Source organism: Caretta caretta, chromosome 1, assembly GCF_965140235.1.
Source record: "Caretta caretta isolate rCarCar2 chromosome 1, rCarCar1.hap1, whole genome shotgun sequence".
In the NCBI taxonomy this organism is placed as follows: domain Eukaryota; kingdom Metazoa; phylum Chordata; order Testudines; family Cheloniidae; genus Caretta; species Caretta caretta.
Genome location: NC_134206.1, coordinates 191,686,302 through 192,263,017, shown reverse-complemented (window position 1 = coordinate 192,263,017; position 576,716 = coordinate 191,686,302). Strand labels below are relative to the sequence as shown.

At 41.0% G+C, this 576,716-nt stretch overlaps 1 protein-coding gene and 1 long non-coding RNA gene across 4 annotated transcripts; one reads left to right on the top strand and one right to left on the bottom strand.

Annotated features, from left to right (window-relative positions):
- Positions 1-149,440: 149,440 nt before the first annotated feature.
- On the bottom strand, positions 149,441-155,254 carry LOC125630141 (uncharacterized). Its single transcript, XR_007354571.1, has 2 exons — positions 155,169-155,254; positions 149,441-149,847 (listed from the first exon to the last, which is right to left on the bottom strand). It is a non-coding gene; the product is annotated as an uncharacterized LOC125630141 (long non-coding RNA).
- Positions 155,255-218,163: 62,909 nt separating this feature from the next.
- On the top strand, positions 218,164-530,134 carry EPHA3 (EPH receptor A3). Of its 3 annotated transcripts, none has more exons than XM_075118146.1 (17): positions 218,164-218,367; positions 239,055-239,119; positions 316,743-317,403; positions 425,461-425,616; positions 426,209-426,544; positions 454,852-454,976; positions 459,503-459,662; positions 464,287-464,389; positions 464,862-464,929; positions 469,029-469,154; positions 475,983-476,168; positions 485,273-485,334; positions 493,385-493,594; positions 505,403-505,552; positions 508,915-509,108; positions 523,369-523,524; positions 526,149-530,134. In XM_075118146.1, exons 1-17 carry the CDS (start codon positions 218,280-218,282, stop codon positions 526,252-526,254), a joined length of 2,952 nt encoding a protein of 983 aa, XP_074974247.1. In that variant the 5' UTR covers positions 218,164-218,279; the 3' UTR covers positions 526,255-530,134. The 3 variants fall into 3 exon arrangements, with proteins under 3 accessions (XP_074974247.1, XP_074974246.1, XP_074974251.1); XM_075118145.1 differs by having other exon boundaries at positions 459,500-459,662; XM_075118150.1 differs by lacking the exon at positions 526,149-530,134 and having other exon boundaries at positions 459,500-459,662; positions 523,369-523,528.
- Positions 530,135-576,716: the final 46,582 nt, after the last annotated feature.

The following is a 576,716-nucleotide window of genomic DNA, read 5'->3' as shown; positions in this document are numbered from 1 at the left end:
TTACGTTTTTTTATCCTTCACACGCTGCAAGGAAATAACATGTCCAAGGGTCCGATCTCGCCAGCTCTGAGGCATGTGACTAACTTAATTCAGTTTCAGTGCTATAACTCACGAGTCAATTCAGAGATAAGGCCAGAAGAGACCACTGTGATCATTTATCCAATCTTCCGAATAACACAAGCCATAGGACTTCCTTGAATTATTTTCCTGTTTCCTCTTTTAAAAAAAAATATAAAAAAAATCTAATCTTGATTTAAAAATTTTCTGCGATGGAGAATCCACCACAACCCTGGTTAAGTTGTTCCATTATGTAATTACCCTCAGTATTAAAAATGTGTGCCTTTTTTCCCCATCTACATTTGTCTAGCTTTGAATTCCAGCCATTAGATCTTATACCTTTTGTCTGCTAGACTGAAGAGACAATTATTAAATATTTGTTCCCCAGGTGGACTGTAATCAAGTCACCTCATTACCTTCTCTTTTTAAGCTAAACAGATTGGGCTCCTTGAGTCTATCACTATAAGGCAAGTTTTCCAGTTCTTTAATCATGCTCCTGGCTCTGCTCTGAACCCTGTCCAGTTTATCCACATCCTTCTTGAACTGTGGTCCCCAGAACTGGACACAGTACTCCATCTGTATTTGATACCAGTGCCAAATACAGTGGTGAAATAACCTCTGGACTCCTACTTGAGATTCTTGTTTGTATAGCTAAGGATTTCACTAGGCCTTTTGGCCACAGCGGTATACTGGGAACTCATGTTCGACTGATTATCCACCATCACCCCCAAGTCTTCTTCAGACTCGTTGCTTCCCATGATCGAGTACCCCACTGTGTAAATATGGCCTATATTCTTTGTTCCTAAGGCCTTGTCTACACTTGCAGCAGTGTGTAGACTAGGTGCAGCTACATGTTGCAGTGAAAAACAGGTTGTTGCTGTGCCCACACATGCAGCAGTGAAAAGCTCTGGACCAGGAGAGGCAGTGGGGAAAGGATCTGGCAGGGGAGAAGCAATGAGGAGCTCTTCAAACCTTTCCCAGCTGCCTCCCACTTGCTGGAGTCTTTGACTGTCATGGGGAAAGGCTGCAGGAGCAGGAGGCAGTGGGACACTGCACGGCTAAAAACAGGCCGTGTAGATGGGGAGGCATAGCTTGGGTGACAAGAAAGCCATGTGGGTTATATTTATACCCACGCTAGCTGGGCCTGTAGTGTCCGTGCTCTTCATGCTGCCATAAGTGTAGATACATCTCAAGATTTGGCCATATTAAAATGCATATTGTTTGATTCAGCCCAGCTCACCAAGTGATCCATAGGGCTGTGTATCAGTAATTTTATCCTCTTCATTATTTACCACAAAGATATGTACATGCGTCTGTGTGTGTGTGCAAGACAAGGGTATAAAGTTCCTAGAGGCAGAAGGATGCTAGCACACAGGCTGCTTTTTCCAAGCAGTAGTGGCTGGAGATAGTTATACCCATGTAATCCAGGAGCAATCCTGATGCCTTGTACAGACATACTGAATTGAAAACACACTAGCCATGGGTCCCTTGTACTCCTCACAAACAAGTCTTCCTCAGATACCACAGTGGTGAAAGTATAAAACCTAGACAGTCGTCCTTATAGTCTAGGAATATAAGCATTGCCTGGGCCAGGGAGGTGAATGGGGTTATGACTAATGCCCAGTGCAGTCAATATAGTGCCTCCTTTCTCCCACCCCCATTGCTACACCCCTTTGTGGTCATGAGCATGGGTTATCACTGCCTCCTGTATAGGAGCATGGGGAGTGGGAGAGAACTGAAACTCTGTGTGCTTTCTCACTTCTATCACACTTGCCTAAACCAGTCGTTACTTGGCACTTAATTAGCAGAACCACAAACACATTTTTAACAAAAACTGTAACTACACAAGACTGACTGTTTCTTGGGTTTTGTTCACAAAAGCCAGACTTGTTGAGAAATCCACTGAGATTTGCAATCCTTTAGAGCAACTGGGCCCAGTTTCAAGGAACCCAGACCAATTGATAGCTCATTTGTTTGGTTTTAGATTTTGGTATCACTGGAATCTGAAGCTCAAAGCAAATGTTAGGGGTTGCAAATCTTTATGGATTATTATTAGAGCTGGTCAGAAGTTTTCCAACTGGAGGATTTTCCGATAAAAATGGTGAGTTAGCACCAGTGGAACATTTTTTTACAGAAACATGTGTCTATTTTGACGAAATTTTGATTAAAGAAAAAGATGAGAGAGAGCATTGCTAAAATCAAAGCATGATTTCTACACTTTTGGAAGGGAACATGTCCATTTTTTTTCACTTTACGATGACTTTTTGTTAAGAATATTTTTTATATTATAAAAAATTAAAGTCAAAATAAAAGTGAAATATTTTGATTTTATAGAAATGAAACTTTTTGATCTTTCCCAAATTCATGCTGAGGAATTTTGGTTGTGTTCAGGTTTCACAATGGAAAAATTTTCAAAATTCTGGAATTTCCCCTGAAATGGAAAAATCCGGTTTCCTATTTCACATATTTTATCGTGGTAGTGCCTTACAGACTTCCATTGAGAACATAGCCTTGTTGTGCTAGACATTGTGCAAACATGTAACAACAGGCCCTCCCTCTAAGAGTGTACAGTCTCAATAGAAAAGGCAGCGAGAAAGGAAGTATTACAGATAGGAAACTGAGGCACAGAGAAGTTAATCAATGGAAGAAAGATGCATTTAACCCAGATCTCCTGTGTCCTAGTTGAGTTCCTTAACCACAAGATGAGCCTTCCTACCTCAAACAGAAGCAGATATCCACATGCTTCCTTCTGAAGCAAAAATCTAGTACTGAGGTCACCATTAAAAAGTCACTTGTCCATAGTTAACAAGCGTTGGTATCTGAGATACTGCAGTTATTGATTGTTCTGAATATATGTTGTTTTTGAACAGTGACCGCCACAACTAGGCTTTTATAATCTTTCCTAACAGCAATCAATTGACTGAAAATAACTTAAAGTAGCGCAGGGAATATGTCTTGAAAATTACGTTTATATCTGCACACATTGATCATTGTGTTACACTACGTAAGTTCTCATAGTGCATTATACAGTATTGTAATGTTATATAGTTTATACTTGTCTCACGTAAATGTCAGACACTGTCACAATGAAATAGTAGTGCTGTCCCAGGGCAGGCCGTACTTCAGGTTTTGTTTTTTTTTTTCAGTGAAAAAGAAAAAGTGAACCCTGCTGACCTTGTTGCCTCAGCAGAATGTGTGTTCATGACTCAGCCTGCGTTCTGATACTGTGAAATACAGTGCAGTGTATGTAAATCTGTCTTGGAAATATAGCGGGGCTGTTCGCGGCTATGACCGATAAAATGCTGTGGAGCTAGAATGAATCATAACAAGGTAGTTTTGAGGGATGGGAAATGTAAATAAATCAAAGTAGGGATATTAAAGCAATCTTTTATCCATCCAGTTTCTCAGAAGTACTGAAGCAAAAGGGGAAAAAAAATCAGTGGTTTTCTAAGTTCATCTGTGTGTCAGTTGGTGTTCACTGTTCTCTTAGGAATTCTCAGACATTAGGATGTGCTGAGTGAACTCCGCAGCGTACTTTTGTGTCTAGCTTTAGGGCTCCATCCTGTCCTCCAATTCACAGCATGATTTGCAGTGTACCTTGGGGGAAAAAATCACTGTCCACTTTCCCAAAATATACAACCATATATCACATGTACCAGACACAAGAATGAGCCTTCTGTGTGTCATTACAAGTGGGCTTATTACTGTGAATGGAGTTGGTCATCTCATTCCCCTTTGTCCTCTCTCCTCAGACAAGTATTTCCAAACTAGGAGAATGGAAATCTTTATTCCATTTGGCCAAGACTTTCGTATTTCATATGTAACATATTTTGGGTGCCTCTATTTTTAGATACCAGCTTGACATCTTAAAGGAGTCTGATTTTTCACAAGCTGGAAGCTCAGAATGTTCTGAAAAATCAAACTGCTTTGAGGTGTCTCAAATTGGGCACCCCATCACTAGTCACATTTGGAAAATCATGGTGTGTGTGTGTGTGTGTGTGTGTGTGTGTAAAATTAAAATTGTTTCTAACATGTCTACCACCTTGTTAATTTTGTACATTAATAATCATCCCATGTTCTACTGGATGGATGTTCACATCAAGAGAAACCCAATTGGAATTGGCACTCTAGTTGTCACAATCCAGATGTTTGTGATCTGCACATTCTGCATCAATATAAATAAAATGACAGTTTAAATTAACTAGAATTTTTCTGTTTCATTGGAAATCTTAATTTGTTAATAGAAAAAAATTGAGACTAATTGTTCTATGTGTATTTTGGTTAATTCAGCTGTAGCGTTCATCTACAGCTCACTATTTGTTTTACAATAATATTCAAACCCTGCTAGGTGGGGTCTTTACACTTATAGACACAGTCTCTGTTCTGGAGAGCTAACAGTCCAAAGGATCCAGTTCTGCAAACACTTAGTACAAAAGTAGTTTTAGTACATGGCCCCACTGAAGCTGGAGGATAAGGGAAGGACTTGCTATTTTGGGAGTGGAGCAAAAATTGAATTAGTGGACCAGTTTGCCATGAAATTTGGGGGCATTTGGCTTTGGATCTGAATGCTGTGACTTGATCCCATCTCTAATACAAAACAGAATTTATCAAAACCTTCTGTAAATCTTTAATTTACAATTGTATATTATTGTAATAATTTTAAATTGAGACCTGTCTTGCTTAAACACGTCCCTACTTTTACAGAAAGTGCAGCACATGGACAAAACGATTGGTTTTTAAAAAATGCATGCAGGAAATATCTGAAATCATGGCTCCTTTTTCATATATATAAATAGTGAGCAGTAGCAATCACCCTTGGACTCCAGCTTCTCATTTTACCAAAGATCAATAGCTATCTGGTCTTTCCTTTTTCTTGTTAGCACTTTTGGGGACTTATACTTAACTTTGCCTGTTCAAAGCCCTGATTCAGGATTGATGTTAATGGAACTTAAGCACATGTTCAAGTGCTGTTCTGAATAGGGATGGACTTAAGCATATGTTCAAGTCCCTTCCTGTATTGAGGCCCACATAATCTCACCCAGTGCAAACCAAATGCATTCCTCACTCATTTAAACATTTCGAAAAATGTGGGATTCTAGGTCTCTCTCCATCTTTCGTAGCTACTATTTACATGTTTCCTGTCCCAAAACTTTCCCAAAAAGCCACAGATGCCCTAGTTGGAGAGGGAAAGGGGGGAGTAATGGGCTGTTAGTGGACCAGTCAGCAGATCAGTCTTGATTAAAAAACAACAAGGAGCTTTAGAAAATCATGGTTTTCTAACATTTTCCCAGAAAATTCTGATGAGTAGCCAAAAAATAATAATAAAGTGATCTTTTTAATTTATTCAGCTGTACATAGGGAAGGGATATTTTCTGAATGTTAGTTTCGCTCCAGTGCCCATGATCCGAACTACTTCTTAAATGTAATTAGATCGGTGGGTCCATCATGGAAGGTGCAGTCTCCTTTTGCTCTTAAAAGGAGAGTTAATACTGCGCCATTCATTCAAAAGTTGTACCATAATGGGGGCCTTGGTGTCCCAAACTGCAGGAGAATATGAAACACCATAGGATGTTCATTAGCAGTTCTTAGGTCTGATCATGCCAGTGGGCACGAGGCCACTCTTTTGATCTGCCAGCAATGCCCAGCTTATTGTGTTTTAATTGCTGGCAGTGACTGGCCTCTTGTTATATATAATCCAACTCTCAGTGGGCCCTCTATTATGGATTGCTGGCAGTTCTGAACTACTCATGGCTCCAGCAGTGATTGCTGTCATAAGAAAGTGCACCTTTGATATTATTTTCACTGTAGGTAGAAAATAATAGTTGTTATTGGCTCTATGCCAGCAAACAGAAAGTGACTTAAGTGGACACTACTGTTGCATGAAGTACCTGAAATTAAACGGCGCTTGTGATATCCAATGAAAAGTGGCATGGGAAAAACACAGGGGACTTCGTCATTCACAGGAAAGCATACCTGACTGGACAGCAGTGCAGCACATTGCAATTCACAGTGGGAGTAATGAGATCATGTGACAAACACAGGTCTCCCATGATGGCATTAGACTGCCCCTGTGAGTGGGGATTCCTAGGTAGTGCAATGGAATCTGAAGCATCATTGTTAGTGACTGGAAACTCATTGGGGAAGAAAGAGTTCTTGGGTGCCTTGCTTGGGGGAAAACAGCTGTTTGAAGCTCAATTCCTGATGTCTGACTTTAATTTAAAAAAGGCAGAAGTCATGGTGTGCCATCCTCCCTTTGTGGGGAAGGAACAGAGGGGCAGCAGAACAACCAGCCATAAATCCATATAGTGACTTAAGACTGACTAGTTGTGTTTATATCAAATCATGGTTTAGGTTAGCGATTGTTGGAAATGTGGTTCTGGAAAAAATGTCTGTAACATTAATAGATCTATATGGGAACAGCCCTCTTAGGTCCAAGTGCCAGATCCTGGTCCCTGTGAAGTCAGTGGTAGTTTTTGCCATTTGGCTTCAGCGCAACCAGATTCACTTGTCAGATTCATCAGTTTCCTTGTTACTAAATTCAACCACCAGTGAAACTATATTTACAAGCATTTAATAAATCAATTATAAAAAAGCCTAGAAAATGTCAGGGTGGAAACTGAAATATGACTTCATGAAAAAATAAAATCAAACATTACATTTTTAGAGACCTCAATTTGGCCTCTAATTTTGAGGTGGGAATGTCTGTAGATGTTTTCATTTGCACACAGGTTGAGAACTTTGGTCTCTTTCTTCCCAATTTGACATGAAGCCAAGAGTGCAAAAATTGGTTTCAAGCAATGGCGTTGAAACTAAATAACTTAGAACTGCAATTGATAGTGATGAAAGATAGGTGCATACTAATATTTTTAATATTAACAGAAATGTGAGCAGGATTTCCCAATTTTCTAAAAAACAGTGTGTTGAGGGACAGCAAAAAAGAAAACTGGGGGGGGGGGGAAAGTGTATGCAATGTTAAAACCACAATCCTTCATATATAACACACACTGGTCAGGCAATCATGTGTGTTTAACTTGTAATTACACACACACACACACACACACACACACACACACACACACACACACATCTCAATATTCACTTTGTGGCATAGGGCCTGAAAGGAAACCTGGGGAATTCAGACTCATTCAGCACCTTTCATTCTCAGAAGGAAAATCCATTAAGGGTTTTATGGACCCACAGCTGTGCATTGTTTCTTTACACAGTGGATTAAGCAATACACTTGATTCAGCAACGTTGCTGTTGTTGACACACAGTTGGTTCTCCTTTTGTGGCAGCTGAGGCCAGAAGATATTAAACTCTTGGGATTCTGTTGGGATTCTGGAAAATGTTACTCAGATAAAGTACATACCCCATGGGATGCTCGATATCCTGCATGATTTTCAAAGACTTTGGCTCGTGTTTTCAATGGACATACTGGTGACAAGTATGAGAAGAAGTAATAGATATGTAGTGAGCTATGGGTTTTGCTAGTGAAACATGAATGGACAAATTCTTGACCGCAAAAGCAGGTTCGACTTCAGGCTTTGAGGTCAATTGCTTTGTTTTCCCATAACTGAGGTAGCCCTTGAGGCTTTGAAAGACAACGCTAAAGCAACCACAGTCATTCTTTTCATGTTTCATTCTGCACAACAGGTCTTTTGGTGCCAAACCATTCTCTGGTTCATGCTTCTGCCCCAGATCACATTGCTTCATATGACTGAAGAGTTTAAACATTCAGAAATCTGGAGACCAACATAAAGAAGGATAAGTTTCAGAGTAGCAGCCGTGTTAGTCTGTATCCGTAAAAAAAGAAAAGGAGTGCTTGTGGCACCTTAGAGACTAACACATTTATTAGAGCATGAGCTTGTAGCTAAGGTGCCACAAGCACTCCTTTTCTTTTTATAAGGAAGGATGACACTGGAGCTTTAGAATAAATGAAGGTTTTGAGGTGCAGAGGAAATAAATCCTTTATGTGGATTTGTTGGATTTGACAGACCTTATCCTATCCCCCCTCCTCCTTTTTTGGAAAGACTTTAGCAGTTATATCAGCATTACTACTATGAAGTTGGTTTAAGTTATTGTTACCCTTTTTAACCCAAGCGGCTGGTCAAAGTTCAGCAACCTGCAGGTGTTCTAGTAGGAAGAAGAAAGTGATCTTGAGGCTGGCATTTCTTTATTTACCAGGAATGAGGGTAAAGTACTGCTGCTCTGAATGCAGGTGGAACCAAACACAAAAGGAGATTGTTTCTTTGCTTAAAGCCCCATTCAACTTTTAGCCAGCATCAAACCCAAAAGTCCCTTCTCTCTCTTCTTCCAGGATCAAACTCCATGCACGCGCGTTTTCTCTCTCTCGCTCTCGCTCTCGCTTGCCCGGCCCGGCCCGGCCCGGCCCGGCCCGGCCCATGTATGTACATACATACACACAGAAAATTTTCACCAGTCAAAGCCCTAGGTCATGCAGAGACCAGGATTCACCCTCCAAGTTTGACGGAAACTTCACATCCAGGAAGCAGGGACGGCTGCAAGGAGCAGAAAGTATCCTGCTTTGGGGACTAGACGATAAAACTGGACTCTTAATCAGATTAGAAAATATTAATCGGTATAGTTATGTCTTGTGGATTCAATATGTTGTACCATTTCTGTTGTAAGTGATGTGTTCCTGTCATATAGTTTAAGATTTGAGGTCCCCTTAATGAACTCAGAGTGCCATTTCCACACTACATTTAGGAAATTTGCACCAGTGTAGCTATGCTGATGGAGCTATGATGATGAAAAGCCCTAGTATAGACTCTCTGCAACAGTGTAAAATTGGGCTTCCAGTCATGCCATTTCCTTTACTGAGTTAGGGAAGTAAGTCATACCAAGTGCTATCATTTTTTCACCTACCTTAAGAGTTTGTACTGAAGTAGTTACACTGTTGCAAATTTTCTGAATGGGGACAGGACTACAGATGATAACATTTCTGGGAATCTTACAGGCTAGAAAAATCTTCACACCACAAAGATTATTTAAATCCTCCTCTGCATAGTTTGTTTCAGGGCAATGAACGTATGCACTGAAGAAGGGAAATTAAACTTTAGGACAAAGGGATGTGTGGGACAGTGTTCCCTCTAATTTTTCCCATCCACATGCAGAATGAATTTTGCTATGTCTACCATTTATGGAGGTGTTGTGTGGCAGGGGTGGGGCCCAGGGGTTTGGAGTGTGGGAGGGGGCTTAGGGCTGGGGCAGAGGGTTGGGGTGCAGGGGGAGAGAGCTCTGGGGTGGGGCTGGGGATGAGGGGTTCAGGGTGAAGGAGGGGGCTCAGGGCTGGGGTAGAGGGTTGGGATGTAGGAGGGTGAGGGATCTGGCTAGGGGTGCAGGCTCTGAGTGGGGCCAGGGATGAGGTGTTTGTGGTGCAGGCTGCCCTGGCAGGACTGTGGCGGGAAGAGAGGACTGCCCCCAGTCCTCTGTCCTCACAGCAGCACCTGGGCTCGGGGAGAGGCACCTCTCCCCACCACAGCAGGTCTGGGGCTGGGGGAGAGGCGTGTCTTATCACTGTGCCATTGAAGGTGTGAGTATTTGTGTTTTTCATTCTTAAATGAATTGCTGTTTTTAATTTTCAGTGAAAAGTCCTTTAGATTCTAAAATTATACAGTTAGAGAGAAGCAGCTACTTGTGGGTGGGTGGGCTGAGGGAAATATAAATGGTTAAAATAACTAGCTGACCTGCTTATTTAGAGCATTTGAATTGTATGTCTTGCGTTTCACACCTGATGACACAAGTCTGCCTGTTGTGTGTTTTTTCACCTCTCCCCCAAAAAGAAATGATCGAGGGTGAAAGTTTTCACTGACTGAAATACAAACCACATTTTTTAAAAGTAGGAATAATTCAAATCAGTAATTAAATAAACAAAAGTGGTGTTTTGGAATGTTAGTGTCGGTACAGCATCAGGTATGCTTACTGCAGAAATCACATAGGAACTACTAGCCCATGACAAAAATATGGATTATTACTTAAGAAAACATAAATGGTGAGATTTTATTTATCAATAGAACCCAAAAGTGTTAGTCTTTGTGAGGGTTTGCGGGGGAACGGTGGCTCTCTCCAAAGTCAGTACATTTTGCTCAAGACCTTAAGAGCTATTGCCGAATCCTGTGCTCAATCCACACTAGCCTGTGGACTGAGAGAAGAGACTCTGCCAGGCAAAGGAATGATGCACCACTGAGCTCGGGGTGGTGGTGGTGAGGGGGGAGATTCTGTTCTTAATGAAGTGTAATCCTTCCTGGAGCGCCTACAGTTAGTGTCTGCATACATGTGCACAAATGTCCATGCAGGTCACTGGCAAATTGTAACAATCTAGCCCCTATTTGGATATGTTTCCTATTTTTTCTAAATGGATTTAGACTGTATTAACCGGTCCAAAATACACGCTGGTGAGGGTTTTTTTCCTCCCCATAATCAGTTTGATTTCCTACTTATGATTCTCTAGTGGTGTTTTAGCCTTATGTGAAGTTTCTGTACTCCTAGGACTTGAGGAGACCCAAGGAGAATGTCAATCACAGCCTGATTAGCATGAGCTTCTTAAACTGAGGCTTCAACTTTGACAAGTATGATACAAACTTATTCTTCCAAGAGTAACCAGAGGACAGGTACCAATAGATGTCATCCATCACCTTCAAATCCACTGACTTACTTGCAGCCTGCCTTCATAGGCTCTGTTTATATTCTTTTGACCTTTTTTTTAGTTTGACCTTTGTACTGGACAAGTTCTTTACCATAGGGAATAAGAATATTCTCTCCCTTAAGGAAGATAAAAGGAAGCTTTGGAGTACTAAAATCCTCACCCAGGATGGTGTGTTTTGCTTTTAAATAAAAGAAATATTAGACACCCATAAAAGTACTGTAACGCATGGCTAGAAAGGATTAAGGATACTGCAAAATAAATACCCCTCAAAAGTCATGTGGGGAAATAATGTTTGTGACTTTATGTATTTACATATGTATGGGTAGGGTCCACAGTGTAATCAACAGTGCCTGTATATTCTGCATTCTGATAATTCAGAGGTCAAAAGAACAGCCTAGAATTCAAATGAATTGTAAACACGGGATATCTCGGTGTTCATCTCTCCTTGAAATGTACTGTGAATGGTGGAGGAACAAGCAAATGTCCTTTTGTTAATTAGCCATTTAGCTAAGTACTGGTGATAGACCTCCTTCAAAGTCATTGTAATTATCTTTTGTTCCCTGAGGAAATCCCAAATTGTCAAAAAACATGAAATTGTATAAAAAATCCTTGGGTCCTGATTCTGACATCTCAGATCTTTTAACCATACTCTCTCTCTCTTGTTTTTTAATAAATTTTAGTTTAGTTAATAAGAATTGGCTGTAGCGTGTACTTGAGTAAGATCTGAAACATTCTTTAACCTGGGAGGAACGTGTCCGATCCTTTGGGATTGGTAGAACCTTTTCTTTTATATGATGAAATAAGATTTTCAGAAATCATCACATTTGACATGGGTACTTGGATGGAAGCCTGAGGCTGGATCACTTTAAGGGAACTGTGTTTGGACTTCTGAGTAACCAGTGGGGTAATAAAGAAGCTGTTTTATGATGGCTTGGTAAATCTAAATATTGTAATATCCACCAGCTTTTGCGGGTTTGGCTGCCCCATTCTTTGCAGTTCACCCTAACTGAGTGACCATAGCTGACTCCCCACTAGGACCCCCACACTTGACTAGTGTACCAACTTGCTGTCTTTGAAACATTAAGGGCAATAAGGAGACAAACATTAAGGAGACAAACTAGGGGAAGCAAGGAGGTGAGTAGGAAGGGGGAAGCAAAGAGGTGAGTAGGAAGGGAGAAGCGTTATTCCCACCTATTCTCAGACAACATTCAGTCTCTCCCTCATGGGTGCCCTGGAATCTGGGTTCCATGGAAATATGGGGCAAGGAGCAGTCACTCTCAGCTGTAATCAAAAGTTAGTATCTGAGCAAGAGTAAATGTTGCCCCGGTCGTTATCGTCCCTCTTTTACAGATAGGAAACTGTCACGCAGTGAGGTATAGGTGAAAATTGTGAACTGTTTTTGGTTTCTTCAGTTTCTTGGTACCCAAATTGCAGAACATAGTACCTGATATTTCAGAGGCAGTTCCTGTTTGCTTCAGTTGACACTGTGGGTTCTTGGCACCTCTGAAAATCAGGCCCTAACTGTCTTAAATTGAGACCCAAAATTTAAGGCACCCAAAAATAGTGGAACGTTTTTTTTTGAAAAATTGGGCCAAAGTGATTTATCTAAAGTCATACGCAGCGCAAGTAGTAGAGATGGGATTAGAACTATGGAAATTCCTGGCCCATTCTTAAAGTTCATGACCAAAATCCCAATGGCTTCTGTGGTCATACTATCTTTAGGCAGGATATTGCTAACAGGGCACTACTTCATTGAATGATCCTTTAACATCAAATAACCTACACTGTGCTATCAATCCTGGAATTGCTACACCCAGAATTTGTCCTTTAGATTATAGTATCGTCGCATAATGTCAGACAATTAAGTCTGGGATCAAGAGAAAACCCAACTGCACCAGCAAGTGCACAGAGACTTGTTTCTGGCTGAGGCCTTAATACAACAGCACCAGCTCTTGGGGGGATAAGTGCTTTTTACTGCAATAGATACACATTAATATTCAAGCAATATCCGTCTTCCCTGTCAGTAGGGAATTAAAAAGAAATTAGCTACTCCCCAATTACATACAATAACATAGGGTCCCCGATCCTCTGACATGCTTTCTGAGTACCCACAACCCTCATTGAAATCAGTGCATTCTCAGCACCTCATGTGGTCAGCTTCAGATACTAACACTCACAATGTGTTTAAGTAGGATCAGGTTGCTAGTAACTGTGATTACTTCTGGACTGTGAATTGGTTTGTTTGTGAATGCTTCATTCTCAGACATTTAACCTAATATGTTTCAAAATCCAACACTCAAAGGTTCAATTTATTTCACTTTCTTCCAAGAAATGGCTGGATAGGAAAATGAGGAATCACTGTAAACATGAATAAGTACCTGCACACAACCACAGCCCCATACGCATGAGTAGAGGGCCCTTCAGCCTTACACATAAAGCTGTCAATATTATGTGTCAAATGTGCTACAGATACAGGCAATGGTTTGGAAATATGAAGACCAATGGAGAAAGACATGAACATCTGTGAGGACAATCAATCATTTCACACACCACCGGTAATATTGAATGTGCTGTGTGTTATAGGGAATGTACTAGCATATAGGTCTTATTTTACTATTTATTCATGATATAGTTGACCCCAATAGATACCTATTAATGCAGTAGAAGTGTCCTCCAAAAGTGATTTTTAAAAACCCAGATTTATAGGAAAAGTTCAGTAGGGTCATCTTTTTAGGAAAGTCAGTTTCTCAACATGTTGTAGCTTAGTAAGAGTTTTGAGATTGATGATGTTGATTCTTTTTTGTAGCTTGTGTAACTGTGCTGCATTTGTTTGATGCATACTGTATTGTGTCATTCTTTCCATCATTCAGTTATTCCAAATCTATTTCTTGTGATAGATTTCTTAATTACAGCAAAGAGGATTTTATGTTTGCTCTTCTTTAGATCCTCCTTCAGACTAGCCATATGACCAGTATTTTTGAACCTTGTGATTCAAACTCAGTGAAATACAAAATAGAAAAAGCTCCTTTTATTTGTCCTCTTAGAATTGAGTAGTTTCTGAAAATATTTGTTTTTTTTTCCCTTTCTTTTGAGAGTTGGGTGCATATCGAAACTCTGGATCTGCTTCTGGATTTGAATTAAAGTTTGAAACTGGTAGTAATTTATATAGCAACACAGCTGCACATTGAATTCCAATGCCCCAAACGCCGGAAAAGACTGGAACTAGATAGGAGCACTTGAAACCAAAATCTCTATCTGGTTTTGATTCTACCCCTTATAGAGATTGACTAGGATTGGTTAACATTTTTCCATCAAAGCTGTTTTTGACAGAAAATTGGGTTTTCAACTAAATGAAACTTTTTGCAAAAAAATGTTTCCATGGAAAACTTCTGTTTTTTTTGACAGAAATTTCAAAGTTCTGTTTTTGTCAAAAAAAAAAACCAAATATATGTTGTTCATGAATGTACGGCTGCACCTGATGGGACCTAGTTTGGTTGCCTCATGCCCTCATTCTCTTCTGTGGGCTGTACTTCTTGGCCACATCTCCCAAGATGCACTGTGGTGGCTCAACAAAAGTGGGGGGACCGTGGTGTATTACGGGACGTGGGGAGAATGGATGCATGAAGTGTACACATTACAATTTCCATCAGTCATTGTGGTGGTATTTTTTAATTGAAATGTTTGGGGTTTGATTTTTTTTTCTTTTTGCCAAAAATTAAAATTTTCAGTGGGAAACAGAGGCTAACATTTTTAAAAATTTTTGTCAAAATTTTCTAGCCACTCTAATTTTCTGACCCAGCTTCTTCCCTGTGCAAGTGCTTATTCTCTCCTGGGCTCAGGCTGCTTTGAGCTATGCTACCTGTGTACATTGGCCCTGCTGCCATGGGATGATCACCCTGGTGAAGGGAGTATCCTTTGGTGGTTTAGAGTCAGCATACTGTTTGCTACACCAGTCTCCCTTGCTGCAGCTAAGTAAACAGGGCTTGTCCATAGAAATAGGTGTAGCCAGTGCTCCCTAGATGCTGTTAAAGCCTTTGGGAGTGTTGGCAGCTGATGTTGGGATGAGTTTCTTTAGTGAGGTGTCATCATGCATGGCACTCATGAACAGCATTCAGCTTGTGAATAATGCATGTAACTCTCAGACCACATGGATGTGTTTTCTAGAGGGGTTATCATTCCCTATTCTGTATCTCAGTTTTTCTACTCTCGAGAGCCAAAATTTGGAAACCACATCTCAAACCAATATACCAAGGCTTAACAAAATCAGACTTCTCTCTCATGTAGTTTTGACTGCAGTTATAATTCAGATGTGCTGCCACCAAGCTGGATACTTTTGCCTTATAAGCAATGATGTGAGTCAGATCTTTGGATTTCTCGGTGGCTTGCATGTTTATACAGCATGAACAGCTGGGCCTTTCTCCAGGAAGAAAAATGTCTAGGAAGGAAAGGTACTCTGAATCTGCTAAAGCTATCAATGACAGAAAGCTTCCACAGACATCAAATTAATATAGCAGCATCAGTTTACATAGGGAATTTGCGATGTCCACTTTCCAGGCCTTGGCCCTTACGTTATACATGTATTTACTTTCCTAATATAAATGTTTTTTTATAGCCAAGAATTCATGCAATGTCTTTTGCTTTTGAATAGATCCTGCTGGAGCAGCTTTGTCACTCACCGTCTGTTATGTACTCTTTTTTTTGTTTGAGAGCACTTCCATGCTTCCAAGAATTATAGTCTTGCTTTGAATATTTTTTATATGTAGAATTATAAAGCAAAGTCAAGATATTATGTTCCACATGTTCCCTGTTTAACATACGTTGACATGATATTCATGGAGAACGTTCCTTTACTTGTGCAATCTTATCATTCTCTGTTTTGTTTTACACCTATGATATAGTCACCTGTACTCTGCCTACTCATCAGTTTGCTGGACCTGCTAATAGTCCAAACCTTTACCATTGTTTGTTTTTTTTAAATCTACTACAAAAATGTTTCTGTGGATTAGATAAGAGCCATCAGGTATCTCAGACCTGAGATCAGACTTTAAATTCATGTTACTAAGCTAATTTTCACTGAGTGCAGTGGAGTTTAACTTGAGTGAAGACCACAATCTTTGGTCCATTATGACTTATGGAAAGCCTAGTGTAGAAATCGTTGAGTGTTAGAAAATGTGTTGGTACTAATATTTCTATCTCTAGAGTCCTTTATATTGTATGTAAACTAAGGCAACTTAGCTTTCCAAGTGGAAGGATATGAAAATTTGAACTCGTAGTAAATTAAAAGAAAACTGAGTATATTTTTTTCCAAAATGTAGTACAAACAAAATATATGATGTGTGGGTGAGTAATGTGGTAATGCAAAAGTCATTCCAATAAAACCTTTATACCACCACACACCACCATGCATTGCCTACATAACCATAAGACTGTTACTCTATGAAGTGTACTTAAAAGCATAGTATAAATCAATATTTTCTCTTGGCAAATAAAAACTATTAATAGCTTCAATCTTGCCTTCATTTGGAAAATAAAACGTTCTCCACTTCTGCTGAAATGGCGCAGTATAACTATTAAGTATTATTCACTTTTTCTCGGCCCAAGCAGTTGCGTCTAAATTGATTCCCTGGACTAAAGTACTCTCTTGATAAATATTTTATCTATAATTTCTCATGACTCTCATTTCATTATATTGCATGTAATAATGCAACAGGATTTTGTCACAGCAAGAAAGGGTCTTGCTTGCTATTTTTTCTTTGTATTTTATATTGATGTAGTATATTTAGACATGTTATGTAGTAAGTGGTCATGAAAACCAGCATGCACGTTTGCCATTTCAATCCATTATATAAACATAACTTTATATTGCACTTGCAAATATCATGAAGCTCCACCCATACCTGGTGATCTTTGTTTCCATAGTAACAAATGTACTTAGTATTAAGAGCACAGGAAGACTTTAAAAAAAATGGGGGCCCAAATCAAGCAAAATAAGTGGTGGTGTCAGGGCAGTAAAGCTTTTGTAGCCTGTGCCAGTGGTGATATTTCGGTTAGGAAAAATGAGAGGTTCAGCTCAGCTTCTTCGGTGAAGAGTGATTTATTGTTGCAAACAAACAGAAGTCAAAACAATAAATATTTGGGCAATTTGCAATCTTCCCACACACGTGCTATATATAATTATTTTCTGTGCATAATGCTAATCTCTCGAAATGGAGAGCTTTTCTACTCTTTTCTCCTCCCACGTTGGTGTAACTAAGCTTGCCCAGTGAATATGATCTTATTTGCACATGCACAGGTTAGAAAATGAGGCATTGGAAAGGATAATCTCAACTACACATCCACTTAATTGAGAACCCAGGAATATGTAACTACTCAGGAAAAAGACCTGGGGGTTATTGTGGAGAGACCTATGAAAACATCTGCCCAGAAGTGGTCAAAAAAGCAAACAAAAGAAAAGGATGAATAAGAAATGGGCTAAAAAAATTAAATTACAAAATTTTTTTTGCACTTGATTTTGAAATTTCTTGCCCTGGCCATTGTTAGAGGCAGAACCTGGACTAGACAGACCACTGGTCTGAAAGGGTATGAGAGTTCCAAGGTTCCTACAGCATGCAGGTATAAGTAATCCATCCCCTCACATTGGATTCTGAAAAGTCACTGAAGAGCTAGTAAGATTTTGCAGCTCCAGCCCCTTTCAAATAAATACTTCAGAAACATACATAAATATACAATCACTCCTGAAATCAGCCATAGTAGGCACTGAGGTCAACTTCCAGCATGACGGTCAACAGACGTAGTGGACAAAATCCCCCAGCACTTAGAGAGTAGGAGAGGAGCATGTGTTGTGTAGCTTTGGCAGTCTCATCACACAGTTGGTCACTTCTAAACCTGTGGGACAGTAGTTTTCCACTCTTCGAAAGGCTGCTGATCTTTTCTGTCTCAGACCCCCAGTATTTACTGCGAAATAGTTTTGGTCCTCATGAATCAGAGCCAGTGTCCTGCTGTACCTTTCTGTATAATACCTGCAAATTCTTTGGCTTCTTGTATTTCCACAGCATGCCATGTTATTTTGCCAGCAGAAAATACTAAGTTCAGCAACTGCTGCACCAATTAGCGCCTCAAGACTGAGAGTAGTGACGCTGGTGACAATTTTTTGGATGCATGATTGGACCTATTGGAGAGTTCATGAATCAAAGTGACATTTTGTTTTTCTTTACTGGTTTCTTTTGTGTGTGTGTGTGTTTGATTCTTTTAAAAGATAATTTTATTTTGAAAAAGACAATAACCTAGCATTAACTAAATAAAATATTCTGCATCACTCTCAACCTTGCATCATTATGTAAACAGAGGTGTAGCGTCATGGACATGGGATTAAAAGGCCCCTTTTACTATCTGTGCAGGTCTGATTCAACTGGAGGACCTCCTTAAAAGGAGATGCTGGTAGATAAGCTGAGGAAAAGTGAAGGGGAGGCTGTCCGCAGAAGGGAAGCCAGTTAATCGCTTCTGGGACAGAGAAGTCTGTGGGGGGAAGGATCTGGGTTGTGGGTACAGCCTGGCCTTGATCCCTTTTTCTCTCCCATTTTCTTTGGCAAGGAAAAATAAGTGGATGCTGAGAAAAGAGCTAGGAAGCTCCTATTGACTGTCTGAATCTTTGAGACTGTTTTGTTTGAGTAACCTGCAGGGAGGGAAGCACAGTGCTGTGATCATGCTTCAAAGTTAGAGAGAACAGGTGAGATAGGAAGTCGTCCAGGTCTGGTGTATCAGCTAGACAGAACTGAGATGCTCGTCATCCCTTCTTTCTTGGGCCATGAGGCCCTACCTTTCCTTCCACCCTGTGTCCAAGCAAGAGACACTGGGGAACGCCGGGGGACGAAGGACTATAACTCAACTGCATGGCTCTCACATTGCCTGGCAAGGCCATTCCAGGACTTTGGGGTCTATTGAGCCATGGCCTGCCCACTGGGCCTGCTGGCCCCTAAGTGAAGTCTGCTACAGGGACCTACAGCTTGGCCATCGTGTTACAAAAGGGGAGGGAGTCAGGTGGCCAGGACACCCAGAGAATGCAAAAATTCACAGAATCTCTAGGCAGCCCACTCTGGCTGATCTTCTATGGAGCTCCAGTCAGTAGTTGAAGATGCTAATATTGACTGCACTTGTGTGTAGGTGAATACCCCAACCTCCTTACATGTATTGAACCCCACTGGCTGTCATAGATAAGTCACTTTCTAAAATAAAACACAAAGTCAATAGGCTGTTTGTCCTGTGTTATTTTAAACCAAATTAAATATTGGTTATATTCAATGGGGTCACATAAAATATGAAATTTAGATTTTGCCAGAGATCTCATTAATCCCATGAGAGAAGGTCCTAGATTTTATTTAGAAAGTCTGTATGCCTACATTTAGTGTCACGGTAGCAGCAAGGGAGTGGATAAAGTGGCAGCAGAGCCCTACTGTGATAACAGCACTATATCTGGTACCCCAGCAGGCTTTACCCCGCCTTAGGGCTTACTAAGGCGTGTGGGGGAAGGTTAGCAGAAAGCCCTTTGGCACTACATGTCAGAGCACTAGGTATGGGTTGCAAATATGGCTTGCATTCTGCCTAGTGTTGCTTTTAAAAAATGAATAAGATCTTTGGTAGGATGCGAGGAGTGTGAGATCGGGAGATGGACAAGATCAGGGGCTAAGGAATGCAGATGAGATATACATTTGTGTATGTTGGGGTCATGTGGGGTTCTCTTCCACACACTATATTAGTTAGAGAGACAGGATGGGTCAGAGTACAGGAGCTGCAGGAGGCAAGTTGGGATGAAGAAGGTACTCATTCTATTAGCAGGACCGGGAGGAGGGACTTGTAGGTGCCTGGAAAAGCAGAATTCATCTTGCAGAGATGTGTAGACATAGTAGGACCACGTGACCAACATAGTTTCTGGTTTTGTGTTATTTGCATTATCTCCATTTATTTCCAGTGCAAGGTGTGCCTACAATCTGTATTTCAGACTGTAGAATCTCTACAGCTGATCTAATAAATTAGAGCATTGAACTGGGGAGGGAGGGGAATAGTAGAGATCCCCTTTTGTTTTGTGTCAATATATAGTTGTTCTCTCTCTGTGCATGTGAAAATTGCCATTGGAAATCTGGGCTGAAGCAGAAACACAGAGGGCTTGATTCTGACCCCCTACAGGTGTAACTCTATTAACATCAGTACAGTCACTCTGGATACCAGCATGGGGTCAGAGAGCAAGCTTCACAGTGCCCAAAGTGACTGGCACTCTGCTGCAAAAGAGAGTGGTCGGCAGCCTGAGTGTCAGTCTCTCACACTGTTTTGCAGTCTCATAACATGATCAGGGACCCTGTGTCTCCTTCCACTGATACAGGAATGTTTTGTGACAGAATTCTGGTTTGGTACAATTTATGGATCTCACACTGGTGTGTGTGTGTATGTATATGTATATAATCTCCATTTAAGGCAATGAGACTAAATGTAAAATCTTCCTAATGAAAGGAAAATGAGGATCTATATGGTTAATATTTTTTTCTGTGTTATGAAACTCAACAAATGTTACAAAATGAAGACAAAATGTGCCTTTCCTAGAAAATGTTCCTCTTTCTCATTCTTTAGCCTTTTGGCTTGGTTTGCATTTCTCCTTCCTTTTGGCTTCCTGTCAGTGTTTTAGTGTTGTTGCTTCCCTTTCCCAGTGATGCTGCTGACAAAGAGGAGAAAAGGAGACTCCTGCAGATCACTGTTAGCAATGGAACAGCTTTTGAATTGGGCAGCGTACAAACGAGCATACTTGAGCATGCTATTTAAACAATAACACGCAACAGGCAGTGCATTTCAAAGGGAGGACTCTGAATCACAGGTGCGTTGTGAGGCATGAGGCAGGGAAGGATGAGTGATTTTAGTCCTCTGAGTTGTACAATAATCCTCCAGCAATTCACTGTAAAACATGTCATATACCTATTATCAGAACTGATTTTTTTCTCAGCTGTTATACCCAATTATTTACTGGGAGTTATCACCAGTATGACATAATTGATAATAAATCTGAAAGCTCCACCTGTATCCAGAGCTTAAAAGCCAGTGCAGGTTGTGTTACATTGAGGCACATCATGAAGAGTTGCATACCAATTTTCCAGTGTGAATTTGAAGGGCCTGATTTTCCTCTCAATACCTTTTCTGCCTTGGTGTTAACTCTATTGAATTCAGTGGAGAATCAGGACTGAAGCTCTAAACCCTAGAGCTTAAAACCTAGACAGTTGATGGAATTCAAAGGTATTTTAAAATTGAAGGAAAGGAGAGGTTCTGGAGGCAGCTTTATAATATAAACATGATTTCATTTGAAATTTTATAGCCAGGGCTGCCGTCAGTCAGGGCAGACAAAAACAAAACCAACCACTCTAAGGCTCTGCCCAACTTCCTCATCCCAAACCACATCCTTTATGGTAACCACAGCCTTCCCCTTCCAAATGGAGCCATACAGAAATGCTCCCTGTGACGGCTTTCCCTTCCTTTTCCACTTTTGTGCTCCCCACTCCCACTTAATGCAGTGACATCCAGGATCTGAATTTGATATGAGCCACGTAAAACTGTCAGGATTGAAGAGGGGTTGTTTTTTGCCACAAGTGGGGCAACTGACCTATCCAGAGGAAGTTTTGAAAAAAGGAAACCACCCGGAATCACCTGATGAGCCTGAGTTTGGAGCCACAAGTATCTTGGCCAGCCTGCTGATAACCAAACCAGAGGAAAACCACTTAAACTGAAGGCACCACTGAGACCTGTAAACTATCTAAAAATGCCAAAACAGCCCAGCTTATTTGAGATCACATTTGCAAAGGAAAGCAGGCTACCCTCTCAGAGCTTCGCTGACTACAGAGGAATTTCAGATTAATAGAGGAGCCAACAGAAGCCAACACAGTCATGAGAAGTATTATACTGAAACCAAGAAGAAATACCAGAGCTGAGCTGAGAACCAGCCGAGCTATCTGTGGAAACCAAAAGCAAGAGCTGTGAGCCAGAAGAAAGGCCTTCAGCAAAAACTGTAGCAAGCAGTGAACAAATTGTCTACACAGGGTTACCAGAACCAGAGTCCAATGAGGATGCCAGACTGCAGGGCCAGTATGAGGGCCTGACCCAGGATGTCAAACCAGTAAATTATTTTAAAAAAATACGCTTCAGAATTTTATTGTTTGAGCCACATCCTGAGTGGCCTTACTCAGTTTTTTACCCAGTCCCAAATCAGTTACTGAGCCTTTCCTGAGAAAGTGAAAACTGAGGTCTTAATTATGTCCCTGAGATCTGCACAGGTAGAGGACCCTTCATGTGTGGAACTAAAAATTGCTGCCATGGAAAGGCTGAGGGGTTCAGCCTCCTACACATCACTGCCTTCCTCCCCCTAAACCTTGTGAAGAGCTTTTTGCAAGGTTGGGACTCTATGTATAAGAAAGAGAGAGGCCGGGATGGGAGGGAAGCTATGCTTGGCATGGTACACACGACATCCCTATGCGTATTTCAGACATTCGGCTAAAACCCGTGCAGTCTCCCTGGCTTTTTTCAGTTTTCTCCAGAACCCTACAGTACCCTGGGGAGGATCCAGGGCCAGTGGCGGACGGAGGAGTACCCACTGCAGCATGCCTCCTTTGGGATTATGCTGCCTGGAAAGTGGAGGGGAGCCACTGCAGAACCCATTTTTAAATGTCAGTTACAGCTATGTACTCGAGTCAGGCCAAGTACCCTCGGCCATGTTCTGCCCTCAGATATGCAGGCATGGCTGCCATTCCATTCATGTGTGTGGGTAGAATTTGGTTTCTATATGTATGTACATTACAAAAGTACAGCATTTCCCAAAAGGAGTATCTGTAAAATACCAAACAAAAAACCATTCCTGATCTTATAGGGGTCTTATTGTAACGAGAAACTATTTTCAAAAAGAAACAGTCATTGTCTGTGCTGAAAGTAAAGGTCACTCAGCAGCCTTCAGTTCCCTTTGCTCTTTTTCCCTCCCTGGCACCCATGTCTGTTTCTGAAAAGGGACCCTGGCGGCTCCGGACTGCACCAGTGACCGGGCCGTTAAAAGTCCGGTCAGCGGTGCTGTGGGGGCTGTTGCTACCTGTCCTGGCATCACGCTGTGCCCCGGAAGCGGCCAACAGGTCAGGCTTCCAGGCAGGAGACCCCCATGGGACTCCGCGTGCTTCCCCCGCCCTGAGCACTGGCTCCGAACTCCCATTGGCTGGCAAGTGTGGCCAATGGGAGCTGGGCAAGGGGGTGACTACGGGCGACAGCAATGCGCAGAGCCTCCTGGCCCCCCCACCTAGGAGCCGGACTTGCTGGCTGCTTCCGGGGTGCAGCATGGTGCCAGAAAAGGCAGGAAGCCTGCCTTAGTCCCTCCGCTGCGCCACTGACCAGGAGCCGCCTGAGGTAAGCCCACACCCCAACCCCCTACCCCAGCCCTGAGCCTCCTCCTGCACCCCAAATCCCTCATCCCCAGGCCCAGCCCAGAGCACATACCCCAGGGGTAGGCAAACTATGGCCTGAGGGCCACATCTGGCCCTTCAGACATTGTAATCCGGCCTTCAATCTCCCGCTGGGAATTGGGGTTCTGGGCTTGCCCCGCTCCACGGCTCTGCACAGTTCCAGAAGCAGAGGCATGTTCCCACTCTGGCTCCTAGGCATAGGGGCAGCCAGGGGCCTCCGCATGTTGCCCCAAGTGCCACCTCTGCAGCTCCCATTGGGTGGGAACTGCGGCCAATGGGAGCTGCACGTGCAGCGCCTGTGGATGGGGCAGCATGCAGAGCTGCCTGGTCATGCCTCCATGTAGGAGCCAAAGGGGGGGTCATGCCACTGCTTCCGGGAGCTGCTTGAGGTAAGCACTGCTCAGAGCCTGCACCCCTGACCCACTCCCGTGCCCCAACCCCAGCCCTGATCTCCCTCCCACCCTCTGAATCCCTCAGTCCCAGCACAGAGCACCCTTCTGTACCACCTACCCCTCATCCCCATCCCCACCCCAGAATCACACCCCCAGATGGAGCCCTCACCTCCTCCTGCACCCCAAACCCCCATTTTGTGAGCATTTTATGGCCCACCATCCAACTTCCATACCCAGATGTGGCCTCGGACCAAAATGTTTGCCCACCCCTGATGTACTCCCTCCCCCCAACCCCTGCCTCAACCTGCAGCCACCTCCCACACTCTGAATCCCTTGACACTCCCCCTCAGCCTGGAGCCCCCTCCTGACCCCAAACTCATCAGCCCCACCTCCACCCCAGAGCCTGCCCCCCCCAGCTGGAGCCCTCATCCCCTCCCACACCTCAACTCCCTGCCCCAGCCCGGAGCCCCCTCCCATACCCTGAACCCCTCATTTCTGACCCCACCATGGAGCCCGCACCCCCAGTTGAAGCCCTCACTTCTCCCGCAACCCAACCTCCTGTCCCAGGCCAGTGAAAGTGAGTGAGGGTGGGGACAGTGAGCCACCGAGAGAGTAGGAATGTAGTGAGCTGGGGGCAGGGCCTCAGGGAAGGGGCAGGGGTAGGGTGTTTGGTTTTGTGCAATTAGAAAGTTGGCTACCCTAGGAGAGTGCTCAGCACTTCTAAAAATGAAGCCCAAGGGGTTTCTAGTTGGTCTCCCAAAACCAGAGGTAAAATAAACAAGTGGCCACTTTTGAAAATGTAGGTTCCTCAGTTCCTGGCCAAACTCCATGCAACCAAGTTTGAAATTAAATGGCTTTTCAACACAGTGTATTAAAGGCTTCTGGTAACATAGGACACAGCAACTGCACTGCAACTTCTTTAGGGTACAGTTCACCTCATTGCTGATGGTGCACACCAAGCCTATAAACCCTTAACCCAGATGTTATGTGGGTCTCTTGGGGTTCAGAGGGCCTCATGCATGGTCTCAGCATGGAGGTGAATTTCAGCTAAAGGGCCTCATTTTAATCTCTTGACTTTTAACAGAGCGGTCAATGATGGCAGTGTTACCAACTCTTGAGAATTTAGAATGAGCAATGCAATCTTTGTCCCCTGTTCTTTTGAAAATCTGACTTTTTAAAAAATTGCATGTTTTTGGTATCTATTCTAAAACAACCTCATGGGGAGGTGGGGGTGGGGGGATTTCTCATTTCAGTGACAGTTTTGCTCTCATTTATACTTTTCTGCCAATAATTCTTTATTTTACAGCAATACCAAATTACATTCTCAAGTTTCCTTCCTTGTTCTAACATCTCCAGTGCAGCTTGTGTGGTAATTATTTCATGGAGTGCAGCCTAGCATGAGTATAATAGATTTTATAAAAATTTATACTGAACTTTTAAGAAGTTACAGACTACTTCTGGTGCACATTATCATCTCATTCCATTCTGCCTCTTACATTTGGAAGTCAAAAGCTTTTCCCCACTTTTAACTTATTGTGTTAATTCTATTCAAGCTTTGTAAACTTTCCTATATTTATCTCATAATCTCTTTCCACTGAGTGTCCAGGAATAAAATTGTCTCCACGTCAGTTATTCCACAATCTATTTGTTTTTAATCAGTTTTTCTGTGGCAAAACTGCTTCACTGGTAATATAAGACAAAGGAAAATATCTAAGATTGCCATAAAGTATAGAGGTGTTTTGATTTGTTTTCAAATTGACTATTTCAGCAGTCCCCAAAATTAATTCCTCTTTTCATTATTAATAGAAATTCAGATAGTTTTTAATTGAAATATGAAGGAAGTTTACATACATTTGATGTGCTCCAGTGGCAGCTCTAGGTCAGAAATTTAAGTTAGCTGTGCCTGTAACTCACCTTAGGTTTATGTGTTCTCACTATTAAAGAGCCCTTTGGAAAATATGGCACAGCAACTGCAGAGAATTCCAATGAAGATTTTTTTTCTATTGTTTTGGAGCTCCTTAGTGCAATGTTCAGACCAGTGCTATACCATTTGGGGCATCAGAGCTGATACCTTGCATGGTTCTTCCATTGGCCTGAGTTTCAGCCAGCATAGGTCACTGAGGTTCTGGATATGCCCAAGGAACTTTGTGATATGACCTGCAATTTGGATTCTAGTCCTTGTGGGTGGGCTAAAGGGAAACTGTGGGGTTGATTCTGCTTCTACTTTCACCTGGGGGTAACCCTGGTGATTCCTTTGTGGAGAGTGTCAGCTGTTGGATAACTTTTTCATATTTGCAAAAAGAAAAGGAGTTCTTGTGGCACCTTAGAGACTAACCAATTTATTTGAGCATGAGCTTTCGTGAGCTACAGCTCACTTCATCAGATGTATACCGTGGAAACTGCATCCACGGTATACATCTGATGAAGTGAGCTGTAGCTCACGAAAGCTCATGCTCAAATAAATTGGTTAGTCTCTAAGGTGCCACAAGAACTCCTTTTCTTTTTGCGAATACAGACTAACACGGCTGTTCCTCTGAAATTTTTCATATTTGGTTCCATTTTGTATGTTTATATTTTGCTTTTAGAGCTCCAGGTTGGTGTGTGTATTCATAAATTAATTATATAAGTACTTATTGCTGTGAGAATCTTCTAAATTAATGGCCATAAATAGAGCATAGACTAGGGATAAAGGTAAATGTATTTTATTCTAGTTTTTCCTCTCTTGTCTAATTGGGATAGACTCTCAATGGTAGAGTCTTGCTGCAAAGATAGAAATCTAATAGCCTGCAAGTATTAGATTTGAATCCTTATGATAAATGTACAAGAATGAGTTCATGAGATGCATTACCTATTCATGCTAATGAACGAAACTTGCAAAACAGCTAGCTCCCAAGAAAGCTTGTGGGTAGCAAATTTTAGAATACCTACAAAAGGGGAAAACTGAAAGGTATTTGTATGCTGAGGGCTTGACCCTGCAAGACACTTAGCACTCTTGCCTTGATCAAGCAAAGCATGTGCTTAACACTAAGTGCATGATTAATCCCATTGAAGTCAGAGGGACTACTCCCAAACTATTACCTCCATGCTTAAGAACTTTGCAGGGACGAGGCTTAATATGTGGATATGAGGCTTACGTATCACTGCAGAATACAAAGTACTGCACTTTTATTTATCACCTCTTTATAATTCTTCAGAAGAGCTAAAGAAGAGACAAGCCAAAGACGCAAACAATGATAACAAAAAGAATATTGCTCTTTAAGCATAGGTTCTTAATAGGAAATAGTTGCCCAAGTGAAATATAATTCCAAGCACTTGAAAAAAGGGGTTGGGTAATGGAGGTAGAAGGCATGTCCAGTGCTGTCAACTAATACATAATATGTTAGGAGAGTTTCCTATCCAATAGGCATCCCTTTGTTTGACCTATCTCTCTCATTCTTTCTTTCCAGATTCCTGACTGCTACTTGCATAAGTACCAGTGCTGATTTTCTCATGGGTTTCCCATGCTTGTGTGTATTTCCTAAATACTTCATTGTTCGAGTGAGGTTGCAAAAGTGTGTTTGTATAGTGAATAATGGCATAAAGTATTCATTGGGCTAGTAGATTGTATTCCCTCTGATGTCAGTTACTCTCACTGACTTTCTCTCTCCCTCTCCTGTTGGATATGTTTAAGATTAACAATGCATTAGTCATTAACCAAGAAGGTTTCTATAAATAAATATTTAATCATAATGAGCTGTGTAGTTGAATTAATAGTATTTGCTCTTTTCATATTTGCACGATGAATGGATATGAGTCCTGGAACAGTGCTGTAATCTTAACTGTTGGTGCTGCTGTGAACACAACAGAACTCAGGCAAAAAATTGAAATGCTCAAGTCAGGCAGTACTCCGGCAATCTTTAGGCTGTGTGTACCTTATTTTTAAAGACAGGTTTCAGAGTAACAGCCATGTTAGTCTGTATTCGCAAAAAGAAAAGGGGTACTTGTGGCACCTTAGAGACTAACCAATTTATTTGAGCATGAGCTTTCGTGAGCTGCAGCTCACTTTATCGGATGCATACCGTGGAAACTGCAGTAGACATTATATACACACAGAGACCATGAAACCTCCCACCCCACTCTCCTGCTGGTAATAGCTTATCTAAAGATCATCAAGTTGGGCCATTTTCAGCACAAATCCAGGTTTTCTCACCCTCCGCCCCCCCCCCCCTCCACAAACTCACTCTCCTGTTGGTAATAGCCCATCCAAAGTGATCGCTCTCTTCACAATGTGTATGATAATCAAGGTGGGCCATTTCCTGCACAAATCCAGGTTCCCTCACCCCCCTCCAAAAACCACACACACAAACTCAATCTCCTGATACACATACACATTGTGAAGAGAGTGGTCACTTTGGATGGGCTATTACCAACAGGAGAGTGAGTTTGTGTGGGGGGGGGGGCGGAGGGTGAGAAAACCTGGATTTGTGCTGGAAGTGTCCCACCTTGATTATCATGCACATTGTAGGGAGAGTGGTCACTTTTGATAAGCTATTACCAGCAGGAGAGTGAGTTTGTGTGTGTGGTTTTTGGAGGGGGGTGAGGGAGTGAGAGAACCTGGATTTGTGCAGGAAATGGCCCACCTTGATTATCATACACATTGTGAAGAGAGCGATCACTTTGGATGGGCTATTACCAACAGGAGAGTGAGTTTGTGGGGGGGGCGGAGGGTGAGAAAACCTGGATTTGTGCTGGAAATGGCCCAACTTGATGATCACTTTAGATAAGCTATTACCAGCAGGACAGTGGGGTGGGAGGGAGTATTGTTTCATGGTCTCTGTGTGTATATAATGTCTACTGCAGTTTCCACGGTATGCATCCGATGAAGTGAGCTGTAGCTCACGAAAGCTCATGCTCAAATAAATTGGTTAGTCTCTAAGGTGCCACAAGTACTCCTTCTCTTTAAAATGTGAATGATAATCAAGGTGGGCCATTTCCAGCACAAATCCAGGTTTTCTCACCCCTCCGCCCTCCTCCAAAAACCACACACACAAACTCACTCTCCAGCAGCACAATCCTGGATTTCTTATTTTTAAAGGCATTGCACTGTTGCTATAGTAACTGCCTGTGGTTAATGGCTATTATAGTAATGACAGTTACATGACAGTAAATAATTGCCTAAAGTTCAGTATGTAGTATATGGCCAAATATTAAACCTTAGGTGGGGCTAACCTAGACAATATTGGATCTACTTGTAGTGCTAGTAATTACATAAACTTTGCAAAGATTGCTTTTTGTCTTAGTTTATATTACCTAAGTGCAGTTTTATTCCATCATAGTTTTATGCCTCCTACTTAGTATGAAGAGTGAAAAACTTCTGTATAGGTAAACAGAGGCTTTGCTTAAATACTAGTGTGGGCTTTACTTGGTCTTACTACTTCCTGCACCTTGATTTTGTGTAAATTCTGCAGAAAAGAGATTGACAAAGAGTTTAAATGATCAGCAGGTGTTATTTTCTGCAAAATACAGTGCTGCTTAGAGCTGGGTGAAGAGAGGAAAAAATGTTTATGAAAGGTCTTATGAAAACAATCCATAGACTGACATGCTGCTGATTATGATGACCCCTTTTTATTAGTTAATATTCAGAATAGCGAGGCTTGACTGGCAAGAGCGTTCATGTAAAGCAAACGTGGCACGAATAGCAGCATGCACAATCACAGGTCTCTGGGTACCCATAGGGCTCTTATGGATATTTTCAAAAAGCACTTTATTATTTGCTTGGACTGTGTGTCGAAGAACTCTTGAGTGTTAAAGGATAGGTTTTAAAAAGGGACTCTTCCTACTTTATAAGGCCATCCAAGAGGAGAATAGAAACAGTGTCTTGTGACTCAGGTAATCGATCATATGGTGTGAGTAACTCATGAAAAACAAATACTGGTTGCAACTCTTCTGTGAACAGTTCAAGGGCTAAAATGTGTTCATACAAATTATTCGTCCAACAATTACAGTAGGCACATTTTCAAAAGTTGGGGGAAGCGGGGCTGAAAGAGAACATGTTTATGAAAGATTCCCTAAAATGGAGACTAGTGTTGGAATCAGTATTATTTCTAGAACTAGAATGAAGTTTTTCAGTGGACCCACTATACAAATACAGACATTTTGTATTTAAAAAGCATCTTAATAGATAATTCACAAACAGGAAAAAAAAAAAGGGCTAAACTCGTAGAATAAATTAACTGAATACTTTTTTCCAGCTTTATGTTGTATTATAACATGTGAGGTAAATATGTGGTTTAGTGCTCACACAACATTATACAACCTTCAGGACATAGATCAGAAGCTAAACATCTGCAGAAACTTGACAGTCCTCCTGCACATAAAAGGATGTACTTTAGCCCAGTCCATTTTTATGTCCTCGTGGACACGTAAAAGAGCAATATGATTGAAGAGAGCTTGTCCCATGGTACATCTCCGCCAGGATTTCAGTCGTCTTGTGGCTCCGAAAGATCACTCAGCTGTTGCAGATGAGCCAGGAGTTGCTAGCATAAGGCAAATCAATCTGAGCAATTTTTTGAAAAATATCAAGGTCTTGGATGCACTCAGCGGTGTCTAATACTGACCTATAGCACAGGAGAAAATCATTGTGCATTTTTAATTCATACTAAAGCAAGTGGAGTCCCCTGTGTACTTCATGGGACATCACTGGGTTGTCTTTTAAAGGAAAGCTCTCTCTGAGGATCAGTAAAAATTAAACCCACTAAAAAGTACCATGGTTTGAGCTAGCACAACAAACACACTTGACTCCATCTCTGGAGTAAGCGAATGTAAGTTCCAATATGAGAATCAGAGCATTCTAACACTCTGTTTTAAAGAGATGCCATCGTGATGAAAATTTTTAGTTTGATTACTATAGAAACAGGCCACCAAATCCTCTTTTTAAAAAAGGTTATGCGAGAGCAGTGCTTTATTAGGCTGACATTCATGGACTCATATGGTGGACACTTGTGCATTAGAGTGGTATATTGTATGCATACAGAATCTACTAGATGAAAACTGCAATTTCCTATTCACATTGCAGTTTCTATGCTTTCTCCATCCTTCCTGTATTCTCATTTTGAAAAGCACTCAGAATTGATATCCCATCCTCCCCTTGCAACCGTACCGCTTCTAAGTGGCGTCCACTGTGGCAAATAATACATATGAGGCTAAATTCACCACTGACATAAATGGGAACAAGGTACTATATGTCAAAGCCAATGGCATTACATCCGCTTACGTCAGTAGTGACTGTGGTACCTGCTGTTAATTCAAAACATGATTCTGTTTAAAGAATCTCTAACAATACATTTGTGTATAGTGTGTGTGTGTGGGGGGGGGTGGAAATCTGTGTTGAAAGTAGGAGGTGTTAAACTTCAATCTGCCAACTAAATTTTTTTTTAAGTGATTCGTGGCATGGGTAACATGACACCTGTTAAAATCCAGGCCAAACTGGCAGAATCCAAAAGTTGTTAGCTTCCAGGGACTGTTTGGCCTCTTCTTAAAAATGAATTTATGGTCTCAGTCCAATTCATAGTGACCAACTGTCCGCTTAACAAGAACATCACCACTGCTGTCTTTATTAGCAGCAGCAGTGCAGAAGACTGATTTTGATTTGGTAGTGCCTTTTGTACACTAGAAAAATGACAGGTTTCAGAGGAACAGCCGTGTTAGTCTGTATTCGCAAAAAGAAAAGGAGTACTTGTGGCACCTTAGAGACTAACCAATTTATTTGAGCATGAGCTTTCGTGAGCTACAGCTCACTAGCCATTAGCAGGAGGGCTCATTCAAATAGCTTTGAAAACCACTTAGTTCCAAGAGCAGGTTGGGTGAAAACATTTTCAGTAACGCTACAGAAAAGCATAGATAACATCAGGTTCTACCAGGTCTCTGCTTTCTTGGAACAGTCTTGCCCTAACTAGCAACTCTGTAATTTTGGCACCAGTGGAGGGAAGGCAGAGGAAACCATTATTAACAATCTCCTGAAGGCAGTGCAGGGGGTTCGTTTTTCTAGTGTAGGTAAAGATTCCCTCAAGTCTCCAATGAGAATTGCTCTCTCTTTTCAGAAGGTGCTTATTGGTCATCTTTCCCCTAGAATGAAGCAAATTAGTTTGCAAATCAGAACAAATGTTTGACTGAATATGTGTATGTAGTGTTGCTGTAGCAGTGTCGGTGCTAGGTATTAGAGAGGCAAGGAGGTAATCTCTTTTAGGGGACCAACTTCTGCTGGTGAGAGGGAGAGTCTTTCAAGTTTACACAGAACTCTTCTTCAGCTCTGTGTAAGCTCAAAATCTTGTCTCTCACCAACAGAAATTGGTCCAGTAAAAGACAATATCTCACCCACCGTGTGTCTCTAACTGAATATATGTAATTTATGTTGGATGTCAGCAAATGCAAGGGATTTCTTATTCTTCACAATATCCTCTTCTCCCCCCCCCCAACCCCGCAGCATTCCTGTGATGTCTTTTATTGAGGTTGCATTGCATGTAATTACTTCACAGCCCTTTAGCTCAGGCTGATAGGATTTTCAGCATTTTTATTAAAGTAGTTTGGTGATAAATGGCATTAAAACTATTGCATTTGGTGGTGGACACAATGCCACATGCCTATTTTTAGAGGGTAGACTGTTGGGAGCGAAGTCGTACTTAGGTCTCTCAGAAGCCTGCTGTGGTTTTTAAGAGGTTGTTCCGACAACATTTAACAGCATAAGTACAAGTAGAACTGTGCATGTGTAAGAAACTGCAGAATAATCATGTTTGTGAGAAAAAGAAAAGATAAAGTAACTAAAAAGCTAGAAAAGACAGGTTTAAACTAACACTTAACTCTCCTCCCACATCTGTACAGATTAACATGAAAATAAGACTAATACATATCTACAAGGAAAGATAACAAAAAGTTGGTGTAACAAAGGGAGGTTGAAGCTATATTGTCCGGTGCTGGAGGTGACTGTGATGAGGTATTCCTGATGAGCTTTCCACTTGGGAGTAACTGGTCACTACTTGCTGAGTGTTTTGCCTTAATAAACATTAGTTAGACTCACCTGCTGAATAAATCAATCTCAATCCAACACAGACTTGCAATTCAATGTTGCTTGTGCGCTGTTCCCTTTTTCTATTGCAGTACATACTATGGGACTTTAAACCACACTAACACCATAGCTTTTTGTCACTAGTGTAGTCTAGTGACTCTACCATGTATGGAAGTTTTGAGTCTGCTTTTGAGCTAATAGACCTGGCAGTAGAGGTCCATGCATCCAGGTCCAGAATCCAAAATTCAATCCCTACAGATGATCCTGGAGGAGGCTCCTTATAGCGCAGCATACGTGTTTCTATAAATCTCACAGTACAGTAGTAAAATTACCAGTGCATATAATGGGAATAATAATAATAATACCACTCAATTGTTTTGCCACTTAATGAACTGACATGCCTTGATTAAAGATACTATAGAAGGGCAAAATAGTATTTGTTCTTACTCAAATTGTGAACAGCCGTTGCTTGTCCCTCTCTGGTTTTTATTAAACTTAACTTCAGAATGTGAACTTGATGAACTTCAAAATCTTCTCCTGGGGGGCAGGGTGTATGTGCATGAGGGGAGGCAAACTTGTGTTTCACCAAGCATGGCTGGCTTTTGATTTCTCTGTGTCTGCAATATGATCTCTAGGATTTGTTTACATGAAACAAGGTACTTAAGCAGGTGTGAGTGTTCTGAGGGAAGACTTGGCTGTATTTTCTTATACGGAAATATTAATGAAAGCATTAACAGGGACAAATGTTTGACATTTGTTAGACACACTACTGTAATGGTGCAATATGGATCACTAAAGAAATTAGGCAGATCGTTTAAAAAATACTTTTCAGTGAAAGTACTTAAGCTTTATTTAGGTGGAGCAAGGAGATGAAATCCGTCCCTGAAACCCACAGTCAGTGTATAGGGCTACAGGGCAAAGCCTGCATAACTCTACGCCTGTCCATGGGCTGGAAAAGTGGCTGTGACCTCTCTGCCTTTATTGTTGGGTATTGGAGCCACTGGAATTAGGTAAACATACCTCCATGTTGCTTACATCAGCCTCTGTACCAGATGACAGGAGGAGAGCTAATGTAACGTTGTGGGTTTTTTTTGTTTGTTTTTGATTTTTAAAAAGGCTCCAGAAATGATCCTGCAAATTGCAGGCCAGGAAGCCTAACTTCACTCCCAGGGGGTGGAGCCTTGCATGGGCTGTGGCCCTCCCAAATCTGAGCAGGGGTGTAGTGCTGCCACAGCGGCCCAGAGTGTCACTCGGGTGTGTGTGGGTGGCGGGTGGGGTGAGAAAACCTGGATTTGTGCTGGAAATGGCCCGCCTTGATTATCATACACATTGTAAGGTGATCACTTTAGATAAGCTTTTACCAGCAGGAGAGTGGGGTGGGAGGAGGTATTTTTTCATGCTTTGTGTGTATACAAAAAGATCTTCTACACTTTCCACAGTATGAATCCGATGAAGTGAGCTGTAGCTCACGAAAGCTCATGCTCAAATAAATTGGTTAGTCTCTAAGGTGCCACAAGTCCTCCTTTTCTTTGTGTGAATACAGACTAACACGGCTGTTACTCCGAAACTCGGGCACCTGAAATCCAGGACGGAACTATGCACCCGCCCTTCAGAAAGCTACACTCCAGCAGCTCTGCCTGGCCATTTTCTGAGCTGCCCCATGCACATACCCAGCTCGGAAGGTGAAGCTCTGTGTCTGTGGGCCAGGGTTAGGGAGAGGGTGTGGTGTCGGGGGAGAAGCTGAGCTAGTACAGACTGTCATTACCCGTCCACCTATAAGTCGGTGCCCACCAAAATTTCCACTCCTAGCTGTGCTGCTGTTTAGTACCAGGCAAACTGGTTGAAACTATAGAAAAGAACAGAATTATCAGACACATAGATGAACAGAGTCTGTTGGAGAAGGGTCAACACAGCTTTTGTAAAGGGAAATCATGCCTCATCAATCTGTTAGAATTCTTTGAGGGTGTCAACAATGATGTGAATAAGCTGTGATGTCCTGGGTCTTGAACCCAGACCTGGGAGTCCCCCGACAGCCTCCACCCAATGTCTGCTAAAACTTGGTGGGCTGAGAAACTACTAGGACTATAGCTTCAGGCAACGCACCACCCATGGGAGCTCTGATTGGAGGATTGCTGAGCTCCACCGATTGGGCCAACTATGCTATTTAAGCCAAAAAAAAAAAACACAGGAAGTTTGTTCGCGTGACAAAGTGATTTCCTTTTGTGGCTACACTAGATCCTGCTTGTGCCTGCTTCCTGCATCCAAACTTGTTCCTGACTCCTGCCTCACCCCCACCTTTGTTCCAGTTTATGCCGTGCTCCTGTTCCATGCTTGATCCTTGACCCTCCTTCAGTTCCTGCCCTTACGCCTCATGTCCAATCCTCAGTTACCAGTCATGGCTCTGACCCCAGCCTCCAACTTCTGACCTTGACTCTGGCTTGAAACCCGGCTCTGGTAATTGGCAGCTGACTCAGGTGCTGACCCCTTGGCTTCGTTCCCCAGCCTGGACACCTGCTGCACCCACTAGACATGACTTCTGCTCTGACTACTAGGCCAGACTATCCCAGTCCATAACACAAGGGTGATCCGGTTGATGTAATGTACTTAGACTTTCAGACCACCTTTGACAAGGAACCACAACAAATGCTGTTAAGCAAAGTAAGAGGTAATGGGATAAAAGGGAAGGTCCCCTCATGGATCAGTAACCATTAAAAGATAGAAAGCTGGGTAGGAATAAATAGTCAGTTTTCAGAATGGAAATAAATAGTGGAGTTCCCCAAGGATCTGTACTATGAGCTGTACTATTCAACATATTCATAAATGATCTGGAAAAGGGGGTTAACAGTGAGGTGGCAAAATTTGCAGACAAAGCAGAGTTTGAAGAGTTACAAAGGGATCTCACTAAACTGGGTGACAAAATGGCAGATGAAATTCAATTATTGATACTGATAAGTGCAAAGTGAATAGGGAAGTGTTATTTACCCCTGCACATAACGCGAGAACCAAGGGTCACCTAATGAAATTAATAGGCAGCAGCTTTAAAACCACCATAAGGAAATACTACTTCACAAAACACACACTCAGCCTGTGGAACTCATTGCCAGAGGATGCTGTGAAGGCCATGAGTAGAACTGGGTTAAAAAAAGAATTAGATAAGTTCATGGAAGACAGGCCAATCAATGGCTATTAGCCGAGCTGGTCAGGGACACAACCCCGTCTTCTGGTTGTCCCTAAGTCTCTGATTGCCAGATGCTGAGACCGGACAACAGAGGATGGATCAACTGATAATTTCCCTGTTGTGTTCATTTCCTCTGAAACACCTGGCACTAGCCACTCTGAAGACAGAGTACTGGCCTAGATAGACCATTGATCTGACCCAATATGGCCGTTCTTATGTTCATAGCTCTGCCTCCAAAGTGGTCTGCAGCAGTGGCCTCTATAGGGTGGCACAGAGGCTATTTTTGTAACTCAGATGGGGTGTAAATAGCCTTTCATGGCTGCTCAGCTAGCTGACCATCCATGCTGTTCCTATTCATAGATTCATAGATATTTAGGTCAGAAGGGACCATTATGATCATCTAGTCTGACCTCCTGCACAACGCAGGCCACAGAATTTCACCCACCCACTCCTGCGAAAAACCTCTCACCTATGTCTGAGCTATTGAAGTCCTCAAATCATGGTTTAAAGACTTCAAGGAGCAGAGAATCCTCCAGCAAGTGACCTGTGCCCCATGCTACAGAGGAAAGCGAACAACCTCCAGGGCCTCTTCCAATCTGCCCTGGAGGAAAATTCCTTCCCGACCCCAAATATGGCGATCAGCTAAACCCTGAGCATATGGGCAAGATTCACCAGCCAGATACGACAGAAAATACTTTCCTATTTAAGACTTAAGAGATGTGGAGGGCTTAGCACCAGTCTCTGCACAAAGGCTAATAGCAGAGACAAAAAAGAGAGTCCTTTTCAGCTGGCTGATACTGGAGCCAGTTGTGTATTGACCCCAGCCCTTAGAGCAGCCTGTGAGTTGCTATGACCCTCAAGGGGCCATTCAGGAATATCTCTTACAGCATGCTCCTGCCCTTTGCCCTCCCAATGTGCCCCTCTGGCTCCAGGGCATGGCATAGTAGCTGACTGCACTGGCTCTATGAATGCTGAGGAAATCGCCAACAGCAGAGATGTAGCTGCTTTTTTGCTGCTTTTGTACCCCTGGAATGGTGCACGGGTAGAAGAGTAGACCAGAGAATCTGGTCCCAGAGGTGAATTTCATCTTTTATGAACTACAATTAAATCAGCATGACATCTCAAAATCGAGCACTGATTTGGATATTTATAAATCTAACATCTGCATTTCTGCAGATGGAACAGTTAACAGGTTGACTAATAGCCAAATTGCTGCAGGAAATACAGAGGAAGAGCATTTAGAGGTCAGATTATATTTAATCAGGGGACTTCTCAGCACATCTTTGATGTTCCAATTAATTTTCTCTCTCCCCCAATATATAAACAATATCCATCTGGAGAAATTTAGACACATTTAGTTATGTTTTATTAAGCAGAAAATAATTCCCTGGTCAAATATTTTCAGCAAACCACACAAATTTTTATTTTCAAAGAAAATTGACCGCATGTCTGCTAAAATATCATTTCCTTCCATTTATGTTTCAGCTACAACTATAGAATTTTCTGGTATTGCTTAACTGTTGTATCGCCGGACAATTAATCCATGCACCAATAAAACTGCATGTTTACCCTGTATGTCTGGAAATACCACGACTCTCAGGAATCACTTTGTTTTATTTAAATGGTATGTACTATAACTGATTCCAGTGCTTCATGACATTTACAAAAGTGCCTTTTCCAAGAAAGCTGTTATTATGGGGGGAAGAAGAATACATTGGTTTTATTTAAGAAATATTTTTTATATTTAAGGTATTGTGTGTGTGTACATGGAAGATGTAAATTTGCTGGAGGATACAAGGGAAAATGGGCTTAAGAGAACTGGCCACAAAGGACGTGAGGAGATATGCTGCACTCAAAGATGTAATGGATACCTGATCAAAATTCTGACTTGCACTGTGAAACAGGAACCAGTTCTGAAATATAGCCCTTGCACTGTAGGGATACTCGCCTGTAATTAAATAACCACAAGAAGCCATGCACAAATACACTTTGACTGTCTAAATGGAATCTGTGTATAACACTTTTAGGATGCTGTCTATCACAACGCTTTTATGTCTTACATTTTAAAGAGATTACTAGGTGCTTTATTAAACCCTTTAAAAGTCATGGTTTTCTTATGCTTTAACTAAATAGAAGTAAGTACCTGATATGTTTAAACTTAATTGGAATTATGAAGTGAGCTGTAGCTCACGAAAGCTCATGCTCAAATAAATTGGTTAGTCTCTAAGGTGCCACAAGTACTCCTTTTCTTTTTGTGAATACAGACTAACACGGCTGTTACTCTGAACCCTAAAGCAGTGTTTCCCAAACTTGGGACGCTGCTTGTTCAGGGAAAGCCCCTGGCTGGCCGGGCCGGTTTGTTTACCTGCCGCGTCCCGCAGAAAGCGGCGCGGGCTGAGGGATGTGCTGGCCGCCGCTTCCCGCAGCCCCCATTGGCCTGGAGTGGCGAACCGCGGCCAGTGGGAGCTGCGATCGGCCGAACCTGTGGACGCGGCAGGTATACAAACCAGCCCGGCCCGCCAGGGGCTTTCCCTGAACAAGCGGCGTCCCAAGTTTGGGAAACACTGCCCTAAATAATAAGAGGAGGTCAGATCCTATCCCCTGCTACAGCCCCCTTTCATTGCTTTGGGGGTGCAAAGGGTTCATAAATCTGGCCGATTAAGAAGCCCTTTGGGAATCTCTTGGTGGTGAAGAGCTGGTGTAACAGGCCCTATGTTATAGCTCTCAAAATAGCATCTCTCGGGGACAAGGTTGCATTGCAGCTCACATTCAATCAATCCTCACCTGGTGTAAAAAGCCATTTTGGGGCTGTTACCAGCTAGTGGATCTTATATCAGCACTGAGGCTGATCTAAATTGCACCAGGGGTCAAATGTTGGGGGTAGTGTGAAGATGGTATATAAATACTTTTGTCCTTGCCTTTTGAGTCCTGCAGTATGCAGAGCTCTGTTAGATTCAAGGATCCCCCTTGAAGCCCAGGAAAAAAACCAGCTGGTGGCTCTCCTTAAAATTTGATTCATGCATAACACTGCTGGATTTAGAGGAAACTAAAACTTTCCCATATGACTTTGTAGATGTGGTACCATAGATGTTACTTTTTTTATTATTATTATCTTCATACATTTGGCAGTGTTCAAATTCCAAATGCTTCAAAAATAGCAGGCTTCTGATTTTAAAAACACATTTAAAAGCAGATTTCCCCCAATTTTTGTGCAGTAAAAAAGCTCCCTTTCTAATTAACAAGTTATATATTAATAAGATCTTTTGTGAAATTGTATTACTAAGCACGTATTTACAATGTGAGAATTCTATATCTCTTTTTAAACCAAGTTTTATTTTATATGCATTTGCACATGCAATGAGTTATGGCACTGAGCAGAAGTGGCAAATATATGAAAATAATAAATCCATTGCAGTATGTCCTATTTAGAGCACCCCACTGGACTTAGCATGCTTCTTCACTAGGCCCTGCTAACTCACAGTGAAACGACAAACTTGTCTTTACTAGGCTTTTACCTTGTGTTAATCACCATGTTAGTTGATGTGGTAAGCACACAACTTTCTTTTCCCTAGTAAGAACAAGGCCTTAACTGACTGAAGCCTTTATTCAAGAAAATGTTTAAGCATGTGTTTAACTTGAAGAATCTTTTGATTTAAAAATATACTTAAAGTGTGTGCTTAAATGCATGTCTTTTTTTCCAAGTTAGGATCTTCTTGAAGTGCTTACTTGAATAAGGATGCTGAATGGATGTCTTGGTGCTTATGGCAATTAAACAGGGAATATGGGGAATCTTAACTAAAATTAGTTAAATGCTGCAAACTCTTAATATTATTTGAATAATAAACCACTCTTTAATTTGACAAATTTTGATCACCCATTTTCTTACTGCTTGGTAACTTTTGCTTGCACAATGCTTGTTCTCTGTATGAACTCCCAAGTTTGCATATACAAGGTTGTTATTCCACAGTGTTTGTCATTCATTATTTACTGTCTGTTGCTCATTATTTTACCAATAAAAATATTTCAGTCATCCAGTTAGAAGGAGAAACCATGTGATGTAATCTAAGTAACAAATAGCCAAAGTGAGACATTTGTGAACACCATGATAAAAAAAAGTTCTTCCACGCTATTTAGTGTATAATTGAGAATAATTAATCTGATTTTCAGACATCAGGATTGGTTTGTGAATGATTCATGCAGAGAATGGGGCTAAACTTCATATATATTTTAACTTGCTCTAATCACTACAACACTGTCTCATCTATGGTCTCAAAAGCGTAAGTTCCTTTCAGATATAATTGTTTGAAATTGCTTCCTTTGTGTTAAATGAGTGAACCACAGACAATATGGCACCTGGATATGATTGGATTTTTTAAAATAACAAATGTGGAGTTAAGACATACAGATTTTGCAATGCTGTTGTGGACATGTACAGTCCAGCTGGAACTTGTAGACATGGCTGTTTTCTTGCTGTAGCTCTGAAAATGTTTCTACTGTTAAATATGTTTTGCTATTCTCAACGGAAATGTTAATAGGAACCCTGAGCCATAGTCAGTTCTTGCATATGTGTGTACCATGCTTATCGACTTCAATGCAAATTGCATGAGTATATCAAACAGTTGAATTTGGTCCTGTATGCATAATGTGAGTAAAATAAGGATAGAAAAGACTGAGTCAGCTTCTCTTTATTGTTCCTCCAACGAGGAATAAACCTACTTCAGAAGGCCAAACTTTTTGTGATTGCTTGGAGAAATTTTTAAAAGAGATCTGCTTGGAATAGATCTGACTTTTTTTTTAAAGTGACCTTTTGAACCAATTGTTTCTCCATAATTTGTAATGGGAAAACAGGGGTAGCCTTTTAAAATGCGGTGTATTGAAGTGCTAATCATAGTTAAGGTTGGGCTGAGTTTCACTTAAATAAGGAGTACTTCGTCTCTAAGGTGACACAACAAATTTATTAGAGCATAAGCTTTTGTGGGCTAGAGCCCACTTCATCGGATGCATAGAATGGAACATATAGTAAGAAGATATATATGTATGTGTGTATATATACATACACACACACGCACATATACAGAGAAGGTGGAAGTTGCCATACAAACTGTAAGAGGCTAATTAATTAAGATGAGCTATTATCAGCAGAAGAAAAAAACTTGCTGATAATAGCTCATCTTAATTAATTAGCCTCTTACAGTTTGTATGGTAAATTCCACCCTCTCTGTATGTGTATATCTATCTTTCTATCTATATCTTCTTACTATATGTTCCTTTCTATGCATCTGATGAAGTGGGCTGTAGCCCACGAAAGCTTATGCTCTAATAAATTTGTTAGTCTCTAAGGTGCCACAAGTACTGCTGTTCTTTTTGCGGACACAGAATAACACAGCTGCTACTCTGAAACTTAAATAAGGGATTCAAACACTTTGTTACATATGAAGAGCACTGAATATCCCCCCCCCACACACACACACACTTATTCTTTGAGTATAGAATTAATTTTTGTAGAATTCACAAATAAATTGGTTAATTAGCTTAAAATGGATTTTTTTTAAAGAGTGTTTCTCAATGACCAGTCCATGGACCGGTGTGGTCCCTGATCTCCCTGACACAGTTTAGGAAGGCAGCAAGCCAGTCCCTGGTATCAGAAAGGTTGGGAAACACGGCTTTAAGACATTTACTATGCTATGTTAGACATTTTCTGTCCCAAACGATCTCAGTAACAGTACAACAGAGGCCCTTTTAAACTTCCATTTCTGTTAAAACTCACTGAAATCTTTGTTACATATGAAGACTTTTTTTTTCAGGATTAGTGATTTTTTCCCCTTCTTCTTAATAACTGAATGTTACTACTTGAGTCGGAGCTGAACAATAGTATTCTCTTACCAAGAATTCCACAAGTAACCACCTTTTTTTCAACAAGGCTGCTGTCTCCTCTTGCTCTCAATGGAAGTGATGCCACAACTGCCTTCAGTTTGGTGGCAGTTTTCAGAAGGACTCTCTCATGTTGTTCCCCGTGGAACTGAGCATCTCTGCCTCCTTAAATCAGAGGGGCAGTTTAGCTTTATTCTCATTGGGAACAAAAAAGATATGGGGGTCATTTTGCCGGAGAGCAATTCTTTGTGAGAGAGATTTTACGGCACCAGCTTCTGCTAACAGATTAATTAGGAAAAATAGTGGCATAATTCATGTCTCTCAAGTGTTATAACAACCACTGTTCAACTGTACACAAGGATCTGGCCCTTAATTTTGCTTTTACTTGCAGAACCAACCAGCAATCGAGTTGGAAGCTTCAAGATCATGGAATCCTTGTACTTCACTCTTCATGTCCATGTGTGGGAGGGCTGTCCTTTTCTCTCACACCCATTGTCAGTGTCCATACAAGTACTCTTGTTATGGCAGGAATCACCAGGTGACACTGTTTCACCACATAGTATTACAGGTTCTTTTTCTGAGTGTGAGAGCACCACTGTTCAGCCTTGAAAGAAATGCTGCATTATGTTATTTCTGTGATGGAATTAATTTTTGGGAGACCTGCTGCAAGCAACAGGCGAGTTTTCTCCTTGCGTTAATCTCTCTATCTGGAGTCAACTTTTGGGACAGTTGCTCCCTGGGAGCCAGGCACTGATATTTTGGAAGTGATTCCTAAAACAGGTTTTTTTCCTGCATGTTGTTTGACCACCTCTGTTCCAGGACTGTGTGTAGAGTAAACAACAACAATAAAAAGTTGCATTTAGGATATACCCAGATTCAGCATTACTGATTTCTCTTCCACTGGAAAATGAACCTTCAGTGTTCTGAAATCTACTACTGCTCAGCATAAGGATGATACAATTCAAATCTGGAATTTATCTGTGCCTATACCAGACTTTCTCTGATCCTCATGCATCTCCAGCCTCAGCTCTGTGCACTGTACATTTCTATTTCCCATATGTTTCCAGTGGGCTGCATGCGATGTATTCACACAACCAGCATTGACTTTTTAATGGAGGTCATGGGCCAAATTTTATGAGGTAATTCCATAGAGGTATTGAGTACTTTTAACTCATTAATTTTTATCAGAGCTGCAGGGGTTCAGCACCTCTTAGGGATATGACCCTTAAAAATGTAAGCGGGAGCCAATGTCAAAGGATTAATAAGGTGTTTTATTGTATGTCCTAGATGTCATGTATTGGGGCAGATTTCTAATGAATCCTTTTGTCTGGGACATATGCAAATAAATTACACATTGTATGAAACGCTGCCAGCAGCCACCCATAATCCCAGCAGATTTTTACTAAATCCCTATTTAAGTAGGTCTTTAATAAACTTTGGAACAAGTTGAGCACTGGAAATTATCTGGCCTTATTGTGTTGAGTATGATACTCATGTTATATATGGTAAACTGCACTTAATTTATTGAAGCCTTAATTCCAAGTCTCCTGTTTGTCTCGGTGACAGTATCAAATATATAGTGATAAAGAAGGAAAAGTTGCATGTAATTAATCTCTCCTCACCATCCTGCTCTCTTATGCTCTCACTGTCACTTGGAAATCTTAGAGATGGAGGTGCAACCCTTAGTAATACATTCCCATACGTGGATAACACCTCCGCTTAACAGCCCCAGACTTCCTCACGCACAACCGTCCCTGGAAGTGTGGATTTATTCTCTTATGAAATCTTACAAAAAGGTGCAAACTGAAGTGTAAATAATGTTCATCTCACCGAATTGATTGGAATGTGGCTGCTGCTCTTAAGGTGGATTGGAGTTTAGGCGAAAGGAAAGGAATTCCTAACTTGAGATAGAATAAGAAAATGCTGAAGTACAGAAGACTGATAAAGATCCAGGGTTGGTAGGAACCACTCTGCTTTTGCTCTTGGGAGTAGAGAGGAAAAGGGCGGGGGGAAGAGAGAATAAAATGAAAGAAGAAATTAATTGGCTAAGTGCAGATGTGCCCAGCAAGCGCCTGTGAATATGTGCTCATGGAAAGTAGCAAAATGTGTTGGGTTTTTTATCCTCAGGTTAAACACACACACACACACACACACTCTACAGCATTAGTTCATCTTATTAGTAATCAGTTTTTATGCATGAGAAAAGAAAATCTGTTTCATATCACATCAGATGGTAAAAAGGAGACATGCCAGAAATATAAAATGAACACCAGCATCAGAAACCAGCAGTGGCTGCTCACAGTTAATTTTTGTGACCTGGAGGAGAATGAAGCGACAGTATCTCTGTCGCCCCATGTATTACTGATGTACTGAATTTATTTTCTAACTGTTCAGCATGTCTCTCGCTGTCAGCACACTGGGCCTGATCCAGAGCCCATTGAAGAGAATTGAGTCTTTCCACTCATTTCAATTAGCTTAAAGTTAAAACCAAATAATACAGTGGTATTATTATTATTATTTTATTATTAGGTTGGGAGTGGATCATTAGTTTGGTAGCAGATCATTTCTGTTTCCTTGTTTCACTGCTTCACGCTGGGAATTTGCAGCTATGAGGTTAGTTGTGAAAAGTATATTTTATTATAGAACGGATAAATGTAAAGACATTTGGTTTAAATTTAAGTTTCGGCTCAGGCCACCCATAGTTGCTTGTGTTTTGTCGTCATTTGCTGATACAGTATTTAAATTCTTCCTGTAATTTGTCATTCTGGAATTATGTGCTGCTGAATGTAAATGAACTCAAATGCAAAATCTGTAATGTGTCAATTTCCAGTAGGAAGTCCAAAACCTCCATGACTCCCTTTATATGCTTCACTGTATTATGTACTTCCAGAAATGCATTTCCTGAGTTAGATATTTTTAAATGAACGGGGAAAATGCCAATGTATTTCTGGAAACTACACCTCTCTCCCCTCTCCCCCACTTACAGTTCTGAAAACCCGTTCTCTTGGGTGCCTTCTGTGAACGTGTGCTGCTTTGCCCATTTCATTTTTGAATATGGAATTTTTAAGCTGTAGAATAACACAGCGCTAAGCAATTATCTGGGAATTGAATAAAATTCAGAAGTCCGAAGTCATTTCAGATAAGTTACAGCATGATGAGTAAGTCTTTCAAATAATTCTAAAAATAAAAATATGTATTGCAAATCAGGTTATCCTTGTCCATGCAAGAAATGATCCATAATTGTGTTACCAAGCTGTGAAACGTTTTGAGCTGCAATAGTTTCTTCTCCGTACCTTTTATATTACATGCAGAGGACTGGCTGTGCTAACTTCATGTGCAGATATTGCTTTGCTATTTTGAATTCTTTTCTCGCTCAGTGCCCGGACTGCTTAGAGGTTTCCTCCTGGCACATTCATTGGGCTGGCAATTGAGATAAATGTCATCCATGCATTTTTTTTTTAATTGGTGAATGTAGTTAATAGAACCAGTCAAGCAGATGTCTCAGAACTCCAAATCCACCAAACTGAACCCTAGGCATTCCTGGTGTGAGACTAGCAAAGCTGAAAACAGATCCCAGCTCCCGTACCTCCGTATAATAATTTGTGTTATCTGATTCTAATAGTGGATATTGCAGACTAAAAGTAATTGGATGGGGAGACGGATTTGTAAGATGTCAGATGACTGGCATTTTGGATTTCCTGATAGTTACCTTTTCAAATATTTGCAACTGAAATGTGTTTGGGGCTTTGGACAACATCAAGGTGAGGCCCTTAGCAGAGTGGCGTGAAACAGGCATTGAAAAATTAGGCTCATGTTTTTCAAAAACCTTTGCATGGACCTGAACCACATCTTAATGAGCTTGGGTTGATTTTTGGTTCAGAATGAAAACCACACGTGATGACGAAACTTAGGAACAGAGGAAGAAAGTGTCTTGTCCCAGTCAGCCAGGCTTAGAACTCGGGTCTCTTGCATCCCGTTCCTGTGTTCTAGCTACGAGACCCCACCAACTCTCTCAAGGAAAGAGGTCATAGTGCCACTGCAATGCGGTGATTTATAGTACTGGTGACGTACAATTGTGTCAAATGCATTTAATACTGACAGTTTTCAGCCAGGCCCCATAATATCCTCTTCATACCACCTTTAAAAAAAACCTGACTTGGCCTCTTTCAGTCCTCTCTACTCTCTTTATATCACCCTGGCTGCCTCTCTCTGACTGTCCTGATAAAACTGATAGAGTTTATTGTACGTGGCTGCATTTTAATCTTCAATAGGTGTCTGAGAAATTGTGGACTGGGGACTTGTCACAACTTGTAGTGAAGGCAGTATGCAACATAAGAATTACCAATATCAAAATGAGGGGGTTTTGACCTCTAGTCCTTGTGCTACGTGCTAATGAGCGAGTTAAATTCCTTATTCATGATTTGCTTGGAGTCGGAGGCTTTCCTTATTCTGTGCGCATGAGATTTAAAAGCAGGAAGAAGGAAATAGTGGAGAAGTGTAAAGATTAGTGGCTAACAGCTCAGTATTTCCTGTCTATAGGATGTGTAATCCTCCACTAATTATTAACACACTAGTCTAATGGCTTAGCTATCAGCATAGAGCACTGCCAGGTGTGAGACCCAAGTGTGGGGCAGCACAGCTCTATCTCAGACTGCTGGAGAGCTCAGGTTAGAGGGTTTTGATGTATTTGTTCACTCAGTTGCAGTTTACAAAGTTAGTGCAGCGTATGCGGCAATATTAATACTTGACTTTTGTGGGATATAAGGCGCATTACCTGCGAGACCAGCAAGAATGATCCTCGCTGTTGTAAAACTTCAGAAAGTGAGGGAAACAGAAGTGAAGTGATTTTGTTGAAGGTGTATGTATTTTGCTATGATGTGGATGCCTGATGGCTGCCAGGAACAGAATTAAGGAATCCTGAAACACTATCTCCTACTTGAATATTAGTTCCCAGGCAGTTTTTGTGGTAAAATATCTGGGGGAAAGGGAAGAGAGGTCATATGGTGGGCCAAAGGGCACGGGCTGAGGAAAACCCTCTGCCCACACTTGGATAAACCCCATGCCTTAAGTTACTGCCTTAGGCATGTGTAGTTTTTTGGGACAGTGGAGAAGGAAACAGAGTGATCACTTTTCTGTCTGTATAGTGGAGTATCATAGTCTGAAAATTACTGATCATTTATCATCCATATGTCACATTAAGAGATCACCAATACCTTTGTATGTAAGCAGCAATATTTAGGGGTTTGTCTTGGTTGGGTGTGTACCTGTGTCCTTCCTCATGTGCACGTGTCTGTGTGTTAGCTAAGCTGCCGCCAGAGTCCATGCTGCAGAGCCGCCTGCGCCTCGTGCCCCATATAGCCATGTCCACTCTGATGCTGTAACTACACATTGTTTGAGGCTTGGATTCATGGGTGCGTATCCCATAGCCCTGAGTCACCTCCTCACCACCTGGAGCCATTCCAGTGTTTGGTTTGCAGTGTATTGTGGGAGAACTTGCCTCCTGTGCAAAAGTGCTTCCTGCCTGCCGCCGAGTGAATGCCATTTTCTCTGAGTCTCTTCTGGCTGTGCAAGCAGCTCCCTTCTGTCCATGCCGATCCAAGGACAAACCATGGATCCATTTGATCAGCTGCTCCTGCTTGAGGGTGAAGCGTTTATACTGTGGAGCAGAAATTTGCTGAGATGCTGAATGGCATCATGGGAACAAAAAGAAAAGGAGTACTAGTGGCACCTTAGAGACTAACCAATTTAGTCTCTAAGGTGCCACAAGTACTCCTTTTCTTTTTGCGAATACAGACTCACATGGCTGCTACTCTGAAACCTGTCATAATGGGAACAGTTTCAGAGATGAAGGCGGTGGGACTTGGAGGGGAGTCCATTCACACATTCACTGCACTGTCCCAATTAATGCCACAATTGGTGCTTCCTTTCCATGTGTGGAGCAGAGTTTCTGGTGCAGGACAGCTCGCGTAGTGTGGTGGGACCACGTCATCCTTAAGACCTGGGATGACCAGCAGTGGCTCCAGAAATCTGTATGAGGAAGCAGATCTTCCTGGAGCTGCGTGAAGAGCTTGCCCCAACCCCTCAACACTAGAACACTTGATTTGAGGGATGCCATACCAGCACAGAAGCAGGTTGTGATTGCCTTTTAGAAGGTGGCTACCCCTGAGTGCTACAGATCTGTGGTTTACTAGTTTGGTGTTGGCAAACCTTCTGTCAGTCTTGGAGTGGTGGTGGTGGTTTGCCAGGCAGATGCTACTGTGATTTACCCACATGGGTGGCACTAGAAATGTGCCAGAAATAATAGTTGGCTTTTAGGGAATGGGTTCCCCATCTGCTCTGAGGTCATCTATGGCAAACGTGCCCATAATCTCCCCCCCCCCCCCCGCCCCCAGGGAGCAAGTGATTATGTAAACTGGAAGGGGTTCTGCTCCACCATACCACAGGCCTTGTGAACCACAGAGGGAGGGCCTGGGAATGCCAGTACTACCCCTGTTGCCAATGTGCAGGATGCAGAGGTTTTCAGGAGATTTGGACTGCACCTGTTGGGAAAAGAAGGAACCTTATTCTCTCCTGATGATATAGTTATTAATGGGGATTTGGTGCTTACTGTTGTACTGCTTGCCTGCTCCTAACACAGCTGATGAAACCAGACCCTTGCCACAAAGGACCAGGCAGGAGAAGGTTCAGTTATATGCTTAGCAGGTGTAGGATGGTGGTGGAGTGCACATTTGGCAGGCTGAAGGCAAGATGGTGTTGTTTACAGAACTGTTTGGAAGCCAGTGTGACCAATGTAATCCTTGTGATTGTGGTCTCCACAACACATGTGAGGTTAAATGCAAACATTTATATGTGGAGTGGACTCAAGACACCACTGACTTGTAGGCCAGGTCATGCAACCAGAACATACACCTGTCAGGGGTGGAACTGCCTTCTGGCCTGCAAGAGAAATAAGGGATGCCTTGTGTGCCCACATGCTTGCTTGAAAGAAATGAAGTGTGATGCTGTAATGGGGCCCTGGGCTGTGTGGATTCTTAATAAATGTTACCTATGCTGCCACTTTTCCCCTGTCGCTTCCAGATACCTGTGTTTCTGCAAGGGTAGGTGGGGGGACACTTTAATTCTGGGGGCCACACATGCCCCCAGCACACACTATGGGTTCACTGCATGGGTGACCATATCCCAATATTCAGCTTGGTGATGTCCAGTTGACTGAAGGGTCAGTGGACAGTGGTGGATATGGGAGCCACAGACAGTTACATAGGAGTATGGTACCTCTGGTTAGAGGAGGATATCATGGCAGATAGTGGGCGCTACACTGGGGACACTGCCAAGCACCCAATGAAGCCTCTTGTAGCAGGGGCATGTGCTGGGCATATTACTGTACATGCTGTTGGAGACCTTAGCCTTTCAGTATAAGGATGTGAAATGTCTGTCTGGTGGATGCCTGCTCCACCTGTCTCTGAGATCTTCTCATAAAGGTGAATGTTCTGTGTGATCCAGCTGAAACTGTGGTTCTAGGTGGTAACCAGAACCCTGGTGTGGTTCTCCAGCTGGTGTGGATGCTTTGAAACGGTGGGGCAGGGCTGAGCTGGAGCAAATGGTGGGAGCGAAGCAGTCCACCTGTGCAAAATGGGAGAGGTAAACTTGTGGTCCAGGGAGGGAAGTGAGGAAGCTGAAAGGAAGGAAGATACAGCAAAGGGAATTCTGGGAATGATACTGGAGGATTACATTGAGTCAAGGAGGGCTCACTGTTTCATTGCGACGTCCGTACCGCTAAATGGGTGAATAGAGGGGTGGGTCACATGTCAATCTCATCCATTTCCCCAAGCGGGTGTGCTAACTCGCATTCTGCACACCTCTGGACACATGTCTGAGGCCTTCCTGTGCGAATGATAGCGGGGTAGGAGCAAAACCCATGGCTCGACACATGTCATGCCGCAAGTGTAGATATATAGAGTGGCAGAAGGCTATTATAAGGTTCTGCTCATGCTCTCCTAGGGTTTATTTCTTCATTGGCTTTACTTCTTCTTATCCTTTTCTCCCCCTTCCTACACTTCTTCCTTCAATCTGTTTTTCCTAGATTTTGTTCCTCCTCTTTTGCTCTTTGATTGAGAGTGGTCTGTCTATTTCATTGGAGTGACATCAGGAATTAATCTTGACTCAGTGTGTCTACTAACTAATCTATAAAATATAGAGCTGGTTGATGCTTTTTGCGGGAATATTTTTGTCAATAAATGGCTTTTAAAAAATGAAACTTTACATAAACAATTATTGATGTTACCAAACTTTCTCAAAATATTTATTGTAGCATTCTTTTATTGAAATATTTCTTTAAATAGCTATCGCCATTCTTCATATTCCAGTACCCATGGTCTCAGTGAAAACCAGGTTTTCAGTAAACAAAATGCTATTTAAAAGATTCCAATATAATTTTGCCAATGTTTTTATTTAAAAGTTTCCTGAAAAATTGGTCCATTTTTCAAAACGGAAACAACTTAAATTTTTGAATTTTTTCATGATGTTATGTCTCCGTTGTTCAACCAGCTCTCAAAAAATATCTGTGGTGCCCACCACCGTATCTTGTTTATTTTATGGGGGGATAATTAAGTGAATATAGTGTATATGGAAGTCATTGATTCAACATCCTGTAGACTGAAGGCCTCTGTGTAGCCTGGTGGATACAGCACTGAACTGGGACTCAGGAGGCTTGGATTTTATTCCTGGCTCTGCCACTGGCCTGCAGGGCGACCTTGGGCAACTCACTTTACCTCTATTTACCCATGTGTAAAATGGGGATAATGATCCTTCACTCCCTTTGCAAGGTGCTTTGACATATACTGATGAAAAGCACTCTGTGGTAGTGTGGTGGACTATTGCTGCAGAACAGTTGGGTAACAGTGCAGGCCACCCTGCTAATCTGCCTCAGCCAGTCACCATGTCCCCTCCGTCCTGGGTTTCTCTGCTATGACCTGCCAGTGCAACAGGGACACATCTCCTGAGAACTGGAAGGATACCACAAACTCATTCCACACAGGCATCTGTGCAGCCAGCAGGTGCTATTGGCTTTCTGTCCATACGCACCTGGACAAGGTTTGAACTGAGAACCCCATGACAACACATACTGTTTGTGTCATATTTGTGGTATTTGTGTCTTTTTGTAATCAGCGCCTACCATAAAAAAAACAAATTTTGAAAAAAGAAATGGGGCCCTTTTTCTTAGGTGCCTTTAAAATGCCTGGCAGACAAAAAGGTTGTCTCCCTAATATGAATCTAGCCTGTCCTCATCAAGAAGAATTAGGCTGTTTACTCAGACTGGCATTTTATTTCCTAGCTGGAGATATTCATTTCTTGTTTTAATCTGTGTAAACAGGAATTAATCTCTCAGAACATGCCTGGAACAAAGAGAGAGACAGAGACAACACCCAGGCAGAATAACCCTCCTTTCCAGAGACTCTAATTAATAGTCTCATTACTTTTCAGTCTAGGCTTGTGACACGCTCAGAAGGGGAGCAATGAAAAGGGGAAGGTCTCAGATAGTACAAGAAAAAAGGGGCTGAAAAGAAGAGATTTGGCCACGGAGAATGTTAGTAATGCATCAGTGTGCCTGGAAATTGATGTAACCAGGAACAGAACCAAAGCCCAGTGCCAGAAGTGGCACATGTACAATGAGACCAAATGAAGAGGCTCATTAGCCTTACAAATGGTGAAGAGCTGCCTGTTCCCTCCCTTATTATCTCTCCTCCATCTCCATTATGTATGTGTGTATGTGAAGGGATGGGGAGGAAAAGCGAGCATTATCACGTTTAGAACGTGAATTGATCAGCATAGCCCTACTGGGAAATTAAAGAAAATCTAGATGACTTTTCCCCTACCCCGCAATTGAATGGAAAATTGGAAATGCTGTAATCTGTGGAAGACATAGAATTACAAATGGAAGCTTTGGGTTTTTTTGTTTTAGTTCGTTTGTTTTGTTTTTCCTTCAATCAGAAAAGAACTCCAGAGGAGAAAAGAAATAAAATACTGGAGTTTGTGCTGTTTAATTTAGGTGCATGATGAACTGTAGATATGAGACAGGTTGTAACATGCAGTGAAGCCGACTCAGTATGATTTACCAAAACAGAAATGAGTTTTGACCCGGAGTGATTGGAAGTCTATGTGAATGACCCTTGGATAAGTTAAAAGCAGAACGACATTCAATAAGCTATTGCAAACTATTTTTTTTTCTTTTTTCAATTTTTGTTCAGAGCTAAGTCAGGCAAATACTCCAGACTAATCCCAACCCAGATCAAATGGTAAAAGCAGCCTTTTCTGCAAGTGCTGAGAGAAAACATTCAATTAAGTTTGGTGCAGTGGCTTAGTGACAGAAGCCTTTCACCTCTGGAAACCTAGCCTGTAGTTATCGTCCTCAGGTCACAAGGGAAAATGAGTTTGGTGTTTTCATGCAAGGCCCTAGGGCACATTTTATCCACAACCCTGAAAGAACTGTATAATTTGGCACTCTTGGCAATACATAATCACGAAAGGTCCAGGACTGGATAGCAGAATGCTCCAGATTAAGCATGCTAGTTAATGCTCCAGGAACTATTGTAGGAAAGGCCATTTCTGTCCCTTTCATGACTGAATGCACCCGATGAAGTGAGCTGTAGCTCACAAAAGCTTACGCTCAAATAAATTTGTTAGTCTCTAAGATGCCACAAGTACTTCTTTTCTTTTTGCTAATACAGACTAACACAGCTGCTACTCTGAAACCTTTCATGAGTATGAGATTCACCCATACTTAAGAACTAAAACAAAAAAGGTGGGAAAAGGCAATTTTAGGAACTGTTAAGCAGTGATAAGTCTTGGGAACAGAGAGAGTGATTCAGAGCCAAGAAGGAAAGACCTTAGGATATAGACCGGGAGGGGGGAAATCTAGGGAAACTGAGGTAAGGAACTAGGAGGGAGGGAAATTCCTGTTTGCATTGGAGCAAATGTCAAGTGGTCACAAAGTGAAATAAGGCACTTGTAGGGACTATTTAATTTCTGGGGACCTCTGCCTGTGGGAGTGAGAGAAAAAAAATCACATGTGCACACAAGGTGCCATGAGGGGAGGGCTCCACCTTCATGTTGTGGCGAGAACCAACAGGCCGGAGCAAGGAGACAGGCCAGTCCCTCAGGATAGGAGTCACTGTGCAGTGAGTGTGGGGCAGCCAAGATCTGCCCCCCCCCCGCCCCCATGCAAAGAACTCCCACTGCCTGAGTGCAGGGAAACTTGAGGGTAGTGGTCTCCAATTACCATAGTGCATAAGGTCCCCAAATGCTTTGTTTTGAGCGGGGCTAGATGAGTCATCCCCCTCCCCCCCAACACAGGCTGTGTCAGCAGCGTGACTGGGTGTGCCTAAGATCTAGCTATTCTCTGGTAGCACAACAGCTAGTAAGGGCCATTATATTTCGGAGAGCAAGTTAGAGCCCTCTGGGCTACTGTAATCTATGCAGGGGCCACAAGTATCCCTGGCAACCCCAGGAACAACAGTGGATGCATCGCATCCCTCCTGGGTCCCTTTGTGGGGTTCTACCCCAACATAGGCACAGAATTGCAGATTGTGGTAGAGAGTTTAGGCAAAGAGAATCTGGGCAACCAAGAGGGAATAAAGATGATGACGAGAGAGAGAAGATAACCTACAGAAGTATGCAGCCCCACGGGAAGGAACTTTCTCCTTGTCACAGTTTTCCAAAGGAATCTAAACTTAGAAATTTTTTCTAGTGGAGGGAAGGAATTCAAATATTTTGCCTTCATTTATTTTCTTTTTAATCTCATAAAGGTGTCTCTCTTGATGTTAAAATATTTGGATGTGAAACTGGAGGCAATATTGAAAATCCCAGGGCATCCTCATTGCATTGTCAATCAAATATTAAGCATTGGCATGCTTAGCTAAATATAAAGCATTGAGGTGCAAAAGTTGTCAGTGATGTTCTGATAATATGCCAGTGTCTTCCATTCTCATCTTCCGTAGACCAGCTCTGAGTTGCCACTCCTCTGTTTTACCTCAGTGTAACAACATTGCTTTCACCAGCGCGAGAAGAGAATCAGGCCTTCTCTTCCCAGCACAGGATTTGGGCTTTGAGTCACAAAGTGACCAAAGAGGAGAAAGGAGTGAGATACAATATATACATGTAACCAGACTATTTCAAACCAACCAGCCCATTTAGTAGCACTGTCATTAAATTTACTACAGGAACAGGATTTACTTTTGCCTTCAGTTGTATGCAGCGTATGATTAAAAATGGACTGTTAAGAAATAATGAAATTCCTTTCGAACAATGATACTATCAACATCTCCCCATCTCTTTTTCCAAAATCATTTGATTCTGGCATACGGTAATTTGAACGAAGGAAGCACTTTGGCAGATACTACTACTACAGGAAGGAGGGCACCTAACTTGAGATAATTCTTTCCCTTACATTTTGACCACAGGTTGTCAGCAAATAGGCTTTATAATTTAATTAAGTGATCAAGATTGCTGAGGAGTGTGAAAGACAAAAGATAAAGTAAGTAATGGAAGGCAATTGTTTTCACCTCCTTTACACTGGGGCAGCCATAATTAAAGTTAAAAATGCTGCCTTCTTGCTGGAAACTGAGTTAGAGAAGTGAATTGTAATTGCTGACACTGTTTGCTCAGTGACTCTTGGCAATATCAGCATGTTAACCCAGTCTTTGGGTCACCTATGAATCTTCCAGACTGATGAAAACATCTTTTCTTTTCCAATTTATCACTGACTTCAGAAAGTCATTATAGAATATCAGTAGAGCAGAGTGGGATCTGGAGTAAGAAATCAGTTATTGCCAGGAAGTACCTTCACAAGCACTAATTAGGCTCGGATTGACACTTACAGTATTCCATTATACGTATGGTCAGTTGTTTTACAGACATAGGGCTGATTTCAATGCTGGACTGACAGACAACTGCTGGTAACAACTGGAGACACACCCATTTACACCAGAGCTGAGGTTAGCCCAAAGTTTTAGAAACTTTAAATTTTCACGTAAACCAAAAAATTATATGGTAAGGGTTTGACAGCCATGCCAGCAAGAAACTGAACTTTATCTCTTGGCTCCAAGCATGTGACCTAGGTCAGTGTTCTGAAGTAATTCATGTCTGTAATGTGATGGAACAGTATGCACTGACTCCCAGGATTACTGGACATTATGACCAACAGCTCCATTTCACAAATGGTGATGGAAACCGTAACCAGTCGTGGCCAAGCCAACACCACAAAGGGGCTTAGAAAACCATCAGTGCTGTTATAAAGCCAGTCTTTTCAGACAGCCAATGCACAGAATGCAGAGTGGACATAATAGGATAGCTCAAACCAGTGCACAACCATTGTATTCTGAACAAGCTGCAAGAACCAGAGCATCCACAGTCCCAGCGTGAGAGAATATGCCAGTAATGTTGTTTGAAGGCAAATGGGATGCTCTAACTTTGTTTCTTTAAAGAAAAATAATTTACTGGGAGAATGAAACACACGTACAGGAGTTAAACCATGGGCAATACTGTCATATTAATGCTACATGGGATTAATCTTGTGCATAATCCTCGGCTCCCAGGACTACAGAAGCAGTAGTTGGGAGCAATTTCTCTCTCTAGTTGGTCATTGCTCACCACAACTTTGCAATGCTCCATGATCATTTTTATAATTCTACCTGTGTTAGGGACACAGTCAGAGCCTAACACAGACATAACCTTCTCTAGCTTCTCCTTCTCAATCCTGGTAAAAAGGCACAGCTGACATGCTTCCTGTCCCAAGGAAAGTCACAAACCCTTTGTGATTCTGCAACAACATTACCTGAGCCTTCCTTTAGAGGAAAGCTTTTCAAAGCTCAGAATAACTCTGGAGAAACTGGTCCAGCTCTTTATCTCCAAACCACCATTAGTAGCTTTACAAAATAAAAGACACCACGGTGCTGGTGGTGATCACCCTCTCTTGGCTGCTCAAAAGGAGTTGCCATTGCAGCTCTCTAACAAAAGTAAACCACCCTATAAACAATCTTAAATTGTTATAAAAATTGTTAAAAAAAAAACCAGCAAACATAAATATAGCATCAGTGTAAGTGATAAGGTACTTGTCCTAGAGATACCAATGATGATGTGGTCTACAGTGATTCTCCATCACATCTCTTCCCACCTCAGGAAAACAGCAATCTAGTCTGTAGGACAGAATGGGCTAGATTCTCCATTGTGTTGTGCCTTGTGTGGACATTTAGCTATGTGCAAAGTGATAAACTGCTACAGTACGGAGTCAGGAAGGCTGTGTGTTTGCAGCTGCATGTCACAGGTGTAAATGGTTACCCAGGATGCTAGGTGGTGGAGAGTCAGGGTCACAGGCTGCAATTTTGTTATGAAAAACATTGAAGGATGCTATGTTACATGACTGAAGGCCTGAAGTGCAAGATACCAACAAGTTAATGCAGGATTAAAATCTTCAGTATTTCCACAGGGACTAATGAGCTGTCTGAAATGGAAACACTTGGCCTAGCAGAAAGTAGACACTCCTGAGACAGGGACAGTGTGGGTGAGTGGGAAGTGGGGGCCTTTGAGCACTTGAACCTGATGTACCATCCTCTGGATGATGATCTGAGGTTAATGATGTACCAGTTCCTCTGGTTGGTTCCTTTAGGATGTGCTCTCATCTATGGAGACATATTAGAGCTGACTGGAGGATGACTATTCCATTTCACTGTAACTTTTGAGGTAACATTTGCTTTTGTTCCCCACTGGAACATGGACAAAACAGCTTGGAGTGTTTTTGCAGACACAGCATTGTATTGAAATGCCTGGTTTTGAGTTGGGAAAAACAATGAGTCTCTTCCTCCCCCCCCACCCCCAAGTGTGTGTGTCCATGTGGGCACTGGCCTGTGATTGTAACAAACTAACACCAAGTTGCTATTTATTTCCAAGTGAGAGGTAGAGACACAGGGGGTTGCCTAAGAGTTTGTGAGCTTCAACAAGACCTAAAATCAGTCTCTATAACTTCTGGAGCCCTCCCTACTTATATGTACAGGGAAACATTTTCAAAAGGAAATAGGAGATCAGCTTACATGTGAAGAGGTATAATAGTTCCATAGCATCCTCAAGCAGCTGAAAACAGCAGGTACAGCAGTGCTGGCAAAGTTTTTGGAGTTCATTATTAAGTTTCCTTATTTGTACTGAGTGTACTTTTGAAAGGGCCTCTGGTCTGTGTCTAGACGGGAAAGCTAAGTGATGACCAGTTTTTGCACAAAATACATTTCTCTGAAAGGCATGAGGCTCTGTGTACCCCTTTATCCTTCAGAAATGTTTGCCCATAATCCACCAAGCTTATGGTTGAGGCTTAAGCAGTGAACCATACTTTTTGGAGGCACAGGAATTCTTCTACAGTATTGTGTGTCTCTAGTGAATTCGTTAGAATTCCATTCTTCAAGCACGTTAATTATACTGCAGATTTCTAAGCTTTTATATTGCATTTGGTGCATGAGAGAACAGGAAGCACCCATTCTAAATAGCAGATGGGCCAGCACATAAATGGTGGAAAGTCAAAAAAACATGCGATTTTGCTAATAGGATATGACCTCAAGTTGATCTTTATTTTATAAAGAAAATTTTGCTCTGCAAATCATTGTTAACTTAGTCACACGTTATAAAGAGCTTGTTTTTTTTAAATTTATAAATCCCAATTTCCTCTGTTTTGTTGCAAGTTATACTTCCTAGGTTCTAGTAACAGTGATACATGAAATATTTCATTTGTAAGTTGACATTAATTCCCGATGTGTTTAAATTAGTTCCAATATCAACAGAAAGATTTTTATGGTGATATATTTGGCAACTGTATTGCAGTGCTCCATTGAAATTGTTGTTTTGTGACCGTAATATCTTTCTTAATAAACTTGTGTGAACATTTGTTTGCTAAAGCCTGAGAGGGGGACAATGGGTATGTCTTCACTGTGATAAATGACCCATAACGTGACCGTGGCAGTCCTGAGTCAGCTGACTTGGGCCAGCACAGCCACGGCTGTGGGGCTCTAAAATTGTAGTCTAGATGCCTGGGCTCTGAGACCCTCCGCACTCACAGGGTCTCAGAGGCCAGGCTCCAGCCCGAGCCTGAACATCTGTACTGCAGTTTTTAGCCCAGCAGCCTGAGCCCCACAAGTCTGAATCAGCTGGGTGCCGCAGAGGGGTGTGTGTGTGTGTGTGTTGACGTGTGGATGTACCCAATGTGTCTAGTAAGCAGAGCAAGGGGGTTTGGAAGTGAGATTATATTCCAAAAGTCTTCCACTGACTGTGAGCAGGTCTACACTTAAAATGCTGCAGCGGCAGCGCTGTGGTGCTTCAGCGAAGATGCTGCTTACACCAACAGGAGGGCGCAGGTAATCCACCTGCCTGAGAGATGGTAGCTATGTTGACAGAAGTCTCCCATTGACCTAGCACTGTCTACACTGGGGGTTCGTTTTGTTGAACTGTGTTGCTCCGGGGTGTGGATTTTTCACACCTGTACACAATGTACTTAATTTCCTAGTGTAGACCTGGCCTGTGTTTGACTATTGACAAGTCACTTAATTTCTTTACCTCAGTTTCGCCATCTGTAAAATTGGTATAATTGTTAGTTTTAAGTGCTTGAAAGCTGATATGCAGATGTAAGTTAACAGTTATATTTATTAGTTCAGTGGAATCCTAAAGGCCTATCCTGTTGACATCATTTTGACTTTTAATGTGAACTTCATGAATTTGAACTGCCTGGGTTCATTGTCCGTTTGTACTGGTCATTTAAAAAACAACAGCCGCCTTTTCTGGTACAGATTGAGTTGGTAAATCTGAGTCCATGGTGGAATGTTTTTAAATGTATTCAAGTCCTCCCACATAAGATGCTTTTTGTCTGAAATGCAGACATTTTATATGTCAGTAATACAAAATATTAACTTTGTATCGCCGTGTAATTTATTAACCACTCATGGAAAACCATCACATTTCATGCGAATATATAAACTGAATAACCAGGTGCTGGAAAGGCTGATCAATGAATGACCCTCTAAATAACTGCTGCAAATTTTGATTATGTAATTTATTTATCCAGTTAAGCTGTGCACAGATGCACTATTTGGTAAGGGCCATGAGTTTGCCTTCTCCAGCTTGACTGAGGCACATTGAGGTCAAGTGACTTGCTCAGGGTCATAGAGCAGCTCAGCCTGTATTATGATCTAAGATCGGTTCATTTTCCTAATCCTCATCCTAACCTGACTAGACCATGAAGCCTCCCAAACCTTGCATTGCTACTGTCAACATTAATTTCATGTCACTGTTGGTCCATGTCAGTTTCAAGTTTTGTACATATAATTGTTCAAGGGCTGTAAAAAGGCTATAAATCTTTGTCTGAATAATGGACATACCCTACTGTGTGTCTAGTTGGTTATATGGCTCCCATTACTGTAGTATCTTGGTACTATAGAGAACCCTAAATGTGGTATGTGTGGACACTTCATTGAACTTTTTTTAAAAGGTGGCTTGCCTTTGGACTGAAGAGCCTGTGGCTAAGCAAACCTTGATTATAGGATGAGACCTACCTGAGGGGGATTAGGTAATTCTTCTATAAAAAGCAGCTGGAAGCTAGAGTGGGGAGAGATGCCTGGGGAGAAATGAGACTGGTAGGGGTGAGCAGGCTCCAGCAGAGTCCTGGGATTTGGATCTAAGACTCCAGCCAAGGGCTGGGAGCAGCCTGCTAATGCAGGAGAAACCCAAAGCTGTCAAGGGAAAGAGGGCAAAAGCTCTCCAGGCAGGGAGCCCTGGGCATAGGAAGGGAAACATTTGTTTGTGGGACTGTCATTTGGGCCTTGGAGTTGTATTTTGAGTTATTTTCTGTAAATAAAACCAGACTCCAAAGAGGAGTATTTTCACCTCAGAAAAAGCATGTGGGATCTGAGTAAGGAGCTCTTTGAGGGAGAAACTATTAGCAAGGCAAGGCAGAGGAAACCCTGGCCATGAGGAGATACATGGGGGGCAGCCAACCCTGACACAGATTTAAAAAAACCCACATTTCAAAATAAGATACATGTTGAGTATATATTTGTACATCATTTGTACTGAACACCTTAGGCCTGATCCTCCACTGCCTTGCCCCATAGAGTGGCTATTTTAACCATGCAAAGTAAGCACGGCACCTTATTGTTTGGATCTCTGCACAACCCAGTGGAGAATCAGCCCTCCAGAGTTCTGACCATATGTTCCAAAACTGTGTTTCAACCTAACTGGGCATGTTAATCCATCAGATTTCTAACACAGTAGGAAGTGTCAGGGAATGATCCAACACCTTAGATTCCAATGCATATGGCCTTGGCTCTTTGCTCGGCAATGTTAGTGTTATGCTGTCATTCACAAGGAAAGTTAGAAGAACACATTTCTGAATAGTCAGTGGTCTGAGTTTCCAAAATCATTACAATTTAATTTTGTTGTGGGGAGGGGGAACGCGTAAGGCACAGGGGATTATGTTCAGTTTATGAGCCCTGACCTTTCATGCTTAGCCATTTCTCCAGCTTAATTTTGGAAGTACATATTTCATATGGCTCTGGTTGTAATTATGTATTTCTTATTATATTAATACTACTTGAACATATACGGGAGGTGATCATTTCCTTTATTGCTATGGGAGACGGCATCCTGTATCCGTCAGGAAGCACATAGGGGGGGCGTAACAGTTCATGTTTTCTGTACTCTGACAAGACTTGATTTTAAAATAAGGAAATAGAACTGATGCTATTTATCTTCTGGACTGTTTGTACATACACTATTAGAAAGGATGGCTTGCTTTTAAATAGCAGGATCATGTGCCTTGCCTAGCCTCCTCACACACTACTGATCTGCAAACCATCTGAACGGGTATTCAGCACCTCATGGAACTTTCTCCTCCTACAGGCATGGGCAACTTTAAGGTAGTGGAGGCCTGCAAAATCCACTACTACCATTTGGCGGGCTGGGAGTATGATATGTGGGCAGGGAAATTGGGTCCTGCCCTTATGGTGCATGATGTGGGGAGGGTCTAGTTCTTCCCCGGGGTAGGTGGGAGTAAGGCCCTGTGAGCAAGTAGAGAGTGATCCCCCACTTGCACCACAGCAGTGGCTTCTGTCCTGCAGGGCTGGGCTCAGCTCCCTACTCCAGCCTGTTGGCTTTCACTACAGCATCACATGATGCGTATGGCTCGGGTCTCTCGCTGCAGTGTCCTGTCCCACATCACCCTCTTCCTGGCACCACCAGTTTGCCTTCCCTGGGTTGGGCTGTGGTGGGACCAATGAAATGATCTGGCTAACTAGATGCAGCTCCTGGCAGGCAGTGGCCCCTCTCTCTCCTAAGAGATTCCATTGCAGTTGACTGCTGTTTCTTTTTTCCCCCAATGCTTTTGTAGCTGTTCAATCAGTCTCCATGGGTCACTGTTTATTATCTCAGCTTCATGATCATGTTATTCCTAACAACCCCTCCCCCCCCATCATTGTTTTCATTCCATTCTCGCTCTCACTCCCTCACACTCACTTTCTCTCCTTGAACATTTCTTATTTCAAGACCAAAAGAAATAACTGTGGACAATGCCAAAATAGTATGTCTGGGCAGTAGCCAGATCCCTAAAATAAAGGAAAAGAACCCTGTGAGTTCATAGATGTATTTCCCATCAGAAAAAAACATCTGGCTTAAGATGGATTTTGCACAGAAAGTCCTTGTGTCTCTGCTTGTAATTTAAATCTTCCAAGAACAAGTAGAGCAAGGGAAGCTCAGGCCTATCAGCTGGTCTAAAACACAACTGGTAAAACACTAAATCAACACATTCCAGTATTATGTAATGCAAAAGTAATGTCAATCATGAGCTACATATTTCACTACACTATGCAGCATGTCTGTCTGTCTGTCTCTAATTTAAGTAGAGGGGTGTGAGAGATGCCATTCAGAATCTGCAGTATATATAAAAAGCATCTATACTTCAGACAAGCTCCTATCTATCCATTTAGCTTCTTCCAGCAAATTAATGAAGGGAGGAAAGGTGAAAGGAACTCAGTAAATATGCCCGAAATTGTCAATCACAATGCCATGTGGAGTGGAAATAGGTAGGAGGGGATTAAGGGATCTTTACATCAATATGTGATTTACAGTAGGCATTCTTTATAAGTAAGTTCTGTCTGACTCGTGACAGGTGGGTTGGCTGTGCAGCAGTCATCAACATAAAATCCTGGAATACATGCCATTTAGTAGTAGCATCTGGCTATAGTTTGGCAAACCACACCTCCGAACACAGATTGTGCTAATTTCTCACCAGATTAAAATCACAGAAACCATATAAAGTTCATTAATGACTGGACACCCGCTGAGGAGAAGAAATTCAGAGTTCCAGCTCAACTTTCATATGTAATGAGCCCTGTTGTGCCTAAAGCATTGTTGCTATATGCTTATCCCCCACTGCTTTCAGCCTCAGCAACACCCAGAAATTACAGGACCATAAATCTGAGTTTCAAGCTCAAAATTTCTTGTCTCTAATAGGTTTTCTTATGCTCAGAACAGTTTAGAGTAACAATAGCATGCAGCTTGTTTAAACTACTTTATTCTAGGGACTTCTAACCAACAACAGTCTGGTAATCTTAATAGGGCTCTGTATACTCAGCAGCAATCTGGATCTAAACTGTAACATCCCTGGCTTGTGTGATTCTCAAGCTGAGTTCAGCAGTACCTTCTTATTCAGCAAAGCATGTAAATGCTTGAATACGGATAGACTTTAGTATGTGCTTAAATCCTTGCCTGAACTGGGCTTCAGTGTAGAAAAATGGACATTCTGTGGCCACTCCGTTTATCTGAAAACATGGAGATGGATGAAATATATGAAAATGTGTCACCGTTAAGTAGCCTGTGCTTCATTTATCTTGATGGTAAATTCAATGTCATACCATCAGCAGGTTGATATGCTGCAGACTTTTTTGTATTGACAACATGTAACTGCAGCAGAGAAGCTGTCATGGGGAAGTTGGGTGTTTTAGAAGCTTGGGTAGAGGATAACAGGACTTTTGGTAATGTGACAAAGCTCTGTCCTTGCCTTCATGGGTCCTGCGTTTCCTGGCAGATTTCGCTAGCCTCAGAGGCTCACTGTGACCCTCCACGTAACCCTTCCTTCTCTAGAATCAAGGGTCACAGTCTACTGAGCCATTTTCATCATAAGCCAGCGAGGGAGGTGAGGAGAAGTTATCCTTTCTTGCACAGTCTCTGTTGTCTCCAGTCTCAGTGATTAATCAGGGGGCAAAGGTTGGGGGGGAGCCCAGGCCCACCCTCTACTCCAGGCTCCAGCCCAGGAACCCTAATAGTATCAGCTGTGGTAGCTGACCTTTTAGAAACATGACATGTACAATTCCCTGGGCTACTTCCCCCACAGCAGCCCTCACTTCCTCAAGCTCCACTTCACCCTTACCTCAGGGCCTCCTTCCTTGTGCCTGGTATGGTGCGTACTGCTCAGCCTCTCCAACAGCTCAACTTCCTTCCACAGCTCCTGACAGGCACACTCACCTGACTGACTGGGAGGCTTTTAACGAGTTTCAGCCAGCCCCTGATTGGCTTCAGGTGTCCCAATCAACCTAGCATTCTCCCTGCCTTCTGGAAAGTTCTTAATTGGCCCCAGGTGTCTTAATTGACCGGGAGCAGCTTCCATTTCACTTAACCTGGTACCAGGGATTTGTTTAGCCTGGAGCTAATATATCTATCTCCCACTACTTTTCTATAGCCATCTGGCCTTGCCCCGTCACAGTAATTAGAGAGGTATGGGGGGCAATTTGGCAGTATGGGATAAGTTTGATGCCTGCATATTTCTACTAAAATAATCAGTGGTGAACTAGGTAATTGTTTACATTTACTCTAAAACCTAAAGAAGATAATTTCTCAGAGCTGCTGTATCAAACTGTCTTTGGGCTCAGGAATATTACACTGCATGAGTTTACATTAAGTTTAAATTTTCCTCTATAACTGTGAGGACTACAGATATACAGTAATTAAAAAAATAAGTTTCATTTCTGAAGGAAATTTCATGTCTATGGAACTGGGGAATACGTGTGGCCTTTGTAAGAGTAAAGCAACATTAACGTACATTCTAAACTATCTAGCTAACTGCCAACAGCTTTTACTGTTAGAGGGTATAAAATATCTACCCTAAAAACAAAAAATGTTTCCAGTGAGGATTGTGAGAAATATCTTTTGCCCAATTTAGAACCCATGTGAAAATGATGGGTTGTAGATTGTAACAGAAATCAAAACATTTAATGCTTGAACTCCTTGTGGCTCTGGCAATGGATGTTAACCTCTCCTACATATCAGGGATGTAGTCTCTTTTAATCCTGATCCTACATCACATGACAAGGAGCATCAAATCAAGTGTGGTCTCTTACCAGCACTTCTCTATGTCGCTTTATATGGCTTCTCATAGTAAATTTCTAGCAAAGCACTTAGAGATTTTTTGTTCCAGAGATAAGGAACCCAGAACCTAAAAAAAGAGGTTCCCAAGTACTGTTCATGTAAATTAACTGTCTTCTTCCTCCCACAGGTATATGAGAGATACTAGTGTCGTGGTTGAGTCCACAATGAAAGACAGAGAGCACCTCAGCCAACTTTTCATGTGCAGCGAACAAAGGCCCAGCCCCCAGAGGATGACATAAAAACAGGTCACGAAACCCCAAGGGACATCGGCAAAATAGATTAATTTTTTTTTTTAAAAAAGGCAAAATTAGTACTGATGAAAGGGTAAGAACTGAATTCTTCTCTGCAGATAAGAGCTGGGTGAAATATTTTGACAGATTTGGGATCACTGAAATATTTTGTGAGTTTGTCAGTTTCACTGAAGTGTCAGTCTTGGTGGGTGAGGGCGAAACCCAAACCCTACAATTCTGAAAAAGTTGCAGTGAATCGTGACTTTTTGGTGCAAACTTTATTTCCATTTTATTAAATATAAAATATAAAAAACACTTGAAATTGAAAATAAAATCCTTTTTTAGACTTCTTGGTCCACTGAACATTTCATTTTCTGGCAGCTCTGAAGTGAATTTTTGTTTTGTTCATTGGCAGTACTTTAAAAATAATTATTTGTGCAGCCTACTCTGGATAAAGGTTGCAGCATCATCTGTAGTTGTGCAAGCGTGCCACTTTCCTCACTAATAGGATTCAAGCTAGGCTTGGAGAGTCTGTAACTAGGTGTAAGGGGAACTCTCCATGGCTGTTAATTGATGGGTTCTGAGACTGCAAATAACTGCCAATATGGATGATGTGACAGGGCTACTCCTCAATTCTTTGGACCACCATAAACAGTCTGGATGCTTTCCAGGCTTATATGGACCAGTGTATTATTTATTAGGTTTCCTCCACCAGTTCATCAGTACAGTCTTGTGCAGCAACATGCAAGTGGATATGAACTTCCCCCTTAGCCCACTTTCCAAGGAGGGAGGGAGATCTCCTCATCCCAAGATCCTATATTGCCTGGCCCATCAGCCTCCTCCCCTTGCATTTCCTTCCTCACCTTCAACTGTTCCCAGCTAATGGGTCAATTGCTCTCAATAGCTTGGCAGCTTGTCAATTAAGCCACTGAGCACTCATCTCCCAATTAAGTCAACTCCAGAGCAGGACAGCTAATACCTTAATGACCGAAGTGCTGGGTCAGCTGTTGGTGCCTGATTTTGTACCTATTACCCTCACTCCTGACCCTGTTATTCATCAGTTGTTCCCCATCATTATTTGAATCCCAGGCCCAGTAGCTCCTGCCTTCAAATGCAGGAGGACTTGTGCTCGCCCACCTCCTGGACTTCAATAGATGCAGGTGCCTAGCACTCTGTTACAGTTGTCTGCACTTTTCCCCTTCGAAAAGGACAAAGGCTACAAACCTATTTAACTTACAGGACTGAACAGCCACTGAATCTGTTTCCCTGAGATATCTAGGCCTATCCTTAGTGCTAACCACAAAGTAAAACACACCGAGGGAAACCAGTCACCACTGAACAGGTAGCAATTCTCAAATATAAAAGGGAAGCTAATAGTCAAGAAATATGGTTAATAAGCTTGCATGGTCTCATTTAGAAATACAAAGTTAACTGAGTAAAAAGTCCCAGGAATAGACTATTTTTTTTGTTTGTTTTTTTGTTTTTTTAGATCAGGTTATAAAACAGCCTTAATGCAATCTGTGACGCAGAGTCAGTGAGGTAATATCTTGGACTAACTTTTGTTAGCGAGAAAGAGAGAGAGAAAGAGAAGCTTTCCTGCCACACACAGCTGCTCTTCAGGTCTGGGAAAGGTACTCCCAGCAGCACAGCAAAATACAAGGTGGAAGAGACGGTTTAGCATAAGTAGTTAGCACATATTGTAAGGGATCATTCACGGTAGAGTGGCCTGTTAACATCTCTCCAATCATAAAACAAAAAGAGGGGTTAGTGGGTTTGATTGACTCTTCTCTGCAGATAGTATCAGAGCGCCTGACTGTGGATAGCAGATTTCTTGGTGTGTTGGGTGTGGTTACTGGATTTGTGAAGGTAGGTGTGTGGGTTTCTTGTATATGGTTGTCTGTAGGGTTCTACTGTTGAAGCTGATTGTCTGTGTCCAGGAAGTTGGTGATAGTATAGGACTGTTCCAGAGAGAGTTTAATGGGTGGGTGGTGGTGGCTGAAGTTGTGATGGAAATCTGTGAGGTATACATCAATGTATCTGGTTTTGTGGTGCATTTGTCCAGTAATTCTTCTGACCCTTGAAGAAGTTGGCATGTTGGGGAGCCATCCTAGTGACCATGGCTGTTCCCATGGTTTGGACAAAGTGTGTGTTGTCGAATGTAAAATTGTTATGGATGAGGATGAAATGGATGAGTTTGGCCATGTGTTTGGGGTGGATATCAGAGGGTTGTCCATTGTCCTGTAAATATCTGAGGCAGGCAGCTATGCTGTCATTCTTAGGGATGTTGGTCTTAATGCAGTCTGCTCTTGCCCAAAGTCTTAACACTGCCCTCTTGGTACCCTGAAAGCTGCTCTCTCATCCTCCACTGTTTAGTGCAGTATGCAATCTCAGAGGCTGGGTCAGTTAATGGGGCACACTATATATCTTCAGAAGAGATCAATTTTAATCCCCCAAAGAGTGCACTGCATTACCATTACAGAAAACACTAAACTGTAGCAAGTTGCTGCATATCAGTGGACACATGTAACTCCTCTCTCCACATCATCCTCTTTAACAAAATAAAATAAAATAAAAAATACCCCTAAAAACCAAACAGCCATACAGAGAGAGGATTGAATGAGATCATGTTCCCACGCCACAGGTACTGTGTCTGGGGCATGAAGAGACCAAGACATAGGAGGAGGCCGGAATTTTCCTGCCTTTGTCTGAAATATGTGTTTTCTTACAATGCAAAGAGGAATAATAAGCAGCACTGTTAGGTGTTTAAGTGTATGTGCATGAATATTTAAATGAAAGACAGCATTTCAAAATAATCACCCCGGTAAAGCAGATAAGGGCAATGTCAGGTGTGGAATATTGTGAGGAGACAAAACTTGATGTTTGGCCCAGTAAATGACTGAGACATTATAAAGACTGGTGAAACAAAAATACAGATATAAATACGCTTGAATTCCAAGTTCCCTCAAGAACATTCTGGTTGAACTCTTTTTCTATTGCTGAGTTGGTAATTCACATTGGTTATATAAAGAAATTTGGCATTCTATTGAGACTGACAACAAAGATGCCTATTAGTCATAAATGGGATTGTTTTTTTGTTTTTATGATGTGGACAGGTGCCTTTAAGGAGATGACTCATTTAGTAAGTTATGGAACAGGCCTCAGACACTAATTATTTTTGAACACTAGTGTCTAAACATCATCAACTGTAGGAGCTTCTCAAACTTAGCTTAATAGTCATGACAGTAGAAGGGATGAAGATAATTGTTTGAAAAACAATACCAACTGACTTAGCAAGGGACCTTAATCACATGTGTAACTTTAAGCATGAGTGGTCCCTTCCAAGTTTATCTGCTTGAAATTACATATGTGCTTAAATAGCTTGCTGAATCACAGGTCATAGAGAAATAATAATAAGTCTCATTAAAATAGATATATATTGCACTATAATGCTGACCTTTCTCTACGTCATTTTAAGTGTAGTGGAAAGTACTGTAGATTTAACCACTAATTTAACTACGTTAGTTTAACTAGTAACTAGAATAATGTCCAGTTTTGAATGGTGTATCACTGTATGTTGATATGGTAAACAAATAGTAATCAAATGTTTCATGAATGAGGCTTCACACAGAGGAATAAAAATGAAGGCTGAACAGGGAAATGCAGCATTGCATGTTTTGAGGAACATAGTATTTGCACTGGGTATTATTTGAAGAACAGGAAGATTGTGAGAAAAATGATCAGTGCACATTCTGCTTGCCATCCTTTGAGTGTCACTTAATGATAGAATGACTTGTCACAGCTACCGGGCTAACTGCCCTCCTGACCCCTTCTGGTCTCTTCGGGTGCACTCCCATCAGGTGTCAGATCTCAATCTGCCACCTCTTCCATCCCAAGAGAGCACGTGATTCTTCCATTCTCAGACTGGGCCCTGGGCAGCAGTCCCAATGTGATCAATTGTAATGACCTCAGCAGGCGTGATTTATCTTCGGTACCGGCAGCTCTGTTCCCTCCGGGAGCAATGGTAGTGGTAACCAGTGACCAGACAGCCTTCTTAAAGCAAAATTTTATTTAGTTAGGGCTAAACAAATCTTGAAACAATAAACCAGCCTATACGCCCTCCTGCCTCTCCCTAAGGCTAACTATTCCCTGGATCTGGGAAGGGCCCAGCTTCTTTCAGGCTCCCTTCGCAAAGCCTCTATCAGCCTGTCCCACTGGATAGCCTCTGACAGGTGATTCCCACCACCTCTTCTCTCCTCAGAGGGGCTTTCTAATTGTTCAGTGATCTTTTGATTCCGAAGTTTCTTTCATCTTTGTTGGAGACTGGATATAGTGTCCTCGAACTAATGGCTTTTCCCATTGTCTTTCAAGTGTGTGCTAAGATATTCTTACCGTGGAAGCCAATTATGTTGTCTTCCTGCTTGTTCTTCCAACATCCCCCTTTGAATTTTAGCAATATAGCCTGTATAACAAACATCCATTAAGCCTAGTCTAGTTATATAGTTATCTCAATAATTAGGTCACACACAGTATTCATAAAACTATTACTCATCAGCTCCACGTTCACCACAGAATTAATTTCATCTTAATTTTCCCAATCAAGGACTACAATTAAATTCCAATTATAATTTACAGGAACAATTTTTAAATGAAATGACATTTTATGTCTAGACTGGCCATACATGGTGTTCACACAATGGGTAGATACAACTATATGGTACTATGTAGCAAGGCTATCAGAAATAGTAATTTGCTAGTCATGATTATGGTACCTCAAGGTATTCAGTTAGTAATGTTGACTAGTATGCAAAATCTGAGAGTGGTAATTCATCATCTAACACCATTGAAAAAAATAGCTTTAGTAGCATACATAATGACTAGATTGTGGTAATTTCCTCCATTTTCCCTAGGGTATGAAATGTGATTATAATACTGTTTGTTTAAAGGCTAAGGGATTTGCCAATAAAAAAAACAAGATTTCTTTATATAACCACAGGTCCAGTGTGTGTGAGTAGGGTTAACTTACTCAATCGTTATACCAATGAACGTATGTACTAAGGATTTCCAGTAGACGGCACAAGACCATTAACAATAGAAATTCCAGTTATCAATTCTTCTCTCAGATGTGCATGATCCTCCTACGCATCTCAGTGCAGAAGATGTAAATAGGGACATTTTGAGGATAATGGCATGCTTCTGCAGCTTGAAAGCCAAGGCCAGCTCAAACACCCAACCCTACCCCAGTCCCAAAGGGGTGCTTAAGTGTTGTGGAGAGTTTTAACTCTCTGTACTGGACGAACTGGGGCAAAGTTTTTGTTATGATTCCTTAGGATCCAATAGATTTCACTATGTTGCAGTTTCTGAATGGCGCTGTTTGGATGGTAAGTTCTTCAGGGTAGACAATCTCTCACTTTTGGGGAGAACTGGTGTAAATGGTCAAGGTCCAATTAAAGTCAGCAGGCCTGTGACATCAGCTGAGGATCTGGCCCTATGTGATTGAACGTGGCCTGGCACACCGAGACCCAGTTCTCAGTTGGAATCTCTAGATAATACTGTTCAGTACAAGCAATACATGGTAAGTATTTTAGATTCATAAACGTCTAGAATTTTTCAACTCATAATATTAAATGATGATGCATTGTTCAAAATTGGTTTAACAACAATAATAACAACAAAGTTTTTTCTTCCAAGGTTCAAACCTTATGATAAATGCAGAATTTTAGCCCACATGAATTTTCACATAGTTGACAAACCACTGAAAGCTGGATTATAGAGTGGAAATGAAAATACTAAAGTACACTGTGGTTAGTACTATGCTTATCCAAAACTAGCTTAGTGCTGCTCTCTTCCCTAAATTAACCACAGCCAAGAATTTCAGCCAAACCAGAAGGAAAGGCTGTGAAGTTTCTAGATATTGTTTACAATGTCCTCTTGTATTCATCAGTTGCTTCTTTTATCTTTTCTTCTTTTACTTGTATTGAAAATCATTACAAAGTAATTGCAATATTTAGTTAAATTAGATGTAAGTAAAAATAACTTTGAACATCAAAGTGGTCTGTAAGTGTTGAGCACATATTTACTTTATAAAATTAGGACCGTCACCAATTCTTTTCTCAGACAATTCTCCCATTTTCTCAGACAAGATGTTGATTGTTGTGCATTGCCTGGCATTGTGTATGACAAAGAGGCAGTCCTTTCTGCGGTTGTAGGAGGAGCAGGCAATCTGAAATCTTGGGTTCTTTACTTGGTTCTGCTAGACTCATTGTGGTTTTTTGGGTCACTGCATGAAAAATGGACATTGAAATATTTATCTACCTCATGTAGATGTGAAGAGGTTTATTGTGGGGAAATTCCTAGGGTGTGGACAGGGCCTAGTATAGTGGGGCTAGGTCATCTAGGCTCTACCACAATACAAATAGATTATAGTGTAAAAGTAATGACAGAAGTACATACTATTTATTTTATTTATGTCCACTAATTCAAATTTCATGAATGCTATATTCTGTTACAGCAGATCATAGAATCGTAGAATATCAAGGTTGTAAGGGACCTCAGAAGGTCATCTAGTCCAATCAGATCATGTGATATCAATGAGACGTAGTTCCTCATCAACTGTTGTGTTTTGGTGTCTCTTTAAAAATGAACCTATATGACAGCCGTAACAGTCAAAAGTAAGACTTGTAGTACAGTACATCTCTGGGCTCTTTATATAGTGCCTGGACAAACAGAGTCCAAAGCAGACATAAAACAGGCATAGTGCTCTGCCTGTTTCTGGTCTCTAGGTCCCATTTTTACACTGCTATGTCTAATACCCTGTTCTTTTAAAGGGATAACTTTTATAGGGGCTGGGGCGATCTGGCCTCAGCCATCTCAAACATCTATTGAACTCCACTTGTATCATATGTGCATAGAATGGTTTATGTTGATTTAGTGCTGTGGGTTATTTTAGTGCACTATGGCAGCGGGGGCTGGGGGGACGGACGACCCACCTCCTGGAGATAAACCTGTATCACTCAAGACATTTTTGTAGTTGGCTGGCCATTACCAGATTTGTTAAAGATACTTGGCTTCACAAAGCAATCTACCTGCTCCAAAGCATTACAAATCCAACTACCTGCTCTGAAGCATTTTGATGTTAGCAAATGCTCAGAGACTTCTTCTGCTGCTACTTATAACAAGTAATGCTGAATCTGAACACTGGATTCAAAGGGATACAAGTCTCAGTCCTTCATCCATTAAAATTAGGCCCCTTAGGAACAGTATGAAGAAAATAGGTCCATTTAAATTTTAAAAATGAACAAAGCAGATAATTGGACAATTTTTACCCACTTAATACTTACATTTTCATACATGTAAGACCTCTTAGGTCTTAAAATCCTATGTTTTAAAACCTTTACTTTAGTCTAATAAAACTTATGTCACTATCCATCTCTGTCCCCAGGAGATTAGAGGTAAACAGATAGATTCCCTTCATAAAATGTGCTTTTCTCGCATTTTCAACAGGTACTTGCCAGAGCAGGGGTCTGAGAGATAAAGGTAACTGTATTTCGAGCAGTAAGAAATTCTCACCATTACAAATCCTGCAATAAAAAGTCTTATTGCATTAAACATTCAGTATGACAAAGAACAAAAGAATTCCTAATGCCTGTAAATCCACCAAAAGTTGCTCAGAACAACAGTTTTATTAAATTAATGCTTTGCATTGTTGGGTTATATTGTCCCTTGGTGCTTTTATGATCTCGCATCCATCATGATGCAAGTCTGAAGGAAGCATGAGTTGCAAATTCTCTGCTGCTAGGGTAAGGGCTCAAAATCATAACTTTACAATTCAGTGTTCTACAGCATGTTACAGTAGCGTGCCTCCCTGCACACCTACCCAATCATAATGTTTACTTTGCTCTGCAACTCAGATTAGAAAAGCAGTTAATATCTGAGCCTGCCAATGGCTGAGAGTGTGGCGATTGCAGACTTGCTTCTGCGGAGAAGGTTTCTTGATGTGGGCACATAGACATCAAAGTGAGATTATCTCCCCTAAATGGAGCAGGGGGAGAAGAGGTACAGTTCAGAGCAGAAGCAGGAGCCTTGCTTGCTCTGTTGCCAAAAAGAGCACTTGTCAGTCACATTAGTGCTCATCCTGGGCCATCTGCTTGTGCAGTATGTATTGCCACATCCTGCAAACACCACAGGGAAAGAAGAAACTGCTGCCAACTAGTGAATTTACCACTATAGTAGCCACCACTTCCATTCCCAAGAGGGGAGAGAGAATGATGCCAGTTTGAAAGACCAGAGCCGTGGCTTGCCCAGAGATCAGGTCCTGATGGTCTGTCAAAAGAGTTTTGATTCTTCTTTTACTTTCTTCTTTCGTTACTATTCATTAGTAATCATGATGAAACTATGGCGGAACACTCGCGAAATGCCTCAGCTTCCGAGTTAGGAGCAAGAAGCATCAAGCTTCTCCTCAAGTTCCCTCAAGGCCTGGGCCAATCTCTAAATGACATGGAGAGTGGGCAGCCCTAGTGTCCAAGCCAACATGACCCTGGAATGTTTGCTATTTAGGTTTAGCAGTTGTAACCCACTGGGCTTTTTATCACTCTTCCACCAAACTGTGGGCTACTTTTCAAGGAGGTGCTCCCAGGACAAGCTATTAGTGCTGCACCCTGATGGCTTTATTTCATCGAGTCATCAACACACTTGGAATAACGAAATCCAAGACCAACTTAACTTCCACTGAAATTTTGGAGGAAATTAGTTTATTAAGCCCATAATGCACTGCTTAAACCATGGGATAATTGGCCCTTAAAGATTTGTTCCCTTGTTCTTAGAATATTTCGACAACATTATCTACCTCTCATCATCATTCAAAGAACATCACAACACTTGTGTTTGTAGAGCTGGTAGGGTTGTGCATTGTGCTGTGACCTGTTTTCTTTATACTCATGTCTTCTGTGTGTATATTTCATAGGTTAATTTTACTTAATAATGAAAAAGAGATCGGAGACTGATGTCAGAGAAAGGGTTAAACACAGAGTGAGGTAACTTTCTCCCTTACAGTACATATGGTCCCTAAATATCAAAGCATGAAAACATCATGGAGTTTGACTTGCAGTTTCATCCTTTTCCATTTTTAACTAATTCCTGTATGCCGTTTTATAAGATAGAGCAGGAAAACCAGGTGCTTTAATTTAAGCTTGTGTTCAAGCTTATGGTGAATCCAAAGAAGTAAATGAGTGCATAGAGGCCAAGATTTGGAGTATAAATGAATGCTAAAGTATTTTGTCTCCTTTTTTTTTTTTTTTTTTAAACTGAAGCTTAAGATCTGCTAGCTAAGAGGGTGGGGGCTGGTGTGGAAGAGTGTTGTTCCACAGTGCTCAGGGAAGTAAGGATTTTAATTCTCTTAAATATTCATCTGTGTCCGAAAATTGACTTATCTTGCAGCCAGATGCTGAGTTGTATCTGAGGAGTGCTCAGTGCAGACAGGGTGCCATTTACAGCCCCTGATACTTGTCTAGTGCTTAAATGCTTTGCTGAAATGGGGCCTCTATCTCTCTGTGCCTCAGTTCCCATCTGTAAAATGAGAATAATGGTATATTCTCCCACCCTTTGCTTTGCTTATTTAGATTGACAATCATTGGATAGGGGACTGTTTCTTACGATGTGTTCATAGAGTGCTTAGCTGAATAAGGGGGGAGGGATAGCTCAGTGGTTTGAGCATTGGCCTGCTAAACCCAGGGTTGTGAGTTCAATCCTTGAGGGGGCCATTTAGGGATCTGGGGCAAAAATTGGGGATTGGCCCTGCTTTGAGCAGGGGGTTGGACTAGATTTGGGGGGAGGAATAGCTCAGTGGTTTGAGCATTGGCCTGCTAAACCCAGGGTTGTGAGTTCAATCATTGAGGGGGCCATTGAGGAATCTGGGGCCAAAATTGGGGATTGGTGCTGCTTCAAGCAGGGGGTTGGACTAGATGACTTCCTGAGGTCCCTTCCAACCCTAACCTTCTATGATTCTAAGGGTCTGAGCTTCATTAGGGCCTCTAGGTACTAGTGTAATACAGATAATATTTTTGAGATTCTGAAATGTGAAGATTTTTTGTTTTGTTTTTGTTGTGTATCCCCAGTTTTGTTTTTGATTAGCAGGGCTGTTAAAAGGTTATTTAGGGCCTGATTCTCCTCTCACCCAGGTATAAATCAATAGTAACACTACTGAAGCCAGTGGAATTGCATCAGTGTGAAACTGGTGTAAATGATGGGAGACTCAGGCCCACAGAGCCTTAATATAGCACAAAGATGTTTAATAACCACTGAAAATTATGTCATTGGAATATCCCACTTTATGAAATAAAAAAGCTGCACAAGGATAATGCCATAATCTGAGCTAGCTATCTTGTTTATCCTCTGAGTGCGACCCCTCCCCTTATAAATTAAAAATATTTTTGTATATTTAACACCTTTATAAATGCTGGAGGCAAAGCAGGGTTTGGGGTGGAGGCTGACAGCTCGCGACGCCCCATGTAATAACCTGACGACCCCTTCAGGGATCCCGACCTCCAGTTTGAGAACCCCTGATCTATAGTTTCTTTTTCCCAGAGGAGTACAGTAGGTGAAGAACAGTTAATTAACATGATTATAAAAGGTATACTTGACGACGATAACCCCATAATCGGAGGGATGGTAACCGTGATTGAGCAAGGTACTTAAATGCGTGTGTAACTGTAAGCACTATTACTCACGCCTGCGCTTAAGTACCTTGCTGAGTCAGGGGCAGCACAATTAGATAACTGTACTTAGAAAGGAAACCATGACATTTTGAAAAATATACTGTTTGCTGCAAGCAAAATCTTGAAATAAGGATGTTGACTTAAGTAAGTAGTGAACCTCAAATGAGTCATAGTTGCAGTGATCATTATGGGAGCATTTTTCAGTAGTTACTAGAAATTTTCCATGTGAGGATCTTAAAGGATGACAGTACTAATTTTAGAAATCATGCAATTGTCCTCCCATTACTTGAATTTTAAAGAATTCAAAGCAAAGCCGAAAAAGAGCCAAAGGTTTTACATTAAAATCGTGTTCAATTCGTAACAGCTTAAAAACTTGAGGCCTGATTCTTATCCTTTAGCTAGTATAAATTCAAAGTAACTCTACCAAGGTGAATAGATATTAATGTATGTGATAAACAACATAGTCCAATTACAGAATTTAAAGCAGAGTACATGTCACTTGCATGATTCCCCGGTGTGAGACATACATCTTTTCCTCTTCATTTTTGTTGTTCTTGACCAGCTGTAGTTTAAATTATATACGCCTCATGCATTGTATACGCTTTCCAACAAGCTAAAATTAAACTGTTACTGAATTACAGTATCAGGGCAAAAAGGATGTAGTGTGCCCCTGATAAACACATGCCCTTGTTCATTTATAATAATTCCAGAGGCTGATGGATTGTATTGCCTAGGGATTTTGGTATGTAAATCTGCCTGACTAAACCTTTGTTGAATTTTATAAGAGCAGAACATTGCCTTTGTGTTACTAAACACACTAGTTAGTGGTTCTTGTGACCTTGCTCTCTTGGGATTGGGTCTTTTAAAAAATGTAATGGGGGAAAAAAAACCCTCAATGCACTGTGGAGTATAAATGAGACCCAGGAGATTCCTAAACCAATCTGGGAGTTTACAACAAAAATTTGCAAATGGGAAAGAAATGGGGACAAAGGATGAATAGATGATGTCTGGATATTGATATAAAAGGAATGAGGGTTCTCAGTGAAGTTTTCATTCATTAGGAGAAGAGCTGGAGGTGACAGTTCATGAACTATATGCAGTCTGACTAGAGGGTTGCTTAGGTCTTAAAATAGTAAGTCAGGACAGGTCAGGGGATTGCACTAGCTGATTACTTAAACGACTACAATGCAGCAAATGAGTTAAGTCATTCACAGGCATGTCGCTGGGTTTTTTAAGCAAGGTGTAGAATCAATGGCTAGTTTCTTTTGATTGCTTTTTCCTCTCATACTTTGACTTCTCATGCTCATACTCTTCTTTCTAACAAGCCCAAACTAAAACACTCAAGTTCTTGGAAACAATTTTTACTGAAAATCAAAAAAAAGTTAGTTTCAGTTTTTCATTGGAAAATTCTCAGAAAATGTAAAAAAGTAAAAATAAAAAGAACTAAATTTCCCACAAAAGGTCTCCTCCTTTGACTAGCTCTAGTTTTTGTCCTCCGTCTTTTCTTAGACAAACTACCATTGTCTCTGAGTAAAAATGAGGAAAAAGTCAGGATTTCACCCATTTGATGCAAAAAAAAGCCAGAGAAGAGTAGTCTGGAAGGCATATTTCCCATTTTACCAAACAAACTGAATGTTTTGATTTAAAATATATTACACACAGCAAGGATCTGATTGGTACTGCGATATGGCCTGTCATAAATATAAAGGGAAGGGTAAACACCTTTAAATCCCTCCTGGCCAGAGGAAAAACCCTTTCACCTGTAAAGGGTTAAGAAGCTAAGATAACCTCGCTGGCACCTGACCAAAATGACCAATGAGGAAACAAGATACTTTCAAAGCTGGAGGGGGAGGAAACAAAGGATTCTCTCTCTCTGTCTGTGTGTTGCTTTTGCCGGGACCAGAGCAGGAATGCAGGTCAGAACTCCTGTAAAGAGTTAATAAGCAATCTAGTTAGAGATGTGTTAGATTCTGTTTTGTTTAAATGGCTGATAAAATAAGTTGTGCTGAATGGAATGTATATTCCATTTTTTGGGTCTTTTTGTAACTTAAGGTTTTGCCTAGAGGGATTCTCTATGTTTTGAATCTGATTACCCTGTAAGGTATTTACCATCCTGATTTTACAGAGGTGATTCTTTTACTTTTTCTTTAATTAAAATTCTTCTTTTAAGAACCTGATTGCTTTTTCATTGTCCTTAAGATCCAAGGGTTAGGGTCTGTGTTCACCTATGCAAATTGGTGAGGATTTTATCAAGCGTTCCCCAGGAAAGGGGGTGTAGGGCTTGGGGGAATTTTGGGGGGAAAGACGTTTCCAAGTGGGCTCTTTCCCTGTTATATTTATTAGACAATTGGTGGTGGCAGCAATAAGGTCCAGGGACAAAAGGTAAAATAGTTTGTACCTTTGGGAAGTTTTAACCTAAGCTGGTAAAAATAAGCTTAGGGAGTTTTTCATGCAGGTCCCCACATCTGTACCCTAGAGTTCAGAGTGGGAAGGAACCTTCACATGGCTTAACAATTACTTCACAGTCTAGGGTAAGTTGTTGCCATCTGTTTGGCAACCTATGGCATTAGTCGGTGGTCTGAATTCAGTTCTGAGGAACAACTTCACCAGGCCATAAAAGGATCTTCCCTGTTGGCATTGTTCATTCGCAATTTCAGCAGAAGCCAATGTCTGAATGGGCCTGGAAACTGAAGTAATTCATTACCATTGAGGAGGTCTCTCCTGAACCAGGTTGAACACCATGGGGAGGCATTGTGTCAGAGTTTGCCACTGTCCATACTGCACCTTCAGTTTCCAGCATATGCTGTGCTGTGTGTGTAGCTGTATTGCAGTCAGAGCTAAAGTCAAGCCAGCTCCATTTACAGGCACTACAATTCTCTTTAAGAAAAAAAAATTTAGAAAGTAAGGCTGGGATTTTCAAAGGAGCATTAGAGAGATGCCCAATTTCCAGTGATGTTCAATTGGAACATCTCCAGCTAAATGCATGGTGATGGCTTTGTCTGTCTTTCTTTCTTTTTTTTTTTAATCTTTATTTAGAGCAATGTTGCTGAAGAGACGTTGGTATTTACCATAACAAGTTCAGTCATCAGAGTAAATATCTGCAGCGTGCTTCATTCTACTTTGACTACATGATTTATGATGTTATTGCAACACCAACAGTAAAGCTTTAAACACTAAAACAATACTTAAAACTAAAACAGACACTAATCATCCTTTGAAAAGGTTGAGTGCTGTGATTTATATGACTCATTGAAAACAACCATTTATTCTTAAACATTTTTATTCAGAACCCATGTCTCATTAATTGCAAACATTAAGCTGAAAACATAATAAATGATTGACGCTACAGAAGAATCAAATATACCACATGCAGGAACATATTAAGCTATTCCAAATAAATATATAGTATCAATCAACGAAATATTTCCTGTTAACTTGAAATTTATCACTTTAATTTGCCTCATCATGCCTTGCTGTAGTGAATGCAGTATGCATTTTCCCCCATTTCCCTTTACTGAAACACTGAGAAATATGGAAAAAAAATAACCCTAGTAAGAGAATTTAGCACAGAATGTTTGTGACTTGTCCATTATGGCAGAGCTAAGAACCTAAATCTCTCTTGTCCCAATTCATTTGCTACCCCAAGACCATCCTTTCTCTCCAGTGTCTTATTAAAATTAGATTAAGACAGTTTGGCTATAAATTAGGAAACCATTACATCCACTGTTTGGAGATATGCGAGTTCAGTGGATGCTTTCTGACCTCTACACTTGAGTATGTGATTGTTAAATAGGTAAGATCACTAGTTCAGTGTATTTCTGGGGAAAGTAGCAACATTACACACCTTTCTGCTCATATCAAGACTTTCCTCTGCTTCAGAAGCTATTATGTTTCAGTCAGATCCCCAGCTTGTGTACATTGATAGCTCCATCAGCTTCAGGATCTGGCCCCCTTTTTTTGGATTTCTCTTCCTTGAGGGGACTGAAGTCCCATTGAGGAATTAGCTAAATCACCAAACCTATTTTTATTTTCAGCCTAACCCCCCATTTTGAACCTAAGTTCAAAGAGGTGCACAGGGTTTAGCCTCTCAACTCCCACTAACATTAAACAACATCTGCATACTTGCTATCGTCAATTGTGGATATGCGCCATTGTAACATTTGTTCATCTCCACTGTATTCCATGTATATGTTGCTTTTGTTGAAGCAGTTATAGCCACGTAAAATTGTTACTTTCTTACTCACTGGATCTGCTTCCTCTGAGTATTGAGTCATATTTACTTCCTTTGCTGACTAGAATAAATCTTTATTCTTTCCATTTTAGGTCTGCAGAGACTGTACAACATGCTTGTAGAGTGTGTGTGACACATCCCCTTCTATTGGCTAGTCCACAGAGGGTAACAGCCTACTACTGTGGGCATCTAACTGAAGTCTGATTAGGTGCTGAAAGCAGGTCTTTTGTATGGGATTCCATTTTGCACAGTAATTTCTTTACTATGCATTAGATCACACAAGGGACTGACCATTTATATGAATTGCTGAGTACCCTCAGCTCCCGTTGGAGGTAGTGGTGGTTGAGTGTGCTCAGTACCTTGCCTGAATGAGCTCTCTGGACTTGATTCAAGATTTCTATCACAGTTTTATTCTGTTGTGACTCCCTTAAGCTAGTGGATTCAGCGCTACTGTAACGGCGTGTTGAGACAGGCCCAATATGCCTTGTATTCCCTAACGCTCTCAGGAACTTTTTCATATCTGGTTATCCATCCTAAACCATGGTTTAAAGTATCTGTTGTATTTTATCTTGCTAGTTGTATCTTGGTATGTGGGGCAGATGCTGATCTGACACGTGGAGGAATTCAGCATAGCTAATTTTGTTCAAAAGATTCTCTTTTGGTAAAGGATGTCTGTTTTTATTGGGATTTTTTTTTAAATTTATATTCCTTTTAGAGTGATTTATTTTTACTTGTGTTTGATTTAATAGCACAAAAATCCTAAAACCGTCTCAGAATTTCTGACACCTTGTTTCAGGAGACACTTTTCCAAGTAACAGCAGGCTTTATTGAGCACAGTGTGATAATGTAACCAATACTGTAATCTGGAATGTCCACTAGGTGGCTATACATGTTGAGGTTTACTGGTCATTTATGTTCTAATTCTATTCTTATATCTATGTAAATCTGGAGCAGCTTGACTGAAATTAACCAGTTTGCACTGATGTGATGCAAGAAGCAGGGTTGTAGGACACTTTTGAGGAGAGGTATATAGGAAGCAGTGGTATATATGAGGCAGTGCAGCAGTCTAGTGGACAGGGGACTGTACTGGAGACTTAAAGACCTGGGCTCTATTCCTGGCTCTGGCACTGACCTGCTGTTTGACCTTGCAAGTTGCTTCACCTCTGTTGTGCAGGTTGTTCCTTCCGTCTTCCACTCCCACCCATTGACTGTCTTCAGTATTTAGAATGTTCTTCAGGGAAGGAACTGTCTGTTGGTACTACCCCTAGCATGGAGTAGCATCTAGGTGCTACAATGTCAGGCCCCACAGGTCTTGAAGAACCCAGGTCCTTGGCAGTCCTCACACTCCAGTCCTCCACCTGGCAGCTCATAGACCGCAACTGCTACTGCTGAGGCACAAAGGCCACTCCTACACTCTGATTGGGAGAGAGCCAGGGCTCCTGACTGGCTGCAGCCCTTATTTAAGCGAGAAAAGGCAAAGAAAGTTGTCAATACAAGTGGGTTTCATCCTGCTGTAGCTTGCTGGTCTGGTGTTTACCTGTTCCTGCCTTCTGACCCTGACCTCCTGGTATCCTGACTCAACCTGACTCTTGATTATTGCTTCCTGGTTCCTGCCCTCTGGTTCTGTCACCCGAACCTGACATCCTGACTTTGTCTGACTCTTGGTAATTGACTCTCTAACCCTGCCCTCTGGTTTGTCTCTTGATTCTGATCTCCTGGTGTTCTAACCCAGCCTGTTTGCTAGTGTAACTGGCTCCTGGACCCTAGACCTTCAGCCTGCACCTGATACTAACCCCAGGCCAAGCTGCTCATGCCCTGGCTCCGACATACAAGAATATAAATAAGTAGAGCTTGTTGAACATTTGAAATTGTTTTTCACATATTTTTTAAAACTTTTTTTTGTGTTCAAAACATATTTCTCCCTGTTTCCAGTGGCAAAGGTTAAAAAAACAAAAACACAGTAAAAAAAGCCCCTGAAACTTTGAACAAAAGGGAATTTTTCTGCCAAAATGTGTTTTAAAATAAGTAATTTCCTGTCAAATTATTTGAATGGCAAATTGGACCAGTTCTAATAAGAATATTCATATAAAGATTTTACTTAAAAATATTTTCTGGCTATTCACAGAACCCATAACTGATAATCTGAATGCAGCCCATATCTATTTTCCCCTTATAGAATTGTACTAATACCAAAAGAAACACCAGCAGAAGATTTAACAAAATGATGGCAGGTAAAAATCACATTTAAATTGCCTGTATGACCACACATTATGGCAAATACCATACTGAAGTTGGAACACAGGGTAGCAATAGCTATTTTCTGATCATCAAAGCTTCGACTTGATTATATCTTTGTTTTTCACTGGACTTCTAATTCATCCACCATGTAATGGGTATATGGATTTGTGTTCTGACTGATCGCTTTCCAGGGAAGCAAGATAGTTTAGCAACTTGTTGTACACACGTTTTCCTAGCAGAGTTCCTCCTCTGATTTGAATCTGAATCCTTTCCGTGATGTCAAGTGTTACTTAGGGCATAAATAAGGTTCTACCATGAGGCTGTGTTTTGCATGTCCTCAGGTTGAAAAATCCCATAAATTTTATCTCCGAGTACTGTTCAATGGAGAGATTCTTTCAGTCAGTGCCCTTTTACATGTTCCTCCAACTAACCAAAGGCGCACTTGCCATGGCGACCGTGCTGGCTTCATTCTTAACCCAGGTCCCAGATATTTCTGTCTTCTTTTCTGGGTAACTTTGGAGATAAGGGATTGTTGAACTCTCTGAAATCTCAGCATTTGTTATAAATTCATTCCATTTAATACTTAGTATTTTTCCTGAAGACTCTCCTTTTGAAGGCATATACATGTCCATCTATTCCGTTGGTGGATTTCCAGCTTTCACATCCATATGTTAAGGTAGAAATAACATTTGAGTTGAAGATTCATATCTTAAGGTTTTAGATGTCCAAATCTTGCTTAAGATGGTGAATGCAGCTGCTGCCTTACCAATCCACGTAATTATTTCCTTCTGGACAATCCCAGTGGCTTGCACATGACTGCCAAGGTATGTACATTGATTCACCCCTCACATTCCTTTGCCTTTTAACATTATGCTTGAGTTGGGAGTTGCTGGGGTTCTCCTTACAGTTTTTCATAACTAATTAATAACCCCATCTTTTTTGTGATGCTGGATGGTCTTTATCAGTCTTTGCATGCATGGTGGTTGAACTGTCATTTAGAAGAGCCATACTGTCAGCAAAATCAAAACCTTCTATTATACTGCTACTGAGCCGTGCCTTGCCTGTGTTGCATCTGTCTATGCTTTCTCAGAACAAACTCAACGGCAAAGCCAAACAGGAGAAGTGAGAGTTCATCCTTGTTTGACACTAGTGCCTGTTTAAACCATTAATCCAAATCGGCATTTATTGTAACCGTGAAAGCCACACCTTGACGATGATTACTTCTTTTGGCATCCCATAACATTTTAAGATGTTACAGGGTGAATCGTGATGGCTGTTGTCAAACGCTTTCTTAATCTGTGACGTTTGAGGAGTGATTTTTTCCATTCAGTGCTCTCTTCAATGATTAATCTTAGGGTGAAAATCTGGTTGATGTGATCTTATGTGAAAACTAGATGGTTCTTCCCTTAACTTTGCCTCAGTCACTTCCTTTTTTCTGCTTAGGATAGTGCCTATCACTGAAAGGAGTGTAATGCAGTCGCTCAGATCACCTGTCTCTGGAATTTTGACTGTGATGCCATTTTCTATTCTTCTGGAGGTTTTTCATTGTCCCATATTTTTTGAAAAATTCAGTGATTTTTATCGATGGTCTCATCACAAGCTTTCAACATTTTCCCCCGTGACTTGGTTTTCACCTGCAGCTTTCACATCTTTTAACCTTTTTTATTGAATCTTTCATTCTTTGTTTGCAGTGCAAGATGTTACGATGTCTGGTTTTGTGTGTTAATTTTTTTGTCTGAATCAATGTTTTGTTGTGCTGTTGGTCTGTTTAGTACCTCTTGAAAGTGCCCTGCCCCTCCTCAAATAGTATTTGAAAGTGCTTTGTGCTTCGCAACCAGCAATTTTTAGCCAGGTAAGTTAGACTTTGTATTTTTGATGATAATGTACAAACCCATCAGATGGACCAGAAATTCAGCAGCTGTTGCTTCCGTCAGATTAGTGTAAACAGGAGAAGCAACAGTGGGTACTGAGAAATCAAGTGTAACTTTCACTTGCTTTTAATAGGCTTTCTGGGAACTCATTTGTAAGATTTTTCTTTCTGCAGTACTTTTTGTATGGTGATACAATAGGAATATTCAGGGCTCAATATAAACCTAGTCCAAACCTCACTGAAGTCAAGAAAAGTTTTTCTATTGTATTCAATGGACTTTTGATCGTGCCCTAAGAGATCATGTAGAAAGTCCATCAGTATTTGGGCCTGCAACCTTTGGATATAAAAATTAGCCTATATGTTGTCATTCTACTGCCAAACATATATAATGCAATGATGGCTGATCTACAAAATAGAGCCACCCCTGCCTCGTCCTGGTGTCTGGTGCACAAAGGATCCAGATTGACTGCTGCCTGAGCACAAGCGTGGGAGCAATACATTCTGCAGCACTCTACATCTGTGATGAGGACGGAGGCATGGCCATGGCTTTCCCCACCTCATTTTCCCCCAATGCATTTTAATGCCTGAACAGAAGAGAGCACATGCTAAGTTCTGTAGCAAGAGTAAGGATGGAACACTTTGCAGTACAGTATAGTGCAGAGACCACTGGTTCTCCTTAAAGCATTCTGCCTTCGTCTACCCTGTGTAGGGTGACCAGATGTCCCGTTTTTAAAGGGACAGTCCCGTTTTTGGGCCTTTTTCTTATATAGGTGCCTATTACCCGCCACCCGCTGTCCCGTTTTTTCACAGTTGCTATCTGGTCACCCTAGCCCTGAGTAAGAATAATACCTCACTGCACCACCATTTGGACATGATAACTTTATATGCGACTTGCTTCTAGTTTATAGTTGTACATTTTAATTCTCTGTTTTCCAGGAAATGATTTCTAGTTCATTCTTGATATTTCTTAGATCACTTGATGCCAGTGCTGACCCTGTCAATTTATTCCATGCTGTATTTCAACTACCCTTTGTGTACTAAAAAAACAAAACTTCTGCCTGAATTGCTTATAGGTTGATCCTTTCCTCATAACTTCAGTCCCTGACATCTTGCTTTTGAATTACTTACTATCATTTTGGTTGACCTTTTCAATCTCACCAGTGTCCTTCCTTGTCTCAGTATAGTCTCTCATGCACCTTAACTCCTAATAATAGTAGTTCTGTTTACTCTCCAGATTCCAGAATAAATGCCCCGTAACACTGTTGGCTTTCTTACTTTTTTGTGTTACAAACACTGTGCATGTTAATTGGGGCTTGTCTATGCATACAGCGCTGTAGCACTCAGTGAAAACCCTACTATGCTGACAGGAGAGCTTCTCCCGTTGGTGTAGGTACTCAGCCTCCCTGAGAAGCGGTAGCTATGTCAGCAAGAGAAGCCCTCCCATCGACATAGCACTGTGTCCACCGGAGGTTAGTTCAGTTTAACTGTGTCGCTCGGGGGAGCGGAACTCCATACCCCTGAGCGATGTAGTTGTACCGACATCAGTCTGTAGTGTCAACCAACCCTTGGTTTATCACAAATAATGAGAGATTTTGAGAGACAGGAGTGGAGCGTTATAACTCAAGCACATCTTAGTTATACAGTTACATTTCAGCTATCCATTGCACAGCCACACAGCATAGCAGGGGATCATTTCCAGGTCCAAGCTGCTCATTTTCTATGCTAGCAGGAGCTGTGAATGTCATGTGGGAAGCTCACTTAATATCTGGGGAAAGGGACAATCTCCTGTTGCTCAGCAGCATCTGATTGAATTAATGGAATTGACAGGTTCTGAAAGAATCATTTCCCTCTCAGCCAGAAGGAGGGTTATGGAGCAGCTGATGTTTAAAAGCACAGAAGAATATATCCTCAGGGTTCTGACAGATGTGGAGGAGGCACTTCCTTTTAGAAGATCATAGCCCATATACACAGTATAGCCAGCTCCCACAAGTGATAATTTTCTTCAGGCCCCAGATCCTACAGTCATGTGATTACGTGAGAATCCCATCTTCAATTTTTAAAAAAAGTTCCTAGCCCTTTGGCTGTGCAAAAAATCTTGAAAATATGATTGTTAAAGGTTTTAACACCAGAAAGCAATTTTCATTTGAAAAGAATCCCAAATGTATTAATTTAAAAAATCTTGTGATTTTTGGGGGCCTACCTCAGGATTTTTGAAAGTTTAGGACTGGCAATATTGCAAATGTACACATTCATATTCTGCAGGAGTTTCCATCTAGAGAAAGACTTGTGTATCGTTTTTGACTTCTTTTCCAGCAGGAATAGTATTTAATCAGAAAAATTTTACCTGAAGGGTTATGTTTTCCAAAGTCTAGCCTCTGTAATTGATTGCAAGTGCTATTAGTAGTTGGAGTGCTGATTTATGGGCCCACTATGGATAAATTGCCTACATAATTTTGTAGGAATAATCAAGCTTGGTTTTTTTCCATCATAGCATGAAACAGTGGTTGAGTATGGGGATAATACGGATAGTTGATTCACTATAATGGGTGCCTCTAAAGTATAATGTATAGAGAGAGTCTTGACATCCAAACATCCCCAAACTCTGTAGCCAGGATGAGTTCTAATAATGTCTCCTTCATTTCACATCTATGGATCTTTTAAAAAGGTTTTGATAAGTGACAATTGTATTCCTGTACAGTTTCTAGAAACAACAGAAAGCAATTCCTTTATCAGTTTGTTCTGTGCTGGAAATCTAATGACATTAATTCCTGCTAAACTCAGGAAGCATTGAAGAATTTTTTAAGCAAGTTGTACTGAGGCAGGAAAGCAAACAGAAGTGAAGAAAGATGGTCCTGTGGTTAGCCTAGGCACTTGGGTTCAGTTCCTTTCTCGGGCACAGACTTCCAGTGTGACCTTGGGCAGAGCACTTAGCCTCTCTCTTTCTCAGTTCCTCCTCTGTAACATGGGGATAGTAGTCCTTCCTTGCTGCACAGGGGTGTAGTGAAGATAAATACACTAAAGATTGTGAGACGAGGAGATACTACAGTAAAGGGGGCCATTCAATAGAATTCTCTGAGAAAATGGATGTGCAAGTTAGACTAGCACAATAAAGCTGTTCCTTGGATTATTTTTGGGTTAGTCACACTGAAGGCCAAAGGGCTGCTGATTGGTGGATATACAGGTACAAGTATTTTGGCAATGTGTGGTGGGAAATGGATTTTTAGTAAACTAATGAGAAATATGCTCCAGATTTGCATATCCCCACAATAAAATGTATTCCTATCAAATGGAGATAAGCAAACTGTTGGCATGTGGCACAAGCAACAGCACAAATGAACTATCAGAGTGAACGTGCTCTGATTCTGCACACTTGAGCCCACAGTAATTTCCTTCTCCAAACTAGGAGACCCATTGCACGAATAGACTGGCATGTGATGGGGTCCCTCCTCTGCCTACCTCTGCCCTCCCTCCCAGCATGACCGAGGGAAGCTGCTCTTTGCTTTTTTTATACGGGTTGGACAACAAATGTTTACCTATCTGGATTTTCTATTCTACACAATCAAGTTTTAAAGTAGACCCACTTACCATTTCTTGCAGGGGCAGTTCCTGCTTTAATAACTCACTCTGTGATATCAGCAGTCATGAGCTAATTCACAGGGGGCTGCATCTGTGGAAAGGGTAAAGGACCCGCAGTCTATACTGTACCAGAGATGCCAAGTGTAGCCTTACAGTTACAGAGCTACCTGCATGGCAAGGGACCTCTCTAGCTAAATCCTCATGCAAAGTGGTGAGACTGTATCCATTTACAGTCACTATTTCCAAACAGTTTTCAATGTATAATTGCTCTATGACATTTGAGGCTACTTAGCAAATCGTAGAGCCGGCTGCATATTGGTTCAACATGCCCTCCATTGTGTGTTCGATCTCATCAAGGACTCTTTCACCTTTTACCACAGTTACTTTGGAATAATGAAAGAATATCATAAACACAATTTCCTGCTCGCTGAGATAAGGGAGCTGGGAGAGTGTTAACATGACGGATACACAGTCCAGAAGATCATGCAGATGATTGTTTTGTTCGGAGGATAAACACCACTCAGTATTCAGACAGAATCTGAACTTTGCCCTTAACATCTGACATTCAAGGACTGGTAATGTACATAATGGTATTGAAAGTATGAACATCAAAGTACATTATATGAATTAAAGTGGAAATCTAATAAACCAGAAAGAAAAGTCAGAATCTATAGCTAATGGGGCTAGAATATTAAGAGGATAAGATATTCTCCTTCACACACACCCCCGCCACACACCCACAAAAGGCGAAACCTCATTGTGTGGCACTATGTTGTACATTTTGCTTGAGAGTGATTGCTTTGACAAAACTTTTTACATCATAAATCAGATTTCTTACTTACTCAACACCACATGGAGAAACAGCAAAGAAGAAAGACAGATCTTATCCCCCAAACGTGTTGGCACTGTTGTGGCTACGCACCTGATAGTGATGAAGTTTGTTGCTGATAACCAGTGTGAGAGGTGATAGGAACTATTAAAATAAGGTGGTGGGAAAGGAAGACATGCATCAGACATGTTTAAAGATGCTGCTTTTGGCTAGTGAATTGAATCTGGTGTAACGTCCTGATTCAATGAATCAGTTAGGATGCCCTCTAGTGGTTGGCCCACAGGGAAGAAACAATATGGATTGATGTCTAACTGCTGGTTTTTAACAGCTGTGAACTTGAGAAGCCTCAGCTAATTTTTCCCTTGAAGTCTTTAAACCACGATTTGAGGACTTCAATAGCTCAGACATAAGTTAGGGGTTTGTTACAGGAGTTGGTGGGTGAGCTTCCTTGGCCTGCATTGTGCAGGGGGTCAGACTAGACGATCATAATGGTCCCTTCTGACCTTAAAGTCTATGATTCTATGATAGTCCCACTCCCCCTGCAGGTGTTCTTGAATCCATTAATTGCATCAATCTACATTATATGCTGTGAGCGGGGTCCTAGTGGGGAGCCAGCTGTGGTCACTCAATTAGGGTGAACTGCAAAGAATGGGGCAGACAATCCCCCAAAAGCTGGTGGATATCCCAATACTTAGATTTACCAAGACAGCATAAAACAGCTTCTTTATTACCTCACAGGTTACTCAGAAGTCCAAACAACACAGTTCCCTCAAAGTGACCCAGCCTCAGGTCTCCATCCAGGTACCCATGTCAAATATGATGATCTCTGAAACTCTTATTTCATCATATAAAAGAAAAGGTTCTACCAATCCCAAAGGATCGGACACGTTCCCTCCCAGGTTATTGAATATTCCAGATCTTACCCAAACACATGCTGCAGCCAATTCTTACTAACTAAACTAATATTTATTAAAAAAACAAGAGAGAGAGTATGGAAAAGATCAATATACAGACAGACATGAGTTCAGTTCACTGAGGTGCAGATTCATAGCAGAGATGGTGAGCTTTGTAGTTGCAAAGAGTTCTTTCAGAAATAGTTCATAGGTTATGGTCCAATGTCCAAATATCCTATTCAGTGCATACCACCATAACTGGGATCTCAGTCTTGTGACTCAAACTTCTCCCGATGAAGCTTAAGCTGATCTGAGATGAACAGCATTAGGACCCAAGAGTCTTTTTATATAGTGTTCTAGCCACATGACCACACAATCCTGGTTAAACAATAGGCTTTTGATGTAACTTTTGCTTTCTAAACACCACCAGTAATTAGTTACACAAATTAGCATAGGGCAATTTATCCATTTGGTAGTCTATTACAAACTTCAAAGAGACATATAGACAATGACATTATTTTACCCAAGATTCATCTCAATGTTAATATTCCCTTTTGATCTCTGAATCAATAGTTATAGTGACAGACAGGAACTGTCTGTTTAGGGGTAGAATCTAAGGGCTAGTCTACACTGGCAACGTTAAAGCCCTGCCATGGCAGCGTTGCCACGGCAGCATTTTAACGTGACTTGTGTAGTCAGGGCAGAGCGCTGGGAGAGAGCAGCCCTCTAAAAACACCACCGCCACGAGGGGCATAGCTCTCAGCGCTGGTGCACTGTCTACACTCGTGCTTCACAGCGCTGAAACTTGCTGCACTCGGGGGAGGGGGTGTTTTTTCACACCCCTGAGCGAGAAAGTTGCAGCGCTGTAAAGTGCCAGTGTAGACAAGCCCCTAGATACACACAATTAATATTACTTCTAACGATATAGGTTTGCATTTCAAAGTTCTAGCCTGTTTAGCATGAATGGCCCTAATTATCATTCCCATACCTTTCTAACATGACTTTAAAGGTGGGCTTTGGGTCATTCAGCCTGCAAGCTGTTTAACCCTTTCTAGCCATGCATCACATATGCATTATAATGGTCTAAGAGTTGCTGTCCCTTAGGTCTCAGAAGAAAAAGAGATTTTTATACCATTGAGTTGATATTTCTTTTTGTTCTGCATATACCATCCTTTGCAGTTTTTCTGGAAGGCAGTGGACTTTGTTAGCATGCTTTGCACCTCTGACTGGAGGTGCTCCTTTTTACAGATGTTTCCTCTGGGGCTGTAATTCTTTCTTTCCCCTCTGTGACCTAATCTCCATTAATCCATGTGTCTTTTAAAGTTGACTTCTCTCCAAGTTTCTGTTTTTCCTCTGACTCCAGAATCTTTCTCAATAATAAATAGCCCAGCTTCGTCACATGTCCCCCGCTCTTTATTTAGTTTCCAATTTATTCACTTTGCCTATCGCAATAATCTTTCTGCATGCATTCCCAATAACATTTAAGAGTCCAGGCTAAAAAAAAAAATAAGTGGCAAGATAATATAAATACTGTACTCTAAAGGGGAAGCGTTGCCCATAAATTTTACCAGGTGCCTGTCAGTTGTTCCCATGCTCATTCACACCCACTTTCTTTCCCTTATGTAGTGTCACTACAGTCTCTTTGAGCAGAGCCCATGGAACACAGTGATTGACCATACATTTTGCAGATAAGCATGACAAGTTAGTTCTACAATTATTTCTGGCGTCGTATTATTCATTGTTTGTGAGTATTGAAGCGACCACTAGTTTATTCATGACAATGTTTGCAAATACTGAAAGTTTCAAGAATTTTAGAATGAGTGACTTGTGTGATTGAAAATTCTTACTTGAAATGCTTTTTTTCTATAGTCATCACCTGTTGTTCTCCTGCTTCCATACAGGAAGTAGAGGCAACATCATGTAACTTAGATGACCAATAAGACACTACAAAGGGTCAAGAGTTGAAGTGATTAGTTATCACTAGGCAAGGCATTTGGCAGATCATATAATCATAAGGCTGGAAGGACTATTTAGAAAAGCTGGACGTGCACAAGTCCATGGGGCCGGACGAGTTGCATCCGAGAGTGCTGAAGGAATTGGCGGCTGTGATTGCAGAGCCATTGGCCATTATCTTTGAAAACTCGTGGCGAACGGGGGAAGTCCCGGATGACTGGAAAAAGGCTAATGTAGTGCCAATCTTTAAAAAAGGGAAGAAGGAGGATCCTGGGAACTACAGGCCAGTCAGCCTCACCTCAGTCCCTGGAAAAATCATGGAGCAGGTCCTCAAAGAATCAATCCTGAAGCACTTGCATGAGAGGAAAGTGATCAGGAACAGCCAGCATGGATTCACCAAGGGAAGGTCATGCCTGACTAATCTAATCGCCTTTTATGATGAGATTACTGGTTCTGTGGATGAAGGGAAAGCAGTGGATGTATTGTTTCTTGACTTTAGCAAAGCTTTTGACACGGTCTCCCACAGTATTCTTGTCAGCAAGTTAAGGAAGTATGGGCTGGAAGAATGCACTATAAGGTGGGTAGAAAGCTGGCTAGATTGTCGGGCTCAATGGGTAGTGATCAATGGCTCCATGTCTAGATGGCAGCCGGTATCAAGTGGAGTGCCCCAAGGGTCGGTCCTGGGGCCGGTTTTGTTCAATATCTTCATAAATGATCTGGAGGATGGTGTGGATTGCACTCTCAGCAAATTTGCTGATGATACTAAACTGGGAGGAGTGGTAGATACGCTGGAGGGGAGGGATAGGATACAGAAGGACCTAGACAAATTGGAGGATTGGGCCAAAAGAAATCTGATGAGGTTCAATAAGGATAAGTGCAGGGTCCTGCACTTAGGACGGAAGAACCCAATGCACAGCTACAGACTAGGTACCGAATGGCTAGGCAGCAGTTCTGCGGAAAAGGACCTAGGGGTGGCAGTGGACGAGAAGCTGGATATGAGTCAGCAGTGTGCCCTTGTTGCCAAGAAGGCCAATGGCATTTTGGGATGTATAAGTAGGGGCATAGCGAGCAGATCGAGGGACGTGATCGTCCCCCTCTATTCGACATTGGTGAGGCCTCATCTGGAGTACTGTGTCCAGTTTTGGGCTCCACACTTCAAGAAGGATGTGGATAAATTGGAGAGAGTCCAGCGAAGGGCAACAAAAATGATTAGGGGTCTGGAACACATGAGTTATGAGGAGAGGCTGAGGGAGCTGGGATTGTTTAGCCTGCAGAAGAGAAGAATGAGGGGGGATTTGATAGCTGCTTTCAACTACCTGAAAGGGGGTTCCAAAGAGGATGGCTCTAGACTGTTCTCAATGTAAGCAGATGACAGAACGAGGAGTAATGGTCTCAAGTTGCAGTGGGGGAGGTTTAGATTGGATATTAGGAAAAACTTTTTCACTAAGAGGGTGGTGAAACACTGGAATGCGTTACCTAGGGAGGTGGTAGAATCTCCTTCCTTAGAGGTTTTTAAGGTCAGGCTTGACAAAGCCCTGGCTGGGATGATTTAACTGGGAATTGGTCCTGCTTCGAGCGGGGGTTGGACTAGATGACCTTCTGGGGTCCCTTCCAACCCTTATATTCTATGATTCTATGATTCTAAGAGGCCTGGAGAGGTCATCTATTCCGTCCCATCACATGGAGGCATGACCAAGTCCTAGACCACCACTGACAGACGTCTGTGTAACGTATTCTTATAAACCTCCAGTGATGGGGATTCCACAGCCTCCCTTGATAACCTCTTCTAGTACTTAACTATCCTTAGGATTTATAGTTAGAAAGTTTTTCCTATTGAACGTCTAACCTACATTTCCCTTTTGAATACATCCCTGGAGAAGAGGGTCACACTTTGTTAGATACATTTATAAATGGTTTAAAAGGGGTTAATAAATAATAGGTGTTACAGACAAAAGTAGGATGTATGCTTATAAACATCCTACTGGCTTATTGGACTCTAACCCTTGATTATTAGATGTTTGAATAAGTGATTAATTATTTATTAATGGATCCTCTTAATAAAAAGTGTGGCCAAAATGATATTTTGGTGGGTTTTTTTCATGAATGATCTGAGAACAGCAAAAAGGGCTACATTATAGGAATACTTTTATTGTAAATATTGTGATTAGCTTTAACTGTGAGCAATGCCACAAAGTCCTGCTCCTCCTCTTAGGTTTTGCTTACATATGGCAACAGCTGGACTAAGTAAAGGGGTCATTGACAGAAAGGTAAGGAGCAGGGTGAGCAATCAGAGAAAAACTCCTGGCTTTTACAGAGGCAAACTTACAAGGCTAACTTTCTCAGGAAAACCTTTCAAAATAATAATACATAACATTTAAATAATGGTGTTCATCTGTGGATCTCAAAACTTTTTTACAGAGAGGTAAATATCATTACTCCCATTTTACATGTGAATAAAAAGAGATGCAGAGAGGTAAGGAGGACTCTCTTTAGAGACAATTTGATCTTTATATTCTTGGTTCTTCTTTTCTGCCCCATATTCTTAATATTGCTATGGTTGTTCCCTTGAACTCTTCATGTTCTATTAGTATGTCTGTGTCTCCCTCCAAATGCTCCAGCAGTAAAGTCCTGCTTTTCACTGCTCCTAACTGGAAACATTAGAAAATATCTGTGTAACCAGAAACTGATCTTACAAATCATTAAAATCACCTTGAATGGAACAAAAGGACCCACTGGGTTTGAATAGTGAATAGCACATCTTACAATAAGGATGTGGCTTAATGATTGCATGGTAGCATTTGAAATGATAAAGGGTATTATTTGTGAAGCAATCTATTTTTGTTTGTTTTTTAGCAATAACTTCAGAAGCTTATTGTCCAAGCTCATTCTCCCCCTTCCACTGTCCAAACTTGTTTATGCTGAAATCCAAATTAATTCTCAATGGCTACCTATTTATAACATTTTATCTAAATGCTCCTAGAGTTTCTTAAAGCACAATATGAAGAGGATTATCTCTTTTCCTTGGAATAAGCTAACTGTCTTAAGGGGGAGGGGGGAGGGGGGAGGGAATCAGTAATTAGCTTACATTCTATTTAAACTCCCCTATTTAAATATTTGTTTAATTTCAAGAGTGAACTTTTCAAAGAATGAGTTGAGAATCAGGCTTATACACAGTGAAATTTGATATGGAAATATACCATTTATGTCATTAAAAGCAATAGTTAAATGTCTAAATCATGTTTAAATGCCACCTTTAATGAAAGCTATGTTCTTCATTCCTGAGACCGCCACCTACCCAAACATGCTTTCTTGCCCTCCCAAAAACAAAACAAAACAAAAAAACAACCCAACTCCACCCCCCTCCCCAAACCTTAAAACAAATCAAACAACCTTCCACCCCAAAAACCTAACCTCAGACCAAACAGGGACTTTTTCTTCCAAAAGGAAGGGTACCAGCCACTCCATGCAGTCCACTTGGACTTTGCTATTGCTATGGATTTTGAATGGAAAGCACTTGGATACTAAGAGTGATGTCCAGCAGTATAAATTCTTAAGAGATTCTACACAGCTCAGGTACACAGGAACACAGGGCAAAAAGGGGATTTGGTGACTTGTAGTTGTTAGGTACAGCAATTAAGTTTCATGAATTTCTAAAAGCCCTCAGTACTAGAGCTGGGTGAAATTTTTGAACAAATACTTTTCATTGAAAATGTCCATTTCAGGTCAACCAAAATTATTACTAAATTTGTGTCAAGTTCACTGAACACCTTTCAGTTGAAAGTTGAAATCTTTTGGTAATGTAAAAAATTTCTGTTTTTACTTTGAGGAATTTTGACAAAAGCAAAGAAGCTGCAAAACAGCAGCAGGAGGAGGAAGTGGTAGAGCTGCTTCCCCCCTTACAGGCTTTAGCCCAGTGGTTTGGGCACCGAGATGGGAGATCCAGGTTCAGTTCCTCTCTCTGCTTCATGAGAAGGTATTTGAACTTGGGTAGTCATGGCCAAATGACTATCCATTCCATTTTCGTCATGAATGGCTACAAATGACAATGGATCATCTCCGGGCAGAAAGCTAGTGAGAATGACTCTACAGTCTGGTAATTAGGGCTCTGAGATGGGAGACCCAAGTTCAAGCAGAACTCTTTTTACCTACAGCTTTTTTGTGTAGCAGATCTAAGAAGCTTTTCAACTAAATAGTTACACGTTTCTTTATTTTCATAGAGTGAGTTCTGTGTTACACTTTTCCTTCTGTATGGTGCACAAGACTGCTTTGTTCACTTAATTAGTAATAAAATACTAATTATGTATAGAACAAATATTGGTATGTCCTCAACTGGCTTAAAAGACTGCAAGCCTCAGTTTTAATAAACATTTCTGGTAATTAAATAAACCAGGGCCTTAGATTCTTAAAAAATGTGCCAGGCTTTGGCATACAGCTGAGCAGAGCTATAGATTTTGTTGACGTTGGCAGCACTGGAGATAGTGTTAATTGTCTGAAGGCGGGGGGGAAGCTCTAATACGCTTCTTTCTTGTGCTAATAGGACAGAGTTTTGCAATAGGAAAAATTAGTTACAGTGCAAGTAGGGGTGGTATCAGACTTGAAACTAGGAGGATGCAGTCATCTCAGGGGGCCTATAAATCCATTACCTGTTTATGTACAACATATTGCGTATAATATATGTAAGAAGGTACCAAGGGGATAAGGAAACAATTGCTTCAAAATATAAGCTAAATCAGGTTAGGCTAGATAGAGGGGCATATCTTCCCCCAACCCACATCATCCTCCAAGTGGTTGAAAGACCTGCCGTCTTCTCTCTCTTCCCAACTAGGGAGAGACAATACACCCCAGCTAACTGAGGCAGGGAGAGCAAAAGCAGTGATGAGCTGCTCTGCTACTAGGGTGCACTTCTTCACCTATATCTTCACATATGGTACAGCCCTATTATCTTCTCCCCATCTCCTGAGCAGGATGAGGCAACATGCTCCAACTCCATGTTTCAACATGCTCCATCCACATCTTGATGGGGGCTGTGAAAGCACTGGTGAGCTGCTCCACTCCCAGGGTGTGCTTCCCCATACCTCCGCCCACAAGGAAAGTGCTCAGATATCAGTTTTCAACTGGGTGAGGTTTTTGTTAGTAGTATGGAATAGACTGATCCAATGACTTCTCTGAGAGTTGATGGTGTTAGTGAATTTGTCTAGACTGGAGGAGCATTTATGGAACAATACTACAGTGAAATCTGTCTTAAGGGACTGATTAAATTTGGATGTTTATCTCCTATTTATTGATTTCTGTAGAGTTATAGTTTGGGGATTCCTTGAAGCAGGCTAGATTGGAAATGATCCAGGGTAGACTTTTTCAACGTTCCATCATGAAAGTTGTCTTAACTTTCTGTTGTAGTGGAGGTCAGCATTAAGTCAGGACACAGCCAATCACACACAGTCACACACATGACTTCTCATGTAGAAACACAGTATTAAAGGGAAGCAAAATATTAAGTGTCTGAAACACACCTAGATCCAGGTCTGGAAATATCCAGTTTCCAGCATATCTTTAAGCAGCCATATGTCATATAGTGGACAGAAATCTGTAATATCCCCTTTTTTGGTAGCTATCCCTTTTTTTAAGCAGAGGGAGGCAAAAAATAGTTTTGTTGGCTCACTCAACAATATAAAATCCTCCCCTGGTAATCATCTGCTAAACTGAAACATCTCATCACAGTACCTTCAGTTCTCTTTTGAAAAAACCTCTTTTGAATTCATTTTTAAGAGCTGCCTGGGCAGAAAAGCATGTGTTTTTGCTCAAAGCCTAAGCCTTGGAAATATCCACTGGGAAACCAGAAAATGACAAAGGCAAATGCAAGGCCTGACAAGGTTGTTTGTTCCTTTCCTGTGGAAGTCCTGAAAATTTCCAGAGACGTGAGGTTTAACAAAAAGACATTCCAGAATGGACTCGACAGTAGCCACCTGCAAATTTTGAGGAGAAAAACAAGGCAAGTCTGCTTTGATGTGCAAGGGGGACAAAGGAGATACTTGGTCATCCTTCCCTAAGGAAGTAAATGGCTAGCATGTTTGCTTCATGAAAAGAGGCGCCTTAACAAGTCTTGGTTGAAAATGCTAAAGAGAATTTTGGGTGAGATAAGCTTCTTTAGGGAGCAGGTTAACATGTCAGTTAGTCTCTGAAAAGTGGGTTATGATTTTGTTTTATAGGTAACCATTTGTTTCCAGTATTCTTGCTGAGTGGTGCTAAGTTCCTCCCATATCTCCCCAACCTTCAAGTTAGGAAATCATTTTGTGGTCAGCTTTTGTGGCTATATTTTTTAAAGGGATCCCAAAAAGGCCAAATTGGCACTGAGAAACTTCAGAAATATATTCCTTGCCTTGTTCCTAAGTACTTAGAATGCCAGCTGGATTTTTTTCCCTAATCAGTTTATATATTAAATAACTAAAGAAGGTAGAGGTTGTTTAATGTGCACTTCCAAACAAGAAAATATTATTCATAGCACTGCTGACACCACTTTATTTCTACATTTGCAGATGGAGGTAGGTGTTTAAGAAAAATTCCCATAGACTTCAACAGGGACAGAATTTTACTCCACAACTCTATCCCAAGTAGTCCTACTACAGAAACATTCGGGACAGTGAATTGTCTGTCATCTTTCTGCCTTTGTGGTAGATCAATGTTTATCTCTGAAGTGGTTGTGCCCTTTAATCCATGTTTAGTCCCTGTGTGTGTAAGTGACAGAAGATCTGCCTTTTGGAGTTTTTTTTTTTTAATTGAAAGTGAATCCCTTCAATAGGAAATAGTATTTATAATCACCTAGTAACGTTATTTTGGCTTTTGCCTACAAAAACAGCCCAAATCTATGTAGTGTTTTTAATTTGGGTAGACTGTGCATGTTGGGACGGAAAGGCTCCATGCCTGGCCTCGGATAGGGTGACCAGACAGCAAGTGTGAAAAATCAGGACCGGGGTAGGGGGTAATAGGAGCCTATATAAGAAAAAGACCCAAAAATTGGGACTGTCCCTATAAAATCGGGACATCTGGTCACCCTAGCCTTGGAGGAATGTCTTGAAAGCCAGGCTGGGGAGGTTTCTCCTCGTGTATCTCTTACATATTTGTAATTTAGTTTTGATTTAATGGCAATAAAATTTTTCTTCTGATGGCAGAACCTTACTGATATTATTCCTAAATTATTTCTGTTGGGTTACCCATCATTTTAAAGACTTACAATTAAGGGAGAAGAATAAGTATTATTTTAATGTCAGTTATGTAATATATACACCATATATGTCTGCTGTGATTTGCACTTATAAATTATGTCAATTGTCAAGGCTTATAAGATTAAATTGTGAGTTTCTACTAAGAAATTATTCTTAAACCCATTAATAATGGAGCTATAGAATGATGTATGTATTGACCAAAAATACACCTTGTTTTAAAAAATCTATTGTTCCCAAGTATTACTGATTTGAAGGTGACAAAATATCTACCTATTAGGCTTTAAGGTTTAATTTACCCCCCTCCCCCCATAATTAATCTTTCAAGGATGCAGCAGTGTTAGGTACTATTAGCTTATGTCTAGTGATGTAGTCTCACATAGAGTTCAGCAATTTCACTCAGGAAGCTGCACAGCACGTCAGGACCTGGAAATATGTTGGCGTGTAATGTCAAGACCTGACTCAATAAGCAGTTTTTCTTTTAGCCAAGAACAGTAGGATCAAAAACACCGAGGTGGTGAGCCCTTGGCACCTTTTGCCCTGAAACAACCAATCTCTTACTGCATGAACTAAATTTGCTACATCCTTCTTTCTCCATCATCTTAAATGGCTAGGGCCAAAGACACAGACACACATGCATGCACGCACACACGGAGATAGTGCAGAAAGATGTGATTTGAGAATTTCCACCATTTGCCTGTGTCTTGTGTATTAAGCTGTCAGGGAATATCTAAATCACTTCCTTTTCTGTCACTCTATCCTCCGACTACATCCTTCGAGACACAACACCATTCAGAAGCAACCACCAAAAAATACCCCTTAAAATGATATGTAAATCCTGCAATTCATCATGCCCTGTGTAGTACAGGTTTAATTCTTCCTGCTAGGCCTCAATCTGCTGAAACATTACTCTGATATATAGTACAAAAGCAGTAACAAAGATGTTCATATCAGCCCTTTGTGAGCTGGTGGCAGGGAGAGAAATCAATGAAGCCATGAGGACAATAGCTGCAGTTTAAACAGGCTGCAGAAATTTGCTAAGACGCAGACAAAAGGCCTATGTTGAAAAGGGGGCTGCAGTGGAATTCCTCGGGCTCCATTATGTTGCCGAAACAATCCTCACTTAGAGAGTGGATTTGCATCTCTAATAGAGTTCAGGCTCTGTTTGTGAAGGGCTTTCGCTAGGCCTGACCCCATCTCTCAAGATCACATTGATACCCAGCGCCTTGTCTCTCCCCTGTCCTGCACCACAGAGAGCAGTATCATGGGAAAATTCACTAACTTAAAAGAAGGCAAGAGGAAGGGGGCTGGGGGGAAACTAAAGGCTTGAGGCAGTTTTGGTGGTACTTAGCAGTGAAAATTACTTTGGCAAACAATAGAACCTACTGCTGGTAATTACAGCTAACAAGCTTCCCCCAACCCAAATGTGACACTTGGACTGATGTGAGAAAAGCTGATATAGGCCAAGCTTATTAAGACTGAAAGAAAGAAAGTAAGAAAGAAAAAAAACTCTTCCATATAAAAATACAGCACTTTGGACCCTGCAAATCCTGTAATCTAGTGTTACCAATTACCCATTAAAATAGAAAATGGGGCTGTAATATTTTAGGTCCTTTTTAGTGTGAGTCCAGCCATATGCTCTAATCTCAAGTAACTTTAACTGGGAAAATATTTTGTTTGATGCATGTACTCCTGTTTAAAAACAAAATATGGGAGGTACTTAATCCATCTTCTGATGGAGATGGACAACTTTCTTTTTTATACGACAGTATTAACCTTTTATCAACATTCATTTTTGCAGTTTGTAGCCTTCATAGTCGGACTCATTTTTTCAAAAGTGAAAATAGTAATGGAAACCTCATTCAACTAATAGAGTGTATAGATGCTATATATGCACTCTTTCCCTTCTGTCACCTGAAGTATAATTCAGTGTTAATATAAAATGCTATCTTCATAACAGAAGATGCTGTGAAGGTTTTAAAGTTATTGGAATGTTTTAAAATAAACTATTGCTATATTGGCTTCCCTAAGATTTGGCAGTGATTTTAAAGTATTATGTCAACCTTTTCAAAGTAGAGTAATTGCTTGTTTTCCAATTCTGCAAAGAGATGGAGCCCACCTGCACCCATCAGTTGGCAGGATCAGAGCTGTAGCCAAATAGTCTAATTTCCCTCCCATTCCCCAGAGATGCAGAGCATCCATAATTCTCATAAAGGAATTTATATCCTCTGACCCAACTGTGAAGGGGCATTCACTCCACACCAGCACCAATGGGGTTAAAGTTGCAAGAGAGGCCAATTAGCCTCATGCTGCAGGTCCTGGAGAGCTAAGGGACCATGAAGCTGATTGAAAATGAAGATCACCTGGGCAGGAACAGGTGGGGCTTCTCTAATGTCTAGAAGCTGAGGGTAGAGCAGGGAGCTGCAGTGAGGTAAGCCTGTAGTCATGCTCCCTGATAAAAGGGGGAGAGTAGGAGCCAGCAAGGAAAGGTAGGAAGCAGCCCTGGGAAGGGGCAGTAAGGACCAAGAGGGATAGACCTGATCTGCTGGTTTGAGGGTCGTTGGACTGGAACCTGCCGTAGAGGGTGGGCCCAGGTTCCCCGACAAGTCATGGCAAGAGTGGTACAATCAGCACAGTGGAGATGGAGCCTGCCTGAGACTTAGGGGAAGGAGACTCTGATAATCCCCAGAAGGGGCAGATGATGGTGATTTGGCTATACAACTAAGCCAGGAAGAAGATGTGCTGCAGCAGCTCTGGACTAGAGAGAGAGCGAGCAGCTGCAGAACAATGGGCTTGGGTCAATGGGCTGAATGACTGCCAGACAGGGTGTGGCCAGTGGCGAGCTAATTCCCCACATGAGCCACAAGGGGAGACAGCCAAGTGGTGAGTAGCAGACCTCCTGACACCAACTCTTTTTCTTCTACTAGAATGAAAGTGCACCCTGCAGGTATTGAAAGCGTTTCTAGCAACGTTTTTTTTGCTTGAGGAAGCGTGCTCACAATTAGCTATGTAGTTTTGTAACTTGACGATCTCTTTGGGTCCGCTGCTGGTTCTGAATGTCCGGCTAGCTGTGATTCAAGTGCCTTCCTAATCATTGAGCTTGTCAAGAAGTTAGTTTCCTTTTCTGTCCACCCCGATGCAGATCTTGATACATGATCCAAGCCTTTGTCTCACCAAAGTTGAATTACTTTAATGAGCTTTGCATGGGACCAAACCTGAAGATCATTCAGTCCCTACAAAGTGCAGATGCTAAATTAATCATCCTTGCCCAATTTGATCAGGTAGTGCCTCTTTTGAATCTTTCAGCTAGCCCCCCCGCCCCCAATCCACTATTACATCAGATAAAAGTTTCATCATCATCTTCAAAAATGTAAATCCTGTCCACATTTAAGTCCCTCCTAAAGATCCAGTTCTGTCAGGCTGTCTACAGCAAACTATATTGCCTTGAATACAAGTTGTATATTTTGCCTGTTGTTCCCATATCCTTGCCCATAACCTCTTGCCATTCCTTGCATTGTGAGCTCCTCTGAGCAGGGACTGTCCTCCTGGAGTGTTTAGCCTGCAGTATGCACTACCATAAATAATTATAACACACAGATCCATCCTGAAGTTGAAGATAGTACAGAAATTGGCAACCCACTTACTAAAGGACATATCACACAGAGCATATTACATCTGTGCTCCATGATCTGTATTTAGCTGCCAGCTGACTTCTAATCCCTGGTCTACACTAGAACTTTAGGTCGAATTTAGCAGCGTTAAATCGATGTAAACCTGCACCCGTCCACATGATGAAGCCCTTTATTTTGACTTAAAGGGCTCTTAAAATCGATTTCCTTACTCCACCCCTGACAAGTGGATTAGCGCTTAAATCGGCCTTGCTGGCTCGAATTTGGGGTACTGTGGACACAATTAGACGGTATTGGCCTCCGGGAGCTATCTCAGAGTGCTCCATTCTGACCGCTCTGGACAGCACTCTCAACTCAGATGCATTGGCCAGGTAGACAGGAAAAGAACCGTGAACTTTTGAATCTCATTTCCTGTTTGGCCAGCGTGGCAAGCTGCAGGTAACCATGCAGAGCTCATCAGCAGAGGTGACCATGATGGAGTCCAAGAATTGCAAAAGAGCTCCAGCATGGACCGAACAGGAGGTACGGGATCTGATCGCTGTTTGGGCAGAGAAATCCGTGCTATAAGAACTCCGTTCCAGTTTTCGAAATGCCAAAACCTTTGTCAAAATCTCCCAGGGCATGAAGGACAGAGGCCATAACAGGGACCCGAAGCGGTGCCGCTTGAAACTTAAGGAGCTGAGGCAAGCCTACCAGAAAACCAGAGAGGTGAACGGCCGCTCCGGGTCAGAGCCCCAAACATGCCGCTTCTATGATGAGCTGCATGCCATTTTAGGCGGTTCAGCCACCACTACCCCAGCCGTGTTGTTTGACTCCTTCAATGGAGATGGAGGCAACAAGGAAGCAGGTTTTGGGGACGAAGAAGATGATGATGATGATGAGGTTGTAGATAGCTCACAGCAAGCAAGCGGAGAAACCGGTTTTCCCGACAGCCAGGAACTGTTTCTCACCCTGGACCTGGAGCCAGTACCCCCTGAACCCACCCAAGGCTGCTTCTTGGACCCGGCAGGTGGAGAAGGGACTTCCGGTGAGTGTACCTTTTAAAATACTATACATGGTTTAAAAGCAAGCATGTGAAAGGATTACTTTGCCCTGGCATTCGCGGCTCTCCTGGATGTACTCCCAAAGCCTTTGCAAAAGGTTTCTGGGGAGGGCAGCCTTTTTGCGTCCTTCATGGTAGGACACTTTACCACTCCAGGCCAGTAACACGTACTCGGGAATCATTGTACAACAAAGCATTGCAGTGTATCTTTGCTGGCGTTCAAACAACATCCATTCTTTATCTCTCTGTGCTCTCCTCAGGAGAGTGAGATATAATTCATGGTCACCTGGTTGAAATAAAGTGCTTTTCTTCAGGGGACACTCAGAGGAGCCCGTTCCTGCTGGGCTGTTTGCCTGTGGCTAAACAGAAATGTTCCCCGCTGTTAGCCACGGGGAGAGGGGAGGATTGAGGGGGTAGCCACGCGATGGGGGGAGGCAAAATGCGACCTTGTAACAAAAGCACATGTGCTATGTATGTAATGTTAACAGCAAGGTTTACCCTGAAAGAGTGTAGCCACTGTTTTATAAAATGTGTCTTTTTAAATACCGCAGTCCCTTTTTTTCTCCACCAGCTGCATGTGTTTCAATGAACACAGGATCTTCTCCTTCCCAGAGGCTAGTGAAGATTAGAAAGAAAAAAAAAACTCACTCGAGATGAAATGTTCTCCGAGCTCATGCTGTCCTCCCGCACTGACAGAGCACAGACGAATGCATGGAGGCAAATAATGTCAGAGTGCAGGAAAGCACAAAATGACCGGGAGGAGAGGTGGCAGGCTGAAGAGAGTAAGTGGTGGGCTGAAGACAGGGCTGAAGCTCAAATGTGGCAGCAGCGTGATGAGAGGAGGCAGGATTCAATGCTGAGGCTGCTGGAGGACCAAACCAGTATGCTCCAGTGTATGGTTGAGTTGCAGCAAAGGCAGCTGGAGCACAGACTGCCACTACAGCCCCGTGTAACCAACCGCCCTCCTCCCCAAGTTCCATAGCCTCCACACTCAGATGCCCAAGAACGCGGTGGGGGGGCCACCGGCCAACCAGCCACTCCGCCACAGAGGATTGCCCAAAAAAAAGAAGGCTGGCATTCAATAAATTTTAAAGTTGTAAACTTTTAAAGTGCTGTGTCGCATTTTCCTTCCCTCCTCCACCACCCCTCCTGGGCTACCTTGGTAGTCATCCCCCTATTTGTGTGATGAATGAATAAAGAATGCATGAATGTGAAGCAACAATGACTTTATTGCCTCTGCAAGCAGTGATCGAAGGGAGGAGGGGAGGGTGGTTAGCTTACAGGGAAGTAGAGTGAACCAAGGGGTGGGGGGTTTCATCAAGGAGAAACAAACAGAACTTTCACACCGTAGCCTGGCCAGTCATGAAACTGGTTTTCAAAGCTTCTCTGATGCGTACCGGGCCCTCCTGTGCTCTTCTAACCGCCCTGGTGTCTGGCTGCGCGTAACCAGCAGCCAGGCGATTTGCCTCAACCTCCCACCCCGCCATAAACGTCTCCCCCTTACTCTCACAGATATTGTGGAGCACATAGCAAGCAGTAATAACAGTGGGAATATTGGTTTCGCTGAGGTCTAAGTGAGTCAGTAAACTGCGCCAGCGCGCCTTTAAACGTCCAAATGCACATTCTACCACCATTCTGCACTTGCTCAGCCTGTAGTTGAACAGCTCCTGACTATTGTCCAGGCTGTGTATGGCTTCATGAGCCATGGCATTAAGGGGTAGGCTGGGTCCCCAAGGATACATATAGGCATTTCAACATCCGCAACAGTTATTTTCTGGTCTGGGAATAAAGTCCCTTCCTGCAGCTTTTGAAACAGACCAGAGTTCCTGAAGATGCGAGCGTCATGTACCTTTCCCGGCCATCCCACATTGATGTTGGTGAAACGTCCCTTGTGATCCACCAGAGCTTGCAGCACTATTGAAAAGTACCCCTTGCGGTTTATGTACTCGGCGGCTTGGTGCTCCGGTGCCAAGATAGGGATATGGGTTCCGTCTATGGCCTCACCACAGTTAGGGAATCCCATTGCAGCAAAGCCATCCACTATGACCTGCACATTTCCCAGGGTCACTACCCTTGATATCAGCAGATCTTTGATTGCGTGGGCTACTTGCATCACAGCAGCCCCAACAGTAGATTTGCCCACTCCAAATTGATTCCCAACTGACCGGTAGCTGTCTGGCGTTGCAAGCTTTCACAGGGCTATCGCCACTCGCTTCTCAACTGTGAGGGCTGCTCTCATCTTGGTATTCATGCGCTTCAGGGCAGGGGAAAGCAAGTCACAAAGTTCCATGAAAGTGCCCTTATGCATGCGAAAGTTTCGCAGCCACTGGGAATCGTCCCAGACCTGCAACACTATGCGGTCCCACCAGTCTGTGCTTGTTTCCTGAGCCCAGAATCGGCGTTCCACAGCATGAACCTGCCCCATTAGCACTATGATGCATGCATTGGCAGGGTCCATGCTTTCAGAGAAATCTGTGTCCATGTCCTGATCACTCACGTGACCGCGCTGATGTCGCCTTCTCGCCCGGTATCGCTCTGCCAGGTTCTGGTGCTGCATATACTGCTGGATAATGTGTGTGGTGTTTAATGTGCTCCTAATTGCCAAAGTGAGCTGAGCGGCCTCCATGCTTGCCTTGGTATGGCGTCCGCACAGAAAAAAGGCGCGGAACGATTGTCTGCCGTTGCTCTGACGGAGGGAGGGGCAACTGACGACATGGCTTACAGGGTTGGCTTCAGGGAGCTAAAATCAGCAGAGGGGGTGGCTTTACATCAAGGAGTATTTCAGGCAGGACTTCACGGAGGGTTCCAATAAGAAATGGTGCACCTAAGTTATTGTTCTTATTGGAACAAGGAGGTTAGTCTGGCCTCTGATTGATACATGGCTAGATTTACCTCGCTGCACCTTCCCTGTGAGTGACTGCAGTGTGACCTAGAGGAATGAGTCCCCTAGACGGGGGAGGAGGCAAATAAGTACAAAACAAATCTGGTCTATTTCTTGTTTTGATCCACTCCATCTATCTTTTACATCTTTGGCTGGCAGCAGACGGTGCAGAAGGACTGCATGCCATCCACATCTCATGGCTGCTCGGCAGAAGATGGTGCAATAGGACTGCTAGCAATCCGTATTGCCTGCCTGCTCACCATAAGACGGTTCAATAGGACTGACTGCAGGACTAAAGAGAATGACCTGGTCAAGTCACTCCAAATTTAGCCCCTGCACCCATGTCTGTCCAGGCGCTCGTGGCCGACGTGGCCAGGAGCACCTCGGACATGACGATGACGGCTACCAGTCGTACTGTACCGTCTGCTGCCACAAGGCAAGGGGTTGCTGCTACTGTGTAGCAATGCAGTACCGCGTCTGCCAGCACCCAGGAGACATAGGGTGACGGTTACCTGAGCGGGCTTCATGCTTGCCATGGTATGGCGTCTGCACAGGTAACTCAGGAAAAAAGGCGCAAAATGATTGTCTGCCCTTGCTTTCACGGAGGGAGGGAGGGAACGGGGGCCTGACGATATGTACCCAGAACCACCCGCAACAATGTTTTAGCCCCATCAGGCATTGGGATCTCAACCCAGAATTCCAATGGGCAGCGGAGAATGCGGGAACTGTGGGATAGCTACCCTCAGTGCGACGCTCCAGAAGTCGACTCTAGCCTCGGTACCGTGGAAGCACTCCGCCAAGTTACTGCACTTAATGCACTTAGAGCATTTTCTGTGAGGACACACACACTCGAATATATAAAACCGATTTCTAAAAAACCGACTTCTATAAATTCGACCTTATTCCGTAGTGTAGACATACCCTTCGTGAAGTTGTTTTCAATCTAACATCCTACATGGTTTGGACCTTGGCCTGGTATTGAAGGTGTGGTCTACTGGTTCAAATGTATCAGAGCTGGTGCCAGCTCAACATTCTTGGTGTTGAGTCCTTGGCTGTGGAATCAATTTCTCATCTGCCAAAAGCCTGGTTCTGACAACCTTCAGATCATGCTTCAAGGCTATTTGGACATGTTTATAGATGACAAATCTACAGTCATCATGAATTCATAGGACTGTAGCCTGTTCTTTCACCAGTGTAAACATCAATTAATTCTTTTGCCTTCAACGAAGTGATGTTGGTTTTACATTGGTGTAAATGAGTTCAGAAATTGGCCCAAAGTTTTTGACGACCCAAAGTTTTTGACTACATATTAAAGACTCATGGAACGTTTGTATCTAGCTAGGATGTAAAGGGTTTTCTAGGCATTGTAACTCAATGAAATACTGATGTGATCAGGGATACTCAATGAGTTAGCCACATTCTGTAACCAGCATTGAAATCAGTAGGGATGCCTTGGTGTAACTAAAAGCAGGATTTGGCCTGAACTTCATTTTTTAAAGGTCAATTTGTACTTTACATTTGATTTCAGCATAATTATGGATTCTTAATGAACTTTTACTATGCAGAATGAACACACTGTTTGTCTCTGTATGGCATTTTGTTTGTTGATAAATTACACAGTGTGCATGGCACAATATTAAGTGCCATTTTGTAGATTTTTTTTCTTTTAAAAACAGGTCCAGTAATCTGTCCTTTCCTTTCTGTTTCAGAATGATGTTGTTATATTTTTAAGATGGAATCTCACTGTTGTGCATAATTGTAATTATGTAAAAAAGGTTACTGCCTATCTTAAACTTAAAAAGCCAAAGGCAAATGGCTGTGATCTAGTTTTAATATGATGACAATGAATTCAAAAAGATTGGGGCTTGTAGACTTAGGTTTTTTCTGCTGAGCCTTTCTGTAACATTTCTAAACACTCCTGATTTCTATTAATCTTCCTAATACAGTTTGGGTGGGCGGGATTGACCAATTATTTTTTCAGCTTTATTCATCTCCCATATATTGTAATCACTAAGAAAATATGATCAATTGATCAGATATAAATGCAGAAATGCATAATTGGTCAGAAGTTGACATTTTTTGTAGAAACATAAGAATCACCATATTATATCAAACTAATGATCCATTTATTCTAGTGTCTTTTCTTAACAGTAGCCAACAGCAGACAGTTCAGAGGGATGTCTAAGATGCCTCATGATGGATAATTGTGCCATGAGCTATCCACATGGGAGGTTTCCTCCTAAATACCAAGCAGTTAGTGATTGGCTTATGCCATGAAGCAGAAGGGTTTATCACACACACTGTTTAATTACATATCTTACAGATGTGACTGTTCTTATTATCCATGTTAAAATGAAACTTTCCTTGATTCCAGTGAAGCTCTTGATCTCTGTTATGTCTTGTGGCAATGAGTTTCACAGATTAACTGTGCATAGTGTTTTCTTTAAGCTTTAAAATTTCCCGTTCACTTTCATTTGTTGTTCTCTTGATTTGAATTATAAAAAAAGGTAAATAGGAGCACCCAGTCCACCATCTCAACACTACTATTTCATATACCGCTATTATGTGTCCACTTTAAACTATATTGGCCTAATTTTTTCCATCTCCCCTTATTTACTGGAAGCATGGAAAGACTCCCAAATTTCATTAATCTGTCCTTTAAAGTTAAATGACTCCTAAGAAGAACATTATACCCCCAACTGAAGAGTTTTATTAACCTTCTCTTTCCCCAAACACTCAGAGTTCAACTCAAAAGTTGACTTCATACCCATGCCCCTCTGGTCTGCTGAGGTCAACTTGCTAGTTCTCTTGTTGGCTTCTAAAGTATGTACCTTCATATGTTACTTACTTTCAGAGCTAACTGGAAAAGGAAATTCACATTTAGCATGACATTCCAGGTCATCAATATGTCATTTCATTCTGCACTGGAATAAAACGTTTCCATCCCAGAATTTCTGGCAATATAGAGCAATCAGTTGGCTGGCAAACTATCTGGATGACAGATAAGCAGGTGGGCTGCAAGATTCCCCTGCAACCTGGAAGGGATCCAGGGAATTGCCAACCTGCCCACTTGCCGCGTTTCCATCAAAAGTTTTGACAGAATTAATACATTCCCTTGGACAAATTAAACTCCATCAAATCAACATTTTCTGATTGAAAGCTATTCTGTCTCAAAATGTTCATCTAGCACTACTTACTTCATGAATTAATGTTTGTCGTATATGTTTGTCTTCAGGGCTGTGACCATCTCAGGTATTTGCATAGCACTGCACAGTGGTATTATGATAGTCACTGGGGCCTTTGGGTGCTACTGCAGTACAAATTTGAGATAAGAGCAATGCAGAAACTACTTACCATTTGCTTTTATTAGTAACTGAGAGGAGCAGCTGCTTTCCCACTTAACAAAATGCCCTCTGCACTGGAGCTAGGTGGGCTTAGATTTTTCCACCTCTCAAATTTTTTCAAGAGTTTGGAAATGTTTTCCCTTTCTCAAATCGGGACAAGAAGTCAACATTTTGAAAATATTCACAAACTGAAAAACAGAAACTTTTTAAATTTTCAGACAATCAAAATGTTTCATTTTGATCATTTCAAAACATTTCATCTTGAATTTGGTCTTTTTTCATTATACTTTTTTTCGGTCAAATTAGTTTACATTTCTAAACAAAAGTATGTTGAACCGGAAAAAACATTGCTGAAATGTTTTGACAATTTTGAAACTTTTTTCTCGACTTTGGAAATGTGTCAAATCCAGCCTTGTTTCTAACATTTTCAGTTTTAACAAATCTGCATTTGTGATTTGAAAAAAACAGTCAAAAAACTCCCGACCAGCTCTACTCTTTGCTGTTTCAGTCCGCCAACGTTGCTAGCCAATTTGAAGTGGACTCTGCAATTTGCTTGCGTAAGTTACATAAGTTGGAGAGTAGCTTCTGCATCACATGATCAGACCAGTATCTTCACCCTTTTCAATGGTAAAGTATGTAGCATGATTATCTCTTTCTTCAGAGTACTCCTCTTGATAGACTGATGAGTCACCCTGTAAAGTACTACTCTTATTTATATTTTGCTGCTATTGTGAAGCTATTTATTTCATGTCATCTGGCTACAAATGCAATTCACTAATAATAATTCCTAGTTGTTTTCATCAATACACCGCAAATGCTTTACAAAGGGAGATAGTGTAAATGGTGGGTTGTCTGCAACTTGAAGTCTTTAAATTATGATTTGAGGATTTCATTAACTCAGTCAGAGGTTAGGGGTCTAATACAGGAATGGATGGGTGAGGTTCTGTGGCCTACAACGTGCAAGAGATCAGACTAGATGATTGTGATGTTCCCTTCTGACCTTAGCCTGAGTCTAAGTATCATCCCCATTTTGCAGATAGGGGAAACTGAGGCACAGAGAGGGGAAGTGATTTGCCCAAGGTCAATCAGGCCAGTGGCAGAGCCAGGAGTAGAACTGAGGTCTCCTCTCCTACCTCCCAGTTAAGTGCTCTGTCCTCTAGGTCACACTGCCTGTTGAATCACATCATGCCCACTAATTACATCACACCTTTCTACTAAGTGACTGTATCCAAATCTCATTATGAAGCTTCACCTCTCTGTAGGAAAAAAACAACTTGTTGGAATTATATCTGGCTAGAGTCCCACAATGAGGGAGCTTGTCCTCCCACCAGTGTTTTGTAGTGTTGGTTGTAATCTTAGGCTGCTATTCCAAGGAAGAACTATTGCCCCATTTGACCCATCACACAACATGCTGAATGCAGTATTCCCACTGCATTCGTATTTAGCTATAACCAGGGTAAACACTGGAAGCAAACAAGTGAGATATAATGGCCTCCATGCAGCTGGCTGCAGACACACTCCTTATCCCAGTGTTTCCCATAGTTTTCAAAGCTGAGGCCACCTCCAGGAAGATGAAACTACTTGCAGCTGCCTTGTAACCCTGCCATGTGATGATAAAGGCCTATGGATCTTAAAGTAGGCATCTTCCATATTCTCCTGGATAATCCTTTGTGCCGTTCCTCTACCTCCATTTGGGAAGCACTGGCATAGATGTTCATCATATGATATGTCTGTTCCTTTTTTATACAGTTAACTATTTCACTGCTCAAAACATCTTGATATTCAAAGTATCAACATCGGCACTTTAGCCAATTGGCACTTTAGTTCATTGAATGAAGAGGGGAGGTGACACCACACAAGGGTTTTTTAAGGCTCTCTGGAAACTTAGCCCAGCATCTACATCAGTTGCTTAGAGTTTTGAAAATTTTCTTTACAACCGTAATGGTGAAAGGATAATCTTCTGACATTAAAGCTGAGACTCAGAAGAATGAGAGAAGTCTGGCTGGCTGTGCTGCTCAAGCTAGTCTGAAGGTGTATCCCACCTTTAGGTAACTCAGACTTAACAAACCTGGGTAGCAATTGGATAAGAGAAAAGCCTTCTTATATCTGTTTGCTTCCATTCCCATCCCAGAAAGAGAACCAGGTCACAGTCCTCTCTCCAGACAAAACCAGAGCAGCTGCTACTAAACAGATCACTGAAACGTAAGGGGAATTTACGTGTGAAGGGTGGCATCTTTTTCACTTTGCCTCTCCCTCTCTCCATCCCTCTTGAAATGTGACAGTTACCCTATGGCTCAATTAACTGTCAGTTTCCAAGTTTTTAAATTAAACTCCCTTAAGCTGTATAACATAAGGAAAATAAGCACATAGAAATTTTATAGCGATATAACTTGGTTTTCAAACCTTGCCTGATAAAACTTTGAGAAATTAACTATACCAGTGGTCTTCAACCTTTTTTCATTTGCAGACCCCTAAAACATTTTGAATGGAGGTGCAGACACCTTGGGAAATCTTAGACATAGTCTGCAGTTGAAAACCCCTGTTCTATGGTAATGATAACCTTTTGTGGATCCCTTACACATAGTCTGCAGACCCTCAGGGGTCTGCAGGACCACAACTTTAAAACCACTTAACTACATTATCATTGATAAGTATCACCTGGATTCTATTTGACAGTCCAGTACTATCTATTCACATGGTTTTCCATTTCATATGAAGATCCCAAAGAATTTTACCAAGTGCTCACAACACTTCTGTATTAGTTTTATACCTTTTTATAGGTGGTTATACTGAGGGACAGAGAATGTGGTTAAGAAGTCTGCCTAAAGTCACACCACAGTTAAGTGAATAGCTAGTATTAGAGCCCAAAAAACCTGATTCCCTTTTCTTCCCTTTACTCTCTACCAGTTTTTCATAGCGATGTTTTACCTAAGTCCTAAAACTACCAAATTCTTTTAGCATGATTAATAGTCTGCTTATTAAGAAAGGCCCTGGGAATAGCGTAGTTGAGGTGCTAAACCTAGCTCTTGCTGATGCTATCAGTTCCCTTTCAGAAGCACAAACTTTCACTAGATATTACTCAAAATATTTCCCCCCCCCCCAAACTTAAATTCTTTCATAAAGGGGAAAAAGTGAGATTTCAGGCAATTCTGTTTTATCCAGTCACTGAAGCCACTGGTTCTAAATGGTGATCCACTTAGTATTAACAGGGATTGACAAACTAGAGTGACCCAACCTTTGGCTCCCAACAGGCCTTTTTGAGAGGTCTGCCTAGACCTAAGCCGCAGAAGTCACATTGTGACATTTGGGATAATGAGGCCAGAGGCCAAACTTCCCAATCTCATAAGTGAGCACCTCCACTTTTGGAACAGTGCTCTCTAAAGGGTCTGCTAAACTCTTCAAAGCATCCCAGGAACTTCTGGCCATACACACTGATGGATGCAATCAAGTGCTCTGATCACTGCTCCACTAATTATATTTAAATACATTCCCCACTCTATCAAGAGACTTGATGGCATTTGAATCTCTGGATCATCTTCCTACTGTCGAATACATGAGGAAGGTTGACAGCCAAAAGTGGGTCTCTGCGGAGATGGGAGAAGAACATGCTTTAGAAGACCTCTATCCTTTACTCCTTGTGGTAGAAGATAGAATTCTCTCTCATATACTCTCCAACCAAAGTTATGTGAGTGGTTGTGAAGAATCTACTGTGACATTAAGACATGTAAATGTTAAACCCAAATTCACTTGAATATATGTCATATCCCCAATCTGAATTCTACAAACTTATGAGTTTTGGGATCTATTTACAACATTCCTATGATTGGCTATTCAAGCCTTTGACTGTGCATCTGAACTTGTTAGCCTGTTGATTTTCCTACATCAAAAATATTTTTTTAGGTCACTATTTATATATATTTATAGTTGCTTAGGTCATTTTATGAGGCTTGTAAGGTATTTGTGCACAAACCTACAGTGAACTATAAACTAGGGCACCTACAAATACTGTGTGTGCTTTTTTAAAGGCACTGAAAAAATATGTATTGAACAGTATGACGGTAAATAGTGACTGAAACAAGCATTCAGCAGGAGTTTCCACTCCATGTTTAAAAAAAAAAGTTAAAGGCCCATATGTTCTGGGTACTGTTTGATTATACTATTCCATTACTAGAAATAGTGTATTTGTTGTTATTTTCACAGGCAAAGGATGGGCAACTTGTAGCCAAAAGAGTGACCGCTCCTTAAGAAAATGTTAGGAGAAGTCTCTCTTCACACTAGTAACATGTAACCTCCAATAACATCAAATGGTGTTTTACGCTCCCATGAAGAGGGCAGGTTTGTTACAAAGTAACCTTTAAGATCCAAATAATGTGCTGGAATTACATGTTCTGCAACAAAGACTAGGTTGATTTTTGCATTGTAATCTGGCTGTGACAGAGTCAGGCTGATCCCCAAAAATGCGCTTACCAAGAGACTTTTGATTGCAGTGAAACCCGTATTTCAGATAGTCCTGCACTGCAGCATAACCTCTGGAACACTGAATCTTCAGGGCTGACTAAAGATCTAAAGATGCATTGCAATAAAAAGGAAATATGCATCCTTCGAGGGTACAGGTTTTATCATTTGACCATCTCCTTTCTTCCTGGAGTATACTGTAATCACTTGCAGCATTTTCTGTTACGGTACATAGATTTAAAGGAAAAGTTTCATTCAATGTCAAAAATGGACTAAATGTAGGAGTCCTCACTCAGTCAATACTTCCCATTGACTTAGAGTGAGAACTATAAAATTTGTTTCAATATGATCATCTTACACGTTTTTCAAGTGAACAATACATAAGGGTATAGAAAACGTTACTTGATTTTCATTGATTGAAAAATTGTCTTCCTTGGTTTTATCCTTTCTCTCCTCCTCTTCCCCCGAGTATATATATGGTGTGTTCCAGTAATTGGCTGCTAGCGGAAATCAGGAACTTCTAACTTTTGACAAAGTAATTGGAACTGCCCGACCAGTTACAAAGTTGGATGGCCTAGAATCAATGTAGAGCTTTCTGGTGACAACAATAGGTATTTCATTCTGCAGTGGTGGCAGTTACTTAACTTGTCTTCTAATACAGAGTTATTTCTGCCATAGCTATCTGAATAATACACTTCGGGATTGAATTAATTCAATCCAATCTCTTGTAATCATAGGATCAGGAAGAGGAGAAAGAATTACCTTTGGAGTCTTCCATGCAGTACCACACCAAAGCAAAGTCAAATAATAAAATTATTATGACATATTTCATTCCATGCCAGACTCCATTTCTGCAATAAAAATAAGTTATGAGACATGTTCTTGCAGCTGGTTTGGGATCAAAGAAATTCAGCAGCTTTGTATTTGTAAATGTCATTTCCTCTGCCTTTCCTTTTTCATAACTGAAAACTGGTGATTTAACTTGGGAACTTATAGGTAAAGCTGGTAGCAACAAGAACTGCTAAGGTTGTCTAACATTTTTTGTTGTGTATACAAACAATGATGTACCTTTAGCCTGTATTTTTATTGAAGATTTGAAACAGCTACTAGTAGAGTGAAATATGAGCCATTTGCTTAAGACACAAGATCCTTGCATTACAAATAAATCCTATAAAATAACTTCAGTTTGTTTATATTTGGATATAAACGTCCTAATTAAGGATCAGATTCTGTGGCCCTTAACTAAACATTCTATAGAAATTCTGTGTTAAGAGTCATAGAGCTTAAGAGCTGTGGGACTCTTGGGTTTTTTAAAGCCACATAATTTGGCCCCAGGTTACTCTTACAAAGTTTTAAGGTTTATTTTTTTTTAATTGCTAAGAGCAGAGTAGCTTTCACCAGTGCTTTCATTTTGCTGAAGCCAAACTATTCATTTAACTCTCTTGTCCTGAATTTAGCCCTGTTCATGCATTAGCTAATTATTCAAAAAACAGTTTCTGATTTTCTTTGTACTCACATTTGTCTAATAGTTTGCATGAGTAATTCAGACTATAGGTTGTTTGGTTTGACTATTTCTATTGTGTATTTTGCTTGCAAGGTGTCACAAGGCAAGGCTTCTGCTATGTACTTGGATGAATGAGTCATTTTAAAAAAGACTAACAAACTCAAGAAAAAGTAATCTTTTAAAATTCATGAAACTTTTATAGGAGACAGTGTGGACTAGTGGTTGGAGGGCTGGGATGGGAACTAGGAGATCTGGGTTCTATTACTGGCTCTGTCACTGGCTCTATTGGGTCACGTTGGGCAAGTCCCTTCACCTTCCAGTACCTCAGTTTCCCCATCTGTAAAATGGAAAGAATAATACTGACCTCCTTCATAAAGTGGTTTGAGATCTACTGATGAAAATTGCCATGTACGTGGCATTAAAATTTTCAGAATTTCTGAGGTGATTGTCTGACTACTTCCAATTAATTTGAGTGCAAATCAGAGCAATCCAAAATGTACTTTGGTTTGCAACAATTTTACCAAATCGACTTTTTGGCTGCTTTTGTGCTAAGCCTCTCCTGGAGGAAGATTAGAACAGATGAAATGTGGCCTTTTGACCCTATTTTCACAAACTACATCTTCTCTGGGTAGGCAAGACCTGTTTAAACAGGTACATAGAATATTTAACATAACACAAGTTAAAACAAAAACCTGTTGAGTGGAGCGCTATTCTGACACGTGTTCTTGCAAAGAAGGCAGGGTGGTTTCTGTGTTTATTACATCAATGACCATTTGTAACATGCGCCAATCTATTAATGTAAAATAACCTAAAATAGATTTGTGGGTTTTGTTGCCCCGCCTTACAAATACTATTGTGTGTCTAAGACTCACGTAGAGTTTTTTTCTACTCCGTCATCCACAGTAAAAAAATTGTAACAGTCAAATTGGGCCCTCAGCCACTCATGCAACATTCTCTACGTAAAAGAATAAATGGACACAAATCAGATGTCAAGAATTATAACATTCATAAACCGGTTGGAGAACACTTCAATCTCTCTGGTCACATGATTACAGACATGAAAGTTGTGATATTACAACAGAAAAACTTCAAATCTAGACTCCAACGAGAAACTGTTGAATTGGAATTCATTTGCAAATTGGATACAATTAACTTAGGCTTGAATAGAGACTGGGAGTGGCTAAGTCATTATGCAAGGTAACCTATTTCCCCTTGTTTTTTCCTACCCCTCTCCCCCCCAACGTTCTTGTTAAACCCTGGATTTGTGCTGGAAATGGCCCACCTTGATTATCATACACATTGTAAGGAGAGTGATCACTTTAGATAAGCTATTACCAGCAGGAGAGTGGGGTGGGAGGAGGTATTTTTTCATGCTTTGTGTGTATATAAAAAGATCTTCTACACTTTCCACAGTATGCATCCGATGAAGTGAGCTGTAGCTCACGAAAGCTTATGCTCAAATAAATTGGTTAGTCTCTAAGGTGCCACAAGTACTCCTTTTCTTTTTGCGAATACATACTAACACGGCTGTTACTCTGAAACCTGTTGTGCAACATTGTCTTCCAATTAAACCCTCCGTAACAGCTGTGCATCCCTCCAGTTGTCAGTGGGATTGCACAGGTGTAGCTAATTGGCACTTTCTAAACAATTGAGATGCAAGATGGAATAGAAACTGCAGCTCACACACTCGTTGCTGTGTTGGCTCTGCAAGGCTAGCTGGAGTAAAAGATAGGACTCCGAACACAGGAGGAGCACATCTGTTAATTAAGAAGGTGGTGTTTTTACTTAGTCACTTCCCAGCATAAAACCACACTTTAAAATGTGAACAAAATTAACTCTCAATAGTCTACCGCTGGTCTAGAACTCACTCACCATGGATAAAGTAATTTCTAACATTTCAGTAGCCCCTGCAAGTTGTTTAGCAAATGCACCCTCCCTCCCCTCACAAGTAGTTCCCTCATCTCCACTTCCACAATAGAACACTTTCTGGTATCAAGGACAACATGACAGGCAGTGGCTGAGAGTATTAGCGTCTTCCTTGCTCCTCAAGAGGAAAGGTTGAACTCACTTCTCGGGTGTCAAAGTATTGGGGGGGGGAGGAAAGCATTGACCCACCCTTAGGAGATAGCAAGTAGACATCTGTTAGAGAGAGACATTGTTGGTCTGAGTAATAATAAACAGGCTTCAGTCAGAGAGATGTACTGCTTTCAAGGAGCTATAGGCTACAGCACCATTAAAATGCTTTAAACCACCTGCTGGATCCTTCCTCCACACCCCTCCCCCCCAATTTGGGTGATGAGAAGTGGCTGCATTTGGCTTTGGGTGCAGCAGCGAACAAAGCCAAAGCCTACCTGAACTTGACATTTTAGATCATAATAGCTTCTCGTTGCTTTGAGGTTTCCCTTCTTACAGATTGGACACCTTTATTGATGGGGATAAAGGGAGAGGGCTTCATACTGAGAAGGGACTGATCTCATTGGAGAGCGACACTCTACAAATGACCAATTGTACAGGCAAGCACACAATGAGCTTTCATGCAGGGCTCTGTCCGAGTCATGCAGCCCTGCCGGAATGGGCTACCCTCATGTGAGTGATCCTTCCACTCATCATGCAATGTCCAGTATTTTTTCAGCAGTGATGGAGGAGATCTCTTGCTACATTGACGACTGCCTGCTGAGCGTTGCTGAGCCTGAGAAGTGATTGGGAAGGGGAATCGGAACGCATCACCCTCGTATGTTGGGTTTGAGGTTATGAAATACCCAGAAATGGGACAAAATACAATAATGTTTCAGAGTGTTTTTTTTAAAGAAACTTCCTAATTTTGGCTTTAGCAGAGAGAGAGAGGGGATAGAACTTATTATTGTAACAGCGCAGAAACAAATCTCTCCAGTTTTAAGTATGGAAGGCAGTGTCACAAAGTAAAGTACTGGGTGCATTTTATATTTCAAAATGATCTGTTTATTTAATACCATATAGAGGAGTTGATCTTGTGATACTTGCAAGATTAAGATGGTAGCGTATGTACTGGATGTCCATGAATTCTTTAGAAATATTCCAAGCTTTAAATGAACTGTCACATGTTAAGACAGTTCAATATTTTCAACTAACTTGTGCCTAAAGATCCTTCTTTAGAAAGACTGATTATATTCCATAGTAATGCTGCAACAGAGAGATCTGCCCCTTTGAGGGCCGGGAGCCCTTGGGTCTGTCAGCCTTGATCAATTAACCCTGCCCTGCTACACTTACAGTGGGTTTGGACTTAGGAGGAAGGAAGCCCAGTGGCGTAGGACTGGCTGGAGAGGAAAACACAAAGCTCTGATGAGTGCACAAGGCAGGTAGAGGTTTGTGGAAGACTCTAGGTAGGCAGGTGGGGGTGGGGTGGCTGCTCAGGAGAGAGCGGAGTGCAACCCCAAGGGAGCAGGTTTTTTGTACCTCAGATGTGGTAACCCTCGGTTGAAAGGAGCCTAGGAAGGGTGCAAGCTGAGTGAGTAGAAGAGTGCTTTAAACAAGAGGAGAGAAGACAGGCCCTCAGGAGGGAGGGGCTTGTCCCAGTTTGAGACTGTGTGTTTTATTTGTTTGGGACTTGGATACCCAGGAAGGGGTGGGCTTATGTTAATGACTTCACTGGAGGGCCAAGTTACACCTTTACATCAGGAGTAGGCTGAAAATCATTGTGGGGAAATTGAGACAGAACTCTGCAATGGCAGGTCTTGCTGCAAGGGGTCACTCTGGGATGATGAGTCTTGTACAAGTGCCTACAAAGAAAAAAATAGTGCTAATTTTTTTTTCCAAACTTGCGTGATAGAGATATCGTCTATGTATTTGCAGTGTACACTGGTAGAGAAAACTAGTGCTAACAGCTGTGAAGTTAGATTATCCTCCAATTACTTTGGTCATTCTGGTACTATATAGTGCAACTATCATGATGTTCTCAACTTAATATTGGAATATTTGACTGGATAGCTCTGTGGTTGAATACATTGCCCATTCTCACTATGTGGGTGTCAGGTGTGATCAACTACCCACTCAGTAAGTAACTGCATCCCACTGCAGAGATTCAGAAATGTAGCTGCTTGCTCTCTCCCACTCTGTCTGTTTCTCAACCCTACTTAACTTGGTAACGTTTTCCAGGAGAAAATGCAACTCTGTTAATTTTAGTTCTCATGACCACTGAAGTTCAGTAACAAGCACTGGTGGGAAACTTACAGGCATTTATGGGAAGGTACATTTCTCTGCCTCTTTTTCTACTGGAATCATGCCATTTTTACAGATTTTTTTTTTCCAAAAACCTTTACCTGACTGTAACGTGCTTCTGGCAAACACATTGTGCACAGCTTGTTCTATCTTGATCTATATCTGATGAGAGTCTCAGGACAAAGCATATTCCACAAATCTTAAGCACAGCAGAGGAATGAAAACTGGAGACAATACCTCTGTGTACTTCCATTTCTTTTGTTTGAAAATCTAATACGACGTTTTCCGTTTTAAAAAGTTGTAATCAGCATTTTCCTGAGATCAGTGGCTTTTCCACTTAAATCTCTGGAATCAATGCAAAAATTTGAGGGTTTTCCCTGGGCATAAGAACATTATTGTGCACAACTACAGAATTCACAGGGGCGCCTGAACTTCAAGGGAGAGGGTAGCTCAGAGAAGTGATAATGGCATGAGTAGTCTCACTCTATCACTATAGTAGCTCCAGTCTGACCTGGTTGGTAGTGATCAAGGCCCATGTTTTCCAAACTGGCCTCTAATTTATGTGCCTCAGTTTTCTATACCTAACTTCAAATACCATGGAACTGATTTTATTTTTAACATAGTGTGGGAACCCCAAAATTGGGAACCTAATAAATTTGTTAGTCTCTAAGGATACCACAAGTACTCCTTTTCTTTTTGCGGATACAGACTAACATGGCTGCTACTCTGAAACCTGTCAATTAGAAGCTGTAATGGTAAATTTTGGTCAAAAAGTAGCCACCATCCTATGGCGTATCGGTGGCTTGTACGAAGTGACCTTACTGGTTTCACCCCAATACACAGAGGACAAGAACCCACACCAATACATAGTGAACCTTTCAGCCTTCTGCTTCCTCCAGAGGAGGTTTGGGGGATGCTGACAGGACAGTGTGGGGAGACCTGCTGTTTGTTATGCATCTGCTCTGCACTTGTTATGAAAGTGTTCTCTACTTCGGAAACACTTTTCAAAATGGCCTATCTGACTTAGACTCCTGAGCCTCATTGTAGGTCAGTGGGACATAAGCACTTTTGCCAGTTTTACTCTTTCATTTCCAGCATTTCTCACAGCACTTAACTCACTGAAGTAACTCAAGAACTGTTTGTGAGGAGAGAGAGAGAAAGGGAAAATTTTAAAAGTTTCCCCTGACAGTAATAGCTATTTCAGGTACTTAACTTTAATGGTAACAATAGATGCTGCTTGAATATTGTTAGGTGCAGAATCATTTAAGAAGGCATTCAGGTTTTTTTTATTTTAGAAAGAGCATATGTATTGTGTCATGTGATATATATTTAGCTCAAATGAGTACTTGGAGAAGCAGCTGTTACAAGATTAAACAGGCACATAAAACCTGAGGAAGGTTTTATACAAATTAAAGCTGTCTCCAGATAGTCTTATTTTTATATGCGCTTTTTGTGTAATTTTCCTAGGAGTTTCTACCTTGGAAAATTGACTAAAAATTCCTAAATAGTAAAGAAGAGATTTCAACTAGCACAGCTTGATTAAGCTGGCAGTCATCAAACGTGGGGCATCTGAGGATTGTGGAAGAAGGTCAATGTCCACATTCAGTTTGCTTTTTCACTTGGTCTTATACTAGACTTTGCTTATGTGATAGCCACGCGTACACACAAAAGAGAGACCTGCTCTGGGAGAAAGGTTATAAGAACTACAGGGGAGGACAGAGAATAGTTTGAACCATTTGCTCAACAATAGATGATGACACTTGCCTTTGAGGAGATGGAGGGGGGTTATGAAGTTGCTTCTTATGTGTCTCAAAGAAGGTTGCAGGGCTGGAGCCCTACTTGCCTTAAGAAAAATCCTGCTTTTCAGAGCCTCTTTATTTAGATCTTAAAGTAGCTCTGTGTCCTGCATTTTCATGTTTGCATTTCCTGGGTGTGATGAAGGGGTAGTTGCTGGTTTATCTAGCTACTTAATTGTTTGAAGGTGCATGTGTGTGTGGTCCTTCAACTAGTTAACTTTTATAATCATTATGTAAGGCTACTGGAGGCCTTAGGCATGGCAAATCTTTTTTAAAAAATGTAAATATTAAAATTTTATTGAAATAAATCCAAATTCATAAATTAGTACCATGGGGATTTTTTTGAGATTGTGGGAAAGAAGGTGTGGGGGTGGTGGGAGGGAGGCAAAGTGCTCCAGGTATATAAAACAGGACAGGAGAATGAAGGTTTAAATTCTTTTCTGTGCCTCCAGATGGCGCAGACCAGAAGAAGAAGGGGGTGGGAGGAGGTCAAAGATGGCTCTTTAAGGGTATATCTGCACTTCAATTACAAACCTGCAGCTGGCCCATGCCATCTGGCTCAGGCTCCCAGAGATCGGGCTAAGGGGCTGTTTAATTGAAGTTGATATTTAGGCTCAGGAGGAGCCCAGGCTCTAGGACCCTGCGAGGTGGGAGAATCCCAGAGCTCGGGCTGTAGCATGACCCCAAATGTCTACATTGCAATTAAGCATCCTCTTAGCCTGAGCCCGGTGACCTACATGGGCCAGCCACAGGTTTTTAATTGCAGTGTGACCCTAAGTCACAGTTGGGTGATCAGGTTTCTGGGTGGCCCCAGTGTAAATTAAAACAGCCAGGGGTTGCTCTAATTTACTTCAGCCTCCCTGCAATTGTCTGTAGGCTGCTCCGTTGTCCAGAGCAGCCCGGAATCTTCGGCTGCATTCTGCTATGGCCACACCCCGGCATATTCCCCTGTACCAGGGTTTACAGGGGGCCTGTAGCGACCCAACACAATGCCTGCTCACTGCAGGCTGCTTATGGCACGCAGGCTGCCATAGTGGCAATAGGAATCAGTCTGGGGGAGAAACAGTATCGTGAAAGGCAAGTAGAACACATTTTAAATAATGAGATATAAGGTAGATTAAAACATCAGCCTCTAAAATTCTCTGTGACCATAATCCTACAATGGGGTCCACCAGAGGTGGGTCCTATTTCAGTATTGGGGCCATAAAGGCAGTTGGCTATGAGAGCACTAGTACTGCTGGGTCCCTATCTGTATCCTGGGGGTAAGGCATAGATAGCACATGTCCATCTCCTTTTGAGCATCCTCTCACTGAAATCTTCAGAGAACCACACTTGCAAAAACATCATGGTGCAACAACAGGGCTTGACGCAAATTTATTGGAAGCAGTGCCAAAAATTAAAGAGCAAGTAGTAGTGGTGGGTTCAGTTTGTGATTTACTAACTTATTTTTGTGGTGCTTTCCTATCTCAGTAGAAACATTAACCGTTTCAAAATTTCCAGGAATGAACAGTTTCATTGAAGCTACTCCACCCATCAGATTCAGATCCCTTGATATTGAAACATTATCCGTCTGACCCTGGAATAACACTGCTTTTTATTCAGTGCCTCTGGAGTTGCATACTTGAAATTAAAATGCGTACCCGAAATGCAAATATCTTTAGCCTGTATTTTTTTTCCAAATATTCAGGACTCTTCTATTAATGAACAGTACATCCATCTGTTCTTCAGGACCGCTTTTAGCATATCCCTATGAACTATCACCCAGGCAACTGCACTGTAGTATGGGATTTGGTAAGAAACCTAGAATTATTGCAGGCAGTTGTGCCCAAAGATCCATTTACTCCATACCTCATCTCATAGTATCTACAAATGGAGGATAACCTTATTAGGCCACCCATTTCAGATTGAGTATGAAACCTAATGGACTTGACTCTTTTCCAAAAGAAGTGTGTAAATGTCCATATATTTATCAAGTTCGTATTGGCAATTATCACAGTTACCATGTGAATCTGGTATTATGTATGCAAATGTACCATGAGGATAATTAATTATCAATCACTGTAAGTGGGCACACAAAATAGGTGCCCAAATGGATGCTCTTATTGCATGTAAATTTGTGTGCCTGACCATACAAAATTAAGGCCAAATGGGTGGTGGTGGTTTTATTTTAGTGTTGTTTGTCTCCTCTGACACACTGTGATATCCTGAGAGCTGAATTGTCTTGAAAATGCTCCAAACATGATGGGATTATGTGCTTGGGTTTGGTCCTTACAAGACCATGTAAAATATTGGTGGTCTGGGAAATAACCTTGAAGACTGATGAAATTTGTATTGGGCTTCAGAATGTCTATTTACTTGAAATGGGTGTGGGGGGTCACTGTGGATTAAGTGTCTTTCAGTTCTTTTTTTTTTTTTTAATTCTAAATCAGCATTTGAGCTTCTGCACAATTTGAAGGGGCAGATGACTTGTTGGGGGAAAACTAATGTGAGAATGTTGAGCGAGATTATGAGGAGGACAATGTCTATGTGAGTTTTTACATCTGGGATAGTGAAAGTGTTGGTCATCAGTAATTGCTTTTCACAGTAAATAGAAAACAGTTAAAACTAGTGTGTATTTCCCAAACAGTTTGTGATTTTTATTCATCTTTATTAATGATCTGGATGATTGGATAGATTGCACCCTCCACAAATTCGCTTATGACACTAAGCTGGGGAGGAGAGGTAGATATGCTGGAGGGTAGGGATAGGGTCCAGAGTGACCTAGACAAATTGCAAGATTGGGCCAAAGAAATCTGATGAGGTTCAACAAGGACATGTGCAGAGTCCTGCACTTAGGATGGAAGAATCCCATGCACTGCTCCAGGCTGGGGACCGACCAGCTAACCACCAGTTCTGCAGCTAAGCACCTGGGGATTACAGTGGATGAGAAGCTGGATATGAGTCAGCAGTGTGTCCTTCTTGCCAGGAAGGCTAACGGCATATTGGGCTGCATTAGTAGGAGCATTGCCAGCAGATCGAGGGAAGTGATTATTCCTCTTTATTCTGCACTGGTGAGGCCCTATCTGGAGTATTGAGTCCAGTTTTGGGCCCCCCACTATAGAAAGGATGTGGACAAATTGGAGAGAGTCCAGCGGAGGGCAACAAAAATGATCAGGGGGTTGGGGCACATGACTTACGAGGGGAAGCTGAACCACCTGATATCAGGAGGAAGGTAGCAAGCCAAAGGGAAAGATCACAGCGGATGGAAGACTCAAGGCATCCACTCTATCGTTAAACAGGAGTAACCAAACACCTTAAATCTCAAAAGAGTTTTATGACCCATGTTGTGCCTTTGGATATGACAGCTGGCAAGGCATGACTGAGGTTATGGAATGGAAGATTACACACAGTCAGAACCACTGAAATAGATTGGGAACTCCAGGAGGACTTTCCCGGAGGGGCTGATACAGACTTGTCAATGTGGCGAAGCCTGAACCCCCAGGGCACACAAACTAGCAGATCAAAGACTAACATGATCAAATGGGGCTACTCTAATGACATGAATATATGAAAGTGTGGTGAAGTGCAGACCCTGGAGCACCAGCTTGTTTGCCGACTCCTTGGAGAGACTTAAACGAAGGAAGACCTCGCCGCAGCGATGGAAAGAGCCATTGCTTGTGCACAGTTCTGGAAAAACATCTAGTTTGTGACAAGGACAGAAGAAGGGCTTCGCCCAGCTCCTGGCTCTGGGAGTTGCAACTGAGCACACTGATTCGCAGCACCACTCAGGTTTGGCTTGGAGCCCCTTCTGTCATGATGGAGGGCAACTCAATCAAACCTGAGTGGCACTGTGATCCCAAGTACCAGGTTGCAACACCCAGAGTGAGGAGGTGGGCCCACCCCTCCAGGACAGGAGCCATAGCTGCAGGGTGAATGTGGAATGGGCTTGCTTTCTAAACAACCACGCACCCCTGGGGTCTCCTCTGTACATGGGGTCAGGGGAAGTGTGTGTTTGCCTGTTTATGCACTTTTGGCTTCACGATTTCTGTGAGTGCAACTGAAACCATGCTAAAACCACCCCTGAATGGAAGCATCTCCCCTGTTTACAGTGACACAAATGCTCTAACCTCTTCTTCTTCCTGTAGTTCTCTTTAAGGGTCTATGATCCTGTAGTTGCTCATGTTTCCCATGCCAAAATTTCGTTGACGTGAGCAGCAATTCCACATGTGGAGTGGCTTTAGAATACTTCCTGAAGCTTGTAGAAATGATAAAAATGACAAATTTTGTTAAAGTAATTTCTCAGTTAATGACAAACATTTTGGCATTATCAGCTTCCTTCTTGAGGGGAATCCACTAGCATCTTTCTCCTTGTCCCAATCATCCATCCCATTGTAACACATTTGTTATATTTACGGTAGAGATTGGCCAAAATCAGAATCACTTTTGGGGCCTTTGGATAATTGGCCCCAGGATCTGAATTGTCCCTGCTAGAACAAATCTTGATCGGTAGACTTGCAATACCAACCCGGGTTTTGTCCATTTTTAGTTCACATCCCGTGTTATGTACATAGTCGGAGGGAGCAACACAAAGATGCTGCATCCCAGCCCTCTTGAGGTTTGGAGTGGTTGAGATCCACATCCCAATTTTGCACCTTGAGCTAATCTTTTCTTGTTAGATTTATACTACAGCATAAAATATATTAACACGGCAAAGTTTTATCAAGAACACAATCTCTGTACAACACAGCGTTTGCATGCACCTTATAAATCTTTTTTAATCTAAGCTCTTACAAATATTGCTTTGTTTTTAATCAGTTTAATGCCTACCTTTCTATCTCTAGTTAATCGCCATTTCATATTGTGACCACATTCATTTTCCCATTTCATCAGATACGATGATGTCTGGAATGCCACATTGCTTAGCAATGTGAATACATATAAAATATAGAAGGAGTCTAACTTATTGTGCATTCAGAGTGGCGTCACAAGGACACCTCTCCAAGGCAGCAGTATAACTTTTGGGCAAGATGTCTAATGTCTTTGCGTGTTAATGTGTTTCACTCCTGTATTTTTTTTAAAAGGGAGCATTTATAGTATATTTTAATTACAGCAGGCTTATGCTACATTATACCTTTTTCACTTAGGTTGTTGAAGCCGCATTAGAAGGGATGACAAACACAGTCTGTCAGTCTTCTCAATAAACTGTGCTTTATATCCCTGTTACCAAGATCAAGCAAACTGTCCAATCTCAGGAGAATTTTCAACCCCTTTGAATTTACATATTTAAGCAACCATTTCCATGAGTCAAAAGAATGACAAATACATTGTTATAATTAGAACAGAGTTTAAGGGTATTCTTGGAATTTACAAGATGTATTCACGAAAGCCAGTTGTTGGACATAGTTCTGCAAGCTCTGAGTGCCTATACACTTTCATTGAAGTTGATAGCAGTTCTGTTCATAGATGGTGACAATTTTCTAAAACCTAAATCTGCTTCTTTTGGAGTCAGTGGTCAAACTCCCATTACTTAAAAGCGAGCAGCACTAGTCCAATGGTGAGCACTCTTGAAAATCCCATGCAGAAGTAGAGATGATTGAAAAGCAGGAATATACCTGCAGAAAAATCCCCTTTCAATGTTTTGCTATCAGGATTAAGTTCTGTTTTCCCACAGGAATTTTTGAGGGAGTTTTCTCCCCACTTTCCCACACACTTTTCCCTGCTGACAGAACTTGGAAAAGAGTCTGAGAATTTGGGAGTCACGACACTTACTCTTGGAGGAAATGAGAGGAAAAATCTACTTTCTTGCATTGACTTTGTCCCCAAGTTTATCAGTTTGAAAACAAGCTAACTGTTGAAAGTTAGTTTCAGAAAGAAAGGAACACTACAATCCTTAAAGTTTCTCACACTTACTATTTCCTAGCCGAGAACAGTAAGGAAGTGTGGGGATAAACCCACAATTTTAAAAGGAGATGTTTGGGGATTTCTCCTGGTGTGCGGGTTTGGTTTTTTTGGGTTTTTTTAATTGGAAAAATTATCAAACTAACTTTTCCAGAGGAAAATTTTCATCATCATCAAAACACCATTTTCTGACCAACTTTTCATCTGAATATTTTCAATCAGCCCAACTCAGAACCTACAAATCCAGCTTTGTTTCATATATATTTAGGTAAGTTTTTATACCTTGAAAGCCCATGGTTCTGGAATTCTGCAGAAACAAATGCTGGTTCTCTAATTGTTATTTTCTCCCTTCTTCAATAGGGAGTGGATTCTAGTAGTACAAGTGCAGGTTGCATTTTCTGCTCTGTTTGTTTGAAAGCACAATTTCTCCCACTCAGTTGATAACAACGTAGCATATTTAAGGGAGAGGTCTATGGAGGAGAAAAAGTTTCATTAATCATGAATCATTACACTTTGTCAGTTGGCAAAGGGATACTTCCTCATTTATCCCTTTAATGAAATTAGTTTCAGCCTAGGCTGCAGTAAGAAATTCTAAATTGCCTTGGCATCTTCCTGCAGCAGTTTTGTGTACATGCCATGAAATGGCAGATGGAGTTATATTGATGGCAAATGAGTTGACTTTGAAAGATAGTTAAACAAACCAGATACAAAAAGGTAAGTAGGTACCAGGCAGACTTTTTTCTCATTACCTTTATTTTGTCAGCATTCGCACGCGCTAATTATGAAAATAGAGTTTCAGTATTAAGCTTGGACCAAAAGCCAAAGGCCAAGCACACGCTCATCCAACCGCAGCTAACATTCTACACCCAGCACAATCTGAATTAAGACCAGGACATGGACCTGAAACAGCTTTAGTGGCACTGATGGATGATCTTGTCAATGACTGAAGGACAGACATCTATTCTCATCCTTGTGGGCTTCTCTGAAGCTTTCAACACTTTTGACCATGAGATACTGCTGTCGCAACTGGCAGAGCTGATGGGGTCAAGGGTAATGGACCAGTACCCAGTGCAACCAAGAGATAGTAAACTACTAGCTTAATAAGAATATATTGATGCTAATACTTAAGTTTATTTTTCACACAAGCCAATAAGTTGTGTCATCCAGGTTACGAGCAGGGTCTTTTTCTACAGCAATTTACTCTGAAGTACAAGAAAGATGATATGTCTCAACAGGAAAAAAGGTAGCATACAAATGTTTAATTCAGAACATGTCTCTGTACAGCCACAGTTGAGACTGAGAGGCCAAGAGAGATGAGCAGTAGTGACTTGTGTAAATCTTATTGAAGTATGAGGAAGCCTGTGGTTCTGACACAAGATCACTATTGTATAAGATAAAAATAAATGAACACTTCAAAATCTAACGTAGGAGCACAGATTCCCCTTTACGTTCCAGTTAAGCACTGGTAGTCTTTAACCAGATAGAAATTCCATATGAAGCTATCCAGTAGGATAGTATCATAGCCCAACATTACGATGGTATAGTTTGGTGCTCAAATAGTTTTTAAGCCTTTGAGGGAATGTAGAAGTTGTTCCCTTTCCCCAAAATTTCACCAGCAAGTTACTATCTGATGTGTAATATGTTTGGGCACCAGAATGGGCTATCACATGTGACCCATATACATCTAATAGCTGATGCATCCTAGATCAGACAAGAAGGCAAACAGCACTGTATTAATTTTTCTCTGCAAACATCAAATCCAAGAGAGCTGTCTTTGGTAAGACAACTTCATTCAAATTCATTCATCTGACAGCAGAAACCAGAGCCAAAGCTAACATAGATCTTATACTCATTGACAGACCACTACAGACTGAAGGATTCATAAAGGAGTTCATTGGTGATGGTGGTGAAGTACCCCAGATGTGTTGCCCTGGGAGATGAGAGAGCCCCAAAACTCATCTCTACACTTGCCTCCTTAGGCTATTCACAGGTCATCTATGGTACAACCCACACAGCTGGTCACATTCTTGACCTGATCTTTGACCTAGATGTCAAGATAGAGGCCATCATAACCCAGCCATCATCTTGGGTAGACCATCACCTCATTAAGACAGTGGTGAGAGACCTTCCAGTGCCTAGGCAACAAGAAAGACTCATGAACTCCAATGAATTCCAAAGCCTGTTAAAGGACAACAGCACTCCATCCACAGGATGAGGAGTTGAAGGCCTGGTGAATCATTTATCACTGTATGCTATCCTCAACCACTGACACATTGGCTTTGTCTCTCAAACAGACCCTTCTTCCCCCTCACTCACTCAGACCTACTTGGTTTTCTGATACCCCATGCTGGATCAAGAGAGGGGTTGAAACTTGAGCACCCATAGTAAGAAAACAAAGGCTGTTTGAGCATCATGAAATGAAACTTCATGAATTTCTCAAAGCTTATGCTCAGGCTGTATTACAGGCCAAAAGAAACTCCTTCTCAGCCTTGGCTGAAACTGCCAAATCTTGCCCCAAAGTGGTAAACCATTTAGTCAATCCTGAGTGTATTAGAATCGAGTACCAAGGTGTTTCGAAGGACTATCATATTACTTTGCTGAAAAGATCACACGCATTCCGGGAGCCTTCTCAAACCACCTATATCCACTACACCTACACCCTCCCCCACAGCAAGCAGTTCAATACATTCACTCATCAAGAAGTTTTTGATATCCTAGGAGCCTTTGTCCAAGACTCTTGAATCTGACCCAGGCTTTTCTTCGTTAGTGAAAGAGTAATGAACTGGTGTCTCTCATGATTGAAATAGCCAAAGCCTCATTTAGAAAAGGAATTTGCCCTCTCCTTCAAACACACAGTAGTCCAGCACTGAAGAAACCCATTTTGAATACATAGGTTCTAGCCAACTATGGCCCAGTACCAAATCTGCCATTCCTGAGCACGCTCATAGAGAAGCTAGCCAAAGGCCAAGCACACGCTCATCCAACCACAGCTAACATTCTACACCCAGCACAATCAGGCCAGGACGTGGACCTGAAACAGTGGCACTGATGGATGATCTTGTCAATGACAGAAGAGCAGACATCTATTCTCATCCTTGTGGGATTCATAGATTCATAGATACTAAGGTCAGAGGGGACCATTATGATCATCTAGTCTGACCTCCTGCACAACGCAGGCCACAGAATTTCACCCACCCACCCCTGTGAAAAACCTCTCACCTATGTCAGAGCTATTGAAGTCCTTAAATCGTGGTTTAAAGACTTCAAGGAGCAGAGAATCCTCCAGCAAGTGACCCGTGCCCCATGCTACAGAGGAAGGTGAAAAACCTCCGGGGCCTCTTCCAATCTGCCCTGGAGGAAAATACCTTCCTGACCCCAGATTTGGTGATCAGCTAAACCCTGAGCATATAGGCAAGATTCACCAGCCAGATACTACAGAAAATTCTTTCCCAGGTAACTCAGATCCCACCCCATCTAATATCCCATCACAGGCCATTGGGCCTATTTACCATGAATATTTAATTACCAAAACCATGTTATCCCATCATACCATCTCCTCCATAAACTTATCAAGTTTAATCTTAAAGCCAGATAAATCTTTTGCCCCCCACTGCTTCCCTTGGAAGGCTATTCCAAAACTTCACTCCTCTGATGGTTAGAAACCTTCGTCTAATTTCAAGTCTAAACTTCCTGGTGGCCAGTTTATATTCATTTGTTCTTGTGTCCACATTGGTACTGAGCTTAAATAATTTCTCTCTCTCTCCAGTATTTATCCCTCTGATATATTTATAGAGAGCAATCATATCTCCCCTCAACCTTCTTTTAGGTAGGCTAAACAAGCCAAGCTCCTTTAGTCTCCTTTCATGAGACAAGTTTTCCATTCCTCGGATCATCCTAGTAGCCCTTCTCTGTACCTGTTCCAGTTTGAATTCATCCTTCTTAAACATGGGAGACCAGAACTGCACACAGTATTCCAGGTGAGGTCTCACCAGTGCCTTGTATAACGGTACTAAAACCTCCTTATCTCTCCTGGAAATACCTCTCCTGATGCATCCCAAGACCGCATTAGCTTTTTTCACGGCCATATCACATTGGCAGCTCATAGTCATCCTATGATCAACCAATACTCCAAGGTCCTTCTCCTCCTCCGTTACTTCTAATTGATGCGTCCCCAGCTTATAACTCGAATTCTTGTTATTAATCCCTAAATGCATGACCTTACTCTTCTCACTATTAAATTTCATCCTATTACTATTACTCCAGTTTACAAGGTCATCCAGATCCTCCTGTATGATATCCCTGTCCTTCTCTAAATTGGCAATACCTCCCAGCTTTGTATCCTCCGCAAACTTTACTAGCACACTCCCACTTTTTGTGCCGAGGTCAGTAATAAAAAGATTAAATAAGATTGGTCCCAAAACCGATCCTTGAGGAACTCCACCGGTAACCTCCCTCCAGCCTGACAGTTCACCTTTCAGTAGGAACTGTTGTAGTCTCCCCTTTAACCAATTCCTTATCCACCTTTCAATTTTTATATTGATCCCCATCTTTTCCAATTTAACTAATAATTCCCCATGTGGCACGGTGTCAAACGCCTTACTAAAATCTAGGTAAATTAGATCCACTGCGTTTCCTTTGTCTAAAAAATCTGTTACTTTCTCAAAGGAGATCAGGTTGGTTTGGCACGATCTACCTTTTGTAAAACCATGTTGTATTTTGTCCCATTTACCACTGACCTCAGTGTCCTCAACTACCTTCTCCTTCTAAATTTTTTCCAAGACCTTGCATACTACAGATGTCAAACTAACAGGCGTGTAGTTACCTGGATCACTTTTTTTCCCTTTCTTAAAAATAGGAACTATGTTAGCAATTCTCCAATCATACAGTACAATCCCTGAGTTTACAGATTCATTAACAATTCTTGCTAATGGGCTTGCAATTTTCGTGTGCTAATTCCTTTAATATTCTTGGATGAAGATTATCTGGGCCCCCCGATTTAGTCCCATTAAGTTGTTTGAGTTTTGCTTCTACCTCAGATATGGTAATATCTACCTCCATATCCTCATTCCCATTTGCCATGCTACCATTTTCCCTGAGATCCTCTTTAGCCTTATTAAAGACTGAGGCAAAGTATTTGTTTAGATATTGGGCCATGCCTAGATTATCCTTGACCTCCGCTTCATTCTCAGTGTTTAGCGGTCCCACTTCTTTTTTCTTTGTTTTCTTCTTATTTATATGGCTATAGAACCTTTTACTATTGGTTTTAATTCCCTTTGCAAGGTCCAACTCTACTTGACTTTAGCCTGTCTCACTTTATCCCTACATGTTCTGACCTCAATAAGGTAGCTTTCCTTGCTGATCCCTCCCATCTTCCACTCCCTGTATCCTTTCTGCTTTTTCTTAATCACCTCTCTGAGATGCTTGCTCATCCAGCTTGGTCTACAACTCCCGCCTATGAATTTTTTCCCCTTGCTTGGGATGCAGGCTTCCGATAGCTTCTGCAGCTTTGATTTAAAATAATCCCAGGCCTCCTCTACCTTTAGGTCCTTAAGTTCTTCAGTCCAATCCACTTCCCTAACTAATTTCCTTAATTTTTGAAAGTCAGCCCTTTTGAAATCAAAACCCCTAGTTGCAAATTTATTTTTGTTAATCCTTCCATTCAGTTTGAACTGAATTAGCTCATGATCACTTGAACCAAGATCATCCCCTACAACCATTTCTTCTATGAGGTCCTCACTACTCACAAAAAACAAATCTAAAATGGCATCCCTTCTAGTCGGTTCAGCAACTACTTGATGAAGGAATCCATCAGCTATCGCATCTTGGAAAATCTGAGCTCTATTATTATTACTAGCACTCGTCCTCCAGTCTATATCTGGGAAGTTAAAGTCTCCCATGATCACACAGTTTCCATTACTATTTACTTTATTAAAAACATTAAAAAGGGCTCTATCCATATCCAAATTAGATCCCGGCAGTCTATAGCACACCCCAAGCACTATCCCAGGGGAGGCTCTAATAGTTTTCTTCCCCAATGTATTTTTTGCCCAGACGGACTCTGTCTTATCCATTCCATCACTTCTTATTTCTTTACATTCTACCTCATCATTGATATACAGTGCTACTCCACCACCTTTATCTTTATTTCGGTCTTTCCTAAACAGCACATACCCTTCAATACCTGTAGTCCAGTCATGACTACTATTCCACCATGTTTCTGTTATCCCTATAATATCTGGTTTCACTTCCTGCACCAGTAGCTCTGGTTCCTCCATTTTGTTACCTAGGCTCCTCACATTGGTGTACAAACATCTTCTCTGAAGCTTTCAACACTTTTGACCATGAGATACTGCTGTTTCAACTGGCAGAGCTGACAGGGGTCAAGGGTAATGCACTAAAACATTACAGGGATGTATCCAATGACAAGTGATGGGAAACTACACCTCCAACACTAAACCCCTCCCAGGTGGAGTCCTACCAGAATCAATTTTCTCTTGGCTCCTTTTCAACACCTACATGCAACCACTAGGTGAGCTGATCACAGGACATGGACTCATGGGCCAGATCTGCAGATGATACACAACTTTACCTATCCTTCACCTATGACCACTATACTACCAACAAACATGGCCCATGCTTAGATGAGATCATCTCATGAATGAAGAAGAGCTGCCTGAAGCTGAACGCAAACAAGCCAGCTGATGCTGGTAGGCAAAGGAAAGAATTTTTAAGAGTGTGAAGCCCTGGTATGGCCTCCTTTCGTTGAAGGCCATATGACAGACTTATAGTATTCTGAACAAACCATACGGAATTAATATAAACCTTACTCAATCAGGGCTAATAGCTTTAGGATAGATTGTATTCAAATACAATTGTGTATGTGCTGTTGTGGCTTTGAATGTTCCTTCTCTAGTAGGTAGGGGAGATGTTAATTTACTTCCTCCCTTATCAACCCTTTGATAAGCCACCCTGAGTGTGTTAGTGAGACACGCTAGCCAGACATCTACAAAGAGGATTCTTTGTCCCATCTCAGGGTCTTGATCTACCCCATTTGCTTTTTTGTGTCCAGCTGTGGCCAATCAGATGTTTCAGGGACAGGTGGGGAAAAAACCCTATAACCTATCCACTGCCATCCAGCTTACATCTGGCCAACTGTGCACTGGAGAAAAAATGTCTTTCCTGACTCCTGTAGGTAACAAGCTGACGCCTTGAAGAACGAGCTTTGATTATAGTCATCATCTTATTGCAGCGCTGCAATGTCATGAGCATGCCTGAGAGTAGTGTAGTCCCTGCCCTCTTCCCATGGCCATTAAAGAAGGAAAAGAATGGGGAGGACTCAGATTCACAGATTCTAAGGCCAGAAGGGATTGCTACGACCATCCAACTGAAACACCTAGCACATGCAGGCTGCAGAATTTCTTCCTGAAACTGGATTAAAGCATATCTTCTAAAAAGAGGTCTAATCTCACCTTTAAAGATTCCAAGCAATGGTGTGACAACCCTCTGGTAAGCCATTGCAAAGGTTAATTACCCTCACAGTTAGGAAACTGTCTTATTTCAAGGTTGAATTTAACTAACTTCAGAGGAAACCTGCCTCATTCCACATACCTTCTCACAGATCACAGTCCAACTGCATGTACACATTTATGAAAATTCCACTCCTGTAGTTTGTGCATGCATGCCTAGAACCCATGCATTTTGGGGATGTTGGTGTAAAAAGTTATTGTGTAACAGAATTAATGGGCATTTGCAAAGCATGCTAAAAACCTTAACCTTATAAACAATCATACCAATCAAAAGCACATCTGTAACTATCTCTCTGCCAAATATTAAGTTTCTACTTCCACTCACTCACTGAGCCACTGGAACTGCTCAAAAAAGTGCTGCAAACTTGTTTTAAAAGATGGCTTATACTGTATTTTTTTTCATTCTTTTTGTGTTCAAAAATGGTGGAATCATTTTTTCTTCAAATTAAAAAAAAAATCCCTCAGGGTAAGACTAAATGTGGAAAATTTCTTCCCAAAGAGGCACGAGTTTGCAAAAGTTACAAGCAAATGAATTCGGGTTGACATACTAACAAAATGATAGCTATAGATATAACAGTAGGTTTTGTGTATAGTGAAATTTCACCTCTAATAGGTTAATAGACTTATTCTTAAAGCTTATAAAATACTCGCACTGCAATATAACCAACACTAAGCATTTAGAGGTGAGACAATTGACTAGAAATTTGTTATTTAAAAAAGTGAAAACTGAGACACAGGCTGATTATGATGTCAGGCCAGTTTTCATTTGGAGTAACAGGAAGAAAATGGAGATACAGATGTGGAAAAAAAAAAAAGAAAATTAATCAGTCCAGTACCTATTATAAAAGGAAAGACAAGGAGAATATTATCCCCATTTCAGATATGCTTACAGTATTTCTGACCCTCCTGAGAGAAGACAATGTGTGTGTGTGTATGTGTGTGTCTCGCTTCCACATTGTGCAGGAACAAGGGGTCAAAAGCGTTTTGCTTTGTGTTTCAAGCCTTCAAGTTTGTTTCATTGCATGTACTGGATGCTGAGACCTGTTTGCTTGGTGGCTTGTGTGTTTCCATGTAAGGGATCCTGTGAACTGCTAATTTTACTGCAGGTTAGTAGGTACTCATAAAGGCGTCTAGAAAGCCGTCAGCATCTCTTCTGTCTTGTCCTCCAATTAACTTTGGGAAGGATGGTCTTGTGTTTACATCACTGGACTGGAATTTCTGAGATCTGCTCAACTCCCAGTTGTTCCACAGGCTTCTTGAGTGATATTGGGCAAGTAACTTAGTCGCTCCGATTCCCTTGTGTAAATTGGGGATAATAATATATCCTCTTTCATCCTTTGTTTTGTCTGTGTAAATTGTGAGCTTTTGAGGAAAGGATTGTCCCACTATGTGTATGCACCGCACCTAGCACAAAGGGGCACTGCTCTTGTTTGAGGCCTCTAGCTGCTACTGTAATGAACAGTAACAATTAGCCCTTTAGTAGGACACACATTGTCCGGCACCTCAACATTGCACCTAGCACCAATGCTACATTTTTTAAAATTCCTTTCATGAAGCTTGTTTGAGAAACATAATCTTTGTAACCAAGGTCAGATATATAATTAGGTGAGGCTATAAGCTGCCCATGTGATGCTGAGATAATTTTATCATTTAACAGACCTTTCACCAGACCTACCAGAAAATTACTGCAAGGTTAGGATCTTTGCTAGGGATAACACCCACTCCTCATCTCCAAATGACTACTTATATGAGTGGTCCCAATTATGGTAAGTGGGTCCCTCCTGTGACTAAGGACCTGCCTTGTAGTCGGTAAGTTTTCACACACATAATGCAATGCTGCAATTGGAACTCTTCTACTTTCCTTTAGCTTCCTTTTAGAGTTCACTTGTAACACTCAGGAAGGTACTGATTTGTTACTTCATTTCTGTGTTCTGCTGCTGATCTAAGGGTTAACACCACCCAAGGGAAATTTGGCACTGAACATATTTGAGCCTTTATATGTTCTTACATTTATTGCAAAACATTATTGGCATTTCCAAATTATTTGCTTTGGAAACCCTTAATGTCAGACAGAATAAACACACTCAGGGAATCTTATATCCAATAAGTATTTGCCATCCCTTTCTTTTTATCGCCTTTTTTACTTTATATGCACATTGCAGACACATTCTCAAGGTAACAAGCCACAGTACACACATTTGCAGTACCTTACAGCAACCATATATGCTTGATCCACTGCAGACACTGCCATTAGTCACTTCTTCTATAAATATAATAACTTGGGTCAAGTCACACACATTTCTGGAATTCTCCTCTATCTATACAGTGACTATATCGAAGAATAGGGGACTCAAGTTTTCTGTGGTTCTAACATCCCAACCACACAAGGACTATAAGGTAAAAGCACAACCTAAAATGTTGTGAGATTAATCCTTTTAAAAACCTTCTCTTTGAAATACTGAGTGTGTTGTTGGTAAAAGATGTCAGGATACTAACTCGAGAAAACAAATCACTTCAAGTACAGTTAGGGTGATGATAGTTTGCTTCAGCTCTGTTCTGAAAGGGCTTTTTGGAAATCAAATCTTCATTTCACTTATTATTATTAGCTGAGCTTTAAATTGTTGGCTTCCAGAGCCAATTTGTATCATATTTAGTCATCTTGTGTCCCATGTCCATTCCTGTCATTTTATTATTGATTTGCATAGTCCCCTTTATTCACGTTTGAACTTTATACTTTGTCACACACACATCAGCTGTTTCATACTGTCCTGAAATGTGAATAGTAAGTCTCATACCGACTACCCCTTCCTGGTGTTTCAGTAGCAGCTCAGATATAACCATCATCTGTTCTAAAGCCTTTAGTATTTCTCCATGTGAAAGAGTGATACACGTTTTGGGTGTGTCTTGCTTATCAGAAATGACCAGAGAGCTTTGGACCTCAAAAAACTTCCCTTCAAAAACTTTGAAATGTATACATCCCTCTTCTCCCCCCACCCTACCAAAAATCAACCATTTTTGGCTTTGAAACAGGATATTTTGATGAAAATTCATTTAGTCAAATGTTCCAGTTGACTCTAGACATAAAGACATATCTCTACAGCTGGATTCCACACGTGCCAGTGTAACCTATTGTCCCTATAGAATTATTAGTGTAGGAGTCATCAGATGGTGATGCAAGACACTACACATTTTACATATAACTTATTTGTATAGTGTGAAATGTTGCATTGTTTAGTGATAGTTTATTTTGGGGGAGCTTCGGCAAGCATCAAGGAAATTTTCTCTCTACCTTAATCCCTTGAATGAGTCAATTTTTTAGGCAGAGTTGCTTTGTAGAAAACAGGCACTGGTGTTTTCACTGAGATCCCTGTGGAAGAGGTGGTTGTCTGAATGCTGTTTGTGACCACCTTTGTTCCAGGACTGGTGTATACATGCAAATAAATGAAGATGCACTAAGAATATACCCAGACTCCACTTCACTGATTTCTCCTCTAACAGGAAGCTGATCTAAAACGCCAGAGAATCTGCTACTGTTTAGCAGTGGAATGACAGTAACTAATGTACTTCAAATGGGAGAAAAAACACAGACTACCAAACCAAAATGTTGTTAAAGACAAACCTCTGTGGAGTAAACAAAATATGTGATGGTTTAGGGTGCTATAAAATATTTTATTGTCAATTGTCTGGGAAGTCTTGCATTAATCAGAGATGGAGTGGAGCCTCTCATGAGTTATCCTGGTCTTCCTTTTTTTAAAAAAGTGGTAACAAAATACTTTATAGCCGTATACACTATAATTTTTCTCTGTCCCTACACATTTCCCTCCCCTCCTACCACACAGCATACAATTTCCTTGTAATGTCTGAACTGGAGATCGAAGTTGTTTTTAAACAAATCCTTATTTTAGTTTGGTCACAACTATTGTTTTTATAAAGTCAATCCTATCCATCTCCCAAGACGATTTTAATGTTACTCCACGGCGGTGTTCTACATCCTGAAGTCATTGTTTGTTGCAGGTCATTAACAAACTAGTGAGCAGACTATATTTAACAAAGATGCTAAATGTAAATTGTCTATGACAGCACCCAGTGGTATCCTGCTGACAAATGATAATGTCATTTCAACATGTCCGTAGAGCACGGTAATTACTGCTGCATTCATGGATGCATCTAAGCTTGAAGTTTACCTGATTTGAATATGAAGCTCTCCCTGAAAAAAATCATACGTGCTCTGTGCAAGGTGCATGTGCTGCCTAAAATGTGTTAGGACTAACTATCTATGGAAACAATTAAGTTTCAACTGACCTCAGGCATTCTACTGTGTTCTCTCTGCAACACCAACACAAGAATCTTTCTGGAATGCAAAATGAGACTGCATTATTCAAATGTTGCTTTAAGTTCCTTATCTTTCAAGATAAAATGAAAAGCATTAATATAACAGATTAGGCAGTGCAAGTCTTGCAAAGTAAACCAATAACCTTTAAGAAAAGGAGTACTTGTGGCACCTTAGAGACTAACCAATTTATTTGAGCATAAGCTTTCGTGAGCTACAGCTCACTTTATCGGATGCATACTGTGGAAACTGCAGAAGACATTATATACACAGAGACCATGAAACAATACCTCCTTCCACCCCACTCTCCTGCTGGTAATAGCTTATCTAAAGTGATCACTCTCCTTACAATGTGTATGATAATCAAGGTGGGCCATTTCCAGCTTAAATCCAAGTTTAACCGGATTTATGCTGGAAATGGCTCACCTTGATTATCATACACATTGTAAGGAGAGTGGTCAGTTTGGATGAGCTATTGCCAGCAGGAGAGTGAGTTTGTGTGTGTGTGGGGATGGGGAGGGGTGAGAAAACCTGGATTTGTGCTGGAAATGGCCCACCTTGATTATCATGCACATTGTAAGGAGAGTGGTCACTTTGGATGAGCTATTACCAGCAGGAGAGTGAGTTTGTGTGTATGTGTTTGGGGGGGGGGGGGGTGAGAGAACCTGGATTTGTGCTGGAAATGGCCCACCTTGATTATCATACACATTGTAAAGAGAGTGGTCACTTTGGATGGGCTATTACCAGCAGGAGAGTGAGTTTGTGTGTGGGGGGGCGGAGGGTGAGAAAACCTGGATTTGTGCTGGAAATGGCCCAACTTGATTATCATACACATTGTAAGGAGAGTGATCACTTTAGATAAGCTATTACCAGCAGGAGAGTGGGGTGGAAGGAGGTATTGTTTCATGGTCTCTGTGTATATAATGTCTTCTGCAGTTTCCACAGTATGCATCCGATGAAGTGAGCTGTAGCTCACGAAAGCTTATGCTCTAATAAATTGGTTAGTCTCTAAGGTGCCACAAGTACTCCTTTTCTTTTTGCGAATACAGACTAACACAGCTGTTACTCTGAAACCAATAACCTTTAGTGTCACTTTCTTCACTCTGCACATAAACGTGCTTTGTTGATGGTTTAAAAACTCAGAATAAAATGTGCTATGGCATACTCAGTATGTTGCTTCTGGAGATTGATGTTTTCTATGGAAGTTGGTGTTTTCTGTTACTTCAGTGTGATCAGTGGTGCTGTTCCACTGAACCTTGCAAGCAATCTCCTGAGTCTTGTATGAATTTTGGTAGGAAGAAAATTGAGAGACTTAGCAGAATTGGTCTACAGAGGTCTTGACAGAGAATAGACAACTGTGTGCAGGTGACTTACAATTGGGGGAAAAAAGTAATCCCAACTTAGAAAATGGTAACCCAGTAAGACTTCACTGCTAGTACATTAGAAGGGAGAGTAAAAGCTTCCAATGCCTTCTGTAGATATTCACCGTATATATATCCTCAGTAAACTGATCAAGTGTTAACATTAGCCCATTCATTAAATGCATCATTATGGTTTTCAAACATTGATTTGTTTCCCCTAGTGTATTATGCTATTTTTGTTCCTTTTTTTTTTAGATGTGTACTTGTCTTCTGTAGGTGTTGGGTTAAAAACCACAAAATTATTCCAAAAAGGGTGCAATTATGGTTAACCTAATACCAAAACATTCCTAAAGCTCTTCCAATTTAAGACAGACTAGACCAACATCAAAACAAATTTAAAAATCAAGTCTAACCTATATCCTATTCTCCACCCTTACCAGACAAAACCTGAGGAAACAGAGTAGTGACTGTAATTACTGGAGCTTCTTTGGTATTTTTCAACAAGACATTTTGTCGGAAAATGTTGATTAGTCAAAACCAACTTTTGATAGAAATGTATATGTTTTGATGAAACTTTTGGCAGGAAGGTTTCTCATGTCTGGGATGGAGTTTCTGAGAGAGACACGCCAAAATAGCCAAAAGCCTGTTATGAATTGAGCCCCGGTGAGTGCCCTTATCACCTGGCTATTAGCTATTCTGTGGTGGGTCTCTTTCAATGTCTTCTGTTGGAGCAGTTCCACTTTGCACAAATAAAAGAGAAAGTGACTGTATAGGCTAGTGGTTAGGGAAGTTACCTGGGATGTGGGAGATGCAGGGACTTAAACCTGGATCTCCCACATCCCAAGAAAGTGGGTATTTTGGGGTGGGGCTCATGCTCTCTCTACAAATTTTGAAAGGTCTCCATTTCATTTAAATGCAGCACAAGAAACATTTTTGAAAATGTGAAAATTGTGAGATAGGAAAACCATTTTCTACCCAGGTCTACTAAAGTATAGATTTAATTTTTTTTCTACTCCATTTAAGAATGATGCCCTAGGAACTGATTTTAAGAATTATTGTCTTGTCCTGATCCATGAGTCTTATTGAACGCCATTCAGTACAGGACCCAAGGCTGGGGGGAACAAAAGTTGCCTTTACTCTCCTGATTCCTCAGGTTGGCTTCCCCAACAGCATAAGGACATAGTTTTTAGTTCTATTCATTTGTGAGCATGTCTTGGTGAAAGAAAATAAGTATTTAAATGAAGTTTTCCACCCTGAGTAGCTCCAGAAGCTGATAGCACCCACAGATATCCTCCAAATGGCTCCACAGAGGCTTAGTTTCCTGAAGCATCATCAGGAATTCTGCAGAGCAGGCATCTGTGTTTTGCCACGAAAAGAACTGTGAAATAGCTGCTTAACAGAACCCTACTTGATTTATTTATTTATTTATTTATTTATTTATTGTTAAAAAGAAACTGGGGACTCGTTTTTAAGAAGATAGATTTCTGACAGATGGGACCATAACACTTGACTTTTACTGAGATTTGCTTAAATATTAAAAGGGGCAATATCTGTGCCACAATTTTTATTATTCTTTCTATGGTTTGAGTCCTGTACACTCTCAAGTCTTTTGCCACTTGCCTTAAGATTTTTCAGAGATAAGGGCCCAATCCTGAGGGAATGCTGCATTCCCTCAACTACTGGGCACCGCCACAGCAAAGCTTTATATTGGAAAGTGATGAGTTATTCCTGTCAAGTGAAGAACCACTGCTTCTCTACTTCAGTCAATCTGCTCTGATGACAGAGCACTTTTCGTGAAATGCTCACCACCTCAAAGGATTGGATGTTTTAGACCCTGACCTGATTTGATGCAATGGCAAGATTGTCATGGACTTAAGTGGGAGCAGCAGCCAGCCTTTAACTGACAATTGGGAACACAAAGTACCTCAGAGGATATGCTCATCTGATAGGATCAGATCATAAGAGACTAGGCTTTCACCTACCAGCAAACACCATTCTAGAAGCAGCTGCTTTGGTCTGTGGAAGACAAGCTGAGAAAAAAAAATCCCTTCAAAAAAGCTTCAGTTCAAATATTTTCACAGTAGCCCATTCAGTTTAGCACTACTAAACCTTTTCGAAGTAAAGGAAATATAAAAAGGAAAGAACACGTTGCATTTCTCCAGAATGCCCAGGCATACTTTCCCACCCCCTAATCCTGGCCTTCCTTACCTATTTCTTATGGGTTTTTTTGGTTTGAAACAGAAGTACAAAAAAGATTAAAGAAAAAAGGGCAAGACTCGAAACAAAACACTTGATCTCACCTTCAAATGCAAGAGCAAACCTATATGCCAGTAAAAGCAGCTAAAACGTGGAAAAACAAGAGCAGTGTGAGATTTTACCAGATGTGTGCCCATGTACTGGAAGCAGAATCAAACCACTATGTCCTTATGCTGTTGGGGAAGTAAGTATTAATATTTCAATATCAGAAGTAAATTCTGCTTTCAGCAGGAGTAATGAAGTGTCCCCTTAAACCATAACCACGGGAATGTACGCAGCTTTCACACGCTGAGAACAGAGGAATGCCCTAAAACTCAAATGTGTACTCATGGCCACTATCCTGACACTACATCAAGTGGCAAGATTGTGTTAGCAAATCAGTACATGGCCATTGTAGGAAGGAGATAAAGAGGCAGTAGAAAGTGACCCTAATTACCTGATGTGACTCTTGTTGATAACACAATAAATCAGTGTGCTGCAGATAACAGTGATCTCCTTCAGCTCCAAAAGCACAGGCCTCTCCCATAGGAGCTGAGGGAAATCTGAACTCCTGCATTTAATGACTTATCTAGCGATTGTTTGACACAACTGAATTTGTTAAAGCCAGTTTAGGAAATGAGTGACTAATGCCCCTTCCTTTCTGATAGCTCAGTAGTCTATATACACTAATATAGGTGAGACCCCTGTGAACTAGGCAGCAACTTTATGATTAGGGCCAGTGACCCTAGTTTAAAGCAGAGTTGTACTGAATTATTCACCACTATCAGGGTAGGACTTAGAATCTATATGTGGTGGCTGCTACCCCCACTACGCCTTTTCCTCCCCTACAAGTACTTTTGGGCCTACTGTCCTGTAGTGAGGCAGTGTGGTGCCCCACCAGCCCACCAAGGGAAGAACCTCCCCAGACACCAAAGTGGGTGGAGCCAGTGGATCCTGCGCCTGCCCCGCAGAGGTCAAGGTGCAGGACAGGAAGTATAAAAGCCCAACCCCGGAGCTCAGTTGGGCGACAGCAGCCTGGCTCCAGCTTGGGAGACCCCGGCAAGCTGCGGCCAACCCGAGAACTGGCCGGCCCGGCCAATGCCTGACACTGACCGACGCCCAGAGGAGTGGCCAAGCCTACCCCTCGCCGGCGACCCAGAGGAGCCCATGGTCCTGGAATCCTCCGAGGACACCACCCTGACCCAGGTACCCTGGGGGAGTCCGGAAGTAGCCCAGGGGCAGCCGACCCCAGTCCGGCTCCAGCACTGCCAGAGCCAATGTCAGCGTGCTGCGGCCAGGATCCCCACTGACAGAGCAGCAAATCTTCGGCCGCTGCTAGGACCCCGGGCTGGGACGCAGTGGAGTGGGTGGGTCTGCGTCACCCCTGCCACCCACCTCGTGGATGGCAGTTTCCCCCTTCCCCCCGGTTGCTAAAGCTAGGGGCCTGAGGGCCTGAGCCCCTGACTACTTGTTTGCTGTCCCACCCTGACCCAGGGCCTGGGCTTATATTGAACTGCTTGTGGGACCCAGCCTGAAGGTCTGGGCCATAGACTGGGTATTCTCCAACCCAGCAGAGAGTGTAGTGAGGCTGTGTGGTGCTCCACTGCCCTGCCAAGGGACGAGCCCCGGCTGAGTTCCCTTACATGTCCCTATCCCATCTTGCTGCTTCTCCCTCCCTCCCCCAGCACACACCCATTCAACCTTCCCCGTGAAGCTCCCATGGCCCACAGGAGCGAAGCTGCTGCATACACCTTAGTCCTGGTTAGTAAAGCTCAGAGGAAACTCTCTCCCAAGTAGAGCTAGCTGGAAAGTTTTCATGGACAATCAGCTACCGCTGAATGCGTCTGAAGTCCTTGTGAGTTCTGGATATGTATCTAATGCCAAGAACAGGACTCAGCGTCTTTTACCAAAAGTTCTGCAGTGCATCTTTAAATATCTTTTGTTGTACTGCCATATAGAACTCTCTGCAGTGTGTTGCTTTGGTGCTCATGGTCTATTTTACTAGCCTCATGTAATTGTGAGTGAGAAACTTCAAAACCGTAGCTCTCAGAAACTTATCTGTCATGCCTGTGAGAAAGCACATGGATGTGCGGCAATGGTTTTTTGGGTCTTTTTCTTAATATCAGGGGGTTTAGCACTATGGAAATGTTTGTTTGCATATTCTGGAACTGTGAATCTAAAGCTTTTACTGTGCAGTGATGCTGGCACTGTATATCACAGATAAGTAATTGATACAGAAACTTAGAATGCTACACAGTGAGACTTATGTAAAAAGGGAAGCGAGTTTTCGGTGACTAAGCACCGAATTTATATGCAACACCTATCTTGGCCAACTGCAATTCAGGGCACATTTGTGCCCTGTGTAATGCATGCAGGTGGAAGAGCTAAGCATCAGTTTCACATTAGACACAGCACATGCTAAGCCATGGAGGATAGCTGAGTCACCAGAGCCAGTACTCTGCTTACCAAGAAAGTGGTAAGGGAAGAGAAGTCAAGCTTGCTTACTCCCTTGTTTTGCAGTTTCATCCCTTTAATGCTAAAATGTTATGGGAAGGATTTTCTCCCCTGTGCTACAGCCATTCTTTACTGCTGTGAAAGCTCCAGATGTGGCTAAGGAAGAATTCCCCGAGGCTGCTGCCCTAGGAGGGCTCTTTGCAAGCCCCAGACTAGGGGTCTATTGAGTCAGGCCTGGTGTAAGAGGAGGTAGGGCCACAGCACATATCGTGGTGGGGATTCCAGCCAGTGCTGGCGCCTATGGGGAGCAGGGGATAGACTGCCACATTTTAGGCATTCGTCCAGCTCGGTCTACGTTGATTTTGCGGCCTTTGCTGCCACAAAATTAGAAGAGTGCAATGGTGGTTTCAAATCCACCCTAGATCTTTCCTATGGGCTGCAAGTACACCTCTTACCTTAAGGGTTTGATCTTCCTGTCACCAATACTGGGTTAATACCAGTGTAATTCCATTGATTTAATGGAATTGCTTCTGATTAACAACTGTGTAAATCAGGCCCCAATTTCTAAATGTTATCTAAATAAAATTGGATTTATTGAATGCTGCTGCTTCTCAGCAATAAGAAAACAACATTTTAGTCAGTGAAATGCCTGACAGAAACAAAAAATGACATCAATTATCCTGTAAGTGTGATGCTTCTCAGGCTCGAAAGTACTCAGGATTGTGAGTCCCCTTGCTACCACCTTCCCTTAGCGTGAGCAAGTATTGTCTGTCTGCTGTGGATCAGTTTCCTGAATCCACCAGACTTTGGTAACACAAGCACTGTCCCCCAGGCCTCGGGCTGTCTCCATACAGATTAGCTATAGGCACATATCAATGCTTAAACCCTCCAAGACTCCTCTTGGAGTGCCCAGCCCCTGTTCAACTGAACACTCACAGAACTCAGATTTGCTGCTCCCAAAGGAAGAGTACACACCGGATTACCAGACGTCAGAATGACCACTCCACTTAACATGCAGCACTGAGAATAAGTGTATCAAAGAACAAAGATTCAAATGATAGAAAATAAGAATATTGGAAACACATGGTTACTTATAAAACAAAATGATAACTTGCTTGCTAGAGCCTAAATTTAAGTCGTAAGACCTTCCCCTATCTCTTAGGATAGCTTCCCCCAAGTCTTTTTCCCAGTATTTTCAACTAAGATGGCCGAGATCTGTCTTTTCATGAGATCAAGTTCGCTGGCAGCTTGTCTTCATAGATAGACAGATACCAGAGCGTCTCTCTGCGCCCTGACATATCTGAGACCAGACCTTTTAATCTTCATTTGAAAACAGGGTACCCCTGCTGTTTACCCCTTCTTGTTAATTTCCTTCTGAAGTCTTCCTAAACTCTTCATTAGCATTTGACTCAGTATGCTAATAGACTTCTATTGTAAGACACACAGAGGTCTGCCAGAGAGAGAAACATCTCCCACCTCCTGTCTGGAGAAGCTTGAGTGATGACATGCCTTTAACTGTGGACTTAGAGAACAATTTTTTCAGCATATATATATAAAAACACCTCTCATATGTTCCACACATGCACCTTATAATGGCTATGATGAACAGTGTGACACAAGCTTTCAGTAGAGACCTTACATGACATTCTTTTGGTGAACGCAGGGGATTCCCAAACCCTCAGGTACCTCTATGCCTTCTGACAGTTGGCATCAAGAGGTCTTTGGATCATAATATGGTAAACTGAAGTTCTTAAATATATTGCTCCATTCTTTTCCATCATGGAAACTTGGGCTATATGTTGGAATGCATGATTGCTAAGTAAAAACTGAACTGATATTGAAATAAGTCGATTTTATTAATAATTTTTTGCCATTTCTTAAAACACTGAAATAACTCACTGAAAAGCAAGTCCATGGATTTGACAAATGAAAATATGGTGCAAGAAAATGAATTTGCAAGTCTCTCCCCTTCTTTCAAAATAGACAACTGCAGCTGAGGATCTGAAATTGACAAGAACAAATGTGACTGTGTAGCAGTAACGGTTCAAATACACAATTGCTGTCAACCTAGCGCTCTTGATTTTGATCAGAAGGTAGGATAAGGAGGTCCGTGGGCTTCCCTGGGAACATGAGGTAAATTCTGTGTGGTTTCAGGTTTTGTTACAAACATCTCACACAGCTCTAATCAGAGCATGTTAAGTTCAATGGCTTGTTTATATTGCCAGTCTCACAGGAAGGCACAGAGCAAGGCTTTGTTTTCCATGCTAGAAGCATCAGTTGGAAATACAAATGCATAATATTTAGGTCCACCAACCTTGACATTGTCCCTTTATATTTACAATGAGCTGTTTTGTAAGTATAGTGCTACACCATTTCTGTATATGCATTTTCCCGGTCCCCTGACTCTTGTATAGATTACATACAGTACTAGCAAAAAACTCTAGAACTAGTCAGTTTTAATACTTATGGTCCCATGATGTGTAGTGCAGGCACTATCTGCTCTTTCCAACGGAATTAAAAGGTAAAAGAGAAAAGCTGGGTAAAATGCAGCTGATGCTGTGACCCTGCAAGTATTTGCAGAGGAGGTGGTTGTACGTTTAAGACACCAGAGAGGCCATTTTCATGGTGGCCTGTTCTTTATACAGTTAGCTGCTTGCTTTATGATAGCAATTAAAGGAAAACATCAGACATTACCAAACTCTTTTAGGAATGTTTATGGATTTTTAATAGGACAGTTGAGGATAAAGCACACAGTAATCATCCCAGGAACCTGGGACATTATGGAGTCAATGCTGTATCCATGCTTGCAGGCTTGGGCCCTAGGTCAGGTCAGTGTTGCGAATACATTTCCTTCTGTGTAAAAGATATGGTAGCTGTAACATTTAATGTACATCTGCCGGATGACTGCATCTGTTTTACAGGAAATTATGCTTGTTCACTGTAATTAGCAAAATATCAGAAGACCCATCAAAGATGAGTCTAACAGGAGCATATTATACATATTCCCATAACTATGGCAGAACATACTGTTTTATTAAACGTTAGTCCCATAACAGCTAGTTTCTTATTGAAAATAAACAAAGATCTGTAAGAGTTCCTACTGAGAATTTAACATCAGATTTATTTCAACTTCATTTCTTTCAGATTTGGGTCTGCGGTAACAGTTTTTAAATTTAAACGACTCCAATAAGTATTTTTTAATTATGGTAAGAATAAACTATAATGGATAACTGACAAATTGAGATCTATATTTTCCCTTCCCTTATGTGTCAAACTCGTGTGGATATCAGTAGGAATTCTAAGTGTGGAATAAGATTTGACAGTCGTTTTTAATTGACTCAGATGTGTTTATATAACATTTTGACTAATTGTATAAAATGCCTATCTCATAAGAGGCCATACTTAATAGGTATGTTTTAAAAATTGATTATTTAAAATATGGACTTTGTATTAATGGTAAATTGGATCCATATTGTAGATGTTTCATTGAAAGTGTTACTGGATTTATTAGAACAGAGATTGTCTCAGCTGTCATTCTGAACCTTAAAAGCTTGAGCTGAAAACTCAGATGGATTAAGGAATTCTCAAAAGTGTTTAAAAAAAGTTGGTGAATCAGGCATGGAAGCCTCATTGCATCAGGAAATGTTTGTATTTTTCAGTTTAACGTCATCTGTGCAGCATTAAAAATGTGGTAACAAAATAAAGCTCTCTTTGGTAGTAACCAGTCTTAGTTTTATCACCATACTTACCCGCTTTGGAATAAAGCAAAGAGAGTCCTGCGAATGGACGTGTTTAGAATGGATTTTGGCTGAGATTTTCATACCTATCTAAGAGATTTGGCTGCCCTGTGCCATCTCTGCCTTCATCTTTGGCTAAATCAGTGGATGTGGACCTTGTTTCTGTTGTCCCTGCCTTAGGCATCTCCAGATGAGGTATCCACACAACACATTCTGAATTTGGTTACCATTGACCACTCAAAAGTGACTGCTGGTGCCTAGATATGCCAGCTTGTTTGCTTTGTGTTGTGCAGGAAATATGTTAGACTATTGCACTAAAGACTACCTGTTCACTTGTAAGTGCAATTAAAAAACTTGGTATTGCTCTTGAAAGCCTTTATATAGTTTGACCATACCCCCTCAAATGGCCTTTCTCTCCTTGCTAAAATCATTAAAGTTAACATGCCCTAGGTTTGAACATCTGGGTGCACATGGTGCATCATTCTCAGCATATGTCCTCAACTCTGAAAACTAGCTTTCCCTGTTTTGTCCAGAGCCCAAGTTCATTGTTTCTGTTGTTCATTCTGGTACATTCAGGCCCCTCATCACGTTCCTGCTGTGCTAGCCACAGTAAGAGAGAGTTCCTGTGCCCAAAGAGCTTGCCACAAGTGATATAAAACAATCAGAAGGCCTCTGGGTATGTGGACAAAGGAAACAGTAATAGGGACATGTATTTACACTGCCCAAGTAAATCCCTACTTTCCATGAAATAAGGCCCTACTGGCCCTGTACCTAGTTGTTATCTGTTGGTAGTTTCCTGTTGATGCCACAATACAGTCCAGCTAATCTCTGTTTTTTGGTGACATTACCCAGGATGCAATCTGGACTGTTGGACAGATGTGTCCCCTCAGTTCTCCAAACTGGGGGCCTTTTACACTGCTTCGCTGTGAGTGCAACCACTCCTGGCCTTTGTCACACACAGGGTCTAGCATGTAACTTACTGTTATATGAGTGCTCTTAGCTAGCCACTCCTGAATTGAATTGCTGAGTGACAACAGAAAATTTCCAGTCCCAGACTTGTCCGAAGAAATGTGCATCTTGTACTGCCTGGAACTCTCCTGGACAATACAAACCCATAGAAAGTCTGTAATTTCATGAATAGAAAATGATATGCACAAACCCTGTTCTCTCAAATGGAGGTTCCCAAACACTTCACTCCAAACACACTGTCTTAGGTAAAACAATAAAACAAGTGTATTAACTACAGAGAAAGACTTCAAGTGATTACAAGTAATGAGGCATAAAAGTCAGAATTTGGTTACAAGAAAATAAAAGGTAAAAAATGAACTAATATCTAACTGAACAGGCTAAGTGAATTCAAAGCAAAGTGTCTCTCTCACCACATGTTCTCTTGCAGTCTTATTAGCTGGATGCTTTCCAGCCAGGACTCATCCTGCAGTTCAATGCTCCTTTCCTTTTCCTTCAGGCATTGTGGATGTCATGGGCAGAGAGAGAAAGAAGTTTGGGGTCCTCTGTTACACTTTCTTTTAGCAATTCTCTTATTTGAGAATCCTCTCCAGCTGATGTTCAGAGACAGCAAGTCCATTTCCCAAGATGTACATTCCTCACTCAGACACTTCTTCCTGCCAAAGAATGACCCTTTAATCAGGTGATAGTCTATTTGATTATGTTGACACCTGGCTGAGGTGCTGGCTACTCTTTTGTTTCTGGGGAACAGGTTTGAAGCTGTTTCCCTGGACTTGGAATAGATCTTAACGTCACATACAATGTTCCCACACATATTTTACCAGGACAATAATGTTCACCAGACTGAGTTTTCAAATGATACCTTACAAGGCATACTTTGTACAAAATTCATCATGGTCTTGTAAAAAAAAAAAGATGAACATAAGGGTATGGACTGCCACACTTTTGCCTAACAGGATGAGAGCAAAGGGATATTTGTGAATTTGTGGTAGCTTCTGATATTGAGCCAACTTGTACAGGTATTCAAGTATTATACTTGGGGCGGGATGCAATGGGGCCATTTTTATACCACAAAAAATGCTATTACAAAAATAAGACATCACAATAATAGGTATTCTTGGTCCATGCTGTGACACCGTTTCTGAAATTAAGGGGTTTTCTACTTGCTGTCACTCAGAATGACCTCATTATGTTACTTGTCATATTGTAGCACATAGATGCCCTCTTGTGCTAAACACTGAACGTACGCCTACCAAGAGACAGTGCCTGCCCAGAGAGCTTGCAGACTAACACAAGGCAGGCAACATGCGGGAGAAAGGGACTAATTATTATTCCCATTGTACAGCTGGGGAGCTGAGGCACAGGAAGTTTACATGATTTGCCCAAGGTCCCACAGGAAAGGCTGGGAATCTAATCCAGGAACCTCAGTCCTGTGTCTTAGCCACAAGGCCATCCATCCTCCCAAACATAGCAGTCTTTTTCATCTGTAATAGCTGTTATCAACTGACAATTAATAGATACCACTGGGCATGCAGATGGGTCAGATACGGTTTTGGAGCCTCTACTTAAATAGAGAAGAAGAATTCTCTGCCAGTAAACCTGCACATTAAACTATTCATGATGATCACAAAGGGGAGCACGAACCACCAAAGCAAATTCAGTTATGACATATCAGACATTGATTGATTATATTCTCCCAGCAATAAGCTCTAATATGTATCAATTTAAATGCTTATGAGTTCCCCCTTACTTTTTCAGGAGCTCTATTGGGAGTTGGGGGAGGAAAATAGATGCAACTACCAGGGGGAAGTAATGTGTAGAACTTGTATCAAAGCAATGCAACTCAGTCTCATGTACTGTTTGGCAGTATTTACATACTCTAAACAAAACTATACAGACTGAGGCTTTATGGGGTTCATAATAAAACTTTCCCCTGACACTTTACCCATTTTACCCTATATCATTTCTTGAACCTGGAATATTGTGACAGTAGCAAACCATGCTCAACTACATTTAAAAAACAAGTATCAATTGTAATGCTGCTGGCTACTTTGCTTTTGACTAGATTGAAAATTCCAGTAGTGACATTGAGTTTGTTCTTGGAATTTCTTTTTTTTCTAGAGGCGCAATAAATCTTTACCCTCCCCATTAACCACATTTCAGCTTAGACTCTTACCTTTACCGGGGACAATTTCTAATTAGAAATTGTGCTAGAAAAATAGGTAGTTAGAATGAATATCTTTAGCTTTTATCTGAATTTAAATAACTAGAAATTCATCTGAGTCAAAACAGATCCAGCTGCCACTCCCAACTTTGAAGTTCAGATTTGGATTTGAACTCTGAGCAAGGCCCTCTTCTGATGGCGATGATTTGAGCAAAGCAAGTAATTCATCATTAAAATAGTTAAGACAATATAATGGGTTACCCTACTGCCCATGCTGGAAAGCAAGGCACCATCTTTCTTCTGTGGGTGGGCCACCTGAATTCCAGGTCACAGGGTGCAGGGAGAGCAGCCTCTGTGGGGCTCTTACTCTCCCTCACAGGAAGATTGACATGTAAACGCACGTAGCCTTGACTCTGTTCCCTCTGACCACTGTGTGTAACTGAACCAAAACAGCAGGAGTAGTCATCTACTACTAGAGGCAGATGCCCTACATCCACCCAGAGCAACGAGTGATCCAGGGAGCTAGTTGTGCCAGTCGCAGTTCCCTCCCTGATCTGCTTGTGGAGCAGTGTAGCTATGTACTGACTGTTAATATGGGCTCAGAATTAATTAAGTTGAGCCCTCGATGTATCAGACCTCTTTATTTCTCCATTTTTAAAAACTACATAATGAAGTTTTAGATAAATTCCAGTGGTGTCTTGCTGTTACAACTGTGTTGCTTAATTATTGGTCACAAGAGCTGCATGTTACTGGTTTCTTTTCCCTAATCAGATGAGTTAACCCTTACCATCAAGATTCAGAATTCAATTTCTGTAGCTGAACATTAGAATTGAGAATTAATTGTCAGTGAGCCTTGGAGCTGGTTAGCAGAAATTGAATACCAAGAGGCTCCAACACGGGTGAATCAAACTTGTTGAAAAATTCAAACTAACCTTCACCAACATTTTCAGGATTCACCCAACTCCAATAATAATAATTCTTTGCAGTTGTATGGATCCTTAAGTCAAACAAACCTCACACTACCTTTGTGAGGTGGGAAATGGTATACTATCAAATTCCCAAATGGTTACTAAGTAAGGGTTAAAAGTTACAACTCTGCTCAAAGCATTTGGCTTGCACAGTCAATGGCAATTGTGGTCACTTACAGCACTGGACCATAATTCAGGGTATCATCCAAAAGTGCTCAAAATTAAGCATCTGCTTAAGTGCTTTGCTCAGTTGCGGCCTAAGTGACTTGTCCATTGTCTTGCAATGGCTGTGAATGAAACTCCCAAGTCCTACTTTCCAATTCTCCCCTTTATGATGCATTCTCTCTTGTTAACCTACAATTTTCAGTATCAATTGAAAACGTTTGTGACAGGTTGGTCTGCCCCTTTAAGGGTCAGAGGGCTGGGACCAGCCAGCCCAATGCGTTATCCAGGTGCAGAGGAAAGGAGGTAGGTGGTGTTTATACAGCCGGGCTGTCACTAAGGATCAGAGATCTCAAGAGGGAGCAGGTATGGAAAAATGAAAAGCCTGGAAAACCACAGAGGCCTAGGAGAGGGGACAAGAGATGGGTCTCTCTCTTTCCTGCTCCAGAAGACTAGCTTCAAAGACTTGGTTTGGGGACTTCACATTTGGGAGCTCTGAACCAGGGTCCAAGGGTGAGGACCTTACAAACTGTTTGTTGTAAGTGCTTGTTCCCATAGATCTTATTAAAAGGGACAAGCTACTTCAATTTTGGCTTCTCTTTGCCCTGATCTGTTAAAGTGATCTTATTTATGTACAATTGGGGAAGGTAAGGCAGGGGCACATCCACCTGCCATACAGGGCTGCAAGGGATGGCACATGTCCTTTTACAACACTAAAAGAATTTTGAAAGTACAGTTAAGCAATGTAGGAGTCTGAAACAGCCTAGATGAAATTCAAACCCCAGTAATTATAGGGGTGACTGAGTCATCTTTGACAAACAACCGTGTGATCTTCAGCAGAATTGCACAAAGTGTACACTGGTTATGAATTTGGTTTATAAAAGAGTGTTTCTTTTAGACTGCAAACAACTTATTTACAAACACGCTGTAATCACTAGCTTATAACTTCCCAAAACATTTTTCCCTGATTTTTTTCCATGTCCTTTCTTGGCTGGTGAACTACTTTAAAGGTATGAGAAAAATCTGTGGTTCAGTTAGGCATGGTTGGAAAAACATAAACTCTTCACTGTAAAAATATATTGACACATAATTTTATCATGTAGTTAACATCCAAAATAGCTCAAATCCTGATTACTAGAAGCTCCTTAAATCCCTGATAATCTGTGGATTATAAGCAACTTTCATGTCTGTAATCGCGTGAGCAGAGGCTCGTTCACCTGCACATCCACCAATGTGATATATGCCATCATGTGCCAGGAATGCCCCTCTGCCATGTACATTGGTCACACTGGACAGTCTCTACGTAAAAGAATAAATGGACACAAATCAGATGTCAAGAATTATAACATTCATAAACCAGTCGGAGAACACTTCAATCTCTCTGGTCACGCGATTACAGACATGAAAGTTGCTATATTACAACAAAAAAACTTCAAATCCAGACTCCAGCGAGAAACTGTTGAATTGGAATTCATTTGCAAATTGGATACAATTAACTTAGGCTTGAATAGAGACTGGGAGTGGCTAAGTCATTGTGCAAGGTTCTTGTCAACTACTGGAAATGGCCCACCTTGATTATCACTACAAAAGGTCGTCCCGTCCGTCCATCCCCCCCGCTCTCCTGCTGGTAATAGCTCACCTTACCTGATCACTCTTGTTACAGTCTGTATGGTAACACCCATTGTTTCATGTTCTCTGTGTATATAAAATCTCCCCACTGTATTTTCCACTGCATGCATCCGATGAAGTGAGCTGTAGCTCATGAAAGCTTATGCTCAAATAAATTGGTTAGTCTCTAAGGTGCCACAAGTACTCCTTTTCTTTTTGCAAATACAGACTAACACGGCTGTTACTCTGAAACCTGTCTTTATGTGCTGTCTTAAAGAGCACAGCAAGCTTTTTGCAGTCTTATACACTGCCAGGCACACTGTCTGTCTTTAACAATAAACGCTAGTTAAATTAATTTTAACAAGAGCTCATGGGAACCATTCCCTAAGACCCCTTCAGCACATCACTTCTGTGTTGTGCTTGAGGAAAGAGCATCTGTCTTGGTAACTCATCACTTGGGCTGTAGCGTTGTGCAAAAAACAAAAGTCAAATGTATTGATACTGTTTCCCTGACTTTTCAGGAAACTTCAAAAGAAGCAACAGGACAAGTATAATGTTGCTCTAACATGCTGTCATACAGAAAGGCAACCAAGAGAGGGTTTATATAAAAACCCATTAGATCTGCAACAGTAACATGACTGGATGAAAAGGCTGCACTTTGTATGTTGTTGAAAGAAAATTCCCTGTGGTACATTCCATTCCCTGCCGTGCCCATCAAATTGAATTAGCACTTAGCGATTTGGAGAAAAATGTTGCCTGAATCAATCATATTGGGATGTTTATAGGAAAACTGCTGTGTATTCAGTCCAGAAACCAAAAATCAATGAGATCTAGCTGACCGTGCTCATAAGTTATCAGAGCAGCTCAGATTCAGACCCATGTTTAGTGTGTGATGAGAAGTCAGCACTTACTGGATAATGACAGCTATTTTTAGCTCAGACAAGGTGCTCACATACGTACTTCAGCCATGCACACGGATCAGCTGCTGAGCAGTAAGCACTATCAAAAACAGATTTCACACAAACCTAGTAATTACTAAGTATCTCATGCGTCTTGGCAGAAAGCTTATACTTACAAATATAAATTCTGCAAACCCCAAGGTTTTGCTCCTTCTCGGCGCGGGGCGGAGGAGAGAGAGAGAGAGAGACCGATCAACTGAAGGGGAAAGAAAAGCACAAGTTACATAAAGCAAAAAGATAGCAAAGGTAAATGTTTGAAAATCAAGGGCCGAATTTAAAACTGGTCCAAAATATTGTCGGGATTTACCAAAGCTGAAAAAAATGCAGTCCATTATCATATATCTAGCTAAATATTCTGACACAGACTTTGAAGAAAGGAGACAGATGATCTCACCATGACATGGCAGAGTGGAAAATAGAATACCTGAAATTCCCTATCACAGAAATTACGATAGGTAGGTTTTTTCTGTAAACTTTCTATAAGCCACCTTTAGATAACAACACTTGGCTTTAATTAAAATTCCTTGCCCTTTGGGGAGAGGAGCCAGTGCAGTCTTGTCGGTCCAGTAGTCATCAGAATACCAAAGTCTACAAGCTGCTAGAAGAGCCATTGCAGGAGAATGGGGGAGGGGGGTAGTCCCAGAACCAAAGCAAGGAGCTGCTTCAGAATTACAAAAATGTCCATCTCCAAATTTAATTGCATAAAACAGGGATGAGTTTCCACAGATTGTGGTATCATTGACCTTTCCAGACCATTTCACCGTGAATTTGTCATGATGATGAGGCAGGCCTTGTATGATCATGGAGAAGTACCTCTTTCTGTTGGTGAACTCCAAGGTCTGGTGGAGGGGACAAATAATTGGTAAGTAGGACCCTAAGAGCATCCCAGTGCCAGAAGGCAAGGAACTCACTGGTATCAAGTAGTGAGTTTCAGCTGGCCTGACCAGTTCGATGTCCTGCAATTATATTATAATATGTATCTAACAGGTGTTGTGTAAGATACCATTGGAAAATGAAGTAACACCACTGATCATTAATATTCTTGTATGGTGTATGGATGGTAAACACCAAAAGGACTGTGTGATGAGGCGCCAGTCCCACACTGGGATCCCAAGGGTTAATGAAGCCCTAAGGAGGCTGTGCAGAAGGCAGCCATTCGCAAAAGGGTTTATAGGAGGAGCCAATCAGGGCCAGGCAGGCCCATATAGGAAGAGCTGCAGTACAGACCAGCTTGAGGCACTCCCTGGAGCTTGAAGAGGGAGGATGACTGGCTGCCTTGCAGGCGGAGGGCAGCAAGCACCCAGGGCATAACAGTGTTGTTATCTGAGGCCCTGAGGCTAGGGTTAAGAGGGTGCTGGGGCCACGGGCAAGTGGCCCAGGAAGAACTTCAGAGGGGATGCAGTCAGTGGCGGGCATCTTCAGGGTCCCTGGGCCAGGACCCAGAGTAGTGGGCGGGCCCAGGTCTCCCTACCCCTCTCCCCACTCACCACTGAGGTTGTACTGAGGGACTGCAATGATGTCACCAGGAAGGTGGGAGCACAGTGTGCAGCATGGCCAAAGGCTGTGTCATGAAGAGGACACTGCGGTCCTGAGAGTGACATGCGTCCCTGCAGCAGAAGTGATGGTGGCAAGATGCCACCAGAGGAGGGTGCACTGGCTTACAGAGCTAATCCCCAGGACAACCAGCAGGAGGAGCCACACTGGTGAGTTGAACCCCATCACAGACTGTACAAATGTGAAGGAAAGTGGAAGGTGACCTTTTGCGTTCTGCTTGTCAGCCTGGGTTTGTCAACCCACACCTGCCTGTGTGATTGCCAGTACATATGCAACCCCCTGTATTAATGATGGTTAGGGCCATAGTGGTCAGTAGTGCTCCCTGCATTGTACCAAAGGGTAGTTTGAAAGTTTTTGTTTGAAACTAAGTTGGAAACTGGCACTGACCAGGGAACGCCGAACTAGTGACGAGATACCGTGGAAGGAATCAAAGGAGTTTGACCCCCAAGACCCAAAATTCCAATAGGCTCTGGAAGGTATCCCACAATCTACCATGATAAACAACTTGTAATGCATTGAGACCAGCAGTAGAACAGTGCATCCTCGGGGAGCAGCCCTGAATGCTGTGTGCGTGTTATTTTGAAAACACATAGTACTATGTGGACAGTGTGATTCACAAGGAAAGACGCTTCAGCTGCTTTAGGCAGAGCAAAGTGGAGGCACTCTTTTAGCTTAGTTATTATCTGCTTGAAAATAGGGGGCAGGGAAGTGTCAAAAAACCTCTCATGTAGACAAGGATTTAGAGAGGCACCGCAGACTTATATGATGAAATGATGTACGATGGAAAAAAGAACTCAATAAATAAACATTTAGGTGAGGAGAAGAAAGCTACACAGGTTGGTAAGTGGGAAGGTCCTTGCACTGCCAAGATGAGTGCATTACAGAAGTGGGAGAAGATACCCTACTAGGGATCAGGCCCTACAGTTGTATGTGGCACCTCCTCAAAGATGTGGAGTGCCCTCAATGCCTATTGATTTAATTGAGAATTGAAAGTGGTTCACCCTGCCCTGGAAGGTGAGTTTCCTAGGGAGAAATGGGGTGTCTGCCTTCTGTGCATGGTTAATTCATCCCGAGATGTTTGTTCATTTGAGATATATTTGTGCTGCTGAAAGGTCTGACTGAGTTATGTTGGGTTCAGTTTTTCCACTTTAAATGGGGTTTCAGCCTTTTTGTTTTGTATGAAGGATACAGTTTCTCTTCTTCCCCAAATGTACAGTTCAATCTGTGAATAAAGAGGCGCTGACATTTTTAAAGGCTTTGTAGATAAATCTCTTAGTTAATTTGAGTTTTAATTAATTAAAAATAAGATCTTTAGGGGTTTTTTCAGGCCTCTCTCTCATTGATATCCCTTCTGAGATTTGAAAATTGACTCACTTATAGATTTTAGCATCACCTAAAGAATAGCCTACATAATAAACTTATTATTCATAGCTATTGTCTCACTGTGATATTCATCAAAAAAGGTCACTGAATAGTCAAATATCAAATTTTTAATTCTGTTTTGACATCATGGTTGTGAAGAAAGTCTTGGAAAAAAAGGAGAGGAGCATTTAATTCATCATCTAGCACTGTAATTGTTTTAATTTCACCAGTAGAGGTGAATCCTTTCACAAACAGGATCACAATAAGTTCCCAGTCAGATCAGGAGCCAAACCCTGTCACTAAGGTTCTGCTCTTTGTGAAAAGAGCCACTGCTGTGCTGGAGTTGCTTTCTAGAAGTAAAAAGAAAAGGAGGACTTGTGGCACCTTAGAGACTAACCAATTTATTTGAGCATGAGTTTTCATGAGCTACAGCTCACTTTATCGGATGCATACTGTGGAAAGTGTAGAAGATCTTTTTATACACACAAAGCATGAAAAAATACCTCCCCCCACCCCACTCTCCTGCTGGTAATAGCTTATCTAAAGTGACCACTCTCCTTACAATGTGTATGATAATCAAGGTGGGCCATTTCCAGCACAAATCCAGAGTTTAACAAGAACGTCTGGGGGGGGGGGGCACAAGTACTCCTTTTCTTTGTGTGAATACAGACTAACACGGCTGTTACTCTGAAACCTTCCTAGAAGTAAGCAGCTGGAAAATTCAAAACTAGTATGTGGGGTTTTTAAAGGGTGTTGTATGCAACATATCTGATACAACCTCAAAAGCAAGGTTGTGGAAAGTTTAAGCCGTCTAACAGAACACACCCTTTACTCCTTCATCCCAAGACACTGTGGACCGCTAGCACAGCCATGATACTATATTGACAATGCACCATGACATTAGTTCCACCCCAATAGGAATACCAGCTTTCAAGCATCCTCTTGCACAAACTTGTGTGGTTTTCCAGAACTGTGTAGCGGGTACAAGTAGGGTTAAATCTGGTCTGTTTGGTAGTGGGGGAGTTTGGGAAAGAAGAAGTTGGATTAATGGTATCCATGCTAGTATGCAATTAAGGCTATGGTGTATTGTGTAACTACTATTGCACTACAAGATAATGATTAGGGAGCTATCATGACTACTGAAGTCCAATGGGGGTTTTGCCATTGACTTGTGGAGCCAAATCTATACCCCAGGTGTGTGTGTCTGCGTGGAGCAATGGAAGTTATGGACTCTTAAAAGTTAAGTCATCTCATTTTATTGCTTTGAGATTGTCAGGTTGGTAATTATTTTTAAATTGCAACAGTGCCTAGAAAGTCTGAACCCTATTGTGCTAGACACTGTACAGGTGCAACAAAGGGCCCATCTAAGTAATCTGTGTTATATGTACAGCTACTTTAACTCACACATAGTATAGTGTTTGGATTAATTATATGACTCCATTTTTACTATTAATGTTGAGAGTTAAGCATCTGTACCTAAAAACTTGTATGCAGAGGGCATACTGGGAGTGAAATGACAAAGACAGTAAGATGCACATGCCATATTTTAAAAGGAGAGAGACCTGTCTTAAAGGGTAGTAAAAATTCTCTTCTTTTATTGAAGAGGAATTTTTTATCATGCATTTGATTTTTGACAGCTCTGCAAAATAGACAATCCACTGAGCAGCTACAAAAGCAATGTACCTGAAGATGATTTGATCACTTTTATCCAAACTCCATTGGTAAGAATCAATTCTGGCATTAGAAAAATACTTACTACTTTTCATCCTCATGAAAGACTGGTATTTAATATTGGAGAAAGCACCCAACTTCTGAACACACTTCAAGAATTACACTACATTTGTTTAATCTGTTGTGCCATTATAATATTGCACGTGAACAGAAACAAATTAAGCACATTAATTGCATAGAGGTGGGAAATTATAACATAGGTGGTGACTACTTTAAGGGTTTTTTTTCCCTCTTCTATTTGTCATGTCAGAACATAGTCACTAACTAGACCCTGTGCTTAGGGGAATACTAGTATACAGATACAACTCCAAACTGTTAACATGACCAACATTAATGTACCTTTTTAATTTTGGGGCCTGATCCCAAGTCTTTTATAGTCAAGGGAGAGACTTCCATTGGGTTGAATGGGCTTTGGATGGCATCCTTAGTCACTAATGTTTCAACACAGAGAACAGTTATATTAGGATCACATCATGCCATCAGAACCACATTAAGACTCATATCGATGTTGTCATTAATGAACATGTGCAGTGGGCAGGGTGTCCTATGTTTTTACCACTGAGTCCACATAGTTCATCCTAAAACAAATGCCCAGAATAACCATTCCAGCACCCAGATTTCCGATATTATTATACCCAATATCCTGAAACAATACCTTTGGGTTCGTTTTCTTTGGATACACTAAAATTCTTTTACATGCTGCTTGGGACTGGATAAATGCTTATGGTTTCAGCAACACATTGGTTTTGGCTCCTTCTGCTGTCTAACATCAGGTCACTTGCTCTAGGCTATGCTGGGAGAAAATGAGGTTCCACCAACCTAGGTTTCAATTAATACAAATATATGTTAATTCATCATCTGTATTTCTCTTATTCTGTCCACGTCTTAAATCCCGCCCATTTGCTAATATTAAAAAAGCTGTTTCTTCTGTTCCCTGACAGTGGAGTACCATCTACCCTATTTAAAATTATGACTCTCAGAATCTTTGGGTCTGATTTTGATCTCACATACGTGAGGCAGAATGTGGAGTGACTGCATTTGAATGAATGGAGTTATGCCTGTGTAAAATCGGTGAGAGAAGAATCAGGAATTTTAAATTAAATGAAAATCCAACTGAACATTTAAGTAAACCATTTTTCTTATCATTAGAATATGGCTAGAGGAAGGTTAGGGCAGGAGATTGACTCAGGACTCCTCAGTTCTATTTGTCTCTGCAACATGCTCAATGTGTGACAAAGGACAAATCAATTTAACTATGTGAGCCTGATTCTCCATTGCCTAGTATTGACTTCTGTGCAAAGTGGGGGTAGTACGCTAATCAGAACTATCTCCTCTGTCACGCTGGTTTAAATGATTATTACAGGGGACACAGCAGTGGAGAATCTGTCCCTGTACCTTAGTTTATCCATCTGTAAAATTGGTAACTATATTTATCCCTTTTAAAAAAAAAAGACAATATCTTTCATCTGTGAAGTGCTATTATACTCAGCCAAAATGTAAAAATAAAGTCTGATTTTTTTTTTCAGTGTAACAAATCAAACTATCTTACTAGCATTATGGACATGCACAGAAGTATATGATTCTCATTAGGAATGTAAATGTCAGATAATGTATTTAAAATCGTCATTATGGAGAAGAACCCAAGTATCAAATGTGACATAAATTGCTGGCCAGCTTGGATGTTGCAGAAGAGAATTGCTGCAGAGCCCTGTAACAAGGATTAATTGGAATGACAATAAAGAACCACCGGTTTTACGTTGAGACAACAAAGGTAAAAAGGCAAAGTTGAATATATAACTACATATGTGCTAAAAGTGACTGGAACAAAATAAGAGTGTAAAGTGCTAACTTTTAAAAAAAGATATTAAGATCTTTCAGTAGCACCTAACACATTGTAGGTTCTACTGAAGTCCCTTCATGTAAGAGCTCTATTTTTTGCTGTAATATAAATTAATACCACTATAAATCCTGAAATTTGGAGTAATGTATTACATATGTATGTTTACTTTGTCTGAAATTAAGATTTAGTCTCCAAATACTAGACTCCTAATTTCTTCATGTGAAATCAAGTTTTCAAAGTGGCTATTGATTTTGTTGGCTTCAATTTTTGAGTGTCCAACTTTTGAGACACTTTGGGTCTGGTTTTTAGATTTGCTAACTTCCTGTAGCTCCAATTGACTTAAATTGGAATTACAAGTATCCAGTGCTTCTTGAAAGTTGCACATGCAGAAACTGATGGACACAAATTCAGTGTGCACTTTTTGAAAAAGCATGAAGCTTAGCATCCTAAAATGCTGCATATAATTGCACTAGTTGCTACGTTTCACTTCTAAAATGTGACTGCATTTGAATAAGTCATCATCTCTTCATCTATAGTTTGTATTTTATATCCATTTCTTAAATTTGCAAGGTATTTTGGAGTCCTTTTAGATGATATCTCCTGTCTAAATATAAGATTACATTAAAAAGAGAACTTGAGGATATTTATCATTTGCAAATTAATAATTGTATCTTGGATTGAGTAAACACCAAGGTCAAGGTGCTTATTGTCAATAAATTGTAAAACCTAAATCAAAAGTTTATTCGCACCAGCCATGCTTGTTATTAAGTTTACAGAACCACTTTCAAGCTGCTTCTGTTACTCTTATGATGAAGTACTTGCATATTGAAACTCGAAAGAAAAATAAAAAATACAGATCGGGTAACTGCTGAAAGGAAAACTTTATTTATTTATTTGCTTGTTTTATAAAAAGAACATAAGGTTTTGACCTTCCTCTACCTCCTTCCTATCATTTAATCTCTTTTCTGCTTCATTTTCCTCATTACTTTTCCTCACTCTCTTGTGTCCTAATTGGTCATCAGTAGTACCGGTCAAATTTTTCAGTGGAGTGTTTTTCTGTCAGAAAATGCTGATTTGTTGAAAGCAAAACATTTCACAGAAATGAGTCTTTTTCGATAAAAATTTACTGGGGGGGGGGAGGAATCTGAATGTAGCATATGGATAAGCTTCCATTTTGACCTTTTCAGAGCAGCGTATTTCAATTTTCATTTCAGAACAACCTTTCATTTCAATTTTTAATTTTATTTTATATGAATTGTAAAATAAAATATCAAATCAAAACAATTTCATTCAACCCCAATGTGTTTTTTCCCACCAAAAAATTAACTTCATGGGAGATTTTTAATTTTTTGTTTTCTTGATGTTTTGGAACAGAAAAAATATTAAATTACAGAATTTTCTGTAGAATGGACAATCCAGTTTCCAGTCAGCTCTAGTCAGTAGCGTTCTGTTAGTGAGGAGGGAATTTTTGTGGGGGCATGTGGTGAGGAGGAAGAAGAGCCTATATGACGGTGGGGAGGTGAGTCTTTGTGACTGTCTGTGTGGTGGGTGTGCAAGAGGAGAGTGTCTGGTGTAGGGAGCCTTTATAACTGTGCAGTATGTGGAGATAACTGAGTATTTTACTTTCAACCCCAAATTGGGAGAGATGAAATGGTTTACATTTAAGACGAAAAAGGGAAATACACATACTTGTGAGTAACTATTGTGGGTATAAGGGTGTTGGCTTGGAAGAAGGGAGGTAGCAGTAGGAAGAGACATAGGATACAGAAGACAGGGTTTTTGAAAGCACTTTGTCTTCCACCAGTTTCATAGTCCTATTGATTGCTTTGTAATATTTCCCCTCTCTTTTTGTAAACTTGGGAATTTGTCTATTTCCACTGAAGTGAGTAAAATATTTCATTGGAATCTTTGTTGGCACACTGTTTAAATTCTACATTGAGACACCAATGAAAGTAAAGAAATAGATACATTCACAGTTCTGTTACATTATGGCATCCTGAATGCTAAGTGACTAGAAGGGGCTAATCAGACTGCAGAGTTTTACACACTCCACCATATGGTTAGTCTCAATATTATAACGATGCGAACCTGCCACCCACAACCAGAGTGTAGGGACCTGCATAACAGAGATGCATACACTTATGTATTAAATAACTGTACAACATTCCTGCTTGCTGAGCAGCTGAGGCAAATCCAGTTCAGTATAATAGTAGTCTGTCTCTAGCTTTAAATCTTCATCTGAGTCCCCCATGCACCATTGTCCATATAAAACCATCGTATTGCTTAGCACAATGTGGCATGATTGTCTAAACATCCTGGATTGAACTGGCATTAATTAGCCATGTCATGCTATTACTTATTGTCCATAAATTGCTCTTACCATTCAGATCATGTTTGAATTTGCTAGCAGGGCAGAATGTGTAAACCTTATCTGACTGAAATGATTCTCTTTGGTGCTATTTTATATTTTACCTATTCCAAAAAAGATTTCCTCTTTCAGTTATTGATGTTGTGTAGGGATAGATTCTCCTTTAGAATGAAAGCATTTTCAAATGTTAAAAAGGAAGAAAATAGACTGGAATCTCTTGTGCATATTGGGTTGTATGCGTCTTTGTAAGTATCAAGCCTTTTTTTCTCTCTGTACTACACCTTTAAATTTTTAAGCAGTCTGCCTGTGTGCAGGGAGATGGTCATCATTTTGTGAAATAGAGCTGCTCCAGCGTTTCACAGAGGAGAGATTTGCTTTGCTTTCTCATAGATACGTGACTTTTTTCTGCTCTGTGTTTTCCTTTAGTCTCAGACTGATGGCCTGCCTATGTGCAGAGTTGAACCGGTTTAACTTAAGTTGCCAAAAGGCTGTGTGGACACTTTAGTTCAAACCATTTTTTTTTTTTTTTGGTGAAGCTTACATCAGTTAGGAATACAAAGATAAATGAAAATATGTCCATACAGGCGCTTACCCTGGGTTAGCTAAATCTGTGCAAATTTGTTTGTAGTCAAGGCCTAAGCATATGGCATGGCCTCTCTCTGCATTCACGAGTGAAGATGGCCAACCTCCCAGAAAATCATACACTGCATACATACACTACTCCCTTAAGGAGTATGGAAGCCATTGTTCTCCACACCTCCCTTTGCCTCCTGCAGCTGCCACTTGGATAGTGCTTCTCCTCACTGTCCTGAATGTGGCCGGTTAGGACTGTAAGGCATAAATCTGCTCCATAAGTGACCATTTAAGGAAATAACTCTCATGTTGGCTGCCTTAGCATAACACAAAGGAAATTACATGTGTGTGCCTCCAAAGGGAAACCTCTCCATTGTGTCAATCATTCTGGCTGCCACAGAGCTCTGTGCTTGGTTCTGTATTGTTTTAAAATGCTGCACTGTTATTAAGGATTATGTTTGGTAGTACAGCTTTTTCCGAGCTCGAAATGGAAGAAAAACACAAGGCAGGAAAGAATGAATGTTGGACTTGTCAGTAAAAGTCATCTCCCACACCCTGGCATATTGAAGTAAAAGCAAGGTCAGCTTGCTAAAATGCAATAGCACCTCCTTTAAACATGGGTCTTGTCAATACCGGGGAAAAGCATAATGTTTTAAGTAGGATGAAGTTAAACATGATTACCCATTCTCACCCGCTTTCCCCACCCCCCACTGCATGGACAAAAATAGTTGTGTGTTTTGTTTTTTTAAAGCAGTCATGGGTAACTATGATGGGGTGTACTGGCCCGGCACTGAAGAGGAAGGGGTTAAGGCAACACTCTTAGCTGCGGAAGCCCTGCCCCCTTAACCCTGCTGGACATGCTCCAACTGCTGCTGCAGTATAAAAGGAGCTGCACAGCTCAGTTGGGATGAGGAGGGAAGATGCACCTCGCTGGTTGCAGAAGAGGAGCAGCCAGGAGCCCGGACCAAGGGAGCAGGAAACGCTGCGGCCCAGGCAGGCACCCACAGAGGCCCCAGGGAGATACCCACAGCACCCCTAGACACTGAAGACACCCAGCCTCAGCTACAGGAGTCAAGGTAGGAAGCAGCCCAGGGAGGGACCAGCCATAGTCCCCGCAGTAGTTGGCGTATTGCGGGCAGATTCCCTGCCGACTACGTGACAAACCACATTACCACTACCAGGGCCCCTACCAGGCCTCCCCTCTCTTTCTAGGGGCGCAGCCCACCAAATCCCTATTCTATTGACTCTGGCCACTGGGCTGCACTTCCCTGCAGACTGGGGAGTCTCGCTGACTCTGGCCATTGGCTCATGCAACCTTGAGGCGGGGTGCAACCCTAGTGGCTGCGCCGCGAGGCTATCATGCCCTCACCCCACCCCAGGGTTATGGGAGTACTGGCCCCGTACCAATAAACTTGTGTCTCCCCTACCACCTCCCAGACAAGACAATGAAGTACAGATGGCATGTTCAGTACTTGGAGCAGGGCCTGCAATCAGTTTCTTGATGTGATCTCCTATTCTGGGTTTTTTGAGCAGACTTCATTATTGATTTCAACTGATTGTATGATATGGCTCTGGATTTCTAGTCCCAGCTCTGTTTCTGACCTATTGTTTAAACTTTGGCAAGTCACTTACCTCTTCTGTACCTCAGTTCCACACATTTAAAAGGAGAATAGCACTTACTTAACAGGTTGCAAGGAGGCTTATTCCTTGGAGATTCTATAGTAGGTGTGATAGACCTACAGAATAAGCACTGAGTGTCTTCAGACCATTAGGAGCATTTCTCATAACGCCAAAGAACTATCCTTATCCTCTTGACAGAAGCTGGCAGTCCAATATTAAATAAATAAATGTTAAATTGGGGACAGGGAGGGGTATACAATTCTGAATTTATGAATGGGCAAAGGGAGAGGCTTTTTCAAATTGTGAATAATAATCATGCAAAGCAGCCACATTTCTCTGGTAAAAGTAATCAGTATCATAAATGGGTCACATCACTCATGCTGTTGTACATACAGTACAGGTCATCTGTCCAAATAAAGTTGGTCTCTCACAGCTTGTCTAGTTAATTTAGATTTCCAGACCCGGTTAAACCTCATCCTAGGTACAAAGCCACCGCACAGCTGTAACTGTTGTGACCAGAATAGATACAGTCGTGTCCATTAAGCGCAATGTAGACAATTTTCTTACTCTACTTTTAGTTCAATAATATATTTATTCAACTAAATCTTTATTCATTTGGATTGGTCAATAATCTGTTTGGGTGCTAATGCAACCCTGCAGAAACAAGCCACAAATCATAATTACCTTAGCGTACACTGTCCATTCATGTTGATCTGTGAGGGTCCATCTACACAGCAGATGGGAAGTGGAATTCCCAGCTCTAGTAGATGCACACCATGCTAGCTCTGCTCGAGTTAGGGCCTAAAAAATAGCAGTGTGGCAATGGCAGGGTGGGTAGGGCGACGGGCAAGCCACTTGAGTACAATCCTGCCCAATCCCCTGGGTATGTACTTGGTTGGCTAGCTCAGGCCCCACATTGCTATTTTTAGGTGCTAGCTTGAGCAGAGCTAGTGTGTGCATGTGTACCTGAGCTGGGAATTATACCAGCCACCTGCTGTGTAGACGTTCCCGATTGTCCACTCAGCCTGAAATCAGAAAACAGTATGCCTGATGTTGCATCCCTGGGGCCAAATCTTTGTCCCGCTGAAGTCAATGGAAAAATTCCCATTGACCTCGGTGAGACCAGAACTTGACTTGTGTAGCCTTTTCATAAGACATCTATATTCTTTCTGCATCTGAGGCTTGTTTTTGTTCAGCAATCTCAGCAAATACTGTGAAATCCCTAGCACATACTCTGATTTATAAAGGAAATCCTCCAGCATTTCTAGTACCTACATAACCTACAATCAGCATCTGAGTAACACAAAGCAGATGCCTAAAAGGAATATTGAAAGTCTGGATCAAGAAGAGCCTCAAGAACTGTACAACTGTGGTAAGTCTGAAAGCAATTACAGTCCCCTTAGCCTTCAGTGTGGGACATTGCTTTACTGTGGCAGTATCTGAAAGGTTCAATGAAAGCAGTCATCAGTCAGCAACTTTGTTACATGGAGTTAGTTTTACTATGAATGGTATAGATTCAAATAGACTTTAAAGGACTTTAAAATGGACTTTGTAGGTTTAAAGGCTTTTTATGTCCGGTGTTGTTTAGTGTAAATGCATAACTAAACAAAAATGTCTTCCTTTATGGTCAGGGCACAGGAATATGTTTATACCCCGTGGTGTGAGGTGTAACGTTTTCTCTTCGGACAGGATGAGATTTAAGATGGCTGACTGCCACTTTTTCATAGATGAATCCCAGTAAGACAGAAACCTTCCCACTTCAAGGTCTCAGCATTAGTTAAAGAAAATTTCCTTTAAACCAACACAGCAGTATAAACTGCAAGGCTGCCAGGTCATTGCTATACACTTCTGTCAAGAATCTGGCTGAATTTTGGACTCAGTTTTGACATGCATGTTTATTTTATCACACAAGGTTTGCTTTTTCAAGTCATACTCCTCCATAGGGTTTATTCAGTTTCACCAGTACCAAAAAAAACCTATGTATTTGGTACCTGCTATTACCAAAACCCTCTTACACATCACTCTCAAAACTTTTCCTAGCTTGCTATAGCTGAGTAAAGAAATGTTAGTTTGGGAATGTATTCCATGGAAAACTGCTTTCCAAGCCCCAAGTCATTTGATCCCATTTTTCTCCTTATTCCATAAGCACTGGATGCCACTTTTAAATCCTGTTTCCTCAACATTATTAGAATAAGCTGTTCTAGATACCAGAATATGTTGTTAGTGCTTTGAATAAGGCAATCGGTCTGTGTTCCTTTGGGACTTTGTCCGTCTTTGTACTTCACTTCCTAGGTAAAATTATGCTTGAAAGCTTGATTATTTGATAAGCCTTTTAATTAAAAGCTATAAATTATTGCATTTCTTTAAATTGGTTGTTAACAGTGTCAACTTCTCTTGCTACGAATGTCTGAAACAATTAGGCAAAAGTAATTAGTAGTTAGGTTGGTGGTGTGTTCTAGAAAAACTAGCTCCACAGTCAACCAGCAGGAAAAGTAATGTCTGTCAAGCTTCGCTTTTTTCTGCCTGAGGATGATATAAATTAAAACACTCTGGAATTTTGATTGCTTTGGGCTAATCTGTTTATCAGGTAGCATTTACATTGTACTTGCATTTATAGCAATGCACCTTCACTGACTGTGCAGATAAATTCTTGTAGGTCTGTGTGTGTTTGCGGGCCAGTATTACAATGCACTGTGTTTCCCAGCAAGACATTTCACTAGGGATTGGCGAATCAAGTAATTTTGCCAGAGTCTAGAAATATTAAGTGTGTTTGGCAAGGTGAATATATTAATTGAAAAATATTCATTCTCCCAGCCCCTATCATCCTAGGGAGTGACAGCTCAAGAATAGATATGAAGCCAAGCTTGTATCTATCTGTCTTTTTTTATTTATCTAGGTACTTATGGCCCCCATCTTCATATGTGACTGAGTAGACTTCTTGCATGTAAATATGCAGAAAAACAATAGCTAAGCAACTGGGCTATTTTAGTACTTAGCATTGTTAGGCTACAATTCAGCAAGGGACATAAGCACATTTATAACTCTAAGAACGTACAGAATACTTTTGACTTGAGAGGGCTATGAATATGGTTATGTACCTTGATGAATCAGGAGCTTAATACATGACATGATTTAATTGTTTAAAAACTTGGACAAATACTATTTCTCCTTTACACCATGTAACTCTGACTTCCCTTATATACGTAAATGAAAGCAGAAACAGATCATAGGTTTTTTTAGATTAAAAGTGCTCTGTGTGTGTGTGTGTTTTCTGTGTGACTGAGAAGAAAACATCAACTCAAAAGTATTAGGCATAGGAGATAGGTGAACTACAGGTCAGTCATAAAAGTGTTTGTGTTCTAGCAATTCTTTAGTAACTATATATTTACCTCTGATATCCATTTGTAAGTTTTTGGAGTGTAAAAACAGCACTACTAAAGAAGCAGAAAAAGCTCCTGATCTCCAACATGGTGATTTGTTTGTTTGTTTACACAACTTGGCTCATATGAGTTATTAACATGACAGGTTGTGAGGACTCTGAAGATGGGCTCTAGCTTCACTGTGCATTGGATCAGGCCAAGTGTTTACTGAAATCAGAGAAAGCCGTGCATGTAAGGGAAGAATTTTTGACTGTAGGACTGTCATTTCCTAAGGGAAATTTTCCTGGCAAAAAGAAATATAAACTACTACATTTACACTTCTTCATCATATGCATCATTTTGCAGCTGCTGCTGAGCAACGCATTCATATCTAGTAGTAAGCATCTGCACTGCCAAGTAGAAGGTGTGTGTTAACTTCCAAGCAGCTGACACAGTATATTGCAAGAGCACATTTGATTCCTGTATGCTTTTTTCTAATTCCAAGAATTAATTGCTGCACACAGAATATTATTGGTTTGAAAAGCTTAACTCTGCTTTCATCTTTGTGGGTTTTTTTAAACTAAGCAGCCCTTTCTTTAGAATTAAATTTTACTGCACAGATTGATCCCCGATATACACAATGACTATTTTTGGTGGCAGACGTGTTGGGTTCCAATTTGTAAGCTCATCTGCTGTGTAAAGAACAGAAAGCAGGGTTGTTACTGTGACAAACTTTGTTTCTTATTCTTTTTAGCAATAACACTGTAGCAATTACTGTGAATCTCTCCATGCCTTTTGCCAACAATAAAAAGGGGAAAAATAGCTGTTGGCTTGATTCCTGTGAAATTTTCTCTATACAAAATATAACCATTTCAAGGAAGTGGTATTCTTCCAATTCTACTGCAACTGGCTGGCAATTGGCCCAAATGCATCAGGGTGCCTCCATTCCCATAAGGGGATAGTGCAATTTTGAATCCTGCTTCCTTAATTTATGTTCCAGCCTAAGTCTGGTTAAAGAGAAAAGGAAATAGCAAAGGATACCTAAACACAACAGTGGAGAGAGGGCTTCAGCTACACAGCTGGGATACAAATTTGAACTTTTCCAAAACTGAAGTGTCAAGATGGACGTGAAGTAAACCCCTTTGGGCCAGATTCTCTGCTGGTATAAATTGGTGAAGCTCTGCTTGAGTCAATGAAGTGCAACTGATCTAATTCAGCTGAGGAACTGGTCCTCTGTCTCTGGTACAAAGAAATCAACCAAATGATTAAGAAAATAATGTGTGGAGCTATAGTTCATATTAACACAATAACCAGTAAAGAATCTAAAGTAGCACCTGAGTTTTCTCAGGTATTATAGTGTGTTGTGCAAGTGATCCACACAATATGGAATGTCCATATTTCTTCTGAGATCTTAGCTACTGTTAAACACAGAAAACTGTGGGCATCTCAGTTCACTTCTAGGACCATGGTCATGTACATGGTGGAGGGGTTCATGCCCAGGTCTGCTCTTAAGGTCAATTGAAACTTTGCCATTGCTTTCAATGGGAGCAGAAACAGACACTTAGAAATAAGATCTTTTTAAAAAATGGTGTTTCCATACGACAGCCCTCAAAATGGCTTTGAGTAGACTTCTGCACTACAGAAACGTAATACATTTTTATATTTTACCAGACACTAAAATGCAGTGCAGCAATAGTTGTTTTTCTCTAACCTCTAACCAGATCCAAAATTGTGGGTCTAATTTTATTCCCATTGGAGGGAATGTGGGTTTTCCCATTGAGCTCTTTGGGAGCAAGGGCAGGCTCTTTTGAACTCTTGGATACAAAGGGCCTGATTCTGACCTCTCATACTACTCATACTCCAGTTAGTTCAATGGCGTTATTACAGATTTACACTAGTCTGGAATCAGGATTTGCCTGAATAGAAAATTGGAAGCGTTCAAGTTCAAACAGTTAACATTTTTTGAACATGGTTTGGGAATACCACAAACCATGTACACCGTTTTTTGTCAAATTTTACTTAGGTTCAAATTAAAATAGGGATTACTCTTGGCATTTGGAGTGTGTCTGAGTCCAGCTTCCAAACCAAGTTCTGAATATTTTTTCCTAGTTCTGCAATTTTTTCAGCAATTACAATGAGTTATGCTGTGTGGCTTTATCCAATAATGTCACTAAGTAATGACAATTTACCATAGTCACGAAGTATAACTGTTATTGCCAAAAAGGAAAATGATACTAGGATGTCCAGGGGACGGAACTTCAGTAATATAAGAGAAGTGTGTTCTGGGAAAAGCTTCTATATTTTCTGGTCAGCTCTGACACTACAAATCCATAATATATAACAATTTTTCCATTAACATAAATCTTGGGCATGTCATAACTTTGAATGAGTGCAAGAAGAGGATTCAGCATATAATTGTAAGCATCTTGTGAGAACAGTGCTTAAAAAGGCTGATTTGAAGCCGGAATTGGAATTCTTGATCTCTAGCAGGTGAACAGTTCTCAGATGGTGGGTCGGGACTTCAAAGTGGGTTGTGACCCCTTTTTAATGGGGTTGCCAGGGCTAACACAAGACATGCTCAGGCCCAGGGCTAAAGCTGAAGCCTGAGCCTCACCATCCAGGGCTGAAGCTGAAGCCTGAAGGTTACAGCCCCCGCATCCAAGGCAGAAGCCCTCAGGCTTTGGCTTCACCTCCCCAGCCCCCCACTGGGGATGGCAGGGCTCAGGCTTGGCTCAGGCTTTGATCCCCCTTCTCAGGGTCATGTAGTAATTTTTGTTGTCAGAAGGGGGTTGCGGTGCAATGAAGTTTGAGAACCCCTGCGCCTATGCGCTTATACAAGGTCTCTTCAAGACAGCATTAAGACATAGTAGACCTGAAATTTCCATCCCTCAGGAAATAGAGATTTCAGCATTTGTTTTGTCCCAAAGTGGGATGAAAGGTCCAAAGTGCAGAATTCGTTTGCAAAATGAAATATTGCAGAATACGGAAACATTTTGTTGATAAGGTTGAAACATCTTGTTTTGACTTTTATATTATTTTACATTATAATTTTAAATAAAAGTCAATATTTTGACTTTTGTATCATATCATATATACCTCAGATAGCATAACATAAATGTTGAAATGGTAAATTTGAAATGCAACGTTCTGACATTGAAACAATATTTTCCATCAAACGGTGGCAAAACATTTTTATTTAGTCAAATCAGCATTTTCTGGAAGAGAACTGTTCCATCAGATAATGTTTTTTGAGCAGCTCTCCACAAGACATGTAAAGGCCTAGGTGTTGGAGTCATGTGGTGATAGCATTTTCTTAGTTTTGTGGTTTTCGGCCAGTCACTCAGCCTTTCGCGGATTCCTGATCTGTAATATGGGGGAATTCCAGGATCATGCTATTGTCCTACCTCACAGAGAAATTGTAAAGTTTATTTAATTATACCTGTGCAACTGCAGCACTTGAGAGTCATAGGGATTGCACAGGCATATCTGATTGAAGAAGCTTGCCACTTTTAAAATGATTTGGGGTTTAAAAGCACCACACGCATTTTGGGGTTTTTTTTGGCCCTATCGAAGAGACTTTTTTCCAACTGGTGTAGGACTGTAAGTGGTGTAGTATGTCTTAATGTAACAAGAGAGCAAAAATTCAAAGGGAAAAGCATTTTCTGCTCTTGTTGCCACGAAGAGAACACACATTGCATCGCAGTGGTGAGAACATTAAGAAATGGATACTTTAATGCAGTAAATAGGATGTTGACAAAAGTCCATTAATTTAGAGACTGAGTCACGTTTTTGAACTATCTAAATACTACTTGCCCTAATGTTCATGGCTCAAGAACTACAATTAGAATATAGTGGCGGTGAATGAAGTGACATTTGACGTATTCACGTGTTTTCTTTACTAATTGTAGATATGGGGAATACGGTAAGGAGGACAGCATATGGAAAGAGCTTTGCCTAACTTCCCTGACAGAAGCTGCAGCAGAGGTAAGCGATAAACTTCACATGCAAATATTGACTCATGTGAATCAGCCCAGAGTCTTCCAGTTTGTCAGTGTAGGTGAAACACTTTACAATATGCCTAGGAAATCAATGACAGAGCCACACATTGAACACTCTTTTGTGAGCTTTTAAAGGTCAGACCAACCTCCCCATTCTGCAGATACTCACTTCTGTTGCCTTTTCCTTCCCCCTGCTATGTAAAAATGTCTTCAACATTGCTCACGTGTTTATGTATCGCTCTCTCAACTCTTTTAATGTTATCACCAGTTAATGTACCTCCAGTAAATGAACTTTCATGGTACACTCATAAATATCTGGTGCAGTCTATTTTTGTGTGTGTTATGAATGGATGCTCCACTAGAGGAGTTGCTGAGAGATGTATATGGCAGGGGCTGTCTTTTAGTTCTGTGTTTGTACAGCACCTAGCACAATGGGGTCCTGATCCTGGGTACTACAGCAATACAAATCATGATGACAATGATCCAAAAGCAGGAAGGGGTTGAGCTCCCTCAATTCCTGTTGAGTGAGTGGTTAGAGTTCCAGGAATATATCCTGACCATAGAGGTTCAGAGTACGTGCAAATATCCTTGCCTTCAGAGGGAATTGTGGATGAACACAGGATCAGGCCCTCTGCTAAAAGGAAGAATGGTCGCAATGACAGTGTGACTAAATCAGGCGTATTAAGGGAGCTTCTTAGGCAGAGGATCAAGTAATCACTGTACAGGATGGGGTGGCCTTCAGGGGAGGATTAAGAATCCCTTAGATGAAGGGATGGTCTCAAAGGGATGCACTTGGGGAGCATGAAAAGACAGGTGCAGGTATGGTGTTTGACAAGAGAATTGTAGTGCAGTAGGAAACAAAGCAATGGAGCTTGGTGGTATCAGCTCGTTCATGTGTAGCTTCTTAATTCTGTAATACACTCAAATCAGACAATTGCAATCAAATGCTTAGTCTGTTTTAAAGCCTTCTGGTTTGTAGTGGCTTTTGCACAGACTGGATAACAGACAGTTCACACATACATGGACAACTGAGATCAGGATTTTTTGACTTGGTAAATAGCTAAAGAATATTAATATATTGCCAACCAATTACACTTCTCATGAAGCAGCTGTGTTCTTTACCAGGGTCCAGGTGGCTTCTACATAGCCATAGAACATATGTCAGTAAGCTACAGGTGTCACTCAGGTGAGCAGGTAGAGTCACGTGGAGGAGGTGGTGGTGAATTACACTGTGGGTGCATCTACACTGCACGTTAATGCCAGGCTCTGACTCAGATTTGAGCCCAACCCCCTTTCTGTCCACACACAAAACAGTCTGACTGAAGTCACCAAGCACTCAGGACTCAGGCCCTAGGAGGTGGGTCAGAGCCCAGATCTTGTTGTGACTCAGGTCCTAGCCCTGCCATGTTGCAGGACAAGCTACAGACCCGAGTCAGAAGATCTGCATAATATGGTATGGATGTGTTGGCATGGCTGTGAGACTCTGGTCCAGCGATTTAAGCCCAGGTTTATAATGCAGTGCGGACACTCAAGCACGGGCTTGGAAACACCAAGTCCAAAAGCCCAGGTCCATAATGCAGTGTAGACATACCCTATGTGAACAGCCTTCTATGTGTTCAAAGTATCCCCTTTAGAAAAGATGTTGCTATTCCCTATGAACTATTGTATAGCAGCCAGTGCTAGAAGAAAAACACAATAGCTCCTCAGCAAACAAGACTCAAGTTGTGGCTTTCAGCCAGAAAATAGTGTGATTTGAAAGGACCATTTACTGCAGGATGTGCAATGATCCATGTTCAAGCCGCTGTTGGAGCATTTTCCTCCTTTGTCATGGTGGTGGTAGTGATCTGCGTGGGTGAGTATATGCATTAAGCATAGCATAAAGATTTTAATGATGTATGCCACAGGGGAAAAGCACAACATGGTCCTTTCCTGTCTGCTGTAAAATGTAGGTAGTGTGTGAGTGACTGCTGATCCTCCATTTTTTAGAGACGTCAGTGATGGAAGCAAAACTTTAAAAGGGATGGGGGGAGGATTAGGTAAGGACACGAAGGCTTCAGTGTCAGATGGAAAACATATTTTTTCATCCATAACTCTTACCTATCTTTGTTTAACCGGCATTTTTTTCTCCAAGTCACTGTTTGTGAATGCTGCAAGGTCTTATTTGTAAAGCAAACTACTTTAGCTAATCTCATAATGACAATATTTAAATGCTATTATATATCATTTTATATGTTCACCGTGCTATACTGGCAGCAACTTATCCCCACAACACCCTTGTGAGATAGATGTTGAGAAAACTCGTAAAGTGTTTAGTTCTCTAGTTCCTAAAGTAGACCAGGATATGTTGTTGGAGGGACTTAATGAAGTGAGCAGTTTACAGCTGGGAAACCGTTTTCTAGATCTCTGCCTAAACACATGGACTCTGGTGTGTGTCTGCTCAAACTATCTCAAGCTAAAATTTATGTGCAGATATTTTCCTTATTTTGCAAACCTAGCAACTTGAGACCAAGTTGAAGTGATTTTCCCAAGGTAGCACACTGAGTCAGTGGCAGAGCCAAGTTCAGAACTCACTGCCTCCAGACAATCAGTTCCACACTGATTCCTCCAGAGAACAAAAGAAATGTTGGGTTGTGTTCCTTGCCTGTTTAGCCCAGTTTTCTATAGGAAGATGATATTGCAGGTGAGACACTTGATATTTTTTCCAACTCCCCAGATTCTTCAGGATGCTCTATGCTGTTTGGATTTCTGTTTCCAAAATGCAGTCAGCAACATTACTATGTTTTGGATGCAACTGCAGTAACATAATACCTAGAAAACAAGCTTTGGTCAGCAGAGAAAAGGCAAAAAAGCAATTATTGGTTTCAAGGAGAGAAGGTATATTAGCCCAGTAATTCTTGTCAGCACTTACACAGCACTTTATTCAGTCAAATAATTTTATAAAAAATTAGTGTAGTAATCTGCAGAACTCCCTTGTACTATAGGCAAACTGTATTATCCCCCTTTTAAAGTGGGGAAGTTGAGACAAAGAGCAGTAGCCCCTAAGTGAATGGAATTGCAGCTAAATTTAAGGTAAAAAGAAAAGGAGTACTTGTGGCACCTTAGAGACTAACCAATTTATTTGAGCATAAGCTTATGCTCAAATAAATTGGTTAGTCTCTAAGGTGCCACAAGTACTCCTTTTCTTTTTGCAAATACAGACTAACACGGCTGTTACTCTGAAACCTAAATTTAAGGTGGGATTTTCAAAAGTTCAGATTATATAAATGCTTTTGAAGCTGATCGTTATTACTTACGAAGGTGCTGGCTTGACAATACTAGAGACATAAGTCTTCTAGTCACAGAAATGAATCAGCATTGCACACATCCCCCCCACCCATTCCCTGCCCAAACACGCTATACCATACCACTAATATTTTCCAGTGCGAATCTAGAGGGACCAAGGTATGAGGGTAGTTCAGTCTCGTTGGCTATTTAGTCTTTAGAGTCTTGGCTGAGATTTTCAACAAAAGTACCAATAATTGAGAGAATTTTGTGGCATTGACACAGTTCCATTAGATAAGGGACTGAATTACAATTCAGTTTCATTGTAAGCCTTGAGCAGCTGCAATTGGTACTGAGTTCAGAGTATTACCAACCTAGACCAGATTCAAAATTACAACCTATAAGTGAAAGGCTCTGTATTCCATTACCAATCCCTTGATCCAGCCAGGCCATAACTGCGTGTTGTTAACATGCACTTCAATACAACATGCATTCTTTTGGTTTCCCAGCAGTCAGTGCTAAAAGAAAAATCTGTCTCTCTCTCTCATATATATATGTATATAATGTATTCATAACGTGGCTAAAAATCTCCTGTAAAGGGTGATAGATCCTTTTATTAGTTTGAGGGAGGGGGAACTCAAATATTTGCTTGATCTATTTGTGCTAATGTTCACTAAGTAAAAAGGTAGCTACTGACAAAAACTAATTTTACTGCCTTTTTTAGGACATATAATCATGAGACAAATGACAACTGTGATGACTGGTAAATATATGCATTTTTTAATTAGTATTGTGTATACCTGTGTGTGTGTGTGAGAGAGAGAGAGAGAGAGAGAGAGAGAGAGAGAGAGAGAGAGTGAGCGCAATGCGTTACTCACCATGGAGTTATTCAAAAGTGATTCTTCGAGGGACCAAGCAGGACAGGCAAAACAATGATACTGATAAGAGTCCTTGAGGAAACAATGGGGAAGCCATTTGCTGGATAACACCCCCATACCACACTCATCCAGGCTCAAACCGTTTATTCTTCCCTAGGCTTAGACTAGGTTCAAAATGAGGATACTAAGCCATTACAAGATCCTGGCCTACTAAAGGAAGGAGGAGTTGATTGAGTCTGGAGGGGTTGCACAGGGAGTGAAAGTGAGTGCTGACAGGGATGCAGGGAGCCACCCAGACTGACTGAGAGTCAGTCTTCAGGAAACAGGCAGTAACTTGATCCCAAGAGAAGGGATGAGGGCACAAGGTTAAGTCATGTCTACCTCGGGGCTGGAGGGGAATGCCAAGAGTAGGTAAGATAGCACCCATATAGGTCTCTGTTGTTTAAAATCGGTTTCTGTGAGTGCTATGCACTTTTTGTCAAATCATATTTGATTTTAGAGGCTGATTCCCTGGCACTGTATATTATTACTGTCCACAAGTTCCCAAAGGGAAGCTCTTGCTTGTGTCAAGCCCTCTGGGCCTGGTAGGTGTCACTGTTGGAAACCAATGGTTTTAGCCTGGAAACCCAGTTGGGGAGAGATTGGATTGCAGGATCCCACCCCAGAGAGAAGTGGATGTACAGGCCTGCCACTTGGTAAGGGTGAGCTTAGGGGACTGGCTTAGGGTCTCAAAAGGGGAAGCCTACTCAGGGGCTGTGACAGTGTGTTCTACCAGTTATTATTTCAGAATTGAAATGTTGGGACCTTTTCTTGAGAACCACATGTAGGTGTCTTGATTAATTTCATGTGTATTTTCCTACACATTTTTACCCTTCATTTTTTGCAGCATTCTTTCTGGTTGAATGATTTAAGTGGCAAACTAGGGAGTCAACCATAGCAAGTAACTAAGCTCTTTGCACATTGACCATTAGTCAATAGTGCTATCAAGACATTTGCTTTTTGCCACACAGTGTTCTTGGACTGAATGCTATATTGGAAGAAGAATGTTCATTCCTGGAATGAGTACTGCAACAGAAGAGGCATATTCATTCCAACAACACATATGAAAAACCAAAGGCTTGCTCAGAGTTTTCTTTTTTCAAAGGAGACAGCAGAAATCTAACAAAAAGAGACTGTCAAATTAGAAGCAATCTCTAATTCAGAGTACATGACAAAATCACACTTACACTACACATCTTCACAGGACGCAATGTGTTACATTAGTTTACAACAAGCAATGTAAATCAGGCCCTGTGCAGCACACCAGGGGAGCTTGCAATCAGTACTCAGTGCATAACAATGAGAAACAAAAATAGATGTTGCTGGTGGGGCCTAGAAATTCTAAGTGAAGAGTACAAGAAGTAACCAAATAGGTCTCCTAACAACAAAATCAAATATAGGGTGAAATCCTGCTCTTTCACTAAGGAATGATTATTGCCTGCTGTGTATAAAAATAGCTCACGCAAATAGCACAGCTCAGCAGTGCTAATTTAATAGTTGAATGTGCTTATGGCTGTTCAATGGAGCGGAGTGAATAAACCAAACGGAATAGTTTATTGAATGATTTTAGTCCCATTTATTACTGATGGGATAACCTCAAGCAGATCACAATTCCCTTGAATTCATTTGTTCAAATATTTTTGAGGAATAGCTTTTTTTTTCAGATACTTCGTACTCAGTGGAGTGACCAGGAATGTTATAAATTCAGACCACAAAGAATAGTTGTGATTTAATCAGGCACGTTACATTTTATCAATCCTGTTCATTGATTGGATGAGAGTGCAACTTCCAGGACTAATATTTAAATTCTTTTATCCACATTTGTGCCAGGAAGCTGGACCATTCAAATGTGTACAGAAAGCAAATGCACAGGGACTCAAGTATGGCCAAAGCAAATGCATTAAAAGAGAGAAACAGGCATTCCCAGGAACATTCTTGCATTACTTATCTAGAAGTATGAGGAAGAACAGGAATTTTTCTGAAAATCCCATTCTACTTTATAATTAAGCATAATGTGCTTTAATGAAAGGCTATTGTAGACCGAGACACAATATCTTAGCTAGTCATATTCCTGGTACGATTCATTGACATGGTAAGGTAAACTAATACACACAACTCACCAGCTTTTTCCTTTTAACAAAGAAGTAGAACCTTTTACATTGTACAAGTATAGAAGACAAAAGCAAAGTCTGTGTTTATCAGTTGACCTTCTTTTTGTGTGAAGTTGACTCACTGGATGAGAGCCTGCATTGCTCGGCGTTCCAGAGATGGGAGGTTAGTGTTTGTGGTGCAGTCACGAACAAGAGCTGCAGAATAGTGCACTTTGCATTGAATCCTGATAGGCCTGCTCAGGGCATTGATGGCAGGGCTTGGGTGAGGCCACTTGATTGAATATAATGAGTCCAGTGGCACTAGGGTGACCAGATGTCCCGATTTTTATAGGGACAGTCCTGATTTTTGGGTCTTTTTCTTATATAGGCTCCTATTACCCCCCACCTCCGTCCTGATTTTTCACACTTGATGTCTGGTTACTCTAAGTGGCAGTGATCCCTGACATACAGAACAGAGGGCAGTAGCTGTTAGGTTGGAGAAGCTACTATGGAGGACCCAAAGGAGCTATGATGCAGACCCCTATCCTTCCCCAAGTTTGGAGAGTGGGTTCCATCACTCTCTCTCTCTCTCACAAATCCCAGTTGGAATTGTTTGAAAAGCTCATTTTCTTGGGTTTTGTGAGGGGCTCATTGTAGAGCTTGCCACCAAATGTTAGACTGTGTACATTCTTTGGGAAATGGGCTGTCTTTTGCTATGTATTTGTATAGCACCTAGCACAATGAGGTGCAGATTCTAATAGGGATTTGTGGATGCTACTGTGCTAAAGTGAGTGGTGGGTGTTCTACCCTTAAATGTACAGCATGCATGTAATATTTGGGGGCTTGCAAACACTAGAGTGCACAATTTTACCTTATCTGTATAAATCATAGAACAATACTATAATTTAAAATATCCCTTTCATGAGCAGTGGGGGAGAAAAATTTAACATGACAAGTCTTGGTTTTTAAAAAGCTGAAAAACATCCATTCTACCTCAAACTTGAGCATGAAGAACATATTCCATTCTTAAATTATTATTGCTTAATTTTATCACTTGTGGTAGCTATTTCTATTTCTAAGCAGGCACTCCAGATCTTGTTGGGTAAGTAGAGTTAATCAGTAATAATGGACCACATCTGAAACATTCCCCTTGCGTTGAAGGGTAGCCCCAAAGCTTATCAGTGTGTCTCTCTTCACAAGAAACACCTAGAGATTTGGTGGTACTCATATAGTAGTTCTATAACAATCTCCAAATCTCTGAACCGCGGAAAAGAAAAGTGAATGAGGACTTGACTTATAATTACAGATGTAGGTATTCTAACACCAACCACAACTTGCTTCCAGTCTAAGGTGTTGCTATATAGGTATAAAGTGTTCAAGTGAGCTTTTTTCAAAGTTGTAAGCTCTGCTGTACACTTTTTGGCTCACTTCTGGAACAGTATTACTGCTAGAGGTAGTGGATGCTCAGGTGTGACCTTGATGCTACTTTTGAGGCAGCCTACTGACATTATGATGAAGTAAGAAGTGAAAATAAATGTGTGCCATGGATAAGATGTCGGATGTTCCATTAATTAGGTGATTTGTTTTCTACAAGTTGGTAGGAAAACTGAGATTGGTGGAATTTTGTCCCCACCTCTCAGGGTCCTACAGCCCAAGCCTGGGAGTCTACACAGCAATGAAACAACCCCTTTAGCCTGAGCCCCACAAGCCCAAGTCAGCTGGTATGGGCCAACTGTGAGTGTCTAGTTCAGGGGTGGCCAACCTGACCCTGAGAAGGAGCCAGAAATTACCAATGTACATTGCCAAAGAGCCACAGTAATACATCAGCAGCCCCCCATTCGCTCCCCGTGCCCCTGTTCCCAGCACCTCCCACCCACCGGCAGCCCCACCAATCAGCTCCTCCCCCTCTCTCCCCGCACCTCCTGATCAGCGGTTTTGTGGCGTGCAGGACACTCTGCGGAGGAGTGGAGAGGAGCGAGGGCACAGCAGGCTCGGGGAGGGGGCGGGAAGGGGTGGAGTGGGGGTTGGGCCTGTGGCAGAGCCAGGAGTTGAGCAGTGAGCACCCCCCGGCACATTGGAAAGTTGGTGCCTGTACAAGGAGCCGCATGTTAACTTCTGAAGAGCTGCATGTGGCTCCAGAGCCACAGGTTGGCCACCCCTGTCTAGTTGCTGTGTAGACATACCCCAGGTGACACTGCCTTGTATACAGTATGCTTCAACTTCTCCCACCTCAACAAAATAGCTAAGGATAAGAAACAAATCTTTAAAAACTGTATTAAAATGTGGGGTGAGGAAGAGGGAGATGGGGTGGTCATGCCTCTCAATTCTTAACAGCAAAGCCCTCTCAAACTATCAAGGCCCAACTGTGGGATGCAGCATATGATGAAGATCCAAAATGTATGGGAAACAAATTTTTATTTCAGGAAAATTTTAAATGCTGTAGGATTCATTTATTTAGTGTTAAATAACTCTCTTTCTAGAACAACAGTTTCATGATTATTTCTGAAGTAAATACTTTTTGAAAGTAAGTGATGGGGCACCAAATTTGGGACTAAAATGAATGATGTGCTTCAAAATAAGTATGTTTAAGAGGTACACTGGTTGCACTTCCATGGTTCCTTCTTGGATTCTGTAGCACTGGAAGTAGTAATGTCTAAATATTCTCTTAGAGTGATTTATGCAACATCAGTTACACCATTAGACATTCCTATTTAATTTTCCTGAACTAATTGAGAGAGCTGTTTGCTGAAATTCTAAAACAGTGCTTCATTATATTTTCTAATTATCTTTCTAGACAGTTGCTGCTAACTTGACCAAAAGTGAATTGCAGTGAGCACAAATAGCCTTAATCGCAGAAAATGAACTGTTTTGTTTAACAGTTTCAGATCTGTTGTTTGGCTAAACTGAGGCTTTTTAGATAAAAACAGAATAAGGAGCATGTGTGTGTACATACACATCTATGTGTATATATAAAAAATAAAATCAGACAATGTGGCTTTGACCAGTCTTTGCTGAACTGAGACTCTCTTCATCCTGCTTCGTAAACTTAATATAATTTGACCTTGAATGAAAGGGTTTTCACATGTGATAGAAACTAATTGTATGTGTGGTGTTCAAATCATAGTGTTAAAATGAAATTAGTACTGCACAGGAGGGGATATTACAAGGGAAAACATGCCATCTTAATGGGCTATAAACCTTTTGAGTGCAGCATTATTTTCAAACCAGTGAGAAAACTGTGAAGTCATCTTAGCTGTCTATGACCCAAGTGAACCCCCTGAATTTTTTAAATTATATCTTAAATAAAAAGATTGCAGAGGTTTTAAAACTACATTCTTACACCACAATATTTCCTTCTCTGGAGCACCAGAAAGCCAGATGACATTCTTAGCAACTACAAAGCTTGGAAATGTAAAGGCTTTTTAGGAAAAAAGTATACCTGTACACATGTTCTTTTTACTATGGTATTTGCTAACAGCCTAGGTGCATTCATTTGTCCAGTGTCGAAAGATGCTCCAAGGAGCTGAGCAATTTGCATGTTTCAGTAACACTACAATAAAGCCTTTGAGGGTCCATGACAGTTAGGATTACAACCAAGATAAATTAAGTGTGTTAGAGACTTTTAGAGCCATGGACTGATATGTAATTTTTTGTAATATGTACATGGAAGGTAGGTCATGAATATATGACATATGAATATAAAATTTTCCATAGTGTTCTTTTTCCTTCAGAGTACATGTAGAAAATTACTGAATGTGGTTTCCATCCATTATTAATTCTTTCTCTGTAAAGCACACTGCACTTCTGTATTGTACACAGAGGTCTAAGAATCTGATCCTGTTTCCACAGAAGATAATAGAAGTTTTGCCAGTGACTTTGATGGAAAGAGCACTGGCCCAACATCATCTTCTATTATATCTGTAATTATATCTGTATATAGACACTAATACATAAATATTTGCAATACAATTTTGAGGTCAAAATTTTAAAATTTGTAAACACCTGGAAATTTAGGTCTTGATTCTCATGTACACAAAGCTTCCATTACACTGCTTTTGTGGAAAGGGGCATCAAAATTAACATAATCTTCATTTCAGGCTACTTTAAGGTTTCTTTACAGCAACCTTAGTGTACATGAGAACTGGGCCCTTAGAATGAACAGCCCCTCTCTTTCCTCTTGTATTTCATTTTTGTTTAATAGGTTTTTTTTCCCAATTTGGAAAGCATTTTAAATGTTACACTCAAAACCCTTGTAAAGTACATTTAAACATCTTCAGTATAAATGATTAAAATTTAGACTGTTGAGAACTGGCAAATACCTATATTATTTTGAAAGAATATTGTTCATGCCTCTGTGTTTATGATGGGATATTTGCTATGGAATTTGAGCACAAAAGGGTTGATAAAGCGCACAAGGTGAAATGATAGCCTAGGTAAGAGCATCACAGGAAACTCTCAAACGTAATAGCCAGGTTAATAGCTGCGAAGGGGTGATTTCCAAGTCCCAATCCTGCTGGCATAGCTAGTTTGCCATGGCTGAAAATCTGGAGATCAAAAGATACTGATCTGTTAAACAATATTCCCTTCAGAAAGAGAAGAGTAGAAAGGGATGTCAGCTGCTGCAGTCTGACACCTACTGAGTCAGGGGTCTGCAGCGGGCATGCTGTAACTCGGTTGGTAAGACAACAGGGGGCACCGAGAGTTACTCATGTCTACCAATGGCGCCAAAGAGGAGAAATGCCAAGCATAGATACGACAATATTGGGTACAGGTCTCTGTTATTTTAAGCCAATTTATCTGAGTGTTGTGTACCTTTTGAGAAAGGTTCCCCTTTTTTGAACTGAGCGGTGAGTCAAAATTCAGGGTCCTGCAGGGTCTTTCCATTTGGAGGAGAAATGGATGAAACTTAGGCATTTCTTTGATGCAGCCCTGTTTATTTACAAAGCCCTGTTTCTTTGAACGCAGTAGGAATCAGACAACAGGAGATTTTTTTCTCCTCACATTTCCAAGCATCTTTCAGCAAGCACTGAACCCAAAAGCTCTCTGTCTTGGCTTTTTCGCTAACAGTGCTTCTGTGGCTGTGCTTCCTGTCTCCTTCTGTGGTATTTCTCCTGTTTCTCTCTCTCTTTCTCCCTCCCTCCCACCCACACAAACATCTTCTAAAACAATACCCAGTGAAGCCCTCCTGCTCACAGAGTTCAAATTTCTGAGCAGCCTCACATGTGCCTTTGTTTTGGGCAGTGACATCCCTATGTTTTGGTTGGAGGCTGTGACCCAAGGACCTCTCGATGCCAACTGGCAGTGGGCACAGGGATGTATAAGGGTTACAGAGATCCTCTGGGTCTGCTGTTTAAATGCTAATTTACCAGAGAATGTCATTTAAGGTTTCTACTGAAAGCCTGTGTCACACTGGTTGTCACAATCTTTGTTAAATGTATGTGCAGATAATATGTAAGGAGATGTGTGTATCTATTTTGGAAATTATAATCTTAAGAAAAAAATGCATACAAAATAATAATAATCATAGTCAGCCAAATTAAAGTATTGGTTGAGATTTTCAAATCCAACTAGAGGCGCTTATGTGAATAAGAATGGGATTTGTGTTGCTAAATCCTCTAGCTGGCTTTGAAAATCTCAGCCAACATATACATAGTGTAGCTCTGATTGGGGCACACACCTCCGTTGCTTTCCATCCCCTGTTCCTATAAATGTTGTCATGTGAACTTGACTAGGATGGAGCTCTGTACTCCTTTTAAAAACAAATTATAATGGGGGAAGACAGAGCAGGGGCTGGTTCTTGGGAAAATGTTGAAATATTAAATGCGATTTCCTGTCTCTGAGAAAATTTCTAAGATCTTTAAAAAGACAGATTTTTGCATAAAGTGTTTGTGTTATTTAGTGTCTTTCTTAAGCCCAAGATCCTGGAGTATTTACATGATATTCTCAGCTTTGATTTGGGGGAGGAGGAAAAGTTTTTAACCCTCCTGGTTGCAGGGGAAAGCTTGAAAATAGGATCACAAGCTAGAAAGCAAATATAAAGAAACCCAATATTTATTATTTAAAATCTCATGACTTTCAAGCCAGTCTCATAAATTTTGAATGCTTGGGGCTGGCAATACTGATCATGTATTTATCTTTGCCCATCAGGCAGAGGGAACTCTCAGTGGAGGGTCTCCTCCCCACCCTATTCACTTTCAGGGAAGGGGAGCTGATGGCAGGGGTAACTTCCTGCAAAGGAGAGTTTCTAGATAGACACACAGTTGGTGCACCTCTTCTCCCATCAAGCATTTGCTGGTGGGAAGGATGGATCTCCAGAAACTCCCCAGGGAGACACCCAGATCTTCTACCTGCTCCCATTTCTGATTCCGCTCAATTCACCAACAAAGGAAAACTCTCGCAAGCAGTGAGTTAAACCAGGGAGAAGGGAGAAGTTTTATCCCTGATTCTAGCAGAGGTGGGGGATCTACCCTGTCTTGTGGTCTCTCTTGCTTCAACACCTGCTCTCCACGATGATTTGTACCTGTTTCCTCTAGTCAGAAGACCCCTCTTTTGCTGGTTCATAGCAGCATGCAGCAAAAAAACAGCAAAGGGAAGGAATAGGCTACTTGAAGTAAAGACTGTCCACATCTGCTTATATCTACATCACACAGAGAAAAAGAAGTCGGGGAGAATTTTCCTGTGTGGGGAAATATGGATTTTATATAAACTTGGGGAAAGGCTTTGATGTATAAGCAGCGCTTGTGGATAAAGCCCTGACCCTGCAACTTTTACTCACATGAGTAGTCCTTACTGGAACAAGGAATGCTAATGGCTTCACTGGAACTGCTTGCAGGAGTATGGACTACCTGTGTAATTGAAGGTTGGAGGACTGGGTTCCAAACTGTATAGTCTCTTCCATTCCTGTTCTTTATAATCTGTTACCCGTTTGTGATGTTTGTCAAGCACTTTTGGATCTTTGCATTAAAAATGCTAGGTAAACATCAGATGCTTTAATAACAACTATCCAATAGATAATATATTACTGCATGTGATTCCTAACCAGAAGAAAAACTATGATTTTATTAAAATTATACACATAGTGCCCACCTGCCTACACTAGAATTTTATTTCCATTATTTTTTAGTAAAAGTTTAAAAATGTATCTGACATTTTTTGTTTGATTTCGAGACACCACAGTGTGTAGTCATATATCCCAATAGGCAGTGGAGTTACACTGTACTGTAGTTAATGGCGTGACTGAGCCCAGAGATTATATAGGTGTGCGGGTGGAATTTGGCCCAGTTCAGTGTTAAATTTAAGATACTTATAGGTGAAGTACATTAGCCAATCGGCATGCTGTGAACTTCAGAATACATACTTACCTTAATCCAAGTAGTTAAAATAATGTAGAACCAGTGTTTTTTCTTAATGGAATGTCTGTCTGTGACACAATATTCCACATGAAATAATTAGTTTATAATGCTGTAAAAACATAAACATGAGATTTTGTTTTGTTTCAAAGTCAATTGATAGCGGATGGAATAGTCATGTTATATAGTGGCTAGTAGCTAGCTATGCACAATTTTGTAACATTAAAAAAATTCTCTTTTAGACTATATCTAGGCTTGGAGGGATTAGATTTTTATCAGTAAATGTAAGTTTCACTGTACACACAAACTGACGAAAAAATATTTCCACCAATGATGCTCACAATTTACACATAGGCAAAGTAAGAAAAATGCTGCTTGAGAACTTATTATAATCAAAATCCAGTGACTTAGCCTTTTGAATTAGTCTTGTTACAAATGAACTAGTCAACGAATAGTAAAAGCAGGTATCATTTGTTGATTTAAGGATATTTACTTCATATATTTTGACATGTGATGTTGACAATTTGTGTCTTAACAGTTTTTTTAATTTTTTGAATCTCAGTGTCAATTGTCATTACATAATTTTCTGCTCCCCATAATTTCCCACAGCAATTAAAATTGAAATGGATAAAAACTGAAAAAAATGCTTGAAATCCATAATTTTGTGCAACTGTGAAAATTTAAATCGCTAACTTGTAAGCAATATTTTTAGATTTTTACATAGGTATTATCTATCAAAATGATAAAAAAATGAAATTGGAATTCAGCCAAGACGAATTATATGCTTCTTGGTGCAAGGGCTGTTTATATAGTACAGCTGCAAGCACATTGTCCACACTAAACAAATAATCAACCTAAAATATCACATTTTTGAGGGACAAGAACAACACAAATTCATGGCCTCAAATTCTGAATCATTATTCAGTTTTTACACAGGCAGAAAACTGGCATTAACTTAAATGGGATTTGAGTATACATTTTTCACCTCTGACTCAGTTGTCAGATAACTGGGCCAATATGCAAACATATGGCCAAAAAATTGGCTTAAAAAGAGGATGTTTTTTAAAGTCCAATATGGCCTGTTTTCAAGCAAGGGTGGATTTGCAATGAAAACACAAATGTGCATATTTTCAACATGTAAACATTTTATGAAACATCACAAAAATCAAAACTATCCAGACATAAAAGTGACCCAAATGAAACCTAAAATATTTTCGTGAAATAATTATTTTTTAAAAAAATTATTCAGTTTCACACAGTACATTTAATACCTAAATCGGAACAGTTTATATTTGGGATATGCCAGAAACCACAAGTAGAAACAGCTGCCCGAGTGAATGGTGAACTCATTTTTCATTCCAGACAGCTGCTACCACCAAATACTGATGCAAACCCTTAGGTCTTAAATCCATGCCTAGAACATTTCGTCTGAATAAGGTTTCTTCAGCTTGGCTGCCATGATCATGTGCCATGTGGAACATCAACTCTTATTTGAGTCTAAGTTGCATGACATAGTATCATGACATAGTATCTCACATCCAATAATAAAGGGCTCATCAAAACGGATTTTCCTTTCTCTAGGACGTCACATTCCTTAAACTAGTACTGATATCAGCACAAGACCTTCAGTTTGTAGGAAATTACCAAGATGCTTAGAGCAATGACATTTTACTCAGAGCTGGTTAAACAATTTAAGGGTGAGGTTGACATGCTGGAAAGACTGGACCTAGAGAGAATTCAAGCTGCAGTAATTCATTCAATTAATTCTGAATTAATTGAAACCTAAGAATAGCCCACTCTGGGAGTTCCACAAATATTGTTACTATTAGAGGAGAAGACAAAGCCATCATTTTAGTTATTTTCCTATAAAAGCAGTGGTCTCAGCCTAGAAAGGTGGCAAAGAGCACCTCAAAAAATTATTAAAAACAATCACTACTGCAACGACCTGAGGCCAATGTAAAACCTTAGATTGGTTTCCCTTAGAAAGGTGTGAAATCAACATAACAAGGAAATTGGAGAGGAATGGCACCTGGGAAAAACCAACAGTAAATCAACTTTGTCCAGATCAAGATCAGCAGAAATTGCAGTAATTATATACTGTCTATATCAACCTAATGCTAAACCAACTTATATTTCGATTTGGGATGAATACAGTGGTAAGCTGGAGCTGGTTTGCACCGGTTTGCTGGAACCGGTTAGAAGCCCTTTTAGAACCGGTTGTTCTAAAAGGGCTTCTAAATTTAACAACCTGCCCAAAGTGGCACCTTAGGCGCCGACTCCATGGCTGCTCCAGGGCTGGAGCACCCAAGGGGAAAATTTGGTGGGTGCAGAGCACCCACCGGCAACTCCCCATCCCACCCCCGGCCCCAGCTCACCTCCGCTCCACCTCCTCCCCTGAACGCGCCACCCCACTCTGCTTCTCCGTCCCCTCCCCTGGCTTCCCACGAATCAGCTGTTCATGGGGAAGCCAGGGATGGCTGAGATGCAAGCGGCGGCTTTGTGCTCAGGCCCAAGGAGGCGGAGGTGAGCTGGGTGCGAGGAGGGCCACCCGTGCCACAGCAGGTAACCCGGGAGGTGCGCAGGGGAACCGCTCCCTGCCCCAGCTCACCTCCGCCTATGCTCCCCCCAGCTATGCTCCCCCGCCCCTAGAAACCAGAGGGACCTGCCGGATGCTTCCTGGGAGCTGCCCCAGGTAAGCACTGCCAGGACTCCCCACCTTGCCCCCCGGCAGGTCCCTCTGGCTCTTAGGGGTGGGGTGGGCACCCACTATGGTGGCCCACAAGACCCTCCTGTTCAGTTCTGGGGGCAGTCAGGGGACGGGGGGGGTGGATGGGGCAGGGGTCCTGGGGGGGCGTGAAGGAACACGGGGGGGTTGGATGGGGCAGGAGTCCCAGGGGGCAGGGGTGGGCAACGACCCCCTTGTGGGGTGAGGAGGGAACCGGTTGTGAAGATTTTGGCAGCTCATCACAGGATGAATATACAGATGCAGAATTTGATTATGGATTATGCATCTAACAGAGCTAAGGTTTCATCTGGGTTTCCACTTATAAACGAGGCTTTTGCCCCCTTCTAAAACCTGCAAAGAAGTCTTATCAGGATTGTTAGGTTAGAGTTGTGAGCAAGGGTTCTGCTACCAAATGTGAAGTAAATCGGACAAAGGAACTATGAGGTGATGTCCGACAATGAAAGGTATGCATTAGAGTTGAAAGAATTTTCTAATTCTTTATGCCACAGGCATTTTAAAATAAGTGCTGAAGACAAAAGGTTTCCTTTAATAAAAATTAAAAAAAAACACAAAAAAACCCTTTTTCATTACAGAGAGACACATACAAGTGTAAACTGATTGGAGGCTTGTCCATGGAAGGAGGAGAATATTACCACCGAAAGTTAAGTTAATCAGACAGGCTCTTGTAAATTAAGTGCACTAAAAATTCCTGGACACCGCAGTCAGGAAGAAAAATGCTATCTGTTTCTGCCTTGAAAAATGGTCAATGGGACTTTGTTAAAATTGAGTTAATTGGATGTACAAATTTCTTAGAGGGAAAACATCTCCTTGCTGTGTTGCAGGAAGTAGCCACCAGAGCCAACCATTTGAAAGTATTCAAACTCTCAGTTAAGGTGTCTCAGTTTTGCTTCCATGGTGACACCCTGAGAAGAAGGGAAAGCCATACAACGGTAGGCACCCAGAAATGTTACTTTATCAATGACCACAGAAACTGAGGGCCTAATTGCATTGTGGTGGTACCTTTACACATCCTTTCACAGTCATATCTAGTACGTACGTACGTGTACACACACATTTAACAATTGCTCGTTAAATAGCACACAGAAGGCAATCATCCTGAGCCCTCTCTTTTTCAAGGTGCTGCAAGATGCTGAAGACACTCAGTACTTCACAGATGGTTCTCAGCTCCTTGCAGGACTGAAGCCTAGTGTCATCAGATAAGAGAATCTCCCTCCACATGAAAATCTCCTATGCCCATGTCATGAAATGGCATGAGACAAGAAGAAACTTCTATGGTGACAGAATCCTCACACTTAGTAGTCTTAGAGATGTATATATGAAACACACTTTGGGGTAGGGACAATTATGGTGTTTATACACTGTCTTGCACAATGGGGCATAACCATGTTTGGCTTTCTGGGGCTACCACAATGAAAATCATTAATAATGAAACGGAATTATAAAAGCCATCTTTTGCAGTAAACTCTTTCCATACTCTACATTTAAAGAGGGAAGTGGGTAGTCTGTCATCTCTGAGGGCAGAGTTAAGGTGGTTTTGATGCCTTAACTATGGTCCATATGTTTGGGTTTCTTAGAAATTTGACCTTATCTCTCTTTTTAAATACTTGTTTAATGCCAAAAGAAATATACACTCAACATTGATTTACACCCACATCCTTAACAAAGCTTATATGTGATAAGGAATCAGTGTTGAGGAAGGAAGAATGGTATTTGTAGCAGTTTTTGTTTGAATACTGAACAAATGGGAAGATTACTATTAAAATTAGTACTTGAAAATATTCTCTTTTTCATTAGAATTGAACAGAGTCACCAAATTGCAGCTCTAACTTGTTGCTTTTCACAGAAGCAGCTTAAATGTGATTGTTTTTCCCCATCATAGCTAGAAGTGGTTGTTTGCACAGAGATCTACCTTCAGAATGTAAAAAGAATGAGGAGTACTTGTGGCACCTTAGAGACTAACACATTTATTTGAGCATAAGCTTTTGTGAGCTACAGCTCACTTCACGAAAGCTTATGCTCAAATAAATGTGTTAGTCTCTAAGGTGCCACAAGTCCTCCTGTTCTTTTTGCGGATACAGACTAACACGGCTGCTACTCTGAAACCTTCAGAATGTAGTTAAGGTGTATATAAAGTGTGCTGTTGGGGAGGTGGCATTGTCACTTTCCCTGCCAGACCTGCTCTGTGAACAAGTTTGAGGGTTTCATGCTCTATGAAGCCCAGTTTAGTGCTATTTGGGAAGCGTTGTATTCACTTTCAGAATTGTTCCAATTAATAATAAAATCACTGGACTCAACAGTGATTTTGATTTTAAATAACACTTATGAAGGCTGGATTTTCAAAATTGCTGGTGGGTGTTAGGTGCCAAACACCTATGCAAGTTCAATGGAAGATAGGTGCTTAACTAGTTTGGTGCTCCTTTGGAAAATCCCAGCACAAGTTCATAAATTTGGTCTATGTGCAGCAAGTCATAAGTGGCAGACTAATTTTGCTTCGGAAAGCAGTGACTAGGCAGGATTACCAGCAGCAAAAAGAAACTGTTTCGCTGCAAAAGAGCGAAAAAGAAGGTAAGTATTCTACCGTAATGTCAGTGTTTCAAATCTATTTGTCATGTATGTGTATCGATAGCAACTCCAGCATTAAAAGTGGCGCTGAGACGTTGATAGTATAACAATCTCTTCACGTGTAATGTCCCCGGAGGGATTGCTCACTGTGTCAATATTAAGCCATTTTAAAAAATAATGTTCCCTGATTCTTTGACAAGTCAGCACAGGAGGAGACCTAATGAAATGATGATCTAACTTTTTTTTGGTGTGGGGAGTAATGAGTGCGGTGAAATAAGCTGTCAAAAATGTCAAGGGCTTTGTAATATTTTAAGATATCAATAGAAAATTATTCCAGTATGTATTTTGTGAGCCAGCATCCATCCATGCAACCATTATCAAACTAAAAGATGATAGTGTGGATAGGTTTTTTTCCCCTCCAGACTTGCATTCAAAGTGTAGCTTCCTTTCACGTACGGTTGTTTTAATCCAATTCCAGTATGTGGTCTGTAACCTCTAGTAGATGGTGGAAGGAGTTAATAAACTTGACCCACTGCTTTTACCCACTATAGTCTTCTTCACCAGCTATTTGCTTGAGTAATGCCCCAAAAAAGCTTTTTAAGAATTTATTTTATGCGTAAGGGGCATCATTATTAAGGTGTGACAAGAAGTTGTAGGAATTGAGGGAGCAATCTGTTTTCCAATCTGTGCTGTCTGAGGACCTTTTTAAAGCTTGGGAGTGTTAATTTCCTGAACAGCTCACAGTCAGTAAAAAGAGGTTGTGACAAAAATACTGCTATAAAAGCTTACCTCTTGCAAATGATTTCTTTATTTTTCCACAAATAATCCTTACTGAGTGCAAGGCTGTGTCTTCCAATAGGAACAGATATAATATCATACTTCCGAACGGAATTTAAATATCCCTCATATTAAACTGAATAGCTCAAGTTAGTTGTAAACTGAGAGAGAAAACTGTGTAGTTTCTGTGCCCCATACACTAATTATTGACCTTCTGTTTACCATGTTGCAGGATATCCATCCAGTCTAAATAGAACAAGTGTAGCTATGATAGCTAGCAAAAAATAGTGTTCACAACAGATATCATACTAGATATTTCTGTTTGTTGTTGAACTACAGCTCTTGGTCTTGACTTATCTCAGTTTTAATAGCAGTGATCCTACTGGCTAGCACCAAGTGCCTTCTAGTGGTTGTTCCTGCTTCCTTTAGGTAATTCTTCATCAACAATGTAAATTTAACATGGTGTGTTCATCTAGTATAATGGCAAGCTATTCTTGGCTGGCCCTTAGATACTACCTTAATAATAATAATAATAATAATAATAATAATAAATAATAATCTAAAGTACAACCAATCTGGGTGCTACATTGGCCTCAGTTCTCTACAATGTTAGGTGCCGGAACTGGGGGTGCTGTGATTGCTGCTGCACCCCATGTCTTTAAGTAGTTTCCATCACATACAGGATTTACAGTTTGGTTTAATGGCTCTGAGCACCTCACTATACAAATTGTTACAGCACCCCCCTACTGAGGACCTTGGCTGTGTCCGTTTTCGCTATCTCATAAGAAAATTGTGGTGGTGTTGAAGCACAACTTGCTTTGTGCAGTGGTGCTCTACAGAGATGGATAACTTGCCAGAGCAATATCTATTGCAGAACTGCAAACTATCAAAATTGTGTGAGTCTTGTGATATGTTTTCTTTTTCTTAAACACCTGGCTGCTGGAATCAGGAGAATCTCAGACTTCATTTTTTTAAAGTAAGTTTTTAACCCCCATGGTTGTAAATAAAAGCTGTGAAAACATAATATGAGTGGACCCCCAAGGCTCAGAAATCAGAAGACAACTAAAAAGAAACCAATTTTTTAATATATATAGTTCTTTGATTTTGGGGGTCTAGCTCAAGATTTTTGAATGCTTGCTGTTGACAATATTAGGCTGAAACATGCACAGTTCTAAGGCCAGGAGATCCAGCATCTTAACAGATGGTGGAATCATTGGGCCCCAGTAGGCATAACACCTTGTTGCTAGAAGAAATGGACTACTGAGTACCCCTTGACACACCTTTGTAATAGATGGAGTCTGTACTCCTTTGAGTACAGCCATCACAATATCACTGCGTGCAAGAGTGTGGGGTGGGGCATGGGTTCTATTCATGATCTGGCAGGAGAAATTGTCTGCAGAGCTAACTGGTCTTCCCCTCCCCAGCCTTAAACCTCTCAGTGCTGTGAGCCCAGATTATGTCTTTCCCATGCGCAAATCTTGGGGGCGAGAGTCCCTACTTTCATGCAGGAGGAAGCAAAATTGTAATACTCAACTGATACGGGCAATCTGACTTTTAAATCGGAGTAATTGGTAGCAGTCACAAGCTGTAGAAGATAAACATAAATGTAAAGTAATTAAAACGTTTCTCATGAACCACTCATTGCCTCACTTTCTCTCTTGCTAATTAAAATCTTGGTGTAATTCTGAACTACTGTGTGCTGAATATAATCTTCTTAGGGTCAGTGCAAATGGGGCTTTGCATTATTAAACGCACTAATCGGAGATGGCGTACTCTATCTTTATTTGACTTACCTTGCTCCCAGATCTGGTCTAGTTCTTGGAGGGAAGATAGACTTTTAGAAGAAGAGCGTATACAGTGTCTTGTTGGTGCATGACTCTCATTAAGGCATTCAGTAATACAATTTTGAGGATGTATTTGTCTTCAGTCTGTTCATAATAAGTGTCATGGCCTTGTTGAGAATCAACATGTTTACACAAGCACCTTTCTCATCTGGGTATGCGCAAAGGATATGATTGCTTTCTAACACTCCGCAATCAATAACAGAAGCAACACAGATGCTTGAAAATCATCATATTACATTGGTTAGTATTTAGAAGGTAAAATATTAAGCCCTCTTTAATCGTATCAAAATATTTACCATGTTCTTTGCATGCACAGTACGTATTATCTAAGCATTGTAAACAGAAATTGTTTATTCTTATGAAACTGCAGAGACATATTACTTAGCTGAAGAACACTACAACAAAGTAGCTTTCCTCAAGTCTCTTGGCCGATTCCAGCTTTGGCACATTTGGCAGCCCTGGGAAAAGAACTCGAGATTATTTTGCTCTCATCATCCCATTCCTTATAGAATTTTCAAATTCCAGTGCTAAAAGATGCTCCTGGGAGATATGTGTATAAAAATCATATATGTATAAAAATCAGATGAAACAATAAAGGGCTTAAAAGTAAGAAATTCTTCTTTAACAGTTAGAGAAAATAGTGGCTTGCTACTGCAACGCTTCTGAATAGTAAGACTCAGAGAATGAGTGCTGACCAATGGTGTGGGAAAGGGATCAAATGCATAGTAATAGCCTTCTAGATGTTTATTACCAATCCATTGTTTATAGAATATGACAACTGACCAGAAGGTTGGGGGCTAGGCTAGGGGAGGATAAAAGAGGAGGAAGAAACACATGACTATGGTTGGAGAGGGCCTGAGAGCAGGGAACTAACGAGACTGTCAGCTAAAGATAAGCGCACACCTTGTATTTTCTTGTGAATTTAGTGCTACATTTTCCATGGACAAAGGTCCATTTGCATGTGCAGAAATAGAAACGTTTATGTTCAACTACCACCATGGTGCTCAGACAAATCCATTCATTGTGTGTGCATTTGGATTTGTATGTGTAATTTTAATGGAATGCACAAGTGTGGTGTCTGAATGCACTTACACACTGACTTCAGGCTTCATTCTTTGAAATTATTATCAGATTGACAGCTACGGAGGCAGAATTCCTGTAGATTTCTGTAAATCCTTTTCCTCATACCAAGTATCCAGCATGCACTAACCCAGATAAAGAGGGGTCAGCTCTAGGGGTGAGAAAATAATTGTCTCTTGGAACTTTCAAATGTTCTTTTCTTCTGAGAAATATCAATTGAGGTGTCTTCTTTGCAGTGGACGCTTTTTTATATTTCAGACCGACCACAAAACTCACTTTTGCTGGCAGAAGCCTGGGGGACTTCGCATGTATAACAGATCCTGGGGACTTTAATAAAGAGACCTTCTGGCAAAAGAATGAGAGGAGGAGAAAAGTGAGAGAAAAAACTGAAGACAGATTATACCCTAACACCAAAGAAGCCAAGGTCAAAGAGTAGTTGGGGACTTGAACCCTGGGAAATTCAGCCTTTGGGGGATTCTAAATCTAACCTCTTTGTTACACTTTATTGTAATACTGGATTCATGGGTCACTGAAGAGATTTTGGAAGCCTTTATTAACAGAATTCAAGTGTCTGTTTTTTCAAAAATTTGAGTGTTCCTGGGTAAGGATTTAAATCTGGATGCTTTTGAATAGGTTCGTGAAGTATGCAGTCCAAATTTTACCATATTGGATTGCTAAAATGATTTATTGGATTCAAGTCCTTTCCAGGTGTGTAAAGAATTAGTGTCTTTTGACACTTCAATCTGAATCAAATTTTCGTTCCTGTGACTCTACCAAAGCCTTGATTTATAGTTGCTCAGCATTTCAATGTACATGCCGAGTATCTATCTGAAGTTGGAGAGTTCCCTTATTTTTCCCCTCTAGGCTTTCTCTTCACATTGCACTTTTTTTTGTTGAGCCTGTCATTTAGCATAGCTTTGCCACTCAGTTTAGTTTTAAACTTCTGTGGAGCTCTTCACTGGAAATGTTTTTTGCAGTTTGGCCCTACTATCTGTTAGGAATGTGATTTAAGTTTTCATTAGCTGGTATTTTCAGTGGCTTTTTGTATTTGTGCTCTTCTTTTAGTTTTTCTTTCTTTCTTTAAAATTTGTGTTGATTAGGGCTATGATTTAGATCTTAGTGAATTTATTTCACTGAAGTTTAGGTCCTTCACACTTACACGAGGCTGAGCTAATGGTAAATCTGCCTAAAGTGTCCTCTTTGCGTCTAGTGCTGCAAATATAGAAGATCAAGATTTGTGTGCATTTTCTTCAGTAGTTTCTTTCCCAGTAGCATTGATGACACTGTCAAAGCTGGGGCCTTAAGCAAGTCACTTAACTGTACTGTAAGAGTTCTCCCATTTATAAGATGTTATGAATAATGTAGTTAATGTTTGTTAAACGTTCTGATTAAAAGCACTAGATAAGCATTATTGTTAAAACTTGGCAGTTGAGGTGTGCTGTAAAAATGTTGGGGCTGTGCTTTCTCTTTGCTTACAATAGCAGATGTAAATTGAACACCAGCAGAGACGTGTTCTTTACAGGCAAGCTGAGGGGCTGATAATTTTTGACTTAACAGTGGGAAGACCTTAAGTAGTTGCCAAACGAGACGCATATTTGTAATATCAAGAAATACTAGTAATTCATCCAGGTGTGAGAATGAATCTGCAGTTCAGACAAACTGTAGATGTAATCCTTTCAAAACCAACCAAAAATAAACAAACAAAACAGAACAAACCCACCATCCAAACTTCTTCTTTACCCAAATGAACAGATAAGTTTTCGATGCCTTCATCATAGAAAGTCCTGCTATCTATGGTGATGCATCTTACAATTCCTTTCTTCCCAAATAAGCCCTCAAACATCTGAACAAAGAAACTAATGCTTTTCCTCTCATCTCGCTCCTTGCCCCTACTGTTTTTAATAGTGTATGTCTGACATGTTAACAATCAGGCACATGTGCATTCATTGTTGTCTGATCTCAGCTGTCCGATAATGGCTTAAGAGGGATGATGAGTGGAGTCGCACACCAAGAGTCTCCTTTGTTGATGGTGTAACCAGGAGTGCATTTCCAATTTGCAGTTTGGCTCTGGGGCTTCAGAAGTGTTACATATACTTGGTATCTGCTTGGTTGCCTGCCACCAAACTACCAACCTTAGAAGTCGACATGCTGTTGTCGTGGGGCGCAAGAATAGAAAGAAGACTGACTGTGTTTGGAAAGTAAAAAGAAATGTCACAAATCGAGAACTTCCCTCTTGCAAAAATATTGGGCGTGCAAGACTGGGTTTGTGAAAGAGGGGTGGGTGTGGGTGTGTGTGCACGTGCATGTATCTGGATGCATGAACATACATTCCTTTCTTTCACTGACTTTCAAATGACAAAACCATTCCTCGTCTGACTCAATTGCTTGTTATGGATTTAAACCAGGGATCAATTTGACCCGCTCTCAAACTGTTTCCTCATTAGCTCAGAACTCCTTGTGGCAAATCTTTAATCATTTGGAATCAATGAGATTTTAATTCTTGTTTGGCTTCTGCCCTGCAAAGTTTGAGTCTGAAATCCCTCTGCTTTAAGCAGCAAAGAGTGTGAGGTTTTTTTAGTATGTGTCTGACATGTTTATGAAATACTTTGTCTGTTAACCACCTTCACTGAATATTCAATATTAACAAAAGCAGATTCAGGAGTGATTTTCTGAGGCTAACAAGCTGGCAAAGCCTTGTTTTGCTTGGAATTATTGAACTACTTATTCAATTCTTTTGATATTTAGCTAAGGAACATTTTATATTTATTTATATATGTATATATTTATATATTCCATGTTACATGAGAGATGAATTGGACCATGCTGTTTGATTCCTTGTTAATCGAGAATAACTGGTTGCCTTAATGGAATGATCTAACCCAATCCTAACAGAGGTAATTGGTTTGATCAATCACATTCATGCTCCCAAATATAGGTGCATGCATATAAATGTCAGACGTTACAGTAGACTCAGCACTACTTCTTCGGAGATAATTTATTGGATTTATTTCCTTGTCATCCACTAGTTTTTAGCTGTAGCTCATAATGTAGCCCCTTTACAAACTTAATATTACCCCCCTGAGTTAGATTATTAAATGGACAACTCAATATATACCACACTTACAGTGGGGGTATCTGTGTGGATAAATAGCATTTCACTACTTCCTAGGTTCTACTGCCTTTGTTTAATCTCTTCCTTACGATGCACCAGCATCTCTCAGTTTGAAGGGTTAAATGATGCCAGTATCAGAATAGGATACTTAGAATTTAGTATGCAGTATGTGTATCTTTGAGCTTCCATGAATAAGAACAAAAGGATACATTTACTATACAGCAATTTATTGAAACCTATTTAAATTAATATTTGAAGAGGAATAAACAAATCAAAATGAATAACCACCCATAAAACACATGATGAAATACTGTATTGGAGCTATTAAATTAATAAGCCTGCTATATGCCAATGCTTCAGAAATGAACAGTGAGTTCCAAAGGGAACTTGTTAATTGAATACCTTTGAACTTAAAGTATACACGCTTAAGCACTCATTGAACCTGCTTCTTGTGGGAAATCATTTCACCTGCCAAATGCCTGATCAGTTGGTTTTAATCTTTTGCATGCAGAATGATTTCGGCACAATCCAAAATGGCACTAATCCAATAAGGCTGTATATCCTAATGTCCAGTCTAAATGGCTTTATCTTTCCAAATAGCACATGGGGAGGCGGGCCAGGGGGAGGGTGTGAACCTGTGCAGAAGCAGTGCTGGGCAATATTCATGAGACCAACCCTACAAGTTGTGGGGATGACATTCCACAGCTAGTAGCAAGCATGTTTGACTGGCACATACCCCTCTTCAATGAGCGCATGGGGCTGTTCAAAAAGGTAGTACAAATACAGTCAAGGGCCTCAATACTATAAGCTGATCTGGGCAAGAGGACCTTAGACCAGTGGAGATACCACTGAAGTTGAGGTTTAGGATTTGCCTGTAGGGAACAGCTCACAGCATTATAGCCAAGGTGAGCAACTGGGCAGGGAAAGCAATTGTGTCCCTGGTTATTGGCCGCAACTGACAGTCAGCATCCATTATTGACTGCAGGATTGCAGCACTGAGATCTGGAAGGAGCAAAGGGAATGAGGAATGGCAACATGCTTGTGTGGCCACGCCGTACTGTGAAGTGGGAATATGCAGGAAAACAAAGCTGTGGATAGCCAGCGGTGCATGGGTGGAAGGAATGAGACTGGTTCTCACAGAAGAAGGGAAATCTGAATCAGCAGAGATTAAACCCCCCAGCCCAAGTATTTCACCATGAGAAGAAAATGGAGAATATGAAGACTAATATTTTTAGGTTTCCACTAACTTGGGGTGCCTCTGTTTTTGGCTCCTTAGCTTTTTGCACATATCAACTTATTCCAATTCATAAATTACTCCGCACCTCTGAGAAATGGGCGCCTGGTGTCTCAGGTTGGACATTCAGAATTAGTAGTTACTTTCTAACAACTTTGTCCAGAATTCTGCTCCTTGCTGCCCTCTGGGATGGCTAATACTCGCTGTTCTTGGAGTCCCTATGCCCCTTTTCACCTTGCCCCAGCACGACTTAAAGCTGCCCCTCTCACCAGTTGGAGAATAAGGTATACTGGAACTTCATTCTGCCATGCCTTCTTCCATGTCTCCTTCGGGTACACACCTCTGAGTCCCCTGATGCTGGGTGACACAGGAGGTGGCAGCTGGGCTGCAGAGCTGATGCGGGAAGCAGTAAAGCTGCCTCCACCTGCTTTAAGCTGGTAGAGAATCCCCTTATGCTGGCCAAATTAGCCAGCACAGATCCCTGGTTGCTTTAAGTTCACTTTGCACCACTTATGCAGCATGAAGTCAACTTAGTGGACCAGAGAATCCAGCATTAAAATTCTACCACCATACGGGATCAAATGTACCACCTGCTAATGTAATTATTTACTGTCAGCACAAACGTTCCAGCTCTTGTCAACTCTGCCCTTCCAGTGGAGCTAATGGGTTTGGTAAAACAGCATATTGAAAGCCAGGATCACATTTGTACCATAATTATAATTAATTATTACCTTTCTCGCTCACCCTTCTCCCTCTGGTTTTTCCTTGAATATGTTTCCCTTCAACTTGCTTTATGTTTACAGGGTATTTTTTCACAATAGTGCTGTATTTTAAAGTTTGTTTAAAGTATACTTTACCTGATCCTGTCCACCCCTAGGTATCTGGCAGGGCTTGCGGTTCTGCTTAAATACAATGAAAACTGTATCAAAATTTACATCCTATATTTTATTACTATTTATTTCATAGTTAGCAGTGCAGGTTTTGAATAGAAAAGGTTGTTGAGCTGTTTTAAAGTTAATCATACATGGTATTGGGACAAGAGATGTATGTGTTTGAGGAAGGGATTCCCATCCTACCAGCCACTTGAAGCTGGTTGTATTCTAAGTGTGAGACCATACCAGTACCCACAGTGAGCATGATAGAGTTTGCATGCTCTTCTTGGCCTCCTAGTGGCTAGCTAAAGAATCACTCCAGATTTTGGTATCTGGAGAAACAGACTCTGTTTCTCCATACTCTTAACAATTAGTTCAGTGGCCTTGCACTGGTGTAAAATTGATGTTCCTGTGGAAAATTAGATCCACCGTTATCTTTAAAACAAAGGGGGTGAAGACAAGTGGGTTGCTGAAGATGGCTGGCACTACCCAAAAGATAGCTCTAGGATGGATTTATCATAACATCAAAACAAACCCTAGTTCCCCCTTTGTCTTTGGCAACTATCAGTTTTTGCTTCACAGTTCTTCACATATTAGCTTTCAGATACAGATGTCACCATTTCCAAGAGTAAACCCAGTTTCATGGCAAAATTGGTAACATTCTGCTCTCTGTCAAACAAAGGTTTCTCTAATTTGCCCTCGGCAGAAATGTCACCTTTTTTGCAGAAAGGTGATTGATTCCTATCTATAATAATAAAATGTTGTCTTTGCCAAAAAACTGAGGCAACAATAAAGAAGTATATTTTGGTGCTTCCTCAATGTGCAAACCTTTTTGTTGTTGTTGTTTTTTGTTTTGAAGACTTCATTTCACAGCTCTAATTTTTGGTGATCACCTGAAAGGTAACACTGGCCACTCACTGAGCAAGCACATCTCCCTAAGATCACCCCAGGCTTCATAGTGAAACACTGACAATTTGTCGTTTAAGAAAGCTACTGTAGCATCCACCTCAATCCTGCTGCTCTGAGCCACCATCAGATTAGTATTCTTCTTTCCTTTGGCCTTATCTACACTAGTATTTTCTAAAAATTTCCTGCCATGCCCTAGCAGGGTGGTACACTAACATTTTAATCACTATGTCCTTCAGACCTGTCCAGAGGATGTGGTAGTGGGGGCAGCATGGTGTAGTGCCTAGGGCACTGGCCTGAGAGTGTGGAGACTTGGGTTCCATTCCCGGATTGGCTAATGAACTGCTTTGTGATCTGGGACAAGTCACTTCATTTCTCTGTGCTTCTTTTCCCTCCTATCCTTTGTCTTGTCTGTTTAAATTCTAAATTCTCAATAGCTTTGTGCTAGAAAAACCTTGATCTATGCAGGAAATAGCCCGACTTGATTATGTAAAGAGTTGTCACTTTGGATGGGCTATCACCAGCAGGAGAGTGAATTTGTGTGGGGGGGTGGAGGGTGAGAAAACCTGGATTTGTGCTGGAAATGGCCCAACTGTTGATCACTTTAGATAAGCTATTACCAGCAGGACAGTGGGGTGGGAGGAGGTATTGTTTCATATTCTCTGTGTGTATATAAAGTCTGCTGCAGTTTCCACGGTAAACATCTGATGAAGTGAGCTGTAGCTCATGAAAGCTCATGCTCAAATAAATTGGTTAGTCTCTAAGGTGCCACAAGTACTCCTTTTCTTTTTGCGAATACAGACTAACACGGCTGTTCCTCTGAAACCTTGATTATCATACACATTGTAAGGAGAGTGATCACTTTAGATAAGCTATTACCAGCAGGAGAGTGGGGTAGGGGGAGAGAACCATTTTTTCATGGTCTGTGTGTATAAAAACATCTTCTGTATTTTCCACAGTATGCATCCGATGAAGTGAGCTGTAGCTCATGAAAGCTTATGCTCAAATAAATTGGTTAGTCTCTAAGGTGCCACAAGTCTTCCTTTTCTTCTAATGGCAGGTGCTATCTTTCAAGAGTGCCTAATTCAAAAGGGCTCTAATCCTGGTTGTGACCCATAGACTTTACTGTAACACGAATAAATGATGATAGTTAAAACACTAATGTGTTGTCTGCCCAAGTGTTCTCGCTGTTAGTAGGATGCACTTATAAACACAATGCTGGGAAATTCTTGGAAAAATACTACTACCAACTAGTGTTCCCTTTATTCCCCCCTCCCCCAATCTATGTGGAATGAGAAATGATGAAAGCACAAGTTTAATTCCTAAGAGGGCAGTTGTACTCCAGGGGAAAAATCCCTGTAAATAAAGCAATGTCGAAAATGTTTATGCATACAGAGTGGGACTCAGTGTCTGATCTATAATAAGCAGAAGCAGCAAAGAGAAACACAGCCTAGACATTTGTGTGGCTGAACAGGCTCCCTGTAGGTAAATGTGAAATGTGCAGTGAGATGCTGGAGGGAACTTGCGGGAGTCCCTTATTCCAACCTGTCGTTCAGTTTTTGTGGCAGAATTTGAATCACTTCCCTGCCTCTGATGGAATCACCCCCTGCCAAAGATGATTTATCCTTTTGGCCCATAAAAATACTTGTGGATAGCAACATTTGCCCTTGGAATTGGTAAGATTGCTCTGAATGCTCCTCAAAAAACATACATGAGGGATTGAGAGCCTTGGCTCCTCTCAGCAAGGTCTCTATGCCCCACCATTTCAAATCATGCAAGTTAAACTCTGTGCCTGTTCCATCACTGTACTCCGCATTCCTTTCAGGAGCTGCTACATTGGAGAGCTTGCAGTGGCGCAGACATACTGATGCAGCTGTGCCACCATAAGATCTCTCATGTAGCCCCTCTGTGCAGATGGGGGAGAGCTCTCCAGTCAGCATAATTAAGTCACCCCCAGCGAGCGGCGGTAGCTGTGTCCATGGGAGAAGCTCTCTTGCCGACATAGCGCCGTACACACCACCGCTCGTGCCGGCGTGACTTGTCATTCAAGGAAGTGCTTTTTTCACACCCCAAGCAACATAAGTTTTGCCAAGGTAAGTGGTCGTGTAGAAATGGCGTAAAAAAAAAAAATCCGGCAAAGGGCACTTAAGGCTTTGCCAAATGATGTTGCATTCTTCTTTGACTATGGGAAGTTTTTTTTTTTTAAGTGTGACAAGAAAATGGATAGAGCATCCAGACCTCCTGTGTCTGTAAATGCATATAATGATAAGCAAGTCTCAAATGCCAGTGTACTCCACTCCTAATTTTCAGTAGTATTTAGAAATTATAAATATCTCCTAATTTTGCTCCAATGCACATGTATTGTTATGTACTACATATACACGAGGTAAAATCAATGTCTTACGTGATCTAGATTATGTCTGGAAATGCTATCAAAGGCTCTTGGGTCTGAAATTCAGAGTCTTATTCTTTCACTGGATGATATGGCTCTGAAACTGTCACAATCTGCCTTGAACGCAGTCAGGCAAAACTTCAGAATATTGATTTGAATTTAGACACTTAAAAAAATGGAACTGTAGCATTAGATGGCACTTCCACTTGTATTGTTCTGATCAGACACAGAGGTAAGAGACTGCACTTACTGGTACAAATTGAAATTACCATTTGAAAATCCCTGGACCCAATTCTCTGTTTTGTTGAGATGTGATTGATGCAGAGTGGGACCAGTGGGACAAAAGTGGCATTGCGTTTCTCCATATTCAGGGCTCAAAGGGAAGCAAGAAGCTTACTGAATTCCAGGGAGGCAGTATCTGTCTCACTTTGGTATTTCATATGCATGTTTTGGGGGAGTTACCACTATTTTCTTTTTCCATTTCAAACCCTGATGGAGCAGTTGCCCAAAAATGGCAGAAACAGACACATGGATTCAAGCACCTGACGGCTACACTCAGAATTGAAAGTCCGAAATGAAAAGTTGCCCACTCTACATTCTGAGTGAGAAGGTAAATTACAACCCATAATCGATAGGGACCACATCCTGAAAGAAATCTTTCCTGAACCCCCTCTTCTGGCCTTCAAACACCCCAGACTCAGCAAGCTCATCGTCAGAAGCAAGCTTCCCACACACCAAGCCACACCGACTCAAACCAGCACCAGATCCTGCCATAACAGATGCAAAACCTGCAGGTATATATCTCCACTGCTATGATGATCAGTACCCCTCCACAACACATCTTACAAGATCCAGGGTCCTTATCCAATGCACTAAATGCCTAACAACAACAATGTGGGTAAAACCAGACAATCACTATGCTCTTAGATGAACTCACACAGAAAAATGATAAGACAAGAACACCCTGTCAACTGGGGGCGAACACTTTTCACAAAATGATTACTCCATATCTGACCTCTCATCCTCAGAGGAAACCTGCACAACAACTTCAAAAGATGAGCCTGGGCGCTTAAATTCATCACTTTGCTAGACACTAAAAATTATGGTTTTAATAAAGACGCTGGATTTATGGCTTCTTACAACAATTTGTAACCCAGTAATCCCCCTTTTTGTCCTGTGACTGCAGAGGCCACTTTGCCTTGAATAGTTTCTCACCATAGGTGTTAACTACACTAAGCAATCTGTCCCACTTTTTCGCTTAGACACACTGAATACCTTTACCAGAGCTGAAGAAGAGCTCTGTGTAGCTGGAAAGCTTGTGTCTTTCACCAACAGAAATTGGTTCAATAAATGATATTACCTCACTTGTCTCTGGGAAGGTAAAGTACGTTTATGATTCACTGCCCTACACAGCAGCTGGAAGAGAAGATAGCTTTGGAAAATCTCTTAGTGATCGGACTGGACTCTTCCCTCAAAAAAAACAACATGGTATACAAAACATATTGTCTTCAGGAAGTGAGAGAAAAATCAGGTGAGACATTGCAAGATTGGTGCACCCAAACAAGTTTGCCAGCTTGGATTGTGAAAGGATGCAAATTTTGCAACATTATCATCCAGGCAATTCTTAGTAAGACAGAACTAACATTGGACACGTTATGAGACTGTTTGTTCTACATCCTCTGGGCCTGTGACTCTATGAGCAAAGTGTGTGTCTGTGTGGTAAAGTCATGGAAACCTATAGTTACATCAGGACAAGTTTCAAGATGTAAGATTCTAAAAAACTCATATGTGGTGTGTTGTTATCCCACCCATGAGGATTCTTGGCTTGATCACCATTTGGGAAGAACACCATAAATCTGGCAAGAAAATATACTAGATAGAAAAAAAATACATCATTGCATCCAGATAAACAGATTTAAAATTCAAGTCAGGTTAAGGGAAGACATTTGCTATGCTGCACAATGCAAACATACATACAACCAAGGTGTGTATTGCAGGTCTGTCGGGCAATGACTACAAGGAAAGACTATGCTGATTCAGAGGGAACTCAATATATTTATGTGATTGGAGGAGAGTTCATGGCCTGTCATAGCCACAGTGCACTCTAACTAGAATTAGAAGCGGATAGGGAATCTCTGGGCTTTTACAAACAGCATTATCTAGAATGTGATGATAAAGGTGAAGGTATGAAAAATGAAGTTGTGAAGATGAAATCTGAAGCCAAGTGAAGAAGCTGGAAGATGCTCTGAGACAGTAGAATCAAGACTTCAAGCAGCTGCTGACTGAAAAGAAAGTAACTGAAAAAGAACTCCAGTTGGTACCGGGAGGAACCAATAGTTTTAGAAACCTGAAGAATATAATGGTGCTTAATATATGTGGAGAATCCGCATGCAAGTGAATATTTGATGGCAAACATAGACAACATAAAAATAAAAACTGCTATTGGAAGAACTCGAGGTGCATTGACAATCTATGAAGAACAGGCAGTACCAATAATACACAAAGATCTTGCCTTTCATTCCAGGACATTGAGACACCATAAAAATAAACAAGCAGGTTGTTTATGGAGAAAAAAATTGCACAAAATGACAAAAGAGCCAAGAAAACTGGTAAATGTCCCCAAATAATATTAGGCCTACTGCATAAACTGTTAGAGGCTAGGCCAGAAAGCTGATAAAAACATTATGTCTGTACCTTTGTGTGTGCCTGAATTTACTTCTGAAAGATACCAATATTTTTGATGGTGTTACTGTCTGTTTTTAATAGATTTTTGCTTTCTCCAGTAACACAAATGCTCAGAGATAGGAGACTAGTTCTGGCTTTGAGTGCATGGAGGGGATGAAACAGTAAATCTTGTAGCCACTTGGAATTCACCAGTGGTATCAGTCAGATTTAAGAAAAAAAAATGTTTTTGAAAAAGCTGCCAGAACTGGTACTGCTACTGAGGTAAACAGCAGACTAATGCTTTTAAAATCTGATTTGACTGAAATCTTTCTCCATTCTTGTGGTAACAAAGGTCACTCTGGATTTTCACTGCTGCAACTGAGAGCAGAATTTGATGCTATGCTTTCAGTGGGTATGGTATGTCCATTGAGAGTTCAGCTCTATTGCCATTATTAACATCTGTTAATTTAGTTTTAAACTGGTTAAAATTAATTCACATAGCAATTGCTTTTTTAAACACTTAGGGGCTGTGAACTCCCCTCAAGCTCCTAAAGGGTGGAGGCTTCTAAAAAACCCAATTCCTCTGTAATGGTAGAGGAAGGAATTTGCAGTCACCTGTCTGTGCCTTGCAGCGTTGGGGGGAGGGGGAGAAGCAGAGGGAGCAGAAGACCATCTGGCATAAAATTGTATTATTCAAGACCAATCTTGGAAGAAGCAAAGCAGGCAACTACTTGGCCCCAGTAGCCAAAAACTCGGCTCACAAATTTTTAATTGATAGGCTAACCAACACACAGCCAGCTACAATCATCATCTCTCCCAGAAGCAGCACAGGCTGGGAAGGCAACTCATCCTTATAATCCCAACGGACAATAACTTCCCTTCCCTGCCCAGATCACATACCAGGTTAATAAAATTCTTACATCTCAGTATTCATAACGTTATTACATAGCCACTCCACGTCTGTCACAGAAGCTATTCTGATTCTGGAAGATGGATATTATTTTGATTTCTCCCTTTAACACTCTCTCAGAAATATGACAGATTCAGTCTCAGTGACATTCTTTGACAACTTTATTTTAAGTCAGTGATAGAAATGACTAGTAAATTTGGCTTTCAACATTTTTTTTGGTACCATACTACTAACATGCATACATTTTCACCTTTGGTTAGTTGACAGCTCAAGAGACAGCACAGAGCCAATTTTGCAAACTCTTATTCAGGTGAGTAATCCCATTGACTTCATGGGGACTACTTGCATCAGGAAAGTCTTCATGCAAAAGTAAGGATTTTCAGGGCTGGGCATAGGATAGCATAGCAGTGAAAGTTTACCAGTCTACTCTCTCTCAGCAGAACAGGGCGGGAAAAAGGTTGTAATGTTTTTTTTCTGTATGTATAGTACACTAGAAATAGAGGTCTTGAACCTCTGTACCTGCTGTCCTAAGATAGGCCTTTTGGGATAGGCAGCCCAGGAGAATACTCCTTATGATGAGGGATAGTGTTCCCATCTCTCTCAACAATTCCCAGCTTTTGTCTCATCCTGTATTTTGAGGGAATTCTCTGGGACTGCATAAAACTTAACTCTAAATGGGGTTGGCGTTTCTATCTTGACTGAACATTAACCAGGGCAGAACATAAAAGGGAGAATGCATTCCAAAAGCCAAGTCTTCTTGCAAGCTCTGTTTCAAAGCTTAGCCACAGGGAAGAGAGGGGCCCACTGGGCCTTAGATTTTTCTCCGACAATTATGCGTGCGACACTTTCGGGCGCCATGTCCTTCTGCTCCTGCCATCAGTGAGGAGAGGCAGACCCTTCACTACGTGATCTCTCGGCATCTTTTTCTTTCATTCGACAAAACAGTGCCTCTTGAGGCTCTTTTGTGATACTGGTGTCCCCATTTCACATATGCATGAAGACCCAGCCTACCCCTCATGAGCCTGGATTGAGTAAGGGACATGTAATGAGTGGAGCTGGCCCCTTGCCCCTAAGTCCTGGTTGTCTGAAGGATGGAAGAAATCCTACTCCTGACTTCTGGTTGCCAACCCACTTGTCACTGGAGGAGAAGAATATTCCTGTGGACCAGGAGCCTCAGCCCTGTCCAGGTAAAGGTGGGGATTGGTGACAAGCTACCTGGTCAGTACAAGGCCAATAGATTGGCACAGGATCAACGCTGGGAGAAGGCTGCCAGCTTGGTCGAGAGCATATGCTCCAGTAGGATGCAGGGCTGAACATAGCCAGTACCTGAGGCTAGGCCACAGGGACACAGCCATAGCCAGGCTGGAAGAATGAATTGGACTCAGTGGAGAAAACCATGAGAAGCAGAGGGACAGACGGCAGAGCCTGGGATCCACCACTCTGAGCTTACACTGTACCCAACCATCAGTGACCACCAGGAACAAAAGGGATGTTGTTTTGGGACAAATGGACATAGGGTGGCTGTAGTTTGGACTCTTTGTTGTTAGTGTTACTCAGTATATTTAAGCATTGGGGACATGGCATATTGTGCTGCTGCTGGGGTTGTATGTGTGACTCCCCATAGGGAACTCTGAATAGTCCTGTTTTCTGAGTTCTGTTGCTGCCCAGATAGTCACTGATGGTGCATCTGAGTGTGTCTTTCATTCTGGGGTTAATTCCTGCCTCCCCAAAATCCATGTTGGCTATTACCTGTCACCCTATTATCCTCTAGGTGCTTACAAACTGACTGTGAAATAATGTGTTCCACTATCTTTCCAGCTATGAAAGTTAGACTCACTGATCTATAATTCCCTGGGTTCTCTCTGTTCCCCTTTGTTAAAGATAGGTACTATGATTGTCCTTCGCCAGTCCTCTGGGACCTCACCTGTCGTCCATGAGTTCTCAAAGATAATCGCTAATAGTTCCGACATTGTTTCATCTAGTTCTTTAAGTACCCCCGGGTGAATTTCATCAGGCCCTGCAAAGTTGACTATGTCTAACTTACGTAAACAGTCTTGAACTTGTTCTTCCCTATTCCGGCTTGCATTCCTTCCCCCTTGTTATTAACATTAATTGTGTTAAGAATAATAAGAATTGTGTTATCCCTTTTAGTTGAGATTGAAGCAAAGTAGGCATTAAGCATCTTAGTCTTATGTGAAAGCCTGGTTCCAAAAGCTCAGGTGAATATTTAAATTCTACCCACCCACTTTCTGTAAGAATAGAAAGTGAGAGTATGAATGGTGTCATGAGATATGTTTATTTTTAGTCTCTCTAAATTTGGGTCCTAAGCTTGACAATATCCTTTGGAAGGAAGCAATGGAATGAATGACAGGCAACAGAACATCATTTCACCTTTTGATGTCCAGTGTGGAAAGAGATGACATTTTCTTTATAAGAGAAATCTCCTGTGAACATTTGCTCCAGTCCTACAAAAATGTAGTGCTATCATTCACACTACTCTTGTCTCGAGGTCTACCAGTACCTCTAAACATCCCCTTACTTTCTAGGATTCATATAATTTTCCAAGTTGAAACTTGGCATGCATGTGCCTATTACCATGACACTTTCCCCCCTTTGCATATATTTCTACTTAGTATTTCACAAGTGTTCATACAAACCAGTAATTCTTTTTTTCTCTTATTTTTTTCTGTTCCCTGAAAACTGGCAAAGTTGCAAGTAAAGCTTATCTTTTATGACTAATATACATTTTTGTTTAGAAATAAATAAATTCAGGTAAAGTCAGTATAAGTGTGTGTACTCACTCATTTTTACTGCATACTTAGCAAATGATTCACCCTTTATGGAGAAAATGCCCAGCTTAATTGCAATTCCATTTCATATACTTTCCTAATATATTCCATTGCCATTTTAAGTCACGTGTTTTTCTTGTTATGGAATTTGTACCTAGCCATTCCTTAATTAAGATTGCAGCTAAGTTGCTGTTCAAAGCTGAATTAATTTTGCTTTCTCTCTAGTTAATCAGATAGTCTTTGTGAATTTTCAAGTAATTATTATGTTAGAATTGATTAAATGGTTGAAGTTCAGTTTAAAATAAGTAACTTTTCATCCTTCATTCATCCTCTTTATTTATTAGATCACTTCCCTTATTCCTTAGCATTCATTTGAGAAATGTTATGATGTTGGTGAATACTGTACAGCATGGAAAGCCTTAGGTATTTCTTTCTTTAATGAATTTCCCATACAGTACTTAAAATTACCAATTCCATAGACTGGCTGGCTCAGGGCATAGTAATCAAACATGCAGATTTTCCCTGCCTGGTCACCAGTTCTAAGAGTGGATGTGGATTGTTGCCATTTGATGTGAGGGGCTAGTGTCACAGTTCAGGGCAATTGCACCTGTGTTTTCCCACAGTGGTCCCGCAAGGGCACCTGCTTTCAGACTTCCAGCTACCTAGCCATTGCCTCTCAATAGAGGAGACCTGCACCCATCTCCTTTTGACTGGGCTGGGGTATTTCCAGGCTGCACAGTTCCCTGCCTATACTGTGGTATCCCCAGCAGAGACAGGCTCTCCAAGGCCAGCTGCTTGCTTTCTCTTCAGAGTTGGTTAACAGTTGTCATTGCTACAGTTATAAAAGGTACCATGTAGCACTTCTTATACATGCCTTCTTTTATTCTTAAGTTTAAAAGCATTACAGAGGAAATATATTAAAAAAATTAAAAAGTACATGCATTCTAATTAGGGTTGCCAAGTGTCCAGTTTTCGACCTGAACACCAGGTCAAAAAGGGATCCTGACCGGGCCGTTAAAAGTCCAGTTGGCAGCGCAGCAGGGCAAAGGTAGGCTCCCTGCCTGCTGTGGCTCCGCATGGCTTCCAGAAGCAGTGGCATGTCCCCCTTCTGGCTCCTATGTATAGGGGCAGCCAGGGGGCGCTGCACACTGCCCCTGCCTCAAGCACCAGCTCTGCAGCTCTCATTGGCTGGGAACTGCGGCCAATAGGAGCTGTGGGGGTGGCGCCTGTGGACAGGGCAGCACGCAGAGCCACCTTTGCATAGGAGCAGGAGCAGGAGAAGCAACACGCCACTGCTTCCAAAAGCTGCTTGAGGTAAGTGTCATCCAGAGCCTGCACCTCTGACCCCCTCCCACACCCCAACCTCCTGCCCCAGCCCTGATCTCCCTCCCGCCCTCTGAACCCCTCGGTCCTAGCCCGGAGCACCTTCCTGCACCCCAAACCACTCATCCTCAGCCAGAGCCCTCACCCCTGCTCGCATCCTTAACCCACTGCCACACCCCAGAGTCCCCTCATGCAACCAGAACTCCTCTTTTCTGGCCACTCCCCAGATCCTATGCCCCGCCGCCACCCAAGCCTTCACCCCCACCCCCTCCCGCACCTCAGCCCCCTGAGCTAGCCCAGTGAAAATAAGTGAGTGAGTGAGAGGGTGGGGAGAGCGAGTGACAGAGGGGGAGGAATGAAGTGAGGGTCAGGGCCTCTGAGAAGGAGCGGGTCATGCGCAGGGTTTCGGAGGAGGAGAAGGGCAGGGGGTGGGGAAAAGGGTGTTCAGTTTTGTGCAAGTAGAAAGTTGGCAACCCTAATTCTAATAGGCTCACCAGAGGTCACCGCAACTCTGACAAGGATTTTGTGAGGAACTATCCTTCAGACTTCCCACCCAAGGGGGATTCCTTGTGGTAGCAAGTTCATCGCAGTTTCAGCTCAAAACAAGCACCCAGTCTTATGAGGCCTCAGTAGGCCCAGTCCTTCCAACTTTACCCGAAGAACTCGGGCATTCTCTGGATCAAGGGTCCTGTCTATTTGCTGGATCAGGAAGGAGGGCCTGAGACAGTTTAAAACCAGGCTATTTATCCAAAAGCCTCATCTCTGTCAGTCCCTGGCAAATCCAGTTTGAACTAGTATATATCCATTCCTCTTCAGAGGGGGGTCTTCAAAGTGTTTCTAACAGAGGAAGTATATTCGCCCCCCCCCCCAGTAGAAAACGTACATACAATCCCACAATAACACGTACACAATCACATTTTAATACAATGGACCCCAAAGGTATTCACCTTAATTCAGTAAAGTTTATCTAAATTCCAGAATGTTGGATCAGGATATTACAGGATATTTTCAGTCTGTCACAGCTACGTTCTGAAGGGCTCAGCACCTAGCAGTTCTCATTATGAAACTTTAGGGCCAAAATGTTGACAGTTGAACATTCAACCTGCTGAATTAAAAATAAACAAAAACCTGGCTACTTACTTTGGTGCCTAAATGGAAACTGAGCTCTTTTTAAAATCTGGTCTTGATTCTGGGTACAGTGGGTTTTTTTTGTTTGTTTGTTTGTTTTTTGGGGTTTTTTTGTTTTTGTTTTTTAAAGAAAATGTGGCCCTATGTGGCTTATGTTTAATGAGCTGGTGGTGTCGGTCCAACTTATGGTGGCGAGGGATCCACCTCACAATATACGCCCAGGAATGGCATGAATTAGCAACAGAGGTTGAAGACTGAAGCAACATGCAGGCAAAAGCATCCTGTCACCCTTAAAGATGATCCCATCAGCACAAGGATGCCAAGCATATTGGCAGGGCATCACGGAGAAGTTTGTACGGGTGCTGCTGTACCTATTAGATGCATAAATGGAGGGTTTCAGGTCTTCTAGACTGGTTAGACCTTTTGCAAAAATTGAGTTTACATTTGACTATGTGCTTTAAAAACAGTGATATTTATTTTGATTTTAAATCTCTAAGATTAGATGCAAGTTTGTGTGGTACAATTAATTAAAAGTACAAATCAAGCTCCATAGACATTAAAAAAGCCTTTTTGGAAGCAGATTGTGATTTATAGTCCCAGTGGATGAAGTGATTGATTATTTCTGTAGTTATTTCTAATAATCCTGTAATATTTTTCATCAGATAGAAAGTTGTTTTCCTATTTTGTGTGAGATCATGAGGTCCAGAGCACTCTGCCCTTGTGTAGTAATCCTCCTCCCCCCACCCCGCATCGTCCTATTACAAGAATGTGTCATTTTCTTGTTTAGAAAAGAAAAATGTCTGAGATAAAATTTGTGTTTAGGAAGGATTTTAATCTCTAATGTATTTTAAAAAAAGTATAATGTTGGCAGAAAACCGTAAATCACGCTTATGTCATTCTCTAGATTGATTTTATGGAAGCTAGAGAGAAGATCGTGCCATGTATACTCTGTGATTTTACAGAATACCAGTACAGACTATACATTTTGATATACTGTATTAAGAACAGAAGTTTTACCTTTCCTTCTGTTTGTGAATCATATATGTTAATCATTCTTAACCTGAGATTTATTCTTTGTCAATACATGAAATCCAAAATGGGATCTGAGTGGATTGTCTCACTTGATATTGTGTTCCTGATTGCATAAGTCTTCTACTGTAGATATGGATACAAATCCAAAATTTGTTTTCCAGGAATAATATCTGATATTTGCTTAAAATAGTAACTCTCAGTATTTGGAAAGCTGTGCCCCTTAAGCAAAATGAAACCAATTGCACTCCCTGCAATTCCATCGTCTGATGATAAAAGCCTACAGGGGTGCCAACTCTCATATTGTATTGCCTGATATTTAGGGGTTCCCCTCCCCTTAAACACCTTACTCCTGGAATCAAGATTCTGCATGAGACTCACAGCTTTTTTTTGGGGGGGGGGAACCCTGGAAATGTGACCCCAGTGCACCATAAATACTCAAACTAGAAGTCAAAGAAAACTTATCCCCACATATATTATTTAAAAAAATTCTCATTTTGGGGGGACATCCTGACTCATGATTTTTGAAGGTTTGAGTTTGGCAATACCATATATCTCTTAATTTATATATCTTCCATGACCCCCACTCCAACCCCACTGTGGGAAACACTGATATAGATATTCATAATAATATCCTTCTGCTCCTATTTTACATGCTTTGAGCAGTGAAATAATTAACAATACTGACATTTTAAATTATAATTGGCCTTAAATTAAACACCCATGACTAAGGAAACTACTGCTTGAAAGTTATTGTTATAGGCTCTCTGCAAACTCAGGAAGACATTTCTGTATAAATTATCCTCCATATTTTGAAGGCTCCCTTTGCGATCATAACAGCTAGAGACAGCTACTTTTGGAAAGCTTAGATTCTGGAGAACAATTTAGAGGTCTGTCAGTCTGTCTCCCGGTGCATGTGGACAATGTCGAACACTCTGGGAAATACTGCCTTAAAATGCATTATTTCCAAGCTTATTCCTGCTGGTTAGTTCATTCAGTAAAAGGTTCCCAGAAAGTGATTACTAAGTGGTGGAAACACAAGTGGAATGAGATGAATGTTTAGCTGAGTGAATGTGTAGGGATTGTTGGGAGGTATTCACCCAACTCAGGGTCTAGAAGGAGAGAGAATCCATTCAGCTTTCAAGAACTGCCCTCCTCTTCAAAATAAAACAAAACTCAAACACAGGTTTTTGCATCCTGTGTGGCTATTTTGTGTATTTCCATAGTGTAAACTGAAGTGTGGTTAAATTTGTGGATGATGCCAAAATTAGAGAGAGGTAGGAAAGAGGGCAGAACCAAGCTACCTTTTCTGTGTTATCTCCATGGAGCTGGTAGAGGACAAGGTATATCCCAGTCTGCTCACTACCTGTCCTTGTGCCTCCCTGTCTCCAGCTACTCTGCATGCACACTTACCTAACACATAGTGGAGTGGCAAAGGACTGTGGCAGATAAAAATGGCTTCTGTTAGGCCCAGGTGTACTGTGTAAGCAAAAGGCCGAGAGTGCCCCTCCTGCAGTACTGCATCCCACTCTTCTTTGAGGATATTTCCTTCTTTCTACAGCTCTTGTGCTGTGTTGCCTAACAGCCAACATGGGTTGGCACCATGTACGCAACCATGGGTGCTACAGACAGCAGTAGCCAGGGAATCTTGCTGACAACCGTGACCAGCGGAACTCCCAGGGACGTACATCTGTGCTTCTTGACTTACCTGTGTACATCAGCGGAGGGTTGACCCTGTGTCTTAAAGTACCGGATTGGGACTTGAGACTGGCTCTGCCACCAATGTCTTGTGTGACTCTAGGCAAGTAACTTAATCTTTCTGTGCTTTAGTTCCACATCTGTAAAATGGGGATATTTCCTTTCTCTTTATTTTATTGTCTGTTTAGATTGCAGGCTCATCTGGGAAGTGACTGTGTCTTTCTATGTACATGCAAAGCAAATGGATACACAGTCTTGGTGCAAATAATAAAAGTGCATTCAATCCCCCACTTCCCTTGGCCACAAGATGGCTACCTAGTGACAATGTGGGCTGTGTCCAAAAAGAAATCAAAAGAGTGACCTGCCAAAAGTATACAATTCCAGAGCTGGCACAAGCTCTGTAATTGCTATAGGGAGATTAAGCAACCAAGGCAGGGAGGGAAGGTGTCCACAAGAGTGTGTCAATCCAAAGAGGTGATCCACAAAATGAAACGGTTCAGAAATTGTGGCTCTGTAGTGATCCCCTCTGGCAGACACATGGAGTAGCACTGATGAGCCCTAGCAGGAGCTGCCTGTAACTCTCCTCTGGCAGATCCAGAGATGGCCTAATTTGGGGCCTATGATGAGGGAAACAGAGCAGACATTTTAAAAAAAAAGTTGATTGATATGTTGTGGGTGGAAACTTCTGATAGATCAGAAAGCCACAAAAGCCTTAGTGCCACTAAAACAAGCAGGGCTGTGGATAGGGGGACTAAGGGCTAATACACAGTAGTTTCCATAGGCTATCTCAAAGAGAACATAGTAATTGGGATATGAATTATCTTAGCCCCCAAATCACAAAATTCCTGAAGCAGAACAGGCTACAATTACCCTCGGCAGCACAGGGATTAAGAATGAGATTGACAATTTATATAATAACTCTGCCATGGAAGTATTGAGCTCTGATAGCATTACTACTTTTGCAATTGTGTTCAGCCCAGGAAAGAACAGTAATTGAATATTATCAGATTGTAAATGGATGAAATGTTGAACTGAGAGTCCTGAGCTATGTGAATTATGTCATCCTTTATTGCAGAGGCCCTAGGAGCTGCTTAATGCAGCATGTGAAGGGGGTTGCTCCTGTGATTTATTAGTAGATAGTGTGTGTTTGATTTGTATTATGCTTATTTTTACACGTGGCACCACAGAAAGATCACACTGTGTGAAGCTGTGAAGGAGCTGAACACAGGGTTATGAAGGAGCTGCTTGTGTGAATGCTGGACTCTGAACGTGTAACTTTAAGGCCCAAATATTTGTAACCAGATTGGTCTGGGACTTCAGGGGGAGTGGAAAGGGTCCTGAGAACCGACAGGCAGCAAGTGAATGAAGGGTAAGAGGGGCTCTTTTACCTGGGAAATGTACCTGGGATCTTTGTTCTTTTAAAAAGCAGAGGCAAGTGTGACTGGGACAAGGGTTTTTCTCAGGTGTGCTTAGGGATCTAAGTAGCATTATGGTTTGGGGTGGGAGGCAGTTTTGACCCACCTTTAACAATTATTTTTGAAGGAGGGTGACTAACATCTCTGCTCCTATGAGCCTTTGTAAATTACAGGTATGATTGATTTTCTCCTGCAGATGAAGTTTGCCTTTCCGCTCATTATCCTAGGGCTTGGAGCCAGAGGCAACTTTTATTTTGCACTCTGTTTGCTCTTTCTCACTCATCCCATTTGTGAGATGTTTTCCCATCTCTTCAGAGAAGGATGTTGCAAACAGCATTAAAACAAAGCAACCTACATTGAAGCCGGTGCTGCATTTTTTCATAACGTTTGAGATTTTTTTTCTTATGGTTTGGTTCCCAGTTTTGCACCTCCCTCCTCTCCTCCCTCCCTCCCCCCACCCCCCGCCCGGACTATGACCACTTGATCACTTCTTGATCTGTGTTACCTTTGTACTTTTAAGTGGTAGGGGTGCACTAGGACCCAGCGAGCTGCCTCTGAAGCAGCCTGCAGAAAGGCAGCTCAGCAGACTCCTCCTTATCTCCAGTGTCAAACTTGACATCAGCCTGCAAGCGGAGCATGGTAACTTCTCCTGCAATCAGCGCTCTCACATCAGTGGCATGCTGCATGAAGATATGCTCCTCTCCCTGCCCTCTGCACCAGCAACATGGATTGTCACATCTCCATCCTCCTCCTTCTCATCTGCTCTGCGCTCAGCTGCGTTGGGGAACTGATTCTCCATCCTACCAACGAAGGTAAGTAAGCCAGGCACAGATAGAGATCCCAGCGGTGACTACACTTTCCCTTTTTCTTAACGTTGGGATCCTGTTTAAAACCGGGTCCGCACCATTTTTTTAAGGTGGTCCAGCGTGATAACTGTTTGTTGAGCGGGTGGACTGAGATTTTCTTTGATTGAACAAATGAGTGGTAAAAGAAACCCTGCAAAATCAGATGGTGGCAGCTGGAACAATTATAACTTTCAATTGCAATGCATAATGGACAGCAGTGTACACAATGCTGTGTGTTAATTTATATAAAGGGGAGGTTGCTTTCTTCACAGTCGTCGTCTTATAGCAAAGTTTAAAAAAGAAAACGTAGCTCTGTTCGTGTGAGCAGCTCGGTGGGGGTGGGGGGAGCATGACATGTTTGGGTGGTGACCGTGACCCATGACACAAGTAAAGGGAGTTTGGTCGTTAGATGGAAGAGAGAGAGAGCGTATCCGTGTGTTTCTGTAGTGGCCGGATTTCACAGACGACGTGGAAGTTGTATATTACATCTCACAAGGTGATGGGCTGCTCCGTGGTACAGGTTATAATGAGCATAAGTAACGCTAATGGGAACCATGATAGTAATGCCCAGTGTGCTTGTTTGCATATAGTGATGTGTATGAAAAGTATATATTCTGTGCTGGATAGCCCAAAGGATAAAGGAGGGAAGGAAAGACTGGGAAAGAAAAGGAAGGAAAGAGAAGTATAGAGAATTTTGTGTTTTCTTCCCTTGAGGTTATATTTTTAAATGCCTTCCCAGCTACACAATTATCAAATTGATCTTACTGTTTATTCACAATTAATGCATGGAATATAACTCATTTATAAAGTAGTCATTTAATTTCCTAATGTTCTCTTTGTATCTAATGTACCTAATTTCTCAGCATCTTTAAAAAAAATACAAAAAACTTACAGCACCTGTCCTTTTTCATGAATTATTTCCTTGCTCATAACTAAACCACAAACCCTGCTTATATGCATAATGATAGTAATATGATGAGTCTTGGTTTATTTCATTTCAGAAACTTTTAATGTAATAAAAAGCAGCCAGTGGTACTGCTCCTTTTAGATAACCTATTTTTATTGCTGTAACAATTTAATTTCAGGCTTTAATTCAAAATAGTCACCTTTTAAAAAAAATCCCTAAACAAGGCATTGGCATATCGTTCTTGTTAGCTTTTGCTAAGTTAATGTGTGAAATTGAATGTGATTAAAATACACAAATTTCAGCAAAATAATTATACCCATTGGACAGTCAGTCTTGAAAGCTAATTTAAAATCTAAGTTGAAAAAGACATGGCTAGCCATTCCCCATGGATAAATAGAAGTGGTGCCACAAGACACTGGACACAGCCTCTGGGATCAGTGTGTCCAAAGCAACTTTTATCTATAAAATCCAGAGGTCAAAAGGTGATGAAGAACTTCTCACAGCGAACAATTGTACAAAACCTACACCTGCTTGATATATAGCATTTGCATACAGAAGAAAATATATTAGCTATTAAGATAATTATTTTTGGTGCCCAAGTAATGGTGATGAACTGAGTGACGCCCTAACTGCTTTTGGAGTAAGGCAATTATTGTGTAAAGCTATTTTTTTTCTGTAAAGGGGAAAAAACAATTAAAAAAAGATTAAAACTTTACAAATCCAAGTAATTCTTACATCAGCTCTTTCTATTGCTGGGAAGAGTCAATTATATAATGTTATCATAAAAAGTATAGAACAGCTGTAATATATATAGTCTGTGTAAATATTTTTTGTATGGAGAATGCTTCAGAGGTTATTTAATAGAACACACTTTCAGAGTGTTGTGCACAGCTAAGCCTTTCTCCAGCAACACGCTATTTTATAAATAGTGTCGCCCTTCGCAAATGATTTTGGCTCATAAAAACAAGCATGTTCGCAGGGGTTACTTTCTGTGTGTGTTTTTATTACAAAAGATTCTTCACAAAGTATGTAGTTCTGTTAGGCAGTAAGCAGAGCAGCTCCGCTTCCATGATACTTGCAGGCAGACACATAATGTAAACTAAGATAATAATTAAGGCAAAAAGAATTTTGAGAACTGAAGTTTGCTAAAATATCACTAATTTTTCTTTTGTTGAGAATTGCTGGTTTTGAGATTTAATTTAAAAAATTAAGGAAAGTGTGGGGAAAAAAATTCCTATGCAATACGAAATGTGTACTAGGTATAGCTGTCCAAGGAAGCTTCTAATAAGACAGTGTTGTACATTATGACTCCTCCAGTTTGACTTTAGTTTTTTTTTCTTTATCATTACTTTACAAATCTTGTGCAAGATACAGTATGAAATAGATGTAATGTTTTCTGCACAGCCAACGGAAGCGACAACAAAATTGGACAGCAGTGCTTAATCTTCCAGATTGAGTATTATTTTTATATTCCTTCCCCATAATGGAAACTAGGTGTTTCTTCTAAAAATAAAACTAACTTCCAACAATTTAATATTTGTGGTAACTTCGGAAGGCTTGAAATAGATTTTTGATTTGTTTACCATATATTTAGATGGATACAGTGAATTTAAGAATTTGAGTTTTTATAATTTGCTAACATGAGTCACACACACACATTTGACAATCTATTATCAACATGCATTTTAAAAATCTAAGTTCAAAAAGGTTTTTCTTTTTTTCTTGAAATAATCTTCTCCTGATCACCTTTCTTCTTTCCCACCCCTTTGCTCTAAATTTCCATGGCCAGCACCCCACCCTCCCAAATAAAAAGGAAGTTAAGGGGAAATGTATGTTTATATGATTTTATGGTAATTATTTAGAAAAGTTTTCTTTTTCCAATTGTGAGAATGAACAAACTGTAAGAATTTTAACTAAGAATTTGGTCAAGGGGTGTGTCTGGGTATACCAGTTTTGATACGTGGATAGATAAATAGAACATATGTGAGTTGTATAAAACTTACTGTGGATTAACCAATTAATTTCTCATCGAGTCTTTTAAGAAAGGATGAAACACAATCAAAATTGCTTTACAGTACATGTAACTGCTACTGTACATTAGGCATATTGAAGGTAGTTGTGGGCTACAACCAGAAATATACCAGATTTATTTTATCTGGAAGAATTGTGCAGATTTTTGTGAAAGCGTTTTTAGTGCTAAAATGTTGCTTAAAATATATGGTCATTACAGCCAATACAAACACTGCAACAGCAGGAAAAATAGCAGTAGTAATAGTTATATGTAGGTCTACTTCATTTTTAGTTATTTAATCCAGTTTGGGGGTTTTTGTGCAGGAGAGATGGAACATATGATACTTGTCACCATCACCAAAAGTTTTATTTAAAAAAAACCTGTTCTTTTATGGAAACAGGTAATTTTTGTTAAACTTGTTTCTTAAGAAATCTGCCACATACTGGGCTTTTTTTTTTTTTAAACCACACATTTCTTAGCTCTTAAACTATCTCAGTAGTCCCGAAAGAGGCTTTATCAATGTACAGTAGTGAAGTGTGAACCATTCTTGGAGTAATAGGAAAATGTCAGAAAGAATTAACATCTGAATGAGTGGATCATTCCCCAGTTTAGGGTTGACATCTATTTTCAACACACAAGCAGAAAACCCTTAGGGTGAGAATGTGCTGTGCGCTTAAGGTGCATAGAAATCACAGACACTATTATTTCAATTTGATCTAGTTTTTTTACTTTTGGAGGATTACACTTTTTCACTTAGAGGGATGCAGTTTCTTTCAAAACAGTTTATATAGTATCCAGAAATTGAATGAGTTATACAATTCTGTAATTTAATAGCTTTTTCTGATCCTTTTCAGTAACTATGCTATTTGCCTGAGGGTACCAGCAACCTTAATTTCACTGTTTTATAACCCACAACAGTTAACACTTGACCTGGGTCATTAACAGGATTATCAGCAAATTTGTTTAAGCTTTTACTGACAACCTGAATTGCTTCAATAATATTTTGACTGTGCAGACAGGAAACTTCTTGTAACTTCTCAATCTAGCATAAAATTAATTTCTTATGAAAACGATGCTGAAAAGAGGACCAAAATTGTAAATCTGTTTGCAGTACTGAGTTACAAATAGTCTCCATTCTGGTAAACAGTAAACAACTTGTAATCAGTCCCTCTTTCCAGTGTGTATGAGGTTTCATGTTTTTCTCATTCATTACTGTAATGGAACTTTGCATAACTTAGCAATTAAATTACATAGTTTTATTGGTGTGAATATTTACTGTTTACAAAGACTTATTAATATTAATGTGTTTGCTAGCAATGTCAGCTATTACATTTTTAAAAAATGCCAGTATTGTATGTGCAGTGGCATGTACAACTGACTTTGCAAGAACATTTTTATGTTTTGTTTTAGTGACATTAGGAAATATTGAAAGTGCTGGAAACTTTTCTATAGCAGTGAAAAGGAATTGTATGGGGAAAACTCCTCCTTTTAACCAGCATTATCTTACTCTGTGTCAGCTGTTATTAGATCATGACCAGTTTTGATGTATCGTGGCATAATTCCTGAAGCACTTAAAGTTCAGCGGCTGTTAATTTTGTGAGTTTAATTGCAAAAGTGTAATTATAAAGGTAGTAATTTTAACAAAAATATATTGTCTTTTTAAAGTTGGAATTTGGAAGATTTAAACTGGTGAGGTTTAAAGGGCTATTTTTTGTACAGCTGTATCGTATTCAAAGCTGCTGTGTTTTAATCCTTAGCTATATGACCAGACCAGTAATGAGCATGCTTTAATATTCACGCCATGGTGTTTGTAAAATGCAGTATTACAGGGGGGAAAAGTTCAGTGGATTCGTTATTTTGTATGCCTGTGTTTACTGAGAGGTTTTAATATTTTGAATAATTTGTTTCCTTTTCTGTTTGTCACTTTTGAATCTTTCCTGACTTAGCACATTATAATGAAAATATTGTTAAAAGGAAAAATTAAGATGCTTCTCAAAAAATTTACTTAAAATGTTTAAAAAATCAAACCATATCCAAATGTAAGGTTCTTCCCAGAATTTATTTATATACATTTTTTCCCAACAGGGCTAACCCAAAGCTAACATAAAAGTAATAACCAAAGAGGTAAAAGATTGTGTTTTAAAATTTTCAGTGTATTAAAAAAGCATACGCAGCTACAAGCTTTCGATCATCAGCTATCTGAAAATCTTAAACATGTATGACACACATCAAGTTTAGGCTGTTATTTACAGTAAAATCTTTGCAAGTTCTTGATGCTTCATGAATAACTGTAATTTATTTGCACGTACATTTGACAGGAATATTGGCATTTGTTTAAAAAATTATCATCCTTGGAATAATGCTGAATTCAGCAAATTTGCAGTCAGTATGCTTGCTTTTGATTTTGTTTTAAAATATACAACTTTTCTTCCAGGAAAGCATGTAACTACTCTTGTTCTTGTAATCCCCATTTGATGAAAGGTTCAGAAATACAGATGCAGGTGTTCGTTTCTGTTTTTAGAGATCTGGATTTTATCACCAGTGAGGGTCACTACAGAGCTGTTACCAAATGTGAGAGTACAATCTGCAGACTTTTAAACAGAGGCTGATCTAGTTCTGTTATGCATCCGATAGGTTATTATTCATCCAGTTATAATGGTGTCCTAGGCTGCCATTTGATTTCTTTAAGAAATCCTCTGGAGGAGGGGTGACATCCCTCAAAATTCCTAAAGTTCAAAGTTGTGCTCTACAGAACCAGAATTGTGACATTTATTAGAAAATCAGATAGGCACCTAAACTACTGAATTAACCAGGCAAGGAGGAGGCGGTACGCATGTTAGGAAAAGTTCACGGGCAAGGAACAAGTATCTAATAGGTTCTTCACCTTGTGAGACACAATTCCAGCTGACAGAATTTGGTTGCTCCGCTAGGCATTGATGTGGGGATTCTCCATTGGGAAAGTCAATATCAATTTTACTTTTTACCAAAGCTCTGTTAGTTATGAAAAGAAGCTCGGCTGCTGGAAAGCATTTACAAGGGGGAAAGGGTAGCAATGGTAGAGAGAAAATAAAGACAAAAATATGTAGGAAAGGGTGTTCTGCTACCCACATTTCTCAACTACAATCTTGTGGGATCTTTAATAGTAAAGTCCAAAGTAAATAGCACTAAGCAAGTAGCACTCATATGTTATGATCTAATGATAGCTGGTGTTGAGTAAGGTAATGCATGTTAAAAAGAGTTTTCCCTGTTCAGTTCCTATCTATTGCTATAGAAATGTTTCCAGCATTTTCATAATTTCTTTACTTACCAGCAAAATCACATTTAAAGTTATCAGTTTGACTGAAAATCCATTAAAGTGTTACAGCCATTTTTATTTCCAGAAACATTAAATACATTTAAAAGAATAAAAGCTATTGTTGTCAACTGCAGTTATATTCTAAATCATAAACAAAACTTTATAAACTGCTTTATAAATCTACTTTTAAGACAGATTCAAAGGGCACAATCTGATTTTGCGCTGGTATAATTCAGGAGCTGCTTCATTGAAATTCATGGGACACGATTTTCAAAAGCACCTAAGACATATGAGCTTTCAAGGAAACTTGTGTACCTAACTCTGTTCGGAGTTCTTGAAAATCCCAGCTCAAGGAATTCTTTTACCAGTGTGAAACCAATGTGAAATCAGAACTAGGACCCAAAGATTTCAGATTGCTTGTGAAACTCAGTAATAAATGGTGTGACTAAAAGAAATAAAGAACTAGAAATAAAGATAATCCTGTCTCAAAGAAAATGTTGGGAGAGAGACAAAAGAATTAAGCCCCAGCCTGAGAGACTGTCAGCTGGAATGAATGAAACCACACCAAATAAAGTCTTAAACTTGCAGAGATGTTATTAAATGAGACAAACTGTAAGTAGAAACTTCACTGCCAGCCTCCCTTTTTTCTTGAATTACTGTATCCTGCTGTTTCAGGCAAAGTATGGAGGGAAAATCCTATTAATCTGCTGGAAAAATATTGATGAAAGAATAATAGCAGACAAAACGAACAGTAGTAGAAACTTACTAGCAATTAAGAAAACAATGGGATGAATGTTACGGAATAAGGTTCAGTCAGGGCAGTTGAATGTAATATGTTATGGGAACAGTGAAAGCATTTATTTTTTTGTCCAGCCTGTTTCCCACACCATATTTATATCCACCTCTTGATGGCGAGGACAAAAAGGTTACCTAAGTCCGCATGTTAAAATATTAATGAAAAGACTGCTAGAAAGCTGGTCTCTAATGCCTCCCTGATTTTTAAGTACTTAATTGAAAAGTTTGTTTTGAATTTATTCACTTCAGGAAAGAGAATGTTTTATAGAAAATGTCTAAGGAAGAGAATAACTATCTGAACTGGAAATTTTAAAACCACAAAATCTCCTTCACCGCCCAACTTTTAGGCTTCCCACAGACTTTGCCCAGTAGTAAATAACAAGGAGTGAAGTTATTTTTGTGGCGGAAGTTCTGAGCTGAAACCCAATAAATACATAACCCCTACAGCCATCTCTCATTAGCTGCATTATTATAATTCTTAATTCAGTGCTCACAGTGTCGCTCAATCCTGAATTAAGGCATAAATAAAGACAGTCTCCCGGTTCCTAAAAATGTTCAGGCTTTGTTTACATTAGCAAGCTTCATGGCTGTGATTCTTCAGCAGTACAGCTCCACAGGTGCCAGTGTATGTGGAAGCTGCAGTGTAGATGGGGTTCAGGCATTTTTACCACCCTATTTAACACTTAAATAACAGGATGGTAAAAACATGCAATCCATGTGTATGCTGTAGTTGCCACAGATGTGATCATCCATCAAGGGGCACTACTGGAGAACTTACAGCTACAAAGTTTTGGGGTAAATAAGGTCTCGGAGTGTAAGGATCCAATCCCGCAAACATTACTCGAGCCCAGAAAAAGAATAGGTGAAAGGAAGTGAGTGTTTGTCCCAGTGAGGGTGAGGGATGAAGTACCCAGGGGAAGTAAAAGGTAGAGAGGCTGTGGAAAAAAGGCATTCACTCTGAGGTCAGAACTTGATCTAGGGATCCTAAACCTCCTCAGTCTCCTCTTCTTCTCCATCACACCTCAGTTGCTCCTCTTCACCATCCCTGTCTTTGCTGCTTCCTTTTTCCCCATAATTTCTCCCATCCCTATTTATTCTTTACCTCCTTACCATGATCAGGTAAGCAAGGTAAGGCATATTCCCTTTCCTCTTTTATCTTGGGTGGGAAATTTTGATTTTTACCTCCTACCCGTTCCCTTTCACCCACACACTTCTAATCAGAAGGGAGAACCTTTGGTCCCTGGTTTCCCAGAGGGGGCCATGGCGGAGTACGCTACTCAAACAGTGCACTCTATCAGCAGTACACTCAACAGTACCAGCCTAGAACTCAAGAGTGGAGAGAGGAGTGGCAGAGAGTGGGGTTTATGCACAAAGAATGTGCTCAGTTGGAGAAGGGAGGGGCTGCTCGATGAGGAAATACTGGGAGCTTATGGTGTGTGGGGGAGGCTAATGGTCAGAGGTGACAAAGCAGAAGGTTAAGGTCTGTGAGAAATTGTGATGGGTCGGCGGGTGAGAATTCAACAGCCACATTAGCATTTACCTTTTCTTTGCTATAAATATTTATATTTCTCACATGTGGAAGGAGCAAGAGAATGTTAGCAAGGTTTGGGTTGGAACGGCATCAAATTAAGTCGGGGCAGTTCCATTTTTCATGTGGATAGCACAGCACACATGTTCTGCATTAATTACCTCCATAAATTCAGTGAACCTAGCAAACAATGAGAATAGCATATTGGTGACATCAGTGTATTGGAAAATAGAACTGGTTTTAACATCTTGGTTTCCTCAACATGACACTTCTGGAGCTTTCTGATGCTATGAGCATGTTGTTCTCCCAATTCACACCAAAACATTTAACCATTTGCCCTATGGATATATTCTATACATATGGGTAACTGGGTAAGAGCTCAAACATGTCAGTGCAAGTTGAAAGGTTTGGTTCATAAAAGTTTATCCTTCATAACAATCTGTAAGAGAAGAAGAGATTAATGAAATTACGGGAGATGCACTTGTCTGGATGGCCCTCTGAACATAGTTTAATACATAGATAGATCTTACTAATTTCTGAGCTTTTAAAGAAATGGTAAGGGTTTTTTCTTGCCTAAGCAAAATTTGAAAAGCAACTTCTTCTAAAATCTGTAATAATGCCAGTGTGATTCAACAGTCACTTGCCCTATTAGCTGACAAACATTTGGTTATTTGGGTTCTGGTCCTTGTCTCAACAGACTCTGACATCAAAGAGTGACCGATTACCTAAAACTCCCACTGACTTCACTGGGAGTTGTACACATTGAAGACTCTTAGGATCAGGGTCTTCAGTGTGTTTGCAGTGCAGTAATAAGGAAAGTTTCCATGATCTGGGGAACCATTCTAGGTGTGAATGCTACTCCTGATGAAATCTCTGCTTTCTATGGCATCTGCTGCTGTCAAGAGTTCTAGAGGCTGAGGCTATTGTGCTGTTTCTTGAGTTGCTGACATATTTAACAGATATGGGTAGAGTATTGTGATCTAATGCAAAGGGCCCCATCCTATGAGGTGCTATGCTGTGTGTCCTCAATCTCTATTGAAGTCAGTAGAAGGCACACAGCATCTTGGAGATGCTCAGCGTCTCTAAGGATGGGGCCCTTTGTAGATCCCAGCTTTATCAGACCCAAAAAGAGACCCATTCTACAAAACTCCTATTGGTTTCATACAAGGTTTCATACAACTGATTTCCATAAGTTATCTCAAGTAGGGAGTGCAGGCTATGGCCACAGGAAGAATTTTAGGGCTTGATTGTGCAAGGTGCTGAGATCCTTTTGGGAAGTGTTCAGCTCCTATTGAAGTCAGTTGTGTGGCATTTGGCATTTCATAATGTTTGGTCCTTATAGAAGGGTAAACTTGCCTTTTCCTAATTTCACACCTTCCCTAGTTATGTGGACCTGATTCTGAAATCACCCTGGTTTATATCAGTGTAATTCCACTAAAGTGAGCAGAGTTGCTCCTGATTTAACACGGAGTAACAGTAGAATCAGTCCCTAAGTGTTTCGAACTTGAACTTGAAATCAGGTATTAAGGGATTTGGAAACACTAAAAAAGGGGCAGGGGAGAAAATTTGAATGGCAACGTGAATACAGACATATTGTGCCCGTTTGGGTTTGGAGTGCTCATGTGTGCAAGTCTACTTTTTTTTTTTTTTTGTAAGTACTGCTCTGGAGGAGGGAGGAAGAATAGGTTTAATTGACAGGAAATCTTTGTGCATTAGAATGATTTTTTTACACAAAAATAAGTTGAAGGTTTGCATTGCAGTTTGGACCTCATTAGGCTCATCCATTCTTAGTTTTTATATTCCTGGCGTAATGAAAAGAACTGGCAGCATAACAACTCTACAGGAAATAGGAGGCTAATAAAACGGAAACTTTATTAGGCCCATTTGATAAATGTTATGTTCCAGCACACCAATGATGTGTTTTTATACAATTGGAGAGTGAGTTACACACAGTACTAACAGCACTGTACTCCTCTTGTATAAGAGTTTAAGACTGAGAAAAATCAATTTATGTTTCTGGTGGTGATCGTACATAAAAATATTTTCTAGGCAAATTGTCAAAATAACACAGACAGGTGTGAGAAAATCCACCATGTATCTCTGCCAAAACTGCTCTCTACTGACTGGCAAAACATCTACTATTTCAGTGTTGATGCTTTCTGAGTAGAGATGACTACATGTGCCTTTTCTTTTATCCTGGGAGAAATAGGGCATGGTCTTTCTGTGAACCACTGAGTTCAATGGGAATTTGAGGGCATTTGGCACTCTGTAGGATCATGCTCAAAATAGATTAGTTTATACATCAAACTATTTTGCATCTCATGGCTATCCTCTGAACACTCCCCCCCCCCCCCACTGAGATGAGGGGGAAAGTATTTTAGCATGCAGTGAGCTCTCTACGTTTTGCAGTAACAAAATTTTAGTAACTTTAATTCTTGTTTCCAAACGTTTTCAGCGTTATGGGTTTTTTTAAATACAATAATAATATTTTGCTCTTCTACACCTTTAGTGTGAGGATTTCATAGTGTTTAGCACGCCTTTGGGGGGAGGGCACAATTGTCCTTTGTTCTGTACATGTGCAGGGGAGTTAGAAGGATGTAACTTGTCCCTAACTCAGCTGTATAGGCGTTACATCTGGTGGGTCTCAGAGTTGGAAGCAGAACAGCCCTGTGGAACATCTCCATTGCCTGTGCAGGTGGGTGGAGAGTGAATGGGCAGGAGTGAGGAGTGGATAGAGCCTTTGGCTACTAGCTAGCACTGGTTGAGCCAACGAGGGAAGAGGGAGTGAGGAAATGTGTTACTGATCTGAGCCAGCAGCAAAGCACTTTCTGTATGGAGCAATCGTTGAGTCGGGGGAAAATTGTGATTCAATCACAGGTTCCTCCTTAGTCTGGTCCTACGGCATTGCAGTTTATAATCTAGCTCTTTATTTGTGGGCATTTCTGTAGTGCTCATCAGTGTGCTGAGTCCCCTCGTTAAGTGCTTAACAACAGTCCTGTGAGAGAGAATTACAATGAGATTCCTATTTTGGTACCTTCTCTGATCAACCCTAGGAAGAACAGACTACCTGAATCTGGCTCCACCAGGAGTTCGGGAGCATGTTTGCTGAAAAGAATAAAACTGAGGGAAAAATGAAATTCTCTTGCTCCTGAAGTACAAGGCCAATTGCCAGAAGTTGCAAAATATCAATGTTGCAAGATTTGACATGTAACAAAAAGTCAATAAATGATTTAACCTAATATAGAGAACTTACCGTTTTAATAAAAATAGATTTCTGGAACACTAATAATTTGAAAGGTAACTTGACACATCTGAATATGGTTGGGCTGTGCTTTTTATTTGAGTTCATAGCAATAACTTTTGGATTTGGGGCATGGCTTATTTGTTATGTAATAAACATCTTTGCCAGAATGATGGATGCCTGTACCCTCCAGTTTGTTTTCTGTCTCGGTTGCCGCTGCACTCAATTTTACGGCAAGTTGTTTTTGTTTCATTTTTTTGGATGTGGCTTTTTTTTTTTGCTTGTACAGTTCTGTAGTCAGCAGTTTAACCACAGATTGAAAATGGCATTTGCCAAATTTGTAATGCTCTGCACAAAATCCTATTTTGTATTGTTCAACATAAGAGGGGCATAGCAGAAAAACTGCAGTTCTCACTACAATTGTGTGTCTCCCCAAAGGCTATGGCATGGCCTTAATCTGCCAGAAGATTTCCCCCTAAGGTCCACATTTGGAATGAGAACTGTATAGCACAAAAGGCCAAATCTTAGAGGCGCCTGAGCAGGAGAGCATAAGAAATAGCAAGTTTCTACTGGGGTTTCTAGGGCACTTACACCAGTGAAGGATAGGTGGAGTGCAGCATGACCAGATGCCTGACATGTTCCATGTGCCGGAGACTGAGGAGGCAAAGGTGCCAGAGCAACACACTTGGACCGAGCAGACTTCTCCTATACCAGGGGAGTTCTCAGCTGGGCATTTGCAGCATGAACTACGGCCCTTTTATGCCACTTGAGCAGCATAAAGTGGCTCTAATGTCACTACAGAATCTGGACTATTTTGAATATATACTCATGTAAATGAGTAGAGAATCAGGCCCCAAGTCAGCTACTTAAAAGGATTTGGGGCAAGGGTAATTTAGAATCACATGTTGTTTCTGAATGCTGTTACTTGAACAGGGACATAGCATTGGTTAGAACTGTTTATGCCAGAATTCCTAATCTCCAAACCGCTTCCTGTCCATAACCAGAAATTCCATAGAAACCCTTTACCTTATTTTTGACCATCATGATGGTTCGTCCCAGATGTCTGTACACAATGGGGCATGTCTTCACCCTGGCCACAACCCAGCTTGCCTGTTTGCAGTTGCCATTTCCACCCAGAAAACAAACTCTGGGTGCAAATCTGAGCAACTGCAACTTCAGCTCCCTCCCTTCTGCCTGTAATCTGGTAGTTTAGAGGAGCCGACCCTCAGACCTGTACACATAGTTGATTAAGTGTATAAAAATTCAGGTGCGGATTGTCCTGGCAACAGGGAGGCTACCATTCTAAAAATGTATGTAAGTATGTAACAGACTCCGCTCTGTCCCACCCCAAAACCAAATCCTGGCTAGGTTCCTGCTTCAAAGTGCCTTCTTTGCTTCCCAGAGAGTTACACAGCATATTTTGGTTATGAGCATCCTCGTTTTTTGTGTTGGATAGCCACAATAAGGTTTTTTCCCCTTTGCTAGCATTTTTCTAATAACTAATATTATTCCAAATTAACCAGAGCAGACAACATTTATGTGTATGTGGTGTTTTTTTGTAACCGTGTTGGTCCCAGGATATTAGAGAGACAAGGTGGGTGAGGTAAATCTCTCACCAGCAGAAGTTGGTCCAATAAAAGATATTATCTCATCCACCTTGACTTTCTAACATTTACATGGTGTTGTTTTACTTTAACTTGAAAAATGTTTGAGTAGTTGAAAAATCATTTATTTTAGCCAAATCAGTGATCCTTTCTTACCTCACATGACTGGGGAATGTTTAGTGACAAACAAAGCTGCTGTTATCAAATCCTTGTACTTTAGATCTTGAAAATTGACTATTGGCAGGCTCTCTCCTCCAGTTTTTATGAAACACGGGCTACCTCAGGATGATTCTCCTTGGCACAACATTTTGGTTAATTGTTTTTTCTTCAGATGGGGAATGTATTTATTTTGTATTCGGTTTACTATAGAAGTTTGAACCTCACGTCTTCCTTGAAGTGCTGCCTCTTTCAGGTGGAGAATGTGATTCTGATCCCTTCCTAGTTTTCTGCCTAACTCTTTTGTCTTCTGTGAAATTACTCCTGATTTAGCATGGTATACATGAGAACAGAAACAAGTCGATAAATTTAGAGTTTCTGTTGTCAGTGGGCCTGTATATCAAACACATCTCAAACCCGTTCATTTCACTAGTTCCTTGTACTACAATACCTACAAAAATGCAAGCAAGTTTGTATTCCATGTGTGTTATATTCCTGTTCCAAGCTCTGGGAAGAGATTCTTTCTTACAATTTAGCACAGCCTGAACTGAGGTAGCTTATTATGGTTTCTCTTAAATTGGGAAGTCGACTACTCTGGAGCCCAAAGCAGCAGGCAAGGAGGCAAGGCTCTTAGGAAAGAACATGTTGTTAATAGACAGCATTGCAGGCACGTTGCCATATGGCATAAATAGCCATAGCATACTGTACAGTGAACAAGCCCGTTATATGAAAGGACTAAAGCCATTGAATTCCCAAAGCTGGAATTGTGATTGTTGCTCATTTTGTAGATCACTGTGATATTTAAATACTGGCAAGCAGCAAGGTTATGAAGTCCCTCTCACCAATATTTAGCATTGTTTTAAAAACAGTCATGTGTTGTGGACTAGTGCAATGCACTGAGGTATTAGTGAGCTGTTGATTTTTATCTCTGTCTTACAAGAACACTTCTGCGCTCATTTCTCCTTGGTATGATAACTGCCATTCTTTTATGACAATTGTATACCAGTGACACCCTCCACTCCCCAGATGGGGCATAAACATTTTGTAGAGAAAAAAACGGTTTAAAGCAGCAATACCTGGCATTGTCTCTATTCAGCTGGAGTCCACATTACATCTCCCACAGTAACAAACTGACCAAAGAATTAAATATTGCAATGCTAGTAAGGCTGGAGGTTTGAAGGAATGAACAGCAAGTTCTGAAGGCAACATTTTAAATAAGATTCTGGCTCGATAATACCAGCTGGCATGGAAATAGAATCTGTTTCTGAGCACCCTCAGCTCTCAGTGGCATCAGTGAGAGTTGAGGAAGCTGAACATTGTGCAGGACTGGACTCAGCAGGCTTAAATCTCAGAGCACTTAAAACTTGAATAAAATAAACTTCACAACTCTGAGGTAGATAAATAATCCAACCATTTTAGAAGTGTAGAGACACAAAGGCATGGAGAGCTTAAGTGAGTTGCCTGAGATGACACAAGGTGAATCAATGGGAGAACTGTAAAGACACCAAGAGTTATGACTCTCAGTGCCCTGTCATAACCATTAGACACTTCACCCCTCCTTCCTTCCCAAAGTTAGCAAAACAGGGAGGTTAGTAGCTTGATTTTGGACATGCTGTGCATCCACAGATCCTATTGAAATCAACATCTCTGAAAATCAGACAAGATGTTCAGTGCACTTGCAACAGTTTATGCCACCACTGACTTCACTGGAGTGGTTCCTGGTTATGCTAATAGTGTTCTTGGATATAATAATTTCCCATACAGAAAAAAATACTGTCATGTAAATAGCTGCACACCTTATCTACTTTTTTTCAAACTTTATGCAGGTCACCTGATTTTTCATGTTAAAACACATAAGATTCAATTTAAATATATATTTTTTGTTCTTAATTAAGAAGTATTTTAATTGCATATTTAAAAACCTGCTGGTCTGCCCTGATACACACCAGCTGACGGTCTGGCTGGATGTTGGTTTATATTACATTTAATAAGTTAGTCAGGTTGATTTTATAAATCAACATGCTGTCTTAGTATATTACGGTATATTTACCACCCATCTAATCAAATCTTTGAAGTGATTTCATTATGTGGGTCAATAATCTCTATAATCTGACATATTACTTTATTATAATCCAGTAATTCCTTGCAAAAAGATTTAGGCCACAAACATCTAATTCACATTTTTATTTGTCTTTGTCTGTACATTTTATATTCTAGGAAAAGAATTTCCTCCCTCTAGATCTCTAGCATGATGGATCATGTTGTGACACACGATGTCTAGTTGTATCAATCATTTTCCTCTTCCATGCCTTTGTGCCATGCATTGTGCCTGTTGCAGCCTAATAAGGTCTAGCTGAATTAATTGTTTGCCCTGTATTGAAGTACGTGGAAATGAGATTGCATGTTTTTGCTCTTCCTCTGGGCCTTAGGACAAATGAGCTGAATATCTCATGACTTTTTTTTTCCAGTGAGCAAAATATTTATTTTTAAAAAGTAATACGTGGGGGGCAGGTGGGGTGGGAAGTGGTATATTTCTAGATACAGATAAAGATGTTCTGGGGGGAAAATCTCTTTGAAGGCTGTTTCTAGGGGGAAAATGCTCTGTCTTCAAATTCGAGTGAGGTTCTTGATAACCTAAATCTTTTGAGAAACGAAATTATCTCTGTGTTCCTATGCAGTGGAAGCCAGACTGAGATTTTCTGACCTCCAATATGAATCCCATTAGACAACTGATGACTCCACAGAGCAAAGGGCAAGATGTTTTACCAGGACAATCCATATCCCTCAGGTTTTTTTCTTTGACTGTTTTCCACCCGTGCGCTCTTTCTTCTTACCTCCCACCATTTAACAGAGAAAGAGAAATTGGTTGCATTTATAATGAGTGGGGATAACCTGGTTAGTCAAGTGAGGGTCCATAAGGCTTTCTGATCCCTTTCCACCAGAGATGTAACGTGCAGTAGACTTCTCAGTCTCGGCCCCTCCCAGAAAGTGATGGGGGATGTACAAGATTATACAGTACAAAGTTGATCAATAAGCTCAGCACAAAATCAGAATGACGGGTCTGGAGCATAGCTTTTGCCTTCTTGAATTTATCACTATATAAATATTTGCCAGTGTTAGCGAAATGTGTGGGATGCATGTGAAAGTGGTGTGTCTGGTGTTTCTGTTTTGGGGGATGGGAAAAGTGGAAGCAGGGACAAAAGGAACTGGAAGTTAGATGAAGACCTCTATTGCATTCAGTTTGTGCATTCAGCATGCTGCAGATGATAACCTGGCTGCTACTGCTTAATACTGTGCTTTTCAACACCTCACTCCCCTTTGGAAGAATTCCCACTTCCCCCCCAGATGGATACTATTAGCTGATTTGGTTGCTATTTTTACGTCTAAATTGCAGACTCTCTCCTGCTCTGTAATTTGTTTGTTCATTCTAACTTGGGAATAGTGTTCTATAAATGAATGCTATGTACACTAATGGTTAGGATGGGGAAAACTTCAAACATGTCATTTTTATTTGTATTGAGGTAAAGAGGCCAACTCAGACAGCATATCCACACATGCAGATATCAAACATGTGTCTGAAAGGAATGCAGCTGAGCCACTTGGACATGCAATCAAGTTAACTCCTCAGCTGTGAGGTGTAGGTTAAAGCGAGTGTAGGTTATAACCACAGGCCGTTTTACCTAGTGATAGCCATAAAATCATAAAATGCACTGGAAAATCCAATGTGCTAGGGGTGAGTAGCTTATCCTCCCCCACATATCTGTCATACCTGTATGCTTCCCTTGTTTATGTCTTGCCCTGAAACTCCATTTATTCAAATAATAATACCTAGCTTGGGTGGGGTGCAACCAGGCTAGTTGCTGGTGTCCCCTGTGGCCAGTTTCTAGTGTGATTAAGGGGATAAAATGAACAGCTCCCAGAGGTAAAAGACCTGGGATTTTGCTGATGGACTTGAAGCTCAGGAGATCGGGTGAGACATTGTGGTCCTTGTGGGCCGAGGTTGCCATCATTCTGCACCCTCTGCCCCCTCCTTGTATGAAGCTATGATGTTTCATACTCAATTGTGGTAATTGCTGGCTACTGAGAATTTTTTAATGGCAACCATGGTAGGTACCATCTGAAATAAGTGGAGTGCTATGCTCATCATTAGTCTGATAGAAGTGAGTTTGTGAAGAATGGCAGTTGGAGCTGGGCAGGAGACCGCCGGGACCTAAATGCTTAGTCAGGATGATTGGTGGATTTGCTTTGCTGTCAAACACTCTGACACAGATGCCACAGCTCCCTGGAGCCCAAGCTATGGAAGAGGGACAGCAGATGTTTCCTCCTTGGCCTGGTGGATCAACACTTTATGGCAAGGGAGCAGATGCTGCAAGCGTCTGAGTACAGACCTGGTCCTTATGCTGCAATGGTGCCAGCAGAGTTAATACTGGAGTAGCATGGGAAAGTGTCCTACCGTGGTGGACGAAATAAGGCAGCCCTTCCCAGAAACCCACTACATCTACTTTTGTGTAGATTAAACTAAAAAAATAAAAGCATGCAACCTCTACGGTTTGATTGGAAATGTGTACTCACCAGAGGTGCCTTCCCCGGCATCATGCTCCGCTGCCAACTGGTCCTGTGAGGGGGTGGGTTCCAGGATTAAAAACAGTACTTGGCTGTCGGAGAGAATGGATCCTCCACTTGCCTGCCTTGCACTCTCCTCCTCCTCTTCCTCATCAACAGTGTCCTCCTTGTTGTTGCTCGAGGTCGCCTGGGGCTCTTGGGAGTTATCTATGGAGTGTTTTGGGGTAGTGGTGGGGTTGCCACCAAGAATAGCATGCAGCTTCTCATAAAAGTGGCATGTCTGTGGGGCAGAACCAAAATGACTGTTTGCCTCCCTTGTCTTCTGGTACGCTTGCCGAAGCTCCTTTATTTTCACGTGGTGCTTCTGCATGTCCCTGGTGTAGCCCTTCTCACCCATGCCCCACGCAATCTTGGCATAGATGTCAATATTTCTTCTGCTGTGTCGGAGCTCTGCCTGCACAGACTGTTCTCCCCACACAGCAATAAGATCCACCACTTCCTGTGTACTCCATGCTGGAGCGCGTTTGCGACCTTGAGTCTCCATGATCAGCTGTGCTGGTGAGCTCTTCATGCTGATCAAACAGGAAATAAAAATGCAAAAGTTCCCAAGGCTTTACCAGGGGAGCAGCTATTTCCTGTGTACCTGGCTGACGTGCAGTGGAGTTGAAAGTGCTCTCCAGAGCGGTCACAGCGGAGCACTGTGGGACACCTCCTGGAGGCCAATTCATTCGAATTACACAATGCAGTGTCTACACTATCCCCATGTCGACCCATAGATGTTGAATCAAGCGCTATGCCTCTCACAGAGGTGGAGTACAGAAGTCAACTTTACAGGCCACTTAGGTCAGCGGAAAGGACTTGGTAGCGTAAACACATACAATATTAGTTCAACTTAACATGGTTTATTTAATCCTAAATTTGTAGTGTAGACCAGGCCTTAGAAAAAATGAAATAAGTCAGAATGTAATTTTCTTTAAAAATGGGTATGTAATTGTCACGGAAGTACTTTTGTTTTCACAGACTGGAGAATAACTCATTCACTATGGAATAATACAATTTCAAAAATATATGTATATCCTTATAATGATGTATTGTTTTTGTCTATTTCTGAGATCATACATCCGTCTTTTCCCACCCCTTTTTTCCCCTGTGTGGTACCTTTAAAAAAGTTTTAATTGCTTTATTTTCTTAGTAATGGCCATAATTAAATAGCAAGTCATGAAGGATGCCAAAATTAATACAGATAGCTCTACTTAACAGATTTATAGATAATTTCAGGGTTTTCCCCCCTCCTAATCCCATTCCTCTCCTTTCTCTGAGCACCAATGCCTACACCATCTGGTCCAGAGAACAGTGACAACCCTTCAGGCTTAAAAACAGAAGAACCCTACAACATTACTGCCTAGATTACAGTGGTTATTTCTTTTTGAAAGTCACATCATACTGAGATGTTAAAACTCCCTTGTATATAGAATGAGATTTCTTCCTTTTGTCATTGTCAATAGTTTTTATATTTAAAACAAAAATCCCAAATTGTAAATGATAAATATTAGAGATGCATGGATCCCTGTTGTTGTGTATTAATATGTCTCATTGACTGGTGCTAATGTTAAGACTGACAATGACTCTTTGTCACTAATGTGTGTTGGCTCATCTGTCCTGGTTCACGTTAATAAATAAATGTGTAGTTTGTGGAGCCATCTGATCAGTTATTTCACTTGACTAGAGTCTACAAATAAAACTTGCTTTTGTTTTTGCAAAATAGCAGTATCAGGGAATAATGGGCTTTATTGGATCTATTTTAGAGCTTAAAAAAAACTTATTTAATTAACTAGATAGTTTACATTTCAAAGGTATTCCAAAATAAAATCTGCACTCTTCTACAGAAGGTTAAAAGAAAAAGGATAACCCTGATGATAGCTATCCAGTGGCAGTCATCTTTAAGAAGTTTTCTTGAAGTTAAAGCACCGTGGTTTAAAAATATCTAATATTTTATTTAATATAATTCTGGAAAATACTCCATTAGTGCAAGATGATTTGGAGAATCAATCTGATCAGAAGGCAGAAAGGGTAAAGCCCTTAGTCAGCATTTATTATTTATTTTTGTATGCTGAGAAAAGTGTATATGGGAAAATGTAAGCTTTTAATCAAAGATTTAAATATTCACATCTCACCTATGTAGTTAGATGCATTGACACAAATTTCAGGCATATGAGGGGAGAACCTTGCATTGTATGCTGCAGATAGAACAGCTCAATTTCCTCCCTCCTCTCCCTTCCCCCCAGCCGTCTCGCTGTAATGATTTGGACAGAGATCCATCCATTGCTTAGTTTTGCCAATTGTTTTAAAAGTTCTACCTCCTCTGTACTTACAATGTTTTAATATAAACAAGCTGATCCTTTCATCTCTTTCGTAGTAAACCGTCTGACCACCTGAACAAATCAACGACTTCACGAGGCCCCCAAATAAACACATCTTTTAGTAGAGAGTAACTGTGGTTAAAGGGACAGAGGCAAATGAAACTCATTCTTCTTCTTTTTGTCTTCTTTTATAGTTAATCTGCTGGATTCAAAAGCAATTCAAGGGGAGCTGGGCTGGATCTCCTACCCATCACATGGGGTGAGTTCACTAGACTGTGAAATGGGAAAGTGCTGCTACAGATCAATGTGCTATTTAACTATTGTTTCCTCTTCAGACAACACTATGCTGGGGCCCTTTGGAGTGTCAAAAATAGTCTATTCTAAATTCGAAATTATGGTTTGTGCTGTATTAGTATGTTACCTTTTCATTAGAACATACATCATACTGCATGTAATCCCCATGGTGAGGTCATCCTTAATGAGAAGAATTAAAGGGGTGGGGCTTCCCCATTTTATGCAAATTGTCTTTAAATCTTCCTCCCTGTATGATGTGCTTTTCTAATATGTAGTGTGGAACTATTCTTCTTAGTGATGCTTTTAGATGAAACTAGAACTGACATGGAAATGTGTAGACCAATTTTCAGTAGATGTCACAAATGTCTATTTTATTGTTTTTTGTTTTTTGGGGTTTTTTTGCTGACGTGGTAAAGGTGCTGTTCTCTCTGTGGTAAAAGTTAGGCAAATATCTGGATACATTTCTTTGTGTGTTTTCTTGTACATTTTCTAATATTGTCTAGAACAAATTCAACTGGATCTCTTATTTGTAACTGAAATTGTCTAGTGTTAGGATTCTTACACTTCTAGCTTTTAAACTTTTTGAAGCAAAAGAGACACGTATAAATTCTGTTTGATTGAGTTTTTTTAAATACTTGATTTATGGCTTACCAAACATTTACCTCTTTATTTGTTATTATTATTACTGAAGGAGCGGTCAGCCATTTGATAGCTGAAACTTTATGATTTTCCAGTAGGTAAAAGAAACTCCAGTACTCCTGTTTCACAGTGGAGGATGGTTCACTTGAGTACATTTTTAAAAAGATTCTTTGCACAGTCAATTTTAAAATCCCAAGTAATGAAGCTTTCTCACTGTCCAATGGGAAAGTAATCCACAGCTTAATATATGTCTTAGTCAGAAAGATTCCCCCTTATATTCAGTCTAAATATTCCTTTCTTTATTTAGTTCCATTATGCCTCATTGTGTCATGCTCCTGGGTACCATACTAAATTATTCCTCTCCATTCTTGGTGTTCACCCCATCCCTTCCCAACTGTAAATTAGAAGAACAATGTACAAAAAAAGAGCCATTTGGAAATCTAATACTCTTTTTATTGCTGTTTGAGTAATTGAATGTGACAGTAAAGCACCTGGGGCCAAATTCTCTCCTTGGATTTGGTGGAGTCTTTACTTGGCGTTGCACACATGCATCTGAGAGCTCCGTTTGGCACACAGCAGATGAAACAGTGCAATATGTTTTAATTGGGCCAGAGCTCTGTGTTCCTTTTCCTTCCAGATTATTGGTAGTTTTGATTAAAAATGTTACTTAAATAGCCATTTTGCTTCTTGCTCATGGAGATATTAGACTATAGATTGAAGGTACTTCCATCTCCTATTTTACTATGGGTGATCCATTATCCATACTTCAGGGATCACTCATCTTTATCTGAATGCATCCGATGAAGTGAGCTGTAGCTCACGAAAGATTATGCTAAAATAAATTTGTTAGTCTCTAAGGTGCCACAAGTACTCCTTTTCTTTTTGCAAATACAGACTAACATGGCTGCTACTCTGAAACCTGTCATCTTTATCTGCCTTTCTTCCTACCACACCTTGAGTTTGACCGAATGCCCAATCTTCTAGAGTATCCAAAACATCACTATCCTGTGATTCATCAGCTTGTTTGGAGGAGGCAGTGGTATGATTTGAGTCAGGATTCTGGCATGTCTGAGGGTGTAAGATGACTCACATGACTAACATGGGAGTGAGAAGTTATTAGTGTGTGAAGTCTCAGATTTCAAAGTTCTGTTGGGCAGTTAAAATATTAATAAAAAAATCTGACAAAACTGCTCATTTGTCAACTTTATTCTGCGCATCTGTTTTGTTTTATGGATGTTCCCTGTCATCACTCAGCGTTCTCTGTGGGAGCCACTGGGCGCTGAGCACTCCTAAAAAGCAGGCCAGTGGCCACTTCTTTAGATATCTAAATGGGAACTGCTGAGTGCTGAGCTAGAAAATCTGACCTCAGGCCTCCCTATAAATAATGCAGCGTTAATTGTAGTTCAGTGTGTGGTGTTCTGCACTTTCCCCTATCTGAATTTGTTTGAAATCCATTGAATTATGACATGGTACATACATAAATGAAATGATGGGTACACAGAATAGTTAGTTTTCAAACCATCGGTATTGACAGGAGACTTTTTTTTTAAATCAGATTTTTCATTTCCCAGGATGATCCATTTTTAACTGCTCAGTATAATGAGTTTTCAATAGGATCTGCTCGGTGCTGAATGCTTCTGAAAACCTGGCCAATACACTTAGATGCCTAGATGGTAGTGTACTATTTTAAAAATCTGCCGCCAATTGTGTGTTCTGATCATCATGTCAAAATCTGGCCCCTGGTTTTAATGCAAGCCTGGGAATTGTGAACGCCACAGTTCTGCTTCTAGTTCTGTGAGTGACTCCTTCAGTAGCTTTGGGCAAGTCGTCTTAGTCTACTTCTCCATCTGTACATTGGAAATAGCAACACTTGTTTCTCTCCCTCACAGGACAGAATTAGTTAATGTTTATGAAGTGCTCTGCGAATAGCTAGTGTCCTGGAAATGCTAAATAGTATTGTTTGTATGATCACAATGCCTTAAAATAATAGTTTAAAATGTTTATACAAAGAAAATCTCTGTGTGTCCAGATGGGACCATGAATAAGTGTTTGGATTATACTATTCCTCTTCCTACTCATCCCACTCCAGAATGAAAAGTTTCCAATGGTTATTGTCAGACTGTTCAATAAGCAACTTTTGGTGAGTTGGGTGTACAGGACAGAACTTCCCAGCTATTTCCTAGCTCATCAGTTTCTAGTCTCCATTTTGTATTTTTTTTCGAAAGCCTCATTTGGTTCTTTTGGCAGCCTCTCTGCTCTACTCCGCTTCTGCATTGATCTCCCTGCAGCTGTGCCTCTCCTGCCTTGGAGGCCTAAAGCAGCAAGAGGCAAAGCAGCTGGCAGAGGAATGATACAGGGCATCATGATGGCTGTAAGAAAAATAGACTTGCTAGATTACTCTACCAGGACTCTCATATCCCATAGAGCAATTTTTTTAGCCTTTGCAAGTCAGTGTTGGTTTGGGTAAGTCTGCCTAAGCTTTTCCTGTATGTGCGGTTCCTACCTACCATAGTATCCCTGGGGAACAAAACTGTACAATACACATAGAATTGTACTGATGTGCTTCTAAAATAATGAGATTCTTAGGTTGAAGTCACAGAATAGTAAATTCACTTATATCTCTTATCTTGGTGTGATTGTGGTACATAACCAGGCCCCAAACTGTGTTCCTTTACATGCTGTGATATTTTAAGCTTAAAATTTTAAATATAAATTTTAAAAAATAGAAATAGAGAAAGAAAGTACTATGAACTGTGCCATAAAAGTGATGTAATAATAGGAAAGTTAAATGGGAGTGGAAACGTGAAACATCCTTTTCATAGTCCTTTTATTTATACTGGTTTAATTAAACCCTGTAAATACAGCTGCATCTGTCTTCCAGTTAACTAAAATATGAACTTAAACTTCAGTGGAAAAAACATGATACTAAAGACGTCGCATCGTACTGAAGCATTGCTAATCGTGAGGTAGAGATTTACAAGGTAAAGCTAACAGAGCTACACTTGAGGCTGTGATTCACAAATGAGGATGCTGGTATTGTGCCAGCTCTTTTCCAAGATCCAGCAGTATTCCCATCAGAAGCCGTGAATGTCAAGATGCTGAGGAGGGTTACTTGTATAAATAACCCCCCATCCAGTGATTTATCAAAAGGTATCTCATAGAGATTTTTCAGGTTAATCATTTTACCCGATTCTAGAAAATGACTCGAAGTGATTGTCATGCTCAGTATTCTGTGGTACATCTCATTCTAAAATCTGATTTTACTTGGGGTTATATAACAGAAGCGTTGAGAAATTCCTGAATATTTATGTTAAGATTTATAGCTCATTGGTATTCAGAGATCTGTGTGTCCCACATAACTCCCTGATGGCAGTGTTTCAGACCCCTGGTTAATAATATGGCCCTGTAAGACCGTGATCATTCCTTGAGCCATCCCCCACACCCCGTAATCTTGGCATCAGTGACACCGATCTGGTCAAACTCATTCAGACCAGTTCAAGATAAAACCTTGGCCCATCCAGACGGCAAAGCAACTGCTTTGAAAAATAGAATAGCTGGGTTTGCTTATATCTGAATGTGATCGGCAGCAGCCACAAAGCCTGTATCCTGTGCTGCCACCACTAGCACCTGCCTCTGCAACCTTTTTGTCCTGTCAGTCAAATACCCGCTCCATGTCTGTAGATTTCATTGAACGGGGAAAAAGGAAGAGCTGCTTAGTCTTTACAGAGTATATTATTGATATGCTGATTAAGCATAACGCAACTGATCATTAACTGCAATTCACGTAAATTACAGCAGCACAGATGTTGGGGGGGTTGGGAAGATAAAAAAGCAAGTGACTTTTAATAATATACAATACAAACGGGATGGATAATTCATGCAGGACAAAAAGAGTAGAGTCCAAATCCCGTTCTGCATATTCATGTGAGTGGTCATATTGGTTTCAGGGTGATTTTTTGCATAAATAGGCTGACTAGGATTTGGCCCTAGGTTAGTGTTCTTTGGTTTGGTAATCATTAATCTCAGATACCTTCATGTACCCGCCTCATGACATGACCTGAATATAAAAGGTACTAGATGTACTACAGTATCATTAGGGCAGGGCCTAATCTTTAAATGTTACCATTAATGTTTTTTGGCTGTGAAAATGTATTAGTTTTCTCTATGGTTCACAGGAAAAAAAAAGATAAAACCAGTTCTTGTATTTTCTTTCTGTTACTAACCATAGAAAAGAAGCACTCCTTGCATATATGGTTAATATGCCTTACCTATTTGTGCATACATTTGTCTTGCATATAATCACCATTAATAAATTATGGCCAAAATTTTCAAACTTTGGGTGCCTGAAGTAAGGCACTTAAATCTATAGGTAGCATTTATGATCCCTGAGTACCTGCAGCTTCACGCTGACTTTACTGGGAGCTGTGGTTGCCAGGACCGGCTCTAGGCACTAGCAAAGCAAGCACGTTCTTGGGGCGGCACAATTCCAGGGGCGGCATTCTGGTCACCCTTTTTTGGGGGGGGGGTGGGGGTGGGGCTTGAGCAGTTGCGCTCTCGGAGCTTGGGGAAGCAAAAAACCTAGAGCCGGCCCTGGTGGTTGCTCAATACTGCTGAAATTCAGGGGACTTACTGAGGTCCCTAATTATAGATTAGGGGACTTACTATAGACACTTGAACATTTTGGCTTGTGTGCCCATTTATCCCTTGCCCTCACACTCATGGCATTTGGAAGAGAGAACTTACAGATCCCAATTAGGGAGCCTGTGGCAGGGAGAGAAGAACAGCATTTCCCACTCCTGCAAAATGTGGGTTGCCCAATTAGGGCTAGATCCTGCACATTACAGTCAGTGAGAGCTTTTCCATGGACTTTAATGGGAGCAGGATCAACCCTTAATGAGAATGAGGAAAATGGCTTATTTCAGATTTTTCAAAAGGCTGAAAATAGTCTGTCATATTGGAATCTGGTCCCACATCCCTGTTCTGTGTCTCTCAGGAATTTATATGGACCGCCCCCATCATTGTCATCTTGGCACGCCTCACAATCTGTGATGAACTTATCCTCACAACACCCTGATGAGGGAGAGAAGGGCTAGTATCTCCATCTTACAGATGGGGAAATGAGTCACAAAGAAGCTAACTGAGTTGCCAAGGTCACATTAGAAATCTAGGGTGCAGCAGAGACTCGAACCCAGGTTTCCCAAGTCTTGGGCAAATGCCTTAACTTCAGGGAGGTTAAGGAATAAACTAACAGGCTCCCAACAGGAAAAATATTCAAAGACACAAATTCAGCGCTGGGTCCTTTATTCATGCTAGTAGTTCCCTTCTCTTCACTGACTTAGACCCATGAAGTCCCACTGAGGCCCTGATTCATGAAAGCCCTTGAGCATGTGCTTAACTCTACCCTTGTTCAGCATTGATTCTATCCACTGATTTCAGTGGGACTTTTTTAAACACATGCTTCAAATTAAGCACATGCTTAATCAAGTTTTGCTGAAGTTGTGCCAGAATAAGGAAGGGCTATGTGTGCTTTTCCTGAGACCTTTTCCTTTTAAAAGGATGCTGTAAAAAGACTCCCCGCCCCCCCACCCCCTTTCCTCTTGGGAAAAAACAATATTTCCATCACACCAGAGTGCTAACTTTGAAATGACAGCCCCCAGCTAAACTTGCTCTGTTTCCTGTCTTTAGCTGACATACTTGGCACATGACACCATCTTCAATTTCTGGTCTTTTTCATGGGATTTGAGAGAGAGAGAGAGAGGAAGAGGAATCTGTGTAAAATATCCCTTTGGTTGTCATTCCTAACTAGATGTGGAGGAAGGAGATCTTTGTGGTTGTATTTGCCTTTAGCAAAAGAAGTCCTTGGTGGGTAGTTTGATCAATTGGTAAAAAGCCAATTGATCAAACAACCCACAGGGAAGAGACATCCACCTAGATACATTTTTCTTCCAATATTGGCATCAAAGAAGCAGAGTAGTCTAGCCACTGTGAGATCCTTGGTGCCCAAGGGAGTCCTGAGAGCTTGGATACAGCATGGATCCAGATTGGGTCCTTGTCTTTGATAGCAGTCTCTCAGATGAAAAAGGACAAGCTTCATCTGCATTTTTATTTATTTATTTTCATATTGCAATGTAAATATTTATTAATTATGAAAAAGCTATTGCAGAGATGGGTCATTTCACAGCAGATCAAGGATTGGGGGAGCAGGTGATTGTGTGAAAACCTTTAGAACTATCATATGATCCCATGGAGGAGATTAATTTTAGTCTTCTAGGTCTAAGTTGCTAGGCATTTAAAGTTGACTGATACCTTGGTCTCAGATTCACTCTTTGGCCTTGGACAAGTAACTTATCCTCTCACTTTTTCCCCTGCGTGAAAAGGAGATAGTACTTACACAACTCAGCTGCGTGTTGTGTGCTTTTTTATGAAACATTAGTAAAGTACTTCAAAAATTAAGTAACTAATCATGAATGCTAAATATTGTGTAAGACAAAAAAATAAAATAGAAAATATCTACTTTATTGTTAAATATTTAAGCCTACTTCAGAATGGAAACAGGATGTGTTTTACTGTCTAAAATAGTGTGTCTGCTTATTCTCTAGAGGTTATTGAGCTCTTATTAAAAATTACGCGTTTGTTTTTTAGGTTCTCAATGTTATGCATGAATTCTGGTTTCCTAACAATTGTATACATTGTATACTGTCATTTTAGCTTTCAGTGCTTGTGGATGATATCTGAAATGCAGACAGAGTATTTTGACAACTGGTTGTCAGAAAAAAACCATCTGGGATTCTGTCTTTGTGAATCACACACTATATTGTTCCTTCATATGCTGAATAGTTGATTGAGGGAAATCAACTTTTTTGACATATGTGTTCTATGATTCTTGGTCACTTGGAAATGTGCTGTTTCGGATATATCTTAAATATAGCATTTTCACCTTTGGGCTGATCTTCTGATTAAATTTGAGAGCAGTGTTACAATTCATACCCTACATATTTTTTCTTCATTTCCTTGAAACTATGTATAAATGTGTGTGTAAATTCTCATTCCTTTGGATTGAAACTTCATTTTCAATATTAAGGCAGATTTTAGTGTTTCTCACCCGTAAAGTGAAGACTTTTGCTTTGTATTTCCATGAAGCTTTTAAAATTTCTCTCAGTATTTTAAACTAAAATGTCATTCATTTAAATTGTCACAGCCATGAGTCAGATTGTGAAGATGAAATTTTTGAGTCGGTGTTTTCTTCATTTTATTAAATGATAGCTGAAGTCAGAGTCATGTCTATACTGTAAACTCTTCCTCTTCAAGGCTACTATACTTTAGAGCTTTAACCGTAGGATATGCAATACAATTTTTTTTAAATTGTTTGAATTCTGATGCGTAAGCCTAATGGCAGTATCACTCTTTATCAGATACATGTTTGCAGCTTCTGTTGAAGTGAATGGAAACCATGCACGTACATTCAAGGACAGACTTCTTGGGTACATTAGTCAGCTTTGATGCTTTTTGACCAGTATATTAACTTCAGTTGCTAAAACCAGTTTTTAGAATAAAAAGTCCAAGCCAAGGTTTACAAGTTAGAAAACGACATCATCATCATTTTTAGCTGGAGCTGAATGAAAAAGAGGAGGTGGGGAAATAATTTGAAAACATTTTGACATTCATATAGATTTGTGAATTATTTTTCCAGTGCTATGGAATGAGTGAATATTAATGAAAAACCTCTCATTAAAATGTTTGAAAAACTGCCAAATTCATTGTATAAACTATTGGACTGCTTAGTATATTCTAATCTTAATCTGTGTTCCTTTGATTATTAAACTGACTGATTTACAAATTCAATCTGATTATAGGAATGTTTGTATCTTGCCACGTTTTTTGATAACTCTTTGTGGAGTAATAGAAAATTCATTTTTATTCCAATTCAAATTTGCTCTTTCCCACAGCAATGATCTCCTATTATTATTTTCCTTTTGGACATTAGCCTTTTCAGTTCATTACCACGCTGCTTCAAATTATTTGCTGCATTTCTATTTTAAAAAAAGAATATTACACAAACAAAAAAGCAGATAAGCATAGAGGAAGTGCAATTCCCTTATTTAGTTTTGGGGGGAAATATTGAAAGTCCATCCTATTTCATTAGTTATGCAATCAATCATTCTGCTATTTGTATTATAGGTTGTTGCAGGTTGGGTATCATTTTTCTCTGGTTTCAAGAAATGCAAGTTTCAACTTCCATTCCAAGCCCTAAATAAAGATTTTATTTGGAACTAGGATTGTACACATTCCAGAGTCCCATTTTTCCTTTGAACTTCAAAGCTTAGAAAGTGTATAATTTCCTTTGTGGGCAGGAATTTTATTTCTGTCAGTCTGTCAGGATAAATTCAGACCGTTTGTGGTAAGTTATCAGAAAAGAGATGACCATTGAATGTTTTTCTCTTTCTAAAGGAATGTTTTACCTTTACGTTTCTAATGTCTCCAATTCTCTGTTGTGCAGAATTTATTTGCATAAAATATAATAACTAAATACTAAAGATGATTGGGAAACAAAAAGAAAAACATGGTGTGTCATATAGTGTCTTAAATGCGAAGAGTAGATCATATTTGTGACAGGACTACTCTGAGAAAGATTAGGGAAAAATAAATGTTTTCTAACAAGTTGAGCCACAAAACTGATGGCTATAATTTCTACTAAAAATCCCTTGTAAATTTTTTTTCTCTTGATAATGTTGCTGTTACTGCCTCATAACTTTTACCATCTAATTTGTTTGTCTGTGGCTAATTAATCTAATTTTCTAAAATGTCAATAATATCTTTAAAATTAAATGTCTCTCCACAAACAAGTAATCCAGTCACTTGTGAGGACTAGTTTGCATGTGTCGTAGCTGACTTGTGTCATAAATATAAAGGGAAGGGTAAACCCCTTTGAAATCCCTCCTGGCCGGGGAAAGCTCCTCTCACCTGTAAAGGGTTAAGAAGCTAAAGGTAACCTCGCTGGCACCTGACCAAAATGACCAATGAGGAGACAAGATACTTTCAAAAGCTGGGAGGAGGGAGAGAAACAAAGGGTCTGTGTGTCTGTCTATATGCTGGTTTCTGCCGGGGATAGACCAGGAATGGAGTCTTAGAACTTTTAGTAAGTAATCTAGCTAGGTATGTGTTAGATTATGATTTCTTTAAATGGCTGAGAAAAGAATTGTGCTGAATAGAATAACTATTTCTGTCTGTGTATCTTTTTTGTAACTTAAGGTTTTGCCTAGAGGGGTTCTCTATGTTTTTGAATCTAATTACCCTGTAAGATATCTACCATCCTGATTTTACAAGGGGGATTTCTTTATTTCTATTTACTTCTATTTTTATTAAAAGTCTTCTTGTAAGAAAACTGAATGCTTTTTCATTGTTCTCAGATCCAAGGGTTTGGGTCTGTGGTCACCTATGCAAATTGGTGAGGCTTTTTATCCAACATTTCCCAGAAAAGGGGGGGTGCAAGTGTTGGGAGGATTGTTCATTGTTCTTAAGATCCAAGGGTCTGGGTCTGTAGTCACCTAGGCAAATTGGTGAGGCTTTTTACCAAACCTGGTCCAGGAAGTGGGGAGCAAGGTTTTGGGAAGTATTTTGGGGGGAAAGACGCGTCCAAACAGCTCTTCCTCAGTAACCAGTATTAGTTTGGTGGTGGTAGCAGCCAGTCCAAGGACAACGGGTGGAGTATTTTGTACCTTGGGGAAGTTTTGACCTAAGATGGTAAAGATAAGCTTAGGAGGTTTTTTCATGCAGGTCCCCACATCTGTACCCTAGAGTTCAGAGTGGGGGAGGAACCTTGACAACTTGTGACAAAAGATTACTTTCTAAAGGGACACTTGGAGGTAAAGGAATAAATGGAATAATTTACTATTGGAGGTGATGTACTGGAAAATAATGGAATTGATAATACAGCCTTCTGGGCCTGAGCCAAGTAGGCATTATCTCTGCTTCGGCTTCTGTGTCCGTTAGGCAATGCTCCTTGATAAGGACTCAATGACAATCCCCATTAACAATCTATTTGACAATGCAGCCATTCCCTTCTACCTTCACAGATACTATTTTCCTCCTTGTTGCTGTCCAGTTCTGCCTATTAATTGATGTGGGCTTCTGTAAACACATTAACTTGTTTTACAAAATGCGGGACTGTAAAGTACATCTTGTACATGGAGGTAGCGTCATATTTTACAAATGCTCTGGAGTCAGATTGGCTGAGGACAAGGGAATAGCACTTTATTAACTGCAGGAGCAGTTAGCTCAGTCTGCTCAGACTTCTGACAACATCTCATTCTGTCTGGCAATATCGCATTTGCCCACTTCCTCATGGAGTCTAATTTTGAAGCTGGCAAGTGAAGTATTTTTAGCTGAAGCCCCTCAGCATCAGGAATTGAAACCCTGGACTTCTGGATCAAAAACAATGAGCCTCTCCAGCCTGAGCTTAAAGACTGAAATCTGTTAGCTCAGTAGCAGGCTCATCAACCTCTCTTGGCCAGCCTCCAGAGGAGACCAAGCCATGCCGTGTAAGTGTGGGTTACGATATTTTAGGAGTTCAGCTGCTTGTCCCCGGCAATATCTGCACTACTAGCATAACCTCCTTCTCCCTTTCCTCGAGGCCTAGACCCTAGGGCTCCTCTGTGCCTCCAGTCACTTATACTGCTTCATCCTCTTGTTAACCCCAGCAGGCAGCCAAAGACATCCATCTCCACCAGTGTCAATCAGCTCTTCCTCCTTTGCTTCCAGTTTCCTCTCTGCCACCCTTCCCTCCTCTGCTATACCCCTAGCAGTCCCTATCCTACCTAGCCTCACAGGAGGGTGGGATCTGTGTTTCCCGAGTCCTGCTCCTCATGCACTGTGCCACTATGAAGCAGGGATTGAAAGTAGCAGTGGCTTGTGCTGAGTTCGGGAAATGCTCAGAATGGAATCTGAGCAGATGACCATAAAGAAGTGACTATATTCATCAGATATATGGGGAGGTAAGAAATGTCTTGTGAGTTAGCGGGGGGAGAGGTATGGTGAGCATGTGCAGATAAGGAACTTCATTAACAACAAAGTCAGACATTTCATCTGGCTATTGGATTGGATAATAATCTGGCTGTTGGATTGGATAATTTCATCGAATAGCCATTTCATCTGGCTATTGCACTGGATAATAATCTGGCTATTGGACTGGATAATAATTGGGATAGGATGCTTTTATTAGGAGTATTGCAGGGCTGTTCTAGTCAACAGTCACTCCCATGCTACCATTACACTGTCTCATTTGCATAGCTACTCCCATATTGTTGACTTGATACTTACACTTATGGTGTATACAGATACTTCCAGGGTTGTCTGGGTTTTTTTGAGGGGGGTGGAAGGAGCTGAGGGGGAGAAAAAGTGTAAAACCTGTTTAGCTGGACACATCAGCTTGCATTCATATTACCGCTTTTCATCCCAAAGGATCCAAAGCACTCTACAAACCATATATATTTGAAGCACTTAGGCCTCTCCTAAAATGCAGCTGCCTATGGGTAGCGTGTTGCAGATATTGGCGGGCGGGGCTGGGGGGGGGGGAAACATGCAGCAACACTAAACAGATCAGTACAGGAACTGAAAAAGAAGAATGTGTCTAATTGCAAGGAAATATTAACATGAAAAAGTGAAATAAGTTACAAATTTTGAATTTGGATGTTACCAGATTTCAGAGAACCTGCAGCCAGACCATTTTATACTGTGATCCCATCAGATCTCACCGGCTAAACATGGTTGATCTGAATCGATACTTAGTTGGGAGATGTTGATTGAATATTTGGGTGCTGCAGGAAGTTGATTTAATGGTTTAGTAGGTGGCAATATTGTAGAAGTGTATCAAACCAGTCCTACAGGGTTTTTAATGGACAGTGTCATGCTGGAGGAATACAGGTAAAACTGATCTAACCACGTTCGAGTGGACATGGTGGTTTTCTTCACTTTTTGCCCTGAAGTTGGTTAGACTTGCCATGTTCTCTTAAGCAGCTGCTATGTTTTAGCCCCAGAGGCAGAGATGTATTGGGTCTGGGCGAAGTAATACTGATAAGTGGTTTACAGTATATTTCCAACTATCCAAATAGCCTGGGGGGACATTAATTTTATTTGGATAATCAGGAGTTCATACACTTGAGAATTCAGGAACCATTCAGCAGTGGGGTGGCCTCCCCTGCAGACCTCCCCTCCTCCTCCTTCTCTTCCTCCTCACTGGGGGTCTCTGCTCTGCCTTGCCAGGACTGCAGCCTCCCACACAACACCTTGCGCCTGCTGGGATCAGGTGTCACCAGCACTGCAGCGGAGCAGAGAGCCCCCTGCAGCCCCGCTGTCATGGCCCTTGCTCCTTCCCGCTCATGACAGCAGGGCTGCAGAGGGCTCCCTGCCCTGCAGCAGGAGTCCTCGCTGTACTGGCTGGGGGACTCTGCTCTATGATCTGAACCTATTTGTCCTCATCCAAATCCTTTCATTGTCCCCCAGCATGAGATATGTGCTGCAGAACAGTGATGCACAAACTTTTCGAGTCACGCAGCCCCCTTACTATTAATGGATCTGTCTGTGCCCCCCTCCATTACTGCGCAGCCAAGGCTTCCTTGGCAGTGGTGCTTGGGCTGGGAGCAGAACTGGGGATGGCATAGGAACTGGGGCAAGAGGTGAAGCAGAGCCTGGAGGTGTAGCTGGTCTGGGGACAGAACTGGGCTGGACGTGTGACGCTCCCTCCCTGCCCCCTATGGGGGCTGGCTTGAGCCTGGAGGCAGAACAGGCCTGGGGGCTGAACGGGGTTTGGGGAGGAGTGAGGCTTGAGGCAGAGCAGAGCTGGATGTGTAGTGCTCCCTCCCTGCTCCCCAACGGGGCTGGCCCGGACCCTTCTGTGCACCTTCCTCCCCCAAACGTTTGCGCTCCACAGTTTGGTAACCCCTGCTTTAGAGGGCTTGTATCTCATGCTGGGATTTGGATAATATGGAGGTTGGATAATAGGGTTTTGGATAAATGGGAGTACGTTGTGTATTTCAATTTATGCTCAAAAGGCATCCTTTGGAATGAAAGGTGTTATACAAGTGCAGGTTATTTGTATTATTTATATTCACTGTTCTTAGTCTGTGACTGAACTACCATTAAGCACAAAGTGAGGTGCATGGTGAGGTCAAAGGCAGTATGCATGATATGTAGATACTGTCTTACAACACATAGCACAGTGATGAAATCTGTGAGTTTTGCTGTACTATGCTACATGATATTTGGTCCTTTCATCAATATGTTAGTTTCCCTGCCTAATAGCCATTGATGGCACTCAGACTGGAGCTACATTTTCCAGCTGTTGAAAGAGTTGATTTTCATACACCCCAAAAGGAAATAGAGATGCAGAATGATCATCAGCTGCTGGTTAGTCTGTGTACACACGTACTGACACACTACCCTACAGTGTGATTGGTGAGCTGAGCGCACAACTCATTGGGCAAGTAGAGGCAGTTGATTCAATTCTTCCTCAAATGACTGAGAATGGATTTTATTTAGACTCCAAGGAAGAAGTTTGGAACAGCTCTGCATATGATCTTTGATTTTAAAACAAAATAATAAATTAAAACCAAAATAAAGGATTTTACGTACAGGATATACATGCTAATCGGATGAATGCATCAGATTTGTAGATTCCAAATATCAGCCACATTACATCTCATGTAGAAAAGGGAAATACTTATCTTTGCTGTTGAGGAATTTTTTCTTGCCCCTTAGCCATTCCTTTCTGCTATAATGCCAGTGTACAAGCTCTATAATAAAATTAGCTTTCAACCAGCCCTCTACCTGTGTTCAGGTCTGTCCAGGTTTAAGTGTTGTTGCTTTGAATTTTCAATAGTGGCTTTGTGTGCCTTAATTTTTGAGACCTACTTACTTAATTGCTGCTAACAAATATTGGTGATTCTGGGAGTTCTGTAGCTGAGGCTACAACATTTAAATTAGAACCTATTTATCCCTCACAATAGTCTGAAATTACTCCTTGCTGCTGAAATTTCTCTTGTGTGGGTGACACAGATGATCTAGCGTGGTCTTGCTAGGTTTTGATGACGTGCCCATTACCATGTTAGCTTCCATGGGGGACTGACATGCAGAGAACCCCCGCTGGGGTTGCAGAAGGGATCCAAGAAGTGGGATGGATCTGGAGTGTAGCTGCTCTGGCGTTGTCTCCTGATGAAAGTTTCAACACAGAAATTACCTTCAAGCAGCATTCACTTCCATTGTACCCCACCTGTAGTTGCGGTTACTCAACAATGCGGGGACTTGACCAACAGCAGTTTGGTTCCTGAAGGAATGCAGATTTTATGGGAAAGAGGGGACAACAGAACACTATGGATCAGGCCCTCCTTGCAGAGGTTTTTACCTCACAGGTTTAAGGCTCACTTCTCTTGAGCTCCTGGAAAATTAAGAACCCATGTCCCCTACTCACTCTCTGCCCACAAAATGACCCTTTATCAGATGAGGCAATTGGCTAGAAACTGGAAAGTTTCCTCCCATGAATTTCTCCAATTTGATCATGATCTAAGTCATGTCTCTGCCCAAAAGAGGGGGGGGGGGTTCCTGAGATGAAGGGTGTGGGTTTTTTATTTAAAAAAAAATGGAACTAACTTTTGAATTGTGTGTTTGGAAAAATAAACCTATTTCTTGGTGTAAAGAAGAGGACCACATGTATTTACATTTGTCTTACACAAATCAAAAACAGTTGAACGCTGAAATGCTGCAAGGCAATAGACTTCACTGAAGAATATGTTCATGATGTAATTTGAATGAGAAATGTTAGAAATTAACAACCAAATCTGAGAGAATTGAATACTGGATACAGGGTACATGCAAGTGGAAGCTGAAACTAAGTTGTTGGGATACTCGTATGGTTAAGAGAAGCTGGATTTGACACTAATTTGGGAGCTCAATGCATAGAAATCCAGTGAGTATGCATTCTTTTAATTGCCTATTAACTGTAGTGTTAGGCCTGAACCAAAACCCCTAATCTGAAAATCTTAAACTTTGCAGGGTTTGGGATGTCCCCAACATAAGCAGTCATTAAAACTCAAGACATCTCATCCCTCAATGCCCCAGATACCACATGTCAACATCTTCAAGGACACCCAGGCTCTATCAGTCCTCTCCTGTTCGTGTAATCATGACAGCCACCCAGCCCTTGCTCTTCCCAGCAGGGACCCCCACAGCCTCCTTGCCTGGGGAGTATCCCTCACTCCTCCTGGCCCTCTCACTGTTCCTCTGAGTCCAGCTCTCCAAGCTCTGAAGATGTCAGTGGGTAAGATCCTCTGCTGTTCCCCTTCCTTCAGCCATCTCCAGCCCTTGGCTCAGAGCCAGCAGACATCTCTCTCTGCTGCTATTTTTGCCTTCAGACCCCTTCAGCCCTCTGGCCTTGGCTCTGACTTGGGGATGCCAGCCAGCAAACCCATCTTGCTGCTCTCCTGCCTTCAGTCTTTTCCCAGGAACCACCTTCTCTTTCTTTGTGGGACCTTCTCCAGTACAGTCCCCTGTAGTTCTGTCTTTGGCAATTCTCACCTGCCTCTGACTGACTCAGGCAGCTCACTTTCCTTGTTCTTCCAGTCTGTGCTCTCCCAACTCAGTGGGTGTCTCCATGTCTCTGATTTTCCCCATGTTCTTTATCACCCCCAGGTGTGGCCCCACCCTCCTAATTGGCCATATGGCAACCCTTGTCCTGGAACTGGATCTACTTCATTCACTGGAGCATCCACCCCGTGACAAATGAAACCTACAGGATGAGCAACATGGCTAAGCTCATGTTGCTGCTGAAACTTGAGCTTTTGCATTTCCTGATATTTTTGTGGCTCAGCTGTGAACCCTTATTGTTGCATTAATATTTGTGTTGCATTTATTGCTATTTATCCGTGAAGGTAATTTAATTTCACTATGAAACCTGTAATAATGCACAGACTGCAGAGCATTTGTGGAAATATGCTGTAGCCTGAAGGAATGTTTTGTGGAGGAGCTGAACTCTGCCCCTCCTGCTGGCACTGTAATTCAGTGGCATCTATTCAGGAGTAAATGATTTTCAAATGAGAACATTCTCTGACCATGAAAACATCTACAGGGGTGAACATTAGCAGAATTTATATCATCGTATTGTTTGGATTGGGAGGGGTAAGGGGCAGTGAGAGGCAGCTCACAAAATGAATGTACAGCCCATTTGCAAACCTACCCACTACGACACTATCAGCCGGCATGGACCATCTGAATCTTTGTCCTGAATATTAGTCTATTATATGCAAAAAGAGCTCCTCACATAAACTGGTAACCTGGGGGGGTGAGCTTACTTGAGATGTCACTATGATACAAATGTTACGGGCTATTAAAGAAATGAGGGTGTGTGGGAAGAGAGGACAATAAGTAAGGCAACGATTTTGCACAGTTGTATAATTGCAATTGTCATCCTGATGTAGAAAAAAGATAGGATAAAAATACTGTTTTCCCCTGTAATTATAGCAGAGGGTAGAATGCAAGCCACCCCAATTATCTCTGTTTCTCAAACGCTGGCAGATTTATTTTAACTTTTTTCAATGCATGTTGATACATGGAAAGCTGGGAGAAATTTGGGGAGAAGAAAACATGGGGATAGAAAATGAATATGATGGGAGTGCTATTCAGGGGCTTTTGGGGAAATACTAAGGCTATTTCTACATGAGGAGTGCTTTATCAGTATAGGAATACTACATAGTTATAGGAATGCTATGCCAGCAAAGTGCTCCTTGTGTGGATTCAGCTACCCTGGCAAAACTGCACTTTATACTAGTACTTGTACCAACACTGAATCATGGCGCTTCAGCTGCTGTTTACGAGCAGTGCCAGTGGAGTTTCTGGTTTTACTAGGCAGAGGGTAGCATTGGAACCATAGGGCTAAATCATATATTTGGCTAGAACAGTTAATAACACGGATGCACATAAACTGTTGAAATATGTGTGGTTCACTGTATTTGAGCCTGGAACACTGGAGACTATGAGACCTGCATACAGACAATGAAGTCTCATGTGTCCGAGAGTCAGTTTTCAACCCGAGGAGACTGAAAAGTGGCAGGGATCTATTTTGAAGTTGTACAAGGAACAAAAGGGTTTGGTTATGATCAAATAGCATAATCTCTATTTTTAAAAATGAATATGAAGAATGGCAGGATCATGGAAGAGGGACCAGTGTGGTACATGATAATAGCTAAAAGTGTACCGCTGGGTTCTTTTTGAGTAGTTTGCATAGTAATATCATTGGGGAGCATCTGCCAGTGTGTTTTATGTTGCATGTAACATTTGTGTTTAATTGTGTCTGACATGTTTTGAAGTAATTTTTAAAAACCACATGTATTATAACTGGTACATACAGAGGTATTTACAAACATTGGTCAAACGTGATGTGTGTTTGTTTAACCTAGTTTAGTAGTTGAGTTGAAGGCATTGCAATGAATGAATGTAAACAAGTTTTGGCATGCCAAGTTGCAGGGCATTTTGTGTAGGAAGTCAGTTCATTTAGTGAATGGGGCCTGGTTTTCATCTGTCTAGTTATTCCTCATTTATAAGACCTGGTTTTAGATATACAGGATCAGACTTTCCTTTTGAGTTCTTTTGTAAAACAGAGTAGTGGGCTTTTTCTTTTTTTTTTTTAAGCTAACTTTTACTCACCCCTTAACATGTTTTAAATTCTCAAGGATAGTAAGATTTACCCAGCCAGCAATGACTTAGGAAACAGTTGTGCAACAACCTACCCATAATTTGTGAGCTTCCTGCAATCAGAAGAAGAAACAAATGTGGTCACTCTGTTCAACTTGAGCTAGTCTCCTTTCTTGATGAGGGTAAATTTCCTCCTTGACCCAATAGAAGGAAATGTATAACAATAGAACACAATCTTACACAAACAGGACTACTATTTCCTTGACCAATGAACACCTTTGACCCAGTTCTGTGGCCACTTTGCATAGCACATAAGGCTAAATCCTATTGACTTCACTGAGAGAATTCACTCACTAAAGACTGAGCACCAGGACACGACCTCCTCCAATAAAACCACTGGGAGGGGGTGAAAAGTAGGGAATTTTTCCTCTGCTGCTGTACTGTGGACTGTGTTTTCCACCTGTGCAGAATAAGCTGTGGTTCTGTTCTCCAGCCCCAGGAATACTGGAGGAAATGTGGGAGGTCAGGACCATCCTCACAATTGCCCTGTACCTCATCCCTGACTTTAGGATCCTAGTAATCCTCCCCATTGCCATGCAGCTTCAGTTAAGGCCTCACTTCACTGCAGCTCCCCTCAAAGTCCCTTTAGGATGGGTTGTCAACTGTGAAGGGGTGGTGTGTGTGCATGTACTATACACACACTCGCACTCCTACGTGGATTGATCTGAGTGTGAACACAATGACTGTTTTAGTGTTATATCCTGTCATAATTTTTATACCTCACATTGACTTCAGGGGTATTCCTTATCTGGAGCAGTGGCACACAGCCTATGGTCCATTGGCAGTACATCTGTTTGTTTTAAATTTTTAAAACATGAACATTGGCCTTAGCACATATACCTTTGAAAACTCAACTGTTTGTGCACCTAAGGCGTTTAGGTGCTTTTTAAAAATCCCACCCGATGTGGCTTTACACCAGGGTGATGAGCAGCCTAGAAACATCTCAGATATGTAGGCACAGTAGGAGAGCACACTTGAACAAATAATTTATGAACATTGCAACAGAACAACAAAGTCAGCAACATCAGCTCTTACGGACAGAACAAAATGAACTAGAAGCAAAACATTAGGGAAAAAATAAAGGCAAAAGACACCATTGCTTCTAATTAGATGTGAGGTGAGAAGTAGAGAATTTTCAGTTCAGACAAGCATCAAAAGTTATCAAATTTTTACTGTGGAGTTTTCTGTCAATAGACTCCTTGCGGCTAATGTAACACGGAAGCTCCAGATTGTTGGGCAATTTGCACTGGTCTTTGCCCTAGGGCCTAGCAGAGAAGCTGCTGCTGGATCTCGGGTACAGTACTGGAGAAGATACTACTGAAAACATTGAGATGGGAAACATGAAGAGCAATTATCTAAACTGGCAGAAAAAGCTATAAATAGAAGAAATGGGAGTGAATTAAGCAAAATTACATGGAGTGACTCTCAAGGGAAACTTTCCTGACTCTGATGTTTAATAGGATGTAGAATATTTCTCACGGGAGTGATGGAAGCTGCATCATTCAGGGCAAATAAAATAGATTGGACAAAGAAAGTATAATGTTAAATTACTTTGCCTTTCAACTAAGCTGGATTTACATTGGTGTAACTGAGTGTGGAACGTGACCCATTGCAAGATACATTCATGCACTAAGTAGGACAAGGGTGGACTGGATAACCAAATGAGGGTTTTTCATCTCTGTTGTCTCGGTTTAGTAGTACTCATAACCTGGACTCTTTTGTAAATGTGACAAAAGTGAAGTGAAAATAAAAAGTATTAAATTTCAACAGAGCACATTTTGGAACACGATGGGAAGTTGGAGTGAAATCCAAAGGGATAAAGTCATGGAGAGGAAGTAAGTGCCCAGAGATAAGTTATTGGTCTCAAATGGCTGTAAATGCATTTGCTGTGAAAAGAGAGAATGAACACGGAAGTGTAATAAGCAATCAATGATGAGTGGAGTAAGCAACATATAAGATTACAGGATGGTTAACGACCATATAAAATTGATAGTAAAGGAAGTGTGCAAAAAGGTCAAAATAAAGAATAAGAAGGTATTAAATTACTTGAGGAAGAAGTGGTCTATGTAGGAAGTGGTGTAGCCTCTTAGAAGCAAGTGGGATAATTTAATGACCATAAATATTGCTTAATTCAAAGTGAGTTAATGATTTGCTTGAATGACCACAGTTCTTTGGCCAAGGAAGATTACAGAAACATGTATACCTTTATAATGCATTTCTCCAGAGATAAAAAGAAGTAGTGAAAACAAGATTGCATTGGAGTAACTGATCATGGACCAGTTCAATATTAATCAGCTTGTTCACTGAGCACCATTCATCCTGTATGCTGAAAGAAGTGGGGTTATTGCAGAAAAGATAGTAGATAATGTAATAAAAGTCTCTAATAAATCTTGCGCAGTCAGGGACATAGTTAAGGCTTTGCAGTTGCAAAGAAGAAAAGTCAGCAAAAAAGTGGAAAAAGTAAAGAGAGGTGGGAAAGAAAAATGACAAAAGACAGGACAGAGAAGAGTGAACAGTCAATAAAGAGAGACAGAGGTAAGAAGATGGTGGCCACTGTCAAGGGTACAGTGTGAAAGGGTGTGCATCTTCCAGTTGTACCCTATGGGAGGAAAGGTGAAGAACCACTGTAGTGAACACTTTCAAGCCTCAGAAAACACACAGGTCTCATTATTTGCATATGTGTTTAAAGACTGATCGGAGATTAGGAAGGAATAAACTTTGCCCATAGTTTGCTATGGCAGTAGTGTAGAATTCATGTGGCATCACACCCTTCTGCATGGAAAAGGCTAGTGGCAATATGGGTTCTTTCCCCTAGATTTCACAGAGGGCTCTCCATGGGTCTGGGGATGCACACACGAAGGTGTGAGTGAGGGGGCAGGAGTAGTGCATTGTTCCCCACTGGCCCTCCAGAAATTCCTCCAGAAATCTTTGTTAAATGCTTTTGTTGGGGGAAAAAAACCAGAAAAGTCTTTCTTACCAGCTCAAATTTCTAATTAAAGTTGTTGGGTTTTTTAAAAAAAACGTTAATTTAAAAAACATGCCATTTGTACTGTTCCAGGTAAAATATGTGTCTGTGTTTTTACAACTTCAGAAAATAAGGATTTGTTGTATCTGTAGGTAAAATTTGTTCCTCAGTTGTTTGGGGGGAGTGGGGAATTGCTACCTATGTAGTATTCTAGCTACCTGCTTTGGGGGTGCTTCCTTTGCTGCCTTTAATCTTCTGTGTTCTTATCCATGATTTTACGAGGTATTTTAGCAGGTTAAATGAATGCAAAGAAGACATCCTGGTTTCAACTGTACAATATAAAAAATTACATACTAGATGCTTTTATTAATCTACATTTTCCTAGGCATAATAAAAGCTTCCCCTGCAGTTTTCCCTTACGAGGTTACTAATGCACACACATTTTATATTCTCTCGCTCTCTTTTGCATGATGCTGATGTAGCTGAAACTATAGGCACTTGATTTTTAAAGTCACATGCTGCTAACTCTGCGTGCATTTTTCAGTATATGAACATGTACACTTTCTTCCTGGCCTTCAATAACGTATTTGTTATCTATAAGCTGTATAAATTGACAGTTTCCGCAAGTTTGCAATGAGTTTATTTAATGAATTAATTTTTGGTGAGTTTGTCATATGATTTTACAACCCGCTAGTTTTTGTTTTTGCTATGCTGAAGATGAAACTCAAAATAAAAGTAGTAAATTTTGTTCATGTCCCTGCATTGTGTATGGCTTTATAAAGTGTCACAGGAGTTTACTATTCTAAAGACATACCCTGTGTCCCACTGTCAAATGTGTTGGCATGAAACCGAAATGAAAGCATGAGTCTCTGTCTTAGAAGGAAAAACTTCGTGCTGTCTCTGTTTAAGCATGAGTTTTTCAAGTTGTGGTGATAGATTTCTGAGGCCCAAGAGTTTTGTACAAAACTTTAGCTGTTTGCATTTCTGCATTCAAATCTCAAAGTAGCTGAGTTTTTCCTTTTTCCAGGATTTTTGTGAAAGGTTCAGCTCAGAGCCAGCACTTGGAACTTGATAATTTCAAGGATGTTGAAAAAGGAAAACCATAACATTCATGCTATACGTTTAAAAATGAAAAGTTTCTGGCCCTTTTCCTTGAGAAGATGGCTTTGAAAACTTCTTATAAACTGATTAAAGGAAGAAGCAGCTGCTCTCCACTTCTGCAGCATTTGGCTGGATGTGGGGAGTTCATGTCCTTCCCCTTCATGTACATCCCCAAACTTAACTGATTCATCTTACCTAATTGGTATATCCCAAAAATCATCTCACTGACCTTCCCAGAATCGTCAGGCTGGTCCTGTGCATAAGATGATGACAATGGGAGCTACAGAACAGTTACACTTGGACAAAGAACGGAGGACATTAAAACTTGCTTTGCAAACCTGCCCAAATTACTTTACCAGGCTCTGATAGTCATGACTTCTTACAACTTCTGCCATATCATTAAAATGCAGAAGAAAAGAAAATTATGGGCACTAACTAATAATGGATGTTCTCTATTGGACCAACTTCTGTTGGTGAGAGAGAGAAGCTTTTGAGCTACACAGGGCTCTTCTTCAGATCTGGGTGTCAGAGCTGTGTGTGGCTCCAAAGCTTGTCTCTCTCACCAACAGAAGTTGGACCAATAAAAGATAGTACCTCATCCACCTTGTGTCTCTAATAGCCTGGGACTGACACAGCTGCAACTACACTACGTACATTTTCTGAGATATACGGTAGTGGTGATAGGTACAACATCAAGGGAACCCCTTCTCCAGGAACGCTTTCTGCAGTGACTGCCTAGTCTCTACTAACTCTCCCCAGTGCATAGCTTCCTTTAAAAAAGAAATACTTATTTCTGGGACTAGCCCCTGAAATTTGGCAGTCCTCAATAAGTCACTTTGTAACTGGCAGGAGCATTCTTCTTCTCTTGCAGCAGCTAAGTGTCATGAGTTTTCCCTTTCTTACTGCTGAGGAGACAGCACATTCTTGCACTTTCTAATTCCACTGTAACTGCATTTACCTCTCTCCCCATCCCCTTCCCTGAGTTTAGTTTATCTGCTGCCCCAAATAACCAAACTGTAGTACCTTTGTAGTACCTCAACTGCTTGTAAGTGCACTTCTCGCCCCTTTGTCACCACCTTGAAGGCAACTCCCACTTAGGGGTCAGACCGCTAGCTATCCCAGAACCCTCCATCTAAACTGCAGATTTACACTGCAAGCCCTCCTGCAATTCACTGTGATCACCTTAGCAAGTCTGAGTTTAGTTCAGCACCTGCAGTTCTGTTGTCTCAGGGACAACGCCATTGACAGCGTTAACCAGTCAGCTGTCATAAAGCAAAGGAGTATTCACTCAGCATACAAGCATTGGAGAAAACATATCTTGAAAACAATAAAGAGCTTGTGTGCAAGTTTTAGGCCCCGCCTGTGCTACATTGGCTTTTCTGTCCATGTGGGTAATCCAAGTCCATGAGAGGTGTTAACTAGGTTAACGGAACGATCCTTCCATCAACCTAACTGCATCTACATCAGGAGTTAGGTCAATCAAACTACTGTGCCTAAGGCACAGAATTTTTCACATGCCTGAGCCATGTAGCTAGGACAACCTAAGTTTCAGGTCTAGATCAGGAATTAGCTTACCAAGCAGTCATCCATTTTACAAATGGAAATACTGATTGGACCCAAATACTTTCCCACCCTTTCCACAGTGACTCTTGGTCACAATGTCATGTCAGTTCTTCCATTGAATGACCTTCCTGATGTCAGGTTGCTCACTTTATATAGGTTTTCTTTTTTGTGGGGGGCAGGGGGAGCAGCAGGGGCGGGAGGGGTTGATTTTTTTTCCTTTGGTAGCTTTCTTCAACAATTCAAGTCAGTCTATGCAGTTTCCCCCAGGGGAGCAGACTCCTCCAGACTTGCTACCTACCTGGGGATTTGGATTAATTCCAGTGATGTTAGTTCCTGCAGGAAACTCCAGAATACAAACTCTAGCCCGTACAGATATCTATCTATCTATCTATCTATCTATCTCCTAGAGCTTGTATTCTGGAGTTTCCTACAGGACTATATCTGTATGGGATATATATAAATTTATAAAGTTGATACAATAGTCTTTGGACATTTCAGGGTGGACCATTGGATGTAGCATTGGACTGGGACTCGGGATACCTGCGTATCTGGCAACTGGCTTGCTATGTGAATTTTGGCAGGTCATGTCCCCTCCCCGTGCTTCAGTTTCCCCATCTGTAAAATGAGGCTAATGATGCTTACCTCCTTTTAAAGTGTTGAGACCTAAGGATAAAAAAGCACTGCATTAGAGCTACATTATTAATATTATTGTTTTATTTATTATTATTGCTATTTTGTGTTGTTTTATTATTTATTGCACATAAATTTACTGTGTGTGGGGGGGTATAGGACAATCATAAAATGCTCTTTAAAACATTGTTTAATCATTAATTATTTTCTTTCCTTCTGAATAAGGGGGCTTAGGTCTAGGGGAAAAATAACATCATAAAATATATTACAATTTATGCTAGCCCCTTCAGTATCCTGTCCCTGACGCAGCTATGTTCATTCTTCCCCCAGGTTTCTTTTTGTTGGAAGGGTTCCCTCTGTAGAATCCTATAATAATTTCTGACCTATTGAGGACTTATAAAGTCTAGTGGTGTAGGGTTGAGAAGATGAGAGAGAAACTTTTCAATGGATATGATGTTAAAAACTTTCTTTATCTGTTAGGTTAAACTGAATCCTGTCTCGGCAGCTGTTCAAGATACTTAGTGAATGTAAATTTGTCTGTTGTACTAATTTCTTTTCAAATCCCTTGTGTCAATTCACGTTTTCTGGAGGCATCAAGTTCTACTTGGGTCCAGGTGGTTCCCCAGTCTGTTCAGTTTTCTTTCCACGTTATTCACTTTCCTTTAACAAGATTTGAAACTTGCTTTCAAGCGTGTCCTATTTTTCAGTCAGCTTGTATGTTCTGTCATGCAAAGATTTCTAACACTGCTTTCTGAGGCCTATTCTCATCCCATTCCTGCAGCACAGGGGCCCTGCCCATAGGAGAACCAGTGCACAGGGTGTAGGATGGTGGGAGCCCAGGCAAATTGTATGTGCTACACAGCTCCAGTTCTATGATAGGAAGCACTGAGGGAATTAAAAGAATGGATGGGGGTGGGTGTCATAGGATTTTTCATCCTATCCAGGCTACCTTCCCTACTGAGTCTGCGGGAACAGCTGTGATGATTTGTGCGGCCTTTTGAGAGGTTGGTGTAGGAGGGTAGAGGAATATTCCTCTTCTACAGAGCTCCCTTACACCAAATATCTGTATGCATGCGCGATCTCACTTCAGGAATATGAGCAGATGAATAAAGTGATGGAATCCACTCCCCTGGAGATGTGGTTTGAAGCTTTTATTCTTGAATTTTTGAGCTACTCTGATACCTTGTTCCCAGATCTGGGCTGTTCTCCTATGAAGGAACAATTTCCAAAGTTTGCTGTGAAAAATGTTTGGTAAATTAAGCAACCAGCTAGGGACCAGTTTATACATGTGATCAGATGTATTGCCACTTAGTCCTCCATATATTTTGTTCTAAAGTTTCAAGCATGTATCACATTTTGATCAGTTTTACAGTTAGATATTAATTTGTGTTGTTATGGTGGGAGTCCCAGATGGTGCTGTTACACACAGCGTTAAACATTTTTTCTTAGAGTTGGAGAACTGTTCATTCGTTACAGAAATGCTTGGATTGTTTTGTGATGTAATTTCGTTTTGGGGGAGTTTTGGCAAGCAGCAAGGAAGTTTGCTTTCTGCTTTAATCATTTTAATTAGATTCAAATCTTGAGGCAGAACCAGGCATTGGTGTTTCAGCATCATTCAAGATGGGACTTCTCTCTCTCTCCTGGCGCAGGAGCTGTTATCAATGATGTGTAATACAAGAGGGCAGTTGCTGGATACCTATAGCATATGGCATCCAATATATAGCAAATATTGATCTGAATTATAAGAGACTAAATAGTAATGCTTCTCACAATTTTAACATGTCTATAATATGTTCTGGAAATCTATCTCATTTCATAGTACTAGTCAGTGCATGACTTTTTAAAAAGCATGTGCGCATATGAAAACAAACTTTTAAATATCTCCAAACAGATTAAAAAATGCACACTTTTCATAGAAGTTGGTAGAGTAGCAATTACTGAATTGTAGACTACATTGCTCCACAATATACTGAATCACTAAATATAATACAGAATGGATGAAGAGAAATGTGGCCAAGTTATAGAAAACAGCTTTTATTTTAGTGAAAATGCAAAAATGAAACTAATGCAGGAAAAGCAACTGTAGTAGAATTGAGGGTAATTCTAGTTACAAACCAGACTGTTGTATTGATATTAAGTACTTCATGATTAATGGTACTACAATGAATACCAAATTAATTGAATAGTCATTGATCCTTTACTATAATGGATTGACAATGTAGAATATGATGTCTTCCCAAGTTTGAGTTGTTTCTCATCCTTAAAGTAAGGAAACCTCTTTCAAGGAATATCTTTCATTTTTGTAAAAGAACAGACCATGCAGCATGAAAAAAGAAAGGAGACCAAACCTTGCTTGCCTTACTCTCATGAACGGTCCTGTTTGATTGCTGTGGGACTTAGACAAGGGTATGGCAAGTAGGATTTGACGCAAGCTATTTACCTAATTTGACTTGCACTTTAAAATATTGTCTCTTTTACCATGCATTTTTCCTGTGTCTTTAGATGTGAAACCTTCCTATTCATAATTAAGAAGTTCAGCTTTTCTGTAAATCCTGACTGGGTGACGTTACTATTGATCTTATAGTGGATGTCAATCATTTCATGGTTTTAGAGAAAATAACGTCTGGTAACAACAAAGAGGTCTTAAAGATGTATTATTTGCAGTTACATTTTCTTATGTAACAAGAACTGAACAGCTCACTTCTTATTTATTTGTTGTTTAATGCGTTTATGTCTAGTGCTGCATACTGAATCCAGGAATGTTTAGAGTATTCAGGCCTTTCAGTGCAACAAATTACTGCATTAATCTCACTAGAAACAAAGATTTAGCTACAGAAAATGAAAAATAGATTCCAGAGGAGAGATGCACTGAATGGGTTTGTGATAATTATACAAACGACAGGGAATGTAGGAACTACGGTGGGTGCAGATGATATTCTGTGCTGCACCTAGAAGAGGTATAGCGCATAACACACAGCCCACGGGGAAGGGGCTCTATGGTAGCTTTAAGCTGCTCTTGCAATCCTGGACTGTTCCAGGGCTTGGAGAGGTGGGACCCCAGCATAATTTAGAAACCTCTGTGGGCTTGACTAAGTTATAACAAGGCAGTTATATGGCTGTCTTCCAGCGTCTCCCCATTGGGGGAATCTTCCTCCTCCTCCTGTTCAGTCAGCAGGCTTTTCGGGCCTCTTTCTGCCACTTATTCCTCCTATGTGATGATCTCACTCTGTGTGTGTGTGTGTGTGTGTGTAAGTAAATATCACACATGGAGATTTTACATATAAAAATCTCTTCATATGTGTGTGAGGTTAATAGCCATATGACAAATGCCTTTATCATGTACCTGTGACCTCTTCACCTCCCCTATATTCACTAATCCACCTCCTTTCGGGCTATTTCTTTCATTCCAAAGGTCTGAGTAGTTTCAAGTAGAAGTAGAAAAATCATTTTGACACAGAAATGGGTTTTCCTCACCACAAATTGTGAAATTAAAGCAGCCAACATTTCCCTGGACCCAAGGCCCATGATGGGCTATATTCAATCCTGCATTAGTGTTCAGTTTAAACCATGAGATATTGCACATTAACCCTGTAACACTTTTAGGCAGAGAAAAGCTGTCCTAGGTAGCTTTTGAAGGTTTTTATGGCTTCCTCTAAGCCCTTCATACTTGGTTTGAAAGAATGAATTCAGGGATCAGCCCCTTGCAAACTGATGCTGACCAAACTTTCATGCCACACCAGGTGTCCTGTGTATGTCATATATATGCAACAACTTACAGGGACTCTGCCCACTTGCCTGTCTTCAAGGGTGCCATCATCTTGTCAAGTGTCCTCAGGCGCTAGGCAGGAAACTTATCTACTCTGGGAGGATAACTCAGATGCATGTTTGTTGTGCAGGACTGACCCTTAAGAAGCTAAGCACATTAACTGGAGAGTGAAAAGATGAAGTGCTACATTCTGGAAAATCTGGTGCCTCCTCCTGAAAATAAATAAAGAAATAAACTCCTCACCCTGAAACTTTACAGAGAACCCCATTATAACCTTAATGGGAGCAATGGTTACAGTAAGGAACTATAACAGTTACAATGGGACTACTCACATGAGTAAAGTTAGGTAGGTGCAGAATCCTTAAAGGGATCAATAAACACCTGGACAGTGATAACCCAGGAGATGGGCATTCAGCACTAAACTGTATTTCAGAATGGTAGGAACACTGACAAATAGAAAATTGCAGGGGAAAAAAGCCTAGTTTTGAAATTCTAGATGCCTAAAATTAGGTAGTTAAAAAGCCATATTTTCAAAATGACTTCAGCTGGAGATTCAGGTGCTCAGTATCTCTGAAAATCATAGCAACTTACTTTCAGGAGCTAAGTATGGCTTTAGGAGCCTGGCTTTTTAGGCACCCAGGTTTGGTTAAATTCAAATTAAAAATGATAATAAATAGGATACGCTAAATATGTTTATGCCAAAAAAGCTGCAGTTGATTATTACTGAACAAATACATGACCAGTAACGGATAGTGATATGCGATACATAATATTAGTTTGATGGCTGTAATTGTTAAGTGATTCAGTATGCTAAAGAATGATGCTGACGTGGATCCTGGTCCTGCCAGGTGTTGGCACTCAGAACCTGACTGCAAAAAGAACAGGAGGACTTGTGGCACCTTAGAGACTAACACATTTATTTGAGCATAAGCTTTCGTGAGCTACAGCTCACTTCATCGGATGCATTCAGTGGAAAATGAACCTGACTGGGCATTTTGTGCACTCATAGTGTTGTGGTCTTCAAATAAATCCATTTTTAATTTGAAAGTCATGAGGAAAGAATGCACCCACTGACAGACAAGTAATTTGCAATGAGTCTTTCCAAGGCTGGAGAATAGTTTCAATGGCAGTTGTAATCAAGATGTCTGAGGGCTTTTTATGCTTTAGTTAATCTTTTCTGTAATGCAAGTTAATTTAAATATTAATAAGGAGACTCACAGGGTATAATTCTGATCTCACACTGCTTTTATTCTGGTGTAATTCCAGTAACTTCAGAGAAGTTACTCTTGCTATACACAGGTGTGACCATCAGAATATGGCAGTGGTTCCCAAACTGGGGTTCATGAGCCCTTGGGGGTTCTCAAAATGTTACAGGGGGTTCTCAGGAAAAAATTCCCTAGTGGCAGACAGAGCTCTTCCAAGGATCCCTGGCCAGCACGGGGCCAGCAGCCCGGAGCCCCTGGACTTCCAAGAGCTAAGCAGATCAAAGCAAGCATATCTATCACACTGAACAGATTTAAACTTCAAGACTCCTTATAAGAAATGGAAAGGGAGGTAGATATTTTTTGCTGTTTTTAAAATTATTATGAAGAACAAGTTTAAGCTTTGTTGTAATGTGCATTGGTTCCCTGGACTGCTCAAGACCTGAATGCTTGTGTAGGAGGAACTCCTTGAGTTGGCTTCTTAAATTCCTTCATGCTGTTTCACATCTGATTCTCCTTCATGAAACATAGGAGCCTTGTCTTATAACAGGCTTATTCAAAGTGATACACGCTACGAAAGTGAGCTCTTGGAAGAGTTTTGCCGTTTTCATAATGTAATAAAAATACTGTAATGATCAATAATAATGAATAATAAATAGTGTGTAATCATGTCATAAAACAAATGTTATATTTCCAAGATCACTGCTTTTATCATTTATACTCAGGTAAAGGAGAAAATCTCTGGAAATATTCATTTTTAGGAGGGGGTTTGCGAGACTTGACGTTTTAGTGAAAGGGGTTCACAGGTTGTTAAAGTTTGGGAACCACTGGAATATGAGCTAATAATAATTTTGTCTAACTTCCTTGTATTTAATCCAATGTTTTCCCCACAAAAAAAGTAAATGGGCAATGGTGATATCAGATGTTTTTGATATTTTAGATATTATATATTTTATATATTAGATTATTATTAATCAACATAAACTTTTCTTATAATTAATTACAAGTAGGCAGTTGAATCAGAAAAAAATAATTTATGGTAGATTGTATATAATTTTGGTTGTTAGGGAAAGCACTTCCTTTGTATCAGGGTGTTTTAGAGGTTAGGTTTATTTGAACATCTAGGAATCTTCCACTTATAAAAAAGCACAAACACACAAGTAATTAAAATGAAAAATTGGTGGATATTTTAGACTAAAATGAGTGGTGTATGTTATTCAGTGACGGATACAAAAAAGAGAGGATTGGTTTATCACAAAGCCTTTTTGTGTTTTTTCTATTGTGTGTTTTTTGCAAAAAGGAACCAAAGTGCCAGTCTGTGGCTGGCCGAAAAACTGGCATCAAACCAAAATTTTATTTTGTGGACTACAAAGGACATTTTTAAGGAGAAGCTGTTAGCTGCTGTTTTTTGTATGGTGATTTCTAGCCGTTGAGGTAATAGAAAATAAAATGAACTAATGCAAACATTAAAAAGGCCAAAAAGCTCCCACCTTCCTTCTGAGCGCTAAACTTTTGAGACGCACCCTTTTCAGTGTTACCAATAAACAGGGCTGCAAAAATGCAGTGGTTATTGGCATATCAGCGATGATGTTTCTGCATCTCCTACCATTGCACTTTGGACTCCTTAGGTTTGATTTTCAGAGCTGCTGAGCATCTGCTGCTCCTGTTGACTTGGTTTGGAGTGGTGGGTGCTCCATTCTTCTGGAAATCTCATCTACCATATCAAACTGTGTGTTACAGGAGTGCCTTAAAAAAGGGAGGTGTGTGTATGTAAACAATAGGTAAGGTGCCAGTAGATGGTACTTAGTAATATGAAGCATTTTTTCTGGACTTCCTAGGATCAGCATTGCACCTGTTAAAAAAGTCAGCCAAAATTGTAGGACACTTCTGGAAATGTTGACTTAGTGCTTAGAGCAGGAGATTGTGAATCAGAATTCTTGAGTCATAAGACTCCTGTACTTCACTTTACCAATCTGTAAAATGGGAATGATATTTGCCTCCCAGGAATGTTGCAATGCCTAATTAATGGAGGTGATTGAACATCAGAATTTCCATCTCAAGAGAAATTCCACTATTTTGAAATGTGTTTCAATCCCAAATTGGGATGAAAAGTCCAAGTGTTTGAAGTGTTCGTGGAACGACAAGTTCAGAAAAAATTCAGTTTGGGAAGTGTTTCATTTAGATGTTTTCAATTTAAACAAGATGTTTTAGCATTCCCGAAACATTTTGTTTCGGTTTGTCAAACTGAATCGAAACGTTTCACTCCAGCCTGGTTCAACATTAAATCTGTGCCCCTTTTGGCTGCTCGTGGAAGTTACAGTTTGTATGCCTAATGCCCCCATTCTCCTGTATGGACTGGTCTCCCGGGCAGACTGTGTTTATATAGATTTAAAATTAATTATACAGATGCCTATCCAAGGCTCTAGGCACCCTAGTGTATCACTAATAAAACTCCACAGCCACTTACCCACCCAGCCATCTATGGAAACTCCTTTCTACCTCTTCATCATTGTGCAAAACATACCCTCTTCCCTCTTTTGCCATGTGCCCAGAAGATCACCAGATTTGGACTCCCTTGATACACTGTGGTCATATGATTCTCATGATGTACCACAGCAGTTCAGTCAGACTGGGCGCTTAGGTGCATCTTGGGAGATGTTGTCCAGCCACATGTTCTGATTCATAAAGGGGAATGGGAGCACAGGGTATCAAACTACAGCACCCATGAGGCACTATGGCACCCTCAGTTAGAAACAGATTAATGTTGAACTGACCAGAAGCTAAACATTTCAGTTTGGTTTGACAAACTGAAGTGTTTCAATTCAGTTTGATTTTTACCAATAGAAAATTGAATTTTTTTGGAAAAATTGAAATTTTCAGGCATAAAGTTTTTATTTTGTAGGAATTGCATTTTCTGACAGAAAGTGACTATTCAACTCTATTATTCGATGCTTCATCCGAAGCGCTTTGGGATCTTCAGATGAGGCACAATGTTTCTTTCACTTATAATTTGTGTGTGTGTGTGAATATAGCTATATTTATCAGTCATCACAAATGATCCAGTCAACAGGTTTTTGATATCCAGCATTATGTTTAATACATTTTGACAAATAAATATGTCTCCCTTCATGGTCATTAAGGAACTTTACATTGCCTAGCATATAAATTTTTTTTTAAAAAGAGAGGTAGGAAAAGAGGCATCCTTAATATTGTGTATGTCTAATAAATTATTAAAGTCTTTTTGAGACTTAACAAGTAAACATATTTACTTGTCATTTTTGCAGTCTTGTGACCCATATGTTTGTTGAATGTAAGGTGTGGGAAATGTATTAAATTAAACTCTGTCGAATATTTTGTAAAATAGAAGGGATGATACTCTAGCTATATCAAAAAGTTTTTATATAATTTTTGGTAGGTGGTAGTGTATGAAGGATTCTTTAGCAGTCAATAGGTAAATGAATTGCAGAGTTAAATTCAGATTATGGAAAGGCTGGAATTCGATAGAGGAGCACAGAATGTTCATCGAGGCTATTGCTCCAAAAACAAAGAAGAGTTACTCTGTTCTTGTGTACTTAAAGTAAAACAGAGCTGGATAGGAAAATACCAGGAACTGACCAAAAATTAGAGGGTCAGGAGCTGACAAGATTTGCCTTTGATAAACGTAGGAGGTTACCACTGTGTCTCCAGTATATTTTCTGGTTTCCTGTATTTACTATAGGAAAGATCTTGAATAGTGAGATAAAGTTACTTAGCTACTGAAGGTGATTTTTAGGGAACATTGTTACTGGTGACCCCTGTAAATAGATGCTACGTTCCAATGTGTGAGAGGTCAGGGTTGTAGCAAGAGAACTAAATTACAGGGGGTTGTAACACAGTGTGAAGTAAAACAGGCCCCCTGCTTTCTTCCAGCTTTCTTGTAGGTCCCCCCTTCCATTTCAGCCACACCCTTCCACCCTTTGGCACACAAATTACACCCATGTAAATACATGTAATTTATGCCACCATTAACCACATCTTCAAATTTGGTCCAGATTGTGGAATAAATACCTAGTGCCTTACTCACACCATAGATTACTGTTGGTATGCTTGTGAAAATGAGATCAGCAAAGTTTGGCCTTCACATGTAAGGTTTTTCTATACGTTTTGGTTTATTTAATCCAGATGTTTTCTTATAAATAATTTAATGATGTTACATTAAATAGACATCAAAGACAGCCCCTGGGGAGCAGTACTGTCAGTAGCAAAATCATACATAATGAGACATGGGTGAGAAGCATCCAGTATCTTTAGTGTCCCAATGGTTAAAGGACTGAGTTTATGTATTCCAGTGTCAATTCATATGCCTTTTGGTGATATTTAAAACGATTGGGTTTATATTTGACCGGACAAACAATAAAACTTGTTTTATAAATATATTTTGCAGGGAGCATGCATGAACAAAGTCCAAGAGGAAAAATATTTTGCTTTTTTGATAACTATAGCACAAAAAGTCAGCACTCAGTGTACAAAAAAACACGCTGTGATATTGGAAAGGAACAGGGAGGTAAGGAGGACTATTGGGTAGAGGACCCCTGTTATGGAAAGATAAAGAAGTTCATTATTTGTTACCCTTTCTGTTAAAACCAGAAATATTTATTCTGCTGTAAGTATAACAAGTGTGCTTGATAGTACAGAAAAACAGGGCAACCATAGGAGGAAAAGAAACTCTTGTGGGACACTTGAATATTGTAAAAAAAAATTTTCAGTGGATCAGCACCAAGGTTGTTTTGTGCAGCTGTCTCTGTAAATGTGATACATAACCAGACAATTCCAGCTGTGTCATTTTGTAGTGTGTCAGCTGTGCATGATACTTCAAGAGAAAAGAAGTGAAGACACGCAATGTGGTTCTTTGCACTTCACTCTTTTCTGAGCTTTCAAAGAAAAGAACATTACGGGGAGAAAAGGATTTAAAGTGGTGTGAGGCTGGGATAGTCTGACCTTTCAGACCCCAGGGACAGGATCCAGGCATCCAAAATGTCAGTGGAAACTAGGCCCACTATTCCTGTGTTTACTGTAAGGATGTATTCAGACCCAGTGTAGTCAAGAAGTAGTTAGGACTTCATCATGCTGTTATTAACTTAGATGAATATCTATAATTTGCTGGACGTCTATGGTTGGGGGATAGACGATCTTGGAGACAAACTGAAAAGTCCACCAGAAAGGACTGTTGCCAAAAGAACTAGGGGAAACTCCACTTCATTCTAGACTGTTTGGTTGGTTTCCACAGTTTGCTTGCGGAGAAAACAGTTCCTGGCTCGTGACCCTAAGAAAAGTGATTGTAGTTTTGTTGTTGTTGTTAAACTCAAACATATGTATTCCCCAAGGTGGGATATCTTTTTGAACTAAACCCAGCGTGACTGGTGTCTGTTCCCTGGGAGGAAAGCTGGTACTCTTACACTATTTCTTCAATTGTTTCTTATTTATGAACCTTCCAGATGGGAGCCACGTGCCATAAACGTGTGCCACACGAGGAAGCGAAACAACCCTGATCGAACCACAGAAGTGAAAGGTGGAGAAGGCCTTTTAGGTCATCTAGGCCACCTCCCTGACCAGCAGGATCGGTTCCCATAGTTCATTTTTGAGTGTTTCATTCAGTCTAATTTTAAAATCCTAACTAATCCAGTGGGGCTTCCAGCACATCCTTTGGGAGACCATTCCACAGCCTGCTTTATCTCACTGCCTGGAATTATTTGCTGATGGTCAGTCTGTTACGTCTTAGCTTTTTAAATTTTTCCCCAGAAGTCTTTTTTTTTTTAACTTTACCCTTGTGTGTACTACTTTATATAATTCCCCTGTTGTTTATACTCTTCAAATATTAGACCGTCGTCATGTTTTCACTTTCTTCCTGCTTGGGCAAGTATACATATCTAGCTCTTTCTAATCTTCCCTCCTAAGTCAATCCCTTCAGTCCTCTGATCATTTTTGCTGTTTTTTCTCTGAACTCTCTTCAGTTGTCAATATCTTTCAGATAAAAGTATCCAGAATTGAATGAAGTTCTCCATGTGCATTCTTCTCCCACTATCTGGAGGAGGTTAAAGATGTTGGCTATATTTAAAAAGAATATGTGAAACGAGTATCTGCGACAGAGGCAATGGGTTATTTAATAATTACTTCAATGGGACTGCTCACGTGAATAAAATTCATCGTATGTAGAAGTGTTTGCAGGGTCAGGGCCTTAGTTCTTATTTTTTAATAAGCTGAAGTTGAAAAACTGCAATTATTTGTGTGTGAGACTTTTACATATAATTCAAATGCAAAAGGAACAAGATAAAATAGAAGTATGAAAAGACAAGGAAACATTGTTTATACAGTGCCAGAAATATAGGGGCTGCTCTTTATCTTTTGAGAGAGGGAAGATATCTGGCATTCACATTTTGATACCACCAGAGGACAGGATTCCTGATACAGTGGAGAGCCATCAACAAGAGCCCTCCCAATTTAATCTTTGACATCTTCGTGTTGCTGGCTGTAGCCTACTTGAATCAGAGCACAACAGGGTGGTGCCCAGCACTTTTGTTTTTTCAGAAATATTTTAAATTAATGTGAATTCAGATATGAACTCTGCAATTGTTCAAATGGGATTTTTGTATAGAAAGCATGTCACACCCCATTAAAATTTATATAATCAACTTCACCGTGAACACTATTCCCATTTTACCCTGGAATTTGAAGTTCTTTCATTTTATGGAACTTGCATGTCTCCCTCTGTACTTATTTCTGCCTGATTCAGGTCAAGCCACGGCAAAGTTGTAGACCGATTTAAATCTTGCTTTTGTTTGTTTGTTTTTGTTAAATTTACTCATGCAAACTCAAATGAGTCAAGCGTGCTGATCTTCCAATTCCATTCCAGAACTTAATTTACATCCATTTGATTCCTATACTACATGTGACTTAGTTTCTGCGTTCTCTGCCTATTTATAACTGTTTTATGTATGATTGTATGGGAAAATCTGATTACCACCTAGTCTTTTTTTAAGAATGCATGCAATTTCACTAGTTCCTTTACATTATTTAATTTTTTAAACTTTGCATTTGTCTTAAGGGTTCTAAAAGTAGTCTGTTAGGTCTTGCACCTTTTTCTTGGAGTCCTCTTTGAATGCTGCATCTGGAGCATTGATTGTCCTAGACAGTTTTGATGATTGTGTATCCATATCTGAAGAGCAGAATTCTTTGTTTTTTCTTGTGTAGGCAACATATTTGTTTAATACGTGTCAATGATCTTGGCTCCTGTGGCTTATTCTTAGTTATCTAGAAATAAAATTTAACTAATGGTAAACCTTCATGTTGTTTGTGCCATCTGGAATAGCCTTCATGTGTCTCTGGGAGTTACCAATATGCTATTTTCAATTTTTGTGTTTAAAAGATAATCCATGTCTTGTCTTGTCAGTCTCAATGTTTTTTTCCCCAGCCATTATTTTTATTCTATATGGGTAATGTCATTATTTAACTTGGTATACTAAGATGCAGTTCATGATACACTTAGCAACATAGGGCCTGTTCCCGGAAACCCTTCCGCACCTAAATAACTCTATACATGTGAGTCCCTTTGAAGTTCCCATGACTGCTCATGTGTAAAGTTATACCTATCTTAAAGTTTGCAGGACTAGGTCAATTGTATTTTATGAATTTATTTTTTTTTAAATCATGGCTAGTCTCATAATGCTCTCCTCCCCACCCCCCTTAGGATATATATCTAAATATAGGGAGAGTTCACTCTGTTCTCAGTAGGAAGATCTGAATGTAACAGACAAAGTGATAGGAAAAGTAAAAACAAGTTTAGGTTTAGGCATTGGAATTCACCTTGAGGTTGTGGAGAAGTATTTGTCCATTGCTGAGAACCTTGCTTGACAGCTGAAGAGGGATGGAATTCCCACAGTTAGGTCACACATACTGACCATTGCTCTGAAGGTTCATCATATTCGTGAATTTGTTGGGGGGTTGCAAAATATAAAGGTCTTAAAAGAAAACCAAAAAATAAACAAAACCTACCCATCCTTATTGGCATTTGATTAGAAATGTTTAAAGCATCAGAAATCCACTAAGAGGAGGGCTAAAGGTTGGCAATGAATTAAAAAAAAATCTTGAACTCATTTAAAAGCTGCAATTAGCATGGATCACAGGTGGCAAGTAAAAGTTTTAATGATAGACTGGCCCCGGCCTTGAGGTAAATTATGCATAATTATTCATAACTGCTATTTTTGGCTTGCCTGCATTTGTCCTAGACCTCGGCCTGAGGAAACAATTTGAAATAATTAGTGTGCTAGTGCATTGACAATGATGAATGAATCAAATGCATCTGGTGCCAAACATGGATCTTGATAAGAAGCAGATAACTTTGGGAACTGTGGAATTTTTGTTTTTAAATCTTTGGGACTGGAAACAGTTGGTTCTTTTTATTAGGCTGACATGTTCAAGGTAGACCTCTATCAGTCAATGCACCATGATCAAAGCAATATCAGAAATTCTAGCATTGCAGCCACAAAAGTTGCATTCTATGGATAGTGTGTCTGCAAATATTCAGTGCAAAGGAGCTTAAGGGAATGTTAAGATTGAGAAATCAAACACACACAGCAGGAAATGCAAAAGTTTAAGTTTTTGCATCATTATTAACTCTACTACTGTCTTGTAAGTTTAACTGTATACATGGAATAATATGAATTTACATATGGAACAATAAAGACGGGAACAGAAAAGACTATATTCTGACACATGCATTGTGACCAAGTTTATAGCACTCTAGGAACCTTATTTTTTTTCCTGGCTTGCATGCTCAATTTCTCATCCTTTCCATTTACTTTGGATACATTTAAAAACCCGAATCAAATTTGCCTTTTTTTTAATTGAGAAGTTAAGTTAAAAAAACGAGGGGAGACATTTAATCTTGGTAAATAATCTCTCTAGGTGTATGTTTTGCCCATAAAGCAGCTCCTGAGTCTCCCATGGGGCGAGGAAGAAGTCAGTTCCTGCGCATGGCCAGAATAAGTTGAATAGAGCACTGGAGAATAGGGAACTGTGCTGCATGTAACTTACTTTGAAACCAATATGGCTGCATCATGGTTGAGGTTCTTATGCCAGAAATATGAATTATACAATTGGGAAAAAAATCTCCACGTTGGGGGAACTGAGCTGTTTTCCCACTTTCAGGTTTGGCTATATTAACTAAGGCTATTATGGCTATTTTGTGACCATTTACATTTTCCTGCGGGTCAACTTCTTTTTTAAAAAGCAACCTCTTTGTGGAACTCGTTCACTGCATTTGTTCTTCCTTTGCAATCCAAACTTCATTTGATTTAATCTTTTTAATATCAGTTTAAACTTGCAAAAGATGAAATAGAGTCAGTACACAAGCTTCCATTTGTAATACTTTGCATTTATCTAGTAGTTAGAATACTGAAGTCTCCCCCAAAACTTCCCAAGTTACCGTGTGGACACGCTATCCAACTCTACTGTATTGCAGGTGATTCTGGGGTAGAAGGTGACAGCCAATCAACGCGTTAGGCTAATGGACAGAAAAGAAAATTTTGACCACACATATCTGGGCAAAACCCGATTCCTAAGAAAAGCGCCATTATGATGTAGTCTTTAACTAAATACTTTTCCATTGAAACCTGTCCTAGGCAGGCCTGAGCCAAAACCCCTCTGAAGTCTGTAGGAGTTTTTCATCTGATCTCAGTTTGTTTCTCAGTTCATTTGATCAGGCCCTTGGTGTATTACATGGATGGTGAACGAGCCAAGAGGATCCTGTGATGAAGGCTATGTCTGCAGAAGCCATAATTTTATCAGTACAGGGGTTCTATGTCTGAGTATGAAGCCAAATATTGAGCAGTTACCTCATAGCTTAAGCACTATCCAGCATGCAGTGAATGAGGCAGGGATTCTAGGGGGGGAAATGTAATATTATTTGACTGAATCATGATGTATATGCCCGAGGGGACAGAGTTAAGTTTGCATGCCCCTAAGATCTTACCGTTGATCGACATCCCCAAAGAACCTGGTAGGTATAAATGGAGTGGTCCTTCCTAGGCTCCATTATTTTCTTTTGAGGATCCAGTGGATAACAATAGGTGCTGTAGATGGGAGAAATGAGAGGATGTTCAGCACAAGGTGCACAGCTCTGGTATTTATCTCCCCTTTTGGCTCTACAGAGCCTGCATGTGTGGATTTTCAGGGCATGTGCTGAGGCTTATCTCTTTCAAGGCTTTCCTTGAGAGAGTAGTTTGAGTGGGATGTGGGGAAAGAGTAGGGTTCTAGCTTTTAGCCGTGTGTTTGATTCTGAAGTAACTTTTTTTTAATATGTCCTTGGAGCGCTCGGTGAGTGTGTTTTCCCAAAGTGGACGAAATGAACTAATTTCAAAATACCCGCAAGCTATCTGTGTAGCTGGTCCTTATCACACCGGGTGTAGCCTTTCACTTCTCCAAGATTCTGGCCATGCACTGCAAAATGCTGCAGTCCCCTCTTACTCTTTTCCACTTGGTTGTGTTTTCTCATACACAATGGTCTAAAGTATTACAAAATGAAGAATATTTGTAATTTATATCAGTTTAGATTGAATTATACCCAAACGATTAACTAAATTAAAAAAAAAACAACTATATTGCTGCACGTCTGCCTTTCACAGATGAGAAAAGTATGTGAATGGTTGAATGCAATACATTTGTTGGTTTATGATCTCCAAGTCTTCTAGAGAGTATCAGGTATCCACTTGGTGCCCTGTGTGCTGGATTTTGCATGTAGATCTCTGAGTTTAGCTGAAAGATGTATAAAATCACTTGTAGGTAGACAGCTCCCTATTGAGTAAATTCCTGTTAGGGTTCATGTAGATTTATACCAGGAAGTACATGGAATATATTGCACTAATGAAATGTCACTCCTCTCCAGATACCCTAGCCTGTCTGCTAGCTTCAGACAGCATGCAAAACACTGGAGCAAAAGGCTACGCCTTCCTACTTTTGGTCACATTACATGCTTCGTTTAGTATCTTCAGTGAGCGTTTCTTTAAATAAGGTCAGCTATCATAATGTATGCTCCGTTTGGAATGAGTGTTTCTTCTAGCCCTCAACGTGTGTTCTGTTCCCCTCTTTAGTAGAATACATGTAGAAATTGCTCAGTAATCTCTTCATCAGGCATGTTTATCATGGTGGCCTGATAAACAGATGCATTTAGGGCTTGAAAAGTTCAAGGTTGCTCTGTACTGACTACTTTGGTTTTGTAACAATTCAGTTCTGCTGTTTCTTGTCCCCATTGGGGATAAGGGACACTTAAAAGATTTTGCTTCTCATTGGAGTTGGTAAGAGGTTCCATGTATATAACAGTATCTCTCAAATTATACACAAGCATTTCTAGCAGGCTTTCATGTTCTACATGAAAGCTGGTCCTTATGAATGTTGTTTGTTAAGAAAGTGCATTGTAGGTTAGTATAACAAATATCTAATATCTTCTGTTGATTATTTATAAGGCCACTTCATGATGGTGGGGACTAAAGCATGCAAGCAATATCAGAAATGTCTGCTGTCCTGAGCAATATATTTTTGCAGGTAGAAGCATGGTAGATTCGATTTCATGGTGTCACAACACAAATGTAGATAGTCATGGAAACAGAAGCAACTGTCATAAGTGATCAAATATCACTAATCAGAATTAATGATGTTTTCTGAGTGTCAGAAGAAATTAATGCTATCATGCTGAGTAGTGAGCAGGGTGGTTTCTTCTCTCTCTCTTTCTCTCTCTTAAGTGTTGCTTAAAGACTACACAAATTGATATTTAGTTCTTGAGGATTTTACTGAATGAGTGATACCACAAGGAGGTGGCAGGGAGCATTAAGCATGTGTGTAAATCTACTCTCTGTTTCATAGAAGAGGACTGAACAATAAGGCAACAAAACCAGAAATACAAATTACTTCACGTGGATGCACATAAATATTTGTTTAAAGTGTATCAAATTTTGAATTAAAATGCCCAGAAAAATTAACAGATCATCTTACAAGTAAACAATCTAGTCTTCAAAAGCTATTACATCAAAAGATGATGCTAAAAGTAAACTGACTTCCTACTGGTGTGGAAAATGCCATGGCTCCTTTCTTATCTTCACAACCACTGCTATGTACAGTATTGTACATGCTCTGTTCTGTTCTGAGGAACTTTTGTCGAGACAGCCCTTTCCCTACTTTTGTGCAAATTCTTCAAATATTTATTTTACAATATACATTTACTCGTGTCCCACATACAGCAAAATTGGAGAAGGATAATTTCTCTCAAGCAGCAGGGTGGGACTCCTTGTCAGTTCTTCCCAGATGGAAGCTGAGTGTAAATAGGAGCATCCGATGAAGTGAGCTGTAGCTCACGAAACTTATGCTCAAATAAATTGGTTAGTCTCTAAGGTGCCACAAGTACTCCTTATCTTCGAAAAGAAGACTCTAAACCACTTTTCTTCTTCGTAGTGGGTAAGACCTATTTTATTGTCAGTGTCTGAAGCCATCAATCTACTGGCTGTATAGTAATAGCTAGCTTGAAGGTTATTAGCATCTTGTTATAAATGCTAATGGCTGCACAGACACAGAGGATGGGGTTTTGTTGTTGTTTACATTATGAAACTAAATGGGAAAATCTCCCCATTCATATTGTATCCATGCCCCTCATTCACATGTCAGGAGCCCATTGCGTGACAAAAAGTTGTCAGATGTTAGTTGATGCTTAATAGTAGCAGCTTGCCATTCAATGCTGAGAAGAGGGATATAGGGGGAGGAGAGCATGGTGGCACAAGCAGCTAGGTGGTGGCCAACTGGCCAGTAACAAATACACAATTTAATGTAGCTCAGCTGCACCATGCTGCACAGTCAGGGCTGGCCTACAAAAGGTACACATGTGTCCTTAGTAAGCTTTATTAACTCCTTTGGAAGAGGGTATACTTCTCTGACATATTAATTAGTTGCTGTGATTTCTTTTACTCCAAGTTAACCTTTGCATTGGTCACTTGATTCAAATTACTGATAATTGCCGGGCTGTTAGTCCTGTTTATGCCAAGTGTACTTAAAGACTTCCCTGTCTGAATGAGTAGATGACTGTTTCATATCATTGTAGGGCTGCTGGGTTGTGCTATTTTTATTTTGCTTAGTAATTTATTTATTAAAGAACAAATAAGGATGAAACAAAGCAAAGAGAAGCTGCCAGAAAAAATGTTACTGTTTAGGAAGCCAGACATTCTCTGGAGAAGAGAGGACAATTATAACAAAGGCAGGGTGGTTTGATTCAAAGTTTTCTGTCAAAGAAAATAACTCGGAGAGAATATAGTGCATATTATAGTGCAATATAGATTTCATATTTATATTAAGTTTGTTATATGAATGATCCATAACATGCTTTACTGAGACAAGCAGAAAAGAGTGAGGACTTGGGCTGTTGATTTAGGGAAGTTATACTTTTGTAGGCAGAATGGGGCTGAAAATCTGTTCAGTGTAAATTGATTTGCAGTGGCTCTTCACATGGGCTTGACAAAAGTTTACTGAATGTTTTGTTTGCACTACATATTCTATCAGTTAAGTTTATATTAGTTAATGAATACTAGAAACCCACAAACTTAGGGCTTGAGTCACCCCTTTGGGAGAATCTTACCTTGTCCCACTATGAGTTACATGCTTTGTGATCCAAACTTCAGATGAGTTTCACATAAGTGCTGCCACAGGTTCTGAGTGTACCCGTTCATATGCATAATCAAGTATTTTCATGCACACATAGCAGAATTGCACACCTTAGCTTCCTTAGCCTTAGAGCTATTAAATTCTGTAACTCCTGCAGTGAAACCTACTGTGCTCTTCATCTGGGATAATCCTTTATAGAAAGGGGGGACCCTCTTTCTTAAGTCTACACTTCAAAATAATACTAAGTATTCTGTGCTGTTTACACTGTAAGCTTTTCAGGGCAGGGGCCCACTCTTTTTTTACGTTTGTACAGTGCTTAGTTCAATAGGGTCCTGTCGTGTAGGTGCTACCACAGTGCAAGTAATAAATAACAATAATAGTAACAAAAGGATTTGTTTAAAATATATGTTAAAGATTTTTTCCAGAGTCATGCCCCATCCATGTTGGTAATACCACCATATTTATCTGATGACAGTCACCGGGCTGGTCTTAGGCTCTAAGCCTGATGGTATAAACCACCCTCCACCACAGCCCCTCAAAGGAGCCTGTATAAAGGGAGCAGGACTCAGGAAGGGGTTAAAGTAGCAGGTAAGACCTTAATTAGCATTGCCTGGCTGCACCTGGGGAAGGGGTTTGTGTCTGGCAGGGCAGAGTTATAAAGAAGGAAAGCCCAGCGTAGTGGGGGGTAAGAGGTAAGTCTGAGAGGAAGGGATGAGAGCCTAAAGAAGGTGTTAATTAGGGAGAACAGACAGCTGGTGGCATAGTAAACCTCATCAGTAAACCCTGTAGGAAGAGGGGCCTTGGAAAAAGGTCCAGAAGGCTGAGGATGTCAGGAGGACTGCAGGGGGCAGGAAAAGCCTGAGGTAGGACACAAGAGAACTGAGGCTGCAGGAGACAAAGACCCTGTTGGGGTTCCCTCCCCACTGTGAACTCTAGGGTACAGATGTGGGGACCCGCATGAAAGACCCCCTAAACTTATTTCTACCAGCTTAGGTTAAAAACTTCCCCAAGGCACACATCCTTCCTTGTCCTTGGTTGGGTACTGCTGCCACCACCAAGTGAGTTAGACAAAGATTTAGGAAAAGGACGACTTGGAGATCCTATTCCCTAAAATATCCCTAAGCCCGTTCACCCCCTTTCCTGGGGAGGCTTGAGAATAATATACCCACCAAATAGGTAAACCAGATTCTTAAAAAACAGAACTTTATTATAAAGAAAAAAAGCAAAAGTAGTACCTCTGTAAAAGCAGGATGGAAGGTAACTTTATAGGGTAATCAGATTCAAAACACAGAGGATTCCCCTCTAGGCAAAACTTTAAAGTTACAAAGAACAGGGATAAACCTCTCTCTAAGCATAGGGAAAATTCACAAGCTAAAAACAAAAGATAATCTAATGCGCCTTGCCTTATTTACTTACTCTTTTTGCAATATTGAGACTCATTTTAGGATGATTTTAGGAGAAGGAGTTTTCCCATTGGTCCTTTGGGTCAGGTGCCAACCAGGTTATTTAAGCTTCTTAACCCCTTACAGGTAAGGAGGAATTCTAGGCTACCCTTAGCTGTATGGTTATGATAGACCCTCACTATGCTGGATACAAAACAGGGTCTAGTGAGGAACTGAGAGACTGGATTAGACCACAGCAGTGGGTCTGCTGGGGCTGGAGAGATTTGAGCTATCTGTTTTGAGGGTTCAGGAAGGGGGGGCCAAAGGTAGAGTGACTGTGGTTTTGACTTAGGTATTTAGGGACTAGGGATTTTGGTACTCCAAAGGGGGTGTGACTGTGAACACGAGCTGGTCATAGGGCTTAATCGAAGGAGAAGATGAAGCACTGGATGCCCAGAGGGGCTGCTGACAGGTGGAGCAAGAGAAAGAAACTTGGCTATGCAGTGTCCAGGCACCAGAGGGTAGACAAACCAATTGGCCACTCCTTCACAGACTTTTTTTTTTTAAAGTTTCTAGTATATAGAGAGGTTTTAAAGTTATTTCTCTAACTTTTCACAACAGACTTTTTGTTCCCTGTCTGCAATTTCTGTTGACAGAGTAAATCTAGATTTGTCTTTGTCCTAGTTTAATGTAGAGTAAGTCATTTTAATTTTAGCTCAATCTTCAGCCCTGAAACAGTGCCATATTTTTATGACAGTAAAGCATGAATATAACAAGGATTTGTGTTCAATTGTACAAGGTAGATAGGCTTTAAACGAATTCACGAACATAGAAAGTGAGCTTGTTTTGAAAATCAAGAAATGAGCACTGTATTTGCAGTTTCATGTCAGGGTAATTACATTTTTCATGGCAGGAGGTTTGCTAGAAGGATTCTTATTCTGGTTGTTTCTAAAACAAGCAAAGCATAGAGGCAGCTGGTGAATGTCTAAAGATATGCTGTTTATGTATAAACTGGATAAAATAATGTACTGCCACTTGCAAAGAAAAAAAGATGCTTTCAAGCTCCTCTTGCACTCTGACTTCCTAGATAGAAGACCTTCAGTGAAGACAGAATGACCTCCCAAATGCTTCTATATTAATTTGAGAAAAGTAACACCTTTTTATATTGGCATGTCAGCATGAACATAAAGGGCACAGGCCGTTTCCTGCATATAGTTCCAAAGGTATAAGAACTAGTAGGAGTTTTTCAGTTTGCTTCTCACCAGCTTGGCGTGGTGAAGGGAGTGCAAAGAAGGCAGATTATTTTGTCTGCCATTATACATCTTTATCATTATGTTAGTTCAGGAAGGCCCTGTTTTACATAGCTGTACAACTCCCAGGCTGTGTCCTGTTAAGGACGGACTCTGAGTGGCTTTTTAGCACGCAGATGCTATAGTCATGAGCAGATGTGTACCGCCTATCCACAGGCAGTACAGAAAGACTGGCCTTCATTATAACGGATAAACACCTGCTTCCATAAGATTACTGAGTGTCTTGCCTGCCTCTCAGGTGCCAAATCCAGAGTACGGAGGTAAGTATCCTGAGTGTCTCACATTTTTTCTGTGCCCCATAGCCCAATTTAATTGAATTAAAATGATCCTCAGGAATAACAGACAGCAGGTGCTCTCTGTGAGTAAGACAACAGCTAGCAGGTTGTTGGTTTGTTTTGCATGGAGAACATGATGGGGTGCATACATATTAGTGTTTAGTCGCTACATTTTACCCTCCTCCATGTCCTGTTCTCACTGTCTGGCTATGTCTACACTTGGAGCTGTGGATGTGATTCCCATATCAAATAGACATACTTGTGCTAGCTTGATGAGTAGCATAGCTGTGGTACCACTGGGAGCAGTGGCATGGGTTACCTGTCCCAAGTACACACCTCCCCTGGGCACGTTACCTAGTTGGGGCGGCTAGCCCACGCCACTACAGCTACGCTATTCATCAAGCTAGCGCAAGTATGTCTACTTGAGCTGAGAATCACACTCTTACCTCCAAGTGTAGATGTAGCCTCTGTGAGCCGTATGTACCATTCCTCCTTTATGCCATCCTGCCCCCCTTTTTACTAGAGTGATTAGCACCATGGTGGCTATTTGCTTCATTTTCTCTCAGAGGAAAGAAAGATAGCACATGTAATCCTGAAACACATAACAAACACTGACCTTATCTGCATCATTTTCAGTTGAGTAGCAGCCTATGCCACATCATTTCTATTTAAAAAGGGGGAGGTGGGGACCTGTTGGTCCCTGATATAATTTGCTTTTCCTCAGCCAAACTGTGCAATGTCGATTGGTATTTGCGTGCAGCCAATGGTTGATATCATCTATTAGCACAATGGCCAGGTTCTGATGACAGAGTTACGCTGATGATGCCTGGGGACATCATCTCGATACTTACACAGGGTGTATAACTCTACTTTTTAGAGGTCTCCCTTACTACCGCCCAGTCACTGTGTGTGCTGATGACCAGTAAAAGCAGTTACAAACAGAACAATTCTTAATTAACGCAACAGCTGGCCAGACTTGGAAATGTTCCCCAGAGTCCTGACAGAGTGGCAGTTCCTGTGATCTCATCTTACTCTTCACAGCTAGGATCACACACTAATAGGCTTCCCAAAATTACGAAGTGACGATGACCATAGTGATGCCTGACAGAAAAGCAGAGACCAGTAGATTAAAACTACCATTGGTATATGTATAGATGAGATGTTTCGTATGGGGCAGTGCTTAAAAACAACCCAGAACACACAGAGCTCTGACAGAGAGAGAATTGCAGGGATCGGACTACAGACACTCAGGAGGACTTGGATTCTGTTATTAGCAGTACCTTAAACTCTCTCTGCCTCTGTTTCCCTTCAGACCCTTTGCCTTTTTAGATTGAAAGCTCTTCAGGGTAAGGACAGTTTCTTATTGTGTTTGTACAGTTCCTAATACAGTGGGGTCCTAGTCATGAAGATGGGGTTGTCAAACCCCCAGGTTGGATCCCTACTACTGAGAGTTAAATGAAAAGGTCACATATATGCAAGCACAGTCTTCCTAGCTAAGTCTGCTCAGAATCTTTAGGCAGAACACTGGCACAGAGGCAGCTAAAGCCAAACAAGAAGCTAAAGAAACTGCTAAAGAAACGGGCCACACCCTTGTGGTAGAGACTGTGCATGCAGTTGCCACCAACAATTACTTGGTATGAGTATGGTGTATAAAAAGTCATTCTAAATCTAACTCTGGTCTATAATATTACAATAGCCATATTTTCTTAGCAGTGGAATATAGGCAAGCCCTGACTTAAGGGACCCAAGAACCAAAAGGTTTAAAATTGTCAAATTCTTTCCTCTTACAGTGGCCTAGCTCCTCCCAAGTCCCCAGATTGTTCCCAACCTGCTTGAGGGTGTCAAAAGCCTTGATCACATCATCTCCCTCTTTATTATTATTATTATTGCTCTCATCCAATCTGAGAAGAGCAACAACACCACAGGTGACCAGTCCCAGAGTGGAATCAGTAAATAGCGAGTCCATACAGCTAAGAACCACAGGACAACACATAGTCCGTTTGAAGTTACTAATGAATTCTTAGTGCAAAATTTTCATACAATTTTGTAAATATCTCTTTGTGAACAGTGGAACAACAGAAAGGGGGAGAAATAGCTTGTCTGCTTCAAAAAGTTCCTCCAGATTTCTGTCCGACATAAACAGCCTGTACCCATGTTTCTAGACCCTTTCCAACTAAGTCGTTAAAAGATATTTTTAGTCCAGTCTTTTTTAAATTGCAAGTTTTGCAGGTGCAGCATACAGTCATTGGATATTTTTAAGAACTAACTTGGAAGTAAGTCAAAGTATATTCGAATACAATATTCAGAGGCACAATTTAATTACGATTGGGAAAAAAAGCTAATATTTTGAACTTCCTGTCTTAACCATTGCAGTTCCCTCCCTTTGAGTTTTCTTAAATCACTTCTCTTTAAGGGTATGTCCACACTGGGAGTGTGCTTGCCAGTGCGTGTAGACAGACACATCTCTCCATGCTAAAGATAATAGTGCAGCTGAGCGTAGGACGGGCGGCAGCTTGGGCTAACTGCATGAGTTCAAACCAGTTCAGGCTCCCAGGTTACGTACTGGGGCAGCTAGCCCAAGCACCCAAACTTACTACCCCCAGCTATGCTGCGATTTTTATAGTGTGCTAGCTCAAGGAGAGCTAGCACATGTCTGTCTACCTGCTCTGAGAAGCACATTCCCAGCTGCAGTGTAGACATACCCTGAGTATGAAGGAATCCAGGATGCTATAGCCAGACTGCTCTTCTGCTAAAAAAAAGATTGTGTGTATCACCCCCGTCCTTTGTCCCCTTCCTGACTTTTGAAACACTCCGTGGACTTGCTCCATCATCCCTCTCTGGCTTTAACAACTGACCTGTTCTCCAGGCTCTGTTCCCTCTGTCCCTTTCCCACAACTCTGCATAACTGGGAGAGGCTCTTTCACTTACTCTACCTCATCGATTTTTACATGGTTTGCTTTCTCGCCGCCATCATTCTTTACTTTCTCGGACTTTGCTCCCACTCTCCCTCCTCTTTAGTTTGATTGTTTTTGAATCCTACCCACTTTTTTCCTCTGGATTCAGATGACCGTTGATTCATTTCTCTTCTCCCCTTCTTAATTTCAGCCATATTTACACTACTTTCCTCTTCTGTGCCATTCACTATCCTTCCATTCTCCTGTCACTTAGGTTAGCAATTCTGACAGCATCTTTGGCCCCACACTCCTTTCCTGTCTGATCCGAAACACTTGGGCTTTAGTTAATTCTTGTTTGGTTTTTCTTCCCATTTCTCTAAAACAATCCTTTCCTCTTCCTGCTTGGAACGTAGTCTTGCACTTAAAGACAGAGCAGCACAAACAATTCACAATGAACAACTTGTTCGGTACATTTTGACTTTTTTTTTTCCTGCCTGTAAATTGCCCGTGAACAGACTGTGCTCATTCACAGACTTGTCTGTCCACATTTGAAGTAGTTTGAATCTTTAGTGTGAACAAATTTCAACCAATGGATTGCTCACAATGATTATCGCTTCCAAGGTTTGCTGTGTGGTTTTTCACAGCATTGCATCTGTTTCTCTGAGTAGACTGCCCAAACCTTATAAATAGAGCTGGTTAAGAATTTTTTTCCCCTGCAAATATTCAACAAAAATGAAATATTTTCATTGTGATTTTTTTTCAAGTCTTTAGTGGGAAAAAAAGGGAGAAAGAGAAGAAAATAGAATTTAGAAGTCAAAATTACAATTTCATATTTGAACTCAAGCTATGTGTCTGTGTGGTCATGCACTCAATGGCAGGTTTATAATTGCACTAATGTGCTGCTTTTATTCTGGCAAATAAGAAATTGAGTCTGCGGAGTTGTCAGTCTGGCACTTGCCATAAGAACAGAAATTCACACAAAGTCCGAAAGGACTTTAATAGACATTGTGAAATAAAATAACATAACAGTAATGTCATCTGTACACATGCAGACAACGTAGTCTAATTGTTCTAAAGTTCACTAAATACTAATCCGATACGCTGCTTTTACACATAGAACATAGTGTGTCATTTCTCATTAAAACTGTAACTCTAACAAATTTTGTCTTTTCCTTTTCACCATTTTACTATATTTTTTGTCATTTACCCTGCATACCTAGATAGATTTATGTAGTAACGTTTGTCAATGTTCTAGCTCTGTCAACACATGGTGTAAGTTTTTTTTATTTTATTTTCAAAATCTCATAGCCAATAAAACATTAAACAGAATTAAATCTGATACTGTACTCTGAATAAGCATGGAATTATTTCTCAGGTTTTTTTACTGACCTGTTAAAAACATCATTAAAACCAACATAAATGGATATTTTCTAAGCAATGGTACATTTTTGGTTATGCAGTTATTTTCCAGTCAGCAGTACTGTTACTTTTTGTGCAGTGCTATGGATATGTTGTGGGTTAGAATCATTTCAAGGTAAGCGTGATGCCTCATTTAATAATTAATGGGGGTTGGTTTTATAGTAGTGGCCTATATCAGTACAAAATGTTTTTACATCAATACAGGTGTTTGCCAAAGTGCTGGACACAAAATCAATGTTTAATAGCTTCCCATCAAGGGTAGAAGATTGATTTAAAATTTATAAAGATGGCCAACATTTTTTGTGCAAAATTTTTTTCTCCTGACAAAAAAAAAAATGAATTTTTGGTCTTTAAACCTTTTTTTTTTTTTTGATGGGACAATGTCATTTCTGATGAAAACTTCCAGTTTTCCTGCAGCAAGCTTTGACACAAAATTTGGGGGTTTGGTGCCACTGAGGTTACAAAGACCATTTAACGATGATTAATCTTAAAGACTGAATACCTTGGTTTGGATACCGCACTTCTTAGACTTGTCTGAATGACTCTGCCCTAGTCAGTTTCTTCACTGTCCTTTCAAATAGACAGGTTTGAATTTTTCTCAATGTCAGGCCCCCACTACCACATTCCTCCCCGCACACACATTTTCCTTAGTTCTGAGCTATGAATTAGGGATAGATGTTCGGGGTGTTTGTCATGCTACCAAACAGTGCCAATTGTGATGCTGGCTTTTGGGCATATGGACATGAAACAGCTTCATGAACAGTGGTGCAAGTAAGTTGGTACAATCAGGTATGCTGTACCATTAAGACATTTGTTGCTGGTACACCATACTGGAAAGACACATTTGGTATACGCTGAACACCGCAGCGCTCTCCTGGGAACTGCAGCAGCAAAAGGAGCAGAACGTGGGGTCACCAGGCGGCCCCATGCCAGCAGCTCCTCTGGCACAGCTGTACCACCCCCAACCCCACCCTGAGCCATTTCATGCAGCTGCATCTCCTGGGGTCTGTACAGCCCCACTGTACAGACAGAGGACTGGGGATGGGGTGGGGAGGAGTCACATGGAGGGGGTGTCACATGGGCAGGTCATGTGCCACCCTTTAGCAGGTGCGCTCCTTTGTGTCCCTCCCATGAGTCGCCGTACGAGTAAGAGTTAAAATCTACTTGCACCACTGTTCATGAAATTCACTTTTCAAAGTATATTGCAACTTTAGTTAATCTGTATCATTAGCTGCATAGTACAGGCTATAAATCAGTAGCAATACTTGTATTTTTCTACTCCCTGTGGACTGCAGAACAGTCTTAATCACCTCTTTTCACATGTGACATTTCATGTTACACACCGTCTACGTGGCACAAGACTGTTTGAGCTCCAAGAGTATCCGTGATTCTTGACAGTTTAGATTCCTTTCTCAGAAATGTTTGTCTTCTGTATTTCATTCATAGGCTAACTTTCCTAATCAATGTACAGTATATTAAAAAAATTTTATCTTAGGGTATGCATGACTAGCCTTTGCCTTCTGTGACCAGAAATAGAATGAATTTGGTGATCTTATCTCACACCCTGAGACTGCATCGTTTTTAATCAGAAGCACAAATAATATGACATAGTAACTCAATTGCTAACCTTTGGTCAGCGAAAGTCCAGGGGATTGAGAGAGCATGAAGGTTAAATCACCCCTTATCTTTGGAGCGGTGGTTCTTCTGTTGGGGCTGAGGTCATTGTCAGGGCAGTATGGACGACTGTATGGTTAACTACAGTGGGTCCGACTGGTAGACAAAGAGAAGGCTTCATTATATTCTACTGCTGCTTATACTTTAATGTATGGAGCCACAATTAATCTAAATAAATAAAACAATGAAATCCTTGTCTGTCGTCTTCTTTTTCACATGCAGGCACAAACAGAGAGAACAGAGTCAACCACACTCACACTTGTAGATACATGTTCCCAGTAGGGTTTCATTTGTGTTTAGTGCTGCAGGTTGGTGAAAAAAATCTTCCGTGTGTAGTTGTTTTCAGTTTTTGAGCTTGTCACAGTGTGTGATCAGTGTCTCACTGAGAGCAGTGAAAGTTTAACTTCATTTCTTTACCATGAGACCTAGAGACTGGGTAATTTGAATATATGAATACAAAAACTGCAGATGCCATGGTAAAGATTAGTTAGTTATGGTAAAGAAGTAAAGCCTGAGTCAATAAAGTCTAAATTATCTGCAATTTAAAAATATTTCTATAATGAGGACTTCTCAGATCTAATTGTAAGAATTCCTGATACCATATTTCGTCTCCAAATTAAAGCAGCAGCAGTGATGATGAAGGTAATTAACCCTTTGTAGACATTCAAAGCACTTCACAAGCCCTACAATACCACTGGGATGTAGGAATGTAAATATTATTACTTTCAGATGCGGAGGATGTTGTCCATTTCAGAGCTAGACTTATAACTCAGGACTTCCTGTACTTATGCAGATGTCGTCCTGTCTCATACTTAGGTAATAAAAGTACACACATAAAATATGGTATTTGGATCTGTGGTTTTGATCCATGGCTTTTCTAAAATATGAGGCTGGCCTAATTTTAGTCTTCTGTGTGATCCCCTCCCTCTGTAGATGTTTGAGCCAGAAGAACCTGGCCTTATGGTTTGGGGTCTGAATTGGACACAAAACTGGAACTGGCCTGTCTTCCAGATAGGGTACAGATGAAGCACAAAATGTAGGCGATGTCATGAGAAGAACTGCTCTTGCAAGATTTCTGATGTTTTGAGTCACCGTTTTGTGGTAAAAATTAATGATGTGTTTGGTAACATTGGACCCTATATTACACCTAATTGAGACCTGAAAACTGCCTCTTCACCCTATTGTTATGGATGACTGTTGCTTTCTTACATACAAAACTATATTTGCCTCATACTCCCCTCTTTTTGTACAGCTCTGGACTGTGCAAAAAGGACTGTGTATAACTCATCACACAAAGAAATGAGAGTGTCATCTCACCAAGTGGTGGATTTTCAGTCTGTTGTATGAGAGGAGCTTGAAAGTTGGTTGAAGGTCTAGTTTGAGTGGGTCCTTGTTGAAATCCTGGTTAAGACAGCTTTGCTTACATTTCAGAAATTGGGATATTAAACTGAGCATGAGTTGTTCTTATATATGTAATACAGCATATTAACATCAGTCATTGAGTGGTATTCTAGGGTCATGTGAGGTATGATGGGGCAGTCTGCCCTTCAAAGGCAGTAGTGGCTAGTGGTCAGCCTGCCCTGTCATGTGGCGTGGCCTTTCAAGGTTTGGAAAGTTTCAGCAGACAGCTATATCTCTAAGAGCTTACAGAGGAGATGGATAGAGAGGAAGCAGTCCCAGGAATGAGTGGTACTTGGGAGGAAATCCCATCACTGTATTTTTAGGGTCCCAGAACCAGGAGCCTTTCAGAGAGAGCAGGACAAGGCTACCTTCTCCCCAAACCAATTGGGATGAGCTGGGAGAAGGGGAAGAGCATAAAGACTGCCTTCTCTCTGATGGTAGGGCAGACACCAGGAAATATGAGCAGGAGAAGGGTGGCCTGCTGAGCACCCACAAGCCTGATGGCTAATTAAAGGAAAGTGGCCAGCTGATGGCGAAGCTGGCAAAGGCCCTACAATTAGTTAACCCAGAACTCCGCTCCAGAGAAGAAAACTGAGGGCTCCTACTTAAGAAGGACAAGTGAATCTGATTCACAGAACTCAGATCAGAGAGGAGAGCTCAGGAAGGAGTTGCTTAAGGTGAGAGACTGCAGGACTAATTAATACAGCCCAGCTTTAAAGAAGAGAGCTGGGGACTACTGTTTAAGGGAGGGTGGAAAAGAAGTAACTGCAAAGAGTCCTAGAAAGAGAGACTGTTTCCAGGTGCAGGAAAGAAGAGTATCCTGCAGTAAGGAGCTAGGGAGTGCTAGCTGTACTGAGCCTGAGATGACAAATGCCCCTGAATGTATCTGAGTAAGATCGTAGTTATGCTTATGACTGTTGTTAATCACTGAAACCTTTGCAAAGGGGATGCTCTTTGATAAAAATGTCTGTCTGGATTTGTTTATAAGCTGAGTGAAGGGGAATTGTGGCAGGGCTCACCTGTGGCTTCATGTCTGATTGAAATTGCATGTACCGGGGTGATTTCCACGCCATTACAAGAGGTTAAGGGCAATGTAGCTAGCAGTGCAGTTGATAAAACACCTGGAGACTAGCCCCAATATTCCTAGTCTCTATTGTTCTTTTTTTTCTGTCTAAATAAAAAAAAGTTCCTCTTCCCAAAATGTGAAATGTCAAACCACAGTCTTTATGTCAAAGAAAAACATATTTTGCAGTTGAAATAACTGGAAATTTACATGCACGGAATTAACTTTGTCAAATTGCTTAAGCCATGGTGGGGAAAAATAATTTTCATAGCATTACAGTGAAAATATAATTGTAATTGCCCCTTTGACCCAGCATTTGACAAATTAATAATGGGCCTTCATAGAAGGATATTTACTTATGCAGCCTTATGCATATTGACTCAGCTCTGCTTTCAAAGTGTGGTTATTTTTCAAAACCATAAGAGGTTCATGGATTTTAAAATGTGAAGCGAGTGGAATAAGGAAAATAAATAAACTTTAATATTTTTACTAGTCCTCTTAGTACGACTTTTGTAGCACCAGCCAAGTACCTCATAGTGATCCACAAGCATGACTGATTAGATGTCACTATATGCCTTTGAGGTAGGTAAGTAGTAGTGTCTCCAATTTATGGAGGAGGTAACTGAGGCATGGCATTAAATACCTTGCCAAGAGTTGCATGTCAAGTCAGTGGCGCAGTGAGTAGTAAAACTCAAATCTTCTTTCCTTCAGCATCTTAAGATTTAAACACAAGACCATACTTCCTTTCTGTTTACATTGTTCACTGTTTTTCCGCTGTGAATGCAGTTTCTGTTTACTGCTTTTGTGTTTGTCACCACACAGGTCCACAGAGTGTTCAGCATGGTTTTGGAAATCTCTCTCGCCTATATTATGTGATTTAAAAAAAAAAATTAATTATTGGCCACTATGATGCCTGAATGGCCTGTAGAGATACAAACACTGTTTTCCATGTGTGAGATTTGTTTGTTGCAGGAAAGAGCATTTCTCTCACAGTGGTTACCATAAAAAACTCAGCATTTACCACCCTATTGTAATAGAATATAACAAGGTGACAGGATTCTGTGGTTGAGCCGCCTTGTTAGCAGATGAGATGTTATTTGATCCTGCCAACTCATTGTGGCAGATATGACTAGGTTAACTGCAGATCTGATATAGGGAGGTGGGAATGGCCCTCAATGGATAGGGAAGTAAATTACTTTTGTTCTTATGCAGTACTTGTAATCTGCAGATCTCAATGTACTCTACAAAGGAGAAAAGAAATCATTTCCACCAGTTTTTCAAATGTGGTCATTCGTATATGAAGTTATTTAGAGCTAATGAAGCTTTATTCAATCAAGCTTTTTTCACTTCTAGATCAGTTCTCCACCTAGGTCATGCTGGCAAGGAGAGGGAGAGAGTTCCAATGAATCCTAGATGTTACAGATGGAAAAGAGCCATTGGGACACATATTTCATTGCCTGAGAGTGGAGAATTGTTCCCTATCGTTAATTCTAAAATGCTTTGGGAGTAGTTTGAATATTACAAGCATAACATCCCATTCCTGCAATTGAGTCAGAATCCAAGGGACTCCATGTGGGAGCAGGGGCCCACCTCCTTGAATCAATTGTAGGATCAGGCCACAGTTTGAATATTCCAAGTAATGGGGTTACACCAGTTCCTTTGAAAGACAGGTCATAGAGCTGTAAATCTCAATAACAGGAAACTTTTCTTGATGTTCCTCCTAAATTTTCTTTTGCTAAATGTCCTGAGATTGCTCCTCATTTTGCCATCCTCAATGATTCCTCTTTAAAACAAACAAAAAGAAGTATTTTTTCACACAACGCACAGTCAACCTGTGGAACTCCTTGCCAGAGGGTGTTGTGAAGGCCAAGACTATAACAGCGTTCAAAAATGAACTAGATAAGTTCATGAAAGATAGGTCCACCAATGGCTATTAGTCAGGATGGACAGGGATGGTGTCCCTAGCCTCTGTTTGTCAGAAGCTGGGAATGGATGATGGGGGATGGATCACTTGGTGATTACCTATTCTGTTGATTCCCTCTGGGGCACCTGGTATTAGCCACTGTCAGAAGACAGGATACTGGGCTAGATGGACCTTTGGTCTGACTGAGTATGGCCGTTCTTATGTTATGTTACATCCATGGTGCATACTGGCAGAAGGCGTTGTTGGGTTTATGCTGCTGGCATGAAGATGCCAAGCTTTCCCATTCATTTTCCATTGACAAAATGAGCAAATATTGTTTAGATTTTTTTAAAATATAAAAGTTATTTAAAACATAGCTTCTCATCCTGTTTTGAGTTCAATCGTGAAATAAGTACAAGTCAAATTTTTCTTTGAGAAGTATTTTGTACATATTTGTGTTACTTGTCCTTGTGTAGTAGTACTGCCAATTATATTTATTAGCCTTAAATATTAAACACCTGGCAGAATTCCATTGTACATAAATAAGACATTCGAGACCTGGAAGAATGCCATTTCTAATTCAGCCAGCTGGTGCTTTTTACAGTTTCGTTCAGCACAAAACTACTGAATTTCACTGTACGTTCAGTGTCGTGTTAAATAGGAGTACATGCAGTGAATTGGGATTTCTATAGGAAATTCCATTGTGTAGTAATATATTGTTTTGAAAGAGGGAGTGTACCAAGGAAATGATGTATTATGCACCTGCTTGTGCAGTTTGATGTAAACACGTTTTTGAGCTGGCAAAAGGAAAGCCATAACTTTAAAAAAATTTTCCAAACATGAATTTCATAATGCTTCAGTGTTGCAAATATTTTCCCCTTTTATTATGATGGTGGCCTTTTTTTTCAAATATTCTTTCTTTCTTTCTTAGCTGTACTTGGTACATAAAAGGATACATTTATATTTTTTTAGGTTGGTAAACTGGTATGATCATCTCTTAAATCTGTAAATGTAGGCAGTGGCAGATTAGCCACTAGGCCAACGGGGCCCATGCCCAGGGGCCCCAGCCAACTGGGGGCCCCCGGAAAAATGGGTATCCCTGCACCCTGACCTGCTCTACCCACCTGGTGCTCCCGCTGCTTCCCGACCCCGCTCCACAGCAAGAATACCAGGTGGGCAGAGCAGGACAAGCCCCACGCCCCGACCCCATTTCCCCAGCATGAGTGCGGGGTGTATGTGTGTTAGGAAGGATTGCAGGCAGAGGGGTGGGGATGGCCCCCTACTTGCTCTGGGCCCAGAGCCCCACAAAACCCTAATCTGCCCCTGCTGCCCCTTATTATGTAGGAATATATTTGGACTATGCCAGTTTGCTAAAACTGGGACAAATTAAGCCACAGACTTTACCTTTGCAAGTTACACTTTGTGGAAATTAACCACGATATAAGTTATTTATTCTGAGCTGCAGGTTAGGACACAAGTGAAATCACAATTTGCCCTTGTAAGGCACTTTTGATGCCAAGATTTGCCTCATTTTACAGATGGGGACGCTGAGGTACAGATGGGTTATTTGACTTGGCCAAAGATACCTATCAAGCAAATGATAGTCAGGATTAGAACCAATTCCCACTCTAACCTGTACACCATAGTTATTTTTTAATCATTTCACAGTAGGTTGCCATCTCATAAAATAAGGAGGGTTTAGCTAGGTCAGGACTTGTCTGGCTGTCTTGTTGCAGGAAGCTGTATTAGTGAATCATCAGACAATTAAAAGGAAAAGCACGAAAAGCTAGATTTTAATAATATTAATAAGTATTGACCAAGAGCCCAGCATCATGCTACGAGTACTACAGATGGACATGCCATTTTTTCACATGAAGTGGAAAACCCAAGGACCCAATGGAATTTTCATCAGACTTAGAATTGTTCTGCTCAGTGCCTTGGCAAGTTCCAACTTGGATAAAATTCTGTTCACCGAAGTACCCATTATGCTAAACAGCTGCTGGATTCTACTCCTTAAGTAGCTGCATTTTATAGGGTAGTGAAGTGTCCTGTATCTGGTTTGTAAAGCTCCTTAGGATGAAAGGTGCTGTTTTTACATACCATGATAACCGTAAGGGACGACAGCCAAGGGTGGTATTGTGATAGAACACTTAAAAATTTTAATTTATTTTAAAATAATAGGTTTGCATCCGATGAAGTGAGCTGCAGCTCACGAAAGCTTATGCTCAAATATATTGGTTATCTCTAAGGTGCCACAGGTACTCCTTTTCTTTTTAAAATAATAGTCACTTGTTAAAAAAAATTGAAATCTGTTTCTCAAGAAGTACAGTTAAAAGGAAAGAACTGTAAATATTATTATGTCAAAAAAGCAGGGCAGACCCCCCAAGCTGGTTGTACATTCTATAATTAGATTTCACTAGCCCAATAACAAATGTGAACTCCTGAAGCACTATAACAGTCTTACCATGGAGTCACAGACCGTCTCCTTGGGCATTTCAGTCTATCTTGCCAACCAGGCAAGCTGGACAGAGTGACAGCTGGTTGCTATACACTAAAGATCACAAAAAAGTCACGTTGCTCCCAGTCCAAAGAGACCAGTCACTTACCTCAGGTCAGTTTATACCTCCAGTATCACACTAAAGATGACAATGCTTGTAGCCAATCCTATAGTAAACTAACTAAGGATTCATTAACTAGGAAAAGAAGTGAGTTATTTACAGAATGAAAGAGGCAACATATAGACACAATTTAATTAACCTACTGTCTGTGGTTCCGAAAGGTGACAGAGTTGTAGAACTGACAGAATGTCTTTTAGGGCTAACCCAGATTGACCCTTGGGATCTCTGCTTCGGTTTCATACCTCCAGCCCTGTGAGAGTCCAAAAGGGGGGGGAGGGGAAGAGAGAGAGAGATCCAGTTTCTCCTTGTCAGAGATTTGTATCCCCTCCACCTGAGAGTCCAAAGTGATGGGATGAGTTGATGCATAGGTCTCCAGGAGGGAGTTAGGAATGCAGGGCCTTTGTCCTTTGGTGCTACACAATATCTCATTAACTTTCAAAGGGCCATCTTGTATGCAGGATGGGCACTTTACCTTGATTAACGCTGCATTTTCTGTTTTGGGGGGGTTACATAATTACAGAGGTTTACAATGCAAACACTCAATATAACTTTATACCATGAGGTAAATATATGTGGGATCAATACATGCAACATCCTAACAAGCATTTCATAAACTCTAGACATATTCTTATTAACTTAACATTTTAATATGTATTCTGACAACGCTAACACACACGTAAGCAAGACTGGTTTCTAGCTATTCATTTGTAAGTGTTTAGTGAGGCCTGGGGCCTTGGCATGAGCTGGCATCTGGTCTGCCAGCATCACAGCCCCATCTCACACTATATCATAATGTACACTGGAGGAGTTCTGGACTCTCTTTCCAACTTACATAATACTTTTTGGGACCCCCTACAAAATCCTCAATTGCCATTGTCCAAGGCTTTCTACATGTAATGTTTTGACATTGTAATGTTTTGACAAGTGCTTATATACAAATGCACAAAGCCTTGGAAACAAGCAGGGAGAACTGGAGGTCCTGGTGATGTCAAGAAACTATGACGTGATTGGAATAACAGAGACTTGGTGGGATAACTCACATGACTGGAGTACTGTCATGGATGGTTATAAACTGTTCAGGAAGGACAGGCAGGGCAGAAAAGGTGGGGGAGTAGCACTGTATGTAAGGGAGCAGTATGACTGCTCAGAGCTCCGGTATGAAACTGCAGAAAAACCTGAGTGTCTCTGGATTAAGTTTAGAAGTGTGTGCAACAAGAGTGATGTAGTGGTGGGAGTCTGCTATAGACCACCGGACCAGGGGGATGAGGTAGATGAGGCTTTCTTCCGGCAGCTCACGGAAGCTACTGGATCGCATGCCCTGATTCTCATGGGTGACTTTAATTTTCCTGATATCTGCTGGGAGAGCAATACAGCGGTGCATAGACAATCCAGGAAGTTTTTGGAAAGCGTAGGGGACAATTTCCTGGCGCAAGTGCTAGAGGAGCCAACTAGGGGGGGCGCTTTTCTTGACCTGCTGCTCACAAACCGGGTAGAATTAGTGGGGGAAGCAAAAGTGGATGGGAATCTGGGGGGCAGTGACCATGAGTTGGTTGAGTTTAGGATCCTGACACAGGGAAGAAAGGTAAGCAGCACGATACGGACCCTGGACTTCAGGAAAGCAGACTTCGACTCCCTCAGGGAACGGATGGCCAGGATCCCCTGGGGGACTAATTTGAAGGGGAAAGGAGTCCAGGAGAGCTGGCTGTATTTCAAGGAATCCCTGTTGAGGTTACAGGGACAAACCATCCCGATGAGTCGTAAGAATAGTAAATATGGCAGGCGACCAGCTTGGCTTAATGGTGAAATCTTAGCGGATCTTAAACATAAAAAAGAAGCTTACAAGAAGTGGAAGGTTGGACATATGACCAGGGAAGAGTATAAAAATATTGCTAGGGCATGTAGGAATGTTATCAGGAGGGCCAAATCGCACCTGGAGCTGCAGCTAGCCAGAGATGTCAAGAGTAACAAGAAGGGTTTCTTCAGGTATGTTGGCAACAAGAAGAAAGCCAAGGAATGTGTGGGCCCCTTACTGAATGAGGGAGGCAAACTAGTGACAGAGGATGTGGAAAAAGCTAATGTACTCAATGCTTTTTTTGCCTCTGTTTTCACTAACAAGGTCAGCTCCCAGACTGCTACGCTGGGCATCACAAAATGGGGAAGAGATGGCCAGCACTCTGTGGAGATAGAGGTGGTTAGGGACTTTTTAGAAAAGCTGGACGTGCACAAGTCCATGGGGCCGGACGAGTTGCATCCGAGAGTGCTGAAGGAACTGGCGGCTGTGATTGCAGAGCCATTGGCCATTATCTTTGAAAACTCGTGGCGAACCGGGGAAGTCCCGGATGACTGGAAAAAGGCTAATGTAGTGCCAATCTTTAAAAAAGGGAAGAAGGAGGATCCTGGGAACTACAGGCCAGTCAGCCTCACCTCAGTCCCTGGAAAAATCATGGAGCAGGTCCTCAAAGAATCAATCCTGAAGCACTTGCATGAGAGGAAAGTGATCAGGAACAGCCAGCATGGATTCACCAAGGGAAGGTCATGCCTGACTAATCTAATCGCCTTCTATGATGAGATTACTGGTTCTGTGGATGAAGGGAAAGCAGTGGATGTATTGTTTCTTGACTTTAGCAAAGCTTTTGACACGGTCTCCCACAGTATTCTTGTCAGCAAGTTAAGGAAGTATGGACTGGATGAATGCACTACAAGGTGGGTAGAAAGCTGGCTAGATTGTCGGGCTCAACGGGTAGTGATCAATGGCTCCATGTCTAGTTGGCAGCCGGTATCAAGTGGAGTGCCCCAAGGGTCGGTCCTGGGGCCGGTTTTGTTCAATATCTTCATAAATGATCTGGAGGATGGTGTGGATTGCACTCTCAGCAAATTTGCGGATGATACTAAACTGGGAGGAGTGGTAGATACGCTGGAGGGGAGGGATAGGATACAGAAGGACCTAGACAAATTGGAGGATTGGGCCAAAAGAAATCTGATGAGGTTCAATAAGGATAAGTGCAGGGTCCTGCACTTAGGACGGAAGAACCCAATGCACAGCTACAGACTAGGGACCGAATGGCTAGGCAGCAGTTCTGCGGAAAAGGACCTAGGGGTGACAGTGGACGAGAAGCTGGATATGAGTCAGCAGTGTGCCCTTGTTGCCAAGAAGGCCAATGGCATTTTGGGATGTATAAGTAGGGGCATAGCGAGCAGATCGAGGGACGTGATCGTTCCCCTCTATTCGACATTGGTGAGGCCTCATCTGGAGTACTGTGTCCAGTTTTGGGCCCCACACTTCAAGAAGGATGTGGATATATTGGAGAGAGTCCAGCGAAGGGCAACAAAAATGATTAGGGGTCTGGAACATATGAGTTATGAGGAGAGGCTGAGGGAGCTGGGATTGTTTAGCCTGCAGAAGAGAAGAATGAGGGGGGATTTGATAGCTGTTTTCAACTACCTGAAAGGGGGTTCCAAAGAGGATGGCTCTAGACTGTTCTCAATGGTAGCAGATGACAGAACGAGGAGTAATGGTCTCAAGTTACAGTGGGGGAGGTTTAGATTGGATATTAGGAAAAACTTTTTCACTATGAGGGTGGTGAAACACTGGAATGCGTTACCTAGGGAGGTGGTAGAATCTCCTTCCTTACAGGTTTTTAAGGTCAGGCTTGACAAAGCCCTGGCTGGGATGATTTAACTGGGAATTGGTCCTGCTTTGAGCAGGGGGTTGGACTAGATGACCTTCTGGGGTCCCTTCCAACCCTGATATTCTATGATTCTATGATTCTATGACATTCACACAATCACTGAGCCATATTTACCTTATAATTTCTTTCTCTTGCTCTGTTCCACATGTTGTGAAGCTGAATGATGAAATGAGAGAAAAGATACAGGAACTGCGGTATCATGATATTTTATGTAATGCTCAGTATTTGCTGAAGTTTAGCACTACAGTATAAAACATTCACTAGAAAACTATCATCTTAAAAACAAAAAGGCACCTAATCATTCCTTTTTATCTTGAATCTTTGCAGTGCTCTTTCCAAAAATGCTATTAAAAACATACAAATCATTTAAAGACTTTAATAGAGTGGAAAGTAGAAATTAAATAGAAGTATTAGTGTATTTCCCATATCATATGGAGACAGCAGTTTAGGGCCTGATCCTCCAAAACCATAACTCACAAAAATAGTCTCTCATAAGTGTGGTCCAGTTGAAACTAACCAGAGTACTGTATTTGAATGAGTGCTGAATATTTGTGAGCATAGAGTTTTCAGGATTGGCACCTTATGTTGCAATGATATACAGTAGATAAGATATTTAATACCATCAATTATATTTTTAACTAATTAAGGAGAAAAGAAGCAGAAAAAGGCAGAAAATTACATGAAATAATTTGATAGTGTCATAAAAATTTAACTAAAAAGAAAGGAGGACTTTTCTGCTGATGACTGTAATGACCATTGTTTGGTGAGTAGGAGGTTTGTTTATTTATTTTGCTGTGCTATTTATCAATATTCTTGTTTTCATTTCTTTGATTTGGAAGCTTCATAGCAGAAAGAGGTCTCTTCCTGTTACTATTAAAGTTAATGGCACAGCTCCCTTGGGGAGTAAGATTAAGGGCCTTAGGTTAGTTTCAGGTTTACACCAAATTGTGTAAGGGTTTATGTGAGATTGAGGATTAATAGATAACTGGCAAAGGGCTCACTATAGCTCTAATGATTATGTAATGCTCAGCTTTCACTCTATGAAATATTTTGTTTACTCCTACACTTTGGGGAGGATCTCAATAGAATTAAGCTTTGGTTAAGAAAATACTGGTTGACTGAATTTCTTTATACTCAAAAAGCAGTGAAATTCAATGGACTCGCTATCGATTAGTGACAAATTAATTTCTATCAACTACTTGTTGAGGGTATAATATAGAACTGGTGAAAAATTGCCAAACAGTTTTTGATGGAATATTAATTTTTTGACTAAACAATTTTTTCACACAAACAATCTGCTTTCCGATGATAATATTGAGTGTTCTAGTCCAGCTTTTTCGTTGAAATCCAGTCTTCGTTTTCTTGACAAAGAATCAAAATTTTCTACCAAGAAGTATACCCATTTTCCAACCAGGTCTAATATAATACAAAATATTATGAATTACGTGCTTGTTGTCCATTATTGGTGACAGGCAATCTCTACCTCTAGGAACTGAATTACTCCAAGGATGCTCAGGACTTCTGAATATTAGGCCACTTAGATGCTGAAATGTGGTCCTAGATACCGAACTTTAGGCACTTAAGTTTAAAATGTTAGCCAGAACTGGATTATACAGTAATTAGAAAAAAATAAATAAATAAACCCCACCCATTGCCTACACTAATCCTGTAGTAGTAGGCACCGAAACTGAGCTGTGTGTTAATACGTTCTCTTCTTTTTTGTTTACCTTGTGTTAGTGCAAGTGCTTAGCAACCAAGCAAAGAACATTATCAGTCCCTTTGTATTCAGTTAGTAAAATGTTAATGTTCATGTACAGACTATCTGAAATCTGAGATTCCCGCTGCAGTGATTATATTGTTTAGAACAGAAATTCGTTTAATAAATAGCAGAAGGTTGAAAAAAATAGTATAAAAATGTGTATATGTCCATCTCCCAGACATATGTACTAAAGATGTTTTTCCTTCTTTGCTGCAAAATTTTACTGAGTACGCTGGAGAAAACCATTAAACTGAGAGTTATGACAATTTTGAACATTATCAAATTCTGTTGCCTCTGTTAGGAGCTCGGTGGTGGTGGTCCTGCTATTGCCTGTGTGAGGAGCTCACAGATGGCACAAGTCAATTAGGCTGACAACAAGAATATCAGACAAAATTTATTTTTTATTTGGAATTAAGTGGTGATTTTCCCCTTCTGTCCAACATGTCTGGGGCTTGTTAGGACACGAAACAATCTTCATGTGCCTCCAGTATCTTCCAGTGGGTTGTTTCCTCTTTGATTTTTTTTCTCAGCAATGTTTTCTAGGAGGGTACAGTGCTGTGTGTCAGATGTGTTCATTTATATATCTTTTAACTGCCAACCATTACAAAAAACAGTAGTCTAAACATGGGGAATAGTTGAAAGTAATCGTGAACAGTTTGCGTGTCAAATCACATCAAATATCACATTTGTAACAAATAATAAAAACTAAACTTGTAAATATATATTGCTCAACCTATTGCCTGAGACTGTCAAAGAAACCTAAAGGAGTTAAACCCCTGACTCCTATTGAATTTCAATGGGAATTAGGCTGCCAGGTCCCTTAGGTGCCTTTGAAAATCTCAGTCAGATTGTTTAGTGGGCTGTTGCTCACTTACGGTAATGGTGATGCAATAGCAGAGTATTGCAAACAGTGCTATGATCTGAAACCAACCAGCACAGATTCTAGAAGTAATGCAGAGTGGACCGGATTCTCTCCTGAGTTACACCAGTGTAAATGCATGGTAACTCCATTGAGGAGAATGAAGTTGCTCTGGATTGTACACTGGTATAACTAAGACCAGAATTAAATTTTTGGTCTCATCTGTCACTGTTGGGTACATTATATAAATACAAAATTCTATTCACTTGCCTTGCCAATGTCCCAAATAATTCCCTTCCTCATCCTCTCCACCCAACTGCCACCACAGCCTGGACATTCTACAAGTAAATAATGGCAGTTCATTCCTTTTCTACTCGGTTGTCCCCCTCTAGGTCTTTTCCTAACCTCTGTCTTAAAAGAAAATTGCCTACTCACAATTCCACAGCTCTCTTTCAGTTCTGCCATGAAACTATGTACTGCTACATAATCTCTCTGTCCACCTTGCTTCCTTGACTCAGAATGGACCCTTATTGTGAGATTGCAGAATAGGGGTTTAATGTAACAGTGGAGATGGTGGCAGCTTATATTGAGATGAGGAATTTTCTTCAATTTTCATTCAAAGAGTGAATGAAAGGATCAAAGAAATGTCAGGGTTGAGTGTCCATCAAGTTTCATGCCTAAACAGTTTCCAATGTATCATATTTTTTCTGGGTTGGACTGTCAGTCTTTGAGGCAAGGGGACCTTTCTTGTTTGTTCTGTACAGTGCTATGTATGCTAATAGCATTAGAATAATCATCTTGAGGGAAGGAGGCAAGAAGTGATCCAGTCCGAAGGCAGTAGGATAACTGGGCGAGGGTGTTAGGTTGGAATCATCTGAGAAGTATATAACTTCAGACGGGAACACTTCAAAAATAGCTCATTTTGGACAGCTGGGAAGAGGCCAAAGTTTGAGTGGCCTTTCTATGCGGTTGATAAGTTCCTGTCATTTGGCCTCTTTATGCTGATGATACTTAGTTGTAAACATCTCTTGACATATTTTAATTTCTTCTCTGCATCCACCTTTCCTGATTACATTGATGAGGTAAATGTGTGGCTCTTTCCTTCTTTCAACAAAACATGTTCAAAGCTCTCCTCAAGCATAGCTCTGTCTCCTCCAGTTTTTTCCTGAACTCAGACTTCCTGGTTGTCTCAGTCTATAACTATCTGCCTTGAACCTGAAATTTTCTTCTTCCTCATGTCATGCTTCTGCCATGTCATTTTCTATCTATGCCACTGCTTTACTGCCACTTCTGCCTAGATCCTCATCTATGCCATTGTCCTCTCTCATATTGGCTATTGCATTTTCCTTCTCTGTGACCTCTTGAGGTCCCAGCTGTCCAGGCTCATGCATAGTCAGAATGCTGCCCTCTACTTCACATACAGAAAGAACTGTGATCTCATCACTGCAGTTCTCAAATAACTCCCCTGGGCTCTGCATTTACTGGCATTTCTGGGTCCAGTTCAAAAATGTCCTTTTATTTGAAAAGACTTCCATACTTTTTTTTTTTTTTCATTTTGTCTTTCTAACCTTCTCTCCGCTTTATTGCTGGCCCTTTTCAAAATCTCACTACTAAAGTGACTGTCTTCCCCACTGCAGTTCCTGTTATCTGGAACAGCCCTCTTGTATCTCTACACTTTTTATGCTGTATTTTCAAACCTCAGCTGAAAGCAACTTTATCTCATGTTTATTTGTCTATTTTTTCTCTCCCTTTACGAAGCTTTCTGTCTCCTAATGTGATTTCAGTCTGTAAATCGTTACATGTAAAGTTACATTGACTGTGTAATGATGCCCTGAAATAGGATGTTTGATTGTTTCTCCTTTGATACTTAGCCTCTAACAAGATCTGTAATCAGAAAATATTCCAGTGGCATTTACCTCTCCCTACCAAGCTAAAGTATCCATTTACTGTTATTAAAGGTTCAGGTAACTATTTATTTTATCTGTTAACATACGATAAAAAATAGAAGTACATTTGCTGTTGCCAACAAAAGGTGCTGCATTTTAGGAGACCTAGATTTATTTGAGCATTATCTGATCTGTTTCTATACCAACAGAGCTCAAGTACATCATAAAGGGAGTACTACAACTGCAGTTCTGGAGGGAGGGTGATGGTTTATATCTCAGTGACCTTTACGTTAAAGAGAGCTCACTTGTTCTCTTTTCTGATGGTATGAAGTAGGGCATGAATGTAGCACTTAGCAACAGTCAAACAACATGGGGCCTTGGGATTAGCCATGTTCAGAGCAATCTTGTGCATGAGAAGTCCCGTAGGATATGATTGATCAAAAAGGCCCCTATAAATTATGCATATATGCCTTCATAGGATTAGATGTCATAGCAAATGTGGCTGTGCTATTCTTCATTTGAGTAAAATTAGTACTGAGAACAGCTGTCTCATTTATTCAATATTGCTAACTTATGTAATTGTATTTTGAATCTCATGTTTTTTTGCTCAAAGCTGGAATCATGTGAATATACCAGAATCTTATTCTTCATTATTTATTTTTTCTTAAAATGAAAGTTTCCAGCCCTCATGGTTGCAGAGATAAAGTTGATTTGAGCATAAGCTTTCATGAGCTACAGCTCACTTCATCGGATGGCTTATGCTCAAATAAATGTATTAGTCTCTAAGGTGCCACAAGTACTCCTTTTCTTTTTGCGGATACAGACTAACACGGCTGCTACTCTGAAACCAGAGATAAAGTTGAATATGTGAACCTTAAAGGTGCAAAAGTCAGAATGCAAATAAAAAGAACTCCAAATTATTATTATTAAAATCTATAATTATTTTAAGATACTTGTAGCAGATCGCAGATTCACTGGTGTGGCGCCTCCTGCTGGTTGCCTAGGGAATTAGCTCAATTCCAGCTCTCGGAGCGCCCTCTGCTGGCCAGTGTCTCACCTGCCTCAGGCCCCCATGTCCCTCCTGGACCCCGGTGCCCTTTACCTCAGGGTTCTGCCCCAGCAGTACTCCCACACTCTGGGTCTCCCTTCCCAGGGGAACCCCCAACCTTCTATAGCCACCTTACCTCAGTGGCTACTGCCAGTCATCCTCTAGCCCCCTTTCTCTGGGGCAAACTGCAGTCTGTAATGGCCGCTCATCACTGGTAAGGGGGTAGGACCAGCTGCCTTTCCCTGCAGCCCCAGTAGCTCCCTAGGCCATTACCAAGGCCTCAGCCTGGGGAGTTGCCAGGCTGGAGCTCCCCAGCTCCTCTTGCCCTTTCCCAGTATTGTTCTGCTTCCGGTACCCTGTGCTCCCAGGCAGCTAGGCCCTTCTCCCTCCAGGGCTGGAGACTGACACAGCTCCTCCCTGAGCCCTTATAACAGGGCCAGGTGTGGCCTGATTGGGTGCAGCCACAGCTGTGGCTGCCTCCCCAATCAGCCTTTAACCTTGTTTTCCAGGACCGGGGTAACTGCCCCACTACAATACTCTTATGTTTTGGGGGGGGGGGGGCGCTGATGCATGAGTTTTATCATGTGAGGTTGGCCACTACGTTTTTTGGAAAAATATATTGAATGAAGAGTTGTTGTAGCCATTTTGGTCCCAGGATATAAATCAGACAAAGTGGGTGGGGTAATACCTTTTGTTGGACCAGCTTCTGTTGGTGAAAGAGACAAGACTTAGAGTTGCACGGAATTGAAGAAGAGTTCTATGGAGCTCAAAAGTGTGTCCCTTTCACCAACAGGTGTTGGACCAATAAAAGATATTACCTCACCCACCTTGTCTCTTGCATGAAGAGTGTAATTTAGGGCTCATAATGCTGCTTGTTTGTGCCCAATCATGTATCTATTGAAGTCAATGGCAAACGTTCTGTTAACTTCAACAGAAGCAGGATTGGGCTCTTTATTCAGAAATGCCTCAGTATTTGGAGCTTTCCCGTTGGAGCAATTGGACTGAAATGGCAATCTGCAATCATTTACATGCAATTTGGTCTTCATTACGAATTAATGAAGTGATAATTGCTTTTTGCAGTCGTCTATGTGGAGAAGATGGTGCTATTTGCTTTTTCATATAATTAATATGTCTACATTCAAGTGCTTGCGTAAATTTGGCAACTTAGAAAGTTGTTGGGTTAGGGTTCGGGAAACTGCAATGAAATTACTGCAATAAAATTCTTCTTCTATTGAGCAATTCTAATTCTGCAAATAGAGTTCCTATTTTTGTTTGTATCTACCATAGGAAGTGTAAGTATATTAATGTATATATTGATGCAGATAATGGTAAATAAATCAGTTGTAAATCATTGTGAATTACTTTAAATTTCTAGATAAAATACCTGTTGTTTTGCAAGTGCTGGTCCCTGTGTGAATTCCACTGTGGCTATTTATGCTCTCCATGCACCTGAGTCCAGAAGACTTTTGCTAACAATGTCCATTGGTCTCCACCTGTGCCCTTCCTCTCCTTGTGCTCCAGACTGAGGGTATCAGAGGTGGTGCTGACTGCCTGCCTCTCCAGTTCCTTTCTACCTCTACCAGGTAGTGGTCTGAGATGGAACCCTCCAGTGTCCACAGACTGGTCCTTCAACTTCTAATCCGTAAATATTGTAAATATAAATATTGGTTGTTAGTTCTTAGTTTTTAGTAGTTAGTTTAGCTAAAGGTTTTGGGAACCCCTCCTTCCAAGCTTCCTCTCCTCTGCACACTCCCTGGTACGGGACACCGGTTATGTTCAGGATTCTTGCTTCAAAAGCTGAATCTCCTGCCCATGGTCCTTCCTGTTTTGGCAACAACCATTAGAGCTGCCTATACCACCCCAGAGAAGTTCATACGTCCACTAACTGTAGTATCTCCTGCTCTTTTCCCAGCCGAACCTGGCAAGCACAGGAGTTCAGACTTAGTGGACATCTCAGGGAGAGTGCCCTGAGGCCCCAGTCTGATCTGGGCTGGGCAGACCTCCCTCCCACCCCCCGTACACTGGACAGAGGTATTGAGGAGTGAGCCACGAGCACTACCACTTCTGATACAGGGGTAAGCAAGGGTAGAGCCAGAGACTCCGTCTCCCAGGCTCACCATAAGGGTAGAAAGCCCTCTCAAAATCCTAAAGAGAAATCCCCCTCCAGATCCACCTCTAAGTGGAGGACTTCTTCACCAGCACCTTCCAAGTCAAAGTGTCTCTGTACCCAGTTCTGGGGGGATCAAGAGTCCATAAGGGTCACTATACTGATCTGCAGACTTCAAAAATTGAGTGCCTCTATATTGGCACCATTGACAGGAGTGGAACCTTTGAAACTGAGCACAGAGAGACATGAGCCAAGGCCAGGACAACTATCAGTAGTGACAAAGTGCAAGCACCAAGAACCACATGCAGCATCATGCTTGCAGAAGCAGACATCAGCTTCCAAGGGCTGGCATGCTTCTGCTCGCAGTCTCACTCTCTCTCTCTCTCTCTCTATCTCTGAGTGGGGATAAATGTCATCCGTCAGGATCCAGAATCTCCCCTCCTATCAGATCTGGTCCTTACAAGGGAGATGCTGACACCATCGATCCACGAACACTATGACAGAAGTCAATCCCGCTTCTGCCAGTCCTGGCATTTCTGCATCACAATGGTCCTGATGGCACCACCATTACAAATGGAACCTACATTTTCCTCTTTGGGTGAATCTGACATTGGGAGGGACCAGTATCATCTCCACTCAGAGATGGGAGTCCAGGTAGGGGAGCCATAATCTTCTGGGACCTACCTTGACTTTAGAAGATGGGGTACCCCCTTTGGACTGTTGGTAACCTATCTCTTTGGGACCACTTTAACCAATGCTGGAGCCTCCTCACTGGTCTTAATGATCATCATGGGAGCTGTCCATGCAATATCCTGAATTGATACAGACAGGGGAGCAGAGTTTTTGTTCACTCATCCTGCCCCACACTTTTTTTGGTGGTTCAAGGTGCCACGGAAAGGGGTGGACAACATTTCCCAAGGTCCACCATCTCAGATGAAGAGGCCAAAAATTTGGACCGCCTCAGAAGGAAGGTATTTACATCAAATAGGCAATTACCAGGCCTTGCTGTAAAAGTATGATTTTGTGAACTGCTGTAAGATTTCAGAATTCAGAGGCAAGTTGACTTCGGAGGATAGAGAACAATTTCAAGCCCTTATCAAGGAGGGTAAATTGGTGGCTAGAACATCCCTATAGGGGATGACAGCCTCAGGATCAATGGTGATTGCATTCTTATGCTCGGCAAATCCTGACTTTATTCCTCAGGCTTCCCCAGGGAAGTTCAATCCCCTGTGGAGGATTTGATGGAAATAGCTTATTTAATGAAAAGACTGAATTAAAGACTCAAGGGTGACCCTCTGCTCCTTGGGGATATATATATGGAGACACAGAAGAAGAGTCATAGGCAGCCTCACAAGTACCACAAGCCTTCTACCACCAAAGGGGATATGAACTGCCACAAAAGTGGCAGAGGTGCAGAGAAACAAACACAACACTCCTCCTTCCCAGCCTCCTGTCAAGAAATTTTTTTTGACTGGACTCATGAGAGCTGCGATCCACCTCACAGCCACATAGGGCATCACACCCTCCTACGTAGTAGGTACTGCTTGTCAGTCACCCATAGTGGAATATACACAGGAACCATCACTTGAAGAAGAAAAAGAAGTTACTTATCTTGTACAGTAACTAGAGTTCTTTGAGATGTGTTCTCCCTACCTGTATTCCACCTCCTGCACTCCTTCTCCTCTGTCTCAAACCTTCACTCATGATTCGTGGCAGAGAAGGAAATGGAGAGATAGTTGCTCTGCACTGCTCCTTATGCCCTTGGTCCAGAGCATAAGGAGAGGAAGAGTGCAGTAGAGGACCAATGGATGTTGCTAGCAAAAATTACCCTGTCTCAGGCGTGTGGAGTGCATGACAATGCCAGAGAAGAATATAGATAGGGACCACACATCTCGAAGAACTCCAGTTACTATAGAGGTTAGAAACTGTTATTTATCATCCTATCTAATTTAATCTTGAGAAATTTCAATAATTGACCTTCTTTGTTCTGAAAACCCTACATTTCATAGTTAAAGTGCAAGAGTTGATGAGTAACATATAAATAGTTTTTTTCCTTTTAGTCTTTGTCCATATACGTAAGTTGCACTGGTTTAATTTAAAGCTGCTTTTAAACTGATATAGTTAATCCAGTGCAAACCTCTATGTGGACACTTTTAGTTTGGTTTAATAGTGTCTTATATCTTAAATTAAACCCATGCCATGTTCTCATGTAGACAGGCCCTTAGAAGCCCTGGAATGTGCTTAATGGAACTGGAAGCTGGGATTAACAATTGCTGGTTTTTATTCCTGACTAGGCCACTGACTTTCTATGTGACTTCTGAAAGGTCAATAGACCCTTCTGGGACTGTTTTGCCATCTGTAAAGTGTTGATAATACTTCCCTGTCTCACAAGGGTTTTGTAAGTAGGGTTGCCAACCTTCTAATAGCGCAAAACGGCACACCTGCCCCCCCCCCCTTCTCCAAAGCCCCACCCCCTCACTACATCCCCCTCCCTACATCACTTGCTCTCCCCCACCCTCACTCGAAAACCATATGCCTGGCAACCCTATTTGTGAAGCTTAGTGAGTTAATGTTTACCATGGAATACACTGAGATCATTGGATGGCAGATGCTGTATCAGATGAATGCTGATCAGAATCAAAACTTAAAGGCAGCACTGATGTGGGTGCACTGAGGAAGGCACTTCTTTGGAAAAAAAATCCGATCTGTCTTGAAGAATAGTTGTGGTCCCTCTGAAAATATTTACTTCCATCTACTTCACACATTCCAAAATTTGTACCATGCAGGAGCTCTTTTTTAGGACTGAGTATTCCCCAGTTATATTACATCAGGTTGCTGGCATGACATAGGGTTTGCATTTTTGAATGTGTTGTGTGTATCTCTAAGAGTGACAGTGATGTGTGAGGTGAATTTCTGTAACAGCTAAAAACAGCCAGACTTCAGTATGACAACAGTTGTATTCAGTGATGAGCTGCCAAAATCTTAACAACCGGTTCCCTATAAAAAGTTCTGATTTAAAGTTCTGATTTAAGGGATGTGCCCCAGTATGTATTTTTTGTACCAACAGGGTTACCATATGTCCGTATTTCCCCTCCTGCACGGCGATTTAAGAACCAAAAAGCCTGACCTGTCTGGGAAAATATGGATGTATGTTAACCCTGCCTAAAGTTCTTTTTTAAAAAGATGGGCCTGAACTAGAAATGAGCTCTGTTTCACATGTGTGGGTCCCCGCCACTCCCTGGGGGTGTGTTAGGGTGACCAGATGTCCCGATGTTATAGGGACAGTCTCAATTTTGGGGTCTTTTTCTTATATAGGCTCCGATTACCCCCCACCCCCGTCCTGATTTTTTACACTTGCTCACTGGTCACCCTAGGGTGTGCACATGTGTGGGTCCCAGCTGCTCCCTGCCCCCCTCATTGAAGCAGGTGTGCAGGGTTACTGCCCTGGGAACTGCAGGGCACCAGTGGATGTGGGGCCAGCTTTAGACAGGAGTGTGGGGCAGGGCTAGCTGGAGGCAGGGGGTGCGGAGCTGGCTACAGGCAGGGCATGGGGTGCGGAGCTGGCTGGAGACAGGAGGGTGCGGGGTTGGCTGGAGGCAAGGGGATGTGGGGCTGGCTGGAAACAGGGCAGGGGCTGACTGGAGGTAGGGGCTGGCTGCAGGCAGGGCAGGGGGGTGCAGGGCTGGCTGGAGACGGGCTGGCTGCGGGCAGGGCAGGGGGTGCGGCAGGGGCTGGTGCGGGCAGGGCAGAGGGTGTGGGGGTGGCTGGAGACAGGGGTGGCTGCGGGCAGGGCAGGGGGTGCGTGCAGCAGGGGTTGGCTGGAGACGGGGGCTGGCTGCAGGCAGAGTGGTGGGTGTTCACGGGGAGAGCAGCAGGACGCAGCCCAGGCCCAGCAGAGCAGCCGGGGACCCACCAGGCAGCATCGGGAGCCCCAGGGCCAGGGGAGCAGCAGCAGCAACAGGGCTTGTGCCCAGGGCCAGGCGGCAGCCCACATGGCTCCCGCAGCGCAGCGCCCCCGGCGGCCGGAGGAGGAATTGCATCACTTCCCGGCCGGAGCCCATCAAAGCCTCAGCGCCCCCTGCAGGGAAGCGAGTTAACAACCGGTTCTACAACTGCTTCAGAATTTAACAACTGGTTTGCGTGAACCGGTGCGAACCGGCTCCAGCTCACCACTGGTTGTATTCCCATGTGTACATGCAGTCCCCTTTAAAACTATAAGAATAGGTTTGGGAGTTGTAACAGGTAATTTATAAGTCTCAAGGTTGGGTGTATTTTGTCTGTCGGTTTTCTGTTTTGTTTTCATTTTAAAATGTTAGTCTCATAGACTCATAGATATTAAGGTCAGAAGGGACCATTATGATCGTCTAGTCTGACCTCCTGCACAAGGCAGGCCACAGAATCTCACCCACCCACTCCTGCGATAAACCTCTCACCTATGTCTGAGCTATTGAAGTCCTCAAATCGTGGTTTAAAGACTTCAAGGTGCAGGGAATCCTCTGGCAAGTGACCCGTGCCCCAGGCTACAGAGGAAGGCAAAAAAACCCCAGGGCCTCTGCCAATCTGCCCTGGAGGAAAATTCCTTCCCGACCCCAAATATGGCGATCAGCTGAACCCTGAGCATGTGGGCAAGACTCACCAGCCAGATAGCCAGGAAAGAATTCTCTGTACTAACTCAGATCCCAGCCCATCTAACATCCCATCACAGGTCATTGGGCCTATTTACCATGAATAGTTAAAGATCAATTAATTGCCAAAATCATGTTATCCCATCATACCATCTCCTCCATAAACTTATCGAGTTTAATCTTGAAGCCAGATAGGTCTTTTGCCCCCACTGCTTCCCTTGGAAGGCTATTCCAGAACTTCACTCCTCTGAGTCTTTCACATAAGTCAGGCTCCATTCTTCAGTTGATGGATATTCTGAAATTGCTAGCAATCAAGAACCTGTCCATGGTGACTGTAATAATGCGTAAAGTGCATGCTGCATGGCAGCAGCCTGATGTTGGTGTTGATGTCCTAGAGCTTGTCCTGTATTGAAACAAAAAGATGGTTAGCAATGCTGAAGAATTCAAACAAATATCTTCAAAGTTCAGTCCTGTTTATACTCCTTATTATTCAATACTTGTGAACATTTGCATGTCCAAATTCTTGTTTGCTTAATGTTTTGGTGGAATGCAGTGTTCTTAGTCATTTGCAAACAGTATTAATATACCAATAAGAGCTGCTCACCGCTTGCTTTTGTTCATTTAAAAACTTGCTATAGTCATCCATTCAGGGAGCAGAAAAAATACTGGGGTATTGAAGAGTCCAGTCACACATGCTGAGTGACTTAGGGCAGGTCTACACTTAAAATGCTGCAGCGGGAGACCTGCCCTGTGCAGCTGCACCACTGCAGTGGTCCAGTGAAGGTACTACTCCATCGATGAGAGAGCTAATCCACTCCAAGAGAAGCAACAGCTTTGTCGACGGGATAAACCCTTCCATTGACATAGCGATGTCTACACCAGGGGTTAGGCCAGTATCACTGTGTCGCTCAGAGGGGTGGATTTCTCACACCCCCGAGTGACGTAATTCTACTGATGTAAGTTTGTAGTGGAGACCTGGCCTAATGGAGAATACTTAAAGTGAGCACTCCCCGGGTGGTTATTTTGCTCTGTAAAGTAACCTGCAAATATTTGTGTTTAACGTGATGGGGGCAGACATTGGGACTGGTTCATGAATATTTTGCAAATGGGAAAAATATATAAATTTGCTAGATAAAATATCCAAAAATATTTGTAAGATGGGACCATATTTGTAAAATACCATTGTGATGAGTGTGGTGTAAAATCCTGTCTAGCACTGGGAGGACCTGAGTAATCAGGATGCTATGAAAGGTAAGCTAATGTTTTTTTGTTTTTTTTTAAATAATTGTGGTTGCAAAGCTAAAGTGGACTGGGTCATGAGACCAAGTGAAATGAACAGAAATCTCTGAAGTAGGTTGCTTTTTAGTGAGAGGCATCTAAAGAAACTGTTAAAGTCCTAAAATTTCATTATGAACTAATTGAATTCCAACAGTGGCCAATGACAGACCATGAATTTCTCTAGAGATGTCTGTTTAAACCTTGTAAGGGACTCTTTCAACTGTTTAGAGTATGAGGATATACACAATGATCAGCCTTAAAAAAAAGACATCACTGGTTGCATCAAATGCCCCAATAACAACTGTGTGGATGAAGGCAGTCCATCACTATACTCTTGAATGAACTCACACAGAAAAATTATAAAAGACAAAAACACCAGTGGACAAACACTTCTCATAAAACAATCACTCCATATCTGACCTCTCAGTCCTTGTCCCCAAAGGAAACCTCCACAACACCTTTAAAAGATGAGCCGGGGAGCTTAAATTCATCTCTTTGCTAGACACTAAAAATCATGGACTCAGTCAAGACGCTGTTTTTATGTTTCCTTAGAGCAATCTGGAGCCCACTAACCCTCCTTTATCCTACGACTGCAGAGGTGTTAATTGCTGACTTCACCTTGAATGATCTCTTGCAATGTGTACTAACTCCTTAGCGATCTCTTCCACCTTGTGTTTAGCGGTGACACTCACATTACCTTTCCCAGACCTGAAGAAGAGCCCTGTGTAGCTTGAAAGCTTCTCTCTCTCACCAACAGAAGTTGGTCCAATATTTTTTTTACCTCACTCACCTTGTGTCTCTCATTTAAAAAGTCAGCATTTAACAGTTGCCACTTCTAAGTATAGGGAAATAACTATCAATTTTCTTGTAAACTTTGTGGTAACTTGATAAATGTTGACTACTTAATGGTAACTGCTAGGTATGCTTAATGTATTCATGGGAACAAGAAGTGTGCGTTTGACAAGGTTTTCCCATCAAATGTCTAGGTAAAGCAGGGCCATTTTCTAAAGTGGAATCAGACCCTTCATTTTGTTGTTTGATCATTATGTGAAGCTCTAAATGCAATTACTATTGCTGTTGACATAATCAGTATACTTAATATATTTCTTTCTTTTTTTTCAGTGGGAAGAGATTAGTGGTGTTGATGAACATTATACACCAATCAGAACTTACCAGGTATGCAATGTTATGGATCACAGTCAGAACAACTGGCTGAGAACAAACTGGATTCCACGCAACTCAGCTCAGAAAATCTACGTGGAGCTCAAGTTTACCTTGAGGGACTGTAATAGCATTCCTCTGGTTCTGGGCACTTGCAAAGAGACCTTCAATCTATATTATATGGAGTCTGATGATGACCATTTGGTCAAGTTCAGAGAACATCAGTTTACAAAGATTGACACTATTGCAGCTGATGAGAGCTTCACTCAAATGGATCTTGGGGATCGAATTCTCAAGCTCAATACAGAAGTTCGTGAGGTGGGACCTGTCAGCAGGAAAGGTTTCTACCTGGCTTTTCAAGATGTGGGTGCATGTGTTGCCTTAGTATCAGTGAGAGTGTACTTCAAGAAGTGCCCTTTCACTATAAAAAACCTGGCCATGTTTCCAGATACAGTACCTATGGACTCTCAGTCCTTGGTGGAGGTGCAAGGTTCTTGTGTCAATCACTCAAAGGAGGAAGACCCACCCAAGATGTATTGCAGTACAGAAGGCGAATGGCTAGTGCCCATAGGAAAGTGTTTGTGTAATGCCGGCTATGAAGAAAGAGGCTATGAATGCCAAGGTAACAATGCACTGCATGTTCACCGTTCAGTTATTAACAAGGGTTTCACCATCTGTCTATGTTCCATATATTGGCTTATGTTAATTTTTTAGAAGCTAATGAGAGATTTATTAGATCACAAAATTGCTCATTAAAGTAGTTCTTGTTTAATTTGTGTAAATAATGTTATTTAACCATGTGTATTTATTAGGGTTGAGTAAATAATACACAGCTAATACTGAATTCAGTAAATCTAGCCTTGCTTCCCTCTCACAGACTTTCTATCAGCCCATTACAATTTCTTAAAATGTATATGTTGTGTCAAAGTATTTGCATTTTTTAAATTCTGGCTTGATTGCTTGCAGTCCTCTGTGTTTAGTATTTGATATGTGAGTTGTGTTGGTTAGTTGTGACCGGTCCTGGAAAATACATGGTATTGATTCTAGTTCCAAATTGGTTGTGTGTGCAAATGCTTGCAAAGTGAATACTAATGTTTGCAGATTCTAAGTTACAGTTCCATGAATCCTCAAACTTTTGACTCAAAAGCATTTTCTAAAAACGTGTAAGTCAGTGAACCTTGGTTAAGTGAAAACTCCTAGAAATGGAACACACTGGGGCTTGAGATTGGTTAAAGCCAAGTTACTGAAGCATTTGAATCTAGATTCATTTGCAAATTTCTTTCAGCTTTTGCTCAGCTGTCTCAATGAAATTATGATTTTATGTTTTGCATTTTACTCAAAGATACTTGGTTCTTTCTTTTAGTCTCTTGGTGCCTTGGTCAGTAATTTGACTGGTCGCTACGGACTCGAGATGGTCAAAACTCAGAATTTCCATTTTGTGGGAAATGCCATTTTGTAATTCATTTTCATTATGAAAAAGTTTTTCTGTTAAATCCTTAGCCTCTTCGTGCCAACAAAAGTGCCAGTTATGATGATTCTTCTTGAAATGTGCTCTTAGAAAAAAGGGTATTAGAATTATCCCAGCAAACAGCTAGCGCAATAAGTTGTCGTTTAGACCATTACCTTGAACTGCCTCGAGACTGGTAGACTCCTTTTACATAGGCCATCCAACAGTCTTTATATGTGTAGGAGAAATCGTGGGAGCTGGGAGCACCCGTCTCCGATTCCGCAACCAAAGCTATGCAATTCTGAGTCCCATTCTAACGAAAATAGCTTTCCCACAGAATGTGAGAGAGGAGGATGGGAGACCGCAGGGACCAAGTGTACATTGTGTGTTGTTTCCTTGGAAAGGGTGGTTTAAGGAGCTGAAGTTTTTATTATTTTTTCCTTTAATTACCAATAGACAAATTTAAAAAAACCCACAAATTAGATTCTTCTATTAGACCCTGACATCAATAGGAGCTGGAGTTTTATTGTTCGGGCACCCATGATCTCTGGGCCTTCTATAGCCACATTTTAAATTCCTGAAAAGTTTGGGGAAAACATTGGTATTACTCTAACCACCATATATACTCTTGCTATAACATTAGAGTCCTTGTCTCTGTAAATGATGAAAAGCCCTTGGTTTAGAATTAGTCACACAGGGGCATGAAAAGACAGTCACTCCAGAAAGTATCAGGAAAAAAAAAACTGAACGAATGATGAAGTATTCAGTGAAAAAAAAGATATTTTTTCCCCTTGCGATCAGATTCTGTTCTCAGATGAAGCATGTGCTGTTCCTACTGAAGTCAGCAAAGGTTATGCATCTGCTTTTTAGGGCAGATTTTGACGGTGAATTTAAAACACAAAAGCCGACACTAACACTGCAATCATTTCTTGGCATCAGGTTCTTCTGTCCTGTTCTTTTGGCTTCAACTGCATATGTTCATCAAATGGGCTTTGTATGATTAGACCATTCACAAAAGTGACGGGACATTCTGGTTTGTTCTGGCTTTGCATGTAATGTCCTGCTGCCCTGACAACTTTTATCGAGACTCATATTTGTCAAATATTTTCACCCTGGTGTGATTTAAGTGGCACTCTCAAAGCAGTTGGTAATCCAACCCCTCACCGCTGTTGACGTCAGTACCGCAGCAGGAATTGGAAAGCTTGGAATGGAGTTCAATTTTTCACATACTTTTTAACTGACCACTTTGGCTCAGTTTGGCTGCTTCTGCCCTTTTTTTGCTTGTCAGCAAGAGAACTAGAGATTCAGGATTGTGGTGTTTGGAGTAGACACAAAATGGGGTTACAGACATAGGCTTGAATGAATGGGGAATTGGAAATAATATAGTTCCCCTACTTGAAATTAATTTAATATAATCTGAAGAGGGAAAAGCAATAATATAGCACTGCTTATCTTCAGAGTGCTTTAAAAACATTTAATTATGTAAGGGATTTTGCCAGTTGAGCCTGTGTGGAAACACTATATGAAGTTCTGATTTGCTTTCACACCAGCAATTTTTATTGTATTCTATCTCTGCTCTAATACTGGCTCTTATAAGGATTTCATAACAGATTTTCAAATACACAGTCAGCTTGCATTAGAAGAATATTGTCACTGGTAATGAAATTAGGTACTCTAATGAGGTCTGATGAGTCCGTAAGGTTGGTTTTGAAATCATCATGCATAACTTCTCTTCATATTGGCAAAAATGTTGTGGCCCAATCTTGCCCTCAAATAAGCAGCACACACACCATTTTTCACGTACATTTTAAAGACAGCCTTGCTTCTACTGCATGCCAAGGAAATGAGTAAGTTTTCGGGGCACAGGCTCTGGACTTAGCTGTTACAAATGTGATTTGAAAGTATTGCTTCATGTTTGTTTCCATGTTGTTAAGTCAAGATCAGACAAATTGACTGACTTAGTTTTTGGCCCCAATCTTGCATTTGACAGTGTGTGAGCCTACGGCTGCTCCAGTGCAAACCCCTATTGATTAGGGGGCTTCATGTGGGCTAACTGTCTGCCTACATGCTATCAATTGCATAATCAGGGCTTTATTTTACTTCAGGAAAGCAAAATGTTGTTCTTATTCATATTTTCTTTGTTCTTTCTTGTAGCCACCTTTGTTCAAATATGTGTGAGGGAAAGTCACTTTTAGAAAATGTACGGTTAGTCCTGTTGAGGAATTTGGCTTATTTAATCCATTTCAGGGTAACTGTTAAGATTTAGGCTCTTATCCTGCAAAGGACCTACACCCACATTTGAATTGGGGCACTGTGGTTAGTCCCAGTTAAAGTCAGTGAAACTACTTGGTATGTAAAGTACACCCGTGTGTAAGTCTTTGCAGGATTAGGGCCTTGGAATGCTATAAACATTACTGAAGCCTCTTACTGAGTGAGATGCTTGTTATAAAGGTGGACAGCAATATGTGTTTGGGTTTAATTCTCTTCACATAACTTTGCCAGTGTGTTAGGGGACTTGACTTATAGCACTCTTTCCCAATGACAGAATTAGGCTTCGGTTGAATAAAGACTACCAATTTTATGTTGGACTCTGTGGTAGTTTTCTGATGTTTGCTTAGAACTGGATTTTCACCTGACTTGTTCCAATTCAGCTGTAAATCAGATTTGAACTTCCGGTGTCAGTCCCTGGACGTGGAAGATGGATGTGTGAAAGGATTACATGACCTAGCTCCGTTCTTCCAAAGCAGTGACATTTAATTTTTAATTCTTTAGAATGAAGAACTATGGGAAACTTGTGCACAAGTTTCCCAAGAGACCATTATGGATATCTTAGAAATTAGATGTTATGTCTCCTAGTCCGTCCCCTACCAATAAAGGACTGTTCTCTATTGTAATTTTGCTTATATGTTGCATTTAAATGTCCCAAGTGATGGGTGGCTTCCACCACTTCCCCTTGTGATATTATTTCACACACTAATAGAACTCTCTGTTAGAATACTCTTCCTGCTAGTCATCTTGATATTTCTCTTTCTTAGTTTCATCCTCCATTCTCCTCGTCATGCCCCTTTCCAGTATGCTTTATAACTCCTTTCCTTTTTTTGGTGTTGGCACCTTTTAAATATTTGTAGACTGTTCTCATTTCTCCACACTTAGTCATCATCTAATCAAGCTGTACTTATTTTTTTTTTAATTTTACCTTCAGTTGTCCATGACATTTCGAAAGTAGTTGTCAGTGGTACAGCAAATTCATTTGGTAATTCTCTATCCTGCATATTGACCATATGTATATCTTTAGCTAATGGTTTACCTATTTTTTATGAAGGCACTCTATCCTATGGTGATAGTTGCCATATAAATACCTAGCTAGGTGAATGTCTGTTTTTATAAACTTTGACTCACTTCCCAATTATTCAAATACATTTTCTGTTTTTTTCTTGGTGACATGGAGGAATTTTTAGTTGTGTCTTAATTATCATATCTTTTAGGATTTCCTATCTGCCTTTTACATGGCTGGACTTTAATATGTCCACTTATCAACAATTACTCACAAAAGTATTCTGTTTCTCTAATTTTGGTCTCCTGCAATCAGGGGCGGCTCTAGCAGTCGCTGCCAAATTGCCGCCGCGGGACACGGGCTGCCACCCAATTCTGAATGCCGCCCCAAGCACCTGCTTGGAAAGCTGGTGCCTGGAGGCGGCCCTGCCTGCAATTAAACACTTTGCACTGCTGCTTCAATCTGTGAATCTACTAAGCCCTGCGTCACTGGTTCCAAATATCATATTATCAATCAGTTCCTTTCCATTGGTAAGAGCCAAGATGGTGTCTTCTCCAGTTGGAATCTTTTCTACAGAATGATAGAGAATACAGAAATAGTCCTTCTCCAGTAATACAGTGGACATTTATATGACTCTGGAGAATCTTCATCTGGTATATTGTGATCAGTTATGGGTACCTCATAACTAGAAAGATTGAGATAAACTGGATGCTCTCCAAAGAAGGACAAAAATGAATGAGGATAATAAAAATGTGTATAGCATGACTAATTAATACTCTGGGGTGTGTGCGGGGGTCCATGCTAAGTTTATACTCTTCCAGAAATGAAGGAGGGAGATGAAGTAAATTGCAAAAGGTGCAAGGGTTTATAACTAGGAAAAATGAGATGAAAAACAATTAAAAAGGAAATTTAGGTAAAATATTAGAAAAATTAGCCTGACAACTACCTATGTAATAATCTGGAAGTCTCCCAAGGGAACTTTGCAAACATACAATGGGAAATTGTGTCCCCATTTGGGAGTAAAAATGAACTTACATTCACTTGAGTACTTTTTCAACAGTGACACTTCAGAGCACAACACACATTGTGTTTCCAAATGGTAGAACAAAAATAAATTGACAAGCCAGAGGAGAGTGGCTCTCTAAGCACACAAGTGCATGTTCCTCTACATGCTAGCATTATAAACTGCAGTTTAAAATTTAGATGGTGGATTTCTACTTTTGAGTAATCCTGATTTACTGTAATGTTTTGCTTTGCATTGTCAAAATTCAAATTGTTGAGAGGTTGTATAAAGGCATTTATGAAATGGTTTTTATTTTTTGTCTTGTCAATTTCCTGTGTGATAAAGTTTAAAACTTCAGCTACAACCGACAGACAAATGTTATATAACAAAATACAAAAAAAACCTTTGAAGGACTGAATCCAGTAAACCTTCCTCATGCAGATAGTTCTTACTCAACTGAACAATCCACTTAAGTAAAAGGAGAAAAATGTTACTGGGAAGTTGTGGGGGAAGGTAAATTATGTGTAACATACATGATTATCACAGAAATGCTTTCTCAATTTCTCTACCAACACTAAATTATTCAAACACTTAAGCTCTATGGTGCAATGTCTCAAACTAGATTTATATCTCTCAATTCATGGAAATATGAAAAGAATGCCAAACCTACCTATATAAATCTGAACAATCTCATTTTTGTTGAACTCTTTCAGAGGAATGAATACTGTATTTCTGAGGTATAGTTATGAAAAATGATATTAATACACTGTGAGGAATTAAAAAGGAATTGAAGAGAGAGATGTTTAAATATAAATAACAATTTTGATATCAGCATACTTAATTATAAGTTTTCATCTACCAATAATTGTATTCCTGCTTTCAACAAAAATTTTTGAATGAAGGGAGGGAAAGGAGCAATTAGGAGTTATTTAATGTGATGGGAGCACACAGGAGACGGGACATGTAGTGTGTTTCTGAGCAAGGTTTATTGATCTATATGCTGCCAAGATCAGTAGTTTCCCCATGAAATGGCTAACTATCTGACAGATTGCAGATGCAATCAGGGACACTAAGTTAGACTACTAATTACGGTTATGCACCTATCTACAAGATCATATTGTACTTAATTAAAAACTAAAAGGTTGTTACACTAGGACTGCACAATCACATAGTGGCAACAGTAACATCAAAAGTTAGCATTTATATGGTGTCTTTACAGAAATCTGGAAAAGCCACAAAATCAAGCACTGGTCCTACACTATAAACATTTATTAGGAAACCGGAATTTGAAATGTTATTCCTTTTAAGTTTGAAAAAGTTGTTTGTTTTTAACACCAAAACCAATTTTTTTAAAGGAGGATTGCTAGGCTTTTTTGCTATCTATCTAAAATTACATTACGTAGAGATAACTATAAATTACAATGTATGCATTACTTATAACTATGAAATATGCACTGTTCTCATTCAGTTCAGATCCTAAAAGTTCATGAACAGAACTCTAGGCAGGATTTTCCTAAGTGCTCAGCACTGGCCTAACTCTTCTCCCTGAAAGTCGATGGTAATCATATCCTCTCTGATTTGAATGTCATAAGCAGAGCTAGATGAATAATTAAAAAATCAGGTAACTTATTTACAAATATTGCAAAGTGAATTTAATATGTAATTTGCAAACATATTAGTCACATTATCAGACCAGTTTTGTAGATGGGCAAAACTAAAATAGAAAATTCTCTCATTAAAAAAAAAAAATTGAGAAATTCACTGAATCAGTATTATATAACTAGCTCTAGTCAATAGTATGGAATAGTTCCAGTCATGTATATTTACTTGAGATGATGCCTTTCAATAATGCAGAACAAATTTGCTGCCAGCTGTGATAAAAATGTCTATAAAGATTCTGTGCTTATTTACTTTTATTTACATAATCATTTTTGGTACTAACAGACCAAATCATAATCTTATCTTAGAACATTTTTAAATTCTAATATTTCCCTCCAAAATGATGTGTAAAAGGGCAGTGTCTATATATTTTGTAATTCTGATACTCAGGGCTGGATTTTCAGAGTGCACTTCAAGCTAGCGGGAAACACAATTGTGCATGCACAGAAAAGGCAATATTTTAAGAAGTGCACCTAGTGCAACTTAAAATAGGAAAATTGTACTGTACATTTATATAACTCAAATTTATGTTTGTCACAGAAGGTGATTTTCTATGTCTGTGAACTGCCACTGTTGACTCTGCAACATGCATCTCTAGTAATGAAACGTTTTAAGCAAGAGAAGGCACACAAATTAGAACATCCCAGCCCCTGCTTGAAAATTAAGGGGTATCTGAGGACCATTTGGTTCCTATTTGTGAACCTGCAGTTTGTTTCTGATTTTGATACTGTACAAGATATCCTCAAAGCATCTGCTTTTGGGTTTTTGCTGCAAATGTTTTTCAGCTATGTATGATAAGGGCTCTTAAGGGACCTTGCTGGCATTTCCTCAGCCTTTTTCATTTTAATGGTTTTGCTTCTTTGTTGGCTCTCACAAGATTTTTTTTTTTCAGTGTTGTTGGGTTTTTTTTTTTTTTTTTTTTTGGTTTTGAGGGATTTTTCCCCCCTTGCTTTCTACCTTGCACTAGCTTTCGGGTACTCAGGTGTAAGATTTCGTTAATAGTTACACAAAGATTGTAGTGTCAGTTTGAATTCATTGAACACTTTGCAGTCCCCTTCTCCTGCTTCCCACCCAGCAGTTTCTTCACCACTTGTGCCTGTGTTTAGAGTTATTTGACAATCCCTTATTAGTTCCGGAGAGGAACTTATAAAGGCTAATAGGGGTTTGCATTACAACTGACAGCTGGTACTAGACTTTAATAGAGAGCAATTGTAATGAGAAGTGTAAGTTTGGTAACATTTGAGGAAAATGCTCTTAAAGTAAGAACCATCTTGAAAGATGAGTATGAGTAGTTGAGAATCATATATATGACTGCTTCTCCTCAGCTTGAAGTACAGGATGTTGTCAAAACAGGCTGTTGGCAGACATCTAAATAACCAGTAATTGATATCAGACTTTATTGAACGTTTATGACTGCAAGCAAAATTGCAGAATTGATTGTTACTCTGCATTACAAATTGGATAACCAAAATTTTATCCATAATGGTTCACTTTCCTTGGCTTTGAAATTGCATTGAACAGTATTTGGTCCGTAATGGCATAATCTTGATCCAGAATGATTTAGTCTTAACACACTTGTTAGAGGAGTCAGAGTGATTAGGAATTCATTGTTTGTAGTTTCTGCACTGAGTGCTTATCAACATTATATGCCATGTAAATCAGTATACCTGGTATGTCAAGGGAAAAAAAACCCACACTCAGGTCTTGTGTTTAAACACAAATGAAGCTTCGACACAAACAAGTACAAATACTTCCAGCGTCATAGGGGCAAAATGTGTCACTATCATGTATCTGTGGGTTCAACTCTTGTCTACTGTAAGGTTAAAATTTGATGTGATAATTTAGAACAGCTGCTCTTTGAAAGGAAGATTCATTTTCAACAAGGGAAGAAAAAAACATGGTAAAGGCTGACAATATGCCAACCCTGAATAACAGCATAAATGAGATGGGACAATTCTGTTTAACGATATGGTTGAAATAACTCAGTTTTCCTTGCCATTGGTATTTCCAACCTTTGTGTTTCTGGTCAAGTGTACTGCTTATTGAATGTATCATGTGTTACTCTTGCTGGAATGATTTTTTTTCTTTGTTGAAATTTTGACAATGATGTACGATGGCACATAGTGGATCGGTAGGTAACATTATAAGCTAACCAAAAAAAAATATTTTAAAAAAAATCATATACATCATATCCCTGTCCAACCTGCTGTTAGTACAAACATATTACTGTTTCACAAAATAATGCTTCAAAGCTCGCAAATAGACTTACTGCATTAGGGAGGGATTACATTATGGCCTACATTCATTGGTCCATCTCTGTCCAGCAAAGCATTTAAGTATCCACTTAAGTCCCATTGATTTCAGGCACATGCTTAAATTCTATTAAAGTTAAGCATGTGAATAAAATAAAGTTAAACATGAGTATAGCTCATCCATTAATGAACTCTGTATAGGCTACAGGCATCAGCCCATATGGAACTACTTGCAGGTTTGGGCATGCTCTCTCTCTCTGTCCCTGTCCCCCCCTCCCCACGCCCCCCTTGGTTTCTCACAACTCTCTGTTGAGAAGAGAATGATAGAAAAGATAAACCACAAGTGTCCAGCTCTCAATCTCAAAGAGAAATGCCATATTTTTCTTTGCTCTCTGAAGCCATATTTTTTCTAATAACATATCATGAAGATATATGGTATGAGTGTGCAAGACAACAGTTTTACATCTCATACTTTAAGAAAAATGAGAACACTTCTGCATCACTTGATTACTCTATTCACAGAATATAACCACTGATAAAGCAATTAAGATACTATGAAACGGTCATCTGTTTGCAGATATGTGAATTAACAGCAGTCATCGAATTAAAATGATGGATGAAGTGCAATACAGCAGAAATTATGTACAATATACTTGCACCGTTCTCTGCATACAATCATTTGCAAACATAGAATTTACAGGATTTGATCTGATTTTAACATGCAGATTCTCTCTCTGCACGCATTCTTTGCAATCTGCATGTGCATCTGTTAGTACATGTAAAATTACCCATACACATTTAGAAGCTTTTTTTTAAATTGGCGCCTCAGAGTTATTTTCTACATGTTCTTTTATAACAAAGCTTATTCTTCCCTGAAGGGGGAAAATGTTTTTATCTGGGTGTGTAGAGATGTATTTTTTAAAAATAATGTACACTTGGTTATAAACTAAAGATTACTTATATGCTTTAATATTGAACTGAATAATGTATTAATGATTACTGTACAAAGAAATGCAAGCAAATGTTGGAATGTGAGGTAGGACCAATTAAATGGAGGTATCTCCAGCTGTTAAAAAGTTCTCTTTCAGGTTGTGAAACCACTGGAATTCTCGGAAAGTCTACAGGATATAAAATCCTGCTGTTGGAGCCCTTTTTCTGTAACATGATCATAATAATGATCTGACAGGTATAAGCAATTATTTTAACAAGCAGTTCTTCAAATCTGTTTTAGGAATTTCCAGGTTCAGTTTCTGGAAGACTTATATGAAAAATAAAAGCAACTTCAGGGCTCTGAGACTGCCACTTGAGGAGAACTCTAGGTGTATCCGTGAAGAAAATGAGAGAGGTATAGCCATTCCATCTCTAAATCTAGTTTTCATACTGGAAAGAAAATAAGACTGTGAAGTCGGATGGGAGACATATTAGCAGGAGGAAGTTTTGGGAAATCTTAAACTGCCACTGCAGATGCTCTGTCTGCTCCATGAATCAAATGAAGACCTCAGACCTGTAACCAAAATGCTATTGACTTCAGGTGAAATTTGGTTGTGAGGTTGTTAGTCCAAAACCTTGCATGAGCATTTACAGGTTAGGGGTTACAGGAACAGGAGGAATAGAGTAAGATAATTACACTTGTCATTAACATTTAATTAGCAATAGTGGATCCCTTCCCTCGTGGTCTAAGGGTAAGAAGGACGAAGGAGCAGGCTGCTGAGTCTCCCTGCTTGAGGCTGATGGAGTAAAATGGAAAAAGGAAATAGACATAGAGAAACTTTGTCTCATTCACCTGAAAAAATTTCATTATGGTAGAGGAATGAGTCCACAAATTCAGTAGTGATCAGTTCTTCAGTCTCCCCTACTTTACGAGGCAGAGTCAGATGTTTTTGATTGGCTGGGATGACTCTCCAGATAACTTTTCCACATGAGGAACCCCTCCAGAGAGTCTCAAAGCTAATAGCTATCATATCTGAATAAAATACTCTTTCAACACATATTAACAATAACAGATAACATTGCCTAATTCTTAGTTGTTCACACATGTCTGCTACTACTAAGAAGAACTGTGTATCCTAAGGGAAAAAAACTTGCATATCAATTGAGATGAACCCAAAGGACATTGATTAAATGTAAGAACCCTGTTTTCCATCAGCTCTCCCTAAAAGGGTGGGGGGAGAGACATTGCAACACTGTTGAAAATTAACCTCCAGTAAGAAGAAGATGTAAAATATGCAGTTGGATGAATTTATGGACCAATCCTCCTACCAAAATGAGATCTTCAGGTGAGTAAGACAAATTTTCTCATTCTCACTGTAGGGGATGGGTCCACAAGGTGGATGGGATTTTTGTAGCAGTATCCTGCAATCCCATGAACTGAGAGAGAGCTGTGGTTTGTTTCACTCAATTTAAATATATCAAACTTGTAGAATTTGGTGAATGTATGCAGAGATGCCCTGGACACTTGTTCACATGGTGTATTGGACCTGTTGGCCAATGAAGCAGCCATTGCCCCCATAGGATGGGCTTCAATCTTGAATGAAGGAGTTTTCCCCTGGGCTTTCTGTGTGTCACAAATTTCCCAACTAATAGATCTTGCTGTGGAGGACCTGGAAGTTTTCTGTCTCCTAACCGTGTGGTATGTTAGAGTGAACCAAGTGGAGTGTTTTTCTGAAGGGTTTTGTTCCCTTGATGTAGATTGTAATTGCTCTCTGGGTGTCTAAGGTGTGCCATGCTCTTTTTTTGGGAGAGTAGGCTGGATGTGGGCAAAAGTAGCAGAGCAAAATCTTCTGGGAGTGTTGGAAGAATTAATTTATCTCAGGGATGAATGAAGGGTGTGTTCCTAGTATCACCCTGTCATTGTGGAAAATAAAGTGTAGAGGGAGATGAGAGAGGACTCCCAACTCTGAGACCCTTCATGTGGTCATGGGGATGTTATGGCCCCTAAAAAAAAGTGATTTTTTTCAGGAAATATAGACACACTTCGGACAGGGGTTTGAAAGGCGTACCCAAGAGTGCATTCAATACTAGGGAAAGATCCCAGGAAGTTACACTAAATAGGAAGAGATCTCATTAGGCCGGTAGCTTTGAGGATTTTTTTGGATGTGAGGATTTTGGGATAAGGGAGAATGACCCCTGCCAGAATTCAGAACATAACTGACACTTGAGTTCTGTATGTGTGGTACTGTAGTCCCATAGACAGATGTGTTTGTAAGAATTCTAGGAGTAATTTGACCAAAGCTGATCTTGCTGCGTATCCTCTTCAGGTGCACCAATAATCAAATCTTCTACATATTATTGTATACCGAGAATCAGTGGAAATTTAGGGTTGAAATCCTGTCATCAGCATATCCTTGTTTAGTTAAACTGAGCTCTCTGTAACCAGGCAGTCAGTTTCAGAGATGCCAGGTTGCAGTAGCCCGGATGGCCATGAGATAGTAGATCCAAAGTTCCAGAGTAACAGCTGTGTTAGTCTGTATTAGCAAAAAGAAAAGGAGTACTTGTGGCACCTTAGAGACTAACCAATTTATTTGAGCATAAGCTTTCATGAGCCGATGAAGTGAGCTGTAGCTCATGAAAGCTTATGCTCAAATAAATTGGTTAGTCTCTAAGGTGCCACAAGTACTCCTTTTCTAGATCCAAAGTGGACTGTAGGGGGTTTAGAGACTGTAGGGTAGTGGTAGGGGAGGGACTGCAGAAATCTCCATGAGGTCTGAAAACCAGGACATCCAGGCCAGTGCAGTGCAGCTAAAACATTATAGCCTGTTGGATAATGTATGTTGGTATGGGAAAAGGAGAGAATGCATTTAGCACAGCCTTTGGCCATACCTGGGAGAAAGTGTCGATTTTCCTGGCACAACAGTCTCTCCTCCTGGCATAGAAATTATTCATTTTGGAATTGGAACTGTATACAAAGAGATTCCAAGTTGTTCTCCTAAAAGTCTGGACTATGTGATCAAACTCCCTCTGATAGAGCCACAGCTCCTCTGGTCCATGATTCTGCTGTTGAGCCAATCTGCCATTGCATTCAGTTTTCTGTTGATGTGCATGGCTTGGACTGACAGAATTTCTTTCTCAGTTTGCCTGAGGAAGGATGTACCTTTTGCTTGTAACAAGCTTGACCAGGTGTCCCCTAGTGTGTTTACATATGTCATGCTAGTAGTGTTGTCTGTGAATGCAGGTATGCGTCTGGCTTTAAGGTAGGGAGGAGTGCTTGAATGCCTAGGTGAATTACTCACATTTCCAAATAATTTATGGTGTAGTGAGATTCCATGTGTGAGCGCTGACCTTGTACCATGTGTTAAATAGTGTGAGCTCCCCATCCTTCCAAACTGGTATTTGTTGTTATGGTGTCTCTCTACAGTTCTGCCATCTGAGGTTTTTTTGCGCTTGGTTTTTTTGTTTTTGTTTTTTCTCCTGTGGAGGAAAGTCTTATAGTGCAAGGGCTGAAATTATGAATGTGAGTAGGGAAGCTCAGAAGATAGTACTGGAGACACCCGAGGTGAAACTTTGCCCATGGGAGTAGGTATATGCATGAAACGAACATGCCTAGTTGACTTAAGTCCTTCACGCAGGAGTATAGATGGTGAAGGATTTTGTACATTTGCTCCAAAATCCATGCCTGCCTGTCTTTGGAGAAGAATGCCCTTCGGAGTGAGGTGTCCAGTCAAACCCCAGCTGTTCCGTTGTCTGTGTTAGGATGAGTTGGCTTTTATCCAGTTTTATTATAAACCCATGTTGTTGAAGGCAGTGTACTCTCTGTTGGTTTCTGACTGACTTTTATAGGGAGGGGGCTTTTAACAGAACATCACTGAGAAAGATTTACCCTTTTCTGATGTACCCTTTTCCACTGTTACCACTGGGCGCTTTGTGAATATTGGCAGCAGTGGTCCTGCCAAAAAAAAAAGGGCTTCATACTGCATGTGCCGAGTGCCATATGCAAATTTAAAGTACCATCTGTGAGAAGAATGGCAATTTGGAGAAATGTCTCCTTCAAGTCCACTGACGTTAGGAAACCCCCCTGGTAGACTGAGTGGTCTCCATTTTAAACTTGTGGGACTTAATTGACTTGTTGAGTGTCATTAAAACCGGAACTGCCCTGTCTTCCCCTGATTTCTTCAGAACCAGGAATAGCATGGAGTATGACCCCCCAACACAGTTCCTGCTCCCGAATTTGGAGAAGGTGATGGATTTGCCTACATATTACCTTCCTTTCGAATGGGTTGAGGAAGAGAAGAGGGGGAGAATTCTGTGGCAGAGGATCCTTTTGAATTCTAGGTGTACCTCTTGGAAATGGTGTGCCTCATCCATTTGTCTGTGCTGGTGCCTGCAAACCAGGTGGGAAAAAATAGAGGCAGGAGGCCCTCAAGGGAAAAGCTAGAGGAAGGATGATAGTCTCTGATTGCTTTTAGGAGCATTCTTAGAAAAGGAGTCACCTTTTGGTTTGTTGGATTTGGCTTTACTCCACCTATTCTTGGATGCCATCTATCTGACAGAGACAATGAAAGCACTGAGCAGATGTTAGGGAATGGCTGCCTGAAATTAGGCTTCTGAATATTTAGGCATCTAAATAAGTGGCTTAATTTTCAGAAGTGCTGAGAGCACAATAGCTCAATTATGTTAGATTGTTGGATAAAGCACTTTTTCATGACATAGAAGCAAAGGGCCAAATCTTGTATTGAGCTCATTTGGGAGTTTTGTCAGATTAAGGAATTATTTGTCCCCTAAATACACCTTAGCACTGACATAGAACCTTCCATCCAATGGCAGAGTAGGAGAGGACTCTTCATCCCAACCTACACGAGAGGTTGTGAGACTTGCCCATAAGCACATAGGGCTGGATTGTAAATTTACAATTTGCCTTGGATAAGGGAGCTCCAAGGAGCAAAGCAGGGACTGAAATGGGACTTAAAGGTGCAGTTTATCCTTGGGAGGAATTAGAGAGTTCATTTCATTTCATGGAACTGTCTTCTCCCTCCATGCACTCAGCCGGCTGTCCTGAACAATGGCTGGAGGAGGTGGCAGGGGCCCAGGGGCAGAGCTGGGATTCCTCCCACGCTCTGCCTTTCCCTGCTCACTTGCTTTCAGTGGGGAGTATAAACTGACTAGCCCCTTCTCACCTCCTCAGTCCCAATCTAAGAAGTGAGCCAATGTGTGTGGGGGGGGACTTGCTTCTCCCAATCCCCCTATGCAGCAGAGTAAGGGCTATGACAATCTAGCCCACAGTGAGTCTGTCACAGGGTTAGTAATAGAAACCAGGAGCCTGATTCTGATCCCAGTTACACCAATTTTACACCAGTGTGATTACATTGATTTCAGTAATTATTTCTGACTTACTACAGTGTGATATCAAAAACAGGCCCCTGTCTCTTGACTCACTTCCCCATGCTCTTACAAATAGACCTTGCTGCCTCCCTAATAAAACTAGACATTATTGTCTTATCTAATTTTTAAAAAAACCGTATGCTAAAAGCAGGTGTTCAGTCACAAAGGTGTTTAGATGGGGGTTGTGTAAACTTGGATTAAACACTTCCTTGGAATTGGGGCAGTCTAATGTTGTTTAAGTTGCTTCCTTAAAACCAGGCATGCTAACCATCCCAAATTCTTTTATAATTAGGGAGTACTTTATAGCCCGTCCGTTATCCATCTGTTGGGCTGCCTCTTCTTTTATGGAATCATAGCAGTCAAACTCTTAATTCACACTGAAATGGCTATCAAGTCTGACCACAGAACCACCAGGTTGAAACCATGATCTAGTCAGTGCATTGTTTATTTTTTCTCTATCTATCTATCTTATCTATCTATCTATCTATAATAACATGTATTGAATATAAGTAGTTGCTGACTGTGACTTTTTCCTTGCTGGAGAAAAAAGTTCCTGGGTACAGTTCTCAGGAAAAGATGGAAGAAAAATAGGTCCTCCATTGCAGTGGTGAGCTGGAGCCGGTTCCCACCGGTTGGCTAGAACTGGTTGTTAAATTTAGAAGCCCTTTTAGAACCGGTAGTTCCGTGAGGGACAACCAGTTCTAAAAGGGCTTCCAAATTTAACTGGCCAAAAGTGGCGCCTTAGGCGCCGACTCCATGGGTGCTCCAGCCCTGGAGCACCCAAGGGGAAAATTTGGTGGGTGCAGAGCACCCACCGGCAGCTCCCCTCCCCGCCTCACCCCTGGCACGGCCCCGGCCCCAGCCCCGCCCCAGCCCACCTCCTCTCCACCTTTGCCTCTGCCTCCTCCCCTGAACGCCCTGCCCCGCTCTGCCTCTCCGCCCCCCCTCCCCCCCAGGCTTCCTGCGAATCAGCTGTTCGCGTGGGAAGCCGGGATGGGCTGAGAAGCAGGCCGCGGCTTCCTGCTCAGGCCAAGGGAGGTGGAGGTGAGCTGGGGACGGGGTGTGAGGAGGGCCGCCCGCGCCGCAGCAGGTAATCTGGGGCGGGGGGCATACAGGGGAACTGCTCCCCGCCCCAGCTCACCTCTGTCACCCTGGGCCTGAGCAGGAAGCCACCGCCTGCTTCTCAGCCCTCCCTGGCTTCCCACTGAACAGCTGATTCGTGGGAAGCCGGGGGGGCGGAGAAGCAGAGCGGGGTAGTGCGTTCAGGGGAGGAGGCAGAGCAGAGGTGAGGTGAGCTGGGGCCGGGTGCGGGGCGGGGAGCTTCTGGTGGGTGCTCTGTACCCTCCAAATTCTCCCCATGGGTGCTCCAGCCCCAGAGCACCCAGAGAGCCGGCGCCTAAGGCGCCACTTTTGATGTGATCATTGGGGGGAGCGGCCGTTCCCCCTGCTTCCCTCCTAGCTATGCTCCCCCACCCCTAGGAGCCAGAGGGACCTGCCGGATGCTTCCTGGGAGCTGCCCCAGGTGAGCACCTCCGGGACTCCCCACCTCGTCCCCTGGCAGGTGCCTCTGGCTCTTAGGGTGGGGTGGGCACCCACTACGGTGGCCCACAAGAGCCTCCTGCCCAGTTCTGGGGATAGTCAGGGGACAAGAGAGGGGTGGATAGGGCTGGAGGGGGGCGTCAAGGAATGCAGGGGGGTTGATGGGGCAGGAGTCCCAGGGGGCAGGGGTGGGCAACGACCCCCTCGTGGGGTGAGGAGGGAACCCGTTGTTAAGATTTTGGCAGCTCGTCACTGCTCCATTGTATATAATCAGATATAGTGGGTTCTAACCCATGAAAGCTTATGCCCAAATAAATTTGTTAGCCTCTAAGGTGCCACAAGGTCTCCTCGTTATTTTTTCCTGAACAAGTTATCTCTTGTTTTTTTTCTTTTCCAATGTTTCTGACGAGGGAAGTTGTGGGAGGCTATTTGTCTACTTGTTTCTAAAGCTGGATTGCCAGCTGGCTGAAGTTTCTCTGAACTTCTCCTTTTTTCAATAAGGTTCTACAGGCAGATACGTAGTGAGGCACAGTGTTTTGCTTACACTATGAAAATCAGCCATGGGTTGAAAAGGTCACCCTCAGAAAACAAAGTAATCCAGGGTGCATTGGTCATTCCTGAACACACACATAGCTAGTCGAGTTTAGTTCTATGGAATAGAGTCTGGTAAAGACTGAGCAGACACCATTGCTTGATTATAGCCTCACATTGGGCATATGACAGTACCTTTCAAAGTCAAAGGTTATTGCTTTCTAAAGTAACCCACATCCCACCTGTACAAAACCTAGATGAAAGCTGAAGATTTAGTGTGACACTGAAACAACAATTTTAAAATGTATGCATTTTCCAATAAAATATTTTTATAGTAAGGGAAGATGTCCTGACAGTCAAAAACCTTAGGGTTATTTTATAATTCAGCTACATTATAAGGATTTACGTCTAAAACTAATGATCGGGTTTTTTTCAGTCCCTGAAATCTGTCAAACCTTTGCTTAACTCAGTAACTCTTCCAGACTTTGATATCCAAAGAATGTCCTTATTTTATGTGCATGAATTTGCTCCTTTCAGCATGTATTTTTCATGTTATAAGGGGATTTGGTGCTCTTTGTTTTTTTGTAAATCAGAAGGCTTCATATTTTCTAGGTTTCCCATTTTACCAAATAATCCCAAAATGGCCATGGAGAAGTTACTAATTTTTGTTTCTGGATTTAAAATGTGCCATGGGTCTCTGAGGGTTTGGTTTTAAAAAGTTTGAGGTTTTAAATACTGTGATATTTGAAGCAGCGACATTCCATCTCTTTTGCATACATTTAAAAGTATTAGTGGTTATAATATTTTTCTGTCCCACCAGGGGATGGGGGTGGAGGATGGGGCTGAAGAGAAGCACATTGTTCAGAGCATCTCTAGCATCTTAGTGGCTGGAATCCAAGTGGTCAACATGTGGGAGCATGTTGACGGATGGCGGGAATATGGCTGCTGCACCCAGGCAAGACACTGAAAAGGCCATTGGTTAACAAACTGCTCCCCTTGAAGGGTATGTAACGTGGCATGAATTCTGGCAGAAAGAGGAGGGGACATGGACTGCGAGAACATTTTCTTAAAGATCACAAGACCCCTTCCCTGCCAAAGTTAAAAAAGATGGCTAGTATAACAGTCCATCAGATGAAATGAGACCTTTTTCACCTAGAACAGAGTTTAGGAGCCAAGGAGCAGCTGCAATGTCCTCGGCTAAAACAACATAATCAAGTTCCCTGAAAGTAGTGGCTTGCGTTTTCCAACAAACTTACTGGAAGTATGCTAGCCATTTACTGACGATTGATTTAAAGTAGGGTCAGGGTTAGCCATCATAATGCCATGATAGCAATGAACTTTTAATAACACTCCACTTCATGCAGTGTAAATTTGTTTCAGAGTAGTAGCCGTGTTAGTCTGTATCCGCAAAAAGAACAGGAGGACTTGTGGCACCTTAGAGACTAACAAATTTATTTGAGCATAAGCTTTCGTGAGCTACAGCTCATTTAGTTGGATGCATGCAGTGGACAGCAGCGAGGTCATGCTGATATACATAAGCTGAAAATATGGCCCATATCTCTAAAAGGTTTCTCAATATAAATTTCAAAAATATATGGTTGTATAGTGTATCTGCACCCAGTTTGGAAGTCTTTAGACTTGTTGTGATAAAGAGATAAACCCTCCAGAAATCTGATGAAGTTTATACTTAACGAAGAAGGGGGAATGACATGATTTCTTCCCCTTCATGATTACTTTGGACTGTCTGAGAAACTTGTGGGTATTGATTGTGAGGCATAATTATTTATGAAGCATAATTATTTGAGAGTCTTGAACGAATGGTGCTCTTTAAATCCAAAGCAGTATTATTAGTAACTCCCAATATACCATGCTGACAATATTCTAAGAAGTCTGTCATTTTTGCTTTCGTTTTTAAATTAGGTAAAATTGAAGCAAAACTCTGTGTGAATATAAATGTTTATCAAGCTATCCAGAACTTTAAAAAAGTCCTTACTGGAAAAGTTTAAAAAGCATCAACATGGTTATAGGGCTTTAAAAAAAACCCAGAAGTATAATGCTTCTATTCAAATGCTTTGCTCAGATCATGGTTTCCTGTTCATTCTGCAGGACTTCCCCATTCAACAAAAACCTGTAAATGTGACTGTCTGGCTGTTGATTCTAATGGGAGTGGATGTTATGCCATGAGCAGCATGTCTTGCCTTCTGCATCAGCAGCTATTCATAACATCAAAGCATTCATTTTTTCTTTGTTGTTGTTGACATGACTTTTTACTTCTCCTTCTCCTGCTGTGATGGACCCTTAGACCTTTGCACATGCTGCCTTCTCCCCCACCCCCATCTACTGTGTTGCTCTTTGGTATGAGAGCATAGGGTGGGGGAGTTACCCAGGTTTCTCCTCTTCTCTTCTTGGATAGCTATTGCTGGCGGGCTTTGAGACTGAGGATTGATGCTCAGTGCTGGTTCTCAGTAGGAGTCGGTGGAACACATGACTAAGATAGATGACTGCACGTTGGAGTCTGTCGGCTGGAAAAGGCCGTGGTGTAACTGAAGGGAAACCCTGTCCTCGTTGGCTGAGCTTTCATTCAAATTATCTGAAGGGAGGCGGTGGAGGAGAGCTGCTTTGTGGAATATTTTTGTAGTTTTAAAGTGCCAACTCTCTGACACATAGGGCCTGCTCTTGCTCTCATTGAAATCAGTGGCAAAGCTCCCATTTACTTTAGTATGAGCAGGATTGAGTAAAAATATGTCAAGAAATGAGAAATGTTGTTTTTTTGTTTTTTGGATAGATGAGGAATTTCTGGGTGGCTTATTATTTTAAAATAGAAACGTATCTCCATGCAGGTTAAGTCAAAGAAATGAATCACAATTAGTGAATGAATTTCAATTACTGTTGTGTGTGAATTGTCTTCAGATTATGAAATTTTCAAAATATTAAATATCATCATTCACGATCTTCTCTAGCAGATAACTTCTGATCTGCTGTTCATCCAAGAACACTTTAAAGGATATTGTAAATCACCATTTGAACCCATGCTAGTTATATTTGTCACATGGCATTGGTTTTGTCCGACAGATGACTTATATAACTAATATGAATGCAAATTGCAAACATTACAGTGAAATACACACTTACAAATTTGTGTAGTATTCATTTATTATGTAAATTATCCAGTATGAAATCAAAAGAAACTCACATGGAAGTGAACAGCACAAATTACAAATTGTGAATTTTATAATCAAATATACAATTAGAAATTTTCTCTAGCAAATAGTCCATTTAAAATTTTGCTTTTTACAAGTATTTGGGGTAGTAGAGATTAAGTGCTGAAATATTTGCAGTAACTATACATGATGGGGTTACAATATGGTGCAAATGAAATTCACTCTAGAATTCAGATGATTATTTTTGGACTGTTTCCACTATTCATGCAGCTCTATTTTGCCACCCTTATTCACACTGAGTTCTTTTGTGAGTGAGCATTGTGGATTAAGGATAACATTATCCGGCTCTACATGTTTGAATATCATTAGTTCCCAGCTTCACCTCCAAGGCTAAAAAGTTTGGGACTAAGAGCAAATATCACTATCAGCCAATATGTCTTGTTACGATAGAATCATCTTATTCTGAAACCATTTTTTTCATAGAACACAATCCCCCTAAGAGGAGTTTCACTGAGGCAGCCCTGCAGTACACTGAAAGTTCTTCAGTTTGAAGTACACTGAAACAATGTGGAGCTTTAATTCCTCATCATTATAATTTAGATATGGATCTGAATTGCAAAGTTGGTATGTGGGTCTGAAATTTCTGGAAATCTGAGGTTTTTGGATCTAGTGTTTTGGTCCAGATCTGTCTTTTACAGCACTGAAAGGACTAACTCCGCTTTCCCTTCCCTCTCTCCACACATATGTCCCAGCAGAGGAGGTGAGCCTTACTCAGATTGCATCTCATGAAAGAGCAATTTATAACATATAGGACAGGGAGATTTATTTGAAAACATATGGAGACCAGGGGGGTGCAGCCTACAGAGACTACTTGTCCCAGCATGTGGTGCTCCATCGTAATCTGAGCGGAAGCCAATGGGATCAAGCTAAAGGGATCCCATGCTGGGATTGGCAGTCTCCATGAGCCAAGATTAGAGTAACCATGAGACACATTTGGGCCCCAGACCGCTGCTGCCATATAGTGTTTTGGCCAGTCTGGAAATGCCCCAGTGGCAGTACTTGCAGCAGAAAAATGTGACTTAATATTAAAGAGTAATGCGTGCACACTACATTTTATTTAAAAGCTCAGGTCAGCTAATATGGAAAGAAATAAGGAAATGGATTTAATTTAATTGAAAAAGGGAGACAAACTATATCAGAAAATAATAATGTCATCCTATCGGCTGAAGGCATATAGGAAAACCAGATTTAGAATTTCATTTTAAAGTGTAGCTATTACGGAGCCTCTGAACAAGGAATCCGAACTTGACATTAAAATGAAGAATTGTATATTATGTAAATCCCATAACAACCTGAGTGTCTGAAGCAAAGATTGTTTGTGTTGAGCTTAATTTAAACTGTGATTCAATTACCTTCCCCGTGTAACAGCTGTTTTAGTCCATTTTACCCTGAGGAAGGCTCGTAATGTTGTACAGAGCATTGTTTTAAAATAATTATTCGAATGGTGCAATAAATTACTGAAATGTAATCTAAATGAATGACTTTCATTAATACTTCATAGTTCATATTTTCTTAGCTTTGTTAATGTTACATTTTTGTTATGATAGAACATTTTTGTGTCATTTTCTTTTCTCTGAAATATGAATTATTTCCCTCAGGTGCAGGTTTCTGGGAATGTTGCTAGGCTTAAGAACCAGCTGATACACACTCTGTAGTTTTTGCCTCATGAAATGCCATGACATTTTTAAGATGGCAGCACTTCTGAAACTATGGCATATATTTCTCTGGGGGAGTGGGCTGGAGGAGCCTAGAAAGAGAACACACTATCAGAATTTCCTAAGACTACTGACGAAATGAGAGAGAGTGTGAATGTTTGCAGGACCTCAGAATTCTAGCTCAATCAGACTTTACATGGAGCGTCTTTGCTTGCAGCGGGTAATGAAAAGCAAAAAGAATGAATGTTTTTGTAAGTACAGTGAAACTGTCATCTGTGACACATTAAGTGGCCTACAAAACTTGGTTGCTAAGGTGGCCTTCTAATTAAGGTGAATTAAATAGTACTTGACATATTTGGGGATACTTTAGGGTGATCTGTTAAAATACAAAGTTTCCTAATGAAAGGTCTTCTGCACATGTTTCACTGTACCAATAATTATTTTATCAAGATGTCTTTTCCCTTAAAAATCAATTAGCAATAATACTCAGCATTTATGCTGGCTATTTAATTCATAAATCTCACTGAGGTTTGGAGCATTAGTTCAATACCATCATCTGCAGTTTACAGATTGTGGCAGGGACTGAAATTCAAAGAGATTAAATTGTTTGGTCATGCAGTAATCCACAGTAGAGTGAGGAATAGAACCCAATTTTCCTGATTCTCAGTCCATGGTCATTGCACTGTACCATAGCAGCCTCTTGCTGTTTGAGAGTGGTGAATGACTCTGAACACATGCATATGTACTGGTAATATGGTTAAACAATGAAACCTTTCAGTAGTAAGTGAAGGCATTTGTTGGGGAGCCAAGCCTGCAGTCTTTACTCAGGGAAAGATCTTGTTGGCTTCATTCAGGGTTTAGCCTTTGAATGATTACAAGATCTACTCTTATGATCTGTATTTAAAATTCTCTCTCAAATTAGAGTAAGCCCAGGAACATGAAACAAATCAAAAGTGAGGTTTTTCTTTTGTGAAAAGAGAGAGAATAAAACTAGTATAGTGTAGTTTGTATGGTGTATGAAAACCCCTTAGTACAGAGGTTCTCAATCAGGGGTATATGTACCCCTGAGGGTATGCAGAGGTCTTCCAGGGGGTACATGAACTCATCTAGATATTTGCCTCATTTTACAACATGCTACATAACAAGCACTAGCAAAGTCAGTACAAACTAAAATTTCGTACAGACAATGACTTGTTTATACTGCTCTATATACTATACACTGAAATGTAAGTACAAAATATATATTCCAATTGATTTATTTTATAAGTATATGGCAAAAATGAGAACGTAAGCAGGTTTGCAGTAATAGTGTGCTGTGTGACACTTCTGTATTTGTATGTCTGATTTTGTAAGCAAGTAATTTTTAAGTGAGGTGAAACTTGGGGTACGCAAGACAAATCACACTCCAGAAAGGGGTACAGTAGTCTGGAAAGATTGCCTTAGAACAGTACTTGGTTGTGTGTGAGTTCTGCTTCTGCTGAAATTACATTCTGTAGCTTTAAAGCAAACCATCTAACTCTTAGTGTTCACCTGCTTGGCAAATCATAATATGATATATTGACTTTATTCAGTATGATTAAGAGTTTAATGGCTGGGGGGTTGTGAGTTAATACTCAACAAAATAAGATGAAGGAACCCACATATGGATTTTGCAAAGACTTGTTGGTTGCGTCTTGGCTTTGCAAAATCAGCCCCACATTGTGGTTGGTTCAGATCCAGATTCTGTTTTATACAAGCCATCATACTTCAGAGATGTTAGGAGAAAAAGTTCTCATTTTGGCCTGTTAATAGAAGGAATTTGATATAGAAAGCACCAGATTGTTTCTGGTGGTTCCTATATATGTGTTTCCTGTATGATATATATTGATTAGCTTGTCTCAGAATTTGGGCGGGGTAGGAGATGAGGACAATGCAATTTATTTTTGTAGTGTTAATGCCAGGTATGTATACTGTGTAAGTCTGTAAGAAAGCCTTTTGTGTTTGTGTTTAAATGAATATATTTTGCCCTAGGTAATGGAGTGAGTGTGTTGCCTTTACTATTTTCTTCTTTTTTCCTTTTGATATTTTCTTGTGTTTTATTATTATTCTCCTTGCAAATACAAAGGGGAGAAAAAAAGAAAAATGATGAAGTAGTGCAACATGATATTGAATCAAACAAAACAGATCAGTGGGGTCCCTGAGGTACAGGTTACATAAATCAAATTACTTATGAAGACAATACAGGAGAAAGCTAATCCTGGTTTTAGGCTTTTTCATTATTAGTTCATTTATTTACAGTAGATGAAGAAGCATTGTCAAATAGCTAAATATTCAGCAAATGTCTTTTCTGGAGTTGGGCCTCAATCCTGCAATGACCTTTACTCTTTTAGACCATGCAACCACATGGAGCCCCACTGAACTCAGTGAGGTTCCCTTTGAGGGGCTGGGTCTGCCCACCTAAATGCATTTGAGGAAGAGAGCCATAGTGAGCTTCTCCATACATTGCAGGTACTAGCTTCCAAATTTTTATACATGTAGAATTCAAGAATAAACCGTTGAAAACACTATGAATGCAGCTTCTTCCTGATGAGAGAGGCAAAGATTCAATGCTGTCAGTCAAATAATGCAAGTAATCTGTGCACACTCTGAGAATTCACACAGTGGAGTCTGTGAAAGTGCTAGTGTAATTTTATTTTAAGGCCATAAATCCTGCACAATCCCTCCCCATCTCAGCGCTCTCTGTTCCCCTCACTAATGAAGGATCCCACTTCGTGCAAACTTTGTTATAATGATACAACACTTTTCAGCTGATGTTTAATACCCCCCCACACACAGACACACCCTAACCCCAAATTAAGTTGGAGTATAGTACTGAGTGATCTATGCACAATCAAAAGAGTAATTTTGAAATCCTGAACAGTGTAGCATTCCAGTGGTCCAATGATCTAATTCCAGGGCCTATCGATTATTTTTATGTGCTTTTTGTTAGTCAATGTATACTCCTTCACTTAGACAGTCACACAAACATATATGCGTGCACACATTGTGTCGAATTCGAACTGCATTTTCTAAGGGAAGACTGAAACGTCAAAGTGTTTTTAAAACCAGCTCTTAATCTAAATCTCTGGGCAACTTCAAAGTTGTCATTTAAAAAAAAAAAAAAAAGGTAAAATGTTGCCTCCTTCTCCAAAGGTTAGTTTTTTTCTCCTAATCTACCCCGGCCTAGGCCAAGTTCATCAAAATTCAATCAGCGCCATTTTTTCTAAACTTAAAAGTGTCATGGTTTTAAAGTTGGATATTTCACAACACAACAGAGCTAGGATTGGTTGTTTTAGCCCAAGGGAAAGGAAAGATTCCCAGCTTTCCATTGAATCCTACAGCATTTGCTTCTACGCTTTGAAGGGACTGGGATTTAAGGCTGTAAAGCTTTGTCATTTTTATAGAGAGAACTATTTCAGATCATTTGTAAAGTGTTCCTATACCAAGTGTTCATTACAGATACCTAGAGGTTTTTATGGCCCCCTCTGAGCCATAGTTGGATTCACAGTAATGAAAGCACCTGGCTTCATCGGTAAATGCTTACAAAAAAAAAGTCTCCAAAACTTGTAAAAACAAACAAAAGGAAGTATTTCTTCACACAACGCACAGTCAACCTGTGGAACTCATTGCCAGAAAATGTCATGAAGGCCAAAAGCTTAACTGGGTTCAAAAAAGAATTAAACCTATTCTGCATGAACTTACCTATTAGTGGCTATTAGCCAAGATGGTCAGGGACACAAACCCATGTCCTGGGTGACCCTAAACCTCCAACACCGAAAAGCTGGGACTGGATGACAGGGAATAGATCACTCAAAATTGCCCTGTTCATTCCCTCTGAAGCCCCTGACATTGGCTGCTGTCAGAAGACAGGATACTGGGCTAGGTGGACCATCGGCCTGACCAAGTATGGCCATCCTTATATTTATTAAAACATGTTTATAATAATTTTTCAGGAACATATGTGAAATATGCAGAGTTCATGGTGGTATGGGACAATCGTTTATCACCATTTATTTGTGATAACATACAGTAGAACCTCAGAGTTTCGAATACCTCAGGAATGGAGGTTGTTCGTAACTCTGAAGTGTTCTTAACTCTGAATAAAACATTATGGTTCTTTCAAAAGTTTACAGCTGAACATTGATTTAATACAGCGTTGAAACTTTACTATGCAGAAGAAAATGCTGCTTTCCCTTTATTTTTTAATAGTTTACATTTATCACAGTACTGTACTGTATTTGCGTTTTTGTTTTTTTGTTTTTGTCTCTGCTGCTGCCTGATTGCATACTTCCAATTCCAAATGAGGTGTGTGGTTGACTGGTTAGTTCATAACTCTGGTGTTCGTAACTCTGAGGTTCTATTGTACATAACGTGCTCATCTCTTTGTCATTGGTGAGGATATTGGTTTTGCCGATTTGTAACCTTAAGTGTTAAATTATATTCGCTTGCACCAACTGACATTCAGTATGTGTGCAAAGTGAATGTTGAAGCAGATAGAAATTAGGATAGCAGGGAAAGCAGCTCCTTGGAAGGTTAAAGATAAAGTGTGTGGGAATGGTGGGGGGGGGCACTGCTTTAGCTTATACCCCCCTATTAGTTGCTTTTCCTGCTGTAGCCCCATTTTGCCTCATTGGCAGGTAAATTACACTGAATTGGTGCATGCCCACTGAACATCAGATTGCTGGAAATACATTACTTTACATCTTATACCCAATGTTTAACTTAATCTTGTGTCACCACTTAATTTGGCCCAGTGAATGGGAATTCACACAGCACAGTCTGTAAAATTCAGGGCTAAACTCAGACTTGGTATAAGCAGCAGCAGCTTAAGTGGAGTTCTGCCTGCTTTACATCAGGGTCAGATTTGGCCCTTAAATCTTAATACTAGTCTCCATCATTCTGAATTTAAAATAAATAAATAAATACATATACGCATACTGTTTAAATTTTTTCTGTAAATCAGACTCTAGACCATCAAAAGCCACTTAATCAAGAAGGATTTAGTTGCTGAGGGCAAATGCTTTTTTAATTTAGAATTCATTCTCAGAGAATTTCAAGCACGTTGTTGGTAAGGAGGGAAGCAAAATATTTGGTGAGTGACCACATTATCAGGAGAGAGAGAGAGAGAGAGAGAAAGAGAAATTAGGTGATTATTAATCAGCTGCCAATATCTCAAGGTAAGATTATTATTTTTTCCATTCCCCCTGGAGCTGTTACGGAGAAATCTGCAGAGAGAGAGAGAGGTCTGTTAATGATCACAGTTACTATTCTAATGTCTCTGGATCTGTTAGGACTGTGTAGGACTGTTAATATTTAAAACATTATTATTTTTAATTATGTAAAGAAAATCTATTTCTTTCTTTTAAAAAATGGAAATGGTTTTGCATGATGATTTTTGAATAAATCATTCGGCATGCCTGAGTCCCAACTGCTGGATTAGAGAGTTCAAAACTGCTGTAATATTTTTCCCTGAGTGACCTTTTTGAAACAGCATGATTAATCAAGGCAATATTTTCCAATAATTTCTGTGAGGAGTAATTTGCCTGTTTCTTGTCTCTCAAGTGACAGATTGCCAAAGTTGAGCCTCTGATCAGGCGTCTCATAGACGGTTTCATATTTCAGTGAATGTTTCCCTGGCTCTGTTGACTAGATTTATAATAGCTGAGGTAGTACAAAATTAAAAATTAATTAATTTGAATGAATTTGTAATCAAGCAGACTGGGCTGAGCCATAGAGATGCTAATAGGTCTATTCCCTGGCTCGCTCTGGCCAGCTGATCCTCCAGAATATCTGACAGCTGCAGTAGGCAAAATTGACAACTGAGCACAGTCAAGGTGAAGGGTCAAGAGTTTGTCTTCTAACCTCACTGGGGCCAAAGAAGGGAGCTGTTCCTCCTGACATTTTAGTTTAGGGAGGGAAGGCTATCAGACTGTTAAAATAACATGTTAGTGTGACAGTCACAGGGGAAACCCTGGCGAAGAACCAGTGATGCTAATCTTAGGATATATGGTGTTGTCTTTTTCATAGGAGTAGCCATCCGGGCATGCTTACAGAGTTCTTCTAGGAACAATGACTTTGTTTTTAATATTTAGAGGTAATGTGCTATGTGATGTACTGTCCTCCAGAAAGAGAACTTAAGAAAGTATCACTCTTGCATCTTGAAATACAGAATCTGGGTCCTTAATAGCATGTGTGCATGGCATGCAACATTTTAGAGCCCTCTTTATTGAGTGCACATATATATGCTCTGAGAGAGCCATTTTCACGGATAGTGTAGGGAGTTGAGCTCATCAGAATCTTTACTTACACATTGTCTGAGCCACAGCCTCTTTCATGGCAAATATGTTAAACACAGACATTTCAGTAAAAGTTTCCAAAAGTGTTCAATAATACGACATGAAATACTTCCTTACAGGAGCATACTGGAAAGCAAGGTTACTCGGCGACACAATATAATTCATTCTCTTAAAAACCACTTTTATCTCTTTCTTAGCAGTTAATTTGCTCTAAGAAGATTGCAACATCTAATGCTATTTTCTAGAAATTATGCCATGCTGGTATTAGCTGCAGCAGCAGCAAGAGCAAACAGACAAGAAACGAGGAGGCTGTGATACAATAGATCTATCATCAGTGCCTTCCAGTTTTGCCTCCCTTGTCTGTTGCTTTGTGCTGTGACATTTGTTTTTCCTATGAGAGAACAAGGAAATGGTGATTAGTAACATCACACAACACAGGATGATCTGAGTTACCCTTGGGAATGTGCATGTAGCGTATTAACGAGATGGTCAGCTAGGGCCTGATTCTGCGAGGTACAGAGTATTCGCAACACCCGCTGAAGTCAATGAAAGTTAAACATTTATCAGGACTGGGTTTAGGGCAGCATGTTCTCTTCCATGCCTTTATGTCCTGTACCTGAGGCAAAACATTGATTGTGCAATATGTATCAATGTGTGAGCAAAAAAAAAATAAGTGTCCATATTAAATCAAATTAACTGAACATTAGCTATTGTTCGTGAATCAGGAGTTTGCAGGTTTCCATGCACAAAATGAACATATACTTATGCTCCTTGCCAATTGCAGGGGAAGAGAAAAATGAAATGCTGGCACAGCATTAAATTGGATATTTGCAATGTTTATTTATCCTTCCCAAAAGATTTGACCAATATGAATTTTGAATATTTTCCTTTTTTTTCCCCTATTCTCAACCATATTAAGCAAGTTGTGAACTACAATGTATAGAAAGTTAAACTATTCTTGTACCATAGGCCAGATTCTGATCTCCATTACTCTGCTGTAAATCCAGTGTAACGCCATTGATTTTAAAATCAGAATCTTTCTGATATTCTGTGTCCCAAAATAAAAGCTGCTTCCTTTTTTATGTTTTGCAAACATTGTTGATTTAATGGAATTATTTATTTAAGGACAGTGGGTGTGGGTTGTTTATGTGCGAGTGTGTACAAAACCATGCAATATTATGCACAGCTGCTCGGTTTATTGTAGCAGGAATTTAAGATGATAGTTGCAACAAGAAAGCAGTTCTGGGTGCAGATTTCAAATGCAAGCCTATGGTTTGATATAATTTCACTGAGCTTCGTAGACTAAATTAGAATTCCTTTGGGGACCTCTGCCATTGAAAGAAGGTGGGTCGTGGACTATAATAACTCAAGGGGGAGTGCCCTTATTGGTAAGAATCTGAACCTCTGACGAGCAGGGACGTAGGTGCACATTAAGGTTTTAATATCCCAAGAAGTAACTTCTGCAGGATTGTGGAATCTGGTGCTGCTGTACAATTAAGAATCCGCCGATATTTATTTTCTTAGACCTTATTTTCAGCAGTTTATAATTCAGGTTTGGGTGGGCCATGTCCCTGATCACTCTGCGTAGAGATTAAACTTGCTAAATCTTAAACCAAGGCTATGTACTTTTCACCACCATAAAAATCAAGTGCTATTGCATAAACAGCTCAGATATAGAAAATACTGAGCTGCTGCTATTTATTATTATTAAACATTATAGCATTCCACAAACCTTAACATACACATTATTATACTATAGCAACCTTTTATGTGAAGGTAGGGTACCATACTAGTATGCCACACAACGGTATCAAGGAGGAGAAATTTTCATCCTGGATACCAAGGCAAAATCATACTCCCAGTGGAAAATGCTTTGCATATTTTTAATGTCCATGAAGAAAAGAAAATGTTAAGGATTTTCTTGAAGTATGCCTGCACAGTGAACTGCATGGAAATCTGTTTGTCTCCAAAGGATGGAAAGTTGAATGGACCCCTAAGAGAATTTAAATCTGTGCTTTTAGGCAGTATGGGTGTTTGTAGCTTGATGCTTAGAATAAGAAGAAATCCTTTTATTCACACACCTACAACTCAAAAGCGGAATAATTTATTTTTATTAAATTGGGGAACCTTGTTACATAATGCATCAAATGTGAAAGTCTACCTGTTGATACACTGAAGGACACGTGTATCTCTACTTATTATTATGCTTTATAGTTACTTGGCCTCTTCCAACTATTATTAATAGGAAGGATGAGTCCAAAATATTCCATATAAAACTTTGGTCCAGCTGATAGGTTGTAATGAATAGAAGATAGAAATGGTTCCATGTGGAGTACTCTGAGCCAAAAATAATTTTTCATCTTACGTTTAGGAGACCAGCAATACTTTGTGGGGGAAGAATAGGAGATTTCATTAAGTTTTTAAATTTGCCTCCTTTCCAGTATTAAGAGTTGCCCAGGTGTCCAAGCACAACTTGTCTACCTAGTTATGAGTGAACTAGTTTTAATTCTTAGCCCTAGAAATAGGTCTTTACTCCCTGATAAAGTATATCAAACAGTATTTTACATAGTCAAGGATCAAGCTTTCTTGTTCTCTTTTGTTTCTTCACCCAACTTTCTCTGTCGATCTATCAGTCTTTTTTTACAAGTTTCTTCATTTAATTTGCTCCACATAAAAAAATAGGGCCTATATTTTCAAAAGTGACTAGTGATTTTTGGTGCTTTGACTTTTAGAGGCCAAGCTTGGGACTTGCTTATCTCATTGCCAGAGGGTGGGTGCTCAGCACTTTCTGAAAAATCAGGTCGCTTTAAGGTGCCTCAGTTTAGGCAACCAAAGTCACTAGTCACTTTTGAAACTGTAGGTCTAGATTTTTAATATGGATAGTAGGTCAGTATACAATAGTCCAGAGAGCAGTAGATTTTTTGTTTCAGACCTTGATTTTTAGCCTAACATTGCTGGAAACCATTATAGTAAATGTAAAGCTAATGCAAAGTGTTCTCTGATTCTTCTGACTTGTTATTGTCCTTGCTGTTCAGCACACTATTGTGATAAAGCTGGCTTGGATTCTTCTTTCCTTCGCGTAGTCCCTCGGTTCCACGATGACGTTAAAGGATGAAGGATTGACATGTGCGTGAGGTTGATTAAAATGGGAGTCGTTGCACTGAGACAATTCCATTCTCTCGGCTGCTGAAGCTTGACCCAGTGGCACAAAGACTGTTACAACTGGAGGTTTCTTTAGCTGCAGTGGATAGCCAGGACTTCTGTAGTGCCATGTCATGCCTTCCACATTATGTTGCTGCACTGCTTTTCAAGCTGTTGGACCAATATATGGTCTCTTCCACCTTGGCTACCAGAACAGTCTTCATATGCTTGGGAAAGCAATCCCTAAATCACTGTCAGTTTCCACACTTCCAGTTACCCTCACCTGCTTTAGCCCAGGAGTGTATGAGGTATATGGGAGAGGTAGTACCTTTGAGTGATTCGAACTGCCTCACTCCTTGCGTGGTTCTTTTTCTCTCTGGTCCTCACTGTACACCCAGCTGTCACCTGTGGCTCCAAGTAGCTGTAGGTATGTGACAGCAGCCATACCCCAATAAACCGCCTTGGCAGGTTTAGATTCTAATGTTGAGCTATTCTAGATTCTAGCTGTCATGCTAAGCATTTCTTCCTATGGGAAAAGTGAAGCTTCAAGTACAGCTGGTCAGTGTTTTTAGATTGGAAAATGTGACTGATGAAATATTGTGGTTGTGTCGAAATTGACATTTTCTATGGGAGCTGTTGGAAGGTTTAATTTGAATTAAAGATGTTGGCAGTTTCTACTTGGATATTTCCAAATAGATTTTTTTTTCTGATCTTTTTGTTCTGTGAAAATTGGGGATATTTCAATTTTGTTAAGACTCAGGACAAAAACAAAGGTAACATAAAAAAAATTAGACCCATTTAGCTATCCAAAAAGGTGCAATCAAACCTGAAACAAATTGCAATGTTATTTGATGAAGGACTGAATATTGCAGCCTTCACTCAGACAAAATTTCCATTGGCTTTGGGCACTACTGTGAACATCAGAATCACTTTTTATCCCTGCTATGAACATCAGAATCTGACCTAAGTATAAGGAGTGATTTCTGTAAGTATGGGTTAAGCATAAATATTATCTTTTTCTTTCCCACTTATGTCTTTAGGGCTAAATCTCAGTCCCACTGAAATCATATGAAAATTTTCCCTTCAGTGGGACCAGAATTTGGCCCTCAGTAGAGTTGGAACTTGAAAGTCCACAGATCCTATTATCAAGTTACTAAACATGCTCCCAGTCCACAGAGAAAAATGTGAAGGGACCTTCTTAACTAGCAGTGAATGAATTAACCTTCAGAGTTCATTTTGGTGAGCTATGTGAATCTGACCCTGCTAGGTCAGGATGGCACTTGAGCGGCTTCCACAGGTCTCTTACTATGGAGAGAAGCAACTAGTGGGGTCCCCAATATCCTGTACTGTTCAACCTACTCATTAATGATCTGGAAAATGAGTGAACAGTGACATGGCAAAGTTTGCAGTTGTTACAAACTTATTCAAGATAGATAAGTATGAAGTTCACTGTGAAGAGTTACAAGGTGATCTCTCAGAACTGGGTGACTGGGCAACAAAATGGCAGATGAAATTCAACACTTGCAAAGTAATGCACGTTGGAAAAAATAATCCCAACAATATATATATAGTGATAAGTTCTAAATTAGCTGTTACCACTCAAGAAAGAGATGCTGGCGTCTCTGTGGATAGTTCTCAGAAAACTTCAGGTCAATGTGCAGCAGCAGTCAAAAAGGCTAACAGAATGTTAGGAACCATTAGGAAAGGGATAGAAAATAAAACAGAAAATATTGTAACGCCACTATATGAATCCATGGGGCACCCACACCTTGAATACTATATACAATTCTGGTTGCCCCATCTTGAAAATAATATAGTGAAACTGGAAAAGCTTCAATGAAGGGCAACAAGTATGGTCAAGAGGATGGAACAGCTTATGTATTAGAAGAAACTAAAAGTATTAGGGCTGTTCAGCTTGAAAAGAAACAACTAAGCGGGGTGGGAATATGACAGGTCTATAAAAATCAAGAATGGTGTGGAAAAAGTGAACAGAGAAGGTATAATTTATCCTTTCCAACAATACAAAAACCAGGGGACACCTAATTAAATTAACAGGGAGCAGATTTAATACAAATAAGAGGAAATACTTTTTCACACAATATATAGTTAACCTGTGGAACTCATTGTTAGGGGATGTTGTGATGGCCAAAAGTATAACTGGGTTTGAAAAAGAACTGGATAAGTTAGTAGAGGATAGGTCCATCGATGGCTATTGGCCACAAAGCTCTGCGATGCAATCCCATGCTTGGAGTAACTTTAAACCTCTGACTGCCAGAAGCTAGGAGACAAAGACAGTTGAATCACTCAAAGATTGCTCCATCTGTACACTCTCCCTGAAGTTCTTTTACTGGTCACTGTGGGAGACATGATACTAGGCAAGATGGAAGATTGGTCTGACCCGGTATGGCAACTCTTACGTTCCTACTTAATTTTTTTTGGAGGCTCAAGACAGATATGTGTTCGTGTATGTTTTTTGCTCTAAGTATTGATTTATTTAAGACTCTGAACAGTGAAGAAGCTACAGGATAAAGGCAAATGCCATGCAGCACTCTTGGAGGGAAAGAATTTGTGTACCAGTGAAATTTGCATGTGTATGTGTAACACACATGATTCCTCCAGAGACATGCTTTGGAATTTCCTTTCTGTTAAGGGGAAGGTACATTTTGTGCAGTAAAGATGTTGACTGGGTTGTGATAATTGGGTCTACACATTTATTCTAATTGTAAGCTCCATTGCAAAAGGTATGTGAAAGTTCATAAGATGCCATAATAACCTGTACTAACAAATGTTGATGGGAACAGGTTCAAGAAAACCAGACAGGAAAACTAAATTATTCCAAACAAACAAGCCTAGTAATATTGTTCAAGGACAATGTTGAAATCATGCTTAGGGGAAAAAACCCAGAATGACTATCCCAGATATTAAACCCAATTGGTAGACAAAATAGTGAAGGGATGGGCTCTGGCACCCATCACTTCCTTTTTTGGGTCCTGAAAGAAAAAAGGTTGGGGCAAAATATGAAGAACAGATGGAGGCTATGAAGCAAGCTTTACCATCATATCTGTCACCCTCATCAAGTCCTGGGACCCCAGGCCTTAGTCATCCTCATCCTAAGAGATGTCCTGACAGACCAGGCCAGAGAGAAGGATACAGATGGCATCACCATCCCTACCAGCTCCAACTGAATCCCAAACATCACCTGAGTGGAAACGGGATTGGACTTTAGCAACAGCAGTTGCAGCTCATACCAACTGACTTCTTCTCTTTTTCCCAAAAGGACAGTTATTACCATCTTTGGTACTAAGTAAGAGATAGTTAAACAAGGGTTTTCTTTCCTTCTAAAAACTCTCTTCAGCTAAAGGGAAAAGCAACAATGAATGCTGTTAAAAATGAAAGTCTTAATACTTTACATTTCAAATGTTTTGACTGGTTTTCTGTCTTTTCTTTATCTTTAATAAAAGGTTAAGATGATGATTAATAATGTATTTGCCATGGTACTAAGCAGGCTGAGGTATCTGTATGCCAAACCCCAGACTTTGTTTAACACTGTTTACTGTTGGTCAGTGACTGGGTAATATTAACATGTTTGGCCCATCTATTCCATCAACAATAATACAACATTTTCCTTTTAATTATACTGCTGTGGAATGGAAGGGATATTTTACTTTCTGTAGGGGAACTTGTCATGCATGAGGATCAGAAAGATACACTAAAAACCCTCAGTTTGAAAGTACTTTATAACATATTGTGCTTCAAGTGCTAACCCACCTGTAATGGTAGCATGGCAAATACAAATCTATAAATGTGAAATGTTGCCAAGTGTTGAACATTCCATCAACAGCAACTACTAAAATCAAGTACTTCAATGGGCGGGGGGAGATAGAAAGTTTTGTCTTTCTTTCTATTTACCACTTAGCGTTACTACTTTTTGGAAGACCAGGATAGATGTACAGCTTCTTGGTTCACATGTGATTTAAATTTGATGGTCTCAGGTTCAGGCTCGTCCAAGTGGCATTGGTTTATCTTAAAAACAAACACACAGATCTGTGACACAGTCTAATAGAATTAGCCAACACCATTTCAAGGGGGAGAATGAGCATTTAATGAACAATGGTGCTTAATGGTTAGGATTGAGATGAATGGGCAGAATTGTGGAGGGCAGCTTTCTCAGCTCCTGCCTCCTTGTTGTATTATTGTCATTGTAAAAATAAATAATCAAATTTAAAAAAAAAAAGCTAAAATGGCCCCTATCTGTGTGTGTCTGTCCATCTATAAAAATGGAGGGTGGATTTGCCTGGGTAAGAATGTGCAACTCCCACAAAATTCATTCTAAAGTCTACAAGAGCTCTTTGCAAGCATGAGGAGGCTGTTTCCCCCACTCCCCTTATTTATACTTGTAGTTGTAAATATTACCATCTAGTATACTCCAGGTTATGAAATCCATGTAGTTAGGTCATTGGTAGCTTAGATCCATTTTCCGCAATGCAAATCGCATTTGGCATTATTAATATATTTTATTGCTGTTGGTGGTTACTGCTATTATTACATTAGTATATTCACTTAATATTTGTAGTAAGGCACACAGAGCTCAGAGGTCTCTATCAGCTTCTGGCACTCCCGTGTGCTCCAGGCTTTCCAAACATATTGGGAGACCTGGTATATTGCCCTGAATAGTTTGCGGTCTTAGAAATGAATGCCAGCCCTCCACAACATTTCTATGCTTTGATAGTCTAAATTATTTCCCTGTTTGTATTTTAAATTCTGTGTTTCAGAGGATTGTAAGTTGACTGAGCATATTCACAATGGGGTCAAATTTAGCTTGTAAAATTCCTTCACCCTCTCCACAACTGTAAGTTTTTACTTGTCTTTTGTTTAAATACTTAGAAGAATTTAACTCGCAAGGACTTTTAAAAGATTAAGGAAGGCAGCATAATCTGCTGATTACAGTGTGCGACTGGACTTTCAAATATGAGAGAATGTGCAAGACAGAAATGTGGGCAATTACGCTACACATATACATGTTCCTAAATTTCACTGTCCACTTTCTGACTGTACAGCATTGCTCAAACTAGACATTGGGAGAGGATTGAACTAAAATCCTGGATTTGCTCACTTCAAACTTCGGGCTATTAAGAATTCAGATATGAATATAGTAGCTTGAGCCCATCTTGAGCAAGTAGTTCCTTTGCAATATCTGGAGGATGACAATAGACTTCAGAAATGATTTTGGAAAAATGGCAGACTTTGTAGATTTCTCACCTATTTAGAAAATAGTGTTAAATTATGGAGATTATGTTGATGAGAATGGGGAAAGGTTTACTAGCTGTTATAAAATTGTTTTATAAAATAAATTTACAGTATAACTAAGTGAAATGTATTAGCTCCATTTTTTCCTTTATCCCATTTTATGAATGCCCGTAGATTAAAATAAACACACTTTAAATTAGCCTGACCAAAACATATTGAATCAGTCTCCTCTCAAACTGGTCTGGTATAAAGAAGCGAATGTGGGGTTTTTGTGGTTTTTTGGTGTTTTCTTTTTATCCTTGTTCAGTCCAGTCCCCAGGTGTCATTCAGTAATTCCCAGTGATAATGTAAGATTTATGCATTGACAAGTGGGGAGGTGAAACAGTGGTTAAAGTAGTACTGCAAATGATACTCCTGATCCCAGCAGGAGTTTCTGCCATGCTTGCATTTTTGGAGAATTTTGTAAAGTTTCCCCTTGTGAATAACTATAAATTACTTCCTGGAGTCCTTCTTATGGAGGCTAATATCACCTCCATTTGTGCTGGAGATTCCTGAGTATATTTCTGCTTAGTGGATCTAGATTTTTTTTTTAGTATATGAAGAGAGAATTTGCAGACTTAAAAAGGTATGAAAAATTACCAGCACATAATATTCAGAAGACCTTCTTTCCCCTCACCCTTTAAAAAAAAATACAAAAGGGAATTTGCAAAAACTCTTCAGGTTCAGGGTAGGTCTTAGTTGTTATTACTGTGCTGTAACTTCACTTAGCCTCTTGAGAGCTGTAATGCATATTAATTCTTTAGATTGAGTGTGTCAACAGTGACCCTATGTATAATAGGGAGAGATCAGGTCCCAGTTTCATGGTGTATTAAAAATAAAGGCCAGCTTCAGGTCTCACATGTAAAGAAAAGAGAGGAGGATTTCAGGGAGATTACTCAGTTCAGGCAGTGATGTTCTCAATAAGCACTTACCTTGATTAGTAGAGCACAAGCTGCCCCTTTAAATACTTGTGGTTTTGAACTAGCTTCAAAGCTTTGCTGATAGTAGAGAGATTCTAGGAAGAAAAAATAAAGTACAAATCACAAAAGTATGGCTGTCTGCTTTGGACGGCAGGGTACTGTGTAAGTTCATTATGGTGTCTTTTATATTTCAGCTGTTCTTTTCAGTAGCATTTGATAAGCAGTTCATATCATCTTGCACTTGATCCCAAGAGTTTGGGGAGCAGAAATATCCTCAAAATAAGCTTCTATGCAGTTTATATGCCCTTTTTTTTTCCTGGCAGTGTGGTGAAACTGAATTTCTGATAGTCTGAGTTGTATGTGAGCTTTTCTACACAGATTGCTAAAAGATGAGCAGCTGAGTTTCTTGCACACGCACATAACTCTGAAATGTTGTGGCAGAATTCTTTCATAGTTAGACTTGAAATACTGAGGAGTTAGTTATTTAAAGAAATTTTTACTAACCCTATTTTTTCTTTTTAAGGATGAGATGGTGCCCTCAAATATTCCAGAGGTGGGAGGGAAGACTAAAACTTCAGTGGTACCAATTTGTACATAATTGATTTGTGACTTTGAGTCATGTGTTTTCAGACCCTGAAATGTGGAAAGAGATGGGGTTTGAATGTCCTCGATATTCACATGACCAGTGGGTTCACAATGAGATTTTTTACAAAGTTCAGGCTCAGACATGTTTGTATCAATTTACTGATTCTCTGGAAGTAGGTCTAGTGGTAGCTGTATTAGAAAAGAAAAAATCTTGCAACTTTTCCCAGCACACACAGTTGAAACTCACAATAGAGCATATGGACAGCAGTTTTAGAATGTTTTTGTGGCTATGCAAGTACAACAATAAATTATACAGTTTTGACAAGGTTGGCAAAAGCTAGCAGAATTTGGGCTAAACGAAGCACTGAAGCAAGGTTCAGGCACTTGAACCAAGTCTCATTCTGAGTGTGTTTGAGACTTTAGCATCAAGTGTGTTGCACACATCTGTATGAAAGTAATATCTTCTTTAAAATAAATAAAAAAAAAACAGATGGTGGACCAGTCAGTGTGGATGTGTTCGTATATCAATGTTTCAATGAAAGTTCATAGGCCAAAAGGCCAACACTGGTAAATAACTTCAGCCCTTCCTTCTGTGAAGGAAGAAGGGCAAAGACAAGTACAGGATTCAACTTAATGAGAAATAAAGTAGTTACCCATTCATGAAAGGAGGTCCTTATATTGGGAGATATGAAGCCATTTCAGGAGCTGTTGAGCAGAGAAGTCCATTTAACACTTCCAGTGCTGGTACATCATCCCTACTGCCAGGCTGCCTTTCGCCTTCCTTTTAGTACATACAGTATTATGCTTTTGACTCTCCATATAAATTGTAGATTGAAAACAGGTGGGGCTTTAAGACAGTTCACCAGTCATGAGATGTTGACTCACTTGGTAATAAAAAGTAACACAATCTCCACATGTCTTTGAGCATGATCTTCCTATTCAGATTGTGTTTCATAACATTCAGGTAGTAATTCAGGTTGTCAGTGTGGTTAGCTTCTCCATAGGTCTTCTTGATGTTTGTGTGTAGGAAATCCAAAGAGCAATTAATCCTCCTGTTATATCTCCCCAAAAAACACAGACACCATGCAGAGAAAGAGGGAGATGTGTATCATTTTTGTGACTATCTTACGTATCTCAGTTCACCTGCTTGATATTATTCTAAGTACACAGAGTTAAATCAAAGGAGGCAGTTAGGCAAAAAGCAAACAGGAAAAGAAACAATGACAGAGGGAAGATGCTTTCACAGAGAATACCAAGAGTCCCTGTGAGAACAATGGTGGGATGTTAATCAGGAACTGCCTACCTACCTGTCTCCAGCTAGGTTAGCAGATTTATTCTCCCAATGTCAGAGTTTAGGATCAAAGGGACATTAAACCATTAAAACCTCCTGTATACAGGGGGAGGGAGTGGGGAGGTATGGACAGGAGATGAGACTCTTACAGAGAGACCCTGAAAGAATGCTTGTTCCTCATTGCCCAGATGTAGGGGGCCTAGGCTGAGTCAAGTTTACCAAAAGCTTCCAAGAGAAGGATAAGGTTTGGGTAAGACCCAGACTTATGACCCTTTTGTTGTTTTGTCCCCTTTCTTTGCTTGTTATGTACCTTTTGTTTGGACAAAAAATGTATGTTTTGATAAAACGGTTCTGAGTCACTTTAATCAGCAGCTGGTCACAGGCTCTGGGAGAGGAATTTTCTTGCAGATGCCAAATACAGTTGGATATGTCTTGTTTAAAGAGTTGGGAAATGGAGTGTGTGGGGGTGGGGAGGAAGGAGCTATAACCCAGTCCAGGAGTGGTTGAATCTTCAGAAAGGTAAAGAACTCCAACCCTGTCACCTGAGGGCTGCCCTGGAGAAGTACTGCAAAGGGATCTAAAATACAACTTATGTTGTAACTGTGACGAACCCATAATACTGTATGTAAGGAGAGTCAAGAAAACGAAATGGAAAAATTCTTTATTTTCTTAGTAATCTGGAACACAAATGGTAAGTGCAAAAATGAAGTAGGTGAAGTATGATGATCACTGACCTTGTAATTTATCAATCTCCCCATGCATGTCATCTCTCACTGCTTCAGTATCTTATGATATATTCTGTTTTGCTCAGACATCGAGATCCACCTATTCAACCTTTAAAGTCCTTCAAGAATAGTTGACCTTTACAAAAATATTTAAAACAAAATGCCATACAAGGATTTTTTATATTTTTTAAGTGAAATTTCTTTCCCTACACCCTCCTCCTAAACTTTTATCCACTGCTTAGATATATTGTATGCTCTCTTGTGGTGACAGTACAGCCAGGCTTGCCTGACAGAAGTGAAGAAGAAAGATTGGGCTATTTTTCTTTGGTAACAAAGTTGGAAATGAAACGGAATAAAACATGTAGCAGAAAATTAAACTGTGTTAGTGGGAAAAGTAATGTTATCCTGTGAAAGTTAAAGAAAATGTTATAAGACCCCCAGTAGTAAATTAGTGAGCTGGTGAACAACATTACTGTTTGCTTTGTAAATGAATTCTAGTGGCTGTCTGCTAGTATGGGATCTTAAGTTTTCAGTGTCATTTATACTGTACAGTCACTGAAAGCATGTAATTAATTATCTGTGGGTATTTTACACTGTGGATAATTTAGATGTTACTTGCCCAACAAAAGGAAAGAAATATATTGTTGGGAACAATCCTGCACTGATAAGAGGGATGGACTAAATTATTTAGGTCTAATAGGTCTTTTCCATCTCTGGCTTCTATGATTCTATGAAATAGGCTTATCTGGGCCATGGTATTTTTCTCATTTTAAAAAAAAAGTGAGGAATCAGGAACTACTCCTGACATGCCATAGTATGAGCAACAGCATTGTAATTCCCCCTGAAAATCAAGGAGTAGAATAATACAGGAGGAAATAAGTATCAGGAAATACTGGTGTCAGATCTTGGTACGCTAGTTGAGAGAAAGGTTGCAACTGTTGTGCTTTACTTAACCTGCATTGATTTAATTTAAAATGTTTTTTAAAGTTTTTATTGATGAAACAGAAGGAAAAAGAACATATAATGTACAAATCATTTGGTTCCTCTTTACTCCATTGGCCAAAAGTTTTCACAGTTATATCATGTACAGCCATTTTTCTCTATATTTAGAATAGTAACTACTGTGATAACTTGGTTGACAAAGACATCTGAAAGGCACCTACTTTGGCTATTTTAGCAAAATGTTGTTAAAATTGAATTAAAAGAGGAACTGTTTACCTGCCAAGTTCCGGGTTATATGATTCTTCCAAAATGGTTGAAACAAGAGCTGGGCAAAAGACTGGGGACCATTTTTGGCAAATAGTAATTGGACTTCTGCAGTTACTTTGCTTCAACTGCATTTGCACTTCGTGTGGGTTAATTTTCTGAGATTATTTTAGCAACTGGATGTTTTTAGTGACTGATGGTTTGTAAGAATAAGTAATTTTTAAATGAGTATTTTAGAATAGTGGTAGAACATGGGTTTGACCTTAGTGATTTTAACAGAGATTATTGGGGGGGAAATATTAAACTGTAAAACTTGGTCTTGTTAACTACAGTAAATGAATGGGAAGCTAATCTTCTTACACTTTGTTTTGAAATTTATGTGATTATTTGTTAATTCAAATAGTATTTCAGATTTTTTTTAAAAAATCCACATTTTAGTTTACATTTCAGAGTATAACGAGGAGTTAGACTCACCACTGCGGTGCCTCCTGTTGGTCATCCTGGGAATTAGCTTGGGGTTACCAATGCGACCTCCTCAGGTGGTGACTTGCCCATTATCACTTCTGTCTCCATCTCCAGGACCCGTGTCGCTCCCTGGACTGCATCATCCTCTTCTGGACACAGCCGTCCGGCTGTGCCACACTTGGCTCTTTCCCCCTTTCCGGGGGACCGACAAACCTCAGTCCAACCACTTGCCTCAGTGGCAAACCGCAGTCTAGGTTCTAGCCACTCGTCTCAGTGGCAAACTGCAGGCCATGCATGGGCTACTCCCTTTCATGGCAAGTGGGGGTATGGGGTGAGGGAGGCACCTGGCCTGCCCGCTACTCCGGGTCCCAACCCAGGGACCCTGTAGCTGGCAGCCACGTACTACCCCTCCTCCAACTCTGCCATCTCTTCCCTGGGCCACTTTTTCTGTGGCCCCAGCACCTCCTCTGCCCTTGTATCAGTTTGGCAGCCGTTAACCTGGAGCTTTCTCATACTCTGCTGACCCTGCATAGCCCTGCTCTGATGCCTTAGGGTTCTCTATAGTGCCATAGTAACATTTAAATTGCATATCTGAATTATGCAAAAGGATCTATAATCCCCGGTTCACATGAAAGGTTGAAGACTCTTTGTGAAGCATTTGACAAACCTGATCTAAGTGCTGAGTCTTTATGACAACCAGAAATAGTTTTTCATGAAATCTCAAACCAGCTAAGCTTCACATAGTTTGGGTTTCATTGTGAATATTTCACTCAGCTTTGCTTCCAGTAACCATACAGTGTTGATGAAGTAAACTCCTCCAAAAGATCAACTTTCCTTCTTCTCAAAGCAAGTGTTACCTAATTTTGTTGCTGAGAGATGTGTTGCTAATCTCCATTCTTTGGTGAGAAGCCATAAGAGAGGGAAATGTAAGGTAGCTCATCACATTAAAATTTAAAGAAACACGATCAAGCTTGTTGTATTGAAAATTTGCCGGGTTTACTTTTGTTTCATATATTTGTAGAGCATAGTCGTCAAACATTGTAGCATTATTTTTCTAAACAGAATTAAAATATTGAATGCCAACACTCCTACCACAATAAATCAGCATGAGATTAAGAGAAAAACTCAGTGTTTTTCCTTTCAGTCACTGAAGAAGTTGTTATAAAAGACAATGAAAATTTATAACATATTTAGGAAAAATGCCTTGGCAGTGTCCTTTTAATTATGTTAATAATTTATGTGACAAATTCAGGATCATAGAAAAAATGCATTAGTTCTCCTAGTCCGTCTCTCTCTTTTAGTGCAGGATTGCTCTTTATAGTGTTGTTGCTGTTGCTTTTCCAATCTTGTTTTAAATATCCTAAATAGTGGGGTTTCCATTGTTTTTCTTGGGAAGGTACTCCAGTCTATTTTGGTATCAGGTTTTTCCCCCAGGAAACTCATTAATTTTCTCCCCATAGTTTCATCCTATTACCTGTACTCCTAGTTTATTTAATATGCCCTTTCTACTATTCTCAGTCATTCCTCCCTTTCCTTAGTGTTGATACCTTCAAATACTTAAGGATGGATCTGTGCCCACTTAGTTGTCATTTAGTCCCTAGTTTTCCGCTCTAATTAGTAGATTGCCTCTCCCGTAAAACAGACCGGGGGACACAGTATGGCTGCACAAACTTCTATTTTTCAATTGTGATTATAGGATATTTTTGAGAGTATTATATTCTTTCCTCTCCAATGGATATTTTCCAGCTCTATATTTTTTCTCTTTGTCTGCACATATTTGTATATACATGACAGCTCTTCATGTTTAATGTGCGGTGACTTGGAACTTGATTAATCAATATGGAAGTCCAGAGGATGGTCACATAAAACTAAGCTTTTTGTTACGTTAAGGTGTATCCTGCTCTAAGCTACTGCTCATCTATACTGCCATACTGGCATCACCTGTGAAATGCCAGTATGGCAGTATAGATGAGCAGTAGCTTAGAGCAGGAGAAATTGCATCAAACACAAAATTATACTCTCAGTTTTGTACTTGTATGACTGCTATTTTCTCATTAGAACCATCATTAATTGGCTGTTTTTTCAGGATAATTAGGGCTAATGATTGTTCCCCTGGCACCTATTCTAATGAAGCTGTTCAGAGGATTCAAGGAAGAAATGCCATAATCAGTCAGGATCGCCTAAGAGTAGTCCAGCTGCAGGGTTGATTTGTCTTTGTTACTGTCATTGTCATGTTCCATCATCATTCCTTCTGTCCATTGTTCTTTAGGTGTCTCAACAGTCTGCGGTGTTGCCCGGCCCCCTTTCCCATTCCTTTCCTTTCTACCTGATTTTGGTACTCTTCTGCAGCATCTTTTAGCTTAGTGTCTTGTTGGTCAAAATTTTTCAGCATCTCAGCATCTTCACCTGTGAAATGCCAAGCATGCTCCTAGTTCTTCAGATGATTCAAAATTGGGACAATAATCCATCTCTAATTTATTAAACTAAAGATGCAGTGCTGCAAGTTGAAGGTAAGAGAACTGGCCTTCTTGCCTTTTATCTCAGCTAAAACTATGCAAAAAGGCAAGTAACATCTGTGATGGGTAACCCCCCACTCTGGCCTCCTCCACCAGCCTGGGCTCCTTTCAAGTGTCCTGCTGAGCCAGGCCCTCAAGCCTCCTCCAGAGCACAAACCGGTAAGGACAAACCCAGCTTCAGAAAGACACAGACACTGAGATCAGCACTGCATGGGAAAGCTCAGCTAGGGAACTGCCCAGCACTAAAGTGCACATCCCCTCTGGAGTATAAACCCATAATTATACTGTCTTGCACTGTACAGAGAAGTGTACAGCATAAACTCAGGATATTTGCTTCCTCCCTCGATGTGGAGGAAGATATGCACAGCTTATTACCCCCACCCATCATTCAGTTATGAATCCCACAAACTGGTTTTAGAGAAAACAAAAATAAGTTTGCACCTTAGAGACTAACCAATTTATTTGAGCATAAGCTTTCGTGACCTACAGCTCACTTCATCGGCTGCATAAAGTGGAAAATACAGTGAGGGGATTTATATACACACAGACCATGAAAAAATGGGTGTTTATCATACACATTGTAAGGAGAGTGATCACTTAAGATGAGCTATTACCAGCAGGAGAGTGGGGTGGGGGGAGAGAAAACCTTTTGAAGTGATAATCAAGGTGGGCCATTTCCAGCACATTTCCAGGAGTTAACAAGAACGTCTGAGGAGCTGGAGGGGGGGGGGGGAGGAAGGGAGAGAGGGAGGAATAAACAAGGGGAAATAGTTTTACTTTGTATAATGACTCAACCACTCCCAGTCTCTATTCAAGCCTAAGTTAATTGTATCCAATTTGCAAATTAATTCCAATTCAGCAGTCTCTAGTTGGAGTCTGTTTTTGAAGTTTTTTTTGTTGAAGAATAGTCACTTTTAGGTCAGAAATCGAGTGATTGAAGTGTTCTCTGACTGGTTTATGAATGTTATAATTCTTGACATTTGATTTGTGTCCATTTATTCTTTTATGTAGAGACTGTCCAGTTTGACCAATGTACATGAATAGAATGAATATTCCTGTCTGTGTGTCTTTTTGTAACTTAAGGTTTTGCCTAGAGGGATTTTCTATGTTTTGAATCTAATTACCCTGTAAGGTATTTACCGTCCTGATTTTACAGAGGTGATTCTTTTTACTGTTTCTTCTATTAAAATGTTTCTTTTCAAGAACTGAATGTTTTTTTCATTGTTCTAAGATCCAAAGGTTTGGGTCTGTGGTCACCTATGCAAATTGGTGAGGATTTTTACAATGTCAAGGTTCCTTCCCCACTCTGAACTCTAGAGTACAGATGTGGGGACCTGCATGAAAACCTCCCAAGCTTACTTTTACCAGCTTAGGTTAAAACTTCCCCAAGGTACAAACTATTTTACCCTTTACCCTTGGACTTCCACTGCCACCACCAAATGTTTTTCTGGGTTTATTGGGAAAACGTTGTTTGGAAACATCTTTCCCCCAAAAATCCTCCCAACCCTTGCACCCCACTTCCTGGGGAAGGTTTGGTAAAAATCCATGTACCTAGGTCAAACTGGACAGTCTCTACGTAAAAGAATAAATGGACACAAATCAGATGTCAAGAATTATAACATTCATAAACCAGTCGGAGAACACTTCAATCTCTCTGGTCACTCGATTTCTGACCTAAAAGTGACTATTCTTCAACAGAAAACTTCAAAAACAGACTCCAATGAGAGACTGCTGAATTGGAATTAATTTGCAAATTGGATACAATTAACTTAGGCTTGAATAGAGACTGGGAGTGGTTGAGTCATTATACAAAGTAAAACTATTTCCCCTTGTTTATTCCTCCCTTCCCCCCTCCCTCCACTGCTCCTCAGACGTTCTTGTTAACTCCTGGAAATGTGCTGGAAATGGCCCACCTTGATTATCACTTCAAAAGGTTTTCTCTCCCCCCACCCCACTCTCCTGCTGGTAATAGCTCATCTTAAGTGATCACTCTCCTTACAATGTGTATGATAAACACCCATTTTTTCATGGTCTGTGTGTATATAAATCCCCTCACTGTATTTTCCACTTTATGCAGCCGATGAAGTGAGCTGTAGGTCACGAAAGCTTATGCTCAAATAAATTGGTTAGTCTCTAAGGTGCCACAAGTACTCCTTTTCTTTTTGTGAATACAGACTAACACGGCTGCTACTCTGAAAAAAATAAGTTTATTAACTACAAAAGATAGATTTTAAGTGAATATAAGGGATAGCAAACAGATCAAAGCAGATTACCTAGCAAATGAAACAAACATGCAAGCTAAGCTTAATATACTAAAGAAACTGGTTATAACTAGCAATTTCTCACCCTAAATGTTGTTTTAGACAGATTGCAGAGTTTCTTGAAGGCAAGCTGCTCTTGCTTACAGGTTAAAACTCCAGGCATTTCTTTCACCGGCCAGACTCCTTTTCTAGCCTGGGCTCAGTTCTTCTCCTGCTGTAGTGTCACAACATCATTGTCATTAGAGAAGTAAAACAATGAGTCCATCCTCACTACCAGTGCAGGGCTGGTTGAGAAAAGGCTGCCTTAATGCCATCACATCAGGGTTGCCCCACCAGGAGCAGCATTGACTGCTAGTGAAATATTTACTCCTCATACTTCAGTATTGTGTAGTGTGGAGGCCAACCTGTTGTGAGGATAACTTAACTGAGAGGAATGATGGTCTTATAATTAAGGTACTGGACTGAGGATTGGAAGAAATGTGCTAATTTCCCATTTTTGCCATAGACTACCTGTGTGATTTTGGATAAATCATTTAATCTTTCCACCTCAATTTTCCCTCTCTAAAATGAGGATAATATTTTTCTCCTTGACATGGGTATTGTGCTGATGAATTCATTATTTTTGAGAGGTGCTCAGATACTGTGATGATGGGGGATGCGCAAGTACCAAGATTGGGAGAGAGGGCTCTGTTGAGCCTCCTGGAAGTCCCAGATACTTCCCTTTTTATCAAATTCTTGGCTGGGGCACATCACAGGTAGTCTCTTCCTCTGGTTAACTGAAGGTCTCTATCCGCTTTTCCCTTTACTCCCTCCACAAATACTTGTGATTAAACATTTCTCCCTGCCCCATTGGGAATATGTCCCTCAGTGGAGGTTTACTGGGATAGGGAAGAAAGGTGCACACTATCTTTGGGCTTTAGAGCCAGGAGGGGAGGCCTGATTTGACGTTTTTCAGGGACCTCCATATTTGTTTAAGCCAACCCAGGTCCCCTAATGGAAGACATGTCCAAAAATCAACTTCTCTTTGCCAAAAGACTGACAAGAAAGTTATTCAGATGCAAACAGTAATGTTTTCTATTGACATAGTTAATCTGTGGTGATATTTTGCCATTTTCATCAGCTTACACTAGGGTGGCAAGACGGCAAATGTGAAAAATTGGGACGGGGTGGGGGGTAATAGGAGCAGATATAAGGAAAAAAAGACCCCAAAATCGGGACTGTCCCTATAAAATGGTCACCCTAGCTTACATGCATTTTTCTGTCTCTCAAAAATGGTGAATTTAAGCTGTCTAAGATGAAACTGACTGATTCCATGACCAAAAGTCATGACTATGTTGTGTTGACTGGCCCAGTTTCTAGTTTGCATCGCAAAATCTATCATCATCATTTTCCAGTCTGTTGACAGTCTCAGGAGAGAGGCAGAGGACTGCATGGACGTTGAGACTGAGGATATGTCTACGCTGCAATAACTCATCCATTGCTGGCCTGTGTCAGGTGAGTCTGGCTCACAGGTCTTGGGCTGTAGGACTATCACATTACAGTGCAGACATTCAGACTCAGGCAGGAGCCTGGGCCCTGGTACCCCCTGACCTATCACAGGATCGCAGAGCTTGGACCGAACATTTGCACTGCAGTTATATAGCCCCGCACCCTGAGCCAGCTGATCTGGTCCAGCCACAGGCAGGTTGTTGCAGTGTAGACAAACCCTGAATGGCCCACTCATCTCTTGGAGTCATTGTTCTAGTTCAGGTTAATGTCACTTTGCTGAGGTAGTATTGGGAAGCTCATCTATAAGTAAATAGAGGTTTACTTTTTACCCTTCAAGGCTGCCAATCTGTAGTCTTGTATGCTTGCTGCTGAAAACCTTTTCTGATTTTACCGTCTTACCTGGAGTTATAGATTCCTAAGAATAGGGTTTTATGATGATAATGCTGTCAAGTAGCAGTGAAAATACCGTGCTATTTAAAAGGCAATTTAATAGGGTTCAACTGAGTCCTCTATATGAGGAAAGTGTCGTATAGCATGCTGAGACTTCACAGCCTGTGTGCATGTATTATTGATTATTCTACCTGTCACAAGCCGATTCTTATAGAAAGGACAAAAAGTGATTAAACGGAAAGGAATTTTTAAATGGTTGTCTGCCTGTGAAGAGAATGGTATTGCAGAGGCCTTCCTACCGTATGTCTAATTAAAGCTCAGATGATAATGTATGCCAAGATAACGTGCTCTCTTCTATTTTTAATATAGCAATTTGAAATGTGGATATAAATTAAAAAACATAGAAGCCAAAAGCACCAGAGAATGACACAGTACTACTTCTACCTCCTAGATGTTTGAAAGAAAAAAAAAAAGCTTCCTGAAATAAGTTTGATTGAGTGAGAGAATAAGTTTTGCCCTGCTTTCTGTATTCGATGGAAAGATTTACGATACTATGCTGAAGGCTCTCTCAGGAAGTCTAGGTTCCCACAGAACACAGGAAATGATGTATTTTTTTCTGTAGCACTAAAGAACACATTATGTATTAAAGGAGCTATCTGTGAGTCAGTGCTGTGTTGAGGCAGTGCAGCTGCAGTCTTAACTCGGATAGGTTACAGTAATTTTGATCTGCATTTAAAAAATTAAATCAAGGATAGACTTGACTTAGAGTTTCAGCAATTATATTCTTTTAAATTAAAGCTTCAAACTGGGCAATTGGATGGTTAGCTGAGATTTTTTCTGACTTTCAGCATAGAAGGCTTTAAAGGCCACCTTGGCCTGCTTGCTGCCATACAAGTGGCATACATTTTATGCGCTGTGGATAGCCAGATAGGGAGTTCAGTATTCACGTTGGGAAATGCTTTGCCTCTTTACTCAGTCCATTAATCTTTCAGGCTTTACTCCAGGCTTTGTCATGGAGTTGCAGTAGATGGCGATGGAGTGTGCCTAAGGCCTGGGTATACTCCAGCACTTCAAGTAATTTTGAAACTCTGAGTTAAGATTTATTACTTTAAGTTTGCTTTAATAATAAAAACCTCTCATGCATATCATGTATGTTACTAAATGTGAACATATCTTGTTATAAAACTTCCAGGAGACAGTGGCTGTGGCTAGGCCATACAAGTAATTTGTCTTTTTTCCTTTGGGCCAACATTAATAAGCCAGGCTTCACAGGGTTAAACTGGTTGTTTTTAATGCAATGATTATATTAAAAGAAATTGTCTAGAACTTCTCCTAAATTTCATTTTACTTACGTGTTAATGGAGTTGTGAACTGATCCTGTACAGTAGAACAGAATCAGTAGTGCACTGCAAAGTAGTGGGCACCATGAGCACTCGTTCAAGTCAATGAGATGGGGGACTCCGTAGTACCTTACAGGGGAAGCTTTGCTCCTGGCAAGATCAGCCCTTATATTGTAAGGGATGTGTACTGATATGTTGCTCCTAAGTAAACAAGGGTTCATTGGCATTAAGTTGAAGGATGAGAATTGGCACCCATCAACAAAGAAGTGGACTGAAAGAGACAGAACTGGAGATGTCTTTTTGTGTGGTAGTCTTGGGTTATATTTGACTCCGGAGGTGCTCATGAATCAAACTCTCACCAGAGAATGTGTTCCCTTCTCTCTTTTTAGCACTCAAAAGGTCACACAAAGCAAAATCTGTCTGGGAACAGCTACTATGTTTATATGCTTGTTTTTGAGTGGATAAGCAACATTTGCTTAGTTAATGAAGACATAATATTGAGCGTCTTACAAAATAGCATATAGCATGTATACAGTCTATGATATTAATGCTTTATACAGTAAAGGGCAAAGTTGAAAGGGTAAGCTATGTACAGTGTCTTTCAATCCATATCAGGGATGCTAACACAGACTGAATGTGGTCTGGATTATCGTCACCCTTAGCAATATGGGCCAGATTCTGGTGTGTAAATTTTAGGTAACTCCATCAAAGTCAACAGATGCTACAGATGAAAAACTGATATGAGAGGAAAATAACTCCAATGATTTGTTAAAGTGTTTTCTTTTATGCACTTTTCAGTGTAATAATACTGGAGGTGTCATTGCACTTCAAAGAGTGTTCGCTTTATACAAATAAAAGCTTCAGCTGTTAATTGCCCTCTTTCCTCTACACATTTAAAAATCACAATATTTTCCATTTATTCTCAAGATTTTAAATCATACCATGATACTGTGACTAAAAGTCAGCATAGCTTGCAATTGCTATTATTCTGTCAGCTTCATAGAAGTTTACATCTGAATCAAGACCCATACTTCCGAGTCTTAGGGAATTCAGATAATCAGAGGTCTGATTCTGCTCTCTCTTCCCCAGTGTAACCCTACTGATGTCAGTGGAGTTATTCCAGATTTGCAATTGTGTTTGAGACCAAAAGTTTCAATCCAACTCTAATTCTGACTTGTCTGATGCCATTTTATAACAGCAATATGGCAAATGACAAAAAGAATTTGGAACTAGTAATATGCAAACTCATTTTCCCCAATCCGAGTCACCTTAACTTTGTGGGTTTAACTCAGACTCAAGCACTCTCAGGTTTCCAGTTTGCTTAATAAAAACCCTAGTAAAAGGAAACAAAGACCCTGGTTCAGGAAAGCACTTAAGCACATGCTGAAGTCCCACAGACTTCAAAGTGATTTAGGCGGATACTTAAAGTTTAGCATGTATTTTAAGCACATTTCCTGAATTGGGGCAGTAGAGAGCAGAATCCTCTGCAACAGTATAAAAATCAGAGAAAAACAAATACTGCAAGTAAAAGGAGTGGAGTCTGGGGGGGGGGGGAGGAGGGAGAGAAAAATTAGATACAATTTATACTATAAAAAGGATGCAAGCCTAACTTTTTCAGGAGTATTCATCCAGTCCCAATGCATGGCATAACTTTGTACTTTTTGGCTAAAAAAATATAACTTGAACAAATCATTTGGGGCTGGGTGGAGGTTAAAAAGTTTAACTACAATGTTTTGGCAAATCTAAATAAAAATGAACAAGAATATTTAAGACTGTGACTTCCGCTGGGTTCACCCATATCATTTTAGAACCGCACTGTTTTGGGTCCTCCATTTCCCACCTCCAATGCTGATTGAAAACTTGGATTTGTTGATTACTGAATGCTCATGTGACAGGGTGGCAATGGCTTGTTTAACTGTGTGACCGCTCACACACCATACTGGTGGCAAAAGGTTGGCTGCCTTACTGACTAAGTTCATGAGGTTCCCCTTGATCATATTTCATTTTTCTGACAGTGGATCTTTGCTTTTACGAGCTTCATGATGGGCTTGATGCCTTTCAAAAAGTCTTTAAGTCCCCTGAAGTCCATTAAAATGAACTTCAGATTATTTCTGCTGAATGCGAATTACCCTGAAGGCTACTTTGTTATATTATTTTGGTGTTTCTACTTTTCATTTTGAAAGATTTATTTTTAATCCCATCCATATTGTTACACTATTCAGATGCAGTCCCTGATTTTACTCCAGTGTATTCCTGGTCTTTGGTTGCATATTGGTAGCCCATGTGTATCATTTTTCTTGAATGAAGGCAGCAGTGAGCATGTGGGTGCACTGTAGGTGGTTACAGGCCTAAGAAGGTCCATTCTTCCAGTTGGGGAAATCAGCTTGTCAGACTGAGTAATGGAAACATGATTAGTTTACTAAGTTCATTAAATGAGAACTTCAGCAGCACTGAGTTTCCCTTGCTCACTGTGTTTGTTATAATGAAACAATTCAGTTTTTCATGCACTGAGTGGAATACCATATGTAAACACAGCAGGAGGACATTCCAGTATTTCTGTCGACTTCCTTTGCCATAGAAAAGTCATCCTGTGGTCTTGTTAACTTCATATGTAGTGCCCTGTGCTTTTGGTCTGGTTTTCCATTGTCTTTTTCTCTTCCAAATGGATATGTGCAGAAAATAGATTCTGTGTAAACGGTGCAAGGCCATCAGGTGACAGAGTACCTCAGGCAGTGTACCTAAAATATTTGTGTTTAGGAAAACTTTCTTTGAACAAAGAATTCCTAATGACTTTCAACTGCACCAGTGACCTTTTAGATTCTTTTTACCTTAATGTCCTCATATTCAAAACACAATGTAGATGAAGGTTTAAGAAGGACATCTTTGTTTAATGCCAGATTCTTCTACCCTTATGCATGCTGAGCAGCTCATTAGTCCACAAGACCCATTCACTTCAGGGAGAAAACCTGGATTTGTGCTGGAAATGGCCCAACTTGATTATCATACACATTGTAAGGAGAGTGATCACTTTAGATAAGCTATTACCAGCAGGAGAGTGGGGTGCGGGGAGAGAAAACCTTTTGTAGTGGTAAACACTCATTTTTTCATGGTTTGTATGTATAAGAACATCTTCTGTATTTTCCACAGTATGCATCCGATGAAGTGAGCTGTAGCTCACGAAAGCTTATGCTCAAATAAATTGGTTAGTCTCTAAGGTACCACAAGTACTCCTTTTCTTTTTTCAGGGAGTATGTTTGTGTTTTACTGAACGGGAGCAAGGATACTAGAATGTTACCTTTATTTATTTTTGACTGTTATTGGGAACTAGGCGCCGAAATGCCATTTGTGCCTTGGAAAATCTCCCCAAAAAGGTTTTCAGAAAGGGACAGGAGGGTTTCCTTTTCTTATCGTTTTACTTAACAGGATAGCTGCCAGCTAAAGGTGGCCTTTTGTGACTTCAATGTAGGCTGTTATCAGGCAGGTATAAATTCTTCTCGGTGTCCGAAACAATTTACTTAACAGGTTGTGCAGTCCTGGCTAATACAATATCTGCACTCAGCTTGTCTTCCAAAGAAGAGAGGGAAAAGGTCAATGAGGTACAATTGTTTCACTGTACTATTTACAGATAAAGCATTGGATAAGACCTAATTTATGAATGTAACATCTCGAGCTATCCATGATTAATTTTATACTTTCCTTTTAAACAGCTGTCTGTAGATAATTGGTTAAGGGTTTAAAGGTTTGTTTAATAAATGTCCAGGGTAAATGGTGCTGAAAATTCAGAGAAATGGCTCAATTTACTCAATATTCAGTGAAGTAAGCTGGTCTGTCAGCCAGTCGTACATGTAGGATTTTGGTTAATTGATCACAAGTGACATCCCACTGTTTCTTAAATGAGTCCATTCATCTTTCAATAGTGTTCTATTAAAATGCATATTTGGGACAATGCTGAGGTGTAGGTAGAGCAAATGTGCATTATATCCTCTAGTTACTGTAGGCTGTTCTCATTAATTGTTAGTTTAAACTATGGTTAGAGCCTTTTAAAACTAAATAAGGAACCAAAGTGTCAATGATGAGTCATAAAGAGCATGTGGAGTATCTGAGTCCTCAGCATAATTGCACACAGGGCTTCAAAATAAATGCTTTTGAATCCATTTTGCAATGTCTTAAAAGGACAAGAGTTTATTTCCTTTAATATAATACAAAATGCCTAATCCCTGATAAATCAATACAATTACTATTCCCTGACAGTAACACTGATTTGAAGATATGATCTGTCGCTAGCTTATTCCAATTCTCATTTCTATATTGAGAAAGCAAAAATCAATAACCCATGTGTTCCTTAGATCCCAAAAGAAATCATTTCCTATATTGGGACATATTACATGGAGTTAATAAAGGACTAATAAGACTTGAAAATCAAAACCTGGATGTCTGTGCCAGGATATAAAATGCAGGGCACTATATAAAGAACAACCAAATCATACAAATATTTGGAGTGGTATAAAGAACATAGATCCTTGGTTTACAGTCCTGGAAAATGCACTGGTATTTCTTCAGTGATGCTTCATATTTCACAAGGATTCCTGGACATGATTTTTCTGAGACACTAAAGATTGGTAGGTCAAATAGGAAGCTGGAGGCCTTTTTACATAGACTAAGGCTGAGTGTTGGGATAGACAGTCTGTCTGCATCTTAGTGATAGTGTAGGGAGAGCTTTTCAGATTTAACATGAGATCAATAGGAAGGCTACTGGGAATTGGTGAGGAATACCAGGGGGAAAATTGTCATCTTGTTTCTGCTGCCTGTCGTACAGATAATACAAATCAAAGCACTTCAGGAGTGACAAGTGATGTTTCTATTCCCATCGATCAGGGCTGAGTGAACTATCCTGGAGGGGATGATTGTTTTTCAGAGAGTCAAGTGTGCTATAATCAGGTTTCAAATGTATTACGAGATCCATCGATACAGTTATGAGAAAGGGCTGTAGCTCATATAGACAGCTATCTATATACATAGTTACATTACATAGTTGTATACATGTAGCATACGCTTACTGTGGACAAGGCAGTAAGCTCAGGATATGTTAAATGTTTTGTACTTAGAAGGTAAGAATATAATGTATGCAGGAGTGTGGATGCAGTGAATATCCAGTAGATGAGGTTCAGCCCTTGGGTTCCTCCAGTGTGATCTGGATTATGGGCTTCCAGTGACAGAAAGCCCACCTGGAGGGAGAACCCAGGAATACAAACTGCTCATAACCTCTGCCAGGAAGCCTGGGGATGGCCATGCTACTCACAAAGTGGATGGGACCAACCTGGGAGGAGGCGGGACCATGCCAAACAACAAATGTGATAATGCAAGTTGAAGGTGAAGGGTGAGATTCTCAGCTCCTGTAAACTGGTGTAGCTCCATTGACTTCAGTGATGCCTGCTGATTTATGCCAGCTGAAAGTCTCATCCAATAGCTTGGGCAGCTCTTTATTGAAGTTGTGCATCCTATAATGATGCGTATTTTATGTTTTGCAGAATGATTGCTACTTTGCTTTGTGTGACTCACCTGGAATATTGATTACTAAGTACGATATACGGATTTTTTTGGTATTTCCTTTATTTGGTGTGAGGACAGTTGTATAGTACATTTTTTGTTTTACACACTGGGTCATGCAAACAGCTGGTAGGGAGGTAGGATAGAATCTGAACGTGAACAGAATTTATGGCTTTATTTTATCAAATGTTGTTTTTAACAATCTACCAAACAAAAATTTAATCAATAAATGCATGTTAATGCCGTGTTTCTATAACTACAGTATATAGTTGTCCCATACCAATGCATGTATACATGCGCTTGAAAACAAGCCCTTCCACTACTTGGCAACTTTCAGATAATGGCAACATTGTGCTGGGATCTGAGAAATTGCTAATAACTGGCATCCGCTGTATTTCTTAAGAGCATATGTGGACTCTTCTCTATGTTCACTTTTATTTATGTGCGGCTTTTAAAGCCAAAGCTATGTTACGGAATATGGAAATACATCACCAGGGACTAATGTCACAGGCATCCTGCCAGTGGAGGACAGAGACAGTTGGAATGCCTCTGAGAGCACTGTGAAGAAATGACCACAGGAGTAGCAACTACTGTACTCTTAAAAAATGTGTGGGATGCACTCTTCCCGTTGTTCACTCTGAGCCACAGGTGGAAAGAGAAAGGGAGCAAGGCCCTGCTACCTTGAGATTTCTGGCAGTACTTAATTTATAATGAAAGAGGTGCCAGGGCTCTAGTAATTAAGTGCCAGGGCCCAAACCATTTTTTTACATTCATAAGTGATGCAGCAAGCCTAGAGGTGCTGGGGCTGTGAACTGCCAAACCTAGACATGCCGGGGCTCAGCCTTGGCACAAAATAATCACTGGCATCACTCAGGAAGCTGAAACACCAGGAATCTGCATTTTCCTGTGAAGTACAGGGGGGAAAGGGTTCCTCCTCCTCCTCCCTTTCACATCCAGAAAAGAGGAGCCAGGCCCTGTCCCCAAACGTTGCAGATCATTTAAAATGGGAATGCTTATTTATACTGTAAGTTCTTGGCCAGGGACTATCTTTGTAACTGTCTGTGTGACTGGAAGCTCTCTCAAGAGCTAACCTTAGGCATAAACTCTCCCACCGACATGGCGCTGTCCATACTGGTGCTTAGATCAGTGTAACTTATATCGCTGAGGGGGGTGGTTTATTCATACCCCTGAGCAACATAAATTATATTGACATAAATGGTAATGTAGACATAGCTAAGGTCTGTAGCAGTCGCAAGCCAGAGTCCATTGTGGCTTGTGTTTTAAGTAGTTGGTGAGGACCAATCAGGCAGCTGCAGGATTCTGTTGGTTTTGCCTCTTTGGGCTATGCTTCCTGTGGTGCCGAACCCTTCAATGACTGTTGGATAGTGCTTCACCTGGCTTCCCTAGGGGTGAGATGGAGGCCTCAGTTGCCCAAGACTCTGTAATCCTAGGTTCTAGACCTGTGAATTCTTATGCCTTGCCAGCTTTAAAACATCCAGCTAACTAAAATATGTTTCAGTGAAGAGCCCTACTGAACAAAAGATGCCATTCAGTCTGGTTGGAGTCCTCACAAACTTAGGAAAGGAAGTAGGCAGTCCCTTACAATATATTTTCTGGGCCAAATAGGTGCTGGGGTAAGTGGTTGCAACTTCCTGGATGCCAATGGAGATGCCCCTGCCTACGTTAGCTAAGAATTTTATACCATGTCTTATCTCTGTTAGTTCTATGTTAATACAATATGTCTAAATGTGATCTTATTTTAAAAATTACAAACATTGTTTGAATCTATTAAAATAAATTTATACATTTATATCAATGAATAGTTTGATATCTTATTTTAGTTCATTTCATGCTCGTGATTTTTATTTAAATAAAAAACATACCTTTTCAAATTAGAATCTAGCCTTTGCTTAATTTTATTTTTAAATCATACTTTATTTAAAATTATGGCCATTTAATGAAACAATTTAGAGGTATGTATTGTGATACAGCATGGCCAGAGGGCAGCAGGAGAGTGTTTTTTGTTTGTTTTTTTTAGCAGGAGAGTGTTTTTTTATTTGCATAACGCACTTACAAAGCAAAAACAGCAGCATATGCAATGTGTAACACAGCAACCAATCACAATTGTTTTCTCATAAGCTTCAGAGGAGGGAAATGTTCAAGCTTGGCTGGGCCCAGGGCGGGGGGCTTCCTCAACTCTCGTGGTCTTCCACCTTTCCGAGTTACCTGGTGGCCCAGAGAGAGGGGGCTTCATCGACTCTCAAGGTCTGCCACCCCCTCGAGTTACCTGGCGCCACGCCCAAGTGTCACCAACAATTCCCTCCTCTGAAAGCACCCAACAAGAGGGGCAGGCTGTGGGGTGGACAACCCGGGGGGAGGGCACGTGAAAGGACCCCTCTAAGGTGATGGTGTCCACAGCAGCAATGGCTGGGGCTGGGGTCCCTTACTCTCTCCCCCAATCAAAGGGTCAAACAAAGGGAACCGGACGGGGACACCGAGCAGAGAACCTCAGACAGCGCCCACCGCTCCTCAAAAGCATCAAGGGAGTCGGTGGACACTGCCCAGACGAACTCCGCCCAGATACGTGAATGGACCGAGGATCAGAAAACTGCCCCACAGTCACAGGAAATTCCATCGGCCAATCTCCTCTCTCTGGTTTTATAGATGGCCGTTTTAGCCAGGGCCAGGAGGAGATTAACTAGGAGATCCCGCGACTTTGTGAGGCCACGGATGGGGAGTGCATAAATAAAAAGGTGAGGGGAAAAATGCAACCAAAAACATAATAGAAGATTTGTGAGGAGCCGGAACGGGCTGCAGCCTGGTGCACTCCAAATATACGTGCGCCAGGGTTTCCCTCACACCACAAAAGGGACAAGTATCTGGGAAGCAGGACAGTGTTTGTTTTTTTTTGAAGCAGAAAAGAATTTTATTTGTGTAACACTTACAAAGAATCACCAAAAAGAATAAAGCAAAACTATGCAACAAAACAAAAGCAAACACAAGGTATAACACAGCAGCCTTCAGGAGGGAGAAATGTTCAGGCTAGCCTGGGCCCAGAGCAGGGGGGCTTCCTCGACACTCGTGGTCTTCCACCCTCCTGAGTTACCTAGTGCCATGCCCAGTGTCACCGATTATCCCTCTCCTGAGAGTGCCCGACAAGATGGGCACGGCTGCGGGGTGGCGGTTTAGAGGTGGGGGGGACGTACACCCACGTGTGATAGGACCCCTCCTAGGTGACAGTGATGATGGTATCCACAGCGGCAACGGCTGGGGCTGGGGTCTCTCGGTCTTCCCCTCAATCAGAGGGTCAGATGGAGGGAACCGGACGGGGTCACCGAGCAGAGAACCTCGGACAGCGCCCACCGCTCCTCGAAGGTGTCAAGAGAGTCGGTGGACGCCGCCCAGAGGAACTCCGCCCGGATACGTGAATGTACTGAGGATCGGAAAACGGCCCCACAATCGCAGGACGCTTCATTAGCCAACCTCCTCTCTCTGATTTTATATAATGGCCGTTTTAGCCAGGGCTAGGAGGAGATTAACTAGGAGATCCCGCGACTTTGTGAGGCCACAGATGGGGAGTGCATAAATAAAAAGGTGAGGGGAAAAATGCAACCAAAAACATAATAGAAGATTTGTGAGGAGCCGGAACAGGGGCTGCAGCCTGGTGCACTCCAAATATACGTGCGCTAGGGTTTCCCTCACACCGCAAAAGGGACAAGTATCTGGGAAGCAGGACAGTGTTAGAAGAGAGCCTTATTCCCTGTAGAGGGAAGAAAGTTTACTATAGGTTAATTAAAGCACCTGAAGCCAATTAGAGCACCTGAAGCCAGTCACCTGATAAAACCCCCCTGCTTCAATCAGACAAGAGGAGGAGTTGAAGCAGAGTGGATTGGTGTTGGAGCAGAGAGCAGTTTGGAGGGAAGCAGAGGAGAGTTTGGAGAAGTGCTGCGGTGGGCTAAGAAGACCAAGACCCTAGGTAAAGGGACACCTGGTTTGTGCAGAGGGAGGGCAGGAAGTCCCACAAGCTGAAGGGCAGGAGAGGGAAGTAGCCCAGGGGAAGGAACAGCTAGTTCTAGTGGTTTACCGCTATCCCTAGGGCCCCTGGGCTGGGACCTGGAGAAGAGGGCGGGCCCGTGTCCCTCCCTCTCCACTCCCCTCCTCTAGGACACTAGTGGAGCAGTTAATACCCCAGTTCAGGGGCAAGAAATGGTGCCCTGAACCGCACCCCCACCCCCCGAAGAGAAAGCGCGAGACCCATCATAGTAGCTCCAGCAATTTGCCACAGTTTTAAAATATTGAAATCATAAGATGCCTTGTGAGTTGAACAAGAAGTGTTTTATATGGTACTCGTATAATTAATTTTGCAATCAGAGTGCTAAACAATTTGATTTGGTGGTGGTCTCCATTTTCATTATATGTTTTCTTATCTAATACTGTAAAATATGTTAATTATTTTATATTTCTTTGCCCTTTTTGGTGAGGTAAGGGTTGTTTTGGTGATAGTTTTATTGTAACTTCATTTTCTTTCTTTGTGTTTCGAAAGGGGGTTGTTGTGTAGGTCTGTCACTTTATGATATTGTAGATAGTCCTCTTCAATAGACTTTTACAACTAGTGAATATATCTAATACAAAAATTCAATAAAAGGAAGCAAAGTACAAAGATATGTGGTTGGGATTTTTTGGTCTCCCTTATTGACTTATAATTCGGTGTGTTAATTTTTACATTACCACTGTGTCCTTAACTTTATTATACATGCTACTAAAAGAGGGGAATATTTCTTTTTTTATTTCCAATTTTCATCTATGCTTTGCTGCTGCTAATAAATTTATTGTTAAAGATTTATATTCTCAATAGGCCATACCATTAAATCTTTAAAAGATTACTATTGCATACATAAGAAGACTACTTTATTGACCTGTTTTGATACATAATCCTGTCCTAATAATCTTGTGCCTGGGGGCAGCTGCACCAGATAGGAATCAAGTTTTATATGTTTGTTCCCAAATCTCCTCCAGTGTTGGTCCCTGATAGCTCAATATTATTTTTTAAGATATAGCGCCAGAGGCACCTTTTAATTGCTTACATTTATGACTGTGTATATAGAAAAAGCTCATCTAAGACTACATTGCCAATTCTCAATTATATTTTTCCCAAATGTTCAGGAAGCCAGATGAGTTATTTTATGTTCCTATTGCTAAAATATCTACAGAATTGTGAGATGGTACCCTTATTACCCAGTGATTAAATTCTTTTTTAAATCTTGTGTTAAATCCCAGTTATTAGTTTTGTGATAAATACGTTACTGGAGTTGTAAATATTGGCAAAAGGGTAGACTTGAAACCTGCAATAGTTAATTTATTGGAAATTCATTAGACTGTCTCCATGATATAGCTGGCCAATTTGTGTATTCTATAATCTTCCCAGCTATGAAACTTCCCATTTGTTTTGCAGATTCATTTCTAGAGCACGCTGTGGTATCTAATGAAGAGGAGAAACTGCTCAATCGGTGTGATGTGGTGGTTATCTGTAAACTGCTCAGTTGGGGGAGTGGTGGTTTCTCATTAACTTTTTGAGATAGGTTATTCTTGGAATCTAGGGTATTTTTTAATACTTAGCTGTAAACATCCCTGCTTCTCAAAGTAGTGGACCCATTGCTGATCCCAAATTAAGTTGATCCCAATCAGCAATTGGGTCAGATTTGGTAATGTACTTAATTGGGAGCGTCGTCCCTCGCCATCTAATGGGTCTATAAAAAGCATTGACATTTACTGTGAGGTTTTTCTTCCATTCATATAAAAGATTTATTTTTTCCTTTTCCTCAAGTGCCTTGCCCAAGAATCTATCTGGAAGTTCCTGTAATACAGAAGTGACTTTATAGAAAGATATTCATTTTGATTCATAAAATAGTAAAGTCATTCCAACTTTCCAGATTATTTTAACTTTTCTATCATAATGAGAGGAAAGGATGGTTTGTGGGTAAGGCACTGGACCTGGGGTTCACTTCCCGGCTCTGCTGCACACTTCGTATGAGATCTTGGGTAAGTCACCTCACCTATCTCTGCTGCAGTTCCCTATCTATAAAATCAAGATCATATAGTCAATCTATAATAGGTGGTAAAGAGACTCTAAGGTACCTATATTGTAATACTGGTGTGAGTGCATCCAAATTTAATATATATATATTTTTCTTTTTAGCATAATTGTTTTTTGTAAGTGTGGAAGGAGTAAAATTTATGGAAAATGGTGTTATTGGTAGCATTCCCAGTGCAGATATTCGTAGCAAATTCTTTTGCACATAAGTGAGAGCATGCAATGTAAATGTGTTAATTGATTCAGTACTAACTACAGTATATTACATTTTGCAAGTCAGTGTGACTCTAGAAAGAACTGCTACTATGGAAGGTATTGGTATGTTCATGAGTGGTAGTCAAATTACTAAAGTATGTGGCATGTTAGGAGAAATGGAACTGAAATGTGTTATGGATTTTCAAGCTGTACTTGTATGATTTACCATAAAGCACATTTATTCTTTTTATCAAGTTGGCTTTATGTCTGAGATTGATCAATCTCAGATTGATCAATAGAGGTTAAGGGCATGCAGCTACAGTGCCTGGGCATGAAATTTCAATGGTTTTTATGTGCCTTACATGTTCTTAAATTGACAGCTTCAGTACTTTAGCTGAGACAGGAGCAGCCAGGCAGTGTGTTTTTCAGAGACCTGATCAATACAAGTGGATGGCTTTAGATTACAGGTTAGGGAGTGACCTTTCAGAAGGAGTAATTGGGCGTGAATGCAGTTTTAACGAACTGATTTTGAACATTGTCATTACCCTGATGGATGGAGAGAACCAAGTGAGAGAGAGACCCAAGTGAAGCCAAACAGGCAAGAGTAAACTAGTGAGGGAATCAGTTCAGTGACACCAGAAAAACCATGTCCTCTTTAATGGCTGGATTGTGCCTGACCCTTGCTGGATGGGCTCAAGAAACATTCATGTCTTGGACACCTTGTTCTGAGGCCAGACATTCGGTCCCTGTCCTTGTGGAGGCATAGGAACCATTCTTTTGGTTTATCTCTAGGGATGCACTTCACTCCAAGAGAAGTGGCATGGAGGGGGCCAGAGCATTTTTTTTGGAAGAATTGTATGTATGGTCCAAAAGTATCAGAGGATGGTTACTTTACAAAATTGTTGGTAATAACACTGGTTCTGAAACAGCCTCTGGCAATAAATGTAATGATGCAACTGTTACAGTAGGCTTATGTTTGATACTTAGTCATACACAAAAGCCTGCAAAAGCAATATTTATTAACAGATAAACTGTAGGACATTATTTCAGTCTTGTGATACTAGATCATTGTTCAGTTGCAATTGCAGGTCTATACTACTGGAGTTGCATTAAGTACAAGTTTGTATTTGTCTCCCAATTCCCTGTAGAATAAATAGTACTAATATAAACAGTCATGAATACAACAGTGCTCATCGTATAAAGATTGCTGTGTTTGCCTCCACACAGGCACTTCAATACTGTGCACTTCATATCCTGTGAATCTATATGAGATAATCTATGAAAAGGGTTATAAATGTCAACGCAATACTGCATCATAGTACTTCATTTGTATCAGGGAAGGCACACTATCAGCTTAAAACTAAGCACACCAAGAAACTATATTATGACAGCCATTCATACAAATGTTTAGAATGGAAAGTACATTGTACATAATTCCTATAGCTGTGTGTATGGTTGGGGAAAATGTGAGACTTACCAACGTAAGACACACAGAGCAGGAAATGGTAATATTTTGTCTACCCGAAAACGTTATGAGGACATTCTGAGAGAAAGTGTGTGTGTAAGTGTAAAAGATGAAATCCTGACCCTATGATGGCAATGGAACTTTTGACACTGGCTTCAGTTGGGCCACAATATCACCCATTATGTGTGCGTGTATATAAAGTAGTATGATAGAGCAGTTGCAATGAAAGCCTTCTGGGTCTTTAGAAAAAGCAGCAAGGAAAAAAATACGTAAGAATTTTCAGGGTTTTTCGTCTTGTGTCTTTTATTATTTTCTTTCTTGTCAGCATCAGGCCTTGAAATCTTACTACTTTGTGTAATTTATTGAATTGGCAGCCTCGCTGCTATAACAAAGACAGGAGCAGCCAGGCGGTGCAGTTTTCCCACCCATTAGACTAGATCAATATAAAGTGCATGGTTTTAGATTACAATTTAGTGGGTGACCTTTTGGGTGAACTAATTGGGTGCAAACTCTGTTTTACTAGCTGATAATTAGTTGAACATTATTATTAACAAGTGCTCAATAAGTTTGTCATCATGTACCCTTTTCTGAAAAGACCAGGTTTCTTCAAAAAAAGAATGTCCAGTGGCAGTTTCCCATGTAATTCATTCTTGCTAAAGAGACCTCTTTACAGCTTTTTGAGCAGAAGAATGATGCTGTTGACTGTACTTCCGTGGATGTGCAAACAAACTACAAAGACCAGGTATTATCTTGTTTGTATACAGCAAGCATACGTGGAAGAATGGAAAACAAAAAAACCCTGTAAATGAAATGCAAGTCATTGTTAATGCTTTCAGAATCGTGTGTGTGTAACGCATCCAATCAATGACTCTTCTCCCTCCACTGAGCCACGTTTTGACCAGGAGCCCACTCTCTTCAGAACACATGATGGCTTTTCGATGCAAACACTGCTGAGGAGTATAAATGCTCTTCTAAAGCTCCAAGGGCAAACAACTGAAAATATGTCCTGGTCTCAGAGACAGAATACATAGTTGGGAATCAGGAAGTCCTGAGCTGGTTCTGTAAATGGTCTTGGGAAATCATTTAATCTCTTTGCTTTCTTTTCAACCATTTGTAAAATGAGGATGATGATACATAATCCTCCCCTTATAAAGACGTGAAACAACTTCAATTTGTTTGAACATAGCTTTGAAATTGTAAAACTGTACATGTGACAGAATACGATATATCTGCAAACTTATTTTGTGTCTCCTGTTTTGTGTGCTAACTGCCATTTTGTGTTCTCTGTTGAAAAGCTAGCCTGCCATTAACAATGCCAGCATTACAGACAGAAGAGGTGTATGGAACACTATGGACAGGGCTATCACCTTAGAACGACTCTAAACAGGGGACAGTTGTTTTCTTCACATGGGACTTGCCTGGCTGGGGGTTGGAATTTCCCAGTCTGTGCACATGGCAAAACAGGGTGAGAGACTGTCTGCTTTCTGAAAAGGGGGGATGTCCACTGCCACATGCCAGAAGTCTGGGCTGGAGATAGGGTGACCAGACAGCAAGTGTGAAAAATCGGGACGGGGGCAAGGGTAATTGGGTCTTTTTCTTATATAGGCTCCTAAAATCGGGACTGTCCCTATAAAATCGGGATATCTGGTCACCCTAGCTGGAGAGCAAGAAGAAGCAGGAGGGACTCTGCCTAACCTGTAACACTGCCCATACCTTTGGTCCCAAATAAGGGGGTGAAGTCGGACTAAGGGGACATCTCAGGATTGTTTGTTATTTTGCAAAGACCTATGACTCTCTGGTGCTTTCTTAATTGAAAAAGTGTCCATGATTAAGAACTTCCTTTGCTAAGCCTGTATTCTTTGTTTGCCTTCCACGTTTGCCCTGACTGGGGTTAATCAGGCCACTCACAGCACACACAATGAGGTAGAACTTTGAGGGAACCTGTATAAAGCAATGGGAGGCTTTCTGTGATTTTTTTCCCTCAACAAACTGAACACCTGCAAACTGAAAAGTTTTGGGTTTTCAGCCAAACACAGAATATTTTTCTTAGGATTTTCCATTGTGGTACTTTAGGGGAGTTGTAGTTCAGGTTTCTCATGCCACTGTTCTTTTTTGTGGGTTGGACTCCTTGCCTGGCCTGTAGCTCTATGAATCATGGTGGCAGTTCAACAAGAGGGGATTTCCCCCCCCCCATTTTTGTCAAAAATTTCCTCTGGAAAATAACACATTTTCTGACTGGCTCTACACGTGACCTTGTTGTATCCTAGCTTTTCTTCCTCTCCCCATCCCTTCATTTTGTTTTAGTTTGTTGTGTCCTGCCTATTGCAAGCTGTGTGTGATAGGAATTATGCTTTTTATTTGCCTGTGATGTGCCTTGCACATTTGGAGTACCATATAAATAATCATAGAATAATGTAAAGTATACTTTATAAGTCCCAAGTTTTATCATTTTATCTAGCCAGGCGGCCACTGTAGACTATCACCCTCTCAGCCTCAGTCGGTTACTCGATCCACAGCCGCATGATCTCTGCCCTTGTAACTTTGGAGGCCAGGCAATAATGACTGTAACAGGTTTGCTTCTCTGAACCTCTGAGTGTATTACGCTGCATCCTTTGTGCACTTGTAAAACATATCTGGGGCTTTTTTTTTTTTTTTTGCCTTTATACACACTAAAATGAATTTGCACCTAAGTTGCTTTGTACAGATGAATAATTTGTGCTCTTGGAGTGCAACTTTTGACCAGCCAAAATATTTAACATTTTCTAACAGTCTCAGTGAGCATGCAGAACTGCTGAATTTAGTCCACACAAAGGCATTTCTGTTTTGGAAACAAGTTTTTGGAAACCCAGTTAGATTTTCTGTAAATATTTATCACTTTGCAGAATGGTGTAAAGCTATCATAAGTAGCCACTTTCCTTCACCCATGAAAATATGCAATTTCTGGCATGTGACCAAAGATGTGTATGGGAATGGGTTATTGGATAAAGGGGTCAGAGTCAAAAATACTCCCATTCCTGTAAATGTTAATCATGAAGGAGATACCATTTGCTGAAGCAAAGAAAATGCATATATAAGATCTTTCAGCATCAGGACATCCATAAAGACTACTTTGTTACATAAAATCATACACAGAGCACCATGCCCTGGAAGTCAGTTGGTATTAGTTCTGTTTTAAAGACATGAAGTGACATGTCTGGGGTTACACACTGAGTCCATGACAATGACAGACTGAAGAACAGAACCTCGATCTTTTACTCTCACCCCTCTGAAATCACCATCTCTTCTATTTATTGATTCTTCCTTGATTTCTGTTTGGTGGTGAATGTCCCTAAACCCTAAAATGTCATTTTCCTTTCTTTGGATATTGGTCCGATCGTTCACTGTGTGCACAAGAAAATCAGACGCTGAATTCCCAGGCCATGGTAGATGTCACTCACAGTGTATCCCTAGTATTCATATATTGGCACTTCTCACTGAACAGTTTTGAGAAGCCAAGTGAAAACCTCATTTTTTACTAGCTTGTTGTTTAATTTTTCTAAGTGACCTTGCTGAATAAAAGTTGTGTGTGAAACTATTTTGTTTAGCATTCCTGAAGTATGTGAAGTACCCCTGGGTTGGAGAAAAATTACAGTGTTTCAAAGCTCCAGAACCTAATTATGTAGAATAGTTCAAACAGCTTGATGTATAGGCAAAGATGTTTAAGGACAGTAATAACTGCCGTTTTACTTATTTTACTCTTGAACAAAGGCCTGAGACTGGAGGAGGGGGAAGGGACAAGAGAATATTTTACATTATATTTGAATAATAAGATCAATTGCACATCTGAAGTATCTTTTAGGCAATTTAGGTACTTAAGGCTTAAGAGTTATTATTAAACCACTAACTGAGGACCTTGAAGTGCAACATTGCATGAGATTATGTGCAAGGATCATTTGCTCTACTTTATAACTCCGTCGCTTACTGACAGCAAGAAGAACAGAACTTTGTCTTGCCTGGCTAAAAGTTTTGGCTGATTTATTTGACTTGTGCCTGGCTGGTATGATGTATGAAAATGTCTGTTCTCTTGATGAATTGCTTCATGTTCCATGTGAGGTTTGATGTATTTTGAGCAGGTTTACACTGTGCCTTATGACAGCTTCAGTGCCCAGTCACTGGAGATAAATTGGAGATGCCTGGCATTCAAATCTTAACAAATGTGCTCACATCCCCGCTGAGCCATAGGCATCTGATGTGATTTATATTTTAGCCCTATGCGAAGACGAGGACTTGCTGTCACTTGGGGTCCCCCAGTTCCATAAACCTCTGGAAATGAATGTTTTTAGTTGATTTACACCTAAATAAATAAAACACTACTCAAAAGTGGTCATTTCTCCTCAGTCAATACTGGATGCTTCTGTCACCAATGTTACTAATGCTTTGTGGCTTGATGTAAGACAATATAACACAATAGACCAGGCAGGTTTTAACACTGTTATATGATCTCAGCGGTTATAGTACTATAGGTTGTACTTTCTAATGCATTTACTGCTTGTGTAATTATGGTGCATTTTGCATACTGTGCCATAGCTTCTTTTCAGCTTTGTTTAAATCATGTTTATTCTCTGAAACTAAATAAAGGGAAAAGATCTAAGTGTTAATACTTATGACATGAAGAGAAGAAATTCTTGAATTGCCTATATACCAATGCTAGCACCGTCCCTGGGTGACAAACAAGAGGGATTGGAATAATTCATTTATGAGCATAAATTCAGTCTAGATGGTATTACTGAAACCTGGGGGAATGATTTGCACAACTAGAATGTTAAAATCAATTCTAACCTATTTAGGAAGGATCGAGTGGGCAAATGGGAAAGGGAAGTGGCACTCTGTGAAAAATGGCATTACCTGTTTCTGAGTCACCGTTAACTCAAAAGAAAATGGTCCTGAGTGCTTATGGATCGATGTCCTAACAGATAAAGCACAAGATGAGGTATTAGACCACCAAATCACACTAGGGAACAGGATGACCATTTCCTTACACACCTATCTCTAATGTGTAGGAAACAAAGCTGTGTGGTCCTTCAGTTTGAGTGACACATGCTGGAGATCTCATGCTGCCAATACTAAAACTTCCTTGGAATTTCTGAACTTTATAGATTACAATTCCCTACCTTAAAAAGTGTTGCAGCCAACATGAGGGATTTTCTAAATGAGACATTGTCTGAACAAAAAGGAGGAATGAACTGAACTGAAAAATGTTAGTTTAGGTATACGTGATCATGACTTGATCATATTTGTTATCTGCATATATATATATATATAGCCTTTTAATAGGGCTATTTTCACAAAGCTGAAAACAATTATGAACCAGATCAGCTGGGAGGAAGCATTTAATGAGAAAAATGTGAATGATATTTGGGAATCATTTAAGAACACCTAGCTAGATGCCTAAAAAGACAAAGTCAGGGAAGAAGGCACCACTGGTTAAAATGCTGACCTGGTTTAGAGGAAAGTGAAGGCAGCTATAAAAGGAAGGAAAGGGAAGTCGATAGTAATGAATATAAATTAGAATTGGAAAAAACTGAAAATGGAAGCAAAGGGAAACAAGAAGAGATCTGTGGCCATGAGAGTTGAGGACAAAAATGTTGACAATGATATTGATCCATTATGAGATGGAAATGGTAGAATTTTCAATAATAATGCAAAAGAAAAAAGGCAGAAGTATTCAATAAACATTTTGGTTCTGTTTTTGGGGAAAAACAGATGGTATAATCTCCTCATGTGGTGATAACACACTCTCCATTCTACTATTATCTCATGAGGATGTTAAATAGCAACTACTAACATTAGACATTTTTAAATCAGCAGATCCAGATAACTTGCGTCCAAGAGTATAAACAGAGCTGGCAGAGGAGCTCGCTGGATCATTAATGTTGATTTTTCAATAAAGTCTTAGAGCAGTAGGGAAGCTCCAGAAGACTGGAAGAAAGCTAATGCTGTGTTTTTTAAAAAGGGTAAATGGGCTGACCCGGGTAATTACAGGCCTATCAGCTTGACATCAATCCCAGGCAAGATAATGGAGTCGCTGATACAACACTCAATTAATATAGAATTAAATAAGGGCAATGTAATTCATGCAAATCAGCATGAGTTTATGGAAAATAGATACTGTCAAACTAACTTGATCTCTCTTTTTTTGTTATGAGGTTACAAGTTTGGTTGATGAAGGTAATGATGCTGATGTAATATACTTACAGACATCTAAGTGTTTGAGTTAATCACAGGACATTCTTGATTTAAAAGAATAGAACAATATAAAATTAACATGGCACATATTGAATGTATTAAAAAGTGGCTAACTGATATGTCTCAAAGGGTAAATGGAGAATCATCATCAAGCCGTGTGTTTGCAGTGATCCTGCAGAGATCTGTTCTTGGCCATATGCTATTTAACAATTTTATCAATGAGCTGCAAGAAAACATGCACTTATTGCTGATAAAGTCGGCAGATGACACAAAAATTGGAGGGACTGGAAAATAATGAAGAGGACAGTCACTGATTCAGAGTGAACTGGATGGCTTAGAGAACTGGGTGCAAGCAAACACTCTGTTTTAATATGGCTAAATGTATGCGTATGTGTGTGTGTATAAATATATAAAATCTTGGAACAAAGAATGTAGGTCATACATACAGAATGGGGGACTGTATCCTGGGGAGGCTGTGACTCTGAAAAAGATTTGGCAGTTGTCAGGGTTCCCTCCCCACTCTGAACTCCAGGGTACAGATGTGGGGACCCGCATGAAAGACCCCCTAAGCTTATTTCTACCAGCTTAGGTTACAAACTTCCCCAAGGCACAAATTCTTCCTTGTCCTTGGAATGGTATCGCTGCCACCACCAAGTGAGTTAGACAAATATTTAGGAAAGGGACCACTTGGAGTTCCTGTTTCCCCAAAATATCCCTCCAAGACCCGTCACCCACTTTCCTAGGGAGACTTGAGAGTAAACAAGGTGAGCACAGACCAGACCCTTGAGTTTTTAGGACACCAAAAACCCCAATCAGATTCTTAAAAACAGAACTTTTATTATAAAGAAAAAAAAGTAAGAGAAACACCTCTGTAAAATCAGGATGGATGATAATTTTACAGGGTAATAAGATTTAAAACACAGAGGATTCCCCTCTAGGCAAAACTTTAAAGTTACCAAAAATAACCAACCAGTAATAAACCTTCCTCTTAGCATAGGGAAAATACACAAGCTAAAACAAAAGATACTCTAATGCATTTCCTTGCTATTACTTACTATTTCTGTAATTTTAGATGTATCATTCAGTAGGAGCTGGATTACTTGGTTGGTCTCTCTCTTTGTCTCTGGAGAGAACACAAAGAAGCTGTCAAGGTTCCTCCCCCACTCTGAATTCTAGGGTACAGATGTGGGGACCTGCATGAAAAACCTCCTAAGCTTATCTTTACCAGCTTAGGTCAAAACTTCCCCCAAGGTACAAAATATTCCACCCGTTGTCCTTGGACTGGCCGCTACCACCACCAAACTAATACTGGTTACTGGGGAAGAGCTGTTTGGACGCGTCCTTCCCCCCAAATACTTCCCAAAACCTTGCACCCCACTTCCTGGACAAGGTTTAGTAAAAAGCCTCACCAATTTGCCTAGGTGACTACAGACCCAGACCCTTGGATCTTAAGAACAATGAACAATCCTCCCAACACTTGCACCCCCCCTTTCCTGGGAAATGTTGGATAAAAAGCCTCACCAATTTGCATAGGTGACCACAGACCCAAACCCTTGGATCTGAGAACAATGAAAAAGCATTCAGTTTCTTACAAGAAGACTTTTAATAAAAATAGAAGTAAATAGAAATGAAGAAATCCCCCCTGTAAAATCAGGATGGTAGATATCTTACAGGGTAATTAGATTCAAAAACATAGAGAACCCCTCTAGGCAAAACCTTAAGTTACAAAAAAGATACACAGACAGAAATAGTTATTCTATTCAGCACAATTCTTTTCTCAGCCATTTAAAGAAATCATAATCTAACACATACCTAGCTAGATTACTTACTAAAAGTTCTAAGACTCCATTCCTGGTCTATCCCCAACAAAGACCAGCATATAGACAGACACACAGACCCTTTGTTTCTCTCCCTCCTCCCAGCTTTTGAAAGTATCTTGTCTCCTCATTGGTCATTTTGGTCAGGTGCCAGCGAGGTTACCTTTAGCTTCTTAACCCTTTACAGGTGAGAGGAGCTTTCCCCTGGCCAGGAAGGATTTCAAAGGGGTTTACCCTTCCCTTTATATTTATGACAGAAGCACAAAACAAAAACCTTTCCCCACAGATTTGAAAATATCTTCTCCCCTTATTGGTCCTTTTGGTCAGGTACCAACCAGGTTATCTGAGCTTCTTAACCCTTTACAGGTAAAGGAGGGATTTTATGCTACCCTTAGCTGTATGTTTATGACAGCAGTTGTGGTAGATAATCAGCTGAACATAAGCTCCCAGTGTGACACTGTGATCAAAGAACTATTGCGATCTTGTGATGCATAAACAGGGAAATCTTGAGTAGGAGTAGAGAAGTTATTTTACCTCAGTATTGGGCACCAGTGTAACTTCTGCTGGAATACTGTGTCCAGTTCTGGTGTCCGCAGTTCAAGAAGAATGTTGATAAATTGGAGAGTGTTCAGAGAACAGCCATGAGAAGGATTAAAAAGCATTAGAAAGCAAAGAGAAAGCAAATTAGACACAAAGAGCTCAATCTATTTAGTTTAACGAAAAGAAGGATAAGAGGTGACTTGATTACAGCCTATAAGAATCTACATGGGTCACAAATATTTAATAATGGTCTTTTCAGTCTAGCAGAGAAACATGTAACATGATCCAATGGCTGGAAGTTAAGGCTAAACAAATTCAGACTGGAAATAAGGCGTACATTCTCCACAGTGAGAGAAATTAACCATTGGAGTAATTTACCAATGTTCATGGTAGATTCTTCATCACTGATATTTTTAAAATCAAGATTGGATGTTTAGTCTCAAACATATGATCTAGGAATTATATTGGGAAAGTTTTATGGCATGTGCTATGCAGAAGTTGAGACTAGATCATCCCTATGTTCCCTTCTGACCATGGAATCTAGGAATCTATAAGGACGCCACTAGGGTTAGAGTCAAGGGGATTGAAGAAGTGAGGCCCTGTGAAATTTTCCAGATTTTCTGATATTTAATTTCTTTGATTAACCCATAGATACTGAATCACTAGTAAATGCTTAAAATCGTACTAATTTGACTACCAGCCAAGATCATGTAAGAAGCATTATTTCAAAATGTAATTTCTACCCTTAATATTTTTAATAACTTTGATCTGAATAATGAGCAGCTCAGCATGTACTGTCCATTCTTCCTTTACTAATTTTCATGCACTCTCAAGATGTTGCAGAATTTTGGTAAGAGGTGTTTCTCCTTTGTGTACTGAGCTATGCTAGTGTCAAGGCAATGCTACGATTACCTCAAGTGCATCTTCATACCCTCCATCTAGCTATGTTCACTTAGGGAGCCCATCATTTTAGCATCTGGGCACCTCACATATATTAATGAATTTATTTAATACAAACCCACAAATATAGGGAAGCATTATCCCCGTTTTTTTGTAACATGGGGAACTGAGGCACACAGAAATTAAGTGATTTGCCAAAGATCACACCCTTCTCAAATTTGGATGAACACTAACCTGTATGCATCATAGAAATACATCTACAACTGCATGAAATACGTGATACACATTATTGATAAGATGGGTCAATCAATAACCTTTTATTTCTGGTACAAGTACCTGACATTTGTACCACCCTGCTTGAATAGATATAGTCCATTTCTCCTCTGGCTCTGCATATGAAGGAAAGCTGCATTTGAACCCTACTTTTAGCTCTCTACAGAGTTCCAACTTTGAGCATTTGAGGGGGACAAGCCTAGCTTGACTCCCCTCCAAAAACCCACAGCAGGAAGCAGCACAAGCTAGAATCACTACAGTATCTTACACTGCTTTCCTTTCCAGGCTGTGGAATCTCCTTTCCTTGGTGACAGCCACAGAAGCTCAACTGGCCAAGGGCCAGGGAGAGCTGGTGAGGCTGGGCAGCATCATAAAGACAATGGGCATCAGTGGCACTCTTTGTCCCCTGGAAATCCCCAGATCCGTGTGTGTTGGGGGATGAAACCCCCAATTTCTTTCACAAGTGGCGAGGGCATGACCAACCCTCACCTTGGAAGAATGAAGAGGGAACTGAGTTAAAATTTGTGGAAGGTGTACTCTTGAATTTGGGGGAAATGGTCCCATACTTTCATCCTGTCAGATGCCTCTTAATAGCTCCTAATTATTTAAGGCTCGTGGGACATTGGTTACCGAATAAGTGTTGTCTCTTAAAATGCATGACAGATGTTAGCCCTATTGAAAACATGTGAACATTCTACTTGTGCTTACCTAGTAATGGAAGCGCCTTTTGATAACATATATTAAAACATCTTTTTGTGTGTGTGTCTTGATGTTTTCAGCTGTTTTCGACAGTTTGTATGTGTTAGATCTTTGAAATGCAACACAGGTTAATTATACATAAGTAGGTAAACTGCACATTTGTTTTGTTTACCATCTATTAAGCATTTTTGTAAAAGTGTGAACATCACAAGAGCAAGTTCAACCAATGCAAATGACTGTATCCTATGGAAATGTTGCTTAAGTATTAAGTTTAGGCATACAGTTTGGAGTGAATTACTGAAGTCAAAACAGCAGAAAATTTTCAATAAAACCTTTGAATTGATTAAGATATTGCTTGGTGTTGGTCGATAAAATCTGTGTCTGTGTGTTGAGCTTTGGAAAGGTGACATAGGAAATAGCAAAAAGAGAAACAATGTCTTTAGGTCCAATTATTCAAAAAGTGTTAGCTTCAGCAATCTGACATGCAGAAAGTGACTCAAAAGGATGCGACCCACGGCAGAAGAAAGCCAACCAGTTAGCTTCAGCAATCTGACATGCAGAAAGTGACTCAAAAGGATGCGACCCACGGCAGAAGAAAGCCAACCAGTTAAAGGAATACATCAGTTTACTGGTGTTGCAATATCAGAATAACTGCTTATCTGAAGTGGAGCCAAACCTTTACCTTCTACTTCCAGTTAACTGTTTGTAAATGTCAAAAACTCCTTGCCACCTTGATGCTAGGGCTGCCTGCCCTATTTTTCTTGTCTTTTGTACAGACTTTACAATCTTCTCGGGTTCTAAGTTAATTAAAGCCCAACATAATTACAGTATATTCACAATAATAGCCACCCTGTTAGCATGCCCTCTTAAAGAGAGATACTCTTTCAACATTACATCTTATCCACCTCAGAGGATCTGCTGGCTGGTTAGCCCATTCTTCAGTAGCATGGAACAGCTACTGTGTAATTTCTGAAAACAGAAGAAACTTGCCATGGAGCAGAGAACAATGGATTTATTTAAGACACAACTTTAGAAATAGCAATTAAATGTTCAGTGGCATAGTGGCACTTTTTTGCTGGAGATAGCCATCTTCTCCTTTTCATTTTAAATTTTTATTACCTCATCTAGCTACTGTTGCTTCATTTTCTGACAATGAGTGAAGTCTCCTCATTTCCAGATTCCCTGTCTTTTTTGTAACAAGTCCATTTCAGGCTTATTTCGCTTCCGCTGCTGTTGCCAGCATTGCATCCAGCCTTCCTCTACAAACTAATATGCATTATCAGAAGGTGACTGGATTGCTTAGGCAGTTTGTAAAAGGCTGTAGCATATTTATCTTATACATCGCTCCTTCAGATCCAGCCCAGTTCATTAGTGAGTGAAAGTTATTAACATTTTCAGGATGTTAGGTGGCCTGCTGGAAATGAGTTGGTGGTCTCCATCTTAATAAGGAATTACAATGTGAATTGACATTCTCGTTAAACCATCTCAACAGAGAGGTCCTGGATTTTCCCTGAAACCATGAATGGTCTCTTCAGGAGAAAACTAAGGCACATAAATTGTATAATATGAGAAGTTAGCATTGTTTGTTTTTTGTGGGTTTTTTTACTGATTTCAATATATGAACTTGTTACTTTTGGTTTCAATATTCTCTTTGAAAATATGAATCTAGCTACGTAGCTAATACATAGTGATTCTGAAGCATCTCACTTATACTGAAGCCTGTATTGGGAAAATATCTTTTGCCATTTTCTTTAGATCTTTGGTTTTAAAATTTTTGTATTTATTCTACAGAAACCTGGGTTTTTAATTTATAATAATATTGAACTTAAAGTTTCCATGCTTGAAGGACATTGACTTTCCATGTAATTACATCACTTGGGCAAAAGGAAGGACTTTAAGTTCTCAGACTCACATGCAAGACTAATGATCACAACAGCATCTGCTGTGCCTATTTAAAATAATGAATTGAATTCTTATGAAAGTAAGGGATTAACAATGCTAGCTCATGCCAGGAATAGGGCAGGCAATGTGCTGTGCAAATGTCTCTGCACAACTCTGCCAACACACTTGAGTTTTAACTGGTAACAGTGCTACTATTCAAGTTGTGGGCCACTTTTCAGCAGAGACTTAGCAAATTATGCATTAGTGAGCAGAGGTTTCCTGGTCATAGATGATATGTTCTTGAGCTGGGGCTTTGTGAGCAGGTTTCACTAGGTGGAGACCACCCTTGGTTTCTTTATGGCTGAATTGGGAGTGGGGTCATGGAACTTTGTGTTTGTAACAGAACCGCAGCATGGCAAAGCTTGAGAGCTAGTCTCAGAGAGACTAGAGTTGGAAAGGGCTTTCTTGGTAATGTTCTTCTTCCTCCTGCATTACTGAAGAATAGGATTTTGACATAATTTTTCATTAGTCCCTTCTCAAAGACAACCTTGAATGTCTCAATCAATAGTGAGCTCACAACGTCTGTGCCAGGTTATTGCACTTCTTGATCTCACTGTTATAAGTCTCTTTCTGTTTTTTTTTTCTTGTCTTTTCTTTATTTTAAGGCATTAGTTTTGGCTGTGATCTTGACTACAGTAATTTTCCTCCCATTTTGTCCCCTATCTTCTATTAATTCCTCACAACACTTACGTAGCATCAACTTATTGCTCCTTAGTAACATTTTATCTCTGATTGCTTGTCTTAACCTGTTTTCATAGATCAAGTTTTCTAAACCTATACGCCATTTTTCTTCCTCTTCTATAGATTGTCTCCCTGCTTTCTAGAGGCAAAGGGAAAGCTATCCTTAGTGAACATATACACAAACATACACTCCATCACTATAAGACTGAAAGAAGGTGGGCCAAATTATTCCAGCATGCCAGCTAGATGTTCTGAAAGATTGAGCCTGCCTGAGGGTCTCAGCTGAGGGACAGCTCCCTTCCCACTACCATGGGTAGGTTCCACTGACATCTCTATAATTTAACAATAACTTTTATAAATGTGTGCAACACTCCAGATCCTGCTTTGTTAAAGTTGTTAAATGAAGTTAAATAATTACCAGTTCAGTCCTCCATGTAATACCTCTTTTCTCTTCCTTGCACTATAACATTTGCCTTTTCTGAAGAAGCATGCCATGATATGCTGATGTCGAATTATTGTCTACCATAAATTTATAGAAAGTTAACATAAAATTCAGGCAATCTGACTGTCTTATCTACAGAGCTTTAATTCTCTTGAAATGTCCAGTATCAACTGAAAGTGAAAATCCACATACTGTACCAATTCTGGTCACTTACGGTTTGCGGTAGCTAAAATAATCTTGGGTCCAGAGGTTGGTGTGGTTAGAATTTTCAAATGGTTCGGGTAAACATCAGGTGTTTCATTGATGATTACCCAGTATGTTTTAGAAAGTACATGTGTTTATTTATATATCAGTTGTGTCATATGTTAGATCTGGCAACTCTGGCAGAGTTTTAATATTCGTCTCCAGAAGTAAAAATTAGTGCACTAACAAAAGAATTTTGCATAGCTTGTAGCCACCTGCAGAGACACACATAGTTACCTGTAGTTTCTGGAGTAGTTTAAGAGTATGAAGATTTCTAATAAGTAGGAATCAACTGATATTTCACCAAGTCAGTTTCTCTGCTAAAGGAAGTACAGTAAAAATCTTTACCTATATCAGAGGTACAATTGTATGCTTTGTAGTCCTCCACGGAAACTAGACCTCTGGGTAAGAGAAACTGAGTTTCTGTAGAGCATGATATGCTGTCCTTTATCATTCATGACAGCAGGATACTGTGCAATTCAAAAACTGAAATAACTACAAGGTTTCAGTAAAAACAACAAATCTCTAAAACTGTTCAACTCTAATGCAATGTACCAGATTTCCTTTAATGCTAGGCTTCAAATATTCTATTTTTGGGAAAGGAGGAGAGCTATTGAATCATCTTGTCAGTGGATATTCAAAAGATGGAGACATCAGAAATAAAACACAAATGTCACATCGTTATTTGTGAAAATGGAAAAAAACAGGAACATGCAGTGTTGTTTGAAAAGGTAGAAATGATGCACAAAGCATTATCTGCCTTCTTTTTACATAGAACCTTATTCTCACTTCTGTTTATGGATTTCTCTTGATCTTAAACGTTACTGGATTGCAGCTATGTCAGCTAATCAGAACACAATTTGAATGATCATGGATCAAATTCCCGTTAACTGCTCATGGTCTGAGTTGGGAGTATCCCTCAAAGTTCTATATTTTGTATTAAAAAAAAAATCTTCTCATAGCTGTGCCATTTACCAAACACCAAACAGGCAACTTCATGTAACACTACAGGAAATACTACATTGAATGAAAAACTTTGTTATCAAAAGAGAGCCCCTAGCAGAATGTGAACAGTGTCCGTGCCTTAATAATTTACTATCTTATTGGTCTATCAGCTGATTGATCTGTGATCTGCCTGACTGTGACAAGAATGTTGGAAGGGGTGACAGGCCTTGCAAATTAGAAGTAACTGTGAAGATACAGATCTCCATTATAGGACAGGTAGAAAATCCTACATGACAACAGCTTTAAAATAATTGTTCTTCAAAAGACTGGGGTAATGAACTCAGCTGGACTTTGTGCTTAAAAGATCATGAGCTTTCAAGCAATCACACCATGCATAATGCCTGTATTACAGTTACAAAGGTAAGAGAAGAAAACTCTCTTGATGAGAGAGATGTCATCTCAGCATACTTGCTTTCTGTACTTTGTATATGTGCCCAGCTACCAGGGTTTAAATGTGTGAGGGAGACCAAATATGAGAGACATTTCAGAAACTATAATGTGTCTGTGAATGTGAAATGGAAAACAGCAGAATCATATGTAGCCAAGAAAAAAGGAAAGTCTGTGTAAATGTGTGAAATCATGGAGGAAAGGGTCCTTGTGTACTGATGTAGAAAGAGATTTGAAGGGAAATGATAGAATAATATGGCAATGAGCAATCTCGTCATCTAGAATTCTTAAGATTAAATTAATAAACCACAAAAATACTACATTAGTTTAAAATATAACTTCATTCACGCTTTCTAAATGCTTTGCAGGCTCTTTAGAGATGTGCTGGGAATGCCAGAACCAGAGATTTAAAAGAAGGTGCTTTGGGAGTGTGTGTTTAAACCCAGACTTTTTGGAGTTATAGTTTCCATTAATATCATGATTAATAGAAGGTCCTATTGTTCCATTTGCAGGATTTAGAATGATAAGGCATTGTCTTACACAGGATTGCACTGATTGAGTGAAACCAGTTTAGTTAAATGTGTGCATATGTGGATAGCCTGATTTCAGTTCAAGAGTGCCTTATTTTGATTTAGTTTAAATCTGTTCCAAAGGGCGTTTTCTCTAGTAGAAAGTTGCACTGGTTTAAGTAAGGTTATGATTTTAAACTGATTTAGTTAACCTGGTGCAAACTCTGTTGTGTGCACTAGTTTAAATCAAGTTTATTTCATTTAATCTTAACTTGATTAGGAACCTATGTAGGCCAAACCAAAGTAAGTCACTCTCAAAACAAAAAGAAAAGGAGTACTTGTGGCACCTTAGAGACTAACCAATTTATTTGAGCATGAGCTTTCGTGAGCTACAGCTCACTTCATCAGATGTATACTGTGGAAACTGCAGCAGACTTTATATACACACAGAGAATATGAAACAATACCTCCTCCCACCCCACTGTCCTGCTGGTAATAGCTTATCTAAAGTGATCAACAGGTGGGCCATTTCCAGCACAAATCCAGGTTTTCTCACCCTCCACCCCCCCACACAAATTCACTCTCCTGCTGGTGCTAGCCCATCCAAAGTGACAACTCTTTACATAATCAAGTCGGGCTATTTCCTGCATAGATCCAGGTTTTCTCACATCCCCCCCACCCCCATACACACACAAACTCACTCTCCTGCTGGTAATAGTTCATCTAAACTGACCACTCTCCAAGTTTAAATCCAAGTTAAACCAGAACATCTGGGGGGGGGGGGGGGGGTAGGAAAAAACAAGAGGAAACAGGCTACCTTGCATAATGACTTAGCCACTCCCAGTCTCTATTTAAGCCTAAATTAATAGTATCCAATTTGCAAATGAATTCCAATTCAGCAGTTTCTCGCTGGAGTCTGGATTTGAAGTTTTTTTGTTTTAAGATAGCGACCTTCATGTCTGTGATTGCGTGACCAGAGAGATTGAAGTGTTCTCCGACTGGTTTATGAATCAAAAAAGAAAAGGAGTACTTGTGGCACCTTAGAGACTAACCAATTTATTTGACTAACACGGCTGTTCCTCTGAAACCTGGTTTATGAATGTTATAATTCTTGACATCTGATTTGTGTCCATTTATTCTTTTACGTAGAGACTGTCCAGTTTGACCAATGTACATGGCAGAGGGGCATTGCTGGCACATGATGGCATATATCACATTGGTGGATGTGCAGGTGAACGAGCCTCTGATAGTGTGGCTGATGTTATTAGGCCCTGTGATGGTGTCCCCTGAATAGATATGTGGGCACAATTGGCAACGGGCTTTGTTGCAAGGATAAGTTCCTGGGTTAGTGGTTCTGTTGTGTGGTATGTGGTTGTTGGTGAGTATTTGCTTCAGGTTGCGGGGCTGTCTGTAGGCAAGGACTGGCCTGTCTCCCAAGACTTGTGAGAGTGTTGGGTCATCCTTTAGGATAGGTTGTAGATCCTTAATAATGCGTTGGAGGGGTTTTAGTTGGGGGCTGAAGGTGACCGCTAGTGGCGTTCTGTTATTTTCTTTGTTAGGCCTGTCCTGTAGTAGGTAACTTCTGGGAACTCTTCTGGCTCTATCAATCTGTTTCTTTACTTCTGCAGGTGGGTATTGTAGTTGTAAGAAAGCTTGAGAGAGATCTTGTAGGTGTTTGTCTCTGTCTGAGGGGTTGGAGCAAATGCGGTTGTATCGCAGAGCTTGGCTGTAGACGATGGATCGTGTGGTGTGGTCAGGGTGAAAGCTGGAGGCATGCAGGTAGGAATAGCGGTCAGTAGGTTTCCGGTATAGGGTGGTGTTTATGTGGCCATTGTTTATTAGCACTGTAGTGTCCAGGAAGTGGATCTCTTGTGTGGACTGGACCAGGCTGAGGTTGGTGGTGGGATGGAAATTGTTGAAATCATGGTGGAATTCCTCAAGGGCTTCTTTTCCATGGGTCCAGATGATGAAGATGTCATCAATATAGCGCAAGTAGAGTAGGGGCTTTAGGGGACGAGAGCTGAGGAAGCGTTGTTCTAAATCAGCCATAAAAATGTTGGCATACTGTGGGGCCATGCGGGTACCCATAGCAGTGCCGCTGATCTGAAGGTATACATTGTCCCCAAATGTGAAATAGTTATGGGTAAGGACAAAGTCACAAAGTTCAGCCACCAGGTTAGCCGTGACATTATCGGGGATAGTGTTCTTGACGGCTTGTAGTCCATCTTTGTGTGGAATGTTGGTGTAGAGGGCTTCTACATCCATAGTAGCCAGGATGGTGTTATCAGGAAGATCACCGATGGATTGAAGTTTCCTCAGGAAGTCAGTGGTGTCTCGAAGGTAGCTGGGAGTGCTGGTAGCGTAGGGCCTGAGGAGGGAGTCTACATAGCCAGACAATCCTGCTGTCAGGGTGCCAATGCCTGAGATGATGGGGCGCCCAGGATTTCCAGGTTTATGGATCTTGGGTAGTAGATAGAATATCCCAGGTCGGGGTTCCAGGGGTGTGTCTGTGCGGATTTGATCTTGTGCTTTTTCAGGAAGTTTCTTGAGCAAATGCTGTAGTTGCTTTTGGTAACTCTCAGTGGGATCAGGGCGCCCAGGATTTCCAGGTTTATGGATCTTGGGTAGTAGATAGAATAGTAGATAGAACCACAGCCTCAGAAACAACTCTGACATCATAATCAAAAAGGCTGACAAAGGAGGTGCTGTTGTCATCATGAATAGGTCGGAATATGAACAAGAGGCTGCTCGGCAGCTCTCCAACACGAGTTTCTACAAGCCATTACCCTATGATCCCACTGAGAGTTACCAAAAGCAACTACAGCATTTGCTCAAGAAACTTCCTGAAAAAGCACAAGATCAAATCCGCACAGACACACCCCTGGAACCCCGACCTGGGATATTCTATCTACTACCCAAGATCCATAAACCTGGAAATCCTGGGCGCCCCATCATCTCAGGCATTGGCACCCTGACAGCAGGATTGTCTGGCTATGTAGACTCCCTCCTCAGGCCCTACGCTACCAGCACTCCCAGCTACCTTCGAGACACCACTGACTTCCTGAGGAAACTTCAATCCATCGGTGATCTTCCTGATAACACCATCCTGGCTACTATGGATGTAGAAGCCCTCTACACCAACATTCCACACAAAGATGGACTACAAGCCATCAAGAACACTATCCCCGATAATGTCACGGCTAACCTGGTGGCTGAACTTTGTGACTTTGTCCTTACCCATAACTATTTCACATTTGGGGACAATGTATACCTTCAGATCAGCGGCACTGCTATGGGTACCCGCATGGCCCCACAGTATGCCAACATTTTTATGGCTGATTTAGAACAACGCTTCCTCAGCTCTCGTCCCCTAAAGCCCCTACTCTACTTGCGCTATATTGATGACATCTTCATCATCTGGACCCATGGAAAAGAAGCCCTTGAGGAATTCCACCATGATTTCAACAATTTCCATCCCACCACCAACCTCAGCCTGGTCCAGTCCACACAAGAGATCCACTTCCTGGACACTACAGTGCTAATAAACAATGGCCACATAAACACCACCCTATACCGGAAACCTACTGACCGCTATTCCTACCTGCATGCCTCCAGCTTTCACCCTGACCACACCACACGATCCATCGTCTACAGCCAAGCTCTGCGATACAACCGCATTTGCTCCAACCCCTCAGACAGAGACAAACACCTACAAGATCTCTCTCAAGCTTTCTTACAACTACAATACCCACCTGCAGAAGTAAAGAAACAGATTGATAGAGCCAGAAGAGTTCCCAGAAGTTACCTACTACAGGACAGGCCTAACAAAGAAAATAACAGAACGCCACTAGCGGTCACCTTCAGCCCCCAACTAAAACCCCTCCAACGCATTATTAAGGATCTACAACCTATCCTAAAGGATGACCCAACACTCTCACAAGTCTTGGGAGACAGGCCAGTCCTTGCCTACAGACAGCCCCGCAACCTGAAGCAAATACTCACCAACAACCACATACCACACAACAGAACCACTAACCCAGGAACTTATCCTTGCAACAAAGCCCGTTGCCAATTGTGCCCACATATCTATTCAGGGGACACCATCACAGGGCCTAATAACATCAGCCACACTATCAGAGGCTCGTTCACCTGCACATCCACCAATGTGATATATGCCATCATGTGCCAGCAATGCCCCTCTGCCATGTACATTGGTCAAACTGGACAGTCTCTACGTAAAAGAATAAATGGACACAAATCAGATGTCAAGAATTATAACATTCATAAACCAGGTTTCAGAGGAACAGCCGTGTTAGTCAAATAAATTGGTTAGTCTCTAAGGTGCCACAAGTACTCCTTTTCTTTTTTGATTCATAAACCAGTCGGAGAACACTTCAATCTCTCTGGTCACGCAATCACAGACATGAAGGTCGCTATCTTAAAACAAAAAAACTTCAAATCCAGACTCCAGCGAGAAACTGCTGAATTGGAATTCATTTGCAAATTGGATACTATTAATTTAGGCTTAAATAGAGACTGGGAGTGGCTAAGTCATTATGCAAGGTAGCCTGTTTCCTCTTGTTTTTTCCTACCCCCCCCCCCCAGATGTTCTGGTTTAACTTGGATTTAAACTTGGAGAGTGGTCAGTTTAGATGAACTATTACCAGCAGGAGAGTGAGTTTGTGTGTGTATGGGGGTGGGGGGGATGTGAGAAAACCTGGATCTATGCAGGAAATAGCCCGACTTGATTATGTAAAGAGTTGTCACTTTGGATGGGCTAGCACCAGCAGGAGAGTGAATTTGTGTGGGGGGGTGGAGGGTGAGAAAACCTGGATTTGTGCTGGAAATGGCCCACCTGTTGATCACTTTAGATAAGCTATTACCAGCAGGACAGTGGGGTGGGAGGAGGTATTGTTTCATATTCTCTGTGTGTATATAAAGTCTGCTGCAGTTTCCACAGTATACATCTGATGAAGTGAGCTGTAGCTCACGAAAGCTCATGCTCAAATAAATTGGTTAGTCTCTAAGGTGCCACAAGTACTCCTTTTCTTTTTGCGAATACAGACTAACACGGCTGTTCCTCTGAAACCTCTCAAAACAAAATAAGGCAGTGCAAACCTGTATAGATAGTCTTAACTAGAATAGTTTAAAATTGCATCTTTAGTTAAACCAGTGTGGCTTTCTCATTTAGACAAGGTCTAATTGACTTAAGCTACACTGAAATAAGATAGATTTAAACCTGCACTGGTTTAACAAACTCAGTTTAAAATCACTCCATTAGATAAACCACTGCAATGCTGTATGTAGAAAAGCCATATGTTAGAAAAATAAGGCCCTTAGGATGAGCTTTCAAAAGATAGATTAAAAAGTTGTTATGCTGCTGTGAAAACCAGGTCTATGTCAGTTAATTACATCCCTTTATTGCCATAAAGGGTGAATGGCTTAATTTCTTGTTGGAACATAAATAGAGTCCTGGCTACATATGGAACAGTGTGAAGAAGCAGCTTAGGCAAATATTGGTATCCAGCAGAAACAACATAGAATGTTTAAAAAAAAAAAAAAGTAAAATATTCATCTCAGGACACTGACATGTCTAGCTAAATTGAAATCTAGGAACACAGAGGCTGCCATAATAGGTAGATCAGACCAGTGGTCCATCTCCTCTAATGCCCTGTCTCTGGTAGTGGTGGATTAGAATCAGATGTCTCCCACTCCCCCCCCCCCCCCCAAAAAAAAAAAATCTAAGAAACGCTTCAGTAGAAAATTAAGGAATAACCTGGCCACAGGTTAAAAAAAAAATTAAAAAAATCAACTCTTGCTATTGCAATTCTGGGATGTTCTCATTATCCATCTAAATGTGTGGTCCTTCTTTGAATCCTACTAAGATTTCAACATCAGTGATACCTTGTGGCAAAGATTCCATAGTATTGCATGGTAAAAAAATTGGGGCTTTCTTATGAGATATAATTTTGAAACTCTCTTGGATAGGCAATGCCTTCATTAGTTGGGGGCTATCTAGTCAAAGTCAGAGCCATGAAGATCCAAAGTATTTTTTTAAATTATCTCATTTCTGAGACAGAACTGTTTTGGAGAGAGGAAAGTGAACTTTCTTCCATATTTCAGATGCTAAGGGGGGAAAAACACCCCATTCCCCACAAGAGAATTGGTTTCCCTAGATAATAACTACTGCCACAAGTTTGTTATTGGAGATAGAGCCACACGTAATAAAACTTTAATGAGGATGAACATTCTTAATGTTTGAAGGTTTCATTTTCTCTCTCCTGCCATTTTGAAATCCTTCAGGCGATAACAGAAACACGGTGGAATAGTAGTCATGACTGGACTACAAGTATTGAAGGGTATGTGCTGTTTAGGAAAGACAGAAAGAAAGGCAAAGGTGGTAGAGTAGCACTGTATATCAATGATGAGGTAGATGGTAAAGAAGTAAGAAGTGATGGAATGGATAAGACAGAGTCTGTCTGGGCAAAAATCACATTGGGGAAGAAAGCTACTAGAGCTTCCCCGAGATAGTGTTGGGGTGTGCTATAGACCGCCAGGATCCAATCTGGATATGGATAGGGACCTCTTTAATGTTTTTAATGAAATAAATACTAATGGGAATTGTGTGATCATGGGAGACTTTAACTTCCCAGATATAGACTGGAGGACAAGTGCTAGTAATAATAATAGGGCTCAGATTTTCCTGGATGCAATAGCTGATGGATTCCTTCACCAAGTAGTTGCTGAACCAACAAGAGGGGATGCCATTTTAGATTTGGTTTTGGTAAGTAGTGAGGACCTCATAGAAGAAATGGTTGTAGGGGACAACCTTGATTTGAGCGATCATGAGCTAATTCAGTTCAAACTAAATGGACTTTGTTTTTTTTATTTCAAAAGAGCTAACTTAAAAAAATTAAGGAAATTAGTTGGGCAAGTGGAGTGGACTGAAGAACTTGTGGATCTAAAGGCAGAGGAGGCCTGGAATTACTTCAAGTCAAAGTTTCAGAAACTATCAGAAGCCTGCATCCCAAGAAAGGGGAAAAAAATCATAGGCGGGAGTTGTATACCAAGCTGGATGAGCAAGCATCTCAGAGAGGTGATTAAGAAAAAGCAGAAAGCCTACAAGGAGTGGAAGATAGGAGAGATCAGCAAGGAAAGCTACCTTATTGAGGTCAGAACATGTAGGGATAAAGTGAGAAAGGCCAAAAGCCATGTAGAGTTGGCCCTTGCAAAGGGAATTAAAACCAATAGTAAAAAGTTCTATAGCCATATAAATAAGAAGAAAACAAAGAAAGAAGAAGTGCGACCACTAAACACTGAAGATGGAGTGGAGCTTAAGGATAATCTAGGTGTGGCCCAATATCTAAACAAATACTTTGCCTCAGTCTTTAATGAGGCTAATGAGGAGCTTAGGGATAATGGTAGGACGACAAATGGGAATGAGGATATGGAGGTAGATATTACCACATCCGAGGTAGAAGCCAAACTTGAGCAGCTTAATGGGACTACATTTGGGGGCACAGATAATCTTCATCCAAGAATATTAAAGGAACTGGCACATGAAATTGCAAGCCCATTAGCAAAAAAATGTAATGAATCTGTAAACTCAGGGGTTGTACCGTATGACTGGAGAATTACTAACATAGTTCCTATTTTTAAGAAAGGAAAAATAAGTGATCCGGGTAACTACAGACCTGTTAGTTTGACATCTGTAGTATGCAAGGTCTTTGAAAAATTTTTGAAGGAGAAAGTAGTTAAGGACATTGAGGTCAATGGTAATTGGGACAAAATACAACATGGTTTTACACAAGGTAGATTGTGACAAACCAACCTGATCTCCTTCTTTGAGAAGGTAACAGATTTTTTAGACAAAGGAAATGCAGTAGATCTAATTTACCTAGATTTCAGTAAGGCATTTGATACAGTTCCACATGGGGAATTATGAGATAAATTGGAAAAGATGGGGATCAATATGAAAATTGAAAGGTGGATAAGGAGCTGGTTAAAGGGGAGACTACGACGGGTCACACTGAAAGGTGAACTGTCAGGCTGGAGGGAGGTTACCAGTGGAGCTCCTCAGGGATCGGTTTTGGGACCAATCTTATTTTATCTTTTTATTACTGACCTTGGCACAAAAAGCAGGAATGTGCTAATAAAGTTTGCGGATAACACAAAGCTGGGAGTTATTGCCAATACAGAGAAGGACTGGGATATCATACAGGAAGATCTGGATGACCTTGTAAACTGGAGTAATAGTAATAGAATGAAATTTAATAGTGAAAAGTGCAAGGTCATGCATTTAGGGATTAATACCAAGAATTTTTGTTATAAACGGGGGACGCCTCACTTAGAAGTAACGGAGGAGGAGAAGGACCTCGGAGTATTGTTGATCACAGGATGACTATGAGCCGCTAATGTGATATGGCCATGAAAAAAGCTAGTGCGGTCTTGGGATGCGGCAGGCGAGGTATTGCCAGTAGAGATAAGGAGGTTTTAGTACCGTTATACAAGGCACTGATGAGACCTCATCTGAAATACTGTGTGCAGTTCTGGTCTCCCATGTTTAAGAAAGATTAATTCAAACGAACAGGTACAGAGAAGGGCTACTAGGATGATCCGAGGAATGGAAAACCTATCTTATGAAAGGAGACTCAAGGAGCTTGGCTTGTTTAGCCTAACCAAAAGAAGGCTGAGAGGAGATATGATTGTTCTCTATAAATATATCAGAGGGATAAATACTATGGAGGGAGAAGTAGTATTTAAGCTCGGTACCAATGTGGACACAAGAGCAAATGGATATAAACTGGCCATCAGGAAGTTTAGACTTGAAATTAGATGAAGGTTTCTAACCAACAGAGGAGTGAAGTTCTGGAACAGCCTTCCAAGGGAAGCAGTGGGGGCTTCAAGACTAAGCTTGATAAGTTTATGGAAAGGATGATATGATGGGATAGCCTAATTTTGGCAATTAACTGATCTTCAACTATTAGTGGTAGATATGTCCAATGGCCTGTGATGGGATGTTAGATGGGGTGAGATCCGAGTTACTACGGAGAATTCTTTCCTGGGTGTCTGGCTGGTGAGTCTTGCCCACATGCTCAGGGTTTAGCTGATCGCCATATTTGGGGTCCAGAAGGAATTTTCCTCCAGGGCAGATTGGCAGAGGCCCTGGGGTTTTTTTGCCTTCCTCTTCAGTTTGGGGCACAGGTCACTTGCTGGAGGATTCTCTGTACCTCAAAGTCTTTAAACCACGATTTGAGGACTTCAATAGCTTAGACATAGGTTAGAGGTTTGTTACAGGAGTGGGTGGGTGAGATTCTGTGGCCTGCATTGTGCAGGAGATCAGACTAGATCATAATGGTCCCTTCTGACCTTAAAGTCTATGATGCTATATTCCAGTGGCTGGATGTGTCTTTCTAACCTTGTGAGGTGCGCATACAACAAGTCCAAGAGCTTAACGAGTCAGGCAGATCTGATGGAATATCTTTTCCTGCTATCTGGGTATTGGGTTCTGTGGAAGTTCTGACCTTGCCCTGCTGTAGTAGTTGGGGAAGAGGAGACAAATCTCTCTGAATGTGATAGAAAATGAACTTGTAAGCTGATGAAGTCTCTGGAGAATGCTTGTTGTGTTTTGTTTCCTTTAGGATAAGGTATGGTTCTCTGATGTTGTAGTGTTAGCTTCTCCATTCATATTCATTAGACAGCAAGAAGAGTTGGTGCCAGCATGTCTTATTCTGTCAGAAGCAATGGGTCTACAAATCTGTAGTCATACTTTAATTTAAGAGCCAGAGTTGCCAACATATGGAAAATATTTCCAGGTACAGTTCTCCTAATCAACCAAGGTGTGGGAACCCCAGGCCTCCAGCCATCAGATAGCTGTTGGGTATATTTTGATGCATTTTAAGTTATATTTTTCTTAAAGGTTTTGTGCATGAAATCTCCAGGGGGTGCTTGTCCTCAACTTTTAAAAAAAAAAAATCATCTCCTGGAAATATGTTGTTCCCTCTTTCCCATGTCGCTCTACAGAGTTTGATCTCCACTGCTTTTGCTCCCTCAGCACTGGCTCCCCGTTTCATCTGTTTTGGTTCTTATATTGCGTTCATAACTGCGGTATCTATCTACCCCCCGTGTGTAGCTCTGAAAGGTGGCTGGAGAGGGAGATCTGGGAGCTGTTGCTGCAGATTGGACACTGGGAGAGGAAGGAGCCTCTGAGTGACCAAAAAAGCAAAATTGTCACCTGCTGCTGTGGCCCCAGGACTCTGGGTAGAATTAGGTATTTGGAGGGAGACTGCAAACCGGGGACCAGTCTTTGCTAAACTGGAACTGTGGGCAGCTATTAGAGTCAGCACTAAGTAGTCCCGCTTTTACCATCTAGTAATCATTGAAATTAATAAGTAGGATACAGCTGCCAAATCATCTCTTGTTGTTGCTGTACATCAGTTCAATCCAGGATTTTTCTCTGACCAGGAAAGATAGGGGGAAAAACCCACATTCTTTAATTAAGCGTGTTCTTGATGTAGGAAGAAAATCTTCTTCCTTTGCAAGAAAGAGAAAAAAACTTTTCTACATTCTTATGCTCCCCTGAAACGGATTCTACACATTTTCAGTACATGTCTATGACCCTTTTAATGTACAAGTGACATCAAACAAGGGAGAAGAGCATAATAATATCAGAGCATCCTCCCTCCTCTCTCACACATTGCTGACCATCGTTATTCAGAAGACGGCATTTGTCAGCAAGGAATGGGTCCAAAGCTGATTCGATGTACAGGTAATTACAGGATGAAAATTAGCCAAAACCCAGGATGCTGTGTGCCACTTTATTGGGACCAGGTGGGAATGCAAGCACTTAAAACAGCTTCTCTGGCTTTATTTTGGATGCCCAGTGCCAAGTTTAATACTGTGAATAGCTGCCTTACTGCATGATGTCAATATAACAGATTACAGTATCGGTGACATCCCTATCAGTGGAACATCATTTCACGTTAGTTATCTAATATGGTATTTCACTAATGTATTGTGACAGTGTCTAACAAAATACACAGCTTGCACTTGCCTATTACAATTGCTAGTTCTCTACTTATTATCTGACATATTCTTTTCCCTGTCCCTACTAAATGTGCTGTAACAGAAAATGTATAAGGTTTTCATATTTTATATAGAAGATACTTCTAATCTAGAATATTTTATAGCTGTTTTTGTTAGAGCTGGTTGAAATATTTTCATCCTAACACTTTTCCATGGAAAAGTGCAATTTCAGGGATATTGAAACTTTTGGGGGAACATGTCATTTTTTATGAACATTTTCAACAGGAAAAAGCTGAAACATTTTATTTTGATAGTCTCCGATTTCTGTTCCCGACCATCTCTAGTTTTTGCATTTGTTGGTAGAATGTATTCATAAGAAGGAACTCAATGAACATTTTTCATCAGGCTGATAAACACGAGCACTTGTGCTGGAGAGAGACTGCAATGGAATGTTTTTTATATATATGTTACTGTTCTGGTGGTTCAGTGCTCCCTCATGTTCAGCAGAATGATGCTTTTACAGAAATAAAATTCTATTAAGTTGGCTACAGTTTGCACGGCCATAAGAGTCTAGCCTTAAGGCACAACTCTAATCTGGGTCTAGGAGCTTGTAATTCTCAGCATGACAGTCCTCAACTTTAGTTTTGGAGAAAAACCAGGGGTGAAAGTAAGTCTAGGGACTTACCGGTATGGGGCTGAGCTGGGGCTGGCTCTGGCCCCTGGAAGGGGAGGGGCCTCAAGTGGAAGGGGAGTCAGAGCCAGCCCTGGCCCACCCTGAAGCAGCAAGTGCCTCCTTCCCCCTCCCCGGGTTAACAGCAGCGGCCGGGGGCTCTGGCAGCGGTTTAAAGGGCCCTGAGTGGTAGTGGCGGCCGGAGCCCTGGGCCCTTTAAATCGTCCCCAGAACCCCGCCGCAGCTTCCCCAGGGTTCCGGGGACGGGTCTCCGGCTGCCACTACTGCCCTGGGCCCTTTAAATCATCCCCAGAGCCTGCCGGAGCCCTGGGGAAGCAGCGGTGGGGCTCCGGGGACGATTTAAAGGGCCCAGGGCTCGGCCGCCGCTACCGTCTGGGGTCCTTTAAATCGCCGCCCCAGCCCCGCTGCCACCACTACCCCAGGGCTCTGGCAGCAATTTAAAGGGCCAGGGGCTCCAGCCGCTGCTGGGAGCCGCAGGCTCTTTAAATTGCACCTGGGGAAGCCGATCCACTCCAGTACGGTGCACCGGCTCTTGCCTGTACGCCATATCGGGGCATACCGGCTTACTTTCACCTCTGAGAAAAACAAGAGACAATGGATGGCATACACTAACATACTGCTTCTCATTGGGAATGAACTTTTTGGTTTCTTCCTTTGACGCAATCCATCTTTGGTTAAAAGTACAAATGATTAATCATATACATGTGCTATCTGTGTGCTTACTTAATCAAGAAGTGATTGCTCCTCTTTCTACTGCTCTTACCCAGTGTATGAAGAGGGATGTGGACTAGTAGTCTGATGGCATCCTGATCTGGGAGCCAGGAACTCCTGATTTCTAATCCTGTCTCTGACATTGACACCTTTTGTGGCCTTGGGTAAATCACTTAATGAAAATCATATGCCTCAATTTCTACATTAGTAAACCGGGGTTGAGGGGAGGGGGTGAAGAGGAATAATACTACCTTTGCCTTATCTACCTTTGAAGGGTATTGTGAAGATTGAGAGTGTGCTTTTCAAAAACACCTAAGGGAATTAGGTATCCAATTAAATGTTAATGGGAGTTAGGCACCTAATTCCTTTAGATGCTTTCCCACCCCAGCTTAATTTGTTAATATTTGTAAAGTGTTCTGGCGACAAAGAGCTCAAGAGATGTTAGTGGAGGTTTATGGTGGAGACTAATTGTCCAAATACATATAGTGGTAGCTCTTGCTAAATCATTGCTTTTAAATGGTGATCGTTATGTTTATAAACAATTCCTCTTTTCTTGGTGGAGGCTCCTTACATGACATGCGTCTCAGTCTGAGAAACTTTATATTTCCAGCAGTGTATTTCTTGAGACAAATGACAATATGTGCTGCATATCTTAGATAAAATCAGGGGTCTGTCCTGCCATGAATGCACTATGGTTTTCCATGTGTGGAGTAACTCCCATTGTCCTTCTAATAATGTGCCTTAGCAGTGTAATTCCTTTGCCTGCATATGCTGTAAATGGGGATACTTCTAGGAATCTGAAAGCTCCAAAGCTTTGACTGAAATGGACAAGATACTGGTCTGGTTGAGGTCCCTGGGAGCTCTTGCTTGAGCTGAGAGGTGGGTGTATCACTTGCAGTCATGGGGTGGGGCGAGGGAGGGAGGTTTGGGTCAAACCAAAACCAATTTTTAAAAAAAAATTCAGTGAATTAAAAAATGTTTTGAGTTTGAGCCCTTTTAAACATTGTTGAATTTTTAAAAAAGAAATTTCTAAACGAAAAATAGTTTGAACTGACAAATTTTCATTTGGAAAATTACGATGTGAAATATTCCAACTTTTTCAGGTACTTTGTTGTTTTTTAAATGAACAGGTATCAAAACTGACATGAATTCATGAGGGATTTTGATGTCACCAAATCTGCATTTTTGTCTCTCCCCCTTCCTTCCCCACCCCAAAAAAGAAAAAAATTTCAACTAAAAATATTGCCCAACTCTACTTGTGAAGCCCCCAGGGTATAAAAATAAGAGGGGATTGGTGGTAGCGTATTTTCCTCACCTTTCAAATGTACTAACCTTCTTCCTTTTGTCTCAAATATACTGAACTTTTTGCATGCTTCGGGGCCTATCTTTCCTTCCTTTCTTTTTTGGAGGCAGGAGAATTAAAGACCTGGTCAGCAGGATGACTGTGTGGAGGGGGCTTAAGTTTGCTTAAATTCTGCTGCAATAGAATATTGTGTAGTGGAAGAAAGCAGGGGATTTTATGTAACTTTATATTTATGAAAGTTATTTTACATAACTCTATATTTTAACAGGGGTGTTCAGAACCTGGGCCAGCTGTTCTCTTTTTTGTTTTGTATTGTATTTTTTAATAATATAGCATAAATTGAAATACGTGATGACCTTGCCAAAAAAAAGAAGAAAACTTTTGTGCGACTTGAGATTTTCTCCACTTTCTATGGCAGCCATTTTTTTAACACATGCAATTAAAATTTTAAAAGGCCACATTAAATGCTGAAATATTGTCCTTTCTGCTAATTTTACAGCCAGATAAGAATGCTTCTGTTCTTGATGTCATGCAGTATTCTGTATAGGGTTAATTAAACTAGTAATGTATTAATTCTTCACAATTTCCTATGTTTGACACACATCAATATGAAAGTATGTCACTTATAATCCAGACAGCAACAGAATGGCCTGAGCCAGTCACATTCAATTTTGGAGCAATATCCTATCATATAAATAATTTTATTATCAAATTTTTGAAGCATCAGATTTTATGGTCTGTTCCGGTTATAAAGGACATAATTATCAGACTAGATCTCTCAGATGCAATTCTTCTGATGAGTCAAAGACATTATTTCTACAAAGAAGAAAAAGTGTTGAAATCCCTTCTGTGTGCCAAGCACATTTAACCAACCACACCTTTTCCCAGGTAAAATTGAAAAGTTACAAGGACTAGCCACACACTGTGCAGTATAAGGCTCTGAGATAAATCCTGAAAATCTCATTGGCTTGGTTAGGGATATTTCTACTAGGCAGAGAGGTTGGTATGAAAATATGCTGTACAATTTAGTGCTGTAACCACAGAGGTGGAGTATTCCTGGATTCACCTCAATACTTCTGATTTTGTTTTATTTGATTCAGACAGGCTCCCCCCACCCTTTGAGGTTTGTTTTATTTCAGGCTTGTTCTAACCCAAAACCATAAAGGTGGAACTTGGAATAAAATGGATATTTTGTGAACTATTGTAGTGTCTCCTAGCATGAGAAATTTCTGATTCACCAAACAAAATAGCCCCTGGTTGCCCAGTATTGAAATTTGAGCAGTAACTTCATTTCAGGTTGTTAAAGGTGTGTACGATTCCCAGGGCAATTCTTTAACCAATAACTCATACAGTTCACAGTACTTTGTTACTTTTGGTCAGATGTATTCTCTTTTTTAAAAAATGGCACAAGCTTTGTGGTCATGTAAATTGGCTCAGCTCCAGCTGGGTTGAAAACCGCTATCTGGAGATAATTTGGCCCGGTATGTGCAGAGAAAATGGGTCTTAATAATTGACTAAAAAATAAAAATATATAGAACATAATCATGAAAACTCAATATTCCCTCTGTCCTCCTGGTGATTTCCCAGCCAATATAGTAACTGCTGTTAAAGAGCACTGAGTTCCTGTCAGGTTTTGTTTTGTTTTTTCAGTGTCCTTTTCTGCAGGATAGACGAAATGTTAAGCCTTCAAGGTGTGCAAGGTCATAAACTAGTGAGTGAAGAGGCCAGACTGTTTTTTGCCACCTTTTTCTACCATTCTTTGCTGAGTAGTGTTGCCTGGTCTATGGATTGTGTATTAATTATATGTATTACTTAAGAATTCCCAGTTGTCACTCTGAGGTTTGATAGGTTCTTGTCCCAGGTTTAAGCCCAGGATTATTAAAATTACTGTTCAGCGGGGAACCATGATGTGCACACTTGCAACAAACACACTTTAGGAACCTTTCTGTAGTCGAAATAGTTTTATTAATACAGTTAGCAAAGTCACAAACACTGTAACCCAGCTAGGTGAGTGAGATAATACAAAATGTACATCTGAACAGCCATATACTCACACCATCCCTTACAGAACAACCTGAAATGTTAGCTAGTTTCTTCCTTATCACCATTACTGGTGGGCATCATCCTGGCACCTCCCGAGTACTGCATCTTCCCTTCCTCCTGCACACAGGCTGGGCTAAAACTTTTATAATATGTTATGCTGACACCACTAAGCCTAATGTATATTCAGTGGAGGGATTTATCCTCTCGTCCTTATTTGTATTTCCTCACCCTACTAATGTTGGGGTGCCTTTCTCCTACAGCTTAGTATGTAAATGATCTCAACTTATTGTCATATAAGTCAATTCATTGCCAGGGCATTCTTGTGGTCAGACATCTGCAGATGTTCCTATCCTAAAATATCCAAAAGTTGGTGTTAGTTTGTATTCCTGTGGTTACCTGGTGTTATGTACCCACTTAAACACTCTCCTCAAAACTTCGGGGTGACGTTGGGCCATTTATCTGTGCCAAAGTCTATAGGTCTCAAAACTTCTGCTAACTGCCAAAGCCTATGTCTTACAGCATACAGGCCTGTAGGTTGCTTGCATTACTGATAAAATAAATGCTAAAGGTAGCTTTATGGGCTACAGCACACAAACATAAATGTCTGTGAATTAAATACTTTGGAATGCTAGAGAATTTTTCATGCACACAAAAACCCATGTTAAGAAATTACAAGATTTTGTCTTCAAACCACAAAAGCCAGGGAAGTCCAAATAAAGGTTAAAATACTTGAATATTATGCTTGTGTGGTATGGTAGCTTTTCAGTGGCCTTGAGCTTTTCATTTCAGCTGTGGTCAGAAGACTGTCAGCCTAGAGTTGTCCCTAGAGGCCCGAGGTGTTTAATTTTCAAGTTTTAGTTCCAGCAGGAGAATGAAAATTCAGCCAATTAAATAAAGACTTGGGAGAAGAGAGATGAACTGTGAAGACAACATCTTTGCTTAAAGAGGAAACTTATTCTCAAAAGTAATCACTGAAACATCTCTGTCCCCACTCCAAATCCTTGGGGACACAGTAAAACATGGATGATATCTATTTACTCTTGCATGTATGTGTGTTTGTTTTAAAGATTTGTTAGAATGGCAAGGGCTTTTTAATGTTTCTTTCAATCTGAATTATCTATTTAGTTTGATACAGTATATTGAGCAATGGAGGTGGGCAATAGTTTTGAGAGAGATGAAGGCTGGTAGACATTAAATAGCAGCAAGGCAGTATAAAATGTCATTCAGAATTCTAGGTACCAGATTAGTAGCCCCAAGAAACTGAAACTACCAGATTAGTAGCCCCAATAACCCTCTATTGATATGAAAATAACAGATTCAGCATGGGCAGAAGCAACACTGATCAATCAATGTGCCTCAAAGCTGATCTAAAAGAATATCTTGAAGGGGCAAGACATTTGTTAAATTTCCTTTCCAGTTAACTTGACAGCTCTGCTGAGGCTACAAATAAAAATATTAATTCATGCTCATTGCAGTAGTGCTCCCACGTCAGCTGGGAGCTGGACTGAGATCCCCTCAACTCCAGCCAACTCACCAAACCACTTTTTGATAAAGTGCAGGACTGGGATTCAGAAGATTTGGTTTCTGGTCCTGTCACTGTGTTACCTTGGGCAACTCACCTATCCATTCTGTCTCGATTTCTCCATCTCAAAATGGGGACAGTAATGGTCACCTACCTCCAATTAGTGTATGTGGGAAGCTTTGGAATGAAGCTAAGTGTCAATAAATGCCAAGTAATGTATACTGGAGGGGAAATTTAAACTACTCCTATACCTTACAAGGTTCTTGAACTGACACAGTTAAGTTAGAAAGTGACCTGGGTGTCATTGAGGACAGCTTAGCAAAGACATCTGTTTAGCATGCAACCCTGATCAAAATACAAAGAAGATATTAGGATACATAAGGAATTAAATGGGGTGTAATACAGAACATATTATGCCTTTATGTAAATCAGTGGCGCAGCCTCACGCAGAACACTGTGTAATACTGAGGGCCCCATCTCAAAAACATTATTGCAGAAGTAGAGAGGGGTTCAGAAAAGGGGAGTGAGACTAATCAAGGGCAGGAAGGAACTCTCATAAAATGAGAGTGAAGAGTTAGGGACAGTTTACCTTAGAAAAGAGACCAATAAGAGGGGAGACAGTAAAAATATATAAAATAACGAATGATCTAGAGAGGGTAGACTGCGAGTGTCTATTCTTCCCCGCTTGTAACAAGAACAAGGGAACAGTGAATAAAATTAAAAGGTGGTAAAATCTAAACGGATGAAAGGAAATACTCTTTTGCTTTATGGGTATTTTTTAAACTGTGGAGCTTGTTGCCACAGGTAGTTGTTCAGACCAAGAACTTAGCAAGATCCAAAAAAGATTAAACATGTATAGCGATAACAAGAATATCCAGAGTTGTTATAATGATGATATTTTTGGAAGGGATATTAAGCCATATGCTTCAGGATGTAAGCCAGTCTCTAACGATTGGAAATAAGGATGAGACCTAATATGGGGGCAGAATATCCCACATCTGCTACTGCCTGGTTCTTCCTCCTTCCTCTGAAGCAGCTGGTGCTGGCTATTATCAGAGAAACGATACTGGACTGGATGTACCTTAGGTCTGATCCCATCAGGCAATTTCTGTGTTCCTATGATAAGTACAATATTGTTAATAATAATCACAACTGACCTGGCCTGGATCTGCATGGTTAGATGATATATGCCTCTCATGGTTAGATGATATGGGTAATTGAGACTGTCTTTAATTCCCTGAGCCATCCAAACCCCTGAATCAGAATGCCTTTTTATCAGAAATCCCAAATTCACCAATTTTGTTCACTGAGAATCATTAGGGACCATTAGATTTTCACCATTACACATAGTTTTTAGTGAGACCGTGTGTTAGGTGAAATATTAATATTCTGTCAAAAGGTCTACCTTTTTAGTGTGCTGTGTTAGTCCCAGGAGAGACAAGGTGAATTTTCATAAAATTGCCCTGCTTCTGCTAGAAAACAAGGTAGTCAAGGCAATATATTTTATTGGACCAGCTTCTTCAAAAGCTTGTCTCTTCCACCAACAGAAGTTGATCCAATAAAATATATTACCTCACCCAACTTGTTTTGCACTTCAGTAGAAACATGGCTATTTTATAAAAATGCTGTGTTCTTTAATAAAAAAAAAGTGTGTCCATATTTTTGCCAGCAAACTATACTGAATGTTCAGTGTCAAATTTTTCCATGACTCTTTTGAGCTGTTCCTGATAGATCACGTTAGTCACACAATGATGAAATGTGTTTTTCACTGACTGGCTAAATCTGTCCCAGGAGGATGGGCACGTGCCATTTTGACTTCTCTTCTCAGAGAGAGAAAATAGCTGAGAGACTGTTTTAATGAACAGCCTACATGTTCCACGGAGCTTGAGCTACGTTTCCCTGTGTTCGCACTCAGCAGCGGGTGTCCTCACACCAGTGAGGTTAATAGTGACTCACAGGCAAGACCTGTTCTAAAAGCTCTGCCACACACATGGGAGGCTGCAGAAAGGTTGATTCACAACAACACCTTCTTATCTCACTCACTTGGAGTCCTTATGGTGCATACATGTACCGCACACTTATACAAAAGGTTTTTTTTTTAAAACACATATTCTGTGAAGCTGTTAAGATTGCGTCATTAGTTTGCCTTCCAGGAATTGTAGGGTCTGTCCGCACTAGGAGGTAGGGGTGTGATTATTCAGGTCGCACAGACATACTCGCGCTAGCTCTCATTGAGCTAGTGTGTTAAAAATGGTAGCATAGCCAGGATAGCACGAGCAGTAGAGAGCGGAGGCAGAGGCTAGCTGGGCTGCATATGTACACACCCATGGGATTCAGGCAGATTAGTACTTGGGGGAGGAGAGCGCTAGTCCATGATGCCATTTGCTGCTGCCCATGCGGCATAGCTACAGTACTGTTGTTAGCAGATTAGCTCAATGAAAGCTAGCACAAGTATGTGTATATGATAATCACACCTGTACCTCCTAAAGTAGCTGTACCCTGTAATTTACTTTTTTTTAAATGAAACTCTTGACTTTTATTGATTGCCAAAAAAGCATCTAGAACTCCCAAATGTGTGTATGTATGTGTGATTAGTTCTGCCCATTCAAGTCCACAGTGATTATTTTCAATGTCACTTGGACTGGGAAGTCGCATTTTGTGTTCCACTAGCAGAGAGTGAGAGATTCTAAGATTGACAAGTTCACAATTTGACCTACTGTGTAGCACACAGGCCCTGATTCAGGAAAGCATCCCTATTCAGGAAGAGCCTTGAAGCAAGTAAGTTCCACTGAAGTCAGTGACTTCGAAATGTGTGCTTAAGTGCATTCTTGAATAGGAATGGAATTAAGCACATGCCTAACTGTTTTTCTGAATCAGTTTTGTAGTTTGTCATTGTCCTCCTCCTACTGAAACATTTATATATTTTTGAAAACAGTGGCTGCAAGTGGGTTGAAATGTAACCACCCTTACGGTGTGAGGCATTTGTATGTGTGCCTGCAAACAAAATAACTTTTTCCAGTCTAGCTAAGTTTTAAACCTACCATCTTTGACAGTGTGCCTTTTAACTATGTTGCTACTTGCAATCATTGTTATAATGTACTTCATAAAAAAAAGATACAGAAGCCTGCAAAGGATAATGGGAAGCTATTACAGACTACAGTTGAAAAGTACAGTGTTATTCCCTCAGGAGAAAGCTATCTCTTATGTACATATAATTAATATGTCTGCCAGTAACAGTTATTAAACAAAGGGTAGGAATTGTTTCTGTTGAATAACTTGACCTGGGAGTAAAGCCAATTTAAAAGGCATCTGATTAAAATATGTTAAGGTCACAGATCACTGTAAAATATGAAGTGGGAAGTAAATGGCAGAGGTTTACTCATGGGTAAGATTAAATGCTATGGAATATGTTTTCCGCACTAACAGCGGCTTTCAAATGTAAAATATGAAAAGTGCTCATTCTAAAGGTTATTCTTCTAGAGGCATTGCAATGTCACGCTGCACTGAATCCTTGCACTATCGATAGTGATGAAGTTCACCCTTCAGCAACTAAGATTCTGTCATTCCTACTGTAAATTCCCTGACTTCTGTATAACCAGCTCATCCATAAAAAAAAGTGTGCTGTGGTTGGAAAGTTGCCTTACCAAGTTCCTGACCAAAAAAAGGTTTTAATTTGTTACAGAATTTGAAGAAAATTGGTTTTGACATCATGAAGCACCTCATCTTGCATTATTACGCGAAGGCCCAGTCTGTACTTGAAACATAGGTCGACATAGGTATGGTGCTCAGCGGTGAGCACCGTAACAGAAGAACCCCTTCCATTACTGAAGGGTGTGTCTACAAAATGGCATCACAGCAGCACAGGTACAGTGCCATAGCTATGCCACTGTAGCACCCATACGCAAGGAATGCAGGATCGGGCCCACCTTTAACCTCCTCTAAAAAATAAAAATAAGAAGCATCCCCAGATTCGTATTTCCTGAAAAAAGGAAAAAGATACTAAAGTGATGAGTCTGTAGAAAGCCTATAGAACCAGCCTGCTTTGTCATAAACTGAAATTCTACAAGCTATTTGCACCACATGTTGAAAAAAATGCATTATAAAATTGGGAAGTAAATAAAAAAGGGAAATAATTAGGAAACAGGATCTAATATTTTGAAGGGTTCCAAAATCTGTATTTACACAATGCTGTAAGGACTGTGCTATACCTCCCGTTACATGGGGAAGTGAACTCATGGAACTTTCTCAACCTCAGTTCAGCCAGAAATACTATGGTTTCCAGGCTGGGGTGCTCAAGGAAAGAGAGTAGGGTTAATATTGGCACATAGGTCATTGCTTCATTGCAGAGATACTCTTTGAGCTGATCAGATTCCTCACTACAGTGGAATTGGAGTCACCTAGGCAAAAAGTGTTTTGTGGTTTCACTGTCCAGTACAGCAGCTGATGATTTCTCTAGATCTTTGGGTTCCTTGGCTGTCACTACAACCAATGGAATATTCACTTTGACTCCATTCATAAGGCTGGGCATGCTCCAGATCTGGTGTTAGTCACTGAAGCATACAGATTTTTTTTTTTAAGGTTGACTATGTCGCTCCCTCTGCTGGGTTTCGGATTTGAGATTTTCTCTCTGTGGAGAATTTTCTCTTTACTTTGCAGGCAAAATTGATTGGATTCAGATTGACCCATCTAATACTGGGGAAACAGAACAATCTGCTTGTGTTTGTGTCTCTCTCTGAAGTTACGGAGGTGCTGGAACAGCTTTGTGCTATAACTTGTGAGCTGGACTCTTGACCTTTCTGGTTGTTGAAGGCCAGCAATGAAGTAATAGGTCCATTGTTGGTTGAGATATGAAAGCTTCCTTAAGGGGCTAGTAGGAGGAGGGTGCCCAGTGGCTTTTAAAGAAGCCATTGTGAGGCCCATGCTCCAGAAACAAACTCTAGATACAAACACTGTGGCTGGCTAACTATCCGCTAGTAGCCAGTCTCCGATTTTTGGAGAAGGTTATTGGCAGGGTAACTCTGATAATTTCCTGTGTCCTTAGGTTTCCTGACCCCAGTCAATAAAATTAGAGGTCTGGGTAAGGGACAGAAATTGCGCGAGCTGTGTTAGTTGATTATTTCCTTTTTGCAATGGACAAAGATAAATATCTGTAGTGATTCTTTTAGATCTGTCACATGGGCGGCAGGTAGCATAGGCCAGGGAAAGCTGTCCCTCCCCAAACAGCCTGGTGTGGCCAGACCCACACTCTGCTCCCAGACCACCACCTGCCTGCTTCTAGTTCCCTTCCCATTCTTCCATGGTGGAGAGGCTGGGACAGGCAGGCTGGAACCAGGGCTCACAAGGCTGGGGGCGCCGGGGCCATGCTGCACCATCAGCCTGATGCTGGGGTTGGGGGCACTGGGACTATGCCGCCTGCCCAGCGCTGTGGTAAGGAGCACTCTGGCCACCTCCGGGGCTGCGGCTGGGGGTGCTTTGGCCATGCCGCACGCCTGGCACACTGGGGCGGGGGGTGCTCCCACCACACTGCCCGCTCAGTACTCTGTGAAGTGTAGTTATAGGCCAGGAAATCTACATTATAATGCCCTATTTTCGGCTGTGAGGGATGCCAAGTAGAATGGGAGAAAAACCCAGCCATTTTCACCATTCTGTCAATATAGCGCATGACCTGCAGCAGGAATGCATAGCAGGATGACTAAAGCCAGGATCTGTATGTTCACTTTGAATTTTCTGCTCTTTGTTCGAGCCAGAGCCTTTGCATTGTTTTAATATTTTGCCTCTGTATTTCCCAAGTGACTGTAATTGCGTGACATCACCAGCGTGAAATGCACAGTGCTGAGATCATCTTCATTTATACTTGATATCTGATTTAATCTCTTCTTTATCAAAAGACAGAAATAACAGAGAAGGGGGAGGAAATGCCTAACATAATTAAAATAAAATGTATGTGGGCACGTTATGAGATTAATCACATACTGGTGTGTTGTGCCATTCATGATCACATCCTGAGAACTGTGTCGCATCTCATTTTTTGTGCGATTTTCTTTCCGATGGCAAATGCGGTGCCCTCGCCAGCATTGTGTCATCTATGGAGCGTGAGATTAATATACATATTGTGCAAGAGAGCTGCACAGATGATTTTCGAAGGATTAGAAGAACATTCCAAAAGTTTAAGATTTACCGCTGAGTTAAGGTGAAATGTTCTCTAGCATTCGCTCCACAGCAAGCTGCAGGTCTGGAGTAAGAACCTCCACTGCTGCTAGTTTCTGCTGATGAAAGCTGGAGTGGTTTGAAAGGCTTCCATAACACAATCTGCTCTGGGGGTGGGGGTGCATTAGCATTCTCTTTGTGGAGGAAGGAGATTGAAATATATTCCAGAGCTACTGACACCTGCCTTGTTAAAGCATGTGGGGGGGGGGGCAGGTGGAGGGGAATGTTGTTAAGGTATCTGAGCCGTACCAGTTTATGATTGAATCCCCTTATTTTCTAAACATTGAGTTTTAATTCCATAGAGGCATTGTGCCCTCAGGCTTTTTTATTGAGCTCTCGAGGAACAAATAAAGGAAACACTTGATCACTTTATAAATGCTGCCCATTGCACGTAGTGTTTAATGACTGCATATATCCACTTCCAATGCATTGAAATACTTCAGCCTTGCCTCAAAGCATTTTACCTCTATTCAGAGTGCAAAGAATGAAGTTCCTGTAGGATTGTGGAGTGCAGTTCATTTTGCATATAAACAGTTGCTTTGACCTTGTATAGGCAAATGGGCCCTGTCAGGCCTGGAATAGCAGGGCCTGGAAATCATCTGTTTAGTCAGTGCTGGTTCAGGTCATTAGCTCGTGTTTATGGCTGGGAATTGGTGATATTGCTCTGTGTATAAGGGGCTGAAGGGCTGAATACTAAAAGGCCCTTATTTACCAACAGCTTTATATTTTAATTTAAAATTAATTCAGATTGAAATGATCCATTTAACCCTTAATTAGGATCCTGTGTTCCTCTGAAAGTCAAACACATAAGTCAAACTGAGGCAAAATTCACTTTGCAGTTGAAGACTGTCTCATTTCTTTTAGCAGTAACTATCATGGATTGCTAAATACATCTGTTTTACTTTCACTAAGTTAACTTTCCCCATTCTCTGTCAGACCCAATAGTTACGGCTTAAGGAACTCAATTACTATCTGGTAATATGACAGGACTTTAGTCCTGAAAATACTCTTGTTTGATGGGAGTATATGAGGAGTAAAGTCAGTGGCTTTACGCTGAGATAAGAGATCAGAGTCTCGTTTGAGGAATTTTTAAATAATGTTTTAGTGTATTGTCAAAGGGGCCTAAGGGAGTTAGATGCTCCGCTACCATTGTACGTCAGTGGGTGTTGGCCACCTAATTTTCTGGGTTCCTTCTGATAATCTCAGCGTACAGTTACCACATACTTAATCATTTACAAAACTTGCTTTACTCAGTTGCAATGTGTTCAGACCTTTTTTCGACCTAACTCAATGCATTTACTTCCTCTTGCATTAGTTTCTACTTCAGAGCTTCCAAGTTGATATGGTATAGTTATTACTACCTGTGAAGCATGGGAAGAATTCATGTTACTGTGAAGGGATGGCACATTTCCTTCCTCACTGTTACAGTCTTGCAGTGGGGCTGAAGTGGGCTGCAGTGTTTCCATATACTTCAGAGGAGTCTTCCATTATGGGCTAATGGTGATGGAGTCCTTCTGGGATCCATACAAGGAAGACCTAATTCCAACCTCTGCTGCTGCTGTACATGCTGCACCTCCTGCTGCCTCCCTTTGCAAGCAAGGAAGCAGGACCTGGCAGGAAAGAGAGGAAAGCCAGCTGAGAAAGTAGATGGAAGTGCATGTATAATGCTGATAGACCCCGGTCGTCAGCAGGCAGGATTGAACTGGGGACCTCTGGAGCTTAGTGCATGAGCCTCTACTGCATGAGCTAAAAGCCAGCTGGCTGTTAGCTAAGGCTGTAGAGCAGACTCATTTAACACACACACACACACTCTCTCTCTCTCTCTCAGTGGTCTCAGTGCCACTAGATGAGACAACACCACACCCAGAATGTCTGTGGGTTCACATGGAACCAGGGCCTGGCTATGCCTTGACCCAGTCACTTTCCCCAGTGGTTAGAAACACTCCATTTTCTCAGGCACAGCATCCATTTAATCCAGGACACTGGCCCAATCCCTCAGGGTTGGCCAATCTCCCTTTTTTTCCCCTGGTAAAGCTTTAGCTAATGGGGGTTTAAGCAACCAAAGAGAAGGATAATGTACTTCTTACCTCTAATTTAAAGTGAATGTGGAAGTGGAGAGAGAGGCAATGAGGAGCAAACATTAACTGTAGAAGGATATTTTAAATAAATGCAAATGCTGCTCACAGCTGGGTCTCTGTTGAAACTAAAAAATACTGTATTGTGAAGATGAATGTGCCATTGTGTTTATTTTCTACCTGCCTGAAACCATGCAGTGCTGTTCATCCCGAAGAGCCAAACTCTGCTCCCTCAACCAAAGAAATCCAATCCTACTTACATCAGAAAAGTAATCTCTCTTGAAATGAGGGATTTCACTTTTCTCTCTTGTATGTCAAAAATAACTGATAAAAAAAATATACAAAAAATGGTGTGATTCCCCCTTAGTCCCACCCTCTTTCCAGGTTTTAATTTTTAGTATAATTGCGTTTCTTCTCCTTCGGGTTGTAGAACACTGAATTATCTGAAATTGGTCTGACAGACAAGGACAGAAAGTGCAAGACAGCCTGAGGGGAAGAAACGAATCGGAATCCTCCCACCAGGGCATTCTGGGACAGCAGGGGTCTAACCAGCTCATTTCCCTTCTGACTGCTGACTTCATAGTGTGATAGCAAAGCACCACAGAAAGGATGAAGACAATGAAGTTCCTTCCCCTGAAGAAAAGAAAAAAGCCTAATCTAGGCTTATTAAGATGCTCCCTGCATTATCCTGCTTCTTTTTTTCTCTTTTTTTTCTTAAATGAGGTCTATGGGCCTTCCCCAGAGGGGTCAAAAGGGAGAAACATTGTGACAAAGCAGCTCTGCTCCTCGTTCTCCTCCATCCCTCTCCATTCCAACTGAACAATATACTTATCTCTCCCACAAGTTTATGTACCAATGACAAATGAACAATGGTTTAGATATGATGGTGGTATGTGCTTTGGAAATGCCTGTAATAAAATTTCTCATATTGTAACTTCTACCCCCAGCAGTTGCTTGTAATCACATTATTGATGATACCAGTGTTGTAAATAAAATAATTTTAAAAAGCAATTGTTGCTATGTCTTATGGAAGGGATGACATCATGATATGGACTTCTGTTTTAGGTTATTAACCCTTGTATCACTGCAAGGGAAGACCTTGCAGCTTTATTTTAAAATAATATATAATTTTATTTATATATGGTTGTCCAATCCAAGTAAATGATTTTATGTGAAACCATTTGAACTAGATAACTAGAGTTGCATTTGAAGAAAGAGTTTTTGGTGGACATGCACTGTACATACATCCATTCAAACGTAGTGTGAGTTCATAGTTTGAAGTAATTACCCTAACTATCACATCTAAAGTCTGCACTGATATCAGGTCTTCATTGATTGGAATTTTTTCTTAGCGCTCAGCTGATGATTTTCTATTCCAAGAAATAGGATAATGTGGTGGTCGTCTGGTCACAGGAATTAAAATACAGTGACTCACCATGGCTCTGATATTTTTGTCCATTCAGCTTTATTGGGAGGGGACTGAGGATTGACTCCTGTTTACAAACAAACAAAACAAAACCTCAAACCCCACATACCTCCAAAATCTTAACCAGAGGTGGCACGAGAAGCCATGGCCCTAGGGAGGAAATCATGTAAGTTTATGCAGATACAGTTATTGGTACTAGGCCATGTGAATTTTGCCTGCAAAGTCATTCTTGCCAGATTTGTTTTCATTAATGGCCTGGTGGCCTCCACCTCATAGATTAAACACGGGATCATTTCATAAGGCTAACAGGAAAGATCTTTCAAATCTGGGGTCTCTTTCTGGGACATGTTAATGGCTAAGATATGGCAGCTGCATCCAGTCAGGCTTTATGTGTAAGGTTCGTAGAGAGTTAAAGGGTGGCTGAGATGGGGAGAACTTCTTGTGGAACGTGTCATATTTCTCAAACTGGTTCTTTTCTTATTAACATGCTTTTCCCCACTCATAATAAATGAAGCAGGCCTGCAAGGGTGGGGCCCACTACAAAGACTTAGGGACTGGGACTTGAACTGAGCTGACCCCATGGTGATAACTGGGCATGGCAAAGGGGCCTGAACCCAGCTATGGACACACTCCCAAGAGACACTTTTACAGGGTGGGAAGGAGCTCTGGCCCCAGAAAGAAAAAGTATCCTCTTTGTGTCGAAAATAATGCTTTTGAATATCTTTCTTTTGTCACATATGCCATTTAGAAGATACTGGGGAGTTTCCCATAAAGTCTGTGCATTGGATAGTATTAATGCAGACCATTATAGGAAAAAATAAACGGTAAAGCTAACATGTTCAAAGACATTAACTTTGCTATGTTATCTGTTGGTGCTGCTATTATTGCATACCACCGTTTAATGGATGTATGTCTGTGTAGAATGGCAGAATTTCAGCAAGACAGCAGTATTTGCTAAACCTGATTTGGAGAAGGTGCATTTCTTAGATAGAGATGTACATGTTTCTTTTATAGATGAGCGGGAGAGTTTGGTGCTTATCTGTGGATTTTATTCTGGGATAATAGCGAGGTCATCTTGACAGAGAGAAATCAACAGCATTATTTTGCTGGTTGGGGATTTTGTAAAAGGTTCTTGTGTACTTAATTGTTCACATCTCTGTGATGTTTTTTTAAAAAAGGCCTTTTTCCTTCTGAGGCGAGTATGGCACTGAATCAATCTCAAATGCAACAAGAGGGAAATTGGGGGCGTGTGTGAATGTTAATGAAACAACACCTAGAGTTTGTCAGATGCAGTTCATATAGGCTCTGGCACCACTTCTAGAGGACTGTGTTTTAATGTGTTGTAGTACACTTGGTGAGAGTTCCTGATCTTTACTCGATACCCGAGCCAGTTCATCGAGCCTGGCTTAGTCTTTCAGAAATGAAAATGTTCTGTCACCATGCAGGTTATTTTCTGGTTTTGGCCTGCTTAGTCATGCTCAATGGAACAAACATAGGTTACAGTTGTGCTGCTTCCATAAGCAAACCTTGGCAAGAGAGTGACGGTAAGCCTCTTTGCATGACAGGGCCAGTTTTCTAAATTAACCAGGATGCGGTGGGAGTAAAGCTTTGATAATGAAAAGTAGAAACTGCTTCCTCCTGTTGTGGAGTACAGTGTTATGTGAGACACACAAAATGAGAGATAAAGCTAAGTTTTTGCATAAAGAACTCCTATGTAGCAAGAGGGCTATTGCCATCAGCTCCCTCATTGTAAGAAAGTACATATTTTATGGATGATAAACACATAGAAAAATGCAATGTATGTATGAACAGATGCCAAAATGATGATAAAGGCAGAATGTTACAATGAGCCAGGCACCCATGAAATTTAAAATTATTTCATTGTTTTGCAGCGTGCCGACCTGGGTTCTACAAGGCCTTTGCTGGTAATGTGAAGTGTGCCAAATGCCCACCTCACAGCTCTACCTACGAAGATGGTTCTGTGAACTGCAGGTGTGAGAAGAATTACTTTCGATCTGAGAGAGACCCTCCATCCATGGCTTGCACCAGTGAGTAGTATTATGATGGCTTGGGGCTGTGATTGTCTTTTGTCCTCTGCCCCATTTAAGTTCTTTAGCTGTGTACAAAGATTCTTCTCCAGATTTGTCTCAGCACCTTGTTTCTCAAATACAGAGTAAATTCAATTTCCAAACAAAATCTCCTCATCTCTCTTGTTTCAGGTCCTGTTTTATATTAGACAGGCTATCAGAGCTTATAGGAATGGATTTATATATCTCTATTTTCAATTCCTCTGTGCTGTTATCTGTCAAATTGAATAGGAAAAAGGGAGTGAGATGTTTAAAACTAATACCAGTGTTTTCAGAACAGTGTATCAAATGGGTATTGTAGTTCGCAGTAAATTGTTTTCTATGTTTCTGCAAAAGCATCTTCCAGCTTGAGTCATGTCTTGAAGATAGTTAACAATCCTCAATTGTGTGAGTCTATAATCCAGGGGAACATCTCAGGAGGACCATGAGGCGAAGAATAAAGACAATATGGTTATTTGCTGTGGTCGGTTCCATATTTGTGTGTCCTGTTGCTCTTGTGGAAAAGCACCAGATAACCAAAAGGGAGATTAATAGGATATTTTTACCTTTGTAGGACCTCCATCTGCACCAAGAAACGTTATCTCTAATATCAATGAAACATCGGTTATCCTAGACTGGAGCTGGCCCCTTGATGCAGGAGGCCGGAAAGATGTCACCTTCAACATCATTTGCAAAAAATGTGGGGGGAACATCAAGTTGTGTGAACCGTGTAGCGCCAACGTGCGCTTCTTACCCCGTCAGATTGGACTCACCAACACCACAGTGACCGTAGTAGACCTCCTGGCACACACCAACTACACATTTGAGATTGATGCAGTCAATGGGGTGTCCGACTTGAGTACGTTCTCAAGGCAATTTGCCGCAGTCAGCATCACAACTAATCAGGCTGGTGAGTGTGATTGTATTGGTCTTCCTCTCTAGTATTTAAAATACCAAGGACTGGGTAGTCCCATCACCCGTTCCTATTTCACATGTGCTATGAATGTTGACACACTGATGTAACAGTAGGCTTCAGTGAAGTTGTTCCTGATTACACCAGTGAAAATCGAAGCTGTCAAAGGGTCTTCCAGCCTCTAGTCAGTAGTCTCTAATGACACCCTCGCTGGAATGTGTTTTATTAATAAAACCAGATTTTAATAAAATACAAATTTCATTAATCTCCAACGTAAATTACTGTAGTAATCATAGTGATAAAATTTGATTAAATAGAAGTGAAAAATGCTTTGATGTTAGGCACATAAAAAGCTAAGTTTTAAATTGTAGGGATTTAAAACACTGTACTTTTCTTTTTCCTTAGCACATTTAATTTTTCATCCAAGTCCAGACTACTGCCCGCATTACAGGGATGTGAATATGAATCCTTAATTAGGCCCTGATCCTGTATTTGCTAGTGCACAGGTGGACTGCTGGGCTTCATTGCAGCCCTATTACAATCACTGAGGTTCTGCATGAACACAGAAGTCTGCCTGCAGAGGTCACAATATAGGATCAACGCTTCATTCATTTCTACTATTTGCTTCTCGTTTTTCAAAATTTCATTTATGTAACAGATCTGAGGGAGCTGTGTAGCTTCCTTTAGTGGTCCCAAAATTGGGGTAATATTTGCTGATAAAGGGAAGACTAGATTCCCCCTAGCTCTTTGTAGTTCTATTTTGGGCAATAAATCATCAGGAAGTTTCTGGCAGAAAGCATGTGTGTTTGTGGAATGTCTGCTCTCCAGTGTTGTCTTACAAAAATAGCCTTCATTTTTCCTATTTCCTAAAATGTCCAATCATTTGTTGGGGTGGGTCTTCCATTCCCATATTCAAGGAGAGCCCCTTTTCTTCTATTTCGTTGTTATTGTTGTTGTTGCTGTATATTGGAGATTCTTCTCTTTCATCCTGTGCTCCATGGCACTAGTTAAAAATCAGCTGGAGAATGTTCTTGTTCACAGTTCCTGGGAATGAACTCTCCAGGACCAGTGACAGGGCTTTCTCAGTAGAGGACTCCAGCTTTTGGAACTTGCTTCCTTTGGTAGTCCACCAAGACCCAAAGTTGGTAGCCTTTATGGCATGATGCAAGATCCATTGGGTTGTTTTTGCCTGTGTTTTGTCAGACGTGATTCCCAACATGTGGCAGCAGTGATTTGTTGTGTGCAATGCAATATGTTGTGACGTTTCTTAAGCAATTTGTTCATTTGGGGGAACAGCCAAGAGTTTCTCTGACTCTACATAAGTGCCAGAAATGACCACTGTATTGATTTTGCCATCCCCTGCTCGTGTGGAGTGCCTTAATATACAAGTATGCACACAAAAACGAATGGGACTATGTGAGTAAAAGCTGGCAGAATTAGGCCTTAAATAGATATCTAAATCATCTTTCTTCTAGCAGGAATTGCAGTCATGAGAGCAAGATTTCTCTAGCATTCCCTTCCTGACCAAATACCAAAAATGACAATGAGTTATGATACTTTGTGTAACTGCAGTTTCCTTTGGTTCAGAAACCATAGTTGTTTTCGTTCAAGTAACACATAAATGAGAGGAATAATCACACTTGAGCAGATAGGTAAAAGCAAGTCTGCAGGGGCCCAAGGACAAAAAAATGAATGGCTTATCTAATAACTAAGTATTAATTTGTGGCTTTGCCATAAGCAAGGGACATAACATTGTTCAGCTGCCAATGGAGCCAGACCAGAAGGTTGGTTGTGCCTATGAGAGTCACAGTCTGGCTTCTACCTTGCTGCAACGGGGAAGAATGCTGTGCTGAGTCTATGCCCAGGGTAGCATACATTTCCCGGCATACCAGCAGTTCTGCTAACCGGTGCCTTTGCTCTGCTCTTTCCTCACCCATTTGTAGCCACTGTGCAGGGAGAATTTAAGGGCACTTCAAAGGCTACAGTTCTCTCTGTGCTTCTATTCACAGTATGTGTGCCCTGAACAGAGGCACATGGGGCTAACTTGACCCATTACTCCCCTGCATGGCCATGCAGTCTGTGCCAAAATATGGCCCTTAGTATAAAGGAGATAGGTATGACTTCAAGATCACTCTCAAATTTAGGTATACCATATATTTTATCAGCTTCACAAATAGCTAGGCACTATCCCTAGAATATGGCTTTAAAAAGCCCTTATGATTAAGTAACTACATTTTTATTTCATTTTATTTTTAGTCTCCTTACTTTACTTAGATTTATAAAAATCAGGGCTGTTGATTAATCACAGTTAACTCATGTAATTAACTCAAAAAAATAAATCGTGATAAAAAAATAATCGCAATTAATCGCAGTTTTAATCGCACTGTTAGAATACCAATTGAAATTTATTAACTATTTTTGGATGTTTTTCTACATTTTCAAATATGTTGATTTCAATTACAACACACAACACAAAGTGTACACTACTCACTTTACATTATTATTTTTATTACACATAATTGCACTGTAAAAATGGTAAAAGAAATAGTATTTTTCAGTTCATCTCATACAAATACTGTAGCGCAATCTCTTTATCATGAAAATGCAACTTACAAATGGAGGGTTTTTTTGTTACATAACTGCACTCAAAAACAAAACAGTACAGAACTTTAAAGCCTACAAGTCCACTCAGTCCTCTTCCTTGTTCAGCCGATCACTAAGACAAACAAGTTTGTTTACATTTTTGGGTGATAATGCTGTCCAATTCTCATTACAATGTCACTAGAAAGTGAGAACAGGTATTTGCGTGGGACCTTTGTAGCCAGCATTACAAGGTATTTACGTGCCAGATGTGCTAAACATTCATATGCCCCTTCATGCTTCAGCCACCATTCCAGAAGACATGCTTCCATGCTGATGACACTCATTAAAATATTAACGTGTTAATTAAATTTGTGACTGAACTTCTTGGGGGGAGAATTGTATGTCTCTGGCTCTGTTTTACCCGCATTTTGCCATATATATTTCATGTTATAGTAGTCTTGGATGATGACTCAGTACATGTTACTAACGGGCTGTAGGAAGGGTAGCGGCGCATTAGCAAGGCTTTTCCCGTACAGCACAACCTTCATAGAATATCAGGGTTGGAAGGGACCTCAGGAGGTCATCTAGTCCAACCCCCTGCTCAAAGCAGGACCAGTCCGTAAGAACACATTCGCTGCAGATTTGACAAAACGCAAAGAAGGTACCAATGTGAAATTTCTAAAGAGAGATACAGCACTCGGTAAACTAAGATTTAAGAATCTGAAGTACCTTCCAAAATCAGAGAGGGATGAGGTGTGGAGCATATTTTCAGAAGTATTAAAAGAGCAACACTCTGATGCAGAAACTACATAATCTGAATCACCAAAATAGAAAATCAACCTTCTGCTGGTGGCATCTGACTCAGATGATGAAAATGAACATGCGTCGTTCCACTCTGCTCTCAATTGTTATCGAGCAGAACCTGTCATCAGCATGGACACATGTCCTCTGAAACGGTGGATGAAGCATGAAGGGACATATGAATCTTTAGCACATCTGGCATGTAAATATCTTGTGACGCCAGCTGCAACACTGCCATGCGAACACCTATTCTCACTGTCAGGTGACATTATGAACAAGAAGCGGGCAGCATGATCTCCTGCAAATGTAAACAAACTTGTTTGTCTGAGTGATTGGGTGAACAAGAAATAGGACTGAGTGGACTTGTAGGATCTAAAGTTTTACATTGTTTTATTTTTGAATGCAGTTATTTTCTATATAAAATTCTACATTCTAAAGTTCAACTTTCATGATAAAGAGATTGCACTACAGTACTTGTATTAGATGAATTGAAAAATACTATTTCTTTTGGTTTTTTACAAATATTTGTAATCAAAAATAAATAAAAAGTGAGCACTGTACATGGTCTTCTGTGTTGTAATAGAAATCAATATATTTGAAAATGTAGAAAACATCCAAAATATTTAAATAAATGGTATTCTATTATTGTTTAACAGTGCAATTAATGGTGTGATTAATTTTTTAAATCGCTTGACAGCCCTAATAAAACGCATCTACCCAATAGCCCATAGGAGCAAATGCATTGTATTTTTCCAGATTTATTTGATGTCAGTTATTTTGTCATAGTGCCCAGAGGGCTTGCTCTGGATTAGGACCCCACTAGTGCAAGCACTCTGAGTACAGGTAAACATGCTCTCTGCACTGAACAGCTTGCAAGTATCCAATTTGTGGTGGCCGGTTTTAGAAGCATGAGAGAAGGGACTAAACCTTCCATATTAGACAATTTCCCAATAACATGCATGTGAGAGAAGTTTCTTCCTAACTTCAGACCTTATAGCTTGAAGCATGAAAATTAATCTCTTATAGTTTTATCCTGCTACTACAATATACATATTAAATAAGAATCATAATAGCTGATGTAACTGTTGTATTCTTATTATTCATGTCTAACTCTTCTGTGGTCTGTAGAAGATAAGAGCAGCCACCCTGGGTCAGACCAATGGTCCATCTAGCTCAGGATCCTGTCTCCTGACAGTGGCCAGTGCCAGATGCTTCCCCAGCCAGTGTAAAGCCAGTGTAGGCCTCTTCACCAGTTCCTCACACACCTCCTGTAATAGAGGTATGGCCAGAGTTCTCTGTGTTCTGGCTGTATTGAGCTGATTGAATGTCACTCAAAGCTAGTGTAAATCACAGCAGTCCTTGGGGCTTCACTAACTTTAATCATGAGCCAGTTTGGCCCCCAGCTATGCTGAGAATTCAGAAGTACCTTCCTCTCCACAGGTTGGGCTTCCTGAGAGTTTCAGCTAAGAATCTGCCCCCTGATTTTCAAGTTACACAGGACCCAAACCATAAGTGGCTTTATAGGCTTACAGTGTTTTCACTGTGGAAGCTTGTGTTCAGATTTTTACTTGGTTTTTATACTCAAAGATTTCAGAAAAGAGCTGAACAAAACCATCCCGTTTTGCTTCATCAGACAGTCACAAGAGATTTTCCCCCCATTGTTTTTCATGTTAATTCACAAATATGGTCAGTCATGAAATTTTGTTCTTTCGCACTGATGGGCAGTTTTTTTCTATGGTGAAAAATGTAGAAATTCTAGCCTGGTACAAAGTGATTATTTTGCACATCTTTGTTCCAAGTGAAGATTGAGGATTTTCACCTATACAAAACTGCCTTTTGTTGCTCCTAGAGGAAAATTTATGAAGACATTGAGGCAAAATGTTTTACTTCCCTCACTGGTGAAAATGTGATTTTTACGGCCGTTCAGCCAGTTGGAAAATTTCAAGAGAACCATCAGTTTACATTATAATTGCTGTATCTCTGAAGTCCAAAAGCCCCCTAAAAGTGAGCAAATATTTCTATCCGCATTTTTCACTGTTCATGTGGGCATTTCTGCTTATGGATCCATCAGCAACCTAATAGTTCAGAACAAAGACAGTGCTGATTTTTGGGAATGCGGCCTCTGAGAGCTCTGCTAGGCTGTTTTAAAATAAATGGAGGTGATGCTTTGGCAAGTCAGTAAGCTATAAGGAACAACACATCTTTTTTCATACATATATATAAATAAACCACAGAGAACCATTTTAAGTGCTGCTGAGAAATCAGCTGATGTTTGTAAAATGACTACAGAGTTCTAGGTCTTAGCACTTGTGAAAAGTACAGTACTATATAAATATAAATCACAATGAAACTTCAGTAGATCTTTTTCAATTTTGATGGGGAGGCAGGGAGTGCTTTATGGTCTAACTTCAGTTTGAAACACCCAAGGCCAGATTCTGATCTCACACTGGTGTAAATCCAGGAGTAAGTTCAGAGAAATCAGTGGAGTTATGACGGTGTGAGACCAGGATCCAGCCCTTCAGCGTCCTGACATATCAGCTTTTAACCCCCAGCAAGAGGTGACTCAGCTTGTAGCTTCCAAGACAGATTAACTGAGTACCATGGCATGTATTGTGTATGAGTCTTTCAAATGTAGTCTTTTTAAAACATCCCTTCCAGCAGTTCTGCTGATAGCTGATAGCCAACCCAGATGGGGCTGCACTTCACTAGGGCTTCATGCAGTTTGTAAAGTCCTTTAAGTGGGGGGGAAATTGTGATGAAAGGTGCTTTATGCATGTAAAATATTTGGGTCTGATTCTCCTCTCTCACTGGTGTAAATCAGGACTAACACTGCTGAGCTCAGTGGAATGCTCTGGGTGAAAACTCCAGGGGAACAGCAAATGAGTCCCATTAGTTTAATATCTGTTTTGGGAGTTGAATGACTGCTTTTTCCTTTAACTCCCGTGTGTGAAAAGGAAGACTGGGAACAATGCCATTCCTGGTGGAAGTTTGCTTTGTTGGGTTTTCATTTTTGTTTTCCTTCTGTTCCAGTTAAAGTTGATGAACTGGCAGCCTTGAAAAATGAGCCCTCAGGCAAGATATGGCTCCTACTGATATGACACTGCAATATTTCTAATTCTTCTAAGCCTTTCTTTCTGTCTTTGACATGGAAATAATAGAGGAAAGACATGGGTTTCCATTTTAATCTACTTTATAGGGCTAAATTTGTTGCTTTTCCTCTTAATTGCATTGTAATGTACCTCGAGATGCCCACATAACGTGGCACCCTCTGAATTATGCTTTATGATATTGTAAATTGGAGTAGTACACCTTTGCCTACCACACATGCCGAAGGGAAGAACTCTTCTTCCCGTCTCACATCAATATGCTTTCACACAGATGTTATCTCCTAATAACACCAATCAACCATGCTTAGGAAGGGTCACTGACTGCTACAGGAGATTATATGGAAATCAGAATCCCTGGAGGTGGGGTGTTAATTATGAATGTCATGCAGAGATACTGACAGCTGTGCCACACTGACTGGTCTGTGTGCAGAATTCTCAGGTCTTTTTGGACCATGTGCAGATTTATTTGCTATGTAGGTTTCCTGGTTGTAGTTTGCTCTTTTGTGTGGGGTTTTTTTTGGTTTTTTGTTTTTCTTTTTTAAGCTCCCTAGGTTATACTTATTTGGCTGGTTCCCACAGCCACTTGCCACTTTTTGAGCGGTCACTTCAGCATCCTAAATGAAGATAAGATGCTATCCCGTTCTGGATTGTTCTCAAGTCAAAGAGTTTTGGCACATGTTGCCACGCACAGAGCTCTCATTAAAGTCAACAGGAGTTGTACATTGTGGAATCCACTCCTGAGAGAGGAACTGGGGACAACACAGCAGCTCTAGTGGATCTGTTCAGTGCTCCAGCATTGGGGGTCAATGCTTGCTTACTCTGACTGCTCTCATTAGTTAAAGCAGTGGTTCTGAACCTTTCCAGACTACTGTGCCCCTTTCAGGAGTCTGATTTGTCTTGCATACCCCAAGTTTCACCTCACTTATAAACTACTTGCTTACAAAATCAGACATAAAAATACGAAAGTGTCACATCACACTAGTACTGAGAAATTGCTTACTTTCTCGGTTTGTCTGTATGAAACTTTAGTTCTACTGACTTTGCTAGTGCTTTTTATGTATTCTTTTGTAAAACTAGGTAAATATCTAGATGAGTTGATGTACCCCCTGGAAGACCCCTGTATACTTACAAGAGTACATGTACCCCTGGTTGAGAACCACTGGGTTAAAGGTTTTTTAAATTGGACAGAGCATACCAGCAATTCCTGTGATTTTGGGGCTAGTGATTCATACTTGGTTTGTGCAGGTTCTTCTCAGAACCTCTAGCTATGCTACCTGCAGGGCAGATGACTCAAATGTTCTAGCCAGGGTACATATCCTTGCACCCTGGTTATAATCACAGTTTGGCACTTGCAAAACTCCCCCGTGTCAGGGCTATCCTAATCTAGTGACCAAAGATTTGTTAGAAAATGTTGCTTTTTCTTCAGCCCCAAGTGATGTACTATCACAGTTGTGCATGAATAGCTTCTGATAAGTTCACCTCTTCCTTCCCTTCTCCCTCACTTAAAAACCCAAAAGAAAAGAAAACAGCAATGCCTCTCCTTTAGCCTCAAGGCTCAAAAGGCAAAAGATTGGTTTTCATACCACTCAGATTTTGCTTTCTTTCAGACTGATTCAGGAGTTAAGAGGGAGCAGGGAAAGGGAGAATTCAATCCATATCTGACCTGGAGGTTAAAGTTTGAAAGATGCAAATGGAACATGCGGTTCGTCTGAAAATTGACTCTAAGAATGGTATTGTAGAATTTAGTTGTGTGCTTTTTTATCTTTTCTTGATGGCATCTGTGTCAAATATGCTCATTTTACCAGTCAAAAGATGATTTTCTATCTGGCATCACTGAAAGCTCACACTAAGATCTAAAAATTAATCCATGATCTTTCTGCTCTTTACACCCAGTTATGAAGATTCTTCAGTGAGAACTGAGCCAACATCTTTGCTGATGGTGCATGGGGCAGAATATCTTGTTTTCTGTAAAATTACTGGCTTGATAGTGCAAACACTAGTAAAACCTGATTGCACCTAGGTATTGAGCAAAAAGATATGTTACCCTGTAATTGCTTTTATGAATTTAACTACACTTTAAATAGAAATGTGTAGAATATTTGTGCTTGCAATTTTGGAGAAGACGCAAAGGACCTTGACCAATCTGAATGACCACTGCAGTGATGAAGGAGAATCCTCAGTGTTTGGGGATAGCTTTCATTTACTTAATTTTAAATATTTGCTTATTTTGTTTGTTTTACATTTGTTAGTTTTAGCAAATGTAAATATTTGCAAACTAGACAGCAGTAGCATGCCTTAATTCCAAGTGCTGATGGTGTTTATCATATAAAACAAAACAAATAATGAAAATCTCCTTAATTTATTTCAGTTTAGAGTCCTTAAGTGGGCAATAACACAGCATGGCAAAACTGAGACATAGCTGGAGCAGGTCATAATACGGGACTTGGATTCCAGTTTAGCAAAGAAATTAAACACATGCTTAAATTCATTCCTATTCAGCAAATTCAATGGAACTTAAGCATGTGCCTGAAGTTAAGCATGTACTTAAAGTGCTTTGCTGAACAGGGATGGAATGCTGATCTGAGACCTTAGACTTCTATTTGCCCCATTGTATGGTTCACTTTCAATTGGTTTTGAAATGCAGGCAGATTGCAGTTTCTCTGGGAACAAATATGAGCGTGGCAATGGTAGACCACAGCGCAATTTATACACTCCTATAGTTTTTAACACATCAGTGATGCCATTCAGCCTTCAGGAAGCTGTCTGCTCTGGATTGATATAGAATATCCAGAAGCTGAATAATAAGCTGCACAAAAGAGATGCCACACATTGTCTATTCAGTTACATTTTTTGGCCTCGTGATAAAGCTGAAAGTCTCTGGGTATAATCCTCACAATCCAAAGTGTGTCTGTGGTGAGCTTCCAGATTGGATTTCTGTCACACTGTCTTCACTCTTGATCTTCATTATGCCTAGGGCTGACTGTATAGGAGAAAAGCAGCTGTTGGGAGGGTGTGAGGAAGAGGGAATCCTTTGGATATTCTTGCCCAGTCCTCTCTCAGCCCACGGTTACAACTGTTGTGGGGCTTTAACACTGAGAAACAGCCGAATGCAGCTTGAGGGAGTCATCCCCAATCACACACATCCAAGAAAGATTAGCCCCATGAATAACCTCCATTGTGAATTTAATCTGATGTTAAACCCCCACAACTCCTGCGTTTGGGAACTCTTATAAAACCAGTTTAAGAGTGACTTTACTTGGGATAGCTTAAATTGATTGGGAATAGGTTTAAACTAAGTGTGTCCACATGGAGGTTTGCACCAATGTAACTTAATCGGTTTAAAAAACAATTTAAATTTAAACCAGTACTGTTTTCCCATGTAGACAGTTAATTTATGTTTGAAGCGCTCATGGGGCTTCTTAGTTATAAGGAACTATGCTCTTGGGAAGCGGTTTGTGAGGAACAATTTTGTGTTGTCAAGTGGATGCGATGGACCATTCTATCTTTAATTTCTATTGGTCATAACATAAATGGCTCTGTGTAGCCACTTCAGGCACCAAATGTAGCTGTTTGTACTCAAACACAGACTGGAACAGGGAATGGGCTTAACTGAGAGCATCGCCAGAGCTCATGGATATGGCCAATCAAAACCCTTCACAAAGTTGGAGACAGCAGTGAGCTAAGTCCACTACTTCATCCCATAACCTGCAATGACAGCAGCAGCCTGGTTCTCTGCTGGCTGCTTAGTATTAGGCTGATGAATTATTCCATCTTCGAGCTTCACACCCTCCACATGCATTTTCCTGAGCATTTATGCTGTTTCCCCTGGTCTGGGCAACATGAATCAGTGAGTCCAAAGGACTGGTAGTATAATTATCAACTACCAAACTCCACAGCAAGGACCACATTGTTCCAAGTTAACTTTAAATGGATCAAATAAACACAAAAGCAGGTGCCTAAAGGGCAGGCTTCCAGTATCTTTACTGTATTGTGGTTTAGCAACCAAATAGCCTGTTTTCTTAATCATTAAAAGAACATTATGAAGGTTTTAATCATTGTGTGTGTGCTTGTGCTTGATTTGCTTGGTTGTTAGGGGAAGGTCCTGTCAATCAGATGGATGCTTAATGAGCAGAGATCTCATTCACCAGGGACTCCTCACAGCAAGCTAATGAACGAAAAAGACTGGGTAGGAATTTTACCCATGAATCGGAACGGCTTGGTGGGGGAGCGGGGTGTACAAGGAGGTCGTGCCAGCACTTGCAAGTTACTTTAGGGCTGACCCTTTGGTTCCTTACTTCATCAAAGGGATATTTCAGCTTACATTACTTATATAATTTGTACACGTAGTTTGAATATTTAGCTGTCTGAACGAATGAATGTTTAGGAAACCAGAGATGATGATGTCTGAGTAGTGCATCAGGGAATGTAGACCACAGATCAGGTCAGCCACCTGCAATAAACCAATATCAGTATTGAGTGCATCTCTGGAAGATTGGCTGGTGTATTGTGCTCATAAGTGTCCAGAGTGTCCCAGGAAGACAGGAAGCAGGAAGAGTCACAGGGGATACGTATCCTGATTTGAACCTCACCATTTAAAGATGTGAGGGTCTGTTCCAGTCTTCCAAGTACACACACACGCTTAAGATACAGATTGTTGCACACACAGAGATGCAATAGAGTTGGGAGTCTTCAGCGCTCCCTAGTTTAGAAATGGAGCAGCAGAGAGGCCTGTTCACCACACCGAGGTAACTGCCAGGGTTGGGAAACAAACCACAGGAGATGCCCCTTGTACAAACACAAAGATACTTTATTCCCCACTCATCCATGGGAAAAGAAACATGACAGAGATTAATAACAAAGCCCTGCCTTGGACCCACTAGGATGTGAGAGTATCTTTCGCTTAGAATCTCAGGGTTGGAAGGGACCTCAGGAGGTAATCTAGTCCAACCTGCTGCTCAAAGCAGGACCAATCCCCAATTTTTGCCCCAGATCCCTAAAGGGCCCCCTCAAGGATTGAGCTCACAATCTTGGGTTTAGCAGGCCAATGCTCAAAACACTGAGCTATCCCTCCCCACTCTTCCTTTGTCACTCCTCTCTCATCCCTCAGGTGTCGTCATTCTTATGTCATGGAACCTTCCTTCATTTCCTCTCCCTCAGTGTTATCTTCACCCCAGACAACACAGCACTCCCTCAGCATGCCCTTGGACCTGGTGAGTGCAGTGCTCATTCAGCAGTGTCTTCATCTTGGTGCTCCCTTGGCAACCCCTTGAGCCTGGGTGATGCATCGCTTCCTCAGCATCCCCTTTGGTGCCCCCTTGGGCCTGACAAGCCAGGCACTCCCTCAGCTGGCATGGTATTCTTTGGGTGTCCCCTTCAGTGCCAGCTGGCACTGGGCTTCCTTGGCCCCTTTGGTATCAGCTTTGGCATAGTGCTCCTTCAGCATCCCTTTCAGCCTGGCTAGTGCACTGCTTCCTTGACAGCTCCTTCAGCGGCTCATTCAGCCCAACCCTCCCTCCTCATCCCCTTTGGCACGGGGCTCCCGTAGCATCCTCTTGGATCCAGCAGTCCCAGCACTTCCTTGGTGTTCCCTTTGGCATGGCATTAGCTTGGTATCGCCTTCAGCACAACACTCCCTCAGTGTCCCCTTTGTCACACCATGGCACTCCATTGGTGTCCTGTTCATTGTGTCTGGTGCAGCACTTCCTTGGAGTCCACTTTGTCCCAGCTCTCGCATGGCACTCTCTTGACTGATGTGGCATTCCTTCAGCATCCCTATTCCTTTTTGTGTAGACCCCAGGTCATCTCTTGAATGAACATACACCACTTCCTCCCCATCCTGGGGCTTTGCTGCTCTGCCATGCCAGATGGTTCTGGGCTATTGCTCGGCAACAGCTCAGTATGTTGCATCATCTCAGGTGATGAGGTATGTCACAGTGAGCTGCTGACATCACAGAATTGTTGTCATGCACCTACAATGCACTGGGATAGGGATTTAAGGTTACAGTTTTCTCCAGTCTTTCCCAGCAGACTTGTCTGTTTCCCATGTCACTTCACAGATTATTGATTTCAGAACAAGAATCAGGAGAAGCAGAAATGGTATAGCTGTTAGACCAGGAGCTTGGGAGTCTGACTGTCTGTGGCTTTGGGTGGTCACTTCTCTTTGTTTCTTGATTTTTTTCCCATCTGCAAAATGGGGCTAGTGATACTGACCTCTTGGGCTCCTCAGCTCTTGTGATGGCACATGGTGCTGAACACATCAGAATGTTAGTAGCTGGCACTGCTCTAATGGCTCCATGTACTGAGGAGTTATTAGGAGCTGAAATGTGTCCTCAAGCCCCTGTGTGGTATGAGAGCCTTTTGGTAGCCACATCTCCATTCTAAACCCCAGATTTCAAGTCTTTGCAATTTTCTGCTGACAGAAAGTTCCAGCCACTTGTGGTTAATAAATATTCCATCACAGTTCCTGCAAGGGTCGGGACGTCCATGCTGGAGTCCAGCTCTGGGAATTGCATTCCACACCCTCTGCATTCTTTGCTGGATACAGGATCCTTCATTATTCCCTGTGCTGTCAAACAGCTGCTGGGTCCCAGGCCAGGGGTGGGAGAAGTGATCCCTGTATATCCCATTCTTCACAAAGAGAGGGCATGAGGCGGAACTACTGTGGATTGCTTTGAAATCCCTATATGAAAAGAGAGCTCAGGGTTCATCTGCACTGGAAAACTCAGCAGGCTTGGAAACAGTTTTCAGTTTTAGCAGCCTGTCTGGATTTCCACTTGCACACTTGGGCCCACTGTGGGGAGGATGGGGGCAGAGCTTCTTTTAAATGGGCTTGGAAAACCAGAATTTTCAAGACCTTTTTGGTGGAGTTATGCTCCATCCATCCAGCTGATCTACTTGTGTAAGTGAAAAACACTTTTGAGATCAGTCACTGAAAATGACTTCAGAACACAATTGTTTTCCTAATGTGGACAGGGCCCATAAATGCACAGTATTATATTTACCCATCCAAATGCCATTCCCCTTAATGAGCACATTATTCTGACTCCATGGTACAATTGTGACTAAAGGCCACTCTGTCTTCTGCTAATGTGAAGCATTTGTTTATTATGACTATTCACCTCTTTTTTGCTGAGGGTTGTGTCTGTGTCTCTGGAGTGGATAGGATGAAATAAGGCTGGAACTTTTGATCAGCTGTGGTGAAACAGTTGTGGTGAGGAGGGGTGGGGTCTAAGAGTCAGTCTGTTTAAAAGAGAGAGAGAGAGTGAGTGTGTGTGAGTGTGTGTGTGTGTGTGAGTGTGTAAAACTAAAGACATGGCCTTTGCTGTTTATGGTGTCCTGATTAATGAACTGGACTGGGACTCAGTAGATCTGGGTTCAATTCTTGGATCTGCCACAGACTTCCTATGTGACCTGGGGGAAGTCACAATCTCTCCTATCTCCATTTCTCAACTGTAAAATGGTGATTCCTTTCACCCATATTTTATCCATTTAGACCGTAAGCTCTTTGGGGCACTCCTCTTACTATAAGTTTGTACAGTGTCTAGTACAACGGGACCTGGCGGCTAATTGGGATTTCTCAGCACAACAATAATATAATTATTAATAATAAGATGCATTGCATATATTAACTCATTTTAAGGGGTCCATGTGAGAGGATATGGCTGATAATCAGGTCTCTCCTCTTCTATATTTCTCTTTCATTTCTCCTACACCCTCTGCATTTCTGAAACCCATGAAGAAGAAGAATTAATTATCCTGTGTCTGTTGAGCCTTATAAAAGATCCACCAAAGAAGACAGGAAAATAGATGCCTGCAAACCAAAGAGCATTGCATCGACCCCTAAGCATGGTAATATAATTCTTGGGTATTCAGGTTCACTGAACTTAAAATTACTCTATAACATCATCTCTTCTTGCTTATTTCTGGATTGTGGGGAATCAAGGTGCTCGTTTCAGCTAAGACCATGTGGTCTGACTTGTATGCACATAAGATTTCCCCATACTTTTCTCTGCGTTTGCTTGTATGCTGATCTTTAACCCCATTCACCTCCAGTGCACAGGTAAGTGTTGCAATAAGATTTTGCTTTGAATCATTCTCAAAATATGTAAAGTATTTGCCACTTAAGAGTGTATTCAGGACAAAAAACCTGTTGGCAGCTGCACAACTGTTTTCTCTGAGACGTGATTAACTGTTATGGTTCACACACTTCAGTTGATGCTCCTTGAGATTTTTCCATGCCACCAAACACACTTAATTCCAGACCCAAGTGTGTTGCAGGTTTTAGAGGGTAAAACTCCAAGATGAGGCATGACTTAGATCGCTGGGGTGTGATTAGCCCAATGTGCCACTCATTTATGTTCTGCTTTCTGTAATCCCTCGGCTGATGTCTTTTAGGGGCACAAGTTATTTTACAGTTCAGACAGAATACCTGTAGCAGTTTCTCATTTAAAGTTAATAGGCAGCTGACTGGCAATGTGTTCTTGCACAAATGTGTCTGCAAGTGTAAAGAGGCCAGTGCAAATGTTGACTTTTCAGAACCTATTGTGAATGTTGATTCCATAACATTAAATATATTCTAGACCTGTCATGCACACAATCCTACTCTTATGCTTCATGCTATTGAAGGGGAAAAAGCTATACGGCATTCCTTATGTACTGAGCACTGATAATATGTTGAGTACTAGACAGAGGAAGACATGGCCTGTGCCTCTGGGAGCTTAGAATCCATATCCGATGCAGGCAGGCTAAATCAGAGAGATAGACATCTTCCAGGAAGGAGATGGGTTGTGTGTGTGTTATAAATAAATATGTGTTATATGCGGTGATTCAATGTTGAAGGGCCTCATGGAAGAAATGTGGTTAGAAGTGGGATTTGAAGAAATGAGAGGGGGAGGTAGTTTAGCTCACAAGGAGAGGAGGAGGAATTCCAGACATAGCCATGGCATGGGGAAAGGATACTAATGAGGAGCATGGAGTGGAAGGAAATAAGAGCAAAGTATTTTCTGTTTGGCTCCGTCCAGCATTGTGAATGTAAGTTCTTTGGGGCAGGGACTGTCTTTTTGTTTTATTTGTACAGCACCTAGCAAAATAGAGTCTTGGTCTATAATTGGGGCCCCTAGGCACTTTGATAATACAAATAAATAACAACAGCCAATTGAATAAATTTTAAAACTTATGATGAGGACTAAATTGGAATCTTCTTTTGAAGTATCAGACTTTTGGGATAAGTCGAGTGGGCTGAATTTCCTTCCAACAGCACTGTGGGTAAAATATTATTCAACCTGTAGAACTGAGCATGGTTCGGACATTCCTCTCTTCTTACGCGCATAGAACTAGTGTAACAGTTCTCCACTAAGAGTCATTTGAATGTTTTAAACAATTTAGTTTTGCCTGTGTTCACGCTTTCATGTTTGCTTGCCATGAGCAGAATCACACAAATCCTACTTTACTGGGATTAAAGCTTTAAAAAAATCTGACTTTGAGTTTGCATGCCCAAATATTTACGGGCCACACAGCTGAATCTGAGGCTTATGCTCATCCAATCAGAGAAAGTCAATATGAGTTCAAGACACAAAGGGAAAATAGTATATTTGAATTGAGGGCCACACAGTGTGCACCAGAGAGCTGAATGTTGCCCTAATGTGATGTGTATGAAAATTAAACAGGATAGAAATTGCTTGTGCAAAATGTGAAGGGGAAATGGCAATGATGTGCCTTAAACTAGCAATAACATTAAACTGTTGTATGTTATTGCTCGCTTAGGGCACATCACTGACATGACATTTTTTTCCTCAAAATTCTGTGCTGTTTATCTCATCTTGTGGAACCAAATCATGCAGTGACAGTAAATACAACTCGATATTGAGTCCAACACACAGATTACACTGTATTTGACCTGTTTGTGTTTCTCCTAACATTTTTTGAATTATCAACTTTTTGAAAATAAGTGGGTTTTCAGGAGGTATTTGAAAGACAAGAGCTGGTGGCTTGGTGAACTAGACTATCCAAGCAAAGAGGCTGGTATGAAAAAAAGTCTGGGGATGATTGAAACTGATGGATATATCTAGGCTGACATCGCTGGCGGAGCAGAGGGGATAAATGGCTCCAGATAGAGATCTAGTGGACGGGCTACACCTTGGTCTACTTTTCTGAAGTGCAGATCATCAAACTATTATTCCAGATCAGACTTCACCTTGGAAGCAAACATTTAAAAAGAAATAATTGTTTTACAACCCTATTACAATGGAGAAATCCACTGGGCATCTGGAGCAAACTCTCAAAATCACCTCAGACTTAGGATTTTCCCTTCCTTGTGTCTGGTAGCTTGAGGGAATAGGTGGCTTGTATAAGATATATTGCAGCGAGTGAGGCCTTTAGCTCTATTAGAAATGTCAGAAGTGTACCTTAGATAATGTTTAGAGCCTGGTGCCAATACATGCTTTTTTGTATTACACTAAAATGCAGTCTTTAGCAACTCACATACAAAGTATGATGTTCTCTGTTTAAATGCAATCCATTTTTAGCAATGCTTGTATGCACTTTACAATCTGTATCCTAAGACAGGTCCCTTAAGTAGATATATCTTTTAAGAGACACAATATGACAAAGCCACAGATGTTTGGTGCATGATATATTTCTTTCTTTCCCACTGGCCCTTATAAAAAGGACCAGAAGATAGACTTATTAAAAGTCAACTAATGACATGATGTAGGGAGCCTGTGGTTCAGTGACTGTTATTACAGCTGTGCCCCATTACATATTGGATACCTAGCACATGCTTGTTTTTTGAATGACATTTATCTTTTGAGTTTCAAACATTCCTGGCATAAATAAGGATTTTACGCTTTTCAAATGTGTTTTACAGTTCTGCCCCAGGGCTGCTGAAGGATCATTTTAACTCAAACAGTCATCCTGTAGCAAGGCAAAAAGGGAAGTGTAGGAGCATCCTTCTTGCTCCCACTGTTACTGGATAGAGATGATCCCCATCCAAGCCTTTGATTCCAGCCCCCACAAACCTTTGGGAAGCTATGCCCGGGATTTGAACTTTGTGGCTGACATTGATCTCTTCAATGTGCCAAACAACAGCGTGGGTCTGAACTCTGCTCATCTCTGAGAAAATTCCAATATGGAGCTTGTGACTGATGCCCACCATCTCCCACCCTCCCTACCTTTTAAGTGGAGGTTTTGGAATGGTAGATTGGATGTCAATAGATAATCATCAGCAACATTGATCCACATATCCACTTATGTTTTAGTATGAGTTTCTTAAGGTTCTAATTGCGAGGTCACGTGACACTGAGGTTCTCTGTGTAAACAGCTCAGTGTGTTAAAATAATAAAAAAGAAAGAAATCAAGGCAAGGAAAACATTTGCTCTCAGGCTAAACACATAACAGTCCCTTATTATTTTTTCTTTCAGTGCAAAAACACTAACATTGCAAGGTGAATGACTAGTGAGAGAGGCAATCGGTGTACTTCTGAATTTTTAAAAAAGCTAACAACTTGCATTGCCTCTTGAAGTTTGTCTTTATTAGACAGCTTGCAAGCCTGGTCAGTTAGACAGACCATTCTAAAACTACCTGTTTCTTTGATCCACACTACAAACATCTTTCCACCAATTGCTGCCAAATCCAACATTCCTTGTATGCTCAAAACTCCCATGATAGCCAAGGGGAGTTTTGTATTCATAAATTATGCAGGACTTAATAAAATCCTTCTCAATTAAACTGCAATTATTGATTTAAAGCTGTGAATCCTCTTTTGTTGGAAAGCCTATATGGAGTTTGGTTTGTAGGCCTTATTGTTCATGTGAGTCTGAGGGCTTGTCTTCACTACCACACTACATAGCTTCTGCCTGTCGTTGAGGTGGAGTAATTATGTTGATGCAACTGAAGCCATGTCGGCAGGAGAGTGCTGTAAATTGAGGTCACTCAGGGGGTGGTTTTTTCACACCCCTGAGCAATGTAAGTTACATCAACTTTGGCGGTGGTGTAGACAAGCCCTAAAGCTCTACCACCTCATCAGACTCTTGTAGACTGGCATGCTCTGAAATCCAAACTTATTCTGTAGACTTTTGACACTGAGTAACTGTTTCCAACCTGCCAGTGGTAGAGGTGGCTCAAAATGAAAGGCTGTAGGGTTGTCTAGTTTGGACACCAGCATCTCTCATGGAAGTGCTTAGAAGAGTGGAAGACACTTTTCCGTTATTATGAAATGCTTTCAGCGGAAAGCATTTAAGTCCAGAGCAGGTTGCATTTTTTTATGTGGAGTTTACCAGTGCAAGCAGTTTAGCAGCTCATGCTGATTAGATATTTAAAGCTGAAGCTGGTGGACAACTGTTCTGTGAAAGGATAGTGTTGTTCAGAGATAATGTGTATTAAAGTAAGAACTGAGAATTCATCTGTATTGGTGTAACCATGAAATGACAAAGAATCGTGGAAAGGCAAAGTGAAAGAAAATAAAAATGGTATGAAATCTTGATTATTTTAGAGACATTATTTTCGATTGCTTTGGTTCACTATGTACCCCAATAGTCTGGAACCAGACTGAATCTGTTCTGATGACATTTGCTGGCAGACCAGTTAAAGGACTTCAGAACAAAAAAAGATGTTTGTCTCAGAAATCCTTAATCCAACAGCACCCATTTTCTCAGGGCAGGAGTTCTGTTTAAGACACTGGCACACACACAAGTAGTTCTTAATGACATTTCTAAGAAATTGGAGGGATTTTTCCAACTGAGATGATAACTTAGTTTCCTGAAGAGCAGTAGCCTAATAAGCATCTGACAGTTGGTGTTGCAGTCATGGTAAATAATTCCCTCTTTCTTGAAAGCTCACCCCAGGAGGCACAAGACTATAGGAAAGCATAAAGTAACCTGACAGTGGGGTTGGGCAGGGGAAGCTAGACTGGTCGGTTAATTGATATAGCCTTATAAATATTGAGTGAAAATATGAAGTGCTGAGAAGCTTCCTCTCCCTCCTTCTTGCCCCCTCCCATTTCATACAGAGAATAGAAAGAATAACATTGTTGTTACGAGTACCTTAGGAGGAAACCTTAAGAAAGCATACAGGAGGTGTCCCTTCTCTGTGAAATAACAACTGTGAATGCCACGGCACCATAATTTTTAGTTTCTGAAGTGAGTGCCTTGTGCAGCCTGATACTTCTCAAATGGACATGGTGTGTCCGTGATTTATCACCCATATGTTAAGCATATGAGTAAATCAAACATTTTGCCTGTAGTGCAGCAGGTGTTTAAAAAGAGACAGCAAAAACACACAGCGAGCGAGAGAGAGATGTGAGGATGTGAAAATGCAAAACTTAATAAAGCTGGCTTTTAATTTAAAAATTAATTGTTATGGTGAGAAATTACCCCTGATACTCATTTGTCCAGTGACAGCTGCTGCCCAGAATGTGGCTTTCCTCTGTGCTTAAGAGTGAAAGTAACCAGCTGTATTTTAGTGCAGTTCCTGTTGGAGCTTCTTTTTTTCCCTTTCCATTCTTTGCCTTCCCGTCTTTTCTTTGTCATTTGCGCAATGTCTGCTGTCATCCCAGAGTCTGCAGCCAAGTGCTATAGTCCTCTCATCTGCAGAATACATTTGAGCATTCCTCTTCGTTATGCAGAGGCCATCCATGCAGTGCAAATAAAGGTCTCAAATAAACAGCTTAAGTTTAAAATTGTTGTAGAGTGTCACACGTGTCCAAAACTGAACCTGTTATTCCACGTTGTCCCAGAAGTTGCAGATTTACCTGGCAAGTTCTGATAGCCAAAGGCTTCCCAGAGAAAGCTTTCCTCCCAGGTGCCTATTTTCAGGAGTGGAGACTGACTTTAATGAAAAACAAGCAAAGCCACAGGGTTTTTAGGAAAAAAGCCTGGTTTGGGATACAACCAAAATCAGCCCCTTATAATCCAGGTTTGAATTCCACATCTTCCAAAGTTAACATGTCCCCTGCTAACATCTCTTCTTCCTCCTCCTACCACTGGATCTTTATTTTTTTCTTTTAGTGTAAACCGTTAGTTTCTGACAGCCCTCTGTCAGAAACCCTTACCCTTTTCATATGTCTGAGTGTGTCCCACCAAAAATTTGAGCCAGATCCAGGGTAAGAGCTCCTGACATGATGCTCTTGGACCTAGGGCTTGATACAGTCTCAAATTCCAGTCCTCTGGTGAAAAGGGAGGACAAGAAGGGTAAATTCCATTTGGTTTGACTATCGCTTAATGACTCTACAGAATCAGATGACATTTCACAGTGCACGTCATAAAAATATATTGAGTCTGTAGTAACTTAAACAAAAGGTGGAAAAACACATACAAAAGTGCAATGTTAGTTTAACTACATATCCTGGAGATTAAAGGGCAAAGGACTGTGTCTGTGCACACATTCAAGAGTGGGATGGTTGTATCTGGGGGAGGGAGGTGTAGGGTTTAGCAGGTTTCCAAAGATGTCATTAAAATATAACTATTTCCTTTCTCTTCTACAAACCTTATGAGCCACCTGATACAATGTTCTGTTTGTACCCTTTTTGGAATGTGTTTAACCTTGTAATTACGTGTTCTAGCAAAACATTATATATGATGGCAGCATGTTTAACTGCACTTCATTAAGAGAGTACATTGTATTGCAATCAAAGAAAGTTCCCTATTAAAAATATTTCAACTCCTGCTTTTTATAAGCAATGTTAAAGAATAAACCATTGTTAGATACCAACCTGGGATGGGGGTGAGGGGAAGGAGATTGGGAGGGGGGAAGTCACAAATCTAAAGAGAAATACAATGGTTCAGAAAAAGAGAACTTTAATAGACGTTATTGAGACACGCAGATGTGTCTTCACTGCCATTACATTTGACTGTCCAACAAATAGAATGCTGGTGGATAGTGGGATGTTGGATAAAGCCAAAATTGTGAGAGCTCAGTCACAAAACCATTCCTGTCTTGGTTTCTCCTTGCTGTAAAGTCTGGTTGAAAGGGAAAAAAAATGTTTTTGTTCTGTTGCTGTTGTTGAGAGAGAGAGAATTAATTGTTTGTGAAAGATGCTGGATTGAGATAAACACTTAAGCCTTTTATTGAGCTACATAGCACTGGCACGACACACATTTCCTCAAATAGCTCTATGATAAGAACATGCCTTCTGTCGTCTGTGTGGTGTATATGTGGAAAAGCAGTTTTTTCTTCATGTCCATTCAGTCCTTGGACTTTCCAGCGGGACTTCTAGCAAGGGTGACAGTGATGGGTGGTGGGTTTTCTTTTTTTTTTTATTGTTTGGATATTGGTACTCTGAGAACTGGGCTAAGATCACCAACTCATTTTGCGTAGACCAGCAAAACAGTCGCCAGTTGGTGGTGTCTTTTTGTCACCACAGATTTGGGACGAAAGTGAACAAGTGGCGCTGAGAAGGGAGGCTCAGTATATCATTACCCAAGCAACCCAAACCCTCAGTGTAAAAACTTAAATATATTTAAAATATATCATTCCGTGTCAATCTCTATAGAGATTCCCTATAGAGACAGGGGGCATAGTCTCTATGTGGAATGGGGTGGGGTTTATTCAGACTATAAAGTCAAGATTAGGTGGTAATGTCTTCAGATCACAATAAATAAAAAGTCTCTTTTTTAAAATAGTTCAGGGAACATTCTTAAATAGTTTGTGCACTCCCAGTGCCTCAGACCCACTCCTGAACAAATTCTCTCTAAAGCACTAATTTTCCATCCATGCTACCTGAACTTACTTGGAGTGCTTTATCTTTAAAGATACAGGACCAACTTAAGCCCTGATATAAGTGGGTGCATCGCCATTGGAAGACAGTGGTCCATATCCTTTTTAGATCTAAATCCTACAGAACTTTGAGATTTTTAATAAAATGTAATTTGTGACCAGCAGGACTAAACAAGAAACAAGATGACTTTAAACATTTCACCAGTTGCATATACATGGCTTCCCGGAGTTAATTCTGAACTTTCCCTCTCATAGGACATGGAAATTTAACTTACAGTATATACATCTGTAAACCAGTCACATATGAAAACAATAACCAAGGAATAAAAAAGTCAATAAGAAGATTTATATACAGCTGCTATTAAACTGGAGGAAAACAAATGATCTGTTGGGGTCAGTTTCTCTGGGAAATCAGTTTCAGCAGAGTTTTATTGTCCTCTCTGCTAGACCCTTCATGTTACTTGCTTGCACTTTTAACAGTTGTGAGTGAAGAGGTTTTTACACTTGTGAGCTTAAGCTCCCTGGATCACTGCAGTCCATACAATCTGTTACCTTTTCAACATCCATGTCCCCAGTTGCTACAAAAGTCCACCGAACAATATTGAATGCACAAAGTAAATTTCCCCTAGTAAGCTTGCATCTTGTCTGAGTTCCCCTAGTGTTGGGAGTCTGTGCATGTTAACTGCGTAGAGTGGTCAAGAACCAGTCATACAGTATATAGACAAATAATGTTATGGATGTATACATTGCACATGTGTATTGAAAATATACATCCTTCCTTACTCATGAAGGAAAATTAATCTTTCAGTACTCATTCATGATGTACATATGCAATAAGATTGTTATCAAAAAACAAAAAACCTACATTGTGAGAAAGTTAAGGTTGATAATAGATACATCACACCATCAATACAAACATTAGAACACTGATATATGGGGCTTTATCCAACACCCAATGATGCCCGTGGCAGTCTTAACATGGTTTTCAGTGGAAGTTTATTACAAGTCTTAACCTAAACATTTTTCCAACAGTCTTTCCTTGAAATCTGTATACATTTTCCTAAGTAAAACATTTTCATTTAGATTACCTTTGAGTTGTGTTAAATGAATGTTTACACAATCCGTTCACAAAATGCCTGTTTTAGCAAACTGTACCGATAAAATTGTCTGTGTTTACATCAGCCCAAAATGCCCCCATTGACAAAGTATATTCAAAACATTCTAGCACTGCATGTTTTTGGCAGCATTTGAAGAAAGTAAAATCCAAATGGCATATGAAGAAATTGATTTTTTTTTTATTTGAAGCAGTTCTCCGCTGGTCCTGCTGATAGGACATATCTTTCTTCAGTCTGAAGTTATTCTAGTTATTAAGAATGTTCAGGTTGGAGAGAAATCCTAAAGCTCTATCTTCTTACAGTTATTTGAAGGACCTAAAGACTGATGTTCTCATTCTTTTTTAAAATAGTTTATACTGCCAATTACCTTTGACTGCCTGAATAAGGACCTAAGAAGTTTAAACTTGTCCCCTATTTCCAAGAACAGACTGGAAGCCCCATTCTGAGATTATATGGAAAATGGACAGAACATTTCTTTAGAAAGTAAATTGCTCTGTATTATTCTTTAAACTTCTCTCTGCCCCAAAACATGGAGAATTTAGTTTATCCTTTAAAAACAAACAATCCTTCCCCAAACTAGATAAGCTGTTTCTGTAGGAACTGGAGGTTAATATATATTTTTTAATGAAATAACATTTGGAACCCTTTTATAGGGGGCAGCTTAGTAGTTTAAACATCAGGTTTGAAATTCCTGATTTTCCTGGCAAGTTAGGTTCAAGATCCTGGGATAACCAGCTGTAGTTAAGTAATATGCTGTAGACTGAATGTTTCAGGTGAAACCATACTTTGTGTGGACATTAAAGATCCATAGAATCATAGAACTGGAAGGGACCTCAAGAGGTCATCTAATCCAGGCCCCTGCACTCAAGGCACGACTAAATTATCTAGACCATCTGTCAAGGTTCCTTCCCCACTCTGAACTCTAGGGTACAGATGTGGGGACCTGCATGAAAGACCCCCTAAGCTTATTCTTACCAGCTTAGGTTAAAAATTTCCTCAAGGTACAAACTTTGCCTTGTCCTTGAATCCTATGCTGCCACCACCAAGCGTGTTAAACAAAGAACAGGGAAAGAGCCCACTTGGAGATGTCTTCCCCCCAAAATATCCCCCCAAGCCGTACACCCCCTTTCCTGGGGAAGGCTTGATAAAAATCCTCACCAATTTGTACAGGTGAACACAGACCCAAACCCTTGGAACTTAAGAACAATAAAAAAGCAATCAGGTTCTTAAAAGAAGAATTTTAATTAAAGAAAAAGTAAAAGAATCACCTCTGTAAAAATCAGGATGGTAAATACCTTACAGGGTAATCAGATTCAAAACATAGAGAATCCCTCTAGGCAAAACCTTAAGTTACAAAAAGACACAAAAACAGGAATATACATTCCATTCAGCACAGCTATTTTATCAGCCATTAAACAAAAGAAATCTAATGCATTTCTAGCTAGATTACTTACTGACTTTTTACAGGAGTTCTGAGCTGCATTCCTGATCTGTTCCTGGCAAAAGCATCACACAGACAGACAGACCCTTTGTTCCACCTCCTCCAGCTTTGAAAGTATCTTGTCTCCTCATTGGTCATTTTGGTCAGGTGCCAGTGAGGTTATCTTAGCTTCTTAACCCTTTACAGGTGAAAGGGTTTTGCTTCTGGCCAGGAGAGATTTTATAGCACTGTGGACAGAAAGGTGGTTACCCTTCCCTTTATATTTATGATACCATCCCTGACAGGTGTTTGCCCAACGTGCTCTTAAAAATTTGCAATTTGTCCAACCTAAACCACTCTTGCTGCAATTTAAGCCCATTGCTTGTCCTATCTTCAGAGGTTAAGAAGAACAATTTTTCTCCCTCCTTCTTGTAACAACCTTTTGTGTAACTGAAAACTGTTATGTCCCCTCTCAGTCTTCTCTTCTCCAGACTAAACAAACCCATTTTTTTCATGTTTTCTAGACCTTTAATCATTTTTGTTGCTCTTCTCTGGACTTTCTCCAATTTGTCCACATCTTTCCTGAAATGTGGTGTCCAGAACTGGACACAATACTCCAGTTGAGGCCTTATCAGCACAGAGTAGAGCGGAAGAATTACTTCTCATGTCTGGCTTACAACACGCCTGCTGATACATCCCAGAATGATGTTTGCTTTTTTTGCAACTGTGTTACACTGTTGACTCATATTTAGCTTGTGGTCCACTATGACCTCCAGATCCCTTTCTGCAGTACTCCTTCCTAGGCAGTCATTTCCCATTTTGTATGTGTGCAATTGATTGTTCCTTCCTAAATGGAGTACTTTGCATTTGTCCTTATTGAATTTCATCCTATTTATTTCAGGCCATTTCTCCAGTTTGTCCAGAACATTTTGAATTGTAATCCTATCCTCCAAAGCATTTGCAACCCCTCCCAGCTTGGTATCGTCCGCAAACTCTATAGGTGTACTCTCTATGCCATTATCTAAATCATTGGTGAAGATATTGAACAGAACTGGACCCAGAACTGATCCCTGTGGGACCCCACTCGTTATGCCTTTCCAGCTTGACTGTGAACCACTGATAACTACTCTCTGGGAACGATTTTCTAACCAGTTATGCACCCACCTTATAGTAGCTCCATTTAGGTTGTATTTCCCTAGTTTGTTTTTGAGAAGGTCATGTGAGACAGTATCAAAAACCTTATTAAAGTCAAGATACACCACAGCCACTGCCTTCCCCTTATCCACAAGGCCTGTTACCCTGTCAAAGAAGTTTGTCTAACTGTATTTTTGCTGTGATTCAAAATTTCGCCTCCCATCTATTCCACACAAGTACCAGTGCATGTACCAGTTAACTGCTATGTATATATAGTTTCTAAGGTTCTTCCAGATCCATAGGATAGAGAGCTGTATACTTATAAATTGCTATTGATAAATGCATAGCAAACGCTTTTCTAATAAACTGGTGTGAGATGTGTTACTTGTAACATCCATAGAGATGTATAAATAAGTTTAAAATAACTAACACACTGTTATAAGAAAGCCTTAACACAGCACTGAAGTACATACGATTATTTAGGTTTGTCTCAACAAAACATTATAGTAAATCTTATGTAATTTATTAGAGAAAAACCATTTCTGTTAATCATTTATTAATTATTAATATTTTTGTGAGTGTTAATGGGAAACATTACAGATGGGATACTGGGTTGTATATGCTATTGAAATACAAAAATGACAAATACCATGAATTAGAAGGGCATAAAAATGACTTACAAGGGCATAAAAGCAGCAAGCAGGAGGGGTTGACTTAACAGAGCACTTGCTATACTACAACAGTCCAAAAGGCTGATACTTTGCCTCTAGCAGTGGCCTATACTTATGAAAGTATGGAATTATTCAAGGATACACATTACAAACCAACCCTATATACCTCACTTAATGCTTTTTAACAAGCACAATGAGCTTGTAGATCTGGTCAGTGTAAGTAAAATTAAGTTAGACCCCCCCCCCCCCCCCCGCGCCCAGAACTCTAGATTCATTAATAGCATAACTACTGCAAGATAAAGGTTTACTTAGATTTGAATGAAAATGGAGTATTTCTGAAATGCAAATGTTGTTAGGGAGTATATTGCAAAGAACCGGGTTGAATATAAAAATACAGTATATAGAGTACATACATTTGTCTGAGGTGGATATATTTTTTCAGTGTTCCAGTCCTTTAAAGAATTTAGCAAAATCAAGTATGATTAGAAATGTGGGTTTGATTTATTTATGTATTTATTTATTTAATTTTTATGAGAACAATCTGTCTGGCATTTAGAAATTCTCCTGCAGCACTGGAAATCCAAACATAACAGCACTATGCTAATACTTGGGAATGGATAATAGCTGAAACTAACAAAAAGAAAAGGAGTACTTGTGGCACCTTAGAGACTAACCAATTTATTTGAGCATGAGCTTTCGTGAGCTACAGCTCACTTCATCGGAAGCTCATGCTCAAATAAATTGGTTAGTCTCTAAGGTGCCACAAGTACTCCTTTTCTTTTTGCGAATACAGACTAACAAGGCTGTTACTCTGAAACCTGAAACTAACAAATCTACCAACAGCAAAAATATCATAGTTGCTGAGTTACCTCTCCTAACTGATGATGGCCAATCTTTGAAAGAATGGATCCAGTGAAGTAAATGGAAGCTTTGCCTTAGATCTGAAGATTCTAGGATTTCAGTGCTGGTTTGGAAAAGATTCCAAAAAGTGGTGGTCTGAAGCTTAATTGAAATTTTTTATGTTGGAAATCTCATGAGATCAGGATTTTTACTGTCAGACCTCTAGTACTTCCAGGTTTTGGATGGTGGGTTAGTGGGTGGCATGCCATAGCTTGTCATCCATACTTGTGATTAATGTATCTCAGAAATAAAATTACTGGCAGTGTAAGTTAAATCACATGTACTTTGCATTTTAGATTTTTTATTTTAAAAGGAACACTGTAAAGGAAATGCGATGTATGTAGGAACAATTTGCATCAGGGGAATCCTTACCAAATACTCTCATAAAAAAGGATGTATTCTGCAATATGCTGCTGATTATTATTAACTATGGATACCATGAGACTCCTTGTATGTAATGTATTCCAGTCCTGTAGTATCCTTGCATATGAAAACGTTATCAATGAACTGCTGAGCCTGGTAATAATAATGCTGCAACATTATAACAAATAGGTAGTACCATTATTTGTTTTTTTTTTTAATATATCAGATGTATTTTATTGCTTACATTATAGTAGCAGATTGAAAACATCTGCTGTCTTGCCACTAGTCCACCAGTAACAGAAAGTCTCAGCTCACTTTCCTTCAGGCCAGTATGCTTCAAGACATGTGTACCAAGACTATAATCCAGCTGCTGAGTGTTGATACAGGGCCAGGCCTATACTCAGGAGTCTTTTAAATGGAAACAATACCTCCTTGCCAAGGATTAGAACAGTGATAAACTCCATTTGCTTTTTCTCTCTCCCCTACCTTCTTCTCCATACAGCCCCGTCCCCCATCACAATAATTAGGAAAGACCGGACATCCCGAAATAGTGTCTCTCTGTCTTGGCAAGAACCCGAGCAGCCTAACGGCATCATCTTGGACTACGAGGTCAAGTACTACGAAAAGGTGGGAGGAAAGGATTGAAGGGGAGGTGTGTGTAATGGAATCATTTCTTCTTCCCTTCACGAAAGCTGGGAGGATGCACCCATTCACTCACTCTCAGTGGCAACTAAATATTGACACTGTTCAATTTAATAATAATAGGGAGAATACGCTGAGAATCTGAAAAAAGTTGGTAAGTAGAGTTGTGCATCAAATTCATGTCAGAATGCTCCAAAATTAGTGTAGAAATTAAAACAGGTGAAATGTAAAGCAGCCTTTTTCTTCTCAGTTGTGTTTACTCAAATATATTATGTTTCAAATAAGCATGTACTAATGAGCTGGTGTTTCAGTGCAGCATAAAGAATATTTTCACAAAAGCGAATTGAGAGGGATTAGATTTCTCTGTTTAGTGTCTTGTTTACAATTTACATCACTCCAGTAATGCACTGTAAAGACTGATAGACCCATTGTGAATGACTGAATTTTGCTAATTAGGGAATAAATGAATGCATGCAAAGGAAGGAAATAAAACTAGGGAAGTGCACCACTAAATATACTTCACTTTATTTTGACAATAGTATTATATTTTAAGTGGTTGGTCGATACCTCGTATATTTTGTAAAGATAATGAAGTCTCAGGGCTTGTCCACACATGCAAATTTATCTGGAATAAAGAAGGGTGTAGATTTAAATCTGAATAACTCTTCCTGATTAACTTCATGTGTGGTCACTCTTATTCCAAAATAAGAATACCTTATTCTGAATTAGTTTAATTCAAGTGAATTAAACAAAGGGCTTGTCTCTACAAATACTTAGCTTTTGGCAAGCTGCCTACACAAGTGAATTTTTACCACTTTCCCCCATTATTGACATTGTAAAACCAACACAGCTACGGGAGGAGTACAAAATAAAGCCCCAGTTCCGCAAAGCACTTAAGCATGTGCTTGACTTTAAACATGTGAGCAGTCCCATTGTAGTCAGTGGAAAGATACAAGTGCTTAATGTTAAGCACATGCTTAAATTCTTTACTGAATTGTGGCCTAAAGGTCCAATCCTGCAAATCCTTACTTTCACAATTACTCATTCATGTAAATAGATCTTCTGAGTCAATATGTCTACTCACTTTTATTAAAAGTTTGCCACTCTAGGTCTTAAGGGTGCCCTATTTTGATGTACAAATATATAGAACCTGAGCATATATTGATATCTTCCAAACCAACTGTCTGGTTATTAAAATTATTTGGGGAGAAAATTTGCAACTTTTTCCACATGGGTAAACATATGTATATGTTACACAATGGCTGGTCATAATGACTTGCACAAACTGTTTTGAGAATGTACCCAGAAGTACCATTGATATATATGGCAACTAGGTTTTAATAGGAGTTTCACTAGATTAAGATAGATGTGCCCCCAACAGTGATATTGCCATTTGTGCAGCAGATTAATTTTAAAAAAGAAAAGATAAAGAACAAGAAAGCTGTTTGTGATCTTGAGGGTAGAGAGCAAGCTATATACAGTCGGATTTAAGTCACATTCAAATTCCAGCTCCCTCATTTTTGGGGCTAGGTCAGGTATGCGATGTGAATTTTCTGAGTGTTGGAATATTAGTGTACAGTTTAGATTCTAGATTAAGAGGAAATATTATTGCACTTATATATTGCTTTTGAAGAGGTTTCAACTTCTTTGTTCCTTATGTGTGCTACCCACAACAGTTACATAAGAATTCCTTCTAATACAGTATAAAGACTATGTATATGAAAAAAGAACATAGTCTTCACTCTCACAAATGTTGCCACTAAAAATGTTAAACTTAGCTGAAGTACCGTCAATAAAATATAGATTAAAATTGCACAATTTTCATTGCACATGAAATACTAACAGCAGCAGGATTTTCTCACCATTAAAGATGGTATCAGGTATACTATGAGGAAATGGTTATGTAGAATACACTTTGCGGGTCAAGTTTTTAATTCATCAACATACTGAGTGTTTGGTTGAAGTTCTGCCTGGCAAAGACTCTCTTTTCTTTTTGTATATTCTTGCTGCTTGTGGTGAATAGAGTGCAATATCTCTGAAGTTCTACTTCCTCCCACATGGAAGATAAACTAAGGCTTGTGTGTGGTGTAATGCTGATTTGATTACGATTAACATAAAAATTGACATATAAAACATATGTCATGTGCAGTTTACCATAAACTAAGATACTATAATATCCACCATATCACAGTTTTGAACATTTATTTACTGAGTAACATTGGGTGGTATTAATGGCTACAGCCATGACCATGTGTTCTCTTCTAAGGTGCATGGATGCATAAGGATATGTTTGCATTGCATAAAAATAACCTAAAATCATATCAAACTGACTATCCATTCAAACTAGATATACACATATCATATGGTATATGATTTTTTTGTCTGTATATTTAAACATTGAATTAAAAGCTTTATTTTGTTAAGAGGGGCAGAAGTTCCAGATAAAATGAATTACAGATTTCTTTTTCATTCTTAGTCTGAAAGCAAGTGGACCATGAGAGAGGCTTTTGTAGATAATTTTTCAGGGATAAATCTAGTCCAATTTTCACTCACAATGAGTCCTGTTTAAGACCCTGATTCTGGAAGGTACTTTATGTGAGTAGTCTTATTGATGTCAATGAGATCACTCACATGCTTAATGTTTGGTTCATGCTTCGGTACTTTTGTGAATTGGGATTTGAGTCTTTAAGGTGTGTCTACACTTCACATTAAGGTTGGGCTCACACTCGCGTTTGAAACCAAGCCCCCTTCAGTCCACACAAATCAGTTTGACTCAGGTCCTAGGGGAATAGGGGGTGGAGGGTGGATCAGAGGCCATGTCCCGCTGTGACTTGGGTCCAAGCCCTGACATTTTGCAGTGTGGACGCAGCTCAAGCCGCAGACCTGAGATAGGTCTGCGTAATGCAATATGGACATTTGTACAACTCTGAGACCTGGGCCCAGCAAATATAAAACCAGGTTTCAAATGTGGTATGGACGCTCAAGCACAGGCTTGGAAACGGCAGGACCACAAGCTTGGGTCTCACAGACCTGGGTTTACAAAGTTGTGTAAATATGCTCTACGGCAACCCTAGTTAATAGAAGTATTCACGTGAGTAAAATAAATATGCCTTGGCCCTGAGAGTATGTAGGGTAGTTTCCAAGATCAGTATTGATACTTCAGTACTCAATTTAGTACTTTCATGGGTATATATAGTACCTTCCAAACTCATGTTAATGCTCTGTGAACTTTACAGGAAATGCAAAGCTAGGTGAGTAGGCCTACTCTCAACACGCACCTGAAATTCAGTTCAGCTGGCAAAACTCAGTGAACCCAGCAGAGTTTTGCTTTGAGTTTGAAGTCTTCCAAGCAATAAAGCAACTTTTGAAACAAACTAAAAAGGAAGTTCACATGAATCTCTGTGATCGAAAGCAGTTGAGTTCCTCACAGCTTCCCATATGTATGGCTTCTGTCCAGGCTTTTCCTGAAGTGGGAACCAGCTGTCATTTTTAGGAAGCCAAAAACACTGTTTTAGCACAGCACAGCCTTAGAACTACAAACAATATAAAGCAGCAAGTGTTTAAATCATTGGACTATATGGTTACAGGTGGGTCTGAGTCATTTTCTTAGCAGAATTAACTTTTTGCAAGGTATAAAATGTGCCCAAACTCACTAAGTTGTCAATTTTTACATACAAAACACTCTGTCATAAAAATAAATAAATAAAACACTAATATAGAGATTAGTGGGGGGGGTTTCTGACACAGTGCTTTTTGTGTGTGTATATGTGTATGTATACACACAAATGTATATATACGCACATATAGATAGCTAGATATGGATATTACACATTATTCTTTGGCAAAGAGGAAAAAGAGTGGATACATCTTACCTCTCTGATTCTTACAGCCCAGAATTCACTCAGGCAAAGCCTCCACTGCCTTTAGAGTGTTTTGGCATGAGAGAGGACTGCAAGATCAGGCCCAGAATTTAAGTGCCATATAGTTCTTATTAACCTGTGTGTAAAACTAAGGTAAAGTTCCTTAGTAGTATTCTTATTGCTATAAAGGTAAAAAATGACTTGTAAAACATATAGCAGTAAAAGCTGAGCCAAAGCTATAGGACTGCAAGGCACTAAAGGTTTTAAATGGGCTTAAATTGGCTTCTAATTTGGTGCAGTTGGAGTTGCTAGGTTTTATGGGTTTTAAGTAACGTTTTTATTGTCATTTTCATGTAACAGTACAAGTGAATAGTATAGGCGAAGCGATAGCAAAATGTTAAATAAAATGTCTCATAAATAGAATATATAGTACCAGGTAAAAGAATCCCTAATGATTTGAGATTCTTGCTCATCTGCAGATCCATGATGATTTAAATTGCATGGCTGCACAAAGTTTACTTAGTTCATAATTGTTAGTACTGAAAAAACCTGACAATGCTATCCGGGTAATATTGTAGTAAATACGGTGTTGCTTTAATTGATTTGCAGTACGTTGTGTTTTAATGTAGCAGTTTTCTTTCCCCAAAGCAGGAACAAGAGACAAGTTATACTATTCTGAGAGCGAGAGGCACCAACGTTACCATCAGTGGCCTCAAACCTGATACCACCTACGTCTTCCAAATCCGAGCCCGGACAGCAGCTGGATACGGAACAAACAGCCGCAAGTTTGAGTTTGAAACCAGTCCAGATTGTATGTATTATTTCAAATGACTTTAAGTATTTTCCTGCCCAATAATGGCTAGCTTCGTTCCCTCCCTAGTTTGGTTTAGCATATGTGATTTGTAACTATTTATTATGTGTCTCTTTGGGCACTATTACTGTATAATTTTATAGTTTATCATTAAAATTGAAATATGCGGTGAGGAGTATACTGAAAATAGCACAGGTGATATTTTCTTCCATTCCCTGTCCTATCTTATTCCTGTTTCCAGAATTAATATGATCCTATGCTCGATGGCAACTCCTGCTGAGAAAGGAAGTCTGATACGGTAACAATAATGTCACAATATTCCAAGCTTGTTGCCTCACTCTGCGAACTGTAAAAAGTCTGTGCTCCAAGAGAATGAGGGTCTCATTTTTCCTCTATTCCCATAAATCAGTGCATAATTCTCCTCATCACCTTGGAGCATAGCTGCTTGCCTTAAGTAGCCATGAGGTGAATTTAGTATAATCAGGAGAGGAAGGATGGTGTTTCACTTAAACCCCAGGGCTGGATTTAGACAATCGAGGTTCTATTCCCATATCTGCCCCTAAATTTCTGTGTGACCCTTAAGCAAGTCATTTAATGCTGTGACTCAGTTTTCTCTTTTATAAGGTGGAGACAATACTTATCCACCTGACAGTTGCAATATGAGGCTGTGGTGTTTAGATGTTTAGAACTGGGAGCACTGGCTGTTGGGAGTCTGAAAGGACAGGAAACAGGAAGGGGGCGGGGTTGAGGAGGCTGAGTGAGAGTTACCGAGGGTGCAGCAGCAGCTTGGTAAAGAGGTTTCCACTTTAAAAATAAAGTCTTGTTGAAGTTTGTTTGTACCTTGCCTGGTTGTTACAACAGAGGCTTAATCATTAGCCTTTATGAAACACTTTGAGTATTTTAGATGGAGCTACCATAGAAGTACAACGTTGAGTGATTATTTTATTTGTTCCATTAGCACTGAAAGAGCTGGTCCTATCTGAAGTTAGAAAGAGCAATTTTAAAGACTTTGAGATGTTTTTAAAAGAAACCCTGAAAGTTATGGTGTCCAGTGTACCTTTCCTGATGTTTCTCCTCTAAGGAAACTTTGGGCCCAGTTTTCAAATAGAGGGTCAGTAACCTGTCCAAATATTACATTTCAATTCTAAGGGCTGGTCTACACTTAAAACGCTGTAGTGGTGCTATTATGCCGATGGCAGCGTTTCTCCTGTTGGTGTAGTTAATCCACCTCCAGGAGGGAAAGTCTATGCTGCAAAATTAAGTTGATCTAAGTTAAGGCAACATACAGCCACTGCAGTAATTTAATTGCTTTTGCATGTCCACATTACGCTTCTTGTGCTGGCGGTACACGTCCTCGCCAGGAGCACTTGCACTGATTTAACTCTTAGTGGGGGCATTGTGGGATGGATTCTGAAAGGCACTGACGCTGCATTGACCTAACTGCATCGACTTAAGTGCCGTGACTCTCATGCAGGTGGAATTAAGTCGGTGCAGTGGACAAGTTACATTGGTGGGAGCTACATTTTCATGTAGACAATTGCAGTGTTAGGTCGATGTAAGGCAGCTTACATCGACCTCACTTTGTAGTGTAAATTAAGGCTGAGAGTCAGTAGCTATGTTGAAGGGAGAACCCCTCCCGTCGACATAGCACTGTCTACACGGTGGGTTAGGTTGGTATCACTGGTTCACTCGGGGGGTGGATTTTTCACACCCCTAAACAACATAGTTATACTGATGTAAGTTTATAGTGTAGACTTGGCCTTAGATCAGTATGTAGGCACACAAGATGTACGTTTAGATGCTGATTCAGCAGAGTACTAAGTATGTATCTCACATTAAAAACAAGTTATTCCATTGAAGTCAATGCCGAATCGAGACCTTAGATACTTAGGCCCCAGTCAAGCAAACATTTATGCACATGCATAACTTTGGTCACATGAGTAATACCAGTTTACCTTTGCACACATGAATAGTCTGCAGTGAGTCACAATGAGACTCTTTGCATGAGCAAAATTACCTATTCGGGGACTTAGAATGCTCTATTTCAGTGCAGCACTCTTCCATGTTTGAAAATTGAACTGCGAATACCCCTTCATTTTTGCTTGGAAAAACACTGTGATCTGCACAACTAGAGATGGGTGTAGGGGAAAAGTAATAAATGGGCTTTATTTGAACATGAAACTTTTTGCCAAATGATTTTCTTTTCTTTTTTTAAAAAAACTGTTCCTTTTTTTTTTTTACAGTAACTTTAGAAGAAAAGTTTAGCTTGGTTTTCCTTAGCCCAGTTGTCAGTTTTTGTTTGTCATTTGTCATCTGTTATGTGGCCCTTTCAGGCAATATGGCCATTTTCCACTGATCATTTTCCAGGGTGTTTTGCCTTGCAAGTTTTGACTAGTCAGCTTACTAACGGGGTGGATTTTTTTCAGAAATGATGAATTTCAAATAGTTAAACCCCCGCCCCTCCCCCCCTCAAAAAAAAGCTTATTAAAAAAAATCCAGCTGAAAGTTTTGCAAAATAAAATTTCAGTCTGTGAATGGAATGAAAATGCTTTCAGAATGGTCACCCTTCTTGCAGAGTGCAGAGTACCTATTCCAGGCCAATCAATGCATGATATACATGGGAGCAAAGTAGTGCACAGACCTTATACTGGTCCTGTGCACAGGGGCAAATTACACCCTCTGAGCATAAAACAAACATCCAGTGTAAGAAGTTCCAAGAGAAATTAAATTGTTTTTACAGTAATGTAATAACATAATCCAATTTAATGAATTAACTCTTCTCTTGTGGGGTTGTATCCCGCACACTTTTACTCACATAAGTATCCTGACTGAAGTCATTGGCACAGTTAATGTAAGGACTACTGAAATAAGTAAACATTTGCAGGTATGAGCCCTTTATTTGTAGTTGGGGCACTAGAGAAGTTAAGCATGTGCTCGAGCGCTCTGTTAAACTGGGGCCTCTATTCTCTCTGTGTTTTATAGTGACTTTCAAAAGACATTTGTTAGAGCTACCCATCCAAATTTTAGCTCTATCACTGCCTTTGTTCACCCTAGATATTAAAGCTGACATTTTCTCTACTAGGAGCTGCAGGTGCCCACTAACTCTAAAAGTTAGATTGTTTATTTTGGTGCCTAAATATGGATGTAGGTGCCTACGCTTTGGCTTCCAGGTTTGAACATCTGGGCCAGAGACTTCCCCGCTACAGTATGCATGAAATTTTGGGGGGAAAATTTCAGCTTTCTAAATATAATCCTATCCAGCGTTCAGCCATGATTAATTTGCCATACCTGTGAATTTGGAGGTGTGTGTTGTGGGGGGAGGATTCCAAAGGCATAACACAAGATTATACCACAGATACTGTAGTGGTAAATTTTACTTATGGACTTGTAATAAGGATTGAGAGTCTGAGGTTTAAGAAGCATTCTGTTCAGAGACGACAATGTCCTAAAAATAAACACAGAAATTTAGCAAGAAGCCAAATGGTCTTGCACTTGACATGTTTGAATGTTTGAGGTATGTGAGCTGTTTTTTCACCCAGCTCTTATTCTGGGAAATAACTGAGCTCCTTGTTTTAAAATCACTTAGTTTCAAATGATTATTGTGGTGACTTTCAGCTTTTAGAATAACGGACAAACCAGGAGTACCTAGGAAAAGTCATTAATGGTAGCAATGATAAGGGGGAAAAGATCACTTCTGTTCATTTTAGGTTGTTTTTAACATGATTAAAATATATACACTTTGAAGATGCCACTGTAAGATAAATAGAAGGAAGCTGACCAATACCTTTGGAGAAAAGATGACAGGCCACAACTATAAATATATATCACCGTAATAGCTGTACATTTTATATGGGTAGATGTGAAATCTTCCCAAAGTTTGATCACAATTACTAGGCTACCAAGGCCACACAAGCCCTGTTGTATGTCTCTAATCTGTGGAACATGAGGTAGGTCATACCCATAATGCATAGTGACTTCTTTCCATGTGGAGACTGAGCCATCACTGAGGAGTTCTTCCACACTGAACCTCATAGTGAGTTGCTTCCCTGAATTCGTTTATAGATTCTTACCATCTTGGAGCTCCTTTTCTCCATTTCCCTCTGCTCAACAGCCCACAAACTTGTTGCCCCAATTCTGAAGAGGCATTTTTCCCATCCGGTTTCTTCCCAGATGTAAAATTAGGATAATAATCCCTTGCCTCACAAGGATATTATGGGGCTTAGCTCACCAAAGCCCTTTGAGATCCTCAGCTACAATATCTTATAGAAGTGTAAATAATAATGATAGATATTGACTTGCTTGGACTTCTTCCCTAAAAATGTCATCCTTCCTCGGGAATGACAATCATAGATATTAGCCATGGCAGCTTCCATAACAATAACAACAATAATTATTATCAGCAAAAACCTTTGCAAACTGGCAAGGCAATGAGGGGAAACTTTCCCTGTCTCTCCATATGTTTGTATATAATGAAGAATTACTTAAGAATAGGGCAGGAAGATGTTTTCAAAGTTCAGAACAAAGCAGTGGTTACCTAATTTATTAGCTGCCCAGGGTTTGTATGCTGTAATGTGTTTAATGCCATTTTGTTTTATTTTATTTGCATTATTTTTTAACTTTCCAGCATTCTCCATCTCCAGCGAAAATAGCCAGGTTGTAATGATTGCCATTTCAGCTGCAGTAGCAATTATTCTCCTCACAGTCGTGGTGTACGTCCTGATTGGGAGGTTAGTTCATCATCTGTCTTACACATTTACACCTATTTCCATTTTCCATCATCTGCCATGGGGACTTGATGAGCACAGTCAATCAAATGCTGTCAGGCATTAAAATAGTTGGACTTCATCTTCCCCTCGTGTGCAGCCTACCAGCTCAGAGCACTGTTGCATACTCTGTAATGAGCCTGCTAACAACAGCAGCACCAATCATATAGTAGTTGTTAAAAAATGCTACAGACACATTCTTAGGCAATTGTAGAACTAAATTGTAGGGGCCAAAAATCAACAAATCCTCTCGTTAGTCAATTTCCTTGAATTCCCTGAGAACATAGCTTGCCTCTGTAGGGTACAGAGAATGTAAATATCATTAAGCTTTCAAACAGCCATTTAATTGTTTAGGGAAACCATTTTATTCTGTTTCCATATGCAATTAGCATATAAACTTGTATATGTTTCTTCATTTTTTCTCTGTTGCTTGTAGATTCTGTGGCTATAACAAATCTAAACATGGTGCTGATGAGAAGAGGCTGCATTTTGGTAACGGACATTGTAAGTTACTGAAGACTTATAATTTCCTGTTTTACTAAGTGAATCCCAAAGACAACTGATGTTTTTCAGATTAAATAAAAAGGAAACTAATAAACTGAAATGCAATTGGGAGGAGAGATTTTTTTTTTTGTGGAGAAGAGTTCTCCCCACTAATTAATCTTTGTTTCAACCTCTTTCCTCCAGGGTCAGATTAGTAATGAACAAAATAGTGTTGGCTGTTCTCAAATGATACATATGATTCATAATATTACATTGATTAAGCTGTGCATTACTGAAATGCGAAGCATAGCTTCAACTGCCTTATTATTAACCACTGGTGAAATCTAAATAACATTTTTCCTAAGCAAAAAACAAAATCAGTGAATCCTATCTTGACCAACAAAAACAGTTTGCTTGACAAAATTGGTCTGCTAATAAACTTCCATTTGAATTAGGTTCAATTTATTGAAAGAGATTTTGGAGCAGTTTCTGAAGACAGGAAAGCCTACTAAGTGTGCTGTCATTTACAAATTTCACTGTGCTTAAAGAACATGTTCTGTGTAATGTCTTAATGCATGGAAGCCAGCTGACAAGAGTGAAGCATTTAGTTGTGCTCTCTTAGGGCTTGATCCAAAGCCTATTGAAGAGAATGGGAGTCTTTCCATTGATCTCAATAGTCTTTAGATCAGGGCCTTATTTTACAATCACCAAATAGTGATTTATAAAGATACAAGATCTTGCCTGGTCTTAGGCCTGTTTTGGACATGCTTGTAACATCTTAAAGCTAAAAGAAAAGGAGGACTTGTGGCACCTTAGAGACTAACCAATTTATTTGAGCATAAGCTTTCGTGAGCTACAGCTGCATCCGATGAAGTGAGCTGTAGCTCACGAAAGCTTATGCTCAAATAAATTGGTTAGTCTCTAAGGTGCCACAAGTCCTCCTTTTCTTTTTGCGAATACAGACTAACACGGCTGTTACTCTGAAACCCATCTTAAAGCTAATTACTCAAGTGTTTAAGATTCTGGCAGAAAAGAACGTGTTTTTTGAAGCCACAATTCATAAACAGTTTCAGTTTCTCATGCACTTAGTCCATTCTGAGAATAAGTGCATAGTCTGTTTTTAAACAGCTTCATCTACAAATGAAGGCCCCTACACAGCACTATAAAGAATATGGTATCTTGTATTTATATTGTGTAGTAAATTGCCATTTAAGGTTATTTTAGTTTATGGCTGAATGGCTTTTCTCTTTATGTACCCTTTTGCACATAGCAGTGACATTACCATCTTCGCAAGACAGTGGTTTGGTGTAGTAGGTAGTAGTATCCCAAGTAAAAATTAAATTACCTTTTCCCACAGTAGAGTTCCCTTGCACTACCTGGAAATTAGAACTGCTTCCTAATTACAGTCACAATGGGGCCTTTGATGCTTGGAAGTTCATATTATACTTTTTGTCTGGAGCCATCTCTTCTCCAATAATCGCACACACTCACGCTCTCTCTCTCTTTCTGTCTCTGCCTCCTGCCCCATTTCCTGGAACACACAGGCTGTGATATCAGATTGTTTAGTGCTGCATGTTGACAGCTAACAAACTAGGCTAAAACAATCTATATAGTTGTATGTGTCCCATAACATTAATGCTTCATCACTCAAATTTAATTAGGTTATAAAATAAAAACCACCATTAACTAAAAGTGTCATGGACAAATAACAGGTCAGGGTTTGCTCTCCCTACCCCCCCACAATGGAATGTCACAATCACTATTCTTAAACTTGTCAGTGCACTTAAATTCCTGTGGATTATACTGCTTTAAATTTGGCTTTGTCTATCTATGTACTGTGTTCTGAGTAGTGTCATGCTGATCCTGAGGATATGGTGAGAATCCAATAGGTCACGTATTCTGAGTTTTGATAAATTTACTGAGAAATATCCTAAAAGGAGTAACTGATTATACACACATATTATAGCTGTCAGGCTGTTTTTGTGTGTGTGCATGTGGCTGTTGAAACTTTATTTTTTTCTGCTATTTTACAGTCTTACTCAAAGAAACAAAAATTCTCTTGTATTAACTGCGAGAGGATAAAATAACTTCCATGGCTGTCATAAACTTTCTGCATTTTAAATACAGCAGCTGGTCTATTTCAGTCAGTTAATTCTGAATTACTTAAAAAAAAAAAAAAAAAAGCTCCAGCCATGAACTATTCCCTGTAGCCTTATTACAAATCCTATAATAGTACCTCAAAGGACAAGAAATGTTTCACCTATTCAGATCCTCTCCCCTTGCCCTCTTTAGCTAGGCCCTTTCTACCTTTTGCTACCCTTAGGGCAGTTCATGCTGGTAAAATGGAAATGTAAATTATTATGTTTGCCCAGAATGAGCTGTAAAGTAGCACAGCTTAACACATGTGCATGTGTTTATTATCTGTTTTTCATGACAGAACCCAGTTACTATACGAGCTGCCCTTAATTATTGGTGTGAAGGGATTATTCTCCTTGCCTCACCATTGACTGATCTTGGGAACCTCTGGGGTCAGCATTAAAAATCAGCAGCCAAACCCCCCATCATGCAGAAGCTTTCAACTGTTATTTTTATTGGGGGTATGAGGGAGCCTGTAACATACATTCAACTTGGACGGAAAGGAGCATTTACAAGATTTTTTTACCAACAGCAATATACGGCCAATTACTTTTTGTTTTACTTGTGAATGATTCTTTAATCATCAAACCCTTTAGGGAAACACATTCAGCATTTAATAGTATATACACACACAGCCCTTCTGTTCAGAGTATGACTCTTAGTTTGCATTGTTTTAGAGGCAATTAGCGCGGGAACTCATTTTTGTAATTTCTCTGTCAGTTCCAAGGCCAATAAATCTTCTTAAAATTGATGTTTCGTAAGCCTTGCAAGATGACATTTGTAATGCCTTAATGTTAAAATAATGCCACATTCTACCTGATGTTGGAAAGGTCTCTTTCCCTCCCCCACCCCTGTTTCCCTCTGCCTCTCCCTCTCTCTCTGCATAACCACTGCAAAGCATATTTTAAATGGAGCACAGGTCAATATTCAACACAATCTGTGGGGCCACACTTGGAAAGGATACTCCTGAGTGTGTAGGTTATTTTACTTGTTGTTAAAGAAACATCTTACTTAAATTGTACAACTGGCCCTGTATTCATTTATCAGACCCAAGCAGGAGCGGCCCATGACTAAGTGGCAGGGGAAGCAGAATAAGGCTATGGCTTTCCTCTAGTATAATTGCCAGAGGCGGGGGGAGAGAGGGAGAGAATCTGGAATGTGTTTCCCCTCCCTCCCGCCCGACTGCTGGAAAGAATAATGAGATCAACTTGTGACTTGCCCCTAAACGCCATACAGTCCCAAGCATTCATTTGATTCTACTGCTCGCCCTGGATGAACAGATAACCACAGACCAGAAAACTGCGGAAGGCAATGATATGATGATGTTGGTGTCAGCATTATTTGTCACTAAAGCTAAATAATCACAACAATCTGCCACTATCCTTATATAGTGCTAATTATTTCCACCGTGTTTAGCTTTTGTTCATGCATTGCATCTTTTAGGATGCATCCAGTTGGAAGTCTGAGGATATTCAGAGGTAAAAGGTTTGAAGTTAGTGTTCTGTAGAATCTTTTTTTTAAAGAACTCTTCATGTTGCACTGCAGTATTATCATATGCATTTGAGGCCTTCCCTCTGGGTGCTACCCCCAAAAATGTAAGTGTAAAGAAGCATCTAAAGAGAGAGAAAACTTGATGATATTGAGCTTTAATATTCAAAAAGCCACCAAGTTTATCAAGTACAGGTGAGTTTAAAAGCATCCTTTCAAACCTGATGGTATCTACATACAAATAAATGCATTAATGACATGAAAAGGTGTATTTGTTTCTGAGTTTCAAGTTCATGCCCATGTTATTAATACCTGAAATCTCAGAAACCTGCAAAAGAAGCTCATTTCACATGTTCAATCTGAGGAAGTAATGCTAAATTTTATTGCTATAGTGATTTTCTGGGTTCATATCTTGCAGTTTATTCTCTCATTTGGTTTCCTAGGAATGAGTAATTAACACCAAGTAATGTTTTTTCTCTCTCTTTTTTTTTTAAAGTAAAATTTCCAGGTCTCAGAACTTATGTAGATCCGCATACGTATGAGGACCCCAATCAGGCTGTCCATGAATTTGCCAAGGAACTAGACGCTACCAGTATATCGATTGACAAAGTTGTCGGAGCAGGTAACAGCCATAATTAATGTCAAATTAAAAGACATGAGGTGATTTCCTCAGTATATTACTCTAAATCTTTATGGCCATTTACATGAATGGATTATACCTGGACACATTCTGACAGGTATCGGCAAAGTGTAACTGTAGCGTTCTCTTTTCATAGCAAGAAGCAAACAGTTATTGAGATGAAGTTGAACAGGTTAACAAGCTGACTTTAGTGCATGCTAAAGGTTCTGGATTGCCAATTCTGGACACACACATCTGAGATTTTTCTCCAGAGCAGGCACAGCACAGACAACAATGTGATCCCTTTCCCAAAACTGCACTCCACCCGCTTTTGGAGAAAGCACCATAAAGAATTAAAGGCTAGTTCAGAGTCCGTGCCCATTCAGTCCTGAGTCTCCTTTAGAATCTGTCACCACGGGAAACAGTGTTAACTGTAAAGGTGTGTTTTGTTATATGGGCACGTGACTATTGGGACTGGACTGATACCTCCAACTTATTTCATACAGGTCACCAAACATCCATCAGACTTCTTTGACCTTTGGTCACTGGTTCGATTTTGGTCACTGGTTTGGATTTGAATTAGTGATTTAGCAGTGAAGGGTTCTCTTCCCCATAACCAATTGTCTGAGCCGTACAGATGCCCATTAATTCTGGTTTTAATAAAAACAAACAGTAAAAATGGGTGGATTTCAGAGCAAGAGTAAAAAATTACTGAATATCTCACTGAATTACATTATCCCTATTGCAATGTAGCATGTAACCCATTGTATGATAGATACTCACTGCTTCATGGAATCTCCTTCCTTAGAAGTTTTTAAGGTCAGGCTTGACAAAGCCCTGACTGGGATGATTTAATTGGGTATGGGTCCTGCTTTTGAGCAGGGGGTTGGACTAGATGACCTCCTGAGGTCCCTTCCAACCCTGATATTCTATGATTCTATGATTCTATGTACAATGACAGAACATGGTTTGTCAAATCAGAAATTTAGCATCTTAGCTTTCCCCCTAAATGAAATCATTTGTGTGAGAATCAGAATCAATTTTTAATCCATTGAAAATTACCAGATATTTTCTGACGATTGATTTTATTACTTCCTTCTGACTTTTTCCCCTAATATTTACTGTTCTCATTCAAATTTTGAGGAGATTTGAGAAAGAACAGACTTCTGTTGTATGATGAAAGCTTTGTTAGGATTTTCCTTTTTTAAGAAAAAAGCTAAGCAAGTGCATTCAGTGCACCACACCACTGCCCCTCCTGAAAGAAACGGTGTGCCTTATTATTATCATTATTATTTTATTATTATGATTATTATGATTATTATTTTGCTGCTGCCAGGGTGAGTGTGAAAAAGTCAGATTATTTTCCACAATGGTGACATTTGTGTTCCCTGGTAGTTTTAATTTTGTCCCACAAGAGTGCACTGTTCTCCATCATCTTTCAACAAAGGCAGTGTTGCAGTGTGCACACTACACACAGATGTGGTAGAGGTAACATGGGGTGGGGGACAGAAAGAGAAAGAGAGATTTAAAAAATCCAAATTCAGGAGCAAATTTTGTTTCTGTTCAGCTGCCCACAGTCATCCCAGACAACCTTAAGGTTCCTAGCGAATACATTAGGCTCCATGCACCATAGAAATCTTAAAAGCAGAAGATATTCAATTGTATGCCATATATATAGCTCATTGTTATGACTTATTTTTATTATGGTGCATATGGGATTTAACAGTAAACTCAGTTTTTAAAAAAGATATCATATGAAATTGAGGGGGAACAGATTTGATTCAGAGAAGCCTGAAAATAAATGTATTGCAAAGGAGAAGAAAGAGAGACTGTAAAAAAAAGAAAAAAGAAATTCCTTTTCTCATTCCACCCCAGTAGAAATGGCAATAAGTTTGGCCCTGAAGAGCTGCAGATCCCTTGAGATCTACACTGATCTCAGAGGAGCTAACAGATGGATGAGTTCTGTGGGGGTCTTGTGCCGCACTGCTACCTCTAGTATCCCTGGTCCCATACTAGCCTCATGGCAGCATGGCTCTAATAGAACCCCAATCCCATGAAATACCCTGGTGGGTCTTCTATTAAGCTTGCACTCCCTCCAGCCACATCCCTAGTCTCTTCTCTGTTCCCATATGTGGAGGGGAGCATTCTAGCTTTATTTTAAATGCTATTTGAGGCAATGTCTTGGTGTTTCCCTGCCTGTCAGTCACCTTCTTTACAAATGCGGGTAAGAACAGAGGAGTGAAGTGATAAAGACATTGCATTCAGAAGCAGCAGAACTGACCAGGAATTTCTTCTAAACATGAAATTAAAAAGTAGACAACAAAGTCTGAGAGGTAATCTTGACATTTTAAAATTAAATTGTTCCACAGGGCTTTAGCCATGGGACTTTAATGGGAGGAGTAGGGAAAGACACTCCTTAACCATGTTTCAGAGGAACAGCCGTGTTAGTCTGTATTCGCAAAAAGAAAAGGAGTACTTGTGGCACCTTAGAGACTAACCAATTTATTTGAGCATGAGCTTTCGTGAGCTACAGCATCACTTCATCACTCCTTAACCATGTTACTTTGAAAATATACTCCGGCATGACAAGGAAATATCTCTAGTGGAACCTCAAACAATACATAAGGGATATGAGTTAGAGGCTGAGCATCAGAAAATTCCAGTTAAGCCACCCTTGTTTCAAGTTTTTACCAGATTTGTTCCTTTATTTAAAACAGTTCAGTTATTTTTTAAGGCCCTAGTGCAGCCTTAAAAGGGGAGGTAAGCACATGGTAAGAACTTTGTTGAATGAGAATGGAGTTAAGCAAGTGCTTTGCTGAAACAGGGCCTAAGTGTTTGGGTTTCTTTTGAAGACTGCACAGACATTTAGTGTAATGTCTTATTAAACAATGCATATCTAACATGTAGAGATTATCAACTCCCTTTTCAGTACAGTTTGCAGCACATTAATAACAGTTTGCAATAAATGTCTCTGAGATTGGTGAGGTTCACAAAGTTTATGGAATTTTCAGCCTTGCTGCCTCCCCAGTCTGTGGTGGAACTGGGATGTCACTGGCCGATCCACACACAGCAGTGGAGTTTTGATTTAAAAGACACCAGAAGAAAGGCAGTAATCAATTTCACAGGCTCATCTACTATTCTTCCCCTGGGTCTAAATTCACAACAAAATGCTGATGCAGTGAACAACCAGTTTAACAGAAACATTTGGTATTCCCTGAGTTGATTTAAATCATGAATTGCCCTTCAATAATATCTATGAGCATTCTACTGACAAAGAGACATGCCAGACTGAAAGACAAAGTAATGTAGACTCTGTGCATGTGGCCTAAGTAGGGAATGATACTGAAGCATTTCAGGGAAAACCACTAGAATTCTTTCTTAAAACCTCTCTCACATTATCTCCTTTCTCAGTAGTATGCACAGCCCCATTGCCTTCTGAACTGAGATAGTGACCACTCTTATTTTCAGCTGGAATCCAGTCCATTTTTCTCAGGTGGGTACCACTAAGTGGATACAGAGCAATGGTGCATAGAAGAAAGGTGTGGTATAATTGTTTTAGTTGGCTTGTCAGTATGGGTGTTGGTTAGCTGGTCTCTCACAGTGTCCATCCTGTACTGTATGCTTAGAGACCAAAGGCTGATCCAGTTAGAACACCCCAGGAGCCTTGTTACACTCTATTCAAGGATTAACTTGTTTTTCTTGGCAGCTCAGAAAACATAACAGTGTTTACATGAAAGCCAACAAAATTGTTTTATGTAGGTAAACTCAATATTCACAGATGAAGCAGTCAGCCAAGTCGGGTCTACCATTGGTATGTGATCTGATTTTCAAAGGTGTTGAGTGCCTTGCAGCTCCTATTGGCTTCAATTAGATTTGTGAGTGCTCAGCACTTCTGAAAATCAGGTCAATAGGATTTTCAAACTGGGTCTGAAATAAGAATATTGTACTTTTATAAATAATCTTAATTCATCTTACGTCCAAATTGCATAGTTGGTGCTAAATGGTACAGAGAGATGTAGGACATCAAGTATAACCTTTCCCTTCACAAAAAAATCAAACAAACATCAAATAAACCGCTCACTCGTGACTCTGGTCAAAGATGAAGGATGGAATGCCTGAATGCCCAGCTTCTGAAACCATAAATACAAGCCCTATTGGCAGTGACCAAACAGTAGTTGTAAGAGACTAGCTTGTTATAGCTTTGCAGATCATTAAAGCATAAAGAAAAGCAAATACAAAGCTGGGACATCACAAGATTTATTGCACTTTTTTTTATTCTTGTTGTTGTTTTAAAGCCATGCTTTGGTCTTCCTCTCACAGAGTGTTCTAACAGTATTGAGCTGAGGGTAATAGCTGAACTGAAGCGCTGTTTGCTCTTAATAAAGCATACTGACAGTTTTAGCTTGCAGAGCATGGGGTGGGAGGTTAATCAGGAAGTTTTGTGGTTTCTGTAAGTTCTGGAACAGAATTTAGCACTCCACAGAACTCAGAAATGATTTAAAACAATATTTTCTCAACCTGTAGGTGGCTTTGCAATATGTAGGTAGAGATAACGTAGAGAATGTGGGTATAATCTAATGTATATTATTATTATAGTGTACACCATTGTATGTAGAAATATTTCCACACACCATTTCATTCCACCTTAATTTACTTTGATTTTTATGCTATTAATGGTATAACAAGTTCCTAGCTAGAGGACTGGATAGTACAGAGATTGGTGATGTGATACGAAGTCTTTTGCTTCTGGGTTGTTGGTTCAAATTCAATCCAGAGTAGTGCTGATGAAAAATTGTTGCCCTATGATACATGTATGTTGGCATATGTCATTTAAATTGGTGACCTCTGTTAATTTACAACGAGGCAGTCTTATATGTAAAAAAAAAAAAAACAAAGAAGTCTCATTTGGCACCATTGTTCACAATCTCAGAAGACAAGGCAACGATTTAGTGGATGTGGAGAATGACGACCCTCCTCACCCTAGAGTTGATAGCTCCAAGTTAGGGTGGAGGCACACTGATGGGTAGATGTGGAGGAACTAGCATTGTCAATCCAGCAAGCATGCTTCTCTGAGCACTAAACCTATTAAAACCAATGCACAAGATAAAGGGTGGACTTCAGAATATTTTATTCCCACACTTCTCAGTCATTTTAGTGTTCAGCAACATTGCTTACCAACTCCTTGATGTTAGAATGAATCACTGTGTTATAAAGTGCTTTTGTCGTCCATAGGTTCAGATCATCCTAATTCACATTAGATTGTTACATTGTAACTAGTAAGAAGTTAATGTATGAACAATTGCTCTTAACATGCTATATCATTCACATAAATGAACAAAATTCCTGATTAGTCTGAAAATGAACTAGTACAGATTCAAATCCATAGCTTTTGTTCCTTTCCAAGCCAAACTTTTCTACACAAGAACTTCTGACTATGATATTTAGGGGACAGCATTCCATTTAAATCTAAAGCATTTTCAGGAAGAGAGCTGACCAGGTGATTATTAATATAGAGTGGACGATAAAAAAAAAAAAAGCCCCAGGCATCTGTGGCCTATGGGAGAAAAAAGTCTTTGTAATTCCATTGTTGTCTGTTCAACAAAATGTTTTCTATATCTTTTAACTAAACCACCCGGGGGAAGTCACATGCACTTACTACCACAATCATAAACTGTAAAAGAGTGGTCACCTATATACCTAACATGCAATTTATGCATATTTATCAATTTTTGCTACATTTTTCATTGTGTTCTTTATATTGCATAGAAAAAAGATTAATATTGGAACTTTGATACTGTATGCACCGTTCATTATATTATGTGAAATATTCCTGTAAAATATTTGGATTCTAGATTACTGAGAGTCAAAATCCACTGCCATAGCAGCTTTTCTTTATGTTGTTAAAAGTGTCCTGGTTCAATTGTTTTATGGTATTTATATTCATTAAGTAGATGCAGAATTTTAGTAAAGCATGAGTGAGATTATAACCTAGCAATTTGTCCACACATTTTGTGTTTGTCAAAGTGGAACATGAAAGAATTTTTTTGGAGGGGATCCTGCATTATAAATTCGTCCTTTTTTGCTGATATGCACTGAACAAAGTTGATCCAGGAAATTATGCATAAAAATATTCAGAAAATATCTACCGTTTTCCATCTTATGATCCAAAAGCACTTTATGAAGGACTCAGTCCTGCAAACACTATCAAGTGTGGTGTTTATTGCCAAAGTAGTCTCATAGAAGTCACATTTTGAGTGTTTGCAAGATCAGGTCCTTACTGATTAATATTACAAAGGGCCTGTCTGCATGGGAAGGCTGCACAATTCGACCTTCCTTTTTTCTGGCAGATACTTCCAGGTGTCCATTCTCAAATTGTCTTATAGTGGTTTATCTTACCACTTACACTGAAATAATTAAACTGCTTTGAAATCAGCTTAACTCTATATTGGTCAGAATTATGTCCATTCAAGGTCCATGCAGATGCATCACCGCTTTGCTTATAACTATACCAGTTCAGTTTGTCCTCCTGCGGCTGTCCTACACTGCATCAGTTCACACCTGAAGTGAACTTTCTGCACTCATTGTTCTGGGGCCATCAGGGCCTGTGAAATAGCTTAGTGACATTAACACAATTTTACAGACGGAGAACTGAGGCATGGAAAAGTTAAGTGACTGCCTGAGAGTCTCATGCTTAGAACTCAGATTCCTGACCTCCAGTCTTGTGTACTAAAGATACTGCCTCAGTGACTTTTCTATAACGCTAAGCCTTTTCTCTGAAGTTCCAGCTGGAATAACTAGATTTCACGTTTTGTCTCCCCTCCACCTTGCTAGGTGAATTTGGAGAAGTGTGCAGTGGGCGCCTCAAGCTTCCTTCTAAAAAGGAAATTTCAGTGGCAATCAAAACCCTGAAAGTTGGCTACACCGAAAAGCAGAGAAGAGATTTCTTGGGGGAGGCGAGCATCATGGGGCAGTTTGACCATCCTAACATCATTCGTCTCGAGGGAGTTGTCACCAAAAGTAAGAGCACAGAGTATACACCATCTGTGGGGATGCTGAACAGTTTCAATAAACTAGCTTTTTAAAAGGCACATTCTGAGAACCCACCAGAATTGTTTTATGCAGTTGCCTTACTAGAATGTGTTCAAACTATTTCACTCCTCTAAAGTTCTAACAAGGGAAATGTGCACCTTTGCTTTGATGATTTACATTAAATTACCTCAGAAGTGGGAAACAAATACTCAGATGAGCAGGACTAGGTAAGCTTCCATTGAGGTAGCGCATGCTGGTGAAAGAAAGAGAGTGTTGTAGCTAAATTATAAACTGACAGATTATACTAACCAATTTAGCACTCCAGAGCTAATTGCTATAAAGCAGCCAACAGGCTCTTGCTGATAATCTCTTTGGAGTTATGGAGCCTGATTTCCTAAGGTCTTCTAATTGGATGCAAGCAATGGTGCATCATTTTTAATCTAAATCATTAGGCTATTATCATTAACATAGATGTAATGAACAGTCTCATGACATTTCTGAAGTCATTAATAGTAATAGTTTTAAGTACCAAATCCAAGATTTTTAAGAAACTTTGAGCGCCTCAAATTTTTGGTGCCCAACTTGAGCCCCATCTGATTTTCAGAGGGTAGGTGCTTAGTACTTTATGAAAAGGAGGCCCCTTTTCAAGATGCTTCAAGTTGGGCACTCCAAGTCAATAGTCACCTTTAAAGTCTTGACCCAGAGTTTTAAATCGGAACATTTATTTTACTAGTAATAATTTTATTGCTGCAGCTATTTCCTTTATTGCCAAACAGACGTAATTCCAAATCTGTGGCTAAAAATACATTTTCACTGATATTTATGATTTATTAAAATCATTTGTCAGATTGTGTTGATACAGACACCAGGTTGAGGTCCCACAAGTACTGCTTGAGTTAAACAAGATAAGTATGTGCTAAAGTGCTTTCCTGGATTGTGGCATTAGTCTTAAAACACTAACAAAAATAACCATCCTCAGACCATGCTGATGTTTGTGAAAGTGGTAACGGGGGAGGATGGGTACCCATGCTCCCACCCACAAGCTTGTCATGCAACCTGGAGATGTGGGGGGTGTGGGCTGTTAAGAAGCACTCTTCAGGCTTCAAAAAAGATTTATAGGTGGCAGGTGGAGAACTTCTGAGAATATGAGCAGGCTGGATGCTGTTGTACATGCCCCCACTCTTTGCTGAGCTCCCTGCTAGCCCTACAAAGCTTTTCGATTGCTGCCTTCCCATGTCCTCTCCAGCTGACTTCATCCCCTTTCTGTTCTTCCTCCGATGTTGCACATCTGTTTATGGTGAGGACACACGGGCTGAAATCCTGGCCCTTTTGAAGTCTATACCACAACTGCTATTGTTATGAGTGGGCCAGAGTTTCACCCATAATCTCTTCCTCTGGGAGGTGTCCGGTGGGGAGAGAGATAGAAAGGAGGAATGGCGCGATACAGCCACGTTTCTTTTCCTGTTACTGACAGAACTAAAGGTCAGAAGGAAGAGGCATAGAGACAGGCAGATAGGACTGGTTGCTCAGCAATCGTTGAGCAGGTGTGACTGCCTGCCGGCCAGCCCCCTAATCTCCCAGTGAGCACTGCCTTCCTGTTCCCCTCCTCCTCAGCTGTGCTATACTTTAGAGGCTTGGGGTGCTTTTCCCTGACCTCCCAGGGGAACACAGGCTCTGGTCCTGCCTTCCCTGCCCCATTCAAAATGGGTCTCCTTAGGTGGCTGCTGAAAATATTTAAAACACGCTTTAGACAAGTTCTTTCTCCCACCTGGAGGCCTTGAAACAAGAAATGAAGGAGAAAATTAGAAAGGGTAAAGAAGGGACAGATAAAAATACCACGATTGGTTTGTTTTCAGGTTGTAAAAACTAAATACAGTTACCCCAGCTGAACTTTTTGAACTGCAAATCCAATGTAAGTTCCACCTTCATGGAAAAGTCCTGTAGGAGTTAAGAGGTATGAGACCACAAGGCACCTATAGGAATTACCCTTAAAAGCCTACAGAATTTAATAGAAAATTATATCCCCACTCTAGAATTCTGTGGATTAATTTGAAAATTGTACAGAAAGATTACCCTTCCCTATTTAATTCTGTAGGAGTCAATCAATAAAACAAACCCCTGGAAGGAGCAACGTTTTGACTCTTTCAGTGAGTAGCTTTGCTTGGAGCTGGGGTGAGGAACCTCTTCCAACTTAAATTGATATAATTGGTTGTATACTTATTTTAATAAATGTTTCCGCTGTTATTGAAATTGCTTGGGAGAAGTTTTCCAAAATGTGTAAAGGTAACTCCAGAAGTTCACAACTGACTGGGACAAAGGGCTTGTCTACACAAACACATAGTTGGTGACAAGCTGGGATGTAAATCTACCCCACACAAGCCTGCCATGCACCAAGGTCTGTGTGGAGAATGCATACTCCAGGTGCCATTTCATCTACTCCTGTTTCAAAGCAGTGTAGATCAGAGCTTGCTATGCAACTCTTTGTGCATGGCAGGCTGGTGCAGGGTAGATTTGTGCTGCTTGCTGAGAACTAGGGCCTTGTACACTGGCAGCAGTGCCTAAGATATGTGTAAGCTACACACCTCAGTGAAAAGTAGGCCGCGTCCATACTGGTTTGGGGCTACATGTGGCAGTGAAAGGCTCTGCTGGGGGTGGTTGCAGAGAAAGTCTCCTGCAGTGGGTAGCTGCTGGAGCTTTTCCCCACTGCCTCCCAGAGCTTTTCTCTGCTTTTCACTGCTGCTGCTGAATTCTTTTCCTGAAGCATGGAAAGGCTCCAGCAGTGGGAAGGCAGTGGGACACGATATTGCTAAAAAATAATGGTATGAAAAGGAAGGGTGCTACTTTGGTGTGTAGAGAGCCAGGAAGGGTACATACCCTAAGCTTCTGGCATGTCTTTAATTTACTTGCCTGGGCAGTGCCTGACCATCAACACTGCTATTTATACCCGTGCTAGATGGGGCATGCAGTGTATATAGTCTAAATGCTGCCATAGGTGTAGACTTCTTGTTTGTTTACACAAGCCCACAGGCAATCAAATAAAAGCAGAGACATGGCATATCTAAAAATAAACAGTATAAAACTAGGTAAAGTCATGTAAAATATAGCTAATTTACACAGTTCAAATAGAAATGTCATATCTGGGTCTGATCTGTCAAAACACGCTTTACTTCTTGAGATGACAAATAATTTATTCTTTGATTTAGAGCTCACAATCTAAGTAAGTCTGAAAAGGCTGCCAAATCTGCCTGTATAAATCCCATGTATCTCATGCTTATGTCTAACAAGCTACTTTATAAAGTCAGAGTTGCATTTAGAATTCCCTGAATTTCTTGAAATTCTGATGACGGTTTTCTGCACACAACTGAGCAGAGCAAATCCCTTACGTTCAGTGACACAAAATAATCCAGTGACACTTCTGAAATTTTTTTTTCTCTGCACACACAATTTTGTGCATCACTGACTGTGTGCTGCGGATACACTCTTTGAATAGCTAACTCTTGCTGTACTCCTATGCAACTGGGTTTCAGCAAGTTCTCTAATCAGTTATATTCTTGGTTTATTCCAATAGGCTATTAACTGTTTCAGTAGCAGGTGTTGAATACCAAAGGTCTGTGATATAGATGGTCATATTTAAGTACAAGAAGGCAAGATTTGAGTCTCCTATGTTTTTAAATCAGCAGAGACCTACGGAATAGAGCATATTCTTTACATATTTTGAATAATGAGATTATAAATTGGGAAAATAATGGATTCTGTCCTTCTAGCTCTCCATGCATGGAGATCCCTTTTGTGTATTTTGGAAGCCTTACAAAATTCTGCACATCCATTCTGGTGGAGTGATTTGATTTTTTTGAATGGGCAAATAAAATATCTTTTTTTCATTAATAATCAATCAAGCTCGTGGAACGCACACACACACACACACACACTCACACACACACAATTAGTACTATTTAATTATTCATCCAGAGCCCTTTATTTTCCCAATTTATATCACGCTATTCAAGATACTTAAAGAAGACACACTGTCCTCTAAGTTTCTGCCTTGGCACATATTTGCCTGGGCTGCTGCATTTGAATGACAGGTTTGCAACACTGTATAATCATTTTTAATAGCAATTATGTAGCATTTAACAGCGTCCCACGCACTCTTCAGGCAATGAATGGGAGTTGATAAACAGGCAGTGGAGGGTCCGTTTATGGAGAATTTACAGGATCATTCCCGGTATATGTAACATGATAAATAGACAATGTGACCCTTTCTTCATTAACCAAAATCTTTTTCAGCAATGAATTGACTTTTCATATTCATCATAACCTTTGAAGCAACACCTAGTAATTTGCAATGACTACCATATCTAAAAGTGACCACTTGGAAACTATCATGGGGCAATGTGCCTTACAATACACCGGAGATGTGCTGAGGTGCATTAGCTAAATAAGACCTCGATTCTTTGTTCCAGCACTGAATTATTCCCCTGTTTCATATTTGTTTCTGTTCAGAACTTTCCTTCTACACTGGTCTCAAGGGTGCCTTATAGGCAGTAGTCTTAATAGCCAGCACACATGTTCTCCTTAGTTTACTAATAATTTACGGCAATTTGTAGCCTGTTAGTATAATAAATTTCTGAAACACTGTTGACACAAGTTGTTATCGTATATAAATGGCTGCATTTTGATAAATGAATGCAGAATGTTCCTTTGAAAGTACGCAGCTTTACTTTGGAGCATATGTTTCTGATTACATATACATTTCCAACTGAATGTGGGTGAAAATCTGCACTCAATGCACTCAGCATATGGGAGGACAAATAAGAGAGGGAGATGTTATTTTAATAATTTGAAAGGTTTTCCTTCTTGCCTTAACTAATCTCAGACTTTTGACACATCATTAAATTGAATTTGTATGGTAACCAGGCATTTGAAGATGATACAATACTTCAGTTTCATAAGAGCATAAATTTATCCTATAAACTTTGTGGATAGCCCAGTTCTGATGCTACATTACATTTGAGTCTGAGAATTTGTAGAGATACTGTCAGTCTCCATAGATTATCAGTAACACTTTGCTATTAGTGTTACCAATAACAACTGTTTGCTTTTCGCATATGTGTTCTCTCTCTATCTTACTGTACCTTGCTTGACAACTTGATTGAAAACAATCAACAGAAGGTTGTTGGAGAGCCTATATTCTTTTCTCTCTTCACCAGGCTGAAAGGCTGCAGAATAATTGGATACAAGGTCAAAGTTGTGGACACACAGATTTTGCCCACCCCAGTTATAGCAAGAGATACAGGAAGACAAACTATGTCTGTTGTGATGCACCATGGTCATATGATTGCCATGATGTATGTAATGTATTCCAGCCAGGGAACCCGGGCCAAAGAGGGGAATGAACGTACTAAGCTCCCGAATTACAACTCCCACAAAGCACTGTGATGGCTCAGGTGGACCCAGATTATTGTTTAACTGACCCAAAATGAAATATTTCAATTTGGTTCAACAAAATGAAATATTTCAATTTGATATTCCCAACAAAAAAAATGTAAAACAATTTCTGCAAAATCTAATTTTCCCTGTTGCAAATTTCAATGTTATGGAAATTGCATTTTTGGAGGGGAAAAAACAATTAAGTGGAATGTTTCCAGCTAACTTTAATTTTTACCATTTGTGCAGCTTTCGCTTTGTGATCCTCATGTACTTAATTATGTTCGATAACACATTGAGGGGTGGGGCGGGGCCATTGCTTACCCTTAGGGTTTGTCTACATGGTGAGGTAATGATCACTACAGGGGTATGATTTCTAAACAGCGCTAATGTGTTGCACATTCATTGGTTCGTGAGACCCTGCTGGTGCAACTTAAAGGTTAACTAGTGCACTTGAACTTGGTGTTCTTTCAACCAGCACAACATTAAACCATAGTACAGAACCTTTAAGGCACACTAGCAGAATCTACATGGACTTACTAATGCACAAAAGCAAGTGTGCTTTAGAAATTACACTCCGGTAGTGCACATTAGTCCCCCAGGTAAACAAGCCTTCAGAAGCTGCTCTATGGTTGTGAATACTATGCAAGCTGTTGTCATGCTTTTAAACTCCCATGTCTTCTTGCACGACACATGAAATAACAATACATCTCCTCTAAATATCTACATTGCCCACTTTCACCCATCTTCTCCTCCACGGCAAAAGGACAGATAAAGCAAACTTTGGAACGCATTATTAAATAATTAAATTCATAGGTTGATATGAGGAACGGATGGATGGCCTTGTGGTTGGGGCATTTGCCTGGGACATAGGAAACCCACCTTTGATTTCCTGCTCTGCCATGGCCTTCCAGTGTGACCTTAAACAAGTCACTTGGCCTTGCTGTGCCTCTGCCCCCTGTCTGTCTGGATATAATAGCACTGCTCTACCTCACATGGGTCCCAGAAAGAAGATGAGCACCACTGGGATCAAAGCAACTGCCCATTGAAATGTCATGAAGATGACCCCCCGTACAATTGAGTCGGTCACAGGATACATAGACACAGATGATATTAAATTAACAGAACAGTGACTTTTGTCTAGAAACGTCACTATATTATCTTTTTTTTTATTCGTCTCTCTTTAATATGTGAAATTCCACATAAGTCCCCATTTTTGATGCAAAAAGAATGGTTTTACAAAGGTCAAATTGTAGTACACACTGAATTTTCCCTGAGCAACTTTGAGGGATATTTACTGCCAGCTGTACTGTACATTGTATCCACTGGGGAAATAATCATTTTTTTTATAAACTACTGAAAGTGTATCTTAGTAAGGCTTACAATTTGGGGTGCAGGGTATCAAATACGCTTGTATATAAACAGAGAAACATATGCAAAATTTAAAGACAATTTTAAAAGGAGATCATATACATGACTCCATTTTGTGGGTTCAGCTACAGTACCAGAAGTTGTGGATGAGTCAGAGGTTAAGGGATGGGTGGAGAAAAAAAACAGGGTAGGGTCAGGAAAACTTCAGGAGGTGGGATTCATTTGTGTGGCACCCTCTTACCAGACAAGCCATGAAGAGCAGCAAAATAAGCAGAAGGAGCCTGCCTGAAATAAGAGTTCTGGCCAGAAAAGCAAGGTCTCAGTGCTATGGAAGTTGTGCAGCTGCAGATCTACATACATGCTTCTGAGAGGATTTTGGGGGAAGTTAGTGGGGTATCATCATCCGTGTTGCCAATTCTCAGGATTTTGTCCCAGGTCTTGCGAAATTTGGTGTTTTTTCTTAAAGCCTAAGATTCTGGAGTCAATTTATTAGATGAGAATCTCAGCTTTCATTTTTTTAAAAAAAAAGGTTCTACCCTTGTTTTGACAGAGAAAAGATTGGTAGTGTGACCTGAGTGTACCCTAATGGTTCAGAAACCAGAAGGCAAATAGAAAGAACCCATTTTTAAAAAAATAATCTTATGATTTTTAAGCCAATCTCAGGTGTTTTTGAGGCCTGACTCATGATTTTTGAATGCTTGGCATTAGTAAGTACTTCATCTTACTTGAGAGTGAATTGTTTTGTTTGTTTTTCATGTCAAGAAACTCAGTGTCTGCTCATAATGCTGGTTAGCTTAGGCCACAGTTGAGCAAGGTACTTATGCACATGCCTATCTTTGAGCACAAAATAGTCTCATTGAAGCTAATGGGAATACTCTCAGACTTTGAATTAACCATATGCTTAATTACCTTGCTAAATACACACCCTAGTGCTCTGTTTATGGTAATTGTTAGTTATCTCATGTGTCGTACTCCTTAAACTCAAACTGTATCTCCATGTGTAAAGGGTAACGATGTAAAGGATATCATTTAACGATGGTTTTGGCAGTAGAACAAGGGCTTTTCGAGCATATTGTAAATGGCTTATTTTAACGAGGTAGGAATGTGTTGTGCATAAAGTGCATTGCCTAGATAAATTGTGCGCTGGTGTGATACCCTTATTAATAATTAAAACTCTTGAATGTATTATAGTCTGATCCATGTCTTGATTGCTGCATTGTTTGCTCTATAGAAGACACTCTAAGAAACAGGGGAAAGGGGGATTTTCCCCTAAGAGGCTTCGTGGGTTGCTCAGTGGATTAGTGGCTTTTGGGTTCCCAGGTGATAATTCAGACCAGAGCTGACCAGAGAACCTTCAAATGATGTGCTCTGGAAGAGGACATCAGCATGAGCATGGGGTTGTTTCTTTGCAGAGTACCCTGCTGCAACATAAAGTCGACATATAGGTCCAGATTCTCAACTACATCCAAGCTCACTTCAATGCAGAGGGAGATGTATCAGAGAGCTGGTTGTGGCTCCCTGATCCTAAGCTGCCCAGCCCTGGCGCAAATGAGAGTTATAGGGGAGCAACTCTAATTTACATCAATGGCAGATGGGTCAAAGTGGAGCTCCGCTGTGGCCTTCACACCCTGCCTTGCCCCACTTCATCCTGATACACCGCAGGGTGGTCGGGGGAGTTGGTGCAGGAGTCTGTTCATTGTCAGAGAGTTTCCATGCACAGGGGGAATTTTCCATTGGCCTTCTCCTGTCACTTTATGACTTTGCTGATCAGAGAATCCACCCTATCGTAAATAGGGCAAAAGATATCATAGCCAGGGTGTTATCAGAGAGAATGTTAAAACACAGAATAGGGACACTGAATGGGAGCACCACTAATGTTCTGTTTTGTGTATGTTCCTTTACCACACTCACTACCATGTGAGCACCTAATATGGGCTCTGCATCACTGGGTGTGACTGTGGTGTAGTGATAATGCAAGGCAGAAATACCAATCCTTATTTCTTTATACATGAACTGTTACAAATCAAATGGATCTAGACTGAGCCCTGGTACAAGTGGGTGCATTTCTGCTGGCTTCAATGGAGTTGCATTTACTGTTTACGAGTGCTGTATTTGTCTCATGAACCTCCTTTCTTTGTGTTTCTTCTTCGTTTCTTTTTAAAAGTAAAACAAACTGTATTTAGAGGAAAAAACATTTGGAAGCAAATTTCTTAAATACACAAACCATTTTTCATGTATTGTGAATTTTGTATTTCTCTTTAAATGCTTACTTGGTGCTTTTAATGTATTTTCAGGTAAACCGGTTATGATTGTTACTGAGTATATGGAGAATGGCTCTCTGGACAGCTTCCTCCGAGTAAGTACAAGGTTGATGGCACAGTGTTGATCTTGTCCTGTCATCAATTTGTCTTTGCTATTGCTTTACTCTCAGTCACCATGAACTCTTGTCCCATGTTGTATCTTTCATTGTTTCTTTTATTTTGGGGTGTGTTGTGTGCTCACAAAGGCATCTAGAAATCTGGTATTCTGTTTTGACCCTTTACAATCAGATTTGTTTGGGGATTTATTGAAGAAAGCAGAAATGTTATTTAGTACATTCCAGCTTTGGGAAAAGAATGATTCACTAGCAATTACAACCGTAAATTGTTTTTATGAGGACTAAATTAATAGCTTTAATGCACTGATGCTTGCTGATATTGGTAGGTAGCCTATACATCATACCAAGCTCTATCCAAATAATGGTAAACTGTTAAGTTGAGCCAAGAGTTTAAATGCAAGATGTTTAGAGAATAACCTCTCACCATGAGGTGTAGAAATTTTGTGTTGCCAAGCTCTGTTAGCACATCCTCTTTCCCCACTCCTGCAATGTTTTGCTTATTTTATTCATCTTTCCTTTTAAAGCTGGTAATGGGCCTAACAAAACCTGAATGCTCCCCGTGTTACCAAGATTTACACAAGGCAAAACAACTAGTGTGCCAGAAGTAAACTCTCTCCTGGGGAGAAGCACCAGTTTTATTTTCATTTGTTAGGGTGACCTCAACTCTGACTACAGACCTTGCCTTGATTCTGTCGTGGTTGAATGACACTAGCCCTCAAATTCATAACAGTGAAATAGACATTGAACCCCAAAAGGAGATATATTATCAGCTCTTGTTTCGGTATATACTGTATATGTTACGATGTCTGCTGAAGCATATGAAATGCATATAAGTATTGTATATACTATCTATCTCAAATTGTATACCTTGAATAAAACTTTGGTCGTTCAAGACTGCAAGACCAATGATTGCTCTGATATATACACACATGCTGATTCAAGTATTTGTTACATATAATTCAGTGATTTTAGTCTGCTGTGTTGTTCAGTGTTCCACACTATTCCCTGAAAACCTAATCCAAAACCTGTTTAAGTCAATGGCAGGATTCCCACTCAGCTTCAGTGGGCTTTAGATAATGCCCTGAATGAAAAGCAAAGTTCTGTCAGAAATCATAATATGCACTCACGTGATTACAGACTGTGTAACAATACAAATTGTGACAAAGTTCCTCCTCTACCTTGGTGGGTCTTGCACTTATTGGCGGATTTGCTCGCTTTGGAGCTTCACGGCAGCCCTCAGTTTGGCCGTTTTCATGAACCCACAGTCCAGGTCGACTCCTCCTGTGTCTGACCAGGAGTTGGGAGGTTTGGGGGGGAACCCGGGCCCACCCTCTACTCCGGGTTCCAGCCCAGGGCCCTGTGGAATGCAGCTGTCTAGAGTGCCTCCTGGAACAGCTGTGAGACAGCTACAACTCCCTGGGCTACTTCCCCATGGCCTCCTCCCAACACCTTCTTTATCCTCCCCATAGGACCTTCTGCCTGGTGTCTGGTAATGCTTGTACACCTCAGTCCTCCAACAGTCTGCATTCTCACTCTCAGCTCCTAGCGCCTCTTGCTCCCAGCTCCTTACATGCGCACCACAAACTGAAGTGAGCTCCTTTTTAAACCCAGGTGCCCTGATTAGCCTGCCTTAATTGATTCTAGCAGCTTCTTGATTGGCTGCAGGTGTTCTAATCAGTCTGTCTGTCTTAATTGTCTCCAGAAGGTTCCTGATTGTTCTGGAACCTTCCCTGTTACCTTACCCAGGCAAAAGGGACCTACTTAACCTGGGGCTAATATATCTGCCTTCTATTACTCTCCTGCAGCCATCTGGCCCGACCCTGTCACATATCCCCCCCTCTGCTCAACACTGTGGGATTGGGCAACTTGGGACATCAGGCAGTGTTTTCATGACAAGCCATCTGCATTGCCATGGTGGCTTCCAGCCCGGTGTTGTATGGTGAATTGGAAAGATTGTAGGGACAGGAACCATCTGGTCACCCTTGCGTTCTTCTCTTTATTTCGCTGCATCCACTGGAGGGGTGCCTGGTCGGTCACAAGGATAAACCGTCGTCCCAGAAGGTAATAACATAGTGTTTCCATGGCCCATTTCACAGCTAGGCACTCTCTTTCAGCCACAGCATACTTCTGCTCTCTCCGGAGGAGTTTCCTGCTGAGGTAGAGATTGGGTGTTCTTCATCTCCGACCATCTGCAATAGGACAGCTCCCAATCATACTTCAGATGCATCTGTTTGTAAAATGAATTCTTTGTTGAAGAAACTATAAGCACGGGGTTACTGCAGAGGGCTGTCCGTAGATCCATGAATGCTTTCTCTGCGGCATCTGTCTACTTCACCATGTCTGGAACCCGGGCTTTTATCAGGTCTGTCAGGGGACTCGCTCTGGTAGCAAAATGGGGAATAAATCATCGGTAGTACCCCACCACACCCAGGAATGCCCGGACTTGCTTTTTCCGATTTGGCCGGGGACAATTTTGGATAGCCTCTAGTTTGTTTAGTTGGAACTTGACCGTGCCCCTTCCTACAATGTAGCCAAGGTATTTAGCCTCGGCTAGCCCTACAGCACACTTGGCTGGGTTGGCTGTGAGTCCAGCCCATCTTAGCGTGTTCAGAACCACTTCCACCTTTCCTAAGTGGGTTTCCCAGTTGGGGGTGTAAATAATCACATCATCCAGGTATGCTGCTGCATAACTGGTATGGGGCTGTAGGAGCTTGTCCATAAGACGCTGGAAGGTGGCAGGTGCCCCATGCAATCCAAAAGGAAGAACAGTATATTGAAACAGACCCTCTGATGTAGAGAGTGCCATCTTTTCTTTCGCATCTTTGGCAAGGGGAATCTGCCAGTATCCCTTTGTTAAATCAAGGGTGGTCAAAAATTGGGCATTGCCCAGGCAGTCAACTAACTCATCGATACGGGGTATGGGGTATGCATCAAATTTGGATATCTCATTCAGCTGGCGAAAGTCATTACAAAACCTAGTGGTGCCATCAGGTTTGGGCACCAACACAATCGGGCTTGACCACTGACTGTGGGACTCTTCGATGACTCCCAGCTCCAACATCCTTTTTACCTCTGCCTTGATCTCCTCCCTTTTTGCCGCTGGGACCCGATAGGGCCTTAAAGTTACCTTTGCCCCAAGATCTGTGATAATGTGGTGATATGTTTTGGTGGTCCGACCTGGTTTGATTGAAAACACATCCTGGTATCAGTTGATCATCTCAGTTACCACTTCCTTCTGGTTTGGTGTCAGATCAGGACGCACAGTACCTCTGCACTTCTTCATGTACTCCGGGCCAGAAGAATCATCGCAGGACCCATGCCAGGGTCTTCTCTACCCCCAAATGCCCCCCAAAAAGATGACTATGGACCAGACTTAATACAGCATTCTGGTGTTTTTGAGATACTAGGATCTGCTGTACCTTCTGCCCCTGTACTGATGCAACCCGGTATAAGAGATCCTTCTTCATTATGAAGTAGGGTCCTGGTCCCTGGGTTTTCCCTTCCACGGGGACCCCATCTATTTCGGTCACCTCCTTCCTAATGTTGTCGTTCCTTGGGTCTTCAGCCTGGTCCCATCCAAAATTTCCTGTCCCGGGGCTAATCTGCCCGAGATCTAGGGGGCCAATCTCTGTTACCTCTACTGGTTCAGAGGCGTTAGAGTGTGGGTCAGACTCGGGTGCTTCTCCCTCCTGGGTGGCCTCCTTTTCAGCTGCTCAGGTCCACCTACCTGCGAAAGCTACCCTCTGACTTTGGGCCAGTATTCGGGTTCCCAAGGCCTTAGCTGCCCTTCTTTCCCTTTTCGTCTTTCTACGCTGTCTGGGAGTGGAGAACAAATCTGGGGATATTTCAGAGAAGGTTGGGGGTTGACAATCTACTGTGGATGCCTCACTACTTTCAGGGCTTCCCCCTTTCTCCAATTCCCCTACCAGGAGTAAGTCTCCAAACCCTGGGAAGTCCCTCCCTATGAGCACTGGGTATGGGAGTTTAGGGACTACACCTGCTGCTACCTCAGTAGCCCACAGCAGCTGACTACACTTCACGGGCTTCCCTGAGACAAGCATGATAGCACTCCCCAAATCAACCAGTGCTGTGGTCTCTACCCCATTTAGCTTCACTGGTCTAGTGTACATATGCGGGGTTAGTGAGACCCCCACAAGGTGGATTAGGGAGCATGGGTCTGCCCAGTTCCCCAGGTTGCACCGCATAGGCTCCTCGGCATTGGGACACTGTGCAGCTATGTGTCTCCACTCCCCGCAGGCGTAACATCTGTATGGAGCCCTAGGCATTCCCCAGTCTCTTGGTTTAGGTAGTCTAACATCACGATCCTCTTCCCCCTCAGTGCTCCGACTCTTTGTGGCTTGTGGTGGGCCTTCAGCCCCTCTCTTTTTCCATCTGGGCTCTCCTGGTGGCCCAGTCACCCGAGCTTTAGTGCTTGGTGCTGCTAGGTTAACCCGGGGTGCTTCTTCCTTAACTGGTTGGGTCAGCTCTCTCGCCGTCCTTCGCCTTTCTACCAGCACAACAACTTCATCGTAGGTGGAAGGTTTGTTCTGCCTTACCCAGGCGCAAAGGTCTGGCGGTAGTCCTCTCATGTACCGGTCGATGACCAGAACCTCTAGTATCTCCTCCGGACTCCAGGACCCAGTTCATAACCACTTTCATGCGAGATGGATGAGGTCATATAATTGGGACCGTGGGGTTTTGTTTTCCTGGTACCTCCACTCATGATATCGCTGGGCTCGCACTGCGGTCGTTACCCCAGATCTGGCCAGGATCTCTGCTTTCAGCTGCGGGTAGTCTGCCGGAGCCTCTTCGGGCAAATCATAGTAGGCCTTCTGGGCCTCCCCACACAGGAATGGAGCAAGGATCGGGGCCAAGCCTCCCGCAGGGCTGTCCTCTCAAAGGCCAGGAGGTATGCCTCTACATCATCCTCCAGCGTCATTTTCTGCAGCCAGTTGCTGGCCCACATGATCTGCGTCCCATCGTGGCCGCGGTTCAGCTCTGTAAGGGCCTTTACCTGGTTTACCAGTTCCCGCAACATAGCCTGGTCCATCAGTAGGTGATTAGTTTCTTGCTGCAGCCACACTGCCTCCTGTTGGTGGCTGCCTGGACACGAGTAGCCTCGTGCTGGGTAACCATGGCTTGTATCAGTGCCCGCACTACCTCCTCCATTATGGTGAAAAAAAATGAAAATAGACCACCTTCCCTTTTTTTTTTCTCTTCCAAACACCCTCCTTCTTCCGCCGCGCTGTGGACACCAGACTCCACTTCCGACACCAGTTGTGACAAAGTTTTACCTTGCTTTACCTTGGTGGGTCTTGCGCTTATTGGCGGATTTGCTCGCCTTGGAGCTTCACGGCAGCCCTCAGCTTGGCCGTTTTTCTGAACCCACAGTCCAGGTTGACTCCTCCTGTGTCTGACCAGGAGTTGGGAGGTTTGGGGGGAACCCAGGCCTGCCCTCTACTCCGGGTTCCAGCCCAGGGCCCTGTGGAATGCAGCTGTCTAGAGTGCCTCCCACTGGAACAGCTGTGCAACAGCTACAACTCCCTGGGCTACTTCCCCATGGCCTCCTCCCAACACCTTCTTTATCCTCACCATAGGACCTTCCTCCTGGTGTCTGATAATGCTTGTACTCCTCAGTCTTCCAACAGTCCGTGTTCTCACTCTCAGCTCCTAGTGCCTCTTGCTCCCAGCTCCTCACACGCACACCACAAACTGAAGTGAGCTCCTTTTTAAAACCCAGGTGCCCTGATTAGCCTGCCTTAATTGATTCTAGCAGCTTCTTGATTAGAACACGTGCAGCCAATCAGTCTGTCTGTCTTAATTGTCTCCAGAAGGTTCCTGATTATTCTGGAACCTTCCCTGTTACCTTAGCCAGGAAAAAGGGACCTGCTTAACCTGTGGCTAATATATCTGCCTTCTATTACTCTCCTGCAGCCATGTGGCCCGACCTTGTCACAATACCCATAAAGTGGCAATGTTAAAGCTGCAAAGGAAAGACGATGGTGGGGCTGCACCTATGTACACAGCTAAATTAGCTGTGTGGTCAACTCCTTAATCCCTTGAATCACTCTGAACTGTCTCGGACCAGTTTTGAAACATTTCAGGAAAGCACAGGGATCCTCCTGTACCTGTATTCCTCACCAAAATATCAGTTTAGCCTAATATTTGCACAAAAAATATTATCCAGCCAGTTCTAGTGCCATACATTAATATCCATTTTCTCTCTTTTTTCAAATGCAGACTTTGTAATGGTGACCGCTTTATGTACATTATATCATCATACCACTTCCCTCATGTTCCTTTGCACTGCACATCAAATTTAAACTTTTTGTCTTTGCTTTCGGGGCCCTGCATCACACAATCCCAGCTACATCTTCAGCCTGATCTCTCCCTGCATTCTTATCCATGCTGTCTGCTCCACCAGCAACACTGGTCTTCATAACTTGTGTCTCTTTTTTTCACAAGCATCTATCAGTGTCTTCCTCCATGCTGCCCCTTTATGCCAAACACAGTTTAGCAAGACTCCACCCTCAACTCATTCCAGTCCCTCCTAAAAACTCTGCCCCTACAAAAAATGCTTTTCCTGCAAAACTTAAATTAAACAAAAAGCTTGAATCACTTATACAAATTCTAGCCTATAGAGAGTACCTGTACAATCTTATTTCTAATAATACTTGTCCTTGTTCCCATCCCTGAGGTATGTTATCTGCTCGTTTGCCTGCATGGTCCATTATTGATAATGCGAACTCTTCAGAGCAGAGACCTATTTTGTGTTCTCTGTGCAATGGCTAGCAATCTATAGGTCACTATAAAATGATAAATAATGTAGACTGCCTACTATTCAAACCCTGACTGGCCAAATACACCATGTCCTACCTTATTTACATAATGCAGTTTAACCGGTTCATTGGTACACTGTATTTCAGATATAATGTATTGATTTTTATTTGCTAATTTATTGATTGAAATTTGTATTTTTAATTTATCAAGTCATCAAAGTTAAGGCAAGTTTCATGCAAATGCATCCTTTCCATCCATGATCTCACTCTGAAAGTGAATGCCAATAGGCTTTTCAAACACTTGACTGCCACTTCAGTGCCAGCTCTGCCATATGTTCAGCTAATGTTTAGACAGCCAATATTGTCCCTTAAGAACAATGGTCAAAAATAAAACTTATGCCCCTGTCTTTCAGTCGGGTTCATGTGGTCTTGCCCATGTGTGAGTGAAGAGTCCCATTTATATAATAAGCCTCCGCATGGGGCACAGGAGGCCCCACGCACTGATGTGACTGCAGGAGTGGGGGTTTAATGTATTTGAAAGCTGATCACTGAATACGTTTTATTTTTGGTCATATGTCGATTCACATAGCAAGATGGAAGCAATATTGTAATTAGCAAAACACATGAGCAAGAGCTTGGAGGCTGAAAACCTTTGCCTGTTGGTAGCCAAATTATGAATGCATGAATATATTGGTTTTCAGCCTAAGAACAGTGACATAGTGATTTTGATTCTGAGGCTGAGGACAATTTTGGAGAACAAATTTAAATTTGGATGGCATTTAGCAATTTCTGAGTCAGATAAGCATTTGCAATTTTTAAAATTGCTTCTCTATCCGTATAACTTATACGATTGCGCCGTCTGAGGCAGGGATTTTCCTAACAGACGGATCAGTGCGAATTCTGTGTTTAACTCCCATCGGCTGCCTTGAAAATCCTAGCTCAGTGAATGCATACAGTTTAGATTTATCTGACATTTGCACCTATCTTATATTTGGAAAATTGAAATTCAGGTGGGAGTAAAAGCAGGAACAGCAAAATTTTATCTGAACTTAAAGCCTGTCCCTTGTTTGCCTCCAGTTGATTAAGAGATTCCTCTCCTTTAGTCACAGCATTTTCATGGATGCTTTTTATCTTGGGTCTCTGTCTTGCAAGTCCTCCACATGCAGAACTCCCAGGAACTTCAATGGAAAATCTGTGCATGGCGAACTTGTACAATCAGTCTCTTAATCATGCATTCTGTATGTTTGCAGAAACATGATGCTCAGTTCACAGTCATCCAGCTAGTGGGCATGCTTCGAGGGATAGCATCTGGTATGAAGTACTTGTCAGATATGGGTTATGTCCATCGTGACCTAGCTGCACGTAACATCCTCATCAATAGTAATCTGGTGTGCAAAGTCTCGGATTTTGGCCTCTCGCGTGTATTGGAGGATGACCCAGAAGCTGCTTACACAACCAGGGTGAGTTCATATGTTTATGCCTTTCTTAATTATAGCTATAAAACTGGGGTGCTGGAAGTGCAGCCTGAGGCCACATATGACCTCAAGACCATATGACCTCAAGACTCCTAAACTGGGGCACATGGACCATCCTGTCCTGTGGAGCTTAGGAAAATCTGATCAATAGCTGGTTAAACTTGCTGGTGAGCTCACTGCAGTCAATTCCTACACATTTGTCAAGGAAGATACAAGTATAAAATTATAGCTCTGCATTTATAGTTGGTGGAAAATCATTCTGTGGATACGTTCTCTTACGGGGGCAAGTAGAGTACATATACTGCACACCCCCCTCGCATGGGTATAAACAGCAGTGTGAACAGCAAAGCACTGTTTAGATGAGTAAAGACATGCCGGAACCTTAGGGTACATATCTTATATGGCTCTCTCCTCACCCAAGCAGTGCCTCCCCCATTTACACTGTTATTTTTAGCAGTGTGGTGGTCTGGTGCCTCTCCATGGCTGGAGCCTTTCCCCACCACAGCAATGAAAGGCTCTGGCAAAGGGGAGGCAGCAGGGAATGGTACAGCAGATTGCCCTTTAATGCAGATGATTGTATAGCAAACATTACATGTCATTTTTACCTTAACAGAGTTAGGTCATCAAAGAAACAATACATGTTTATTAAATGCTAGAAAATGAGACTTCAGCGGGACAGCTTAGAAGGCAGTTAACTGGACATGAATGACTTTCTTCCGTTCACACTTATATTAGTTAACAACAGAAGTAACTCTATTGAAATCAATTAAGCTACAACAGTATGTGAAAGCATAGTGAGAGGAGACTCAAACCCAAAGCTTTCCATCTGTGGTTTGCCACCGAAAAACTGTTAGAGACAAACTGGTAGTTCATTACTAGAATTGGTCAAAATTTTGCAGAAATGTAGAAGTTTATCTGTTTGCATTGTACAGGGTCTGGAAAGGACCTACTTTTCTTCCCTCTCCCTTCCCACAAGAATTTTCAATTTTGAAAAGCCAAAAAATGTTCAGGTGGGTGGGGAATCAATTTAATGTAAAACAAGAGAATAGGGAAAAAAGAAAACAACAAGGCTGGGAGGGAGGGAGAGTGCGACCAAAAAGGAATGGAAAGAAGAAACAAGAAAAAAAGGAACATCCAAAACATTAAAACATAATTTTAAGAAATACTATACAAATATTTTCCAAAATGTTCATTTTTTAAAAAGCTAATTTTTGGACCAGCTCTATTCATGACCATCTGATGGTCCTGGGGGTAGGGAGGGTTTATGTGAAATCAAGCACATTTAGCCACTGTGGTGGGGCTTGTGTGAATCAGGTCCCTCAGTGGTGACTATTCTAAGTGATCACTTCCAAGTATGGTTGTTGCACTGCAGGATTCCTCCCCTTCCCTGCATAATTTGTATGCCCGCCAGCTGGAGTGAGAGAACCTTCACCTGGCCTTAGCAAGGTGGGTGAAAAGGAACAGGAAGGGAAAAGAGATTCTCTCAAGAGCAGGAGAAGGGAACTTTTCCCCAACCCTCTACTCCCAGCTTAGGTATGACCAGATATGGGAGCTCACCAGAGCCAGGAGACCCCAAGGAGTGGAGTGCCTCTTGTCTGCCTTCTTGATTGCACTCTGCCTGAAGAGGCACAGAGATGAGACTCTCTGCTACTCCTTCTTTTGTTTTGGTAAAGGTGGAGTGGAGCATGCCAAAGAATTCATGCCATGGACCCAGGGCTGAGGAAAGCCTGGGCCTTTTCCATTTTCCATGCTCAAGTCTTAAAGGGGCAGGGCAATAATTTTCCTTTGGCCATTTTTTCATTATTTTGGAGCCTGCTGCTACTGCCTGAGGCAAACAACATGATGGCCTCTTTAAGACCTAAGAAACTTGTGACTCCCTGGTATGCTGGAACAAAAAGGTGCCTGGGGAGAAATAGCTGTGCATCAGTCAGTATAGCAAAAGGCTTAAAAAGGAAGTGGAGTTCATTGAAGATGAATCGTGTGTGCTGAAGTGTGTGAGTTGCAGGTTCCCTGAGTCGGAAATACAGAGAAGAGATTTATGTGATACAGGAATTTCTGGTCTATGCAGGAATCTGATGTTCCAATGGTAGTGCTGAAGTCTTCTTTTCTGCCTACACTCCATCTCCTTTCTATGTCTCTCTGCTTATTTACATTTAGATAAAGAAATCAGATGTGAAGAAACCATTTTGCAAAGCTCATGTGCTCATGTGTGTTTGATAAACCCCATCTGCCATTTATGGCACACACACAAACTACTGCAGGAAGTTACCAACATGATTAGAATCTCTTAATACAATCTAGACCACATCAAATTTCGTTCACAGGATAAATGGGAGACTGTATAGACATCCTTTGAAATGGCATCAGAAAGCATGCTCCAGAGGTGGGGAAGTCACTTTGTTCACCATTAAGACATCACTGTTTAGCTCTGAGATTGTTTAGATCCTCATTTGATTTCCCTGCTACGATAATCCAGAGTGCCTGTGCTGCTACTTTAAATTCATATGGGTGAAAGGGGGGGCAGCTGGATTGGTGGTTGTCACAAAAGTTTGGTGATAAGATAAAGGAGTTTCAAAGCTCCGGGCTGCCAGTACAAATCCAGTCCAGGTCAGTAAGGACCACACGTTACCATTGTGTGATGACCGTTCTAGGTGAAATGAGTTGGTGGTTGCCCTCTGGAAGGTGCGAGTGCCATTTGTTACAAAAGCCACCATTTACTTTTGTCTCTAGCTGGCATTCTTGCTGGCTGTCTCAGCAGAGAGGGCAGTGATTGAACAGGCATGTGTATAAAAGCTATCTTCACACATCTACAAAGTGTGGGTAACACTTTCAAAAGTGTCTAGATTCCATTTCAAAAAAGTGATCTAGGCACTTAAGTCTCACTTGGTCGCTTTTGAAAATTTTACCCTGAGTCCTTCTCAGTTCTGTTTCAGGCTCATTAGCAAAGAGAAGGAAAGTTTGCACTGCTGATGCCTTGTTATTTAGCTCAACAGAAGACTGTTTCCTAGACTGTTAATCCCAAGAGATTTCACAGCCACTAAATTCATATGAAGGAAAAAAAGGGACCAAGTTTTAAAATAATGGAATAGTCCCATAGAGTTTAACACATTTACCAGCTAAAGGGAGGGGTACTGGTTACTCAGAAGCTTTCTGAAATTGACTAAAGAAATCAAAGCCGTAACCGTATTTCCAAATGTTCACTTTCAGATAGTGAAATAAGATATCTTAAGTGGCTTTGTTGTTTGATAATCCAGGCCCCAGTCCTGCAAAGAGAACTCATCCAGGCAGAGCCCCTGTGCATGTACAGACCCTCTGTGCAGAGCCCCAGTCACTTGTGCCATTCTTTGCTCGGGAGCAGGGCCTTGATATCTACATTTCCATTAGGAATATAATTCCACAGTCTTTATAAATAAGTAATCAGTAATACTCATGCTGTTCTGCAAGTCCTCTGAAGCCCAATGTAAAGATCACACTTGCATAAGGGCCATAGTTGTGCTTCTCAGATACATAATATTTATGGACTGTAAACTAGTGACTACTTTAGACCACTATTTAAATGCACATTTAGGCACATCACCAGTGTGCCTGACATTTAATTGAAGAACGCAGTCCAATTAACTCTTAGTCGCTCTCTCTTCAGTCATAGTTCTAAATCCTGCCCGGTGTTGTGTGGGTGCCTTGGAGGGTGAGACCATAGGAAGCCCCTCTTGCTCTATCCCACCTCCCCTAAGCATTTACATAGTTACAGGGTAGGATTGTCACCTACCACTCAAGAGGACACTACCTCATGGGTTATGTCCATTAATGCACAAGGGGAATCACATTCTGCTAGTTAAGGGAATTGGTCAGGCCTCCAGCAGCCACTGTGAGCCATCCTGTCCTGTACCAGCCAGATGGCTCTTGGACTTACCTCATGCCCAATACAACACTGATTCTCCTGTCATGTGACCCTATAGAATATGGGTCTGGATTTTGCCCTTTAATTTTTGCTGCCAAATTCTTCTAACCCGTTTGTTAAAATCTGTTTCTCTTGATTCCTTTCTTCCCAGGCACTTGGTCAAGTGTCCATGACTTTCACTTTCTAACTGATTATAAATAAAAATATGAGATTGGGATACGTAGGCCTGGAAGCAGCGGCTGTGTATTGGAGTAGCAGACGCACTCGAAATAAATTGAAGTTTTTGTTTAGTTTCAGCAGATTTATGCTTCACAGTTCAGATACAGTAAGAATCACAACTCTCTTCGACAGCAAACAAAACCTTCAATTACTACCGACACTTTTGCTCCAGCACACAACAGCAGCTCTCAGACCTAGATAGCCCTGGCTACTGATTTGCTACAACCAAGGTCTGTAGCTGCTGTTTCTGCAACTATCACCTACTCCCTCCTTGCATTTGGGTGAAAGTTCTCTTTTCCCTTTGTTTGAAAGTATCCCACATTTTTACCTTTTTGTGAGGCACTTACACAGGTGATGAAACGAGAGGTGACTGACATTGCTTTGCTTATATCTACTGTACTTAGCGTAGACTTTCCCAGGGTTTTTTCTGGGAAAGTGACCCAAGTGAATTATATGAGAGAGTGGAAGAGCCATAGTTTGGGACACATTCTGGAGGGTGTTATATTTTGTACATTGGTCTTAATTTGTATGTCTTGTCAGTCAATGAATGTTTGCACAGTCTCCCTGAACTTCAAGTGGGTGTATTTTAAAAAAAAAATCTAAGAAATAAATTTAGTGTAGCAGTTGAAAGTCACTGTAGTGGGCTAGGCAGAGGGGAAAAATAGAGAGAATAAATAACATAAAATAATATACATGTTTAGGTAATCAGCTCCAAGTGTGTTACAAAGACATTTTCTTACACTATGCAGTGTGCCGTAGCGCTGTAACATTATATATTCAATTCACTAGCTATAGTAGCATGCAGCCATTTGAATTAGCTGAGCTTGTGCTTTTCATTTTTTCTTCATATGATCATATAAAGCATATTAATAAGCCTGTGGCTTTGTTTGAGGCTAGGGTCATGATTAGGAACGGGTGCAGAGCTTCTGCATTATGTTACTACGAGTGGATCTGGTGGGTTACCCTCAGTATTTTTATATTTTTAATTTCCATCAGTATGATAATGTCAAACTCACACTGACATAGCAGGAAACTAAGAGCCCCTGGTCTTAAAATGTTGCCAGATTCTAAAGTAATGACATACTCCCATACACATGTAACTGTCACGTGACTCAGACACTGTCTGACATGACATTATTCTGCATGCCTGGACAGGTCCCCACAACAGCCCTTTGTTTTCTCTTGGTTACTTTGTTTTATGCCGTGCTGGCCAAATCAATGCTCCGCTATCAGTGCTTAAGCTGGGGTGCACCCATTTCACAATCCTGGGGTTCAGCTTCACATCTTTCTTTAAAAAATAAAGAAAGAGGAGGATGCAGGGGCAAAAAGAGTCTAGCTTGCTATTTTTTCCCTAGTTACACTTAAAAAGAAACTGTGCTGAAAGTGTACATAATGGTTTCTTGTCTTCAGAAAATAAATGGAAAAAAGGACACAAATAGGTAACAGTACACATGCATGTACATACTTATACACTTGATTACACCTTTTTTTTTTGGCATGCACTGGTGGGTCTCTGTGGGCATGACAATCGCATGCAGATTTCTGTAGGCATAACTATAGGTCCTCATTCTGAAATTTGGTTCTATGGATTCCGGTTTGCCCACTTGCTTTTAATTTTAAAGAACAGTAGCCCAGCAATATTAGCCAGGGTTTTGCCTGCGTTTATGGAAGGGGCTTTGAGATGTAAGAAGCCCCATCTTTGGCAAATGCCCATTTATGTTTCACAGCCTAATAGAAAATGTTTGATTTAGTCTATTGTGTGATTAACCGTAAGTTATATGACGTCTTTGCTATGGGTAAGTCATAAAAATGAACCAGATGTGTTCTGTTGGTGTTCATGTAAACTCCAGCTCAGACAAGCAGTTCTTACAGAGAAAGAAGATGGAGGAAAAAAGATTCTCCTACTTGAGCAATCACTAAGTGCTCTCTTTCAGTTTATTGGCTTTTAAAACTAGAGTAGCTTGTATAGTTTATTCAAAAAATGGATGAGTGCATAAAAATTCCAAGTTCAGTTTGCTACAATTAATGGGACTGTTTTATTAGTTATTTAAAATATGTGGAAATATGTGAAAATGTTGCACCAGTTTTAAGAAAAAATCCTTAGTTTTTGGTGCTGAAATTATAGTCTGATAAGCAGGACCCATTCAATGTCAGTGGATACTTGTAGCTAAAATAGCTAAAACACCTTGCTAAAAGCTTTGGTTTCACTCACATTTATGAAAGCCTTCTTCCGTCTCTCAGTAGAAGTATTTCCCAGGAACACTGCATAAACTCGTATTTGATTTTCAATTCTGGTTGCTTGGGTTCTATAATCTGATTTTTAGAAAATTCTAGTCACATATGAGAGATTCTGTTTGATTTTAAAATATTACTTTTGAAAAAAAAATTAAATGTTTTCTGTGGAATTTAGATCTAAAATGGCTCAGTTTTCTCAAAATGTTGAACTTTAAATGTTTTAAACTAGCTTTCCAGTTTTATTTTCTACTGTTTTCCTTTTTTTTTAATACATTAATTAAATTTTAGACTCTTCCTCTTTTGCATGAATTCGTAGTTCTGCGGTGAAGGCTGACAAATGTGCTGTTGCTTTTGACTTGAAATTAGTGCCAGAATTTCCTGCCATATACTGTGCTGACTGAATAATAGCTTCCATACAACATGCAGTTGAAATATTTCACTTTGTAGTATTACGGGTCCTAGTCTGATCTGGTTATGAAAATGGTGTATTGTATCCCTTGCTTTTAAGTTATGTAGATTTATTATGCTTCTTATATACTTGTACCTCTATAAACCTATCAGGTATTGTGATAGGGGAGCAGAGGAGTTGTATGTTTCTCAGAAGTAACTCATATATCCCAAGATCTAAGGGTGAAATCTTGGGACCATTGAAATCAGTGGTCCCAGGATTTCACCCCCAATGCATAGATGAATGCCTTCAGTATCATGAACAGAGCTATGGTAGACACGTAGGAGAGAAAAAAAGCTCTTCACTTTCAATGAAATTTAACTTTGCATAGATAGGCACACATTCTTCATAAAATCAATGAAAATGTGCATAAAAAAAGAACTTCTGATGTTTTACCGAATTTGTCTTTCACGTAATAATTTCTAGAACACTGGAGACTAATGCCACTATTTTTATTAATTAAATAATTTTTCCCTTTAAGATGATGTCAGGTAAGGACTTTGTGCTTCCCCTCCATGAAGGGCTTTCCTTTCAATCACAGACTAATTTTTGGCCCTTGACATCTGGTGACTTCTACAAGATCCAGTCAGAATGGTCTTGATTTTAGACTTGTACTGTAAGTTATATTTTATTGTTATTTCCCATGTTCCTGGGATGCCTACATTTTATCTACACGTATGTGTCAGCCAGTCTCTTCCTTTTCTAAACATTTTCAGAAGCTGAAGCTAGTTGGGGTGGAAAGCACTTAGGGCTGTATGGGAGTCAGATCCAAATTTGCATTTATTCCCTTGCATTGTGGTGTTAGAAATTGGCACTCACTTTCTCTTGGGGAGAGTAAAATTGTATTTTGCAACCATTTTAATCTCACTTTGTTCTTGGCTCTTAATTCAAGATTGGCCATGACCAGGTCAGCTCCTAAATCAGTTCCAGGAATTCAGACTTTTGGTGTGTCAGCTCTTGAAGGCTCTCATTTGACATCATCTTAAGAGGAATAAATAGGCTATTACCTGCATGTAAGAAAAATAACATCATTATTTTCCTAAAATAAACAGAATGTTATATTAAATAGCAGGTATTAAACGGGAATACTCAGTATCTGAAGGCAGTTGATGTTTGCACTGAGTTGCTTATTCATAGAATGGGCAAAGAGCAGAGATGGCTATGCTGATTCTTTTGGATCTGGCCAGGGTATTTAATATCATTGGCCACAACATGGTATTTACATGTCTGTAAACCTGGTGGTTTAGCTGGAGTCGTGCTTGGGTAGATCAATTATTTTTCCTTGGAGAGGACCCAGAGGCTAGTAGCAGACTATTGTTCATCTGCTCAAGTCCTTTGTCATGTGGTGTACTGCAAGTGTATATTCTGCCTGCCCTCTATTCATTGTGTAGATGAAACTAGTAGGGGACAATGTGAGAGATTCTGGGTTGTAGTGCTGTAAGTATGCTGAAGATGCTTAGCTCTCTGTCTCAATTTCTCCCAAATCAGATGGTGCAATCAGTTGGCTTTCCTGGTTAGATTGGTGAGCTGGGAACACCTGGATGAATCGCCAGAAGTGATATCTGAATCCTCTCTTGAGGGAGTTTGTCCCGTGTTTTTCACACAGGTTCACAATATAGGATCCACTGCTGTTTTAGAAAGCAGAATAGTTGCTTTTTCCCTATCTTTGCTTAGCTAGGAAGTTGCAACTTTTCCTATCGAAGCAAAGCTCAACAGTTATCTGTTCCTATGTTGTCTCCTAGCTACAAACTGCAAAGTGCCTATCCTTGAGGATCTCTTAGAAAATTCACTTAAACGCAGAATTCTGCTGCCGACATACTCATCGGTGTTTCATGCTGGCAACACATTACATCTGTGTTCCAGAGACTGAAGTGGGTACATATTCATTTCCAGATGTAGTTCAAAGGTTGTGTTTGATCTATAAAAGTCCTTTGTAGTTTAGGTCCCAGGTAGCATAAAGGTAATTTTACCCTGACAGTTGAAAGCAGCTGGGACATGTAAGGAGACAGTCCCTAGAATTGTACTTCTGAAGACTGGACAGACTCAGTGTAAGGCCCTTGCTTCTCAAATCACTTTCCCCTTCCACTGACAGAACCCAGTCATGTGATATGGTTTATTGTTTACTCAGGCTGTTTCTGAGCTGGTGAGATGAACAGGAGGGTTTCAGTCGAGAGACTTTTCAGAGTTGGAGTGTATATGGGTGTCGGTGTGTTTTGTACCTTTAGATTACAGCTCTTCTATTCGCATTTACTTGTTTATTGTGTGACTCTGGAGAGACTGCTATAGACAAATTGTATGCTTAAAAATAAATACATATAATAGAAATAGTGGGTTGAAGCAGTGGGTTTGGTGATTAACACTCTTGGATTCAGGAAAGTTGGGTTTAATCATCAGTTCTGCCACAGACTCACTGTGTGACGTTGGGCATGTATGAAAAGAGGACAGTATTATTCCTCTTCCTCAGAGAGGTATTAAGACCATACATTTCTAAATGTTTGTGTGGCTCTCTAATGCTATAGCAGTGAGGGCTGTGGGAAAAACCTACAAATACAAAGCATTTTACTCAGTGTGAGCAGGGAACATCTCATATTGGGTGTTGAGTCTGAAAGAGGAAGACTGTTCTGGGAAGTGGCTTCAAAAACTGCCCTTTACTTGTTTGGGGTTTTATTTACAGTGATGGGGGGACAGCAAAAGGGACTAAACCCACCCAATTTTGAGTGATTCATGTGACATGAAGGTTGGTGTAATGGTTAGGGCATGAGCCATTGGCTCAGGAGAACCAGGTCCACCACAGACTTCCTGTCCCTGCGGAGGTCTGTTCCCCAACTCTTAAATGATGATAATAGCCCTTCCCTGCCTCACAGGGCTGTTTTGGGATCAATGCATTACAAATTGTGAGACACTTAGATTATACAGTAATGGAAGTTCCTATATAGATATCGTTTGAGCTGAAGCCTGAGCTGGATCTTTCACCAGTGCTACATATACTATACATCCCTGGTGTTGGAACCTACTTAAACCTGTCATTGTATTCTGCATTCAATTATATTCATTTCTGAATTATTTTAGGCCAAAGTTTTATTTTACTGTGTAATATGGGCTTCTTTTCTCATGCATGACCCCAAATCATAGACTTACAGATTTCTGTAAAAGCTGGCGCCTTTGGAAAGTGACTCAGTCTCTTCCCTCTAGTTCTCGTGTTGCAGAAACGCAGCCTGAGGCTCCTTGCGTGCATTTTGTTAATTTGGTTTATGGCATGAAACAGTGGCCTCAATCAGGGAGAGATGTTCCCCATAACAACAGGTCTAATTTTAACAGTAGTTTTTCTTCTCTTCCAAGTTTAAATCATTTAATGATGGCTCTTCTCATGACAGTAAAAATGTCTTAGGCCAGATTCTCGCCTGTACAAAGGGGTGCAAACAGAGTAGTTGTCCCCTGACTCTAAGAGTTGATCGATGCTAGCCCTAACCCCAGCATTTGTCTAATTATGCCCCTTCATGTGATCCACGTGGATCTTATGCAAGCAGAGGATTGGCGTTAGTGAAGGAGAGCTGCATCACTTCCCCTCCCTCCCCCAAAACATGAGAGTGGGGCAGGGAGCGTAGGAGTCAATTCTGCCAGTTTTACACTAACAGGAAGCTCATCTGCACTGGCTATTTTGGGACATGATCTGGACCCTTTGCATCATTTGGACAGCATAAAGGGGTTGGAGCATAATTGAGGAGCTGACCTCTGACGTATTATTGCTTCTCCACCTGAATTCAGTGAGACTGGTTCATCAACCCTTTCTTTAAGTGTGTCATAAATATAAAGGGAAGGGTAAACCCCTTTGAAATCCCTCCTGGCCAGGGGAAAGCTCCTCTCACCTGTAAAGGGTTAAGAAGCTAAAGGTAACCTCGCTGGCACCTGACCAAAATGACCAATGAGGAGACAAGATACTTTCAAAAGCTGGGAAGAGGGAGAGAAACAAAGGGTCTGTGTCTCTCGGTATGCTGGTTTCTGCCAGGGATAGACCAGGAATGGAGTCTTAGAACTTTTAGTAAGTAATCTAGCTAGGTATGTGTTAGATTATGATTTCTTTAAATGGCTGAGAAAAGAATTGTGCTGAATAGAATAACTATTTCTGTCTGTGTATCTTTTTTGTAACTTAAGGGTTTGCCTAGAGGGGTTCTCTATGTTTTTGAATCTAATTACCCTGTAAGATATCTACCATCCTGATTTTACAGGGGGGATTTCTTTATTTCTATTTACTTCTATTTTTTATTAAAAGTCTTCTTGTAAAAAACTGAATGCTTTTTCATTGTTCTCAGATCCAAGGGTTTGGGTCTGTGGTCACCTATGCAAATTGGTGAGGCTTTTTATCCAACATTTCCCAGGAGGGGGGGGGGGTGCAAGTGTTGGGAGGATTGTTCATTGTTCTTAAGATCCAAGGGTCTGGGTCTGTAGTCACCTAGGCAAATTGGTGAGGCTTTTTACCAAACCTTGTCCAGGAAGTGGGGTGCAAGGTTTTGGGAAGTATTTTGGGGGGAAAGACGCGTCCAAACAGCTCTTCCCCAGTAACCAGTATTAGTTTGGTGGTGGTAGCGGCCATTCCAAGGATAACGGGTGTAATATTTTGTACCTTGGGGAAGTTTTGACCTAAGCTGGTAAAGACAAGCTTAGGAGGTTTTTCATGCAGGTCCCCACATCTGTACCCTAGAGTTCAGAGTGGGGGAGGAACCTTGACAAAGTGTAAATAAATAAATTGATGATTTGATTTATATAGAAAAAATATATACACGTAGAGCTTCAGAAAAGTTTTGTGATACAATATAATGCACTGTGTGTTACATAAACCATTGTGTATAAGAAATGGCCTGCTTCCGTGGCAAATGGTAATAGAATTTTGTAGCTTAAGGTATTTACTAATCCATATGATAAACATGGCTTCAGGTAACAAAACCTATGCAGATGTACATGTGTTACAATAATTAAAAGATTTTTCTGCTTCCAGGGGGGGAAGATTCCAATCCGATGGACATCGCCAGAAGCCATTGCATACCGCAAGTTCACATCAGCCAGTGATGCATGGAGCTATGGGATTGTCCTCTGGGAGGTGATGTCCTATGGAGAGAGACCCTACTGGGAGATGTCCAATCAGGACGTGAGTATATTGTAGTCCTGAGTTATGTTCTCAAATAAAGAATCAAGCTGCGAGAGGAAGTGGAGCATAATGAAGCCAGGTGGCTCCTAGTTTTTGACACTGACATTGAATAAGATGTAAAAAGGAAAGTTTCCAAGTCTCCCTGCTTATAGAAAAGACCTGTAGAATTTAAATGAAAACGACAATCTTTCTAAAAGGTTTTTGGACCACGATGTAGAATGTAACAGAGAATTATATTCGTGGTGTGATATTCTGAAAGATGATTTTAAAAAAATCTACAGGAAAGATGTCATGTTCTTTTACACTCCAAGGGTTTTTAGAGCCATTTTAATTGAACCAGGCTAAATGTCTGTAGATCCCTTTTGGTTCCATCTCTATAACAGTCTGTATATATTTTTTTCCATAAAGGTTGAATGCACACAGTAAGTTGTTATTGGAACCCGTGAATAAGATAATGGAAGCATTTGTACTAAGACTTGAATTAAACAAAAATTCTTCTGGAGGCAGTCAACAGATAACATGGGGAGATAGTTTCATTTGTTTAGAAGACCTTTAATGTGGAGTTATGTTTATGTAACATCAGTAAACTATACAGGTCTGCCATCCTTTTTCAGTTTAATTAATGCATCTCTGCTAACATATGTGTTTTGTTAGAGGGATAGCATTTCCCAAAGTAAAATTATTATTAAAAAAAAACCAAAAAACCTATCGTGTGGTTTCTCTTGCTTTATTCCACATCAGTCAATTATAACCCACAAATTTTGGATAGAAGTAAAACTATAGCTTTCTGTCACAAAAGGGGTGGGCATAGATTTTCAGAAGATTTTCTATACCCAATTTTTAACACTAAACAAACAAAGGAGCAGAAATGGCAGCTCGAATCAGGCAGCAGAGAATTTTCTTTCCTGCTTTGCCTACAAATGTGAATATAAATACAAAAAAATCACTCAAAAAACAAAACTGTCCCTTTCAACTAAGGACTCTTGGCTATATCTCAAACTTGAGCAGAAAACTGTATTCTTTTTAACTGGGTGCGATAATATGTCTGCTATTGGTCAGGATTAATTAATTACATTTAGATTGTAGTGGGATGCCTTCCACAATAGCTGTTCATATTAAAATGAAATACAGGGCAAGTGTATGTGTGTGCTTTTTTCACAACAGGGCTACTTATACCACATAAAGTGTTTCTAGCTGACTCCTGTCTCAAACCAGTTTTCACTGCTTTGGAAACTAGCAATCCTGAAAACACAAATGCTGGTGTAATATCCCCTATATCATCTTCTAGTTTGGATATGTAATTTGTAACTCATTATGCAAAATCTATTCTCTGGAGTGGTAAGGAGGATTGTAACACCAGGAAAGAAAGAAAATGGTAGCATATACAAAAATCTTATAAAATTTTAGATGCAGGGCTAAATTTTACATCTAGTCTCTGATTTCAATGAGGTTAGGCCTAGGCAAACAAGATAATTGGACCTGCACTGTACAGTAGAAGGTATGAAGTTGTCATATTAGCAACCTGCTGCCAAAATGAGATCTATTATGAGCTAAAGACTATGTGGTATCCTCTCTTCAAGGATTCCCATACTTAGAATTTCCATTGGGATGTAGATGAGGTATCCTATTGATTACAATGGGAGTTCAGCTGTGCATAGAGGAAAGCATATGGCACTGAAGATACCTAAATGGTGGCTGTGATGGTTTAGATAACAGAACCCCCACCCCCCGCTGGGGATGCCAACTGATATGCCAAGACTACTTCTGCCCCTGCTTTCCCTGCCAGCTTGGGACTCCAGCACCCTGTCTTGCTGAGCCAGACACGCCAGTCTGCTCCAACACAGACGCAGGGTACATGCCCCAAAGCTGCAGACTTAACTGAAAGCAACTTAAGAAGTGTTCCTGTCTTTAACACTCAGATACCCAACTCCCAATAGGATCCAAACCCCAAATAAATCCCTTTTACCTTGTATAAAGCGTATATGGGGTAAACTCATAAATTGTTCGCCCTCTATAACACCGATAGAGAGATATGCGCAACTGTTTGCCCCCCACGCAGGTACTAATACATACTCTGGGTTAATTAATAAGTAAAAAGTGATTTTATTAAATACAGAAAGTAGGATTTAAGTGGTTCCAAGTAATAGAAGATAGAACAAAGTGACTTACCAAGCAAAATAAAATAGAGCACGCAAGTCTATGTATAAGAAAACTGAATACAGATAAAAACCTCACCCAGTAAGATTCCTTTTACAGACTAGTCTCCTTCTAATCTGAGTCCAGCAATCACTAATTCCCCCCCCCCCCCCCCACACACACACCCAGTAGTTACGTCCTTTGTTCCAGTTTCTTTCAAGTATTCTTGGGGGTGGAGAGGCTATCTCTTGAGCCAGCTAAAGACAAAATGGAGGGGTTTCCCCAGGGTTTAAATAGACTTTCTCTTGTAGGTGGACACTCCTCCCTCCCCCTGTGTAGAATCTGAGCTACAAGATAGAGTTTTGGAGTCACATGGGCCAGTCACATGTCCATGCATGACTCAGATCTTACATGTAGCAGCCATGGTACACATGCTACCTTGAATATCCTCAAGTAGACTTCTTTTGTGGATTGGAGCCTTCCAAGTTCCATTGTTCATGAAGTGCTTCTTGATAGGGCACTTAACTTGCAAATTCTTTTCTAAAGAAGCTGACCAAATGCCTTGCTAAGGTTATTTAAAATCAAACAAGTATACAGCCAATATTCATAATTTTGAATACGACAATGACACATGCATACAGATAGGATGAATAGATTCAGTAGATCATAACCTTTACAGAGATACGTTACATGACATATGTAGCATAAAACATATTCCCCTTATGTCATATATACATTCATAAGCATATTTCCATAAAGCCTTATGGGGGGCACCATCACAGTGGCTTTGATGTCTTCTGAAGTATAAGTATTAATACTTATTAATGAAGATATTGGAATTAAATGATCAATTATCAGATTGGGAGTGACAATTTTTATAATCCTAAATGGTGGACAGTTGGGGGACAATCTGATCTTTGGTGTAATAGAGCCCACATCTTATGTAGCATTTTCGTGGCTCTAATCAACGTGAGTTTGGAGAAGTTTTTTTTTTTTAGAGTCTCACCTTCCTTATACTGTATCTTAACCTTCCTGTAGCACTTTCTGTATATCTAATTTGCTGCATGGTTTACTTTGCAGATAAACCAGAAGTGTTACACTGCAGAAAACTGGTGGATAAACACATTTGTTTAAACATAAAGTGTCTGTGCTAATGTGTTTCACAGGACTGATAAAATAAGTTAATTTAATTGCCTAAACTTTCTAAAATCTTTTATCCTTGGTAGGTAATCAAGGCTGTGGATGAAGGGTACCGCTTGCCACCTCCTATGGACTGCCCAGCTGCCTTGTATCAGTTGATGCTGGACTGTTGGCAGAAAGACAGAAACAACAGACCCAAGTTTGAGCAGATTGTCAGCATCCTGGACAAGCTGATCCGTAATCCCAGCAGTCTGAAAATAATCACCAATGCGGCTGCAAGGTGACATGTTAAATTCTACATCACACTTGTTGAAAATAAATGTTTGCGTTCTCCACCTACAGTAATTAAAATATGTTTGCTTTGTCCATCCACTTTCTCAGTTTTATCCATTGCTTATTTGCATGCTTGAAGGCTAGAGGAAGCTTTCCGCTCTCTGGTCAGAAGAGATTATTGTAAATAAAAATATAACAGCTGTTTGTTTGGGCTGGTGAAACCCAGCTAATTTTAAACTGAGACAGGTAAGTGTTAAACTTGGGTAAATGAATATCTCAGGTGCAAGTCACGTTGGTTTTGATCCTGCAATGTGCGGAACTCCCTGACCTCCCACTGACTTCAGCTGATGCTGAAGGTGCTTAGTATCTCACAGCTACTCTGATTCAGCATGGTACTTAAGCATGTAAGTAACCCCATAACTAGAACGGAGCAACTCACATGCTTATAATTAGGCAGGTGCTTAAGTATCTTGCTGAATTGTGTCCCCAAAAAGGTATGTCATGCCCCACTCTTTTCTGGCCTCATCCAGTAAATTACGTACACATGGGAGTACTCCCTTATACTTCAGTAAGACTAAAATGCTTAAAGTTAAGCATGTACTGAAGTGTTTTGCTGAATCAGAGCCTTAATAAGGATCTCATTTCTAACATGAATGCTGATACAAATCTTCTAATTGCATTAAAAAGACTAATTTACAATCCTGTTTATCCAGAGAGTTTTGGGACATAAGCAATGTCCTGTCCTGATAAAGAGGAGGTAATAACTGATGAATTCCCTGGCATTTGAGAACAGAAGCAGGATATGGTTAAATACCATAGTTCTGATTAAGTAGGTACGGATTAACAGGTCTGTACTACACATAAAATACCTGGCTCTTAAAGAGGCTGCTATGAAAAGGCTAGATTTTAAGGCTGTTTTAAAAGGGGGGGGAGGGAGTGCTCCCTGATCTTAAGTGTAAATGTTGATGGCAGGGCCCAGACTGACAGCCTTGGAGACTGATGTCCTATATTCACAGAATAGGTACAGTCTGGGTAGTGGCAGTGTGGGTTACGCATGCGTCACAGTAATGACCTGAGGGGACCATCTTTTCAGGAGAGAGGCTCAACAAAGTATAATATTAAATGTCCTTTAAAAACGAATCCCAGGGGTTTATTCTTTTTTTATCTGTATCTTAAAATATCTTGTCTTCCACAGCTGACCTAACCCTTACTAGATGTTAATTCTGTTCCATCATGGTGAACTAAGGGGATATCATAACAAGGGAAATGGGGGTGGAGCTGAAAAATCTTGGTTAGTGTTAAAGCCTGCTATGTAAATAGAATTGATCTGGCTCCTTTTCTTCTTGCCCCAGGCAGTGCGTTTTTTTTTCCTGAGGTAGAAGCTTGCTAGTCTAATCACCTCTCTCCCACTAGTACACAAAGAAGAGAATGGGCAGAGGAAGGCAGCGATACTAATGGGCTTGGTTATTAAAAATACATAATGCGATTTGATTCTCCTGCACAGTAAATATGTTTTAATAATTAATTGCTGGGGTTTTTAATACATTGTGAATGATAAGAGTTTATTTGGATAGCTATTCTATGTTATACGGCAGTTGATTGTATTAAATCCAAATTAGTTTAAGCATTACCTTCCCCAGTTAAGAGTTTGTTCTAAATGTCTTTTAAGCCCCAGTTCAGCAAAAGCAAAAAAAAGCACAAGTATGTGTTTAAATTTAAGCAAGTGCATAAGTGCTTCGCTGAATTGGGAGTTGGGAATAATTTCCATATTTTATTTTGTTTTCAGTTTTGGTTTGTGGGAATCATTGCATACTCTTTTTTTTGCATTTAAAACAAAATATTTATTTGTTTCATCCATCTAATACCAAACCCATGCACAGAATTCTTCTGTGACCTCTAGATACCAAAGTACTCAGAAACTAGTTGCTACGGTTCAAGGGTGAGTTGCACCTGTGATCTCTCTCTCTGTTTCTCTGTGGGCACTTTTTCCAAGTGAGAGATCTATATCTTACAGAGAGGAATCCCATGGTTCACCCCACCTGAGACTGGATCATCAGGTTTCAGCACTCCCTGTTTACTAACCATATTTACATCAGCTGGCCCAACTTGACATTGAGTCCTATTTTAGAATTCTCTCTGTGACCAATATGAGGTTTCTGTGACTCAGGACAGCTTCTTCAAAAACAAGTGTGAAGTATTGGTGCATAGAAATTTAGCAAGCAGAAAGAAACAAGGTTGAAACAATAACTGCCTCTATGCGTCTTATCTGACCTAAACCTTATCCTTTCTTTGCCCATGTAGGTGGATTCTGCTCATCCCAGTCACCCCTTCTGAGCCTGAGGTCCAGCCTGCAGCTCTCTGCAGGCCCTTTCTCTTAGTCCAAGACAGTCTCTGAGTTCACGGGCAGACTTTTTTATTTGTTCCAAAGTTCCTCTGTCTGTCCTGGGACCCTGAGCCTTGTCCAAATTTATGCATCTTCACCAGTGGGTCAGGTTGAACTTCAAAGCAGTAGGCTCTCTGTTTTGTTCTTTAATTACTGGTGAATAGGTGATATTTAGAGGAGTTAGTCAAGTCTTCCTGTCTAGATGCCTGTCAGGGTGTTTCTATACTGCATTCAGAGGTATGACTGCAGCACTTCTTTGATCTAGCTAGCTGAAGTAACAATAGCAGTGAAGCATGGACTTCAGCTTGGGATAGCTGCTTGAGTACGTACCCAGGATCGCAGACAGGGTTGAACATAGCTAGATCAAAGGAAGCTCATATAGGTCTTCATATGCTGCAATCTCACCTCCAATTGCAGTGTAGACATACCCTAATTGTGTGCTGGAATTTACCCTGGTGATCACGTAACCCCTGACAGAATAGCAAACAGGGACATGTAGTTTTCATAACACATTCGTTACCAGTACTCTGGCAAGTCTCCCTTTACTCTCTGCAGGCATGAGAGGAATAGACGTGCAGCAGGAAAAAAGCATTATGACTCCCCAACACACAGTCCAAGTATCTACACCAGAGGTGGGCAAACTACGGCCCGCGGGCCACATCTTGCCTGCGGGAGCCATTCTGCCCGGTCCTTGAGCTCCCGGCCGGGGAGGCTAGCCCCCGCTGTCCCCTCTCCCCCACAGCCTCACCTCGTCGCACCGCCAGCACTCTGGCCCGCCGCTCAGGGGCTGCAAGCTCCTGCTGCTCTGAGTGGCATGGTAAGGGGGCAGGGAGTAGGGGGTTGGATAAGGGGTACGGGCTCCTGGGGGGCAGTCAGGGGATGGGGAGCAGGGTGCAGAGGTTCTGGGGGGAGGGCGATCAGGGGACAGGGAGCAGGGGCAGTGGTTCTGCAGAGGGGCAGTCAGAGGACAGGGAACAGGGGGGGTTGGATAGGCATGGGAGTCCCGGGGGGGGGGCTGTCAGGGGGCAGGGGTGTGGATAGGGGTTGGGGCAGTCAGGGGACAGGGAGTGAGAGGGTTGGATGGGGCGGGGATTCTGAGGGGGGGCAGTCAGGGGGCGGATAGGGGGTGGGGGCCAGGCTGTTTGAGGACACACAGCCTTACCTACCTGGCCCCCGATACAGTTTTGCAACACCGATGTGGCTCTCAGGCTAAAATGTTTGCCCACCCCTGATCTAGACTGTGCCCAATGAGCTAGGTTGGAGAAATCCTCTCCCACAAGTTATTCTACAGCAGCTATGAGAGGCTGCAGTAACTCCCATGACACCTATGCCCCTAGTCAATATTTAGGAATCACCAGTGGATCTACATTGCAGTAGCTCCCACCCCTCCTTTAACCCCCACTTCTGCCCTTCTGTTAAAATCCTGTTGTTGAAAGCATGCTGAAAGTCTCATGGAGCTGTGTCCTGCAAATCCCTCTTTCCTCTGTCTGTCTCACACACACACACCAGTGGAACCAAGTTAATTCTGCTGCATACAGGAACCTCTAGGTCTGTAAGTAAGTGTAGAAATTACCCCCGGATATATGGGTACAAATGATGGAAATTTGTATGGGAATATATTTCGCCTAATGATATTTTAAAAAACGATATTATAGATATAAAATCATCTTTTTATAGCTTTTAACCTTACATGTTTAAATGTGTTTGGTAATCCGCTGCTGTTTGTTTAAAATAGTCGCTACCCTCTTACATCCAGATTACATGCATATTACTAGAGGTGTGCAATATAACTTGTCACCCTCCCCTGTTGCATTTCTTTGTCTCTTATGTTAGGCCCCAGTTCAGCAAAGCACTTAAGCATGTGCTTAGCTTGAATCCCAATGAAGTCAGTTAAGTATATGCTTAAGTGCTTTGCTGAATTCAGGGTCTTTGTCTGCACGTATTTCATACAGGTGCCCCCCTCTGCTTAAGTAGGAGTCTGTGGTACAAAAATTGAGTCAAATAATCTGATTGTGTTTAAAGGGATTGGGATTCCTGGGTCCCAGTCTTTTAGTCCCCTTAGTGTATTCTCTGATTCCGTAACCCTGAAAGGGGTCGCAGGTAGTGGTACCAACTACTTAAATGCTCGCGTTGGGACTTGCTGAACCTATCCTACCCGGATGGTACAGGGAAATCTGTTGCCTCCTTGTAGGCACAGTGAATGGCTTTCCCGAGACAGTCCCACTGAAGGTGTCCAGGAGTCTCTCTTGGAAGCTGTAAGAGCCACTGTCTGCTCTCTCAGCAACAGTCTAGAAATTTCTGCTTTTAAGACCTTATTCCACCCCTGACATGACTGACAGGGCCAGAGGGGCAGGGCCAGCCCACAGCAGTTCTTTAACCTCTTTACCACTGGTGTGGGGTTTATACACGCCATCACGCTTTCTTCCCCCGGATGAAATCCATATTCTTCAATTACATAGTCTTTTTGTGAAGTCTCTCTTTACTTGGCTGTGTATGTACTCCTTGGGCTCAGATGTTTATATCCCTTGTGCCTTCTCCTGTACACGTAGGTGTCTAGTTTTGCAAACTGATGTAGAAACTGAATACGGTACAAGTGAAGTAGTGCACGTTATATAATTTTGCCAAAGCATTGCGTAACCTAATCATAATTTCTTTTCATTCATGTCCTGCTGTTCTCTCTTGGTATCTGAGCATTTTGTTGGTTTTTATAATTGAACCTCTACGTTGTTTGGATATTTGTAGCCTGGAAGTGAGTTCATAATTCTCCCAGTTTTCATCAATTCCATTATATTTGTACTTGGACTTATTATTTTTGAGACCAGTGTATATTACTTTCACATGGGTGAACATGTCACTCAATTACAAAGAGATGGAAAGCTTTCCAGAATTCAGTGGGTGAGTCAGAAATACTTCATCCATCCCGTAACAAGTTGGTGAAACTGGCATCCAACAGGGTTTGTTGATTCTTGTTTCATTTGTGAGACACAATGAAAACCAAGAGTTGCATAATTGAAAATATTTTCCAAACTATAAAACTCTGAAATAGGCTTCTGACCCTTTTTTTTTCTACTACTACTTCTTTTTTTTCCTTTTTGTCAGCAATTGAAGCTGATTAGGGATTTCTATAATTCTTCAAGCTTCATTGTGCAAAGTTTTTTGGCTGGATTTCAAGCAAAAACTTTCTCTATTATAGATTTGATGGCTCAAATTTTACAATAGCATCACGCGCATAAGGAGGCAGAGCACATCCAAAATTTGTACCTAAGGTTTCTTCTGAGTTTCACATTGACCAAATTATTCATCTTTCTTTCTTTCTTTCTTTCTTTCTTTCTTCCTTTCTTTTCTAATCCCCATCAGTCTACAGAGGAATCTGCCTTCCATACACTATATGTGAAGAGGGCTTTAGTCTTTCACTTGAATAGAACTAGGCCATTCAGGAAGACACCTAGACTCTTTGTTTCTATTGAAAATAGATCTAGAGGAGCTTCTGTCTCCACTCAGAGACTTTCTAAATGGATCCCTGCATAAATTATTGCCAACTGCTGTTCTGCTGAGGTTCCACCTCCCTTTTGAGTGACTGTACTCTCTACTAGATCACAATCTACCCTCGAGGCCTACTCAAGGACATTCCAGTTGCTGAAATCTGAATGGCTGCAACATGGTCCTTGGTACATATATTTTCCACCCATTAGTCTTTGTTTCACTCTGCGAGGTCAGCTGCTGTAGTAGGTAATGCAGTTCTTTCTTCTGTGATTGACTCTGTTCCCATCTCCTTAAGGGGTTACTGCTAGGGAGTGACCTGAAGCGATGCTACTCAGAGAAGAAGGCTACTCACCTTGTGCAGTACTGGAGCTCTTCTAGGTGTGTGTCACCTAGGGTGCTCCGCTATCTTCCCTTCTTTCCACTGTTTTGGAGTTTCTTTGTGATAGAGAAGAAACTGAGGGCAGTTCGCCCATGTAGCCTTCTATGACCTCAGTACGGGGCACAAGGGTAAGTAGGGCACATGCACAGGCTAACCAGGCACTGCGACCAAAAATCTCCAATCAAAGGCTCAGGGTGCATGCACACCTGAACCGGACCATCCACAGAAGGACACATTTTGAAAAACTCCAGTTACTGCACAAGGAGAGTAACCGCTCCTCTTTTATTACTTGCTGTTTATTGTGATTCGGAAAGGATCTATTCTGTTATTCTCAACTCAGTATTCAGGGCTTTTACTGTGCAGTCCTCATTACCATTAATGGAAATTCTAAGCTGGAAGTGCTAGAAAACAAACTGTGTCTGATATAGTAAGCGTTGAGTCTGCCTTGAGATTCACAATACAGCCAAATGTGAGATGTGATGCCTGCGTAAGGCAGGTCACAGCGCAACATGGAACAGACAGGGAGCCAGTACAACATTTTATAAGCCTTCTAATGGCACTTTTTTTCTCTTTTCAAGAGATTGTTTTAGCAATAATGCCTGGATAGAGTTAATGGACAGCCTCTCAGCCAGTCAGGAATCCCTAAGAAATACCCTGCACCATGACATCAGTTGCTTAATTGTATAGCTAATACGGCACTGTGTATAACAAGTAGAAAATACATTCCTGTACATAGTGGTGGGTTTGGTCTAAAACGCCCTACCCTGGTAGCCAGTGTTGATCCTGCTGGGAAAGTGTAAAGTGAATTATACTGACACTGAGGTAGGTGACTTGTTGAGTCTTTACTTTACCTGGTACAGTGGGTTTGGAGATGGCTCCCTGGAGAGAGATGACCTAATGTGTGGGCTGAGCAGCTCTGAGTGAGGAACTTTAGAAGCTTCCAAGGCTGAGAAGACTTAAGCTACTCCTATTATTTTCTTTGTTAATAAAGCTAGACCCCATGTAAATAGGGTGTGGACTATGTTTTCAGAGCAATTTGGGAAACGTAAAAGTAGCGTCAGGAGCTTTTTGTTTTTAAGACACACTGCAAAATGGGTGTCAAAAGAGAAGAAGAGGTAGGTCCTGAAATGGGTCAGGGAACAATAAGAACTACAGCAGCAGATCTTTCTGCAGCTTATAGCAGCAGGCCTGGGCGGCAGCACACCAGAAACAGCAAAGACTATTCCTGGAGCGGATGTTCTTGAGGATTGTCAAACTAGAGACACTGCTCAGATTAGCATTGGGTATTGATCTTTACCTGTCCAAGATGATAACTTATAGGTTTATGTAGTCATCTTCACTGACTCGCAGCCATCTGCTGCAGCAGCATAGCGCCCCTCCGTGGGGAGCAAGGGAAGAGGATTCCTAGGCTGTCTGTTTGGTTTTTAACAAGAGAAGCACATGCTGCATATCAGACCCTGAGCAAGATGCTGCGATCCTGGACTTCCTGGGGACCTTGGAAGAAAAATACCAGAATGTTGTTTCAGGGTGAGCCCTTTTCTTTTGCCCAGCAGTTGGACAACTGGGCTGTGCATTGGCTCAAGCCAAAGGAATGAACTGCAGGAGAACAGATGCCTGAATTATTTTAGAATAGTATTTTAATAGTCTGCTTTGGAGGATGCAGATAAGGGTATGCCAGCACCAACTATCTAAGCTGGCAAGAGGCTTTCTCATGGAGGCTAAACTGTTGGGTAAACCACAAGGGCTATGACTGCAACCCTGACCTGCAGCATCATCCAAGGATCTGCTTAAGGAACATTTGGGGAGAAAACTAAAAGAGGTTGGGCAGTATGAAGAGGCAGCTCAAAAAGAACATTTGTTCAGTGTCTAAGAGGGACCCTTCCTGCATTGTGTGTATTTTGCCTGTGGGCAATGGGGAGTGTAAATAAATCAACGACTGTCCAATGAGGCAGTGTGACTTTAAAGAAATGCTAAGGTCAAAACCAAAAAGGACGCTCATCCAGACTCTAGGTAGGAGCCAGCAGCCCTTCCTATGGTCTGTTATTTGTGTGAGGAAAATAGGGCATGCAAAAAATGGTGTCCCTTTGTAGAATGTGACAATGGGGGCAACAAGTGGTCTTGCTGAGACTGTGAGCGCTGAGACTTCAGTGTGTGTACTGCTTGTAATAACCAGCTCAGTGGACTCAGGGTGCACCCAACCATTGGTGTGGGAGTGCTGAATGCAGCCTGAGCTACTTAGGTTACCAGCAGCTATAGAAACTCAAGACACATCCTTCATTGGTAATTGCCTTGACAATGGAGAGATTAGGGGGGACCTTTCTGAACTCACATGCAGCTCTGGCCAATTGTGAAGTGAGACTGTGGTTACATTTTTAGTCTCACCTGGGCACTGAGGTTACATTTTTAGTCCCTCACAGTGAGAGGAAACCAGAGCTTGTGCCCTGGGCCTGGTGGGGTGGAGGTGCATGTAAAAGAGTCAAATGAGGCAAGTAGCTCCTTTCCCCCACTTGAATATAAAGCAGGTGTGATGTCTGTCTGGAGGGCAAGGGTTTAGGATGTAGGCTGAGCAGTCCTGAGCGAGGAACCCTAGGAATAGCCACGTCTGAAGAAAAGATGTGAGCTGATCTTTAATATCTTGCATTTTTTCTTGGTTAATAATGCCAAAACCCAGGAAGCAAAGTGAGGGGAAGGAAGCTTGTACTTGTAAAGAGTGTGAGCTGTATTTGGAAAGGAAGCTGGGAAAGACTACTGCTTGCAATTTCTAACTGGTGATCTATGTAACAACAAAGTGTACCCACTTTTGACCTCAAAAACAAAGAGGAGCAACAATCTGGTTTACTCTCAAACTCAGCAAACACGATATGAAATCTCGGGGGAGGGGGGAGAAAATATGCCAAACAGCAAGGCAAATTTTTATTTTAAGAACAAAGCTGCTAATTTTACCAGAGGGATGCTTTAAGCCAGGCATAAATAGCTGTAACTGCAAAGATTCTAGTCCTTAAGGTCCAGGGATAATTAAAGTAAACACAATGGCTCTACTTCTCCTCAGTGTGACATTTATTTACTGGTCTCCTGTTGGGAAGCACGTACACTCATGATTCCATTTGCTATAGAAGATAAAACTAAAATTGCTTCACATGCACTCTCTTTTTCTAAGGTCGGAGATAACTATGTTGTCCTGAGCGTTAGTCTAGAATTTCAGTGCTTGAAGTCACAAAGTCATCTGCATTCAAAGCAATGTAGTGAAGGTGTCGTTTTACTTTTTGTAAGAGAAAAAGGAATTATAGATGCCTGTTTTTAAGTGTGAAAGTATAAAGGATATTTCCAAATTTAGAAATAGGGAATTAGGTTACATTGATTAGGGGAAAAAACAGAACATGGAATCCAGGAGGTGGCATACGGGATTTCTCTACCCAGCAGCAATAAGCTGTCCTTTACACAGAAGTAATGCTTCATTCTCCTGGTGCTTATGGCACCTGAAATTACAAATTAAGTTCTCTCTCTCTCACTGGATAGCTGGCACACCTATACTAGAGATTTGTACAACAGGGACTGAAGTTCCTTTGCTATTTATATATTTATTTCTAGACATGATGTGCTGTAACAAAGTTCCTTGAATAGTGACAAAATCTATTTTACTGACAGAAAACCATGGTTTTCTGTGCTTATGGGCACAACACAAGAGTTAATTCCAGCTGTTAACACAGTGGGCCCGTCTACTTAAAGCTGACTGCAGCAGGGCATTGTGTAGAAAGCACAATCTGGCATCTCACGGTTGAATTTGTCGCTGTATTTTTACTTATTTGGGGGAAGGGGTGTCACATGTCAGCAAATACGGACCTCCAGCCATATACAATGCAAGAATGAGTAGCACTGAGAATTTTCTCCATGCCAGTGGATGGATAACCATTTGAAAATGTAGCAGTTGGGGAGTGGAGGTGAGGACAAAACAAAAAGAGCCTAAAAAAAAAACAACAACCAAAAAAAAAACGGGGGAAATGTTCTTTGCTCTGTTTCCCTGAGCAAACATGCAATTTCCATGATTTCTTTTTAATGACTCTGTTCTGAAGCTGGTAGGTACTGATTTATGAAAAGCTGTAAAAGATCAGGTGGAACCCTGCAGGACGTCGTTTGCAGCTGCATGGATTGCAACCCATCTAATTTGTCTAGCTAAGTGTGAGCTCATGGCACACATCACCCAGCCCATAAATTTCATGTTCAGACCTTCTGTCTAGGGGCTGGGTCAGGGGGAGAAAAATGCCGATGTGTGCAGATGCTCTGAAAGCCCAGCATTCCCTTGGTGCATGGGAGGAGACATCACAGACTCTTCACAGTGAGAGACAAATTCCTGTTCATTGATAAACTGTCCAGATGTCCTCTCTGAGGAGGAAAGTAACTAATTTTTGCTTGGAATCCTACAAGGAGAAAAATGATACTTTACAGTGCTGGTTAGTCTGAGGTCACTTACATAAAAATTAGGTCATATTTTTTGTCCTGGTGATACTTTGATCCAAGTAATAAACATAAAAGCTCTGTTGGGCCACTCTAATCCCTAATCCTAGGGTCCTGTTCTATTTCAGCTTGTTTATGCTCACTCTTTCTTTAAGCAATTGTTGAGTCAGGTCCTGTTTTATTAGAGTTCAGATGAAAAAGGAAAAGTAACACACTACGTTGAATAGAGAAAAACTTTCTCCGTGCTTTATCACTAAGCACACTTCATAAATACCCATAATAAATGTCTTGGGATTCCAGATGTTATACTCAGAAAACCAGAAATAAAAAGTGACTCTTCATGGGACAAACAGTAGTTAGCTAGGTGTAGACCATATGGCTACTGGGTACACCCTGGATCTGCTTGCCAAACTTGGGCGTCTAAAACTTCACTTACATAGGTGCCTAAGGGCTGCTTTTGGCATGACAGTGGGAGTGTATGTGCTTAGCTTTAAAGGGCCATGTCTGCAAATTGTTTCTTTAACCCCCTGGCCATGTTTCCCTTGTTGCTCTTCTCCCGTCCCACCAGGCTTGTTGTACTGTTTTCCAGTGTCTTCTATCACTATTATTCTCTGAGTGGTATGGTGCGTGATGGTAGATAGTCAGGAAATGTCTTTCCCATCTAAGATTGTTCTCAGGGCCCAAATCTTCAGCTGGTGTAAAATGTCACAGTGCCATTGGAGGTGCAATGATTGACATCAACGGAGGATCAGGCTCCAGATATCTCCCAAGCCCATTTCTCCAGACAACAACCAATTGTTCGACTGCTCAGCCTGTAAAGAGAGGATTGCCAGGCAAAACATAATGCCCATGCTAAGAAGATATGTAGGTTTCTGATCAACTGAGTTGCTGCTCTTGAATCTGGTTAAGAATTGAACGTGAGGCTGCAACAACAATTGCTGAAAGGCTGATTATCAAGGCCTTTCCAATTTCTAAGGCAGCGTGTTCTGAAACACTGGTCTCCTACCGTACATGACAGTACACTGTGCACAGTCTGGGTAATTGTATAGGTCGTGATATGTGTATTTTTGCTACAGCAGTCAAGCAGCCAGCCACAACTTCTAAAGCCTGCGTTCTAAAAGCCTTTTATAATGTATAAGAGGAATCGATTTATCAAACTAATGCTAGGCAAAACCTCAAAGATGGAAGGTTTGGTTTGGACATGTAGCCAAAAGTCAAAGTGGCTTATTTGAACTTAGCCAAACTTCTTTAGTTTAAAAATTGAGGTCAGAATTGCATGCGTAAGAATTCTGGTATTTCCTCGTCCCCACCAGGGTCAGACGTACCACATGAACATGCTTCTTTAGTACTTCTGATCCTGATGAAACTTAAAAGGGCAAAAGAATGTGAAAATAATTAAGGCTGGGATTTTCAAACCCTAAAGAATTATGCACCCAGCTCCCATTGAAATCCACTGGAATTTGAGTACTTAACTCCATTTGGGGTCCCTTCATAAATTCTGCCTTAAAAGTTTTTCCAAACCTCAGATTCTGTTCAAGTTTGGGAGAATAGTCCTTGGTGGTAGGTCTTTTGAACCCAAATCAGTTCTCCCATTACAAATATTAATGAACCACATACCCAGCTGCAACATGGCATAATCATTTAACTTTAAATCATGGCATTTGAAGCGTGATCTTTAACCACTCTCCTTCGCTCCTGATTCCTGGTGAAGAAATTCAGATAGCCACCTAAAGCTGGAATAATTAGGTTTAGTCCAGATGAACTGCCGAGGATTAGGGCCTGAGATGACAGGGAAGTCCCAACAGCTGTTTATGCCACTTGCCTGATGTGGGTGGGCCACCTCTGTAAATGCAGATGGTGCGGCCTGTCATCTGAGCACTCCTTTCCACTGTTCTTGGTGCTGGTGCAATGAACCTCTCTGCAATGTGCACAGAACGTGGCTCTTCTGCTGTCAGGCCCACCATGTAGCCCCTCACACAGAGCTTCAGTGCTGAGGATGGCTGTCTCCTGCCAAACACTAAACCAGCATATTGTCAGGCAGCCTCTCTTTGTTATTTAAGGATCTGTTTCAACATACTGTCCACAGCTCAGTGGAGCATATTAGGGTGGAACGAGCACTATTGCAGGGGTCCTGGTGCTCTTCCTGTTTTGCTGCGTGGTTAGATGCTGTGTAGCAAGAGACACATTAATTTTCACTGTCTTGTTTTGTGCTTAGTAAGTATCAAATGGTTTACATTGTTTGTTGCCTATCTACAATGATAGTGAAGGTGGGGATCAGTAATAAGAGATGTAGGAAAGCATTCACACTGATTTTTTGGGCCAAAACAAAACTGGGGTAATTCCAGTGGAACTTCCAGTAGGAGGAGCTCCTGGTATAGCCTTTTCTGGTGGGCAATAAAATTGAGTTCAGGTTACTTTTGTCCCTTAGTCTCCAGTCAGTTGCACAAAATGGCTTCAATTCAGCAAAGCACTGAAGCACATAATAGACCTCAATGAAAGTAAGCATGTGCTTCAAGTTAAGTGTGTGCTTTGTTGAATCAGGGCAGGCTCACAGTAGCTGTAGGGGAGGTCAAAATTGAAGAGAATACAGTAGACGGTCATTAGCAGCAACATATCGGTGCCCTTTTGCTATGTTGTTCCTAAGCAGTTGTTGCTGTTACGGGAGTGTTGACAATTCACTGGGTCCCAGGAAAGTGGTCCCAGGGGAAATGTTGCTCATAAGCGGCGATTGCTCTTACAAAGTGTTACTGCAAACAAGCATCTACCGTAGTGGCTCATATTCTTAAATACTATCACAGGTGGAAGAATCTGATATAATGTTAATTAGTGTCGCAGCTGGGAAATAATTAATATGGACACTAAGATGTCATGCCCACCAGAAAGAATACTGATCACATGGGTATTCAGAGGCTTTGTGTGCAGCTTAGAAAAAAGATAACAATGCAATGAGAAAAAACAACTCATGTCAATACAGGGGAGGCCAGACATTTGTCCACATCTGTGCACTAACATAAGACATTACAGTGTAGTAGCAAAGTTGGAAAAGAAGAGCCCCATCACCATGTCTGACTGCATTGGTAGATCATTATGAGAGCCTCAAGTATGGCCCTCCGTAATGCTACCAAATGCAGGGATACCTGTCATCCAGCTCTTCCTGGCAGTAGAGAAGTTGGCCCAAGAAAAGATATTACCTCACCTACCTTGTCACACTTCTTATGCTTATTTTCAATAGGACGTTTACTTCCCTGTTGCTATTAATCCAACAACAATCTGCTGTTAGAAATCATACAGACTGAAATTAAATTATAATGTAAAAAATTTGTATCACATACTGGTAATGCTTCCGTGAGTTAAAGCACCTGGATGAGCCGAGTAGTTGGAGCTCATAAACAAGATGATTACACAGTGTTCCTCAATGCTGCCAACTTGAACAAATGAGGCCACAGTGGTGGATAAATTCCACAGACGAACAGGAGAGCAGCTGGGAACTCCTGCTGGTGTTGGTGTTAAGTTTAGACACAAAGTGTATCTTATGCTTACTCCGGCTCTCTTACTTTCTTTTTATTCCAGGCCATCAAATCTTCTCCTGGACCAAAGCAACGTTGACATCTCAGCATTCCGCATGACAGGTGACTGGCTCAACGGGATTCGGACAGGACAGTGCAAGGACATCTTCACAGGCGTGGAATACAGTTCATGTGACACAATAGCCAAGATTTCCATAGAGTAAGTTAGTGCAATTTGTAGTGCCTATGGATATTTTTTATTTTAAACATGCACAAGTCACATTTTTGGACTAAGCTTTAACAAGAATAGCTTAAAAATACTCTCTTGTATTTAAAGGCCATTTTCAAGTGTAAATTCAAAATTTAGTTCTTATATATGTATAGAAAACAAACTGTTTTGCAGATGGCATGAGGACTGCAGCTTGCTCTGTGTAAGCAGACTCCTGTGCTCACACAGAGCCCAGTGGAGTCAGGAGAAGGTCTTTCCATGTGATGCCCCCACTCAGCCACCCCTCTACCCATGGGGCCCTGTGCCTCCATTCCTATTCAGCCCCTGCCCCAGTCTGTCATCCCCCACTAGCCCTTATGAGCCCCTGTCTGACCTCCCAGCAGCCCCATGATGTCTCCCCATATCCCCTGGCCCAAAAAGTGCTGTGAAGAAGGGAGGCTTTCTCTTTCCTAGCTGGCTGGGAGCTGCTGCTCTGTTCCATTGCCACAGCACCCTTTGGTGAGCAAAAGGCAGAACTGCAGTAACTTTCCAGCCCAAGTTATTTTCTGTTGAGTTTGCTCTGTTCTAGTGCCATCTTGCCCTCTGGTGGGCAAAAAGTGGAACTGCAGCAACTTTCTGGCAGAAGCTTTTTTCTGCGTAAAAAAATATAAATTTGCATGGCTCATTAATTATGTGCACACACGGTGGCACAGAATTCCCCCCGGAGTCAGTTACTGTACAAACAACCAGTATAAAGACAGTCACTGCTGTAGAGAGCTCAATATCTAGGATGTAAGCAATATATAACAGATGGTGAGACACATTATGATACCATTAGGAAGGCAAAATAACATTAGAAAGATGTGTTTTAGAGTCAATTCAATGACACAGTTGTCTCAATGGTAACAGTGTCCATGGACTTTTTGCTGCAGGTCTTCACTATGCTGGCTGGGTGACTGGCCAGAAGTCACCTTTCTGTCCCTGATTAGATGATCACTACATTTATAAGCAGGAGGAGAGCCTGAGGAAGTTACTGAGGGTTTTAACTCTCTCAGGAAGATGGTGGGAATGTTTAAAGGAGAGGTAGCATGAGATAAGCAAACCTAAGAGATTTTAGGACATTTTTAATCCAGTTCATCCCTGAGCACCTACTTAGGTGCAGTTCATGTTGCCATCGATGTAAAGGAAGGCATAGTTAGGACTTTAAATTTGACCCCGCTATTTGTTGTACTTATGCATGAATGTGGACAAACAGAAATGTCAGATCATTTGTTGGTTGCAACCAAGCTTCCCTTAAACAATTTGTCATCCTCTTGTTCAAATCATCTGATGTGCATATGTAACACCAACAGAGCCCAGTCGTTGGCAGTTGGGATTGAACTGGGGACCTCTGGAGCTTAGCGCATGAGCCTCTACAGCATGAGCTAAAAGCCAACTCGCTGTCAGCTAAGGCTGTAGAGCAGACTCATTTTATCTCTCTCTCTCTAAGTGGTCTCGGTGCCACTAATTGGGACAGAACACAACACCCAATACTCATTAATATTAATAAGCCATGCACACATGCATTGAGAAAAGAATATTTTTCATTATTCCCAAACTGTTACAAATGCTACAATCCTTCTAATCTACCTTAAATTCCATTTATATAGAGCAGGGAAAGAACTGGTTCAAATTGGTGCTTTGAATGAGCCCTGATTTCCTCCTGCATCTCGAGGAACAAGCTGGAGGAGTTGGTGTTACAAATTCATGTATCCAGCTGGAATGAATTAGTTTGTTTAAATTTAAATGTGTACCATCTTTATTCCTGCAGTACAGAGTGTTGTGGTAATAGTCTCTCTGCACCTGGGAACATGTCAGGTATGGTTATGAAGATACTGTGCCAGAGAGAATATTGACTTCTTAATGGTATACATTGGTGGCAACTAAGTGATGGGGAACAAGTAACCAATAGCTGCAGTATGGAAATTAAAACACATAAATACAGCCAATTAGCATGTTGTTGCAATTGTAAAAAAAAAAAAAAAAAAAAAAAAAAAAAGTTGATAATGGCAAAGACCCCCTGGGAACATTGCAGAAACCCACTAGTAATGGCCAGTTTCCTGTGGACTAATAGCTAATTAGCCTCACTGCAAAAGTGTGAAGTCACATTTCCACCGTGCCCAACAAAGGGATTAGATAGTCTGGAGAAACCGAAGGCAAAGACACAGCAGGGCCTGTGAATGTGACCATGTAGCTATACATTTCAGCATCAACCCCAGAGCTGTGGAAGCCAAACTGCTAAAAGGGCTCAGTGTGCAAGATGGCAGGCCTGATTCAGGGAAAAAAATCAGGCCGGATGGTCACAGCATGAAATGCTGCTTCAGCAGGGAAAAGACCCCAGGAATCTCAATAGTCGACTCAGGTCCACAATCAGCACTTGTCTCATCTTTTGGGTGGGTATTTTCTGGTGCTAAACAAAGCAGAACACAGCTCGGTGAGATCTTCTCCTATTGTGCTATTTTTTGAGAGAGAGAGAGAGACATTCTCACTGGTTTCTGTTCTCATACAATCTCCAATCTAGCAATAGGGAAAAGGCAGTATGAAACACAGAGGTAGAGGACATCACATTTATCAACCCTGTGTTCTCTTTCTTTCAGTGATATGAAGAAGGTTGGTGTTACAGTTGTTGGTCCTCAGAAGAAGATTATTAGCAGCATTAAAGCGCTAGAAAATCATACAAAGAATAGCCCTGTTCCTGTGTAAGGTACCAAAATGATGTTGCTCAGGTCAAAGAAAGAGAGAAGTTGCTTCAAAGGGCAAATAGTGATGGCTGAGAAAACTGCACGAATTAAAGGAGCTCTCACAACACTGTTGGGAACATTGTTGGTAACTTCAAGCCCACTAAAAAACTCAAATATTGAGTATCAATGCCTTAAAAATAGGAACAAAAATTTTTAATCCTAAAGGGTGGGTGCTTTCTTTTCCCCTTCAAGTAACTAACTGATAATACAGATAATAATTTTGAAAAGAAAAAAATATGTAAACATCCTTCCAAGTAAAACATTGAAACTGAACCCTAGAGCCATTTGAACATTAACTGACTGAATATCATGAAAAACCACGGACATAAAGGCTGTGTGTTTGATCGACAGCATCAACAAGAAAGGCTTGCAGTATTTTTATACACAGAAGAAATCTGTAACAGGTATTTTATTTCTTTAAAGGCAAGCAAAATTGAGGGATCATACCTCAAACTTATCTGGCCATACAATAATGTCACTGTAATCCTCTGTTTCAACTGTGGAAAGGAATACAGAAATAAAGTTTGTAGTGACTTTGAGTTAGTTCACAAATGATTTTTGCCATTACGTTAGCTTCCCTAAATGTTTCCATTTAAAAAACAAAAAAAAGTCTTAATTTGTTTTTAAAAAGGCATATTTATTTCCTTTTATTCTTTATTGTTTATATTTATGCTTAAATATCTTAACTTAGATTTATTACTGCCATGTGCCAAATGCAGTCAGACTTCACTTATCAGAATTGATGGTTTAACCTGAGAAAATTGTATGATGTGTTACTTACTAAATTTTGTTGTATATTCATACTGCCCTGTTTGAAATCCAAGAAAGAAAAGCTTTATTCCAGCTCTTGCTCTGAACAATCCATCTGGAGTTACAGACATTCCATCTATGTCATATCTCTGTTCACAGTAATGTGTTATACTTCTAACCTAGAGTAAATATACTAGCAGAACTGTGTGTGTGCAACATACGAATTGTTCCATGGATCAATATCCAGCCTGGTTAAGCATGTTAGTTTCCTTTACCTCCCAAAGACCTGATTTCACCATCCTTGCACATGATGAGTAAGTAGCACCTTATTCAGATTGATTTCAGTGGAGCTATTTGCAGAGTGAGGTGCTAGAACCCAATATAAGGGAGGCAGATTTGAACCCTAATTTAGTGGGACTGCTTCTTTAGCTTACGTGGTAAAGGTTTGAGTCTGAGTATGGAGCTGAAGGTCAGGGATTCTATTCCTGATTGCCACATGTGCAAAATTAGCAGGAAGTCATGACATATATATATATATATATATATATATATATATATATATATATATATATATATATATATATATATATATATACATAGTCCCTGATCATTACACTAGGATGTGACTTAGTGCTGCACATCTTGGACTGGAATCCTGCCCTCCTTAAACTTCCGCCTCTTCTGCAGAATGGATTCCACTGAATAACACTGAGTTCCTGTGAAAACAAACAAAAGACAAGACAAATGCATTTTGAAGGATCCAGGGCTGTAGTATGTAGTACAGATTACTATTAAGGCTACAATTTAGTCACAGGTATTTTTAGTAAAAGTCATGTATGGTCACGGGCAGTAAACCCCTGACTAAATCTTGGGGTGGGGGTTTGGCCATGGAGTGTCGCGGGTGCTCATGGGAGGGGACTGGGGGGGCGCCATGTGGTGGCATGCAGGTGGTGGCAGGTGGTGGCTCGCAGCCCAGGACCCCTGCTGGTGCTGGGGTTGGGGGGGTGGCAGGTCTCACAGGCTCCATTCGTGGCTCCCCTGAAGCAGCGACATGTCCATCCTTCAGCTCCTAGCTCCTCACGCTGTCCCCAGGCACCAGCTCCACAGCTCCCCTTGGCCAGGAACCATGACTTCTGTGACAAACTCACAGCCTTAATTGCTATGTATCTAGTTGAGTCTGCTGCCGTGAATGCAAAATCAATTGCAGGTTCTTCTGAAGTACACAGAAGCATTAGGCTGAATTCCTAGAATTCTTTAGGCTGAATCTGCATCTAAATTATTCTTCCTGGATCCAAAACGTGAACAATGTAAAACGAACACATTTATCACTCACTGATAAATAGAGACGGAATTATAGATCGCCTTTTTAGTAAATCGTGGCAAGTGAACATGCTCAGAAGAATCTGATTTGAAATATGCTCAGTTGATAATGTCTATTAATATGATTTGACAAAAATTTGAACCAACAATATTGAAAAGTGCAGAAAATTAAAATTAGACCACAAACAATCTTTGTGATTTTCTATTCAGTGTGTTCCCTTGTTAGACCAGGATTCTGCAGCAAAATATGATGGATGACTCAATATTAGGGTGGCCATCTTTTCAAACTGCAAAAATGGGACACATGCAGGAGTCCCGCCCTTGCTCCTCCTCTTCCTCCCTGAGGCCTCGCCCCCTGACCAGGCTGGAAGTTGGAGCTGGGCAGTGGTAAGAGCTGCCCAAAAAGCCCAGACTGCTGTGAGGAGCTCCAGGCCCCTCACCAGTCCTGGGGGAAGCGGGATGCACAAGAGCAGCCCCCAGCCTGTGTTCACACACCCCGGGGCTCACTGCCAAGGGCAGACGAAGAGTCTGGGACTGCAGGGCCCCACACAGTGACCTGGATTCCCTGGGCAGCTTTTCCTACTGCCAGGCTCCAGCTTCTGGCCTGGCCAGGGGGTGGAGCCGGAGCCCAGGGTGGATCCTTGTGGTAAGGCAGAGCTAAACCCATCTCAGGAAGAGGCTGGCACTGCCCTTAGGCCTCAGGCAGGCACATAGTGATGCTGCAGGGAATCTGGGACAAATGCTGTCCCCGAGTCATTGGGACTGGGACTGGGACTTGAAATGTACATTTCGGGACTGTCCTGCCCAATTAGGGATGGGTGGTCCAATATAAGATCCAATATAAGAAAGCATGAATGCCAATTTCAGCTCTCTTAGTGTGTTCAGAATTGTTCTTCTCTTCAACTTTGGGCTTAAGAGTCAAAATTCAGACATTGTTAATCAATTTAAATCACCAAGCTCCAGTGAGGACACAAGTATAGGAGGAATCTTTTCACAAGGTTTTTCTATAGATGTTCCTCTCAGTCTTCATTCAGACATCTTTAGGGGAGGAAATTTTTAAATGCTTCTCAAAACAAGAAAAATGTTTCAAATTGAGATCTTACACCTAACACCACCCTTAATATTCTCTTGTCATCCTCTGTGGACACTGTTCTGAGCATGCTCAGCATAAGTGCATCATACTGATTCTTGGTAAGAAGGGAAATCATTTTTGTTTGTTTGTTTGTTTGTTTTTTGCTTGCAGTTATGAGTAGAGTGGTTTTAAGCAAGTTTAGCATCCTCTACCCTTCAAAATTGTACATGTACTCTAAGTGGCCTCTTATTGAAAACATCCCACACTCCCCTCCCCCCTGTACATATGTAAACATAACAGTGTACAATTCTTAAATGTGGAGTAGCGGTACTAGAATTCTTGTGGCCATCTTCCTGTACAGGATCTGCATTGGTTATTTACATCAAACAAAACGCAAACTATTCACAACATTATGTACCATATTATTGGTTTTGTATCTTTAAATATAGTTTACATATATAATTTATTTCTGTTAACATATCTAGTTTTGTGCTGTACTTAGCATTCAATAAGCAATGTATAGATGTGATTTGATTGGTAATATGTACTTATTTTAACTTGTAATTCAAAGCATTACTTACTCATTTAGTTTATATGTTGTGCAATTATAGATGGCCTCTTACTAATGTAAAATTATTTGTAGTGGAAACATTTATATTTTTATAATAAACATAATGAAAGTATTTTTTACATATTGGAATGCCCAGGTGCTTATTTTGAGGCGAAGTAAATCTATTTGATTGAAAAAAACCTAACTGGCTTGATTAAATTTGAATTAAATATAATGCATTACCTGTGGCTAAATTCTCAACTTCAATGCACAGCTGGAGTTAAAGTTAGCTGCTATTAGGAACACCTATTAAAAAAGCAATATTTAAAGTCAACACGCTGGCCAGATCCATTGGTGCTCTGCCAAGTTACATTAGTGTGAAGATGTGATTCACTCTGTGCGTATGGGAAGACTGTTTCTGTCACAAACTGCCTATAAGGTGTTGAGAAAGTTGTTGTTTATATTAGGTAAGCCAAGTAACTCCAAACTTCTACTTTTGTTTCAAGGGGACTGGACCTCCACAGGTCTTGTTAGAATGCTTAAGTACTATAAAATGATGTTCTTGTCAACAAAATAAGACAAAGCCCATTAGTTACTGTAACTTTTCCCCATGATCATTTTTTGCCTCTGGATTGTAAACAAAGCATCTTCTAATGATCTCTCCTCTTTGGGGGGGGGTGAGAGGCAGTGATTTTTCCCCCCGTTTACAGTACCAAAGCAAAAGGATTGTTTTTATGTGCTTCACTGAGGCATGAATCATTTGAAAATACCAATGTACACTGCCTAGCTTTGCCTCTTGAGAGCTGTCTTCCTAGAAGAATGTGAATGTTTCAGAATGTTCTGCTTCTCCAGTTAACATTACTAAGGATGAGTAAAGAATTAGTATCCATTTGTATTACAAATGAGGAGCACATGCTTGTTTTTAATTCACTTTGGTTTTAACCATACAAAGTCATGTATTATAGAGCTGTTTCTGGAGTAAGTCTATGTGGGCAAACTTGGCAAGTGTTATCTGTTAAGTGATATTACTTGAAAGAGGAGCCATTTAACACCACAGAACAGAAACAAGGAGGCAATAATTCAAATCTGCAGCAAAACCTAGTGCCTCTTTATAGCATCTGTATGCTACCTACTATGCTGCAGTGGGTGCATATGACGCAAATCTAAATTCCAGTGCGGGATTTGAACAGTATGCTTGAATGGTGTGGAAACCAAGTCAACCTATGGAACTCTACCAAAGGGTGTTGTGAAGGCCAAGACTATAACAGGGTTTAAAAAAGAACTAGATAAATTCATGGAGGGATAGGTCCATCAATGGCTATTAGCCAAGATGGGCAGGGATGGTGTCCCGAGCCTCTGTTTGCCAGAAGCTGGAAATGGACAACTGGGGATGGATCACTTGGTCATTGCCCGTTCTGTTCATTCCCTCTGGGGCACCTGACATTGGCTGCTGTCGGCAGACAGGATACTGGGCTAGATGGACCTTTGGTCTGACCCAGTATGGCCGTTCTTCTGTTCTTAAGATACTAGATTGGTCTAATCTGTATAGTGTGCAAGCTATTTACTCTGTGAACAGAATTCTCTTAGCCGTAATACTTATGATTTGGTTTTGTCCTGTGGTGTTTTGGCACATTGACCTAACAGTATTGAGGAGATTTGGATAATAATCTGTTATAACTATTTTATTCATTGTAAAAGAATATTAGTGTTCATGGAAGGTTCTAGACTGTCAGCACTGGCACAGAATAGATATATGAGCAGCAGCAATGGAAGCAAACTCCATCCTACCTACCTCAGTCCGCAACTCAAAGCTGGCAGTATAAATGCTAACAGTCTGTTCATTATCCACGGGTACAGTTTTAAAAGTGCCTAAGTGACTTATAGGCTTATGTCCCATTTTCAAAGGGGATTTTGGCACCTAAGCCTTTTATTTGAAAGCCTTAGTGAGATGTAGGCTGCGATGGCATTTCTGAAAATGGGAGTCACATGCGTAAGTCACTAATGTGCTTAATAACATTTTATCCTATATCTGTTTATCCATCTTATTGAAATCGCCAGTGAGATACCAATCAGTGCCAATGGAAGAAGGGCTTTGAACATCCATCCACAAGGAATGGACCTGAGATCCCGATTCATTCAATATGTGGTTTGTCATTAAGAAGCCTTCAGAAGGTAACAATAACTCATCATTTTTTGATCTGGCTAGTAGCCTAGTTGTTTTATCGTGGTCACACAAAGTATCTTCCATTTTGAAAGATTCAACCTGATTGATGGATATTACTGATATATTCAGGTGGGAAACACTGCTGGGACTGGTAATATCTCTCAGAACAGAAGAAAGTCTTGAAGTGCACCTATTGGATAGCCACTGAACCACACAGCCACTCAGGAAATCATAATCATATTTGGCTGGCCTGAACTTTTAAAAGTTTCCATTTTACTGTGTGTGAGCTCATGTTGCACAAGTAAAATGCCTATGATACATGCACATCTTCGGCAATGCAAAACCATCTGTGCACTTACTTGGCCCCAAATTCTCATATTCCATGTTGTGTCACATTTTCAAATTGAATAGGAGTCCCAGGGGCAGAGATTACATCATTAAAATAAGGTCAGATAGTTACTTTTATCTAAAGTCAGTGGTCACCACTCAACCCAAATTAGATGCAAGCATTCTTCAATGCTGTCAAATCACCACATCTCCAAAGGCTGTCCTCAAACTGTCTGAGATGCAAGAAAATTAACATACAGTGTCAGGCTGTTGCTTCAAGTGTCATCTTCAAGAATTCCTGTTCCAGACAGGATAGAAAGAAAAGATTGTCTATAAATCCATTACAAATCCTGCCCCCTTCAAACGATATAGTCAAATAACATATAGCCAATTTATTCCAAAAGGAGCTGAAATCAATATCTACAGACTATGTAATCTAAGATAGAGTCCCCAGTGTGTTACTTCTAAATAATCAGCAGTTATAAATGTTTTTGCATCCCCTAATTATTTGAAGATACAGTGTGAGGTCTTAATCCCTACTCTTGACCCTGTTGGACCTGATGAAAGGACTAGAACGGGGTAAAGGGGCTCTAAAAAGCCCCAGATCTAGTTGGGGAAGGATCCTCCCCCCTTAGTACAGGCACTATGGAAGACAACTGTGAGACTTCCTTTCAGGGACCCCCTCCCAAGAGCTGGGGTAGGGGGTGGAGGCAGGATGGGTGGTGTGTTGGGGTAGGGATGCAGCATGCAGTGCAGTGACGATTCTGGGCAGTGCTGCAGCTCATAGGGCAGCCTGGGGCGACCCTGCTGTAACATAGGCAGGCCTTTCAATGTCTGTGACACCAGGGGCCTCCTCAGCGTCCAGAGCAGCCCAGGATGGGGAGGGCACAAATGTGGCTTAATATCACATACTCCCCGTTCTGGGCTGCAGGGTCTGTGCTATGCCTCTAAAAGGCTTACCAAAGAAATCCCACCCCTATTATTTATATGTCTGGTATTTAGACAAGTTGTCAGGCAATTTCTTGCTTAGTTTGCACATATAGGTACTGTGACTCTAATCAGATAAGTGTGTAGCCCATTAGTCATTTGTGCACGCAGTTAGCCAATCTGAGAAGCAGTCAGTCATGGTAATTGTTAGAGCTGGTTGGAAATTTCCCAATGGAATATTTTTCCATGCCACATCAATTTGACAAATCTTCCAATGGAACCCTGACTACCAGGCAGGTTTAGAAATTTACCTGCCTGGTTTCTTGCCAGCCAAATGCTGCCCACTTGGCAGGCTGCCTTGAAATCTGGTCTCCAGGGCTTCCAGGGTCTGCGGTTCCAGGCCAGCCTACCTGCTGCACTGCATTAGAACCTGTAGCTTCCAGGCTCCCTATCCAGGAGCTGGGTGCTGAGAAGCCCTGGAGCCACAGAGTCTGGGGCCTTGGAGCTTGGGTTTCCAGGGGGGAATTCATTTTGAAATTTGCTTAATGAAATGTTCTGATTGGTTCGAAACAAATCCAGAAAAAATTCTCCATCTGCAAGAAATTATGAAGTTCTGACTTTTAGTTCCAAAACTGAACAATTTTTTTTCAAAATTTTGGACCTTCCCACAGAAGAGAAAGTCCAACTTTTTAACCAGCTCTAGTAATTTGTAAGCAGAGCTCCTGTGATCCACCCATCATTCATCCTCTGCCTGCTTTCTCTTTTTTTCCTGTGTACTCCAGCGAGGTGGAATTTGTAATCATGACTTATTCTCGATCTCCATTCTATTTGCATATGTCTTATTTGACTCTGGACTTATGGAAGAAGCTATGGTATGTTCCTATCCCCTACAAGTACTTCACTCTCTCAAATCTATGTCTTAACAGCACTTCATTGTAAATCAAGTAAAACAAAAAGCAAAAATTCTGTGTGAAAACATTTTGGCTAAGTGTCCTCTTCAGTGCTGTATACAAACATTTCAGCTTAGCAAGCAAGTAATCACTGGAGAAAGCATTTACCTATGTACGTTTGGCAAGATCATTGTATTCCTTGGGTTTTACTTAGGCTGAGTTACTTGCAGTCATCACTATTTGTACAAATTTCATCTTGGACAGGGAGCTCTTGTAGAGCTAATTGAGATTCAGTGCTCTGGCTCACTTGAAATCTTGCCGTGCACATTGCCAGTGAGTTCCTATCTACATGTGGGCGGTGGGGGGAGTTATTTCTTTTCAATCAAGTTAGCCCAGTGTTGTTAGAAAGCCCCTTAACACTAGCACAGATACAGTTTGACACATCTTCGGTCAAGTGAGCTGCTAGTATTGCAGCCTTGATGGAGATCTATGCTGGTATTAAGGGGGCTTTTGTATCCTGTTAACCTAACTGCAAAACACCATTTCCCCCCATTTTAGACAGAAGTTTCAGTGCTGTAGAATGAACATCACTAGAGTTTTAATCTATTTTAGGTAGTCGCAGAGTCCCATTTACCAAATTATCTGAGCACCTCACAATCTTCAATGTATTTATCCTCACAACACCTTTGTACGTACTATTATCCCCATTTTACAGATGGGAAATCAAGGTACTGCGTGACATGCTCAGCATCACACTGGACGTCTGTGGCAGAGCAGGAAATTGAGCTCAGGTCTTCCGAGGCCTATGCTAGTGCACTAACCACTGTACCATCCTTCTTCTCCGCCAGCCGTTCTCTTTAAGGATATTCGCTGTATTGGTTACAAGTAGTTTTCCCAGCAGTGTCAATAAACTATATTAAAAGGTGACACAAAGCAACAAAGCAGGAGTATTAGTGATGGCTCAACCTAAGGAAATATGGTGGTGTCACTTCACATAAGAATCTCAAAGGGCAGATGTGTCCCAAGCCTCTTCTTGAGCAATCAGGCTGCCTGTGTGATGAAAAGAGACCCTCTCTTTTGATGATCCGGTTCCGGTCAGGCCAGAACAGTAAGAATACCTCTTCTCTGGATGATCTGGCACCTGCATGTCTTTTCCAATCCAAAACTGGGAACAGGAGAGGTGGGAATGTGAGTGTGAATTTAACAATTCTTTATTAAAACTGTTCAGTTTTAGGGAGGCAGAACACGCAGCTGAGGTTTTATAATCTGGACTAGGTCACTCATCACTTATGCCATGTGTAGAGTGTATATAAGTTCGAAGCAACAAATCATGGTTTCAGAAACAATGACTGGCGGTGACAGCAACCATTAATGAGATCTCAGGCATTCTTGGATATTACCTCACCGTGGGTGCACAATTCATATGCATTGCTAATGTACTTATAATTATGTATTGTTCATGAAATAAATGGTGCCATAACATGTATAAAGGCTGTGCCTCTATCCACAAATTGAACTCACATTAGCATCAATGAGAAATCCATGTCTACCTAGAAAGCAGCATATGACAAGGAATTCAGCCAGGGTGAAATTCACCGCAAGCTCTATGCATCGCTTAAACCCTGAAGTGTTGCATGGGCACTGGCCTGGCCTTCTGACTTTCGCTCCCTAACCTGTAAGAAACATAACCAGGCATTTTCATCTCAATATGTTACATGCAGTTGTGGAGCACAACATTTAATTTTAAAAGACACTGAGCTGAAATAAAGCCAGAATGAAGAGCCCCCCACACACTAAAAATAATTTGTTTGAATGAAAATATGAAGGTCTGTTTGTGCAGTGCTGTGACCAGGGATTCAAGTAAGTATCCTTCAGGTCAGCAGAGCTATGTCATACTCCCAGCTGTAGAGCATGGATCTCTGCACATAAGGATTACATCTTGAAATGATTTTTTTTCTTTCTTTTTTTTTTTTTTTTGCAGAGTGGTTTAGTCTTTCTAGTCCTTTCATTGCTCTCAAAGCTCCCATTTTCTTTTGCACAGTTAAGTAGTTTGAGTAGTCCCCTGAATCTGGGCTTAAACTACAACAGTTAACAAGGGAAATGCCCCCCTTCCTTTCTGTGCTTTCCTTGTAGCTTCTCTTTCTCCTTTCTAAACCCACCCCAGTTCTCATGAAAACTTGTTTTGAATATTACTGAGATTAGGAACATAAAATGCAGGTGCAAGTGTGAGATTGGAGTCCGTCCCCCCTTACCCCCCACCCCACCAAGAAATAGTATAAAAATATTTGCAAGAGGATCGATTTTGAGATGCATGGAAGGAACATTTTCAGCACCTGCATTTATAGAGCCAAATTCATAGGTATGTGTAAGGAGATATATTTCCCCTTCCCCTCACTTAGACTTAGATTAAGACTCCTTACATCTAGATAGAGTCCCTTTCACTTCCTTATACCTATTCTAATGATGTCTGAGTACGGAGGAGACTGAATTCATGTAGTTTATGTGCCAAAGGAACATGAACCAGAAATTAGGATTGGGGCTACTCTAAGTTACATTTTGCACTCTCCTGTTAGTTTCTTTACTTGCTATGCTCCTCTCTTCTGCCCTCTTACGTTGAAAGATGCACCAAAGTAGACTCCCACTAGACTTTTAGACATGCCTCTCAATTTGTTCCATAAATGCAATGGATACAGTTTTCCCTCCTAAATGGTATCTACCACTGCCATTTGGTAACTCACCACAAATATAAAACTGCTTGGACCTCGAGATTTCAAAATGAAAGTATTAGGAGGGAATTCCAAGTCTGTGATGTGGCTAGTAGAAGCCAGAAAGCACGACTTTGCTGGCTCAGGACCTATACAGAGGATGAACAAAGAGGACCTGGTGAAGATAGCATTGCAGAAGAAAGTGGTAGAAAAGAGACCTTGAGGAAAGCTAACGAAGTGGTTGATGGGTTGCATCAAAGAAGATGGCAAGCAGGTGGGTCTTAGTGATGCTTCGGCCAGACAAAGATGTCGGATGCTTGCACAGGGGCGTGACCCAAGATGATAGGATAAGGTGAAGAAGATACAGGTTTTTCCAGTCAGCATGTAGCTGTGTATCGCCTAGAGGAAAATTTAGGGTACAAATAGGCTTTTAAATGAATTGTTAAACCAAGATGCTCCCTTTTAACGTCTGAAATGTATGTCAGGCAACGTGGAAAAGAATAGATGCACATTTTAAAAAAGTATCCAAATGCAGCTGCACATGTTTAAAACAGTAATTTAGGCAGTGAGCAGTTAACATCCATAGAGATTAATGTCAGCTAATATCCCTTACATCTTCTTGTCTGGCATGTGGGTGGCTTGCTGAGTGATTAGCTGGCTGTTTGCTCGAATTCTTGGTTACTAGTGGAACATGCAGTCTCCCTTCAGGCTGGCTGTTGGTGAATCAGCATTAATCATTCCCTGCTTTTCATTTTCCCCATTAAAGCTGAGACATTTATTTTTTTATTCCAGAACCATTCCCTCTCTCCTAAAGTATTTGTTTGGGGGGTTTAGTGGAGGAATATTACCTATGTTGTTGTATATAATTTTAAAAATCTATGCCTCATTAAAAGAGTTAATATATGCCTAGCTGTAATAGCAAAGCAATAAAACTCAATCCCTACAATGATATGATTTTGCAACTCCCCTTCCTCTAACTTATGGAGCTGTGGGACGCCTGCCAGGGAAATATAGTGAAACATAGGAAATAACATGAACAAATACAATCTCTAGTTTAACAGGGCTATCTTTTTCTTGCCTTCTCTTTCCCTATGTCATAATTTTATTCCTTTTTCTTTCTCTCTGTTGCCAACTTTCATTTTCTCTGTAGTTCTTCTTTTCCCCCTTTCTTTTTTGCTTTCCCTTTCTCACCTCTTCCTCAATCTATATTCTTTCCCTTTTCTCTCTGGGTTGACATAAGACATAAAGTGTGAAAAGCATCCACAGTGCATGCCCCAGAAATATTTTTAAAATAAATAGACCTTAGTTCTTTGTATGAACTCGTTTGATAGATTTTTTTAAGTGTCTGCAAAATATGAAAGGCCACACTCGACTTCATTAAGACAGCCACTGACACCTTTTAACACTACATGAAAACCTTGTCCCATTCGAGATTGCTACACACAAGCCAAAGACTCCTTCTCTAATACAGTGGGCACATTTAAAAAAGATTATTGCATGCCTATACCTAAAATGAGAGATTCGCTTTCCTTAAAAGACAGAACTAGAATGAACTCCTTAAGTATAACTATGGGTATGTCTACACTACGGAATAAGGTCGAATTTATAGAAGTCGGTTTTTTAGAAATCGGTTTTATATATTCGAGTGTGTGTGTCCCCACAGAAAATGCTCTAAGTGCATTAAGTGCATTAACTCGGCGGAGCGCTTCCACAGTACCGAGGCTAGAGTCGACTTCCGGAGCGTTGCACTGTAGGTAGCTATCCCACAGTTCCCGCAGTCTCTGCTGCCCATTGGAATTCTGGGTTGAGATCCCAATGCCTGATGGGGCTAAAACATTGTCGCGGGTGGTTCTGGGTACGTATCGTCAGGCCCCCGTTCCCTCCCTCCCTCCGTGAAAGCAAGGGCAGACAATCATTTTGCGCCTTTTTTCCTGAGTTACCTGTGCAGACGCCATACCACGGCAAGCATGGAGCCCGCTCAGGTAACCGTCACCCTATGTCTCCTGGGTGCTGGCAGACGCGGTACGGCATTGCTACACAGTAGCAGCAACCCCTTGCCTTGTGGCAGCAGACGGTACAGTACGACTGGTAGCCGTCATCGTCATGTCCGAGGTGCTCCTGGCCACGTCGGCTGGGAGCGCCTGGGCAGACATGGGCGCAGGGACTAAATTTGGAGTGACTTGACCAGGTCATTCTCTTTAGTCCTGCAGTCAGTCCTATTGAACCGTCTTATGGTGAGCGGGCAGGCGATACGGACTGCTAGCAGTCGTATTGTACCATCTTCTGCCGAGCAGCCATGAGATGTGGATGGCATGCAGTCCTTCTGCACCGTCTGCTGCCAGCCAAAGATGTAAAAGATAGATGGAGTGGATCAAAACAAGAAATAGACCAGATTTGTTTTGTACTCATTTGCTTCCCCCCCTCCCCTGTCTAGGGGACTCATTCTTCTAGATCACACTGCAGTCACTCACAGAGAAGGTGCAGCGAGGTAAATCTAGCCATGTATCAATCAGAGGCCAGGCTAACCTTCTTGTTCCAATAAGGACAATAACTTAGGTGCACCATTTCTTATTGGAACCCTCCGTGAAGTCCTGCCTGAAATACTCCTTGATGTAAAGCCACCCCCTTTGTTGATTTTAGCTCCCTGAAGTCTACCCTGTAAGCCGTGTCCTCAGTCGCCCCTCCCGGCGTCAGAGCAACGGCAAACAATGGGGCATCTGAGAGTGCTGTCCAGAGCAGTCACAATGGAGCACTCTGATGGGGCTAAAACATTGTCGCGGGTGGTTCTGGGTACGTATCGTCAGGCCCCCGTTCCCTCCCTCCCTCCGTGAAAGCAAGGGCAGACAATCATTTCGCGCCTTTTTTCCTGAGTTACCTGTGCAGACGCCATACCACGGCAAGCATGGAGCCCGCTCAGGTAACCGTCACCCTATGTCTCCTGGGTGCTGGCAGACACGGTACAGCTTTGCTGCACAGTAGCAGCAACCCATTGCCTTCTGGCAGCAGACAGTGCAATACGACTGGTAGTCGTCCTCGTCGTGTCCGAGGTGCTCCTGGCCACGTCGGCTGGGAGCGCCTGGGCAGACATGGGCGCAGGGACTAAATTTGGAGTGACTTGACCAGGTCATTCTCTTTAGTCCTGCAGTCAGTCCTATTGAACCGTCTTATGGTGAGCGGGCAGGCGATACGGACTGCTAGCAGTCGTACTGTACCATCTTCTGCCAGGCAGGCAAGAGATGAGGATTGCTAGCAGTCGTATTGTACTATCTTCTGCCAGGCAGGCAAGAGATGAGGATGGCTAGCAGTCGTACTGTACCATCTTCTGCCGAGCAGCCATGAGATGTGGATGGCATGCAGTCCTTCTGCACCGTCTGCTGCCAGCCAAAGATGTAAAAGATAGATGGAGTGGGTCAAAACAAGAAATAGACCAGATTTGTTTTGTACTCATTTGCCTCCTCCCCTGTCTAGGGGACTCATTCCTCTAGGTCACACTGCAGTCACTCACAGAGAAGGTGCAGCGAGGTAAATCTAGCCATGTATCAATCAGAGGCCAGGCTAACCTCCTTGTTCCAATAACAACGATAACTTAGGTGCACCATTTCTTATTGGAACCCTCCGTGAAGTCCTGCCTGAAATACTCCTTGATGTACAGGCACCCCCTTTGTTGATTTTAGCTCCCTGAAGCCAACCCTGTAAGCCGTGTCGTCAATCGCCCCTCCCTCCGTCAGAGCAACGGCAGACAATCATTCCGCGCCTTTTTTCTGTGCGGATGCCATAGCAAGGCAAGCATGGAGGCCGCTCAGTTCACTTTGGCAATTAGGAGCACATTAAACACCACACGCATTATCCAGCAGTATATGCAGCACCAGAACCTGGCAAAGCGATACCGGGCGAGGAGGCGACGTCAGCGCGGTCACGTGAGTGATCAGGACATGGACACAGATTTCTCTGAAAGCATGGGCCCTGCCAATGCATGCATCATGGTGCTAATGGGGCAGGTTCATGCTGTGGAACGCCGATTCTGGGCTCGGGAAACAAGCACAGACTGGTGGGACTGCATAGTGTTGCAGGTCTGGGACGATTCCCAGTGGCTGCGAAACTTTCGCATGCGTAAGGGCACTTTCATGGAACTTTGTGACTTGCTTTCCCCTGCCCTGAGGCACATGAATACCAAGATGAGAGCAGCCCTCACAGTTGAGAAGCGAGTGGCGATAGCCCTGTGGAAGCTTGCAACGCCAGACAGCTACCGGTCAGTCGGGAATCAATTTGGAGTGGGCAAATCTACTGTGGGGGCTGCTGTGATGCAAGTAGCCCACGCAATCAAAGATCTGCTGATATCAAGGGTAGTGACCCTGGGAAATGTGCTGGTCATAGTGGATGGCTTTGCTGCAATGGGATTCCCTAACTGTGGTGGGGCTATAGACGGAACCCATATCCCTATCTTGGCACCGGAGCACCAAGCCGCCGAGTACATAAACCGCAAGGGGTACTTTTTGATAGTGCTGCAAGCTCTGGTGGATCACAAGGGACGTTTCACCAACATCAACGTGGGATGGCCGGGAAAGGTGCATGATGCTCGCATCTTCAGGAACTCTGGTCTGTTTCAAAAGCTGCAGGAAGGGACTTTATTCCCAGACCAGAAAATAACTGTTGGGGTTGTTGAAATGCCTATATGTATCCTTGGGGACCCAGCCTACCCCTTAATGCCATGGCTCATGAAGCCGTACACAGGCAGCCTGGACAGTAGTCAGGAGCTGTTCAACTACAGGCTGAGCAAGTGCAGAATGGTGGTAGAATGTGCATTTGGACGTTTAAAGGCGCGCTGGCGCAGTTTACTGACTCGCTTAGACCTCAGCGAAACCAATATTCCCACTGTTATTACTGCTTGCTGTGTGCTCCACAATATCTGTGAGAGTAAGGGGGAGACGTTTATGGTGGGGTGGGAGGTTGAGGCAAATCGCCTGGCTGCTGGTTACGCACAGCCAGACACCAGGGCGGTTAGAAGAGCACAGGAGGGCGCGGTACGCATCAGAGAAGCTTTGAAAACCAGTTTCATGACTGGCCAGGCTACGGTGTGAAAGTTCTGTTTGTTTCTCCTTGATGAAACCCCCCGCCCCTTGGTTCACTCTACTTCCCTGTAAGCTAACCACCCGCCCCTCCTCCCTTCAATCACCGCTTGCAGAGGCTATAAAGTCATTGTTGCTTCACATTCATGCATTCTTTATTCATTCATCACACAAATAGGGGGATGACTACCAAGGTAGCCCAGGAGGGGTGGTGGAGGAGGGAAGGAAAATGCCACACAGCACTTTAAGCACAGCACTTTAAAAGTTTACAACTTTAAAATTTATTGAATGACAGCCTTCTTTTTTTTGGGCAATCCTCTGTGGTGGAGTGGCTGGTTGGCCGGAGGCCCCCCCACCGCGTTCTTGGGCGTCTGGGTGTGGAGGCTATGGAACTTGGGGAGGAGGGCGGTTGGTTACAGAGGGGCTGCAGTGGAAGTCTGTGCTCCAGCTGCCTTTCCTGCAGCTCAACCATACACTGGAGCATACTGGTTTGGTCCTGCAGCAGCCTCAGCATTGAATCCTGCCTCCTCTCATCACGCTGCCGCCACATTTGAGCTTCAGCCCTGTCTTCAGCCTGCCACTTACTCTCTTCAGCCCGCCACTTACTGTCTTCAGCCCGCCACCTCTCGTCCCGGTCATTTTGTGCTTTCCTGCACTCTGACATTATTTGCCTCCACGCATTCGTCTGTGCTCTGTCAGTGTGGGAGGACAGCATGAGCTCGGAGAACATTTCATCACGAGTGCGTTTTTTTTTTCTTTCTAAGCTTCACTAGCCTCTGGGAAGGAGAAGATCCTGTGATCATTGAAACACATGCAGCTGGTGGAGAAAAATAAAGGGACAGCGGTATTTAAAAAGACACATTTTATAAAACAGTGGCTACACTCTTTCAGGGTAAACCTTGCTGTTAACATTACATACATAGCACATGTGCTTTCGTTACAAGGTCGCATTTTGCCTCCCCCCACCGTGTGACTACCCCCTCAACCTTCCCCCCTCCCTGTGGCTAACAGCGGGGAACATTTCTGTTTAGCCACAGGCAAACAGCCCAGCAGGAATGGGCTCCTCTGAGTGTCCCCTGAAGAAAACCACTCTATTTCAACCAGGTGACCATGAATTAGATCTCACTCTCCTGAGGATAACACAGAGAGATAAAGAACGGATGTTGTTTGAATGCCAGCAAATATACACTGCAATGCTTTGTTCTACAATGATTCCCAAGTACGTGTTACTGGCCTGGAGTGGTAAAGTGTCCTACCATGAAGGACGCAATAAGGCTGCCCTCCCCAGAAACCTTTTGCAAAGGCTTTAGGACTACATCTAGGAGAACCGCAAATGCCAGGGCAAAGTAATCCTTTCACATGCTTGCTTTTAAACCATGTATAGTATTTTAAAAGGTACACTCACCAGAGGTCCCTTCTCCGCCTGCTGGGTCCAGGAGGCAGCCTTGGGTGGCTTCGGGGGGTACTGGCTCCAGGTCTAGGGTGAGAAACAGTTCCTGGCTGTCGGGAAAACCGGTTTCTCCGCTTGCTTGCTGTGAGCTATCTACAACCTCCTCATCATCATCATCATCTTCTTCGTCCCCAAAACCTGCTTCCGTATTGCCTCCATCTCCATTGAAGGAGTCAAACAACACGGCTGGGGTAGTGGTGGCTGAACCCCCTAAAATGGCATGCAGCTCATCATAGAAGCGGCATGTTTGGGGCTCTGACCCAGAGCGGCTGTTCGCCTCTCTGGTTTTCTGGTAGGCTTGCCTCAGCTCCTTCAGTTTCACGCGGCACTGCTTTAGGTCCCTGTTATGGCCTCTGTCCTTCATGCCCTGAGAGATTTTCACAAAGGTTTTGGCATTTCGAAAACTGGAACGGAGTTCTGATAGCACGGATTCCTCTCCCCAAACAGCGATCAGATCCCGTACCTCCCGTTCGGTCCATGCTGGAGCTCTTTTGCGATTCTGGGACTCCATCATGGTCACCTGTGCTGATGAGCTCTGCATGGTCACCTGCAGCTTGCCACGCTGGCCAAACAGGAAATGAGATTCAAAAGTTCGCGGTTCTTTTCCTGTCTACCCGGCCAGTGCATCTGAGTCGAGAGTGCTGTCCAGAGCGGTCATAATGGAGCACTCTGGGATAGCTTCCGGAGGCCAATACCATCGAATTGTGTCCACAGTACCCCAAATTCGAGCCGGCAACGTCGATTTAAGCGCTAATCCACTTGTCAGGGGTGGAGTAAGGAAATCGATTTTAAGAGCCCTTTAAGTCGAAATAAAGGGCTTCATTGTGTGGACGGGTGCAGGTTTACATCGATTTAACGCTGCTAAATTCGACCTAAAGTCCTTGTGTAGACCAGGGCTATGTTTCCTAAAGAATTCTCCCACGTGGCAGAAGCAGAGAAACGGATCGGGACATGTATGGGTATAAAAATATTCCATTGTTGTCCTGGGTACCAAGATAGTACTGTGCCCTTGCATGTTACATTTCCCTAAGATAGAAAGACAGATAACAAAATGGCATGTTGGCTGAAAGCTTGTGAACACTTTACATGTCAATCAGCTGGGTGAGATTCTGTGGCCTGTGTTATGCAGAAGGTCAGACTAGATGATCAGACTGGTCCCTTCAGGCTTAAAATCTATGAACAATCATAGATACAAACAGTCCTTTAACTATGGTCACTTGAATTGGCGCCACAACCACGACTGTGCTTTTTTTTTTTTCCCCATAGGACACCTGGTTAAAGTGGATTTTAGGCCGAACCTTAAAAAATAGGCTTAGGTTTTAGTCCCAAATGCAATAAGCATACACCAAAACAGCCTCCTCCCACAACAACACCTTCTTCAATGCCTTTCTGATCTTTGTTAGCACTTCTTGAATGCAGAGTTGCTCCTTTATAGGAACTTTTCTGCTAGCATGTATTGCTGAGACTTGCCCTTAAAATTTAGCTTACCAAGCAACATCAACTCTAATGTGGCCATTTTAGTTGTTGGCTTTCTTTTCCTCTAGTGGGGAAGTACCTGTTATGGAGGTTTTTGTATCGTTATTATTGAAGAGGTAGCCTATTCTTACCCGAGCAAAAGAAGAATCTTTGAGGGTCATTTGGGTGTCACAAATAATTTGTGTCCTGTGTTGAAGAAAGATATTGCTTTTAAAAAAAAATAACAAAAAACAACATTTGGCTTCTTTGCAGAAATATCTATTGAGAAACTAGAGAACCAAGTAACTTTAAAAGCCAGTGACCTTTCCTCTAACAGCCTGAACATGTCCAAATTCAATGAGGGGGAAGAAGTATGAAATGGAAATAAAAATGCCTTTTTTAGTTTGTGCTCTTGCCTTTGAAACAATGCCTTGGCTGAATGGATGGGAGTGGGGTCAAAAGTAATGAATGGTCACAAATGGTATCCTGCAACTTACCTGAAAGGACAGAGTCAAAACAGGTCATTAGAATTGTTAGTATAATTTTATTTACTCCCTGTTATCGATAAATCTTGGTCTGTCCTGATGGTTCTTCCCATAACGTAAAATATACTAAGGTTTGTTTACTTTTGGCTTCCCATGAGCTAATGGCCTATGTTTGCATTTGAGGAATAAAACAGCACTGAAGCCATATATATTTTACACACCCCATAAAAATGAAATGGGTTTGGAAACACACATGAGAAATATAGTTAGCTCTCACATTCAGCTAAAGCACTGTCTTTTGATAGTTCCCCTTTAAGGCTTTGGGGAGAAATTGCCAGTAGGATGCACAGAACATTTATGTCTGCTAGTGTAAAAAATCCTAGCAGGCTCAGGAGAGTGATCAGAAACTTTACCTGCAGTTTGTGAAGAACTGATTAATTTTCCAGTGGCAGGGGAAAAAACAGGAGAGGTTCTCTGAGTACCTGAAATACCAAGTATAAGATGCCGGGGCAGAGATCTCTGGGGGAGCATTCTGTTTCCTTCACTTTGCCTTAGCAGAGTATGGCCATAGAGCTAAAATTACCGCTTTCTCTAGTGATATCAGGTAAAGTATTGCATGCAGCATGAAAGTGATGTACCATAAATCTCTGTGTAGCATGTAAAATAAAAATGTAGGGTGTTTGAAACAAAGGTATCTTGACTCTTACAGCAGTTACAGATATTGCATTCAAAACACCTCAGTAAGCATCTAAAACTTTGTATTCCCAGGAACGTATGGTGATACTTTTTTATACTGGGTTCTTAAAAGTGCCTGGAGAAAAACCCAGGAGACATACTTCCACTACAATAAACATATTCCCAATCAGTTTTCATATAAGGTCAGATTAATGTGTGTATATGTTTCTCATTCCAGCCTGCACACCTTATTGCAGGTATCATGGGAAAGAAGGCTTTTAATCTATGTTTTTATCTTTAAAGTCCTGGGGCCAGTCAACGGGAGCTTGGCATAACAACTGAACCAGTGGCAAACTAATGTTTTGGGAGTGTAGGTTATTGGTGAAAGAGTTTCAGCTCATTGTAATGTTCAGTGTCTTGTGTTTTTCGAGTAGAGATCCTGTTTGTCTGAAGTCAAAGCTTTCACCATTGGGTTGGAATCTTCCAGGGCTATGTCCCTGCTTGACTGTAACTGTGGTTTGGTTTTGTTGTGTGTGGGTTTTTTAAAATTAGTATTATTTCATTAAGGTATAAACAAAAACAACTGAGATTTTTAATCCAAGAAAAGTGTGCACATGGGTGGAGAGAGGAAATACTTTCCCCATTGAAAGCTGGCAACTTTCTGGAACTAAAATGTGTGGGGCATGAAAGCTGACATTTGTCAGGAAAATAGGCCCCCCGAGACATGTCTTGGAGTGCTGGTTTTGATTTTACTGAGTTAGGATCTACTGAAAGGTGCGTGTTGCACCCGTGCAGTACATTTTGTATGGTACCTTCAAGAATGCAGCTTGTGTTCTTGAAGAATGTTTTATTAAACTAAACCTTTGTTCCAGCTTAGAAAGGCTCTTTTGGAATTGCAAACTGGTCTCTCATTCTGCTAGGAGACTCTTGCAAGTGCCCCATCCCATTCTTAAAGGGTTGACACCCAGTTTTAGGCTGATATAATGGAAACAAAAAATACAGACAATACAAATACAACAATAAATAGTCAAACAAAAATTAAATTCACGACCAAATAAAATGTCTTTCATGAAAAGACAATTTCAGTTACTCCTTTAATTCTAGAGTCCTCACATAAGCTTCTGCTAAAGAACACAGCTGCAGAATTCCTCTCTTATTGACCTCCCAACATCCACAGGGGAGACAGCAGGGGAGCTCATCTCATGAAGACCTTTGCTCCGGGTTAGTAGGGAAGCTGCTCTACAGTGCACCTCCCGAGAGGCAGAACAGAGGAGTTCCTCTCCTGTGAAGCTCAGGAGATCTGCAGGCAGCAAAGAGTCGGTCTGTCTAGATACTTACATGTTAGTAATATGTGAGTGCACAGCGGCCAGCTGGAGCTTGGGGGTGGACGAGAGACTTATGGAGGTATCAGGAGTCCAATGAGGCAGCTGCAAGGAGATGAAGGATTTAAAAGGATTTCAGTTAGATCGTAAGCTCAGAAGAACAGGGACAGTGTTTCCTGTGTGTACACAACAACTGGCTCAACAAGTCTCCAGTCCTGATTGGGACATCTGGGAGCTCCTGTAATTTAAATGGTAAATAATAATATAATACTGTACTGATAGGTTTGAAAAGTCTCACCAGCTGAGACTAAATTATTATCAGTATTCTTTTGGGGTCTATCAATAGAGGACGATGTGTGCTATAATACTTAAATTAGGGATACCATCTTATCTTTGACAGGTTTCAGAGTAACAGCCGTGTTAGTCTGTATTCGCAAAAAGAAAAGGAGTACTTGTGGCACCTTAGAGACTAACCAATTTATTTGAGCATAAGCTTTCATGAGCTACAGCATCCGATGAAGTGAGCTTTGGCTCATGAAAGCTTATGCTCAAATAAATTGGTTAGTCTCTAAGGTGCCACAAGTACTCCTTTTCTTTTTGCATCTTATCTTTAAAGGTGTGCAATGTCATCATATGTACCAGCCTCTTGTTATCTTCAATAACCATCATCATCTTCATTTTTATTGTTGCACTTCTCAACTGAATTGATCCTTTTCAATTTTAATTATTCCCTTGACTTGGAGTTAGCTCCTCTTAACCTCTCTCATCCCACACAGATATCATGCCAAAGTTTGCAATGGTGGCATTGTGTCACAGGAATGGATATTATGAGAATAGCCCCTGGGCATTCTGAGCAATTGTTTTTTTCCCTTGGATGTTAAATATTTTTTCAAAACCAATAATAATGATTAGCTTTTAAAGAGCACTTTCCAGCCATCAATCTCAATGTACTGTACAAAGGATGGTAAATATCATTATCCCCATTTTTCAGAGAAACTGAGGCACAGAAAGGTGAAATGACTTGCGCAAAGACACACAGCAGATCAACAATACAGCCAAGAATAGAACTGAGGCCTTTTGATTCACAGTCTGGTGTCTTGGTCACTAGACTATGCTGCCTTTCTATTTTTTTAATTATTACAGAAACTAATACAAAATAGCGATGTACTGTTTCAAGAACAAAACAAGGGGAAAAAACCCACACACATTCCTCTCTTGGTCCCAGTCCATCTGCATCGTTTTTCTCTCATCCTCTCATTCCTTCACTACACTAGCAATTTAATATCAAGAGAACAACCTATTTAATCTGTTTAGTAGGGGAACAACTTATTTGAACACAACTTTTTCCTCTCTGTTGTTGAATATAACTTCCCTTGGGTAGGTGCGGATTTTGGCAGTGCATAGAAAGGCTAGCAGAGACTGAAGCAGAAGCCGTAATAAAGCTATTATGACTTGACAGCCCTATTTTGCAATGCACAGGGGAATGTTATTATACATCAATTGGAGCTTCAGGAAATGTGAGTGCATGACATCTACTTGTATGATTTTTTTTAAAGTGTAATAAATGAAATTACAATACATTTAAATGTAGAAACTAAAACGGTAGTTGGAGTAGATGACTTAATAAAAAACAATCACACAAGTTGATTTTACTGACAACTTTTAGAGCTAGAAGTAGAAGTGACTGTTTGCAGCTGTAATAATTTCACACACATTTCATCAGGTACTGGAGAAACACTGCATTTTAATGGTGCATCGGTTCTGCTGAATTAGCATGTAATGAAATTTCTGTCAAAATAAAGATTGCTTTAATGTAACTGCACTAGGAACTGTGTCATTAGAATGCATACTAATAATGACTGGAAACCTAAAAATGTATTGTCAGTTCTGGAGCTCAGCAAAAGATATTTTCCTGATTATAATGTTTTTTTTTCTTTTTGCATAGACAATGGGGGACAATTGTTAAAGATTTTGATGATCACTACTATGCTATTTTCCTGCATTCCTAATTTTCCTTCCTTTTATTATGGGTAATGAAAACAACAGGAAAAGGAACAATTTGAAAAGGGAAGTGATGGATACTCCATCACTTGAAATCTTTAAATTGAGTCTGTATAGTGTTCTAAGAAATATGCTCTAACTCAAACACAAGTTATGGTCTCGGTGCAGGAATTTCTGGTTGAGGTTCTATGGTCCATGTTATGCTAGATGATCATAATGGTGCCTTCTGGCCTCAAAATCTATGAACAAATGCATTGGAAACTTCCACTGGAAAAAATGAAATAGGTGCTTGTAAAATTAGAAAAAAGAAAAGGAGGACTAGTGGTACCTTAGAGACTAACCAATTTATTTGAGCATGAGCTTTCGTGAGCTACAGCTCACTTCATCAGATGCATTCTGAATGCATCCGATGAAGTGAGCTGTAGCTCACGAAAGCTTATGCTCAAATAAATTGGTTAGTCTCTAAGGTGCCACAAGTACTCCTTTTCTTTTTGCGAATACAGACTAACACGGCTGCTACTCTGAAACCTGTAAAATTAGAGTTTGCTTTTCTAGATATTGCCACATTTTTAAATTTCTTAGATTTTGTTTGTTTTCTTTAGGCTGAAATCTGGTGGTAACAGTCCCACTGAAGTTACTGAGAGTACGCTCATGAATGAAGTTATACATCAGCTTAAGTGTTTGAAAAATCAGGGCTTTAGTTATCTTTGGACTATTCGCTGGTATGTCATCCGCTCTTGGCCTTTCATTAGCATATGTTTCATCTTTCAAGATATAGTTGTTACAGTAGCTCAGATTCACTGTTAAGCTAGAATCCAGGAGGGACTGTAACTTTCAGTGTTTTCTTAGTGCCTGATTCTGCACTGGATGGGTTTATGTGTGTTCAAATAAAACTGATTCCTCTAGCCGTCCTGAGAAGCCTAATACGTGTGGTTGTCAAATGTTTTTGTAAACTTTTTACATTTACATAAAAAAAAACTATTTTGCCAGTAAATAAAAGCCTCTCAGTAAGTGTTTAAGCCAATAGAGTTGCTTTCTTTTAAAAGAAATTCCTCTGCTCGTACCTGAGAAGTCTAAGGCCTGGTCTACACTACGAGTTTAGGTCGAATTTAGCAGAATTATCTCTATTTAACCCTGCACCCGTCCACACAACAAAGCCCTTTTTTTTCAACTTAAAGGGCTCTTAAAATTGATTTCTTTACTCCACCCCCGACGAGCGGATTAGTGCTGAAATCGGCCTTGCTGGGTCGAATTTTGGGTACTGTGGATGCAATTCGACGGTATTGGCCTCCAGGAGCTATCCCAGAGTGCTCTGTTGTGACCACTCTGGACAGTACTCTCAACTCAGATGCACTGGCCAGGTAGACAGGAAAAGGCCCAAGAACTTTTGAATCTCATTTCCTGTTTGGCCAGCGTGGCGAGCTCACCTGCACAGGTCACCATGCAGAGCTCATCATCACAGGATACCATGCAGTCCCAGAATTCCAAAGAGCTCCAGCATGGAACGAACGAGAGGTACGGGATCTGATCGCTGTATGGGGAGATGAACCAGTGCTGGCAGAACTCCGTTCAAAAAGACGAAATGCCAAAATATTTGAAAAAATCTCCAATGCCATGAAGGACAGAGGCTATAACAGGGACCAGCAGCAGTACCACATGAAAATTAAGGAGCTCAGGCAAGCCTACCAAAAAACCAGAGAGGCAAACGGCCACTCTGGTTCAGAGCCCCAGACTTGCCACTTCCATGATGAGCTGCATGCCATTCTAGGAGGTGCAGCCACCACTACCCCAACCCTGTGCTTTGACTCCATCCAAGAAGTTGGAGGCAACACGGAAGTGGGTTTTGGGGGTGAGGAAGATGATGAGGAGGAGGAGGTTGTAGATAGCTCACAGAAAAGAAGCGGAGAATCCGGTTTCCTCAATGGCCAGGATCTGTTTATCACCCTGGACCTGGAGCCGGTATGCCCCGAACCCACCCAAGGCGGGCTCCCAGACCCTGAAGGTGGAGAAGGGATCTCTGGTGAGTGTACCTTTGTAAATATTATACATGGTTTAAAAGCAAGCGTGTTTAATGATTAATTTGCCCTGGCATTGGCGGCCAGTACAGCTACTGGAAAAGTCTTTTAACATGTCTGGGGATGGAGCGGAAATCCTCCAGGGACATTTCCATAAAGCTCTCCTGGATGTACTCCCAAAGCCTTTGCAAAAGGTTTCTGGGGAGGGCAGCCTTATTCCGTCATCCCTGGTAGGACACTTTACCACGCCAGGCCAGTAGCACATAGTCGGGAATCATTGCAGAACAAAGCATTGCAGTGTATGGTCTCAGTGTTTGCTGGCATTCAAACAACATCCATTCTTTATCTCTCTGTGTTCCCTTCAGGAGAGTGATATCATTCATGGTCACCTGGTTGAAATAGGGTGGTTTCAGTAAGCGGACATTCAGAGGTGTCCATTCCTGCTGGGCTGTTTGCCTGTGGCTGAACAGAAATCTTCCCCACTGTTAGCCACGCGGTGGGGGGAGGGGCGAAGCCATCATCCCAGAGAATTGTGGGGGGGGGGTGGTTAGTTGGGTTTCTGCTGCACATTAACCCAGAAACCAGAGCCCCTCCTTTTAAATTGCCAACCCATTTTTAATGGCCAACCCAACGGCTACTTCGTATGGGAAATGAGGGTGCTGCTGTTTGAAACCATTCCCACATGTTATGAAGGTTAAAGAAGCAAGACTGTGACCATGGCTGCCTGCAAGCCGAATTCTGCTGCCCGGCCCTCCGTGAGTGATGTCTCACACCAAACCAGCATACCCTCAATAAGAGGCAAAAATGTGACCTTGTAATGAAAGCACATGTGTTATGTAATGTTAACAGCAAGGTTTACTGTGAAAGGGTGTACCCATTGTTCTATAAAATGTGTCTTTTTAACTACCACTCTCCCTCTTTTCCCCTCCACCAGCTGCATATGTTTCTCCTTCCCAGAGGCTAGCGAAGATTAGAAGGCGAAAAAAGCACTCGCAATGAACTGTTCTCTGACCTCATGCTGTCCTCCCACACTGACAGAGCACAGCAAAATGCATGGAGGCAGACAATCTCAGAGTGCAGGAATACACAATATGACCACGAGGAGAGGTGGCAGGCTGAAGATGGTAGGTGGCGTCAGCTTGCTGAAAGAAGGCAGGAGTCAATGCTCAGGCTGCTGGAAGATCAAACTCATATGCTCCAGCGTATGGTTGAGTGAAGGAAAGGCAGCAGGAGCACATATCGCCGCTACAGCCCCTGTGTAACCAAACACCCTCCTCCCCAAGTTCCATAGCCTCCTCACCCAGATGCTCAAGAACACAGTGGAGGGGCCCTCCGGCCACCCAGCCACTCCAACCCAAAGGATTGCCCAAGCAACAGAAGGCTGGCATTCAATAAGTTTTAAAGTGCTGTGTGGCCTTGTCCTTCCCTCCTCCACCACCCCACCCGGTGCTTCCAGGCTCCACCACCTCTCCTGGGCTACCTTGGTAGTTATCCCCCTTTTTGTGTGATGAATAAATAAAGAATGCATGAATGTGAAGCAACAATGACTTTATTGCCTCTGCAAGCGGTGATCGAAGGCGGGAGGGGAGGGTGCATCTCCCTTACAGGAAAGTAGAGTGAACCCGTGGTGGGGGTTCCATCAAGGAGAAACAAACAAAACTTTCACACCGTAGCCTGGCCATTCCTGAAACTGGTTTTCAAAGCTTCTCTGATGCGCACCGGGCCCTCCTGTACTCTTCTAACTACCCTGGTGTCTGACTGTGCGTAACCAGCAGCCAGGCAATTTGCCTCAACCTCCCACCCCGCCATAAATGTCTCCCCCTTACTGTCACAGATATTGTGGAGAGCACAGCAAGCAGTAATAACAATGGGAATATTGGTTTTGCTGAGGTCTAACCGAGTCAGTAAACTGCGCCAGCGCGCTTTTAAATGCCCAAATGCACATTCTACCACCATTCTGCACTTGCTCAGCCTATAGTTGAAGAGCTCCTGACTACTGTCCAGGGTGCCTGTGTATGGCTTCATGAGCCATGGCATTAAGGGGTAGGTTGGGTCCCCAAGGATAACTATAGGCATTTCAACATCCCCAATGGTTATATTCTGGTCTGAAAAGTATTTCCCTTCCTGCAGCTGTTGAAACAGACCAGAGTTCCTGACGATGCAAACGTCAAGTACCTTTCCCGGCCATCCCATGTTGATGTTGGTGAAACGTCCCTTGTGATCTACCAGTGCTTGCAGCACCATTGAAAAGTACCTTCTGGGTTTATGTACTTGGTGCTCCGGTGCCAAGAAAGGGATATGGGTTCCGTCTATCACCCCACCACAGTTAGGGAATCTCAATGCAGCAAAGCCATCCACTATGACCTGCACATTTCCCAGAGTCACTACCCATGATAGCAGCAGCTCAGTGATAGCGATGGCTACTTGCATCACAGCAGCCTCCACAGTAGATTTGCCCAAATTGATTCCTGGCTGACTGGTAGCTATCTGGCGTTGCAAGATTCCACAGGGCTATTGCCACTCGCTTCTCAACTGTGAGGGCTGCTCTCATCTTTGTATTCTTGCACTTCAGGGCAGGGGAAAGCAAGTCACAAAGTTCCATGAAAGTGACCTTACGCATGCGAAAGTTTCGCAGCCACTGGGAATCATCCCAGACCCCCAACACTATGTGGTCTCACCACTCTGTGCTTGTTTCCCAGGCCCAGAATCGACGTTCCATGCCATGAACTTGCCCAATTTACACCATGATGTGCACACTGCAGGGGGCCGTACTTTGTGAGAAGTCTGTGTCCATGTCCTCATCACTTTCGTCACCACTCTGCAGTCACCTCCTCCTTGCCTGGTTTCGCTTTGTTGCAGGTTATGATTCTGCAAATCCTGCTGGATAATGCGTGCAGTGTTTATAGCGTTCATAATTACCACGGAGATCTGAGCGGGCTCCATGTTCCCAGTGCTACGGTGTCTGCACTGAAAAAAATGTGCAAAACAATTGTCTGCCATGGCTCTGATGGAGAGAGGGGAGACTGACAACATGGATTACAGGGTTGGCTTACCGGGAATTAAAATCAACAAAGGGGGTGTCTTTGCATCAAGGAGAAACAGAATGGCACCCTCAAGGATAGAACTCAAAACCCTGGGTTTAGCAGGCCGTTGATTTCATGGAGGGAGGGAAGAAGGGAGGAGAAAATGAATACAAAACAAATCTGGTCTATTTCTTGTTTTGATCCACTTCATCTATCTTTGTATGTCTTGCTGGCAGTAGATGGTGCAGTACGACTGCTGGCCATTATCCACTCCTGACTGCTCACCAGAAGATAGTGCAGTCGGGCTGCTGGCACGACTGAATCACCATGAGACAAAACTTAAAAGGGAAATGACCTTGCTGAGTCACTCCCATGTTTGCCCATGCACTCCTGGCTGACCTTACTGAGGTCGGCTAAAAGAGCACCGTGGAGTACAGCGACGATGGCTACCAGTCATACTGCACTGTCTGCTGCCAAAAGGCAATGAGCTGCTGCGTGTAGCAATGCAGTACTGCGTCTGCCAGCACCCAGGAGACATACGGTGATGGTGAGCTAAGCGGGCTCCATGCTTGCCGTGATATGGCATCTGCACAGATAACACAGGAAAAAAGGCACAAAATGATTGTCTGCCATTGCTTTCACGGAGGAAGGGATGGAGGGAAGGGGGGGCCTGACGATATGTACCACCCGCAACAATGTTTTTGCCCCATCAGGCATTGGGATTTCTACCCAGAATTGAAATGGGTGGCGGAGACTGCGGGAACTGTGGGATAGCTACCCACAGTGCAACGCTCTGGAAGTCGAGGGTTGCCTCAATATTGTGGACGCACTCCGCTGACTAAATGCACTTAGAGCATTTGTGTGGGGACACACACTATCGACTGTATAAAAATGCTTTCTACAAAACCAACTTCTATAGATTCAACCTAATTTCGTACTGTAGACATGGCCTAAGTAGACTTATATGCTGATATAGATGTTTAAATGACAATGCAATGAGTTTGAAATGAAGGGTTCTGTTCTGTGTTTCATAGTAGGAAGGGGGACATCAATCTAGAGTAAAAATCCCGAGAAATTACATGGATATCTCAGCTTCTTTGAGCATAAGCTTTCGTGAGCTACAGCTCACTTCATCAGATGCATCCGATGAAGTGAACTGCAGCTCATGAAAGCTTATGCTCAAATAAATTTGTTAGTCTCTAAGGTGCCACAAGTACTCCTTTTCTTTTGTGAATACAGACTAACACGGCTGCTACTCTGAAATGGAATTACAGTGGTTTAAAAACAGTGGAATTGAGAAAAGATTGATGGTCCAAGTTGTTTGATGGTCCAAGTTTCATCCAGATTATTAACGAGTGATTTCCTGATACTGTAGAATGCATGGGGTGTACTTCAGCCTCAAGGCAGGAGACTAGAAGAGGAAATTTTCATCACAATAAGTATAAGTGACTTCCAGAAGCAGCAAGTTTGGAACAGGTTTGACCATACTTGGTCAGCAGAACAACCTATATAGGGCACCATTTGGCATGTAGACTGGAGTGGGAGAAGGAAACATCAAGAGTGGTGTCTGTGGCAAAACAGAAGGGCCAGGTAGGAACCTGGAAAGAAGCAAGATGAAGATACAGTTTGGGTAGAGCTGCTTATAATACCTTTGGGGCACCAAATTCCCAATATAAGTCTTAGCCAGTCTAGTAGCATATGTACACAGATAGTATAATCATGATACAGTGATTGTGCTGACTAACTGGTATTTTCAGCATCTAGCCATTTGTTCAATACAAGCAACTGAGTTGCTTATGGGGTACAATTAGAAAGGCGAATGTGTATATTAATGATTAACAAGAGATAAATTTATATAAATCCCTCCTTCTCCCCACAACCATCATTTCCTTTTCTATGCATGATGTCCTCCCTCCCCACCACTATTCTCAACTCTTCTTGATGACTGTGACCACTTACTGCAAATTATGCTGGCTTGGATAGAAGAAATCAGCCTGATTTGCACTGTTTCCAGAGGATCCTTGCTTCTCGCTCAAAGACCAGAATTCTCCAATATCATGTGGAAAATTCAGTTGCATTGCTAAGGTTCATAGCTGCAGGGCATTCCACAGAGAAACGAGAAACAAGCACGTGGGCAACATCTCTTCTAGCCTCTACAAGGTCCAAGGACCAGAAACTACATTTCTGTAACCTAAGAGGACTATACAGTATAAGATGTAAGAAGTAACCTGTCAAGATATTTTAATCTACTGACGATTTGTCAACACCATGTGCCATGTTTTACCCTCAATTAAATCCAAGCAAACTTACTGATTTCAGTGGAGTGGACTGAATGTTGTGTAAATTTGGGCCTGAGGTCTTCTGCTAAATCTACATGCAGCAGGGCAACCAGTGCAGAGTAAATAGTCCGTGTTTCGCTATGAGCTTGTCCAGATAAATTGTGTGGTAACAAAACCATTACCTTTGTTACTCTCCATCCATAGTGTACACAAGCGAACAATGTTCTTGTTCAGTGTTGTTAAACGCATTGGGTCTCCCCTGACAGGGGCATGCCAAACGGACTATATTAAAACTTGAAACATTATTTAGAGTTTACACTCTTTCTCTACAAGCAACTCTGTGACTTACAGGCAGCAGCAGACCTATCTAGAAGCAAAATATTTAATATTTATTCTTGAATCCCTTTGAATCCAGTTTCATGAAGACCTTCTTTGTACAAATAGTGTATGATTGTTCCTTCTTTTACTGTGCAGCTGTTTGGAATGGCAAGCAACCTCTGAAATGGAAATATGGAAGCCTACCAAAAATACTGCTACATCTTGTCAGCGAGCAGATGCATCCCAGAGGATGTTGTTAAATACAATCTTCAGGCTGCCTTGTCCTCAAATCATAAATTAGTTTCAGTTTCAGAGCTAAAATCAGCAGTGTGTGTGTGTTACTTGTCCATCACAAGATGGTGCATTACACTGGGCTGCAGAAAACTACACAGTGACTGGAATAGTGAAAGCACAAGTTTCTATTTAATAACTGAGTGATTCCACATGTAGAATCTCTGGATGTTTACAAAACTGTGTGGGTGGGTTCATTAAATACGTTGGGCCTTCTCTTCAGTTTAATTCCTGTTTACAGTTAAGGGTGGAAAGAAACCTCATTGGGCTAGAGCCAAACAAGCACAAAAATAAAAAATGATCAAGTTGGATTGGATTTGTATCTTGTTTTTCAAGGATTATCTAGTTCCAAGATTGTCTGTCCTTTTTCTTGATTATCAGAGCTTTGAATGATCATTGCCTTCCAGTCTGGCACAGCATGAGTTCCATATCCTTTCAAGATGCTTAATATGTTGCAGATTTATTCCAAGGTGGGTAAGGGATTCATTATCTCCTTTCAGAAAATGTTTGGGAAAGGATGTTTTATATATATATATATAAAAACCCTGCCGCACTCACTGACATATTTCACTCCCACTTCACATGGTAAGGTCCTTGAACATATCACCTAGACAGCTAGATGGATATATATTTGGTGTGTGAAGACATTAGGGATGCATTGGCATGGACTGTGTGGTCGTAAGGGAGCAATTCCGGAGACAGAAGTAACCAGAAAGATGCATATTGTCATGTGATTGTCTTTTGAGATATGAGCTTCATATTTAACGTGCAATTTCACCGATAATGTTCTTTCCATTTCAATATTCACTATCTTTGCACTAGGATAAACTGCACAGGCTGGCTTTTAAACTGTAGCAGTGGCCACTACATGTCTATGTCCATCTACCTTTTATAATGAAGAGCGCAATCGCTGAGATATCAAGGGATAGCTTCTCCCATGCTGTAGTCTGTTAACATGAGCGAGATTTGGCCTAAAATGTTTCCAGTCCAGACCTTCATTCAGGGAAAGGCCTTGCATCTGGATTTATGGGTTAGCCTTGCTTTCTGTGCTGCAGATCAGAACACGGGACATGTCATATGTAGAGCTAACCCATGGCAAGCTGGGGTATAACTCTATATACTACACTCTTGCCTGCCGTGTACTAACTAGTCATGTGGACTTTGCGATCACGCACTAAAAGTCCTGTAGTGCGCTCAGTCGTAGGTGAAAGCGCACTGCAGAACTTTTAGTGCCTGGTAGCAGCGTCCACTCAGCCAGTCAATGCATGGCAGGCTTAAGAGCTGTAGATTTACACCACAGTTTCATAGAATCATAGAATATTAAGGTTGGAAGGGACCTCAGGAGGTCATCTAATCCAATCCCCTGCTCAAAGCAGGACCTAATCCCCAACTAAATCATCCAATCCCCAACTAAATCATTCCTGTGTCCTCACTCTCCTTACACCTCCTGCAACTTTCATGTCAAGCTCTGCGATACAACCGCATGTTTCATGTCTGTAATCATGTGACCAGAGAGATTGAAGTGTTCTCCGACTGGTTTATGAATATTATAATTCTTGACATCTGATTTGTGTCCATTTATTCTTTTACGTAGAGACTGTCCAGTTTGACAAATGTACATGGCAGAGGGGCATTGCTGCCACATGATGGCATATATCACATTGGTGGATGTGCAGGTGAACGAGCCTCTGATAGTGTGGCTGATGTTATTAGACCCTATGATGGTGTCCCCTGAATAGATATGTGGGCACAGTTGGCAATGGGCTTTGTTGCAAGGATAGGTTCCTGGGTTAGTGATTCTGTTGTGTGGTATGTGGTTTCTGGTGAGTATTTGCTTCAGGTTGTGGGGCTGTCTGTAGGCAAGGACTGGCCTGTCTCCCAGGATTTGTGAGAGTGTTGGGTCATCCTTCAGGATAGGTTGTAGATCCTTAATAATGCGTTGGAGGGGTTTTAGTTGGGGGCTGAAGGTGACGGCTAGTGGTGTTCTGTTATTTTCTTTGTTAGGCCTGTCCTGTAGTAGGTAACTTCTGGGAACTCTTCTGGCTCTATCAATCTGTTTCTTCACTTCCGCAGGTGGGTATTGTAATTGTAAGAATGCTTGATAGAGATCTTGTAGGTGTTTGTCTCTGTCTGAGGGGTTGGAGCAAATGCGGTTGTATCGCAGAGCTTGACATGAAAGTTGCAATTCTTCAACAAAAAAACTTCAAATCCAGACTCCAGCGAGAAACTGTTGAATTGGAATTCATTTGCAAATTGGATACAATTAACTTAGGCTTCAATAGAGACTGGGAGTGTCTAAGTCATTGTGCAAAGTAACCTATTTCCCCTTGTTTTTTCCTAACCCCCCCCCCCCCCAGACGTTCTTGTTAAACCCTGGATTTGTGCTGGAAATGGCCCACCTTGATTATCATACGCATTGTAAGGAGAGTGGTCACTTTAGATAAGCTATTACCAGCAGGAGAGTGGGTTTGTGTGTATGTGTTGGGGGGAGGGGGTGAGAAAACCTGGATTTGGGCTGGAAATGGCCCAACTTGATTATCATTCACATTGTAAGGAGAGTGATCACTTTAGATAAGCTATTACCAGCAGGAGAGTGGGGTGGGAGGAGGTATTTTTTCATGCTTTGTGTGTATATAAAAAGATCTTCTACACTTTCCACAGTATGCATCCGATGAAGTGAGCTGTAGCTCACGAAAGCTCATGCTCAAATAAATTGGTTAGTCTCTAATGTGCCACAAGTACTAGTTTTCCCAAGAAGTACCACACATTCCTAAAATGAAGCAACTCAGCTTCTTTATTTCAGTAAAGCAAAAATCAAGCAGTTCACATCATAGACTCCATATTACATCTACATCTGCAATACTCTATATTAAAAATATCCAGTACACATGATATTTTACAGTGGAGGAGAGTTGACACAAGCTTACACTTTCTCATGCTGAGAAAGCGATTTTGGACTTCCCAGCTCTGCATTGCCCAGGCCCCAATTTTGGCAGACACAACCCCTCAGATGTCTCAGTTAAGATTTCTGCCACATTTACAGGGCTGCTGATAAAATCATGGTCTGCTATTTCTACTAACACAGCTTAAATTCCCTGGAATTTCTTAACGCTGCTTGTGATTTCCTGTTGGGTAGGACTTGGATTTTTGGAGGTAACAGTGTTTGATTTAAAATATGAGGCCATTTCAGAGAAAAGTGTGTTTGTCATTTTCTTTCGGTGCATCCAACTCCTTACCTTCCTGTGGCCTTTTTGCATCCAGTTACATTAGCATCTTCTCTGTTTTTGTCTTGCATTCTTCACCTGAAGACTCAGGGCCACATGCTACCAGCTGCTACGTGAACCAAAGGGAAGCAAAATGTGGTTGAAAAGCTCCCAATCATGCAATGAAGGAAAACAGTTGCTGTATTATATTTTCTCCCTTGTTGTCCGCATCCCACAGATGTCTGGGCTACATAGCTCTGGAAGAGCTCGAAAGAGAGGAACACGAGCACACTGTAGAACATTCCTCCCTACCCTGGGAAGATTTCCAAGCACTGCTTTCCTCTTTTGGTCTCTTTCTCCATTCTGTCTCTCTCTTTAAGATTTGTGTTTCATGTTTTAATTTTTCATTATTTCTTTTCTTGAATCAAAAGAAAACTTTTGATTTTATTTCATCAGAAGTTGTGGATCCCGGAACTAGCTTAGCCTTGGGTTGAAGAGTTTTCATTTCCTCGTGCTACCTAGCCCAGATGAGTTCTGCTCATATAAAATACACTGCATCCCTTCAAATTTCATTACTGCTATATGCATGTGGGCTGTGATATCGTATAATACAACTGTATATGTGACTCATTACTACACAATGGGCCAAATCCTGCTCCTGTTTTGAGGTCAGTGGTAACATTTCCATTGATTTATTAATATTATTTATTTGTATTACGGTATCACCTACCAGGGGTGTACCAGACCCCATTGTGCCAGATGCTGTACAAACACAGGACAGACAGACAGTCCAGGCCTCAAAGAGCTTACAGTCTACATATAAGACAACGGGTGGCTACTAGACTGAAAGACAAGAGAACACAGTGAAACAATATTGGACAAGCTGGTGGGCTATGGTCACAGCTCACCAGTTTACCTGATCCTTGTCAATGTTCAAAGGGATGAGGATTTGGCTGCGGGTGAATTTGTACCATCCGATTACTTTAACCTCTAAAAGAAAAGGGCCTGTAATGGGAAATCAGGAAGACTCTCAACTGCAGTGACCTATATATGATTCCTCTAATGGACTGCTTAACCCAAAACTCTACCCTACAGCATGAAACATTTTACACTGAATGCCATGTAGGAGAAAGGATTATGGATGGTGGATGTGGCAAACGGACAAAAGAAAAAGACTACAGTGTAGGTTATGTCAGAGAGAGGGCTCACTTTAATAGAAAATAAAATGCATTCTTTTTTGAGGCTCTCGGGAATGATCATTTCACTTATCCCATTGCATACTTTTGTAGTGTCCATTTTCTGATCCACAGAAAGCACTAATGCAGACTGTCGCAAGAACACTAAATTGAATTAAACTCCAGCTTTGAAACTCAACCTCCCACCTTGACAAATTGTCTGTAAGCTAAACATGATTTGAACCACTTTAGTGTAGTTTCATTAGTGTCACTCCTTGATAGTCTATTAATAGAATGTGTTAATGTCAAACAGCTTGGTGAAATGGTAAATACTACACAGCACATGATCACATTGTTCCTTTGACTGCAAACAGATTCTGAATAATTGAATAATGGTATAATAATGAAGAGAATCTGCCTATCATTAGACAAAACCAAACTCACTTTCTGCCCACCCCCTCTCAAACGTTTCATATTTATTTTTGTAGCCCTAATTAGAAATAATCAGTAATTCCGTCGGTGACTAAACTAATATCTGGTGTCAATTCCCAAACCCAGGAACCTCAGTATCTAGTTTTTTAAAGAGTAATCCTATTTATTAGCTGATTTGTTCTGTTCATTTTGAGTGTCCCATGGTTATTATAAACTAACTAAGAGGGTATTTTATATGCATGTGTGTGTGTACACATATCCTTAGGTATCTATGCATACACACACATACTTGCATGATTTTTAAAGGTGCTGAGAAACTGCAATTTCCATTTACTTCAGTGTCTCATTGGCAGTTGCTGGTTCTCAGGACCTCCACAAATTAGGCCATAAGTCTTCACGCTTGTCAGTCTTTCAGTCTGAAGACTCACTTTTTTCCTACAAAAAGTAAATAAACTTTTTTTTAAATCCCTGCCATTCACTTTTCTGGGCTTTCAAGTGCATCCTGACTACTGTTTAGAATTTAAATGCTTTGGGGAAGAAACTGTCCTTATTTTGTGTCCTTTACAGCACTGAGCATGTTGTCCACAGCTATATAATGAAACTATATATAACAACTGTGACAGGGTCGGGCCAGATGGCTACAGGAGAGTAATAGAAGGCAGATATATTAGCCCCAGACTAAGTAGGTCCCTTTTCTCTGGGTAAGGGAACAGGGAAGGTTCCGGAACAATCAAGAACCTTCTGGAGATAATTAATTCTGGCTGATTAGAACACCTGCAGCCAATCAAGAAGCTGCTAGAATCAATTAAGGCAGGCTAATCAGGGTTTTAAAAAGGAGCTCACTTCAGTTTATGGTGTGTGTGTGAGGAGCTGGGAGGAAGAGGCACTAGGAGCTGAGAGTGAGAATGTGGACTGTTTGAGGACTGAGGTGTACAAGCATTATCAGACACCAGGAGGAAGGTTCTATGGTGAGGATAAAGAAGGTGTTGGGAGGAGGCCATGGGGAAGTAGCCCAGGGAGTTGTAGCTGTCTCACAGCTGTTCCAGGAGGCACTCTAGACAGCTGCATTCCACAGGGCCCTGGGCTGGAACCTGGAGTAGAGGGCGGGCCCAGGTTCCCCCCAAATCCTCCCAACTCCTGGTCAGACACAGGAGGAGTCGACTTGGACTGCGGGTTCAGAAAAATGGCCAAGCTGAGGGCTGCCGTGAAGCTCCAAGGTGAGCAAATCCGCCAATAAGCGCAAGACCCACCAAGGTAGAGGAGGAACTTTGTCACACAACATGCATCCTAAAAGGGCATGAAAGTGAATTTCTTGCTATAATATTTTTTGCAGCATGTTGTGAGTGTGACTGTTATGGAGGAAAAAGAAGCACTTTTCTTTGCTGTTGTAAAGCTTGCTTATAGAGACTTCTGTGTTCTGATTCATCATTGGTTATATAGATTATAGGTTCGTATAATTTTATGTGGAGCCCCTCAGGTAGCATGAGTTGGCTATACATTTTGCTGGGAGGTTTACATCATGAGAGAGTGCTCAGCCACTGTATATAGGTAAATAGTTAACAGATAATGTGGCAGTAGATGGTACTCAAGTGTAGGTAGCATAGTTTCCTGGATTTTATACACCCAATAAAACTTGTGCAGTGCAAGTGACATTCTCTGAGCCACCTTTAACCATTTATATCTGACTACTGCACATAATATGTCAACAGTTGATTTGATTTTAATGGCCTATCAGTGACCACTCAGAATTAGAAATATACAGTTTGTAATGATCCCCCCACCCCCCAAATATCTAAGTTTGGGGGATTTCATTTCTTACTTAGGCCTTGAAAACACAACTACCCTGTTCCTCACAGGTTGAAGCCAAAATTTTCAGAAGCGGCCACTGATCCTGTATGCCTCCTATTTCGGGTGCCCAAATTGCTACACCTGAAGACTCATCTCAGAGCTGCTGGGCATCCACCACTTCCACTGATCTCTCTGTTAATCCTAATGCTCTCAGGCAGACCGAGTTTCCGCTTCCTGAGACAGCATTTTTGACTCTTGACAGGTGTGGGCTGGCTCACAGTGATCAGATCTGGGACAGTAAGAATTTCTAGTACAGTTGGAAAGAGAGGCTTGTAAGAGTAAAATTATTAAAGTGTCAAGTTACTCTTCCTTTATTTTCTGTACACTGTAAAAGATTAGGATGATTTATCTTCTAGTGAATTCACTTGACAGTGAAGGAGACTGTAACCAATTTGCCTCCAGCAGAGGAACTAAGGATAAACCCTTAAGGATTGGAAGCAAAGGAAAGATGTACACGGAGTGTTCTTTCTAAAACACTGGCCAACCATATTAATCTTAGCCTATCAGTTGTTTACAGATCTCTAGAATTTGCATTCTGAAGTGCCTTCTGTTAATAATAACAGTGATTTGTGGTCACTTTTAACTATGGGACTTCATTGCTTTGAAGCTTTCAAATGGTGTATCAATACTTGCTGTGAAGGTATATCTAATTATTTGCACAGGTTGGACAAAAAGCCCATTTGCCAAACCAAGCTAAATGTCTGTACGGGTTGTGGCATTGATTAAATTCCTTCCCCATTTTCTGGAACTAGTTCTGCTCCCTGTGCTTCCTGCTTCATCGCGTCTCCTTTTCCTTCTGAAATAGCTGCCCAGCAGTTCATTGTCCTTTCCTGCACCCTTCTTCACTCTGTTCATCCAACAGTTCTACCACCACACCGCCTTTCGGGCATTCATACTGCAACATCTTCACTGCCACTTTTACCGAGTTAGTGTAAATCTGTCTACCTGGGCTGGGAGGCATGGCTGCAGTATAGACATACCCTTAGTCCCTGCAAGCAAGCAAGCAAGTTAATGAAGCAGAACTTTAAACGGACACACCTGAAGATGGTATTAGGTGGCAGGACAAACCAAGAGCTGTAACAAATCACAGCATGTATTACTATGCTTTTTCCGCTGAAAAGAACTTCAAATATTTGTAAAGCCTCTTATGTCTTCTAAATGGAAAAATAATGGCTGAGGCTAAGGACTGAATAGCCGTTCATCGCTGCTAGATTTAATCAGCAGGGAAGACAACCATATATACCATCCATGCTTGTGTACCAAATGCTCATACAAATTGCAGATAATCCCCCTTTAGCCCTTAATAAAAAAGGAAAATGAAGTTGTTTACAGGGAAGCAGAAGCTGCATGACAACATTAAGTAATTTCCCATGTTTTTCATGTATGTTTGTGTGTGTGAACTTGAGAGCTCCTGAAAGGCACTAGGTTGGCAATCAGGAATATAAATTCGCTGCTTTACCCACTGAACAGATACAGAGTAACCAATATACATCACCCGTGATTTTCAAGGATGTTTTCTGAGAAGGTAGTTCATATCTTGGCTACATTTAACCCTTCATTTCTCAGCTGAATGGTGAGCCCACAGCCTGCCACAGAGGAGGCCCTGGTTAGTAGTGATTGGCATCCTGGGTATTATTTCCCAGACAGCATTCAGAGGTGTCTTAGGGAGGCACTCCCATTTGGAAGCTAATTAGCTGCAGTAATTTACAGAGGGGTTGTGCTAATCAGATGGCCATACAAGGATCTTTGGGGCAACATAAGAGCTCCCCTGTTCGGCTGGTATTTTCAATTGCTGAGTTTACTGTTTGTAAAGCTGCATTGCAAGAATGCAGCTAGGGACTTTCACTATGTGGGTTAAACCAGACCCCCTGTAATAAAACCCAAGTTCCCCGGTGATTTGTGTATAAACCTGAGTTTTCCAGTGAAACTCTATCATCTGTTGTTCTGACCTGTTGTATTCATTTAGATGGAATAAAGGGGCCCAACGAGTCAAAGCTGTTAATGTATCCCAGTCACTATCCAACTTTAAACATTTTTAAACAAGATTTGGAGTTTGGTATACAAAGACTTCAGCTTGCTTATTATCATGGTAAACACATCATTAAAATCCTTTTAACCTTTTATTAAAGATACAGAAAAGAAAGAAAACCAATTAAAGCATTATGAAAAGTAAAGTATTAAACAAAGCTTTTATTTCCACATCCCTTGTCCCCTTCACCTTTAACTATAAAGAGTTTTTAGAGGAAAACCCCCTTGTTTGATGGTCTTTTAGAAGGTATTAAAATGGTAAGAGCAGTCCTTTGGGGAGGGTGGGAGAAGAGAAGAAATTAGATGAGGTGGGCTGGAGCTGCTGCTGTTGAAGTCCAGTCATGTTTCCTAGAAAGAAAAACAAGACAAACACACACAAAAAGGGTGTGAAAAGAATAGCAAAGATAGAAAATGCAACCTTCTGTCTCACTTGCAACCTTATTGCTGGAAAAACACAGGCACAGCACGCAGTTTTATCAGGCATTCCAAGATCTGGCAAACTTTACCAGCATTGGGTTGTTTAAGGCATTGCTTTAAGCTGCCTTTGTGGTCACAGGCTTAGAGCAGTATTGCAAAATATAGTCTTGGCCAGCTAGGCCAGACTCTTATTAGGCAGAAGGAAAAAGGAGGGGGACAGGAAAGAGAAAGAAGTAAGGCGGGGAAGGTAAAGAATACATAGGAGGGGGAAGACAATGTCTCACATGCCATGTGGAGTTTGGCATTCAGCTGGAGATGGTGGAGTTGACAGTGTCATCTGGGTCCCCCTCACTGGCCTGGTCTGGCCAGGACATTTCTCAGGATCAGGATGACAGAGGTCCAGGCTCCCAGAAGATGGTGGTGTGGCAGCAATGATGGTGAAGCTCACTCCAGTAGCCAATTTTTCCCTCAAAGTTTCTTTAAGGACACCAAAAAGGAGTGATGGGTGGGGTAGCCTATGCCCTCAATATTTTGTCCGCCAATTAGGCGTAATAATCTCACAAACTGTGATGGGGTGTATTAGACCCAGAGGCCGCTGGTGGAGACCTCATGGTCCTGCCACACCACATCCCAAAAAGGAGCTGAATCAGCCAAGCAGTCTGGAGATGCTGGGTGGGACACAGGCAGTCAGGGACAGGCTACAGGGAAGCAGCCAATCCAGGCCCAGCAGGGCCATATAAAAGGAGCTGCAGTGGAGAGCAGAGAGCAGCTGCTGCTTGGTCAGAGAGATGCGAGGATGGTGTTCCTGGTGGGCTGAAGGGACTGTAGTACCTTGGACAGAGCGGTTGCTGGCAGGGACCAGGGAAGCAAGAGGGAGATCCTCACTGGCTGTTGGGACTTGGTAGCTGTAAACCCTAAGGCAAGGTGAATAAGGAGAAGGGGCCGCGGAGAAGTCGCTCAAGGAATCATAGCAGCATAGTGTGGACAGTTCAAAGGGATGCAGCAGGCTACTGCTATTCACAGGATTCCTGGGCTGGAAGCCAGAGTAGTGGGCAGGCCTTGTTCTTCCTCCCCCATCCTGCAGGTGGAGTGGCCTTAATCCCAGAGAGGGGAATTGAACCAGGCCCTGGAGGGGGAGAGACATACCCCCAAAGAGGGTCAGTGATATTGAACCTTTTGGACTTTGATACACTCCCGGAAGGAGACCTGAACTGTTTTGTGGCCCAGCTGGAGAGCTCAGCCCAGAAAGGGTGAAGACATTGTATCCAGGGAGGGAAGTGTGGAGGTCTGGCTCAATGCGAGGGCCGGGACTGTTTAAAGACCTGAGCCCAGGGACAGGGTTATAGTTAAAGATAGTGTTGAGGGCACCAGAAGGACCCTGTTGGACTGATATAACAGAATAGGTCTGCTTTGTTTGTATTTCACACAGACTGTATGTTACTTGGCTGGAGGACTGAGTCACCAAAACAGCCTGAGAAAACACTGACAGGGATTGTCACAGACTGAGAGAGGTACAGACGCACACCTAACCAGGGGCGCTCTCAAGAGGTGAGTTCCACCCTGTTACATATACCAATTCTGGTTTATTAACTTTTGATCCTCATTTTTTCTTCTTTACCAGGCATGATCTTAACAGAGTCCTAGAGTTATATAAGTAGGCAATTTTGTTTGGACTAATTCAATCTGTCTGCCTTTCGTACATTTTCCCGATAACATTCGTTATTGCAGGCTATTGCTTATTGTGACATTTCATTAAATTTCACTAACTTCTTACAGCTGAAAGAAAAGGAGGACTTGTGGCACCTTAGAGACTAACCAATTTATTTGAGCACAAGCTTTCGTGAGCTACAGCTCACTTCATCACTTACAGCTGAGCTCACAACTGCATAAATTTGTAGGCCCAGCTATCACAAGAGACCCTAACCCTGAATCTGGCCCTGCTTGTGGTAGCTTTTGGAAAGACGCGTAAGAGATTTTCACAAACTCAGAATATTCATCAGTTGGTGAAAGAGGTACGGCTTTAATCAAAACATACAGGAGTTTGTGCGAGCCTGTTATATTTCTAGTTATGAGGCCTAAACTTTCTCCCTAAGAGTATATCTGCACTGCAGCTGTCAGTGTGCTTCTGAGCACATGTAGACTGACTCATGCTAGCAGTGTAGCCAGGCACTTGGGCTAACTAACTGTGTGCATACCCACCTGGACCAGTTGGGTATGTACACAGCTGGCTAGCCCAAGCTGTTGCACATGCTACTCCAGCCTCACAGCTATTTTTAGCATGTCAGCTCCAGCAGAGTGTGTGTGTCTGTCTGTCTGTCTATCTACTCTGGGAAGCATGTTCCCAGCTGCAGTGTAGACATACCCTCTAAGAGCCCAGTCCTGCAAGGTGCTGAGTGCCTTCAGCTCCCGTTGCCTCAGGACAGAAATATGTCTTTCCACATTTTTGTTACTAAGGCCCTAAAGTACTAAAAGAGTGTATAGTGCCCTGCAGGTTACACGGATAAATGCTGCACCATAACACTGGTGTTTCTCCATTGCTCCTACTTTTCCATTTGTATGCCCAATTGCTAAATGGAATACATGAAGGCAGCAGCTGAGTAGGGCACACCATTGATTGGTAATCAGCATTAGTTGAAGGTCAGTGCTAATTACTGTGCCTCATTTGCATGAGGAGTTTTGCAAGATGGAACCTAAAGTGTCTGTGGCATTTTCTGCCAACAAATTACTTGGCTGACAGGAGGATGTCACTGCTCATCAATGCTGATAGAGTGTAAGTTGGTGCTTGTGCAATTAAGGAGGATGGAAATATTGCCTCAGAGAGTTACCTTTCTGGGAGTAATTACTGTAGGTGTCAACAGGCACAGAAAAAAGAGGATATATTTACTATATACATGAGTCAAGGTTATGAATGATGAGACATTTGCTTAAGATAATCACCTCTGTCTCTAGCCTACCAATCGATTCCCTTTCACCACTTCTTTTCAAAAATCTTACTGCTGCTGATTATTCCAACACAGGGAGAGCTAGAGAACAACATGTATGATAATTAAGCTTTGCTGAGGAGCTGCACCATGAATATTTTCTTTGTTAATTTAACCATAGGAGTCAATGAAAGATTCATACTATCTTTTTTACCTTATCGTATTATCTTCCATATAGACATACCCCGCAATGAGCTATCTTTTATAGGTGTCACAGAGATGAAGTTTAAACTCACTGACTACACAAGGAGAGGCGGGAAGGTTCTGAGAAGATTTAAAAAAGAAAAATGAGAGGAATTTTTCAGTTTGGGTCGTAGTCAGCCAGCCTTCACCCTGGGCAAGGCCATAGTCTGAATCTCTTTCCCCACAAGTTTCCTACAGGAGCCCACACTCCTGGGCAATCCCACTGCTCCTGGCAGGAGCTCAGTTCACTCTTGGGGTCCTTTATGAGTCCAATTGTCTCTATTCCCTGGTGGTGCTCCCCAGGTCCTCTCAGAGGTCATTGGCTGGGAGCACCCTTCCAGGTCCCAGACTTGCAGTGTCAGTTTGCTCCAAACAGGTTTGGCAGGAGGGGAGGAAAGGCTAGCAGCTGCCTCAGACTGAGCTTCTCTTCCTACATCAACATTTGTGTGTGTGTGTGTCTTGTCTACTCAAGATCTGATTGGGAGATGGGGAAACCAGAGGTACTTTCCCAAGCTTTATTGAGAAGCGAAGTTCAATGACATTTAAATGATCTTTGGGCATCTGAGTTAATATCGCACTGAGATTAATGGGACAGCTCACACTTCTCAGAGCTATTAACTCAGGCTCTCTGCTGACTCGGGGTTGATGGTTACGCTTGGTTCATGGTTTAAAAGTTTGCTTTGTCACCATAACTGCTAAAGACAGTTTGTTTTTAAAAAAAATTAAGCTATAGGTTTAAGTGAGTGGGAGAATGGTGGCTTTGTCAACAGTGATACAGACTGTGGGGAGTGGAGAGGGATTTGAGGGAAAGATAAGGAGTTTAGTTAATAGAAACAAACCATATTAAGTTTGACTTAGATGACAAGATGCAGAGGCAGAGATGTGTGAGAGAGGCTCACATGTAAATTTGGAGCCAGATCAGGAGTGGAGTGGCAGATTTGTGAGTCATCACCATAGAGTTGGTAGTTGCAATCATGTGAGTGGAACGAGACCTCTTAGAAAAAGTGTGTAAGGAGAAAGGAGTAGAGATCCTGCTGGTGCCCACTGACCTCCTCAGCCTTGCTGTCATGGACTTACCTCAGGAGGCACTGAAGGAGCACTGAGAAGGGAAATGGGGACATAGTGAAGAGGCATGTCAGTTGTCTGACACTCTGCAGAATGTTTTACAGAGCATCATAGAGGTACACAATGTTTAGAAATAGCTAAAAGATAAGGTCCCTCACATAGAATTTACAATCTAATTCTGGCAAATATGATCATCTAAATTGCTAATCTAACCATGAAAGGGTGAAGATATGATCACAGAGGAGATTCACTGGAGCTAGCTCCTTTGTCAATCCTCATCCACAGGAAAGAGGGTGTCTAATCCACTCATCCCTTATAGTGACCATCTGGATGCACTTGCTGTAATCAGTCTTCATGGGTCATTGGACCAAGCTCTGTAGGTTTACCCTTACTTTGGAGAGTTAAATGTTGAGTAGTTATAAGTCATACCATGCATTTTATCACCAGCTTTTCCATAACAATACTCAGCAGTAGCTTTAGCCTTAGCACCAACAAGAGAATTAACAAGCGTCAGCATGGAAGAAGTAGGGATACGTTACTGAGTAACAAAGTATTTGTATGGGCTATTGATGAAAATGGCTATTATAGAGAGAAATCATGTCCGTTGCTTTTGGTAGGTGTTGTTGTTTGTTTATTTTCCTTCTAAATAAGGATGGAAATATTTTCAAAACTCTTAAGCCAAGGTTGCAGGGTAGCATTGATTAGTCTCACAAGGGGAGAGTTCATTCAACAGATCGGAAGCTAAAAAGAGGTGAGGACACCCTAGTCTAGTCCTGGGTTCAGTTCCCTGCCCTACCACATACTGAATGACTGGGCAAATTGTTGACCCAAATTGGAAATTTGGAGCCTGATTTTTTTTAAGTCTCTTCATAAAATAAAAGGTGCTCCTGATGCACTCCTTATTTTCATATTTGATTCGGAAGAACATTAAAGATCTATACCAGAGAGCAAATATCTGCAGGGGACATTACTCTTAGCATGAAGCTATCATTTGTCACTTCGTTCTGTTAGATTAAAAAGAGCATGGCTGCTATTGAACTATTATCCAGAACCACTCAAATGCCAATGATTTCATTTTGAAAACCTTTTGCATTTCTTTGGGTTTCAGTCGTCCTTCTTCACTCATGGCTGCTCTTTTTTGTTTCATTTTAAATGTAGAGGAAATAAAAAACCACTTATGCCATGTGCCTTGAGCAGCTCCCAGATGAAGGGGCAGTATTCTTTTTCTCAACATGCAGGGAATGATGTGTGTAAGTCCTTAATGCTATGTCCTTTTGTTTTGATTTAAAAACTGGTGGCATGGTGTTTGGTAGCACACCATTGGAGCCCAAGGTCACTGATGAGGGGAGATTGATGATGGAAACAGTTGTAAACTTGTATGGTAAACACAGTCATTCTTGAATACAACTTCACAGTAAAAATGGTAATTCTTGAACATGACATCAGACCTGTCTTTTACCGATGCCTCAAAAGTGAATTATAACTTTTATTACAGTGCCCACCTGCCGCCAAAACCACTTTAAATGATGGCAATGTTATGCTTTCCCTTGTGTCAATGTAAGGCTGTGCTCCTGGGTTTGTTGTAAGCCCTGGGACCTTTAGTTGTAAAATTCTGAACCTGAGCCACCAGAACTAAAGGAGCCACCTCTATTAGCCAGAGCTATAGCAGCTCCATCAGCTTCTGCATATGGTCTTCACCACCCCTCGGGGAGCCAGGAAAGAGTGCCTTGCTAAGTAGGTGTGTGTTACGCAGTGGGAATTCTCCATCCCACCCACCTTCCCTTTCTGTTTTCTCTGGTCAAAAGGGCTCAGTGGGCAACGGAATGGTGCAGTGCAGACTGTAGAGCAGGTAAAGTTGGATGGGGAGACCAGTTCCTCCTCCTGAAGGGGAAAATCTTCGGTTCAGTTACTCTACTTTCCCTAGAAACTAACAAATTTATTTGAGCATAAGCTTTGTGAGCTACAGCTCACTTCATCGGATGCATTCAGTGGAAAATACAGTGGGGAGATTTACGTATACATAGAGATATACATAGAGAACATGAAACAATGGGTGTAACCATACACACTGTAACGAGAGGTTTCAGAGTAACAGCCGTGTTTGTCTGTGTTCGCAAAAAGAAAAGGAGTACTTGTGGCACCTTAGAGACGAACCAATTTATTTGAGCATGAGCTTTCGTGAGCTACAGCTCACTTCATCGGATGCATGCAGTGGAAACTGCAGCAGACTTTATATACACACAGAGGTGAGCTATTACCAGCAGGAGAGCAGGGGCAGGGAGGAAACCTTTTGTAGTGATAATCAAGGTGGGCCATTTCCAGCAGTTGACAAGAACGTCTGAAGAACAGCGGGGGCGGGGGGTAGGGTATGGGGGAATAAACAAGGGGAAATAGTTTTACTTTTTGTAATGACCCATCCACTCCCAGTCTCTATTCAAGCCTAAATTAATTGTATCCAGTTTGCAAATTAGTTCCAATTCAGCAGTCTCTTGTTGGAGTCTGTTTTTGAAGTCCAGGGCTTCTTTTCCACCATGATTTCAACAATTTCCATCCCACCATCAACCTCAGCCTGGACCAATCCACATGAGATCCACTTCCTAGCACTATGGTGCTAATAAGCGATGGTCACATAAACAGCACTCTATACCGGAAACCTACTGACTGCTATTCCTACCTACGTGCCTCCAGCTTTCATCCAGACCACACCACACGATCCATTGTCTACAGCCAAGCTCTGTGATACAACCACATTTGCTCCAACCCCTCAGACAGAGACAAACACCTAGAAGATCTCTATCAAGCATTCTTACAACTACAATACCCACCTGTTGAAGTGAAGAAACAGATTGACAGAGCCAGAAGAGTACCCAGAAGTCACCTACTACAGGACAGGCACAACAAAGATAATAACAGACCGCCACTAGCCATCACCTTCCGCCCCCAACTAAAACCTCTCCAACGCATCATCAAGGATCTACAACCTATCCTGAAGGGCGACCTATCACTCTCACAGATCTTGGGAGACAGGCCAGTCCTTGCTTACAGACAGACCCCAACCTGAAGCAAATACTCACCAGCAACCACACACCACACAACAGAACCACTAACCCAGGAACCTATCCTTGCAACAAAGCCCATTGCCAACTGTGCCCACATATCTATTCAGGGGACACCATCATAGGGCCTAATCACATCAGCCACACTATCAGAGGCTCGTTCACCTGCACATCTACCAATGTGATATATGCCATCATGTGCCAGCAATGCCCCTCTGCCATGCACATTGGTTAAGTGGACAGTCTCTACGTAAAAGAATAAATGGACACAAATCAGAAGTCAAGAATTCTAACATTCAAAAACCAGTTGGAGAACACTTCAAATCTCTTCGGTCACTCGATTACAGACCTAAAAGTTGCAATTCTTCAACAAAAAAATCTTCAAAAACAGACTCCAACGAGAGACTGCTGAATTGGAATTAATTTGAAAACTGGATACAATTAATTAACTTTGGCTTGAATAGAGACTGGGAGTGGATGGATCATTACACAAAGTAAAACTATTTCCCCTTGTTTATTCCCCCCCACCCTACCCCACCCCCGGCTGTTCCTCAGACGTTCTTGTCAACTGCTGGAAATGGCCCACCTTGATTATCACTACAAAAGGTCCCCCCCCCCCCCCACCTCCTGCTTGTAATAGCTCACCTTAAGTGATCACTTTGGTTACAGTGTGTATGGTAACACCCATTGTTTCATGTTCTCTATGTATATAAATCTCCCCACTGTATTTTCCACTGAATGCATCCGATGAAGTGAGCTGTAGCTCACGAAAGCTTATGCTCAAATAAATTTGTTAGTCTCTGAAGTTGTCCTTTTCTTTTTGCGAATACAGACTAACACGGCTGCTACTTTGAAATCTATTTTCCCTAGTATCAGACCATGCAGATAAGGAATACAAACCACATGAGAAAACAGCAGTCAATTCCACACCCCAGCTGGATGTGTTAAGCAAATCAGCACAGAGTAAGCAGGGTTGCGCAGCACAGGCTAACTAAGAATCCCACTGGCAGTGGTAAGTAATCAAGTGGAAAAGGGGGCAGTGTGCCACATAAAAAATCTGAGTGAAGTAAACTGCTTTTGTTAGGAGGGCCAGGGAGACAAATTGGTTTTATGGAGATGTTCTAAAATCTATATGGTCTTTCTAAACCCCATTTTCCCCCTCACCAAACACCCACAGTGCTTCCTATTCTTTTCTCCCCTCACCTTAATTCTGACATAAGATTTCTTCAGATAGTAAGTAATGGAAAAACTATAGAGTCTGGCAGTCAGGAGTTAGAGGATTTTTTGCTTTGAGTGTGATGTAGAGCAGTGGTTCCTCAAAGTTTGTCGTACCATATCCCTGTTTTACAACTCAAAAGGTTTCAGGATCACCCTCCCACATGGCCAGTACAACAGGGAAAGGCAGTCAATGATCCCCCATTGGCTTGTCTGCAAGTCCCAGGTTGAGAACCTAGGCCTAGGATGTGTGCATAGTGGGGGGTTGTTATCTTTGAGGAGTCTACTCATTCCAGTATGATGATCATGGAGAGATGAGGCATTTAAATTAAGTTGGATTCATGTTCATGGTGCCTTAATGGGTGATTTCCTCACTGTTAAGTGATTTTATTGACAAACAGTGTGTTTGAGTAACCTTGGCTCCAAGCTTGTGTCTACATTAGGGATTTTTTTCACCAGTCTAGGAACTGATGTATTTACAATAGTACAGATGCAGTTTACCAATGTAAAGTGAGGCTTCCATTACGTACCTTACCCAAGGTAATTACATTTGTGTGTGGATTGAGAAAAGCCTTCTCTATAACTCAGAAGCTGAAGCCATAGGTTTCAGTAGCATCAATAGTCCATGAACTATTGTACTATCTTTATTTAATTTTCCACTTGTTGAGCTGTTTCACTTTATGCACCTTAAATCAATTTGCTATGAGTCATCTCTTCACAAACCTCAGCTGCTGAGAATGACCTTATTCTTGTGATTCAGATGCAAGAATGAAAATGATTCTACCTGGTTCTGTGCCTGCAATGCTGTAAGTGAACAAATGGTATGGACTGTTCCATAATAATCTTCCAATCATAATCACGTGCGGTCCTTCCTGGAAGTCAGGTACTTAGACAATTACAGTAGTACTGTAACTAGATTGTAAAGCCACATTTTATCTGTTATGCATAAGGCTTTTGCAGATTTTGGTTTAATTTGATTTTTATTGGTAAAAGCTGCTTGACATAAAGTTCCAGAGCAAGGTAAACTTCCTTCCCTTACCTACCTAGAGTGTCCTATGGGCTTAAGTTGCCACCCACAGCTGTCAGCTTTACTCTGCTCCTCATCAGTTTCACATTGCAGGTGGAGGGAAGCCTGTTCATAACACTAAGTGCTGAAATTTATTCCATAAAGAATGCCTTTGTTTAAATGTAATTCAGGTTGTTTAAATGATAAATCCTCCAACACAAATTCTTAAAAGGAAGGAAATGCCAAATGATGGGACATCTCTTAACCACATCCTAACAGTTATGGAGCACACTTCCGATGACAATGACAGATGCCACATCTTCACAAGGAACTTCCTTTTGCCTCCAAAAGACCAGGCAGAACATCTTACTCTCCTTTGCAATACACACAATCTTAATTGCAATCTTAGCAATTTAAGTAAATATTTCATATACACAGCAGTGTGTTATATGTTTGTCAGGGGAAATCAAAAACGAAGCTTATATAGCAGAGAAAAAATGAGTCTGTATGGCAAAACTATGCTGATGGGTCAGTACAAGGACAGATATTATGCTGTGGAAATTGAAATCTTGGAACATCAAGATTGTTTCCCTGCACACTTGGGTTTCAGAATAGTTCGTAGGTGCTGGAACTAGGGATGCTGGGGTGCTGTTGCATTCCCTGGCTTGAAGTGGTTTCCATTATGTACAGGGTTTTCAGTTTGTTTCAAGGGCTTTCAGCTATAAAATGG

What these genes read in the sequence shown, in the direction of transcription:
- EPHA3 (XM_075118145.1), top strand. Translation starts at nt 218,280, where the DNA reads ATGGATTGTCACATCTCCATCCTCCTCCTTCTCATCTGCTCTGCGCTC. An exon ending in TGACAAAGTTGTCGGAGCAG is followed by an intron (nt 469,155 to 475,982) that starts GTAACAGCCATA and finishes CCACCTTGCTAG; the next exon opens with GTGAATTTGGAGAAGTGTGC. An exon ending in CGAGGGAGTTGTCACCAAAA is followed by an intron (nt 476,169 to 485,272) that starts GTAAGAGCACAG and finishes ATGTATTTTCAG; the next exon opens with GTAAACCGGTTATGATTGTT.